We start from the raw sequence: 576,716 nt of genomic DNA on the forward strand, positions 1-576,716 counted from the left end.
TTTCAGATTAATGAATTATGATTACATGCAATAATACCGACAAATCTGAAAAACAGGACATTGAGCTAAAAGAGGAACTCAGAGGACAATAAATACTACATTATGTAAAATTAAACAAAATGCAAAACTAAATAGTTTATTATGGATAAATAGATCAAAGCAGAAAGATCAGTAAAAAACTTATGCCAGCAGAGGGCAGGATGTTAAGAAGGATGACAAAGAGAAAGGAACTCTCAAGAGTTAAGACAGGAAAACAAAAGTAGGGTTAAAACTGCTTTCGGTTGTGATAAACTTGGAGATCCAAGAAGAAGATGAACAGCAAAGAAATTTACAGAAATTCAAAACCTGTCATCTTCTGTGCCCATTCTAATATTTGCATTTCCCACCATTACTCTTTAAAGTAAACCTGCCCCTCCATGCAGCCTAGGCTAGTAAGTGTCCAGGTGTCCACCAATTGGGATTTGCTGCCTTCTGCCCTTTTGCCTTTGTCCATGCTGCAACTTTCTTTCAGAATGCTGTCCTTCTCTCCCTGTCATCCTCATCATGCATCTTATTCAAGCCAGAGCTGAAGTTTCACCTCCCACAAGAAGTCTTCTTTGATCTTTCTTGATTCTAAAGTTCTGTACACTCTCTGGTTCATAAGACTCAGTTTAGTGCTTAATTATTTGTAGCGATGTACCCAATTAACTAGGAGTCAGACTTCAGTTTTAACCATCCAGAATGAAACAAGGAATTTGGAAGCAAATAAAAAAAAGACAGATGTCTTGTAAGGAAATAGCTGTCTTAGAACCCGTGCGTGCATGAGTCAGCACTCGTGTCATGGGACTCTAAATGTACTGGCGAGCCTTCTGGGCTCCCCGGAAGACACATATGCTTCAAGAACTCTACCCTATTCTCTGCAGTCCTGTTATAACGTCAAACAAAATTCTGTTTTGTTTTCACTGTTTGACAGGGGGACTACCTAGAGCACTAAAAACCAACTTTGAATTAACCTACTACTACTGAAAGGCTCCAATATCAAGAAGCGATTAGTAACACAATCAGCAATGCCAGTGTTCTTCTAAAGGGAGAAACTTAGACGCAAGGCTGCATTAACTATATTGAGGTTGATTTTAATCAACCCAATGTGCGTAATTTTGAATGGAAGGAATTCTGCCTGCATCACATGAATCTGCCTATGAGATGACTGAGATTGAAGGACACTGAATCCCAAGGAAAAAGGAGAATCTATGCAATACCCTGGAATTAAAATCAGCAGAACTTATGACACTAATATGTCCAGCTCTGGCAGTTTGAGATGAAAATTCAAAATTATTCAAATTCAGAGTTGAGAGCTTGCATCTTGCTTTTAGATATGGTCTTCCTCATCTAACTTAGGTGCCCAAACCACCATAATTCAAGAATCCCAGGGGCTTATTTAGTGAGTTTTCAGTTTTGGAAAAACTGTCCCAGGCCTTGATGGAATAAGAAACCTCTGACAGGCAGTGGGCTGGTTGCCACCCGCTGATTCCCGCCGAGCTTCCTGTTGAGACGGCGCCTCCAGGCAGCGTCTCTCAACTAGGCTTTTATGACTGCTCCTCCAAGGAGCCTTTTTAGACATCTTTTCCTAATTACCCCCCACCAAATTTTAATACCACAGCTATACTGTATATCTGTTTGTATACTGTATGTATATCTGCACTTTAGCCACAAAAAGAGTAAGCGCAACTATTTCAATTCAGTACAGGGTTAACACAAATTTTAAGTTAAAAGCTAAATTAAAAATGGAAAAGCTATTAACACTTAACTTAATTTTAACTGTATTTGCTGATTAACTTGTAATTTAACTTATTTTTTACTTATATAAATTGTAAGAGATCAAATTACATATTTAAATTAGCAATGTATATAAAGACATTGTGTCCTCAAGAGCAGCCATCTCAACTTGAGCGTTTGGCTGGAGGCAAGCTGACTAGTTGAGCTGCAGACCCCTGGCCTGAGCCTCCACTGCTCCTGCTCTGAGGTTGCTGGCAGTGGCAGGACGGGCTGCCCTCTCCCGGAGCAGACGGAGGGAAAGATGGGAAACAGGGCAGAGCAGACCTCCCTGGCTTGGTCTCTGCAGCTCATGGAGCTGGCCTTGTCTGTGGTGCTGTGGACCTTACAAAACATGTAGCTGGGCTATATTTGGCCTGCAAGTCATACTTTGCTGACTGCTAACCTAAATCGTTAACTTTTAGTAGAATAAAGAATGTAGTAAGCTGAAAGTTTACTAATGTAAAATTGCCCCATTGCCCGTGATACTGCATCAGTGAGGTGTTATTATGCTTTCTTATATTTCTGTTTGTTTCCAATTTGCTGGACTTTTTCTGTACCTGCTGATGGATGAGTTTCTTCTTTAAAAACAAAACCTAAACCAACTGAGAGCAAGAACGCTAAAACAGGAGGTAAAACCTTTGCAAGTGGATTATTGGGAATAATAATACTTCATCTCAATTCCTGGATGTGTTTATCCCGGCGACTGAGGAACACACCCATACTTGTTGTTCGATCAAAGACTATACCATATCGTATGGCAAAGCATAACAACTCTGTGGGGTGTATTTCCCAGCTGGCAGTGTAACTGAATTTTTTTGGGTCATTCCATCGTTTTGCTGAGCTGGCAGTACCTGAGAAGTGGAATAAGTAGTAAGATTACTGAAATTCAGGAGCATTAGCTCAACTGTTACACTTCTCTTATAATGAAATGAATCCTTTGAGGAAAAAAATAATAATCCCAAGATGAAAAACCAACAATAAAAAGAAGGCCTTCCTCTGCAAAAAAGTTAGCATCTTGGAAACTAATAATCAAACTAAGCTTAAAGGTTAGTTAAAAATTTAAGAGGAAGATACTTAACATAAAGGCATATGGCATGCAGATAAACCAAACTCAAAGAAAAATTTAATCCTTAAAGGTCTGTAAGCGGAAAGCTCCAAAATAAACGTACTAATTGTTTTAATTAAGAAACTTGAAAAAGAAGAAAAATAATCTAAAGGAAAGTAGGAGAAAGGAGTTATTTGAGACAAATCTTAAATAAATGAAGTAAAAAAAACCTAGAAAGGGTGGTTAAGAAACATAGAAAAAAAAAAGCCCTCACATATATGTGGAAATGCAATTCGTTTTGGTATAGTGACCTTGAACTCCATAAGCTCACTAAGGTTACTTTTTAGTTATAACAACTTTTTGTAGATTCTTGGAATTTTATAGGCACTCCTTTCTTCCTCATCCATATGTACTTTCTTCACTTTTCTTGTCTTGCTGCACTAGCTAGGACCTCTAGTACAATGTTGAATAAAAAACATGAGAGCATTCGATCTGTCACCACTTTGTATGATGTCGGTTGTAGGTTTTTACTAGATTTCGTTAATCAGGTTGAACAAATTCTCTCCATTTCTAATTTACTAAGAGATTTGATCATGAGTTGACGGTGAATTTTGTCAAATTCTTTCTCTGGATCTGCTGAGACAGGTTTTTTTTCTTTTTAGTCTATAGATTTGGTAAACTACCTTTGTTGATTTTAGAGTGTGGAACCCACTTCATATTTTTGGGATAAATACCATTTGGTCTCGATGTATTATTCTTTTAATATATTATTGGATTCAGTACACTAATATTTGATTAAGGATGTTTACCTCTGTGTTCAAGAGAGAAGTGCTCCACAGCTTGCTTATGTGTGAGATATCTATCTCGTTTTGTATCCGGGTAATATTGGCCTCAAAAAATGTGTTGGGATGTGTTCTATCTCTTGCACTTTCTGGAAGAATTTGTGTAGAGCTGGAATGCTCTCTTCCTTGTATATTTAGTAGAATTTGCTAGTGAAGCCATCTGGACCTGGAGTTTCCTTGGAGGGAAGGTGGTTAACACCAAATTCTACGTCTTTATCAAATATAAGGCTTTCAGATCATCTATTTCTTCTTGTGTGAGCTTTGGTAATATATGTATTTCAAGGAATTTGTTCATTTCACTTCATTTGTCAAATTTATTAGCATAAGTGATTTGTTGCATGGTCACCTCCAGCGTACCATAAACTGCTGCTATTTCACGCTTCAAGTGAGACCTGGACCTCCAGCAGATGTTTCGGTGTCCCTGCTCCACTTTCAGAAGTCAACAGGCCCTGCACCCTGGCCACCGAAGTGCGCTCTCTCCATCCTCCTCTAGAAGATTGCTATTGCTTGTCGCCAGGACAAGACTCTGTGAGCAGAGAGTGGAGGTCTTGATTCTCCCACTCCAGTGTCAGCCTTGAGCAGATTCTGTGCCAGGACCTCGTAGCTAGGGCCATCTCAGTGTCCCTGCCCCTCTGTCAGAGCAGATAATCTCTGTCTCCTGCTCAGTGTAGGGTTAGGGTACAGTTGGCTTCCTGCTCTCACAGTTTCCCATGGAAACCAAACTCTGCCCTGTATCATTTGGGGTCACAAATGTCCTACCTTTGCCCCAGCAGCACATGGCTTCTGCCTAGCGTCAGTGTACAGGGGGTCAGGGCAATTCTACTTTTTCTCCAGCCATATCCTACGTCTGCCAAGCACCAGGACGTTGGAGGTCTTCCTGACTTCCCCCAGGGGTAGACATCTTTTGACTTGTGCCAATGAAGAGTCTGGACTGGCCACCATATACTCAGGTGTGCCTGGAGCATGGGTGGCCTTCTCCAGGCATGACTGCACCCTCAACTGTTGCCAGGCCCTGGACATCTCAACCAATGTGAGAAGCTGTTCTTCAGGTCTCTCCCAGCCCCATTCTTTATCTAGCACCAAGTGGAAGCCTGTGGAAAAGAGATGGCAAGTGAATGAGAACCTTCATTGGAGGCTCTCAAGGATTCTAAAGGATGATGTTGGCCCACATTTAGCCTTTAAGAACTGTTAATATTTTAGTCGTTTTCTTCTTACCTGCTGTTATAGATGCTGCATTCTCCTCCAATGCCCTGTTGATGGTAAAAGGCTTTGTGTGTGCCATGTCTCCCCAGAATTCTTTTGGAATTCAGTTCATTGGATTTGTTTTGGGATCTCAGCTCAGAGAAAATACAAAGTGAGAAAACAAAAGAAATAAGAGAGTTTTTAAAATGACGATTTGGAAGTTTATTCAGATATTTTCTTTGCTAGGATGGGAGCAATGTTTTCCTAAGGTTTTCTATGTCCTAAGTGGAAGCAGAATTCTGGATGCTTCTTTAAGTAAAAAACTCTGGAGACAGCACATCTTTAGTGAAATCATGAATAACAACTTAGTGAGGACAGCCTACGTCATCCCGCAAGCCCATGCCTCCAACCTGTCATCCCACAAGCCCGTGCCTCCAACCTGAGGCCGTGAAGCCCTCACTGTTGTAGGCTGTCCCAGGAGGGGATGCCTTCAGGGTTTGCTTCCCAGCAGGACCCAAATTGACCAAGGTGAGACTCCAGCAGCATGAGCATGGGGAGGAAGAGAGCTGGTCAGGGATTTAGAGGCCCATTCCTGCATTTCATCTCCTCTGGGGTAGTCTGAACCGAAACACTCAAACAGAGACCGTCTGCTGGGAATCTGTTTCCCAGAACACGATGCCCACTCCAGCTTCCTGGTAAGGTGTCTTCAGTTGAGCCATTTGTTCATTGAAAAAATATTTATTTAGTGCCTACTGTGTGCCAGGCTATATTCTGTGCCCTGGAGATAGCAGAGTGAATAAGACAGAGACCTCGCCTTCACTCTGGTTACCTTCCTAGGGACAAAAGAGATAATCTACAAAAATTTAACAGGATGTATTATATAATTGCAGGTTTCAATAAAAAAAGAAGCAGTGTAAGGAGATAGTTAGAGTGGCTTCTATAAAAGTATGATGACCAGAACTAAGTCCACATGTTGGTGTACGGCTGAGCCCCTACGAGCCATGGAGCTCTGTTTCCAGTGGTCAGAGGATGAGAGAAGAGCTGCAGGATGAGAGGAAACCCAGCTGTCAGGGGCTTGGAAAGCATTTGGAGGAGTAACATGGTGGTTCGTTCGATCTATGAAACTGACGTACTTTCGAAAAAGAGAGGGCAGATAAAGGGTTGAAAGTATGAGAATTAGTGAATGAGAGTTGTACAAGGGCAATATTGTTAATATTTAGGTCTGATACATTTGACAAGTGTTTGAAAATCTGCTCCTAATGAGATGTATAGACAATAACTAGAGTAAATTAGGGGGGAAAAAGAGTCGGGATTTTGTGAAAACCGAAATCCTGAGATATCTTTCTAAAATACAGTTCATTACTTTCAAGTGCGTATATCAAATTGAACTAAACTGACCTACCTTATTATTAGAGTGGTTTATAATGAGAACACTAACATTTTTCTAATTAAACCACTGCCCGCAGTGCCTTTAAAGTCAGTCCTAAGTCATCGATATAGGTTCCCTGAATGTTGTTTGTACATAATATTAACAATTTAGTTAGCAGATCCCATCTCAAAAAGTGTGGATTTAGAACCCTCCATCCTGGCCTTAAATATCATGAATCTTTATGAGACTATGAGGCTAAATTTATGAAGTTTTCCTGTTTCTATTTTGGTCACCTCCTTAACCCACAGTCTGTTAGGAGCTGGATCAGGGTCCGAGATGCTCACGGAGCACAGAACAGAGAAGCTGAGGTGTCAGGAGGGAATGCACGCCAACGTTTTGAGCTTAAAACTTACCGGGAGCGATGCTTTCATATGGTGGGATTCAGAGGGATTGCAACAGAGTCCCCACAGGTGACGCAGAGATCCAGCTACCCAGTGTTCACCTCGTCAAAGTCCAATTTTTGATAACAATTAGATTACAATTTTACTAAAATGATAAATTTTTAAGGGTCTGTTTTATATTTGACACAGCATATAAAGGAAAAAAACAAACTTTTATTTATTGATTGATAACTTTTGAGGATGTACATTGTGATGATCTAATATATTTATACACTGTGAAATGATTATCACAATCAAGTTAATCCGCACACCATCACCTCACACAGTTGCCAGTGTTTTGTGTGGGGAGAACGTTGAAGCTCTGCTCTCTCAGCAGGCTTCAAGTACATAACACAGTTCCTTAACTGTAGTCGCCATGCTGTGCATTAGGTCCCCAGAATGTACTCATCTTATAACTGAAACTTTGTCCCCTTTGACCCACATCTCCTCGTCTCACCCGCCTCCCAGAGCCTGGTGACCGTTCCACTCTCTGGTTCTATGAGTTTTATTTTTTTAGATTCCACATACAAGTGAGATCACACAGTGTTTGTCTTTCTGTGTCTGGCGTATTTCACTTAGCATAACGTCCTCCACGTTCATCCAGGTTGTCACAAATGGAGGGTTTCCTTCTTTCTAGTCGTGAATAATATGTATCACTTTCTTTATCCATTCATCTGTTGACATGCGCTTGTTTCCATATCTTGTGCCACCACGAACACGGGAGGCAGAGATCTCTTTGAGGTAGCGTTTTCCTTTCTTTTGGATATACACCCAGGAGTGGGACTGCTGGATCTTACGGGAGTTCTAGTTTTCATTTTTGAGAACCCTCCACACTGTTTTTTGCAATGGTTGCACCGATTTACAATCCCACTAATAGTGCACCAGGGTTCCCTTCCCTCCGCACCCTCACCAACACTTATCTGTTGAAAACTTTACACGTTCTGACCTTTTAAATTTTGTGCTCACTCTGGGAAATGGAGGAGGCAGTTTTCCAGAGCCTGGAGAGGGAAAAGGCAGCCTGACCAGAGGCCAGGAAGAAACACCGTGAATCACAGGCAGATCGGGAATAACTCTGGACTGTGCCAGATGACTTTACTAAAAACAAAAACGTGCCTAGCTGCTTTGAATGAGTTCGAGTGTCCAGGCTTTGATGCATTTCATCTCAAGGTACTGAAAATACTCTCAAGTATGATTATGTAATCAATGCTAGTAATTACATGGAGCTGTGGGTCTAGGAAGAGGAGGCAGAATATGAGATGAACAAACTTGTCAATTTTCAGAATTTAGGGAGACAGTGGATTCCGGCAGGAAATAATGTGGGTTTAACATAAATTCACAGTAAAATTCTAGACCTGTTTATTAGACAGATGGCTTGTGAATACTAATAAAAGGGGTTCACTAGAAACATCGTGAATTTTCTAAGAGCAAGTCACATTAACCAAATTAACTTTATTTCCTTTAAAAGTACTGATTTTCTTTTAAAAATACTGAAAATGTAGTGTATTTTGAGGTATTTGGAAAATTCTTTGATAAATACATTGTGGACATATAGAAATAAACTATGAAGTTGACTCATGGTCTTGATTAGAAGGTTCAAGGAGTGTGCCTTTGGCTCTGCGTGTTTACTATCTCAACAACTGAACTTAAGATGAACATGCCATGCTCAGCACATTGGACACAGCAGAATTAGGAGAGGGGTCAACCTGTTAAGTGGCAAAATCAGAAATTTAGAAGAACGCACTAGATAGAAATAAGGAGTTAAAATGATACATAATCAAATAACATAAAATTCTGCATCGAACTTATAAAAAAATCAACCATAGAGCACAGACCTACATTAATTTGGGGCTTAGAAACTGTCTAGTCACTGCTTTTAGCATAAGTTCCTGCTAACAGGCAGGCCGAGAACATTGCTTTTCTTTCTTTCCGTTTTGCCTCTTCTTTTTTCCCTTTTGAACACAGTGTATTTTCAATCTGGAATTAGCAGAAAAGGAGGAATTAAATTTTGCTGGTGGTTGTCCATGCAGCTTACTCTTCTGTGGGCTGATAACCAACCAGCTTCTTAAAGGACCCTCTGTTCAGATTGTTCGCGTAACTACTCAAGGAGATGCACACACTTCTACATGCTAGGAAATGCTGTATGTCACATTAAATATGAAGTTCTTGAGTTACAATCACTTTTGATGTCATTTTGAGAATTCTTTGGTTTCTTTTTTCCCCAGTTTTATGGAGAAATAATGGACACACATCACTATGTACAGTTTAGGATATATAGCACGACGGTTTGATTTACATATATTGTGAAATGATTACCACAATAGGTTTAGTTCACATCCATCATCTCATATAGATACACAAAAAGAAAAGAAAAAAAATTTCTCCTTGTGATGAAAACTCTTAGGATCTACTCTCTTAACAACTTTCCTATACATGATACAGCAGCGCTAACTATAGCCATTGTGTTGTACGTTACATCTCCAGGACTTATTTATCTTTTAACTGGAAGTTTCTACCTTTTTACCATCTGCCTGCAATTCCTCATGCTCTCACCCCATGCCTCGGTGACAACAAAACCACAGATCTATTTTTCTGAGTTTGTTTTGTTGTTGATTTTAGATTCCACATACAAGTGAAATCACACAGCATTTGTCTTTCTCTGTCTGACTTATTTCACTTAGCATAATGCCTTCAAGGTCCATCCATGTTGTTGCAAATGGTAAGATTTCCTTATTTTTTTAATGGCTGAGGAATATTCTATTGTGCATATATATATATATATGCACATCTTCCTTTTCTGCTCATCTGCTGATGGACATTTAGGTGGTTTCCGTGTCTTGGCTGTTGTGAATAATCCTGCAATAAACATAGGGGTGCAGATAGCTTTTTGAGTTAGTCTTTTCATTTCCTTTGGGTATATTCCCAGAAGTGGAATCGTTGGATGGTAGTTATGTTTTAATTTTTTGAGGCTCTTGCATACTGTTTCCATAGTGGCTTCAATTGTGGTCTCACTGTGATTTAACGTGCACTTCATTAATGAGGGGTGATGTTGAGCATCTTTTCACGTACCTGTTGCCCATTCATATATCTTCTTTGGAAAAATGTCTATTCAGGTCCTTTGCCCATTTTTTAACTGGATTATTTGGTTTTTTGCTATTGAGTTGAGTGAGTTATTTATATATTTTTGATATTAACTCCCTATCAGATACATGATTTGCAAATATTTTCTCCTGTTCTGTAGGTTTTCTTTTCACTTTGTTGATGGTTTCTTTTGCTGTGCAGAAGATTTTTAGTTTGGTGTAGCCCCACTTGTTTATTTTTTATTTTGTTGTTTGTGCTTTAGGTGTGATTTCCAGAAAATCATCACCAAGACCCATGTCAAGGAGCTTTTTTCCTACTTATTCTTTGAATCAGTCTGACTATAATAAGGGATTGCTCTTTATAAGGGAACAATGCTTGTGGCAATGCACGTTGGTGCTGGTTTAGGCTGATTCGGGGATCAAGACTGTGGCTGGAAAAAGGAATTGGTAAAGGATTTACAAAACAGGACATTTTTCCGAGTTCTGAGGTTCAATGTTTAAAGCAGGGGTCAGCAAAATCAGCCCACAGGTCAGATCCAGCCTGGTTTGTATGGCTGGTGAGCTAAGAACAGATTTTCTATGTTTAAATAGTTGGGAAAAAACAAAGGAGAGGAGTATTTCATGACACTTGAAAACGATATGAAATTCAAATTAAAGAATCCATAAATAAAGTTTTATTGGAACACAATCACCATATTTTTCCATTAAATTTCCTTCTACTTACTCTTAATGGCGCTAGAGAATTCTTTTTTCGTACAATGTATTCGCTAAGGCACACTTGCGCTTTTTCAAAAACAGTTTTTTGGAAATGCTTTTATAGCCAGTACCACTATCACATTTTATCACAACAAACTTGACATATTTATCAAAATAACTGGGTACAAAAAGAAGTTTCCCCTAAGAACTACTTCTTAAAAACACCAAACTTGTGTTGGACACAATTATAGTAATTTGTGATCCCAGAATTTAAGTTTTAACCAAAAACTATTGCTTTATCTTGGAGACTAAGTAGAAATCATCAGTTCTTTGCATACGTAATTTTAAATTTTGTCTTATAAGTTAAGTTTTGTCCATATGATACAATAAATACAACCACTAAAGAAAAAAAGGAGAACTCAAATTGTACTTTTAAGAGTTCAATCAACTGGCAAAATCACTAAACTGTATAAAAGACATAATAGAAAAATATCAGAAAAGACATCTTCCCACCTATCTTTGGTATTTCAGCAACTAAAATAATCCTCAGTCAGAAAACTTTACTCTCTTCCACAGGGGTTAAAAAGAAGAAGATTGGACTTAATTTTAATTCCCCATCAAACTCTTGAATTTTATGATTAAGATGTTATTCTGAAATCTTTGCTAAAAACTGGAAAATTTGTCCATCGCTGACAACTTTTCCGCGGGCAAACTTTGCATCCATGGCGTTAGTGACACCGCCTGCCGTCAGCTTTCAGCACCGGGAGAGGCTGCGTGTCAGCCCGCGTGGGATCCGGAGCCGCTGAGGGCGCAGGGGGCGCAGAGGGGTGACAGGGCCAGGCTGGCGCTAACGGTGTTGACGCTCGTGTTGGCACCAGCACTTCTTTCAGAGGCATAAAATCGGCCTCCATATCTTTATTAGTTTGGAAGTCGGGGTCTTTGAGCCCTCTGAAAATCAACGCTGTGGACACGGTCTGTATGACTTTCCTCTTGGCGCTTTGCCTCTCTACCTGGCAAGCTGATCAACGGACACAAATTTGACTGAGCAGACTCCTGTGCAGAGAGAGTGAAATAAAGGAATTATTCATCATGATCATTTCTCATGTATGATGCTGGAAATTCATAAACCTAAGAGATACGACGCCACAAGTCTCAATCCTCGGTCCTCTTCTCTCTCTCCACCAGATCCATGGTGATGTCACTGGGGCTCTTGAAACTAGCTCCATCTATGAGCCTCTAACGCCCACATTTATGTATCCAGCGTCGACCTTTCCCCTGGACTCTGGACACACGTGTATCTAACTGCAAGTTCAACATTGCCACCTGAGAACCTGGCAAGTGTCTCCAGCTCCACGTGTCCTTCAGTGAAATCCCGGCCGTTCCACCTGAGGCTTTCCCCGGCTCAGTAAATGCGGCCTCTTTCCTTCTGATTGCTCAAACCAAACACTCGAGGGGCATCCGTGACTGTTCTCGTTCTCCTCCACCCCACATCCAGGTTGTGAGGAAATGCCCTTGGCTCTATCTTCCAAAGAAAGCCCAAATCCAAGGGCTTCCCACCCCCTCCCGAATTGCCCTCCTGCTTGAGCCCCCTGCGTCTCTTCCCTGGACGGTTGTAGCAGGTCCGACGGGTGTCTCTGCTTTTGCTGCGTCCTCCTACATCCAGTCTCAATACAGCAGCCACAGGACCCTTTCAGATGCATTCGGGTCACACCATCCCCCTGTTGAGACCTGCAGCATCTCCCTGTTCACTCACAGCAGAAGCCCAGTCCTTAAAGGCCGTCCAAGGTCCTTCAGTATCTATCCCTCTCCTCGTTAGTTTTCCCTCGCAGTATTTTTCATTATTTGTGTTGACTAACAGGTTGCTTATGTAACAAACTACTACAAACTTAGTGGCTTAAAATAAATTTATTGCATAAGATACTGTAAGAACCATAAGAGTTTTTTGTTTTTTTTTTTTTTGCAGGGTAAGATTCACATATGTTGCCAATCTTCTCTTTTTTTTTTCTTTCCACCCCAAAGCCCCCGTACACAGTGGTAAATTGTTCTAGATTTCTACATGAGCTGCTGCAACAGCATGGCAACTGACAGACCGGTGGTGTGGTTCTGTCACTGAGGACTGAACCCAGGCCCCCACGGCGGGAGTGCCGGACTTTAACCACCAGGCCTTCAGGGCTGGCTCACCATAAGAGTTCTTGAGGTCTGAACTCCGGCACAGATCCCACCGGGCTAAAATCAAGGTATTGTCAGGGCTGTGCTCCTCCTGGAGGAAAGAAAGGAGAATCAACTTCCTTGCGTTTTCCAGCTTCTAGTGGTAGGCCACACTCCTTGGCACGTGGCCCCTTCCTCAATCTTCAAATCCAGCAAGGCTGGGTTGAGTCCTTCTTACATCGCAGTACTCTGACCTCATTTTCTGCCTCCCTCTCCTGCTTTAAAGAACCCTTGTGATTACACTGGACCCACCTGGAGAAGCCAGGACACTCTCCACGTCTCAGGGTCAGCTGGTTAGCAAACTTCATTCCACCTGCAACCTTTATTCCCCTTTCCCATGTGAGAACATTCTCATATGTTCAGGGATTAGAACGTGGACACCTCAGGGGCTATTATTCTGATTACCACACAATACCCTCATTCCCTCATTCTGCTCTAGACATGCCATTCCACGAATATTCTAGGCACAACTCCACTAGGGCTGCTGTTCCAGTGATTCCCTCTTCCCAGGATGTTCTGCCCCGTGTTCACTTGGCTGGCCCCTTCACCTCCTTCTCAATGGGTTCCCCCTTTGTCATCCTATTTAACACTACAGCCTAGCCAAACACCCAGCCCCGAGTGCTATAGCACTTAGCACATTCTAATGTACTGTAATTTTCTTTTTATTTATTACGTTTATTATTTAATTCCTCTTCTACTTGGATGGATATTTGTCTCTTTTATTTACCAGATATCCTCAAACCTAGAGCAATCCTTTTTACGCAGCAGTACTCAATAAATATCTGTTGAATGAATGAAGAGAGCAAAATGTTTTGTTGTTAGAAGGCCCTACTTATTCTGAGGTAAGGCATGATTGTGACATGCACACCACCCTGAAACCAGGTAGGCTATTTCTGATTATTCCTGCCACGTGCTGCATATTTCTGTGGAAAAGATTATGGTGCACATGGCAGGTGTGTAATTTATTGGCCTCACCGCCAAGTCAGTTACTCAGCTTTGTAACGGAGTAGGGCGCGTATGTGCTTGCTTTTGTGGTGGATGTAAATCATTGCCCTTGGCTGTGCAAGCCACTTTTTCTTTTTCATAACTCAAATTAATATCTGACCCCAAGATGCCATTTTACTGAACTGATGGAAAAATGAAAATCTGTCTTTCTAGGGATGGTTCTGGGATCTCATATGGAGCCAAGACGCTGACGAGGAGTGGGCTAAGGGACAGTGTCTGGTCCTCTCTCTTAGGTCCCACAGGCAGCCATGGAGACCTCCATCCCCTGTGCCACCACTCTCTTCAGGTCCAGTGGTTGGTTCCTGGGACCCAAGGATCTCCTGCAAGGATGTCCATGACCGAAAGTGCTGCTTCAGAAGGGAGGCAGGAGTTCTCTCTTATCTTGAGACCCACAGACCTGTTTCTTGCTTCTATCCACCAAACTGGGGAAATCTCTTTTTAAACTTTTCTCTTCGTGTCTCTTTAGATATTCTGTCTATATCTACAAATCCCTTTCTCACGTTTTCATCTTCTTAAGATGTTCTAAGTTCTCCTAAGAGCTTCAAGTTTGGAAAGCAAAAGCCATAGACACGAAAGTTATTTCTGCTTTTCACCCTGTCATGCAGCTTCCCGAGGACATGAACTGCTGGCTACTTATGAGAGAGAAAGCGGGGAAATGGAAGAGGGAAAGATATAAACAATAATATCTCAAATGATGCAAAACTGATTTTTAAAACTACCTTTTCTCAGGTGAAGAACACTGTCAGGGTGGTTGTGAAGTTCTCCCTCTGCTTGCTCTGCTAAGCGATTTTGTATTAAACATGTGACTTCTTAGATAAATTGGGCAAGGATTAAAAATGATTTTGAAAATTTCACAAATTTTTTTTCAACCAGACGACCTTTTAAAAAATAGCATCTTAAGTGGTACTGGTTATAAAGACATTGATATACAGACTCAGAGACACATTAAAAAATAAATTTCATATAATTTAACAATAGCTTTACTCTTAAGTGTTTTACAAATAAGGGAAGGCAATTTAGAGTTAAAGATACTTCAGGATTTAGGAGATTTTTCTGTGCTGGGAATTTCTCCTTTGGCTTAAGATATTGAAAACATCTTTTATGTCTTTTCCTGTAGTTTTCAGAAAACTTTGCTTCTAGCCATTTCTTTCTAAGTACTCACTTTTCTTCAAATAAGATATACATAACCTTTTTAGGAAAGGGAAAAAAATAGTTACCCCCTCTTTTCTAATGGCCATATCTAACAATTCCTTTCTTTTTTGAATTTTTATTGTGGTGAAATACACACGCATAAAATTTGTGATTTTAACCATTTTAAGTGTACAAGTCCGTGGTTGTGAGTACATTCACAGTGTTGGGAACCACCACCGTCTGTTTCCAAAGCTTTTTTATCACCCCGAACAGAACTCTGTAACCATTAAACAATAAGGCCCCTGCTCTCAGCCTTGTGACCTCTAAACTGCTTTCCATCTTTATGAATTTTCCTATTTTGGATATATCATACAATATTTGCCCAGTTGTTTCTGGCTTATTTCACTTAGCAATAATGTCTTCAAGGTTCATCCATATTGCAGCATGTCTTAGATGAATAATATTACATATATATAATTTTTTATAGCTGAACAATATTCCATTGTATATATACAACACATTATGTTTACCCATTCAACTGTTGATGGACACTTGGGTTGTTTCCACCTTTTAGCTATTGTGAATAATCCTGCAATGAAAATTGATGTAAAAGTATCTGTTTTGAGTCTCTGCTTTCCATTCTCTAGGATATACAACCAGGAGTGGAATTGCTTGATCATATGCTAATTCTATGTTGAAATTTTTGAGGAATTTCCAACTATTTTCTACAGTAGCTGCACCATTTTACATTCCCACCAGCAATGCACAAGGGTTCCAATTTCTTCGCATCCTCACCAACAGTTATTTTCCATTTTTTTGTTTTGTTTGGTTGCTTTGATTAAGGTCAGCCTAATAGGGGTGAAGTAGTATCTCATGGTTTTGATTTGCACTTCCCCAGTGAGTAATGATGTTAAGCATCTTTTCATGTGCTTATTAGCTATTTGTATATCTTCTTTGGAAAATGTCTATTCAAGTCCTCTGCTCATTTTTTTAAAATACACTTTATTATTTAGAGCAGTTTTAGGTTCACAGCAAAAGTGAGGGGAAGGTACGAAGATTTCCCATATACCCTTTAACGCTACATTCGCACAAGCCTCCCCCACTATCAAAATTTCACGCTACATGGTACATGTGTTACGATCAAAGAACCTACATCGACACATCATTATCACCCAAAGTCCATAGTTTACATTAGGCCTCACACTTGATGTTTCACATTCTATGGGTTTTGGTAAATATACAATGACATTTATCCACCATTGTAACATCATACAGAGTAGTTTCACTGCCCTAAAAGCCCTCTGTGTTCTGGCTAGTCATCCTTCCCTTTCCCCTAAGAATCACAGATTCTTTTACTGTCTCTATAGTTTCCCCTTTCCCAGAATGTCATATAGCTGGAATCATACAGTGTGTGGCCTTTTCAGATTGACTTCTTTCACTTAGTAATATGTATTTAAGATTCCTCCATGTCTTCTCATGAGTTGGTAGCTCGTTTTCTTTTACCACTGAACATTTGCTTGTCTGGATGTACATAGTTTATTTGTTCATTCACCTACTGAAAGACATCTTGGTTGCTTCCAAGTTTTAGCAATTATGAATAAAGTTTCTGTAAACATTAATGTGCTTGTTTTTGTGAGGATATAAGTTTTCAACTCCTTTGGGTAAATACTCAAGAAGCACAATTGCTGGGCGTCATCATATGATGAGAGTATATTTCATGTTCTAAAGTGGCTGTGCCATTTTGCATTCCCATAAGTAGTAAATAAATTTTCCTCATATAGATCTTACACACATTTTGTTAGATTTATACCTAAGTATTTTATTTCTTTAGGTGCTAATGTAAATGGTATTATGCCTTTCATTTCAAATTTCACTTGTTCATTTATGGTATATGGAAAAGTGATTGACTTTTGTATATTAACTCTATATCCTGTAACCTTGCTACAATTGCTTATTAGCACCAGGAGTTTTTTGGTCAATTCTTTCAGAGTTTCTACATAGACAATCGTGTTATCTGCAACCAAAGACAGTTTTATATCTTTCTTCCCAATCTGTATATCTTTTATTTCCTTTTCCTGTCTTATTGCATCAGCTAGGATGTTATCCCGCTACAGTCTGATGTTTAAAAGCAGCCATGAGTTGAGCATCCTTGCTTTGTTCCTGATCTTATTGGAAAGCTTGAGTTTCTTACCATGAAGTATGATGTCTGTAGGCATTCTCATTCTATATCTGAAATTGTTCATTTCAAACTTTAAAATAAATCCAGTAAGTTTCTTACACGGTCATCTTTATCCCATGACTATTTTGGCCTAATCAGTAGAATTAAGAAGGACTTTGAAGTGTGGTTTGCTATTGAAGAACCAGACCCCTACTGCACTAGCCCCCGCCTGTCTCCTCTCCCCTGAGTGTCTCATGGAAGCACACCAAGGTTTCTCTTGCAACGTCTATCCTAACCTTCCAGTTCCTTATAACTGACTCACCTCCTCATCTTCCTGAGAATGAATTGTCACACTGACGCTTTCATTAGAGTATCCCGTTTCTTAAAGCTCACAGACTTGCAGTATGTTAAGCAATGATTCCTCATAAATATCATCACTCCATGCAAACAACAACACCTTACCTGTATCGGCAGTGGCGTAGTGATAGGAAGACAAGCAGGGCGTAGACGGCAGATCTATTGGCCCAGTTGAGAATTTCAAGCAGAGCTGCATGACACCTGCCTATGTTCCTGCATGAGGATCTCGTGATACTGGGTATATTTTTTTTGAACCAGCATGACTATATTGTGAATATCACTGTTTAAAAGAAATAAATTGCTAAGATAAATAAATTGCAAAAGAGAGGAAACATAGCTGTCCTGTCAGACATGGTCTTAGTGTTTCTTCATCTCTTTCCCCTTTTTAAAGAGTGACTTATGCCTGCCCCTCGTATAGGTATAGCATGTCAGAAAAAAAAGAGAAGATCATAATTTAAATTTAAAATTCAGTACATGAACGAAATGTGAGAATTATTTTAATACATTAAATTCAATGATGACACAATTCATAATAAACAGTTTGGCATCAGAGCAACTGTGAGCTGGTGTCTTAGAACAAATAACCTCTCAACTAGCACATCAGGGCATGTGTATAGACATTTGATTCCTGATATCAGTTCTTTTGAGAATATTGCCCCTCAAAGCTTTCCCCAAGGAGCCCCTCTTCCCACCCCACTTTCTCCTAAGCTGGAGATGGCTGAGGTCCCAGGGGGCTTCTGCTTTGCTTTCAGGGCTCTGACACTCCCACTGCCTTTACGAGGAGACTCCTGAAGGAGCTCACACCTACCTTCAGCACCAGGCTCACCCAGGCTGGAGCTGTGCCACCTCGCCTGCCTCCACATGTGGTTTCTCTTGCTGTGACTAGAAGATACCATGGAATAAATCAAGATAAAGCATGCTAATAACCATGAATTTTTAGAAAAGTGTAATAATATAACTATTAACTGAACTGTTGTTTAAATTATTCCCACATCAAATACAAAAACTATGGCAGTTAACTCTAAGGCATGATAATTTCCAGTTTCTTCTGAAAAAGGAGCATATTCAAGCTGTCATTATATGCTAAGGACCATTTCCCTAAAAATTGGGGGAATGTTGTGCTATCTGTAATTATGCTGCTTCTACAAAACATTTCTCTGTAGATCCAAGGAGTAGTACTCCATCTGGAAACCTAGTCATTTCAAATTCAGTATATCTGCTAATTATTGTGGTCTGGGCCTTCCAGATATAATTTTAGGGCTTCCAAAAGCATTTTGCTAATGATTAACTATGAACATTTCTGTTCACTATGTGTTACTGAATGGTGCCATCTCTGTCTTTTCATTTCATAATTACTTGGAGAAATATATTACTTAAAAATACAGGTGGGTCTTAATTTAAGCAAGTGACACAAAAATAAAGATTTGTATAAGAATAAATTAGAGTGTGACTATTTATTTTACAGGAAAGAAATAAGCAAAATCTTAGCGTAGATCAGGGGTTGGTACACCATCACCTGCAGACCAAAGGCAGCCCACCGCCTGTTTTTGTAAATAAAGTTTTATTGGAACATGCCCATGTCCACTTATTTACATTTTGTCTGTGCTGCTTTCCTGATGCAAGGGCAGGGTTGAGTAATTGCAACAGAGGCCATATGACCTGCAAAGCCTAAATGTTTAATGTCTGGATCTTTATAGAGAAAGTTTGCTGACCTTTGGCTTAGATTTTCAAATAAGAGTGTTTTCAACAACAGGCATTTCTGATGAATTAAGGGATTTTCTTGATAAAACTTCAGTTTGCCCATGATTTGGGGGGAATGTACCTACTATTTATGGGGAGGTCCATCCATACTTACAATGACTTTAAAAGGCTCCATCGTTTCCTTTCAATGCAGGTAATTGGCTAATATTCTATTAAATGAGGAGAGAAGACAGATCATTCTTGTCCCCATCCTGCTATTCTCCCCTCTATACATTAACAACAGAACTGCTTGTTCATAAGCAGCAATCTGTGTTTATACCTCCTGTCAATGTATGGGGGGGTGCAAGGAATAAATTGGCCTTTGGTGCTAATGTTTGCCAATGCCACTACTTTCTTGTCCCTCCTCTTTACAGAATCCAGACACACTGCACTGATGAGAACGTCTCAAACCTTGGATCAGTGCAACCCTCTATGTTTTCTGTACCTGCACCCGGGCTGCTCAATACTGCTGGAGAAGGCTGAGTGCAGATTGGGGGCAGCAGACGCTCATGGGCTGTGACCTTGGCCAAGCTTCCCTAGAAACCTTGGCCGTATCTCCAGTCACGTCCACTGCCCATTCCCACAAGAGTTATTGCACAACTCCTCCACTTTTCTCCTCTCATGAATTACTTTTGGGAGATTATTTTCACCTCCTCCACTATCAAACAGGAACTTCCTCAGCGTTCACCTCCAGCATGCAGTAAATCTCTAAACAATCGTTACCTGCTTTTCTTCAGTTTTGAGCTGACACAGGCGATCACATTGTCAAATCATACTCCCATGAATCAGCGCTCTGTCCCTCATAAACCTTGCTAACAATTTCAAGGATACAAGGAGTGAAGAGGCGCAGATGAAGTGGAGAGAGGTCCAAGACCACCGACACAGCCCGCCCAACGAGCACTTCGTGCCTAAAACGCCTGCCCTAGCCCCTGTCCTGACTCCACTCAAGCCTTTCTTAGAAGCCACTCTCCTCCAGTCAGGTGATGCCTTCTCACCCATCACAACTCAATGTAGATGCTGCCTCTTTCAGTAAAGCTCCGGCGAATCCCTGTCTGGGAGGCCATGCTCCCGTGCACCTGCTCCACTGCATCGCAGCCTCTCCTGCTTGTACTATAATGGTTTTCCTGTCTCTTTCCTGGATGGTAAGCCACTTGTAAGTGGAAACTTCTTCTTTTTTCTGTATCTCTAGCCACTAGTATGATGCCTGCATCACATTAGGTGTTTAATGAATGCTTATTAAAGGACGAAAATATTAAGGATCTCTGCTCTCTGATACACTATTGGTTCCAAGGGGGAAAAACAACATAGGAAGAAGCAATGAAAATGTAATGTAATAAGGTTTCTTATAGAAGCTAAAAGGTATGGGAAGGTCAGAGGGACCCGCTCGCCCCGTCCCAGGGGACCCAGGAGAATTTCACAAAGGCAGAGGAGAAATGCGGCTGCATCTCAGAGGCAGAGATGAGGGGGACGTCCATGTTGGGCAGAGAGAACAGTAGATCTGAAGTCATCATTACCATCCTGCAATACTCAAATACAGCGATGAAAATTAGTTACCCCGTGTGATAAATTATTCAACTTTTATGCTTTTGTTTAGTTATAGAAAGCATCTGGTATTTCAGCATTTACAAAGGAAGTGAATTTAGCCTAACATTTGTATTAGTGGATGATGAAAGTATTTTTAAATCAGTGCATTACTTGAAGGCAGATTTTTTTGTGGCTCATTATGCAATGATTATTACAGATGTACTGTGAATTATGGATTTAGCAAGCAATTGAGTTTTAAAACTGCTAAAACTAAATTTATAAGCATTTTATTTTTTATGAATCGTGCATCTGAGTATACAAACCAGTTATTTATATTTGGAAGAAAAACAAATATTGTTATTAATCAAATGTTCAAATAACAAAGGAAAGGTCTCCATCGATTGCCATAAAGTTTATGATGCCCTCAGAACCTTAAGGTAAAATTTTTCTAAAAAAGGATTGGAAAGACAGTTGTATGAAAAAAGCCCATGATGTATTAAATGATTTTAAGTGTTTTAAGTACTGCTACGGTCTGAATGTTTACATCCCCCCAAAACTCATATGTTGAAATCCTAATCCCAAAAGTGAGGATTTTAGGAGGTGGGGCCTTTGGAAGTGATTAGATCGTGAGGGCTCTGCCCTTGTGAGTGGGATAGCGCCCTTATGAAAGAGGCCTGTGGGGGCTCCCTTGCCCTTTCCACCAGTGAGGACGCGGCAAGTCACCCCCCATCTGCCGGCACCTGGATCTTGGACTCCCAGCCTCCAGGACTGTGAGAAATAGATTTCTGTGTTTAATAAGCCACCCAGTTTACAATATTTTGTTATAGCAGCCTGAACTGGCTGACACAAGAACCATATACAGCAGCTGAGCTGTATAGATTTAACCGTTATAGGCAGTGAATTGTGATTTGCAATAAGGACTGCATGCCTCACCAATTGTTGACATCATCAATGTGATTTAATACTGATCACTGACAAATTGTGGCAAATAAGTGGGCTGAGAGAAGTCACAGGAAAAGCCTAGAGATTATGAAATTTTACTGCACTCTAAATATTTAGGCAGATAATTGTTTGCAGATTCTTAGGTCTCTGGAGGAACACACGTGGGGCCCACAAGGACGTTCACATATGACGGACTCCTGGCCCTGCCCAGAGGATTCCACACCCTATGTCTGTGGGGGAACCAAAGAGACAAATGCATACGATGGAATCATGTAGGAGGGACAGAGAAGGAACCATGGAACAGTGGCTCTCAACCACAGGTGGTTTGTCCACAGGGAACGTTTGGCAATGTCTGAGATATTTTTAACTGCCACAAGTGAAGGATGCTACTGGCATTTAGTGGGTGATAACCAGGGATGCTGCTAAACATCCTACAAGGCACAGGACAGCCCTCACAACAAAGACTTATCCAGCTCAAGAGCTCAGTGCTGCCCAGGTTGAGAAACTTGGCACTAGATGATTATCGATTTCGGATTTTTTTTTAACATTACTTTTTAAATTATAAAAGCAAAACATAGTTTTAGAAGTTGTACAATATGAAACTTTATTTAGCATATGCAAAACAGTATAAAGAAAAAAATAAAAATCACTTGTAGTCCTGCCATCAGAGATAACCACTATTAAATTTCAACTTTATTTCTAGTAATTTTTGTGCAATAGTTTGGAAAGACACTATTAAACAGATGAGGAATCTGCTGTGCTGGAGGAGGGTGGGCTGTCAAGATTAATTGGTGCAAATAACATGAGACAAGTTAGTAAATTCGAAAAACAAATGTACAGGCTAATGAGGACCTGCGAAGAGGCAGACGAGGAGAGAGCAGGCCACGATGACACTTTGAGCAGAGGAAGCGTCTGCAGTGTCTACACACGCATGCCCCTCCTCTCACGGTTCTAGCCACGGAGCCGGTATTTGTAATAATGTTTAATGAGACAATAAGAACAAAACAGAGCAAACTCTTGCAAATGAAATAAACGGAAGAATCAGACCAGGTCTTGGCTGTCAGGGAAGCGTCTGTGCTACCGTCAGAGAACAAGACCTTGGGGGGTAGACTTTGCGTTATGTATAGGTTGGTTTAACTAGACTTGTATGAAAAAGAACTTTTGCATGTGGAATGTGTTTGTTTTTCCCTGTGGTTTGTCTCAATCAGTGCCAAGAATCCTACCAATTAAAAATTCACTGTTTTTGTCTGTTCTATTTACCGCCACTGCTGCATAGGAGATTTTGTACTGGGAAATGGCTGCATGGTTTTCTCATGGTGGCCTGTGTCAGTTGGTTTAGAATTAGAACAATTGTAACAGTCACTACCACAGAGCCTTCCAATTGCCCAGGGTGAGTGGAGGATGGGAATAATCCATGGGGTTAACGACATACACTGTGTGAACAAATGTGTTATAAGTACAACATTTCAAAACTCAGGATCATAAAGCATAGGGATTCTGGTTGTCTTTTTCTCCACTTGGCAGTATGTCAAGAGCATCTTCTTATTTCGTTTTTCTTCTACACGTGATTTTATCATTTTCTACATGCAGAATTCTTCATGTGGCATTACTATAGTTTATTTAATCCCTATTGTTGAACATATAAACTGCTTATAACTCTTTTCTATTACAAAATACATTGTACCAAGCAAAACTGTATAATATTTTTTTAATGTAATGTATTTAGAAATAAATGCTGTGTGGACAAGCAACACATTGGGCTTTTCTGTAACAGCTTTATTGAGGTATACTTAACATACTATAAAATTCACCCTCTCTAAGTATGTAATTCAATGATTGTCAGTATATTTACTAAAAATAAATATATAATCTATAATGTCTATATATTTGGAGATCTGTGCAGCCATGACCACAATCTAACTTTAGAAAATTTCTATCACCCCTAAGAAGAATTCTGTGCCCATTCAGTCATTCCCCATCCCCACCCCTAGCCTTACGCAAACACTAATCTACTTCCTAGCTCTCCAGATTTGCCTCTGTAGACATTTCACACAAATAGAACCACACGAACCGTGCTCTTCCGTGTCTCTCCTCTCTCGCCAAGCACAGTGCTTGAGTTCAGCCGTGCTGCCGCGTGCACTAGCCCTTCGTTGCACGCTGTAGTTTTACCTGTGGGGAGCATGCCTGTGTCTTCTGACAACTGGACTAAGAAGCTTCTGCTCTCTCTCATTCTCTGGTGTTCAGGTCGATGGCGGGCCTTGGCTGAGCGCCTGCAGGACTCTCAGGCGCCAGAATGTGTGGTTAGTGACCTTTAGTTTAATCTCTAGGTGCAGTTTAGAGCCTAAGAATTTCTCTGTTCCTTTCAGTTGGAATATACACAATTTCTTCCTACATTCCTTTTTTCTAGATGAATATTTCTGTCATAAGACGGTTGCGCTGGATCTAAAAATGGTTGATCCAAGGAAGAAATGTATTTGTCTGACTTGCAACTTTAACCTAACTGAACTCACTTTGTTGGTGATCAGGCATGAATTTGATTTTCCAGGGCAATACATGAAGAGATACAAACACATTTTTTAAAGAAGTCATCTTTTGGAAAGCCGTCATTCAAGAACTCTTAAATGCAAACTCGTCAGAGAACAGTTGACTAACACCCCATTATCAAGAGTAGGGAAAGAGCAGGTGGCCTGGAGTGTGTTCTAAGATGTGTCGGGGAAGGGATGACTTTTGGAAATATTACTAACTGTAAAATAAAATGTCAAATGTTTCCAAAAACAAAAACTAAGAATAGAGCTAAGGCAGAGTGTAGTGAGCAGAATAGTGCCTCCTAAGATGTGTCCCCCTGGTCCCCAGAATCTGTGTTACCTTTCACGGCAGAAGGAATTTGGCAGGCATGATTAAGTTCCAGCTCTTGAGAAGAGGAAATGTTCTGAATTGCCTGGTAAACCCAGATAATCACAAGAGTCCTTACAAGGGAAGGAGGGTGGTAGGCAAGTGAGGGATGAAGATGTGACAGTGGCAGCAAATGTGGGAGTCACATGGGACGGCGGGCCAAGGAACGCAGGCTCCCCCAGAGCCTGGAAAAGGCAAGAAAACAGATTCTCCCCTGGAGCCTGCAGAAGGAATGCACGCAGGCTGCTGATGCTTGGATTCAGCCCAGAGCAACCCATTTAGGATTTCTGGCCTCCAGAACTATAAGAGAATACATGTCTATCGTTTGCAGCTGCTTCGTTTTTGGTAATTTGTTGCAACGGCAATAGGAAACTGACACCTGGAGGCTTAGTAACGGGAGAGGGAGCGGAGCTGACCTGCTCTTAGATGAGGAATGTGAGGGACGGAGGGATGCTGGGCAGCTCTGAGCAAGGAAGCTTCTGGAATCAATGCTGGGGACAGGCCCCCAGCAGCTGAACCCTGGCCCAGGCCTGACTTGTCCTCGCAAACCCGTGAAACTCGAACATCCCTCATCTCTCTGCTCTCTCATTCCCCAACACACAAATTACCTCAGAATGGCTCATTCCAGGGTACATTCAATTGAGGGTGACCTCAAATAGAATTAAATGCCCCTTGGTCCTAGAAGCATGTTTGCATTCTGTCTTCTCCTGTGCAATTGAAATCGGTTTTATCAGACAGATCTCATTTTGCATATTGCTTGTACTACTTTCCAGCTGGTAGGCAAGTGACAACATATTTAAATTTTAGTGTCTTCGTCTGAAAAATGAGAAAACGTTACTACCTACCCCACAGAGTGCTAAGGAGATGAAATGCAGCACAGTGTCTGGTTCCTAGACAGCCACCAAGCAGGAGCCGTCATTGTCCCCGCCCCCAGTGCTCAGGGCCTGGCACACAGTGAGTGCTCTGTAAGTGTTTGCGATGTAAACAAGAACAAGATAGAAATCAGGCAGGGCCTGGAAATGTGAGGCTCTGAAGACAAACTGTGAAATTCACAGACTTGCTGATGCTTGGCTATACTCATTTGCAGATTTGCTGTGACACGAGCTCACACCGAGCACTCCATCCCTCTTGGCCGTGCAACCTCTTGACCAGCTTCAAGCAAACTGCGATTATTTCAGATAGCACTTCCAGAGTTTACTTAGCGGAATTAACAATAATTTATGCTTTTTCTCTTCCTGTGTGATTTATCATTGTAATTACAGGAAACTTAAAAAAATTATTACTTGCTTCATAAACAAACAAAAAATTATATATTTGTGCATAGCGTTTTTTCTACTAAAATATCCTTGCATTTTCCCATATTGCTTATATTTTATTTTTATTACTACACAGCATGCACTTTGATGTTAACTTGTTTGCTACAGTGGTAGCTTCAATATCAAGTATCAAATAGTTTTGCATGGAACCACGTCAATGCACCTGCCAGAGTAAACGTGTTGTCTGATCCTCTGACGCAGTAGACAGAGCCAGTGTCTGCCTCTCAGAAAAGATCCTAGTTCATCAGGCCTGGTTGTCTGCACGGCTCCCTCTCACCCTCCTTCAGATCCTGCTCAGACAGAATCTTCTCAGGAGCCTTGTTATCCAGCAACCACTTTATCTGACACTGCACCACCGGCTCCTCCTTCTTCCAATGTTCACTTTCTACTCTTCATAGCATTTTTCTTAGAGACACAGTCTCTGACACACTACACATTTCACTCATTTATTTGTTTATTATCTGTCTCATCTATGTATATATACACTCCATGAAGGCATGATTTTGCATATCTTGTTTACTTCTGCGTCACTAGCCCCTATAACAGCGTCAGCTGCATTGTAGGCATTCTACAAACATTTGTTGAACTAATTAATGAATAACTGTGGTGTGCATCGTCTTGCTTGCCCACCTCTCTATTCCCAACAGGCTGAAGGAAAACTGCAAAATAGTCAAAATCTCTTTCAGACTATTTAGTGCAGCTTTCGTAAGGGTGCGGGAGACAGCTGGTGGCTGGGATTAGGGCATATTCCTTGTCCTCCCAGAAACGTTAAAGCTCACGGGCTGCAGCCAGGGAGTTGAGAGACAATGATGGTTGCTGGGACCCAGAAGCTCAGGAGTCAGAGAAGGTGGAACGAGCTAGTTCATATAACCCACCCCGTGTGCCCTTCCTTTGAAGGGTCTGCCCCTGGAGCACACTGGAGCTAAAGGTCCAGGCGGGAGGGCAGAGTGAAGTCCGGGTGATCAGGCAGCTGGTGTGCCCTTCCTTGTGAACCCCTCCCTCACAGCATGGAGGGTGCAGCTTCCAGGGGTGAGCCTCCCCTCTTCTTCATCACTGCTATCTGGAAATGGACGAATGACAACTCACCTAATTTTAAAGCAGCTTCAGAAGTGGTGGCTACTGTGGTAGAAAGAACCGGGGGCCCAGGCCGTCAGAGAACAGAGCACTTTCAGGCTTTTCCACAAACTGGGTGAAAATATGCCTAACGGCACACGTGAGGTGCCTGGCTCCAGTGGAGATGCACCTGTTTTGGAAGGTTTCCCTCCCAGAAGGAGAGCCCTCCTCTGCTTCTTACCCAGTCATCCTGGATTGCGAACTAACAAGGCATTACTTCCCAGTTTGTTAGGGCTTAAACTCTTACTGTGACCTTTTACTCTGTTTCAGTTAACAGTGTAAAAGACACCCAATCACACTGGCTTAACTAAATATGTTCTTTTTCCACCATGTAAAATGAAGTCCAGAAGAGCTGTGCAATATGATCAAGAGCCTGTCTCTTTCTACCTTTCCTATGGTGTGGCATTCTTCCTCTTGTTTACAAGATGGCTGCTACAACTCTGGGCATCGTGTCTATGTTCCTTTCAGAAAGTAAGGGATGTGCAGGGTGAAAAAACAAAGAGGAGATGCCAGCAGAGACAGTCTCATTTTATCAGGAAAACAAGTTTTCCTGTTAACTTCTGCTTGCCTCTCGTGAGTTAGAACTGGATCACGTGGCACTATCTGAGAAATATTTTTAACTGAAAACATTGTCACTGTCAACAAAATTGGGGTTTGCAGTTAGCAAGGAAGAAGAGAGAGGATGAACATTATGTAGGCAAAACGCAGTGTCTGCCACAGCCTGTTGCCTCTCTCACCTACACACCTTCTTGATTTTTCTTCCCCTCATTCATCTTGCCCCACTGTTTCATCTCACTGCCATCCTTGCTCATGTTCTTGCCGGCCCGTGGACATAAGGCAACGGCCATATAAACGGCCCTCCGCTTCTATCCACGCTGCCATGTTCTCATCCCTCCTCCTTAAGGACCACTGTCCATCCTTCCCTCAGCCAGAAACCTTCACGTATTAAACAAAGCCCCAGTCTTTAGTCTTGAGGACGCAAACTTGGTCCCAGCTGAACTTCAGCTGCTCTAGATGGTACAAGCTTGTCCTCAACAGCCTGCAATACTTGCTTTTCTCGAATACTCATTGAACTTTTCCAATTCCATACTTTTATTCATGCTGTTTCCCATTTGGAAGGCCTCAGCATCCTCCCTTCATTTCAGTCTATCAAAACTCCTATCACTTTTCAAAGTTTTGTTCACGTTTCTTGTCTCCTGTAATGCATTCGCAAGTCCTCCCGGTTGGAAACTCTCCTTCACTATCGCCTGCTCTTGTGTTCCTTAGACAGCTGACGTGAGCATGGCACCCCCCACAGACTGCCCTGCACCTACTCCACGTTCCACTTCATAGTAAGATAAGTGCCGTGCAATGTCTTTCAATAGATTTGATTTTTTAGAACAATTTAATGCACAGAAAAATTGAGAAGATGGCACAAGTTCCCATATCCCCACACCCAGTTTCCCTTGCTATTAGCATCTTACATTACTGTCGTTCATTTGTTAAAATTAGTGAACTGGTACTGATGCATTGTTATTAACTAAAGTCTATAGTTTATTTAGATTTTCTAGTTTCTACCTCACTTCCAAGATACTGTATTTCATCTAGTTGTCCTGTCTCCTTAGGCTCCTCTTGGATGTGACAGTTTCTCAGGCTTCCCCTGTTTTTGGTGTCTTGGACGGTTTTGAGGGGGTACTGGTAAGATATTTGGTAGGATGGCCCTTTATTGGAACTTATCTAATATTTTCCTCATGATTAAACAGATGCTATGGGTTTTGGGGAGGAAGATCTCAAGGGTGAAGTGCCATTTTTATCACATCATATGGAGGATGCATATGATCAATACGATTTATGTTGATGTTGACCTTGGTCACCTGGCTCAATGAGTGTTTTAGCCAGGTTTCTCCACTGCAAAGTGACTCTTTTTCCCCCTTTCCATACTGTACTTTGGAGGAAGTCACGCTACCTGCAGCTCACACTTAAAGATCGGGAAGCCGTGCCCTGCCTCCTTGAGGGCGAGGTACCTACATAAATGATTTGGAATTCTTCTGCGAGGGAGATTTGTGATTCTCACCCATTTATTTATTTATTCAATCATTTATTTATATGAACTCATAGCATTTGTTTTACACTTTGGAGTATAAGCTCATACCACTTTATTTTGTTGTTCAAATTCCAATTTTGATCATTAGAAACTTTCAGGCGACCACTGTGTCCCTTGGGCATATCCCACATTAATGTGAGTTTTGTTGTAGTTGTTGTTTTGAGCACTTCCTTACTTTGTGGCACTACAACATGCTCCAGGCTCGTGCTGTATGTTTCCTGCCCCCATCCTGGAAGCAGCCGTTTCTCCAGGGAACCCAGTTCCTTTCACTGGAGAAGGGTGTCGGAAGCCAAGATCCTGGGCTAGATATGCTCAGTGCTACTGGGTCATTAGTATGCTCATTGCTACTGAGTTGTCATTTATTTTAGACCCTCTCAGCTGACAGATCAAGGACACACATCATGCATGCTAGCTTGGATACAGATATGCATACACACATTTCTATAAGTATTTCTATATGTAATCTGTATCTATATTAAGGTAAACTGATGTAACCAACTCTAATCCATTACCGTGTAGATTATTCTGGACTCCTCCCCTTGCTTATCTATAATCTCTCACTCCGACAGTGAGAAACCTGGTTCTCATATACCCCAGTCCAATTACTTAATTGCTCAGCTCCAGCTATACATATATACATGCATAGCAGTATCTGAACTGTTAACCTGCATCTCCATGGGAAACAGCATTGTCAACTAGAGGACATGCTTAGGTGTGGTTCCTCTCCCCTTTCGTCTTTTAGATTCCATTCATTTTGAAAGTTACATCAGCATATTTACCCCTACTCTCTTCAATTGGTAAAACAGTTAGGTCCTCTTATCACAATCTGCTTTCCTCCCTAAGAACTTCCCTGAAGTTCCCAAGTGATTTTTCTAACTAACATGCCTTAAGGTTTGCTCTGTGTCGCACAGTTCTTCGGGGTATGACGAATGCATCATGTCGTGTCTCCTCCATTACAGAATCATCCAGAATAGCTTCACTGCACTAAAAATTTCCCTGTGCTTTTTGTTCAACCCTCCCTCTCCTTTTCCCTTCCCGCTGGCAACCACTGATCTTTTCCTGTCTCTATAGATTTGCCTTTTATAGAATGTCTTTATTGTAGTCATATAATAGGCAGCCTTTTCAGACTGGCTTTTTCACTTATGAATATGTATTTAAAGTTCATCCTTGTCTCTTCACAGCTTGATAGCTCACTTCATTTTGTTGAATGATATCCCATTATATGGATGCGCTGTGTGGATGTACTGTATATACATTCACCTATTAAGGCACGTCTTGGTGGTTTCTAGTTTTTGGTATAAAGCTGCTAGAAATACTCACATGCAGGTTTTTGTGTGTACATAAATTCTCAGCTGAACTGGTAAATAACCTGGGAAGGGAATTGCTGGCTCATATGGTTAAGACCATGTCTAGCTTTGTAAGAAACTATTAAACTGTCTTCCAAAGTGGCTGCAGCATTTTGTGTTTCCACCAGCCACGAATGAGAGTTCCTGTTGCTCTGCATCCTTGCCAGCGTTTTCAGGGTGTTTTGCGGGGGGGGGCGTTATTTTAGCCTTTCTCATAGCTGTGTAGTGTATCTCGTTGTTGTTTTAAGTTACAATTCCCTAATGATAACTGAGTTTGTCATATGTTTTTTGTCATCTGTATGTCTTCTTTACTGAAGTGTCTATTAAAATTTTTGCTCATTTTTAATGGGGTTGTTCTTTTCTTATTGCTGAGTTTTAAGAGTTCTTTGTGTATTTTAGATATAAAAGTTATTTATCACCACGTGTTGTGCAGATATTTTGACCCAGTCCATGGCTTTTATTTTTGTTCTCTTAGCAGTGTCTATTATAGAGAAGTTTTTCATTTTAAAAAGGTCTAACATCAATTTTTTTCTTTTGTTGATCGTGCTTTCTGTTACCCAAAAACTCATCATCAGACCCAAGGCAACAAGATTTTCTCTTAAGTGTTATTCTAGAAGTTTTACAGTTTTGATTGTACATTTAGGTCTGTTATCCGTTTTGAGTTAATATCTGAAAAGTGTAAGATTGATGTCTAGATCCATCTTTTTTGTGTGTGGTTGCCCAATTGTTCCAGTACTGTTTGTTTAAAGGACTATTCTTTCTCCATGGAATGACCTTTGCTTCTTTGTCGAAGATTAGTTGACTGTAGTGTGAGTGTGTTTCGAGGGCCCTATGTACTATTTCTTTGATTTATGTTTCCATTCTTTTGCCAATACTATGCTGTCTTGATTTACTGCAGCTTTGTAGTACATCTTAAAGTTGGCTAGTGTGAACCGTCTTGCAACTTTTTTCTTTTCAGTACTGTTTTAGCTATTTTAGGTCTTTTACTTTTCCATGTAAATTTTAGAATCAACTTGTAGATATCAACAAAATAGGTTGTGGACTACTGATTGGAATTAAGATGAGTCTAAAGATCACTTTGGGAAGAATTGACATCTTTTTTTTTAAAGATTGGCACCTGAGCTAACAACTGTTACCAATCTATTTTTTTTCTGCCTTTTATCCCCAAATCTCCCTAGTACATAGTTGCATATTTTAGTTGTAGGTCCTTCTAGTTGTCACATGTGGGATGACGCCTCAGCATGGCCTGACGAGTGGGGCCATGTCCTTGCCCAGGATTCAAACCAGTGAAACCCTGGGCCGCTGAAGCGGAGCCCGCGAACTTAACCACTTGGCCATGGGGCTGCGCCAGGGAAGAATTGACATCTTAACAATATTAAATCTACCAATGAATATGGAATATCTCTCCATATATATATATATATATATATATATATATATAAAATATATGTATATATATTCCTTGATTTCTTTCATCCGTATTTTATGCTTTTCTGCATACAGATTCTGTGCATATTTTGTTAGATTTATACTGAAGTATTTCTCTTTTTTTGGTGCTATTGTAAAAGGTATTTTTTTTTAATTTCAAATTCCAACTGTTTATTGGAAAGCAATTGGATCCTGCAAGCTTACTGTCATCGCTTATTAATTCCACTTTTTTCTGTCCTTTGGAATTCTCAATGTAGACAATCATGTCACCTGTGAACAAAGACAGTTTTATTTCTTACTCATCAGTCTCTGTACCTTTTATTTTATTTTCTAGCCTTATTTCACAAGTGAGAACTGCAGTATAAGATTGGATAGGAGTGTCGAGAGGGGATACCCTTGACTTGTTCACAATTGTAGAGTGAAGGAAATCATCCTGCCTCTCACCGTTAAGTAGAATGTTAGCTGTAGATTTTTCATAGATGTTCTTTACCAAGTTGAGGAAGTTTCTCTCTGTTCCTAGTTTGCTGAGAGTTTTTATCATGATATATTTTTAAAAGTCCAACTTACCAATATTTCTTTCATGGATTATGCTTTTGATATTGTCAAAATGCCAAAATCATATAAAATACTTGTTATGCATCAATTTATATAGTCATATTATTTTTCTCCTTTTATCCTGTTGATACAATAGATTCCATTATCTGATTTTTTAATATGGATCCAGCTTACATAGGTGGAATAAATCTCATTTGGTATAATTTTTTTATACATTATTGGATTTGATTTGCTAATATTTTCTTGAGGTCTGTAGTTTTCCTTTCTCATATAGCCTTTATCTGGTGTTGGTACTAGAGTAATGCTGGCTTCAAGGAATGAGTTAAGAAGTATTCCCTTGGCTTCGATTTTCTGGAATAGATTGTGAAGAACTTATGTATCTTCCTTAAATATTTGATAGAATTAACCAATGAAGTCATTTGGGCCTGGTGCTTTTTATTTGAGAGGTTATTAGTTATTGATTCAATTTACTTAATAGGGACAGGCTTATGCATATTATCTGTTTCTCCTTGTGTGAGTTTTGACAGTTTGTGACTTTCAAGGAATTGGTCCATTTCATTGAAGTTATCAAATTGGTGAACATAGAGTTCATAATATTCACTGTTCTTTTAATATTCATGAGATCAGTAGTAATAGCTACTCTTTCATTTGGGATATTGGTAATTTTTGTGCTCTTTCTCTCTTTCTTATTTTTGATTATCCTGGATAGAAGTTTTGTCAATTTTATTGATCTTCTCGAAAAATCAGTTGTTGCCAATTTGATCGAATTGATTGGTAGTGCTGTTCAGGTCAACTACATCCTTGCTTGTTTTATGCCTCCTTGACCTATCAGTTACTGGAAGAAGGGTGTTGAAGTCTCCAACTGTAATAATGGGTCGGTCTGTTTCTTCTAAAGTTCTATCAGGTTTTTCGTAGTGCATTTTGATGCTCTGATGTTAGACTCATAAGGTCTAGGAATTGTTATGTCTCTTTGGGGACTTGACCCCTTTATCATCATGTAAGACCCCTCTTTATCCGTGGTAAATTACCCTGCTCTGAAGTCTGCTTTGTCTGAAATTAATACGGCTGCTCCAGCTTTCTTTTGAACAATGGTAGCATGGTATATCTTCCTTAATCCTCTTACTTTTAACCTAAGGGACTGTGTTTAATGTGAGTTTCTTATGGACAACATAGTTGGGTCTTGTTTGTTATTCACTCTGACAATCTTCTGTCCTTGTTTGTTGCATTGAGACGATTCACATTTAAAATGATTATTGGTACAGTCAGATTAGCCAGCCCTGGTGGTGTAGTGGTTAAGATTCAGCATTCTCACTGTTGTGCCTGGGTCTGTTTCCCAAACAGGGAACTGCATCACTGGTCTGTGGGTTGTCATACTGTGGTGGCTGCATGTTGCTGTGATGCTGAAAGCCATGCCACCGAGATGTCAAACACCATCAGGGTCACCCACGGTGGACGGGTTTCACTGGAGCTTCCAGACTAACACAGACAAGGAGGAAGGACCTGGACAGCCACTTCCAAGAAAATTGGCCCTGAAAACCCTGTGAACAGCAGCAGAACGTTGTCTGATAGAGCCGCGGAAGGTGAGAGGATGGCGCAGAAAGACCAGTCAGGGTTCCGTTCCCTGTGCGCAGGGGTGCTAGGAGTCAGAATCCATTCCACGGCACCACCAACAACAAACGGTTAGATAAAATCTGCCATATCAGTAACTGTTTTCTATTTGCTGCACTTGTTCTTTGTTGCTCTGATTTTCTTCCCCTCTTTTTCTGCCTTTTCTGGTTTTAATCAAACATTTTATATGGTTTTACTTTCTCTCCTTGTTTATAATACTAAGTATTCTTTTTTTCAGTTTGCTAAGAGGTTGACGTAGAGTTTTCCATATGCATTTACAACCAATCCAAGTCCGTGTTCAAATAACATTGTCCTGCTTCATGTGCGTCACGGGCACCTTAAACAGAATATCCCCAATTCTTCCTTCCCATCGTTCAATCGTTGCTGTCACTCATTTCACTTATCCACAAGCTATAATCACCCAATATGTGTGTGTACTGTTATTATTTTGAGCAGGTTCTTTTATATTAACTAATAATAAAAATAAAAGGTTTTGTTTTACTTTCAGGTATTCCTCCTCTGATCTTCTTCCTTTCTTTATGTACACCCAAGTTTCTGACTTATGTTGTTCTCTATCTTCTCAAAGCATTTCTTTTACCATTTCATGCAGAACAGCTCTACTGGAAATGAATTTCCTCAGTTTTTGTTTGAGAATGTTTTTATTTCTTCTTCACTTTTGAAGGATAATTTCACATCTGCATCGTATCTTTCACTTTCGAAGGATAATCCTAATCTGGATATAGAGTTCTAGATTGGTGGGGTTTTCTTTCAACACATTCAATACTTCACTTCACTGTCTTCTTGCTTACATGGTTTCTGACGAGAAGTCTGCTGAAATTCCTTTCCTTGTTCCTCTATAGGTAAAGTGGGTTTTTCCCCTCCGGCATTTTTCAAGATATTCTGTCTTTTGTTCTCTATAGTTTGAATATCTTATATGCCTAGGTGTAGCTTTTTGTTGTTATTTACCCTGCTTGGTCTTCTCTGAGCCTCTTGGATCTGTGGTTTGATGTCTGTCATTAATTTTGGAAAATTTCTTCTCCTCTGCTCTCACGTTCTTCTCCTTCTGGTATTTATGCATATGCTGCACCTTTTGAAATTGTTTCACAGTTTTTGAATAATCTGTTCTGATTTTTTTCATCCTTTTTATCTTCACATTTCACTTTGGGAAGTTTCTTCTGATATATCTTCAAGCTCTCTGGCTCTCTTCTTGGCCCCATGTTGTCTACTAACAAGCCTCTCAAAGCATTCTTCATTTCTGTTACAGTATTTTTAATGTCTGGTATTTCCTTCTGAGTCTTTCTTAGAGTTTTATCCCTCTGCTTGCTACCCATCTGTTCTTGCACCTGGGCTTCTTCTGCCACTGGGCTCTTCACATATTGACCGTGGCTATTTTCAATTCTCGGTGAATTCCAAAGTCTGCGTCATGTCTGAATCTGGCTCTGATGCTGGCTTTGTCTCTTCTGGATGTGTTTTTCTTGCCTTTTAGTATGCTTTGCAACTTTTAGTTAAAAGCCAGATATGACATATTTGGTAATAGAAACCAAGGTAAAACATTTTTAGTGTGAGATTTTTGTGTTAATCTGGCTAGGAGTTGGGCTGTGTTTAATATTTTCTGTAGCCGCAGCTGTCAGAGGTTTGAAATTCCTTGAAGGTCCCTGTTTTTGTCTCCTCTCTTGTCTCTGGGCTTCCCTAGGAACTCCTCCTTAAACAACCTACATTCCTGGCAGCTCTTGCAGCTGTAATCCACCCTTATTATACTGGAACTCTATTAATTTGGTGATAAATTGTGGGGGTGGGGAGTGCACTGTAATCTTATGATTCAATCTCAGTCTTTCACTGGCCTGTTTCCCTGGGCTGTGACCATCACAAATGTTTCTTAGCTTCTTGCCATCCCTTAGGTGCCACACAAGGCTGGGAGGTTCTGCAGTTGGATAGATATCCTCCTTCCTAGGTGAAATAAGTCTAGGGTAAAATGCTTTCCCTGGAGAGTAGCTCTTTGTGATGAGGAGCACTCAGGGTGTATTTCAAAATGCTTACACCCCCCTCCTCCTTCTAGAGCCGAGAGAGGACTTTTCTTGGCTCCTCACTGTGAGGAACTTGGGGGTTCCTAAAGGTAAAGCTGATGAATCGTGGGGAGTCCCCCTAAGACTGCAACTTCCAGGAGTTTCTCCTTCTCATACTAATCCACATTCATCCTCCAGCAATTTGTCAAAGTTACCATTTAAGTGTTCCTACCCGTTATAGGTTCTGCTCCTGGTAAAATGTAGGAGGTAAAATGATGGTGCCTAGCAGCCCCACTACACGTAGCACCCCAACTTCTTGTCTTGAGCAAGTGGCACTGGGACATGATATCATTTGAATTTTCAGTGGATCAAGTCAACGTGTCTTTTGTCAAATTGGTCACATTTATCAACATTTGGTGTTCAACAAATGATTCTACTTTCATTGAGTCCTGTGTGAGAATGATCAAAGAGGAAAATTCCTCTCTAGTCTTCTTGGCATTAAAAATGAGTTTCTTTATGGTTCCTAGAAAATATTTGAATCACAACAGTGGAGCTTTGTCTCCTAGTCCGAGAAAAACAAGTTTATTCTTTTATTACAAATACATGAGAGAAAAACCTATGTCACTTCCTTTCTTGGAAATATTGATATTTAAGTAAATTCTACTGTATTTTTCAGTTGCTGGGTTTGAAAATATTACCAAGAAAATAATATTTTGGCTTTTGTAGTTTAGACTCACAGTTAGTTTGAGAATTTTTCTTGATGAAAGTAAATATTCTACCAAATATATTATTATAATTTAAGTATCTTTCAACTTCAGGAGATATATCTATCCTAAAAGTATCAATGTTAGATTCTGACATCCCAGTAGTTATTTTAGGATATAATCACATTGTTATAATTAAAGTTAACAATTAGAAAAATATTAAAATTTGAGGCAGAAAGCATGGAAAAATGGAGTAACAAGGGAGAGAGAAAAACACCGCCCATGTAGATATTTTGGGAAATTGTGGATCATAGACAAAAGGTGCAGTTTTCCAAAAATGGCAGCTTTCATCTAGAGTATAGGACCATGCTAAGAAGGTCACCTGAACACAGGATACACCTGGATGCTGGAGGCTGCCCACAGCAGGGCCAATACCAGGCTATTGCTCATGACCCAGGGGAGCGAAGGAGCCGAGGGCTTAGGACGGGCACTGGGCTAAGCCAGACAAAAGGGGCTGCTGGAGCAAGCACAAAGGCCAGAGGACAGAAGAAACCATAATAAACCCAAGTTTGCTTTCGACAGATTGTTTTCCTTCCTCTTCCTGAACGTGGCCAGACAGCCTGAGGAGGTTGGTCAACTTCCTCATCTGCCTGATTCACTGTGGAAACTCAAGAGTTTGGTGCCAAGCCTCATACGTGAGCAATGGGGAATCAGTGACTATGGAAATGATTGAAGAGTCACAGTGAATCTGATGAGTCTCAATCCTAGTAATTGTGAATCGAAGAGAAGCAAAGTAATCACAGACTTCGGAAGTCGTCGTCAGCCAAAGACAGTGGTGATTATGACTGAAATGTTGACCAATTATCCAAGTATGGTCCATTCTCAGATGAACTTCTGAGCCCATTTTGCTGCTCGCTGCCTCAGTCTGCTTCACTAAACATATGACCCATTTTATTAACCCATCTACTTGGTCCACCCACTTCTGCAGCTCAAACCACTGATCATGAGGCACAGAGTAATAGCTGTACAATGCAAGGTGACTGTGTCGTCCCTGCCTAAAACTCTTCTGTGATCTCCCCGCCCTTTTTTATAAAGCCCAGAATTCTTATGACCCTACAAGGCCCTCACAGGATCTGGCCCTAACTATGACCCCAGTCTCATTTCACTCTCATTCTTCTTTAGAGAGGCAATGCCCAATAGAACTTTCTGTGATTATGTTAATGTTCAATATCTATATCTTTGGTGTCCGATACAGTAGCCACTTGTCACATGTGCCTATCTAAATTTAATTAAAATTAAACAAAATTAAAGATTTAGTTCCTCAGTTGCACTAGCCACATTTCAATTACTTAGCAATCCACGCTTAGCTGGTGGCTACTGTCCTGGATGGTGTAGGTATAGAATGTTTCCATCAAGGCATAGAGTCCTTGTGGACAGTGCCAGTCTAGATAGACCAGCCTTAATTCAGTTCCTCCAACATTCTAGCATCTTTCTCACGTGAAAGCCTTTCCAGAAGTTCCCTGGTCTCTGTTTCTTTGTCTAGCTATTTCTTATTCATTTAGGGGCAGTCTTAAAATACAAACCAGGTTAGAGTCTTGTGTATTACCTCGCATCCATACTACTTTTAATAACTGTAATTAACACTGATATATTTATTCATTTTCACTAATTTGTTATCTTTATAATGGCAGAGATTCTGTCTGCACTCCGATTTCTAGTACATTGCTTGACACTTAATGGGTGCTTATTGAAGATTTACTTAGGAAGAATATAAGTGAATGAGTAAATGAGTAAAGGAAAGGTAACTATATGGGATTGGGAATATTTCCATTAAGAAAATTCTCAAATAAGGGACTCAAGGGAAAAAAAAAACTAGCTTTGGTAGGAAGTTTATAATTAGTTTAGTGTTAGACACTTTATCTTTTAGGTGATGGTGGGTTGTGGTCATTGGCCATTGGAAACGTGGAACTCAAGGCTGGGTGAGGAGATGGCTGGAAGCACAGAAGTCATTTGTGTGAATACAAGAGTTGAATCCCTGGCGGGGAATGAGCTCTATGAAATAGCATAGCTGGAGACCAGGTGATAAGATATGTGCCACCTACAGATGAAGAGAGAGAGAAATTATTGAATAAATCCAGAAAGGGGGAGCCAGGGAGACTGAAAGAGCTCCAAAATTGTTTCCTGTCTTGAAGCCAAGGATGATGGGTTGTGGAAGGAGAGTGTAGCCAACAATGTCACGTGTCAGGCCAGTCCAAACAGGAACAAGCCAGTCCTCATTCAATATCCTGCTAGAGAAAGTGAAAGTTTTCCAGGGTAGACATAACACAGTCAACGCTGTGGAAGGAGAAGTGGGCAAAGCAGCCTATGAATGAGGGTTTCATCTGGGTGACAGATCCTGGAGCCAGGCTGGTCAGCTGCTCTTCCATTCACAAAGAGGAGTGGATGGGCCTCCTGGGTGGGTGATCCAGTGACTGGAGAGGCTGATAGGAGTGAATGTTCATGAGACTTTAGGAAGTGGAACGCATGTGTGCTATGGGTCAGGCTCCCTAGGAAACAGCCTGCAAGATTCTGATATTTGTGCAGAGGTGTTTATTGTGGGGTGTTCACAGGATTGACACCTGGGAGAGAACAAGGGAAGAAGGATTAGACAGAGTGAAAAGTTGAACTGTGATGGAGGGAGTGGTTACAGCAGTTTCGGCCAATCCCATAGGGAGCTCTGAAACTAACAAGGCCCTTCAGAAATGTCACGAGTGGCGGCAAGGGGATCAGGGCCCCATGTGCCTACATTGGACAGTTACTGAACCTGAGGCCCCCAAGGAGGGGGCACAACCGAGGATGAGGCAGATCCCTTAGGCCAACAGCCATTCCGAGAAAGAGCTGAAGCTGTGAGCCATCAGTAGCCACTACTCCCTGTAGTCAGGGAAGCGTGCACCACAGCCCAAAATTGAGATTTGAGAGGTACCCCAGCATCCACTCCTCTTGCTGCTTGAATCCACTACCTTCATATAGTACGTTTACTCCATTTGGGAACAGCTCTTCCAGGATCCTGGTTAGTCTCCATTTCGAGGAAAACTACAAGTGTAGGGTTAGTGAAAAGCTGGTGCAACTAGTCTAGAGGCTATAACCAATACCATCTCCTTCTTCTACTACTTTGTTTTCATCACCCTTGGTGAGCACTCCTGCTTGTCTAGTAGCTGATCCCATGGGATGATTTAGATCATTATCCGTAAAAGTTCTAGTCTCTTGATCACCATACCTTTCTTAGGCTGTGGTTAATGATCCCGTCAATTTACAATTACAAATGGACAGGAAAGTACCAAGAGACACTCCAGCAAATCGTCTGAGTGTCAGACATGTCACAGTATTCCTTGAGCCCCGTGGTGTAACTTTCTCCTGATGATCAGAGTCAATTATGCCTGCTAGCATAGACTCCTTTCTTTGCCTTCTGGTTTCTTGGCAAAAGGAGTCAGAAGTGACCAAAAGGCACCCATAACTTAAAGTTTAATGAGAATATTTCTATGTTTCTGGGACAAAGTCTTCCTTCGTTGTGGACCTCTGGACCCATCAAAGCCTAGACATGGGCACAAGAAGCACGAATTCCCAATGAGGGCCTCTGGAAGTGATGGTAAGTGGGCATCCCTTCTACTCCTTGCTCTCTGGACTCATATTCTGATTATGGGAAGCATAGCACCATATTATCGTCACTAATGTAGGGTATGTATGGCATTCTGGAATAAAGCACTCCATCCTTGTATGGTACTATCCCCGAGCTAGAGCCTTAGATGCACATTCAAATGGCTCTTCCATTACTCTATCAGAGAAGCAGTTTTTGGGTGGTACAGTATGTGACAGGACCAGTAGATCCCAAGATCATGTGCCTGTTGCCTTTGCTATAAAGTGGATCTCTCAGTCTAATTGGGTGTATGTGGGATTCTGTGTCAGTGGTTTAAAAACTCTATAAGTTTTTAAGTAGAGTACTTGCTGAGCTTTGGAGAGCAGGAAATGCAAGCCCATAACCAGAATGTATGTTGATTCCATCCGGATGAATTGTTTCCCATGCCAGGATGCAAAGCCTCCAATGCAATGAACTTGGATACAAGCGGCTGATTGGTCTCCTCAAAAGACGGTACTATATTAGGGCCTGAGCACTGTCTCTGTTTCTGATAAATTGGATATTTGGAGCTGGAGGGCCAGATTGGACTTGTTGGGTGGGCGAAAAAATACTATATGGTCCATGCTACTTGCCGTCTCACTCCCATCATTGCTCTGTTCATGAGCCCATTATACTGGCCTTGAGATGATCAATGACAAAGGATGGTGGAAATCAGTTGGCTGAATCACTCTGTTTACTTGCTGTTTAGTAACTTTTATCCAGTGGATGCTCTATGGTGGGCATTAACATGTGAGACAAACACCTTTATACTTTGTGCCTACTTCCATAGCTCCATCTACATGCCTCTTATCCAGATCTCTGTATCCCCAGTTTTCTGATATTTCCCCTTCCAGGCCCATAACCAGAAAGCTAAGTCATTCATCTGCCCATGAGACTGCATATATTCTTACGTTGAGCCAATCTTTTTCCACACAAAGTGGATGATCCATTGTACTGCCCAAATCTCTGACTATTGAGAGGATTTCCTCTCACTGCCATCTTTCAGGGTCACCCTTGAGATAACATGAGATTTAGGGCCATCTGCTCATGCAACATATTTGTACCCTTTGACTCTTCTTATGCCTGATTATGGGTAGATAATTTACATATCAGAAGTATTACTTCTGGACCCTCTGACCTTATGACATGATGGGGCTGGTATAACCCAGCTCATGATGGGCAGCTTTGGCTGCGTGGTCACTTGGTATCCATGGTCAGTGTGTTCCACCTCTACCAGCACCCTATGTTATGCCAAGACTTGTTTTTCTTCAAATAGTGCCTAATTTGCTGATTCAGACAGCATGGCCTTGGTCAAGGACCATGGAGGCCCACATTGTGGTTCTTCCATTGGAGGGTAGGATTCTCCTATTGGTATCCTTTCCCTCAACAAATATCTCTAATATGACAGGGTCTGTTGGAGCACATGGTCCAAGTGGAAGGAATACTTGAACCATAGTCTGGACCTGATCCACAGACTTTTCCTGCTCTCGGCCCTCTCAGAGCTTTTTGTTTCATCCAGTATGTGGCTTGGAGCAGTATTACCAAGTGTGAGTCATGTTGTCTCCAGTACCTAAAGAGTAGTGGGAGATAAAAGATGCAATAAATTGCCCTTTACGTGTATTGGAATGTCTTCCCATGCTCTAGACCACTAGACACCTAAAAACTTCACTATGTGTCAAGCTTCTGAATCTCAGTGGAGGTTCGTTTATGTTTCACACTTTGAAGCGTGTGTTTTACTATGGATTCCACAGATTTGTGATTTATTGCTCATTCAGTTGGATTAACATGATGTTGCCAATGTAATGGATGGATGCAATGTTCTATGAGATGGCTCGACAATCCAGGTCGTTTTGAAACCTATTATGAGAGAAGTAAGTAGAGTGAACATAACCCTGTGGTGAAGTGTAAGTGGGCATTCTTGTTCATTCCCGTTCAGTGTAAACTGCTTCTGAGACTCTTTCATTATGGCGATGGAAAAGAGTGTATTCACTAGATCAATGTCCACATGCAGTGAACTTGAAGCCATGTTCGTTTGTTCTGGCAAAGATACTATATCTGACAAAGCAGCTAAAATTGGGGCCACTATTTGGTTTAGTTTGAGGAAGACCACTGTCATTTCTCCATGACTTGTCTGTTTTTCGTAGGGGCCAGATTGGTGAATTAAATGAGTGTATGAGGGATGAAGCACCCTCACATCCTTTAAGTCTTTATAGGTAGCAACATTTTCTGCCATTTATCCTCAGGATGCACTATTGTTTTTGTTCTCTGTCTGTATCTAGGGAGACTGTTGAAGATGTTTCTACTTGACCTTCTCCACTAAAATAGCTCTAATCTCACAGGCCAATCAACCAACCGGGGATTCTGCCAACTACCAATTACATCTATTTTAATTATATATTCAGAAATGAAGGAAATGACCAAGAGGAAACACTGTAAGCTAGATCTAGTGGGTGGGAAATAAGCCAGACTGGGTCAGGACTTAATTTTTTTAATCAAGATTTTATACACCCCTACTTTTAAAAAGAAGCCATTAGGATACTTTCCATGATTATTAATGTCAACTCAAACTGTATATTTACAAGTTCTCAAAACCTGTAGTTTTGGTGTACAGGTACTTGGGACAGTGGGTGTATGCCATTCTATAGAATCATTACCATTGTATATTTGCCATGGTTTTACGGTCTTTCCACCTGGGATGTGCACTTTCTTAACTCAGATTCCAAGTCTTAAAGCAGCTTCCCGTACTCCTCTGATCATCTATTTTATCATTATATGGGTGGAGCCATATCCTTATTCTGCATATTTGTATAGATGGAGAAACTGGCCATTTCCAAAGCTGCTGCCTCTCCAACTTTGATACTTCTTATAATAACTGTATCTCCCTCATTTCTGATGGTTAAATACCACATGACCTCTATAGTTTTGGGATCCTATCATACTCATTTCTGTCAGGGAGCCCAGTCCTATAACAGCATTTCCTAAGGTCAGCTCTGGCCTAGAGAGGAGAGCCACCACTGGGCTTTTAAAGATGCTGGTGCCCTTTCACTAGCTTATAGATAATTGCTTTGATAAATGGAGTATCCTCCAGGCTTTTCTTCAGAAGATATTTGGCTGTTTTTGTTTGTTTGTTTGTTTGTTTTTGCTGAGGAAGATTAGCCCTGAGCTAACATCTGTACCAATCTTACTCTACTTTGTATGTGGGTCGCCTCCACAGCATGGCTAGCAAGTAGTGGAGGTCTGTGCCCAGAATCTGAACCCACAAACCCAGGCCATCAAAGCAGAGAGCACCAAACTTAACCACTAGACCACAGAGCAGACCCCATGGCTGTTGTTTTTATGACCGTGTATGTTCTATCCACCCTAGCATTCTCCTTTCTCTGAGTCTTTCGATCCCTTCTTCCACTGTCTGCCCAAGCAGTTCCAGTATTTCTAATTCCAGTTGTGGTCTTTCACTTTCACCATGTTTCCAAGAGCCATCCCAGGAAGATAACACTCTCTCCCCAAATCCTTGCCAAGGTGTTAAGTCCTGTATCATGAGGAAGTGTTTCCATATCCATGTCAATAAACTCTTATCCAACTTCATTTCCAGCCCTGCTTGATCCAGCACTCTCAGGATTCAGTCCCATAGGTGCCTCCTCAGTGCCCACTGCAGTACGTTAGAAAAGTTCTGTAGCTCCTTCAGGGGATAGTCCCTGTTTCCTCCCAGGAGGGCCAGCACAACCCCAGCTCAGTTAAATTGTGACTTAACCCTACTTATTATTGGTCTGGGGGCCAAAAAGGGAAGTGAAGTAACATTTTATGGGAGATACTGCATCTGTCTTCAAATGAGGGGTAACCCTCATTTAACACAAAGGAGTGGGCCACTTTGACTGGCTCAAGAGTTCAAGGTCCTCTGGGGATTCAATCTTTCTGACCCAAATGGTCTCATCCTATGTCTTGGGGTCCAAGCCTTCTCAATTCAGGCTCTGAACTTGGTGTAGCGGACTTAATGAAGTTGAGAATTCAACAGTCTATGGGTTTCTACTACCCTTATAATAAAGTCCTGGGTCTGAATATCACTTTTTTGCTATTCTCCAGCTGCAGGAGATGAAACTTTTCATATGTGCTGCCAAGGAGGCCCTTTGACTTTTACATCAAGACTTTAATTGATAATTAATTACCTTCAGTCATTCGATGTCTTTATCCAATGCACAAACTGCACGCAGCAGCAGCCATCCAATTCCATAGTCTTTATAATTTTACTTCTCTCAAACTCTTAAATGCCTGTCATATTTTACCCATCAGAGTAATCCTATCCATTGGTGCCCCAGCCCAGTTCACTACCAGTAAAGGTTTTAAGAATTGTATTGTGGCTGAGTGATAGAGACTATATGTATTCTACCTACCACTGACGGGCTCTTCACTGCCAGCTGGCCAGCAGGTGATTCAGCGCCATAATTCCATTTTTGAGTCTGCTTCCTTGGACCACTCGTGATAGCAACTGTTGTGGTTCAGGTTCCCAGGGAAACAGATTCGAAAACTCTATGATTAGCATGCAGGAGATTTATTGTGGTGTACTTTGGAGAACATCTGTGGAAGAGCAAGCAAGGATGGATTGGGTTGGGAGAAAATTTCAACTGCCACACAGTTGAACCAGCAAAGACCACCAGTTGCACAGGGATCTTTAAAGTGAAGATGTCCCCTCTTTATTCAGGTTTACACTATATACAGGTCATATCTTTGTATTCTCACTGCATTGATTAGTCATTTGAGCGAGGGCTTCCTATAGGCAATGAATACAAGGTGAGTAGCTTTCTTGGTCTAAGAACACAGCTGTGGTCTGTGAGGAGCCAAACTCCTGGCATTAGGGGTAATAAATGCCTCATCTCTGAAGGGGAATCTCAGTTACACTTGACAACATCCACTACAGCACAGATTCCATTTGCAAAAACAGGGAGTGCTACATTCAAGATCTCTGAAGTAGAGCCTATTGAAAAATATAAGATTAACTTGGAAAATTGAGAAAAACACATAGGAACTTCAGTCTTGAAAGAAATGGAGATGATGTTAGAATTCCTCAGGATTCAATGAGACCAGTGATTTCATGACTTTGATTCCATAGTTCTCTTATGCTCATCTTATCTTGAAGTAGGGTCATTACCTTTAGCCTATACTCACTGTTGACAAATTGACAGGTATGACTCAAGGAAATTGAGTAGTTAATATATTATAGTACTATTACAGAGAAGAGATAAAACATATGACTTAAACATTGTGTGGATGAAGTGTGTTCCAATATAGACTAAAATGATGTATTATTTTCAACACTAGCTCCATAAAATTTGTCGATCTATCAAGGACCACAAGTCAACTCCTGAATCAGTCCTTGTGGCTAAGGTATTGCTATGCACTGTGGTCAGGAGAAAAGAAGTTTACCCCTCGGCTTAGGTAACCAAGCCCTAACCCCGAACCTCGCATCAGTCCGCAAAGCCACAAGTTTGTAAGGGTGAAACAGATGTAGATGAGAGCGCCACTTGAGATAGATAAGAAATAAGATCAATGTTATCATCAGCTTTCTTAGCTTTTACTTGGAAATATTTATAGATTCACGGAAGATTGCAGAAATGGTAGATAGAGTCTCATATACCATCACCTAACTTCTCTCAATGGTGACATCTTATATACTAAGTATTAAAATATCTTGTAGCAAAATATCAAAACTAGGAACCTGACATGGTTACAGCAGTGTTAACTAGACTTTATACTGTTTTTACCACTTTTTGCACATACATCCGTGTGTGCATGTATGTTTGCATGTCTGGTTCACATCTATTCTATTCCCTCATCCCTGTCCCCCGGTAACCGCTAATCTATTCTCCATCTCTAATTTCATCATTTCTAGAATGTTATATAAGTGGAACCACACTGCATGTGACCTTTTGGAATTATCTCTTTTCAACCACCGTAATTCCCTCAAGATCCATCCAAGTTGTTGCATGTATCAATGATTAACTCCTTTTTATTGCTTGGTGGTATTCTGTAGGTGTGAATGCACCAGATTTATTTCACCATTCAGCCAGAGAAGGACTTCTGGGTTGTTTCCAGTTTCTTGCTGTTATTAATAAAGCTGCCATAAACATTTGTATATAGTCTTTTGTATGAACATATGTTTTTATTTCTCTGGGAATAATGCTCAAGATTGTTATTGCTGGGTCACATGGCGAGTGCATGTTTAGTTTTTATAAGAAAATGCCAAACTACTTTCCAAAGCAGCTGTAACATTTTACATTTCCACCAGCAATATATGAGAGATCCATTTTCTCTGCATTGTTGCCAACTTTTAGTATTATCCCTATTTTTATTTTAGCTGTACTAATAGGTATGTAGTGATATCTCATTGTGGTTTTAATTTGCATTTCCCTAATGGCTAATGATGTTGATAAGCTGACAGGTATGACTCAAGGAAATTGCTTACTTAATATTTCTGATTTTCCTGCATATATCTTTTCACTATAATAATACTGTTGTTTCACAAAAAGAGTTCTTCAACTATTCATTAAATACTGCCTGTTTACATTGTTTACTGCCTTTTTGTACTTATAATGTTAGAGACAGCTAGACCCATAAAAAGTACTGGTGGAATTCTTTCTTATACAGCAGGAAACTGAGATCTAGAAATATTAAGTAACTCGTTCAAGATGGTGCCTCAGATCTGGGACCAGAACCTGGATGAACAGTGTCTTGTCTCAGCACCCTTTTCTGATACCATTTTATCCTGAAGTTTGGTCTCCCCAGCAAAAGTGGACGTTGGTGTGTGTGTGTGTGTGTGTGTGTGTGTGTGTTTCTTTTTACCTTCTTCTGCATCAAGCACATTCCTCTGGACATGGCAAGTGCTCAGAAGACAGTCATTTGTTTATCAATAGCATGAGAGCTACAGATATGTCTCCTCCAGCCCCACTTTTCAAACCTGTTTCAGTCCATACGCCTACCTTTCAAATACCCAGCTCTTGCTTGATTTTTACTTTTTTTAAATTCTGCACCTAATCATGGGTGTGTGTGTGCATGAGCACGGTTGACAAATGCTTTCAGGTTTTACTACTTTCTCTAGCACCCTGGCCTTCTGGCACCCTTACCCAGCGGATAGTAAGAAATTACATATTACTCTAACTTACAAAGCATGACAAGGTCTGTCTAGCTGGATCCCTTGGGGCATGTAAAGTTGAAGGAGTCAGGGTGAGATGACCAGGGGTGAATAAAGGTAGTACAAAATTCAGTTGGTAGGAAGGTGAGTGGAGGTTTGAACTGTGAAATTTTGAAGGAGAGAAGACAGAAGCAGACCCAGGGCCAAGAGGAAGGCTTTAGAAATGGATGCTCCCATGAGGGAATGAACTAGAAGGAATTTAACAGCTTGATAGCTTCTTTCTTGAGCTAAAATAAAGCCATATATACATTAAGTTTCAATGCCTTCCCTTATACTTTTTAATATGCTTTGGTTCCTCCCATTATTTTGATAAAGTTTGACACATCCACCTAACAGTCTCTGGAGGCGGAGAAGGGATGCCGGAGTCGGGGTCAGATGGAAACACCCCGCCTTTGCTACTCCTTCAGGACAGGGGTGTTCCAGCATCATAAACCATGATGCTGAGAGTCTGCAATCTCTGGGTTCCACGGACTTGAGGGAAGTGTGCAGTTGGCCACGGCAGAGAGAATCTAAAGATGCCCAGAGGGGAGGAGGAAGCAGGTAGTTAAATTGAAAGAGGACATGAGACGGCATGCTCTGCCTGCTGTCCTCTCCCAACTGGAGGGAGACAGCCATGCGGATGGGGAGAAATCTGACATATCCCTCATGAAGGAATAAAGAAATATCAGAAGAAGATGACAGGAAGTAAAGCTAAACTCAGGCTGAAGATGGAGAAAAACAAGGTTTCAGTGGATTACAGGTCTCCAAATTGTCAAAGACTTGTAAGTGTTGGGATAACTGTAGTCAGTGAAGAGAGATGTGAATTTGTCATTTTTGGAAATGTTGCAGTTTGTGGGGATTCAGAGTCTAAGGAGTCGCCATGAAAGTGGATCCTGAATGGAGTGGATTGGAGAAGACTGAGCTATGCAGAGGTCAGGGTGTTGGCTGTACCCTCCACAGGGACGGTGGAGGTATTTTCCACGAGAGTGGCTCTTGGGGTGGAGAGGAAGAGTGCCAGCTAAGTCTTGGGTAAATGGGGGTGAGTGATCAGGAGGTTGGGAGAAATCCTAGAAGAAAGGAGAAAGTGATGTAAGCCTAAAATTAGAAGAAATTTTACAAGTTGGAGGGAGAATCATAATCTGGGGTCTGTGCTTGAGGAATCAAGGAAAACACTGGCTCTCCCCCTGATCCTGAGGAATGAAGAAAATGAGCAAGGGCAGTGATCTACACTGGTCATGCTATAGAGTGCCCCAAAGGATAGTAACAGTCCCTCCCCACTGTTGAAAGAGGTAAATACGATAGTGCATGCGGAACATCCAGTACAGGCCAGGAGCACGTAATATGCTCAGTGAATACTATTGCCATGATAAAAGTGCTGAGGATATTTAAAGGAGATACAATTGTCTCTATTTTGCAGATAAGGAAATTCAAGCTCAGGAAGACTAAGTGACCTCCTCAATTCTGTAGGGTTAATTCCTTCCAGAATAAGGAGTCAATTCCCTGTATGCTTCTATGAGGCTGCCCACATGCCTGCAGGGGCTGTGGCATGATGAATATAAGCAGCTGTCTTATCCAGGGCTGGCCTGTGTGGAGTGACTTGCTTGTCTCAAATTTGGGGGTGGGAAATAGGAAAATAGGCAAGAACCTGCCAGGAAACAGTCCCAGGGGCTGGGGTCCAGTCGGAATGTTCTAGGAAGAAGTGTTGGTTTAAATCTGATGGTTGAGGTCTCTCTGGTTTTATAAAACATTATTTTAACGAAAGTATAGTTAATAAATGCTAAACCTAGTAAAGGTGCTTTCCAGTTTATAAAAATTTTTACTGCTCATAAAATAATCTAGTCTTAGAAATTATTATCCAAATCCATTTTCCACTTAGGATGCTTTTAGCTTTGTACGTAGGTAAAAGTTAGCATTTCTTTTTAACTCAATTCAACTTGTTATACTCCTTAAGAAAGTGAATGATCATAAATGGAGGAGGATCTCACTCACACAGGTGGGAGGATGGCATGAAGACTTTGGCAGTTCAATCCAACCAGTATAAACTCAGACGAATAAAGCTAAAAAATAGGCATTAAGATGGAGACCCTGAATGTCATATAAAATCAAAATGGAAGAATTCGCAAGAAGTTACTCAGTGCAAAGAAGGAAATTGGGAGAGAACAGAATGTGGAGAAATTATTCTCAAACATTGCCAATTAAGCATTCTAAGTTTGACTAATATGGAACATGATCAGTTTCAGAAGAATGCAAAAGAGGCCACAACTCTGGTTTTGAATCAGGAGACAAGCATTGAAAGGAAATAACTCAGAGAAAGAATAGCTAGGAATATTAATTGCTTGGAAGAAGCGTGTCCAAGGTTGGCGTAACCCACCAGAAGAGAACAGAACGAAGTCCCTTCTTCTAGGCCCAAGGACAAATACATTCCCAAATACCGAATCCCTCATGAAATAAATGACAATGGTGGAACCTTACCAAAAATCAGATTAAAATTGGTATTTGGCTGAATTTGAGCCAAAATCTGATATCCAGTTTCAGCCAAATACTTTTAGTGAAATCTCTTGAGAGCCAAATGTTGTTTGAAGCCAGAAAGGCTATATTTTTGCAAATCACTATAACTATGTATAAATAGGGTGACAATGTAATTTATCCTCCAAACTAGGACACTTTTAAGTGAAAAGAGATGCTGTTGATACTAATGCCAGTACAACAGGTACAAACTTAGATGGTCCTGGACAAACTGGGACGGATGATCACCTTACATATGAACATTCTTGTGCTCATGAGAATGGTGGTAAAAATATACAGATGGATCTGGTGATAACTTAAGTCAAAACTCCAGGACTATAGTTCACCGGTTAGTCAAGATTGCATCTCAATGAGTGTTGAAGATATGCCTAACTATTTTATTTCAAAATCTTCTAGAAATTAAAAAAACTTAAATAACTATAATTTGAGTGTACAGAATTCTGAAATCACAAAAGTGCTACTTTATTACTCCTTGGAGTAGAAATTAACTGGCACTTTGCTCTTAGCTCTTACATGCGTGTGCACGTGTATGCAAACTTCTGTTGACTATGTCTCAGTGACTTCTTCATTTTTGTCTTTGTGGAGAAAGTAACAAAGCCCTCTTCACCCCCAGGCCAATCTTTGATAGACGCAATCTTCAAAGGAAAATCATCTTGTTTTAAACTTTAGTTAGAGCAAAACATTTTCGTCAGAGGGATCAATTAGCAAATTAAATTCAAATATATTTCTCTTTTTGAGAGTTTAGATGATGACAACGACAGCAACGATAAGGAAAGGCTCTTGATGTCCTTCCCACATCACCTACCCACCCTCCACAACACACACACAAATCCCCATCTCAGGACAGGGACCAGCAGCCACCCACGTACTGCTCAGTCCCAAACAGGAATCATAACTATTTACCTGCTCTTCTCAAATCCGACATCTCAGCTGTCAGCAGGTCTCTGGGTTCTACTTTCAAAGCACATCTCTAACGTGTCCACTTTTCTCCACTCTTCCTGTATCACACAGCCTGAGCCACTTCAATTTACCGACTGGACTTCCTGCTTCTGTTCTTCTGGCGGCCCTTTTTCTGACTCAGAGCCTTGTTCTAGCACTTTCCTCAGCTCGTAACACTGTGCCGGCTCTTCGTAGGCTAATCCCTCTTACCCTTCAAGTCTTTGGTCATGGGACCCCTTCTTGGGACTTCCATGACTACCTATCTTCCCACAGTTCACTCTCTATTAAATCTGGCAAGTTATTTTCTAGAGCAATTATCATAATCCAACGTCCTTGTGTGTTTATTTATTTATGCCTCTCTCCTCCAGCTGCATTGCAAGCATCTAGAGCAGAGGTTGACAAATGTTCTCTGTAAAGAGGCAGATAGTAAATATTTTAAGCTTTGTAGGACATATGGTCTCTGTTGCGTCTACTCTCCCATTGTAGCAGGAAGACAGGCATAGATGATACATAAATCAATGCGTGTAGCTGTGCGCCAATAAAACTTTATTCAGAAAAGCAGGCTTTTGGCTGTGCTTGGCTCACGGGCCATCACTTGCCGATCCCCTCCAGGGCCATTGCCCTCGTGCATCATTCCCTCCCATGCGCTCAGCCTTGCACACAGCAGGGGCTGCACATAGTCACAACCCGTGATCCTTACCAAAGACCTGGAAGGTGGATAGTTATTTCCATTTTAAAGATGAGCAAAGTGAGGCTCAGTGAGGTTTACTAACTCACCCAAACTCACATCACTATTGCATTAGTCTCCTGGGGCTGCTGTGACAGAGTACCACAAAGCGCTTAATGCAACAGAAGCGTATTCTCTCACAGTTGCGGAAACCAGAAGTCCGAAACCAAGGTGTTAGCAGGGCTCCGCCTCCTCTGAGGTCACTAGAGGAGCACCTTTCCTGCCTTGTCCAGCGTCTGGTGGCTCCTGGCAGTCCTCGGTTTGGGGCATGTCTCTCCATTCTCTGTGTCTGTTTGCACAATGCCTTCCTCTCTGTCTCTCTATCTTCATATGGCCTTCTTCCTGTACGTCTGTCTCTCCTCTTATCAGGACACTAGTCACTGGGTTTAGGACCCATCCTGATACAATATTATCTCACTTTAACTAATTTCATCTGTAAAGACCCACTTCCAAATAACGTCACATTTTGAGTGGACATGAATTTTGGGAGGAGATAGTATTAAATGCACTACAACTATCAAATGGTAGAGTAAGGATTTGAACCTGACCCTATTTCAGTGATTTTCCACTTTGAAGTTATACTCTCAACTACTAAGTTAAATGAACAGTTAACAGTGGTGTCGAATTTTAGAGTTATTTTGAGAAATGATGACTTCAGAGTATCAGTGGGAGAGAACGTTAGGAAGCTTAGCTGGGAGGAGCTTTGTCTAAGTCATTGTTTCTGACTAGTACCCTGAACATGATGTTAGTGCTGACCTCGGGGCATCTGGTACACAACTTATGAACAGAGAGTTAAGACATTTTTCTGCAGATACCATTGGCTGAGCAAGGAAAATCACATTAGCATTTTCATGGTCTCTCTAATTAACGTCTTTGGACACCAGGCTTCTAACTCAGGATTTTCCCCGATCAGGAGAATACAGCTCAGGGTAAGTTCAAGCACATTTGGGAAATACCAGTCCAAACCAGGTAAACAGATTTCTTTACTGTAGTAAATAATTTCTTCTTAGCACTGTTTATTTGTTAAGGTGCCTTGTGAATTTCTAAGAGGGAGGCGTTGTGCACGTTTTTCTAAGTTTACGGGATGTTTTTTGTAGGGCGTCTTCAGAGGCTGGTTGTCTGCCACACGCGGTGGTGTAGCTACTTTGAGTGTTTTCATGTTTATCTATGTGCAGAGAAGTGCTGCTTTTCTGGACTTACATTTCTAGAAGTACACTTCTCTTGGAGTTTAGAAATTGGTTCTGAAGCCTCCATAATGGGTTCCTGGCCGAAGTGAGACACTGACAGGTCACACCACGACACCCACTCACTTATGAGTCAGTCCATTCATTCGTTTATTGGTTTATTCACTCACTAATTTCACATGTACTTATGGAGTCCAAGGAAGGAGCTGAGCACACAAAGATCATCAAGACCAGACTTCTTTTCATCAAGTCTCCAGATAACACACGTCTATCACCATTTCCAGAAGGAATTCTAATAAATGGAAACCACGAGTAACGGACTGACTTGTGTCCCCTCTAAATTCTTACGTGGAAGCTGTAATCCCCAGTACCTTTGAATGTGACTATATTTGGAGATAGGGCCTTTAAAGAGGTAATTTAGGTTCAATGAGGTCTTAAGGGTGGGGCCCTGATCCAACAGGAATGATGTCCTTGTAAGCAGAGGGAGAGGCACCAGGGATGGGCAAGCACAAAGAAAAGGCCACGTGAGGATACAGCAAGCAGGTGGCCATTTACAAGTCAAGGAGAGAGGCATCAGGAAAAATCAATGCTTCCAGCACCTTAGTCTTGGACTTGCAGCCTCCAGAACCATGAGAAAATAAATTTCTGTTGTTCAAGCCCCTAGTCTGTGTTATTTGTCAAAGCAGCCCTGGCAGACTAAAAGACCACTGTCCACTGTTCATCAGGCCTGGTCTTCAGGAGCACTACTCAGCTAGTTCCAATGTCTACTGAGGATCTCTAATTCTTCTGTTTGTATTTTAGAAGAGTTTTATGGGTCCCGAATTGGTTCAAACTCCTTGAGGACAAGGCGTTGTCTGTTGCATCCCCACGGTGACTAGCAGAGAGACAGGCATCTGACGGAATGAAGGTATCATCCACATTTCTACTCCCCTCTGTACATTAACAATTCAGAGATGGCCCAACACACCTCGGAGAGAACAGGAAATAAGATGAAGAGAACCACAAAGTGTTAGGCACTTAGCTAGATGCTTCAAATAGGTCTTCTCATTAATACTTCTCTTCAGTTTTGAGGAAACAGCTTTCCCTCATTTTTCAGATGAGGAAACAGAGGCTCAGGGAGGACAGGTGAGTTGGCCACAATCATAAAATCACTGGTAGAGGCAGAATTCAAATTCATTTCCCCTTTAATCCACGCCAGCCCAGGGGAAACAAGTACAATTTGTTAAAAACGAAGAAAAGATGCTGATGAGACTGTTTCATCAATTGCTCAGGCAGAGGAAACAGGAAATCTGGGGGCAGCAGTTATGAAACAGGACTGGAGATTTTAGGGGGCCATGTGTTCATCCAGTGACATCCTCATAACTGACACGGCTGCCCCAAAGTTAGGGGTAAATAAATAAAATTAGTGATTACAAAGCATTTACTATGTGCCAGACACCGCTCTCCATTCTCTATATGTATCCTTGTACTTCTCTTCAGAAAAGTGACTGAGAAAACACCGTGTGTCCTTAGGCAGGTGGCCAGAATGACCAGACTCATTGGCTGCACAGGGAAGGCTTGTTCTGGAGAAACCTGCAGGTGACACGACAGCCGTCTGAAGCAGCCGTGTGAAGCAGGTGGATGAGGGACTCGGGCGTAGGGAGAGAATTCAGGAGGTAGTGGGCCTGCCATTACTGACAGGATTCAGAGAGACATGTCCCTGTAGACGCAGCACCTACATTCAACGGGAAATCAAGTAGTCAAATTCTTAAATTCCTTAAAATTGCATATTTCATATTTTAGGATTCACAAATACCATCATCATCATTTTCTTCATTAACAAAGTTAGGCTTGGAGGAAAAAAATCTTAGAGCCGGATCCTTTCTGGGATTTCTGGGATGACAGATAGAACACCCAGGAGAGAACCCATCAGTTCTTTCATCACTGCTGCTAAGAGAGATGGTCCCTGGGAAACTGCTGTTCAATTTGAACCCTTCTCTTTATTGATTCTTTTATAATTATACTAAGAAAATTCAGTTTCCAGGTTTCAAAACAGATACCATTACCTGTTTTGAAAGGATTGTCTATTTATTTTTCCTTTATCAGCAGAGAAGCTCATCTTTAATGCCTATCATTGGGCCAGCATTGAGAAGAAGCTTCTCACAACAGAATATGGTTGGCTGTTTTCCTTATCTGGGATCAGTGTTTCTTGAGAAGTACCTACAGAGGCTAAGAAGTGAGTACATGCTGATAGGGAGCATCATTAGAGGAATTAGAGTCTATAATCCATTTGCAGGCGCCACAGAAGTGTGGTTATGCAAAGTGATGGGTCTACCCAGAGCCCCAAATGACAAACTAAAGAGTTGCCCTGTTGTGGGGCATCTTGAGGGGCAATTAGGATAAACTGCAGAACAGTCCTACTGAGGACGGGTCAAGAAAGACTGCGTATAACGGATCCAGAAGATCCAGGCTGTTGGAGGGGTGTGTGTATCAAAATTATCTTAAAAATCACATTGTTGTGGCTCTGAACACTCGGCTAGTAAATGAGAAAGATATGGTAGCAGGAAAAAAAAATGTATCCAGAGAGTGTTCATAACATCGTGGGTGCTCAAGTCATATTATCGCTCCACGATGAAGATGCCAGCGAGGATGATGGTGATTAACGCAACTCATGGAAAATAAGGCTGGGGAGGATGACACAGACAGGGACGAGGCAGGGAGGATGACTCACGGGTGAGGGGTGCCTGGGCACAGAGCGACGTGGTGCGCACGTTGGCGAGCGTGGGGGAGCGGCTCCAGGACTGAGTGGCTGGCAGCTATGTCTGCGAGAGCAGCAGCAGCATCGCCCGGGAACGAAGCCTCGGAGACTCCGCCTAACTGACACCAAACTCATCCTCTCCCTCCCGGGGCTCCGAACTGGAGGCAGGCAAGCCTGGGAGCAGCCTCGGCGGCGGCGGCGGCGGCCCCAGCCCGGCCCCCTCCGGGCCCCGCGCGCCCAGCCCCGCGCGCCCGCATCGGCCGAGCCTGGCGCGAGCCCGCGTCCCCTCGCCGCGCCCCTCGCCGCGCCCCCGCCCCGCGCCCCCGCCCCGCGCCCCTCGCCGCGCCCCCGCCGGCCCGCCCCCGCCGGCCGAGGCCGCATCCGGGGCTGGGTGGATGCACACAACCATGAAAGCCTGGGCTCGCGCTCTCCCCGGCTCCGCCGCCGCCGCCGCCGCTGCTCCTCCTCCCGCCGCCGCCGGGAGGTCTCCGCTGTGAGGGGAGCAGGGGCGCAGCTGCTGCGCGTGCATCCGAAAGGTGAGAGCCGGAGGGCCGGAGGAGGGGCCGGGCAGGCCACGAAAATGTCCTCGGCCGTGGGGCCCCGCGGTCCTCGCCCACCCACGGTGCCTCCCCCGATGCAAGAGCTGCCCGACCTGAGCCACCTGACCGAGGAGGAGAGGAACATTATCATGGCAGTGATGGACCGGCAGAAGGAAGAGGAGGAAAAAGAAGAAGCCATGCTCAAGTAAGCCACCCCCGCCGCGCCATCCTTGCCTCCATCGGTCCATTCACATCCTCTCAGCTGAGTGTGGGCGGCGGGCGGGCGAGGGTGCTGGGTGCGGGCGGAGGCGCCCGCCTTGGGGCCGGGGGCGCTGGGCCTGAGCAGGGCAGAGGTTGCGGAAACAGGAGGAAGGAGGGGATGCCACCGAGCCTGGAGCCAAGGAGCCAGGAGAGGATGGCTTGAGGCTGGGGTGCAGAGGAGGATTGGGTGGGCAGGGGCCACCCTGGGGATGGGCTCTGCAGAAGCTGAGAAGAGCTGATCCCACCCAAGTGGAAGGGCCTCAGGCTGGGAGCAGTTTAGGGGCAGAGCAGGGGTGGAGGAAGGGGAGGTGGGGTGAAGAGGTGCTGAGGACAGCTCCCTGTCTTGGAGTTGTTGAGCAGGTTGGGGCTACCCCGGTGAAGGGTGCCAGCATTTACATAAGGAAAAGGCTTCATTTTAGTGTTCATTTGGTTCTCATTCATCCCACAGATGAAGGTTGGGTCTTTTTTGGGCAGTTGCCATCTTTGGTAATCTGCCTCCCCAGCTTCTCTTTAACGTTTTATTCACAGCCTTCCACACAGAATACCTGTGTGAAGACGTCTTTTCTTACCCATATATACTGCCATTGGCAATGCAAAGTTTTTAATAATGAGTGAAGCTGCTGGGGACTCTGGCCTGAATAAAATAGGGGTTCCTCTTTCCTGGTTTCCAGGAGACCTCTGGGGCCTGCCCATTCCTGGTGGAGGCAGTACGACAGGGGATGGAGTCTTTGCACACATCCCCGTCTTTAAAACCATCGACCCTTCAAGGGATGTCTGTCCAGTGCCCCATTTTCCTGTGTCTGGCGAGGGGATGGGGCTCATTGCTGGTGGTGCAGGAGTGTGTGACACTGTGCTGCTGGTTGCCTTAGTCTCAGACAGAACTGCTTACGGGGTACTGGGTTTTCCTCGCTCCTTTGTGGCACCCCTACAGTGGAGCTGAAGTCTCTGCCTTCCCCCTGGGGGTCTTCACATTTTCAGGAAAGTTTTCATCTCGGAGTGGAGGAATTGAGGGACCCTGACTGGGACTAACCCCTTCGTGTCCCCTGTTTAGGCCAGGAGGGGTGTCTGGGGGCAGAGGATGGGCGTGAAGAGCACAGGAAACCTGTTGCATCTGGAGTTCTCTGAGCGCAGAGAAGGGCAGGGAGGGACCAGGGGTGACACCCAGGAGCAGAGCACACCCAGCCGGGCTTCTCCCCCACCCCCAGGACCGCTTCCCAAGAGAAGATGCTGCCACGGAAGGTTTCCTCCCTTCCCCTCAGTGCAGCAGTGCCTCGCAGGAGAGGAATGGAGGGAAGCTGCGTTCACAGGCCAATGGCTCCCCACCAGTGCAACTGCCACCCAGCTGGGAGAGGGGGCTCTTGAGGGAGAGCTGTGGGTGCTGGGTCACAGCAAAGGAGTGGAAGCTCAGTCATTCCTGCCCTTTCCTTGTCGACTCAAAAAGGGGCTGTTAACTCGGAAGGCCAGAGCTGGCCTGGTTCTGTCAAGAGCAGCAGGTTTCTGCGTTCCCTGCTCCTTCTCATCCACACGCCAAATACTTTAAGCCTGCCAGCTTGAGGGAGGCAGAGCCCTGTTAATCTGCTGCCCGTCCCTAGTGGAACAATGACATCCTTGGTGCTGCAGGCTTCCCCTCTTCTGAGACTGGAAGTAATGGATGGTGTCTGATGGTGCTGCTGTCTGTCTGTCTGGTGTCAGTCTGTCTGTCCTCACTGGTTGCAGCCGCTGCCACTGTCCTGGACACCTTTTCTGCTGGTCAGGATTTATAGGTTTCTACTGTGCTTGCTGTTCGCTGCAGACAGCAGGTGGATAGAGGCCGCCAGCGGCCAGTGGAAAACATGGGCTGCCGCTTGAGAGGATCTGAATAGGCAGGGGCAGGCACGGTGCAAGTGGTGGCCATCGCACGTCACCATGGGCTGCCTCAGGGAGGGTGGAGCTGAGGGATTTTAAGTAGGAGAGGGTGAGTTTTAGGACAGAATCTCAAGCCTGCTAACTGCCTCAGGACAGCGATCAGACTTTATGGGTTTATATGGACAAATAAAAGGAGGAGCACCATCCAAAGGCTCACGTCCAAAACATCCTTCTTGCTGCTGTTCCTCTGATTGCTTTCCACTGGCTTGCAAATATTGTTCCTTCATTGCACGGATTCTCAAAATATTGCAGTCTGTGCTGTGTTATACAATAGCCCTCGCTAATCCCGGACCTCTGCAGTCACTTTATCAGTCAGCCTCCTCTGCTAGTGCCGTGGCCTCTTGTGCAGTGGCGAGTGCTTTGGATTGGGGAGTGTGTTGGAATCCTCTTTGCTGCCATGCAAGCGTGTCGTGTCACCTGCAATTCGTGGAGCAGCGCTGTTCTTTTTTCTAGAGGGCACTTTATGTCTTAAAGACTGGGGATCACGGGGCTATTCAGACGGCACATATATAAAGGAACTTCGTGACACATAGTCAAAGGAGGTGGCCTTTTCTACACTTTGTATAAAAATAGACTGGAAAGCAGGATGCTTTCACAGAGCTTTGAAATGTTTGCTAAATCAGAAATAAGTTTTAATGGAAATGCTTGGCCCATCGTAGCACATATCTGAGAAATTACTTTCTCAACAGCCCCTACAAAACTGAAGTTCTGGTAACAGAGAATTAGGTTTGTGTCACTTTTGTCATCACTACAGAAACATCATCTTGAGCCACCTACAGTGCATGCTCTCTCTCTTCACAGTGTGTGAAAGTAGGCATTAATAGAAAGAAGATGGAAAACTGACCAGCAAATATGCCAAAGAAACATTACAAAATATCAATTAAAATATACCTGTATAATTTCATCAGCCTTGACTGTAAATTACTCCTTGAATTTGCTCTTGATAATGTCTTTAAATATGTATAAATGGAAAAGAATAATCAAGCTAGTTTCACCTCAAGATTTCGGAAAAATTTTATTCAAAATTACAAGTACTTTGTCATAAAAATAATTCGTTTTGTTGGCAAAGTAATTTTAAATACCTTTGCCATGTAACTAGAAATACTTGACTGCTGCAAATAACTTTAAATGGTGGACAATTATCTGCCAACATGAAGTCTTTGCTTAATCCTAGTGGGGTTTTTTGGGGTGTATGTGTGTGTTCTGGAGGCTTTTTGAAACCTGACTTCCTCAGTGAATACTCCTTCAAGTAACTGTCACCAGACACCATGAACCACTATATTACATGGATTGAAAACTGCATTATCTGGGACCTAAATCAGAGAAGATCTCATTAGATCTAAAATCTTATTCTTCTTTTACAAAAGCTTCATAGAGAGAGGAGCTACAGAATCGTAAGAGAAGAGAAAAAAAATAGAAGTAGGCTGTTAGAGGGAGGGCTTGACGATGGGAACTGAGCACTATACTGGAATATTTAATAAGAGTACTAACATTTATTGAGGATTTACCTCATGCTGGCCATTATTCTAAGTAGTTTTTGAATCAAATGCCAAATAGTTGAACTATGCTCAAATTTGATGTCCATATATTTGGGTTCTCATGACAGCCTCTGTGGACGGTAAGTGAGGTAGTCAAATCCTCACGTCCTTGTCCTGGCGCTTAGGGAGCCCCAGCAGTACCCCCGGCTGACTCACGTAACGTGGCACAACCGGGATTCAAACCCAGACCTTTGGTTCTGAGTCCAAGTATTTCCCCACACACTACACTGTCCTTCTGCCAAGAAGAAGCTGGTATTTCGTCTACCTTTTCCTTCACTTAACTCCTGCCCTTTCCTCAGTTTCAGAGAAGTGGTTTGGCAAAAGGCTAGGCTGATTCAGAAGACCAGCTGCTGATTATGGGAAGGAGGGCCAGAGCCCCACCCACGCTGTCACTGGAGTTTTCCTGGGGATTGAGGGCAAGGGGATTGTCTCCAGATAATAAAAATCATCATGCTACGGTGGAAAGACCATTAACTTTGGATCCCAGCGTTTTTGAGTTCTAGTTCTAGCTCTGCCACTTGCTGTGTAAATGTGAGCAAGAAAATTCAGTTGGGACTCTAAGAGGTTCCACTTTTCTTACAAATCCTTCAATTCATGGCGTGAATTGCTTTGTGAAGAGTATTGACTTTGGACTTCTGCCTCTCTTCTTAACAGGGAAGCTGGCACTAACTTTTCAAGTGTCCCCAGTATCCGCTTCCCTCGTGAGAGGAGAGAGAAAGAAGCAGCACTAGAACTCTTGTACCTTCCGCTTTTCCTTCTCCTTGTTCTCCCTCCTGCTGATTATAATGTTGTAGCCTGAAATGTATCCTCAATGTGAGAGACCCCATTTAGCAACTGGCAAAAGAAGGAGAAGAAGAGCGAGCAGCTGGGGAGGAGTGAGCAGGAGTCTCCCCCAGCGCAGGTGTCACGTTTTCACTGTGCTCTGCAGAGATTGTTGTATCTGACACCCAAACATTTCATAATATTGCCGAGGCAGGGATGGGTGAGGACGTAAAGCAAGAAGGCAGAGAGTAATGAGAGAGACGCTGAACCGTGAGCAGGTGCCTGTCCCGAGATGCTGTGTTAAGTAGAAAAGATTGGGGAGGAGGCGTTCTGTTCCACTCAGTATAGTCCGCCCCACCCCGCTGATGGACATGTTTAAATTTAGGGAAACTTAACGCTGAATGCTCTTGGAGTTTTCCACTCTCTAGAAAAACCTGTCTTAGTAAATGAGCATGCCCAGTAGGGGTTCCCAAATGCTCAGGGGGAAGCCAGATAAAAGAGGAGCCTAAAGGATGAAACAACAGGGAATTGTCAAAGAGGATGAAGGGCCGGAGACATCACCCTCAGTCCACATTTCTGCCAACTGGTCTTGACTTTCTTCTAACTGGATGTATTCCTTCTGAACCAGAAGTGAGGGGGCACCATTGCTTAAGTCAATCGATTACTAAATTTGAAGTCGATTATGGAAGCCAGCGTGGGCTTTAAGTGCTACTGCTGACAGGAATAGAAACACAACATCTGGGGAGTGTTATTTGCTCAACTTGTTAAATGAGGAGACGATTCGTGTCAAACCTGTGCAGTTAGCTTCCTGGAAAGACATCACGTAGGGATTCCTGAATAATGTTCTTATTCTCCCACCCCTGCGAGACGCACATGGATGAGGTTGCTGTACCATGGCTAAGACGGTCCATTACGTTGTATTTCATTTATATTTATGGACTATTTCATATTTTTAAACAGCTTTTTACTTTTTGGCCTGTGATGTGAGTTCTACATTTTAGAGCTGATCTTGAGAGTTGAAGTAAATTTGCCTGAGGCCCATGGTAGCTAGCGTAACAGAACCCAGAACCTGTGTGCACTGACTGACTCCAGGTTGTTAGTCCTCTTGTGCGTCTTTTTCAAAGTACAACAAGCTGTGGTCATGTGGTGTGTTCCCATCTTCCTCTGGGAGAAGAGACTGACATTTCCTGAGTGCCTTCCATGTGTCAGGCGTTTGGCCGGATTCTTATATATTTTACTCTGCCCTGTCCTCACCTCTTGGTGAGAAGTGCACCCTGTCAGTGTTCTGTTCACTTTGTAACGTTAGAGAAAGTCCCAGAGCTGCTAGTGCCTTGCTGACCCTTTGCTCCTGATGTTTGCTCCTGGGGTCCAGAGAATAAAGCTTAAAGGAGCCAGAGGAGAATTTCTCCTGGCTAGCGACATTGTCCACTCTTTTCCAAGCGCTCCTGTCTCCAGTCTCTGATCCAGGGCTTTTCTGATCTGTTTTCTCTCTTGCTTATGGAGATCTCTAAGACCTTAGCATTTCCCCCACTCTTCTCCTCTACCATGACTTCTCCCTACTGTTGCTCTGGATTTTATTTCTTGGGTAGGCTGTTTCCAACCAAGTGTCATATGATATCCAAGTCAACAATAAGACCATCGTTGGAGGTATCAGAACTGGGTCAGGCATTGGGCTGTTTGGGTAGAATGGAGTCCTCTGCCTACAGCCTGGTGTTGGCTTGGTTTCTACCATTCTAAAACTGCCATGGTCAGAAAGGGAGGCAAGCATCAGCTAGTTGGATAGAGCAGTGGACTGGATTCTGGTCTTAGCACTATCACTTTCTGGAGGTGTGAACCTCAGGAGGGTAAGCCATCTGAGCCTGTTTCCTTATGTGTAGAGTGGAATTGATAATGCCTGCCCTTCTAACTTATGAGGCTTTAACATGATCATGGAAGCACTTTTAAACTTGAAATTGCTGTACCAGAGAAAGTTGCCATTATTATCTTTACGCTGTAAACTATAGCAGAATTCCAAGAACATCTTCCCCTGTGGTTCTTGCAACCCCTGGGGGTCCTGTAGAGACGAGTTTTTTGGAAGAATCCATCTGTCATGTGATGCTAGCAGTGCAGTGTGGCCAGGCCTGTGCTCCCAGTGTGAGAATTTGGCAGGAAGGGAAGAGGTAAAGGGAGTCCAGGGCTTGACCTGAGGTTATATTTACCTTTTGCACATTCTTCTTTCTTTCTCCTTAAATAGCTCATAAATGTCTTTAGCTCAAAAAGCAATGTGGGCAAGATGATAAATTCTGAGATAGCTAACAGGCAAGCCTAATTCAAAAATGAGAAGAGAAATTAGCTTAGGGTAGTTTCTTCGTCTTTTACTAGAAAAAAATTTGAAGGAATCGACTGATGATTTTAGTGTCACTAGAGTTAATAAATTATTCATTTTCAGAAATAGCTGACTAAGGGGCCATCTACTTGTGAGGTAGTAGTTTCTCGTTCATGTCAGTTTACCACTGGGTGATGAAACACATTGTATGTGGCTAAGAATTTTTTAAGGTTCTTTCCTGGTTGTCTTAGCTTTTCTGTGTGTGTTTCTCACACTCTTGCATCAAGTTTATGTGCGCTTATTTCGATCTAGGTCAGTCTTTTGTGAGTGGCAGCAGGGGAATAAACTGCAGAATTGACTTTAGATATTCCTCCTTCTGTTGATGTCTTGTGAAAACTTCCCATGCATGCGAACATTTATTTAAAGACAAAAAAGAAGTTGTTTAAAAGAAAAGTGACAGGACATTTTGGTTTGCCAGGACATATCTGTTTATGCCTTTTTCGTGCTGTAATTATGGATAGTACCCTTTCTTTCAATTTTAAGTTTCAATCTGAACAGTAATTATGTTGTTTTCTTCTTTGTGAGTTTTGCTTCCCCGGCCCCAAATTAGTCATTTAAAAACTTCAGAAAGTCAAGCAGCTAACAGTCATAAAATATGTCTTATCAATAAGTAATGCGAGCAAGTCCTACGACACAGAATATTGAAAATCATCGTTTGGAAAATGGAAAGGCTTTTGCTGTGAATGAGGCATTATCTTTTATGGAGTCTTGGTGGAATGCTACCTTTTATGGCAAAGTTGAATTTAAAATTCCAAAACATTTTTCAAATAACAATAGCTATGAATTGTAACTACATACAGGACTCTCTCTATGAAAATTCAAGGGCCTTGAAAGGAGCAGCTGCGGTTAAGTGAAGATGTTAAAAGATTTTAGAATGCAATATTTTGATAATTCTCATAATTCTTCCGAACTTTAGATAGTAAAATAAGGCAATGATATGGAAAGTAATTTCATGCAATTTGAAAGTAATTAATGTGCTTAATTAGATATTAGCTATTTTAAAGAACATGAGCCATACAGATATCTTTATGTAATATAAAAGATCATTCCTGGCTAATGATTTACACATTGTTTATTGTCGCTCTGCCAGGTGATTATTGTGATTATATTTACCTAGAGAAGGTATGTGAATTGAAAAGCAGTTAAGGTATCTGCACTGTCATATAAATGTCTTACACAGTTTAGCTTCACTCTCTCTCTCTCTTTTTTTTTTTTTTTGTGAGGAAGATTAGCCCTGAGCTAACATCTGTGCCAATCTTCCTCTGTTTCATATGTGGGATGCTTCCACACAACGGCTGATGAGTGGAGTAGGTCCATGCCCAGGATCTGAACTTTCGAACCCAGGATGCCGAAGTGGAGCCCGTGGAACTTTAACAAGTTGGCCACGGAGTGAGCCCCCAATTTAACTTCTCTTAATGGACTTTCGTGCATGATATGTGCATTCACCAATGGGAATGAGTGTCGTAACAGTTATTGGTGGAGTTTTCTGGCTGTATTCGCTAGACTTTATGTGGTCTGTTTGATTAGCTTCCCACTGACATTTCTGTGCTCAAAGCATTCCTGATCGCTATTTGAGTGGTGTTCTTAATCACAGGAATATAAAGTTATTTTAAAGTTATCAGTCATCAGTGCACAAGCATCATGTGCCACGTCAGTGTCCTTGTTGTTTAAACAGAGCTTCTAACAATGCAATGAGAAGCTCTTTGTTTTGGTGGCCAGCTGTTTTGTTTTCATTTTATGGGGTTTACCTTTTAGAAAAATTAGTCAGATGGTGTATGCAATATCTAAGGAATGCATAAATCAATGTATCGGGTTCTTTAGACCTAGGATGGTATATATCCACATTCAGAAGTTCTATCCAGGTCAGAAAGATTACCTAGTGTATTAGTAGAAAGAGATGAAACAAAAGTGAAGTAACTGAATGGCTTTTCCTTTCATATTTCACACAGCTTAGCAGATTTATCTTACTTAGTGATCATTGTCTTGCAATATATTGGAGCTTAAGTCTTCTTTCCTAGCCCTTTTTTTCTGGGGGAAAAAAATGGATATATTTTACATCCTGGTATCTGAAATAAAGAGATATTGAAATAAGCCATCTCATTTATTTTGGATGTAAAAAATTGTAAAGAGATTCTACTTTGATATTCTTCATGTTCATCATGACAATTGTCATAAAAACATAATTTGGAAAAATAAAATGCAGTAAAGTCTCTTTTATAATTAGGTGGATATTTCAATTTACAGATATCTATGTACCCTAGGTCAAATTTAGCCTCCTAATATTTAGCAACCTGAAATAAAAACTCGGCACTAGTCTGCAAAAGATACTATCATCTGAGTATTGTTCCAGACACAGGCATTAGAAAGGGATTCCGTGGTATTTCAGCTCCAAAGACCTGAGCGGTAATGGCCACCATGAGGTGGAACGAGACTGATTATCAGGCAGGGGGCTCCTGGCCCCTGCCTTCCATAAAGGAAGCATAGTTTAAGATTCTTGGAGGCCCATGCCCAATAAAGAAAACACCGTCCAGGCCACAGGAAGCAGATACTTTACCTAGTAAGGTAGTGCACGTTTTAAAAAATATATATATGATGTATGTACTTTGGGAAAATACTAAATAGTTAGCCATACAAATAGTGCAAAGTGAGTGGTGGTCATGATAACAGCTGGAGGACTTCCTCAGTTCCCTCGTCTTCCTTCTATAATTCCATTTCTTTCTGATTTGTCTTCTACTTTCGTATATGTCCCTAGTCAGTCTTCTCTTGACTTCAAATGTTGGTTCTACTCTTGAACTTCTGCTCCTCTCATTTTATATGTGGTATCTGGCCAATCTCAAACACACTCATGGCTTCAATTACACTGACACGTTAAAGATTCCCAAAGCCCTATTAGTACATTAGAATGTTTTACCAAATTCTGGATTCATGTCCCTAACCACCTGCTAAATATCTCTATGTGGATTACCATAGGGACTTCAGGCTGCTTGTGACCCATCATAAATTTCTTGACTTTCTGTGTAAACACAATGCTTTCCTATAACCTCTGTCTTTGTGGGTTGCCTCACCATTGCAACTCGTTGTAAATCCATTCTCAAATCCTTTATATTCCATCTTCCTAGAAATCTTTGAATTTCTTCTTTCTTTCCCAATTCCTTTGCCTTTACCTCACTGTAAACTCTTATTGCTACTCACCTGGGTGCCTGCAGTAACCTCCTAATTCGTTTCCCTGCCACCAGCCAGACCTCCTCCCATCTCATCTTTGCAGTGCTGTCAGAGGAATCTTTCTAAACCCATCCGATCACGTCCTTTCAGTAAAACCCCTTCATTTTCAGAGAAAAGTTGAAACTTCATAGTCTGTACCCTGCTTACTGTCTCCCTTCACTGGTCCATGCACATCTTCCTGCCACAGCCTTTCTCAATAGTTCTCAGGGTATCATCGCTGCTTCACTACTTGGTGACTCCACTTATGCTTCTCTCTGTGTCAGGAATTTCCTTCTTAACCTGCCTAATTGTTGCACAGCCTTTCAGATTAGCTCATATGACACCTCATCTGGTACATCCTCCTAGACTTTCCAGGTTAAGTTTTATATACGTCCTCTGTGCACATCTTTCTCATAACCTGTTTCCCTCGACAGTCCCTCCTCAGTTCAGCATAAGCTCCTGAGGGCAGGATCGTTCTTATTTGTATCCTTCCTGTAAGCACAGTGCCTGTCTTGTAATAAGTGCCTAAATTGTTTAAACTGTATATATGAATGAATGAATGGATCCAGAAGATGTGGAGTGGAGGAGTCACCTAAGGCTGATCGCTGGATTAATAGTGTATGAGTAGGTGGATGGTGGGAAGGCTATTCCAACCATGGGAATTCCGTCAGCAAATTCTGAAAGCAAAAAGCAGTTGTTTTGGCTATTGTGAGAACCAGGTTGGGCACAACTTATGAGGGCAATACACTGGATGGTGGATATGACAAGGTGAAATTGAAATATAATTTTAGGATGCTGCATTGTACTCAATTTATCGTTCATGGCTTTTTGAAGGACAGCATTCTTGAAGTGTTTGAATGTCAATGTGGGAGGATGTAAATATAATACATTTAAAAAAGTAATCCTCTAGACAGATATGCTTAATGGAAACATTTCCTTTGAATTAAAACATCACTAACTTCAGTAACAGTTTAAAGCATAGCATGTGTTCTCTGACTTGATATTTAGAATTAGATCAGATGCATATGACCATAAAGTATTCTGCTGATTATGTTTTTAATTTAAAAAATGCCCCTCAGTTAAGACTTAACTCCTTGAAAGTGCGTGTCTTCTCCTAGTCATCTCTGTATTCCCATTGGGTAACCCTTTGGCTGAGACACAGCAGGACCTCAGCACATGCTTGTTGAACTGAGTTGCAGTCTGCATGCCCTGGACACAAAAGCACTGGGCTTTGACCTAGCCCAGCTGGCCCGAGTTGAGATCCAGCTGGGAGCTTGGAGACCATCTAGTTCAGGGCTGGTGAACTCCTTGCACAAGTGACTTCCTGAGCCTAGGACAGCATCACAGGTAAATGTCGATGCTTAGAACCTTTCTGAATGTAACACTCCAGGCCATCAACTGATGAGAGTTGGCCATCAACATAAAACACTTTAGCTACTCAAGATTTCTTTCAACTACATTTTCAAGAAGAGAAAACTGAGGCACAGACCGTTTCAGGTTTTCATTATTAATGAGCGAGAGAGCTAGGTGTACAAATTTGAGGCTTCTCCCTCCCAGCGCAGTGTTTTTTCCACTGTCACACTCTCTCTACATGGTTGCATTTGAACTGCTATCGAATTCAAACAATTAATTTTTTTTCAATTTTGGTTTAATTTTTCTGCTCTATAAGATTACATCCTGTTATAGAAAACTCCCAGGGAACCTCTAATTACTCTGTTGATTTTGAATTTGGTTATGAATATCAAAATAAGTGGATGGTTGTCAGGAACTAAGAAATATGTTATCTAAAGATTCCCTTTGCGGTGGTGTATGTTGCAATGATATTTAAGCTGTATCAATACTTCTTAATTGTGATCATTTATTTTTAATTTTTAGCACTTCTCTGAAAGACACAGTGTTTTCAATATGCAGTAATTTATTTATGATTTAAAATAGCTTTTCCCACTATACTTTTGAATTATGTACATGTTAAAATCATTTTTTGTTTTTTCACTTAGAAAAGCCATTCAGTTTTTTTGTTCACGTTTTGTAAGAGCTTTCCTTGGTTCCCCGTCATTTGGAGGTTTGGCTTCATCTGGGCTGTGGGTCAGTGACCCAAAGAAACAATTAGTGGGATGGGAAAGAATGGCATCTCACATACGCATCCATGGACACTCGCATCCATATACATATCTACGAACACTGGCATCCTATATACACATCCATGGATACTTCCATCCCACATACACATCTATGAACACTCCCATCCCACACAAACATCCATGCACACTCTCATCCCACACACACATCCATAGACACTCCCATCCCACACACACATCCATGGACACTCACATCCCACATACACATCCATGAACACTCACATCCCACATACACATCCATGAACACTTGGATCCCACATACATATCCATGGACACTCCCATCCCACATGCACATCCATGGACACTTTCATCTCACTCATGTACCTACCTGTAACATAATGTTTCACATCCACACACCTGAAAACTTAAAATGTTTTTTTCTATAAAGTCTTTTTTAAGCAAGTTAACTTTATCTGCTTTACAGAATTTGCATGATCTAGACAGGCCTCGCATTACTTCTTGTAACCATGGCCCTTTCTGTAAATTTTTCCCCAATGTCCATTCTGCCGTTATTTCTTTGAACAGGCTTTCTGCCCCCTTCTCCTTCTCTTCTCCCTCTGGTATACCTATAATCCTTATGTTGCATCCCCTAATTGAGTCAGATAATTCTCGGAGAGTTTCTTCATTTCTTTTTAGTCTTAATTCTCTCTCCCCGTCTGCCTGCAGCATTTCTATATTCCTATCCTCCAAATTGCTAATTCTGTCCTCCATATTATCGACCCTACTGTTCAGAGAGTCCAGATTTTTCTTAATTTCCTCCATTGTGTTCTTCATCTCCAGTATTTCTAGTTGGTTCTTCTTTATAGTATCAAGCTCTTTTGTGACATAGCTCCTGAGCTCATTGAGTTGTCTATCTGAATTCTCTTTTAACTCATTGAGTTTTTTAATAATGGCTGTTTTGAATTCATCGTCATTTAGGTTATAGATTTCATTGTCTTTGGGATTGTTTTCTGGGTACTTGTCATTTTCCTTCTGATCTGGAGATTTAATATATTTTTTTCATATTGTTTTATGGCATGGATTTGTGCCTCCGCATAGAGATAAAGTTTAGTTACTGCTTCCATTTGTTTCAGCTGGTGTGGGGGGGGAGCAGCTGTTTAGACTGCACTGACCAGGAACCCTGTCAGCTGTTACTGACTGGACCTGGGCCCCTCCTCGTAGTCACAGTGGTCCTGTTGGGTCCTTTGTCAGCTGTGGGGGCAATCGCAAGGGGGCCTCAGGCTGCTGGTGCCTGCTGTTGCAGACCACCTAGACGCGCTCTCTCCTTAGAGTCTGCAGCGGTGTTATGGGCTTTCCCAGCAGCTGGGAGCAGGATCACCTATATTCGCAGCTCTGTCACTGTCAGAGCCCACAAGATCTCCCTTGTCCACTATAGGCCACAGCAGAGCTATGGGTATCTTCTGCAGTCTGTTGTTAGCTCACCTAGCTGAGCTACTTTTGCCCCAGGGCCTTCCAGCCTTGTGATTGCTGGTCAGGGCCTCTCCACTAGTGCTGTGCAGAGGCTATCGCTGAGGCTGCTGTGGGAATCTGGAATTTCCCCCTGGGCTGTGGAGCTGGACCGCTGGAGCTCCACCCAGCCCCAGACCACTCCCACAGAATCTCTGGGAGCCCATTGCCCCGTCTGGGACACAGCCGGAGTCCATGAGTCCGGTGGTGGCTGGCAGGCTGCTGCCCTGCCCAGGATCCTGCTCTTTGGGAGCCTCCCGGTGCTCTGAATGCTGGGCAGGGCCTCTCTGCTAATGGCAAGCAGAGGCTTTCCCTGGCGCCGGTGCGGCACCCTGGAGTTTCCTCCTGGATGGCGGAGCAGGGTGCTGGAGCTCCACCCAGCCCCTGTCCATGCCCACGGGATCTCTGAGTGCCTTTTGCACCCTCTAGGGCACAGCCGGAGTTCGTGACTCCAGCAGTGGCTGGTGGGCTGCTGCCTTGCCTGGGATTTTGCTCTTTGGGAGCCTCTTGGCATTCTGAATGCTGGGTGGGGCCTCTCTGCTAATGGCGAGCAGAGGCTTTCCCTGCTGCTGGTGCAGGACCCTGGAGTTTCCCCCTGGGCTTAGGTGTAATCGCAGGGGGCTTAGGTAGGGCTGTAGTCACCTGTTTCCACCGTCGCTCTGCCGGTGAGTGCACACTCCCACCCTTGGTGTGTGGCGATGCTATAGGGGAGTCTGCTGGAAGAGAGCCACTTGCAGGTACTAGGCTGTCCGGGGGTCGAGGGTCAGAGAGTTTTCGCCTATCTTCACCTCCTCCCAGGTGGAAGTCCGTCCGCCTTCCGATGTATAGCAGCACGGGTCTCTCAGGCACCTTGAGATGCTATCTGGATATCCTTTGTTAACTGGTGACTGTCCAATTAGTTGTAGATTCGAAGGGGGAGAGACAAAGAAGACTACTCACGCCGCTATCTTGGTCCTGCCTCTCCCCAATGTCCATTCTGGAAGAAGCTGCCATGTATCTGTATGATCCTGCTCTGGTCATGGCTGATTAGACTAAAGATAGACACTTGATCCAAGTCCAGATGATTCATTAACTGACTGGAGATTAATGAGATTCTCTTTCAAATTGAACGTAAACAATCAGAAGGTCAAGAAAATGAGTCCTACCCATTCATTTTTTTTCCTGGAACAAAAATGGATTGACCACTTATGATATGCCAGGCATTGTGCTAGAATAATCAAACCATCTATCTTCTGACCCTTGTAGGAGGAGGTACGTTTTATTTAAGTAAATTTTAAACTAATTGTAAGATTAGAATTTGTGATAAACGCAACACAGGACAATGTATGATATTTTGATAGGAATATAAACCAGGAATTTTGATTAAGATCAGGCTGGCCAGGAATGGCTCATCATGGAGATGACGGTGAGGACTGCGCTAAGATCTGAGAGTGAGTAGGAGGTAATTAGGTAAATCTGAGTGAAGTTCCTGGTGTGCAGGAGGAGCAGAGAGCCTGTGGTTGGAGGATAATGGCGAGCCTGAAGAAGCAGAAGAAAGCCAACGTTGTGGAAGAGGAGAAAGTCAAGAGAAAGCCAAGAAGGGTGTGATTTGGGAGGAATTCGGAGAGGTAGGCAGAAGCCTGACAGTGCGGGCTCTCCCAGGTCATGGTATAGACCATCTTGTCTTTATCCAAAGAATCGAAAGGTTTTGAAAAGAGATATGATATAATCCAATTAGTATTTTTTAAAGGTCATTCTGGCTACAGTATCAAGAACTGATTGGTGAAGGCCCAGGGCACGTATGGCTTTAGAGTGGCTGGCAGGCTATTGCAGAAGTCCAGCTGACAGATGTTAGAAGCAAGAACTTTGGTGATAATGGCAAAATGTTAAGATTTGAGAAAGATTTGGGAAGCGAAAGCCACAGTTTTTGATGGATTAAATATGAACTGACTTCTGACTTGTGCCACCAGGTTTTGAGAGCATCTCGAGGGATGGAATGGAAGTCCTAAGTTTAGTCTGGTCATTTGATTTCTGCAGCTATAGGTCAGGAACACAGAGGAGAGGATGGGTGGGAAATGTAAGTTTATGAGTCATCTGTACACAGGTGGCAATGAAGCTACAGGTGAGGATGAGTGATTAGATTTAGAGAGGGAGAAAGCCCAGGAATGAGCCTTCAGGAAACTTCACTTTTAAAAGTTGAAAAAGGAAAATGACCTTGCAAAGACACTAAAGAAGAAACATGGGATAAAACCCAAGAGACCCTTCTTGCACCAAATAAAAGAGAAGAGAGTGTTTCACGTAAGATAAGGCACTTTGATTAGGATGACTAAAATAGAAAAGACTGGCACCATCAATGTTGGTGAAGGTAAGGAGCAACCAGAGTTCTCTTACATTGTTCCTGGGAGGGTAGTATGGCACAGCCTCTTTAGAAAACTGTTTGGTAATTTCTTAAAAAGTTAAGCGTGCATCGACATTATGACCCAGCAATTCCATTCATAGATATTTATGGAAGAAAAGTGAAAGCATGTATTCACAAAAACGCTTACACAAGAATGTTCATAGCAGCCTTCTTCATAAAAGCCCTAAACTGGAAATAGCTCAGATGTCCATCAGCAGCAGAATTAGCTTAAAAACTGTGGTATATTTGCCCAATGAAATACTATCCAGCAATAAACAGGAATAAAATGCAGATACGTGTGCAACATAGATGAATCTCAAAAACATCATGCTGGGGGCCGGCCCCATGGCCAAGAGATTAAGTTCGGTGGCCCAGTGTTTCACGGGTTTGGATCCTGGGCACCGACCTAGCGCCGCTCCTCAAGCCATGCTGAGGCGGCGTCTCTCGTGGTGGAACTAGAAGCACCTGCAACTAGAACATACGACTATGTGCTGGGGGACCTTGGAGAGAAGAAGGAGAAGAAAATGGGAAAAAAAGAGATTGGCAGCAGATGTTAGCTCAGGTGCCAATCTTTAAAAAAGAAAAAGAAAAAAAACAAAACATCATGCTGAATAAAAAAGCCAGATGCAAATAGTGCAGACTGTGTTATTCCGTTTACACGGAGCTCTGGAAGAGTCGAAGATGCTCCACGGTGCAGACATCAGACTTGTGTTCTCTTTTGTGGTAACGGGGTGACGTGTTGACAGGAAAGGGATAGGAGGCGCTTTGCTGGAGGGAGAGAAAGGTTCTATATTTTGATAGGAATTGTATTATAAATGTGTCTGAATTTGTCAAAATTGATCAAACTGTACTCTTAAGATCTGCACATTTCACTGTATATAAATTATATCTAAATTAATGAAAAAAGGAATTCTCCTGAGACATCAAAAACACTGAGAACTGATAAATGGCTGTTGGATTCAGTAACAAGGAGATCACTGGCGACTTCAGAAAAAGCTTTTTCTGTGATGTGGTGGGGCCAGAATTGGTTGAAATGGTCACCGTGAGAGGAAAGTGAGTCAGTCCACGCGGTTTATCCGGGCAGATCTTTCAAGAAGCTTGGGAAGAGAGCCGTGAGGGGACACCCGGAGGGAAGGGAGAGGTGGGTCCGATGTGGGCCTCTTTTAAATGGAATTTAAATAGAAAAATCTAAGAAGGTTTAAAAGTTGACTAACACTACATGAACGAGACAGTTTGATTAAGAGAAAGGTCCAAGTTTGTGACTGGAAAGATGAGGGACCTAGTGTCTGACGGTTTCTGTTTTTCCTGTGAAGTAGGAGTTGTCATCATCTGAGGTGAGGCAGTTGGGGATTTGAGGGTGAGGATGGAAGTTGGAAATAGTTGAGGTGGAAAGCGGGAGTGTCATTTACCAGAGAAACACCATCACTGATCCACAGAGGAAGACATGTTGGCCATGTGCAAGATGAGTCAACAGAGAGGGAGGGACCGGCCAGACCTGCAGAGGCCTGTGGCCCTGAGACACCAAGAGAAGAGGCTTCTCTTGGAGCTCCCGGCTGAGTCACCATGAGGCCTGGCTCAACACCGTGCTGTGTAATCTTGATCTGAGGTAGTTCGGGCAGGATTCTGTTTCTTCTCGCCAAAAGAGAGACTTGATTAGGGTCTTGTAGTGTTCTTTTTCCTCACATTATGCAGACATCCTCAAGTCTACATCTTGAGGTTTTGTGAAAGAGAGGGTACTTTCAATTCAGTAATGAATACATACATCTCTCTCTTACGTATGCTCGTGCATGTGGTATACATGTGTGCACACACACACATACGCAGTCTCCATAGATGAGCATCTCATAGATGAGATGACTGTGTCATCAGGAAATTGTGCTTCCCTTTTCCACGGACATCTTTTCAGTTCGAGTTTTTGTCCTGTCTCCCAGGATGCCCGTCATTCTAACTGACAGCATTGGGGATACAGAATGCAGAGTGACAGGATTCGCTTCAGACCCTTTACGGTGAGGGAGGGTCTGGGAGGCACACTGTGATGGGAAACGCTCTGACCACCCGTCAGACTTGTTTCCCGTCCTCGTGGCTGGATGGTCGTTGCAATTCGTTGTAGGTCAGGTTCCCCAGGAGCGACTCTGAGGTGGAGAATCCGGTGCAGGAAGTTGATGAGCGAGTGTGTTCTCTGTGGGAAGGGCACAGACAGGCTGCAAGGTGGGAGAGGCTGGGCTGCAGTGCAGGTGCAGGAGGGCCTCGGTCAGCCCCTTGGGAGCTGTGGGGCTGGTTGTGAAACAGTCCCTGGATTCCCGCCGCCCAGGGAGCAGACTGGCTGTAGCTGAGGGGCATCTTCAGCAGAGGGCAGTCTCGGGGCAGGGTTGACAGCTAAGAGCATCCCCAACATGCACAGTAAGCCCCCCCCCCCGCCTTGAAGGGGCATCTGAGCAGCTTAGCACAGCATCCACTTAAAAATTTTAGCTGAAAATCAAAATAAGAAATTTGAGAAAGTCAAATATTTCTTAACGGCCTAAAAATTAAAGGAAGTCACAGTTAAATAAGAAGCCAATTAATAGGATAAGTATAAACCTAAGATTTATGAACAAAATTGAATATTTAAATCAATTGTTGAGTGTCCAGATTTTAGGTCTCTTTTGAGGATTGACAATATCACCCTAATCCTAAATTATAAATCCATCTACAGAACACCGCATGTGCCTAGGAGGAAATGGGTAAGATCTGTGGAGCGTAGTGACTTACCTTGGGAACTGATTTATCTGTTTTTTCCACGTTGAATTGGGAAGGTATTCTTTCATGAAAGCTTTAGCTCTATAAGATTTCTTCCCACCAATATTTTGCAAACAAGACAATCTACCAGGAACTTTAGACAACATTGAAGATATGCAATAATGGGATTTTAATTCAGTGACGTAGATTTAGGGGCAACTATGCATAGGATCTTTGGAAAATCCCCTCCTCCCACTTAGGCCATTGTTCCCAAAACAGCCCTTGCCTCCTCTCTTGGAGGGTGTGCCTTGGGTAAGTGCTAAACTGTGAGGACTCCCTGTTATGTAGGAAACGAGAGCCGTTAATTGGAGAAGATCTATTCAGCGTTTTAATCTAAATATCTCCATTACATTAAAAGTATTTATTTGTCAGAAAAATTAACACAAGCAACTTTCCAATCTCTGTGGCATAATAGAACTTAATTTCTTACTTGCATGGCTCCATGTGGGTTGGGTGGACCCCCTCCGTCTGGAAGTAGTGCTCTCTGGAAAAAGTGGTGGTGGCCCAGGAAGAGAAGGATGGAGGAGGTAGAGTTGACATACATCACTACTGCTCATGGCCACTGGCCAGGGCCAGGCCCCTTGAGAGAGGATGGGAAGAGTAGCAGAGCGCAGGGGATATTCGGTGAGCAATTTGCAATTATTTAAAAGTAAATATTTTATTAATTAAGCTACTTGTTTCCCAAAAGGAGCTAGTTGACTTTCCTTGATATAAAAATAATTAACCTTTTGAAGATAGAAATCAATATTTACACGCACAGAATTTGAGTCAAAAGGGCTTTATCGTCCAGATCGGTCGTTTCCACGCTGTCTTGTGGTGGTGTCCAGAGTGTTGGGGTTGTGTTGACCAGACATGAGTGGCCGTGGTGGGCAGGGCCTAGGCATCCAGGTGCCGCCCTGCTGCTTCGTTCCCAGCTCAATGCCTTCAACTGTCGTATATGTTGCGATTTGGGGCTCTTACTGGAAAAAAAAAAAGAGTTCTACAGCAAAAGGAAATATCTGAAAACTCACCCGTCCCAGTATGCTCCTCTTATAGCTCTGGACATTTATTCTTCCACTGAACCAATGTTTCTGAGCATCTGCTACGTGGCAGGCCCTGACTTAGACTGCAGGAACGGGTCCCTGTCCTCCTCAGCCTGCCCCTGGTGTGTCCCAGAGAGCCCCAGGGACATCCCAGCATCAGAATAAGATCTCGAACCCATCTCCCCACCTCTCAGTCCCGCCTGAAGTGACACTAAGATGGTTAACTAGGGATATTCTTAAGACGTCTAGAAAATCCTGGCCTGGAAGTGACTCTCCAGGGAGTGTGCACGCTCCCGGTGGAGAAGGGCTCTGCCTGCGAGAAAGAGCACAACCTCCTCGAAGTTAAGTCCAGAATGTGGGTGTTGTCTCGACTTCTTTCTCACTTCTACTGTCTAGTTGGCCAATAGGTTCTCCTCTAAGTACACCGTGTTTACTATGTGACAAAGTATTATCATCCATGGTAAACACTCGCAGCTACAGCAAAAGTGCTCCTGTGCACACTCCTTGTCTCCTCTCACTACGACTCTCCAAGTCAGTAAGGCAATTATTACTATTATCCCTACTTTACATAAGAGAAAAAAGAGAAAACATAGTTTAGGTCAAGATTACACAGCACGGGTAGTAAATGTTCCATGGAACTAGGGAATAAAGTTAACTATGACTACACCCAGATCCTAAAATGCAGGTGATCAACAAGAGTCTCTTGAATGTACCCTCTTACACTAGTAATAGTAGTAATTATTATGGGACACAGGCAGGGCAGTGCCCGTGTGTGTGGATTTCAGACTCAGAGAGGCCTGGGTTTGAGTCCAGGGCTCTAGCGCTTGCCTTGGAGCTGTGATTAAGTGACTTCCCTCCCCAGCTGTCTCCTCAGTGGATCAGGGATGGTGGAGGCGGACAGGGGACAAGAGTGGTTGTGTAACGCACTTGGCGCCGCTCTTCATCCGAGGGCAGCATCGACAACTTCTGGCTATAATAATTGTTGTTGTGTATTAGTATGAATTTAAGTAGTACTATGCACCCAGTATTCACATCTCTTTGGGTATAAAGACAGGTGCCACCACACTGTGTGAGCACTCTGTTCTGGCTCCAAAATATGGTCCTCGCTGTGTTGATACCAGATAAAGGAGTCCTGAGCCTCTGTTGGAGCTTGGGTTCTGACACTGTGCTGAGCCGGAGCACTCGTGTTCTAGCAGTGCAGTGTTTGAACAATGCAGTTCCCTGAGCTTTAGGAACAAACAGAAGAAGGCGCATGCTTTTTTCTATTGAAGGAGCATAATATTCCTTCTTTTAGCAGCACTGTGGAATAGATTTACCCCGCATTATGCTTACAGGTTTAATTCTTCATGTTTGTTGTTTTACTAAGGAAACATTTTGACTCACCTCTTTAGTTTATAATCTCAGATGAATGCATAGGGATTTACACACATAATTCAGATGGTCTGTATTCAGTGGAAAAAAACCTATCCTGAGTTTGTACCATGGAGGAGTACCTCCCACTGGGTGTGCTCTCTTTGTACAGAAATGCCTTATTTCAAAAATTAATAGATTTCCACATTGAATCAATGGCATTCCTGAGTAAACACTCATAACAAATGCTAAATAAAAAAATGATCTTCAGAAATATTGTTTACCCACAACTAAAATATACAACTATGTACTTGGGGAACTTGGGGAGAAAAAGCAGAAAAAAAAGATTGGCAGCAACAGTTGTTAGCTCAGGTGCCAATCTTAAAAAAAATTGTTTCAATAAGTGTAAGGCTAGTGTGGACTTACACTGGTGAACAGTTGACGTAATGCTGATATTTTCATACAAAATTAGGGGTGATGAAGATAATTTTACAATATTTTGAAAAGATATATACATCACAGTTCTGCACCTTTGCTGAGATTAAACTGTAATTAAAATACTCAAAAAATAAAGATATAATAAAAACAGTAACCATCACTACCAGATTCTGGCTCTATAACACCATATGTATCAAAATGCCTGCTGTTAACTCATGAGAAAATCAGGTGCACTTAATAAAGGCCTGGGTTTTGTGGGTGAAACTGTGGTAATTTGTACACATATTCCATAATGTTTAGTGCAAATTTTCTAAAAATAAGGTTCCTTCCAGAATTTTCTTTATACTTAAGCTGGCAATGGCTTATAAGGATCAGTGTCACTCGGAGAATTAGTCTTTAATTTTCTTTTCCTTCCAATTTGAAGCTCAGAGGCTGGTGCATTTGCCTTATTAGAGTAGGCATCGCTGAATCCTTCATCCCACGTGGTTGTGGAGCCCTTGGTGATGAGAATGGTGGTGACTGTTTCCACTTACCCTTTTAGACTCTTGGTTCCAGTGGGGCTGGTGTTCCTTCCCCTCCACCCCCAAAGAGGGCACTTTTTGGCCTTTAGTTTCTGTTTTTATTTCTTTAGGGAAGAAATAATGGGTAATCTGGGCAGAAATGTAGGCACCTTATCTTCTTTCTCCCCCTCGTTGCTCTCTGCCCTTCCTCGTTACGGGAGACAGAAATACGGGAGCCTCAGTGGGGAGCTTCCCCAGAAGAGAGCTGAAGCATCCTTGCTCCAGAATGCCAGTCATTTCCGGGAGGACGGATGCTTCTTCTTGGCCCTGGGTCTCTTCCCTGCTGGGTGAGTCCAACTGCCGGCCATCCCGCCAGGACTGCTGGGAGAGGGGCCCCCTGGGAGAGAGGAGCCGGCACTAGGAGGGAGGCACTGCTTCCTATGAGCCTCGCTCTTGACCTCTCCTTCCGGGAGAGTCAGCCTCTCCAGTGAAATCAGCACCTCTGACTCTATGGGCGGCTGCCGGAGGGTATTTAATTTACTCTCAGGCTCTGAGGAGTCACAGACAAGCAGAAACTGGATGAGACAGGAGGGCACGTTGGGAAAGACAGAGGATGCTGTGTTGGCTGCACAGTCACTGGTAAAGTTTGAGCTCCCTATTATCTTCCCTTCAGCGTGCTGTTACAATATGTGTTGTTCAAGCCTAAATGAACCTTTTCATCTGGTAATTAAGGCTTTTACAGTGTTTCTCCTACCACCGTATATTTTTGTTTAGAAAATTAAGACCCAGAGCCAAAGTCAGTGAGTAAAATGTTTGTTTTGCAAAGAGTATGTATTTAAACCCAAAGAGATGATTAGAGGGTAAAATGAGAAAGTGAAAAATCATTTAATCTCAACTTCCTTGATTCCCCATTTATCAATATTTTGATGCTACTGTCTTTGCGTTTATTCCATATTTACATTCTTTGAAAATGTTTCTGAAATCATCTTCTGCTAACATTAAGTGACAGAATGACCTCTGAGTGAGTTTGGTGGCCTGCCTTTCGGGACTTGCATCTGACTTGGGGTTTATGGGACCTGCGGGGCGGCCTGACCCCAGTCACAGTGAGCTCAGGAATTCCTGGACTCCCGTCTTGACTTCTCTCTCTGATCTAACCCTCTGGGGTCTCTGAGTCTCAAGAATGTTTCATGCATTTTAATTAATTAATTGCTTAATTAAAATAATGTCTTTGCTCTGGCCTGCGTCAAGAAATAGAGAGGTGCACTAAATTAACAACAATTATGTGACTCTGTGAGTTACTGCCGAGCTTGTTAAACTTGGAGGAAGCTCTGTTTTTAAGTATATGTCAGAGCTAGTTTTTAATTTATCTGAGGTGGTTTGTAATTATTGGTGATGCTGATAATAGCATTTATACTGTTTGGATCAGAAAAAAAATTAGTATAACTCAGCCTTTGAGGAAATGCAGTTTGGATGCTCAGATGTGCTTCCTGGCACTCCCCACACTGTGGATGCCGAGCTTTCTGCCTCCTCTCGCAGAAACGGAAGCACCTGGGTGAGGATCAAGCCCCCCCCTCCTTCTAAGGCTGATTTCGTGCTGTGAGCTGGATGGTCAGAGGATTGCAGCCCGACTGTCTGGGTGTCTCTTCCGAGATCTGAACTGCAGGAGAGGAGAGTTAATTTACCGATAGGAAAGAACTTTCTAGTAGTAAGCCTCTCTGGAAGGCTGTGAAAATCAGAGAGAGAGGCATTTCTCTGTACACAGTTTTTCCTTGATCAGGAGAAAATTAAAAATAACTGTCCTTTTGATGGACTATCAGATAAGCTGTCAGTCCAAGGCTTAAGGGAAAATACAAACATGCCTCATTTTTAGAATAGATAATTTTAGGAGGAAAGAGAAAAAAAGTAAAACAAAGGTTCCAGTGTATTTGTCTGGCTGTGGAAGCTTTGCAACACAGTGGAAGAGTGTGCATTTTTGAACTGGACCATATTTTAGTCAATACGCTGGCTGCGAGATCCCCGGGCTGACAGCAGGGTCTGGCGCAGTCGCTGGTGGCCAGTCGGTGCACAACATCCAGTTCTTGAATACACACTGGGCCACGTTGTGCTTACCAGACTCTTCAATGATTCCACTTTGTAACTGGCATGAAGTCTCATGTTCTGTATTGATAATTTGCAATTATCAGTGCTATGTAATTTTCTTATGCATTTGGAGCTTATCTATATATATATATATATATATATATATATACACACACACACTTATATGTGTGTCACAGATTTTTAAGACTGTTAAGCGAAGTGTTTATATTTATTAGGGCCCTGATGGCAAAATTCAACCAAATCCTTTCTACTGCTGATCTAAGTGTTGCCCAAATCTTACAACTTGAGCTTATTCCTGCTGACTTTCTTGGTCTTATCAAGGTAGCCCCTCTGCTTTGTTCTGTGTCCTTTTTGATCCAGGTTTGCTTTTGCAGCTATTTCATGTGAGTTTTCGATGATGTGTGGTACACACAGCGTTGGTTTTGGGGTACCTTTACATACATACTCTGTGCCTGAGGAGAGCATAGCTGCAGGAAATGAAAAAGTGAGTTGGGGTGATTTCCCAGTGAATTTGGATATTCCTGGGAGGGCGTGTAAAAGATGGCCTCTGAGGGCTTGAAAGTTTGCCCCAAGCCAAAGGTGAAATAGTTTTTACTATCCCTGGTCTAGTCAACAGCGAAGAAGCACTCGGGGAGAGCCAGCAGCTCCAAAGGATGAGATGCGTCTGTCAGTCTGGCTCCGGGAGGGAGACGAGATTGGAGGAGAACGCAAGATGAGAATTTTCCACTAAACCTCAGCAAGGGAGAAGGTGCTGGTGGAATCCAGTCTAACTGGGCGTTCGGTTCTAAAGGGAGTGCCGTAGGAAAGCTGATATTTGAGGATGGTTGAAATTACTTTTGAAAACTCCTTTGGAAGGAGCCATATTGAAGGGAAATAGGGCATCTCTCTTCTATCCCACACAGGCAGTTTATCCTCAGCCTTGGATGGGGCAACTCTGCTGAGCACCAGCTCTGTCGTCGGCTTGTGTTTTAAGGTCTATGCTGGATGAAAAATACGTGTCTGTGTGTCACAGAATCCACTGAGTGCCACTGTCTCACTCAGGTGGAGAGTCTTCTGTGGGTGAGAGTCCCATGGGAGCTGAGCCCACCCTTGGGTGGAAGATTCTTGTGCTCACTCAGGGAAGGTGCTTAGGGAGGGAGGGGAATGGTGAATGGATTCCTGCTCTGTGTAGCAGTTTCCTCTTCTCTCTCTCCGTCATGCGCATACGGGTAAGAGCTCATGTGATGCAGATGTGCTGTTTTGTGGTCAAGAAGCAAAGGAAAGAGGCTTCTCCTACAGCCTCACTATCTGCTTCTTAGTGATTTTAGCCCCAGAAATAGACATATCTGTTGTTAAAGTTGTTTGTCTTCTGGATGGATTACCTCTACAGAAGTAGGCTAGACTTGTTCTTGCAAAATCTGCTCACCATAGCTTTGAAACATGCAAAATCTTGAAACCTTTCTTCCTGAATGCACGTCAGTCTAAAGGTGGAGGACTGAAGGGTACTTGTTTGTCAGAAATCTGTGGGTGCTTGCAACGCATGAGGCACCATCTGGCCCTGGTGAGTCAGTAGACAGCAAGGAGCACGTGTGGTAGCCTTTATGGGACTTCCCTCTGGATTCCGCCTTGCTGTTTCTCTTACGTTTGATCTCTCTTAAATTTGACCTCTTCGCATCTCTGTTGAAGACTGTTGGGAGTGGACAGGTGCCCCTGGTACCTCCACTGAAAGGAGGAGATCCTCTCTCCTGATCGTGCCCCCCTTTATATTCAATTTCAAAAAGAGTAGCCACTGTTCTCAAATTTATGCTGCTCTTCTTTAGATATAAGATTTTTATTAAATCTTCAAGTTCATATCCTGAAACCCATCATTCGAGTCCAGAGAAGAATTTGGAATTAGTTGTAGAAAAAATCTGAAGATGAAGAAGCAGGCTTAAAAACTGGCACTAGCCTTGCCTTTTCTGTGGTCCACGAAGTTATATCGGAAGAGAATCAAAGAATGGGTTTCAAAGAGCAGGGGCAGTTCTTCTGTTCTTTTAGGGAATGCATTTTTCATTTAGTCCAAACATGTTTTGTTACTGAAACATTTGAAAACAAAGTCTCTGATACTCAAATTAATTCTTTCTGTCTCTCCATTCCTTCCTTTGCCAGGTTATTTCTTGTACCATTGTGTCTACAATAAAACAAACGTTAAACTTGATATGTAAAATATCGGAATAGAATTTAAATATTCTACCTTTTTATTGCTGTCTTTATCATCATTTCTATTAAATTACAATAGGTATATTTGTTTATTTGTAATGACTCTGCTCTTTAATGACTCCTCTTTCATATGCTTAGATGTTTGTTTAAAATGTCATAGTGTTGTTCTCAAGCATGGTCCCATGATCTTCCCCTGACAGTGACTCTTTGCAATGACGGGGAAGCTCCTTAATGGTAAAGAAGGTGCTCAAGAGGTCTTGATGAAACATTTGGCAAATATTAGCCCTTAGAAATGAACACAGGCTTAAACATTCAATTTAATTGAACAAATATTTATTGAGTAAGTATTATGTGTTGGGTACTGAATCATACTGCCCAACAGAAAAATCTATTAGTAAAATAAATAGAATTTTAAGGGAGAAAAGTCTTTGCTGTCTTCTGTGAACCCTGTGGCATGGGAAAGAAGGGTTTGATGTTTCAGGATTATTTTGGAAACAAAGACAAATACTTTTATCACAAAACGCTAGATAAAAACAAATGTGAAAAATGGACTTTGTGCAAGCTTCTTGAATTTCACAGATCGTCCTTTGTTCTGAAAACAATTGACTGCAATCAGATATGGTTCTAACTTTTTAAAGGAAACAGACTCAAAGTCACTTTTTCTTTATTTAACCCAAAGCTACTTTGATCCTATTACTAAATGTGCTCTGTGCTAATGCCTTAATACAGCCACAGAGTTTCTGAACCCTATAGTGTCTGTTTTGCATTAAAAGACTTATTATACTTATCTGAAATATGTGAAATATTTTATGCCATTTAAAAGATTAGTAATATAATTTTCTATTGCAAAATGTTTGTAAACAAGATCTTACAGTAAATGCTTCTGGGAGATAGTTAGGCTTGGCTCATCTGTCCATAGGACAAATGGACAAATGGACAGATGGACATGGATGCTGAGACGAGAGGCTGGAGGGGTGTTGGTTGGTAGACCACCAAGGATATTTTGACAAGCGCTGATTTTTTGCACCATAATGTTGTTCTGGGGGAATCAGTTTATTTTTGTATAAATTTTATCATCTACTTAAATGTGCTTGACGAATATATCCCAGGTCTGGCCCCACTCCCCGCCCAGTCTGTCTCTATCCATGCTGGGATTTTCATAATGTAACACCCTTAAAAAAAGAACAGTTGCGTCTAATCCTATTTAAAAATGGTTGCTAAGGGACTATTCATAGGAACTTAGAAATGACTCAAGATCTCTCTTTAAGGAGTAAAGGAGAAAAAGTAAAGAAAAATTTTTAGAAAGAATTTTGACATATGGGTTTGTGTCATATGGTTTCTGGTATTTAGGGTGTAGGAATCGTCTCCCAGTCTGTGAAGTTCTGGGGCTTCCTTTGAGCCCTGAACCTTCTAGCATCCTGGTCTCCTGAGGACAGCTGTGAAAAATAGGCTCACGCAGCTGAGTTTGGGGTGAGAGGGATTTTTCCTTCCTCTACAACTCAGCTGTGGTAGAAAATGACCTTACGACAGCTCCAGTTTCCATCCACATCTCTGCAGACCAGCTCCTTCAGAAGAGGACGTGGGAGAGTCAGGGGGTGGGAGGTGAGCGGCCACTGGACCAGCTACCCTCAGTTCTTCAATGCCCGTCTTATGAATGCGGAGCCTGCTTGCACGGTGTCTGAATCTCTGACGTCTGTTTGTCTTGTTTCAGGATCAATGTGTGACCCATATTTCTTCCATCATTGTGAGGGCGATTTTTATGCGACTTCATGACTAGGAAAATATGGACTCTGGGGCTTGCATGGGCTAGGTGGATTATTCTAAATAAACCTATAAACATTGGCTTTCTTTTTTTTTCTGCCAGTTGCAAATATTCAGGAGCTTATGAGAGGGAACTTTGAATGCCAAATTGTTAAATGGTACATATAAACCTAAGGCCTCCTGTTCTGATATGTGTGGGCTACGTGGTGTTTTCCTATCACTCTGAACCCCTATCCACCTATATATTGACAACTCTTCTGTTTACAAGGTACCCTGACTAATGTCATATATGTACACATTTTTCTCCTCTTTCCAAGTCTTATTCTTTATCTTTCCCCAATCCTGTCACATATGCTTTTCATCTTTGCCTCCACTTTCTCTCCAACTGTGGTCAGGCTGCTCCAGGAGAAACCGCTCTGGTGACATATGAGGTCACTTGCCTTTCTTTAGACGACAGCTCTGAATGGACAGGGTCCTCATCGTGGAATATGCTCGCTCTGCGTAGGTGGTCCAAGCTGTTTCCCAGGTGTCCACATGCCTTCCTAACAAGCACCTGTGTGTCTTTCTCGCTCAAGAATAAGTCTTCGCCCCACAGACGTTGTTTCTTCTCCCTCACATGTTACAACCGGGGCTAGTCACTGAGAATGTCAGAGCCGGGGCGAGTCACTCAACCCCTCTGTGCGTGAGTTTCCTCCTCTCACAGGATTATTTGGAGGATTAAATGAGTTCATACTGATAAAGCACTGAAAACAGTGCCTAGCACATAATGAACACTATCAAATTCTTTGATAAGTAAAATAAATAAATATGGATGTGGAAGAAAATTAGTTGTTAGAAAAAATGTGATATTTGCGAAGTGGAGTAGAAATTCCTCTCTTCTAACGGGAAGGGTTTTGAGGTTCTGTGGGTTAGCGCTTGGGGAAGCTGGGAGGAACACCGAGGAGAGCTTTTGGGTCTGAGAGCATTCGCAAAGATCGTTTCACGGATTAGTGCGTTTGAGGGAGAGTTTATAAATGGTTTCCAAGGTTACAGAGCATTTTCTAACAGACTCCTTAGCTAAACCACTGTCCCACTGAGCAGTGATAAAACTTTACTTTTCCGTATTCCTTCTAAAAATTCTCTGTCTGCTCTTCTTCCGGTGGCTGATGTCTCACCTGCATCAACCGGCATCTGTAATTGTAAGAATTCACCCTTTCTTTGAGTAATTCTAAGTTAATTTAAAATTACTCTCATAAAATTATTACCGCTGTAGATTTCTGAGTATATTATTAATTCTCTGATCTGGAAGTCATTCATCTCTAGCACAATGAGGAACCGGGAACTCATATTTTAAAAATGTCTTGAGAATCCAAAAGGGATGCTACTCAGTTAACAAATTGTGTCTCAAGAGCTTGATTCTAGGGAAACCCTTCGTGGTTTCACACTGAGCCAGTTTATTCTAACGTGTGTAGGTCAAGATTTAATTAATTAAGTTAGTTCCTCAGTTACCTATTGCCAATTAGGAGGGGGAGGGGACAACTTGAGGCAGACACAGTCATTTATTCATTCGCTCAATATTTATTTAGCAAGTGCCTACAGTTAGAGGAATGTTACAATACACTGACAACCTGACAAAGCTCCTGCCTGTGTGGGGCTTGCGTTCTAGTGGAGCAAATACATAGTGTAGTGGAGCTGGAGGCAGTTACATTCCAGTGACTGAGTAAAGACTTCCATTATCTTTCTGCTACTTACTGTGTGACCATGCCTAATTTTTTAACCTCTCTGTATTTCAATTCCTTTATACATGAAGTGAGAATAATAAAATTACTTACTTAATAGGGTTATTTCAAAGATTAAATGAGTTATATGTAAAGTGCTTAAAACAGTGCCTGGTGCATAATAAGTTCTATATGAGCATTTGCCATTATTATCAAGTAGTTACATAACATCTTGTCAAGTAGGGGTATAAATGGGGGGAGCTGGTGAAGTAGACCATTCAGCAGTCTCCAGCAGAAATTTAGGTCAGAGATGATCACAGCTTGCACTAGAGCAGTAGTAAAGAGGGGTTTGTGAGTAGAGATTGAGTGCAAGATATATGTCAAAGGTTGAGTTGAGAAGAGTTTCTTATAGATGTGACTGGATTGAGTAAAATAAAGGAGTCAGTAATGATTCCATTTTTGTGCCTGAGAATCCAGGTGAGTGAGTACCATTTACTGAGATGGTGTGTGCTTGGAGAAGAGGTCTCACTGGACCAAGAGTTCAGTGTGGGACACGATGACTTTGAGATTCTGATTAGATATACAGCTGGAGATGCCGAGTAGGTAGTTGAGTATTCAAGCCTGGAGCCTAGGGAAGTGTTGGGGTTGGGGAAATAGATTTGGAGTGGTCAGATTCTAGATACTTGACAAAGCCATGGAACTTGGATTTGATCACCAACACTGAGGGTGGACAGAGAAGAGTGAGCTGTGGGGTTGCTAATTTTTAGATGTAGAGAAGATGAAGAAGAGCCAATAAAGGTGACAGAAAAGAGGTGACCAAGAGATAGGAAGAAGATTAGGAGAGCGTGGAATCATGGAAGCCAAGTGAAGGAACAGTTTAAGACGGGAGAGTGGGAATCTTCTGCCAAACGCTTGTGAGGGACAGAGTGGCAGTGAGGGCTGAGGTTGTCCATCGGATTAGACGATGTGGAGATCAATGGTGCCATTGTCAAGAGCAGGCATCATGGAGGTTAAGACAAAAACATAATTTGAGTGGATTTAAGAGGGAATGGGAAACAGCAAAGATGGGTAACTCCTCTGAAGAGTTTTGATATGAAGGGGGCAGAGAAATGGGGTGTTATTTGAGAGGATGTGGGGCTGTTTTCTTTTTTAAAGGGAGATATTATCACAAGTCTATGTGCTATTGAGAATAGGCCAATCAAGAGTTTTAAAAAAATCTTGATAAGGTAGAAGAGAGAGGATAATTATAGGATCAGAGTCCTTGATTAGGCAAGAGAGGATGAGCATGAGCGGAAAGGAGGAGGAGTAGGCTGTAGGCATGATCGAGGACAGTCCACCCATTGTAACCGAGAAGAGGTATGGTAAATGGGTACAGACCGAGAAGGTGGTAGATGTGGAAGTTACAGGAAGATGTGCTAGTTCTCTTTCGATTACTTCTCAGAAATGCAATGATCAGCTGAGGGCAAGAAAAAGGTAGGGGATGTTGGAGGAGAAAGGAGAATATGCCAAACAGTAGCCTCAGACAGTGGGTGAGTGAACTTGTCAGAACAAATATATAGAGTTGCCAGCAATACTGAAGACTTATTTGGGGTTCAAGATCATAAAATTAATTCCGTTAGCATGAGTATGTGATTTTTCCTCAGCCATGTTTAGTTGTTTGGCTGTAAGCGTCGGGTAAATGGAGAGTTGGATTTACCCAGGGTAAGAGGTTTGCCAAGTTTGAGTACAACCACTCAGTGAAAGGGCAGGTGCCCTGAGGGTGTGAGTCACAGTGAATCAAGGTCCTTGAAATCTAAGTGGCTAGGGCACAGAGTCAGTGAACTCCAGGCGCTTTTGGGCTCAGGGATTGTGAAGAGGGGTTTCTAGAGTGAGCGAGCAGAAGAGAAAATGATGTTCAGAGAGTGGCATGTCTGAAGTGGAAGACTGGTATTAGCCTGTCCGGTGTGTGGTTCTGGAGGGGGTGGCTGAGTCCCGGCAGTGAACTGGACCCCTGGAAGGAGAGGTTGAGCACCTGAGAGTCCAGTGGTTGGATGAATCATCTACCTGTGCACTGAAACTACTGAGACAGTGTCTTAGTCACAGCTGCGGTAAGAGTGTACCATAGACTAGGTGCCTTATAAATCACAGACATGCATTTCTCACAATTCCGGAGGCTGGAAGTCTCAGACCAGAGTGCCAGCATGGCTGGGTTCTGGTGAGAACCCTCTTCCAGGTTTAAGACTGCCATCTTTTTGTTATATCCTCACATGGCAGAAAGGATGATAGAGCTTCTGGGGTGGCTTTTATAAGGGCACAACCCCATTCATGAGGGCTCCACCCTCATGACCTAATTACCTCCCAAGGCACCAGTTCCTAACACCATCACATTGGGGATTAGGATTTCAACGTCTGAACTTTGGGGAGGACACACACATTCAGTCCGCTGCAACCGGTGACAGGAGTAGTGGTGAAGAGGAAGACAGTAAGTCACTGCAGAAGTCTTCAGTGATTCAGGGTTTGCTTCCAGGAAGCAACAAAGGAGATTGGTGGTTGTATAGGTTTATGGCATGTGCTTTGACTTTTTTAGGGACTTTTCTAGGGAGCAGAGAGTTTAGCACCTATGCTATTCAGGCACCTCGGAGATCAAAACATGCGTCCATCAGTGATCTTAAGGAGTTTGAAGTCATTTTGTAGGGAGATGAGAAACCTGCACGAGGGTAAAATGTGATACCAGAAACGATAGAAGCCTAGCTGAAGAAGAAAGGGGTTTAGCGGAACAGTGTACTTTCAGACGGGGGATGCAGGGGAAGCCTTGTGTAAGAAATCTCTTTCAGGTGGACCTTGAAGGCTGTAAAGGATTCGAGAGATGGGGAAGAGGAGACTTCATGCACAAGGAAGAATGCAAGCAAAGCGCACAAACGAGGAATTATGGGGAGCAGCAGGGAGTCCATTTTGGCTCCAGGATGCATGACGAGAATGAGAAAAGGAGAACTGGGAAGTCTGACTGGGGCCAGATAAGAGGCCTCTGATGCCAGCAAAGGCCTTTTGTTCCAGACTCAGCAAGGAGTGGAGGAAGATGCAAAGGCACGCCCGAAGTTTTTGAGCAAAAGAATGACGTGGTCAGATGTGGGCTTCAGGAAGAGAAATTATGCAGCCCAGTGTCCAAAGGTTGGAGGAGGAAGAATCTAGATAAAAGGGACAAGTTAACAGCACAGGCAGGGGGTAATTTATGCTGTTTTCAATTTATAAATACCCACTATGGTTGATGCTAATGGTGATAGTGGCATTGGTGGGCACAAATTAATGAAATTTAGTAGAGATTCAGTCAATAAATGTTAACACTGATTGGATGTAGTACTGAGAAAAAGAGAGAGGAAAGTCAACAAAATGACAAGGTTTTGACTATGGCTGATGTGAAGGAACATGATACAATAAACACAGGACAGAGGAGGAAAAGGACCAAGTGCGGTGGGAAGATGATCAATTCCGTTTCAGCCTGTTGAGTTTGAGATGCAAGCTTCCAGACACATCCAGATAAAGTCATCCAGCAGGCACTTGGAAATTCAAGACTGGGTCTTGGGATTCACCGGTGTACTGCTGATGAGAGAAGGTCGTGAGACCAGGTAGGAATGCCCAGGAAAGGGTGGGTGTAGGAGAGAAGTAGATAATATCAATGGCCAGACCTTGTGTCACATTTTTATTATGGGGCAAGAATGAGGGGAAATAGCCACAGGTTGAGGCAGATAGGGAGGGTCAGCCGCAGAGCAAGCCCAGGAGATTGTAATGTCACTGAATGCAAGAGAAAAAAAAAATTGAAGAATGAAAGAGCTATTTAATCATATCAAAGGATCCAGAGAGGTTAAGAAATAGACTTGAAAATACGCTGTTGGATTTGGTGACTAAGAAATCACAATTGATGGCAACACAACATCAAAGATGATAACCACCACCACAGCTGCTTCAGCTTTGACTGTGACCAACGCAACAGCAAGATGTTACCACCAGGGGAGAAAACGGGCAGCAAAACACCACAAACAGGAGCATGTACTCAACTCTAGCTGACTGGGGCCAGTTAGCGTAAGATTCAGAGTGCAGTTCATTGCAGCAAACCCTGAAGGAACCAGTAAATTATGGTCCACTATAATTGGTGTTCACAATATTGAAACATGAGTCCTAAAGAAAAGATCAATTCACGTGAAAAATGCTTGGTTTAAAAATCAGTGATGCTAAATGCAATGTGGTGTCTTGAATCAGATCTTGGAGCAGGAGAAGAATGTTAGTGGAAAACTGGTGAAATGCAAATGCAGCCTGTGGTTTACTCAGCAGTCATGCACCAGTGTTAATTTCTTAGTATGATATTCCGTGTCGGATGGGTAATGGAAAGTCTCGTTATGGTCTTTGCAACTTTTCTGTAAATCTAAAGTTGTTCCAGATTAAAGAGTTTATTTAAAAAATATATAACCCCAAAACTTCAGTGGTACATGTTATATAAAAAGATTTTCAGCCCAAATAGTTGAATGAATAAACTCTGTGCTTTCATAGGTACGTTTTAGTTAATGAAACTTTATTTATGAGAACTATCTCATTCCACAGGTGTTTTCCTATAAACGAGGCATCATTGTTCTGAGTCTACATAGCAGTGTTGAATAAAGGGTCCTTCCAGCCACTTGCTTCCTCCCATTGGCTTTTACATCTGCATCCTCGATGGCCAGCACCAAGGGGGCCTGTTAGACCACAGAAGTCAGCTGCATTCTTGTCTCTGGTCTTTATTCATAAAAAGCAATTAATTCATACTTACGTTTTTCCTGCTAAGAACTCAAGACCAGAAAGAAACATGCGCCCACTGTTTACACACGAGTAAACTAATAAAGTTTTGTAACTAAAAAATATTGCCTATTTGCTTTACTGGGATGTATTTCAGCTTACGGGGTGATGATTTGCATGTGTAATTCTCACTAACCAAAAGCAGAGCCATCCTCCAGGGTATGCCAGAGAGGATCACGTGGCACAGCCGCCGCAAGAGGGCCCCTCTCTGGTCTCACGGAAGCCAGCGAGGCTGTGAACTGAAACTCGGGTCTGGAACACCTTCCATTCTTCAGCCACTTTCCTGTCAAAGGGAACTTAAAAGTTTCAAACTCCTATTTTCGAATACAGTGTATTAAAATTTCCAGATAATTCCAACCACCTTTACACCCTTTTTTGGGGTGTGACTTGTGCCGAGAACAGTGATTTACAAATACGAACCCTGTGATTTTGGGCTCTTGTGGAATCACAGTTACTGGGCTGCATTTTGGCCGTTTAAGAAGTTTGCCCACTACTTAAGCAAACGTAGAAGCCAACAGTGCTTATGAAAAGGAGGTGGGAAATTATTAAAGGCTTTTTTCCTACACAGCTATTGAATCATTCACAATCTAAAATTTGCTTGCATATTACTTTGTATATTCCTTGCTTTCTCTGGTGGGAACCACAAATATAAAAGGTAGTCATTGTATACAAATAGCAACCAAAAGGGAACCTGTTTGGGTCTTCGTTAGGCAAGTGCAGTTGAGGAGACGATGCCCACGTTGGCGAGATTTCCCTTGTGAGAGTCTCTGGTGGTACTTTTCTCTTGTTTCCCCACCCATCCTTCTCCCCAGCAGTTGTTTCATTTGTTATTTATGCACATTGTAAATTTGCGTGCTAAGAAAATCTGGACAAAACTTGCATCTTACCTTTAACCACTGTGTGTGACCTAATGGCATATGTTATAGCTGCTTACCCAATTGCAGCCTGCTTTCTTATTCTTCCTTGCACTTAGTTCCAGTTTTCTCTCTCCCTCTCTCTCTCCTGCAGACATACAAACACACACAAGCTGTTGTATGTACTCTCTGTGCGTTCTCAAATTCTTTTTTTGTTGTGGTAAAATATACATAACAATATTTATCATTTTAACTATTTGTAAGTGTACAATTGGGTGCCATTAAATACATTCTCAGTGTTGTGTAATCATCACCACTATCTCTATCCAAATCTTTTTCTTCATCCTTAACAAGAACTCTGTCCCCATTAAACAATAACTCCCCTGGTACCTCTGTTCTCCTCCTGTCTCTATGAGTTTGCTTATTTTAGGTCCCTCATATAAGCAGAATCATAGAATATTTGTCTTTCTGTGTCTGGCTTATTTCACTAAGCATAGTGTTTTCAAGGTCCATCCATGTTGTAGCATGTATCAAAATTTCATTCCTTTTTAGAGGTGAATAATATTCCCTCAAATCCTTTTTGAAAGAAGACAGGGTTTAAAGAGGAAGAAAGAGGAGGTGGATGGAGAATTAGGTGAAATAAAATAAAGGAATATGCCTAGGATGTAATAAGTGCTCCACCAAAATAATAGCTTGAAAAAATATTGATGTTGCTTTGCTGTCCCTGGGATAAATTGTGAGATAAATGAAATTAATATGTAAGACTTTTCTCTCTCCATAGTCAGAGCCTCCCCCCTTCCCTCGGCAACTTCCACCTTCTCCTTCCAGCTCTCACGGTCCCCTCGCCTGCCCCTTGTAATGTCCCACACTGTCTCCACAGTCAGGGCCCTGTGCCTCAGTCTGCTTCTGAACTGCTCACCACTGCTTTAGAATTCAACTCCTGGTCATCCTCAGCAGGCTACCGAATGGTAAACTTATGCAATGGCATTACTGCTACTGCTGACTCCAAAACTAATAAAAAAATTTAATGTAGTACTTGTAATAAATCATCTAACAAATGTAATGCAACACTTATTTTTGTTTGATTCAAAGGAGACAGGATTCTGACGTCGGAATTTCAGGTCCCGTGACTGTCGAATGCGTTGATGGTTTTCCCAAGGGTACCAGGTGGTGAGATGGGGGCCTGTCTTCCCCAGCCTGCTCAAGCCACATTAAATGGGGGAGGCTGTGTTAGCGTGTCATCTCCACCCCGTGGTAAGGACAGCCGTGTCAGTAACGGTCGCAGGGCCAGTTCCAGGACAGGACCTGCATGCGTGCTGCGCCCCCGTCTGTGACTGCCCAGAAATATTCTGCCGCTTTTTCTGCACAGAAAACAGGAGGGTTCTCGTCTTCTGCTCCAGTCTAGTAGTTACCTACCGTCTGTAGACAGTCTCCCTGAAGGTCCTGCCCGCTCCAGTTGTCCCTGCTACGGTGTTCTTTTTTCCCTCGATTTCTGCAGAATTGCCTGTGGGGGTTGTAGGTTTGTCCTGTTAAGCATTTTGCGTTTCATACTTGAAGTTGTTTTATATTCTACCACCTGAGCAGTTGACAGTTGAGGAGCTTGTGCTCTAGGAGGAGTACAAGACATTACAGAGCATTTGGTAGACGGGCTCGAAGAACGGTCATCATAAAGAAAGGCAAGTTTTTCTTGTTGCCTCTCGGGGAACAGGCCTTGCTGACCCTGGACCCCATCTGGCAGCATCATCTCCAGGGGTTCATTCTCAGGCTAGTTCTTGTGAAGAGGTTTAGGGACTGAAAGCTTATAAGCTGACCATTTATTACAAGACAATAAAGTATAAAGGTATGTTCCTATCTTAGTATTTCCTTCTTCCTTTATTTGTTTTATATACAAGAAAATCTTGCTAGAAAGTTCTTCAGGGTGTTGCCTTCACGAGTGGCACACTATCTCTTATTTTTTATGTGAAATTTCCTCCTTTCGAAGAATGTTCTGTAAGGGAGTCTGAGTTCCTCAAGGGCAGAGACTCTGTGGTGCTGTCTTGGGAAGGGAAGTACCTGGAACCTAGTCGATGCTCAGTGAACACTTTTGAGTGCATGCACGAGTGTGTGAATAACCACTCACAGAAAATTGTAAGATACAGTAGGTTTTTTACAATACTCACGGGTTATTTGGGAGTAACTTGGGAAGATTACTAATTCCACTTTTGAGTTTTCTCTGCCATCTTTCATTTTGTGATTTTAACACCTTCCAACGATTGCATTTGTCAGTCTGGACAAGTAGCTACCCCTCTGCCTGAGCTTTCTCAGTCCTCACCTTGCTCCCCAGCTGCGGTGCAGTGACATCGTGTGATAACGTGTAAGTCAGAACTCCAGTCATTATTTGTGAAATGGAGATAATAAGTCTTCATAGGTTTTTATGAGAAAAGACATCAGGACAAGGTCAGTCATCTGATAAATGCTATTTTCCTTCTCTTTTGTTTGAATTGGGATGTGTTGGGGGGAGACAGCTGGGACAATAGTTCTCAAGAGGCCACAAAGCAGGCAGTTAGGTATAATGCAGTTGAGGAAAATGATTTAGTGGACGTGGAGCTCTGTCAGATTGGAATATTTGTCACATGTGGTGTGGGAAAACGCCTACTTAGAGGAAGTATTTCACAGTGGCGTTGGTTGATATTGTAAATTACAATGTCCTGCAACAGAACGTGTGGAGGAGGCAAAGGCACAGAGCAGTCCAGTTGTTCAGGTGATCACTGCATTTCTGTATAATCTAATTTGAAGAAATGGAGGAAAATTTAGTTAGGACCAAAATGAAGTTAGGACTCTGTAAAGACACTCAATACTAAGCGTTAGCATTAGTCTGCGTGGCTTTGACTTTGGTCAGCCATGTTGTTTTCTTCCCAACTATGCTGTTTTACAGATTTTTTCTCTGTGGCTTTAAAGCTTATGTTTCTGGTGTTTCCTTATAGCAACAGTAGACTCCATTATATATTTAGTCAGTTAGTTAGAGAATTGGGAAAGTGTCCAATTAATTCAGCCAGTTTAGACATGAACTTTGGATTGTTCAAATCAAAATATATTTCTCCACCAAGGGACTTTTCCATATACTGTATTGATACAAATGTCTTCTGTCTCAGTTTCACATGAATAATGTAGACACAAATTTAAAGACCCAATAATTCTGGTATGACAGGATGTAGCACACATTAAAAACACAGCTGCGGAGTCTCATATGACAAGCCGATGCAGTCTTGAGACATCCACATCAGCTTCAGGGCTGAACAGACAAGCCTGGACCATTTTCTCATGTCATCAGCAGAATCAAAGACCAAATATTGCAGCTCTTGAAGGGGGTAGTTGATGTCCCTCAACAGAGTTAGTGAGTAAACTGTTGTAGATTTCAAGCCATAATAGTAGCCCAAACACTTCTACTTGTTAACATCAGGCTGGTAACTTTTATACTAGTCATGACGTGAACTTGAACTGTACAGATACCTTTCATGGCATCACTTTATGAGAGCAGTTTGCTAATGTTAGTTAATTACCACCTGGACTACACTGATGATGGGCATCGTGCTGAGTGTATGATACAATGGTATGATGAGTTGGGTATTATAAGTTCATTTCATATACCGGAAAACTGAGTGAAGCTCATGCATCCAATATGTGGCAAACCAAGATACATCTTAAGTCTGTTTAGATGCAAAGCCCGTGTTCTACTTGTTTTGCCATATTGTCAGTCCAAGATGCTCCCACTCCAAGATAAACTTTATCTGAACTGATTAAAGGTGCAGAAGGAAGGCGGAAGAAATTTAGAAGTTAATGAGTGGCATTCCTTATACATTTTCGCTCTGAGATGGAGCAATGGGGAGAAGACATGAGTACCCTCCACCACCTGTGCTCTGCTTGGTCCTGCCTTCCAGTGACCATATCTTTTCCAGTGACAGGGCTTGGCTAGTCATATATAAACCCAGCAGAATTACTGTGTTGGATAGAGACATTCGGAGTATTTAGACCTGACTGACTCTCAATTTTCTTACTTGTTACCGTGCAATTTTGTGCAATGGTTTGTAAAATTATTACAGCTAACTGTATAACATAATAAACTCAAACAGTGTTGAATATGTATTAGTGTATCCTGTGATAAATAAAGAGTCACAGTGAATTAGAAGTGAAAGTCTAGTTTTGGCTGAATAAAGGCAGATGTTATTAATTGAAGGATTAGACAAAATTCAGTGAAATTCTTAAGGGTCTACAGTATGGAGTATGAGGTACTGTGAACTTAGGTATGTGACTATCTGGTGGGTTTTTTTTATTTCATAGTAGGGAAATACATTATTGAATGGTATTGAAGGGTGTCGTCTAACTGCTATAGAAATCTACATCAGTAACATTCTGGCCAATACCAAGTGATGGTTAGGTCTTATTTCTGGATGAACGGGGAGGAAAGTCCTGGCATCACTATCACAAGCCTCGTAGAGTAAAATAAAAATTAGAGACTAATTTATAATCTTTGAAAAATAATAGATTGAATTGGCAGGTAAGCAGAATGTGTTTATAAATTGCCAGTTGGACAGTTTTCTTTTTGAAACAACACAGTCTTATGTAAAATTGCACAGTCATTTTGTGGTTGAAGTCATGGAAGATTCCTAATATTATTCATAAGCTAGCAAATTAGTGTGCTCTGTAGAAATTGTGGAAATCAGAATCCTAAAGTTTTCAAACAAAAGAGTGTGTGCTCATTCTTTTAGAAAGCTGAGCAATATATGAGTGTATAAACGAAGAGTGAAACTTGGCAAACCAAGCTACATACTGCAGAGTTAAGGACTCCAGACATCATCCTGTGTGCAGTTGAGCAAACTTACAGGTGTTTGTGTCCATCCTTACACATACCTACAAGCACAGCAAGGAGCTCGTTTCATGCAATCTGTTCTGAAATCGTTTTTTTTTTTTTTTTTTCCATTTAACAATGTATCCTGGACATCTTTTCGTTTAGAATGCGTAGAATCAGGGCCGGCCCCGTGGCCGAGTGGTTAAGTTCCCGCGCTCCACTGTGGCGGCCCAGGATTTTGCTGGTTTGGATCCTGGGCACGAACATGGCACCGCTCATCAGGCCACATTGAGGCGGCATCCCACATGCCACAACTAGAAGGATCTACAACTAAAATATACAACTATGTACTGGGGGAATTTGGGGAGAAAAAGCAGAAAGAAAAAAAATAGATTGGCAACAGTTGTTAGCTCAGGTGCCAATCTTTAGGAAAAAAAAAAGATTGGCAACCGTTGTTAGCTCAGGTGCCCATCTTTGAAAAGAAAAAAAGGAATGCATAGAATAACCTTATTATTTTTAATGTTATCCCGCCATGTGCATGTAACAATGTTTATTTAACCAATTCCTTATTGATAGTTTTTCCTTTTCGTTATTTGATGTAATGTTCAAAGAACATTTTTTCAACACATATCCCCTAAGGTAACTACATTTGAATTGATTTCTTCAACTTTTATCTGATTATCTTAGGGAGGGTATATTAAAATCAATATGATTTACTGAATTATGGAAAATTAGAAGAAAGAAATGTATAAAGTAAAACTTCACCGATGAATAACGTTTATATCTAGAATATTCTTTATTAACCAATCGTGTGTACAATAAACCAGCTGATGTAATTTTTTCCTTCATCGGGTGTTTGGATTTCTAGAAAGCAGTATGTGCATAGAGCAGTGCTTCCCAATCTTGGCTGCACATTAGGTTTTAAATCTTGATTTCCAGGCTGCACCCATTCCACTAGAATCTCTAGAGGTGGCACCTGGGCTTTGTAAAGCCCTCCAGATAATTCCAATGTGCAGTCGATGTTGACAGCCACGGACTCAGAAAGAGTAGCTTGTTTTGAGTGGGATGTTTCCTGGAGAGAAATAGAGAGGAAACAAGAAAAATTCCAATAAATCAGTCTGTCATCAAGAATTTAATGTATGTGGAAAACGTGTCCACATAATGCTCATTTTTTGCAAGAGAGTGGAAGTCTCCGTTTTCTGGCTTAATCCGGGTAGTGGAAGTAAAGGGAGAAACTGCAGCACTGGGCTGTGCAGAGGACTTGTCCTCTGCCCGCGGAGCCTCTCCTTCAGAGCACTTGTCTGGGCTGCATTTTACGTCTTCCACTTACGTTTGTGCTTCTCCTCCTGGTCGAGGGCATCCTCCCTGAGAGTAGGCTTCGGGCTGTTTCAGTTCAGGGCCACATCCCTGCGTTCAGATATAGAGCTGACACAGTTGGCACTTGCTGGTATTGGCTGGTGAATTAGTGACTGGCTCTTTGGCACTGCAGAGGATATAAAGGTGGTCAGAGAACAGAGGTGACAGCCATGGGAGCAGACTGCTTTCCTTTTCGCTCTTAAAGCTCTCCTGTGCCAGACTGGGGACAAAGTATATTTTATTTGGAGAGATAGCAGAATGCATTTCATGTAAAAATGGATTTCCTATAAGAAAAAATGTTTTGGAGAAAGGTGATTCTGCATCATATACAAATGGGGGAAAGTGTGAGAAAACGATAAAGAAGATTATTAGGAAGAAAAAAGACATTTTGTTTAATATGGTAGTAAGCACATTCTTCAGGAAGGCAGAAAACTATTATATTCTTTTCTGAAAAGTTTGTCTTGTATTGAAGCAAGAACTAATTCAAAGGAGCCCCGGTTCCCGTGAAAGTCCATTTTCCTCAGAAGGAAGAAGATTTGGCATGCCTTGAATAAGGCATCTGGAGGAATCTGGAAGTCAGTTTGGCGCTGGAGGGGGGTTTTGAAACTAAATTATATTATAGTATATTCTCAAAGTTCAATTGAGACTGTTAAAGAAATGAAAGTTATCAGGCTTAAAGTCTAATGTTAAAATCAATGGGACAGGCATGGCACGGGAAAGAATAAGAATAATTCTGATGGGCTCCAGGACTCTGCAAAAACCTTGCCATGAAGTATCTAATTCAGTTGTTGGAGAAAGAGCAGAATATTTCAGCCTACCTTTGCAAATTTTTATTTGTATATTTAGGGAAATGGTGAATAATACTTTAATGGCCACAGATATTATGTAGATGGTGACAAATATCATCAAATTAAGATAGCCTTGATTTCTCTACTGTGCAAATTCAGAAATAAAGTCCCAAGTGCATGGGATAAAGCTGTGAGTATATGAAGACACAGATGTGTAAAACAGAAAGCATTTTTTTTGTCTTGTTAACAATCATAATTTTCTTCAATAGATCATTTATTCTCTAAATTTATTTCTTCTTTTTTTTTTAAAGATTTTATTTTTTTCCTTTTTCTCCCCAAAGCCCCCCAGTACATAGTTGTATATTCTTCGTTGTGGGTCCTTCTAGTTGTGGCATGTGGGACGCTGCCTCAGCGTGGTCTGATGAGCAGTGCCATGTCCGCGCCCAGGATTCGAACCAATGAAACACTGGGCCGCCTGCAGCGGAGCGCGCGAACTTAACCACTCGGCCACGGGGCCAGCCCCTTATTTCTTATATTTTGATGTCCATACTTCCAAACCAGTTTCAGATTTGTCCTCAGAAGAAATGTGATGATAAAATGAGCTTATTTTTATAATTTTACCTTGACTTTTCCTCATAGGAACTAGGCCACTTTTTTGCAGTTTTTATTCTCCAGTTTATTGTTTTTTATTAGGAATTTCCTCATGTGTGCTTGTCTCATCATTATCAATCTTATGGATAGGCCTCACTGAGAATGGCTTTTCTCACAGACAAAGGGATCCAGCATTTGTGGTTTCAAGTGGCCACGTTAAAACAGAACTTGAGAAAATAAACTAGATGGCCTATTGAAATGTGTGTAGTTCATTATTTTCGAGTATTTTCATTTTTAATAGTACAGTTTCTCACTCTGTGCCTACTGAGAAGACGACAGAGGAATAGCATTTTAATGATATTAAGTGATGGCATTGAGAAAAGTTCTAATTATTATTAGAGATATATTTCAAGACTACTTAAATATGGTATCTTCTGTATTTATTTTAGACTATTTTGCAAATGAAGATAAGAAACTTATGGTTAACACATGAGAAGATTATAAATAAAACCTGAAACCCAGTGAAACTTGGTATTGTGTTCAATATGATCATCTCCCGGATTTTAGAGGGATGAACGTTTCACAGAATGGGGATTATACAACTGGTGGAAAGACCCTTGAGATCAGTGCATGGCCCTGTCTACAGTTACTCAGGTAGCTGGGCATGAGTGGAATCCAAGCTCCCTGATTCCTCATCTCCTGCTCTTCCTGCCGTATTTTACTGACTTTAAGTGACTCAGACCCAAGTATGTGTTCCCCACAATCCCCCTTTTCGTTAGCAAACTCAGAATTCTTTTTCCATCATGAAAATAAAAACTATCCTCTTCCTGCACTCTAAAGCTTGCCTGAAGATGTACAAATGGAAATGATGTTAGCACAGCCCAACCCGGAAGATATCCGATGTAAGCGTTTTGATTATATTAAGGAAAAGGTCAGGACTGGAAAGGTCAGACGGGTTAAAATCAGAAGCTGTGCGGCACGAGACCAGCATCAGCTGAAGGCCTGGCCCCATGTGGACCTTGTCGTTATGAACCACTGAAAATAGAAGTAAATCCCTTCATGTAATTAAATCACTTACTGTTGACACTAATATTCTTGACATTGGGAATAGATTTTTGCAATTATAGTTTCATGTACATATTCGTGTATAAGGCCTGCTCAAAACACCAAACTCAAATACACTGGCCCTCAGGGACTTAATTCTCTCCAGTTCAAAAGTAGGAATCTCTGAGTAATTTCCTCAGAAGGTTGCTGTGCCTGCATTTAAAAGGGTCACGTGAGACCTCAGGAGAAACACTTGCTTAATGTCGTATATTTAAATACAGGGCATTTGTATCAGAACTCTCATTTACATATGCTTGTGAAATATAAAAGAAAGAGCAGGAAGAAAGTGCGATGGGGAGATCTTAAGAATTGACCCGGGGAGACACAACCTTGTTGGTGGTGAGCAGGCTCTGTGGGTATAAAGGGATTTGTGGATCGCGCTTCCCAGGCGAAGCAGATAATCGGTCATCTTCCAACAATACGATGGATTATCATCAGTGGTGATTAGTGTTGTCATTCCAGGACACATATGTTGACACATAAATGTTCTACAACATGCCTTGGATTTTTAAAAATAATTTATAGGTGGGAAGATCCCTAGAATAAAATTTTATGAAGTGCCATTAGGAAGCATGTTAAATTGTGGGAATAAATGTGATATGAAAGGGATAGAGGAAAGGAACATAAATGAAAGACTGCTAGGCTCCTAATACTCCCTTTTCTTTTCTTAACAAATATTGAAGGAGCACATGCATATGTGGCAGGCCCTGTTCTGCACTGGAGGATGTAACAGTGACCCAGATGGACAAGAATCCTTGCCCTGAGGCTGACAGTCCAGCGTCATGACTTCGGACTTACTCTCAAAGGCGCCTCCTCCGTGCTTTGACTACTGACCCAGAGTGCGATGGTGGGGAGTGACGTGGAGGATGGAAAAAGGATAGAACAGGGAGCAGTGAAGGGCAGAGAAACTGTGCAGAAGTGGACTGAGTTCTGGGGTCTTCTCCCTTGTGGGGCTTCTCCGCCCCCACTTCTGCAGGAGGCGTCCTCTCGTACCCTGGAAGGCTTGTGTTTTGTCGCTTCTGCTGTCATCGTCTCGCTCTTTCCCTGTATGTTTTCCTGCCTTTTCTCTCCACTGGACTCTCAGCTGTTAATCTCTGTAGCCCAGAGCCAGCCGTGCTGCTGGGCAGACAGTGGGAGCTCTATCGTATCTGTGAATGAGGATCAGCAGCAGTCACCTGACAAAGTAGTCCGTTGTGGAGAAACCTGCATCTTGATGTTTGACCATCTGTATTACTTTGGAAATGGACATGGGGTGTTTTGACTGAAAAATGACGAGTGAAAATATCTTTCCCTTTGAATTTTTGAGACCAAATGCCAGTGGGGGAGGGGCTTTTAGCTGCCCCACTTCCCCTAAATAATGCTCATCAGCTCTTCCTCAGTCACAAATAAACACAAATGGGTTTTAAAAAATTATGTGAGTTTAGCTTCGAACCTCTCCATAGGCCTGTCTTCCAGTGGGATTTCCACTCCAGTTACCATCATTGCAGAGGGGCTGCCATCGAGTTACCAGCTATTGGAAGCAGTTTCAAATCTTAGGAACACTTGAATGCATCTTTAAATTAGTTAATAATCTTATAAGAGCCCAATCTGCAAGGCGAAAACCCAACCCAGACTGCTTGCTCTGCAGTCCCTCCTGGACGCTGAGGGGAACCTGTCCCTTCCAGCTGCATGTGGGGACGGTCCTGGGGCCAGTGCGGGAACGCTCCCCCCCAGGTCTCCCTCACAAGTCAGGGCTGTTTTAAATTCTCTCTCAACTCCGTGCAGAGGATCTGGGGTGTGGGAGGAAAAGGGTGAGCATCAGTGTGTGCTTAATTCAGACAGTTAAACTTGCATTCCAAGAGTTTCCTGGAAGAACTTTGCATCCGTCTGACCCAGCGTTACCTCTGGTATTTGCTTCCGCAAATCATTTAAAACACATAAGTGCTGTCTTTGGTTTCAAGTTTGTAGTCAGAGAGGTTTGAGAACTATTGGCACCAAACCTAAAAGCCATAGATGAAAATGGAACATACTAACACTGAATATAGGTTGCAATGAATCAGTTTGTCAGCTTTCAACTATTACAATTATCTTCCTAAAAATACTCGGCTGCACCCAGTCATCTCCACGACTGTTCACCTGCTTGCCGCGTGAGAAACTTCTGTGCTGTGGTATGTTTCTTTTTGGTTGTAATGTCAGCACTTTTGTATATTTTTACTTACCAGTTATCCTTTACTGGGCATATATTTCTCTTTTGAGCTAAGTGTGGTGCCTCGCTAATCGCACTGATTGTGAGTGGGCGTTGGTAGCGTTATTGTGTCTACAGATCAGTCGCTGTGGGGACGCGGGGGGGGGAGGGTGGTGGTCCAAGTTAGTTGGATTATAACAGTGCTACCAGTTGAAGAGAGAAAAAAATTACCGTGGACTTGATCCTGGACTCTGAGTCCCAGGACAGCTGCCAAATGGCATCAGATTCCTGCTGTTTAGTATTAAACATCCCAGACAAGGCACCGCCCTGCTAGCACGGCATCTGATTATTGGGGCTCCAAGACTCCCGCCATCATTGTGCTTCTCTGCAATGGCCCTGAACTGCGTTAGTAGAACGACTGCCTTTCCTTCTAGAATTAATGTGTGTGCATGTGTGCGCGTGTGTGCATATGTGTTTGCCCCAACGAAAGGGATGAGATGGAACTCAGGATTCAAGTTCTGTAAAATCAAAGTGTTGTCAACATTGAGACCAAGGATAAAGTGCAAACTGAATAAAAAGACAAAGTAAAGTAAATGCAGTTAGAGTGGGGGGAAAAAAGAAAGAAAAGACGACACGGAGAAAAAGAAGCAATAAGATGCCCAGATGGGTTGGTTTCCTGGGAGATTTTCTTGCAGTTCTGGGTGAGACAAGAGAATAACCTGAAGAATTAACCCTTTCGCCTCACTTCTCAGATAAATGCTTGGTTTGGTATTATACTGAAAACTTGAATTCGACCAGAGGTGAGGGATGAATATTTTATCAAGTCAAATGGATTTTTTCTCCACCGACTCTGCATCTTATTCCGGAAATCAGAAAAGATAATTTATGTACCAATTAACAAAGTGTCAGGACATAATCTTACCTGATTTAAGGGCTATGGATTATTTTTCTAATACCGTATATTTTCACATATATTCTGTCATCATTTTGATAAGAAAAAATTAAGAAAAATGTATGACTACATAACCTCTGGAAAAAATTTGTTTTAAAAACCATAGGGTTCCCTCAGTGAAATATGCTTTGGTCTAGACATGCACGGTCGTGGGTGAGCCACAGGAGCACGACAGCGTGCTCTCAATGGGAAGAAAGAGGAGCCAGTGGGCAGCGCGTGAGGCACCCCTCTCCCAGTTCATTCCATCCTTTCTGCCTGAGATCCAGCCGGATATGCCCGTAAAAGTGTATGTAGGTGCCCACTTACACCACCAAAAGCAAAAATAATCAAGCACGAAGGTACTGAAATGCCCGCACAAGGCAGGCTCTTCGTTCTGTTCTTCCCTTTGGAAGTAGGAAGCCAGAACTAGGAGCAGAATTACCTTGAGGAGAGTTGATCTTCCACTATGGAACCAGTCCTAGGTTTTGTGGTTGGAATTGTCGACGAAAATAATCCATAACCAATCTATAAATGAAAATTTGGGAGAGTTTATTCTGAGCTGAAATCTGAGGACCATGGCCCGGGGCCTTTCTTCCCGAAGGAAGAAAGGGCACCAAGGAAGTGAGGTGTACAGAGCCGTTATATACTCCCAAACAGGCTGTTTCACATATGATTGAAATGTCCCTCCACAATAGTCACAAGATTGCCCTGTAGGCACGGCGCTTGATGGACACAGCAGTTAGTGGGTCTGCTATCTTGGAGGGCGTAGCAGGAGGCAAGTCTATTGTCCTGAGCTGGGTGGTCACAGGTGAGCAAAGCAATCAGTTCCTAGCCTAAGGAAAGATGCTTAATCCTTAAAGAAATGCCAACGTTGGGAGGGGGAGGGAAGTTGCATCTTTATCTCAAGGGCCTTTGCTCTTGCCATAGGGAATATCTAAAGCAGATATACAATGCATGCTCAATGCAGTGGTCCGGCCCTTTTGGAAAGACAAGGTCAGGCCGAATTAGGTTTACACAAAATGGCTTCCTCATATTCTCCAATATATCCTCTTGCTTGCCATTTTTATTTGTTCTGACAAATTCTATTAAGCTCGTGAAGAGCTGAATTTAGAGAATTTCCTGGTAGAGCAGAGAAGTTCTGGAAAGGTGTCTGACTCTGGGGGATAAAGTGCCTCCAGGGGCTACTCTTCTGTCCAGTGCCGTGTCCGTATCTTCAAGACTGGCGCAGGGTGGGAGGCCCTCCAGAGCCCACGTTGGCTAAAAGGAGCTATCATGTTTACAGCAAGATTGGAAGTCACCCCCTAAACCCTTTTCCAGTTCCCTGAACACTCGGCTGAACAGCGGTGTGGCCTGACCGTGCTCTGCTCCAGTCACAACCTGTGCGAGGGTTCCTCACATCCAGGCCGCGCTCTGACCCCAGCCAGGGGTCCTACACTTCAGCTCAGTTCTGACACTGTCTACCTGGAGAGGGCGTCAGACCCCACGGGCTATGGGCTCAGTCCTGCAAGACTGCCTCCCACTTCAGATGCCAGTCGCAAGTCCAGGTTGTCACCTGGGCTCTGACCGACGAGCTGTAGAACACAGGTTCTGGTGGCCCTTCCTCGGATTCGGTTAATTCTCTAGAGCAGCACACAGAACTCAGAGAAATGTATTACTTACTAGATCACTGGTTTATTATAAAAGGATATAACTCAGGAACAGCCAGATGGAAGAGATGCGTAGGGCAATTTTGAGGGAAGGGCTCGGAGCTTCCGTGCCCTCTCTGGGTGCACCACTCTCCCCATGTCTCCACCTGTTCACCAACCCTGGAGCTCTCTGAACCCTGTCCTTTTGGGTTTTTATGGAGACCTCATTACATAGGTGTGAGTGATAAAATTATTGGCCTTTGGCAACTGATTCAGCCTCCAGCCCCTCTCCCCTCCCAGGAGGTTGGGGGGGCGGGGTACTGAAAGTTTCAACTCTAATCACATGGTTAGTTCTCCTGGCAATAGCCCCATCCAGAGGTGCTTTCCAACAGTCACCTCATTAACATAACAAGAGGCACCTTTATCGCTCTTATTGCAGGAAATTCCAAAGGTTTTAGGAGCTCTGTGCCAGAAATGGGGATGAAGGTCAAATTGGTATTTCTTGTTATAAGTCACAATATCACAGGTCCAATGGCTCACAATCAGGGAAGGTGGAAGTCTTAGCTTTCTGGCACGGTCCACTTATGCCCTGGAGTTGTTGGGTCTCGCTCTCGAGCCTACCTCTTTGGGTGTTCACTTGTCTGCTGGCCTAGTTCTTGTCTCTGTCTTAGCTTACCTGCCCAGGTTTAATGGAGGCAAGCCCTCACCGAAGCCAACTTAAGCAGACTGATTAATAATATGAACTGTAATTTGACTCCTGAGATAAACAACTCAGTTTAAAATAAGCACATAATGCCAAATGGAGCTACTGGGCCTGGGTCTAAATACCATCTCTGCTACTAAGTGTCTGGGTGACCCCGGGCAAGTACTAAACTCTGATTGTTGGTTTCCTCATCTAAATGGTGGTAATCACCATATTCATCTCATTGTGTTGTTTGAACATTAAATGGGGCAATTTGCATGAAGTATGGTGTCTGCTCCTTAATAAGCACTCAAGTCACAGCTATTATGATTAATAGTTAGGAGTTACAGTGGTGTTTGGGGCTAGGGGTGGTATTATAACTGAGATCCTGGAATTCTCGCTTCCAATCACATCCTTACTTCTGCTTTCCCTGCTCCTTTTGAAAGCATTTCCCTAGGCACGTACCTCCAAGGATGGAGCAAACTATCGCTTTACCACCAGCTGGGAGCGTTTCAGTACCTTGTTGGGGACTCTGGCAAACACAGCCTTGGCACAGAGTCAGCAGTATGCTAACCTCTCTGCAAACATCTCCATCTTGGGATCTTACTCCATCCGTCTGGCTGCATGGAGGGCAGAGTGGAAGAGAAGGGATGCTTGGCGAGACCCAAGACTGCTGAACCACCCAACCCCATGGAGTGGGGTTAAGAGTGCTTTTTAGAGCAGAGTAAACTTGCCATGAGCTAGTATGGTCTGTGGGAGCAAAATTGCACTGGACAGAGTTAAACAGGCAAGGAAGTCATTATTCAAGACTGAGAGGTCAAGACTGTTGCCATAGGGACAGACTGACCTGCAGTCCGCTGAAGCAGAGGGTGGGGGATTTCAAACACGGGGTGAGCTAGTGGGAAAGTATTGGAGGACTGAAGGAAGGAGGTGGATCCCTGTGATGGGCCGTCTGTGTTTGCTAATTGGCTCCTCTGGGAGTCAGGCCCCTCCTTTCCCAGGAGAATGAGAGACCAATGGAGACCATCTTCTCTGACATGACAATTCAAAGGATGGCTCCAGGGTCCTTGAGAAAGACGTTCCTGGGTTGTAAACTGTCCTGAGGCTGGGAGAAGATTTACATCTCAAAGGGGCAGAGGAGCAGTTTCCAACTGCAAGTTTTCTAAAGTAAATGCTCTGAGAAAAGGGAGGTGAGGGGCCCCTAGTCAGGGAGAAACCTGTCTAAAGTTTAGTCCTCTTGAGGGAACATTAAGGCTGGGCATGGTCAGGTCTGTGACGGTGACAAATCTCATTCCTCCTTCCTTATATAATGATGTTTCAATGCACTTTCTTTTTCCTACCAGGACAGGTTTAGTCTACTACTTTACTGACTGAATAAATTTATGTAATGCCCATTCATGTTTTTTTATGAATAAGCGTGTTTGATTTTTTCTAAATACAAAAGTAATGTTTATTGTAGAGAAGTATTGCCCCTAAGCCAAGAGAGAAAAATTGAAATCGAACAACTACTCAGAAATTACCACTGCTTGATTTTGGTTGGTTACGTCTTCCCTATCTTTTCCAGTTACACACATTTTTTTAAATAAAAATTGCAGTCATAATGTAATATCCATTATCTGGTTTTTTTGCATAACTGTATATTGCAAATATTATTTTCTTATTGCTACACATGCTATGTTTTATGTACATTTAGATGCCTTGCAAATAGAAGCTTTCAGTCAATACTCCGTGACTTGAGTAATTTCTTATCAGGTTAAACTTTTAAAAACATTTTTAGGGGCCAGCCACATGTTTGAGTGATTAAGTTCGTGTGCTCTGCTTCAGCGGCCCAGGGCTTCCCGGATTCGGATTCTGGGCATGGACATGGCACCGCTCATCAGGCCATGCTGGGGTGGCATCCCACATGCCATGACTAGAAGGATCCACAACTAGAATGCACAACTATGTACTGGGGGGCTTCAGGGAGAAAGAAAAGAAAAAAAAATAATAAGATTGACAACAGATGTTAGTGCCAATCTTTAAAAAAAAAAATTAGTAAATTATTTTACATAAATTTGTGTCTTTGAGGAGTATGACTTTTTCCCATCTGTCCTCAACTGTTTTCAGTAATGGTAGCACTTTACACATTAAATGAGATCATGAGTCTGGGGCACAGTAGATTCCCAGTAAATAGTAGTGTTAAGGAAAAAATCATTGATGCACTTGTTGACGTACGATAAGGAAGGTCTTATTCAAAGGGGGACTGTTGTGATGGGTGGGGACCACTAAATGGAGTCTTGCAGTGAGGGAGAGAGGTGGGGCTCCGCTCCGAATACAGCATGGACCAGGGAGAATTTAGGAGCAGGACGGGGTCGATGGCTGGAAAATTACTGAGACAACATAGGGGAGTTTTGGCTAAAGCAGTGTCACAGGATCCGTGCTGAAGGCGGCCAGGGGGTCAGGCGTCACCTGGGGTTGGGGAGACCAGGGCGAGGAGCATGGGGACCCAGGTAGCTATGGAGGGGGCTCAGATGTTGAAGATGGGGGCTTTGGGCTCAACTGACCTAGCAGGATTCTGGCGGAAATGGAAATCCAAAAGCGTGGGCTGAGTTGGGGAGAGGATTCAGATGTGCCCGAGCAGAGTTTGGTCAAGGAGAAAATCTCTGTCAGTAGTTGCTGTTATTATGAATCTGCATGGGGGAGGGATATTACAAACCAGAGTTTGCCTGGAAACATTCCAAAACCCCGTCCAGTGGTTTTACTAGAGAGCATTGGAGAAGTCTGTCTACATGTTATGGGCCACAGCTTCCAAATTTAGGGTGACATGTCAGATTGGGAGCAAAGGCTGACTAGAATTATTTCTTGCTGCGAAGGGTCTGCTTTGCAGTTTTTCAGTGCTCGTTTGAGCTGCCTCGTTCCCTCCTGTGTTTCTTGCTGCACAGAAGTCAGCCCTCTGATTGCTTGCCTCCGCACTGTCTCCTGCCTGTGCATCTCAGTGCTTTGCTCCATATTGTTATGTCTGCTTTTATCCTCTTGCCACATTCCTAATTGCTGCTCTCTGCCCAGCAGAACTTGGGTGGCACTGCCTGCTTGGTTTAGGGGGGCACTGCACCTTCTTTCACATCTTGTGCCTTACAGCCTCCGACCCGTGCTGACCCCATCCGATGCGAGGCCAGGCTTCCTGAGGTGGCACAGGGGCCCCAGGCCCAGGGAGGGCATTCACAGTAACTTCCCGTCACTGCTTTCCTCTGTGTGATTCCAGCTCTGCAAGACTGTCCTTTCTGCCACTGGACACCTTACCTCGGAGCTGTGGGTCCCAGGTGGATTTGTCAGGTCCTCTTTCCTCCCTGTCCCCAGACGCCTTCTGGGACAATGCCTTACAATGCTGACGAGTGACGTGGGCACCACCACGGTTATTTTATGCCCATCTTTGTGGCCTTCCTTGTCGTAGCCGAAATCACAGCACGTGGCGGTCTTGACTGTCTCTGAGTGAGGCCAGCAGGGGTAACTGCACGTCTGCTGAAAGCTGAGTCAGACAGACAGCTGACTGTGTTTATCGCTCTGCTCCTAATGGGAGGATTAAAAATAAACTTTTAGATACTGCCTTGACTAGATTCCACCAGCAGGTTGTAAATGACCCCTAAAATTGATCACTCGAAATTCGGTTATGTATCATTTTTAATAGATGTCACTTTCCTTAGTTTATGTACGTTGTACATATATTCTGGCAATTGAAATTTTTTTGAATGTCAAAGTATTCAAATTTGTACAGTAAAATAATTCAATTGTTACTTTTCTGCCAGGTATTTTATGTATTTTATAGTTACAGTTTTATGCTACATTTAATTGTAATATTTATCAAACAACAAACAGATAAAAGTAGCTTTTTTAGAACCCTGGAGGATTTTTAAAATATATAATCTGTTTCTATATTATCAGAAAGTACCTGGTATTTTGTAAGGAGACATCAAAAGTGACAAAGAAAATATAGCTTAGAATCAAAGATAGAAACAGAATACTAAATATAAAAATTAGAAGCTTATAAATTATAATTTTTTCAGAATCTCTGTCTGAATATTAATGGTTATCCTTGGACAGTTTATCTAAACATACTTACACTGATTTAGAGCACTATTTTCAATGATAAATGTGTGCAAATATGAAATGTAAATTTATGTAAATATTGAAACTAGCCGTAAGTATTTAAAGACTTGTGTATTAAAAAGGGAAAATATGTACTAAAAGGAAAAGATGTGTATTAAGATCAAAAGTGAGTTCAAATCTTCATTCAAAAAATAAATATAGCTAGTACTGGAAAGGGTCAAGATATAGTCTTGGTTACTTGTCCATGTTCTCATGTACTGTACTTACTGCTAAAATAGTGTTGGCATGTCTATATTTTTTAAAAAACACAAAACTTGACCCACCACCGAGTTGTAAATAATTAATTTTTACTTATAGCTTGAGTTACTTAGAGGTGAAATTTCACCTGCAAATTTTAACTTTAAGTTTTGAATTTGGTTATATTTTCTGGCTATGCTGAGCTGCTTGAAACCCGTGATATTTGTGACCAAGCAGAAGGAGATTCCTTGAGGAACCATGTTGTTGATCTGTGTTCATTTTAAGGTTGTGTAGCACAGATCACTTTGCACATTTCCCACTGGATCGTTCCAGACAGTTTTTTGCCCACAGACTCAGCACTCTTGGAGGGGTAAGAGTTTGCAATTTCTGTGAAACAGTGTTTCACAAGGATTAGGAGCCAGCCACTCTTTGAAAAGGACAAAACTCCCCTTTAGTTTGTTGAACTTTACCTGTGCTCAAAGTTGGCGCCACTGTAATAGTTGCAGGTTCTGGGTGTGCAGAGCTGCTGTACGCATCAGAGTGTGGTAGTAGTGTGGAAGCAGCGTGATGCCAGCTGGTCATTTAAGGGCGGTTCCACTTTGTTCAGCACGTACCATATAACATAGGCAATAAGCAGTTTTTCCTTCTCAAAAGCTGCAGTTAATTATCATAAATGTCAAAATTGTAGGTATCATGGTTATTTTGCTCCCAAATTGTTTGAGCGTATCGACTTTCTGATGGAGTACTTGAACACCCAAGTTGTGATCCGTTCTCTGAGCTGCCATCCTCAATGTAAAATTGCCAATCCAAATTCTTAAATGGCTTAAGCCTATTAAGTGATAGGAAGTTGCAAACTCATAGACTTAAAGTAATTTTTTTATCGAACACATGGAAGTATTTTGTTATTAGTTTTAATGCTTAATATAGGAAAGCAAATTCCTTTAAAAATATTTTTAATTAACAATTTTTCTTAATTTTCTTGGAACACGTGCCTACATAAGATACAGTGCATAAAATCAAAGATGCTCCCAACCCCGTAAACATGACTTAGATTACTTGGTAAAACCTTCTTATGATTAATATAAATTTGGAGACGCATTAGAGTTTATTCTCATAGTTACAATGTGTCTTATTACAAAAATTTGCCTAATGAGATAGTTAATATTTAAAATAGCTTATAGGTGTGTGTGATTCTGTGTTGTGTAAACCTTACGTGAATACTATGTACGTATTTTTAAAAAGAAAAGCTTCTAGGAAACAGATGTATTCTATTGAACTTTGCAGATAAGAAGAGGCACTGCCTCCTCTTATGGGCTTGGCCTCCCCTCTGGTGTGCAGTGTTGGGCCCAGTGTGGTGTCCAGTGTGGTTTCCAGTGTGTGTCCAGCATGTGTCCAGTGTGGTGTCCAGTGCATGTCCAGTGCGTGTCCAGTGTGGTGTCCAGCGTGTGTCCAGTGTATGTCCAGCTTGTGTCCTGTATGTGTCCAGCATGGTCCAGCATGTGACCAGCATGGTGTCCAGTGTGTGTCCAATGTGTCCAGCGAGTGCCCAGTGCATGTCCAGCGTGTGTCCAGCTTTGGTCCAGTGTGGTGTCCAGCGCACCCAGTGTGGTGTCCAGTGTGTGTCCTGAGTGTGTTCTGCATGTGTCCAGTGTGCTGTCCAGCATCTGTCCAGTGCGTGTCCAGTATGTTTCCAGCACGTGTTCCATGTGGTGTCCAGTGTTGTGTCCAGCATGTGTCCAATGTGGTGTCCAGTGTGTGTCCAGCACATTTCCAGTGTGATATCCAGCGTGTGTCCAGCGTGTGTCTAGTGTGCAGCATAACTTAGTTGATTTTGATTGGCACAGCAAGGGAAGTGAGATTAAGTGTTTTGTCTCAGATATCTCCTAGTTTAATGAAGAAGACTCTCTTAAAAGCAAATTATTATCAGGCAGCCATAACTGCTAGCTGGAGATGTCAGAGACGACAGGAACACAGAATACAAAACTTCTATGTGAATTATCAAGAGATTCAAGAAGTGACCCTAGAATTTGGCCTTGAAGAAAATGTAAAGGGTCCTCAGGCAGGCACAGGTTAGAGAAGCATTCCAAGTTGGGGCACAGCGTGGTCTTGGTGGGCTCGCAGACTGACCAAGCTCTCGGCTTTGGGCCCCGTGTTCATCCCCACACAGACCCTCCATCTGATTGGAGCTCATCAGCACAGGAGAGCAAGGTGCTGGACAGTGTGGCCTCTGAAGCGAGGTTGCCTGGCCTTGAACCTGGTAATGTGTCTGTGTCATCTTGGATGTGCCACATAGCTCTCTAAGACTCAGTTTCCCCTGTGTACGGTACAGACAATAAGGATATTACAAAGATATCAAACAACATGGTATTTTTGCTGCACTTATCAAAATGCCTGACACATAATAGGTGTGCAAAGTGTGGGTTTCCTAGTAATGTTACATGGGCCCTAATAATTTCATGGATGGTGATAAGAGAAGACCGAGCAGCAGGGATGGGCAGCGCCAGCCCAAGGACACGGCGAGAAAGCACACTGCCCACTGAAGTGAGCTGGGCAGCCTTCAGGCCGTCAGAGCAGGGGTGGCCTGGGCATGTGTGGAGATGCTGACTGTGCCAAATCAGACCACCTTGTATTTTCAGTCTCTCTATGTTAGAAGAACCTAAGTTGCCTCCTCAGCCCATAAATAGAATGAGGGCGTAAGCCTGTTCAGGCTGCAGAGCAGAGGCAGGGACAATTAAATCGCAGGGTCCCTGCTGACCGACCTTGTCCCTGGTGACTAGGCAAGTGCACTTCAAACTGTGCGAAGACATTTCTGTAGGATGAGAACTTGCCCATCTAAGTGCTTGTGGGTGCATTTTTATGCCGCTCAATGCAATATCTTAATGCGGTTTCAGGATCTGTATGGAGTAGGGATGGCAGAATGAGCGTGACTTGCAACTTTGGTCTCAGCATCCTATTTTGGGAGGCCAGCTTCCTCAGGAATGTCGCCTCCTCTATCCCTGGGTCTGGGCATAGAAGGTTAGCAAGGAAGGGCTTTTAAGTCATGTAAGTATGCTCTCCTTGTCTTTCTCCAAAGATCAGGAGTGAAGAAGAGTGAGGAAGAACAGCTCCATGCTCTGTTTTCCGTGTGTCATTAAATATATGTTTATAGGCAACCCCAATTGTTTCCTGCACACTCCAGCGGCCTTGGAATCAGACTGCCTCAGACAAAGTTCCAGGTCTGCCAGTGGTTCTGTGGGCAAATTAGCTACTCTAAGCTTCAGTGTTTTCATCTGAAGCATGAGGATATTATGCATACTCTTCTTGTAGAGATACAGGAAGAATGAAATGAGATAGGCAAACTCTTAATATTCATAAATGTTACACCTAACTTCAAATGGCTATCAATTGTCAAGTCATCCTGTGGGTTCATATACAATGATTAATTATAAGGTTTCCGTTGAACAGTTAAAGATGGAGAAACTGGAACTCTCCTGCACGGCTGGCGGGAAAGTGAAGTGAGCCACTTTGAGGACAGTCTGGCAGGTTCTTATAAAATTAGCGTGCGCCTGCCGTGTAGCCCAACAGCTCCACTCCTAAGTATTTACCCAGGAGAAATGCGGACATGCACCTTCGCAGAGACCTGTCGTCCATATTCACAGAGGTTTTAGTCACAACACGCAAAAACTAGACACAATAAAAGGGCTGTCCACTGGTGAGTGAATAAACGATGTAAGATGCAGCACTACGAAGCATTAAGAAGGAGGCAGCTACCATACTTGCAACAACACAAATGAGTCTCAGATATATTGTGCTAAGTGAAAAAAGTCATACAAATAAAGGCTATATCATGGATGATTCCATTTATTTATCATTCTAGAAAGGGGGAACTTATGGACATAAAAAGACATCTGTGGTTGTCATGGGGTTGAGTGGGAAAGAGGGGAGAGCAGAAGGGAGGAGACTGACTCTAACAGGACAGGAGAGAGCTTCTTTCGGGTGAGAGAAATGTTCTGTATTTTGGCTGTGGTCGTTAAAAGACTGCATTTATCAAAGCACATATAACTGTGCACTTCACGTGAGTGAATTCTGTAGTGTGTTTATTATGTCTGTATTTAGAAAACTTAAGGAAGTAGTTATAATGGAAGCCTCAAGGTGGGGGAACTCCAGATACTAGTTGACTACCCAGAAAATCATTCTGGACAGGAGAAAACAAGACCTTGGATGCGGAATAATTAGCCCTCCACGGTGGAGACTCGTGCATTTGAGCCTGTCATTAGGATTTGGTGAAGTGAGTCAAAGTGAATTAACAAATAACTTCTTGGAAAACCTTCAGTTGCAAGTTTATCAGAATAATTTAGAAGTCTTCCACAATTTGTGTATGAGTGTTTGATAACTATTATTTGTCCCAACGTTTTAAGACTTATTTAAAAAAAAATAACTTGCTATCTAAGCTTTCCTCCAAAAACATATTTTTGTTACTAAGACAGCGTCTACCTTTCAAGCTAGTTTTTAAGAGCTATAGTCTGATGCATTTTTATCCAAAGTGATGAAATAATGCAAACTTCCTCTTAAAAAAAGAAAAGAAAGAAAGAAAGCTCCAGGCAGAAGGCTGAAGCGAGGCTCTTGCGCTTGCTCCTTTCATGTTGACGTATTTTGTTGGACTCTTACACAGAAGTCTCAGATAAGGTAACATTTACAATGCGTACTCATTCTGCAAGGAGCTGTAAAGCTTGGTGTTTAAATTCTTTCTCAAGATCAGCGCGCAGACGTCAAATGTGCTGGGGATGCGTTGACCGCGGGGACGGTGATGACTGCGTGGGGACCAGGGTGCGCTCTTCCCCTTGTGCTGCCTGTCCTGTCGGTGATGGATCGTTCAGATCATGTTTCCTTCAGGAGATTGCAAACGTGGTAAATGGAGCCTTTTTTGCTTCCTTTTTTCCTTCCTAAGCCCCAGTTCAGCTTCAGCGTGGTCAGCTCCTGTTGCAGGAGGGTCTTGTCTTCTTTCTTTCTTGCTCTTGGATCTGCCTGGCGCTGAGCCTCGCGATGGTGGTGTTATTCAACCTCGTCTCACATACAACAGCTTTGGAGTCCCTCCATTTCCAACGTCAGTTTTCGAGTGGAGTGGAAGAATACCTTTTTAAAACAATCCTGTACAATTGGATGATGCTTGAGCGTCTTCACTGCATTTTATACACAGTACTTCATTCGCTTCTGCCCACAACCCTCCCAGAGAGGGTCCGCATGTGTTATGCCCACTGTGCACGATGATAATGGGGGTCAGAAAGTTTGTACCTGACGTTTCCTAGTCAGCAAGTGGCAAGCCACGCCTAGAACTCAGTTCTTCTGACCCCTTGCCTGCTGTTCTACCGTACTGCCTTTCTAAGACAACATTCTCTTTTTTTAATGGATAACAGAGGGGGTATATAGGATGGTATATCTATCTATCTATCTATCTATCTATCTATTTATTTTCTTTTTTTTAGACATTGGCACCTGAGCTAACATCTGTTGTCAATCTTCTTTTCTTCTTCTCCCAAATCCCCCCAGTACATAGTTGTATATTTCAGTTGTAGGTCCTTCTAGTTCTCCTAAGTGGGATGCCGTCTCAGCATGGCCTGATGAGCGATGCCCTGTCCCTGCCCAGGATCTAAACCAGGGAAACCCTGGGCCACAGAAGCGGAGTGCAGGAACTTAACCACTTGGCCACGGAGTCGGCCCCTAAGACGATGTTCTTGCTCCCTGGTGAGATGAAAATGGGCAGTTGGATTTGGGTGTATAGTTGTCATCTTTGTCGACCCACGGCTCATGGGCTGAGATCAGATGGAGGTTCAGATTGCCGGTCACAACTCTGGAGTGACCATCTCTCCAGTGCCAGTTTCCATCACGTCCAGGCCCGACCCCACTTACACTGAGTAGCAATAATGTACCATGTTATGTACTATTATGTGGAGTTGGCGGGAAACCTACATGGAATAACTTATGAAATTCCGGGAAAAGCACTGTGATCCTACCAGTTTTCCCCCATTACATCCCAGAATTCTCTAGTAACTATCTTTTGAGTGAGTGTACTACAGGCCCCTGTGCAACATAGCCATTATCTATATCGAAAAAAGTGCCAACACATTTATCCATTTATTCAGCAAATACATACTGAGCACCTACCGTATGGCAGACAATTTTCTAGGAATTAGAGACATAGCAATGAATCAAATGAACCAAGTCCTGGCCTTCATGAGGATTTTGATCATTCTCATTGATATTATTATGAATTAGCTTTAGCTAAAATTAAGAAATTTGAGAGGACTTTGGGAAACCATCTGAATGAGCGTTAAGTAGGTCCTGAGGGAAGGTGGTGCCCTATCCTCAGAGAATAGGCCTAGGGAAGGTGCCTACTATGAAATATTTGGACACCTGGCACCTGAGTATCATGAAAACATGGGGTGGAGGCTGGACCTGCCACAGTGGGAAGAAAAATCCATCTTTGAAACTGTATATATAGAATCTTCCATGGGGCCTGCCAGTGATTCTGGAGGAAGGAGGAGAAATGAGCCATGAGAGTCTCAGGGCATAAGCATTTAACTTTCAAACTTCTGTGGGATGGCTGGAGTGTGCCTGCCGATGTTAGTTGAGCTTACTATCGCCTCTTTAGCTTGGCGGTGTGGAAGGACCCGATCTGGGCTTGACTAGGGGTTGGCTTCGAGCTACCGGTCTGTCTCACGCTCACTGCTGTTCAGGAGAGCAAGCCTCAACGTATGAATGCACGAGCACATCTGAAGCCCTTTCTGGTCGCGTCTTGTCAATTGCTAACAGCCCATTGGCCAAAGCAAGTCACATGGCCAAGCCCAAGCTCAAGGGCAGGAAGTACATGTTGGCTGCCATGATGCTGAAGCAAGTGGCATGGCTGAACCAGCAACAAGAAGTGGACAAGTGCTATGGGAGTGAGAAAGTGAATATTTTTGAACAGTAATTTAATCAAACACAGAGGGGAAAGAACTTTAAAGCAGAGAACTGGATGCATTGCGGTAAAATTGTCTATCCAAGCTTGTTAACGTTCTGACTGACTTCTCATTATTTTTTCCATTATTTCATACTCTCTCATTACGACTGTTCTTTTCCCTTTCAAAATTAGTTTCTTTCCTTAATATAAAAACATACTTACCTCTTAGAATGAAGGTACATTGAAATAGCTTAATTTGGTGACTTCCAGCTGACTCTCCAGGCTTTTCAGTCCATGTAGGGCTGAGTTTCCAATGAGGAGAACAGCTAGAGCAAAGGCACCTGCTCCTCTGTTGAGACCGCTGAGCTGCATTAGAGCTTATCTCTAATAAGGACGCAGGAATTACAGCTCTGAGACTCTCTTCGTGCTTCTTCTCATAGGCCGAAGCTACAGAAGTGTGCTTTTTACAGTATGCTCTTAGAGTCTTAAACTATTTATGCCTTTAGAAGCGATAGATTAAAGAGGTTTGGAATGTTGTGATGGCTAAATTTCACTTATTCATATAATTTTTAAAGTAATAGGAATTGATGGGACTTTCATGACTTTTTGGATTTTTCAAATAAAAATAATTTTTAAAACCTTTTATTATGAGATGTTGCTCTTAAAAATTGCAGCTAGAGGGCCAGCCCAGTGGCCAAGTGCTTAAGTTCATGCCCTCTGCCTTGGTGGCCTGGGTTTCCCTGATTCAGATCCTGGGCATGGACCTATGCACCACTCATCAAGCCATGCTGTGTGAGTATCCCACATAGAAGAACTAGAATAACTTACAACTAGGATATACAACTATATACCGGGATTTTGGGGAGAACAAAAAAAAAGAGGAAGATTGGCAACAGACATTATCTTATGGCCAATCTTCCTCACCAAAAAAAAAGAAAGAAAGAAATAAAAGAAAAGAAATTGCAACTAACGCTCAGAATTTCTTAGGGAATAAATGTCATTTGCCTTATCATAAGGCACATGGCTTAGGACATATTTTCAGTTCTCTATAAAATGTAGGCCAAGTCTTTCAAAATACCAATTTGGGGATATTTTCTAGCCATAAATGCTAATACAATTCTTAAGTAATATTTTGTGTGAAATATTGGGAAAAAATTTGCCTTTTCAGTAATCTCCATGTAATCCCATTGTAGGACTATTCTGTGATTCCTTTCAGTCACTTCTTCTCTTGATGGACACCTGGGTTGTTTCTAATTTTAGGCTATTATGAATAAGGATACTATGAACATTCTTGTATGAATCATTTTGTAGACATATATTTTCCTGTCTCTTGGATAAATACCTGGGAATGGATGTCTAGGTCATAGGACAGGTTGCTTTTTTATTGCTTTATAAGAATTCTTTATATATTCTGAATACAAGATGTGTGTATGTTCATGTAAGTATTGTATAGTAAGATGTAGATTGTACATATTTTCTCTCGATCTATGGCTTGCATATTTATGATTTTAATAGTGTCTTCTGGGGGCAAAATTTTTAATTTTGATAAAGTCAAATATTTAATTTTATTTCACTGGATCAGTGAAGGATCAGTCATTTTTAAATCAGTGTCAAAACCTAAAATATTATTTCTAAAGTAACTCATCTTGAGTTACATAGCAATAAAATTATAGGTGATTTGAATAGATAAGACAATCTTGCCAATGCCACATCTTTCTGGTTGATTTACTACTCAATTTTATGCATGAGAAAAAATTGAAATTTTTTCGGTAAGATAATTATGTGGTTTTAGAGAAAATAACTCATTGTCCCTCCAAATTTTTCTGTACAATTTTCTATACAAATAAAATTTTCTATACAATTATTTGCCTGAAAAATAAATATGTAAAATGTGTGTATGAAGAGTAGAAATGTTAAGAGTTTGTAATATTTCCTCTTTACTATTAGGGTGGCAGATGCAGTCTACCTACTGCACTGATTATGTTTTTATTCCCCATACGTCAAATTAGGAGTTGCAAAAAAGTATGTTGGGATTTCTATAACTTATTAGTTATTTCTCTTAAAGTTTACATAAAAATATACATTGCTACCTGTGCAAAAAAACCAACAAACAAAAAGTCTAGGCTTTGCACAAAGAATTGTTAGTTTAGGTCAAAGTCTGTCTCTGGTGAGTTTACATTGGCTGCTTAGTCATGAAAGAATTTATTAAGTAACTTGTGTGTGTCATCTCTCAGTGAAATTAATTTGTAAGAGTGGAGAAAAATATCTATTCCAAAACTGTATTGTCTTACTTGGAAGATGGACTTTTGAAGACTTGAATGACACATGTATTCAATGGAGCAAAATGTGAGGAAGTTGCCTGTGTTCAGCTAAACATAGTGATGCTTTTAGACAAAGAGGTGGCCAACTGTAGATCTTCCTGACTGATGTTAAGCACCATGTTTCTATTCTGTGTTGCCGCCTGGAATAACTTGCCCAGCGTTGAGTACATCTCTTGGGTAATGTATATTTCTCATGTTGCAGTTACTAAGAAGTGTCCCTTCACCGTTTCCAAAACTGAATACTACTCTTATGCTTCTATTTAGAAGTGAACAATGAACCCTAGCATTTTGAAGATTCTGAAAAGTTATGCAGTTAAAAAACCTGCTCAACCTGTTTAACTTAATGTTTCCCTAATTTCTTTGATCATGAAACCATTATCTTCTGTGTGATAATATTACTTAATTCCTATGGAGTGTTTCCAGGAGACATTCTTTCTGACATGCTGATTTTCTATAACTTTTCAACTTAAGTGAGATGTCATCATCATCATAATTATTTACCAACATATACTAGAGGCCAGACTATGCTCTATAAGGCATTTTAGATTCTTCAAACTTAAGAAAAATTGAGTCTTTTAATGTTTTTCTTGTAAGAGATAAAGTTTTAACTTTTCTCTTTCTTTGTATGATTCTGTTTTGCTTTTATCAAAAAGAGTTCAAGATAAAACATTAGCGAAATAGAAATTGAAACTTATAATCAAGAAAAAAAATGAGATTATAAACATGCTTACCATGTTAACAGAGTTGTTATGATACACTTTAAGTTTTCCTCTGAGCTTCTTTGGAACCCTGACCGAAAGAAATAATGATAGATATTTGTAATAAACAAGAAATGACATTTTTCTCGGTGCTAAAATTTGGGAAAAAAAATCATGTGGAGTTTTATAGAAAGGACTCAAACTGATGTAATAGACAGGGACCTCACCAGTATTTCACAGCAAATGGAGAAGCTGACTTCATGCCACTGTTTCTTGTGCCGACCTGTCATAAAAGCTGAGGCCATGACATTAAAATGCAGTTGACATGAAGCCATCTCATGAGGGACTCCAATGATGTGGTCCAGGTTGGGAGACTTCGTGTGGTTTAGCTTCCTCTGAGGAAAGGACTCAGACTGTCCAGTGGAGCGAATGAATGGCTCGTTCTTCATCAGCAGTTCCCAGACACCTGCCTGGACGTATTAGAATCACCCGGCGAAGCTAATCAGGAAAGTCCCTGGGAGCCGAACTCCAGCTCTGTCATTTTGGGCTGAGACCCAGAAATTTGTTCCTTTAAAAACCTTTTTAGATGATTCTGACGTGTGACCAGGTTTGGAAGCCACTCAGAGATAATTTCCCCTGAATGTCACTTCTCTCAGTTTCCTTTTTATATGACTTGGCTAGTAGAGAGGGTTATAAAATTAGAGTTTGTATTCTTTCCTGTGGACTTAGCGTGAAAATATTGCACAAGAAGGGGAGTTGACTTTTAAGAGAACTGTTAACCAAAAGAAGAGCAGCTAGAAGGGGCAGGTCTCTGGAGCACATGCCTCATGAAAGATGCTCAAGGGACTGGTGAGAAAGAGGAGAGAGGATGCAGGGCTCACAGGAATTCACATCCCTGAAGAAGTGTCTTCTTCAAAGGCAGCAAGCTTGTTCCATATGGCTTTTCAAGGGCTGAGTTAGGACTGGTGTGGAAGTTACCTAGAGACAGATTTCAGTAAACATTTAAAAAGACTCTTCCAATAATCAGAAATCTTCACTGAAGGCTAGTGAGTTCTCTGTGGTTTTTGATTTGTCAACAGCAGAAGCATGAAGGCTGTAGAAGAGGTTAGTGTCTTGGATGGAAAGGGTGACAAATTTCAGTCTTAGAGTTTGAAAACTTCTAATGTTATCCTATACCCATGGATCCGTAAGAAAGAAGCATATACCAAGTAAATCGCAGGAGTGACCACCTGGAACTCTGGAAGTGATACTGAAGAGCAAAGTGAACATTAGTTATCTATGATAATGTAATTAAGATTATCTTATGACCTTCAGGAACACTAAGTAACCTGACAGTATACATACACATTAAAAGTATAGTGGACTAGAGTTATGTTCTTCAAAATAAATGAACTTTATTTAACATTTTTGGTGGGAAAAGAGGCAGCCTTTATTGCATTATTAATCTAGATTCCTGCACTTAAGCATGTTATTTTTATCTGCATTTGAAGATAATTAATTTTTTATATTAAAAAAGGAATAATTTAAGCAATTTCAAGGAAATGAAATGGTATATCAATAGAGTTCAACTCGTGGAACTAATACTGTTGCAGGCTGCACGGAGCAGTCTTCGTGAATACTCGGTGAGTGGCTGTTGTTTCACCTGCCTTCCACATGGAGTTGCTGTGAGCATCAAATGAGTTAATGCAGGTCAGGGGCTTAACAAAGTCCCTACCATGTGACAAATGCTCAATAGATGTAAGTCGTTGTTGTTGTTACCACATTACTAATGGACAGTCTGACTTTGTATCAGGTTGTGATCATGACACTTGCATGGCACACAGCAGGTGTCCTATAAATATTTGCTCATTGATCACAAAGTTGTCATAATCATCAGGGCTTCCCAGCCTGGTCTTTGGGACGTGCTTCCATTTCATGTACTATACCCAGAGCAGACATTTTTTGAACTTCTTCCCAGTACTTGGGCTATAACTATTAAACAAAGTCTTTCATGCCTATATAAGGACAATTTTTCAGAAGATATTGGTGAAGGAGTAATGAGAGTCCTTAACCTGGAAAGCTTCCTGGAGTTCAGTACATTTGAGTTGAATTTTGAAAGAACTAAAAATTAACAGAGAGGGAAAAGGAGGCAGATAATTTTAAGTAAGAAAAATGGCAAATGGAATGGAGATGAATATGACAAAATTATGTTCTAAAAATTTGAAATAGATTTACTTGACTTGAGAATGGGCTAGGTTAGGCATTAAGAGGAAGAGGTTAGTGAAGGAGGGAGTTTGTAGATGAAATACCCTGGAAAGAGACAGCTGTGAATGTGTTTATATAGTGGGGTATGTGAAGCCCTTTTGTAGAATCTGTGAATAGGAGAGAATGGAACTTGAGAAAGACTACTCTGGCAGTTCATTCAAGAGAGAAAATGAATTTGGAAGTGTAGACATAAATGAGAAAGGGAAATTTCAAGAGATCCTTTAAAGGAGTTGCCAGAGGACTCAGTGATTTGTTGGCCATTGTGGAGAGTGAGAGGTCGTGGTGGCATCAAGGTTATGAACATCATGAGGAGATTTAATTGACTGCTGTGTAGAATTTGGGAGGTGTTTAAGTGTGAGAGGAGGAGGAATAATGAGTTCAGTATTTTAGTCTGTTAAGCTCAGTTGTTAGTAAGGTTTTTAGATAGATACTGTTTTAAGACCTGACAGAGAATGGGAGGCGAAGTCTGGAAATGACAATTTAGGAACCATCAGCCCATCCGAAGCCTCAAGAATGACAGTCCTACCAAGTCAAGAGGGAGAGCAGACGGCTTGGAGAATATCCAGCCTTGTCAGTGAGAGGTAAGGTGAGCAGTCCTATGCACTGGATTAGCTTTCAAATATCACACCTTTCATCAGTATTTTCCTAAATATCTGTTCATATTTTCATCAGTTTGGATGAAGGGAATTAAAAAAAGTTATTTACAAGATTTTTGTTTTTCTCACTGTGAAAGCAAAAAATATTAAGACAAAGAAGCAATCAAACTCAGGTATTAAAGTTTCCATTGAAGAGTCAAAATTATTTGATTTCATTCTTTTGTCATATGTTAGGTAAAAGAATCATTGTAGCTTCTTGACAAAATAAACAATATTTACTTACAATAGAAGATGAATAGCATATATGTCTTATACAGTACTTGGATATTTATGAACAAGTCATAGTCCGTGCACAACGTCCTTTAAGACCTGATTGGTTCCAGTCTCTCTCTAACTTTCTCGGCAGGTGAGTGAGTTGACAAAGCAGTTACAATTAATGGAAAGCAATGCCTGAAATATTTCATTAATGCTTCTCCAAGTTTCATTTTCTCATTTTATTTTATCTATTTAAAATCCACTTAAATCCCACCAAGGAACTATTATAGACCTCTTAGTAGATAATCTGTTTAGCTATCTGGCTCCCCCATGACGGAGGAGAATGAATGCTTGCGGAGAAAAGGCACACTTAGATATGTAGAACTACCCTAAAACCGTTACTCAAGGATTTATGGTTTTGTGTTACAAATAAAAAGCAGAAAAATTGTTAGTTGCAAAACAGTTCTGGCAATAATCTGTACAAATACCATTCATCTCTCTCTTCTACCAAATGCCATTCTTTACCCTGGACATCTAGACTGTAGATAACCATTGTCTGACAGCTATCCATTATTCTCCTGCAACACTGAAATGTGGCATGGGAGTGCGAGGTGCTAACAACTCGAAATATTCAGTTACAGACGTGTGCCTCTTGCTAAAACTTGAATGACAATGCAATAATTTATTTGCTCAAAACAAAGTACTTCACAGATATCAAGTGATTTTTGAAACGATGAATTGTACTCCCAAGAAGAAATTGGTACCCCGTCTCTCCAGGGAAACGTGACTATTGGTGGACAGTGGTTGGGAGGAGAGAGCTCCCTCACACCTCCTGCAGCCCTGACTGGGGTAGGAGTGGGGAAGGGGTTTTGAGCAAAAGTTTCTGCCTCCAGGAGCTGAGGGGGAAACATGAGGAGAGGTGGAGAGATGATGTTCACTCTCCAAAACCTTTCCAAAATGAATCTCATGGACTGTTATCCTGAGAGAATCTTCTTGGAAGATTTCCCCTCTATGGAGTGAAGAGAAGGTCTCTTGTGCAGGTTTAGTGGCAGGGAATTCTGATGCTGTGGAGTTTTTCATAGCTCTGTTGTGTTTTGCAGGCAGCAGGGGGCTTTTGGCAAATGCACGCGGGTCAGTAAGTAGAAAGATGTCAACAGGACCCTGTGGGGGAAAGGCAGCAGATATAAATCCACAGGTTGGTGTAATGTTTCAACAATTGGTGGATGGAGGAAAAAACTGATTGTGTTAACAAAAATGGTAGCTTGCATAAAAAGAGGTTAATTGCTCATTTACTGCAATGTCGGGAATGATGCGAGGATCTTGTAGAGGCAAGCCTGGTAGTGTTCCAGAGTGGCGGGGATGATGAACAGGGCAGGTTTGAATAATCCAGAAACCCAGGACTTGACTTCCTACCTATTATTTTCTTTCTTACAGTCTTTGAAATATTGATTTTTCCAAAATTTAAAATCACCCACTAATCTCTGTACTGTACCTTTATCTTGTTATCAGCTTTATTTTAGAATCCTATACTTTTTTGTCTGGTTTTGTGAATAACTCCCTGGCCACTTCAGGGGAGGTTCAGAGTCCTCATCACTCACAGTGAAAAATGCCCAGCTTGCTTCCCTTTCCCTAGAGAGAGAATCCTACTTCGCGTGTCCTCTGCGTCTTTTGTAAAATAAAAATTACTCTTCTGTAGCTTTTGAAGGTTCCCTGAATGCGTGTCAGAGACGTAATAGGCCCTGATGACTTGAGGTCAGTGCATCTGGCCTTTCAAAATACCAGTGCTCGCCCTCCTGCTGGTGCAGAATTTTCTCTGCTCCATCTGCATCTTGAGAGTGACAATCACATGCTCATTTATGCCTGTTCAATTGACGTGAATATGCAACTTTTTAAAACTCACTTTTTAAAATATTTTTCAGCTTTCCTCTTGTGCAAGAATAGTAGTCACACATATTCTTTGTGAAGGGAAATAGAAGACCACTTTTGAAGACCTCCTTTGAAAAATATATCTGAAGAGATTTTTATCAGTTGCATTATATTTGTCTTGCAAATAAATTATCTTTTAGCTTTTTAGCTTTCTTGATGCTTTTTCTTATATCAGCTCTTTCTGTGAACCAGATGAGCTGTCTTGCATTCCACATTCTGTAGTTTTCCCCTTGGTCTTAAGGTCACTCTATGCAGCTAATTTAGCAGGTCCACACCCTGCTGTCATCATTGTCCTGCTGTTCTATTTGGAGACTATGGTCCTGAGATACTAGAATAATCTTTAAAGAACACTCAGTTACGTGTGGTTATTTGAATAGTTTCAACACTGTGCCTATATCATGAAATCAATGGTATTGAAACATTTCTGAGATTGGACTCTGTAACTTCATGACTGATTTTTATTAGTTTCCATTCATGTCTTAAGTATTAATGTCAGGAGGCAGCTTGGAATGATGAAAAGGGTATCACCTTTGATGCCAAATAAACCTTGATACAAATCTTGGCTTCTTAAAACATCAACACTTGCCACTTACCATTAAGAAAATAATTTAATCTCAGATCTGCAGTTTCTTCATCTGTCCAATGGGACAATCGTATCTCTTGTAGGGTAGTGTGAAGATTAAATGAGATTTGCTGTATACATTTTGGTGCACAGTAGATCTTAAATAAATAGGAGTTCCTATTTTCCTACCCTGTTTAAAAAAAATCTGAAGAGAAGGGGATTAATTTTTTCTCTTTGCTATTAAGAAACTGCCTCCTATACAATTATTTTAAAGTTTTACTTGATAAAATTTCAGTACACTAGATGTTAAATAGCATCTCACTGGGTCAAAGCAATAATGGGGCATTAAAGAGTCTTTTCCACCAAATGAATCCTATGCTGAGAAATACCTTGTTCAGAAAGAGAGTGAACCTTAGTCAAACCATATAAAAACAAATTTAGTGGAGTGATTCAAATTATAAAACTTGTTGTTTGTAAATGAATTTATCTTTTGTATATATTTTATAGAAATACCCATTATTGCAAAAACAAAAATTTTACCTAGAATCCATTCTAAATCACTATGTTTTAACATGTTAAGTTACTCAAGTTTGAAATCTACAGCTTTTTGTCCTTTTTGTCTTATTCATTCATATTACAAATATGTGGGTGAGTGACTATTGTGTCAGGCACTGTTCTGGGCTCTTGGCATATGTCAGTGAACCAAGCAGATTCCTCCTCTTGAGCAGGTCCTGTCTCAGCAGTGGGAGGCAGTAAGTTTTAGTAAGTAGCGCAGCAAGCTAAGAGCACTGCAAGTATGTGGTGTGGGGGGCACAGATTATAGCAGGGAGGAGGATAATCAGGGCAGGAGCCATCAACAACTGACATTTTAGCAAAGACTTGAAGGAGCAAGGGGATTAGTCATATCACTATCGGGAAAGGGCATTCTAGACACGAGGAGGAATGCGGTGCAAAGGCCCCAAGGCAAGATGGTGCCTGGTTGTTTGCAGAAGACCAGCAAGGAGGCCGCTGTGGCTGGAGCAGCGTGGGCAGGTGGGGCGAGTACCCGGAGATGAGCTCTGAGAATCACGGGAGGCAGACTGGATTCTAAGGACTCTGCCTTTTATCATGAGTGGGGGGGGGGGGGGGCCTTACAAGATTTAGAGCAGAGGCGTCATGATCTGATTCATCTCTCAGGAGTCACTCTGGCTGTTGTGTTGAGAATAGACCCGAGGAGCAGGGCAAACGTCTGGACCCAGTTACAGCTCTCCTGTGGCAATCTCAGGTGGAGGTGAGCCTAGCCCAGGACAGGGTGGCGATGGGGGAGGAGGGCAGCAATGGTCGGATTCTGCACATGGCTTGGAAGTAGAACCCGCCTGGTGGATTGGATGGGAAGTGTGTGAGAAAAGAGGAATGGCGTCTAAAGTTTTTAGCAATAGCAGGCAGGGAAATGTGTTTGCAGTCGGTCAAGATGGAGGTGGCTGCTGGAGCATCAGGTTTTGCCGGGAAAGACATGGAATTCCACGATGGAAATGTTGATTTTGAGAGCTTTATTAGAAATACAGGTGACGGTGTTGAGGAGGCAGTTGGATGTCTGGAGTGAAGGGAGGGTCGGGTTGGAGGTGGGAATTTAGCGTATATTTTAGGTTCTTTTGTCTCGCGCCCTGTGAGGAGGGGTTTGAGGCACTGAACCAGAGGTGTAGAAGAAAATGGCTGCTCCAGAGCCTCTGAGGTCTCTTCTTGTCTACTTTTCCTTGTTTCTATGCATTTTTAATCAGTGGTCAGCAATCAGAAGACAATATTTGAAGAATGTCTCACTTTCTCGACCTCGCATTATTTTAACTGCCCAGGTCTCTGATGACAGGTGCAGGCCGGGGCAGCCCTGGACGAGGAAGACCAGACACCTTCCCCACGGCTGTTGGGATGTCACTGTTGTCGCTACTGATGACAGAGCAACATCCGTATAACTCAGAAACCAAAAGATTGAGAACAAAATTGTAAACTCGTCCTCATCTCCTTGGCAGCTTAGTGCACAGTAACCAGTTTCCTAACATTAGTCATGAAAAACAAAACAATCTAGGTTAGGTTCCAATTGAGATAAATTTTCAAAAAACAGTAGGTTTTGGGGGTTTTTTGCAGGTGGAGGAGCCAGAGGTGGGTGGCTAGTGATTGCAAGCACCAAAATGGATCCTCAAAAGAGATAAAAGCAATTATGTCAATTGTGTTTCTAGAAGGCCTTTAGAATTTCTAATTCACGTACTCTAAGTGTCTGGGTGCACGTTTAATTCCTGTTTGTGAGAGGACAGCCTTTCTACTGCCTCATTGGCGGGCTTGTGCAATGCAGCTTCTCCCTGTAGGGCGGGGAAGAGGCTGAGAGGCCGGGCCGGTGCTTGGGCTGCGTGCCTGCATTGATTGCAGCCATTCATCACCCGGCAGCGAGGGGCGGGGTCGGAAGGGGCGTCCCGGAACGGATTCGGGAGTGGCGTCCGAGGGCGGAGTCGGGAGGGGTGTCCGAGGGTGGAGTCGGGAGAGGGGTCCGGGGGCGGAGTCGGGAGAGCGGTCCAGGGGCGGAGTCGGGAGGGGCGTCCGAGGGCGGAGTCGGGAGAGCGGTCGGAGGGCGGAGTCGGGAGAGCGGTCGGAGGGCGGAGTCGGGAGAGGGGTCCGGGGGAGGAGTCGGGAGAGGGGTCCGGGGTAGGAGTCGGGAGGGGCGTCCGAGGGCGGAGTCGGGAGAGGGGTCCGGGGGAGGAGTCGGGAGCGGGGTCCGGGGGAGGAGTCGGGAGGGGCGTCCGAGGGCGGAGTCGGGAGAGCGGTCCAGGGGCGGAGTCGGGAGGGGCGTCCGAGGGCGGAGTCGGGAGAGCGGTCGGAGGGCGGAGTCAGGAGAGGGGTCCGAGGGCGGAGTCGGGAGGGGCGTCCAGGGGCGGAGTCGGGAGAGGGGTCCGTGGGCGGAGTCGGGAGGGGCGTCCGAGGGCGGAGTATCTCGTTTGCATACATCTTAAGTGATGCGGAGTGATGAGGAAACCCGCATGGCAGTTTGAAGGCTGCTCAGAGTCCGTACCTGAATCCCTGGGTCATTAAGGACGTGGCAAAGAATAAGTCACACGCCCGGGACTCCTGGTTTCTTGATCCACAGTGATTCCGGGCAGTCAGCATGGGGTAGCATTGTACCTCCTTGTGTCTGACTGAAGGAATAAATCCTAGGAAGAGAAAGACCCTTAGCAGCCACAGCACGCTAAGATATAATTGTTGTGTTTCTTAAAGTGTGCGGGATATATGTTTTTATAAGTTTGGTGCATGGCAGATAATGGAAAGTGCCGGGCTGAAAGATTTCCACAGGTTAGAACTGTCAAAATCATTATGGTTTCTCTCTCCAAACTGATGTGTGAGACACAACAATTCAATTACAGTTTTAAAGAAATGTTAATGCGTGCAGGCTAACAAAAATCTTATGAGTGTATTAAAATTTTTTTATCTATCTATCTGAGCACAAGCTTTTTATGTTTACTTTCTTATACCTGGCAGAAATTTCACCTAAAAAGAAGTCAAATTAAAAAATGTAGGAGTATGTGTTACCGTAGTTTAGAGAGTCCCCTCAAACTGGTTGAATAAGTAGCAATCTGAAACAAATAGCTTTTCCCCTGAAAACACAGATTAAATAGCTAGCTGTATCATCTAGGCCTGTGGTCAGGATATGTTAGTATGAAAAATATGTTGTTTTTCAATAAATTAATTAAAATATATTAATAGAAGTAAGTATATTTTAAGTAAATTAAACATATTTAAGTTAGTTCTAAATACATTGTTTTTAAATATGGATGTGCTTATTTTCATTATCTAATAAAATTTTAAGGTTCAGAAATGCGAGTAGAGCTTTTATTTGACAGGTTCTCTGGCCCGTACAGACTGAAGTGGTATGTCAGCTGTCGTAATTTTAAGCTGAGACCACTGGGCGCTTCAGATCAGAGAGTTTCCTTAGGTAGACCTGCTCTTCCACTCAAAACAGAAGTGTCCTGAGAAGCCTACCCTTAGTGCTGGCTGATAGTCCACATTTATTAGAAAAGAGTCACTCAAAAGCATATTTAATGGAAAGTCTTAAGTGATAGATTTCTTTTATTTCAAAGCTTTGCATAAATACATGAAACTTTAGGGAGAGAAAGAAATGGACTAAGACAGAAGTTTGCCTGTGGCTTCTCATAGATATAATTCTTCAGAAATTTTTCCAAAGTTGGTGATATTTCCAATATTTTCACAAACCAGTGCATGTAGACTAAGCATGCTGTGGGTGCTATTTTTAGTTGAGTGAGAATTGCTAAAGATTTTCCAGTTCTGTGAAATTTAACTTCCCAGGCACTGTACTGTGGGTGAGTTAGGTTACAATTGCTGAACTCAGAGATCCATCCTGGGATATTGCTCCTCCCTGACACCTGTCTTCTTAAATGTTCTTAACCCTGGTGCCTTCTCCTCCTGTGAGCCTGGAACAAGCACAGGTTTGTGTTCCTGTGGATGCTTTTGACTCCATCTCTTGACCAGTCCATCAAGAGCTGAGCATTGGTCTCCACAAGTCCTACTTGCTCCCTTTTCTCCCAGGAGGAAGGCTGAGGCCTTGAAATGGCCCAGCGTTCTTTCCTTGTCACGTTACACATCGGTCTCTAAGTCGTCCCTGCCTTTGTTTGGAATGAGCAGTGTGTGTGTGCACGTTTCTGTGCGTTGTGTCCATGTCTTCCTGTACCATTTCTTTCAGAAGTGGAGAATTTTGCCATGCAGCTATTAGCTCTGGGAAGCAGTTTATCTGCCACTGCCTCGCCAGCCACCCATGTCTGAATAGCACTACTGGCCTTAATATTGGCAGTGTAGTCACACCTCCAAGAAGCCTCTGGGACTGCTAAGAACCTGGTTCCTGCTTGAGAATCCTGGGTCCTAGGGGCGTTTCCGTATAGCGGTCTCAGACGTGGGGTCTCGGGTTTAGGACCAAGGCTTCGCTGTCCAGGGCAGTGCTTGTTCAAAGCTTCTGAGGTGGAGGTGTATCTAAGCTGTCCAAGTCAGCCTCGGATGGGGGTGTTTCTGACTTCTGCTGACAGCTCTCTCAGATGCTCCCTAAGCCCTGTCGACAGGAGGGTGAGGGTGTCTAACTCCTCCTCTGCCCTTGGGCTTTGGGACGTTGTCCGTCCACCCTCTGCACCCATCTTTATTCTATGGTAGAAGACCAAAGGCACAAAGACCTTTGACTATTTTTTTTTTTCACATTTTGGAGGTATCTTCTTTATTTATTTTACACACACACGCATAGTTTATATATGAATATTTCCTTCTAACTCTTCCTCTTTTCTTAGCTTGAAGGAGATTTTGTCCACGGGGTCTGCCTTGAGGCCAATAAGGCCTCTTTTTGCTTAAAGACAGGGACCTGTGTGGTGATGAATCATGAAACAACAGTCCATATCTTTTGGTAAAATAGCCAAAGCCACAGAAAATCCTGCCCCTCTTGTAGTGTATCAACACAACAGCCGTTTCTATTTTTAAGCTTTTAGATGTCTTCATATGGTGAGGCCAAAGATTTTGGTAGCATTTCTTCTATGGGGAAAGTGGCTGGCAGTCATTTCATTGGTGCTAAAAGGAAAATCAGATCCAGAGGCTAGCACAGATTTTATTTAGGTGTAACTGAGCTCTTAGAAGCCTGAGTCAAAGATTTCTGCCTCGAAGGGCTTTTCCAGGGCTCCAGGCTGACACTGAAGGGGCTTGTGGAGGTTTCCCTTAGACTGTGTTTTCAGTGCCGTGTTTAATTTCTAGATGTGTTCTACCCGTTTTATAATTAATAGTGCGTTGTGCTGTCTATCATGCGCCCCAGGTGTGTTGTCAGGGACATGGCGAAGCCTGCTGCCTGCAAAACACCGAGAAATGCTGAAAACCAGCCCCACCAACCACCACCGTGAGTATGGCATTGGTTTTATTGACTGAAAATGTCGTCTCTTTTACGGTCACTGGGTATGGAGTTATTAATTCACATTGCATGTGGGTGTAATACTCTGCTACTCTGATGTATGTTCCTTATAAGGCTACCCTTGAATTAGATAAAAGTAACATGAAAAATGAGCTCTGGAGTATGTATCTTGTTAAGTGATGTTTCTAATGCCATATTGGAAGCCTGAAGCCAATTAGAGGAAAAGGACACGTTTTTAGGGTTCTAGGGTAGCAGCAGTTCTGTACCTTTTGGATGTGAGCTGGACCCTAAGGCTTCAGGAAAGTAGGGAGAGCAGGTAGATAGAGGGGAGGAGGAGGAGAAGGGAGGAGGGACGAGTATGGGGGAGACAGAGGGAGGAGGGGGGAGGAGCGTGTAAATAAGGGACATGCATGGGTAGTCTGCTGTCCACCCTCACGCCACATTACTTAAAGGTAATGGACAATCTAAAAGAGCGATTGCCCATCTAGTTACATTTTCATTATTTCAACCTCCAGTGTAGTTGCTAGTGAAGAGTTAAAGGACCAACCCAAGAGGAAGCATGAAGTGGAGAGGAAGCTAAATGAATCAGCTCTGGGTTTCGAGTGTGAATTTTGATGCGATAAAATGTAAAGACTTTAGAATTCTGCAGAGTAACAGGATATATTCAGTCTTCTGAATAGAATTATGCTTCTGGTAAGGAAGATGAAACATTGCCTGAAATGTCTCAGCAGCCATGCTCTTGGCATAACCACCACAGCCAAGTAGTTACTACCGGGGGAAATGCCTCCTTCCAAGGTTTTCAGCAAAAGCCTTTGAAGAAATGTGTCCTAAGACTGATATTCCATGGATTTCTTTAGCTATCTGAGAATTCTTTGAAGTAAAAGCAAAATAGTGATAAAATTGTCAAAAGGCTATGAGAATAAATTTTTGTAATTCTTTTGCTGTGACAAGTTTTTATTAACACTGACAAAGACTGAAATTAAATAAACCGGTTAAATGCTTATATTTTGTCTATTATATACAATCACAAATAATTTAAAATTATTTATGTTTTAGGATATAAAATTTTGGTAACTAAATTTCAAGAGGCTCAATAGATGGGATGTAGATTTTATCTCAATAAGTATTCTTGAGTATCGTCTACATTTAATTAGGACTTTTCAAGGAATAAAAATACTTTTGATTTAACCATAGTAGAAATGATTTATAATTACGTTGAAAAAAGTGCAAAGTTAGAAGGAATACTCTTGATGATGTTGCCACATTATTTTCTGTAAATGTTCTTACTGTAAAGCCATTTTCCCGATGATGGAACTTACCTTCATAATTCATAGAAAACTTATGATCCCCACTTTCCATCTTATGCTCTAGGCATTGGGAAACTTTTTACTTCTGTTATATTGGGATTCAAGTAACTTCTGGGAAAATTCTTTGAGGAATTGCCATTGATTTTGGAACATTGCATTCCACGTATTGCAGTTCCGTTTTAATTGGTCCCGCTTGCTCCCGGGTCCACTTCAAATTGAGTTATTAGATGTGAAGCAGCAATTGTGAGCCTTCCAACAAGACTCTAGATGATTCTTTCCTCTTGTTTTGTTTTTACTTTCCATAGACTTTTGTTGTGGAAATCTGTTCTACTAACACTGCGCCTGGTGGAACTTTACTGGGGCCCCTCTGAGTGGGGGACCGAGGAGAAGAGGCCCCTGCAGCCTCTTGAGAGCCTCCTTTCTGACAACCCTTCTATGCTTTTCTAGTTAATTAGTGAACCTCCCTTTAGGTGACTTGAAACATTTAAAGTTTGCAATTCACCCCTTATTTCTACCGGTCCCCTGTAGAGGGTGCCGTTTGTGAGCTGAGCCCTCCGTGACCACAGAAGCGCCTCTCTAGGTTGTCAGGAAAAGGGCAACGATGGGTTGAGGTGGGCCTCAGGATGGGCTTCAGCCTGTAGGTGAGTGTTTTTACATTTGTGACCCACAGTCTATTTGTGGGTCTGAAAATCAGTAAAGACTAGTTTCTCGGGTTTTTTGTTTTCTAATTTCAAATGAAATAGAAGACAATAGAAAATGTAAGAATGCATCCTGGGTTAATACTGTAGGATGAACTTAGATTTCTGGTTATGATAACTGGGTCAAAATAGAGAACTTAGTAAACGCTATAGTTATAAAGATGCACTAGTCGTGGTTTTTTTTTTTTTTTTTTTTTTGAGGAAGATTAGCCCTGAGCTAACTACTGCCAGTCCTCCTCTTTTTTGCTGAGGAAGCCTGGCCCTGAGCTAACATCCGTGCCCATCTTCCTTTACTTTATATGTGGGACGCCTACCACAGCAGGCTTGCCAAGCGGTGCCACGTCCACACCTGGGATCCGAACCGGCGAACCCTGGGCTGCTGAGAAGCGCAACATGTGCACTTAACCGCTGCGCCACCGAGCTGGCCCCAACTAGTGGGTTTTAATTAGGAGAGTGGCTCAGTCAAATTTGCATTATATATATGTGTGTGTATGTATAACATATGTGTTACTAACTTTGGCAGAAGTGGGGAAAATGGAACGTGACTATCACGTGGGCAGAACAGGAGCAGATGAGAGAATAGACTGTTGTCCAGCCCAGAGAAAGGTGGAGGTGTTGACCCACAGGAGGGGTGGAGGGTGTGGGATGGAGATGTGTCAGGAGCTGAAGGAGAAGGTAGGCGGGCAGGCCTTGGTTGTCCTTGAACATGATTTGTAAGGAGAGTGTTTAGGGAGACTGGCACGTCAATGGTCTGGGTGAGTAAGGACCACCAACTGAGAAGTGGAATTAAAGAAGCAGACCAGGCCTAGGTGTAGGTGGGTAGTGAGGAATTCAGACTCGATGTCATGATTTTGAGCTGCCTGTGTGTTATCCAAGGGTTTGGGTCCCAGAAATGGTTGGGTATGTGAACCTGAAGCCCTCAGTTAACTGGGAAAGTCGATGCTGGAGGAGTGAGTGAAGGAAGAGCATCCCAATCAGCTGAGAAATGGTGTTTCCAGGGGCAGGAGGGCCAGAAGCCAAGTCAGTAGAGGGATTCCAGGGGAATGCCCAGTTTACCAGATGCAGCAGAAAGTCAGTAGGAAACTTCAGAGATGAGAAACGTCCTCTGGATTTGGCCATGTAGAGGTCACTGGTGGCATTTGCCATAGAAGTTTTATCTAAGTGGAGGGAACTACTCTATTTCTGTAGAGTGAGGAGGAACTGAGAAGTCAGGAAAAGGAGGTGGTGGTCGTACATGACCTTTTCGACGTGCTTGACTGAGTAGCAGAGAGAGACGAGTGGTAGGTAGACAGGAAATAGGTGACTATATTGTATTACTTGGTACCTTCTCTTTTGCAGGTCCAGATTGAGAGATGCACATGTCAGTATACTTTACATTTTTGGTAACTGTGTATGTAAACGATCCAAAGATTCATCTTCAGTTATTATTAAAATGTCACTGAGTCATATTTTAGCATGCTGCATAAGTTGTCTTCATTTAATCAAAGTAATATATCACAAATATTAGTGGAGTGCAACAAATTGAGTCTTATGCCTGCTATTCCTTGGGTATAAGATGCATTGATGACAAATGAGATAGAATTCCTGTCTTGAGAGTTCCCTCTCAAGTTAGAGGTGGCAGTTATATAATCAAATAAATTCTAATACTACTTGATAAATGCAACACTAAAAGTATGTTAAAAAGGAGAAAATGATTTATTCTGTTTGGAGTTGATATGGCCGGGGAGGATTTAAGGAGCCTGCGTAGATATGTGAATTTTGAAGGATGAATGGTTCAGTAGGTACAGTTTTGGAATGCAGGCTTCCAGAAGGAGAGGACAGTTGTCTGAGACCCAAACGTCAGGTTCTGCTGGAGTCGTTTAAAGCATGTCCCCATTGCTGGAGCTCATGAGGGTGTGTCTGTATGTGGTGTGGTTGGTGGAGTTCTTGTGTCTGGGGTGAGTGTGGGAGAGTGTGTGACAGAGAGAAAGAGAGCAGCCAGGAAGTGCTGCATCCAGATCTCTGAAGAATTGGACACGTCTAATTTGGAGAAAACAAGCATCATGTACTTTGTTTGGGGTTTTATTTTCAATATTCTGAAATTTGACACAACATTATGGGGTTTCGGAGTTTTTTGAACTGATGATGGATTTAAAAAGTCTGAGGAGCACTTCTCCACTCCTCAGACTCGGTCCTGGAGGTTAGCAGGACAAGTGGGGTCAGGAGAGAGGTCCCCAGGTAGTGTAATCAAAGTCCAGCGATCCATTAGACCTGATGATAATGCAGAGAAGAGAGTGGGTAACTCACTTTACGTCCAGAGAGAAGGTGGCAGCGATAAGATCCAGAAGAGTGTTAATTTAGTCACTAAAGCAAGTTTAGATTTCGTTAGACTTACATGTTCGTGGCCAAAGAGATCTCCAGTAGAAACGTCTAGAAGACAATTGGCTGTTCATCTCTCAAACTCAGGAGAGACTGAGATGAGATATACTAATCTGTGAGAAATTACTTAATAGTAAAAAAGAAATAGCAGAGGGAGAAGGTGTAGAATTAGAAGGAAAGAAAGTAAAAGCAGAATAGAGATATCACCAGTGCTTAAGCAAAGAACGGAGGAATTAGGTAAATTATGCCAGATCCTGCAAGAATAAAGTTGTCCCAGCCTTCCTGGAACTTTCCCCGTTTTAGTGGTGAAAGTCACATGTCCTGGAACCCCTCTCAGTCCTGGGAAAACTTGGTTGGTTGATCACACTAGAGCTGGGAAAGTTAGAATTCAAAAGTGAAAATCCAGAAAAAGAGTATATAGACTAAGCTTAGACAATTAATGTTTGTATTGCTGTTGAAGGTGGCATGATCAGGAATAAACTGAATCCAGGGAGGTACATGGATAATATTTGGTTCAGTCTTTTTTTGGTCTTGTTGGTGATTGCCTGCTTTTTAAAATTAAGATATAATTCACATACTGTAATACAATTCACTCTTTTAAAGTGTACAGTTGAGTGGTTTTCACAAAAAAACACTGTGCAATCATCACCACTATGTAATTTCAGAATGTTTTGATCACCCCAAAAAAGAAACCTGATATCCATGAGCAGTCATTCCTCCACTCCCCTCAAAACCCAGCTCCCAGCCACCAGTCATCTACTTTCTGTCTCTGGATTTGCCTATTCTGGAAACTTCATATAAATGGAATCATTCAATGTGACCATTTATATCTGGGTTTTTATCATTTAGTGTAATATTTTCAAGATGGATCATGTTATAGCATCTATCAGTAGTTCGTTCCTTTTATTGCAGAGTGACATTCCATAGTCTGTCTGTACCACCTACCTGTTTAGCCATCCATGAGTTAATTGGATTGTTCCAGTTGTTATGCTATTATGTATGAAGCTGCTTTTAACGTTGTGTACAAGTGTTTGAGTGGACATATGTTCTCAGTTCTCTTGAGTTTTATATTCAAGGAATGAAATTGCTGGGTCATATGGTAAGTGTGCATTTACATTTTTTAGGAACCGTCAAGCTGTATTTCAAAGCAGCTGCACATCTTGCATTCCTACCAGCACACAAGAGAATTCAAATTTCTTTACAGCCTTGTCAACACTTGTTGTTGTCAGGCATTTTTGTTATAGCCATCCTTGCGGTGCAGTGTGTGAATGGCTGCCTTATTGTGATTTTGATTTACATTTCACTAATGAATAATGATATTGAGCATCATTTCATGTGCTCATTGGCTATTTGTATCAGTTCATTGGAGAAATATTGATCAAAATCTTTTGTCCATTTTTAGTTGGGTTATTTGTCTTTGTTGTTGAGTTGTAAGAGTTCTTTATATATAATGGGTGCTATATCCTTGTCAGATAAATAATTTACAAATATTTTCTCCCATTTAGTAAGTTTTCATTTTCTAGATAGTACCTTGAAGCACAAGTTTTTAATTTTGATAAAGTCCAATTGATCTATTTTTCCTTTGGTTATTTGTCGGATTTGTGTCATATCTAAGAAACTATTTGCAAATCCGAAGTTATAAAGATTTGCCCCTAAGTTTTTCTTCTAAGAGTTTTATAATTTTGGCTCTTACATTTAGGTCTTTGATCCATCTTGAGTTACTTTTTGTATGTGGTGTGAGGTAGGGGTCCAGTTTCTTTTTTTTGCATGTGACTGTCCAGTTGTCAAAAAGTGGTGAGAGCTGACAGATGTGACACACATGGTCTTCTTGCCCCTTCTCCGCAGCTTCAGATGAGTCAGCCATGAACTGACAGTGAGGCTGCATCCACCTTCTTCTTTTAATAGGCAGGCTTCTTCAGATCTCAAGGGCCTGCCTTTTTCAGCAGCAACAGTCTTTGTTCAAGTTTAATTATAACACAGGGACTTCTGAGGACCAACGTGTATGGGCCCAGAATGAATTTAATCTTGTAAATGTGGTAGCTTATATCTAACCTAATTTTAAAACCTAATTTTTGACCTTAAGAGCCAAAAATATAACCAAGAAAAAATATATTAATATATTTACTTTTGCCTTGGCAATATGGGAAATATATATATATGTAGATATATATATATCTTTATACTTGAAAATATGGTTTCTCATTTAAAATTACATATCTAACATCAAAATTGTATCTTCTACTAGATAACAGATTAAACCAAAGTGTGTCTTTGAAGTTGTAAACAGTTGGACAGGTGCCACTATGTCACTGTGCCTCCAAGCTCTGCACACCAGCTTGGTCTGCAGCCTGTGTACTGGTGCCCAGGACTCTGTGTCTTGCTGCGATGTGCATGGCAGAAGGGAAGCAGCTCACTGCTTGGTGTGCAATGAGTCTCCCCTCAACAAATATTGATTTAGTCTCTACTGTGTGCAGAGGATGAACAAGGCAGAGTCCTTGTCCTGGTAGAACTTAGAGTTGAGAGGAGGAGATCTAAACAACAAACAAACATAGATGCTAAAACTCTTCACTTTTAACAAGGACTTGAACAGAGTGAGTGAAGGGCAACCACGCAGGGGAGGCTGTGCACAGAGCAAGGCTCTGCTCGAGGAAGGCTCTGCAAGGAGGTGACATTGCAGGAGAAACTTGAGGGGTGAGAAGTCAGCCTTGTGAAGAGCCAGTGGAAGGGAATTCAAGGCAAAGGATGGTGCAGGCAGTGATCCTTATAGAGAAAACAGTGTAGCCTGTTTGGGGAACTAAAGGAACTAAAGGAAGGGCAGAGAGAAGTGAGGAGGAGGAGGCTGGAGGAGGAGGAGGAGGAGGAGGGCGGAGGAGGAGGAGGAGGAGGGTGGAGGAGGAGGAGGGTGGAGGAGGAGGAGGGTGGAGGAGGAGGAGGGCGGAGGAGGAGGAGGAGGGCAGAGGAGGAGGAGGGCGGAGGAGGGCGGAGGAGGAGGAGGAGGGCGGAGGAGGAGGAGGGCGGAGGAGGAGGAGGAGGGCGGAGGAGGAGGAGGAGGAGGGCGGAGGAGGAGGAGGAGGAGGAGGGCGGAGGAGGAGGAGGGCGGAGGAGGAGGAGGAGGAGGGCGGAGGAGGAGGAGGGCGGAGGAGGGCGGAGGAGGAGGAGGGCGGAGGAGGAGGAGGGCGGAGGAAGAGGAGGAGGGCGGAGGAGGAGGAGGAGGGGGGCAGAGGAGGGCAGAGGAGGGCGGAGGAGGAGGAGGAGGGCGGAGGAGGAGGAGGTAATGGATGAGACTGATGAGAGAAGAGAGGGTTCCATCTTAGAGGCCTTACAGGTCTTTGGATTTTATGTAAGAAGACTGAGAAGCCCTTGGAGCAGTTCAAAGAAGGGAGAAGCATGACCCATGGAGGGTGCGGGGTGAGTTGGGAGAGGCTAAGAGGAGTTTAGCATAGCCCGTGGGGGGTGTGGGATGGGTCGAGAGAGGAAAAGAGGAGTGTTAGGAGGCAGTTGTGGTGGTTTAGGCAAACATAATGGTGGTTTGGACTCTGCTGGTGGCAGTAGAGATGGAGCAGTGGGATGCAGTGAAGTTTATTGACATTTAATGATGTTGGACGCAGTGAAAGAGAAGAGGAACCTCTGGTGTGTGCTGAAGGGAGGAGCCTGCATGTCACGTGTGGTCTCTGATCTGCTTGCTTGGTCCTCTCCTCACTGACTGCATGATGCTCAGGGACATCTTTTCTCATACAGTCTTATGCATTCTGTTCTGTACACAAACGCATCTTAAATGGCATATATAAGGGAAAAATTTAGAAATCTCAATTGTGTAATTTTAGGTAAATTTGCATAGAACTTCAAATATTAAAGGTAAAAAATTATGACAAGTAAAATTGAGTAAAACTTGAAACATGATTTGACTTCCCCTTTTTAAACCTTGGCTTTTTTATTATTTTTTTCACTCTGATATTCTGTTGGGATAGGAGATTTAATAATTTTGTAGATGTTTGGATATACTAGAGGAAATGAATATTTAAAAATATATACCAGATAAAAATATTGCTTCTTTTTTTAAAGAAATCTCATTTTCTCAGTAAAATTCAGCCAAGAAGAAAGGCAACATGTTTTCATATGCAAAGGATCTGTTAGCTATATATTTTATTATGAATGAAGGTATTATTCAGAGACAAGAGGTCTTTTTGCTGTTTTTAGCCACCTGTTTACATCAAAATGTGATTGAGGATTTTTTGCTAAGTTAAAATGTTTTTTCATATACAATAAGAGGTACTCAATGTCTCAGTCTACAGTTCTATTACCACTTGTAGTAGGGATCATATGAAGCAGGTGATATTAGAAAAATAAAAGCTCCAACTAAAAAAAAAAATGTTTTTATTTTTTAGAGTAAAGTCAGTACAGCCAGTAACTTGAAAATAGAGAATACTAGGAATGCTGACATTTCCGACTCATGGTTATAATTAGGAAGTGACAGAATTTTTCAAAAATTGTGTGGCTTTTATAGTCTTCATTCTCTTTATATGATTTCCTGGTTTACACAAATCATTCTATGCCAGTTCACAAAGTCTTACAAGCCCCTCTTTCTGCGGTAACTATTTTAAGATAGTGTTGTGTTTATCTCTGAATGCTCAGAAGAGAAGGTGCCTTCTTCAACTCCTTGGGTATTAACAGTTTAGTTCTCTAGAAGAAGAGCCATGGATTTGCGTGTAGTGTTATATTGTGTGGAACTGACTATTCATTAATTACTTCCACCAGTTATCTCTTGTCGACTGAACTCCGTCCTCTGTTAACGATGCTCCAAACAGTTCCTATGTTGGTGGCCCAGACACTGGGAGACCTTGCCCCTTGTGTACTGTCTGTGTCCTTTCTTCCTGTGAGTACAAGGTGTTTTGGCTAAATGCAGTTTTTTCCACTCCTGTGCAGAGCATCTGACTTGAATCCTATTCTTTATTATCTTCTTGATTTTCTCAGAAGCCTACCAGTGACTTTTACCTAAAGCCCAGGGCCAGCCCCAAGCAGCCAGCTCAGTGGGTCTCCATCCCTTCAGCTTTCTTGGGCCAGTCTTAGGTCATAGATATCTGTCCACAGGAACAAAGAATTATTCTTAAAAAGATGTCCTGAAGAAGCTAAGGTTGTACAAACCCAGGCAGACTTTTGATTGAGCTCCTTCAATGTCAGCTTGACATGGAGCCACGTGATGTGGATGACGACCGAGCTGTGATGGTGTGTGCCCGTGGCCTGTGTACGGCAGACAAGACAGGAACCTTGGCAGTGACTTGGCCCAGGGTCACTCAAGGAAAGGGCAGACCTTAGTCTAGAATCCAGGTGTCTGGATTCACAGTACAGGATGGATTCAGAATATGCAGATCATTAGCATTGTTATTCTTTATTAGTATTAATCAAGGAGAAGAGTTTTGCAATTCTTCAGGGAGTGATGGGCAAATCCTTCCTTTAAGGGTCCGAACCACGTGTTTTCAGTCCTTGCTCTGGTACTCGCTTGCTGGGTGACGTTGGCCTTGTTGCATTACCTTCCTGAATCTTAGTTTTCTTATCTGGAAAATAGGAAGAAAATTGTTTCTCATTATCTCATGGAAATTTTTTGAGGATGAAATGAGATAAAGTGCATGAGAAAGTTGTGTATAAATTACTATATAGATATTATTCACATATTCTACTAAGGTAGCAGTGAATGATTTCTACATTATTCATTATTTCATCCATTTAACAAATATTTACCAAGCTCCTACAGTGCGCTCATGTTGGCATGGTTTGAAAAAAACATTTTTTGGCTGATCCAATCAAAACACAGGCTGTCTCTTTTCTTGTGTATTAGTGTTTCTTATTGAGGGGAGTCATGTAAAAAGGATGTGCCCACCTACCCCATCGTGTATCACATACTCCCGACTGTGCCTGAGTAGGGAGGCCAGGAACCAGGTATCTGGAAGATTTCCCTGAGTTATCCTGACATACTGTCCTGATTTAGGACCATTGGTATGTACCACTGAACTGCTGAGTAAAAATGAAGATTCGCTGGGATGAGTGATAATTCCATCAGTCAAAATTCATGTGAGCATCACTGAATTGGACCTCTCTACCAAAACTCCTGTAGGGAGGACACAAAGGGAACTAAATATTGGCAATATTATTGTTAGAGAGTCGCTGTGCCTCAGGGCCCGGCCTGGTTACTCTGCGAAGTGCTGCTGTTTCCTCTGCTCTGCTACAGAGTCTTTTGTCCAGGATGAGAACGGTCTGCCTGTGCCAAGAAAATAGATGGTGGTTGTGCAAAAACAGGAAGCTTGTAGCCAAAGGAGACCCTATACCCACCGGCAACTTTCTGTGCTGGTATTAGAAGGAATGTATTAAAGGAAAAGATCATGCCCAGAACCTCGGGCAATCTATGCAGTGAATTAATGTTTACTTAGTGAAAATTGATTTTGGGAGATAAATGAATGCACTCATCTATTATGCATATAACAAATATTAAACATTTTGATGTATCTCGCTGTCTTTAATGACTTTAGATATCATCACTAGTAATACATAATTGAGGTCATTTGGTCCACAAACCCAGAACATGACATGCTGAAGCAGACCTTTTAAATCTTATTTAACTCTGGGTAGTGTTAATATTTCCATCATTTTCAAATGACCCATATATGTAGCATATATTTTGACATTCATTCATTCATTCATTCATTTTTACTCATTCACTCAACAAATGTTAGAAATTTATAAAACTATTAAGAAAATATAGCTTATTTAAGCTGACAGACAAGTAAACAGATAATTACACCAAAATATGATGATAAGGCTGTGAAAGCACCACAGATTGCCTGGAAAGCACAGAGAAATCTAAACCAAAACTGAAGGTCAAGAAATCTTGTTAGAGCTGGTCATACTTGGCGTTTTATCATATTTATGTTAACAATTATATGTTATCTGATAGTTTTCTGTGCATCTATAAAAAATATTTATTGAGCATAAGCTATGTTACAAATGCTGTCTTATATTAGAGGATGTGGGAAGGAAGCCCCCCAAAATTGATGTTAGTATAAGATCTGCCCTCAAGCAGTTGATAATTTAATTGTGGAAGATGAGATAGATGCATGAATGGATGCATAAGTTGGTGGCTATGTAGGTATAAAAGATACCTTACAATACAAGTAAATGACTAAAGCCAAGTGAATTACTTAAGAAATGTCTATGGAGTTTCCTTAAGGGAGGAGTACATAAAAAATACATGTCTAATTGTGACTGAGGTGGTCTGGAGTCAGGTAAAGCTACAGGGACAAAGAAGGATGTTCACTTCCTTCCAGAATGAGCTGTAATTAGGTGGAGAGAAGAGATTAGGGCATGCCATCCTGGAATGGGAAAGTTCAGGGTGAGAATGAAGCAGTCAGGCTCAGGGTCATCGAATATGTAACCTGGCCTAAGAAGCTTATTTGGTAAAAGAGTTGGGGATGGTTGGGGCCAAGTTCTAAACTCCTGAAATCCAGGTTTGGGAAGCTGGTTTTACTCTGAAGGAAGACGTGAAAGTGTCTGCACACAGAGCTGCCCCGTTGAAGGGAGTGTCTCAGGATGATAAATGTCTGAAGTGTGCTTGATGGATGATAATAGGGCATACCTGGAGAGAAAGAGACCGATTTGTAGATGATGAAAATAGACCAGATGTAGTTAATAATAGCAAGGGTAATGATCGTGGTTAAAAAGAAATGAATGAGAGAGCCATCTGGAAGGAGAGAACAGCAGGCTTTGGTGACAAGTGAATGTAGCAGAGACGGGAACGAGGAAGAGGAAAGACTTGAAAAAGTGTTCAAGAATTTGAGCCTGGGACTTACCTTAGGAAAGTTAATGAAAAAACAAGGAAATGGGAAAGGCAGTTGGCTCTGGGGAATTCCATTTCCTAGAATACCCACTTCTCTTCTGGTGCCTCAGGGCCATCCACAGGAAGGGACACGCTGGAACAGTGGAGAACTGTTTCCCATCAGAGCATCAAAAAGGAAAAGAGCACACCTCTAAATTTTCAAGACCTTTCACCACCCTCAGTTGTGCATAAGTTTAGGGCAGAAGAGCATCGTTTCAGCTCTTTGCTAGTTCTCCATCAACTGTCCTAACAACAGCTGTGGTTGTATACTGCTCTAAGTGCTTCCTGCATTTACCCTCACAAAACTTTATAAAGTAACATTATCGTCTTCATTTTACAATTGAGGAAACTGAGGCACAGGATGTAAATTTCTTGCTCATTCGCCCCCCCCCACCCCCACCCCCACAAATAGTGAAGCCAGGCGGTCTGACCCAGAGCCTGGCTCCTACCTCCTCAGAGGCAGTCACTGCTGGGAATCCGTGTCACCTCCCCAGGCAGGACCCACTGACAGCTCTCTTGTTCCGTCCTGGGCCATGCTCCAGAGTGGTCAGGGGACAAGAGTGCCACAGGGTTCTTGATTCAAAGAATCCGCTCTAGTTGGGAGTATGGTGGGCGTAGTATATCCTCAGTAAGTAAGTCGTGCTCTGTGGTATTCACCGCAAGTTGGGACAAAGGCATGGAGAATATACAACTTGATGGATTTAGAAGAGTGTAGAAAATTGCTCTCGGTGACTTTTTGCGTCTGAGTTTCCTTCGAGATGAAATAAGCAGGCTCTTACTTGTTTTGCCTGCAGAAAGGGGGTGGCGGTTGATCTTTAATTTGCGGATGAATTCTTGCAGTGATTTAAAATTTTCTGGTCTTTTGTCAATGAATTGTGTTTTGCCTTGCGATGTGTTTTCTTTGGTTGCCTTAGTTCATTTTTGAAAAGGTCTTTAATTTAAAAAAATGGTTCATTGCTTGTCTCTCCACAGTCAGTGTCCACTCCTGGGAGTAGAGGCTGTCCTTTGTGAAAGTCGTTGGTCTGCTGTGAAGTGGAACACTGTGCTGTCCCATTGGAATGTGACATAAATTGCTTTCTTTTGGTTTGAACTCTGATTTGATTTGATTTGAACAATGAGCTCCAGTTGATGAATGAGTCCTGGGTGGATCTGTTACCCTCGTTGTGGATGGTAAAGCGGGCGGATAGACATCGGGAGCAGAGTATGGATACCAGGGAAGAGGAGGAAGCCCTCCTTTGTCTGGTCCCTTGGATCTTTTTGCCTTCCCGTGCAATGCAGAGAGCGTGCCCACCGTCTGATGCCCTGGGAAAGCATTAAAAGTGCTAAGTACTCGGGCTGGCTCTTTGCCCAGTTGTTTACTAGGATAGCTCAGAGGACAGTCTCGGGCCATATCTATGACAAAAGTTAAGGCTTGGAAAACGTGACTTTGAGTTATATTTCAGTGTGTGTGCTTGAAAATAAAACTTAGGTTTTTTTGCAATTCAGAAGGGAAGGCATTTAATGTTCCACTTTTGACAAAGTGGGGTCTCATTTACCCTGTGGGATCTCCCCGCAGTGCCCACGCAGACTGACACAGAAAGGCGTGAAAGTCCTCTGCTGTTTGGTCCCAGGAAGCAGAACTGAGCTCCTGCCTCCTTGCACATCACACCCCAGGCACACATGTCCTGCTTGCTCTACCCTCTCCTGTTTCTGCCATTTTGTCCCATCAGCCAGGTGGGGCCCCTGGGTCACTCACCATGCCTCCCCTCCCTGTGCGCCCCGTGTCGTCAGTGACTGTGTCCTGTCAGTGAATTCTGAATCCTCTCCGTGTCTGTGCCTCCTCTCCATTCTCACCATCATCCTCTTATTTCAGATTCTCCTTCACTCTGCTTGGAGTTGGAAACCCTGTTGGCCGTTCTGTGTCTTGTTCTTTGCCGAATGGAACTCTCCCCACCCGCTTTGGTCAGGGCCGCAGACCTTGGAGGCCTTCAGGCGGGAGCTGGTGAATGAGTGCAGAGCCCACACTGTCAGCACTGCTGTCTCTTTTCACACGGTGCCTTCTCCAGGCTGTGGGTTTTACAGAATTGCCCTACTCACTCCCCATTGAAGATGCCCCCTTGCCTTCTTCCGGCCTGAGCTTTTGCCCTCCTGGTTCCGGGATCTAATTTCTCACCCCAACCCTCTTTCAAGTCTCTCCTCAGATGCGGTTTTCTCTAAAACTTGCCTGACCAGCCACCCCCAGAATTTCTTCCTCCTCTGAGCTTTGGGAACATCCGTCTTGCCTAGAGCACATATTTCCCACCTCTCGTTGGTGTGGTCTTAGATCTGCTGTGGGTTTAGGAGCTCTGTTTTGGTTGATTATTTTCCTACTTCTTGCAGGAGAGTGTCAGTAGTTCTCCCGTGGGGTTAGATGCCATAGCGGGCCACGTGCAGTGTGCTCACGCTCTCGCTCGCTGTCTTTGTTAAAATATTAAATTTGCAGATTGTTATAGAGGAAAGCCTCAGCGTTGTACAATCAGAACAGGAGAGCTTTCGTTGTTCTTGACGTATAACTTGATTTTTTTTTCTGTCAACATTGGCATAAGAATTGTGATTTTTTCGTTTGATAACATTGCAAATTGGAAAACTAGTCCAATAAATTCTCAGGTAAAAGGAAATAGGTCGTTGGATGGGGTTATGGAAGAGCGATGTTGCAAAGTAGACAAGAAAAGTGATGGCTTGCCGTGTTCTTTGAGTTTTCCACTTTGAATGCTCAAATGTGGCCGAAGGACTGACACGTTTTTCCTGCACAAACTTTATGTTTAAAAACTAAACAAAATTTGGGGGTAGTAGATTGTAGATAAACTTTAAATGCAGATATGAGGCCACTACTCACATAACAAATTATCCTGTGTACACCTTTAAGATGTTATTTCTTAAATCCCATTTGCATCATATTACTTTCTGATTCAAACGTGTTTGGGTTTGCTGTTGCCTATCCAGTTAAGCCCAAAATCTGGGGTCTGGGTTTCCTGGCATTCCCTCATCTTTATTCTTTTCTATGACATCTCTCTTCCTCTTGCTTGCACATTTCTGCATGCTTCTAGCAACATGCAAACCTCATAAAAGATGTTAATTTACGTACTGGTTGATTGATCATAAATTGCCATTGTTGAGCATTTTAACAGCTATAATCAGAATGTATTAGAGACAAGGAGACTGTGTTCATAATCTAACATCGGATTTCTGCAATATGTTTATATCCTAGCTTGAGAACAAGGCAAAAGAGCTTCAGAAACATGTCTCCATTCTGAAATTTTAAGTAATTCTTGGATGAAATACAAGACACAGAAAGGAGCGTGGGGGTAAAGGTTGCAGCCGTGCCCAGAAGGACTCAAAGCATCTGTTAAGAGGGTGGTCACTGAGAGTAGGGAGGGAAGGAAAGAAACCCTGTGCGGCTGGGCGACACCCGAAGTTGTAAGCGTGTGTCCTTGCACAGAGGCAACAAACACACGTGCACTGGGAAAGACATGGCATCCGTGTGACGCTAAGTAGGATTGCCATCTGGAAGCTTTTGGTTTACAAAGCCCTTGATATGCTAAACCTCAGTTAAGTTTCTCCCCAAGGAGGTTGGCATTATTTTCTACTTTTTTGCTTTGAGAAAGCTGATGCTCAAACTGATTATTGGTAAATGATGGGGTTTTGACTCAGACCTCTGACTTCAATTCCTCCTTTTATTTCACTACATAGGGGTGAGTAGGGCACTCTGTGAGCTGAGTCCTGAAAGTTGGGGTGGTAATCTTCAGAATCTATCTATCTTATTTATCTGTCTGTCTATCTGTCTATCTACCATGCACCTATGTATCTATCTATAATCGTTATCTGTCTGTCTGTCATCTATCTATCCATATACGAGCTGATAGGGTTGTATAAAGGGATGTCCAACACCTTCCACTTGCCTATTCACACACATTCCCACCCTCACCCTCCTTCACACACTTTGCTCTCCACGAGTACAGACTCATAGCACACGGTGGTGTATGTAGAGACATCCCATACCAGCTCATGAGAGCTAGCTGCTAAATTTTCTTTTCTTTGTTTTTTTTTTTAAGATTGGCACCTGAGGTAACATCTGTTGCCAATCTCCTTTTTTGTTTGTTGTTTTTTCTTTCTTTCTCCCCAAAGCGCCCCAGCACATAGTTGTGAATTTTTGGTTCTGGGTCCTTCTAGTTGTAGCATGTGGGATGCTGCCTCAGCATGGCCTGATGAGTGGTGCCATGTCCGTGCCCAGGATCCAAACTGGTGAAACCCTGGGCTGTCAAAGCAGAGCACATGAACTTAACCATTCAGCCACAGGGCCGGCTTCTGTTAAATTTTAAAAAATTTTGCAAACTTGTTCTTTAAACAGAGCTACTGATAAAAATTAAATTATATAAACTTGTAGTTAGGTAAATTATATTAAAACAAAGGCCGTAAATACTGAAAACTCACCACTTTCTAATTATTTGCTACATGTGACTGTTTATGCTCTTGAGTCATTCACGTCCTTTGTATCCCCGTGTTGGAAATTCTCTGTGGTGGGAATACTGCGGTGGCACATCTCTGACCACCTCCGAGATAGAGTGGCATCACATTTGTTGTGTGGAATCTGTCCTGGCAGGTGTGTTTACACCATGGAAATTGGCAGACCCTATAAATCTGCACTGTTCCTGCTGTTCGTCTGTTCGTTTTGGAGAAGCGGTTGTGCACCTGTCAGCACACACTGCAAACTCACTCTGCTGGTTCTCTCCTTCTGCCTCTGTAGACGCTCTCTCCCCACCCAGAATGCCCCTCACACTGTCTGACACACACATGTATGTGCTCAGATGCACACACGCACATCATCCACCCAGTGAACCCCTCTTGATCCCTTGGTGTGGCTCCTTTACAAGACTTCTCAGGCCTTCCAGACAGGTGCCTCTTTCTCCTTCATCACAGTTCTGTAATTCGCATGGCTTTACTTTAGCATGTGTCATCATGTATTACACTTAGACTGGCTGGATTTAGAAAATAAAAACTTGAATTTCAGATAAGCAATATTTTTTTGTGTCCTGTACAATACTTTGAGTGTACTAATACTAAAAATTATTCATTGTTCATCAGAAATTCTACTTTAACCGAGCATCTTATATTTTATATGATACCCTAACTACTCTCCTTAGTTTGCTTGATGTTTCCTCTTCCTAGTAGAGAGGTACCAGGTCTTCTTTTCCATGGTGCCCACAGTGTCTAACATAGAGAATGGCTTATAATAGGAAGTTGGGTTTTTTTTTTTTAATAATATCTGAAATGTTATCCTATCTTATTCCTTATCTAACATGTGTTCTTAGATGTTTCTGATGGGTGAAATCAGGAAACATTTTTGTGGAATTTGGAACGACATGACAAGATTAATGTTTTATAAAGGTAACTTTAGATGGTGGGAGAGAAATGGTCTAGAAAGTGGAATTAGGGCAGCCAGACAGGAGGCGAGGGCTGTAGGCTCGAGGAGTGATGGCAGTGCCTCCCAGTAGGGAGGAGAGCGTGGTCATGAATGAAGATCTGGAGAGAGAACAGGTAGACACCATCCCTGGGCATAGATGCTGAATGAGGAGAAAATATCAGTGTCTGAAGGTTCTTGCTTTGGCAGCAGAGTCAATGGTGGTGCCATTAACAAAGAGATAAATGTGAGATTTTCATATAAGAAATATAAAATATGGCATAAGAAATATAAGATGGGTCTTGGGATTTGAGTCCTTGACAAAGGCGATGTTGATGCTCTGGATATAGATGGATCTTCTACAGAGTATTTGAAGAAGAGGGTGAATGATGGACCCATAGAGCATATTAACATCTACAGGATGGGCAAAAGTAAAAATAGTAAAAAGACAGAGTGGTTATATTTTGTGTAGTGGAGATGATGGATTATCTTGCTTTCACTTCAAATTCCATGTTTTTTCTGATGAACTAGTTGTTGTGTTAGAACTAGAGACATAAATTGAGGGGCCTCTTTAAAATACAAGCACCACAGAGATCTGGAGGCCTGACCTTTGTGCTACGGAAAGACCACCAGGTGGAATCTGTTGGTTGACGAAGGATCCAGAATGCCGTGCTCGCTCCAGGAGGATCTACCAGTACTGAAAACAAAGATGTTCAGACCAGAAGGAGGGTGGGTTGTGTAGGGGCTCAAGGTCGATCGCCCAGTGGCCTCTCTGGCTTTGGTGTGTGACAGAGAAGAAAGGGCCGGAAATAGGAGGTGGCCCATGGTGTGTCGTTGACTGTGTCCTCAGAAGGCTTTTGCTGTTGTTCTGTGTCTCAAACTTGATAATAGGAGCAATTTTGAGTTGATGAGAAAGCATTTGCTTTTGAACAGGGAGTTGTCCTAGTTCTGTGACTCAAGGAGTTCCTGAGGAAACTGAGATTGCCAAAGTCCATATGGTCTGGAAAGAACAGCGTGCTCAGGCTCAAATATGTGTGGGTCAGCAGACCGCCAGGGTTTTTTCTTCCAATTCTGAAAGGTTGCTTAATCACTTGTCTCATTATTGCAAATGTTATAATAATAACTATAAATGGTTCTTTGCTTCCTAGAGGAGCAAATCTAAATTCTTCCAGTTGACATCAAGATCCACACTAGCCTGCTTCAGGAACCCCCTCCCACATCTCAGTGCCCCGAGAGTGTAGCATCAGTGTTACTGATTGCCAAGCGGACACATCGTAGTATTTCCCACTGCCGTGTCTTCATCTTATTCCTCTCCTCAAAATGCCATGCAGATTCTGCTTTGCCTATCCAAGCTGTTTGAAGTCCATGAGGCCTAAATTCGTATATCCCAGATCCTTTGCTCAGGATCTGGGTATACCAATTGACCTGGTAGTCCCATTTATGGGAAAATTTCTGATGCCAATGCGGTGCCTATATATAGTGATATATGTACATGGATATTTACTGCAACAACTTGGATAAACTTGAATACCCACCATTAGGAAAGTAGCTGAAAAAATTATGGCCCTGCCCTGCTGTGGACTCCTTTCAGCCCCCAACAGCTGTTGAAAAGAATCCAGTGTCATGACCTGCGCCATGGATGAACTAGAGTGTTGTTGGGATAAATAAACTTAGCGCTGTGACTGCCCGCAGCAAACTTGTAATAAAGATTAGCCCTGGCTACAACTATGATTATATTACTGTTGCTACGGTCGTTATCTCTGTTAGTAGAAAACACGTCAGTAATACAATTTTAAATGACTAAAGTAACTTCTGCTCCTATCTGCATGTAGCGTCCAGTTGTTAATAGCACAACAATGTCATATATTTATGCCTAAGCAGAACTGATTTAAATTACTATGCAATTATTAAACAGCTCATAAAGCACACGTACAAACCTAATAGAAGGGGTCCTGGCTCTGAGCAGCTGAATTGCCAACACTAGTTTGTAACCAGCTCAACATAAGCCCTGTCCCTAAGGGTGTGTCTGAACCGTGGGAGGAGTGTGGAAGGATGCACACGCCACTGTCAGGAGTGGTTCATTATATAGTTGGGGCTGGAGCAAGGAGGAGGAGCCTGTTCCATTTGACAACTGCCCTTGTTTGTATTGTCATAAGAAGCATGCATTACTTTCATAACTAAAATGACTGAAATTCCATTAATGCTCCTCCAGTACAGTGACTAGCACGTGACAGGTGATCAATATCTCGGAAGTGTTATTGTCACTATTATGATTGCCTCCACTTCAGGAACTCTGAGAATCCTCACTAACGACATCTACCCTGTCCTTTGGACCATGGAAGCACTGGTGTGTACAGTTTATACTACATTTAATTGCACAGACGAGTCTTCATCTGCTGTGGCCTTACCTGCATGGAAGTTTGTTCTGTTCCAAGAACATAATATTTTTTAAGGCAGAGTCACGTTTTATACTTCACTGACCTCATCACATAGCATCAGAAAATTTAATTACAAACACTTGCTATCAGATTATTCCAGATGAATAAGCATTTATGACCCACGGGTTCTTGATTACATTTGGTGGTAATCATTGATTGATTGATTCATTCATTCAACAGACATATGTTGAGCATCTGCTCCACACCAGTCACCTCTGCCAGGAGCCAGGAATGCAACAGTGACAGACAAAGCAGGCTCGTCCTGTCATGGAATTTGTATTCTAGTGAGGGAGACACTCAAAGAAACCTACATAAATATATGTTTGTAAATACGTATAAATAAATAGATAAAGTAATTAGAGATTGTGATGGGAACTAGGAATTTAATGAATAGGGCACTGTGATAGAGAATAACAGAGGGGCCTGCTTTAATGTGGAGGTCAGAGACGGCGTCTGTGAGAGGCCTGGAAGCCGGCGAATGAGAAGCAGCAGTCCATGAAAGCTGGGACAAGTCTGTTCCCAGCAGAAGGAGCAGCAGCCTCCCATGTGGGAAGGAACGTGTCCTGTGGCCCAGGATGATAGGAGCAATGTGGGTGGGGTGAGAGGGGTCAGAGGCAAGGTTGGAGGAGCAGCCCCAGCCGGGTCATGCAGGGCACAGTGGGGACTGGGCTTCCTCCAAGTTTGATGGCAGCAGCCTATAATAACAGTGTCTATTAATAATATCAGGCCGTGGTCTTATAAGGCTTCCTGAAACATATTTTGGAACAGTTAAGATAACGACAGAAAGCTGTTATAGCTAAGAAAACTTTTAAATACACTTTGTACAGAACATTACATGTTGATGATGAATAATATTTCAATAACTAAAATGAATACAGAAAAACCAGCAAGTCTTTTGCAAGGTCAAAATCACCAGCCTCAACTGATTCCTTTTGTCAAGAGCTCTCTTCTCTTGGCCACATGGAGAGAAATACTGTAACGGCTTTAGTTTTATGAACGACTTCTTTCAAATTGCAGACTTTATTTTTGAGATTGCCTCAAGACTATGGGAGTCACTTATCTTTTCATATTTAAAAAAAAAAACCTTTAAATTTTTAACATCGTGTTACGTCAGTTTATCCAGAACATCTGAACATGTTTTTGTCAATGTCTAACGCTGTGCCGTTTACTTGAGCATGTTCTTTTTTTAGTAGGACGTCCCAAAGCCCAAACCCTTTGTATTTTTTCAGGTGATACAAATGGCTGTCTTTGACGAATATCCCCAAGTCTGAGTGGAGTGTATTCAGAATTATTTATTCATCACACAGAAGCATGTGCTGTGTGAGGGTTATGAAGGAAGAGAGGTGATGTCCGATCTGACTGTCGCCCTCAAGGATATTCAGTTTAGTGGCAGAGTTTCTGTCTAGTACTCAAAGGAAAAGCAGAGCCTATACGTGCTCTGTTCTTTAAAAAAGGGACAAAGTACTTCGGGAGTTTAGAGAAGTTACAGATGGAGTGGAGGGGACAAATAAAATGAAGAAATTACTCCTTACCACCAAAACACATATAAAGATGCTTTAACCTGTCCCTTCTCCTTTATTCCTAAAGTTACATCAACTACAGAAGTCAGAATTTTAGAATGGAAAGAGGTTTAAAGGATCATGCAGTTCAGCCTTCTCGCCTGAGACAGGGCAGTGAGGTTCAGAGAGGTCAAATCAGAATATGTGCCCAGTGCCACACGGGGAGATTGTGGTGGAGCCTGGCGGTGTCCTTGATGGGCAGAGCTGCGCGCCTCCACCATCGTGGGGCCACGGGGCCAGTTTGCCACAGGAAGGTGATGCATAACAACCAAGGCTCATCCAGAGAATGTGCTGTAGTCTTTTTTATTTTCGGAGAATCACATTTTATTTTCAGTGGACTGCTAATTGGAATTTAACTGAGCAAGTGCCTTTTAATCAGATTCTTCTTGTCTAAACACACAGGAGACTGTTAAGGAGACATTGGGTATAATAAAATCAGTTGGCATGTTGATGAGTCGTAGGTAAATCTGCTTCTTGATGTTCAGGTGGCTATAACACCAGGGTACTCTGTAAAGAGAAGCTTTTGAGTCTTCGTTCCCAACATTTTAAAGAAGAGAAGAAAAGACTATTCTGCCTACGGGTCTCAATGTTAGCTTGCCACAGGGTGTCTCAAGGCCTCTTGGTTCTGTGACTTTATTTAAATTTTTGTCGTTGTTTCCAACGCTATGAGGAAAGGGAAAGCTCCGGGTGGAATCTGTGCTGATGTCTGTTGGTTCTCAACCCAAAGTTCATGACGTGCAGGATAGAGACATCAACAGGAGCACTGCTATCTTGGTGTGATTGGCATCTTGACTTCTTGTTGAGTATTTTTTGTATGGGAAGACTTCCTGGGTGGAAATCTGTCGTGGTGTGAAAGGTCTGTTTCTCATACACCCTGTCTGTGGTGTGTGAGGACAGCAGCCGCCAGTTGGTCCAGCTGACTGTCCACTCGGAGCTTCTCAAGAGGGAAGCCTGCCTCAGCTGCAGGTTGAACTTCATAAACAGTTACTCTTTTCAAGGTTTATAATTATTTTCAAATTATAAAGTTTATACAGTTTGGCATGTAGAAAATTCCATCTAAACTTTGTATAATGATGGGGTGGAGGATGTTTCTTTACAGTTTTAAAAATTAGATTTCTTTTGAAAATTATAGTTCAGATAAAGACATTACATATTATCTCAGTTAAATGGTCACAAACTGACGTTTTTTTTAGATTGTCATCAATCAAATGAACACTGGTTAAGAGGTTTTGAGAGTCAACATTTCCATTGTGATTTTTGGAAGTGCCTTGATTTCTGACAATGGTCTCCAGTGGCAACAATCAAGGGCATTAAACCGTAAGTCAGGGAGAGTGGAGAATGCTTAGTGAGGGTCAGAGCTGTTGTATCAAGACAGCCCATGGGAGACAGTAACCAATTTCCCCCAGGTACCGTTGCCTATTTGCACCTCCCTTGTGGTTTTTGATATAAAGGATTTATGTGCGGAATTCAGTGTTATTACTTTAAATTTGATCTTCACAAAGATAAACCCAAACCATTTGGGGTTTGATGAAATATTTTATTAGAAAAAAAGAAAAAGTATTTCCAGCAAATACATGTAGTAGAAATGCTCTTTGCTTCTTTCCTCTGCTGTTTGTTGACATGCCAAGTAAATCAGCAGTGCGAGTGATGGCTGTGGAACTGCTGGGAATAGCCCCTGGGAGGACAGATGTGCTGACAGTAAGCGCTTGCCCTGGAGAAGCATAGCATGGCAGACGTGGCATGGCATTGGTCTGGAGGAGTCATTTGACAATGTCGTGGGATATTTTGTTGTGGTCTAAATACAGATTTTTAATTGCCCAGCAAATCTGCTCACCTGCTCACTGAGTCTCAGTCCCTTCCTGAGCTTTATCCTAGAGCTATTTTTTGGACTTAACTACCTCATAATGCTCCACCGTGCCATGATAACCACCCACAGGGCCCTGCCAATGTGACCGCTATTCTTTGAAGAAAAGAAAGTAAAAAAGACCACAAGCAGCAGTCCCAATTTTGCTGGTGCGATGAGTAGAGATTATGCCTAAACATGTTTAAATGATGTAATTCCTCCCTAAATTCTGTTGCCTTGCATGCTGCTGTCTCCAAAGCTAAACCACGATACTTGGTGCCCAGGGGAGGAGAAGGTGCGGATACTGCCTATGAAAATGTCATCGTTCTGCTTCTCTGTCTCAAAGCTGATTCTCTCATTATTGTCTTCAGCAGAGAAATGATTTTGAAATATAGGCTTTGTTAGAAAAAAATAGAATTTCTGAATTATGTTCGATCCATTAACATATCAAGAGCTAGGCTGAGATCAGAGAACTTCATTCATCCTGTGGCACCGACACTGTTGCTGTTATGCAGGCTGAGCGGGTCCCCGGTTGCCTGGGGAAGAAAGGGCATCCTGATGTGGGGGGCCCACTGAGCCATCCCTCAGGTATTGTCTATTGTAAAGAGAGGGAGAAGAGGCAGAACTCTGAAAGGCTGAGCCTGTACCTCAAAGGCACTGTTGAAAATTAGAAGAAAATCATTTAATGTAGAAATTACCATTTTCAAATTGAATTTCTGAGTTTAAAGTGAGTTCTTGAGCCATTTCAACCTCAGACTGCATTCTCTTTGTACTTCTAAGGATGAGGATTAAATTATAACCTCCTATCTTCTCATCCAGCAATGCAGCATGAGCTCAGGTGAGCTGCCCCATGTCTGGGGCTCAGGTTTTTGATGTGTAACATGGGGCGTGTGTGTGTGTACTGGGTGTGTACTAGATGGTCCCTTCTGGATTAATTTGCTTGCACTGCCATAACAAAATGCCAGAGATTGGGTGGCTTAAACAACAGAAATTAATTTTCCTGCAGTTTTAGAGGCTCGATGTCCTGACTTAGGATTTCCGGCTTGGTCAGTTTCTGGTGCGGGCTCTTGTCCTGGCTCGTGGATGGCCACCTTCTGACTGTGTCCTCACATGGCCTTCCTTTGTGCATGTGCATGGAGGCAGACGAGTTCTCCTGTGTCTCTTCTTAGAAGGACCCTAATTCTATAGGATCGCGGCTCCAATTTTATAGCCTCCTGTAACCTGATTACCTCCCTGGAAGTCCTGTATCCAAACACAGCCACACTCGGGGTTAGGGCTCCAGCATATGAATTTGGGGGGGACACAAACTCTCAGTGCATAGCAACTTCAAACCTAAAATTTCATTTTCAACATTTATAATTATGTTAAGTCAATCTCATTTTTATGTAATAAGGTTGGCTATAAATAGCATCCATGTCTAAGTTCAAAACCATATTAATAATATTAAAACCTTACCTCCCAACTAGTGCAAAGTGCTTATGTTTTATATCTTTAGGTTCTGTGCTTTTATTATCATATTTTCAAATTTACAATGAGCAGAATCAAGCTTAGAATGGCATAAGAAAAGGGAATATAGTGGGAGGATTCCGGGGCAGTTCAGGAAGTACCCTTGGGACCCAGGCTGTCCTCCCTAATCTGTACTTTGTTCTCTTCTTGTTCAATGCTGTGTTTTCTCTGCCACTGGGTAAAAGGATGGCAGAAAATGGCAAACTCATCCATGTGCCCAGATTGCCCTCACCCCGCCGCCATGGTGCCTCCCATCACCTGGCTGGTGTCCTGTGTCCTTGCACAGAGGTACGTGAAGGTGCAGAACAGAGGCCCAGCCTTGCAAACCTGTGGGGATGGAGATGGAATGAAATAGTGCAAACCGATCTTGGAGACCCACCATGCCATTGGAGGGGCAGTTCTCAGGAAAAAAGGAATGTCACTGGAAAACCACTTCATAATCTGCCTGATAAAATTGCTCTGGGTTTGATTAATTATACAAAGTTCAGATTAATAGTGAAATTAATTTTTAGATCTAATTGATAAGTAATAACTAATCAGAGGTACTAACTGGTCTGTCATCATAAATAAAGAATAACAGATGGAATCACAGATCAATTTCATCAATGTGGCTTTATTGGAATTTTGAATTTGTCTTGATAAATCATTTTTTCCTTGGAGCAATAGCAACATTTTGACTGAAACACTTCTCATGTCTGTCCTGCACAGAAAGTGTAATGCTGAAGCTAATTGATTACTTTTGGAGGGAGGCAAAGTTCTCTGCTTGCAATTTTAGAAAAGAGATAAAATAAACTTTTTTCTATTAATGAAGAGTTTCATTACCTGCTCCTAAAACCGTTAAAGCTTGACACGTGTTTTCAAGTTTGCTTCATTTTTAAATAATGGGAAATAGAAATATGAAAAATGTATTTATAGGCTGGGTGATGCTTATGTACAGCAAGGTTTCTTTGCAGAGAGATTCAAAATTCCTGGTTATAAAAAGCAAGCCAGCTAAAATTCAAGAGTAACGCAAAAGCCATAAAATAAAATGGGCATTTAAAACACTTAATGAAGTGTGAACCAAGCTCCTGGGCTTTAAATGGTTGTCCCTGTCATTAATTTCTTCCCTAAAACCTGAACAATTAGGCTGGAATGATAAAATCGTTGCAAAACGTACACAGCCCTTTGGGGAGTGAGGTGTTCTGAGGGAGGTGTGGTTGTGTGAAACCTGTCAACGGGAGAATCATTTTATCTCGTCGCAGACATCAAGGTGTGTTATCCAAGAGGGATGAGTGAAAAGAAAAGAGGGGAATTTAAAGATAATTATGGACAGCAAAACCCATACAAATATGCGTAGGAGAAACTAGCTAATGTAGGCTACTATTTTATAAACTCGGAGTTTTTTAATGCTTAATCAAGGTGGTAGGAAATCGAAATGAGTAAAACATGTCTAAGTTGCTCTTTTATTTTTTTGCCTTATCTTTCCTAGTTAATACTGCGCCTCTCTACTCCGGGAAACGAGGGAAATAGCTGGCTTTTCTTGGTGGGACACTGTAGAAAGGGATAGGGGTTGAAGGAAGATGACTCTTGTTCACGTCCGGAACTGTGGGTGAAAGCGTGACGTCTAAAGTACACAGTGGTGCCCGGAGGGTTTACAGAGGCTGCCCTCGGGGCGGGAGCTCTGGCTTCCTGGCCCCTTTTCCATCTGGTGTTTGTGCTTCGAATGTTGTTCTACAAAGTCACTTAGATTCGCCTACCTTCTTCGGATTTTTAATATTTTGTTTCTTATATTTAGAATAGTTACGGTAGTCTGGGCTTGGGTAGTCTGACGCTTTAGGATATTTACGGTGGTCTGGGCATCAGTGGTCCCACGCTTACAAGCTGCTCCTGGACTGGCTGCCCCTGCCCTTCAGTGTTCTGTGCTCTGCAACCCTAGCCTGGTGCCTCCGAGGGTTCATGGTCTCCCTCCCTCTTCCCCGCTGTGTTGTTCCCTCTGGCACAGGTCATTACCTGCACTGAATGGCGCACCTGTGTGTGGTGTGTTCCTGGCCTGCCTCCTCCATCAGCACAGAAACTCCAGGACAGGGGCCCTTGCATCTCTCACCTCCTGTCTCCCCCACACCTGCAGTAATGCCTGGTAAATTGTCACGCTCAATGAAGTTTTGCTGCAGGGAAGGCAAATACGTAAATCCTATTTCCCCACTGGTTTGAAATTTCACGCCTATCACATATCTTTCTGTATGTTGATATTTTCCAGAGTCTCTTTTCATCTAGGGTCTGTTTTCTGCTTGTACCATATTGTTTTAATTACTATAACATTAAATATACTTTGATAGTTAAAAAAGCAAACAGTCTCTCATTTCTTTACTGTTTCGAATTTATGCTGATTATTGTATATTTATTTTTCCAGGATGAGATTTAGAATAATCCTGTCAGATTCCAATGAGCCTCTCATTAGACTAATGCTAAATTTGTAAATGAATTTGGCTCTTTAAATACTGAGTCTTCTAATTCCAGATCAAGGATAGCATTCCACTTAATTCTTGTTTATTTTATTGGGTATTAATTCTATAGTGTTTTTATATACATCCTTCACAATTCAAGTTAAGTTATTTTTGTTGTCTTTTTTCCATTTTTTCGTAGGATCTTTTTTACAGTATTTTTCTCTGGCTATAAGCGTGCTTTTAATTTTTCTACACATTATGACTGATCACCTACTCACAATCTAATTTCAGTCTGTAATTTCCTTTTCATCTGGTGTGCTTTCAAGGTAGACAGTCATACCAAATGTCAGTAGCTTTATTTCCTCTTTTCTAGCTTTCAGATGTCCTATTTCCTTGTTGAATTGCGTGGGAAAAGGCTCTCAGAACAGTACAGATCGTGGTGGTGGCAATGAGTCGCCTGCCTTGCTCCTGCCTGGGATGGGGATGCTGCTCACGTTGGAACACACAGGGGCCTGGCGGTTAGTTGGTGAGATGGACAAACAGGTTTACAGAAACATGGTTAGAGATGCGTGGTTTTGTTCTATAAATTATGTGTTCTCTGCTACCTTTGTTAATTTTCCTAATGAGATCCTGTTTTTCTGTTAAATAAATTGGCAAGAATCCCAACCCCCTGGGATGGTTTGAATAGTGTAGAAACATTTCGACAGCATGAAACAATCCGAGTCTGGCATTTTTGAGGTAAGGATCTGCGGTTCTTTGGTAACTTTTAAAATTTCTCCACTTTTATTAGTATATTTAACATAACACTTCTTTTAAATTAACGTTAGTAAAACGTTGAGGTTTACCCCTGTGGCATCCAGCGGGCAGGGCTGCCTGATCTCCTGCCAGCCTCACGCTTGTTTGTCAGTGGCGGATACACTGTTTCTGGTGGAGAGTTTCTGTCTTTCACGGTCAGCTGGTCCTTCCAGCCTTCTTTTCGCATAGTTGGTGCTGTGATTTTTTAAGAACAACGTCCTCCACTACCTGGGTCATTTCAGTGGTCTCAAGAAGGACAGTTGAACATGAGCTTTCAGCATCTTATTACAATTTGGATGGAAATACTCTGATAGACACTTCTCAAAATTTGAGATGTACTTGTTCCCTATTTTTAGCATTGATAAACTTTTTTCCCCTAATTTGTCCTTTTTATTCATTTCAATGAGTTTCTGAGAAATGGGGCAGGAGGTGAAAAGGGAGCAGTGTAAGCTTGCCCTTTCACCCGAAATTTCGTGGATATCAGTTTATGATAAGGCTTCTTATAAGCCAAGGAATGAAAATGTCCTGATTCATAAGTAAAGCAAATAAATCCTTGGGATGTTATCAGAAATAATAACCCAAACTTTCTCTTATAAATAATTTATTTGTCATCAGTTGAGTTCAAGATACAGAAAATTTTCAAGTTACAAAAACACATTCATCACGTATATCTGGGAGATATTAATGACACACGTAAATATCGTGTGGAGGACGGATGGTTAATGTGTCACTTGCCTCCGAGACTTGGTATTATGGTTTCTACGACCTTATTTTCGGTTTCTTATCTTTGCAGCCTTCTTTTCTTTAGCCTAGAGTCATACTTAAAGTTTACTCACCCAAATCATCCCTTCTGCAGTCGAACAGACAGACAGACAAACCTCCCTGTGCACCCGCCCCACCTCCGCCACCCCCGCTTTCTCCTCCTCTTACCACCAAACCTCCTCAGAGGAAGAGCTTCTTCTAGTCCCATTGCAGGTGGCTGCTGGCCTTGCCAGTACGTCGAAACCTACCCTCTTTGGCCACAGATAAGTTTCCCACTGCCAAATTTAACTGTTTTCCTTTCATTTTCATGCTCCTTGCTCAGCTTTGTGCATTTGGCACTGTTGACAGTTCTCTCCTTTATGAAATTCTCTCCTCTCACTACTTTACAGAAACTAATCTACCCAGATGGTCCTCAGTAATCCTTCCTTCAAGCTCTCCTTCCATCAATCCTCTTCTACCCATTTCTTGAATGTTTTCAACTACCACTGTGATGCACCCACAGAGAGACACGTGCTACATTGTGCTTTCTATCAACTGAATATTTCTATCTGTGCACTCCTTAGTCATCTTAAGTTGAAAACACTCAAACAAAACTCAGATACTCTGCTTATAGTCAGTGTATTTCCCAGTGTCCATTGAAGTCATCACTTCCACTCTTTGAAGGCAGAAGCCTCAGAGTCAGCTTAAAGGGAGAGACTCAACCTTCTTTGCTTACGTATGTCAATTAAAATAATCCATAACCAATCTATAAATGAAAATTTGGGTGAGTTTATTCTGAGCTAAAATGTGAGGACCATGGCCTGGGGCCTTTCTTCCCGAAGGAAAAAAGGGCACCAAAGAAGTAGGGTGTACAGAGTGGTTATATACCCCCAAAGAGGATGTTTCACATATGATTGAAATGTCCCTTTTACAATAGTCGCGACACTGCTCTGTCCCCACAGCGATTGATGGACACAGCAGGTAGTAGGTCTGCTGTCTCAGTGGACACAGCAGGGTGGCGGGTCTGTTGTCTCAAGCTGGGTGGTCAAAGGTAAGCACAGCAATCAGTTCCTAGCCTAAGGAAAGATGCTTATCCTTCAGGAAATGCCAATGTGGGGGGAAGTTGCACCTTTATCTTAAGGCCATTTGTTCTTGCCATAGGAAATGTTTAAAGCAGATATGCAATGTGTGCTCAGTGGCCCTTTTGGAAAAAACAAAGTCAGGCTGAATTAGGTTTACACCAAATGGCTTCCTCATATATTCCAGTATATCCTGTTGCTGGCCATTTCTGTTTGTCGCCTACAAGACCCTGAGTCTGACCTCATGCTGCCTGCCACCCTCCGTCACCCCAGCCTCCGTCCTCACCGCTGGGGAGCTCTTCCAGTCCTAAACATCCTGCTCTCTTGCATGTCTGTACATTTTACTCGGCTCTCCTCCTGTCCTAAAATACATTTCCATTCTTCTGTGCCTGAAGAAGCATTATTCAAACATCAGAATGCAGTTCAAATACAATCTCATCCCCATAATACGCATTTCTTTCTCTATGATCCAGAATACTTGATTAGTGTTGCCATTTTGAAACTAATTATGTTAGTGTTTATTGTTACTTATGCTTGCTTCTCCTCTCCGTGCCCCTCCCCACGTGGACTAGAAAGTGGTGTTCTTGAGGGCGCGAGTCGTTCTTCTGATAGATGAACAACAACGTTTTGCTAAATAGTAAGTTCAATAAAGAAGGATGGGAAAAAAGACAAGCATTCCTTCCCATGGGTGGATAGAGTCTAAAACTTTGACTAATCTAATACTCATTTCTATTGTACACTTGGATACAAACTCCAGACATTTTGATTGTCTACACCAGTAAAAAGAGCTTTCGAGGCTACATTATAATGAATTTGTATTCCTTCATACTTCATGACTTCCAGTTACCAGGAACACCTCTCTGGTATTCTGGGTAGTAGAAGGGTCTCATTCTATGCAAAATATAGTGCGGAAAATTCCACAAAATAAAATGAATGGATGATGAGGACATGGAAGCCCTCAGAGGAGCTCAAAACGCTCTTTACCTTATCTTCATATCCCCATGATGTAAGCTAGTCAAATGATTTTTAAAAAATCATTAAAAGTTAAAACTGAAGACACTGGAGGGGACACATTTGTTAAAGTTTGCCCAAGTGTCAGCAGGAGACCCCAGACTAGATGCAGTGCCCCGTTTTCCTGCCCTCATCAGGCCATCCCCCCGCTCTGTGTGGTCACAGCCACAACTTGTAAACTTTCCCACAAATGGCAGTAGGTTAAGAACACAGAGAAACAATTTTCAAGAATATGGATTATCAGGACTTTTTAAAAAGTTGCTTGAACTCTGTACTGAGAGAAGCTGTCACTGAGGCTCCAAGAGGAGGAAGAAACAATATTAGCCGAAAAATGTTCTAAAACGTGGACTCTGCAGGGCGATAGAGCCCACTGGTGCCATTGTAGTCAGACTCGCAACAATGCCCTCGAAATCTGGGAAGGGAATCTTTTAAAAAGTGGATTGAAAATAGCATCCTAAAGATAAAATGTTTAAAAATACTTCCGTGGGACTGGGGAGAACAAAAGAGCAGAGTCGCACAGGGCAAGTGCAGGAAGCCCTGGGAGCTCACTAGGCACATCACCTCAGGCAGGGAGCCTGGGGCTGGAGGAGGCGGAGGGAGGCAGGGACGGACTCGCATTTCACCCAGCGAAGGAAAAAGCCTCTGAGTTCAGAGATGGATCACTGTAATGCCTGTGGACCCCACAGGCTGTGTGAACAGGTCAGCGGGGGCAGAGTAGGCAGGACGCAATCGAAACAGGATTGGGCAGGATCAGAGCGGTCAGCAGATGAAGACGTCAAAAGTCAAGAGTACAGGAAAAAATAGAACTCACCTGGAGTGTCTTCACCCTTTCATCCAATGAAAGGAAATGGCTAAATCCACATCACAAGCCCCATAAAGGAATCAAGACTCGGTGGAGTAATTGTCCTTGCCGTAGCAGAACCTGTGAGCCTGACGCTGCTGGGCTCCTCACTTCTGGCTCCATCGCCCGCACGAACGGGGCACAGGTGTGCTCTCCAGCCCTAATGAGACTCTGCTTTTATGTTCTCTCCGCAGCAGTCGGCCCGTGGGTGGCCAGATCATAGGAGAATGATTACCACTGGGCGACTGAAGTCGGCAGAGATGAGGGAGCACTCAAAAATGTTGCAGAAATGCCAACAAGCACTCAGGCAATCAAAGGGCTGTAAGACGGGACAGGGAAGAGCTCCCCGGGCACACTGGGGTGTTGACAGATCGTCCCCTGACATCCGACCCACCAGGCAATCACCCCATGATCACCTCAGGCATTTCTCTACAGCACCTCCGCGAATGCTGCCTGCTCATGGCGGGGGTGCATAAGTGGGTGGATGAACGAGGCCCTTGCCATCTCCCTGACTGCTCCTCTCTGTGTCCACTGACTCCTCCTCTCGAGCTTACTGAAACCATCTTGTCCTGGGTATAAATGGTGCATATATGTCATGAGAATCCATCTGGGCTCTCTACCTAGATGATCACGCTGTACGACTCTACCCCAGTTGTGGCCCGCAACCAAAGTGGTCACATGTCAGAAGATAGATCAACTCACCACACACAGCCTTGTACTTTAATTAACTGTCCACACCGGTCATGCTATTTCTTCAATTAGGTTTTAAGCAACTTGAAGAATAGGGCCACAGCTCATCCTTCTTTTCTCTACCCCTTAGACGCTAATACTGAGCTGATCAGTGAGTTTTTGCTGATTAATCAATTGCTAGGAGACAGTTTATTGCTTCTAGCTTTTCAAAAAGTCATTTACCATTTGAGGAAGTTTTCTTTTCCTTAAATCCGTGCAAGTAAGTAGACTGGAATGGTTGTCAAGTACAGAAGAGATGGTGGGTGTGCCCCTCTGTCACAAGTACCCCTGGATTCGGGGCTTTTGTGCTGGTGAGCAAGGCTCTTTTGGTCAACATTTACTTACTTATTATCTGTCTAAAAGACTCGTATTGAATGTCTACTCTGAGCTCCATTCTGGGGATAAAGCAGTGAACTAGACACATAGATTTGACCTCTGCTGTCATGAAACCTGTAGATTAGTGGGAGGCAAAGAATAATTAGGAAAACAAGTAAATGAGAAAATTTTTTGAAGTTCAGTTTTATGAAGGTAAAGAACACAGGATTCAGTAAATGGAAAGACTGAGTAGGGTGTGAAGCAGGACCTGTTGGAGAAGGTAACATTTATGTTGAGACTTGAAGGATCAATAACCAGCCATCAAAAAAGAGGAAAAAGACAAAACAGAAGTAAAGCCTTGTGGAAAAAAGAAGCAATCTGGGTGGACATTCCGAGGCCTGGAAGAGAGCGTGGTGTGCTAGGAGCTGAGAGGAAGCACGTCTGTTTGATGGACGCTGGTCCAGAGGACGTGTGCTGCAAGGTGAGGTTGGAAAGCGACGCGCAGTGAGATTGTAATAAAGCTCGTTGGCGTTGGTAAAGAATCTGGATTGATTTGGAATGTGATCTGAAGCCCGTTGAGACCTTTTAAGCAAGGGAGTCACATGATCCAAATTACATCTAAGAAAAGATTGGTCTGTTAAATTTTGGTTTTATGGCTAAGGCAATAAATTAGAAGTATTAAGTTAAATTGTATGTTGCAAGCACACATTTTATGAAAGCATGCGTTCCAGGGTAATTTGGTCTTAGGGTGTGTTTTGCAAAGGCACCACTGGATTGAAAACCAAGACACTTGTGTTTCCCTTATACCTCTCTCTACACCCATGTAGGTGATGTGTGCAAACCACTGTTTTAGTCTTGGTTTCTTAAGCATTACTCAGGTGAATTTTATCCCAATGACTCTTAAGGTCTTTTCAAGCACTGTGACTCTCTCTATATAGGGGTGCAATAATACTTATATATTTGGCCAAGTAGATATATTTAGAGTGTCTAGAAATAATCCCAGTGTCACTTATGCCTATTTGGAGACATCTAACAAAGCTTCAAACGCTATTCTTTGTCTGAGAAAAGCAGCAATGTAATTTATAAATATTATCTCATACTAAGCATGAGATTTATAATAAGTTCAGGGTTTAGAATACTTTTACTTTAATTCTGATTATTCTAACCTAATCCTTTTATTCACCAACTATCTATTGAATGTGCAGTGTGTATGTGGATTGTGCTAAATGCCATGGCTCTATAGGTAGAACAAGACAGAATATGAGACTCTGGCAAATACCTAGAGTAATGGGGAATACAGACACGGGAACATGTGGTGGCCATATAATGTGATTGTTATATGAAAGCATGAACTGAACACCCTGAGACTCCAGGAGAGAGGGAGGCAGTTTGCCTAAGGAGAGAGCAATGACCTTTGTAAACCTAGGTCCACCATTTTCCTTCTTGCCTCCATTTCTCCTTCATTTCAAATGTTAGTTGCAGTAAAGCCCCGTCCTGGCACTATTTTTTTATAACAGAAATATGAGCTATAACTTACATAGCATAAATTCATCAAGTTAAAGTGTACAATTCAGTGGGTTTTAGTATATTCATAAAGTTGTGCAACTCCCACCACTATGTAGTTGTGGAACATTTTCATCACCCAAGAAAGAAAATCCATACCTATTAGCAGTCACTTCCCATGGACCCCTACGCCCAACCCTTGGTGACCACTGATTTCTGTCTCTACAGTTTTGCTGAATTTTGGCATTTCACATAAATGGAATTATACAAGGTGTGATCTTTTGCTATTGGCTTCTTTCACTTGGCATAAGTTTTCGAGGTTCACCCACGTTGTATCATGTGACATCAGCACCTCAGCCCCTTTCATTGCTGGATAATATTCCATTGTATGAATAGATCACTTTTGTGTAGCCGTTCATGAGTTGATGGAAATTTGGATTGTTTCCACTTTTTGGCTGTTATGAATAATGTTGCGATGAACATTCGTGTGCAAGGGTTTTGTGTGAGCATGTGTTTTCAGTTCTTGTGGCTATAGAAATAGTAGCGTAGTAGCTGGGTCATATGATTAAGTCTGTGTTCAACATTTTACAGGCTGGCAAACTGTTTTCCAAAGAGTTTGTACTGTTTATGATCCCACAGGCAATGAATGTGGTTTCCGATTTCCCCTCATCCTTGCCTTGTTGTTGTCCCTCTTTTTTATTTTAGCTATCGTGGTGGGTATGAAGTGTTATATCATTGTGGTTTTGATGGGCAGATCTCTAATGAGTAATGAAATTGAGAATCTTTTTGTGTGCTTATTGGCCATTGTGTATCTTCTTTGGAAAAGTGTCTAATCAGATTCTCTGCCTGTTTTTAAATAATGTCTCTCTTTATTATTGAGTCAGATTTTTGATTGCTAGAGTATAAAAATACAATTGATTTTTCTATGTTGATTTTGTATCCTGCACCCTTGCTGAGCTCATTTATTAGTTCTAAGAAGTTTTTATGGCTCCCTTAGATTTTCTGTATAGAAGATCATATTGTCTACAAATAGAAATAGTTTTCTGTATTCCTCTCCATCTTTTCTGGATGGCTTTTACTTGTTTTTCTTGCCTAATTGCCCAGACTGGCTCCTCCAGTACAATCTTGAACATACATGGTAAGAGCAGACAGCCTAGTCTTGTTCCTGTCTTGGGAGAAGAACTCAGTCTTTCTCCATTAAGTGTGGAATTAGCTGTGGCTTTTTCATAGATGACATTTATCAGATTCAGAAAATTCCCTTTTATTTCTAGTTTACTGAGGGTTTTTTTTATCATGAAAGGTTTTGGATTTTGTCAACTGCTTTACCTGCATCAATTTGGAGGACCATGGGGTTTTTGTCCTTTATTCTGTTAACGTGGTATATTACATTAATTGAATTTCAAATGTTAAGCCAACCTCACATTCATGTGATATTACACTTGGTTGTGGTATATGATCTTTTTTATATGTTGCTGGATTCATTTTGTTAGTAATTTGTTGATGACTTTTGCATATATATTCATAAGGGGTATTGGTCTGTGTATCTTGGGGGGGTCATGTTTGTTTTTGGTGTCAGGGCAATATTTTTTTTTCTACTCCCCATTTCATTTATTTCTGCTGCTGTTTTTCTTTTTTCCTTCCTTCTGCTTGCTTTTAGTTTAGTTTGCTCTTCCTTTGCTAGTGAAGAAACTAACTTCTAGGCTCCTGGTTTTTACAGATACTTTTGCTCTGGGGCGGCTGTTTTTGAAGGTGCTGTGAAGCTAGGGCGAGAGGAATGGGAGCAGGGCACATGAAAATGCTGTGGAGCATGCCATCCTCGCCAAGATTCAGCTATTTTTCTTGAATAATTGCTCCTTGGCTTGTTGCAAGCTGTGTTAATTTCCAGAGTTCTGAAAACGTTGATTTTGACAAGTTTTTCCAGTGTTCTCATTGCTTTTATGGAGAACAGGATTCTTGGAGGTCTGAAGCTCTCGTTCTAGATGGGCTTCTCTCCGCAGAGTTATTTTAACTGTATTTGAAAGAAGAACGATCTGCTGAAGTTTGAAGCATTAGTTGTACATTTATGTGAATGCAAAGTAGATCATGATATGATGTGGATGACAGTTAAAATCCTTCTCAAATGTCTATTATGAGAAAAGTAAAACACACTTGATGGCCACTTGGCAAGTGTATGCCGATGGCATGGGACCCTGAGCGTTGTTGGACAGTGGGAGCCCTGATCGTTCCTGCCCTAGTGAGGAAAGCTGATGTGTTCATGGACTTAACCAGAGTATTTGGATTTACTAACTGAGTTGAGCACATTCAATCTTTAGAAGATTCCCTCTTGAGAAAAGTGCACCTGCCAGCACGCCCTCCACAGTGTGGTCCTGTTGCTGTGGACGTGGGCCGAGATGAGCATGTTCCCCAGGACTTCTGTAAGAGAGCAGGCCGCCATCTCCCTCTCTTAGTGTTTATCACCATTTTTAGCCCATGTTAATGTTCCAATATTTTGATTCCATTATCAACACTTAATTTCATTCTAATGGGAGCACATGAAGGCTGAGATACGTTTCCAGTCGGAGCAGTGGTGGTGGTAATAACTAGGCTTTTGTGAACGAGTGGTGCATGGCTGACGCTGCACTTCACTTCCTGAGACGGCAGAGCGCACCTCCGTACATGTGGTTCTTCCCATCTTTCCAATCAGACGTGAAAAAGACAAAATCTGTTATTTTCTATCATCAAAAATATCACACAAAATGGAAAACGGACACTAAAATAGAGAAAGGGTAAAAAGAAATTAGCATGGTGGATGTGCACAGTGCATTACTGTGGTGACATCCATTCCTTTATTGAAAGCATATTTAGGAGCACTTACTGTGTGTCAGGAACAGTTCTCAATTCGAAGGATACAGCACTAAAGGAGACGGATAAAAATCCCTTTCTGTTGCGTACTTTCCATGGAGGAGAGTCATGATAAATAGATAAAATATAGTTTACTAAACTTTTAAAAATTGGTGTGGAGAAAAATAGAGAGGAGAATGGGGGAGGAAATGTTACTGTGAGGTGTTGCAATAATATGTAAGGTGGACAGGAAAGGACTTAACTAAGAAAGTACCATTTCAGTAAAAACCTGAATGAACTGTGAGTGTGAGCCATTCTGCTGAGAGACCAGCAGACGCACGTCCAGGAAGGGGAGCTGGGCCTGGACTCATCCGGAAACACCAAGGAGCTGTGTGCTGCAGTGGAATCAGGGGGCGGGGTAGCAGGTGAGGCCACAGAGGTCCCCAGTCAGATCCCTGTTGGCCACTGGAGGGCCTTGGATTTCGCTGTGTGAAGAGGAGGCATTGCACAGTTCGGCCAGAGAAGGCACAGGACCTGAGGCACATTTTAACCCCATCGCTGTGGTGCTGAGCACTACAGGGGCTCTGGGGCAGACGCAGGACATCACGTGGGGGCCATTGCAGTAATATCCTGAGAGGTAAAGACTTTGATGATGGAAGTCATAGTGTAGCTTTTAAAAATTTGTTGGATTCTGGATGTATTTTGCAAGTAGAGCTGAAAGCATGTCCTTACAGATAAAATAGAGAGTGTGAGAAAAAAAGAGACAAAATGACTAAGGTTTTTGGAGCCAGCCCAGTGGTGCAGTGGTTAAGTTCGCACGTTCTGCTTCTCAGTGGCCTGGGGTTCCCTAGTTCAGATCTCGGGTGCGGACATGGCACTACTTGGCAAAAGCCATGCTGTGGTAGGCATCCCACATATAAAGTAGAGCGAGATGGGAGCGGATATTAGCTCAGGGCCAGTCTTCCTCAGCAAAAAGAGGAGGATTGGCAGTAGTTAGCTGAGGGCTAATCTTCCTCAGAAAAATTAAAAAATGACTAAGGTTTTTCTTTGGTCTGAACAAATATAAAAATGGAGTTTCCCTTTACTGAAATAGGAGACGGATTTTGTGTGTGGGGGGAGGGTGGACCCTCAGGAGACCGATGTTGGGCACGTGAATCTGAGTCGCTGGTTGGACCTCATCGATGGAGCAGTAGAACGGGCAGTCACACACACAAACCCAGAGTGGAAGGCGGCACCCGAGCTGGAGGCATTTGCAGGATGAGGACCTGGGTGGTGGAGAGCGTGCTCCTAGGGGTGAGCCCTGGGGTCCATCCTTTAGAGGCTGGAAGCAGGAGGAGCTGCAGAGCATGGCATCCTGGAAGCCAGGAGAAGAGAGTCTCAGGGAAGAGAGTGAGCAGCCAGGGACTGAACACCGACCTTTGGGTTTAGCAATAGAGAGAGCACTGTTCGACTGGGAGGATCATCTCCCCCAAAGGGAAGAATTGAGCATTTCAACCCGACTTCTGCTCTGTATTTCAGAATGCTGCTGAAGGTTGTAATGGATGATAGAAAGTAGACCCAAGTGGGATGAACATTCGCAGTCATCGGCCGCAAGTCCCCGCCGGCTCGTTAGATGACCTGCTGGCTAGACAGACAGTACCAGGAGGGGACAAGACAATTCCCACCCACGTCGACGCACCAGAGTTGTGGTGTGAGAGAGGGGCAAACTTTATGACTCTCATATAATGTCATGCCGAAAAATTTACTTGTTGCATTAATTCACGTTTGAACTCATAGGATGAAAATATTGATATAAATTTGGAGTGAAATTGGGTTTGTGAGTGTTTGTGCAGTTACAAGCGTGTGGCCGAGTGGTTATGTTCACCCTCCACTTTGGCAGCCCAGAGTTTCACCACTTAGGATTCTGGGAGTGGACCTAGCACCGCTCATCAGGCCGTGCCGAGGCGGCGTCCCACGCAGCAGAGCCAGGAGAACCTACAGCTAGAGAATACAACTACGTGCTGGGGGCTTTGGGGAGAAAAAGAAGAACAAAAAAGAAGAAGATAGGCAACAGATGTCAGCTCAGGTGCCAATCTTTAAAAAAAAGAGAAGTATTTGTGGTCTTTGATTTAGAATTTGATTTACATATTTAACTGTGATTATATTTGAGATTCCTTTATAAATAGAGTCAACACAAACCTTGGTCAGCAAGTGAAGTCACTAACAGTTGCTGTGTTTACTTGACTTTTTTGTTTTTAGAGTTTGGATCAGATAAAAAAAATTAAAGGAGGAAAAGCAGGTGAAACTGTTTTGTCATATATAAAGACCTGTGCAGATTCTAGGTTGACTCTTACAGAAAACCCTTTACGTGTTTTATTTGAGAGGAGCTGTGGGATAGGTGATACAAAACAGGGCATAATCAAAATGTTAATTTTGGATTTTGTGAGTGATTTGAATGGCTATTGACCTAATATTCTGAAAAATTATTTCACCTTGATACTCTGACTAAAGAAGCTGGAAAGTCACTGAAATCCGTCTGCTCTCTCGTTCTCCTTGCTGTCTGTGTTCCTGGCTCTCGGGGACAGCGCGTGGGTGATGTGTCTTTGCAGGGGGATGAGAGTGGTCAGATTTATGTTTAAAATGTCTTGGAAATCGAGTTTGTTGTAGTTTTGTCCCACATAGACTTGTGAATTTGCATACTTGGCCCAGGTCCTGGGTCCTGATGTGATATCCCCATTGTCTTGTGGGATCCTTGAGGATAGAAGCATGACTTGTTCAAGTTTGTTCTTCCACTACCTTTTATCTCTGTGCTGAGCTGCACCACATCCTCCATCAGTTTGAGAACCGGTGAAAATTACTCCTTAGGCCTAGGGACCGAAAACTAGGGTTCGAATCCCGGTCCCATTCCTTCCATGACGAGTCTCTCATCCTCCTGAGCCTGTTTTCTATTTGAAAATAACAGTAATTATATTTACCTGAAATAGTGTCTCAAAGAGAGTTCTGCATATGATTTTTACTCTTATTAATATAACATGGCAATCAATCAAACATTGCTACTAATAATATATTGCTTTTCTGTGTTGCAAGTTGCGCCCTCCGCAGACCATTTCTCCTACCCTCTTTGGAGGCACTGGAAATAATAAAATGTCCACATTGCAGAATCCTTTTCAAATAGTCTACATGACTGCTGAGCACAGCACAACCCAGCAGTGAAAGGAGCCATCTCTGCTGTTGTGATAGTTTGGTCTCAGCTTGGCTCCTCACTGACGGTGTGATGTCAGGTGCGTTACCTACCTTCACCCTGCCTCGGTTTCCCCGTCTGTGAAGTGAGGGTGCTAACACCCCCTAGGAGCAGTACTGTTACGATGTTTAAATGAGTCAGTGCATGTAAACCCATTTTGGAGTGCCTAGCACGTGGTAAGTACTCAGAAGCACTGCTCACAGGGTGAACTTGTGCACAGTACTTGGCCTCACGTTCCCATTTTCCTCATCTCATGATGATGATACAGGTGCCATGGGGCTCTTGCTGAAATTAAATGAGATAGTTGTATGTGGAGATCCTATAATGGTGCCTGATGAGGGATAAGCACTGAATAAATAGTAGGGAACGTTTATCATTATCATTCTTGCAGCAGAAGCAAGGGCTCCAGCATTCTCATCATAACGTCTTTTGGTGCACAAGCATCCTTTGGTGAAAGGAAAACCTGTTAGATTAATAGCCACTCTCTCAACGTGCTGTTGCTGAGTACCCAGTGAGTGTGAGACTGTTCTAAGTGCTGAAGCTGTTCTCTTTTCATTCCCAGCGATTCCAGATCCTTTGTCTAATTCAGGTTGTAGTGAATTTGATGGAGCAGATGACTTGGTCCCCTCTGAGTTGGCTCCACTTGTAGAAACATGTGCACAGACACATACAGGTTAATGATCTTGCACGTCTTACAGCATAAAGAGCTGCCTCACCTTGGATTGAAATTGTCGCTTAATTCTTCACGCAAGAAGGCTTTAAATGTGAGACTATCTTTTTAAAAAAAAAAAAACTTAATAAATTTGTTTCCTTCTGTTGAAACTATTTGTGTATCTAAAGAAATTCTTATTTTAATACAAATATATTAGAAGCTCTTAGAATGCTGTTGTAGGGGCTTTTAGTGTTGAAACTGACAGGTTTTGATGAACAGGACCCAATGATATACTCAGTATCATGCATAACGAGTCTTTTTAAACGTTTGTGAAGTCTGTAGTGTTTACTAGGGGGTTACAGAGTTGTCACAGTCCCTGCCCCTGAGGAACTTATCCAGACACACAGGGAGTCACAGTAGCCTGCAGGAAGCTCTAGGTTAAGCTTAAGCCCAGGATGTCTGGTGCACAAAGAAGGGACACCACGTCATTTGGGATTAGAATTGCCTGAAAGTAATAATAAAAACAAAATACCCCAAGTAACAAGATCAAAGTTTATTTCTCTCTCAAGTCCGAGGAGGGTACAGGGACCCATCTAGGAGGCGTGAGGTCCTCACAATGTCAGGAGCTGAGGCCACTCCTATCCTGTCACTCCTCATGTGTAGCTTTCTTTCCCAAGGTCACTCAAGGTCCAGGTTAGCTGCTGCATCGTTATGATGTCCGCGTCGAGCCAGCAGGAAGGAGGAAGGGAAGAACGCAGGACTCACCCTCACCTCTGAAGACAAATTCCCAGAACTTGTATCTAGTCCATCTGCATGCATACCCTGGACCAGGAAGTGGCAACACGGCCACACCAAGTGCAAAGGGAGTTTGGAAATATAGTCTTCGTTCCAAGCCGTCATGTGCCCAGCTAAAATGATAAGTTGTCTTACAATGAAAGAGAAAAAGAATGGATATTAGGGGACAACTAGCAATTCTTCCCTAAAACCCAACCCAGCTAGGAGTGGGTGGAGAGGGAACAGTCAACTGTTATTAATAAAGAAATAATATTCTTAGTGTGTGACATTTTAACTTATAACTTATATTGAATTTCAAAAAACAGTTACAGAAAATTCACAGCCTATACCCCCCTGTAACAAATTTGCAGCTGTTGGCAGCAAAATGTCTAAGTCGTTTGCAAGTAAAGATGGAAGGATGTGGCGTGTGCTGTGGGTGCATCTCAGCTGTTCCCCCAGTGAGAGGGAGCCTGAGTCTGCCTTCTTCACTGTTGGGCGTGATCATCACTGTCTTCCCACATTATTACGTGTAAATGCTCATATGCAAGTGGAAGAGCTTGTGAGGAGGGTAGGCTGTTTGTCTTCCCAACATATTCTGACAGATTACGTACATGCACATTACAGCATGTTGGCTGCAGCATAGGAGAAAACTTAATATTCGATGATTTAGGGTGTCCTTGCCAACTTCAGGCAAATACCTACTAATGAGTTCAGTAAGCGTTAAATAGTTAGGTAATTGGTGTCCCAAACTCTTCATTATGTAGGAATCCTTGGTGGATTGTTTTGTATATTTAAGAGGGTTTTAGTCATATTTGGTGAAATTGATTGGGTTTTTTGGAGGGATGGGAATGCTTTATTAGTTTTTCCCATGTAAAATATTGGAAGACAGGCTCGCACCTCACAATCCAACATATTTTCAGGAACATGTTAGGTACAGATAAAGAGGAATACATCTAATTAGTGAATCCCAAAACAGGAGAACAGAGTGGAAAGGAGGCTGACTACAGAGAGACTTTCTTTTCCATGACATATTCTAGATGTAATATGAGATACTGAACAGCTGTTTCTGTAAGTGACAGTACCCGCACCTCCAGATACATGTCTGTGTCTAAATTTCAGCTCCTTCCTTCACTGCGTCCGGCCGCTTACCCATGCGTGAGTTCTCCCTCTGCGGGGACAGTTGAGAATTGCAGGCTACTTTTTAAAACGCACAGCTCTGAGTTTTTAATGATTTGGAATTATTTTGCTTTCTACAGGGAAAGTCAACAAAGAAAAGAAAATAGTTTAATCTTATCTAGGAAGCTTTTCAGTGTTGTTTAACTTATCGAAATTATTTAAAAGACTTTTACATCCTAAAAGAGCAAGAAAATGTTATTAAATGTTTGATATTGATAGCTAACATACATTTTATATTTACTTTATAATATAGAAGAGTGTCATACTTACGTGTTGTATATAAATAGCACAATGTGTTTCTAATGTAATCAGGGTTTTTCAAACATTTTATAGTTTTATAAAATTCATATGTAATTTCAATAACTTTTATTACAGTATTTTGTAGTTGTGGGGGTTTTTGGTTATTATTTTAATGTGGCTAGAATTAGCTCTCAAAAAATATAGGTTTACAATATGTTTACTGTGGGAAAATATTACCTGATTTGATGAAATATCTTTCCTAGTCATTGTTTAAATAAAAGAAGAGAAAAAGTTCCAGTGAGTATTATGTTATTTGAAATATGTTTGTGTTATTTGAATATATAGACATAGATAAAGCTTTGGAACCTTTTTTACTTTCTAAGACTTTTCATTTCCATACTATTTCTATCTTAGTGAGTCAAGAATTTCATTGAATTGAATCAGATAGAATTGTTATATAGTATACTATGCGGGTGAATTGTTGGTATGCAAGTAAAATTGAAACTAAAAGCGTTTCATGTTAAATTGTTATACATATGTATATTATGTATAATATATATAATGTCTACGTAAGTGCATATATATGTAAATTTATTTCGTAGATTTATTTGAATAAACGCACCATAGATAGTATTTAATATGAATCAAGTTTTAAGCACATGCCCTGTCTCAGGCACTGTAGTGAGGATTTTATGTAAGCTGACTTGTCAAAGGTTGAGCCCTTCAGTCATCGCTCCGTTTTGCAGACAAGAAGACTGTGTCTTGGTGAGGATAAGCTGCTTGTCCAGTCACACATCGTTAGGGTTTCAGTAAGTTATCACAAAAATCAGGATTTAAAACATAATTTCTATGTATTAGTCAGCTTTAAAGGGAGTGAATTGGTAACTTTATCAAGGGCATTTCCTTAAGTTGCTTCTCAGTTATTTCTCTTGCTTCATCTCTGTCTCCACTTACACATTTCTGATTTTTTATCTTTTTCCTTCTTGACTTCTTTGTTCCTCATTGTAATGTGTGTCTATCTTCTTCTATTTCCTATGATTTCTTTACAAGATTCTCTTTTTACCTTTGTTCTAGAAGTTTTCTCTAGTGAGATGCACTCCTGATTCTGCGGCCGGTAGACTTGGGTTTGCCAGTTTGCACATGACTATTCAGTCTTGTTTCCTCATTTTGGAAGCAGACACAGGGTTATTGTGAAGACTAAGTGAACTAAAGAATGTAGAGGCCAGCTTGGTGGCACAGCAGTTAAGTTCGCACCCTCGACTTCTCGTTGGCCCGGGGTTCGCTGGTTCAGATCCCGGGTATGGACATGGCACCTCTTGGCAAAAGCCATGCTGTGGTAGGTATCCCACATATAAAGTAGAGGAAGATGGGCATGGATGTTAGCTCAGGGCCAGTCTTCCTCAGCAAAAAGAGGAGTATTGGCAGTAGTTAGCTCAGGGCCAATCTTCCTTAAAAAAAAAAAAAGGAATGTAAAATGCCTGACATATGAAAGGCATTCATGTGGCATTTGTTATTTTTATAAATATTTTAATTCCATGACTTGAACTGTCTTTGTCAATATCTCCAAGCAAGAATGGGTTCCTTCAGTCTACTCAGTTTCAAAGTTCTGCAGCTCATCTGCACTTGATAGTAAAGTACCTCTGCCAGCTTGCAACCCAACAGAACTAAAACAACTTAGAGTCAAGTAACATCCTTTCAGAGGCTGCTCTGTGCCAGGCAGTGTGCTGGGCACTGTCTTGTGCACTATCTTATTGAAGTCTCATGTTTATTCCCCAATTTTGTGAAGAGAGAAATAATAAACTGACATTCTGACAGAGTGCCTTGTCCAGTGTCATGTAAATAGGAAGGGTAGAGCTGAGATTTGAACCCGGGTCCTGAAATTCCATGTTCTTTTCCCTAGGTGCTCTTTATATTTGTTTTTGGCTATATGCACAGCTGCTCCTTTGAATCTGGTTACTCCCACGGATCCGGGATGAGGGAGGGTGGGTGGGACAGCTGCACCGCTCACCCCAGTGTGAAGTGGATCACCCACACAGGTGGCAGAGCGGAAACTCAGAAACGGACAGTTAGCTTCCGTGTCCTGTCTCTGCTGCTTCTCCGAGGTGAAGCTGATGGTTCCTGGCCGGCCATTTCTGTATCTTTAGATGATCGTCTACAACGCGATGTGAGTAATTTATCACACAGCGTTATTCCAGCTGTACTGGAACATCTCCCAGTGTTGCACGTGGAAGCACGGTTGCTCTCATTTTCTGAGCTATGTTTTGCCCAGTAGAGCTCTCAGCTGAGTTGATGGCCAGGACCTCTGTGTTAGTCACCCATTGCTTCACGCACGTAAACTACCCCAAAACTTAGTGCCCTGAAACAACTGCAAACTGTATTACCCCTCCTGGCTCCTGAGGGGCGTTGGTTTGAGAAGAGTGTGAGGGGCGTGTGTGAGACAGAGGAGCAGCCACAGGAGGGTCCTTCATGCTTGGCTCCTCCCGCGAGGCTGCAGTCGGCCGTCAGCTGGTGCTTCACTCAACTAAGCCTTGACCAGGGCTGTTAGGATCCACTTCTAACGTGACTCACTTCCATGGCTGGCAGGCGGGTGCTAAAAAGTTGTCTCCTCTACCTCTGTGTCTCTCTGTGGGGCTGCTTGAGTGACCTCACAACTCGGCAGCTCTTCCCCCAGAGCAAGCGGTGTGAGAAATCAAGGCAGAGGTGCCAATGCCTGGATGACCTAGACTTGGAAATCACACCCCATCACCTCCTTCGTGCTCCGCTGGTCACACAGTCCCGCCCTGGTTCACGTGGAAGGGGCTCCACTCGGCCTGAATGGCAGAGATGTGGATTGTCGGTGGTCATCTTGGAGGATGCTTACCATATTTTTCAAGAGAAACACAAGTATTTTCTCATTTACCAGAACAGAGAGGCAGTGTATTGTGTCCAAAAGAGCACAGCTACACTCAGATAGGACCCTGTCACCAAACTTTTATGGTTCTCTATTGCCAAAACTGATCAAAGTAGAAACACCTTAGCTTTGCATTGTAAGCTCTCCAAAATTCTGTCCCTAACCTACTTTTCTCCCCTTATTTTCCACTATTCTTTTTAACTAACAAATAAGCTACGCATTTGGGGCCCAGTATAGGTTTCGGGAAGTCCTGAAACCTCAGGAATTATGTAAAATAGTGTATATAGGAACATATGTGCATTTTTTGCAGAGGAATTTGCCCCAATTTTCTACTGTTCCGTCCTTCCAGGAACAATTTAAATGACAGCTGCTACATGAAGTCTCATTGAATCAACAGAAAGATTGTTCCATCACTCCAACCTACTCCTCAGGGCACTTCCCGTCTTTGTTGTTATTACGTAATGGCCCATTTTGCAAACTACCCTCTGTCAGCATTTTATCAGTTCTGACTCAACTCTTCAAAAACTCTCTGAGGGGACCAGCCTGTGGCCGAGCGGTTAAGTTTGCGTGCTCTGCATTGGCAGCCCAGGATTTCGCCGGTTCGAATCCTGGGCGTGGACATGGCAGTACTCATCAAGCCATGCTGAGGCGGTGTCCTACATGCCACAACTAGAGGGACCCACAGCTAAAAATACACAACGATGTACCAGGGGGCTTTGGGGAGAAAAAGGAAAAATAAAATCTTAAATAAAAAAAACAACTCTCTAAGGACTTTGAGTGCAGAAGTCATTTCTAAATTGTTTCTGACTCTGCCAAAACATTTGTTTTTCCAGTTCAAGTAAAAATGTTCATATTTGAAACTGGAATATGTGAAAGATAAGATAGGAAAATAATTCTCACCTATCCTCTGTAGTTTAAGCTTAAGTTTGGTGAATAAATGAAGAACAATGCAGTAATGCATTTTTAATTGTTCACACATGCAAAGATGAATGATTTTAAATGTATTCACGTATTAATTTTGGCCAACTTATTTGGACAGACAACAATTTTTTACCATTAAAACTGGCTTCTTCATTTTCTTTGCATTCAAAGGCCAAATTGGATTCTTCTGGTTTATTGGCTACCACACGAAATCTGCTCTACATCAGAAATGGGTGAACGCAGAGCCTGGGCCCAGGAGGCCAGTGGTCATTAGCCTGAAGGCTTAAGATGGCAAATGGGTCACACAGCCCTGCAGCCCCGGCAAACCGTCTCTGCCTCTCTGAAGGGGCAACCGCGAGGGCAAGCTACACGTGTCTACCACCAAAACTCTTCAAGACTCATGCCACACATACAAGAGGATGCGTGGGAATGCTCTCAGAGTAAATCAAATAAATCAAAGCAGTTCTACTATTTCCTGACAATAAGCTAACGTAAAGACCCTCTTTTCCCATGGACTGTAGTCCCTTCTCCCTGTCAAATTCTCGCTTAGAATTAAAAAGTTCTGCACTTAGAAATGTACATTCACCACCCTCTTTCTTGATAAAAGCCATGAGATATCTCCTGGTCTCAGCCTCTTCCCTTGTTAGTGTCTAACCCTCACGCAGTCATCATGTGAGCCAATATCCTGTTCCTTAACTAATCCAGTGACAGTTGCTTCAGTTTTTGTGGATCTTTTCATGAGAGTAGAGAAGCTAGAAACTCAAGGATTAGCAGAGTTACTTTGCACAATTTAGATTTTGAGATAATTATTTCATAGATGCTCAAGGTAATATCGATAATAGCGACCTTGATTTTTATCTCTTGCTGGGCTGTTGAGGCAATGAGTGTACCAAAGACGTCAGTTTTCATTTCCATATGTGTGTGTCTTTGCTCAGTAGAACAATATGCAAAATTACTTCTCTTTAGAATTCAGATTAAAGAAAAAGTTAAATAATAATACAGGTACGGGTTGTAGAGGCTACCACGTTGTTATAAAATGGAGAAGAACGCAGTCTGGATTCTGGCTGCATGTGTTCATACAGAGGTTATTTAATTTAGCTAAGTGGTCACTAACAGTTGATCTTCTCTTGTGGTGCTGCATCAATTTAGTAAACAGAAACTTGTAACCCAGTGAAATTCTTAGTCTCTTGGCCTTAATATTTCTACTGTAATGTTTCTGAAGGGACATTTAATGAGAAGTAAACATTTAGCTATGTTTGTCAAACTATTAAATATGTTGACCTAAAAAGTCTTTATAACTATTTGATTGCTCTCTCTTAACTATTCAAAGATGTCTTTGAAATGTCTTACTTTAATATTGTGCCTACATATAAAGTTGAAAACATAATTTGTGATTTGGAATTTCATGTGTAATGTGGGAATCTATCCAATCTTCTAGATAGGCCAGCAGTGGAAGCTGGGTAATGTCTGACAGACTTGTCCTAAATCGGTACCACTCCCAACATGATGGAAAGTGAAATGCTTCCTTTCTCAGCTTCTGCAGTATCACACTGATGATGAGTCAAGGAAACTTTTTGCCAGATCCCTTCCTAGAGAGACAATGAAAGCAGGAATATCTTTCAGTTATTTTAGTTGAATTTGCATATATTAAAATAGGATATTCCTCAAAATATTTTAGGAATTAAAAGTACTCAGAATATGTATTTCTTTCACCAAACATCCCGACTCTTTAGAGTCATCTGGATTCTGGAAGACGAGTCTATGTAGCGGTGGAGATTCAGTGAGCGTCGTGTGCTGGTCCCCTTCTGTGTGCCCAGCGCTCTGTCACAGTCAGCAGAGCCACTTCGCTAATGGTCAGAAACGCGCCATCGTGGTATTGAAGGAAATGGACGGTGGAGTTGTCAGAGCACTAAAATTGTTTCCCTTGACCCCAAAAGACTTTTCCCTCTATTAGTTGCTGTGGAGACTTTGACTAAAATTTCAGCAGAACGTACTTGTGACTTTTCACTTAAACTGTTATGGTGTTAGTGTTAGCACAATGGATGTTTGAAACCGGTGTATCAAGATGTAATGGAGGAAGGACAAGCTATACATGTCATGTAAATATTTACAGCTGCCGCGACCTTTTTCTGTAGGTTTTTTTTGCGGGGGCGCTGTAATTTGCAGCTATTTGGCCATCATTTCTATAATCATAAAATATGCATTTTAAAAGACAGTATTCAATTACATTTGAATTATTTCAATAAATGTGTGGTTCAACTTTTAAATGCAATTCTTAATATGGTTTATTCATTTTTCTTAAGATGCTTTTGAATCCAAAATACATATGATCTCTTCGAACACAATTACACCATATAGCTAGAAAAGCAGAATTAAAGAGCTGTCACTTTCAATTGCTTACCCCTGTTTCCATTCTTACTTTCACCAAAGTAGATCACAGATCAAAGGAAGCAGATTGAGTTCAAACCTCCTTGTCTAACTGCTCTATTGTTGAGAAAAAGGGCATGTGAAGTAAAAAGCACAGAAACAGTTGAAATACACTTTCTGTGGATTTTTACCTTTGGTTCTATTATTTTTCTACTATCCTTTTCCAACAAATTTCATGGGAAGGCTTTGAGATCTTGTTGGAATAAAAGCAAATAAGTAAAATAAATACAACGCGTGGCATGGTAATTTTAGCAACTTTGTATCTTGTGATCATGCTTCACCTGCAAACCTTTAGGTTACCTGTGATGACTCCCATGTGAGCAAACGTTACACAGCTGGCCGTAAATAGCAATAAGAACTGGCTACAAGATGACAGCTTGAGGCTACATTAAAAGAAGTGCTAAAAGGAGAGTTCGCACCTCCCATCTTGTGTCTGGTGGGAACGGGGGCATCTTAGTTCCCCACTTCCTCCGTACATTTAGCAGTATTTAAAGGATTAAATGATACTTCTCTCAGAGCCCACAGTCTATTCTTTATTCCCCAACTCATCCACCCAGCAAAGTATTTTCGTGTATGGCCTATAATAGCAGTTTATCTATATGCGACTATAATTTGCTAGTGATTCTAAATAAAGAAGTGTTATTCTTGCAACTGGGATTAAAAATATAGAAAATGTTCCTCAATATGGAAAAGTAATTATAGAATTCAGATTCTCTTGAATTGATGTAAACTAAAATCCGGGGGAAATAATTGGACAGGCAAAACCTTCCTAAGGGTAAACATTCAGGAAGCAATAAAAACAAATCCACAGCGTGGTGGTCTGGCTTCCGAGGTATGTAGTGGCTATTACTGGGCAGAAGTGAGACCTGCCTTGAGTGTCAAGACGATGCATTTGTGGTAAAATCCTGGAATCCTTGACTTTTAACCTCAATTTGTCTCAATTTAGTCATTTATCACTCAAATGCTTATTCCTTGAGCATTTGTTAGGTACACAGCCATATACTCTGATTTTAAGGGAGAGAAAAAGCACAGTAGAGGAGAAAGCCTTTGCCTGTGAAGTTAAGATAATAGAGATGGAAAGAAGAAGTAAGCATATCTAAAATTATTAGAATACACAAGCAAATGTTTGCTAATACAGTCTAAAGTATTGGTTCTAATGAAAATAATGAGGGATGTATTCAAGGAAGTCTTTTGCAAGGGTCCTGTTGGAGACCAGTGATGCATGTGTGTGGGAGGAGAGGAAGTGGGAAGAAATCTAAGATCTAGAGAACAACCTAAACAAGGGTGTACACTCACCTGAGAGAGAGGGAGGGAGGCGGGGAGAGACGGGGAGAGACGAGAGAGGGACAGAGAGGGTGGGGGGAGGGGGAGAGAGACGGGGAGGGAGAGGAAGAGCGGGAGAGGACTGTGTGCACGGGGGTATTAGCTTGGAGCGCCGTGCATGTGGAAATGTGTGCAGGTGTTAGGGTATTTCTGTATGGTCTCAAAAACAACACACCATCCTGAATTAGACAGAAAGAGCCAGCTAGGTGGAAGGACTGAATGTACAGCGCAGAACTGACTGTCGGTCAGAGCGCTGGATGACCTGCTCCTGATCCTCCCCGTTGTGTGGTGTGCGGGTGTCCAGACTCCAACAGACCCTGGCTTCCTAGAGCTCTCTCTGGAGGACTCACGCTGAACCCTTATATATGGCTGTGGAGTCCGGCTTGTCCTACAGCGCTGGGCTTTCATTTTAGCTGGAAATGGTATCTAAGAAAAGAAGACAGGATACCCCCAGAACATTGCGGATTTATATTTATTCATGAGGGTTTGTGTGAGAGGAGTTCTATTTGTATAAATCCTCCGTAAATAGAAATGCTTTATTGCCTTTTAGTCAGATTTCGTCTCAACTCCATAAGAAGAAACTTAAAACTTTTAAAAATAAAATGCGTAAAATAAATTCATAGTGTGAAGCAGCAGAGCAGAGCAGGGTAGAATCTGAACAAAACATCTTGTGTATCAAACTCTGTGGTGGGTGCCTCTGGTGATTTCTCTCCTCCGTCTCCTGACCACTCACATCCTCACGCGTTCATTCAGAAGGCCTAGGGCTGCTCCAGGGGAGCGTTTCCCACGCTCAGCTTGTCGTTGCCTCATTGGGAAGAGCAGACCTGTGGCCTTGCAGCTCAGTCTAACCAGACACGAGTGATGGGGGGCACTGTGGGTCAATGCAGGTACCCTGGGGTCCTAAGAAGGAACCACCGACCAGGCCACTGGGGGTCTGTGCGGATGGAGGGAGGGGAGGCTGAGAAGGACTCCAGAGGAGAGACACAGGATTTGGGCCCTAAGACGTAAGTGGACATTTTCCAGGAAGTGAAGGAGGAAAAGAACATTCTAGGCTTGCCCAGCTCTCCTGTTTTTGGTAACTGGCTGTTGCTTTCCCATCCACCTTAGAGCCAGAGCGTTTTTGTTGCTGGTGCTGGTTACCCCCCTTCACTAACTGTCCAGATTAAAGTCCTGACAAGCTGTGTGCTTTGTGCTGACGTCACTGGGCAGTGTGGGCTGTGTTTGCGTGGATGCTGGGCTTTGATTCACCAAATCGGCTTCTGCCTGTTGCTTGCCTGCCCTGGGCGTGTATGTTTCTGCATTAATTACCTAATTATATGAGCTGGGCTCCTCACTGTCACTCAGGACTACACTTAGGTGCTTTGGAGCTGGTGTCCTGTGTCTCTTTTCAGTGACAGATTCCGAGGGTCATCTCTCACCTCCAGAGTGGCCAGATGCTCTTGGTATCGTTTTTCATGGACCATTCCTTTCTACGAGTATTCTGAGCATTAAGGAAAACCCCTCAGGAGACGTCGAACAGCAACTCTGAGGGCCGATTTGCAGAAAAAGATTCTTTAAATGATTTGACTGCCTGTAGCATGTTCGAATAGTCACCTGAAAAGCAGTTGAGTCTTTCTCTGTATAGATGATGATTTGGTGTTGGACAGGCACATCTGTCTGAGGGATGAGGGAATGCAGCGACACTGCAGGCTGGTGGTTCTCAGATGCGACCCCAGATTCCCAAGTTCTCATGATTTTCTCCTGGATTCTTGTTTTCACCTCAATCCAGTGAATCATTTACTAGAGGAGCTGCCAGATAAAATACAGATGCCCAGTCTAGTTTAAGTTTCAGACAAACAACAAGTAAATTGTCAGTAGGTCCCTAGATTTTAGTACGTCCCTAAAGATTTTAGTAAGGTACATACTCATATTAAAACTCATCTCCCTCAATGGGAATACTAAAAAGTTATTCATTGTTTATCTGAAATTCCAATTTAACTGGGTGTCCTCTATATTTATTTGCTAAATATGGCAACTCTATTCAAAGTAATAAAGATTAAATTTCTCTTCTTTAGGGATAATTTACAATTAAAAGGCATTTTCATGGTACAGATTTGAGTTTTCTGAATCAGTGTTCTCAGACTGGGTGACTGTGCACGTACGTGTTTTGTTGGCCCTCAGATCTGCTTCTCCCTTGAACAGGTGTCTGCTCCTTAGTCGGGTTTTAAAAACACAGCTTTTAAACTAGGAAACTCCCTGTAGAATTATTCTTCATTATCTGAGTCATTATCAAACAGATAGAACACATGCCAAGAGACTGCAGAATTCTAGGAATTTGGAGCTCAAGGAATATTAAAGACCGCTTAGTTTCAGTAATTTTTATGGTAGTTGAGGAAGAGAGCCACAGTTTTGATGTTGTGACTAACGAATAAGTGAACAAGTTAACCAGCTGAGGCTGACGGAAGTCTCCCGGTTCTTGGTCCTATGCTGTGAGGTATGTAAGTAAGAGGGTGTATACTTTCTCTTCTACGAGGCAATTAAGATGCATAGCTGTTAGGTAATTAAAAGGAGGAAATTAATTGAATGCAATATCTTTTTTAAATGCATTGGCTGGGCGTTATGGACCATAACTAACAACTTCCAATAGCACTAACTGTTAACTATTCTCGACCAGGCGTCCATGGCCGGTTGTTAAAAGCCAGGAGCCATACTGCTTAATTTAAATCCTTGCCTTACAACGACTGGCTGTGCAACTTCAGCCCAGTAACCTCTCTGTGCCTCAAGGGCTTCACCTGTAAAAAACGTGTTGTGGTCACGACAGCTACATCAGAGCTTGTGGTCCGAATTACGTGAGAATATCTGTAAGGACTTTCTAGCAATGCCTGACACTGGCAAGAGTCTAATAAAAGTTACCTGTTGTTATCTTGTTATTGTTCTTGGTATTGTTAACACATCAGATACCTGCAAATGTTGAGGTTAATTTCCCAACCTCTGCCAGAGTAAATGTGACAAAAAGCTTTAATTCAGTTACAGACTTTTAGTCATTTTATGGAAGATTCAAGGGTATAACGTTCAGCATTCTATGTTGTTGCTTTAATAATTTTTAAATGGCCCCGGAACCCCTCCACTGGTTTTATCAACCGAGGCGAGGACCCACACTCCTCTCCCGTTGCCTCCGGTGACAGCACAACTGAGACTCGGCCTTTCATCTTTTCACAATTAGTTAGAAAAATGTGCTGACAGTAGGAAAATAGTATTTGAATTTTTGAGGTTGTGCAATCCTTCTAGAGATTCAAAAAAAAAAAAACCGTCTTAAGCACTCAGTTTCCTTGAGTGACTTTCCAGGAGACTCAGCTGTTCCCTCAGGGAAAGAGGAGGGGAGGGAGCCCCCACTGCAGTTCTGACAATTCCAATTAGAGCTTCATCACCAGAAAGTTTGGGATAAGTTTCCAGATTTAGTCGCTGCAGTGTGTTAAGTTCCAGAAGAGCTGTGGGGGAAGCTGCCTATATTTAGTGCAGTAACACCATTGGCTAGAAAGAACCAAGTAATACTTTTGGGTAAAAACGGTCATTTTTAAAAAATAAAGCAAGACCTCACCTCCTTTAAATCTAGCCGAACAAGTAGATAGCTGTTATTCCGCACATTCAAACCCAGAAGGCAAAGGAGAGCTTGCGTTTGTGTTCCTGAAATACTCGAATTCACAAAACTCTGCTCACAGTTGACGGCAGCACGTTCCGGATGCATTTCCCTCGTGTTGGCCGGGGCGTGGCTGCCTGCCTGGTCTTCCGCGAGACCTGCAGTCCAGCCAGAGCATCAGGGGAAGTTTCAGACCATGAAGGCCCAAGCTCAAGCATAGGAAGACCTGTTACTTGTTGTCAGTTTAAGAGCTTGAATTCAGGTGAGAATTCCCTTAATTTCTCCAAGTTATTGATAAAGAAGAGTCAAGTGAACAGTAGAAAAGGCAGCAGCTTCCTGCTGTGCAGCAGCGTCAAGTGTGTCTGCTGCAGGAGGTCCTACCATCTGTCTGTTCCCAGGTGTGTCAGTCTGTTCACTCAGGCGTTCATGAGCTTATCCGTGCACTCATTCATTGATCACATGTGAACTGAGGACTACGGACTATGTGGGTATCGGGGATACAACAATGAGTGACGGTAGTTTCTGACCTCGAGGCCTCTGTTTGCAACTTGAACTAGAGCCTACAACAGAATCGGGCCTAATTCCAGCCTCAGTTCTGTAAGTCTGGCACTGAAGGAAATCCAGTAAAATGGTAGAAAATGTTATCACCTGATAATCGGGCATCAGAGCTGATTGTAATCTCCATATCAGCAGTGACCCCATCTTTAATACTCTGTACCCACTGTGCCTTGACAACGCAGGGCAGAGAGGAAGGAAGTAGTTGTTTAAAGAGTGGGTTAATATCTAGCTATATTCTTCAAAAAGCATTGTGTCTTTTAGGTTCATACAGGCTGAAACAATCTAAAGTTGTCACTCATACAGAAAGCTTTTCTCAGGCTGGAAGTGGAACTGGCCGACGTGGGAATTTCTAATGGAGTTGGGAATGGAATAAGCTCCGTGTCTGCTTTTGGATCAATAATTACATCTTAGCCTGAACTCTCTGCTGGCACCTGGTACCTCTGATAAGTATCGCGTGCAGACGAGAAGCAGCAGCTGGGGTCTGCACACAGGGGCTGAGATCTGAAGCCCCTCCCAGCTGTCCTGCCTGTCGCCTTTGCCATCACAAGCCCCGTTGTGGTCTGAGTCGTGTATATTTGATTCTTTATTCCCAAGGCAATTCGGAGGTTGGGGGTGTCGGGCGGCATTCTCTCTTGGCATGTGGCTGAGGTGACAGGAGGATCTTGGCAGCTCGTGGGTGGGTGTTCCAGGAGCAGGTGGCGTTGGGAAAAGGAAGTGACTGCAGGATTCCGTGGCATTTGGGGCGTGTTTAGGCAGGCATAAAAAAAGAGCTGGGAATTCTAAAAGCATTTTGCTATTCTCATAATGAGGGGTGCAATCCAGGGTTTTTGACATTCTGTGGCACAGCATCAGTTTGTCATTCTGCAGAGTTTTAGGAAAAGAGCCCAAAGAGTTAAAGATAAAGAAGAGCAGTAACCGATATGCATAGTGTATGAACAAAACTGGCATGATCGCTCGAGTTCTGAGGCAATGCTTTGACAGGTCAATAGTAGGCCTCTGTAGATTCTTATTTTCTTGGAGAGGAAACGGTTTTCACCTCAGTGTTTCTGTTGGTTGATCTGAGAGTCATTGAAGACCTCAAGTGAAATGAGGCTGTTTCCGTGCATCCCCTGGGGCCGCATCACCAGCTGGACACCTGCACGTTGGCCTGAGGGGCGTCCACGGTCTGACCTGCACCTGGAGCTGCTCATCTTGGAGAGACTGGCACAGCCACCTGCTTCACAGACGAGCTGCCTGTGACGTTGATGTGACCGACACGATCCCACCCTCTCTTGGGACAGAAGGAGAATGAAAGTCTTGATTCAGTTTTCTGTTGACAAATAATAACTTCTCCCCTCCCAATTTCCAAAAAGACATCATGGAAATCTTCAGTAGGGAAGATTAAGCAATAGAGATAGGAAAACCCTCCCTGCATTCACCACAATGGCAGCACAAAGACGTTTCTAAATAGGCTTTTGATAAGCTGTTGTCATTTGTAAAGGTCTTCACATCAGAACCTTAAAAAAGACAGTATTCAAATCCTTTGTGAAAACAGTTCTTCAGAATTCAGTAGCTCCTCACTTTAGAGACGTGATAGGGCCTAAACTCCTTAAATTTGTAGGTTCAAGTTGAAACATTATACATTTATAAGCTCTCGTTGAAACAGGAAAAATGGGGATTTGAAATAAGTGCTTACTGAAACATTTATTAACCAGGGCTGTGAGGGGAAGAACTGAGGTAGTCACACGGGGAATCAGCAGGGGTGTGGGGAGTGCAGCCCCGCAGGAGAGAGCCGAACAGCCTTCAGAGGGCAGGCGCAGTGGAAGTCTCGGCCCTCCTGCTCTCCTGAGGTTTGCGGGAGCCTTGTGGGGAGGAGGCAAAGAGGGCCTTGGCGTCCTTTGTGCTGGGATTTCTTCAAGCTACCGCCAGGAGGTGGGAAAACACCCCCTGGAGCTGGCTGGGCAGTAGGTGAGCTCTCCTGCAATGATCATTTTAGCGTCTCTCTCACTGGGGTGTCTCCCGACATATTTACATTTTATAACTTGAAAGAATGGTTTCTTTTAATTAGCAGTGTTCTAAAAAAAATTTCAAATAGCATTTCATTGAGGATTCAAGGTGCAAATAATCTTGATTTGACTTTTCCTAACAGTTTCGACGTGACTTAGGAAATCTCTCGTTTGTAAACATTTCTTTCCCAGAAATCACTGTTCATGAAATGCTTTCCAGTAAGAAGAAATGCTCGTACTTTTTGGAAATATCAGTGTGCGTTAGCAGCATATGTATTTTGAATAATATCTATTGCTAAACATTAGGCTATTATCAGTATATGTCATACAGGTGTCAACTGGATGGTTCTTAGATATTTTTCAGCAATGAAAAGCAAAAAATAAGAGGCACCCTTCTCTTAATCTTACAAATTCAGAGAAAGTCTTAATTGTTTTCTAAAGTGGCTCTTTCTTTCTACCTGTCCCTCATTTTGACAGTGTGAAGAAACTGCAAATGGGTTGATCAAAGTATGTTGACCTTTTAGCGAGATTCAGGTGGTTCTTGGTATTTAGGCAGAGCGGATGGCTTCATCTGCAAGCGAGTCATATTGTGAAGATATTGGAGTGGTCCCCACCCCTTGGGGGAAGATGCCCTCACCAGGCGCCCCTGCCTCCCGGGCTCCAGGGCCCTCTGTCCAGAATCTGAAGGAGCTCAGGATGTCTGTCTTTGCATCAGGCACTCTGTCTCGTTCTGTGATTTGAGCAGACATATTAGTTTTCATTTTTAAATTTATGTTCAGAAATACCAAAGAATTATGATTAATTTTACTAGCCCAAATGGAGTTTTAACCCAACGTGTGTTGTGTCAAATAGATTTAATATGAGAACACTGGTTCAAAGCAGCCACAGTCCTTTAAGAAGCTGGTGTACGCCCCGGGCCGGCCCGGGGGCGTGTTGGTTAAGGGCACACACTCCACTTCAGTGGTCCAGGGTTTGTGTGGCTGGACAGGCCCAGACCTACACACCTCTCATCAAGCCATGTCGTGGTGGCATCCCACCATACAAAAAATAGAAGAAGATGGGCACAGATGTTAGCTCAGCAAAAACCTTCCTCAAGCAAAAAGAGGAATATTGGCAACAGATGTTAGCTCAGGGCCAGTCTTCCTTACCAAAAAAAAAAGAAGAAGCAGCAGCAGCTGTATAACGATTAAGGCATTCTTTGGTCAGAAAACTTGATGAACCCACTAATGAGGAGGGGAAGGAGACACTGAATCCTGCAAATTCCTACCATACTTCCTCTAACATTGTTTTCACTCTTTTTCGAATAACCAAAGAATATAAGCCAGGATCAGTGACTTTATACTCACAGAATCTGCAAATTAGCATTGCTCACAGCACATGGCTTCTGATGCTAACACAAGGAAGACTTCAAAATAGTGTTTTCGATTTTCTACTGACAGGTTCTATGTTATGGGATAGAAGGTGCTTAATATCTATGAATTTTAGTGTTTTCACCTGCAGAGTGGGAGGGGGCCTGGGTTATCTCTGCAGTTCTGTAATTTGTGCTCTTTCCACCTGCCTCCTTTCCCTCTCTGCCGTTGTTCCACTGGAAGACTAGTGAGGACAGACCCTGGTGTCCAGTTCCCATTTCCAGCCGTCTGTTATTTGGAGCCGCGTGAGAGCAATATGAGGACTTAGTGAACAGTAGTCACAGACCTTTCCAGGCCACACGACAATGATGTGATGTTTGGAAATTCACGTCTAGATTCAGAATCCCAGCATCTAGGCCAATGCTCCCATTTTGCAGGTTAGAAATACTAAGTCCCAGAGCTACACCTGAGTCAAGTTAGAGAATTTCTTAAACTAAAGTTTAGAGGTCTTGACTAGTATATTTGGGGGAAATAGGTAACATTTTAAAATGAGATTTTCAGTCTTTCATGTATGACTATTACTGTTATGTAAAGTATACGGGATGTTTCAGGAGCTGCAGATTCTGCCACGTGGAGCCCCAGTGGCGTGCTCTGCACCTGCTGGCACAGCGAATCCCAGGGAGCTGAAATGAATTTAGCAAACATTCCCCGCTTCCACTGACCCATTCTTCATTCTTTTATTGCTTTAACTCACTTATTCCATTAAGTAACACTTTCAGTTCAATTGCATATTTAGAAGTTAGGTAATTTGGCTTATTCTTGTGGTTCTTATTTACAGCCCGTTGACAGTGCTGTCCCCGGCAGCTGCTACACCGTGTGTCCAGTGATGGGGACTGCAACGTGCAACCTAAGCATTTACTTTTTCTGGACTCCGGGGGGTGGATTTTGAGGCAAAAACCTGTCTTGTCTCACCGTACTTTGTTTACTCAGAACTTTGCCAACTAAATTAGTCATTGATTTAAATGTTACCTTTATTTTTAGAAGTTCTTTTTAGATGTTGAAAATAGATGATTAATTTTATTAGTAATAATATTGTTTTGTCCTGGACACCCCTCCCCTTGGAAACCTGCTTGTGGCCTGGGGATCATCTCAGGTATTTTTATTGTCGGCTCACCTGACGGGCAGTGCAGACTGACCTCCAGTGCACCTCCCAGGGGACCTGGCGGGCTTGGTGCTCAGGCTGTATGTGCACACACAGGAACGCACTTCATTCAGGTCCAGACAGGCCCCCTGCATATAAGCTTTCATTTGAAGAAAAAAATGCAATCTGTTCTTTCTGTCTGTCCATCTCTCTGCCTGGAATCCCACTCACTGAGGAGACAGCGATGCCTTCTGGCTCCAGAGAGAAACCTGAATACCTGCCTGCGCCTGCCAAAACTAGCTGATGGGATTTCATGACCTTTACTTTAATTCCTTTTTTTACTTACCAATCTTCTCAGATTTTTATTCATTTTTGGATAATTCAGAGACGTTTTGGAAATTTATCTGGCTTATAAGAAAGTAGTCCACTGTGAAATCCTAAAAAGCTGTTTGGATATATATTCCAAATAGTACCAAAAGCAGTAGTTTTTGTTGGAATGACTTAAGATGAAGGGAGAATGCTCATCTCTGGGAAGTCAAGGGAATGAGATCCAGCTCTTTTCTCTGTCGGGTGAGCTCTCAACTTTATGACTTGATGAGGCTTTACTTTGTGTGTGTGTGATGTCTGCTTACTAACATTTTAAATTATGTGGTAGCTGTTAGTCCACTTTCTCGTCTTGTAAGACACGACCCCACTCCTTGCGAGCTGGCTCCCCTTCTACACACAAAGCACATGTGGCCAATCCGTGCCTGGAGTCTGTGCGTAGTTCTCAGGTGTGTGCACCCCAGCACCTGTGGCTTTTCCTGACTCGCTGAGCACACTGGGCGCTGTGCAGGCACGAAACACACATCACCCTTGCTTTTCCTCAGTCTTCACAACAACCCTGTAGGGTTGGTCCTTTTATCATTTTCATTTAACAGATGAGGAAACTGTTGAGTTTACCTAGAAACATAGAAACTGATGAAGTTTATCAAGGTTAAGTAATTTGCCCAAATAAACAAAAGTGATAATGGCCAAGCAAGGATTCATGCTGAGGCTTACCTAACTCTGAAGTCCCACTCTGGACTACTCCGTTACTCCACGTCCCAGGACGGGAAATTTCACTGATAACGTGTAGTGGGGTTCCCTAGTGATGCTTCTCATCATAGTTTGTCTTCCTAGAGGTACCGTGCTTCTGGGTATCATAAAAACTTACTTTCTAAAAGAGCATATGTTGACAATAACATATACAATATTGTCAGTAGTTTCATCAGAAATTTACTAAAGTCTCACCCTGTCAATCCAGATCAGACACTGTACAAAGGTAGGTAGTGTTAGTGTAGTAGAAAGAGGTCAGATTTGCATAGTCTGCACTGCACGTTGCTGACAGTTTAGGCAGAAATCATGCTGGTCAGGAGCTGCCCTCTTAGGGAGCGAGGCTGTGCCAATGGTCTGTTGCAGAAGCATCTTTCCGATAGGTGTGCCTTTAGATTCTGATGCGTCTCTACTAATGTTGGGTGCAAAGTTTTTTAAAAACTCTAGATAAATAAAAGAAAATTTAAAAAAATCACTTCTCATCTCACCGCTCACATATAGTTAAGTCTTAAAATGTATCTACAACACATTTTATGTCAATATGTATTCTGCTAACACATTATAGTTAATATCTGGAGGGTATGTCACTGTATACATGTGCTGTAATTTACTTCAGGAATTCTTTATCAACAGATACTTACTTGTGTCTGATTTTCCAAATGATTAACAACACTCTATAATGCATCCTGTGTGCTATATTTTTTTTATTCTTTGAAAAAAGTGGGGTGTGAGTACCACGTGGCTATAATGTCAGAGGTAAACAGCAAAGTAGAAAAGTTGAAATTCACGTGTCTTCTGAAGCTTGTTTTCAGGTGATTTCTTATTGTTATAGCTGTATTTCTTTTGAGTGTTTTGAACATTGAAAAAATATTGCTTCTTTTTCTCACTAATCTCACAGCATACTCTTGACCAAGTATTTTGAGTCACCATTTTATACTTATTCAGATACCTCTTGGAGAAGTCCTGTAAAGCCATTTTTAAGTATGTTTCTGTGTTCTTCATGTTAAGAACCTTTGTAACATGACAGGGAAAGGCAACTCCACCAGAAATATTCTCTGAGATAGATTAGATTAGATTAGATTAGATTGGCATTTGTTTGTAATCCCTAAACACATCATGTTAACCTCAATTGAGGAAAAAGGGAGAAAAACGTGCAGCATGCAGAGGAAGCCCTGGGGGTTTGTAGAGCACTGTTAACCGTTTGGAAAATTTGGAGACAACCTAAGTGTTTTAACAATCAGAAATCACCCCAAAGCCTCAGACAGCACCTAAATTGAATCTGAAAACGAATTCCAACTTCTCTACTTGGCGTATTTAGCTCATTATACTACACCCACTTGGTACTAATTATAATTTTTGCCGTGTTTCAGCCTATCTTAGAATCTGGTGTGTAACGCCACGGTCATAGAACACACGTGCACGTGCATACACACGCACTTGCAGGATCATTTGCATCACTCATATTGTGAATGCAAATAAATTCCTGAAAAGGCAAGTTCTGCTCTACCAGAACTCTCTCTCTCTTATAGAAGAAGAGAGACAGGGCAATGATACAGAAATAGAAGTGTTAATAGTTGTCATTTTTATCTGTCTACACTGAAATCTAGGGAAAAAAGTCTTTAAAGAAAAATCAAACCATTCTTACCTCTTGATGCTTTGCGTACGCTGTGTGGTACCAATGGAAGGTTCTGGATGCCCTGTGAGTGGAAGGAGCCTCAGCACCAGGATCGCACCATTAAAATCAGGGTGATTGCACAATGGGCTTTTATGCCTAAATCATTCATTGACTTCTTGTTATTTAGGGATGTGCTCTGCTGAGAAAATTTGGTTTAACTCTAAAACCCTGAGTCTTTTCCTTTGAGAACATTCAGTTTAACAATGAAATTGTCAAATATAATCTGACATTGCTTTTAGAAAATGGTAAGGTGCTTTTAACTAGAATTTTTTCCCTTTTCTGTCTGATTTGCTGCACGTCAACTTTATTTGCTGATGTGATTATCCCCACTAATTATAGCTTAAATAAAGATATAGCTCTGAGGAAGCATTGAATCAAAAATTTTAGTGAATAAAATTTCAAAATGTTTATTATAATCTATACATACATTTAAAAAGGAAAATTCAATTAAACATATAAAAGGGAGATAAAATTACCCATAATATAATCCAAACCCAGTAACCTCTGTGTATATTTTTTGGTACGTAACGTTCCAGATATGCACATATGCTTTTTCTGTTCCAGCTTTTTTTTTACATGACAATGTGTCATTAACATTTTAATGTATTATTAAATAATCTTTTTAAAAAGCATTTACCATAAAGCTAGTCTGTATTTCTGTGAGATAATAATTAATGCTCAAAAGTAAATAGGTTTTGTCATTAAGTAAATCTAGGAAACATTTCAAAGGTGCCAGAGTATTCCAGTGTCGAGCAACAAGCAGGGCTGATACAGCTGGATCTCCATAATCAAATGAAAAACCCGTGTAGACCTTTACCACACCCGCTATACAAAAATGAACACATAGGGGATCACAGACCTAAGAGTAAGAGCTAAAGCTGGGAAACTCTTAGAAGAAAACATAGGGGAAAATATTTGTGAGTTTTTATTAGGCAAAGAATTCTTGGAATGGCCACAAAACACAAAATGTAATAGGAAAAAATTGATAAATTAGATTTCATCAAAATTAAAAATTCTACTCTTTGAAAGACATTGTTATGAGAATGACTGTAAACTTGGAGACTTTGAGAAAAAGTTTGTAAAATACATTTCTAATAAAAAGTGTGTACCCAAAATAATTAAATAATAAGATGGCAAACAGTTCCCCATAATGGGCGAAATAGTTGAACATTTTGCCTAAGAAAATAAACTAGAGGCAAATATGCACATGAGAAGATGTGCCACGTCTTTAGCTATCAGGGAAATGCAAATCAAAACCACAGTGATGTGCTCTGCACGCCCACTGGGACGGCTAAAGCTGAAAAGACAGTGACAAGTGTGGACGAAACTTGGTGCATCTGAAGCTCTCATGTGCTGATGTTGGGATGTCAAATGACAAGCCACTTTGGAAAACAGTTGGCAGTTTCTTATTAAGGTAAGTATATATTTAATATATTACCCAGCAATCAAATTCTGAGATATTTAACCAGAGAAATAAAAACTTATGTCCTCACAGAAACCTACATGCAAATGTTCATAGCAATTTTATTCACAATAGCCAAAACTGGGAAAAACTCACATGTCTATCACCTAGTGGATGAATAAATACGTTGTGGTCTGTCTTCCCCACATGCTACTGCTCAGCAATGGAAAGGAGCCCGACAGCATGGACGGATCTCAGAGACACTGTGCTGAGCCAAAGAGCCAGACTCAATAGGCTGCGTTCTATAGATTTCCATTTTTATGAAATTCTAGAAAAAGGCAAAACTGATAAGCTCAGAAAGAGTAGTACTTGCCAAGGCCTGGGAGAGAGAGAGGGGCTTGGTGCCAAGGGCCCTGAGGGGGCTTGTAGAGTTTGGTGATGTTCCGTCTTGATTGTCAAATGCATCAGGCCATGCACCAAAGAGTGATGAACTGTGTTGTATTAAACTGTTCTTTAATCAACCTGACCTATAGTAGAAAAAAGTAAGACTAGGAACTCGAGCTCCCTCTTGGAGATTCTCAAAGCACATTCATGTCTTGAAAGTTCTAAGACCTGGGGAAATAATTTTTATTTAATTTTAACAGCTTGGGAAATCCATAATATTTTATCTCATGGATGGAACATGTTGTAAGTGATTTAAAATTCTTTCAGTTTTTTTGTAATTATAAAACAACTATAATGTTTTCTAAAACAAGTTCAAGTAAATTTGTAAAGCTTTAGAGTTTTTGCTGTATATTGACAGATGTCTCCAGAGAGGCTGTACCAGTTTTAACGTTTATGAGAATAACTGTCTCGACAGCTGCACAGGGGCCATGTGTTATTTAAGTCCTGTTCAGATTTATAGGTAAAAAGTGTTTGGGTTTTTTTTCTTAATTTGCATTTCTTACACTACTAGTGAATATGAATATTTTCCAGATGTTTGTTGGAGATTGACAATGTTTCTATTTTGAATTTTCCATGCACATTCTTTGTTCTTTTTCCCACTACTGGGTCTTTGTATTATTTATTGATTTTTAAGATGTTTTTAAAGTAAGAATCCTTTAATTTAATATATTGTATTTCAATTTCATTTTTGGTATTTTTGAAATACATTTATTTTTCATGTTTGGATAATGCAATTTTTTCTTTATTGTGTATGTCCTTGGAATCATTTTAAAGACATGATTTTTTTTTTTAAAGTTACTACTGCTAATGTGGAAGCAAAATAAAATATTTTGGTTCCCAAAGAGGTGGATTACTAATTGGACCAACAGTGAATGATCGGGGTTCCTGTATCTCTTGAACTCTCGAGAAGTCATTGACCTTCAAGGACCAGCCTGGGTGGGTGCTAACCTCAGTTTCAGGTTCCGTATTTGCACAGCCGTCAGGTCTGTGTGGAAAGGGCTGCCTCATGGCGTTCTCACCATCTTCATGAGTGCATCAGGGAGTGGGTTGGAATGGGGTGGGTGGAAGTTTCATTGTAGGGGAGGATGTTGACATGGAAGAAGAACCTTGACCAGGTTCAGACGCTAGAGGCAGGCGCTTTGGAAAAGTTGGAAGGCACAGAGGTGGAGGCAAGCTGATGAACTGGGGTTCCTGAGTATGCTGCGGGCCCATGTCCGAGCTTACTGGAGATGAGCCTCAATTAGAAGGAAATTGTTACCTAGTGACCAGAGGGAAGGATCGGAACGGGAGAGAGACGTTCACGAAAAGGTGGAAGGATTCTCAGGGGAATACGACCCGATGGATGCCATTATTTTTATTTATTATTTTTAGCAAGGCTGTTTGCTATAAATTGGAGTCTGGAAACAGGTGGCAAATGAATGCTTTTGAAACATTGTGCTGAGAACTGAAATTTTAGATTCCACTCTCAGGATTTGGGGGGAGCATATTTTACTTTTGTAGAATATTTACCTTGAATATTTGATTCAGGCCGATAGACCATATAAAATAGATATTTTAGGCTATTTTAACAATTTCTGCTGTGACATTTATACTTCCCTGCTCTTTAATTGTCAGCTATAGTGTTCTGCTGTCCTTCTGTGACTTGAATCTTTGCATAAAATCAATATTTTAAAAAGCTGCTTTAGATTTAGAAAATAAATCTTGCAGTGATATGACTCAGGAAAGTAAATACTGTATATTAAGTGAATTACTCAAATACCTCAGTTCATTATAGGAAGATTATGACATGCAGTTACAAAAAACCAAAATCTGTTTTTATATAGCCTAAAATGATATGCTTTGTAATTTGAAGCGACCTGCAGAAAGAAGCTGTAAATACTTTTTAAAGCAGCTCCAGGTTTCTCGTTTCAGCTGCCACCTCCTTCTTTATGACCCTGTGCACCGCAGGCACTGATTTCTGTTTGTACTCTTGGTGCAGATTTGAGATTTTTTGAATAAGCTCGTCAGACATAACTACTCAGTAGAGCTTTGTTTCTGAGAAGCAGCACTGTGACACTCAACAATTCCAAATTAAATCTAAATGCAAACCATGGGATTTTTTCAGTTTCACAATTTCTTTGAAGCCCTGGTGAATGCTCCAGAGGAGGGAGACTGGGATGGAGCGTTTCTAGAAATGATGATCACATGACACATTGCTGGACTGCCTTACTTTAATTTCCACTGACCAACCTTAAGCAGTTTCTTAATCTGCTTGAATTAAATGCCTTGTAATCCCAAATTTAAAGAGGTGAACATAATATATGAGAACGAGGAGGTCAGTGGGACAAAAAAACAGCTTTCAACAAGTGTGCCTGCCGGGTCTGTAAGCCACAGGGCTCGTTTACAGCCACTCTGACCCAGCTGGCAACATAGAAGGGAGTAAATCAGAAAAGGTGGAAACAGTCCAAATTCTCCTGTGAGAAGAGTTACACTAGGCTGTAAAAGAAACAAGAAGTTAGTGTTAATTACGTTGTTGCTTTAGGTGGCTTTTAACATCATCTTGATCAGGAAATCTTTGTGACTTCTGTGTTCTTTTTGTGGTCCAGGATTGAAAAATCCGTTGGATACTGCTTGGAATTATTAGCCAAAATCTTTGGGTTTATTGGGCAGCTAGTTTTGATCTGCTTTCCCTTTCCGTTAACCTAGGTATGGATTCGAACACATTACTACTACTAGCAAAAGAACATATTCATTCTACCACTGGGAGCGCTGGGCATTCCTCCAGGTGTTTGGGATACAGACTGAATCAAACAGAAAGTCCCTTCTCATGGAGCTCACGTTCTATTGAGGAGAGAAAATAAACAGAATAAATAAGCAAATCAGCTATTGTATTATAAGATGATCAACCAGAGTTCTGCTCTCCTTCGTATAAAGGATGACCTGCAGTAAAATTAGAAGGTTAAAGGTATAAGCATCTATTTTAGAAAATAAGTGGAGAGAAGTAACTTTCAAAAATGTGAAATTGCTTAGAAAACACAATTCATCTCGGTCTGAATTTTTGCCATTTATATTTAATACAGCGGCTTTAACTTACTGTGGACTCGCACTCATTCTGGCCAACCTGAGCTCTTCTAATCTCTTGTTGAATGCCCCAGAGTCAAATTCAGTTCTTGAAAGCAGAACTGCCCTGTGTGTTTCAGTGGAAGCTGTAGTAAGTGGGCTCTCGAGATCCTAAAGTGGCAGCTGTCTCTCAAGGGAGGGCATCCTGACAGGCACATTCTGATTCTCAATAAAAGTCTCCAAGCAGCGTCCACAGGACCCACAGGTATATCTGCCTGAAACAGAACTACCAGAACTAGCCCGTTCTGCCTCCTTCTGCAAAAGAATGGTCTTCCTGATGGTCAGTGGGCGCTGTGGCAGCCGTGGTTCCCAGGGGTGAGGAGGGGCTCTGAGACCCTGTTCAGGGCCGGGGGTCATTTCCCTCCTCCCTTTCTAAGCTGCCTATTGTCTGAGCCTCCTGCTTGGCTAAAAGCATCTGGAGAGAACATAATGAGGCCATCTCAATTCTTAAAGGAGAAACTTCATCAAAGTTCCTATTTCAGAATGTTTTCTGTTCAAATACTGGTTTTAAGAGTATTTCAGTTTTCAGGTTTTCAGTTTTAAGGCTCTAGGAAATCAGGAGTAAGAAGTAAAACGTAAAAAATGTAAAATGTAAAAAAGATAGGCTGAGAGAAAAATGGATTGGTTTTATGATACCAGTGGTACAAATTGTAGTTTCAGAAACCAGAAAGGTAGGGAGGAGAAATGAGATCTTTCAGGTATGGGCTATATTCTCTAATTTAAAACATTCTTTTTGAAAAATAAGGTTGCCTTACTCCTGAAATCGTTTAATATTCTTTTACAATAGGGTAAAATTCAGAGTCAGACTTTTAAGGAATTTTTAGCTTGAAGGGAAAAGTTATATAAAGTCTCTATTTCTGAAATGTCACTATGTTACATTATTTAAATGAAATTGTAATCTTTTTTTGGATATTTTTTCGATCAAAGGGATTCCCAAGAAAGAAAGAAATTCCTTCTCTTTGTGTTGGCCTTGAAAATAACCTCACCTGTTCTCTCAGGACTGGTCTTAAAATGATCCCCTTGAGGTCACGGAAAGTTGGCCCCTAAGCTTGCGTCTGTCGCACTTTGGTTAAAATAGCAGTTTGTCAAGATGCCTAATATCTGTGACAATCCGCCCACAGTGAAAATACTTGCATGGTCTTAGGAGTGGTGATGTTTGCAAGTAGGAATGGTGGACACTGGGGCACAAAAGAAATAGTAAACATATCCTTGTTAGCTGTATTGTAACGAGCGCTATCTCGGCTCGCGTGTAGGAAGCAGTGGTTGAGCGGCTCTTGCGTCCACAGTGAAGGGATTTCCCGATGAAACGTTTTCAACAACCAGCTGGTTGGTGTCCGAGTGCCCCCTGCTCTCTGGCCCTGCCAGTGCCCGGGCTGAGCCGGCACAGCCTCTGCTGGCGTCTGCCTGGCGTGGAGGCCTCTCTGGAGTCCTGAGCTGCAGCATACGCTCCTTTAAGGTCGACAGCAAAGCTTTCCATTCATCAAGGACTTTCAGCAAAATGTGGCTTAAATGTTGCTTTCTCAAGAGTTACATGATGGATTTTATTGGACTATGTCTATAGGATGTAGGAAACAAAATACAATAGAAAAGGAAAAGTTTGAGAAAGAACAAACCCGTGATTACAGCAGTGGGTAAGAGGATCCTAACGAAGGGAGGGGCCTGGCGGGTGAGGGGTTTCACCAACAGCCCGCTGGGAAATCGGATTAGGTATAAAAATGTTAATGAAAAGATAATCATCACTTCAAAGGTTATTTTCTTACCTTTAAACTTTAATCTTGAGGACAGATTGAAGATGGAGAGTAAATTCATTACTCATGCCTGAGATTAAGCTACTTGAGTTCTCAGTGGAGTTAAAACACTTGAGAAAGGGGCTGACAGGCGTCTGCGTTGACCTCGCTGTCCATTGACTTTCAGCCTTTGACCTGCTGTCGGCATCCTGCCCTGGTCGTAGGCATAGAGGGGTACATGGCGCCAGGGAGCAAGGTAGTGAGGACTGTCGAAGGCCACTGCAGACCAGCCGTGGAGGAAGCGAGGGTTTCTGCATCCTCAGCCTCAGCCCCATAAGGACCAGGACCAGAAAGCTGCTGTCTTTCCCTGCGGGGATGTTTCTTTTCCTTGTGTTGTGTGCCGATCAGGTGGGCACCAGCCTCAGGAGTTGAGAGCATGTCATCTGGGAACTCGCTGCTTCTGACTGTTGGGCAGTGAAGGCAGAGGACTGAGAAGCTTCTATTACCGAAAAGTCCACAGCTGTAGCTCGTACAGCCTAGCTCCTCCAATGGCGGTGGTGCAACCGGCAATGGCAGTCAGGCCGCGGGCATTCTGACACCGTTTAGTGGAGGATGAGGATGTCAGAAGGTGGGAGGACAAGTGTCGTGGCGCGAGGTAGGCAGCAGAGAGCCGTCCCCATTGCTGAGGTCTGCGCCATGCCGGGGACGGGTGAGTCAGCAGACACGTCAAACGGAACGTGCTGCTGCCCGTCCCCAGCCCTACAGAGACCCGGGGCGCAGTCTGTTCTTCGCAGACCTGTGGCCTTCGTTTGGGGAGAGAGAGTCAGGATGATGTCGAGAAAGAGAAACATTTCTTCCCGCTTCCATTATTGATCCTGGCTATCTGTTTTTGGCAGTTTAATACTTCTGCAATTTTTTCTAGAGAAAGCACTTATTTAATATCATAGATTTAAGCTTAAACTCTGTGCACAGTAAATGAGTAAGTGTATATTGCTGATGTTAGGATTACTTTGCTCATTTGAGCCAAGGTACGTCTTTCAGCGTAAACTGGGCCCCACGCGGAAGGCGTGGTTAGGGCCTCTTAGGAGAACCGGTGCCTGGGCTCCCAGAGCTTGGAGCGTCCCTTAGGGTGCAGGCTGAGGGTTCTTCGGAGGCTGGACGGTGGACAGGCGGTAAGGAGTGGGCAGGCTCCCTGGTTCTGCCGGGGACAGATCCTGGCACAGTTTGTGCAGGGTGATTGACTGGGTCAGAGATGGCAATATCTGTCTTTCAAAAACTGTTTTGATGGAGAAGGCTCCACTTGTGAGGAGTAGGCATCAAATTCCTCCTTGCGTTTCAGTAGAAGCCCCTTCTTGACGCTCTTTCCTGCTGTGAGTCTGTCTCTCTGAGCCTTCCTGGTCCGGTGCTGTCACTTCTCGGCCACTTTTCCTCAACAAGAATAAGCGGGTGTTAGGCGGGAGGCAGTCCGTCCTCTGTAATATTTCAGTCTCATGTTCGACTCACAGTTGCCAACTCCTCAGTGTGGGGCACCTGTGGCCGGACCTGCCGTGGGGGACGTGGGCTCCAGGGCACCGTCCGCTCCGCACGCTTGCCTCCCTCTGCTCGGCTCTGGCCTTTGGTGCTGGCACTTGGAGGAGGCAGAGGAAAGGACAGTCCTCAGGGGTGTCTGACCCCTTCGGGGGTCATCACTGCTTCTCTGATCAGACTGCCTGGCCCCGGTTCCTTCTGTGGGGTGCACGTCCCCTGCCTGCCTTCTCATGGGGCTCCCGCCGTGGCCTTTACATGGCCCTCAGGGACCCTGCGTGTGCACCCTGCTCCCGGCAGGGACATCGGGAAAGCCTCCATTTGTCCTCCTCCCAGGCCTTTCCTCCCGACGATGGGGCTGCAGCTGCTGCGTGCTTTCTGCTGCCCCTTCTCCAGTGCCAGGGGCGCCCGCCGGTCCCAGCTCGTGGACGGACGTGTCAGCCTCACAGAAGAGTGGAAAGGGGCTGTGAGAGGAGGAACAGAGAGAAGACCACCACTGGCACTCAGTGGTTCCTCCAGACGAAACCCATTCCTGTCCCCTCACTCCCCCTCACTCTGACGAAGCCCATAGATTCCTTTAGCTTCATTTGCCTTTGAGGACACGAAAAACAGGTCCATGGAGATTTTAATTTCTTTTCTCAACAAGGCAGCATCTTTGCAATAACATTGTTCTTTCTGTAAGGGGCGGGGAGAGAAGGAGGAACTTCACACATCCTTACAGTAATATTGAAAGTTTCCTTTGTGTCTGGAGGTATGATTCTAACTCATCTAAAACTGAGACCCAGAAGAGTTAAGTAACTTGTCCAAGGTCACACAGCCAGTAAGTGGCAGAGCCAGAGTCTAAATCTTGGCAGTCTGGTGACAGAGGCTGTGTTCTAACTACTGCCTCTTGAAGCTTGTAAGATACGGCGCCTGGCTGTGGTTTGTGGGTTCAAGGAGACGGGACCCTGAGACCTTAGGCTGTGGACCTTGGGAGACAAGCCTGGGACACTCCTCTTGTGACGAGACTGAGTCACGACCCTGTGGAGCTCGTGAAAGCTGGGTGCCTGCTACCGGGCAGTAGCCGTCGCTGACTCCAGGGCTGACCCCAGTAAATTTAAATTCACTTTCTGTCCAAATAAAAAGCTTGTATTGAAATAAGTTATAATTATTTTAGTGTGCTCTCCTTTTATGGTCTAATTAACATTCTATTTTGCAAAGTGTTGAATAATTTAGTGCCCAGGTGGCTGTTTCCTAAATCTAATGCATCCCAAGGTGATCACCTGTAGATTTATTAGGCGACCAGAGAAGTTTAAAAATATGATGCTGACAAGCAAGGGGGAAACAAGTGAGTCATTTTTATGCGCTCTTCTTGGTATGGTATGCGTTCATAAGAGTTTGCCATCCGTAGTAAATCTCAGAATTCTGTTTGCTGGTAGAACAGTGGTGGGCACGGTTCGGGTTCACGTGGGTAAAATGGTGTAGAATTGCTCTCCATCACGGCTGCGTTTTCTCTAGTGAGATGTTGATCTGTTCTCACAATGGAGGGGCGTGTGGACATGGATGTGGTGGCGTGTTTTCCACTGTAAGTGAGAGAACCGATCTGGGTTGCTGAGACATTCTGTGACATCTTGCCGAAATCCAGGGGGAAGGAGGGAGGAGGGTCAGAGCAACAGTGAGAGACAGTGACGAGGGTCCCAGGGGGAGCCTGGGCATTTCCACTTCTGGCTTTCTGTCGCTACAGGCAGCCCCCTTTGCTGGCCTCTCTTTGAGCTGCTTCCACCCCCTTCTCGTCTATGAAAATTAGGAAATACCCATCATTTAGGTCTCTGGAGGGTGAGCGTGGTGGACTGTAAAGATCGTAGACTTTGGAGTCTGACTGACCTCAATGCTGTCTTTCAGTTTTGCCGCTTGCTGATTGCACCATGTTGGGAGACTCATTTAATCTCGGTTTCCTTATGTGTAAAAATAATAGGCAGTGCGCTGGGTTTTAGTGAGAACTGAAGAAGATGCTTCACGAATGCATCTGTATTTCTGAACATGTGTGAATGTCTGCGTTGCTGAAGTGGTGGCTTGACCGATGATAACGTGGCACAGAGTCCCACGTGACACCTTATTCCCTGAGGCGTGTGTGAATGCACGCTCCTGTGAGGACGGAGAGCACAGGCTGGTGGGAACTCGCTCTGGTGAGAACGCCCTGCAGTTCCACCAGGTCCTGGTGTCAGACTGGGATAAATCTGACTGAACCATGTGTGATGGCCTGTGGCTGGAGACACGGGCAATGCTGGTCCACGGCTCTTCCTCCAAGACGGCCTCCTGCTTCCTGAAGACGACGCTCCACATCTAACGAGGTCCAGCACTGGGGCTATTTCTCTGATATTAGGGCTTGTCTACAGAAGTTTCCTCAGGGTCCAGCCCTGGCATGGCCCGGCTCCTCTCTCTGACTCGCCCTGTCTCTGTTTTCAGCACCAGCAGACTCTCAGCTCTCTCCTCCCCACCTCACACGCCTGTGGTAACTCTGGCTCACGGAGGTGTCCCTGCACCGTGGCCTCCTCAGAGCCGATGTGCTGGGCATCCGTCTGCGTTGCCTTTCTTTCTGTGCTTATGAATTTCTAAGGAAAAAGGCAGACGATCCGTAGGTGCTTGGCTGTTGTGGTTTAATCCCTGTTGGTCTCACTCTTTGTGAGCCCCTGAGCTCTCCCAGTTTCTCTCGTGGTTTGTCCCCTTGTAGGCACAGATTTGGGTCGCTCGCGGAGTGAGACGAGGTGAGCAGGAGTGAAGATTGCACCGAGTGAGGGGCCTTGCCATCCACCCAGAGTCTTCTTAGCATCTCACGGAAAACTTTGCTCAAAAGGCCCATGGAATTACTCCTAAAGTGAGGTACGTTTCATTCCTTTGTGAAGAACAGTCCTGGAAATCAAGCAAACTCTGATGTCTGCTGTTGGAAGAGAAAGGAACATGGAGAGGTACAAGAAAACAATGCTTCTGGACCAGGAGGTAAATCCAGGTTTGCAGTAACCAAGAGCTGGGCGTCGGTCTCGGTATGGCTAATGTATGTGACGTGAAGGTGTTCACCACACTCGGAACACAGTGACGCAGTGGTGACATGGCCAGTGTTGAAGCCAGCGCCCGATCTTGTCTTCTGCACGATGTGGTAGACGGGGATTGAGAACTGCGGAATTCCTAGAGGCCTCAGGGTGTGGTCTTCGTGACCAAGGAGCTGCTTCTCTTTCTCTTATAAATAGGAATCCTCGTTACCCTCTAGCGAGCATGTGCTGCACCAGGCGCCTGCCTGGGTGTGCCCACATATCGTCACACATGGTTCTCACGACAAGCACTGGAGGAGATGTTGGCCCTGTTGTAAAGCCGAAGAAGCTGAGAGTCAGGGGTACACAATCTTGTCCAGAATCACACAGTTGGTGTTCCCACAGGGAGCCCAGAGTCACTTCCTAAAGGACTGTCTGGGACGCTCTATGCCTTGTTATCCAAAACTGAAACGCTCACTGTGCTTTCTCTCCTCTGAGCCAGCAAGACAAATGGCCTTCCTCCTTTCATATTTCAACTTTAGAAAATGAATGAGTCTCTTGCCTATAAGCTTAATTCCACCACGCCAGCCTTATGGGTTCTGACATTTGTCCTTTAATCACAAATGTGGTCATTATTTCTAGAATGGGAGGAGGACTTAGAATATTTTAATTCTTAATTTTAATGTTTACTTATTTTTAAGTTTACAAAAGGAATTAAGATGGCTTGTAAGTAAAATGTAACAGAAAATAAGAAAATTAAGAATAAGTGAGTAAAGCGATCATATAAAATATATAGAGTAGGTAGTAAAGTTTTGGTTTATACACCTAGTTTCTAAAATTACTCTCAGTTTAATGGCAGCTAAAACAAGAACAATACAATTTATTATCTACATTACCTTTTCTAATAACAACAACCGTATGCACAGTAATCTGCAGATATTTCTCTAAAGCTAAACTTAGAAGAAATTTTCAGACGCACAAGCTCAGGTGTGGCCTCCTGAGCTGGTGGGTTTCAGCAGGTAACCTGGGTTGAATTCACTGCTCTCTGCACCTCCAGCCGCAGAACCGACACGCAAGCTGCGTCCAGGAGGATGGAAAGCGCCACGCCAGAAAGAGTGCGGAAAATGTCTTGATTGGAGGAGGGCCTTTAGTGGTGCTGGAGACAGTAAGTTCAGGCACAGATTCCTTGACGTGTGGTTGTTATGCAGATACCCTCGGCTATTGGTTAAATGCTCTGTGATTATATAATTTCTTGTCCAGACTGGGACACTTTTGAGAGAAAAAGGAATACAGTGATCCTTATACCAAGGGACTGTGCCAGCAGACCGGGACCATGGGGACCCCAGGTAGAGGCAGCCGTGGGTGTAGACACCGCCTCAGGAGCAGTATAGTGACTGCTGGGAACATTACTTTAATCCTCACTATGCGGAGGGCGGTGTGGGGACAGATACCTGGATGCCTAGAAAATAGATCAAGATTTCTTTACCAAATATTTCCAACAATCTCATGAACTTTTAAGATACTTCCTTGGTTCCTCTGATGTTGGGTGATAAGTTTTAGGGACACCTGCTGGTTCTCTTAAAAGATCAATCCCTGACCTTGTAATATGTGTAAAGAGAAAGGTTTTCACAAGAGTGACTTTCTTACCTTGACCCTTATTGCCAAGGGTCCCTTCCCTTTGGGGAGTTCTCACCCACTGCCATCAAGACCCTCAGGCGGGCCTCAGAAGAGCTCTGTAAGGGCAGACTCTCTGCATGGGTCCTCTTTTCAGGGTTGGTCCCCATCTTTATCCTTTAGACGAAAGTTTACAAAAGGCTCAGAGACTGCGGACAGATGCTGCAGGGAAAGGGACCAGCGTCTGGGTCACCTGGTTACAGAATAGGATTTACTCCTCTGCATTTTGAAAGCCCTTCTGGTCTGGGGTTCCTGCCAGCTTCTCGGGGCAGCCCCCTAGACTGAGTCGGTCTTGTTTCCCCCATGCCTTGTGGGAGCACCAAGCAGAGAAGAGGGAGCCCAGAGAGAAACTGGTATTTCCTCCCCTCCTGGTGCTGGTTCCTCACTAAAATCTTCTTTTCTGAGTATTGACAGCAGGGCTGTGGACTCCTGCAGAAGCTCCTTTATCTGACTTCTTGCCAAAGATGTCCCCGATTTGATGAGCTTACCGTATGAAAAGCTCAACATGAACCTGAGAGACACAAAGAGAATTTCAGGACAGTTGTTTCACCTCCCATAATCTATGAAAGTAGTACCCTTGGTCTGAAAATATATTAAAATAGTAACAGCTGACTTCTTTTTCTGTCTACTAAGTATGAAAATATTTGCACTATTAAAACTAGCTGTAGGAGACTAGTTGACTAGCTCACTGCATGTTTAAAGGATTAAAATTGCACTATTAATTTAATCAGTCATTTTAATATGTTAAAAGTAATAGTAAACAGAATCTTCACTCAAGACGACATACTACCCACACTGACTTCTCAACTTATTGTTTCTAATTCTAAGCTCATGATTATCACTGGGGACACATGTATGGTATATTCAGTGATTTGATATAACTGTGACATGGTTCCATTAGGTTTTTTCATGAAAACTGTTTATTTCATGATTTTATATAACTGTGACATGCTTCCACCAGGTGTTTTTAAATTCCTACTAAATCATATTTGCTTAGATTTGTTAATTATTATACATTAAAAGCTAATTTATCAATTGATTAAGCTATAAGGAAGAAGGGTTAGGCATATGATAATCCATGCCACCATCCAATTTGAGGCCGTATGATTTAACGCTAGGATCATTTTAGCATCTGTGCCACTAGTGGTCCCGTTGAAAGCTGGCCATACATGGACTGAATTCAGTTTTCAATCACCAATCAATCAATAAAAAGTTGCTTTGAGTTATGAATTAGAAAAGTTCACATAAAATCTAGATTTCCACTTTTTCTGGAAGAACTGGGGTACTTGGCAGAATTGGACTGGCCGGATCTCCTGTGGCTGGAACGGAGTGGCCCCTCGCCGGGCTGCTCTTTGCAGATCCCCCCGGCCGTGCTGTGGGCCTGAGTTTGCAGCCCTGACCGGACACTCACTGTTCCAGGGCGCCCTGCACTGTGCCCCCAGATCAAACCTCTGCGTGCATGCTAGTGACATGCCACGCCCCACTTCAGGCCTTCCGTGATGCTGTGACGTGGACCGCGTAAGGTCTTCCCGCTCTGACCCCATGTCCTGAAATTCGCCACCGGCCACCACTGTTCCGGTCAGGTGGGCTCCTTGTCACCAGATCTCAGCACGTGCTCACACACTTCTTCACTCCTCTCCTTCAAATTCCGCCTCATCCGCCTTCATGAGAGAACGCCAAACCCATTGCTTTAGATCCAGTTAAAAGGCTGTGTCTCCATCGTGTCTTCCCTGAACAGCCAGGATGGGAGTGACCGTCCGGCTACACTTGTGACACCGATTTGTCTGCCTCCCTGATCCCTCCATGTGTACGACTTTGTGCTGAAATTGTGTGTGGTCAAGGTTGATCTCAGCTACGAGGTGGGGTCTAAATCTCGCTCAGTCTGAGTCCTACTTGTTCTCGGCACAATTCCTTATACTTACTTGACACTCAATGATTGTGGAATGAGAACATTTTCTTCTTTGTTCCAATGTTCTTTATGTAACTAACATCCTCTGAGACACGCATGTTGATATTTATGTTTGCACTCTTCATTAGGTAGATGACAGATGTGTGTATTTAAAATATTGACATTTGTGATTATTAAGAGTTCTAGAGCCTTTGTATAATGAAATATTTGACCTTCCTGTTTAATTTTTTTCAGGAATTACCAGGATGTAGCTTGGTTCTTTATAGCTCTCACCTACTCAAATATTTCAGAAGGAATTATGAAATACCAATGATAGATCTTTCTTGACATCATAATAGTCTCAAGTCCAGACTATAAGAAAAACTGTTACTTCTAAGTTACAATGTGGTGTTACATTTTAGGTTAATAGGATTAAGTGTGAAGCTTGCCTGGGAATTTGTGGCTCTTAGAAGAAGTCTTTTAAAATATTACAACAAAGTTTTTTTAATATTCCTGTACATTGCACAGTTTATTAGACTAGCCATTGCTCATGGTGACTCACTCAGAAGCACCTGCTCACATGTAGAATATGTTGCATGTAGTATGTGTTGACAGACTCTTTGGTGTCTATTGATAGAATCGTCTGTTGTCCCCCACCAGGCTTTCTTACTTTGCTTCTCTTCTTCCCAAACGCTGTGTCCTGAGCATCTCCTGTTCTCCCCTCCTTGTTTTTGGGAGAGTGCAGATCAGGTGTTGGTGGAGGGAGAGCATGAAGGCTGCACTTTGCTCCCGGACATTCCTCTGGGCTTCATCTAAGCCTGGATCAGCATCTCAGAACAGTTGACTGCAGAATGAAAGGAGCTGCTGATGTTGGTCGGCGCATTCATAAAGTTCCAGGAAGAGTATTTGTCTTAAATATTTTAAATCTGTTACCAGTGATTCCAGAAAAGATTTGTAACACAATAACATCTTTATTTTTCCCCAGAAGGGAATCTTTAATTGTTTTTAATGACAGAGACAATTGCATTCTCATAAATCACATATGCATCATGATGTGCGTAAGTTAATTTTTTGGCACAGCTCTGTGAGCCAGAGCTAGAGGGATAACTTGTGCTTGACCTTTGATCAGAGCAGCTTTCTGCTGGCACTGTGTACCTCTCAGCCGACTCGGAGCGCCTACGATGCGTCGTGTTTAAACTTATGCAGCATCTTTTAAGGTTCTTTGGAAATGTCCAGAAATTTTTTATCAGGGCCTCAGTTCTCTTCTGTTCGTTTCTTAATATTTCTTAAGGTATTAAAAAGAAATAGGAGTAATGCGGAGATGAGTGTCATGATTCTGTCCTTGTGATGTGACCACGAACCAGCCTTTTCCCAGCAGTGGGCCCCTTTGTGAGCTGGTTTTCCACTTCTCTGTGTTTCCTTGCAGCAAGCTGCCTGGACCCTACAGCCATTACTGCTTCCTCCCGCCTTGCCCTTTGCTTCCCTCCTTCTTCTCTCCCTTTTCTTTTTTCTTCTTTATTTCTAGCTTCGGCCATTTCACCCAGCCCTCCACCCTTTGCCTCTTGGAAGTACCCATCTGTTCTCTACATTTATGAGTTTGTTTTTTTCAGATTCCACATATAAGTGAGATCATACAGTATTTTTCTTTCTCTGTTTGACTTATCACACTTGGAATGAGGCCCTCAAGGTCCATCCGTGTGGGCTAGTGGTTAAGATCCAGCCTTCTAACCCCCTCAGCCCAGGTTCCTATACCTGTCAGGGACCCACATCACCCATCTGTAGGTCTGTAGTTGTCATACTGTGGTGGCTGCGTGTTGCTGTGATGCTGAAAACTGTGCCACCGGGGTTTCAAACACCAACAGGGTCACCCGTGGTGGACAGGTTACACTGGGGCTTCCAGACTAAGACAGGCTACGAAAAAGGACCTGGCCACCCACTTACAAAAGAATTGGCTATGAAAACCCTGTGACTAGCATCAGAGCATCATCTGGTATAGCACTAGAAGGTGAGAGGCTGGCCCAGAAAGACCAGACAGGGTTCCGCTCTGCTGTGCACAGGGCCACTAGGAGTCGGAATCCACTCGGTGGCACTAACAACAAATCCATATATATTTTATATATTTAGGACTGTATGACTGTGTGGAGAATATTTTGCTAGTTATCAGAAACATTAGAAACAGCAGAATGTTCAGTATTTTTTCTAAAGGACCTTCCAATCCAATTGGGGAAATACATCTTAGTTAAGAGGACTCTGAGATGAAAATTCCGGCACAAATAGTCTATTTGGATAGAGAAGCAGAAGTTGGGAGTGTCGAGTTTCCCAGGGTGGTAGAAACAGAGTAGCAAAGACTGGGTGGCTGAAAGCAGAGCACCGTGTGCCTCCCTGTCCTGGAGGCCATAGCCGCGGGTGGGCCGTGCCCCGTGAGGTGCTGGGAAGGGGCTATTCTGGGCCTTTCTCTCGGTGTCTGCGATTCTCACCCTGACTCTGTCTTCCCCAGCCTTCTCCCTGCATGTCTCACATCACTTCTCTCCATACACGTCTGTCTCTGTGGCCAATTTCCCACTTTTTATAAGTCATATTGAATTAGGCCCACTATAATGACTTCATTTTAGCTTGATTATTCTGTAAAGACCCTATTTCCAAATGAAGTCACATTCAGAGGTACTAGGGGTCAGGACTCCAACATATCTTTTTGGGGGGACACAATTCCACCCTTAACAGCAAGTCAGAGAAGGAAGAGAGAGGGTGAACTTAATTCCAGTAAAGAAACCCTGGGGGCCAGCCCGGTGGCGCAGTGGTTAAGTTCTCACGTTCTACTTCGGAAGCCTGGGTTTGCCGGGTTGAGTCCCGGGTGCAGACATGGCACCGCTTGGCACGCCACGCTGTGGTAGGCGTCCCACATATAAAGTGGAGGAAGATGGGCACGGATGTTAGCTCAGGGCCAGTCTTCCTCAGCAAAAAGAGGAGGATTGGCAGCAGATTTAGCTCAGGGCTAATCTTCCTCAAAAATAAAAAATAAAAAAATAAATAAAAATAAATAATAAAAAAGAAAAAAATAAATAAACCCTGGGAAGAAGTGTAACCACCCCGGCTCAGAGTTATTGCACTAAACCGGCCAAGGGAGCAGGCTGCCTATTTACACGCCCCCATCGTAAGGTCCCCTTGCTTCGGGCCCCTCTGCACTGCAGACAAAGCGGCTTCCTGCTCTGAGGAAGCCCCCGGGTGAAGCAGAGCAGATGCCAGGTGGGTATCTCGACCTGATGGAGGAGACGGAGCCGCACCAGCAGCCTGGGGACGACGCCTGAGACACTGCGGGGAAGATCTCAAGGCCCGGACGGCACCGAGAAAACGGGAGGCAGTCTCAAGACGGAGGAGCGAGTGTGCCCAGAGCAGGCCTGGGCAGGTCCTCAGGCCCTGAGGGGACTTGGTCTGCTGGCGAGAAGCTGGCCGAGGAAGCGGCAGGGCCCAGGCTCGCTGACATCGGAGGCAGTGTGCCCGCAGCAGGTCAGCGAGGGGCTGTCCGGCTGCTGTGGCATCTCCTTCCAGGCCGTGACTTGGCTTCAGTCCAGGGGAAGTCCACGTCTCTTAATCTGGTTTTTAACAATTTTGCCATCACCGGTGTCTGGAGTGTCATCCTGGTGTTAGTTTGTACTAGTTTTCTCTATAAAAACCAAAATCGGTTCCATTTTCTAGGGCTGCTCTAACAAAGTGGTGCAGGCTGGGGCCTTCACGACAGAGGGCTGCTTTCTTCCCATCCTGGGAGCTGGAGTCCGGGGTCAGGGGTCAGCCGGCGGGCTCCGTCTGAGGCTGCGAGGAGACTCTGCTCCAGCCTCTCCTTGGTTTGTAGCCGGCCGTCTTCTCCCCGTGTCTTCACGTCATCTTCCCTCCTTCTGTGTCTGTACCCACGTTTCCTCTCTTTGTAAGGACACCAGCCATTTGGATCAGGGCCCACCCTGACGGCTGCATTTCGACTTAATTACCTCTGTGAAGATCTGGTCTCCACATACGGTCACATTTGGAGGTATTGGGGTCAGGACTTTGACACATGAATTGTCGGGGGCACAGTTTAGCCCGCGACTCTCTGCCCTCCCACCCTGATCAACCCCGCCTCACGTGTGGAACGCGTTCCCTCCATCCGCACCGCCCCAGACCCTTCACAGCATCAGCTCTGAGTCCAAACTCTCCCCTAAGTCTCACCTCCATCAGATGCGGGTGAGACTCCGAGCAATGCGTCCTGAGGCCGAGCTCCTCTCCGGCAGTCTCTGCCCCTGAGCTCCAGCTCAGCCGTCCCGAGTTTCCTCCTGTTCCTGACTGCCTCACATCCTGGCGCTCGCACAGTCTGTTCCCTGTCCCCAGGATACTCTTCCTCAGCCTCTTCCCTGAGTTTTCCTGTTGGTCCCTCAGGCAGACGCCTGCGTGGCTGTCGTCTCCTGCGATCCCTGGCATGTCTTTCGAGGTCCCTCTCGCCCTTTTGCCCCCTCTGGGATGCTGCATGTCCCCGTGATGGCACGAGTCATACTCTGTCTCAAGCAGTCTGTTCAGCATCCCCACCGCTCTCTGCACAGGGAGCCTAAGAGAGCCAGGGCTCCCCAGGCTTCAGGCTTGTCACCACTGTGGCCTTGGAATGGCGCTGGGAAAACAGAAAATTAGCTGAAAGAAATGGGGGGGAGGGAGAAGAGAAGAGGGAGAGAGAAAGCAAGGTTTACACAAGGGGAAGGAGATGAGCCGACTCCTTAGAAAGCTTGGCACGCAGGCTGTGCCGATGATTGCCATCACAGCAAATGAAGTGTGTCACCTTGTTCAATCGACTTCACCTGGCGATCAAACAGCTAGACTAAATTTCTTTACCTCTATGATGATGAGGTTTGAGAAAGTTTTTGCAGCATCTGAGCGTGGGCCTGAGCTGTGATCCGGGCTGGCTGGACTCAAGGACCACCTGGAGCCTCTCGTGTAAATACTGTGTGGGGTTCTGTTTGAAAGAAAGTTAAATGATGGATTTGGTTTGGGGCCGCGGCTTGGAGGCTCAGCGCCTGCTCTGTGTTTCTGTCTGTACCCACGTGTCCTTTGGAGGCGTGTTTGCTGTAACATAGGCATGGTCTGTGTCATCGTGGTCCACAGTCGCCACGTCAAGGGCAGAAACGCGCTCAGTGTGTAGGAGAGCAGCGGTGTGAGGTGTTTATTTGAAGTCTGTTTAAATATCTGTTGATTTTGTTATTCTGAATTACGCTGATGGAATCAGTCATTGATCATCTGTGATTGGAGAGCACACCCCGGGAAAAAGGTCCCGTAAATCTTCTGTGGATTAACGTGGACGAGAAGGAGAGCCATGTGGAGCTGAACAGGCCTCACTCCAAACTAGGCCTGAGAGGGTTCTGTGGTGCGTGACAGGTGCTACCTTCTCCCCAAGGCTCGTCTCTCACGTGCAGCCAGGATGACCAGCAAATGGGCAGCAGGAATTATTTTATGTAATGCGGAATCATAATGTCCCTTTGAGGTCTCCTGAAGACAGAGGTGGAAGAACTCTGCCTGATTTTACTAACAGGAATTGCAAAAGATTCCTAAACAATGAGTCCTTTTAAATGTTACAGTTTTAAAAGTGACTGCCTTTGGGAATGTTACTTCTCAGAAATGTTTGGCTTTTTGTTAGTTAATTGTGTCTTCCTTTCCTAGAGAAGAGGAGACAAGGGACTCATGGAATTCTAAATCTGTGTAAAAATAATAGTGATGGCAACAATCACAACAGCAAGCATGTGTGGACTCCTTGCTCTAGGCCCGGTGCCTTCTCAAGGACTTCCCTCTGTTATCTCGGTTAGTCCTCTAGCAACCCCACGAGGAAGGTTCGATTATTATCTGTGTCTCACAGGTGAGAGTTTCTGTCCAGCACAGGGCGGATGGGTGACCTGCCCTTGACCGCGTAGCTGGTGAGTGGTGGGGCTGAGACTCAAGTCCAGGCTGTGGGGTCTGGAAACTACGCTTGTAACCAAGCATGCTGGAGTTGTAGCGGTTGCTAAATAATCACCTGCTGAAAAGGTATCAGAAATGATGTTGAGAGAAACAATAGGACGAGAGGCTGAGGAAAGGGAAGCCTGGGTTTCATAATAAACCGACTTTGTACTGTGCTGGGAATCCTCCAAGGTCAGGTGCAGAAAGAAGCAAGGCTCGTTCTGTTCAGTTCATTCCCAAAGGCGGGTCCACAAGTGCAGGTCGGTCCACGTGTGCAGGCGGCTCCATGTGTGCAGGTGGCTCCACGTGTGCAGCTGGGCCATGGAGAAGACGGGGCTGGCTCGGGGTCCAGAACACCTCCTCTCTGGAGGTGTTTAGGTGCAGTTGAGAGACGCACAGTGAGATAATCTGTCACTATCTTCTTCCATATTTATGGTTTTGAGTGTTCCTTTTGATCTGTAGTTGTTCAGTATAATAATTAATGCTGTGCGTGAATCTCAGCCAGTCACCGGGTTTGTTTGACATCAAGCATTTTCAGGTTTTTCCTGTGAAGTGTTAGGTTTGTCCACCCAGCCAGCCCAGATAGGAGTCCAGCTATTTATAAACTGTTTGGGCCCTTCTTCTCTTTTGTTTTCATTTTAATCTCTCTCTGTGCTCGGAAGCAAACTATGTAGTTTCTCCAAGCCTGTTTTCTCTTCTATAAAGTGGAGATAATAGTAGTCTCTACATCTGAGAACGATGTGAGCATGAACGAGGCTGCACGTTGTGTCTCCCGCATAAACCACTTTCCTGGGGTCTGGAACCCAGAACTGCTTGTTCAGATCTTCACGCAGACGTCAGGCGTCTCAGACCCTACTCTTGACTGTCCCCTTAGACAAGCTCCTTCCTGATCTTGGCCCTCACCTGGGTCCCTGGGTCATAAACTTAGGCCTCACCTCGCAGCCATTCCATCGGCAAGTTCTGTGAGCTCCACCTTGAAAACAAGTCCTGACTCTGACCCTTTTCAATGCCTTCCTTGCTATCATCCTAGTCTAAGCGTCCATCCTCATGACCAGGGCAATTGCAGTAATTTCCCAACTGGTCCTCCTGCCCTACTCTTGACCCCATATAGGGTTTTTCCCCCAACAGCAGCCAGGATGACTCCCTGAGGATGAGATCCATGCATTTCTCACGGGTGAAGCCTCACAGCGTCTGGCCCTGGCTGTGCCTCATTCCATCCTCCTGCTCGGGCTGCCTCTGCCCCACTGGCCTTCCCTCTGCTATCAGCTCACTCCTGCCTCAGGGCCTTTGTACTTGCTGTCCCCACTGCCTAGAAAATTCTGCCTTAGACTTTCACGTGACCTGCTCCCTCACTTTCTCTACATCTCTGTTCAAACTCATTTCCTGGCGAAGGGCTGGGTCAAGCTCTTTCAGGATAATTCATCTAAAATAGGCCTCCCACACCCCCAGTCAGTCTCTGGCCTCTTACTTAGCGACCATAGCACCTGCCATTTATCATGCGAATGTGTACTGTATGTGTCCCCCCGCATCTAGAGGGTCTACCCTTTGCGTTCAGGAACCTGTCTTATTCCACACCACATGCCCAGTGCCCACGACAGACCTGGCCCGTGGTAGATTTTCTCTATAGATTTGTTGAAAAAAAGAATTAAGGAAGAGAAGTCACTGTGGCCTGAAGCCTCCTGAGCTCTCATGAATCTGGCTGTTCCCCTTTCCCATCCCTAATGACACGCCTTGGAAAACCAGAGCCTGTTAGAGTCTCATCCCTGTGGGTCAAGCACGTTCACTGAAGTTTACTACATACTCCTCACGGCATCTGTTCGCTCAGCGTCTCCGTTTCACAGATGGGGTAACTGAGGGGTTGGACGTTGGGTAACTTGCCCACAATGACGTAGTCTTAGGAGTTCAGAGTTGGCACAAACTCTCGCATCTGTGTCAGCGATCAGACGCAGAAGGTGATCTAATGGCAAGGTCACTCTTCTGACAACAACTATGACCTGGCCAGTGTCACCGCTGGCAGGTGCCTCTTCTTCCTCTGCTGCATAATGTTCGTGCCTCGAGGGAGGTAACACGTCCCGGTGGCAGGGCCCCTTTCTGATCCACAGTGTCTAACGTCCTGATCCAGACGTGCGCTAACCTCCAGCACTGCCCTGTGCACCCTTCACCTCCATAGTCACTGCGGGAGACCAGCTTCAACTCTTCTTGCCTTTGACCTCTGTTTGTAGGTTTTTGGGTTTTTTTTACTGATTTTATGTCTACATGTGTATGTGGGGTTGTTTTACAAGCCAATTTGAAAAAACTTGGCTCACAAAAATTCACCATGCTTCAGCACCAGGAGATAAAATCTTTCCTTCATTCTTAGGTGCTAACTGTGGGTCTGCTCAAGTTGTCCTCAAAGGCAGGAGATAAGTGTGGGAGAGAAAGCAGAGAGCAGTAAAGCTGGCAGAAATGATGGGGTGGGGCAGTAAAGTGAGAGGAACAGTCGGAAGGAATGGAAGGATCCAGGGCAGGTGAGCAGGGCTGCATCCACGAGTCATCAACAATGAACAAGAAGAGGCAACGCCCGCGGTGAACTTATGAGGAGCCGGGAGCCCAGGGCTGCTGCAAAGGGCGGAACTGAGCAAGCCAGGGTGGGAAGGCTCCGGAAATGATGGGGAATCTGGAGAGTGGTCCAGGCTGTGGGACATGGCGAGGCCTTTGGGAGCAGAGCAGTGAGTGGCGTAAGTGGCGGTCACAGAGGCTGTCACAGCTAAGGCAGGGAAGTCCCCGCTGCCGTGCTGTGGGGCGGGAGTGTAACTGCGCCTGAGTCCAGGGAAAGGGGCCCCTCCGCCGGTTTTCCCTGTGGCTGGGTTCACGGCCCTGAGATGCTGGCACGCGGTGCTATGCTGCGGTCCAGGCTGCTGCCTGGAGGTTGGGACTGCAGGGGAGCAGCTCCAGGACCAGCTCGCTGGCGCAGGCCTCTGACTGAGGGCTCCCGTGCTTTGTGGAGCCTGTCAGGACAAAGCGAAAGGTGCTTGTGAAAATATCTGATTGGAATTACTCGAGGCAGCTGTCCTCTGCAGGCTAGTGCTGCAGCAACAGTCAAATGGAAAATGTAAGTTTCAGGATTTCTCAGAAGGACCGGGTTGTTGGTTTCTTTCGAATATGCAAACCAGCGCTTCACTTCCTGACACCTGCACCCATGTCACCCACCTTGCGACCTGCACCCCGTGGTTGCTGCTCAGAACCTTCCTTCTCCCTGATGCTCCGAGAGAAGCTGCCTCTCTCGTTCTCGCAGCATGGTTGAGCCTGGGGCCATCACATGCCTTCCCTGTAAACTGAGGCGTGGGGGGAAAGGTCTGTCTCAGACCAGCAGGGCGGTGAGGACCTCCCTCCCCATCCAGGCTTCCTTGCCTCTGTCCCTTGATCCCGGTTGGTTTGATTCGGTTTCGTTTGTGTGTGTCGGGCACGGCAGGGAGGCTGCTCATGTGGTGATCAGAGTCACCATGTGATTGTTGCTCCCTGGAAACCAGGTATCGCACCGTGGTCGCGTTCTTCATGAGTTTCAGTGTTAGTGTTAATTTGACACATTCCTTTGGTTTGTCATAGCTCCTCGTTTCCCCTTTAGCACCTTGTATATCATTCTCTTATATTAATTTATTTGTTCAGTTAACATACTTGAATACCGACCATGTATTAGGCAAGGTTCTAGGTACAAGGATGATAATGGTTAGCAAGATAGTGTGTAAAAATTCACATCCACAGATAGTTCTTGGATCGTTTTATAAAATAAGTTGAAGTCTGTCATTTTAAGATAGATAAGTTGGAAAAACGTGAATTATTTTTAACACCATTTCATTCCTCAGCACATATTGATGTCCGGTGATGAACGATCTGGGGGAATCGGCTCGAGGGAGCTGTTGGCCACTGGGGCGGGGACACTGGAGCCGACCGTTTCTGCAGACGGGGGTCTGGAATGCAGCCTGTGAGGAAGATGCCCTGCCCAGGTTGCTACCACTCTGTTCTCGGTACATCATCATAAAAGACGAAAGGTGCTCTTCAAAAGAAAAATCAAAATTCCTGTTAACAACAGCAGAATCCAGTTTTGGAACTTGTGCTGCACGTGAGAAAAGTGCAGGGGGCATTTTCAATGTGCACATCCCCCGGCCTCCATCCCGAACCACTGAGCAGCTCTGGGGCGGCCCCATGGCTTGTATTTCCAACGCTCTTCAGTCAGTTTCATTGCTAAGCCCGAGTTAGGAGTGGGTTCCGGTGCCTGTCAAGGGTTTGAGGAAGGCCCGGTCATTCACGTCATTTTCAGCAATGATTCAGATCAGGCATCAGCCAACCACGGCCTGTGGGCCTGGTCCAGCCCCCACCTCTGTGTATGGCTTGTGAGGTCAGAATGGCTTTTACATGCTTAAAAGACTGAAGAAAAGCAAAAGAAGACGAATACTTCATGATACGTGAAAATCACATGGACTGTAGATTTGGGTGCTAATGCATGAAGTTTAGTTGGGTCACAGTGTCCTCATTTGTTTGCGTTGTCCACGGCTGCCTTCCCTCTGCAGCAGCAGGTCGAATAGTCAAGACAGAGACCGCGTGGGCTGCAGAGCCTAAATATTCACTCTCTTGCCCTTTACAGAAAATGTCTGCCTGTCCTTTGATGGAAAGAGAGTATTCACTACGTATTTCACAAGATATGCATCTGGGAGAAATAGTAAGTTAGATGAGATACTTACAGTCCGAAAGGTTCCTGTCCCTATGGAGAGACGGGCCCAATCCAGGAGGATAAAATACAAAAGTTAGGACAGGAAGGTCCTTAGCTGGCCTGAATAGGACAACCACACGGTTATGAGCCATGCAGCTTTCGGACGTGTACAGATGACATGCGAGTTTTCGTTGACGGCAAGTTCAAATAGACGTCAATTGTGTGATTATGACCACTGAACATCTGTTGATGTGGCCCTCTCCATGGAGGGGGATATAAGATAAGGCACGCCAAGATTACACTGAACAATTGACTTCAGTGTGCGGGCTCCTACTTTCAGAATGGAAGAGATATCCAAAGTGTTTTCCAGGGGAGCCATCAGGATGGTAAACGGATAGAAAATCACACCAAAGGACAAGTGATCCAGCCTGAGGAGGGGCAGACTCTGAGGGCACAACAGATAACTCTCCCCAGATATTTGGATCAAGGTCACATGGGAAAAGGATGAGGTTTATTCTGTGTGAGCCGAAGGGGTAAATCCAGACATGAGGTGGGGAGTGCAGGGTATTAGGCTCAATGTAGATAAATACGTACACTAACTGTTCAGTTGTGCAGTTCCCTGCCCCATGAGGTGACCCCATTACCTCCCTGGAAGGTGTAGACAGCGCAGGATGCAGTTGTGGAATCACCTGCCTCACGAGGGGACCCCTTCACCTCCCCGGAAGGTGTAGACAGTGCAGGATGCAGTTGTGGAGTTCCCTACCTCACGAGGGGACCCGTTTATCTCCCCGGAAGGTGTAGACAGTGCAGGATGCAGTTGTGGAGTTCCCTGCCTCACGAGGTGACCGCTTTATCTCCCTGGAAGGTGTAGACAGCGCACGATGCAGTTGATGGGATTCAAGGGTCAGAAGGGAATTTACATTAAATTGCTTCCCAACACTAAGTGTCACAGGAAAATTCTTCACATCATGCATGCATGTTGGTATTCCTCGTGCATTCGTTGAGCACTGACCATTTGCAGAACATTTTGTTTATGATTGTGAAGGATACAAAAGGAATCCGTGATGTGGCATGGGGAAACAAAGGAACTTTGCACACAAGACATAAACACGTAGAACATCTGGGTGAGTGATGTGTAGACTGAAACTGTGGTCGTTCGGAGAGGGCGGGACCAGTAAAGACTTCAGGAAGGAGATGGGCTGTGAACAGAGCTTCGAAGGCTGGCTTTGATTTGGGTCGTGGCGGTAAGAGCACTGAGGCTCTCAGTGATGAGACCAGCGGGAGCAGTTCTCAGTTAAGGAGGGGAACAGTAGGAGACACGCATGGTGGAGAGAAAAAACTGTTTGCCGGAACATCATTCATCTGCCATTCAGTCAACACTTAGGAGCACCTGCTATGGGAAACCACAATGCCATGCAAGAGGCTACAAAGATGAGTAAGGTGAAGATTTTTGCCCTCGAGGAGCTCCCAGCCCAGTAACAGGAAATCAGTGTCAGCTCCTCTCTACAGGCTTAATTCCAGGGGGATTCAGTCAGAAGAGGAATTGCTGGAAATTTCTTGAACTGACTTCGTCCAGCTTAAAAAACTCACCAACACTGATTCAACAAATATTTATTGAACTTCTGCATTGTGCTGGCTGCTTGGGATACATCAGTGGATGAAATACAGCCCCCATGCTGACCAGAATGGAGCTAAACACATTTTTTGTTATTCGCTGGTCCTTCAAGAAACATAAAATGTTATTTATTGTTTTTCAAATTTGAGAGGGCAAAATCAATAGAGAGATATCTTTCCGAGCTTTCAGAGGGTATTTAGAGCCATGCCTGTCAAGACGACGGTGAGAAATACTCAGCAGCGTCTCTTTAAACCTGTGCTCTTTTCTTGAGCAGCATTTGTAGTTTTGTCATCCACTCCATTTTGTTTTTGTTTTTGTTTTTTAGCACCTGCAAAATTTAAACTGGAAATTTCATCCTTTGTGTTTCAGCTCTTGTCACTCTAAATGTCTCTCGTTGTGCGAGTCCGTGTTGGCTCTTCATAGAAATAAAATGCAAATCATATCCGTGCAGAGCCGAACACTTATCTCGATGAAATCAGAACAAAACTTGAAGGTTAAAACAGATTCATTGCTTAGCAGAATAAAGAGAAAAACACTGAATGCAACATGAATTTCCCGCTGAGATGAATTCAAAATACAAGCCAAAAATTCAGTAGAGATAAAAATACTTCTCATGCCCAATGATGAATTTTGATATCTAGAGCCAGATATCAGGCTTATTTCTCAGCCATTTTTCTTCCACGTGAAATTTAATATTGTGCGTATGATGGCTTCTCACTGTTGGAAAATGCCATATTAAATTTCACAAAGGGAGGCACATTAACTCTGTGTCCAGGTCAAATGACTGTCCAAGAAGAGCCGCTTCCCGGTCACCGCACGGCACCTCGTATCCCAGGGAGCGAGCGCCCTGGTCACTCAGTTCTGCCATCTCTGTGGAGCTGACTCCTGGCATGCAGTCTCTCATCTGTTAACCTGTGAGCCTATGGATATCACTCTGCAGGCAGGTGCTTTGACCCTTTAAATAAACATCGGTATGTTATATTCCACTGTTTATTTCAAAAAAGTGCTCTCCTTATGTGTCCAAGAACTTAAAGTGACCATACGTGTTATTACTACATTATAAATTTGGATTTTTTTTAATACTCTTTTCCAACATAATTGGCTTCCTTTACAGTCCTACATAATTTATGATATATGCTTAAACTCAGTCATCTGAGAAGGGATCCATAGACTGCCAAGGGGTCCACCTCACAAAGATGGTTCAGAACCCCACATCCTGTCGTTACCTGTGAAGGAATAGGGGTCTCCCTCTGACCCACTCTCCTGCCTTCTTATGGTGTCCTCTTAAGAGAGAGGCAGGGCCCTGTCCAGGTATACTAACACGATTCATGAACGGAAGTCCCTACAAAGCAGCATTCATTCCCAGAATGGGTTGTATTTCATAGCTGGTATTCATAGTTACTTTTATTTTGTTGATAGGTCTTTTTTTTGAAATCTAGGCAAAAACAACAACAAAAAGATGACTTGTTAAAAATCATCATTGGCATGAAACATTGTGTCTGTTGGCTGGCCAGCATCTTGAAGATGGTTGAGCCGGGTAATGAGAGCATGTGTATTGTTTCTGGAGTTTAATAGCAACTGGCTGTGAACAGTAAGCACTTTCCAAGGTTGTAAACTGAGTTCTGGATGGAAATAGCATAAGCGGATGCCCATCACTGATATCATAGACACGAGGCCTGATGCTTAATGGGAGCTGTGCAGTGGTGTCTGAAGCTGTGCAGAAAGAAAAGGCTTGGAAGAGGGGTCGGAATCCTTCCAAAGGGCATGGCCCACCCATTCAGAAATAATCCCGACGGGAAACCCATACTGTCCTTTGGAACGAGAGATGCCACTTGATGTCTTGTTCTGGTGATGGTGAATTTCACTTTTCACTTCTATATGGACTCTGATGTTAAGTAATTTCATCCCAGCATGAAATGAGGTTAAAAAATTATTATTAATGAAGTTAAAAATTGTTATTCTACTTAGCTAAGAATAGAAGAATAAAAACAGGATGTTCACAAGCCCCAGATCTACAATTCTCATCAGTTCTCTGAAAATCCTTTCTGCAGGTATCTAAATAGCATAAAAGTCCAAACAAATTGTGTCTATATCTGTCTAATAACTGAGTAAGTTTTTTAAAAAATTAGGATGGTTTTTAGAGAATTCTACCATGAAGGCTATTCTTTTTAGACTAGACTTTTAAAATATCCACTCAAATAGAAGAAAAGTAAAACATTTCTTTATAAAACAGTAAACAACCAATGATTTGAAAAATGGAATTAACTGTGCTTACCTTCAAATGCTGTCGTGTAACTGCAGGTGAATTTTTACAGTCGCCCGTCCAAGTCTCTTGTGGACGTGTGACCTGTTTGTTCAAGTGTAATTGCATGTGACCTATGTTTCTTGTAATATTAAATATTCACTGGCAAACTTTAAGGATTTTTAAAAAATTGTCATTCTTACGACCCTCATATTGATCATTATGACTTGAGGAAATTTTAAATTACATTAATTACTGCTGATGTTTCTTAAGTACTTTAATACGCACCAAATGCCGCACTGAGCTTTACGGGGTCGTCTCATCGGGCCCCACAGCAACACTGCGGAGGGGCAGTTTCGGCTCCATTTGACAGACGCGGAGACTCAGATGTTAGCTCGCGCTGCCACAACAAATGCCGTAGACTGGGTGTCTTCTTCTCACAGTTCTGGAGCTGGGAGCCCGACATCAAGGTCCTCCGTTGGGATCTCCTTCGGTCTTGCAGACAGCACCTTCGCATGGTGTCCTCACGCGGCAGACAGATCTCCAGCTCTGGTCTCTCCCTCTTCTTGTCCCACCATGGGCCCCCCCACCCCCCGTGACCTCCTCTAAACCTGATCACCTCCCAAGGGCCCCTCCAACACCAGCACGTTGCGGGCTAGGATTTCAACATATGGATTAGTGGGACACACACATTTGGTCCCTAAGATGCAGGGTTTAAGGGGGTTGCGTGATTTGCCAATGTTACAGGGCGAGTGATGGTCAAGGATGGGGCGGGCTCCAGAGACCTGGTAAAATACTACTCCACATTGTGTGACAGCTTAAAACCTCCTCACGCTGACTTCTCTTCACCACCTGCGCCACAAGCCCCGTCAGAGGACCCTGGACGCTGGCCTGTGGTCTGACCTCCACTCCCACAGAGGGACCCTTTCAGTCCCCAACGCCTCGCCTCAGTTTGTCACCTGGAGCCCTGCCATGGCCGCCCATTCCACTTGAAAGAAAATGCAAGTCTCCTCTTTGGTTCCGAAGTCCTCCCTCGTGCCTTTGGGCTGTGAGTGGTCCCGGTGCCTCTCACTCCGTCCTGCTGCCCTCACTTAGACTGTTTCCTGCACGGGCTCGCGCCCTCCTCTCTCTGCCTGGAACGTCCTCCCAGACAGGCAGGCAGGCTTCTCCAGGCCCTTCAGCACTCTGCCCAGACTCAGCCTCCAGACCACCCACCAGTGTAACCCCCTCCCGCTCTGTCCCTTGGCCTCTTGTCCTCGTGGCCTGTGGTGCTGGCTGCTGGCACTGTGTGTGGCTTCTTTTGTGACTGTGTAACGCCTGCTCCTGGTGAAAGCAAGGTCCTGTGAACAGACTTAGTGTATGACCAGCACCTCCAACAGCACCTGCAGGTAGCAGGTGCTCAGTCATTATTGGGTGAATTTAGGAATTGATGCATGATGGCTCTAAGTGGTCGGAGTTTGTCACTTCTACAAAGATGAGGAAGCTTGGTCCTCACAGGGGCTCAGAGCTCCGTCTCAGTCCCCAGTATGTGGAGGCAAAACCAGGGCTCACCAGGGTCTTCTTTCCTTCACGGTCTTTCTGTCCCACGCCCCCACCCTGTCCTGTGGGGGCACAACGTATGGAGCCAACCTTACTGTTGTGAAGGGGGACGGGGAAGAGGGAACCGAGACTTGCTGAGCATCAGGTCTGTGTCGGTGCCGCCCCAGGAGATGTCTGCAATCTTAAGAGGTGACAGTGACCACCCTCAGTTCACAGCCAAGGAGCGTCAACTGCAGACAGATGCCAGAGCTTGTGCACGTCGCCCAGCAAGCTGCCGGCCGGGCCTGTGTGGAGACCCAGCTTTCGTCGGGCGGTAAGGCCCTGCCTCCCCAGGAGGCGCTGCCCGGGGCCCTCGGAGGAAGCTCTTCTCGAGGCCGGCATTGATCGGTGAAAAGAGCAGGGTGGCTTCACCTTAGACAGAGCAGACTTTTCTGGAATTTATAAAGCTCTTTGCCTGGTGCCCTTGTGCCTCTGTTAGCTGTGAGGCTGTTCAAAGCCGAAATAGAAAGCTCTGGGTTTTAAAAGCAGCCTGCTACAAACTATAGCTCACGTATTGTTAAAACCAAGAGTATTTATACACGAAGCCTGTGGCCTCTTCCCTCGGTGAAGCTGGGTGATGTGGCTCCAGCGGCCTTTGAAGGGCCTTTCTGCCCAGACTAGACAGGTGCGCAGCAGGTGGCACAGAGACAGGTCTGCGGAGCTCCTCGCTGGCTGCGTGAGTTATTTTTAGCAGGAGACCTGCTGTCTGCACCAGCGTCTGAGCTGAGTGATCAGCATGAAATGGTCCCTCTCCTGCCTGTGTGGCATCAGCCTTCCTTCTCTCTCTCTTTCCTCCTGGCTCCTTTTCCAGGGATCTCATGCATCGTCTGTCCTGAGATGCCCCTTTACTGTGAAACTTGCTCTTGTTATGTTGGTGAGGATGCCTGTCCTTACAGAGCTCACTGGAGGGGCTGCAGCAGCCGTGCCCCAGGCTCGCCGTGCAGAGGCCTGAGGCTGCCCTGGTGCCGCCGTCGGGCCTCGGCCCCCGTCAGTGACCAGCCAGAGGCGTGTGCTCCTCGTCACTGGCGCCTGTGCGAGGAGGTGGGACAGGTTGCTCTGGGGGCCTCTCCAGGCGAGGACCTGTTTACGGAGAACGTCCAGGAGGCAGAGGCTTCCTCCCGGGGTTAGGAGAAGCAGAAACACAACAAGACAAAATGAAATAAAACCAACCAGCCCAGCAAACAAACGAAAACACGCAGATCCTGGGATCGCGCCAAGAAGCTCACTTTGGCTTCTGACCCGATTTGCCGTTTGTTCCTTCCTTGTCTGTATTTACAGTGTTGCACAAGGAAAACTCTGTTAAAATGAGGACCCTGAGGCTCTGCAGGATCCCGCATCATCTAACGAGGTTGAACGCGCACACGCGTGCACATGCGCACACGCACACGCACACATGCACGCACACACACCAGGACTAAGGCATCTAATGTGTTTGAGGAAGTTAACTTTCAGAACACCACAATTTAGGCTTCTGTATAAATACCTGAGGAAAGATAGAATCTACTACGAAAAGAAACAAATTATTTAAAGCACATGAAAAATTAGAGCTGTTTTGTTCCCCCACAAGGCTGCTTTCTAATGACCATTGAAAACACTCTCTACTTTCGTTTGTGGCCTGGATACCAAGACTGTGACCGCTGGGTCCTGGTCCCGGGGCCAGAAGAAATGAAAAGAGGCTGAGGGAGCAGCGTGTATCTAGGATTCCCAGACCGCCGTGCTTTCACGTTGCCTGCACATTATTAGCAGAACAGAGAAAATAAATGAAATTTCTGGCTGTTTTGAAGCGATTCAGTGTATCAATTCAGGTCTACCTTGAGGCCTCGGTACCTGCTGGGCTTCAGAAGTTGGGTCCTTCATCCATGAGGCCAGCAGAGGAGTTTGGGCGTTTTTAACCATGAGGTTCCCTCTCGCCTTGCTTCTGCACGTCCTGAGTGGTGGCCCTTCCTTCGGAGACAGCTTTCTCTGGAGTCGCTCAGCCTGAGATCAATGAACGTCTTCACTCGGTGTGGTGTCGGATTTGGCAGCCATTGGCTTTGACGGTGAGAAAAGAAGTACAGCGTGAAATAGAAAATGGAACCCAAGAATCAGTTTTAAAAGAAAAAAAACATGTTACAGTCGTGAAAATGCAAATATGGTGCCTGCACAGGCTCTAGGAGATTCACAGCCGCTCCACGCCTGAGCCCGGTCCAAACCTCCATCGTCTCTGACCAGTACCACAGGCCGCCCGCCAGCCCCTTGTCCTTCTCGGCCGCCTCCCGCTGCAAAGAGGGGCCACAGGGACCCTGGGAACACAAGGCCGGTGCTCTGATCCCTCGCTTCAGTCTCGTGCAGTGGCTTCCCACTCCCCCAAGGAAGGCCACATCCCGCGGTGACTTCGGACACCCACAGGACCGCCAGCCCCCTCTGCCTCCCACCACTGGGCCGCCGGGCTTCTCCTCCCGCTGCCCGGCCAGGCGCCCGCTGCAGGCCTTCACAGCCACTGTCCCCTCTGCCCAGTCCCACCCTGGTGACTTCCTCCCGCACCTCCTGCAGGTCTCTGCTCATGGTGCACCTGACTCCCCGCTTACGCTCTCAGACACAGGGACATCGACAGGAGCAGTGCGCCACTCGGCATCCAGAGTCCTCAGATGGTGGCAAAATAGGAGTTTCTCTCTGCACAGCTATGGCATTTTCAGTGGTGCTACTAGGTTTAACCTTAGGAGGAGCAAAGGGGGGTAAAACTCAGAGAAGAGGACGGAGGAGAGTCCTCCTCAGGACTGACCAGGTGTCGTTGCTGTGCCGCTCGACGCAGCCTCCCGTTGTCACACTCGGTGCTTCTGTTCTGCGGGGCTTGTGGAGGGCGACTGAGTGGGTGAGAGAGCTTGGGGCCCAGGGCGTGAGGTTAAGATGATCTATCAGAGGAGATTGATCAAAACTCAAGAGGAGTAAAAGGAAGTATAAACTAAAGATGTAGTATACAGTATAGGATACAGTATAAAAAGAGGGTTGCTCATAAGGGAAGTATCACAAAGTATGACTGATTGCTACAAAACTGATCAGGTTGTCGAGCTGTGGTTAGATCATGCCTAATTTGATGGGATCATCTCAGTGACAAGAACTGCAAGATCTTCTGTTTGGGGTTCTGGCACATTCTGTGGAATTAAATGCAGTTCAAATCCAGAGCCTTTTATATTGTTCCGAGTTCTTCACAGACAGTGCAATGTTATAAAAGGTAAAATGGACTGTTTCTAGCTTTGCGTGCCCTGTGATTAGTGATAGCTGATTAGGACACATTTTTAGTATCTAAATATAATGTAAGATGGTAAGTTTTAAAAATAGACTCAATTATTCCCAGGCAGTGGCTGGTGAGCGTGGAAGAGGCTGTCTGGAGTTGATTAAGCAGTGCTCGGGGTTCTGGGTCACATCAGGGAGAGGAAGAGTGCATATACATTGGTACAAATTTTAAATTCTTCTGACAGTCTCTGGACTTTCAGCTCCACACTTGCAAAACCATTAAATCATCTGCCTTATCATCTCTTGTTCATGGGTGCAAAAGAACTTAAGTTACTTACAACACCTGTTATATTATTTAGGTGATAGTTGGGTCTTAAATGCATGTTGACAATGTATTTTAATTAAAGGATGAAAACAGATGTCACCATTAGCAGATATGATGGGAACGAAATCACATCTTGTCGCTTGTCTTGAAATGCACCCTAGAAACCCACACCTGACGACAGCCGACTAACGCAGTGTGCTGTGCGCGTGGAGCCAGCAAGCCTCTATTCCTCTGTTTTTAAAAAATGAGAAAGAAGAAGCCTTTTTGGAATAAACTTCTTATTCCTCAGATATTTGAGATTTGATTTGGGCTTTAAATTAGAATATTTGCTCGTGCCGCTTTCAAAAGTCTAAACTCAACCCAGACACTCGCTTTCATAGTTCTCAGTCCCACTTACATATTAAGATCCATTAAATAACGTTAGATGTCACAGAACAAAAACAGATGCTTTATCTGACTTTTGTTCACTCTTTGCTCAGCACGTTATGAAGTAGCTAACCTTTTACAGTGTCCTTACTAATTGTCCAACCCCTCCCTCAGTGTTTCATGTATATGAGCCATTTGAAGCCTCACGACAACCCTGAAGTAGGTGGGCATCGTCAGCCCCATTTTACAAACTAAGAAGTGGGGTCTTCCGGTGTTAAATGACTTGCTGGTCCACACAGTTAGCAAGAGGAAGAGCCCAGGAAAGAGGCGAACCCAGGAAATCTGGCCCCAGAACTGCTGGGCCCTGTGTCTTCTCAAGTATTGGCACACACATGGATTGGATCCCAAACCAGAGAAACGTGGTGCCCTCAGTTCTGGGGGCGAGCAGGTAACGTGTCTTCCACTGTGCACAGAGCAGGGTCCCCACGTCTTCAGTGCCCTCTGTCTGGGGGTAAGTAGGTGATGCAGAGCCTCTGACCAGATAAGATAGGAAGATGGCCAAGTAGAGAGGCTGGGGACTGGGCTGGGTGGGCACCAAGCTTGACCAGCAGGAGAACTGTCGTCCGGCACAGGCTCAGTCGGTGTCTGCAGATGAGGACATTGTGCTTCTCATGTACCCTTTATGGCGCTGTGATTTCTGGGAAACAAAGGCGCTCACAGAGCTTTCTGGGACTGTTGACATTCTAAAGGAATTAAGAACAAGGAGCAAAACGCACTCGCTAAAAAGAAGGATGCATTCGATGGGAGTAAATTTATCAGATGTTAAAAGTGAACGGAAAAACAACTCTTTAACGTGTCAGGGTTTTCTTTATGTCATTAATTCATCTGCTGTTTCAGAGCATTGAGAATACTGGTGATTTGGGCAATCTACATTTCTCGGTTCAAAACCACCTAATGATAATACTTTTTAAAAAAATATCAGATTTTAGAATCTGCTTTTTTTTTCTGATGTGTGAATTAACAAAGACTATTAAAAAATACTTAGACAAAATTGTGTGTCCCCAATGGTTGCGTCTCCTGGACATTCCACAAAATAAATTATACTGCTGGGATCACCTTTCTCCGACCCTCATCTTATAACATGACTGACCTGTTGCCTCTTATCGTGCTTTACTGATAGGCGACCTAAGCCACTCATGCTGATTCCTGTGTGCAAGGAAATTCCGCTGGGTATGGCTGCTTCCCTGAGTTACCATGTGTGTCCTCAGAAACTGAAGAGCAAAGTGCTTTCTTCCCTCATGGATTCTCTACGTCTCTGTATTATATTAATAAGGGCTCACGTTTGCTGAGCTCTTACCTCTGCGCTGTTATCTCAGTTAGCCCTGCTGACCATCCTGTGAGGTTGCTAACAGCATCACCAGTCTGCAGATGAGGAAACCGAGGGATACAGAGCTTGCATAAGTTTTTCATCACCGTGAAGCTAAGAAATAGAACTAGATTAGACCCTGCACAGGCCGGCCTCAGACTTGTGCCTAATCTATTATATTTAATCCCTTCGAAAAAGCATCCAGTTGTGGAGCCAAGTTGGTTTATTTTTTCCCCTCCCTATAGTAATAAAACATAGCAAGGCTGGCGAAAATAGTGAAGAACACAGCAGAGGCCAGGTTCACCGTGTGCTGTGCATTCCGGACGATGCAGGCTCCAAGTGTTCACTGAGTGCTGTGGTTGGTCGTATGTGTAGACGCCCCTTCTTCCTAGTGGCCAGCACAGGAGTCTGCCCTTTCTGTAGTGGGCAGATCACCCTGATCCATCGAATGAAACATTCTGGAAAAGTTCACATGGAATGTAATTAGACCTATTTAATATTGATCAATTATGTATGTATCCTATAGGTGGCACTAAGATTACCTGTTAAATTATTTTCTTAAAAATTAACTTCATTCCTTTCTAAAATTTCATTCCTCGCTGATGTTCTACTGGCTGGATTCTTTCCCTCTGCCTTGATTTTCTTCTCCTGCACTGTGCTGTGAGTGAGAGAGCCTGTCTGCAAGGTCTGAACATGACTCCTCCTGTGCCAGATTTTCAGTTTGAGGCCCCTGGTGTAACTCAATGTTGGAAAGCAGTGATACCGTTTCATGATCTGGGGACGGTGTTCCTCAGATACGCCCCACAGGCTCTGCACCCGTGGAGCGCACAGCCCTCAGCGCCTCCTGGGGGTGAGCGGCCAGCATCCCAGTGCAAGCTGTGGGCACTGCATCCTGGGGTGTCATCACTCGGTGCTCGCTCAGGTGTGCCCTGCTGTGGCCGAGGGGGAGGGAAGAGCAGTAGATGCTGGACTGGAGCAGCCGCTGTGAACACACGGCGGCCGTCGGTGAGGCCCCTCTCTGTCCTGTGGGCTCGGTGCATCCGGCATGCAGGGCGCTGACTGCGTGGACCAGAGTTTTAACAGTGCTGAGTGGAGGACCGGAAACCAAAGAAAACATACGGAAAAATCCTTCGTACATCATTTTTAAGGGCAGGTAGAATGAGTCCTCCACACAAGAGCAGAAATTGCAACACTTTATAAATTTCTATCTTGTTCTTTTTCAGCCACCTCTGAAAGCACATTTTTTCTAAGTTACACTCCCTGCTGATTGTACTAATTTTCTTTAACACATTAGATGTTTCAAAGAAAAATAGTTTAAATAATTGAAAGAATTGTGTAAAAATAAAAATCTTTAGTGCCATCTGCTGGACATTTGCAATAAGTAAAAAGTATACTCATTTTAAACGAAAGACTGTGGTTTTCGATACAAAATGAAAAATAACTTTTTCAACTGTAGTAATTTTTAAATTACTCAGTAATATCTGGGGTAAATTTGTGAATTACAGAAATGTTTAAAATATATGTATATTATTTATATGAAAATACAGAAAGGTTAGTGTGAATTTTTCGATAACAGAGCCTGATATCAACATTTTTAAAAGCAAGCCCCCGACCTCTGAGGCTAGCAAAACATCTCAGATGTCCCCTCCTGCTCTGACCTCTGTGTCACTGACCTCGTGGGGCCGTGCTGTGCCCTGCTGTGCGTGTTCTGAGCCGAGGTTTGGCCAGGACCCACAGCCTGCCTGTGCTGGTGGTTTTCACAGCCATGCCTTCTGCCCCTGTATGCACATCCCGAAGCCGTTCTCCATCTTGGGGTGCCACGTGCAGACGGCTCTCATCCCCACCCTCCTTCCTCTTGCGGAAACCCCTCACCTGCCTTCAGGAACTGCCACTTAGGCTTAGTGCCCACCCCCTCTTCCTCCGGGAAAGTCCAGCCCAGACTTTGCACAGGATAGCCAGGAAGAAAGGTGGAAACGTCTTCTAGCCTCTGACCACTTTGGGGATGGAAGAAGGAAAATAAAAGCTAGAAATGAGTGACAAAGATTTCTCTGTGCCCCGCCATTGCTGGTCACTGAGCATCTTGCCATGTGCTTTGTTTACAGCAGGCACTAACTAGTAAGAATATCGTTAATAATTTCCTGTTTAAATAATTGATTTTGCATTTGTAGTATAATGTTTATGTTTTTAGACATTTAAAGAATAGTATTTAGCTTTTTAGGCTTCTTGTCTTTCAAATATGTGCCATTAATTACCCAAACAACTTGTTTACAACTAGAATATAGGAGTTCTGTGAATTGAGTGCACAGATATTAAAATAATGTGATAATTATTACATAGTGAAGCGATGGGAAAAATAGCATCCAGGGAGAAAACCAAAGATCATGTCTATGTCAGTGCTTTCTTTTGATAGCACTCCATATTTTATCACTCTCCCTTTTCTATGTAGATAATTTAAATCAGATTTGTGATCATATATTGTGTCAACCCCACTAATCAATAAGAATATATCGTTAACTCTAAAATTGAAATGTACGAATAAAATTCACAAAAAGGTTTTACATTTTCAGTCCTGCATTTACTGTAATGCCATATAATAAAATATGTATTTCCATTTATTATTCATGATAGAACACGGTCACACTGCTCTGATATGGATTAAAGCATTAAAACATCAGATACAAAATGTAAATACGGTGTTTATGCTCTCGCTCCGGTATCCTGATTCCAAAGGCATGTTTATTGTGAGGGCAGCATCTGGACAGCGTGAGACATCAGAGGATGTGAGGGGAATCAGAACGGAGAAAAGGCTGGGAGGTGGTTTCCAAGAGACAGTTTCCTAGAGCAGCGCTGAGGGCTGCAGAGTGGGTAGGTCGTGAGACGGTGGGAGAGAGGAGTGCTGTTGCTGCCCCCGCCGCCCTTCTTTCCTCTGACGGTGTCGCTGGTGGAGGGAGGAGCACAGTGAGAAGGAGGTGGGGCAGGCTGGCGGGGTCTTGGGTTGGACTTTCCTTTGTGCGGGATGTGCGAGTCCCTTCTGCAAGTGGAGGAAGAGGCCCGTGAAGGAAGATGTGAAGACGAAAGCCGAGAAACAGCGTGATCTTTCTTCTTTCACTCTGCTCCCTGTGGGGACCTCCGCACCAGCCCTATGAACGCGGCCCTATTGCAGAAACCAGGAAGGGGTCTGAATTCACGTGAGGTGGGGAACAGATGGGTGCAGGCACCGAGGGCTGCATCGGGCCGACGTGAGTCCTGGTGGAGTCTGGGTGATGCCTGTGGATGGCCCCGTGAGCTGTGGGAGGAAGCGCTCAGGGAAGAGCTGCCCAGGCCACTCGGGTGCATCCCTCTGGGGAGGAGCAGTGTCCCCTGGTGGCTGTCGGCCTCAGGAACCACTCTGTGGGCCAGGCTTTTCTCCCACTTGCGGTGAGACTGGAAGAGAGGTCCCCTAAGATGCCCCATGGAGGAAGTGAGGATGTAGGGGCCTCACCCTCACACTCAGTCGGGAAGCCTCACCCGACCAGCTCTCTTGCAGCTGCCTCCTGGGGAAGGAGCTGCCTGCCCATTGCAGCCCCGGGGACCCCGAAATCGAAGCTCGGGGTCACGTAGGAAACCAACACTGGGCCCACAGCTTGTTGGGACAGTGTTTGGAGTCTCGCAGGAGGGCACAGCTTCTTGAAGTCAGTTTGGGAAAAGAGAGTTGGGGAATGAACATGAGAGCAGAGTTGGGAAATGAGTGGAAGTCATTCCTGAGGGGAGGAAAGGCCCTCACAGGTCCTCAGCTGGGAGCCGTCAGCGTCGCGCTCGCGTGTCCTGGTCAGCTTTGGTCGAGGTGCCGTGGCTCAGCCAGGACCACTGACTGACGTTGCCTGCTGGCTAGCGCTTGATGAAGTCCAGAAACACCTTCATCTGCAGTGAATCCATGTTCATGGTCACGCTTATGTGAGCTCAGTGGAAGGTGGAGAGCACGTGGATTCAGATGATGTGCTCAGGCAGAAAGGCGAAGCAAAGCCCCAGAAAAAAACAGTTTCCTCATCAACAAAATGGGAAAATTACTGCTGTCTACTTAGTGAAGTTATTGTGTACTTGAACCTATGCATTTTCTCTTAAAATTACATAGATGGCACAAATGGTCAATTCTTTATTTTTTTAGGAAGATTAGCCCTGAGCTAACTGTTGCCAATCCTCCACTTTTTGTTGAGGAAGACTGGCCCTGAGCTAACATCCATGCCCATCTTCCTCTACTTAAATGTGGGACACCTACCACAGCATGGCTTGCCAAGTGGTGCCATGTCCGCACCCAGGATCTGAAGCAGAACGTGCAAACTTAACCGCTGTGCCACCAGGCCGGCCCCTTCAGTAGATTTTAATGCTGTCAAATACATGCCTTTTTTTCAGTTCTTTAGAGCACTCATTTGTTATTCAATGGTATTTGATGAGAAAAAAATGAATTTTTTTCCTTATTTTTAATATGAAATATTTCATATATTCAAGAGTATTATATAACATATATGTAAAGAATAAGGAAGAATAAAAATACATCATGCACCCACCACTCAGCTTAAGAAATAAAACATTTCCAATACTTTTGAGGCCCAGAGTTGGAAAAATTTCATATCTGCATGAAAAAATTATGTATTCTCCTGTTGCTGGGTACCCTAACTGTTGTACTCTACAAGTTTGGGTATATCTCTTCTGAACCTCGTTTAGCTGAGCTTTCAAAACCTAACGTGATGGTCTTCGTCTTTTAAGGGTGTTATAGTGCCTCCCAGGTGCCCTGAGTCCTGGCCTGTTGGATGGTTTCTGCCACTGCGTGCCAGGCCGTGATCCTAATTGTCCTGCTTTGTCTGTGTTTATTTGTTTCAATTCTTGTCCTGTCTGGATTGACTTTTTCCTCATTCCATGTTTTCCTTCTACTGGTTTGGATATTATACACTCTATTTCAATTATTTTTAGTGGCTTCCTAATTGGAGTTTTATTTTCAGTCACTTGTACAAAGTTGAAACTGAATTTCTTGGTCAGGGAGCGTCAGGAAACATTCTGGGCAGCTGTCTGCGTCCGAGCCGGGCTCTGCCTCTGAGCTCACTTTTCTCCTTCAAGGATCTCCATACTTTCTCTCCCGCTCAGACACAAATTAAAAGTTATTCTCTTACATATTTTATGCAGCATTTTCAGTGTTTTGTGGCAGTAGAATTTTTTAGCATAGAGACCTCAGTATGAACTTGTCCATACATTTATTTTTTGATTTTTCTCAAAATGGACTAAGAAAAAATTATTTATATGTATGACTTTGCCATTTTGGAAATAAGGACTGGCTACTGCTAAGGAGGTATATGTCTTCGCTCTCTTGCTACATTGTGCATTTCTAATATTATTTACTGTTTGGTAGAAGAGAGGTGTCATATGCAGAAATAGTAATGTGGCAAAAAAAAAAAAAAATAAGTAGTCTATGAGTGACCAGATGAAATGCTATGAGATTGCGGTAGAGTAAGGTTTCATCTCAGTGGTCCGTGCCCTGCACACACATATTATACAAAGCTTCCTGAAATGGGTGTCCTTTTGGTTGGGCTGTGTAGGATAGATAAAAGTCCTTCATGTTTGAATTTAAAAAAAACAAAAAGACTTTGATTTTCAAACCATTATACCTAGCATAAAGCATATACTAAATCAGGATCAGAAAAACTGCTCCAGGGGCCAAATCTGGCCTAAGGTCTATTTTGATAATAAAGTTTTATTGGCGCACAGCCATGCTTGCTGTGTTTATTACTTACATATTATCTGTGCTGCTCTGTGCTACAACAATAGAGTTGAGTAGAAGCAAGGGGACTATATGGCCCGAAAAGTCTAAAATATTTACAGTCTGCCCTTTTACCATAAGTTTCCCAACACCCATCCTAAATCATCTCTATATTACACAGTAAGTTTATGGGGAACTTTTCCCATAGCCTAACTTTCTCCTTTTCATTTGTATTTATTTAAACATATTAGATTTGGGAGTTCTCACAAGAAATATTTACTCATGCATTCCCTCTATGTTACAGTTTATTTCTGTTTCTTTGGTTAGAGCTATTTCCTTGCTCCCACTTCTTAAGAATTATTTTCTTTAATAGAAGCTTTAAGATTCCCGGTGCTATTTTGTATGGTTACTTTTGAAATAATAGTGTTTTCTACCAAGTTGACCCTAGATTAATGTGTTAAAACTATTAAAAAAAAGTAACGGGTCAAATAACTCTTCAGTAAATTGGTGAGGTATCTTTGCATCCATTAACTAAAATCTCACTCTGTCCCTCTATGGACGGGGATTAGCTGGCCTTCAAATTGGGGGTTTCAGATCCTAAACTACTTTACGTCTTGTGTGTCTGTGCCTGTGTGCTTTAATTGTGGGAATTAAGTAGGAAAAGTGTCGATCGGCAAAGCAGGAAAGGGATTTTAGAGTTTTAGAAGTAGTCATTGACGTTCTGCTCTGGAGCTGTTGATACGCAGGGAAACAAGGAAATCCCGGGACTTCAACACCACCCTGCTTGGACCTCACTCTCTTGATCCCGTGTCTGGGAGATCAGCGCCCAGAGTTGTCTCAGATGTCAAGCGTCTGGCTGACTGCCGGAATTCACGGTAGCATGCGTGCGTCCTGCCCTGGGAATACTCGCATCCCACAGTCTGACTCCACACAGATCATTTGCTTGGCCGTTTCCCAGGAGTATCTCTTTTGGTGTCAGAGCCAATGATGGTTGGCTGGCACAGGACAACTCTCTTGGTCTCATTTGCAAGCCTAAGAATCCTTTCACTGGGATTCCCTGGCTGTCACGGTGCTCCACGTAGAAGGGCGAACAGTTTCTCTAAGATCAAGGGATACGGGCTTATGGGCTTATGGGGCAGGAGGAGACTTGAACCCTATTAAATGTGAGCTTTCATGTGGGAAGTGGTTTTCCTCAACAACCTTGGCTGTCCGACCCCCAGTGGTTATCAATAAAGAGGTAGCAACCCTCACAGATAAAACCTGAGCGAGATTAAACAAAATTGGGGTAAGTAAAAATCTGAATATTTGCAAGGTGACGTGGAAGGACTCTCGAGCACAGATATAACGTATGGAATTATACATTCTGTATACTGTATGGAATCACATACTTGGTGGCAAATAGACAAGCAGTCTCCACGAATGGGTGTGAAGGACGGCGTTTTGTGGAAGACAGATTGCCCAGCAATTAGTTTAAAACAGCCTTTTTCCAAGTTTGTAGCATGCTTTGATAGTGGGGCATGGAGCCAATTACTGTGATGAACTTTTTAAAAAACAGGAATCAGTGTTGAACTTAGAATAAGGTAGTAAATATCAGAGTATGGAATATATAGTTAAGCTGAGTATTTTGTATAAGTTTTGCTTCAGTTATATACTGGCATATGTGCTGAGTGTCTGTGGAAATATTTTGAAAGGCATCTGTCTAAAAGAAACAGAGGCTTGGAGTGGATCCATAAACTCACCGTTAGCCACAGTGATTACAGTCGACTTGTATATGGCTCAGTGTTAGTAAGCGGACCTGGGGCTATGGCATACGAGCTAATGCAGGTCTTACCTTTGGAGGTAAAATTAGTGGGGAAAATTGCTTCCTGTGTTTGCTTTCGTTCAAATAGCTATACTTCTGTTAGGAAAAGTAGTTTTGTTTTTGTCTTCCATCGTTTCCTTAGTTTGCTCCCATTTTCTCTTTTGCCCAGGAGATTGCATCAACAGTTTGAAAGCTATAAGGAACAAGTGAGAAAAATAGGAGAAGAAGCTCGACGTTACCAGGGCGAGCACAAAGATGATGCTCCGACCTGCGGCATCTGTCACAAGACGAAGTTTGCTGACGGGTGTGGCCACCTGTGCTCGTACTGCCGCACCAGGTTCTGCGCCCGCTGTGGAGGCCGCGTGTCCCTGCGGTCCAGCAAGGTGAGTGTCCCTGAGGCCAGGGCTCCCGGCGCAGTGGAGACACACCTGCCAGGGAGTGCGCTGCACACCTGCGTGCATGTACGCGTTCACTTGTTCTTCGTTTGTCATAAGGTTCACGTAGCGGAGTAGGGATGAAGATAGTTCGTGGAAAGACTCTGTATGTGTGCATCTTAATAACTGGCTCCCATCCCAAACCAGCAGGTTACCTGTGAGAGTATATTTGTTTTATGAAGAATGTAGTGAATTTAGATTTAGAATCATAAATTATAGAACTCTTGAGAGTTGTTATGGACAATTCTGCTTGTTATAAAAAAACCTACTTTTAGTCTCTGCAACATGTGTTTCAGATTGAGTGAAGGTAAAATGCAAGGTAAACTGTGGGACATGAAATTTAATCAAGATAATAACATATAAAGCAACGACGAGCCGCTATGAGAGTAACTGCATATTTATCATCATGGTGAAGAAATACGGTGCTCAGTTTATCTCATGGAAGTTATTTGGACATTTAAAGAATATTTTTCTTTTTTAAATTTCGGGGTTTTTGCACCTGTTTTCTTCTCTTTGAGATGTAGTTTCTGATGCAGTTTCCCCAGTTGGCTTAAAAGAGCCACTCCTCTGTTAGGTCCCTGCTTTAGATAGATGAAAGTTTTTGAGGCACTAAGATGCTCATATAAAGGATTAAACATTATTACTTATGAAACACTAGGTTAATTCTAATAAACAGTTTAAAATATTTTAATGTACTTTATTATATTCTCTATACTGAAGTGCAGTAGAGTTATTTGTAGGGATATCTGGGGAGCTTTTCTTTGATATAGGTCTGCAATAATAGTATAGAACACTTAAGATTATCATATACTACAGAAAGAATTCCCAGTGTTTCTTTAAAGAAATTCTCATAGTATCTAATCATGTATAGAATTTAATTTAATACAAAGTTATATGTAAAAATAACGAGAATTGTTAAGCAATCTTGACGTCTTCCTAATTTGGAAAGTGACAGTTAAAATTAAAGTGAACCTCTCAGTCAGCACGGCATTCTTTGGTAGTGTATCGAGTTGTAAGGAGGGCATTCTAGAGTCTCTTCCAGAGGAAGTAAGACATTCAGTAAAATAGATACATTGTTATAATTTAAGGTGAACCTGCTATTATCTTTGTGGCCTTGGGAAGATAATTAACTTCTTTGAACAATAGCTTCTTTATCTGTGAAACCAGATAGTAACAATTGCTGTATGTGGTTATGATAATTAAATTAAAATAATTAAAATTTAGGTCTTTACGATATGGATATTTAATGTTTTTTAGGTTTCATTCTTAGGGTCACGTGTTTTCTTTTTCCTCCTGAAAGTTATTTGTTTTCGTTAGTCCTCATTTGCTGCCTTAAACCTTTCTAGAACAACCTTGGGTCAAGATAGTGTCTGACACATAAAAAGTGCAGGAGATCTATGTGTTAGCTTCCCCTTCTTCAGCGACCTTAAATATACTATTTTGGAATGAACTGTCACTAGTGGGACCTTGGATGATATTCAAACTGTTGGATGACCCACGTGGTGGGGTACACTTGTGTTTTGACAAGGAGAGATGTTTAAAGGAAATGGAGCTAGGCGGTACCTGTGCTTTGGAGCCGACGCTCAGATCTAATGCAGGGCATTCATCTTTATTAGACCCATCCAATCCTGGAAGAAATATTCAAAGGAACAAAATAAGAGAAAGCACAACTTAAAACATTTAATCTTGGGCATAAGACAAAAAATTGCACAAGTTGGTTTTTCCTATGACACTGTAAATGTTGAAATGTATATTACAAATAAGTATTGCTTGTGGAATAATTTATGGCTAAAATAGTTAACATATTTCTTTTCTCATTTTTATTTGTTACAAACGTTTCCCATTCCTAGATTTTTCCAATTTATAACTATAAATATTTTAACAGTAATTTGCTAAAATTATTCATGCAAATGTTATGCATTTTAATATCTTTTCAAAAATAAGTAGGCTAGATATGGCAGTGAATTAAGGTTTCTTTCTGAATAATGCAAGTTCTGAAAATTTCAGAAATCATAGTGCCCAAGTTCTGGGTCTAACCCATAGCAGGATCCGAATATGTGCATTTTCAATGAACGACTGAACAATGGTTATTTTGGGGAAAGAGTGAACATTTACTTTTGAAAATACCTGTGTTTTAACACTTTAAAGTAACAGATAACTGTTTTCTTGAAGTCTGTTTGCTAATAGATGCCTTATTTTTGTTTTTCTCTTTTTCCTCTCTTCGCTCTGCTTCCTTGGATGCTTTCACAAAGGAGGACAAAGTGGTTAGAATCCATGATTTCTTTCCTATCATTTGTTATTATAATGCTGTGAACTTTGTTAAGTGGATGTTTCACTTAGTGTCGTGAATCCTGTATTTCACAGAGAAATTGTATGTAGGAAGAGCTCTTCCCAAGTTCTCATGGAAAAAAATTAAAACAAACATGTAGGAGCATTTCAGAGTTTTATATTAATAGGTAAAGTCTGGGCAGTTTGAGTTCATGGGATTGGTGACATTTTCACACAGTTTACGTCTCATGGACTCACCGTCCGCTCGGCTCTCTGAGCTTTGACGATGACTCCATCTCCCTTTAGCAACAGCAGTCTGACAGACAGCTCTCCTCTCAGCACCCAGTAGGGCTGCGGCAGGGGACTGAGCCTTCCGTGCAGGAGGAGCGGAGTGGAGAGGGTGGACCAGGTTGGAATCAAGAGCTCAGAACAGAAGGAGTTTTCTGTGGAACACAAGTAGCAGAGCTGCCGAATTGAACCGCGTTTTGCCCTTTTCTTCTCCCCCCAAGCATAGAAATCCTTCCCCAGGGGAGTGAAAGGTCACGTTTAACTCTTGTTAGCTGTAGAAACTGTGGAGGCCGTCCTCAGGAAGACAGGATCCAAGTGGAATCCAGTCAGCCTGTCCTTGGTAGACACGCAGTGTGCTTTCATTCAGTAAAACTCCAATTTCCCCAAAGCCCATTCATTTCCCAATATGAGATGGAGGCCATGAGCATTTCAGGTTCAATACATCAGCTCAGCTGCCTTTGTTCGACGGTTTAAAGTTTAAATTGCGTATTGCGTGCATAAGTAGCAAGCATGACATTAAATTGAACATCAATTTGTGTTTTCAACTTGATGCTAGTATATGTTCATGGGTTTTTTCTGTGAAGAAGAAATTGGGCTGAAAATTGCATAGAGTGGTTTGTTTTCACTAAATGTGTTTGCCTGCACCATCGGCGGAAGTGAGGTCATTGTAGGGCTGTTATTTTAATGCAATAATGTACTGTATTAGGAAAAATATCACCAGAATATCACACATTTGATTCCATGAATATTATTCCTGTGGGTGGGTCTACATTTGAATGTACACAATTTTAAATCTTTAAGGAATAAAAGTTTAAGTAAATAATATGCTGGCGTTATGCAGACTGGGTGGTAAGACTGCCCCCACTCTTGCAGGGCTGGCAGACCCGTGTCCCTCTGCCATCTCTCCCTGTAAGGGGAGCTTGTGTGCTTGTTGTGATTGCTGACTGTGTAACGAGCATGCAGGTGGGTTTTGTGGTTCTCAGGATGAAAATAGAGTGGAAAGTCCTGTAAGATACCTCCACTTTCAGTTATTTTCTTCACTTTTATTCGAATGCATATATTTACATTTATTTTTAAGTACTTTGTCATAACTTAATTAAAAACCTTTTTAGCCTATTGTTCAACGAATTGCCTTTGTGGCCCAAGGAAGCTGAACCAGATTCCATCTTAGTGGTGATAAAGATAACAGCTGAGTGTTAAACAGAGTGCTGGTGGCTGGGTCTTTCCCTAATCCTCTGAGATCTTTTATTTTTGGTAGAGAAATTGTAATTTACAGAGATGTACATGCATGTGTGTGTGTGTGTTGGTATGAGTAGAAAGCAAGAAGAATAAGGGTGAGTAAAACTTTTCTAAAGCAATCTCCATCTCGATCAATATAATAGCAATGAATTCTACTTAGTCTGTTGGATTGGTGAATAAGTGTGACTAAAATACTAGTTTACATGAGGACAAAGGATTGCTGACTTATAAATATCCCTTTTCTTTTGTCAAGTGCAGCAAAAAATATTAATGATCACTTTTTTGCAGCCAGGCAATATTTTATTTTAAAACTCCACCCTTAGCCTAAATCATGTCTGATAATAGTTGGAAGATTGTAAACTTGCTTATAAAGAAAATGGCTGTCATAAAGAATCACTTTGCCATTGACACATGCGATGGCTTATAATGGGAGATTATCTTACACAAGTGCGCACTCACGGAGGTAAAACTATCATTGTTACTTCGTTGAATGCCCTCTCCTGTGCCTACATAGATGGGGGACTGCAGAATTCCTCGCAGCCTGTTGAAATTGCTTCTGTCTTTGTTTTGCTCTCTATTTGGTGGTAGAATATTGAATTTAGGTAACTCCTTTGATAACATTAACATTTTGCTGTTTGTAAACCAGCTGAATTGAACCCTCCGAATTCACTTCCTTTGGGATTTCCAAATTTTCATCAGTATTTTCTTTAGGGAGGATGAATACAGCAACTAAAAATGACCTTGCTACATTTCTAGTTTTTATTGTCACACACACAAAAAAAGTCAGCTGCTATAAATTGAGTATTTTATGATAAATATCAACAATTCTCTGAAAAACAGAACCCTACCATTTTCTTATTCTTTCAAAATGGGAAAGCTGCAGCATGTGTAAAAAATTACATTTTTTATATCAAGATAATTCATGAGGTGTTATGTTTACAGAGTCATCATTTTTTAAATGGTTCTTCGTAGCTTTCCATTGGTGTTTGTTTTTAGAAATGATACTAAGTGATATGCTGATGAAGTCTGTTTTTATAGAAAAAGCTATCAAAGGTGGGGTTGGGTGGGAGGGCACAGCGCCAACTGAGTTCAGACTTGGTGTTATCATCAGGAGCTTCCTGTGGCATGACTGATTCTTAGCAGTGTACGGACTCTCACAGACCCTGCTCTTCCATACCAAAAGGATTTTGGTATTTTCTTCTCTCGATAGGCTTAGATAAAGATGAGCAAGCCAGTAGAATAATAATCATCTAAAAAATGATTTTTATCATTGCATTAAATATTTATTCTTATTATGAAAAAATATTCTCAAAGTTACCCACGTTTAGTCTGTAGTGTGATGAAGCCTATGATCGCAATTTCCAACTTTCAGTCTTTTGAAAACACGACTCTGAGAGTTGCCTGGACTCATTTTCACGTTCTGTTTTACTTTTTTTCTAGATGCGTTGATGATGGGTTTTTCTGCAAGAATGTTCTCTTAGAGATTTTCCCAGAAAGATAATACAGGCCTAAATAGAAAAGTTTATGAATACAGATAAACGTATCAATAAGCAGATGTCAGGGTCTGGAGAGAACTTTCATCAAGCGATTTAGTTGCTTAGATTTCTTAGGGTTTCTCTTCTCATTTTGTTGTGCTTGACCTAGAGGAGAGTAAAACATCAAGTTTTAAAAACTTTTGTGGGAGATAATTCAGAAAGTTGCAAATTTTCTGTTTTAGGAATTTGCTATACTGTGTTTCAAGGGCGTGGAATTTTAATCTCTTGCATTTAGCATTACTGTTCTGGAAGTGTTTGCTGATGGTCAAGAATCATTGGAAGTTTATACCCAGTTTATCTTGTTCTGCCCTGACTCCTCAAATCATTGTTCAATACTCTTATCAAGTCTCTTTCTGGAAACTACAACCTCACAGATTAGAGTGAAATCCAGAAGCCTAGAAGGACTGGTGGAGCCACACCCGGGTTTGGAAAGTCAGCCTCTTCTAGTCCAGGGAAAGGGGCTGCTGGCGCACGGCTTTCACAAAGCTGCCCGCTAAACCGGCGTCAACTCTGTTTTCTGTGAATGTAAGTTGTCAGGTCTCTTGTTTCTATCCCGAGGAGTGGAATCGCTGGGTCACGTGGTAGCTCTGTGCTTAACAGTGTGAGGAGCTGATGAAGTGTATTCTCAAGCGGCTGGAGAGCACTGTCTGAGGGTTCCAATTTATCCACATTCTCCTCAGTACTTCTTGTTGTCTGCTTTTTTTGAATTATAGCCGTCGTGTTGCATGTGAAATGGAATGGCGTCTCACTGTGGTTTTCATAAAGCTCTTTTTAAGCCAAAGTTATCACACTAGTTTGATATCTCCAAGGATTCCCTTTGATTGTGTGGATTTAGATTCCTGTCTAAAAATGCTTCTAAGTTAGCAGTTTCTTGAGAATGGACTTTTCTTAAAAGGCGAGCATATTCAAAGTATTAGAAGTTCAGTTTCTTTCTTCTCTGGGGATTCTTTATTTCTCTTATGTTAGAATTGTGTAAGTACTTATTAATCTATGTGAATCAATCAAAACAGGAGCTCCGTTAAATTTAAAATAACTTGAAATCTAATAACTATCTGTCTAGACAGCTTTCCCTGGGGTGCACAAAAGGTGGGAAATTTTTATCACTAAGTGAAAAGACTATTTTTAAACGTACTAGCTACTCAGTTTTACCGCTCAGCTGTAGGTCCAAAATTACCACAGAGACCCAAGCCCAGACTTTAAAGATTGGCTCCTCTTTCAGTGCACGAGACGGTCGTGAGTGATGTGAGCTCTGGTGGCTGACAGACGCATAAGACACTCAAAGACTAACAACCGGATTTTCTGTCGTCTGCCCCCGACCTTCACCGTATCCCTGCTGTCTGCCCCCAACAGATCCCACCCACAGAGAGATTGCCTGTTGCTGCTCCCCCAGCGGGGAGTGTATTGTCAGGCACAAGAAAAGCCTATTTTGTCTGATATTAGTAAAGCCACACAGCTCTCTCTCTTTTTTGTTAAATGTGATCTTTTTTTTTTAAAGCTTGGCCCTGAACTAACACCTGTGGCTAATCTTCCTTCTTTGTCTTTTTTTTCTTTATTCTCCCCAAACTCCCCAGCACATAGTCGTATATTCTAGTTGTCGCTCCTCCTACTTGTGGCATGTGGGACCCGCCTCAGTGTGGGCAGAGGAGCAGAAACCCCGGGCCGCCAAAGCGGAGCTCGAGAACTTAACCTCTCCTCCGTGGGGCCGGCCCCTCCGGCTCTCTTATGGTTGCTCTTTACATGCTATATCCTTTTCCTTTTAATTTCGCCCTATTTTTATGTTTGAATTTAAACTCTGTCTCATTTAGACAACATATACTTAGGTCTTGGTTTTTTCTTTTTAAATCCAGCTTGACAATCTCTGCCTTTTAATTGATTTTTTTTATAGAGAACTAGGATTATATCGTACAACCAATACTCTTTATTTTTTTATTTATTTATTTTTTTTTTCTGGGAAAGGTTTGCCCTGAGCTAACGTCTGTTGTCAATCTTCCCCTCGTTTTTTCTCCCCAAAGCTCCAGTACCTAGTTGTATATTCTAGTCGTCTTTTAGTTCTGTGTGAGCCGCTGCCACAGCCTGGCTACTGACAGACGAGTGGTGTGGTTCCACGCCCAGGAGCCGGACGCGGGCTTCTGAAGTGGAGAGCAGCGAACTTTAACCTCTAGGTCATCAGGGCTGGCTCTGGACTGACCTTTTAGTCCATTTATATTTCATGTTATTATTGACATGATTGTACTTATGCCTCCTATTTTACATTTTGATTTTTTTCTCTCAGTTTCTTTCTTCCTCTGTTTCTCCTCTACAGCTTTGTTTTGCATTAAATGAGTATTTTCTGGTCATGTTTTAATTACTTCAGTGATTTTTTTCACTATATTTTCTGTGTTATTTTCTTAGTGGCTCTAGGGTTTTCAAGATACATCTTACATTATCAGGATCTACTTCATATTTACACTACCTTAATTCCAGTGAGAGATATGAATGTTAATTCTATATAACTCTATTCCCCTTCTCCCTTTTTTATGCTATTTTTAATATATTTTACATCTATATATGTGTTACACACCCAATAATACATTGTTGTAATGCTACACTGTTGTATACATTGTTTATATAATTTTATACCTTTTAATAAAGCTGAGAGAAGAAATAAGAGCAGTTATACACTGATAGGATCTGTTACATAATGTTCTTATTTACTATTTATTACTTTTCATTTCTTCCTGTGGATTCATGTTACCATCTGGTGTCATTTCCTTGTTCCAGTATAACAGTCCTTCCACCCACCTTTTTTGCGCTGTTATTGTAAAATATATTTGATTTCTATATGTTATGGGCTTAACAATGCTATTATACTAATATTGTTTTATACCACATTTAACGTGATTTAAGATAACAAAAGAGAAGAAATATGAAATTAAACTTTTTTTTTAAGGTATGCTTTTTGGTGAGGAAGATTGGCCCCAAGCTAACATCTGTTGACAATCTTCCTCTTTTTTTTTTCTCCACAAAGCTCCAGTACCTAGTTGTGTATCCTGATTGTAAATCATTCTAGGTCTTCTATGTGGGATGCATCCACAGCATGGCTTGATGAGCAGTATGTAGGTTTGTGCCCAGGATCCAAACTGGCAAACCGCGGGACGCCAAAGCAGAGCACACAAACTTAAGCGCTATGCTACCGGGCCGGCTGGCCCCTGAAATTATACTTTTATAGTTGCCCATATAATTGTCTTTACCAGAGTTCTTTGTTTTTCATGTGAACTCATATTATTGTTTAGTGTCACTTTCTGCCTTAAGAACTTCCTTTAGCATTTCTTTAACGTGAATCTTCTAGCAGTGAATTCTGTCAGCTTTTGTTTATCTATTAATGTCTTCTTTTCACCTTCACTGTTTAGAAGATCATTTTACTGGATATAAGGTTTTTGGCTGACAGGTGTTGTTCCCCTGGTTTCAGCGTTTTGATATATCGTCCCACTGCCTCTGACCTCCATGGTTCTTTAGAAGTCTGCTGCCAACTTTGCTAAGATTCTCTTGTACATGATGAGTTGATTTTCTCTGACTGCTTTCAAGAATTTCTCTTTGCCTGTGGGTTTCAAATTTTACTGTAATGTGTATGCATCTGGGTATGGATCTCTGTGTGTTCCTCTCAGTTGGGTTCATTGAGTTTCTTGGATATGTAGATTAACGTTTTCCATCAAATTTTGAAAGTTTTTATTCCTTATTGCTTTGATTTCTTTTTCTCTTCCTTTCTTTCTCTCCTTATTATGACAACTCATATCACACATACGTTGGTGCACCAAATAGTGGGCCACATTTATCTGCGGCTCTGTTCATTTTTCTTCATTCTTTGTTCTCTCTTCTTATTAGATTACATAATCATTATTGATCTATCTTTCAGTTCACTGATTCTTTCTTCTGCTAGCTCAAATCTATTGTCAAAGTTTTCATTTTGGTTATTGTACTTTTTCACTCCAGAATCATTCTATTTTCTTACTAGTTTATTCTTCTTTATTTGTCTTCTCTATTTGACAAGGCCTTGTTGTCGTAACTTCCGTTATTCTTTGAGCCTGGTTCCTTTGGTTCTTTGGACATATTTATAATAGCTCCTGTACCGTCTTTGTCTCATAGGTCCAACGCCTGGGCCCTCTCCAGGGGAGGCTCCATGGCCTCCTTTCTGTTCTGTGAATGAGTACATGTGGCTGTTTCTTTGCACGTCTCTTAATTTACAGTTGACTACTGGCCATTTTAGATAGTGTGTTGTAGCAGATCTGTATGGTGACCCACTCCTGGGACTTGTTTTGGCTTGCTTGCTTGCTCCTTTGTTGTGCAGCGGTTGGCTGGACTCCTTCAGGGAAGCCTGTCCGGCAGCATGCAGCCTCTGATGTTGCTGCTCACAGGCCCCGCTTTGGGCCTACTCCCCAGTGGAAGGTGGTGTTTTCAACCGGGCTGACTTTGACTGTGTCGCTCTTCTCCTGATTCCCTTGTTAGATGTTAGCTGCTCTGCTTGTGTTGGAGCCAGTTTTTGGATCCTGGCTGATTTCAGACTCTTATCTGCTGTCCGTCTCCCTCGTTCTTTCTGTTGGATGTCTAGCTCATTGTTGTTCTACTTGTTTCTGTCATGCAGTCATTAGCCTCCTCTTGTGACTCAGCACCAAGATCCCCCTTTTTATGGACAGTGTGGCTCAACTTTCCCACCTCTGTGCCAGATGACATCAGTTGCCTGGGGAAAGCTACAGAGCTCTCTCTGCTAATCACCTGCCTCCTCCCCAGGCTGGGAATAGGGCAGCAGCCTGCTTCTCTCAGACAGCCTCTCCTGCTCTGTGAGGTGGCACTGGATGGGGTCAGGAACTCCTGGACCTCTTGACTTGTCTTTCCTGTGTGGAACCTCTGCCCGGTGAGCACGCTGGGACAAAGGCACTTAGGTTCCAGTAATCTTGGCCTGCCACACCTGAGGCAGAGCTTCAATCCTACAGCTGGGAGATGGGTGGAGGAACAGATGCCCTAACCACTCACTGTGCTTGCCTGGAGTAGAGCTTCTGTAACATGAGCCATAAGTGGGGATGGGAGATGCTGGCAGCCTGACAGAGTCCACGCCCTTGGCTGCGCCCACCCAGAGTAGAACTTCCAGATTGCTGACCTGGAAGGGAAGAAGGAAGGGAGCAGGTTGTAGCTCAAGTGCCACAGATTCTCACTGTTCTTATGGAGGGTTAGTAGAGTTTCTTGAATAAATGTTTCTCCATTTGCTATATGCACTTTGGACAATTTCCGGAGACATTAAATGGTTTTTTAAGAGTAATTTTCACTAGTCATGGCTGCTTTCCTGGGGAGGAGGTCTGCAGTCTCCTCACATTGCTATTCTGGACGTGCCCTGTGGATGGACTCTTGATAACTCCCTGTTAACACTCCTCCATTCGCCTATTAATTCATTTATTCATTTATCCATTCATCAGTTTTATCCCATGAGAAGCCTTATATTTAATTTTTTTCTTTAAAAATCAACTCCCAGTCACTTCAACAAATGCAATTTTGATAGTAATACATACCAAAATGTACTTTCTGTCTAATTTAATATAAAAGTTCTTTCCTTGAGCTTAGTATTTAAGAGATTCAGATTAAAAGTGTGTGTGTTTAATAATATTTATAGAATGTTACATTAAAGAAAGTTGGATTCTCAAAAGCTTCCTCTTAGTGTACAGGATGACAACTGTCTGGTAATTCTTGCAACAGCCTTACTCAATCCTTTTTGTGCCAGAAGTGTCTTGGGCCGTTTGTTTGCAAGCCACAAGCCTAATGGACCATGACCGTTCCTCCTATTCTGTTTATTAGAGCTGTTTTAGAGATATCTTTAAAACTTTGTAAAATATGCTCTAAATTTAAAGAGTAGTTTGGCAGATACTTAAAAAAATATTTTTAAATATGTCCTAAATATTGTAGCCCTAGCTTGAAGTTAGGCACCTCGTAGGTCTTAAAAAGTCCTTATTTGCATATATTGCCTTACTGTGAGAGAATAGGAAATACATACATTGGTCTCTGCCCTGGGCCTGACACAGGGCTCCTGAGACCCTTGTAGATTCTAAGTGATAAGAGCATGAGGAGCCTCCTTTGTTCTAATGAAGGGACTCCCAGTGGCTCCCGGGTGGGGCTGATCATCTGAAAGACCAAGCCATGATTAGAAGCTTGGAACTCTCAGCCCCACCCCCTGTTCTCCAGAGGTGGAGAAGGGCTAGAAATGGTGTGGGTAATGCTTAGAGGAGGAGGCCTCCATAGAATCCCAATAGAGGGGTCTGGAGAGCTTCCAGCTGGACAGATGTCTGCACACCAGGAGGGTGTCGCACCCCAACTCCACAGGGACAGAAACTGCTGGGCTCAGGACCCTCTCAGACCTCGCCTTGTGTTTCTCTTCATCTGGCTGTTCATCTGTGTCCTTCGTCATATCCTTTGACAAACTTACATAAGTAAGTGTTTCCCTGAGTTCTGTGAGCTGCTCTAGCAAATTAGTTGAACCTAAGCAGGGGGACGTCGGAGCTGATCCACACGCAGTTGGTCAGAAGCACAGTGACAACCTGGACTTGCAACTGGCGTCTGAAGTGTGTGTGTAGGGGTGGGGGGCAGTCTTGAGGGACACTGAGCCCTTCAGCTGTGGGACCTGATGCCGACTCCAGGTAGACAGTGTCAGAATTGGGTCTAATTGCAGGACACCCAGCTGGTGCCACAGAGAGTTGCCTGGTGTGGGGAAAGCCCCCCACACGTTAGGTGACCAGAAGCGTCAGCAGCGAAGGAAACACACCGTCGGAAGAACTGGGTTTTTCCTACATAGGAAGGAAAAAGTCTGAGTTTCTTCTTTATGCTTATGTGGCATTTAACAAATAAATTTATCCATTGAGCAATTTATTTTGTTGTATAATGTGTATATGCAATAGATTCTTTTCATACATGAACTTCAACAGCAAGTATTTTATTTTGAAAACTTCATTTCAACTGGAAAAATAGTTTTGTGCATTTGATTTATAAATATTGTGTTGTAAAATATTTAATTTTCATCAAAATCAATCAAGTGTTTTTATTGACCAATCAAATGCTGTGGCAGCAGACTATACAGCTAAAAGTAGAAGACGGAACCTTCCTGGGGGAAAGTATTCCGCCTTTGGATCTTCAGTCACTTCTAGGTAATTTGAAAATGTCTGTGTCTCTTAAACTAGATAGAAACACAGAAGGATGGCAGTGCCACTCACTGCACAGATTAGACAATTAGGGTCTTTGGTACAAGCTAAGCAGGACATGGCAATCCCGAGGAGTAGGCGATCTGATGGGGGCTTAGGGAGGGCGGGCGTCAGGCCTCAGGCTGGTGTGGGAATCAGTGACCACAGGGTTTTCTTGTTTTACTCCAATTCTTTGATGTTTTCCTTGTTGTTGTTATTGTTTACTTTTAGACATGGTTAGCATTTTTATTACTCGTTACAAATACTGTATTTGTGTCGTAAGAATATATCTTCTTAAATCTATATTTAGTTCCCCTTAAAATTTACAGTTGCCGGAGATGCCTGATTGTTGTTAGGTGTCAGAGGGCCGTTTGCTGGCGGTTCTCAGAGAAGCCTCCTGCTCCAGGTGCAGTTTGGGTTCAGTTACTGGCTGACAGTGCTGGCAACTTCCCTCGATTCATCTTACTCTTATACTTCTATACTTTGCTTAGTTTATTTCAAAATGACCAAAATAGCCCAGGTCAACTTTTCCACCTGTTGAAGAGCAATTTACCAAATGCCAAGAGTGGCTCAAATGCCGTGGCTGCATGAAGCCCTACCCCAGGTCTCAGGCCACAGAGCTCTTCCTGCACCTTTTTGCACATCTTCCTTATCACATATTCCACTTTGATTTGTGTTTCTTGCAGGTGTGGAAAGAATAAACACCCCCTTTGAATGCTCAGTGTTGAGCACATAGCTTGATACACACTAGGTCCTCAATTCTTATTTGTTGGAAAAAGGTGAATTAAATGAGATAACGAATAGATTCTCTTCAACTCTGACGTTTTGTATGTCTATGAAATGTTAAGATCAGTGGCTGCCGAAAATCCTTCCTAAAAACTGACTGGTGTTTATTAGGAATCTCTTTCTCCAGCACTAGATTACAGGCTCTAATTCCAGTGCAGTTTACATCAGAGATTCCACACAGCCTTAACAGTTGCTGCTGCCAGCCCTGTCCAGTTGTTTGTTAATCATCCTTCTTGGACCACACCATCACCACTGATCTATTGTGGGAAACATTTCAACACTGTCACCCAACTCAGCCTTTTGTTTCTATTTTCCAGGATAATATGTTCTCTTCTTATTTGTCTTTGAGGTTCCTCTCCTCTTAGAGATTGAACAACTAAAGACTATCCTCCTGCGTTTATTGTGAGATAATTACGAGCAAATATCTCTCATTTTGCCATATGTATGACTCTATTTTTTCTCTGTCTAAGCTTTATTTTCAGTTTTTGGTGAAGAGTGAAAGTTGGAAATATTAAGATGAATTACAGGATATGGTGTAAAAAAGAGAATAGGGACTGTGTAGAATAATTAAGAAGTTATATAATTAACACATCTTGTGTTTCTACCTCAAAACTATTCTTTAAAAAGAAGAGCAATTTTGATGGGTCTGTTTTGGATGTCTTTAAAGTTACTTTATCATCAGAGTAAAAGAAAACAATTGTTAGACATGGCCAATTGTCAGTGTCATATTGATGTCACCTAGTTTTTTCTGTGTCCTGTTGAACTTAAGACATATCTTTCTTCAGCTAAGTAACTTGACTTCCACCTTGATCAGTGTTTCTCGCCATCTGTTTTGCCCTCTCCTTTCTATAATGTGTAATTGAATCTCCTGTATCTATCTTCTCATATTTTTTCTCATCTTCTTCACCACCTTCCATTATTAATATTTTTCAAAGTCTCAAAGCTATTCTTATGTGGTTCTTCTTCCATGTGAATTTTGAATCATTTGAAAGCAAAATTTTCTAATATCAGATTATATTGTTTTGATGGAAGAAATGTTTTCTCAAAACTCCTTAAGAATATGAATTGTTGGCTTTCTTTTTTAAGTAAGTTTTCCCCAGTTCTGTTGTATTGTATACCACGGCTCTTTCTTAGAGAGACATTTGCTCTGATTCCTCAGAAAAGTCCTACTTTCTTTCAAATGAAATTTTCATAGATTGGTTCATCTGTGAAATTTGAGATGATCTCTTTTCTAAATTTGGTTTTAGACTAAGAAGAAAGCTTTCATTTTCTATGAGCCCCGTGTGTCCATTTTCTGAAAGGCATCAGAGTGGTGCTGTGAGGAGGAGGGGGCACAGCCCGGAGGTCAGGGAGTGCTTGATGGGGCGTGGCTGGAAATCCAGAGCAGCTGCCACAAAGCCCCGACATGTAAAATACGGTCATGGGATTGATTCCTTCCAAGGCGGATTCTCATGCTATAAACAGCCTCTAATGTTTATAACAAATTTTAAAGGGAATATTCACTCATATATTATTTGTGGACAGTTTTAATTCCTTCACTTTGCTCTAATTGCTTGGATGACATGGACCATATTTTATTTTTCTTGGCGCTGTACTCTGTGTTTACCACAATGCGCAAACAGAGTCAGCACCCTATGGACGTTGAATGAATGGATGATGCTTCTCTGTACCTTTTCTTCCTCAAAAAAGGTTTTTTGAAATTCAAATGTTTGAAACTCTAAACTCTAAGTTTGCGTTTTAGCACATCTCTTTCCTAAAACAAAGTCATCGTATCTGTACTTAGTTACTGCCCGGAGCTGTCTCCTGGAGCTGTGGCCTCTGGCTTGGCTTTCTCTGCTCTGTGCAGATTGCATGCTCTGACAGGGACGTTTGGTCCCTTCTTTCTCACACAAGCTCTGGAAGATGCTTGAGTTGACAAGAATTAAAGGCTCCCCACAAGCTTTTCTGCTTAACCATGTCGGAATCGGAACCAGCCTCTGTGGTGACGGTGCGTGTGGAGGGTGGGAGCCGAGGGGTTTCGGTGTTCTGGGCCATTGAAGATTTGCAGCTGATCCAGTCTCCCTCTCATCAGTGCATCTTCATCACACACTTCTTGGCTGGCTCTTTGTCATTAACTGGAATAATCTACTTCAGTTGGTGTCTTCGGTAGGCATATAAGTTTGGTTGAAAGCCAAATACTTAATAGGCACTGAGAGTTCTTAGTCTTACATAAGATAGATAACGCATTATTGACAAAGTATGGTATTATTAGAAACTGATTCATCTGTTCTTTCAATTCACTCTTTTATTAGAAAGAGCTTATTTTTGGAAATATGTGACCCAAATACATAATCATTGTATTTTTGCCATCCTTTATAAGTTAATTAAAATATACAATATCAAGTTGAATCACAGAGTGATTATATTTGTTACAAACACTTGGGATGGTCTTTATTTAGCCTGGTCAGGGATCTGTAAGAAAGTGTTTTTCCCCACTTAGATTTTTGGTTAATGCATTAGAAAATATTTGAGTAAAAATAGAAGGTTATAGGCTAATGTAATATTCTTCCATAATAAGTTACCGCAAGTCTTTGTGATATTTTAACACTTTTTGCAAGTGTTATTTATTTTAACTTTATTTTAGTAGGCTAAAACTGCATAGTTAATTCTTGCACTTAAGTAGTTGGCTGTAGCATATGTCTAATCTCCTACTCTCTATTCAACTATGTGGTTACTGTCATTTAATTTATAGTATACAATCAGGTAACTTCCTACCACTGCTTCTGGAAGAACATTTGTATCCTTAAACGTTTGTATTAAGGTGCTTTCTTTTGAACCTGGTTTTTTGTTTGCATTCACAGAAAGCCTTAAAAATATTATCTTTGAAATATTTAATTCCAAATTGTGATACAAATATAAATGCCATGTTTAAACATATTTTAGAACTAGAAAATATGGCTAGCAGGAGTAATTCTTTATGAGAGAATATAAGTATATAATTGCTGGATATTTCTGCTTAGGGTTTGCATAAATCTCTTTCTATTCCTACTTGGTGTAATTTCTTGTGACATTGCTGAGATGACCAGTGAGGCTCCTGGACTAGTGAGGAACACTGGGGTCAGTGCTGGAAAGGCTGGCACAAACCCGTGCCAGCTTTGAATGCAGAGGGAACAGCAGGACCGAAGACCCATCCCCTTCCTGCATGGCTTAGACTGTGGGTCCTCGTCCGGTCACTGCAGGAGCCATCAAGATGGGATGTTTTGAATTTAAAATTATTTTTCTTCTCAGCATGTGCCAATTATTTGTGTCAGCCCAAATTCTCTGGGGAGGTGATTATTTCAGAAACTTCATTATTTAATATGCTTGAATTACATTTACTTTTATGTGGTGTAAGCTGTTCACAGGTTTTTTTTTTTCTGAGTTTATTATTTTGTACATCAGCTTTATTTTCCAGAAAAAGGCATCTTTTTACTTTATTCACATATTCATTCCTTTGCTGTGAGGTTTGATTATTTTTAGGTCAATACATTATCAATGTTACTGCAGCAGTTAAGCATAAACTGTGTATATTCCACATCCATTTTTTAAATAAAATACCAAGGTAGAGCCTGATCATGGAAGTAGGTCATAATGATGGATAAGCTCCTTAGAGACATGTGTTTTGGGGATATTGTACAGTTTGATCCAGTAAATTCTGTTACAGCGACATCAACATGATTCTGTTACTGTGCATTTTTTATGTAGTTCTTTTATCATTTTAGTCATTATTTATTCTTCCACAAATAGCACTTTGTCTTTAAACGTATTTTGGAATACATATCTGAGATCATGTATCTTGTCAGGGCAAAATTCTGTCCCCTAGACAATTTGGGAAGTTGTATAATAGGTCAAAGGATTGGCCAGAGATTTCTTTTCAAAACAAGGAAATTGGCAAAATATTAAAAAAATACATCCTTGAGGGACTCCCCAAAATATGAAAATTTCCACATCGTTATTCTGAAGAAATCTAACAGTTCAGAAAGGACAAAGTGAAAAAGGAGAGGATGTTCTAAGAAGGAAAGAGGAATTGATCAGTTGATGTCTCAGGCACTGATCAGTACCCTGCAGTGTTCTTAGTTTACCTTTTTGACTCTGTTCCTTTCTTTTAGTGGAGAGATCAGTCCCCTCCATCTGTCGATAATACAGATTGTACCCAGAGAGGAGGAGTCGTCAGTCTCCCTTCTGAAACGTCAGGGGAGTGAGAATCCTCCTTGCTGAGCAGAGTGGAAAGTGGCCCCGTTTCTCCCTGAAGATAAACTAAGAGCATGACGACTGAATGTGACTAAATTAGCCTTAGTGACAGCAATGATGTCATAACTAGAGTTGATTTGCAAAAGGTACCGTGTGAAAATATCCCCAAGTGTGGAGCAGACGTTTTGGTCTGATCTTTATCGAGCACAGGGTGTTGCTGCAGTGGTGTCCTCAGGGGTGTGCACGTGTGTGCGCGCATGTACATGTGTGTTGTACACCCATATATTTTTATTTAATCATCGTCAACCTTACTATTATCCCCATGTGACAGATGAGGACACAGTCACAGCTTGAACAGTGTAAATCAGTGTATCAAACAAGTAAAGTAAAGAAGAAAAATATAATCCTATCAATGGACGCTTCATAAGTATTTGATAAAATCGACAGCCATTTCTAATTAAACTCTAAGAAAGCTAGGAATATGTTAAAGCCTCCTAAATATGCTTTTTCCCATGTGTATGAGTAAAAATATTGCAGGATATTTGACCTCCGTGCCCTCATTAATCGTAAATGCTTGCTACTGTGTAGAAATCTCTCGAGTTGGCGCAGCGGGGTTGTCCACCTTGCAGGGGTCTACCCTCTGGCCTGGTTCTGTGGGCACTGAAGTCAACAGACAGAAGTCTGCTCTTCTCGTTGGCTCATCAAGTATGTACAGTGTTGGAAGGTTGCACATGAGGAGAGAGGGGGCTCTATGAGGCCCTATGAACACTGACCGCCCCCCCTACACCACCCCTCTCCTGACGTGACCTCACCCCTTCATTCTGTGCCCTCAGCAGCGTCCCCTCTACCTACTGGCCTCTTTGCCGTTCCCAGACCCACCAGGCGAGGCTCTGCACTTGCCCTTTCCTCTCCCTGAAGGCTCTCTCTCACTCCCAACGTCAGTCTGCCCCAGCTTGTGCCTCTGTCAGTGGGCATCTCGCTAGAGCTGCCCTTGCTGACGACTCCTTCTGGTAGAGGCTGCCCCCTGCCCTCCCGCCCTTTGGCCTGGCCCTTCGCTCCATCCGTGTTTCTCATAGCACCACCTGAGGAGCATCTGTCAGCATCTTTTCTCACTGTCTACTTCTTCCCCCAGAAGATAAGCTTCAGGATAACGGAGACTTGTGGTTTCCCTGAGGCCAGCTGATGCCTGGGGCATAATAGACGTGGAAGAGTGTTTGCTGAATGTGAAATGAGTGAACTAGATTATAATAGTTATCGGATATTGTATGAAAGGAAAATTTCGGATTTCAATCTTTATTTTAGTGTTTTTTTTCCAAAATAATGTATTTCTGTAATATGTTGTCTTATTAGGTTATTTAGAAAATTACAGATCATATGCAAATCTCTCACCTTTCCACATTAGTCCAGGGAGACAGAGCAATCCGGAGGGAGGATATCTAGATGTCTAATTGGTTTAAGGTATTTTGAACATTTAAATTTTTTAAAGAGTATTTGTGACTTTGGCTGGCGGAAGTTACAAAGCCTTAGAGAGAGGAGGTGCCCCGTTCCATACATTATGGTTCAACGCTTCCACGTGGTGTGAGTACTTTATTTAAAATGTAAGGCCTTAAGCCCCTTCCCATGGTTATTTGTATTTTGTTTCGGCGTATGAGAAAAGGCAACCATTTCTCCAGCAAGAACGCAGATCTGTGTGTGTCAGCACTGGGGGCCGCTCACAGCCCGGGGTGTTCGAGCAGGAGTTACCGTGTCTCGAGTTGCATCCTTATCCTCAGGAACTGGAGATTAAATGACTACCTTGGCTCATATTTGTATCTCTGTCCTTAAGAGGCAGCAACATTTATATATGAAGTACTGCTCTTTTGCTGTTGTCATATAGGTGAAAAGATAAGCTTTTCAGTAAATATTCAGTGAATAGTCCTCCCAAGGGTTTCCTCAGGGTGGTGACATTCCCTCCCCTTCCGCGGGATGCCAGAAGAACTTGACAGCTTACTAGCTTACCCAACCGATGAGCAGTAGGTTATACATATCTCATCTTTTGGGGTGGGTGTGAATTCCAATATTGCCAACAATATTTTGATAGAACCTTCTGCACATCCTCTAGGAATAATTTCTTGCCAGTGTTTTCACTATTAGAGAGTTTAACCAACTATTTGAAACAGTTATAAAGTTAGCCGTTGAATAACACAGTTACGGAGTTTGGATAAAGACTCACTGAGAAGTGATATGGACTAAGAGATTTATGCCAGGAATGATGTAAGTGAAATGCTGCCGCATCCCCTGCGCGGGGCTACAGTGCAGGTTGGCTGTGCAGGTCGGCAACGTGCAGTTAACAGACAGTGGCTCCGGGGGGCTTTCTATGCCATTAATTTTCCCAATTCCTCTACCAACAAAAGGTTTAAATACACTTCTAATCTCTGAGGATTTAAGTCAGTTGACCGACAGGTCTTAGGATCCATTATTGCTATGCTTGGTAAATTGGAGGCTGCATTTTGAAGCAAAGATATAATTAAAAAGTTGCATTTTTCCAAAAGAATCGTAGTGTTGAATGGTGGCAAATATGCTTAGTATTCGAAAGAATAAAGATTTCCTTCAAAGAAGGGGGAAGGAAGAGCGTCCTAATTAATTTTTCCTCACATTTCTACACTTTATAATGTTACTTACACTTTACTACACAATTTAAATAACCCGTGGACAAGTAAATACCAACAGTCTAAATTTTCAGGTGGGCGTTTAAGGATAGTGAAAAAAATTTCCTGGTGTCATATTTTAAAATTATGATTTTCAGAATTTAACGTGCTGAGAGTAGAGTTGCCATAAAGGAGGCTGGTGATAAAAAGGATTAGTCACAAGACTGGATTAAAGTGTGTGTCCTCACCTCAGCCGAGCCGTTAGTCAAACACATCACTGGGGGCAAGTGACCGAAGTGCCCTTTCCTTTCCTGGGAAGGGATGGGTATTGACTTAGGGGCCCTGCAAATGCCCTTCAAGAGCTAACATTCTGGTAATAAAAATACTTGTAAGTTGTATTCTTTTGAGAAAATATTTCATATCATGCTTTTTAAACAATTGTTAAAACTGAAATTCGGCATTTGCCTTAATTAGTGGGGCACTTAAAATTTTTTATGATGTCTTATAAGAGATTACTATTTTAAAGTTTGTAAACTGAGTGTGTGAGGGGAAATTCATTTAATTCAACCTCTCTGCAAGTATCAAGCAGTGTGCTCGCCACTTTAATTATCTCATTCAGCCAGAAAAAAAAAATTTTCGAGTTAAGTATTATTGTCCTCAGTTTACGGAGGAGGAAAATTAAACCTCGAAGGAGAGTTGACTCCCTGCTTTTCAGAAAGCACGAAGTCTGGTGTGCCTCCTCAGAAGACTGGTTTCCCCACGGCACCATGTTAAAAGGATGCAGGTTCTTTACTTTCTGGAACAAAATATGGGACATTTTGTTATGAATTTAAAGTGATATTCTGACAGGAAGTAGTAGAGCATTAAACATAATCAGTAAGTATTTTAACAGGTTGGGCAGTAAATTCCTTGTCTAAGATGTATTTCCACTTCCTGACAAAGGTAGATAATCATTTGTATTTATTTCTAAAATCTATCAGAACTTACCCCCAGATCGTATACAATCATGAGGAAAACAGAGTTTTTTATGGTGGCTGCAGAGTTTTCCCAGCATGAAAGCCATGTCAAATAACATTTTTCCGTTATGTATACAGAAATGAGGTTAACTCCACCTAAAATTAAGCAGGAATGACCTTGCAGTGACAGGTGGTTCTGCTGTGTTATAATATCACTTCCAAGGTAACTAAACAGAGCGTCATAAAAGTATTATGTCAGCAGGTGTGAAATAAACAGCAGGAGAACGTTTTGCAAGAACTTTATAAATCCTTGAAAATAGATGACATTTTTGGTAAACATCATCACCAGCAATAATACCTACGGAGTTAGGGAGGGGATCAAAAATCAAAAGTGCATGAAGTATGTGGTGAGATCTAGGCCAGCACTAATTTATTAGAAATGGGAGAATTTATGCAACCAGCTTTCCCCATGGTACAACTTTATTAAGGAAGTTCTTTTGTCACGTGCTTTGGTGCGACTGTTACGTTAGTCGTGATATGTTGGTGTGTAGTGGGTAAACTTATGTCCAGAATACAGTGTAAATGGTGACTGTGTGTATGGTTTCCTTCATTTGTTTTTTTAATCAAAAGCTGTTTTGATTTCTGACACATAGGCTGATCATAATGCGCTCTTGAGTATGGTGTTTACCTCAAGAGTAGGAGCAGACTTTCTTTTTAGGTATGTGGTTGGCAGTGGCTTCTTGGAGGAAGGAAGACATTTGAGAGAACTGGGATATAGAATTGGTTCTGTTTCTGTTTGAATTAATAGGGCATCAAAGTAGGAAACTGCTTAACTGCATAGTTTTGGGGAAAAAGTAATCAGTTTTAATTGGTTCATGGTAACTGGCATCATAAATGGACTCAGAAGCAAAATACTGGGTTGACAAAGTCTCCACCATGTGGCCCTGGCACTGGAGAAGAGTGGCCAGTTTTAGAGAGTAGGAAATCTCAGTGGAGAGATGGCGCCAGGAGGCTGCCAACAATGGAGTGTGGAAATGTGTCCAGAATTCCCCAGCTTCTGTGGTCTTGGTTATCACTCTGAGGGCGGGGAGAGAAAAGCGGTAAGTTGAGACCCTGGTGGTGCACATGGGGCTTGGTCCTCCTGCTGTGATGCTGTTTAGATGCTCAGCTGATGTTCTTTTGCTGCCTGAAAGATCAAACCCCAGTTTGAGCAGAGGATGGCTCCAGACTATGGCAAAGGGACCTAACTAATTTCCCATCGCAGTAAATGCCTCTTTGTAATTATCACACTTCTACATCTTTTCTGCCAGAAGTATATTTCAAAGACAAATGACACATTACTGGGTAAGACCCTGTTACTTGAAGGAAAACTCTGAACAATCCGTAGCTTTTGGCAATTAAAGGATCACGTATGGATCCTGAAAATGGTGAGATGAAAAGATGAGGAAAAGTGAAGAAAGAGAAAGTCTGATTTAACTAAAAGTCAGCGTGTTCTGGGGCACAGTTCTCTGGGGACAAATTCATGACGGTCTAATATTGTCCACTGCGCAGGCGATGCAGGCAGACATTCTGAGGCAGCAAATCGTTATCCATGCCTGTTTAAGATACGGCAACAACAAAAACTACAACTATTCCTTATCCATCTAGTAAGGGTTAGTAATAATACAGTCTACTTTAAAGCCGTATGTGTTTTTACAAAGGTTTGTAACTCAGAATGACTTCTCACCGATGCATCGATGGTCCTGAATTTCAGAGAAGTAGCTAAGATGCATTCTGTCAGAGAATAAACCAGGAGGAGTGCAAGTCTGCTGACTCTTTCCTGTGAGGAGCAGGACTGTGAAGCTGTAACTCAAGGATGCACCTCTGTCCTCACAAAGTGTCAGGACGGGAGAGAATCAAGACATTGGAGTCTGAGGCACTGAGGCTTTTCCCCATGTGTGTGAGTAAAAATATTGCAGGATATTTGACCTCCGTGCCCTCATTAATCGTAAATGCTTGCTACTGTGTAGAAATCTCTCGAGCTGGCACAGCGGGGTTGTCCACCTTGCAGGAGTCTACCCTCTGGCCTGGTTTTGGGGGTACTGAAGTCAACAGACAGAAGTCTGCTCTTCTTGTTGGCTCATCAAGTGCACGGGTCTTCCTTCCCTCAGTCTGACTGTTTGTTTTCCTTTCCGTCCCATTTCTTAGGTTTCCACTCAGGATTTTATCTTCAAATTAAGGGCATCTGCTCTGAGGTGAAGGGCCAACGGCTCCAGATCACATGTTGCCCTTTGAAGCCCTTTCTGCTCTTTCTCCTTCAGGACCTGTAATGGCAGCCAGAATTACTGCTCTACTGGGTTCAAGTGGACTTTAGTGGGAGTCATACATGCCATTGAAAATCATTTGATTTCGGAAGGCACTTTATGTTAGAAAGACATATATTCTATTTTAATCGAAAAAGTAACCAGCTGAATAAGGATAAAACTTGAAAGACATCATATGAGAGTTTAAAAATTACGAAGAAAGGGTTTTAAGAGGTTTTCTGATTTTCTCTGAGCACCTTCATCACATCCTGCTCAGATTAGTCTGCTGAAAACACTCTGTATGGGGAGAAGAACACATCATGTTGATCATCTGAGCTATGATTGGCATCTCTTACCGTCATAAATTCTTCCTGTATCAGCTGCTAATCCTTGCCACTGCAACATGAGCTTATTGTCTCTAGTTCTCCCTTCTGTGTAGCCAAGAAGAGCACTTTCTCTCTCTCTCTCTTTCCCCCTCTCTCTCCTCCAACGATAAGCCATTACGTGTGAGACTGGACTTTTTATTTAAGGAAGGATAGCATGAGTTGGATGGGAAATGCTTGCTTTTAAACTCCATATTTCATTTGCTCACCAAACGTTTGTGTAGCACTTGCTACATGCCAGGCATTATTCCAAGGACTTCGCAGTTGGTAATTCATTTAACCCTGACAACAAAACTATGAGGGAGGCACCATGAGAATGCCTGTCTTACATACAAGGAAACTGAGGCACAGAGAGGCTGGGGGCTTGCCCCAGACTTCAGCTGACAAGTGACAGAGCTGGTTCTTCGCTGCTGTGCTGTGCTCTCTCCACTAAACCTGCTGTGTGCTTTTCTCTCACACTTTCCTGTGTTTATGTGGGTCTGTTCCCACTACTATCACTGACTTTGGACTTACACAGCAGATATTCCTAAAGTTCTTGTGCAGTGTGTGCAGCGTGTGTGCACACGTGTGTGAGCATGCCGTGCTTGTCAGTGTGTGTTTTGTTGTTATCACAGCATTCATGGAGATACTGGCACTAGTGGAACCTTAAGTTAGGAGGCAGGGAACTTATATCCCCCCAACAAAAAGAACAGACTCCTAAGTAATTGTGTTGTGAAACCTTGGGCAATCCATGACTGCTCTGAGTCAGTTTGCTCACTTGCAAAATAATGGAGTTGGACTCAGTGATGTTTTTTTACCTTTAAATTCTAGACCTGGATCAGGATGTATGTTGCTTTCCAAAGCAGCCGGTAGGGACATTTCTCCTCAGGATCGAACTGACCCTTGACCTTTGAAAGAACTATATCCCAAGACTTTAATAAATCCCTAAGTTTGCAAGAACTACAACAGCATATAATTCTCATAACAAATATATTTAAAAAATAAATGAAAATTTTACATGACTACTTTCTAATCTCTATTAGCTCTAAAAATACTGAAATAAATATTTTATATATTCATTAGAATAAATTATGTAACAAAACCAAAACCTACAATATTATATTATATCGCCACTTAGATAAACCAGCGTAACACACCTGCAGTCACACAAAATTGGGTTTGTGTATTTGCTGCGCCGAGGGAGAACGTTCCAGAGGAAGATTAGCAGAGATTCCGAGGAGGGCTCTGGGACACAGCCCTGCTGGTGGACCGATTGTCTAATATGATGTAATGACGAGTTTGGTGCAGTGTTACTGAGGATCCTGGATGGGGCCTGCCAGCCTGTGATGCTGTCTCCTTAAACGCCTGATTTTGGAAAATCTGATGAGTATAACAAACAGATGCATTTACGTGTGTGTTTGTAAAAGTGGTGGTAATGCTGCAAAAACATTTTTTAATTTTAAAATGTTCAAATTTTGAAACCTACAAAGCACAAAGGACAGAATTTATTTGTCTGCCCACCAGGTATAAAAGATGCGGGAGGAGACACTGTTGAGAACATAATTCTCACCTAACGAAGGCACAGAATTAATTACATGCTTAAATATGCAAGTGATTATGCTGCTCCATAATATCTTTCCTGCTTTTGAGATGAATTATCTCTGCTTGGCAGACTGCTTGATTCCTGGATAGAAACAAAAAAGAAAAAAAAAAGAAAAAGAGGCGGCTATAAATTTGCAAGCTAGGAGAATAATTACAGATGGAAAGAGTTGTACATTTTACGAGAAGCAGAATCTTCCCCCTTTTCTTCTGCTGTAGGTTTTTGGCTGTACTAAGGAGCGGTATATTGTCAGGTCTACTGATGACTGACCAGTGGATGGATGTGTTGATTGTATGGCTGTCCAATGCAAAGAAAACAAACCATTCCACAGGAATTCATTGAGCATCAATCATGCCTAGAGCACATGATGGTTGCCCTATAGGATGAAAGGAAAGAGAAAGACCCATGTTTCAAGGAGCCACAGTTTAATACAGATGGTAGCAACGGCAACAAGAAGCTAGAGGTTAATATGAATGCAAAAATGCACCAAAAACATGCTATGACAAGTTAACAGAGGAAGAAGAAACCGGTTAACTGGTTAATGTGAAAATTCTTACAAATGCATAATCTTTCGCTACGTGTAATTAAAATTATATTATTCTACATTTATTGAAATAATTAAATTATATGATTATAAGACTACCAGAGAATCCAAGACATATAGTCGTGGATCTTTTACAGATGTTGTTGTGTGCTGGTCTCAGCCTGTTGATAACCAGTGTTGTGGCTGGACTGGCCCTTGCGGTTTTTATTATAATTGCAAGACACCCTCAGCAATAACCATCAGGAAACTTTGAGAAAGACATTTCTTACTTACAGTTTTTGCAAATTACATGGCACACCTGGGGCCAAAGAGTGAGGTCATGGGTGGAGAGAGAGACAGAGAAAAAGAGAGATCATGCACAGGCTGGGGTTCTCCTTTCACTGGGGTCAAGGATGGGGGCCTAGGGTTTCTGGGACTCACTCTTAATTGGTGAATTTAAAACATAAGAGCAGAAATTAAAAGTGTGGAAAGAGAAAAAATGAGCTGTTCAAATGATCAGTTATCAAAATCAACCAAGATCTTTACAGCAAAGGAGCCTCAAGGCGGAGGTGGCCTTGCGCTTTTCTCCACTGTGGCTGGCAACGTGATTCTGGGAGCTCGCGCTCTTTGAAGAGGATGGCATGGTGATCAAAGCTGAAGTCAGGCGCTTGAATACAAAAAAAGAAATCGCAACCGTCAGGGCTTACGCAAAGAGTATCTTAGACTGATCTTTTCTTAGAATAGATAAGAATCATCTGCCCAAATAATAGAGAAATAACTGTGCAATTGGCCTAATACCACTGATGCCTTACGAAAGCCGTCTGCCTGACTGTATTCGGGAAAATGAAGTAAAACCATTTGTGTGTGTGTAGTCTCTGAAATTTTTCTTCTTCAAGATGGTCTTGCATCTTCTTGGCCTTTAGCATTCCCACAATAAATTTAGAATCACCTTATGCACTTCCAGGAGAACTGGGTGGGATTCTGTGTGTGTGTGTTGGGGGCCTTGCATCGGATACACGGAGTGTTTTCCGAATCGCACGTTCACTCATCTCTTACTCTGCGGTGCTGAGCACTGTTCTGCTGATGTGCATGGCTGAGGCCGTGTGGGGTTCAGCTCTTCTGCTTCCTCACCGATTTTCACTCTGCATGTCCTGTCAGTCACTTAGAGATGCATTTGTGTCTCCCATCGTACTTGTGATTTGCCCATTTTTCTTTTTGCCAGGTTCTACTTTATGTGTGTTGTTACTGCATTTAAATCAGAGTTTAGTGTCTTTGGAGGGATTAGTCTTTTATTGTAGTGAAATGCTCCTTTTTTGTCTCTGGTGAGGTCTCTTGCATTGAGGCCAATTTGGTGTTATTATAACTGCACTAGCTTTCTTCTGATTGGTGTTTGCTTGTATTTCTTTTACTTTCTCTTCATTTAATCTCTCTGTACCTGTATATTCAAGAACTGTCTCTTCTAACTAGAAAATAGTTGAGTTATGTTGTTTACAAAAGCCAATCTGATGATTTTTTCTTTTAATTGGAACATTAATTTGTTTAGTCCTATGTAGTGACACTGTATTTAAATTTACCATTTTCCTGTATATTTTCTATTTTCCCCCTTATTGCTACTTTTGAACTAATTGTATTCAGCATCCTGTCTTTCCTTAGCTTCTTAGTAATCCATTCTTTTGCTATTCTTCTATTTGTCATCCACAAAATCTTATATTATTAATGCTTAATCCTGTTAATATATTTACCACTTCTTGGAAAATACAAGAAGCTTGTACCACATTAACACAATTTAGCCCCACCAACATTTTGTTATTATTGTGATTTATTGTGTAAGATATTTATTTTAAATTATTTTTGTTTTCCATCAATTCACTTAGATTTACCAGTTGTTGCTCTCCATTCTTTCCTGTTTCTTTGTTTCCATCTGGCATCATTTCCTTATGCTAAAATCTCTCCTTAGTGTTTCCTTTACTGTGGTTCAATTGGTAACACGTTCAGTTTTTCTTAGAATCAAAATGCTTTTATTTTCAAAGGATATTTTTCACTATTATAGAATTCCACTTGGCATTTATTTTCCTTTATATTTCGAAATATAATTGTACCATCTTCTAAGTTTGCTGTTCAGAAGTCAGTTATTAATCTTACAGTTACTCTTCTGAAAATAATGTGTCTTTTTTTCTCTGGCTGCTTGAAACAGTTTGTGTCTGGTTTTCAGTAGCTTTATGAGGTTGTGCCTGGGTGCTGTTTTCTTTGTGTCTGTTCCGCGTAGGGTTTGCAGGGTTCGTGGATCTGTGGCAGGATGTCTTTCTTTGTGGGCTGCCACAACAAAATTCCACTGAGTGGGCGTCTTAAGCCTCAGACATTGATTTCTCACGGTTCTGGAGCCTGGAAGTTCAAGCTCTTGGTGCTATTCTGGGTGCAGCCCTCTTTCTGCTTGTAGACAGCTGCCTTCTCAGAGCATCTTCAGACCCTGGGGGAGAGAGCTCTGGTCTCTTCCACTTCCTAGCAGGACGCTGAATCCCATCACGGGAGCCTCGCCCTTCTGACCTCATCTACGTCTAATCAGCTCCCAAAGGCCCACCTCCAAATACCTTTACATCCCGAGTTAGGCTTCAACGCATGAATACAGAGAGACACAAACCACGGCCCCAAGCACTGCTTATGTTCCGGATTCTGTTCCCTCCGTCTAGGACTCCAGTCACACATGTGCTAAATCTTTTCATATCTCTCTTATGATCATCCCTATTTTGCATTTCAGAACCTTTTCCTTTCCCTACTTCAGCCTGCACATTTTATCCTAATTTCAGTTCACTAATCCTATCTTCTGTTTTATCTAATTTGAAAGTATAGTGATCTACTGAGTTCTCTTTTTTTTTTTTTTTTTGAGGAAAATTAGCCCTGAGCTAACATCCTTGACCAATCCTCTTCTTTTTTGCTGATGAAGAGTGACCCTGAGCTAACATCTGTGCCCATCTTCCTCTGTTTTATATGTGGGATGCCTGCCACAGCATGGCTTGATAAGTGGTGCATATGTCAGTGCCTGGAATCTAAACCCGTGAACCCTGGGCCTCCAAAGGGAAGGGTGTGAATTCAACCACCAGTCTGGTCCCAGGATCTACTGAGTTCTTAATTACTTAAGTTCATTTCTTTTTCAGTTCTAGAATTTTTCTGGGTCTCTTTAAATTCTTCATCTTGTCATCTAACTTGTTGAACATATTCAACAACATATGGAAATAGTTGTCTTTATCTCTAGCATCTGGGTCTCCTGTGGGTCTGTTTCCCTCATGTGTTTCTCTCTCACTCCCCACCTGTCTCTTGCTCGCCATCCCTCTCTGTCTCTGTCTCTCTCTTCATGTGGTTTTGCCTCCTGGTATATGTAGTAATTTTTGTGTGGATGCCTTGGAATTTTCAGGAAAAATGATAGATATAATTTGAGGCTTTTATGATGTTACCGTCCATCAAAAACAAGTACTGTTGCTTCTTCAAGGAAGTAACGGAGGAGGCAGATTGCTCTAGTCCAGTCAGGGACTGAGCTGGTTTGAAGCTGGGAGCCGTGAGCACATGTAGGGCTGGAGGAGTGAGGGGGAGAAATGGTGTTACCAGGGCTCTGTGAGAGCGGTGTGCTGAGGAGGCCACCCCAGGGAACCACCTGTGACACAGAGGTAAATATACCCAATCTTCTCTCTTGTGACCCCTGGGCTCACACTGGTGCCTCTCATTTGGGAGAAATGGCATATTAACAATACTGAATTTTCCAATCATGAAATGATAAATGTCTCCATTTACTTGGTCTTTGTGTTCATCTGCTTGAGCTGTCACAACAAAATACCACAGACCGAGTGGCTTACACAACAGAATTATCGCCCCACAGTCCTGGAGGCTGGAGTCCAAGGCTAAGGTGCCAGCAGGGGCAGCTCCTGTGAGAGCTCTCCTTCTGCCTCTGGTGGCCTCTTTCTCGCTGGTCCCCACGTGGTCTTCCCTCTCTGCCTCCAGAGGGAGTGAGGGGGAGCACTCTTTTCTTATAAAGACACTAATCCTAATCCTGTTGGATCAGGGCCCCACCCCTATGACCTCATTTGACCTTAATTATCTCCTTATAGGCCTGGTTTCCCAGCACAGTCATGTTGGGGTTAGAACTTCAACACAGGAATGTGGGGGTGGGGGACACAGTCCAGTCCACAGCGGTCTTCATAAATATTTTTCAACAATGGTTTATAAATTTAAGGTAGAGATCTTACACATAATGTCTTAAGTTTATCCTTAAATGTTTTAGTTTTTTATGTTTTTATAAATGGCGTTTAAAAGAAATTAACTCTCCTCTTGTGTGCTGCTAGGATATGAAAATAAAATTGGTTTTTGTATATTGACTTTGTGTACTGCTATATGCTAAATTCACCTATCAGTTCCAGTAATGTTCTGTAGACTCTTTAGGGTTTCCTATATATGCTATCACGACCTTTGTAAATAAGAATAGATTTTCTTTTTCTTTTCCAAAGGTTATGTTTTATTTCTTTTCGTTGCCTCATTTTGTTTGTTTTGATCTCCAGTACAATGGTTAATTGTGGTGTTGAGAGTGGACATCCTTGCTTTCTCTCTGATCTTGGGGAGAAAGCATTCAGTTTTCACCATTAGGTGTACTCTTCATGGTAGGTTTTCTGGAGGTTTACTAATTTTTTTTAAAGATTTTTGCTTCTATGTTTTTGAGGGGTATTGGTTTTAATTTAATTTAATTTTCTTATAGCAGAGTTTCCTGTATCAGGAGTTTAGGGCTAAGCTGACCTGGTAAAATGAGTTCGGGAGTGTAAGTGGTTCTTCTTCCACATTTTTAGTAAAAAATTCAAGTAAGATTTGCATCATTTTGTCTTTAAATATGTTTAGAAGAATTTTCCGGTAAACATATCTAGTTCTGACCTTTCACTGTATGTTATCTTTCAATTATGAATTTAACTTCTTTGTTATTTATTGAACTATTCAGGTTTTCTATTTCTTCTTGTGTTAATTTTGGTAATTTTAATTTTTTAAGAAATTTCTCTATTTAATCCACGTTAATTGATTTATTGGCATACAGGTGTTCATAATATTTTCTTATTCATCGTTTCAGTGAATCTAGGGTAATTCTATTTTCTGTTGCTTTTCTTCATGAGTCAAGGGGGATGTTCCTTAATTGTATTACACCCCCAAAGAGCCAATTTCTGATTTCAGTCATGTACTCTGGGTTTATTATTCTTTAAATTTTATATTTCATTGATTTCCACTTTCTACTGTTTTGTTGTTTTACATTTCATTATTTTTGTTAATTAATTTTGTTCTTTTTAAGGTGCAAACTTAGATTGTTGGTTTTATAATTGCTTCTTTTGCAACGGAGTGTTTAATTCTATAATTTTCTCCCCAAGAAGTGCTTAAGTTGCATCTCACAAATTTTGATAGATTGTATTTTTATTATGATGCACATCAAAACACATTTTAATTTCTCTTGTGATTTCTTCTGTGACCATGTTTAGGTATGCATTGCTGAATTTCCAAAATTAGGCTATTTCTAGATTTTTTGGTTATTGTTTTCTAATTGTATTGCGTTTTGCTCAGAGAACATACTCTGTGTGATCCCGATCCTTTAAATGTTTTGAGAATTTTTTTTAATGGCCAGCCTGTGGTCTATCCTCATGAGAATTCCATTTGACTTGAAAAAATACGTACTCTGAATTGTTTGTGCAGTTTAATGACCCCAATTACTGTTCTCTGCCAGGCCTCCCAGAGTCTCGCCCTGAACATGTGCAGCTTAGCATTTGGACAAAGATTCAGAAAGATCCGTCTACACCCGTTGTACATCTGGGCTGTAGTGTGGTGCTGGATGAAAATTACAAACCAGAATAAACTATTTTTTACCATTAATAATTACACATGTACTGTCAAGTATATTGGTTTAGTCAATATTTCAGACCATACAATTTTAGAATACTTCAGCATAAAACATTTTTTATGCCCTTTCTCCAATAATTCACTTTAGGGGCAAGTATAAATGTACTACAGGCCTTACACAACAATTATGTGCATGGGTCTAACTTCTGCCCTGAAGTTGTATGGGATGTCATAGTGCTTGACACCCCTGCATGATAACAGAATATAAACAGGTCATTCTTTTTTATTTTATTATTGAAATTAGGAAGATAAGACATTAAAACTAGAAAAATAAGATATCAAATGTCAGAAACATTATATTGAACAAATACAATAATTTTGTTGGTTTTCTTTGTAATACATTTCTTTGGGGAGAGGAGCCATATGGCAGTTTATATCATCAATGAGTATTTGAAGTATTGCATCAGATCTGAAAAATGCAGATGTTATAAAATGGGTGTAATCCATTTGGATATGGGTGAACCTTTAAAGACAGCCATGTAGCTAGACATCCGGGACAAATTCTAGGAACAGCACAATGTTCAGAAAACTGGATATAGAGCATATGTGGGAAGAAGCTGTTGATGAAGGTGGAAGGATGGGAAAGAACCACAGTGTGCTGAACAAGAGAGTTAGAATTCTGTCTTGAATACAGGAGTGATTTTGACAAATTTAAATTTTGGAAGGTGTGGAAATGGTATGCAGGATTTATTGCATGGGCAGTAAAAGAGGCAGGAACGTCAGTTCCAGAAATCCCAGTAGAAAGAGATGGCCTAAATGAGGCGGAACAGCGGGGGAGGAAGCTGGAGCCAGGATATTCAGGAATCCGGATTGAGGAGATCAGATGAGGGGCTGGGGAGAGGGTAGGCTGGACTCACTCTGGGAGAAGTGGTTTGGTTTGGTGTGGATGGTGGTAGTGTTAACTGTGACAAACGATACAGGACGAGAGCAGCTTTTGTGGGAAGTGTATCCCTTCTGTTTTGTATGCTTTAAGTTTGAGGTTCCTGTGTGACATTCAAGTGGCCACCTAGCAGATAAGAGGGTGTCTGGATTTGGATATTTTACAAGGTATCTGAGCTAGAGATTATGACTTTTGAGTCAGAAACTTATAGTGAAAGGTAATCTATTCAGGTACAAAATAAAATTCTATTTATATTTTATATAATTCATTTTAATTTCTATTTTGCACATCTTATAATGCAAATACTGTGTTAATCTAGTAGGCATGAATATAATTTATTAAACAAATATTTATTTATTGTATAAGCCTCAAAAATGTTTTTTCATAAGGGGTGGTGATCAGAATATATGGAGACCCTTTTACATTTCTCGTGGGACCTGTTGGAGTAAGAAATGCAGCGGAGCAAGAAGCAAGTTCAGTATGACATCAACGTTATTAAGGAGGTCAAGAGGGAAGATTTTATCAAGGAAAATGGGAGGAGATGATGCAAGTAGGAAGAAGACCAGAACAGGATATTGTCACTGAAATCCAGAAACCAAAAAGATGAGTAGCCATGAATTCTAAGTTCTCGAAAGCGCTCAGTCAGAGCAGGGCTGGAAGTGTCCCTCCAGGGAGACAGGACTTTGGAAGGAAACTAAGGTCTGTGAGAGAGAATTAAATATAACTGCGGGGACTGGAGTCAGATTTCAACAAGGTGAGAAAGAAGCAGGGTGAGAAAGGGGAGAGGCATCAACTTCAACAGGTAGGTTGACCTTGAAGAGGACAGAGGAGAAAGCGACAGAGGGACTAGCTCAGAGGAGCCTTGTTCCTACTGGGAGGAAAGTCGTGATTGTTTTCTGAGCTTCAGTGGGGAGGCACCGGGACAGGAGTAGCCACAGAGAGGGCAGGGTTGAAGAGGAGAGTGCGGGTCAGCGGTGGAGTGAAGTCCCACCTGGAGAAGGTGGGATCCAGAGCACAGGGGACTGGGGGAGCATCTTGTCCTGTGAGACAGGACGTGGGTAACAAGATGGGGGCGTGTTCGGATGCTACTAAACACAAGATTCTCAGACTGGATATAAAACACAGTTCAGTCCTGTGCTATATGTAAGAGGAGATGCACCTCCAATGAGGTGACACACAGAGATAACCTAAGGGATGGGCACACCCACCTAGCAAAAATGAGCCGAAAGAGAGAAAAATAACAATATGAGAATTCAGTTCACAGACATTCCACAATTGATTCTCTGCCTTTTATTTTCAACACATCAGCTCGCCAGCCCCTGCAGTGAGTTTTTATACGTTGTTAATCTATGTGCAAACACAGTTACATGCACCCTCTCGTGTAATCCTGACCTCGAGCCTGTGGGATCATTATCGTTGTTTTCCCTGTTTTATGAATGAGACACAGAGATGATATAATTTGTCTCAGGTCGCACAGCAAGAATGTGGGTGAGCAAGGATTGAGGCCCCGATAGTCCCCCTCAGGGCACATCCCTCACCATCGCTCAGTCTTCATTGCTGCCCCTGACGTGCCACGACCTACACGGAATCAGGACATTTACACAAACAAGAGCAATGAGAGGCACACTGTTAGACAGCCTGTGTGAAAGCCGCTCAAAAAGACGCAGGGACCTTGAGTGACGTAATGTAGTTGACATGATGAATTAGCAAATAAGTGCACGTTTGTATTTGCACCTCTATAGGAACAGAATATAATTTTCTTACTAGCTTTATATGAAGTTGATGGCCCCTCAAAGATTTTATATGTTTGATAAATAAGTAACGATGAAGGCAATGATTAGTTATTAGTAAGGATTAGTAATTATCATGTTGTTAGTACCTCATAAGCAGTTATATGGCAGGCACTGTGCAGAGTAATTAAATAGATTATCTCATTAATTCCCCACACAACTCAGTGAAGGAGGAACTACTGTGTCCTCAGTTTGTTGATGGGGGCACTGAGTCTCAGGGAGTCTTGGCGAATTGGTCTGCGTAACAAATACATGGTGCAATCTGAGATCAGGACCGCCGTTTAACTACAGAGAACACACAAGCTCCTCTTGGAAGGTTAGTGGAGAAATGAAGGATTATCCAGCAAATCATGTTGAGATTGTTAGCTATGAGAAAAAAAAATCAGTGTAGACCTCTGTCTCTTGTCATGCATCGGGATAAATTCTGAGGGATCAAGGAATAAATTGTAATATGTTCAACCATATAATTGGTCGATGAAAATAAAAGTGAATTTTTATCAGAGCACTTTCTGGGCTAACACAACAGAAGAATTGCAAAGAAAGAAAATATCAAACTAGATTTTGTAAAAGTGAAAAACCATCTTTGTGACAACAGAGAACATTAGCCAATATGGCCATAACAATATGAAATGATTTATATCAAAGAGTTAAATCAAGTAAAAACAGTACAAAAGTACAATTAATTCAATTGTTAAATACACAAAACACAGGCAGTTTATATGCTAACAAGCATGTGGAAAATTTGGAAAAATGTTCATTCTTATTAGTACTACCTGAATGAATAAAAGTGATAAAATTATCAATAAATGGCAATAAATGATCACGGTATGCCATTTTACTTTTAATCATCTATTATGAATCTAGTTAAGAGGTAAATATTGCAACAAGACTTAAAGCTATGTATGTGTCTATGTAACTGTGTATATGGATAAAAGATGAAATAGAAAGCAGCGTTTACAGTGAAGGTAAGCATCCTCTGCTGCTTCTGCCCCAGCTCCCAGTGTCTTCAGGAGGGAGGAGGCAGAAAAGTCTGGGGCTGGTAAACTGTTCCCAGCTCTACACTCTGCTAGGACAGTGAGAATGGCTCCTTTGGGCCACCTCTGTCCTTCCACCCCCATCGCGCTTTCATTTGCTCTGTGCATCACTTCTGCAACTTACAACAACACAGTTATTATTCATGAGAGACAAGTGGTGGGCTTACATTCTGTGTCCTGGTCTATGGGTCCAGTATCATGGCCAGGGTTCCACTTGATGGAGAATGTTCCTGCCTTCAAAGGCAAATGGTTCTCCTTTTAACCAGATTCCTTTATCCGCTTAAGTTTTTTATGTTTTAAATTACGCTCTGCATTTGCTCAGTTTCCTTTTTTGTTGTTGCTCTTGTTTTCTCCTATATTTGGTGTTCACTCTTGGAATCCTCATTCCTAGACCCGCGTCCTCTTGCTCCAAGTTTCTCTTTAAGCTTTCCCAAGAGAGCTGCTTATCTGGGCACTTTCCTCACTGGTCTGCAAAAGACTTATTTCCTCCTCTTCCTTGGCCGACTTAGCTTTTCTAAGGAAGGATATACCAGTGGTAAATTTTCTAAGTTCTTCCAAATGTTGAAAACATTGTTTATTGCCTTTACACTTGATTGATGGGTTGCCTGTATATAGAATTGCGGGCTCCACATAGTTATCCCCACAGCACTGGAGGTATTCTCCCCTGTCTTCAAACATTCAATCCTGCTGACGAGAAGTCTGCTACTATTCTGTTTCCTATTGGGACCTGATTTTTCCTTTCTGGAAGCTTTTAGGATCTTCTCTTTGCCCTTGGTGTATTGAAATTGTCTAGCAGTTTTCTGTCTTCATGGTTTCTTTTTCCATTCATATCGTTAACGTGCAGTGACTTTTCCACCCTGGGAATTTGTCTTCTATCTTTTTGCAGCATTTATTCTCCTCCATGCTCTGTTCTCTCTTTTTGGAACTGATATTAGTTGGACTTGTGTCTCATATTTTTTCTCATCCCTTTACTTTTTATAAACAGCTTCTTTTAATTCCTTTTTCCTTGTGACAATCTCATTATTAATTTTCAAAACCTTTGTTGTTCTGGTATCTGAACACCAACTAGAGACTATTTTAAGGTTTCTTTTCTCCTGCTGGAAGTATATCTTACTTTTCCGAAATCATTCTCCTTTGTGTTTATCTTGGCCACTTTCTTTAATATTTAGGTTTAGTTTTTTTTTTTAATTGTTTAGCAGTTCATGATTAACCATTCATAGAAAAAAAAGATGAAAGCCAGGCGTTAGGAAGGATGATTGGGATTCCTCGGTGTGTGTTGTGTGTACAAAGGTGGACAGTTTGAGTGGACCCAGCCCTTAGGGTGTAGACAATCTACCTGAAGAGTGACGGAGGCACTATGCCAGTCCACACCACCCTCTATATCAGATTTGTGGGAAACTGTTCATTCTGCATGTGGAGAATAAAATATTTTTTAATGAAGATTTTCAAATAGTCTCCTGTTTTTTGTTCCACTTCTCACTTCTGCCCTGCCATAGTGTCTGCCGTTTCTAATCCAGAGCGTCTTGTGGGTTCTGCTGAGATTAGCCCCTTTCGTAAAGTCCTCTCCACTGCGGGTCAGTCTCCAGCTTCCTCCATTCTGCTTCACTTACCACCCTTTTCCGTTCATTTCGCGACTTCTAAAAATGTCTTGGCATCTCCCCTCCTTGAGATTTCTTTTTTGTCATGGGGCATATGGCTTTGTTAATGCCTCATGGCTATTATTTAGATGGGATTTCATTACGTTATCTTAAATCTGAAACATTGGTGAGAGTGGAGGGTATAGGGGCATTATTAAATCTTCAGATTCTAAAAAGCAGAAATGACATTGTCAAGTTTTCGTTACAATTTGTCAAAAACTGTTTAGGAGACAATCTTGCAAAATATACGAAGAATCCTAACTAAGCATAGTGGTTAGAGCAGAAGACCCTTGAATGTGTTCTAAAATTTTACCCAATAATGTGAGTTTTTTCAATACATCTAAAAAATAAATGACCTTAAGTATGAAACACTTTGATCAACACAGTTTTTCCCTGCAGGGTTCTGTATTAACGTGAAAGAATGTAAGCAATTTAAAGGTTAGGCAGATGACATATAGTCCCCATGGAATATTTTGTAATATTGAAGTGTTTTAGAAACATTTAGAATCACATGGAAATATTTACGCTGTAATATTAAATAAACAGAATGCCAAGTTACAGTGGAATTTCAATTATTTTAAATTTGCATAAGAAACTAAACCAAAATGCTACTAGGCGGACAGTGGGGGTGCTTTACTCTTTAAGAGGAAGCAAACTATATCATATTTCATCCTTCATAAATCCACATCACGTGTTTTATAAACTTTCAAAAGGAAAAAATAAACCAAGGAAATAGCAACAACAATTATGAAAGATGGGAAACACACACACACATCAAAATAGGTACCAGAGAGAGGTCTCATTCCACCCACTCTGTCAGCTGTTTTCTACCATCTCATCGACTATCGTCAACAAAGCTGAAACATTACCGTGATAATTTTGTCCCCAGTTTCTGCTGAAGTGAGTGTTTTTACTGAATAGAGAAAGTAAGGAAAATGAGTACATTATTCAGAAAATGCAGCATCCATAATGACCTTGAATATCTCCTGTTTTCTTTTTCATGTTTTTCAAAACAGGAGTGTAAAAATTTTTGAAAAATGTACTGTATTAAATGAAAGTAACTTTTAAAATTTATCTGTAAAAACATAGGATGAAAATTTAATCACAGGATATCTTTTGTTTTTGAAAAAACCTTCATGCCTGTATTTATTCTTCATGTTATAATACTACGCACCTCAGATGGATTCTTGTTAATATAAGAATTCTGCACCTCATTGTCATGAATCACCTTAGTAATATCATCAAAAGTAAATTTAAGACTCATTTCTTCTCTCTGTGTTTCTGAGTCTGTAAACATTTCATGTGAGGCAAGTGTAAAGTATTTCTTTCACCCGACTATCATTTTTCTGCCAAACTCGCAGTTTTATCCATGAAAGTCTCTCTCTCTCTATATATATAACTACACTCCCTACTATATATAGATATATATTTTTATTTCTCCTGTGGGTTCTATAAAGTGGTCTATGGTATATTTTAAGGCTTCGTTAATTGGAAAAATGGGATTTAAAATGCTGGTAGAGCGAAAGGTCAGAATAAAATTTTCAGATGTTCTTCACATTTCTGGTGGGTGACACGGAGTTTCAGAAGCCATGTTACATCACAAGGATCTTTTATTCAAGTTTGCACTTGGTCGCTTAACACCCGCAAGTTGCTGAGATAGGGGAGTGCGTAGACCAGCTCTAGGTCAGAGCAGTTTGGGACACATCCCAGGGTATTTAATCAGGGTTGATCCCACATGGCACAGTCTCTGAAAGGTGTGTGTGTTTGTGTGTTTTAAATAAATAGCATTAATTTTTTAGAAATAGTTATGTCTTATCCTCTTTTTAAGAAAATCAAGGCCGGTCCCGTGGCCAAGTGGTTAAGTTTGCGTGCTCCGCTTCAGCGGCCCAGGGTTTCCTGGTTTGGATCCTGGGCGTGGACATGGCACCGCTCATCAGTCCACGCTGAGGCGGCATCCCACATGCCACAACTAGAGGGACCCACAACTAAAATATACAACTATGTACCGGGGGGATTTGGGGAGAAAAAGCAGGGGAAAAAAAAAGAAGATTGGCAACAGTTGTCAGCTCAGGTGCCAATCTTTAAAAAAAAAAAATCAGTTAAGAAAGGCTCCCCATCCCACTTTTGGATTACCTGTAGTTCCAGGCAAGCGTAATACTTAATACTAAATTCCAAATAGAATCTTTAAACATCCATATCTGTGTTGCTTCTTAGCAACTACTGTTTTGGCTCATGTTGATGTGTGTCTGTGATATTTGATACGAACCGTGTTGAAAGGCATGGCAACAAATATCCTACTGTAAGCTCATGTGTTTTTCCTTACGACTCGTATAAGCAATTTCTTTTTTGTTTGTAAGCTTTGTGGCCAGAGTAATGTATATACCTAATAGTAAAGATTGGGAGATAGTATTTTAATGGAAATATCTTTACATTTTTATAGTTAATTTTGTTTTCAAATTGGAGGATAGATTGACCACACTTATAATTAATTTTGAAATACAAATCTAAAAATGTTGTGGTGCACAAAGAAATAAGACATAGGAAAAATTTGGGATTAAATAACAATTTTCCTAAGTGTTAAAGATAGACAAAATTAATGAAACATCACAGACTTAAAAGAATAATATCTTAAAAATATTAATTAAAGTAGCTGCTTCTAAATATTAAAGTACTTGCCCACTAATAGTAACCTTTTGAATAAATTCAAAATGAAATTAAAAGAATTGTAGAATTATCACTGTAATTAATAATAACTATATTTTGTTTGCTTTCATCAATTCTGCAACAATTCTACACATACTCAAAATTTGCAACTTCCCAAATCTGGCAATGACTTTTCAATGGCCCGTTTTTGTAACACTTAAAAATGTGAAGCAATCAAAATAAGGTTGTGGTAACAATTTTCTAGAAGACATTCAGACATACCATAAAGAGAAGAGTTTCCTTCCTGTTCTTTTCTGCCTCTTTATGCAGCTTCACTCCTTGTTGGAACTTTTGTAATAATTGTAAATTTTATTGTTTTTTCTTAATGGTTTTAAAGGAGATGCATATTTAACTTCAATATGCTTTAATATTTATGTAGTAAAGGATGTACTTTTGATGATGAGTAATATTTTGCTTATTATTAGTGTGAAAAATACGAATTTAATGTCTACTTAATGTAAACTAGTCAACATTTCATGCAGTCTCCTGGGACAGGTGACTGCAGCCTTCTCGTCACTGTCTTGTCAGGCAGAGAGGAAGCTCGGTGCCCGCTCGCCCAGGTCTGGGCAGAGGAGACCCATGTCACAGCCGTGGCAGTCCGGGCCCTAGGGTGTTGCCCTCGTAATGTTGTCTTTGATATGTCCATGTTCAATCCACCAGGACTCAAAGAGATGGTGAGACATTTTGCAAAATACAGCCATATTTGGCAAGCATTTTAAACTGAGGTTACCTTCCATAAATCCTTTATTTTGATAGAGGCTTATGCAATGCATTGTTCATCTTGTTTCACGGGAATTCTGTGATAGCGAATACGATGCACTGTGTAGATGTTACACCTGACTCGTCTGGTGAACTCATTTCTCTGCATTTTATGACCTGAGGTATGCAGAGGAATGAGTCAAGCTGCATCAGTCTTAACCTTTTTATAGCAAGTATCTCTGTTAAGTCTTAGTTTTCCCCATATTACTAATTCTTTTGAGTTTTCTTGCTTGGAAAAGAGGAGTTCTTAACAGGTCATCTGCAATATCTTCCTTTTTAAAAATATATTACTTTTCTCTCTCTTTTCCCATTCTCACATTAGTTTTTATCTCATTTTATGACTTCAGTTATGGTTTTCCTCTTATCAGCTGAATGTTTTCAGTAGTGTTTTCTTCTTTTTGCCAAAGCTGCTTCTTTTACCGTCTTAGATTGTTTCCTACTTAACGTATCTAAGATTTATTCAACCTTATGGAATACTTTGGAGGAATTCTTGACCTAGTCAGTATTTGTGAAAATGGGGGCCTGCGTTTGGTGCTTGCCCTTTGCTGGGGGTGCTGTTTCTGAAGGAAAAGGAAGTGACGAGCATGCAAAGGAAAACGACTGGGACAGTGCGGTGAGCTCATGTCCAGGGAGCGGGGTGCTGGGGGTGTCTGAAGAGAGGCTCCGGTGTTTGGGCCACCTCAGCTCTGTGCCTGCCAGTGGGCACTGTTATTATTGCTCAGTATTTCTGTTATCATCATCGTCCTCATTATTACATTCGTTATAAACGTCACCAAGAGGAGAGCAGATACAGAGGTTTATTTAAGCGGTGATGCATCTTATAACTTATCAGTGGATTTGTTTCTAAATGACTATTCCAGAAAAGCTCTCCTAGAGGGAACTATATTAGACAAGTCACATACGAGTAGACCCGGCCCCAGATTTCCTGCTTTAGTAAATATGCGCATGGAAATTATATTTTATAGCATAAAGTAAATAAGGTTAATTTATTACTAATAAACTAGAGAAAATATACAGCTTGACCTTTTCTTTTGTGCCTACATTTTAGTGTCTGTTCCATAGGAATGTTTTAATATCAGCTTTAATAATGGACTTTTTTTTATTAAGGTCATAATAGTTTACAATGTTGTGAAATTTCAGTTGTACATTATTACTTGTCTGTCACCATATAAGTGCGCCCCTTCAGCCCCTGTGCCCACCCTCCACCCCACTTCAGCTGGTAACCACTGAGCTATTCTCTTTGTCCCTATGTTTGTTCATCTTCCACATATGAGTCAAGTCATATGGTGTTTGTCTTTCTCTGCTTGGCTTATTTCGCTTAACATAATACCCTCCAGGTCCATACATCTTGCTCCAAATGGGATGATTTTGTCTTTTCTTATGGCTGAGTAGTATTCCATTGTGTATATATACCACATCTTCTTTATCTATTCATCAATTGATGGGCACTTAGGTTGCTTCTATGTCTTGGCTATTGTGAATAATGCTGTAATGAACATGGGGTGCATAAGTCTCTTTGAATTGTTGATTTCAAGTTCTTTGGATAAATACGCAGTAGTGGGATAGCTGGGTCATAAGGTATTTCTATTTTTAGTTTTTGAGGAATCTTCATACTGTTTTCCATGTGGCTGCACAAGTTTGCATTCCCATCAGCAGTGTATGAGGGTACCCTTTTCTCCTCACCCTCTCCAATATTTGTTATTTTTAGTCTTAGTAATTATAGCCATTCTAACACCTGTAAGATGGTATCTTAGTGTAGTTTTGATTTGCATTTCCCTGATGATTAGTGATGTTGAGTATCTTTTCATGTATTTATTGGCCATCTGTATATCTTCTTTGGAGAAATGTCTGTTCATAACCTCTGCCCATTTTTTTGATGAGACTATTTGTTTTTTTTGTTGTTGTTGCTCAGTTTTGTGAGTTCTTTATATATTATGGAGATTAACCCTTTGTCAGATAAATGATTTGCAAATATTTTCTCCCAATTGATAGGTGGTCTTTTTGTTTTCATCCTAGTTTCTTTTGCCTTGCAGAAGCTCTTAAGTCTGATGAAGTCCCACTTGTTTACTTTTTCTTTTGTTTCCCTTGTCTGAGAAGACATGGTATTCGAAAAGATCCTTTTAAGGTCCATGTCAAAGAGTCTACTACCTATATTATCTTCCAGGAATTTTATGGTTTCAGGACTCATCTTCAAGTCTTTGATCCATTTTGAGTTTATTTTTGTGGAAGGCATGAAATAATGGTTTACTTTCATTCTTTTGCAAATAGTTGTCCACATTTCCCAACACTATATACTGAAGAGACTGTCTTTTCTTCACTGTATGTTCTTGGCACCTTTGTTGAAGATTAGCTGTTCATAGATGTGTGGTTTTATTTCTGGGCTTTCAGTTCTATTCCATTGATCTGTGTGCCGGTTTTTGTACCAGTCATGCTGTTTTGATTACTATGGCTTTGTAGTACCTTTTGAAGTCAGGGATTGTGATGCCTCCAGCTTTGTACTTTTTTCTCAGAATTGTTTTAGCAATTCGAGGTCTTTTGTTGCCCCCTATGAATTTTAGGATTCTTTGCTCTATTTCTGTGAAGAATGTCATTGGGATTCTGGTTGGGGTTGCATTGAATCTGTAGATTGCTTTTGGTAGTATAGACATTTTAGCTATGTTTATTCTTCCAGTCCATGTGCATGGAATCTCTTTCATTTCTTTATGACATCATCTATTTCTTTCAATTATGTCTTATAGTTTTCATTGTATAAATCCTTCACCTCTTTGGTTAAATTTATTCCTAGATATTTTATTCTTTTTGTTATGATTGTAAATGGAATTGTATTCTTGAGTTCTCTTTCTGTAAGTTTGCTATTAGAGTATAGAAATGCAACTGATTTTTGCAAGTTGATTTTGTACCCTGCTATTTTGTAATAGTTTTGATTATTTCTAATAGTTTTTCAATGGATTCTTTAGGGTTTTTTATATATAAAATCATGTCATCTGCAAACAGCGAGAGTTTCACTTCTTCACTCCCTATTTGGATTCCTTTTATTCCTTTTTCTTGCCTAATTGCTCTGGCCAAGACCTCTAATTCTATGTTGACTAAGAGTGGCCAGAGTGGGCACCTTTGTCTTATTCCTGTTCTGAGAGGGATGGCGTTCAGTTTTTCCCCACTGACTATGATGTTGGTTGTGGGTTTGTCATATATGGCCTTTACTGTGTTGAGGTACTTTCCTTCTATACCCATTTTATTGAGAATTTTTATCATAAATGGATGTTGCATCTTGTCAAATGCATTCTCTGTGTCTATTGAGGAGATGATCACGTGGTTTTTATTCCTCATTTTCTTGATGTGGCGTATCACATTGATTGATTTGCAGATGTTGAACCATCCTTGTGTCCCTGACATAAATCCCACTTGATCACGATTTATGATCTTTTTTATGTATTGCTGTATTTGGGTTGCCAATATTTTGTTGAGAATTTTTGCATCTATGTTCATCAGCAATATTGTCCTGTAGTTTTCCTTTTTTGTGTTGTCTTTGTCATGTTTTGGTATCAGAGTGATGTTGACCTTCTAGAATGTGTTAACATAATAATGCATGATTTTTGAGAAGATAGATATCTTGTAAATTCTTTGAGACACCAAGGTTTATGTACATAAATACTAATTCTATAGCTCCTTACAACATTTTTCTAACTGATCAACTACCCCACTCAGAATATTTTTACTGACAGATATTTTAAATGAAACTTCAGAGTCAGTCACACAAAGTGTGATGGATGTATAGTGAGAGGAACCTCAGATCACAGGATGAGAAAGCCAAGAAAAATCTCTCCTCTGGCTCCCCAGAGGCACCATGGTCTCCAACAGGTCCCAGTCCAGCCATTCCTACACTTGACTGTGACTTGTGCAAGGATCATTTCACAAGAAATTTGCAAGGATCAATATGAAGATGACAACAAGATAAAAGATATTTTAATGTTATGAAAATAAATTACTTCCAAGCAGCATAGAAAATTTATATTGTCCTCTCTTCTTCAATAGGTTATGTGGGTATGCAATCTATGTCGAAAGCAGCAAGAAATCCTAACCAAGTCTGGGGCGTGGTTCTTTGGAGGCGGCCCTCAGCAGCCAAGTCAGGATGGAACCCTAAGCGACACGGCAACAGGTGCTGGATCCGAGGTCCCCAGAGAAAAGAAAGCCCGACTCCAAGAGCGTTCGCGGTCTCAGACCCCCCTGAGCACAGCAGCTGCCCCCTCGCAGGACGCGGCTCCGCCAAGCGCACAGCCAGACCGGAGCCAGGCGGTGGAGCCCGCGCAGCCGGCCGCGGGGCCGGAGCAGAAGCAGGCGGCCTCCAGGTCCAGGAGCGAGCCTCCGAGAGAGAGGTAACCTTCACCACCCGCCAGCAGTCGGCAACAGGCAAGGTGCTGTGTGGGGAGCACACCCATTCTCGAGAGTTCAGTCTGTTAGAGGAAAGTGTGGAAGAACACTGCTCAGGCTCCACCTGCAGGGCCGCCCCAGGCCCGCGGGCTCTGCCCCTCTCTAGGACGCACCGTCCTTAGAGACCCTGTGGACACACTTTCCTTTCATATCATGCACAGATGTACACAAGTCCCCAGACCAAGCCACTAACGTCCAGCCTCCCTCAGAAAAGCTCTTAGATCACTGACTCACTTTCAGAATTAGTCCTCTAACTGAAGGTGTGCTCTGAGCAAATATGGTGGGGGAACCTGATCCAGTGGAGGGTGCATGGGTACACCAGCAAAGCCTTCCTCGAGGACATTCACTTTATGCTGAGCTCTGAAGAGTGACCAGGAGTTAACCGAGTGAGGAGTGGGATGGGTGCTCCAGGTGTATGCACAGGCACGTGCCAGAGCCAAAAGGGTACCCCCTGGCCAAAGTACGAGCAGCAGGGTGAGAGCAGGGAAGAGGGGGATGGAGAGGCATCAGGGTCCAGGTTAAATTTTATAGGTTTTATTTGTGGAATAATGGAAAGCCATGAGGATTTTAAGCATGTACTAACATGATCAGATAATGTACTTCAATTGATTGACTGATTCTTTCAAACAATGCATTTATGACCAGACAGGATGCTATCACTGAGAGACAGTGCTCAGAAGGAGAACATAGGCTTTTCCTCATGAGCTCGGTGGTGTGGGGGACCTGACTGTTGTTGAGACGAGGCTTGGCTGGGGCTGTGTGTCTAACCCTTATCTATGAGTCGGGTGGGAGAGCAGGCTCCCAGAAGCCTTTTGCTTTCCTTTCAGACAAAGCTGCACACGGTAAGATCAGAGCTAAACAGGTCTGGACCCCCGTCCTGGCCCTGCCACACTAGGCAGTAACAGCCCACCTTACAGGGTTGTGGCAGGGACTAAATAAGATACGTAGGAAAACAATGAGGACATTGAGGATGTAGGAGAAGGAACATGGAGGGAGCGGCACCTGCAGGGCCAGGAGCAAGACTGAAAGAGTGGCAGTCGCCTGCTGTACGTTAGTGAAGACTTCTTGATCAGATTTTGTGCTCTCATCAGGAGCTGGTGGCAATGGAACAATTAAGGTAGAGGGGAGAAGAGGCATGATCAGTGAAGCAGAGTCAGGGAGACTGGAGAAGTCCTTCCGTTTGCATAATTCTCCATCCTTTCGTAAAGCACTTTCACAGATGGGGTCTCCCTTAATCCTCACGTGAACTCTGCGAGGTATGCAATATTTAGCAGCATTTCAAGAAAAGGAACTTGCCTCAATGGTAGAACCCACAACAGAAATTGCCCTACTGTTTTTCATCTTGTATTCTTATCGAGTTTTGTTCATGTCATCTTCTTTTAGACTTGCAGTCAAATGACTCTCCCTCTGGAAAGCCATCTCTGTGGACCTCAGGATTCCAAAAGGAGCCTCCGTTTGTCTCTGTTTTAACTTCAGGGTAGATCACAGAGAGTCAGAACGCTTAGCCAAGCCCCCTACTTTGTAACTTTGTAGCTGGTATAATTGGGGGAACTTTCCAAAAGCAGGGCACTCCTGGCACAGAGGGCTGACTGGCCACTTAGTGATCCGTCTACAGGATTCAAAGATGCCAAGCTGGTTCCCTTTACTTCATCTTTGCCAGTGTCTTCAACAGGACAGAGCGAAAAGGAGAACACGAAACGGTTTTCTCCCTTTGGGCTGTGTTCTGAAATGAGGGAGAGGGAGAGAAAAGGAATAATTTCAAAATATTCACTACTTCTATTATTTTTGCCCAAGGAAGGTAAAATGCAGGCTGAGGTTCAGCCATTCTTCCCTAACCAGCTCCCTAAAGAGTGGTCGGGAGCCACGATCTCCTTAAAATTACTTTTGTTCCTCTATTGAGGAGGGGTTAGTAGATTTGATTTCTGAAATGGACACACTTGTATTCACTTTTCTTTAACAGTTTCAGTTACACTAAAAGGCTGTCCGTAAGTATTGTCCAAATATATATCAAGCATATATTTAGTTTTGAATTGATATGTGTATATTATCCTTTGTTCCTATATTATTACTTATATTAGTTTCATCTGAAACATTGTCTGGTTCACAAGCAGACGCTAGCATAAAACTTGTTCATTTATTGAATTAATGTATTCCAATTGGCCTAGTTAATTTACAGAGAATTTTAAATGTGAAAACAAGTTCTAAAGTCCCTGAATATATTGTAATACCGAGGAGCCTTACCCGGAAAGCTGACCAGATACACAGGTTTGATGTGGCCCTTTAGCACCTCGCTTTTCAACGAGACCCCGAATTATAACGAACTATTTGAAGGACTGAAGTCTGGAACGCGGAGCCACCGTTTCTTAGGTCTGGTCTGCGCTGAGCTCTGCGCGCTGCCCCCACTGACGCCCCTCTGCCCATCGCAGGAAGAAGACCCCGGCGCTCTCGGAGCAGAACGGCAGAGCGGCGCCCAAGAGCGAGCGGAGACGCGCGCCCAGGGCCTCGGCGCCGCCCGGGGAGGGGCCCGCGGAGGAGCGCGAGCGGAAGGAAAGGCGGGAAAGCCGCAGGCTGGAGAAGGGCCGGTCGCAGGACTACCCCGACGGGCCGGAGACGCGCGAGCGCGGCAGGGCGGCGGAGGACGCGAAGCCCAGCAAGGAGGAGGAGTACCAGACCCGGTACCGCAGCGACCCGAACCTGGCGCGGTACCCGGTGAAGCCGCCGCCCGAGGAGCAGCAGATGCGCATGCACGCCCGCGTGTCCCGCGCCAGGCACGAGCGGCGGCACAGCGACGTGGCCCTGCCGCGCACCGAGGCGGGCGCCGCGCTGCCCGAGGGCCCGGCCGGCCCCCGCGCGCCCGCCGCCAGGGCCTCGCCGCCCGCCTCGCCGCGCGCCTTCTCGGCCGAGAGGACTGCGGGGCCCGCGCCGCCGCCCGCGCACAGCCCGCCCGCGCCCCGCCCCGCCCCGGCGCCCGCCGAGGCCCCCGAGCCCCTCAGGAAGCAGAGCCGCCTGGACCCCGGCTCGGCCGTGCTCGTCCGCAAGGCCAAGCGCGAGAAGGTGGAGACCATGCTGCGGAACGACTCGCTGAGCTCGGACCAGTCCGAGTCGGTGCGGCCGTCCCCGCCCAAGCCGCACCGGTCCAGGAGGGGCGGCAAGAAGCGGCAGATGTCGGTGAGCAGCTCCGAGGAGGAGGGCGTGTCGACGCCGGAGTACACCAGCTGCGAGGACGTGGAGCTGGAGAGCGAGAGCGTCAGCGAGAAAGGTGAGGGCGCCGGGCGCGGGGGCGCGGGACCCGAGGGCGCGTGAGGGGATCCGAGGTGAGCGCGTGCGGGGATCCGAGGTGAGCGCGTGCTGGGATCCGAGGTGAGCGCGTGCGGGGATCCTGGGTGAGGGCGTGCGGGGATCCGGGGTGAGCGCGTGCGGGGATCCGGGGTGAGCGCGTGCGGGGATCCTAGGTGAGGGCGTGCGGAGAGGGGAGGGGCGCGTGCGAGGACCCGAGGTCTGTGTGCCCAGTTTATAAATGTGGTTTGTAACGTACAGTATGATGTCTATATTACACTGCTGTGTTACGGTATATTAGAAAGTTGCTAAGAGTTGCTAAGATCCTAAAAGTTGGAATCACAAGGGAAAAAAGATTTTTTTTTTTTTTTTGGTAACTTCAGTAGATGAGATGGATGTTAACTGACTGTGGTAATCATTTCGCAATGTATGTATGTCAAGTCATTTATGCAGTGTTCTAAACTTATACAGAGCTGTGTGTCAATTATATCTTCAAAAAAAAAATGGAGAAAAATGTGGCTTGGAATGCTCACAGCCAGCCTGGCATCGAACAGAAGGTTTTAGTTTTGTTTGTTTTTAGCGGGATTTTATAAGTAACTACAAGCTCCAAATGTGAGTTACAAGAGTTTGATTTTGGTTCCTGTCTTTCTGGGAAATTCAGAGTGTAGTCTTGTGTTTTTAAGTTATTATTTTGGGGTGGATTTATCTGGGAAAAATAGCTTCTGTTCTGAAAAACCAAAACCACACCTGATAAAGGGAATGTACCTTTTCTTAAACCTCAGTGGTGTGAAACTCCAGTAACAGAGATAGCATTTTTCATGTTTCAAATGGACATTTCTCACAGTTTGTGAAGAAGTCGCTTCACCGGGGTTATTTCATGCAGGTGTTAGATCCCATGTTTTGGGTAGTAACTTTGGAGGACACAGTTCATCTTATCTATCACCTTCCCAAAGACTTTGGAACATTGTGTGATGGGCTGACTTTTTACCTGTTGAAACCTGCACTGAACAATACATGGCCACATGTAGCTGTTTCAATTTAAATTAATTAAAATTAAATAAACTTAAAAATTCAGTGCCCCAGTCTCACTAGCCACATTTCAAGCGCTCAGGAGCAATCATCACAGACATTTCCTTGAGATAACGCTGGTTTAGAAAATCTTCAGTTTAATCTGAAAATTATGTTTGTTTTGAAGATTCTCCTCATTCTGCTGCCGTTCACTCAGGTTTGAACTGGCCTCTGTCCTCAATTCAGTGGCGGTGTCGCCATCCTCGTTGTAGCCTCGGGTCCTTGTGTGCTTCTTAGTTACTTTATATTTTGGGATGACTGTTTTCACGGCTTTCTGGCTTGATTTATAATTACTAAGTCATATATGAAGTACTATAAATTTTATAAAAAATCACTTTGCTTCGTCTTTTCTATCTCCAAACTGCAAGCAGGTGTGTCCGCCCCCACCGTCTCTTGTCTCTGCCCCTCTCTCTGTCTCTGTCTCTGCCTCTGTGTCTCTCAACACACACACACACACACACACACACACACACACACACGTGTATTTTCTTTTTGGAGGTTAAGTAACTTGTGCAGGGTCACAGGGTGCTGGAGAGGATCATGGCTTGTTCCCAGGAGAGTCCACAATAGGCAATGGTGTCTCTTGGTAATGAAAGTATTAATAGATATTACAGGTGGTGGAATTTCTAATTCAGTTTGAAATAGGAAAAATGTCTATGCCACATTGATAAGGAAAAAGTCATTCTTCTGATGACTTACGTTTGCTTTGTGAGTTGGCATGCGTGAGTTTGTGCGTCTTGTCTGTGCGCTTGTTAGAAGTCAGCTGGAGTGGACTCTTGCCGTCCTTCATGCCTCTATGTTGTCCTGTGAACATGTGTTTCCCCCCTGAAGTAACAAAGTGTTAAGTAAGGAGGTAAACGATGAGCTCAGTTGGCGTGTAGATAACTCTTGACGGATACACATATGTGTGTATTTTCTCATTCCTTAAAGAAAGGACTCTGCACCAACTCTTACTGAACGTGTGTTATATACCACAACGGGCATGGAATCAGACAGAATTGAATCTCAAAATTATTTACAGTAACAGCAGATTATGAAAGAAGAAGAGACCAATGGTCTGGGAATCAGAGGGATGGAGCTGATGGAAGTGAGGACCATATTGCCTGTGCATACTGTCTCCCATCCTTGGGAATATCCCCTGAGGATTTGGTGACCACTGGGATGCACACACCCCTGAGGCTGGAGTTCAATCTCTTCGTCTGGGAAAACAGGGGCATCACATGTGCCGTTACCCCATACAGACGCCCTGTTTTCTCTTACAATTGACATCCTTCTCATTAAATGTCTTGACTATACTCCAATCAAAGTAGTTGTCCTATTCTAATATTTTAACTAATCCTAACTCAGTGTTTACAAAATGAAACATTAACTACAAAAAACATACTTTTTATCAATCTGTAACATCTGTTAGTGGCTTTATTACCAAACCCCACTGTTGCCTACTCAGGGCTCTGGGAAGCCAGCCATGATCCTCTCCAGCACCCCGTGACCCTGCACAACTTACTTAACCTCCGTAAGTCTAAGTTTTCTTAATGGTACAATGGAGATAAGACTATCAACTTCATAAGGTTCTGAGTATTTGAATGAGATGATGCATATAAAAAGGATGCCAAGTGAGCATTCTTCCTCCCTTGAGTTTGCGTGTGGCTCCTTGCTGTAGACATCTACAACCACGAGTGTGAGATAATCCCTCCTATACATAATATACAAAGCAAAGGGAGAAGAACCCTTTGATGTCTGATAGGCTCATTGGTGTGAGACGGGGAAGAATGACTTGGAAAGAGATTTCTCAGGAGCAGTGGATGGCGTCTCGTGAGTTTCAAGGTCAGCGGAAGATTCTCCCCAGGCAGTAAAATTTGAAGGGCAGTGGAGGCCAGAAGTTAAAATTGCATCTTTACTATATTCCATGCATTTGCTTGTTCAGTTTATCAGTTACATGTATAAATTAAACGTTCAGCTCAGTGCCGGGCTCTCTTAGGCTGTTTGGGCTGTTATAACAAAATGCCACAGACTGGGGGCTTATCAACAGCAGAGATTTATCTCTCTAGGTTCTAGGGGCCTGGAAGTCCAAAATCAGGGTGCCAGCACAGTCATGTTCTGGTGAAGTTCCTCTTCCTGGGTCATACCCGCTTCTTTTCGCAGTTTCCTTACACGTGGAAGGTCTGAGGGAGCCTGTGGGGTCTTTTTTTTCTAAAGATTTTTTATTTTTTTCCTTTTTCTCCCCAAAGCCTCCCAGTACATAGTTGTATATTCTTCGTTGTGGGTCGTTCTAGTTGTGGCATGTGTGACGCTGCCTCAGCGTGGTTTGATGAGCAGTGCCATGTCCGCGCCCAGGATTCGAACCAACGAAACACTGGTCCGCCTGCAGCGGAGCGCGCGAACTTAACCACTCGGCCACGGGGCCAGCCCCCTGTGGGGTCTTTTTTATAGGAGCACTAACCCCATTTATGAAGCTCCAGCCTACCTAAAGACCCAAGCACCTCCCAAAGGCCCCGGCTCCTAATCTGGTCGTGACTGGGGATTAAGATTTCAACACATGAATCTGGGGGCACAGATATCCAGCCCATTGCACTGGCATAAGGTAACTGCTTAATATCTGTGTACTATTCTGGTAATTGATACTATTCTTCTTATTTTATTGTTATGCTGAGTTGTTAGTATATTTACCTGCAAATATGTATTTAGCACTTTCAGTGGATAAACTGAGGTTAAACAAAGAGAAATATGCTCCATGGCCTCATAGAGATATGTTCCGTTGAAAGAAATAAAGAATATTACACAAATAAATACAATTAATAAATGCCTCAGAGGGGCATTTCTTCCAGATATGTTGATGTAATCTTTCTGTGTGCCCAAGCTTTCAACAAAACGAGATAACCTGGTCAAATGGCATCTGAAAGACAACACACCATTTCCCTTCAACGCCCTCTTTTGTGTGTAGTGTAATCCACTCGCTCCGCACGGGGATTCACGGGAGCTGTCTCTCTCTGGCGGGCTTATGTACCAGTGGAGGTCAACTAACACGTGTTCCCAAAGTGCATGATGGTTGTGTTGCTATTGCCAACTGGGAAGAATCAGGCATCTCTTGTCTCTCAGATTATAAATGTTAACTAATATAATCTCTGTCCACAGAAGAATAACAGTGAACTAAATCTTGCTTATAGGATAGTTGAATTTAAATGAAATGTGTAATATGATCCATCAGGCAAGGTCTAGTGAAGATTTGTGCCTCTAACGAATTGAGTAAAGAGTTTAAGAATAAAGAAACCAAGAGGTGCTGGAGTGAAGGAGAGAAAGCAATGGTGCTCATTCTGAGAAGAAAGGGGAGCAGTGCTGCTCTGAGGAGGGGAGTCAGCCCCTCCCACTTACAAGGAACTTCGCGTGTGCATCCTCAAGGGAACGAGCTGGGAGAAGAGCCTGGCTCTAGAGAGCAGGGTATCCTTCCTTCGTCATCCGTTCCTCCTTGATGACTCTGAGTAAACCGAGAACACATGGCAAATTAACTATGCCTTTGAACTTTGAAAGCACTCTGCGAATGGCCTCTGAGGTTAACCCATGTACCAGGGGCTAACTGGCTTGTCACTGCTGGGCAGTGTTAGCCATCCTTTTAGGAGCACATGATATCTGAACTAGCTGTAAGAAATGATTCTTGCAAGGGTGTCAGACAATGAGTGGTTGAAGAGTGAGACTGAGGACCCCTAATAACAGGTTTTAAGTTCCCCCTAAGACAGAGTTTCAGGGGAGCAGGGTGTAGGTTGTGGGCAATGTGACTGTTAAGTTGGGTACCTGACAGCTTGATCGTTGGGGAGTAGGAACGAGAGATGGGAGCTCTGCAACAATCAGGCAGTGCGTGATTTAAATGTAACTCACTCATGCTGTGCTTCCTACTGTGCTTTGGTCATTAAGCAGCAGGTGTGCGGAGCATCCTCTGGGTCCAGCAGTGTCTCCTGCTCGCAGAGAACTTTGGACCCTGACCACAAGTCCCTGATTGACTTCTGCTTCTGGAAAGCAAAGATTGTACTTTACAGTTTCTGGTAGTCCAAGTGCTTCCTCCTGTAATCTGAAGAAGGTTTGCATAAACAATTTGGCCACCATTCGTTTATTCATGCATCGATTTATACGTTAAATTACATAAATATTACATGATATATATGACATTAAACAAAATATCTGCAAGAAGCTGCTGTCTGCGAGCCTCACTGCGCTGTGGCCTAAAGACACAGTGATTAAATAATTAAGTCCACACTTGTGCGCAGGCAGGCACATACCTAGACAGCCGTGGCTCCTGCCCTCCTGGGACTTTTATTGGCTATCCAGAGGACTCTTACTGGAGACTTTACAGAGAGGCAGGATGCCTTCAGATGATAAAATCAGAATTTGGTTACAGATCTTTAATAAAAAAAAAAACTGTAACCTTAAAACAACTACAGCCTCTTCAAATGGCTGGCCAGACCTAAGCATTTATTTTTCTTGCCCCATGAGACCCCATAAGAGTGCAGAGGAAAGGAAGTGAACTATGAGCAGATGAGATGTTTTTAGAAGGGGGAGAGAGGAAAGAGCTGGCTTTTGGACAGAACAGCTTGCCAAGTAGGCAAGGGGGTGTTGGAGACCATCTGCTGTGAAGCCCCTTGCCGAGGTCAGGCTCAGACTTCAGATCCTGCGGAGCTGCAGGTGAGAAGGAGAGCTTCTGATTGGCAGGTTTTTTCAATATTTGTTGACAGAACAACTGTAACGCACTCTTCTTCATTCTTCTTACCATCCCCTCCTCTTCTTTACCCCCTTACACACAGCAAAAGCAGCCCAACGTTTGATTCCCAGGTAAAAATCAAGAGGAAATTCAGTGAACTGCCTGAGCCAAAATTGGAGATGCTGGAGTAGGTGCTCCCCATTCGGGGACCCCCACCTTTCCCAGATTAACGCTGACTCCACAGCTTATTCACTCAAAAGTGAGGCTGCCAGCTCACACGCTCCATCCCTTCACAGACAGTGTTAGTGTCCACGACAGCAGCCTGGCTGCAAAGCCCTACGTGGAGACTCACCAGCTGCGCTCAGAAATCCGCCCCATACTCAGTCTTCAATAGGAACGAGCAAGAAGGCCGGCCGTGAGATACGAAGAACCCCAGCAGCATGAGCTAAAAAGATCAAGATAAATAAGTGGACGCATTGACCCTAGAAGCAAGAGATAATGCAAGAGCAGAGCTGTGCTTAAAAACAGACAGAACAAAATGCTGGACGTCTCGGTCAAACTTAGTACATGGTGAAATGCTGAACCCCCATCACCAGGCAGCTTCCACACCCAAACACAGAGGTATTCTGTGTAAAATACTTTTTGAAAAATTAAAAATGTTGTTAACCAAGCTTAAAGGGAGAGCTCTGGGTACCAACACTCAGAGCACTGAAGCCCTTGGACAGAGATATTCGGACAAAATACAGGATGTGCAACTGGACCCAAGCCCACCGACCCGCCTGCAGGTGTGAATTAAATCTCTTAACCAGCAAGTAAAGTAACCAGATTTGAGACATTGGAGTAGAGGCTGATGGAACGCCTGTAAACTCCTTTGGGTCCAGAAAGAGGCAACCATGAGGCTAAGCCCTAAGGATGCCCCGGCAGCCCTGGGGAGGCCCAGAGGCTGAGTCCAGAGATGGGGACTGGGCAGCATTAGAGGACACTCGGCTCTTTGAAAGATGCTGAGGAACAGGGAGAAGTCTCATCCTTTGGAAGTGGACAAATAAACCGGGTCGTTGACACAGCAGGAAGAGATAAACTGTCTTTACACTTCTCATCAGCAGTGGACTCTGGGCTATGACTGATCAGTGCCTTCAAAGATTGGAGCAAAACTGTTTGAAACTACAATTCTGTGCACCTCGAAACAATCAGTCAGCTCCAACTTCTCAGAAAACCTGCTTTGCAGTCTCCTTCGGGAAATTATTTAAACACATATGCAAATGATAATCAAGAAAGTGGGACAAATAGGAGACAAGAAACAGTGGAGCTGACCCAGGAATCCAGCGCGAAGACGTTCTGTGCAGCGCGCAGGCCGTCTATGATGGAACGGGAGCTCATTTCCACGAGGCTGCAGAAGAATATCATTATGAAGATGAGTGTCACAGGTTCCAAGAAATATGCAAAGACTAATGAGGTACCTCATGTTATTCGCCTGGTAGAGAAAGGCTGTCTCTCTCTTTTCAACAATAAAAAGGAACAATCAAACATTGAGGGAAAAAAACTGTTAAGGAAAATCATAGTTCAAATATGAGGCAAACACAAATGTGACATTATTTTATTGATTGATACAGCCCAGTTGACTACTAACCTGGGACATTTTCCTCTGCGTGAACAGAAACCCTAGGAGTTCATCTCTAGAAATGGAAATTTAATTTCTCCCACAGTATTGGTTTTTACTTGGTTCTGGAGTAGTAAAATGTTCAAAAGTTAAAAGATAATGTTCAAATTTTAGGACCAGAAATAGAGGATTAAGTATATTTAAAGATAGAAATGTAAAAGGAGAAATAAAACTGTTGGCTTTTGAAAGTAAAAGGACATAAATAAAGAGAGCCGAAGTCTCTTCTTTAATTGGTTTTAACCATAGATAACATCTTAAAATTAGAAATCAATGGATAATATCCCAAATAAAGCAGTCAACTTGTAAGGGCAAATTATTTAAAAGTTAGATTGCTTTCCATTAGAAGAGCTAAGAAAATAAATATTTAAAAATAAGGTTGGGAAGTGGAATTGATAGTGTGGGCAGAAGGGCCATGAGGGGAAATGAGTTATTGTAGCTACATCTCAAGCCCTGATTTATTTTACTTTTCATCATGTACTTGCATTAATTTGATATCCATTAAAATGAGACAACACAAAATATTGCTATTTAATGTTGCCTTCATTAAGTTGCAAATAACTAGTTTTAGTGTCTTGTGGGGCTTTTCGTAATGGTCATTTTAGCCACTAGAACCTCAAAACAGCAGTGGATCCCTGTGGAGCTGTAAGCATGGGCTTCTCTTTTGCTGTTTTTACGCGAATCTTTCGTTGGATCCCTACTGTGTGACAGGCACTTATGGGGCTTTGGGAATCTGTTGATTGGAACATGGCCCCTGCCCTAAGGGGCTCTCTCAGAAGAGTCCCCCTCATTCTTTTGTCCTTTTTCCCTGTATCCACTTCCCCTTGGCCCATGTCACTCAGAGGCTGCCCAACACCTTTGGTAGGTCTCTGCCTCCACTTAACCTCTAGCCGAACGCTTTCTCTGGCCCCTTCTTCACTTCGGTCTCTTAGTCTGTACAGAGGAGAGACATTGCTGTGGGACCAGTAGTCGGAGAGGTGGACGTTTAGCACCAATGCCCAGCAGGTCTCTCTGGTCTCATTTCCTTGGATGTTACAAAGGACAGAGGTGAGGATTGGCATAAAAGAAAAGAGACTGAGTCTTTTCTTGCTGACAGAAAGATCAGTTTAGTTCTCTCTTTCAACTACTGAAAGAGGCATGATTTATGGTGTTAGATGCTTCCGTTTAAATGCCTTTGAGGGAGTCTGAGAACTAATTTCTTCTCACAGTGAATATGGAATGGACATTAGCTGTTTGAATCATCTGTGCAATTTAGATCTTAGGAAAAGATTGAGAGGACACAAATAACTCGTGTGTGTGTGTGTGTGTGTGTGTGGTCTGAACTAATGTGCTAATTCCTAATTTCTAAGAATACACATTAAGAAAATTTTGGAAGTCATCATGGTGAGAAGCTGGCTTTTTCAGAGTTACAGTTTCTGCCTAATATATAAAGGACTGAAAAAACTCCTTGATTCTAAAACAGGAGTTATGACTAAAAAGAAGTTCTATAAAAAGAAAAGAAATTAAGTCTGTAAATCTAATGTGATTATACCCAATAATATTTCTCCCAAATTAATCCATAGCTAGAAATATTAGTCACTCAGTTACATCTGAAAGAAATTCCTGTTCTTGAATCAGGAGAAACTAAATTAAAATCTGGGCTACATGGTCAAAAATAGTTATGTGAACTTTACATATAATATATAATTTCAGTTTTGATATAGAATGTTTTAAAAGATATATAGTTAAAGGTCATGTTAAGGGAAACATTTGTGCTTCAAAGTGCATTTAGGAAAGGGTTTGATGCTGGAGGTTTCAGTGTCCCTATTTTATCTCAATAAATTTTATCTTCCGTGCCTTTTAAAATGCACACTCATACTGCAGTGTTTTTGACCCGTTTTATCCAGTGAATGGAAAGGTTGTCCTTACTGTTGGTTCAATTTAACAGAGTAGCAGAATCTTAGACCTAGGAGAGACTGCGGAAGCAAACAGAAATCTCCCTTCACACACTATTGGTCAGGGAAGGAGACATTATGGGTGTTAAGTCTGCCTGATTCCTGCCCCTGAGGCAACCTTCTCTTTGCAGCTGGGAGAGCGTACGTGAACACATCCCGTCTCCAGCTCCAGCCAGACCCTCTGAGGACAGCGTGTGGTCAGCCCTGCTGTTGCTCTGTCTGCAGTCTGGGCCCAATCCTATCACCTTGGCTTCTAGGTATTCCTGAGACCAGACCCCAGATTTGTGCCTTGTTTTAGTTATTTGGTCCATGCCCTTGGATCCTTGTGCCTGAGTTCAGCTCTGTTGCCCAAGTCCCTCTAGAAAGGAAACGTTGCTTGATCCAGTTCTCCTCCGGGGACTAGAAGCTGGGTCCCTAGATCCTGACTTCCCTGATGTCCACTGCCCTATTGGAAATCCAGATACCACCTTCCTTTTCCTTCTTCTCCATACCTTGTGGGGCGTCTCTGATTCTTACTGCCATTCTGGATTTAATAGCTGTTGCCTAGGGGCCGGCCCCGTGGCTGAGTGGTTAAGTTCACGTGCTCCGCTTCAGTGGCCCAGAGTTTCGTGGGTTCCGATCCTGGGCACCAACATGGCACTGCTCATCAGGCTATGCTGAGGCGGCGTCCCACATGCCACAAGTAGAAGGACCCACAACCACAGTATACAACTATGTACTTGGGGGCTTTGGGGAGAGGAAAAAAATGAGAAGATTGGCAACAGATGACAGCTCAGGGGCAATCTTTAAAAAAAAGAAAAGCTGTTGCCTGGAGCCACCTTCTTCAAGTGTGTTGTTCTACCTGCTGAGCTGAACTTCTACAGCTGGGTCTTCATACAAGCTCCTGTTCCGTGCCACAGGGCAGATCTGACTAATTCCACTAGAGTCTTCTGAGTCTGCTGTGTACGAGATGAGATGACAGGTGGACTGCCAGAACAAGGGACCTCAGCTTGGGCGGCCTAAACCACAGAAACTAAGTTGTTCACAGTTCTGGAGGCTGGCGCTCCAGCATCAAGATGTGAGCAGGGCTGGTTCCTTCTGAGGCCACGAGGGAGGCGTCTGTCCCGTCTCCCTCCTTGGCTTGTAGACAGCTGTCTTCTCTCTGTGTCTTCACGTTGCTTTCCCTCTGTGTGCGTCCAAACTTCCTCTCCTTACAAGGATAGTCAGATTGGATTAGGGGTCATCCTAATAACCTCATTTAAATTAATTATCTCTTTGAAGACCCGACTCCAAATACAGTTACGTTCTGAGGTACTTGGGGTGAGGACTCCAACATATATGACTCGTGCAGGATACCATTCAGTTGATAACAGTAAAATTCCTGGAGGAAGGAGACCAAGGCTCTGCATGGTTGTCAACACACCTGATCGATACTACTGTTTGGCATTTGCTCCATTGTTTTTTGTCTATGAAAACATCAGACCGTCAAGAATCTTATTGAGTAGTTACTTTATGAAGAGGATTGATATCCAGCATCATGGGGACACAGAGAGTTGTAGGCACAGCCGGAGACAGAACCCACTGGGCATGTTCTTAACCTCTGTCAGCCTCCAGTTCTGTGGTTTCAGGAACTGGGGGTAATAATTGTACTTACCCCGTGGAGTAGTTGTGATGATTAAATGAGATCAGATGGTGTGGCTTTGTGTACCTTGTACCTGACACACAGCAAGTGCTCCAGAAATACTTTCATTTCTGTGACACCAAATAGGATGTCTGCAGAATAGGAGGGAATCTGGAATGCTGAGGTTTTGTGTTGGAGCTGGGCTAGAATTTGGGCAGGAAGAATCGATGCAGATTCTAGTCAGAGAGACAGGCATGGACAGTGAGAGATGTTGGAGACACACTGTGTGTGAACGGCAGGCTTGAAGGCCTGAGAAAGAAAGGCCTGGGGCTTACCATCAAGGGAGCAGTTTTAGTCCCAGGTCCTTTAAGAACCCAGATTCCTTGGGCAACAGATTGAGAGGGAGGGACTGTGTCCTTGATCCTCCTCCTTGGGGGTGCTTTAGAATCCCCTGGGAGCTTTTAAAAATTGAATGTCAGGGCGGACCAGAGGGCTGCTGATCTAGTCAGCATGGAGCCGTGCCCCCATCCGTGTAAGTTTGTGTGGCCGAGTTGAGAACTACGGGACTAGTTCAGTGCACGTTGTAATCACTGGAGGAGCTTCCTAAAAGGCATCCTGAGTGAGGTCCCTATTTACTTGTTTTGGTTTGGAACCTGAGCGTTGTTGCTGTTTTTCAGGATCTCTTCCAGTAATTCCAGTGTGTAGTCAAGGCTGTGAACTAGAGAACTTGACAGTTCTTAAGGATTTTTCCAAATCTCAGCCCTAACCCTGTGTAAACTGTGAAATGCTGGTTCTTCCATGAGAATTTTTATTTTGTGTCATAATATGAGCATCCCAAAGAAAAGCTGCTTATTTATATGGGGACACATTTGGCTGGAAAAAGCATCTGAAATGACTCAACTTATGTTCTGGGGACAGAATAAAGAGTTATATGTGTCCAGGTATATCTTAGAACTCCGACCAGGTACTTTGAGTCAATTTTCTGACTGACTAGCAGCAAATTCTGTGAATGCTGCCTATATGCCTCTGTAGTACTTGGGAGCCCGCAGACGAGGGAGGGATCGAGGAGCAGAAGAGTGGTCTTGCCAATGTCTGGAACAGAAACTGGAAATTATGCCTATATTGAGACAATAAATGGGATTCTCAGAGTCTAGAGTGTTATGCAAACGTGAGTAATTTTTACTTTTCTAACACTTGGACACTGCACTTGGCTTAGTGGTAAGACTTGTATAGGTTGAGTCATTTCATCAAGAATGAAATCCAGAACTTCACAGTGTAGCTCCAGCTTATTCTCGCAGACTCACCGTCTCCAGCTCTCTGCTCTTCTTGCCAGATTAGCGTGGATCCTTGTCCTTCACGAGTGCCGTATACTTTTCCATCTCCGTTATTTGACATTCGATGTTCCACCCTTTTAAATGCCTTCCAATCTCTGGGTATGATTTAAAACTAAGACCAAATTTCATTTCCTCCTCTATCGTTCTCTTGAACTAATTTTATTTCTAATGTTTGTGTCTTTTCCTGAAGGAAATTGATTGTAAGTTCAAGTAGAGACATCATGTTTCTTCCTTTATATCCTGTTTTATACTTAATAATGTGATAGTTGATAGTTGCATACACAGAGGTATAGTTGTTTGATTAAGTTGCACACTCTTGGTGGTTTCTCTAGTTTTTTAATATGTGGAACTAACTACAAAAGTAGATTATATATTTGAGTAGGGAGAGAATATGTATCTAAAAGTACAGTTGAGGGTAATTGAGTTTGAAAAAGGGTAATTGTTCCTTTCTTTTAATTCTTGATGCATCCCTTTAGTCTACTGCTGTGATGATCATAAGTTTCAGTCAATAGGGACCACTTCAGTGAGTGACAGGAAGCTATTCCTTTGTGTCTTGTGTGATCACAGCTTACTTCTCTGTTCCTAGAATTCTGTTTCTTTAATTATTTTTAGTAGTGTGGACATTAATTAACTCTTTGAATTACAAAAGGAAACCATGATATTACTACTGCTAGACATTAACTTAGTGTACATTTTAATGAAAGAGACAAAAGTCAGTTATCTGCAGAAGAAATTACAGTGTGGATGACAGTAAAGAATTGCCACTAGATTTAAGAAAGAAGTAAAACGTCATCAATAACATCAACAATATTAGTGAAAAACAAAAAGAGTTCAAGGACAGCTGACTGTTACCTGAGTGATCAGAAAGGAAAGAGCTGAAAATCTAATGGGTATAATCCCCCAAATCTCTGAATTAGGTGGAGGAGGATGCAGAGAGAACAGTTTCTTCGGGAAACCATGAGTTAGGTTAGAGATTAAGAGCCTTTGGGTAATCCTGAGGTAAACTAGGCATCATTCTGGAAGAATTTCTACTTTCTTTCTTTCTTTTTTTTTTCTGAGGCTTCGCCGTGAACTAACATCTGTGCCAATCTTCCTCTATTTTATACGGGGGATGCCACCACAGCGTGGCCGTCGATGAGTGGTGTGTAGGTCCGCGCCCAGGAACTGAACCCGGGCTGCCAAAGTGGAGCATGCTGAACCTGACAACTAGGCATGGGGCCAGCAGATCTTCTGCTTTCCAACAAGCACTGGAGTTGGGACAGTGAGCTGAACTGCTCAAACCCCATCCCGGTGTTTGGAATTGAAACCACGTAAGAAAGTGTAGCCCAAGTGATGAGTAAACTCAAATTTATTTCATAGCTATAATCCTTACCTCTAACTAACCTATTTGTGTTTAGTTTATAAAACATGGTTGCATCTCAAAGAGTATCTTGGCAGAATAAACACTTTATGATGGATATGGGTAAATATTTCTTATTACAGCAGTTTTTATAATACAAAATTTGGAAGCCAGCTCAACTTTCTGGCTAAAAAGCACCATTTAATTGAGTACTGTGTAGCCACAAAATTCTATTATAGAACTGTAGTCCTCTTAAGACAAATAAGTATATCCCTTTAATGGCTTCTGAACTTACAAATCAGATTTTAAACTGCCAACACATCAAAGGGGAAAAGTTAACCAACACACCATTTGAAACTACTTGGGGTTTATAGTTATGTGGCTGCCTAAGCTCAAGAAGTTAGAAACCAAAGCAACTTCCACTGCAAAAAACCTGTAAATGGGGGATAAAGATAACGTTTATTTAAAAAGTGGTGAGTTTGCATAAAAGAGAAATCTCCAAGTGCCAGAAATGAAACGAGAAGAGCAGACCCCCAGGCATGTGGGGTGGTGCTGGAGCAGCACCTCTGGTTGTGTGGAGCGTGTAGGGTCTGGGGCTGGGGTCTGCACACAGCAATCCCCCGGAAGGCAGTCCTGCCCCCAAGAGGTGGGGATTGGAGCTGACGTCTGTGCACAAGGCCGTGACCCTCAGAGAGCTTCCTGGGTGAGAAAACAGTACATCTCTTGTAAGAGATTGAAATCTCGTCCTGGCCCTTAGGTGGAGTTTGTCCACTGAATTTATATTCCCTGCATTGTGATTTAATCCCAAGCCAAGATTAGATCCCCTCCAGCTTCAAGCTCAAAGTCCTCCCATCCGCTGTAATCAATGGCAAGTTACAGAGAATAGACAAGCGCTAAGAAATGCCACTCAGAGAGCCAATATTTTGGCTTTATCAATTGGATTCCTTTTTTTTTTTTTTTTTTGACATTTTTTCTGCCTTTTACAGAGAAGTGCAGTAACGGCTAAAGATTGGCCTCCCTACAAAGCTCCCCTCTGACATCTTCCCCACCCTCCTGTAGCCCTGTCCTGCCACTGTCTGTCATTTTGGCATATTTGATATTCTGATCCCCTTTCTTCCATACCCAGTATCGCCTCAGTTTCTCCCTTGGTTGGACCAAGTCTCAGAGACCTAGTGTTCCCCAGATTACAGGTCAGCACAGATCAAGGACAAGTTGTGACTGGTTGTCCTTGGAAGGTCCCTTCCTGACAGGCTGGTGCTCCGACACACAGTGGGACACAGTGCCAGCCCTCAGAGTGGCTGTCTTCATTGACTCTGTAAATGGTTTCTTCAGTGCACCTTGAAAACAGGAGCTCCCATACCTGTATTTGAGAACTCCAGAGTGACTTGGGATCCAGAGCTTCTTGATAGCATCACACTCTTTGGGTCTTTTTCACCTTTTAAACTTTCTCAGGCTCGACATTTTATAGCCAGTGTTCCTTCTAGCTTCCTGCACACCCTGTGGGAACCCGTAAATCCTGGTCCGAGAGAGGCTGCCACCTTATCACTCAGGACTTTGCAAGTGTGAAAGAAGCTCTCAATCCTGGGAAAAACCTGAATCCACTGTATTAATTTCCCAAATCCTAATACTTTATTCATTCTCATGTTGTTAGAACTGACTTTGCCTTTTTAGTGCTGCTCTCACCCCACAGTTTCCTAGTTATATTTTGGATATCAGTTTATTCTGTGTCTACATCTATACAATTGGGATTTCCCAGAATACAGATTTGGGACTTTGTGTTTTGTTTTACGTTTGTTTCATTGTAGCTTAGAATCCTTCAGGACAGGTGCTTCACTGTGGTTGTGTAGAGCTGAATAAATGGAAGACCTTGCTACAGAATTCGCCCATGTGGTGAGGAAGGGGCGGCTGAGCTGCAGCCTGGAGAAAGCAGAATCACGGACGTCCCGATGACAGAGCAGGACGTGGCACCGTGCCTGTTCTCACAGAAACTCCCCAAGGGTCCTGAACGTCAGCTAGGATCCATAGCGTGGCTTGTCTCCCTTTTGTTTCCCTTAGGTTATCTTAAATCAAAATAAACGCTGTTAATAATGCAGCACTTCTCCCACTAGTGTTTCTGCCGAGTGATAATAGGGTTAGTAAGCATGCTGCCGAAAACAAGAGTTTGTGCTCAAATAAGCTTGGCCAGTGCTAACTTTCACCAAAAATTTCCTTAATCCAGGATTTCTCAATGCCTTTAATTGCAGTGTGGACTCTGATTGCTCTAGAAAATAATACAATATGCAGTGTGTTCTGAGTACATTTGATGAGGGTCCCGTCCCTTAGCATCTTCGTGAACTGGTGTCCTGAGGTCAAGGTGTGGCAGAGCCATGCGGGAGCCTCGTGAAGGACCTCAGCCTGTGGCATCCCGAGCATTTTACGTGGTATAGGTTAATTTGCCTCGATCATGGACCACCAAGAGCACAGCCTTGTACTGGGTACTGGATAGAAGTTGGTTCCCAAACTTAAGGAAGGTTAACTTTGATTATTATTGTTCCTGTTTGAATTCAAATTCTTACCCTGCCGCTGACTAGATGTGTCACTTGTCATATCTAAGCCTCAGTGTCCCCATCTGTACTATGGGAATAATAATAGTATTTCAACCTTCAAGGCAGAGACTGGTCTGGCTCTTTTTTCTCTTCCTTAGTTCTTAGTAAATTCAATATTCAGAGTTTTTGCTAAATGAAAGAAATTATGAATGCACGCATGCAAGGGTCAGTGCCACTTGCAAGGAATCAAGCCCCACATAAAGTTCTCCTTTTAAGACCTAAGGAGAAATGGAAAGCAATGAACAGATCCATATGGACTGGGTTCAGTCAGTGAAGCCATCTCAGAAGAAGTCATTGAACCTGAGCTTGTGTTTATGCTGTAGCCTGTCACTAACATTGTATTCTGCTACTGCTTGTAAAGTTTAAGAATGTTGACTTTACTAAGAGGGTATAGAGTTTACGCATGTATAGATTGAGAGACCATATATGTACCCTCTTCTGCCTGGAGCTCGTCCTCCACTGATTCTTAAGCACCAGCACGTGACACAATGCAGAGAGGCCCACAGAGTAGATAACGCCGGTCAGTAAAGTAGCAACGTGTTATTTCCACCTGGCAGTCTTCAGCCTGTAGCCCCATAGAGAATCAGATAGTTTATTTACATCCCATCAAGCGTTTATAATCTAGACTTCCTCGCTATTTAAAATTGCTCAGTTTGTCTATGTGGAAGAACACCTGTTTTTTTCTGTAAGATACGGTCGTGAGCAGCAGAGGCCATGACGTAGATGAGCTGGTTGTAGATGAGTAGAGATGTCTTTCAAGTTATGAAAGTACCTGGGGAGAGTTGGGAGGTCGTGTAAACATTCGCTGTACAGCATCTTAGTGCCACTTCACTCAGTACGCTGGCATACTATGGACCTTTGAAGTTCGGTACAGTACTGATTATTACGTCAAAGTGCACTTGTAAGAGATTTGTGCTTTGAAATCACGGTGCTTGTTTTTTGTATTCTGCATCAATTACTAAGACTGTGGAGGAAAAAACATTTCTAGAGAATTGGATGTGATTAATATTTCAAAGCTAACAGTATTGGCGTTTGATTATAATAAATTTCACCTGTACTTTCTGGCTGTTCTATTAGGCCTGAGGTTTAATTTGAAAATGAAAGTTCGGTGAAGTGGAAGCCTTAGGCTGGTGATTTAGGAATTTTGTTCCCAGGAGAAGTCAGCCTGGTGTACACTCCATGTCTGTTTCTAGAAATGGTCAGTTCTCTTGTCATTTTCTCCCTTCCTCACAAATTTGTTTAGAAACACATGAATGTGCTTTAGGAAGTTCGAAATACATGCACATATGTTATTTTTACTACTTACATCATTGTCTGTTTTAAAATGCAAAAAGGTAATGAGTACCTGCAGAGTAATATGCTTAAACTAAAATTGAATGACCTGTTTGTAGTAAAAATACTAAGTTATGGTAGAGGAAAACTATAATTCCTTCCTTCTTTTTTTTTCATAGAGTAGGAGTATGCGTCCCATCTAAGAGAATGGATAGCTCTTCATAGTCTTCAAATGTTGTACCCCTCACATATAGGTGAAAGCAACTCCCAGAGCAGTATATATATATATATATATATACTGAAAACAGAGCAATAGGAAGAGGGAATCTACCTTTAAAAGTTTATGTAACAGGAGAAAATAAAATGTGAAGAGCATATAATATGCACAAAGATAGCCTAATTTCAAATATTTCTTCGGGAAGAAACAACACGTTTTTTTCTTCAGAAGTCAGAGATATAAGAAGAAGAAATGCTCTCATTTAACTGATGTTAATAGTACCAAACGAAAGCAGAAGAGTTATGTTTTAGAAATCATCCTGTGGGCTAATGGCCATTTTGTTGTCACAAAAATCCTTTATTTAGCCCTGTCCACAAATAAGCTCGCAGCAGGAGAAAGGACACCAGTTAGAGAAATTTGGGGGATAAGGCAACAGAAGGAATGGCTGGGAGCGCAGTGTCATCTGGCAGAGAGCTTATTTCCTGAACCCTGTGGATCTGGTTAAAACCCAGCAGAGACCCAATATGCTGCTCCTCGGTGAGAGCTGCCGTCTGCACACACCGGGCCCGCGAGGCTCGTGTGTGGGGGGCTGTCCAAGCCGCGCTTTGCCTGGCTGCACGGCTGCCTGCCGTGGCCGGAGCCAGTCGTGCAAGGAGCCTTTCTCACGCACGCCGACATCTCGGCTCCCGCCGTCTGCTGCTCCTGGCCCGCGGGTGGGTCGCTGCTGTGCTTGTTGACTGACAGCGGCGGAGTGGAGAAGGCGCTGGGCGCTCTTCTCAGACGAGAACTTGGATTTGCTCAGAAGTGACGCTGGACGTCCCCGGCCTGGGCTTCTGTACGAGGCCGCTGCCATGTGTGCGCCTGGGACGCCGGTCCCTTCAGAGGGGTGGGGAGAAGGGAGGTCTGCCGATTCCGAAGAGGGAGCAGGCCAGGCCCGACGCGCAGGTGCTGGTAAGAGCAGACAGCGAGCTTGGGGCGTGGGAATCCGGCTTCATTTCCAGGTGGACCCAAACGTGTCTTTCACACTCCCTCTGTCTCTGTTCTTCCAGTGTAAATAGTCCCGTTCTGTGTGTCAGGTGCAGAGCGATTTTCTTCCATTTGCTCAGCAGAGCCAAGTTTCCCGCTACCAACTTTGTCTTTGGTCTTTTTGTCTGGAAAGAGATGATTAGATTCACAATATAGCCCTAAAGATTATAAGATGATTGTTCATATTTATGATTTGTTTTCTTGTGCAAGTAGCCAAGTCAGGAAAGATTTAAAGATTAGAATGTCAGTGTTCTCTGAAAATAGGGAAAAACAGTAGCAAGTTGCTTAGTGCAGGAGTTCTGTTTATAGTCAGTGTATTCCATGCTTTGCTATCTTGTACTAATACAAAGAATGAGAAATCTGTGACACATTGGAGTCATCGTTAGTGGAAGATCAGTCTCCAAGTACAAGATTGTGTCAGTTTTTCAAGATAATGGCTCCTGGGTTCTTGTGAAAGAGCTAAACCTTTCTGCAAACAGGTCTTGACCTCGATCACAGTGCAAGGTCAGATGGTTTATGAGAAGCAAGATCAAAATTGCAGTTGGTGTTGGGTTTATGTGTCCCCTCCCGAGGGACACCCGTCTGCTGGTGTTGCAAGTGGCTGTGGAACCACAGCTGAGGGGCAGCCTGGGAGACCCGTGACCTAAGGGCTCAGAGTGGCGTGTGGCTCAGAGTGGACGGGGTGGTAGAAATGTTTTAAATAAGTAATATTGTTAATTTAAATTTCTGAACTGACAGATGAAAGTGGGTTTTTCTCTACTTCTGTGTGGACAGTGACCTCAGTGGCGGGCAGTCGTTGCTGTGCGGGCGTCTCGAGCACGTGGCGTCCAGCAACAAGTGAGTGAACAGGTGTTTTACAGTATGGTCAGCATTGGCCCTTAGTATGGATTCTCTGTTTCGCTTCTGCAACTTGGAAAGCTGAGTCTACCATTTCAGAGACCACAGGTGCCGTATTAAGTATCTTTTGTTAGAAATACGATTTGTTATCATTTGATAAGTTTCCTCATATGGAGGCACTTTGGCAACTCAAGATAATTATACCAAATAAATTCATGAGATGGAATAGATATTGGATTAATAGCATTCAAAATGACTTTATAGTTTGAGATAAGCCCATTCCAGGTGATAAATGAGAAAAAAGAAATAGGAGAAGAGATGTACGTGAAAGAAATATCTCAAAACTCAGGCACAGTTATGGCTGCATGCAGTGTATGTAGGTATTTCAGCTCAGTTGGCTTAGCCTACGCAGGCCCGTAGGATCCATAGACTCTTAAATTTCAATCAAATAAAATTACAAGGTCGGCTTTCAACGAGGGGACGTGGGTAAGTCAGTTGTTGATGTTTTGACGTCGGTTCCCTGCAGCGTCCTTGCGGGCCCGCCGTCTGTCTCCAGACCACGACCTGGGTGGGTCTGTAGGTTGTTGTCTTGAAGGCGCCATAGAGAAAGAAGCTTAGATTCAGCAGACGTGGGGCGTCAGGTCATGGACAGGTCTGGAGAAGCCTCCCCAGCTGCAGATGTGGGAAATAGAGGGAGATGAGCGAGGCCCCTCCTGCACCCCCGTGGTTTTCCACACTGAGTCACCACACTTTAACAAAAACGGCACGAATGTGCGGGAATCTACCAAAATAATCAAGGTCACTCCTCCTCTTGTCGTGCCGTGAAAAGCTCGTGCGTGGGCTTTTAGCTCAGACCAAGTCGAGTCCAGATGCTGGCTCTGCTGCTTGTAGCTGTGTGACCCTGGGCAAGTTAACCAGCTTTTCTGAGCCTCATCTGTAACCTGGGATAAGTAATACTGATTTTGCCATACGCCTGTGAGAAATAAATGAATTAAATAAAATTAACACAGTACAATATTTGGCACATAACAATCATTCAGTCAACGTTTATTCCCTTTTTGTTTTCCCAGCAACAGTTTGGCCAAGTTTTGACTTGCACCTGTTAAAAGCATACTTGGAAGTTCGGGGAAAAGAAAAAATAAAGATTCCAAATAAAGACAAAAAACACATTCTTTTAAGAGGGGGAAAGTGTTCGCCTCTGTGAGTTTATGTGAGGCTGACACTTTGCAGTTGACTTGGCAGTGGTGAGCTGATCCGTGGTTCAGGATTCGTTTTTTCCTTATCAGATAATTATTTTTGGCAAGTGTATGTAATGTAAGTAAACACGGTGCATTTAGTTTAAATACATGGAAGATGGTCCTTAATTCTCCCTTGTCATCATTTGATCGTTTCGTTTTCCAGAACAGGCTAGCAGCAGAGTGCCTCTACTCGTCAGCGGTATTCCCTGGTGGGTTAGAGACCTGCATCGCTGCTCACTGTGGTTTCTGGGAACTGGACGAGGTTGATGTCCACGGGATAAAAATGAAGTTAGGGGAGGGCATCATTCCCGATCCTCTAGTTTTGCTTTTATGTTGCTGTTGTTCTGAAATACGTGATATGGGGTGGGTGCAGTGAACGCAGTGACTTAAGGAGGAGGTAATGATTCTGTGTCTCCCTGAGTAACATCTGTTGGACCAGGAGCTGAGACTGTCAATCACCAAACGTCTGCACCTTTTAGAATATTGGAAGCACGAGACCCCGCAGCTCCCTGGCACAACCTCTTTGGGGTGTCCTTTTGCCCCCTGGAGGTGATCCACGGTTAGCACGAGGCTGGCTGTACGGGAACAGCTTGGAGAAGCACTCTGTCCATGTCCCAACATCGCTCCTGTCCTCCTGGTTCCTGCGTCCTGACGCCAGTCTTTGTCACCGGCTGAGTAAGATCTCTCAGGTAGGGAAGCTGCAGAGGAAACGATCAGCTGCGCAGGACTTGGCGGGACCATGGCCAGCTGTTGACAGTGGGCACTGATCAGTTCAGGTGAGTGTTCTCTGGTCCACAAGCCAGCGGGGGGTCTGCTCGACTTTGTCCTCTGAGTGCAGTGTCCCTGGGGTAACGGAGCAGCTCTTAAGCCTCTGCTTGAATCTGTTCTCCTGTGCCAGCTCTGAGGAACCACGGCGTTTCGTGTCCCTGCCCGCAGGCAGGTAGCATCCTGTGTGCATTGCTTCAGGAAGTGGTCACCGGCGGACCTGCCGGCGCTGTGGTGCCTGCCCCGGTGGGAACTTTTTGGTCCAGCACGGAGTGCCGTAGATCACTGCGGTAATCAATGGGGAGCTGCACTCTGCAGACTCTGCCGTGTTTAGAGTCACTGTTGTGTAACATTGCACTCTGCAGGCTTCTTTGGTTTTGCTTTAGAATGCAAGGACCACAGGAAATTTTATTTAAAATTGCTTTTGCCTTTTGTTGGATTTTTTATTGTGTTGTGGATTTGATGCACTGCTAGCTGGAGTTTAGTGATCTGATGCCAGGAGCGTTTATTTCACTGCTCCGATGATGCTGTTGTGTTTGCTGGCTTTCAGCAGTTTCTACTACTTCATCCGTTGCACTCAGGAACAGGTAAACTACGCTGTAGTATTAATCTTATGCATAAATATGAAATTAATGGAATATATGGTTTAATTATCCAAAAGTAAGATACTGAAATGCTTCACTTAGATTCTCTCAGTAGACAGTAAGGAATATTTTGCTTTGAACATGGAAATTGCACAAATATATTATTACCTTAGAATACAGTGGTGATCATCTAGTTGCATTGTATTGAGTTATTTTCATGTTTTAAATGAATATCTGAGGTGTACATTAAATTGTCTACAATTTAGTATTCAACTCTCAACTTGATATATATAAGATACAGTTAATTCAGAGAGTATATATTTTCCTTTTCTGATTGGCCAAAGACATTTGTTTTCCCTATTTACTGAATTTTGCTAAAATTGGAAGGCTTCAGAGCTAATCTTCTTAAAAAGAAAGATACCGGTTTGGGTAGAGATTGTTGTTTTGAAGTGTTTGGACAGAGGCTGCCGGGGCTGCTCTCTCCTGCCACCGAGGGTCCTGGCTTTCGAGCCCATCGTGGAAGGAGCAGCTGTCTTGTGTGACGCTGGGCTGGGCCCTAAGGGGAGACTGTCCACACGGGAGAGCAGAGAGCCAACTCGCGTGTGACCTCCGACGGCAGAGCCACTGACCCCTCTGTCCCTTGTTTCCGTCCCACCAGTTTGGAAAAAGCCTCCTGATGTTTGCCGTGGGAATGGCCGAGCGTTTTTCAGGTGCTCAGGATCTTCTGATGGTTTCTCTGTACAAGATGACACCATGTTAACCTTTGGAGGTGCACAGTTTCTTAAAGGGGCAGTGGGAGTTTCAGCTTTTCTTGCTTTGAGCGCTTGGCAGCTGAGGCTTTCTGAGAAGGGAGGTGATGGTTCCTTTAAATCAAGCTGGTAAAGCCCTTGACTCCATCATAGCTGCTCTGCCAGGAGGCGCTGAGCTGGCTGAGGTGTCCTGAGGCACCAGGGTCCGGCTCTCCTCCTTGGGTAGGGGCGTCATGTGTTCTGCTGCAGGACCAGGTCCTGGTGCAGAGGCGCTGGCTCCCCGGAAGCCTGCCAGCAGCCGGCTCTCCGCACCGTCTCGGGTCTGCGCGTGCTGCAAGGGCAGCTGAGGACAGCTCCTGCCTGCTCTGCTTAAAACCCAGGGATGCGCGGCAACTGGAAAGAAGCAGCCAGCCACCTCCCACGGGCGGAAGTGAATCAGGTTGTTGCCCATCCGATGCTGATTAACATTCATGCATCTAGACTAACTAAATATGTTCTTTTGGGAGAAGAGGGGAGAATTTTGCTGTAAATGGAGCCATGTGGTTGCATAGTGGCTGATAATGGCTCATTGATAAAGATCATGAATCCTGTGTTCTTGGTCATCCTTGTTGGGTCTTCTTAATGACAGACAGCTGAGGCAGGGATGGCCCTGCTCCACCCGTCACATGAGAGATGAAAGGAAAGCGCGGTCTGTTCTCTGTCGAGCTCTGAGGAAGCTCTCATTTGTAATCTCCACACGTGTATGGAGGAGGGCAGTAACTCCATGAGTGAAGTGATTCTCATCGTACGGAACGGTGTCCATGCAGGTCTTTTCTGATTTTCTGTGGTGCTGTCAGGTGTTAGTGCGTGGAAAAAAGCGCTTCAGAAGGAGATGCTTTCATTGTGAAGTATTGCCTGTGAATGTTCCTGAGGAGATTTCTGTCAGACAAACGGAAGTCATTTGGAAAACAAAGACAAATTAATCTCAGGGAACAGCAAGTATGTATTCTTCCCTGTGCTTCTCCGGCTCATCACAGACACTTTATTTTCTTCTCCTTCTTCTCTCCAAGACCCCCAGTATATAGTTGTATATTCTAGTTGTGAGTGCCTCTGGTTGTGGCATGTGGGATGCTGCCTCAGCATGGCCTGACGAGCGGTGCCATGTCTGCGCCCAGGATCCGAACCAGCGAAACCCTGGGCCATAGAAGCAGAGCACGGGAACCCAACCATTCGGCCTTGGGGCCGGCCCCCACTTTTAATAAATAAAATAAATAAATACTTTCTGTCTTCTCAATTTCTAAGGCCAGGGAGTTTAGAAAGAAGCATCCCAACTTATAAAAGTAGAGAAATCAATGAAAGAATTAGTAATTTTCTTACAGTAATATTAATAATAAGACTTTTACAATAATTACTTTCGTGCCTGTAGATTGTAGGCTAGTGAATGGGTCTTGTTTTGGATGGCCTGCTTCCTGTAGCCATCTTTTGCCTTTAAGAAGATAATTGTCATAATTGTGTAATGAGTTGTTCAGTTCGTCGCAGAAATGCAACCAAAAATTTTGAATGCCTGGTTAATTTAAATCGGTTGTTTCAAAGCAGATTTTATATGAGTTGTGTGACTCTTATTCAACAAACTGTAAATATTGAGCAAATTTCAAAGCTGACTTAGAAAAGGGGGCATATTGATTATAATAGTCCGTGGGTTCTGACAAACATGTTTTCAGTTATATAACACCTGTCAGATGCAATGGACTTCTTAATAGAGCTGAAGGTTTTTTTTTAACCAGAGGCTGTTAGCCTTGCAATATTCTTTTCCCTAGAGAATGTTCAGCCCTGAAGTGTGCTCTTAACTGCTTGGCAGATCCAAATTGGAACACTATTTTATCTTTCCTTTTATTACAAGATTATGTTTTCTACTAACTTGTTTAGATTATGTGAAGTTTGTTGTTATTTTTTCTATCTTTACTTTCTCAGCAAATATCTCTGAAATCGTTTAAAGCATGCACCAGGGAGGAGGACCTAGCACCTCTGTATGTAGTGTGTCTCTTGCCAGTTGATATGAAAGGCTTTTTAAAAACAAGATTCATTAGAGTCTTGACAGCCCCCAAAGGTGCCGTCTGAGGTGACTCCCCTGCCCTCTGCGTGTAATCTCAAAGCTCATTTCTCTGAGTGTGGTTCCTGCTTTCCTAGTTGTCTGCCTTCTATAGGGGTCTTGGTGGAGGTGCTCAGCTGAGGCTGAGGACTGTGGGGGACGATGCTGGGAGCTGGCGTGAGGGGTCGAGGCGGAGTGCTGAAGCTGAGGACCATGGAGGACAATGCTGGGAGCTGGCGTGAGGGCTCGAGGTGGAGTGCTGAAGCTGAGGACCATGGAGGACAATGCTGGGAGCTGGCGTGAGGGCTCGAGGTGGAGTGCTGAAGCTGAGGACCATGGAGGACAATGCTGGGAGCTGGCGTGAGGGCTCGAGGTGGAGTGCTGAAGCTGAGGACCATGGAAGACGATGCTGGGAGCTGGCGTGAGGGGTCGAGGAGGAGTGCTGAGGCTGAGGACCATGCAGGATGATGCTGGGAGCTGGCGTGAGGGGTCGAGGAGGAGTGCTGAGGCTGAGGACCATGCAGGACGATGCTGGGAGCTGGCGTGAGGGGTCGAGGTGGAGTGCTGAGGCTGAGGACCGTGGAGGACGATGCTGGGAGCTGGCGTGAGGGGTCGAGGCGGAGTGCTGAGGCTGAGGACTGTGGGGGATGATGCTGAGAGCCAGCGTGAGGCGTCAAGGCTCTAGTCTGAGTCACTCCTCATCCAGACTCCTTAACTGTTTCTTCTTAATTTGGAGGGAGATTGTGGGCCTGTCAGAGATATAAAGGAAGCAGTGGGCTCTCCATAGAAAAACACTTACTCATACAAAACTTCATATACACTTTTAAAGAGTGTATGGATCCTCTAAGTCTAACTGTGGCCCATGTGAAAGGGCTCACGTAAGTCAGGTTTTAAACTGTACCTTAAAGATCACAAAAACAGCACTGGGCATCCAGCAGCAGAAAGTCTTGCCTACTTTTTGTGGTGAGTGAATCATCCCAAGACCCACTTCGAAATGTTCTTGTTTTGAAAAAGGTCAATTACCATTTGATATTTTCATGGGCAGTGTTATTTCACATTGTAGTGAAAAATCCACCCCGAGCTTTACTCTCCAAAAGATAAATGATGATCAGATCCGTTGGTGTCGGTAGGATGGCCGTTCGGTGCAGAGCACTCCAGTGTTTCCCTCCACAGGGATACGGGCTGCGTGCACTTTACATGGACCAGTGGTCTTTCGTCTGGACCTGAAGCGCCAGCCAGGCCTCGTTTCTGCTCGGAATGGCTTGACAGAGGCTGGGTTTTTTCTGCCAGTAGGCTTCTTGGACAAATACGTTATGACTTCCTGACCTCAGAGGCTAGTCTTTTCCAGATCAGGCATTTATTTACAGAGATATTTATGTAATGTTTGCTTCAGTCTATGAGATTTTACAGTAATAGGAGCTATTCAATGAGGACGTGAAAATGATGGAAAAATTGACCGCAGAACTGAGCCCCCAAAATGTGTTTAATCTGAACGATCCTTTAGAGTATTGGTGAGAAACCCGTGTTTTGTGATGAGGTGAAGGATCTGTCCTTGGAGTCGTCCTTTCGAGTTTGCTTTCCATGATCGTTGACCGCACCGTCTTTAGTCTCCACATTTGTCCTGGCTGATTGTAGAAAGACCAGTTGCAATGGCTACAGTTTCCATGCTTGTGAACTAATTGCGCATTTGGATGTTTGATCTAAAATATGATGCAAAGATAATTACGTTGAACAAAGATTGGTAGACCCAAAGATCTGGGGGGGGGTGTGTGTGATGTATGTGTGTAATTTTTTGTCATCAAAACCATTAGTACATCACTTTGGAAAAGAAATAGAGCTGTGCAAGTTCTTAGTAATAAATGAAATTATAAAGGCTAACAAGATGTTATCTTTCACTGTTTTTATCCCCTTTAACAGTAGCAGATACAAAAGAGCCAGGCCAAAGTAATATTGGTTCTCATTAGACTGATGAGTGCTAAGCCACTAGAATACAGTTGCAACAATTCTCTTAATCCAAGTTCTTTAAAAATATATTTCAAACGTGAATAGTAAACATTTATACGTAAAAATAAATGTTACTTACTGTCTTGCCACATAAAAAGAAATTGAGTTTAGAAGATGTTATTAGTTGACTATCATTTAAAAATGAAGATAGCCCTTTAATTTGGTTTAAAATATGTGTAAATTAAATATGTCTATATATTTTGGGAAAGATTAAATTAAACTATGACTTTTTTCTTAATGTTGGAACTGTTATATTCACTATAATAATTTCATATTTCTTGTGAGTTCCATCCATTTTTCCAGCTCATTCTTGCTGCAATCAGTAAGGCCTATTTTAGCTAAAATTTGGGTTGGTTTATACAGAAACCAGGTGCAGTATAATGATCTTATGTTGTTATTAAGATGAGAGGAATTATTTGATTAATCTTAAAAGTACTCATTTTATGGGGAAAAATTACAGACATTCGTTTTTGTGAATGACATCAGTGTCTCTTAATTAGGAAAGATTTGTTATGGATTTATGAAATTTGTATTAGAAGACGTGAAAAATTATAATTCTTAACATTATTCAAATAACACTCAATCTTTTTCATAAAATAGTTCAAAGAGTAATTTCAATTTTCAGATTTAATGTCACTGAAAATTTTATGTGTCAGTGCTAACAGTATTCAATTTTTTCACCAAATATCTTTTAATTTCCACTTTAATTCAGTTACATACTCAATCATCTAGAAAAGATCATTTTGTTTGCTTTGCTTTGCTCCTGCTTAAGAGACGTAGTTTTGGTTAGGAATCTTTAGAAAATAATTTGGCCACTCTGGGTAGGACGTCATGCAAAGAGCCATTAACCTCATATTTCCCATTCTTTGTACTGCATTCACAAAATGTCAAGCAACAGAACATTCAACGGGAGAAAACGAGAATAGTTACAGGGCACTGAATCCTTTAAAATGTGATAAATCTAAAGCAGTATATTTGATAAACTGTATATGTTTCTGTTTTTTGTTTCATTGATAAGTAATGATTTAATTTGGGAATTGGAAAAATTTAGTTTCAAATCCCTCATTCTGGATAGCTGAGTTTTCCAATGTGCCCAATTTTTGCTAACCAGCTTATTGTTATTGATGCTGTTTACTATTTTAATTAAAATTCTTCTCATAAGTATTGGACATTACTCTCTTTTTAAGTTTAAAATTTAAAAATTTTAAGCCAGAAAGGCTGAAAAGGATTTCATAAAAGTTTATATGCTGTGAAATAATTTTTTTAGTTTCTGCCTAATGGATATTGCGTCGATGTCAGTTGCTATGTTGCCTGTTAGTACACTTACATTCTTAGAGCTGCTCCCAGAATTACGGTGTTGAGGCCTGCTAAACCCTTACCCATTTGTTTGATCTGTTTGTGTTTCTAAGCTTCCCCGTCCCTTTCCTTATGAATTCTTACTGCTGTCTGCGTGCTTGTCTGTCCCAGCGCTTTGTTCTTGTACGCGGTGACCTTCCGTGGTCCTGTGAGGCTGGATAGCAGAGAGCCCCTCGTCATTGACTGTAACCTTGTGAACGAAGGCCCTCTGGTTCTTGAAGGACTGAAACTAGGCGCTCAGACTCCTGATACTGGTTTTTGCCAGATGAGAGGACTTTTTCACTTGTTTTCGATACATCGTCAAGATTCCCAAATAAGTTAAAATAATTGGCTGTTTACTGAATTCTACTGTTTAAGCTATGGATATCCTAACACCTGTACATCAATTGCATTTTAGTTGTTTCCCATTACATCAAAGATATTTTGAGATGGATGGATGGAAAAATCTGTATTTTAATGAAAACAGAGTTACAATAGATACGTTAAATTATATTTTGTGTATATTCATTTAATTTTAATTCCCACGTTAAAATCTTTCGTAATGCCAAAAGTGACTTAAGGTAGCTCCTAAAATGTAAAAATATAGCCATTTGAGGGGCTGGCCCCGTGGTCGAGTGGTGAAGTTCGCGTGCTCCGCTTCGGCGGCCCAGGGTTTTGTCTGTTGGGATCCTGGGTGCGGACATGGCACTGCTCATCAAACCACGCTGAGGTGTCGTCCCACATAGCATGACCAGAAGGACCCACAACTAGGATATACAACTATGTACTGGGGGACTTCGGGGAGAAGAAGAAGAAGAAAAAACAAAGATTGGCAACAGATGTTAGCTCAGGTGCCATCTTAAAAAAAATAGCATTTGAAATAAGTTAAAAACATGTAGAAGAGCTCAGTGAGGGATAAGAAGGATAGAAAATTAGGCTGCAGATTTAACCTTAAACATTCTAACACAAGTGCTTTGAGGAAAGTACCATCAAAGTTTGCAGCTTCCATAACATGAACATAGGCCAGTTTAAGTGTACACTAATTTTCCCTGGTACTGACACAAGAGATAGTTTCTTCTGTGTGGTTTCCCAGAGAAGATAATCAGCAGCAGCAGCATGATCCGTGTCCTGTGAGCAACACCATCACTGTGATCCACAGAGGAACATGTCGAAGGACAACACATAAGAGGAATCGTGGGAGCAGAGGCGGGAGGGGACTGTGTGGAAACGTAGTGACGCCCAGGTTCAGGGTTGTCTGATGGTCTCGATTAATTCAGCGTTAGATTTTAGAACATCTAAATTGATTTATTGTGTATCCCTCACAAAGACCTCTGTAGAAATTATTGCTTTTAAGTTAAATGTTTCAAAAATATCGAGGGACGTTGTATTCAAGAGTGCGTACTCCCTGAAGTGGCTGGGGGACGGGTTAGTGCAGCTGGCTCATTGGGGAGCCAGGGGTCTAAACAGCCTGGCACACTGGGTGTAGGATTGCCCTGCCTTCCTGAGTAGAAGGCCATCCCACTCTCCTCAGGAGAGAAGCTGTGACCATCCAGGAACCACGTGAGCATTTTAAGCCTCGCCAGTGAGAAGTCCTGTCCTGAGTTTTCAGTGGCAGCTTGTGTTATGAACATTGAATCTGAGAAGAAGATATTTTCAAGTGATTGTCTTGGAAACGCAGTTTCAGACTCACTTATCTGAACTGTAAATATTTAGGAACTCTGGAAGCAAATTCCTTTCTTGAGTCAGCAGGTGAGCCTTTGACCGACCCTGACTCACCTCGCTCTGTGATAGGAAGCGTGTGCACCGCGTATATGCATTTGTGAGTGTTGCTTCCTTTTCTCCGTTTCTTTCTGTGCTTTCTCTCCCTGGAATCGTTGGCCTTTGTCACCTGGAGTGGGACTCACGTGCACAGGATGGGCCTTTGTACACCTTGACCACTTTTGCGCCAGAGGTGTAGACCAGCGACCTCATGGGGTTTGCAACCTCATTCCTGGGACTGTAATTTCAAAGGCTTACGAATGTGAATACTTAGCAGTTTCCTCTAGAACCAGGTTGAGGCATAAAATGTTCTCCATATTCCAATGCCTCGTGATTTCCCTCTGCCAGTCAAGGAATTTCCAACTTAAAAAAAAAAAAGTCTTTTAATATATCTATTAATTGCTTTTTTACATACCCAAAGCAAAAACAAAGACAAACAAAAACCAAAATAAGACAAAAACAATATTTATTGTAACTTTCTTTGAGGGAGCTCTGGTTCTAAACATCTGTTTATATTACCAAAAATATTTGCTGCAGTAAATTTATTTTCTACCTTTTTATACCTTAATAATATATTTTTAAATGTTAAGCAATATCAGTCCTTCATAAGTAGCTCCATTTTGTCCCCCATACCCTTAAAATTCATCTTTATCATTATTTGACTATTACTCTTGTGATTTGTGTCACTGGAACCTTAGTACGCATCAGTCGGCGTGTCTTCCATTTCCATGTCTTTGGGATGTTGAGGGACGTAGAAATTGATTGCACAGTCAGAATTATTGTTGCACATTAACGTTGTTCTGCTGATGTTGCTTGGGTGTGAGGTCTGGATCACACCTGACGTTTTCCTTTATCAAAGACGTTTACGTTTACGTCTGCGTGCTGTCTGGTGACGTCTTTGCTGTGAACTTGCCCAGAACTAGTCTCTTAAGCCTGTGGTTACATCCAGTCCCCAAACAATGAGATGCCCTGATTCTTTCTGCAGGGCCTGCCGGCCGTTATTCCAAGGCTTCGCGTGCACGGCCTGCCCTCCTGAGTGGATGGATGCTCAGTGTCCCTGTGGGCACCTGGTCAGCGGACAGCTGCAGTGAAATGCCCCTGCTGTTAGCCCTGCATACTCTTCCTCATGAAGAGTCGCTGCCTTGGAGAAGGGTCTCCTGAGATTATTCACGTTGAGATCTGCTGTCCAGAGTTCTTTACTGTTGTGTATTTAGATTCTGGGCAAGAAATTTCTTAGTGGTTTCCCTCAAGTCATATTCACACATGAAATTTATTCTTCTCTAAACTCTTCTATGTGGAATCTTTTCGTCTTATCATCAATGACCTTAGACTTTTTCTCAGATACATTTTTATTGTTATTCAATATGGTCTGGTCTAGATTTCCTCAAGACCATGAACGGCCTTATTTCTTTAACGTGTGTGTAGGTGTGGTTTCATGTGGCTGTTCGGAACTTTTGGGAACATTAGTGTCTCGATGTCTTCTGAGGCCTGGAGCATCAGGTCAGGGCACAGGAGTGGGGGAAGGGCACTATCAAGCATCGCGGTGTTTTGGGAGTGTTTCTGAAGACTGAAGCTTCCTGTAGTCTCAAAAATCTAAATTTATGTAACTTTCAAAACCAGGAAAAATCAAACTGATGACTAATGCTTATATTTCAAGTAGCTTTTTATTTTTCAATGTCTTTTAGCCTATTTAAGATAAATCCACAAAATGTTCTGTGTGTTCCCAAAGCCCCATCTTCCAGGGTGACCTATTACAATGTATTTAAACTTATGGTTGTTTTCCTAAGGCCATCAATCTTGTCATTATTTAGATTATTTTCTTAGGAATATAAACTAAAAAAGAAATTTCAGGAAGTTAGGAAGCTTATAACATTTTAGGATATAAATATTAAAATGTATTCCACATATTCCATGTGATGTAAAGTGTATTCCACTGATGTCTATACCAAATAATTTTAAGATATAATGCAAGCTGCTTTCCAGGAAACATTTTCAAGGGTGTTTTGAGTCATTAGAAAAAGAAAAGTAAAAGAATAAAGTATCTTACTTGTTTGACGATGCAGAAAAATTCAGTCAGTAATAGTTGGCCTATGCACAACATGTATTTTATTCTCCCACATAAAATAGGATCATATAAAGAAGAAATTACAAAATGATTATTTTCAGATTAAGGATACATTATGCAAACTGACCACATTACTTACTTCACAGTCCAGATATGTTTGGCTAGGGGTTAATCCATATATCTTAACGTATAGATAGCCTGGCTGTACAAGTAACCATTTTTTTTATCCTTTAGACTCCTGTTGGCTTTGTGGACATTAACAGGAAGATTTATCTTACTGTTTTCTATGTGTGATGGCTCTTTTTATCATCCTTTAACAGTGAGGATTAAAGAAGTATTCACTCGTTCTGAATACTTGAGCATCTGTTTTATACCAGGCCAGTTAATAATTTTTGTAAGAGTGACTTTTTTTCTAAGCACATTTCAAAGCATATTTGCAAAGGTTAACTGATATTGCATATACATTTAGTTATGATTGCTATTTAGCTATAAATCTGATCTCTAACACTGTGATTTCGTATTCTTAATCTCAATTGTGTAATTATACAATAGAGTCTATTTCTAAAGTCCTTTACAATTTACAAAGTGGGCATATCTCATTTAATCCTTGTGAAACTTTTGTGAGAAAGTAGCATTATCCACATTTTACAGAAGAGGACAAGGTTTATTGAGAAGAAGGAATGTTTTCAACATAATGCACCTAATATGGCTGAGTTAGGATTAGAGTCACAAGTCTCCAACTTTGAGTACAGTGATTTTTTACACAATAGTTGGTTTCTGTATGTTTTATAAGAAACAACATAATTATAAAGGTCAGATAAGATTATAATACTGTTAATAGAGCAATTAAAATATAGTGAGGTTCTCTGATTATTCAAGTTCCAAATTAGTAAACTGTGGGTCAAAAAAAGTATCCTTTCTTGATTTTTACGTGGTATTGATTGACAGAAATGCCTATCAATATTATGGGATATACTTTTTCGTATGCATTGTTATACTCTGACACCTTGCATTTCTGTGGGGCTTTACAGCTTATAAAGCAGTTGCACCTACATCCTCTCATCCTTCCCTTGAGAGAACAATGGGTGCAATAGGAGTTATTATCTCCAACGTTGGGGGCTTATCTGAATGTCGGAGCTCAGAGTTCAGCCAGAAATGTTGATTCTGAGTTCCATACAACTGCTTTGTAGAATTGCATGGTGGTAGGGCTGGCATTCCAAAAATTGGCTCTCAAATTCACCACATAATACATAGAACCAGAAGCGTACCACCTGTACCAAATATGTTAATGAAATTCTCCTTCCATAGATCAGCCGTGGAGCCTCCTTTCCTGTTCCCTAAAATTATAAAACTTAGAGATGGTACCACAGGCCCTAAAGCAGCTATTCAGTCTCTCTCTAGAGGCGGTTCCACTCTGCAGGTTCTGTTCAGTGCAGATAATTTCTGAATACAGACATCTTTGCACCTCATTAACTTCATAAATTATAATTGATGCCTTGACTTGAGCCATCAAATTTATGTACCAGAGAGAGAGAGAGGTCTTGTTGTTTCTGTGACAGAAGCAGAGCACCTTGTGCACAAAGGCAATTTCGAAAGTTAAATTTCTAGATGCATTTAGAGTGCAGCCACACTAATAATGAGTCCCTGAGAGCTGGAGATGATATCATTCTTCCAAGGAATGACACGTGTGTGTGTCCTGGGCCAAAACAAGAAATTGGAATTTAAGTTACTTAGAATTGTTGTGGAGGTTCTTGCTGAAGACCGATGGTGGAGATGCCTCTAGCCTTATCTCTGGCTTTGTGATCAAGGGATACAAATCTCCGTTCTTAATTATGCAGTGTTTGCCATCAGATTTTGGGGTGGACAGTGGTGTGGATTTTCAGTGAAGTCACCAAAAAGTATTTGAAGACCAATATTTTTACTATACTAGGAACTTGGACTGACAGCAATTAAATCATGAATGACAGTTTACTGATTCTGTATTTGTACACACAGTGTTTATAGGCTTCAATATTTCACAATCTGCATGGTTAAAGATTAAGTTTAACAAGTATATCTTCCTATTTTATTTCAATACTTAGATACTAAGTCCTATTAAATCATATTTGTTTCTTATCCCTGGATGCTAATTTAGCTTAGGTGAAATTATTTTTTCTAGGAATTTGATACAAATTATTGATGATCAACTCCAGTTAGCTCCAGTATTCTAGATAATTTAGGAGTGGGAGCAGACATACTTACCCTTTGCAGGCATAGAACTTTCTGAAACAAACTTCTAAAATATGAGGAAACTATTTCAAAATGGTGTATTTTCATTATATTAATTAGAAGATTTAATCTCACTTCTTAGATTTCAGATTTGTATTCCTGTCTAGGAAAAGAATGTTCTTGTAAAATATTAAAGTGTATAAATGGTTTTTATTACATTATAACCAAAGTACTATTTATTAACTTGTGTGCTGGCCATCGTGTTCTTGGGTCACCTGCCTTGAAGGGGCCTGGTGGCTCTGCCACAGACTCTGTTTCACTGTGATCTTCACTGGCTGTGGGAGCCATAGGAAGGCCGCACGGGGACCCAGGAGACCTAGAAATCGATCATATCTTGGTGTGGTTTCCTACTTAGAAAAGTTAAAACTAGAGGAGTGGCATCAGCATCATGGCAGAGTGAGCTCTCCCCTCTAAGATACAATGAAAAGGACATTTATATTCCAACAGAAGACATTCACACAACACAGAAGACATCTGAGAGTCCCATGCAGCCATACGACAGAAGGTGGAGGTGTTGGAGTCTCCCCCAAGGAAGTGGAACGAGGAAAGAGAACATTTTTCCTGCCTGAAGGACAGCAACCCAGGGATTGCGCACAGCCTCCAAGAGGAAAGCCAGGAGGGAGTGGTGGCCCTTTGCAGGAATGTCATAGATCTTGAGGACCCTCAGAGCTCAGGGGAAAGCCCCTACAGAGGTGTCTAGCTATTGTGGGGATGTCTTCATCAAGTCAACACCCCAGGAAAGCAGACAGCGAGGGACAGAGCAAGAAGCCCCCAAGATCACACATGAGAAAGAAAGCACCCCCCACAACCGGCTTCCCAGCCCAACACCTGGGAACTGCTCCATGGATCACAGTGCGCTCAGAATACGTAGCTCTTGACCCTCACTCAGTGGCTCCAGGTGGAAGCAGTGATCAGATACTGCCACAGTGCGGAAGCGCAAATCCACACTATCTATCAGTATGAAAAACTATATTAAATCTCCAGAACAGAAAGAAAATGACAAGTACCCAGAAATCAATCCTGAAGACAGGGAAATCTGTAATCTAAATGACAGAGAATTCAAAATAGCTATCATTAAAGAACTCAACGAGTTAAAAGAGAATGCAGATAGACAACTCAGCAAGTTCCAGATCTATGTCACAAGAGATTGAAACTATAAAGAAGAACCAGTCAGAAATGTTGGATTTGGAAAACACTATGGTTGAGATAAAGCAGAATATGGATACCCTGAACAGTAAAGCTGATATCATGGAGGAACGAATAAGCAATATTGAGGATAAAAATAAAGAAATGCTTCAGCTGGAGGAGGAGAGAGAACTCAGACTAAAAAGAAGTGAAGAAAGTCTCCAAGAAACATCTGACCAAATTAAGAAATGCAGCATAAGAATTACAGGTATTCAAGAGGGAGAAGAAAAGGAGAATGGAGCAGAAAGCTTGTTCAGAGAAATAATAGCAGAGAACTTCCCAAACCTCAGGAAGGAGATGGAAATCCATGTGACAGAAGCCAGTATATCTCCTAACTCGGTCAATGTAAAAAGACCTACTGCAAGGTATATAGTAGTGAAACTGAAAAAAGTAAATGACAAAGAAAAAATACTCAGGGCGGCAAGGGAGAAGAAAATAACATACAAGTTAACCTCTATCAGGCTATTAGTGGATTTCTCAGCAGAAACCTTACATTCTAGGAGAGACTGACATGACATGTTCCAATCTTTGAAAGACAAAAACGTTCAGCCAAGAATACTCTATCCAGCGAATATGATTGAGAATATATTTCTTCATCAGATATGCTGGAGAAATAAAAACTTTCCCAGATAAACAAAAGCTAAAGGAGCCCATTGCCACAAGACCCTCCCTACAAGAAATCCTCAAGAAGCCCTCATACCTGGCAAAAAAGGGAGAAAGAGGTTGCAAAGCCCTGAGTGAAGAGATAAATAGGTAGAAGAAATCAGAAAATTGGAGCTATCCATCAGAACAGGTTAGCAAATACTCAAGTAAAACATTAAAGATAAGGAAGATAAACACCAAAAACAAAGATAATTTTTTTGTTTTCACCACAAATTCAGAAGATAGAATAAGATGTGACAAAAACACCTTAGGAGGGGCAGAGGGAAGGGACTGACTCTGCTTAGTCTAAGGAAATAAGAGGTCATCAGAAAATGGACTATCTCATCTATGAGATTTTGCATACAAACCGCAGGGCAACCACTAAACAAAAAGTAGGTCAGAGTTACAAGTGATAAACAAGGAGAAAACTAAGAAATCCAGCATAGAAAACTACCTAACTGAATTGGTAGTCTGAACTACATGGGACGAGAAACAAAGGAAATGCAAGAGAATTGGAAAACAAGCGATGAAATGACAGCATTAAGCCTCATACATCAATAATCACTTTCAATGTAAATGGTTTGAATTCTCCAATAAAAATACATAGAGTGGTCAGATGGATTAAAGAACCCACCAATATGCTGCCTCCAGGAAACACATCTCAGCTCCAAAGACAAACACAGGCTCAGAGTGAAGGCATGGAAGACGATACTCCAAGCTAATGGGAAACCAAAGAAAGCAGGTATTGCCATTCTTAGATCAGACAAAGTAGACTTTAAAATAAGATACATAAAGATAGACAAAGGCGGGCAGTATGTAATGATAAAAAGGACACTTCAGCAATAAGACATAACACTTACAAACATATATGCACCCAACGCAGGAGCAACAAAGTACATAAGCAACTATTAACAAATCCAAAAGGAGACATTAACAACAGCACAATCATAGTAGGTGACCTCAGCACTCCACTCACATCGATGGATAGATCATCCAGACAGAAAATCAACAAGGAAATAGTGGAATTAAATGAAAAACTAGACCAGTTGGACTTAATTCGTATCTATCCAAAGAACCTGAAATCAACAATTCAAAGAGACTCATGCACCCCTATGTTCACTGCAGCATCATTCACAATAGCCAAGACGTGGAAGCAACCCAAGTGTCCATCCACTGATGATTGGATAAGGAAGATGTGGAATATATACACAATGGAATACTACTCAGCCATAAAAAGACAAAATTGTCCCATTCACAGCAACATGGATTGACCTTGAGGGCATTATGTTAAGTGAAATAAGCCAGACAGAGAAAGACAAACACTGTATGACTTCACTCATGTGTGGAAGATAAATACATGGACAAAGAGAACAGATTAGTGGTTACCAGGGGAAGTGGGCTTAGGGGTGGGGACAGGGGGTGAAGCGGAGCACTTATGTGGTGACAGACAAGAAATAAGTACAACTGACGTTTCATAATCATTTAAACTATTATGACCTCAATAAAAACAATACCCTACCTTCTCTCAAATTAAAAACCCATTTTTAGGACTATGTTGGCTTTTGTAAATGCCCTGCATACAGACATTGAATAAAGATTTTTTTTTTAAAAACCCCTTTTATTGTGAAATAATTATGAATTCATAGGAAGTCACAAAAACAGTACAGAGAGCTTGAGTGTACCCTTTGCCCAGTTTCCTCCAATTATATTTTACATATCAAAACCAGGAAAGTGACATTGACACAACATGTGTGTACCTCTGTGCCATTTTATCATGTGTAGATTCATGTGATTACCACTGCAATCAAGATGATGAACTGTTCCATCATCTTGAGGGACAATTTCTCTCCTGCTGTCCCTTGACACTCACACTCATCCCTCTCTCCCAAGCACCCTTAACCACTGGCAACCGTTAATTTGTTTTCCATCTCCATAATTTATCACTTTGAAAAAGTTATATAAATGGAATTATATAGGACGTAAGTTCCCTTCTATTACTAGTTTTCGAAGAGTTTTAAATCATGAATAGGGGTTGAATTTTGTTAAATGCTTTTCTTGGATCAGTTGAATGATTGTTAGCCTGCTAATATGGTGGATTACATTAATTTTTGAACATTGAACCAGACTTGCATCCCTGGAATAAAATACTGCTTGGGGGCTGGCCCCGTGGCCGAGCAGCCAAGCTCACGCGCTCCGCTGCAGGCAGCCCAGTGCTCCGTTGGTTCAAATGCTGGGCGCGGACATGGCACCGCTCATCAAACCACGCTGAGGCAGCGTCCCGCATGCCACAACCAGAAGGACCCACAACAAAGAATGTGCAACTGTGCACCGGGGGGCTTTAGGGAGAAAAAGGAAAAAATAAAATCCTTAAAAAAAAACCCCTACTTGGTCAAAGTATATAATTCTTTTTGTATATTGCTGAATTCTATTTGCTAATATTTTGTGCAGGATTTTTGCATCAATATTCATGAGAGATATTGGCCTGTGGTTTTCTCTTTTTTGTATTATCTTTGTCTGACTTGGTATCAGGCAGTCAGGTCTCATAAAATGAGTTGGGAAGTGCTGCCTCCTCTTCTACTTTCTGGAAGTGTGGAATTGATGATAATTCTTAAAATACTTCACAGACTCCGACAGTGAAACCAACTGGGCCTGGAGATTTCTTTTTTGGGGAGTTTTAAAAATTAAAAGTTCAATTTCTTTAAAAGTTAGAATAAAGATATTTTTGCCCAGTATTTTAATTTGTCTATGTGCTGTGCTGTAATAAAGTAGCTTAGGATTCATCTAATTTTATTTAGTTTTAACATGCATCTTGCTATAGAAAATAAACAAAAATAAAAGAGGCAAATTTTATGGAGTATATGTACTCTCTGGGAAGGACGAGTCTTCTGATTTTTGGTCTATGATTTTTACAGTTTTCTTGAATGGTAACAGTCTGTTCTGTATGGGAAGAACAGTGTACTTTTTGAGATGAGGAGCACAGTTATGGGTACGTGTTAGAAAGTGTGCAGAGTTGCTACGAGTCGGTCTTGGAATTAATGAGTCCCATCTTTTTTTATCACCATTTGTTATAATGATATTTAAAATATGGTGTATATTTCTTCTGGAGATGGAGAAGATGTCCAGATTTTCTAATACTTGGTCAAGTGTAACTGTCATGTGAATTATTGCAATTTCATAAGAAAATACCACGAATTTATCATTTTGTAGCAATGCCACCTGGTGATCAATATCTTTAATGATCTATTAGGAAAACAGTCAAGGAAAATGTTTTGTATTAATGAAATACTGGATTTTGAATATTTTAGGACCAAGTTTTGTTGAGTGTTGCTTATTATGTTAACAGTAGAGAAATGTGACCTAAAGACAAATTAGAGTACTCACGTCAATAATATCTTTAGAACGGTAATTGTGTGGAAAGAAGAAACAAAGTTTGAAACTACATATTTAGATTTTAGAATTTACTTTTTGTATGTCTTTAAGAAAAAAACTTATATTTTAATGGATGATAATGAAATTAGTGATAAGAAAATTGTTAAAACCTTCAGAATATGAAGAAATGCAATTTTATATAAAATGTACTATTATTGTATGCTAAAATATTGAATGTATTTTTTCATTTACATCTATTAGCAATTTTTAGTAAATATTTACTATACTATGTATGACCAAAATTGGAAAAAAAACATTTTTAGCTGTAAAATGTGTAGCATCCATATTAGCACTGTCATGATGATGCAAGAATTAGTGCTGGCTGCACACTGGCATCACCTGGCAAGCTATAGCTACCCCAATGAAACCAGTTAAGTTAGACTGTCCATTCAGGATTGCTGTCCCACAAAGCACACAGATGAAAAGCCCTGGCTTTTACACCTGTCCTTGTATTCCGTCCACTGCGGTGGTCCAGTAGATTAGAATCTGTAATTGCCACCAAGCCGTGTGCACACTTTAAAGTCTCTGATTTTGAGAGGGACAAGGGCTCTGTGTGGAGAAAGTTTTAACAGATTATAGTCTCTGCCAGCACCATTTCTGATATCCACTCCTTCCTAGAGTGTGCTGTAGTCTATGTGGCGTATTTGAGGAACATTCTAGCATTTCTTGTAGTGTCCATGACATTCCAGTTCAGTCTTTCTAAGATATTGTGTTAAAGGAAAGGGAAGCAGCTGCTAAGAAATTGAACTGTGTGGGTTTTTCATGCCTGCAGATTTTAAAGTTTTTTTTTATTTTCGATCACGTGTCTTTTATAGAGCCTGTGTTCACCCTGCCTGTCCTGGGCATAACATTCTTCACTTAGGGCCTTCACGGATGTCAGCAAACATGTTCCCAGCAGCAGTGGGAAGCAGCAGCCCGTTAGCTGCCCTGCTGGCCTCACTCTCAGGATCCACGGGGAGTTTTCCTTGATTTAATCTGAGATTTAAAATGCAAATGGTCATTCTTTCTCACGTGGTTACCCACTCTGGCCTTTCTTTCTACGCAAATACTGAAAGCGCTGCTGCTTTTAATTTTTTTTCTCAGATGCTTTCTTCAGCATTATACTTTTAGGCGAACAAAATCAAAATTAAATGTTCGTAAGTTCATGTTTACAAAGTTAAGGTTTTTAAAGTCTTTTTTATGGCTGCTCTGTCATTTGTATGTACTCCTTTGCTAAGTTATTCTTGATATTTAATTACCCAACACTGGGCTGTAAAGTGTGTGTCCTGTTGTTCAGTTGAGGAGGGAAGAGCTGGAGACCAGAGAGCAGTTCTGACAGATCTGATGGAGTTCAGACAGTAGAAAGGGAGGCACTGGATGTTAATGCTCATCTCAGTCCAGTGAGCGGTGTCTCTAGATGGCAGGCTGGGCCTTGGGGTGGCTCGTCATTTGAGGGCAAGTGGGGTGGGTTAAATTAACCCAGTTCTTCGTCTACTGATATGTCTGTTGTAGACTGATTTATGAGAGTAAAAGTCAGCTCTCCCTTAGTGTGAAGAGTGTGTGTGACACACATTCATTCCAAGGATTCGGGAGACAGCCTCTCGATGCAGGCGCGTGTTGTTCTGGGATGTACACCCTCAAGATGCTGGTGTTCTTGACCTTTCACTTCGTAGAGTGGAGGAGTTGTCCTTAAGGTGATGCTTCTCCACTCGGAAGTGTGACATCTCCTTCTCCTATGTGCAGGTGACTTGGACTATTACTGGTTGGATCCTGCCACGTGGCACAGCCGGGAAACCTCGCCCATTAGTTCGGTAAGTTTTCTGGGAAGGGAGAGTCTGGGGTCAGGGATGAGGAGGGCTCGTCATCGTCCTTTGGTAGGCGATGGAGAGCGATCTTATTCTGCTCCATTATACGTTGTGAGAGCAAATATTGATTTCATTCAAGACAATACTGTTTTGAAGAAAAAACAGTTATCACCGAGTAATTATAACAAATTTTAAATTAAGTCAAAAGCAATTTTTAAATGACAGCTATACAGAAATGAGATATTGTTTGGTTAATGATATCAACATTAGCAACTCAAAATATGGAATCAATTTTTTATATAAGCAGATGTATCTTCAAATTTCAATGAATTTCATTTCAGAACCATTTTTTAGAGATGCACGTAGTTTCTGACAATGTTTAGGACTGCCGTGTTTAGTGTCAGTGTCCACTGCAGATAAAATATAGCTCTAAATGAAAATTGTTCTGTGCCAAGGATAGAGCTCACCAGAATACAGAATTTCCTGTCGAGTGTCTTCTCACTGAGGAAATCACTGCTACAACCAGTGACTGTGTGTCTGTGGGAAAGAAAGCAGCTTATCTTTAAAAACATTTTTAGTGAGCCCACATTGGTTTATAACGTTATATGAACAGCTGATTTTTTTTTAACTTTTTTCATGTTTCAATAGCATCCTGTAACGTGGCAGCCATCCAAAGAGGGAGATCGATTGATTGGGCGTGTCATTCTCAACAAGAGGACAACCATGCCCAAGGAGTCGGGAGCCCTGCTGGGTCTGAAAGTGAGTAGCTGGTTGAGTGTGTCTCCAAGGGCATGTCGCGGTGTGGACGTGCTCAGCAAAGTTCTGACGATGATGCTGACGTACCTCTGTCCTCTCCAAAATAAAATCCTCTAGTGATGTATCTTGTTAATGTATTGATGTTTTATGGTAGATTTAGAAGTTTTATCTGGCTTAATATTTTAAAATCATTTTTATTAATGTGGCATACAGATGTGTTAGGAAACTGCAATAAAATATGGGAAAACTAAAAAATTTTTCTCTGAATGTGAGCTTCAAGGACGACTTTGACGTTAAAAAGGTTTTAATGGATGGTAGTAAAGTAAAGAGGCTGCATAATTTTATTATATCTTGACAGCAACATAAAACATCATTGAGATGGTTCCCTAAGTGCAGTAGAATTTACAGTAACACCCAAGAGAAAAACATATCTTCTAAAAGTATTAATTGACTTCTAACAGATAGACGGAAAGACCAGTAAATTATGAAAGATTGCTTTACTGTAGATGTATATATACGCACACGATTTGTTTTATTGTGTGTGTGCGTGTGTATGTGTGTTAAATCATGTGGTTTTATTTGCTTTCAGAAACTTAGAGAAATATTCAAAGATGTGGCTTTAAAAGTATTATTTACCAAGAGATTGTCCTACAGTCGTGTGATCGTTTGACCTCTTCAAAACCATTGACTATTAATCCAACTAAAATTTTTTCAGTTAATGTACTCAATAGCATCACTTTATTGATCATTACGTTAATTTTTCTTGCTGTGAAATATTTCTGATCACCACCACTGATGGGCATGTCCCTAAGAATTGTGGATCAGCGTCAACTTTTGAGAATATCCCTCCCACTTTTAATGATACATATTTAGCCCCTGCATCAGGAGAAATTGAACTTAGAAACTTGCAGATGTATTTAGTTTTAGTTACAGTGGAAAAGCCAAGTGAAAGTGTTACATATTTGGCAGTGTCACTCAGACTTTGAGCGTTAGATTGGGACAGACGGTGTTTCAGATGTGGAGGTCATCCAGATGGTCAGTAGCAGAGACGGGCTTAGTCTTTTACTCTGTGAACCATGGGGAGTTGCTTCCTCAAGGTGGCCTGTCTTGGCTTGAATCCCTAGTCGTTATGTCTTAGACCTACAGTCTACTAAAATATGCAAAAGATATAAAGATCTGATGTGAGAATGGGGCCTTATCTGCATATAGAAATATAATTCAGTTGGTGGCATGGATTTAGAGGATAAGGGAAAATGGACCCTAACGTCAGACAGTGCTGTATGATGGTCAGCAGGAAGAACCAGCACCACGTCATTCATGGTGCCCTGTGTCGTCAGGTCGACATCGGGAATCAGTGCATAGACTTCCTGAGGACAGTGGTGATCTCAAATAGAATGAGATGTTTTCTTTTCAAAACTACATGGCCAGCTCCTTTAGTCAAAATGTACTTCACTTCATTAATGTCCCTGTGCTCAATTCTGAACACATTATCAAAGACTGTAGGATTAATCCCTGAAACTAATAAACGTACGTTTCAGTATGAGTCTTGAGAACTTATAAATTTGTAATTATCCAGGTTGTTGGAGGCAAAATGACTGACTTAGGACGCCTTGGTGCCTTCATCACCAAAGTAAAGAAGGGTAGCCTTGCAGATGTAGTTGGACACTTAAGAGCAGGTAAAGCTCCTTTTTTAATATTTAAACAATGTGTACTCTATGCATGAGTTGGTGGTTGTCAATTTTGGGTAAGTTATATGCAAGTCAGTTAAGTAAATTACTAATTTTAATGCATGAATAAAGATTTTTTCCTGATATGGATATTACTGATTGCAGTAAATGGTAGCTATACATCAGTAGCAGTTTGGAAAGAGTAAGAGTAGGAATCTTTTTTCATTTATGTAAAAATCAATAGATGCAAAATGCTGAAGGATTACTGAGTTTTGTGGATGGCTTCATAATACCGCTATGAAAATCCAAAACAATGTAGCCTTGTGAAAAAAAATCACTATTTAATTCTGTAGTTCATACTTTAAGCTAGAATAATTACTAAAGTTTTCTCATGGTGGTTCCAAAACACTCAGTAGCAGTGTTTTTAGTAAAATACAATCATAATCACATTTCTCACACAGATTATGAGTAATAAAATGTTTGTTAATGTAAATATGATAAATGTGACGTACACATGCCGACGTGCTATTTCTTGGTATTTGGAAATTTATGTTATGTTGATCTGTAACCTTAACACAACATAATAATATCATTCAATATATGCAAATGTACTGTATTCAGTAGCAACATACTTTACAATCCATTTTTCATAAATTGCTAATTTTCATTTTAGTTAAAATCATATTAGCATATTTTCCCCGGTTTACTTCAGAGTTTGGAAAAAATCTTTTGGTTGGGGTGTCTGCTTATGCATTTACGAGACAGTTATAAAGAAAACAGACTAGGCTGTAGAACTGAGGATTTGTAACCCACAGCACATAGAAAGACAACATTTCTAGGCTATGTTTCAGTTTTTATAACTTAAGATGGTAATTCTTGAAACCTTGTGTTGTAATTGACTCCCAGGAAGTCAGTTCAGAATCATCAAGGTTTTTTCTTTGATAGGGACGTGCTGTGCAGGTGTTGTAAAGGGAGAAAATCCAGATCAGGGATTCCTCTCCGTCTACACACACGCAGCACAGAAGAGCGAGAGGTGCAGGACAGGTTGTCTCTTATCAGGGCTAGTTGTGATTCTAAGAAACTAGCTCAATTGGGAGTGACTGTGTCAACAAACTGAGTCGTGGCTTGTTTATGACTCCAAAAGAAGCCTTCGAAAGTTGAAGAACCTTGTTGCCTGCTCTGTGTAAGATAACTGGCTACAGAATCTGAGTTCACGGTTCACATTATGAACATGATGACTTCTGATTTCGTCTTTGTGTTTTAATGGGAGATTACTTAAGAAAGTCAGTGAAGGGGCTTTTCTGTACAATATGTCCCTTAGTGATTAATTTCTTTTATTTACACCCTCATATGCCCAGAGCCTGAGAAACTTTAAAATGTTAAAAGCTCAACTTAAATAAAATACGTACAAATATGCTTTTCACTTTAGGCAGTTGATGTATTTGTAAAACATATTTTAATAAGATAGATCATAAGTTATGCTTGATTTACATTACAGTGTAGGTACCATTTCTCTTCTGTTTGCACATGAACATCACTGGCCTATCTAACTACGGGGCTGTTTTATCAGCGTGACCGTTCAACATGGCTGTCTTGCTTTAATCCCACAGTAGCTTTCTCTGCTGCTGCTTCCCCTTGGGTCCCTGCACTGCACCATGACCTGACTTAGTCACCAAAAGACAAAGTTGACCCCGACCCTGCCCTCATTCAGACCCCTCGGTGACTCCCCGTCATTGTCTGCTCGGTCGGAGCTCCGTGGCCTTGTCCTCTGCCAGCTGGTCCAGCCACTTTCATTACCGTCCCCTCTGCCTCCAGCCATGGCAGTCTCCGCATAGGTCCCTGGAAGGCCGTTTCCACCTGCGGGACCCAGCCTCTCTGCCTCTTGTCTGCCTGACTGCTTCCTGCTCTTGTGCTCTGCCTGTTGAGGGCCTGTCCCTCCTTCAGAACTCATCCAAAGGTCTCTTAATTCTAAACTGTTTCCTGATATCTTACCAGGAGCAATAACGAATTACTACCTCCCTGGCACGGTCTGGCTCTATGTCTGTTCCTCAGATGAACTTCTTTTATTGCATTTGACATTTTCTTAAAGGTATTCATTTCCATATTTCTCCCCCGCCCCCAAATTTGGGGACAGAGAAAGTCTCCTTTTCATCTTTGTAGCTTCGTAATCCGCATCCTTTCCTGAAGAGATGATCCATATATAAATAAATATTGTTAAAAAGACGACCCTCTGGTTTAGGAGGTACTGATTTGTAAATAAGTAAATTCGTGTATTAAGTTAATTTAATATTAAAAGTTATGCTTCCAGGTTGCTGTCTATAAAGAGGAGAATTTTATAATGCAGTGCTTTTGCAAAATGTTGATTGAAACTCATTACTAGGTAGTAAAATCGATTTAATGGTTGCAACCATCAATAAAAAAATGAAATAGAACATAATAGAATAGGAAATATCAGGGTAAGTATTGTTTCAGAAAATATTTTTTCTTGCACACACACACATATACGTGTTCACGTGATGTAAACTTTATTTCTTTTCCTGGTCAAAAAAATTTAAAAGACTCCTAAAATATTTTAAATTTGTAATTATTTTATTTATTTTTTTTCTAGTGTAATATATTCATTGCCTATTTGAAAAACTTTGCTAGGTAACTCCTTAGGTCGAAATGTTAGAAGTCATTTAACTGTTGGTGGTACCCATACCCTTTTACCCAACTGAAGCAGCGTATGTGCTTTTTAAATATTTGCTTTTTACTTTTGAGTAAGCAAATACTTGGGAAAAAAGAATTGCTTTAAAATAATCCTAGCAAAATAAAATTTTTCTACTTCTTTTAAAAAAGACCTAGCTAAAAAGGAAACGATTTCATGTTTATACTTAGCTTTAAAATGTATAATGATGGTGTTGATCCCTTACTTCAGCACATCTTTACTCAGCTACTAGATGTTATAGGCACTGAGAATAGCAAAATAAACAAAAACGTGAAAAAATTGACACATATAGTACCACTGAAGCTGGGATATTTCAGCTGAGCTGCCATGTGAATGGAAGTGGGCTGGGCAGAGAACCATTTGGGACCTCAGACTGCACTAAATATTTATGCAAATAAACAATTTTTCCCAAATGATCTATGGTGAAAACTCTAGTTAAATAGTAAGTTATTAGCCCATGTATTTTAGCACCACGTCACTCTCCTTGATTAATCTTAGAATATTTAATAAACTAATAAGTACTATATTAAATTATATTATTTTGAAAATATTTTCTGATTTTGCTTTAATGCTCACAGTATGTATTCTGTATAGAACGTGTGTGTTATGAACATCTGGAAGTGGGTTAACTGTCATGCAACAGCTTCACATCTGCTTGCTTTGTACCTGCCATAGCTACCTGCGTTACCCCCGGGTATGGATTCAAATCCTTCCATGCATTTTTATTCTGCTGTGCATCTGGTGAAGACAATGAAGCATGACTTATAATTGGAAAATTCATGCTAACAAATGTTAATTGCTATTTCTACCAGAAATAAAGCAGGATTTATGCAGAGGTTAATAAGAATCTTTCACAGATAGAGCCGCCTACATTTATTATATGGAGGGCATGCTGCTAATTATTATTTTTTAATGTTTCCGAATAGGCTGTGCTAATTCCATCCCATAGCATGATGTTATTTTATATTATTTCTGGGATATCTCAAAAGATAAAGGCAGTTTTGTATTGTACTGTTTCCAGTGACCAGTAATATTCTATGGGGAAAGAAAAAGAAAAAAAAGAAAGAAAGAAAGAAGGAAAGAAAAAAGTGTTTAGAAGAACCATTTAGCTGACATTATATGCCAGTCAATTTGCTTTTGAAAGCAGAGCCTAGACAATTAAACTATTTGTATATGTTTTGCATTTCTTTGTTAAAAAAGAGAAAAGATAAGTAAAATAAACAGAATATATAAGGTAAAAAAATACCCTTTTTTTTAAATTCAAGGGGATGAAGTTCTAGAATGGAATGGTAAACCCCTGCCGGGAGCTACAAATGAAGAAGTTTACAACATTATTTTAGAATCAAAATCAGAACCTCAAGTTGAAATTATTGTTTCAAGGCCTATTGGGTAAGGCTAAAAAAACTTACTTCTTAAGTTTAGTAAATTACATGTATTAGCAGGGTTTAAAAAAGGAGTTTATACATTCATACAGTACATGTTAACATGGATAGTTTTTTCTTCAATTATGGGCATACATTTTAGATTTTTAAAATTTCTTAATTTTTTGAACTTGAATTCTGAATTTTCTTCACTACATTTTAGAAACTCCACAATTTAACAATTGTAATATCAAAAAATATTGATATATATTTTTCAGAAGTGAAATATAAAGTAAAAATATTTTCTTTTAATGGTAGAACTATTTATGTTTAGTAATTCTAAATTAATGAGTAGCATTTCCTTGAAGGGAGTCAGCAATAAACATCTTCTTGTGATATTTAAAATAGTGATGATTTCACATGTCTACATGAACTTTTTATTATTCTACTAAGACTAAGATATTTTTTATAAATCTTTACCCATGGGTAGTTCCAACTTTTATTTAAAATCAAGCAAGTATGAAATATTTTAACATTTTAATTGGTCAAAATAATTGGTATCTTCTTTTTCAGACTTCAATTTTCAGCATACTTTAATTATCTACAGCCATTGACATATTTTATGTATCCATTTGTAGAGTTCCTATATTGTTTTCCTGGCAAACCCACAAAGTCCAGAATAGTCATTTTGCCAGTCTATAATTTTTTGGAAGGCATTTTGAACTGTCTCATTATCATTGGCTTAATGTTTGAATATAGTTTTGGAAATATTTCCCTTTTTTTTCCTATTCTCTAACATATTATAGAGCCATAATTCAAGATTTTTTATGTTGAAGAACTAGTAACTTTAAATTTTTGTTGTCCTCATGAATATATGTCCATGCAAAACATACAAGAAAATATAATTATCCTAATTCTCAAAAGACTGAAAATGTATGATCATATATTCCAAAGAATAGTATTAATATATATTAAACTCTAAAATGCCAGCTTATAACAAGTGTAAGTGGTGATGATTAAGAGTAAACATTGAAGACATTTCCAAAAGTATTGTACATTTCCATGCAGATTTTTAAAAATAGCAACACTATATAATTTATGCTAGTTTTACATGACGTGTTCTAGTGCTGAGGTAAATGTGAGGCTGGAAAAGAGGTAAGTAAGTTGGGAAATGAATCAAAAGTACAAAAAATAAAATTTTAAATCAAGCATTATGCACATTGCCAAATACTTTCAAATATATAGTGGTTTAAAAATAATCAGCTAAAATAACATTGATTCATGGTTACTTAAAAAAAACTTAACAGACAATTAAAGTGGACTGGAATAAATTTTCATTATTTTTACTTTTGTATGAAAATAATTTAAAAAGTGATAATCTGCATAGCCAAACCCTAAACTGTCATGGGTTATGGAAATCAAAGCAATATGGAGTACAAAGATTATATTTAAATAACAAACAAATCTAGCATCAACTTTCCAGTTAATAGAGAAATTATTAGATTCCTGGGAGAAGAGTTCAAGCTATATTTAATAATTAGGTTTAATGTAATTCTGTGATTAATTTAAAGCAGAAAGAAAATGTTTATTCATAACTTAGTGCCATAGTGATTCCAAAAATCATTCCAAATAGAACTCATGTGCACATTGATCAACATGGTCTAAGAGATATCAGGCATCTTGAGGTAGTGACCATCTTTGCCAACCTACCAAATACAATATTCTTGACCTTTATGCTAATAGTTGTTATTAGAGCTTTTCTACCACTTTACTTGTGAGTGGAACCAATTAAGAGGGTTTGTGTAAATGTAAAGTGGAAATTCTTGCCTGAAAATACTACTAAAGCAATTAACATTAAATAAATTTTGAATCAAAATTACTTAAAGTTTTTTTTACAATTTCTCCAAAATCCTTCTTTCACAGACACATAAAATCCAAAGCTTACACCTACTCTTAGAGTTCCAAATTCTAATTTTCATAATTGACTTTGAGGCTGATTGTCAAAGAAGTCATACTATCTAAAAAATTATAGTTTCTGAATTTTTAATAATTTATTTTTATTTGCCTAGATTAATTTAGAAGAAGGTAGCAGAAGATAAATAATTGGTTTCTTGGGTCTTAGGTATTGCAAATTAATTTCTTAATTATCATATAAAATATATTTTAGGCAATTTATTAGCTATACAAAAATATATAATAAAATGTGTTTATAAAATACACAACACAGGATGCATTGTCATTTGTAAGAAGTATAAGTTGTAGGTGGTCACGAGAATTACTTTGCACAAAAAAGTGAAAATGAAGAGTCAGGAAAATAATCAGAGGACATCGTTCTTGTTTCTGTTCCTCCTAAAAGTGCAGAGAAAGTAAAAATGAAGTTAGGTTACAAGGTAAGTGGTTAGAAATTCTTAAATAATATTCTAATAATTCCGTTGGTACTAGCTAACACCAGTCTGCTTTAATATGTCGTATTAATACTTGCATATTGCTAATCTCCTTAAATTGATACTAAAATATCTTTGGGAAACCAGAGGTAAAGTAGTTCTATGCAGTACAATTCCCAAGCCGAGCTGGCCCAGGGTTCTTAAGGTTGCAGTGGATAATGGATTAAGCTGAGGTTATACAAATTTTTGTTCAGAGTAATTTGAGAGTGTGACAGGAATGAGTGTTCTCATGACTCACTTTCTAATCATACAGTAAATGCCATATATCTAGCTAACTTCAGTATAGAGATACGAATCTCTATATAGGGTTATATATGTGCATATTAGTTATATATTCACATATATAAAATATTTTGGCTTTTTCGTTGCAAGCTTGAATCATTTTTAATTTCCAAAGCGATCCATCCTTTTCCTTTTATTAACTCTGCCCATGACATTCACCGTATTGTTCTATCATCGAGGTGTCTCCATCCCCTCCATTCAGTAAACTCTTTCAGATGTGTTTGTAAAGCATATTACTGATTTGTAAAATACGTGTCATTTTGATTTTCTAGAATTGAAGTAAAATATTACCTTTTAACATTTTTTATTTCCAAAACCTACTGTTTTGGTAGTAAAAATATTGTGATAATTTTAGCCACAATATTAGTCTGATTGTTGTCATGTTAAAGTGTTTTGCTATTAAATCTATAAAAACTTATTTTTACTGCAGTTTTTTTTGTGTGGTGTTTGACATTCATGCACATTAGTAATTGCCCTGGTAGTAACTCTCGTTCATTTCCACACCTGTAAAGACCCAAAAGGATTTTGACAGCACTGAGTAAAGTGTGGCTATGACTGCCTCAGGCCGGTGATTTAGCTCATGGGTTTTCACTAGACTCTGTTTCTTTTAGTGACATTCCACGGATTCCTGAGAGCTCCCATCCTCCACTGGAGTCCAGTGAGTATATGATTTCTCTGTTATTATACATATTGAATGAAATTGAAGCATAAAGATTGACCATGTTTAGTTACTTGTTGTAAATGAGCTGGTATTACTATTCTAAGCTTATCTCCAGTGATATCAGAAGTTGGCAACCATGTCAATCATTGGAAACCCATGCGAGTTCTATGTTACCTAGTAATCTACTTGCTGTGCATAAACATTTATTGCGGTACTGGTGATTCAGTTTGGTTGGTGATTAGCTGAGTCTCATGAGCAGTCTTCAGAGGGAAGTAGGCACATTAGCAGATAATTTTAATGCAGTGTAACGGTGTCAGGCATGATCATGGAAGTGAGTGGCTGGAGCAGAGGTGAAGTTCAGTGGACTTACAGGAGTCAAGGGACTGGAGCTGGAGGATTGCATTATCTACATCAGGTTCTGCCTACCTGCTAGAGATGAGCCCAGATTTGGTTTTAAGCTGTCTGGTAACCAGTATAAAGAAGGAAGCGAGACCAATTGTATGCTGTTGGTACTATTTAAAAATAAACTGCTATAGTATTAGAAACAAACTGATTATTAGAAGCAGCAGTGTTCTTGTACTGAGACCCAAAGAAAAAATTACCTAGGATACTTGATAAAAGAGACATAGTAACAAAGAATTTTATAGCCCTGTTACTTATAGTTAAAAGTCTTTGGAGGGCCCGGAATGATACTGTGTAGTTTAATTTAGACTTAATTTACACATATAGAAAAAAACGTGACATACCCTCAGGCAGCGGTCCATAGATAGTATTTTCTCAGTGAAGCTAAGGTTTGAATGGGTGTTGAGTTCAAGGTTATCCTTGGTAGGGTGATAGCACTCCACAGACATTCTGCACGCTGATTCTGTCAGGGTTCAATTTAACAGTGATCTGGGAAGAGAGACCTTTCATTTACAAAAGGAGGAGGAGAGCCTCATTGAGTGGCCCAGTGGAGAGCCAGCCTCCTCCACGTGAAGGTGATTCAAGGCACTTATGCTGGATCACTAGAGATGACATTCTCATACCTTCAAGAGACTCATTTATAAGATCAAAACTGAGACAGGTGGTAAATCTTATTTTAAAACAGTGATTAATTCCAGGCTTAGATGTGGCTCATAAATTATATTATGCCATGCATTCATTTTAATGTCAGGAAGTACAGTTCCTGATAGATGATCCTGTAGCCAAGATAGTTATCGTAAGGGGTGCCATCTTTCTTATCACTAAACGCCTGAAGCCTTTACCTGTCTGTGAGGTTATGCGAGAGCCTAAACTGCATAATGCCTTCCAGAAATGTAGAAAATCACACTGACAAATTGAAGCAAATAAATACAATGTTTGATTTTATCATGTTAAATACCTTTAAAATAGACAAGCAGAGAAGACAAAATGATAACTTTCCATGACTATCCTGTTGAAAGTAGGTTCTAATGTTATTGATGGTAATGCATTATGGTTTTCTGCTAATAACAGATGCATTTATATTTTATAAGAAAATATTTATTCCACACATATGTTACAAATATGTTACTAAAAAATTATTTAATTTTTTTTTTCTCATTTTAGGTTCAAGTTCCTTTGAATCTCAGAAGATGGAAAGGCCTTCCATTTCTGTTATTTCTCCCACGAGTCCTGGAGCCCTAAAAGATGCCCCACAAGTCTTGCCAGGGCAACTTTCTGTATGTACTTTTGTACATGTTGGTGACCTCTAGGATTCACTCCCTGTTCTGAGTCTTTCTTTGAAGTCTGTGATGCATTTGTAGTCATTAACACCATGACCCACTTCATCAATTTTTCGTGCGGTTATTTATTATTCTTTCATTTGTATGTTTATTTGGAAATATTTATTGAGTGCCTACAGCATACCTGATGTTCTTAACATTACATGATAAATGATAACAAAAGTAAATACAATATCCATTATTCTTTGTGTGCTATGGAAAAGCTTCTAAGGTAAGCGGTCAGTTAGACATAATAAGCTTAGAAAGTCATGTTCCATTTACCTAAGAACCCTATGAGCCTGGAGCCCGAGAAACTTAAATTTAAAATATTCTTCTTAACTACTTAAGACATTTAGTGGAACTCTTCATTGCTGACATCACTCTGAAAAAGCTCCAGTTTTCCTCGCCACTGCCTTGTCTGTGGCTGGGGAGAGTGGAGTGAAGAACGAAGGCTAGAACTGGGATGGAAGCCACATGTGTGTAGATCACTGTAGATCACAGGACATTCGTATCAATAATTAAGAGAAAATCATGCATCGAATTATTCTATAAATAGTTGATCTTTTGCTCCTTTGGTCATGTGTGGATTTCTATAGTCTGTTTTTGCTGCTCTTTTCTTGGTTTTAATTAACCAAAGAAGATAACTATAAGCTTGCTGTTATTTTTTAAACCTTTCTTGGTTTTAACTTCTATTTTTAGTAGATTGAATTTCTTTGTATATAGTCTCTTGTGTTTATTTTCCCTGCTCTGCCATCTTTTTTTCACTGTGTGTGTGAGTCTCTCACCTTCTCCACCTGTATGTAGGAGGGGTAAAATCCATGTGGTTTTATGAAAAACACATCCCTAGATGTGTTAGAGATGTGGATTCATACAGCTCCAGTTTGAATCCCTAATCTTCCCCTTACTATTAAAGGCCAATCGCACATTGAATTAGCTTATTTTGTTACAATGACTCTTAAAGGTGTTCCAGTGTATAGCCATAAAAACTTATGCTCATAGTTCTAATTCAACCATAAAACCAAAACTAGCTTATAAATTGAAAAAAAAATCAAATGAAGTTAACGTTGTCTGCTGCCAGCACGAATACTGTATTGGCTGCTGAACTTTGGTTTCAGGAGTCTGACAGTGTTTCAGCGCACCATTTTCCCGTTTTCTTTATGCACGCTACTGTGACGTCTTTGTGGCAATATCATCTGGCCTTCCTGTAGTCTGAAGGCATCATTTACGTATTGCTTAATTCCATTGTTCTTTTCCTCTTCTCTCATGAAAATTAACCTGTAATAAGTTAATTATAAAAATTAAGTGAGAAAACATCCTCGGAAACAGCATTCCTTGGTGTCAGGCAGCCCACAGTGAACCTGGTCCTCCATGTCTTCCAGATCTTTCATCTGTGTTGTTCCTAACATCAAACCTCATTTTATTTCAGCAACCGGTGGTACTATGAAATGCATTTAGCCACAATATAATCATTAAGACAATTATAATCACCAAACAGTTGTGTTTAGCATTTAAAAACAAGGATAACTATTTTAATATCCCCCTCTTCCCTTAGTTTTTTATAGAATTTTCATTATTAGTTTTATTTCATAACATGCATGACATAAGAGAGTGTAAATTAACACTGTGGGCCTGCCATCTCTAAGTCACATGTAAAATGCATGAACAGAGAAGCCATATTCTAAATGGTTATGCTTTCAAGTTGATAACGCTTTTCAGAAATAATATCTGTAATTCAGTTGTATTGCAATTTAAAATTTTTTCTTCAAAAATAATTTTAGTATTTTGTTTGGTAAAATTATAAGACCTCATGGTTTTTACAAATACTGATTCCTTTCTGCATTGCTCTTAGGTGAAGCTGTGGTATGACAAAGTGGGACACCAGCTGATTGTAAATGTTCTACAAGCAACAGATCTACCCCCTAGAGTAGACGGGCGTACCAGGAACCCCTATGTCAAAATGTATTTTCTTCCAGATAGAAGGTAGTGAATAATTTTAGAAAAATATGCAAAAATCTTTACTAATAAGAAAGGTAGAATTTTCTCTCCTGGGATATAGTTTTATTTATTTTTTAAAGCTTTATTGAGGTCTAATTAATATACCAAAAGTTCCACACACTTAATATAGACATTTTGATGAGTTTGGACGTATAGTTTTAAAACATAATACATAATTCTCTATGAGGGAATAAACTACATTATCCCTGAAAAAAAAATCCCTCAAGCAGCAGATTTCTTTGAAAATGATCTGCCAGTTTTAAATTTTCACTCCCTTGTTTATTTGTCTATCCTTCTTTGACAGTGGCATCATTTAGAATGTCTCTGTGCATGAGCCTAGACTCCTGACCACTGCTCACATCATAGTTAAAATTAGAATACTCTCAAACCCAGAGTAGTTAGATTTTCATATCAAAACTTATGAATTAAACATCGTAAAAATCCCAGTAGCAGGATTACATGTCACTGTAGCTGGTGGCAGCCTGTGCTTGCTTTTGCTTTTTTGTTTATGAAACATACTTATTTTTCAGTGATAAAAGTAAAAGGAGGACCAAAACTGTAAAGAAAGTGCTGGAACCAAAATGGAATCAGACGTTTGTCTATTCCCACGTGCATCGCAGAGACTTTAGAGAGCGGATGTTGGAGATCACCGTGTGGGATCAGCCGCGAGTGCAAGAAGAAGAGAGTGAATTTCTTGGTGAGGTGAGGTGTCTGGGAAGATGCGAGTCGGCGCTCGGAGACGTTTCTGCGCTCTGTGTTAATTCCAGTCGCTCTTGCGCATGTTTTGGTAAAGGTGCTTGATTTAACTTGAGACCTGCCTTCCAGATCCTCATAGAGCTGGAGACGGCCCTTCTAGACGATGAACCACATTGGTACAAACTGCAGACACACGATGAGTCTTCGCTACCTCTGCCGCAGCCCTCGCCTTTCCTGCCAAGGCGGCACATCCACGGGGAGAGCGCCAGCAAAAGACTGCAAAGTGGGTCCAAGGCCTTCTAGTAACCGGAAGTAACTGTGTTGTAATGATATAATTAGACATTAACATTCCAGATGTTTTTGGAATGTTTATTAAAGATCGAAATATGCAAAAAATATTCATGTATATAACTATTGTCTACATTTTCCCAATGAAAGTAGGGTATGTATATAGTAGAGTAATTCCAGAGCTGAAGGTTAAAAACTCTGAATTACAGTTCTTTGCCCAATAGTGATTGAGTTGTTGGTTGATTGACTGATAGAGTAACTTCTGTCATTATTGATGGGTTGGTACATATGAGGTTTTAATAATTTTATAGTTCCTGGATATTTTTAGCATTATTATTCATAAGAAACATTTTTAAAAACACATTGTAAAGTACATTTGTTGCTATTCGTCTGGTAATTGGGAAAAACAGTGTTTTTTTCTGTAGCTATTCATTCATTTTTGACTTAGGACTAAATCTCTGATTGAACAGCTGAAACTTAAAAGTTTCATTTTGGTAACTTGGAACCAAATTGTTTTCCTCATATAATTGAATATTTTATGTTAGTGCTTCTCTGATAAGTCATTTCCTCAAAATTAATATTTAATGCAGTATAATGGCTAATTTTGAAGGCTAAACATAAATATTTTACGAAGACCCGGGTGCCCTTTCAGTAATAGGACCTCAGTAGAGCTGCAGCCGAGGAAGGACTCTGTGAACGTTGCCCTCAGCCCATCTTCCCCAAATGCAGAGGAGGGCACTTCACTGGGTGGAAAATAGTGGACACATTCACTACAGGCTCTTAGTGTGAGATGTCAGTTAAGGAATAATTTGAAAAGTCGAAATCTAGTTCAGTATTTACTTTGTGTTATTCTTGCTCAAAAGTAATGGTAGTAATATAATTAGCTTTAAAAGAACATGTGACCGTGTCCTTTACATCTCGTGACCAGCCAGACACAGAGGTCTCTGTTTGCCTTTGTTGTGCAGGGTCTCAGCGCGTCACTGATAGCGACATCTCAGATTATGAGGTTGATGATGGTATTGGCGTGGTTCCCCCAGGTGCGTGGTGGGCGCGCAGCTCGCTTCACTCTGCTTCTGTGTTCGCTTGTGCCGTCAGTTTCCAGATGCTCTGGGACACTGACGTGGAGATCTGAAGCACAGAGAAATCAGTATTATATTATTCCATGGTGACTTGTGTTCCAAATTATTAAGAAAGTATGAAATGCATAGTAATTGTTCATTAACATCCCTGCTTGTGAAATTTAGTCAGCTTCTTCCTTAGACGCATGGCTAGCCAGGTTAAAAGTCATTATTTCACAATGCTCTGAGCATCAGTGAACATACGAATTTCATTTTGAAAGGATATGGTTAATTTTCTTAAATGGAAATTCGATTCTCCTGTGTTCTGTATTGTATGTCTGTGACCTCCCTCTGTTTCTGAGATGATGTCGCCTTCCATGGAATATCCTGAGAAGGGTGCATGGCAGGGCGCACAGGTGCATGTGGCATGGCTTAACTCCTAATGCTTCTGTGCTGTGTTCACCGCTGATTGTACCTAGAATGTCATGTGTATGTTTTAAAGAAGGAAATGCTTTAGAAAGATTCAATGCTTGTTTCAAGTCAACATCTTTCTGCCATTGTATAAGTTAGTAAAATTTTGAGGATGTTGTGCAGTTCAAATCTGTTTCTCATCTGACTCTTTTGTCAGAAAGTGAAGGCTTATTTTATTGGCACCAATCCTGTACTATTTCCTTGATTTACTAATAAAAAGTAAGGAAATATTCAGATAAGAAGAAATTGAAGAGAAAATCTTGGGACATATAAATATGAGTTATTAAAGGCTTTCCTCTGGGACCATGTTGACTTATGTCCCCGTAATTTGTGTAGTTTCTCAGATGGGAATGCACTGAACTCAAGGGCAGTGATTTTGGTGAAGTCAGTAGACATTCCACACCATCGGCTAAGTTCACAGTTTGGAGGGACATATATACAATTTCCTTAAAACTAGGAGAAAATTATGGAGAGTTCTCTAAAATTAGGTTTCATTTGCTCCCTGTAGCTCAGCGAAAATTATTATTTAATCACTGTGTGAAAGTACAAATATTCTTAAAACAGTAAACCTGCTGCTGTGCACATCTGCATACTTGGGTATTACTCTTTGATATCAGACCATCAGTGAGAGTTTTAAATAGTAGTGGAGAATATCTTATATTTTGCTTTCTGTTTTTGTTTATTTATAAAAAGATCCTAATAACTAGACACATTCTCCACAGATGCTTTCACAGAAAATTTAGTAGAATATTGGTTTTTATGAAATTGCATGAGGAAAAGTGATACTACATCATACCCATTGGCATGTTTAAATAGGAATCAGATGATTCCTGGTAGGGAGGGCGTCAGACCTTTCTGACAAGTATCTTGGCTGTTAACCAGGCTCAGCGTATGTTGTTACTGACTCATCTCAACAGAGATCACTTCGTGAGAGCTTCTCACATTGTATTCGCCGAAAATTTCATATATTTTATTATTATTATTTATTTTTCATTAAGATTATGATAGATTACAACCTTGTGAGATTTCAGTTGTACATTATTGTTAGTCATGTTGTGGGTACACCACTTCCCCCTTTGTGCCCTCCCCCCACCCCCCCCCCGTTTTCCCTGGTAACCACCGATCGGTTCTCCTTGTCTATATGTTAACTTCCACCTATAAGTGGGGTCATATAGAGTTCGTCTTTCTCTGTCTGGCTTATTTCACTTAACATAATACCCTCAAGGTCCATCCATGTTGATGCGAATGGAACAATTTGGTCCTTTTTTATGGCTGAGTAGTATTCCATTGTGTATATATACCATATCTTCTTTATCCAGTCGTCAGTTTCTGGGCATTTAGGTTGGTTCCACATCTTGGCTATTGTAAATAATGCTGCAATGAACATGGGGGTGCATGGGACTCTTGGGATTGCTGATTTCAGGTTCTTAGGATAGGTACCCAGTAGTGGGATGGCTGGGTCATAGGGTATTTCTATTTTTAACTTTTTGAGAAATCTCCATACTGTTTTCCATAGTGGCTGCACCAGTTTGCATTCCTACCAACAGTGTATGAGGGTTCCTTTTTCTCCACAACCTCTCCAACATTTGTCACTTTGGGTTTTGGATATTTTTGCCAATCTAACGGGTGTAAGGTGATATCTTAGTGTAGTTTTGATTTGCATTTCCCTGATGATTAGGGATGATGAACATCTTTTCATGTGTCTCTTGGCCATACTTATATCTTCTTTGGAGAAATATCTGTTCATGTCCTCTGCCCATTTTTTGATCGGGTTGTTTGTTTTTTTGTTGTTTAGCTGTGTGAGTTCTTTGTATATTATGGATATTAATCCTTTGTCGGATAAGTAGCTTGTAAATATTTTTTCCCAATTAGTGGTGTGTTTTTTTGTTTCAATCCTGTTTTCCCTTGCTTTGAAGAAACTCTTTAGTCTGATGAAGTCCCATTTGTTTATTCTTTCTATTGTTTCCCTCATCTGAGGAGTTATAGTGTCTGAAAAGATTCTTTTGAAACTGATGTCAAAGAGTGTACTGCCTATATTCTCTTCTAGAAGACTTATTGTTTCAGGCCTAATCTTTAAGTCTTTGATCCATTTTGAGTTTATTTTTGTGAACGGTGAAAAAAGAATGATCGATTTTCATTCTTTCGCATGTGGCTGTCCAGTTTTCCCAACACCATTTGTTGAAGAGACTTTCTTTTCTCCATTGTAGGCCCTCAGCTCCTTTGTCGAAGATTAGCTGTCCATAGATGTGAGGTTTTATCTCTGGGCTTTCAATTCTGTTCCATTGATCTGTGGACCTGTTTTTGTACCAGTACCGTGCTGTTTTGATCACTGTAGCTTTGTAGTATGTTTTGAAATTGGGGATTGTGATGCCTCTGGCTTTGTTTTTCTTACTCAGGATTGTTTTAGCAATTTGCGGTCTTTTGCTGCCCCATATGAATTTTAGGATTCTTTGTTCAATTTCTGTGAAGAATGCCCTTGGGATTCTGATTGGGATGGCATTGAATCTGTAGATTGCTTTAGGTGGAATGGACATTTTAACTATGTTTATTCTTCCAATCTATGTGCATGGAATGTCTTTCCATCTCTTTATGTCGTCGTCAATTTCTTTCAAGAAAATCTTGTAGTTTTCATTGTATAAATCTTTCACTTCCTTGGTTAAATTTATCCCAAGGTATTTTATTCTTTTCGTTGCAATTGTGAATGGGATTGAGTTCTTGAGTTCTTTTTCTGAAAATTTCATATTTTTTATGATGAGGCAGTGCAGTCAATGAATGAATTAATAAATGGCCAATTCAATAAATATGTACTAAAAGGGTGAGTTTCTTCTCCTTTCCCTGAGAAATCACATGGACAGCAGCCAAAATGGGAGGCAGGGGACCCACGGCACTTGGGTTCCTTCTTGGAGATCACCAAAAAGCCCTGAATCCTAAATAGATGCAGGTTCCATTCTGAAATACACCACCTCATGGTGTTTGCAAACATATGCAATCTCTCGTATCAAAAAGAAGCAGTGCCTAAATTGTCACTTAAAATAATACTCATTTTTATTTGGCATTTAAAATGTAATGAGGCAAACTTTTAATAAAATGCAACCAATAAATTATATAACCAATAAGTAATATTTTATGTTCCAGAGTCGCTCCATAAATTAATAAAGGACATAATGCAATTTAGTTATATTTTCCAGGTGTACTCTTCATTGATCCAAATGAGTATATGGCGGCTTCTAAAGATACGTATGTGTGGCAATATAATATAGCAAGTCACATAGTGATACACAATGCATTTTAAAGAAAGGGGAGAGAGGAGGAATTGGTAAAATAAGGGCAGGAAGCTAAAATAAAGCGAGGGATAAGTTAATAAACAGCCATGTTGGTACATTGCTGTGTACTTTTAGAGGCTGGGGACAAAGTTGCTTCTGCTTTCTGCAGCATCCACAGGAAGAGAGAAGAGTTTCCTGCTTTTGTTCGTTTCCTGAAGAAGTTCGGGAGCCTCGTTTAGATGTTCTCCCACAGCCAAACCTTACATTTCCGCTACCTTGACTTTTCTAGAATCACAGAGCTCTGAGCTCTTGTCTGATGTGTTTCCCACCTTTCCCCACTTGCGGATCTACGGTTCCGAGGGCAGTCGAGAGACCTCTGGAGCTACATTTTATTAGCTCAGTAGTTATCCTAAGCTTATTGTTATTTAAGATAAATGAGTAATTTTAGCTGCTTAAGAAGAATAAAAATAACTATGTACAGAGTGGCCTATCTGAGGTGAGGCATCTGACAACCTCAACTTTTCAGAGAATTATTGCAAATTGAGAAAATGGAAAAAAACTGCTACTTCTAACTCTGAGCCACTGGGAACATTGAGATGAGCATGAAGTCGCAGTTCCCTGCCATCTTTTCCAGAAGGTAGAGTACATGTTGTCGACAATAAATTACACATAATGTGAAGAAAGCCAGATTAATGTAAAAAGCACAGAGTTATGAATGCATATTAGGATAGGGTAAAAAAAGACTTTAATTTATATGTAAACACAAAGAACCCAAGAAAAAAATTAACTATACCCTTTTAACGGCAAGATGCCTAAATTCTCTAAAAGTTCTTTCATAATAATTAATTATACCAAATCTTAAACTTCTATTTACATACCTTGAATATCCACTGAAATCTTGAAATGGTGTTCCCAATTCAATATTGACCTTCCGTGTTTATTCTCTAATTGATACCAAATGTTATTAAATGATACCAAATGATAATTTAAAATGTTTAATTAATTCAGACCTTGAATTAATTATCTTTAATAATAGCCACCATTTTTTAAAATAAGCTGTGAAATAAATTCGTTACATGTAAATTAACTTTGTCTCTTTCTTGACCTAATAATTGCAATTTATACATCTGAACAACAACAAAACCTCAAAATAATAGCTTAATTCCTATTACTTTTGTTATAAAATGAAGTATCTGAAATTATAACATTTATGGTTATATCACTTGGTCATTGTTCTGATGTATTTAGAGAGTGGCAAAGTGGTCGAGGTTCTTTGCTCCCAATATTGTCAAATTGCACTTTATGAAATGTTTAAAGACCTTCCTTATGCTTTAAGCTTAGTCACGAGATCATAAAGTTACAACAGATGAACTGTTGGGGAATTAATGATCTTAACCATACTTTTAAAAACAATGTGAGAGTTATCAGGTAAATAAATGACAACAGTTCCGGCTGCCCAATCAAATTTTGTGTGTTTGTGGTTCATGTACATTTTATATAGTTGTAAATATAGTTATCTTTCCTTTGGCCACAGAATTTTTTATTTTCCTTCCGATAATAGCAAACAGTGACCCTTGTTAAAAAATTTTCATTAAACTGTTACTATGGATTTGAGATTATCTTAAGTAAATCAGAGATGATATAAACCTTTTTACTTCAAGGGAGAATGACTTTTAGAATTTATTTTTAATTGCAACTATGTTAACTGTGTTAATTATGATACTAATTAGCATGTTTGTGGGACGGTCTCCAGTGTCTGGGATAGACTCCATGGTTAGTTCTTTTTCTCTGCGTTCTTGCCACGGTCCTCTCACTCATGCAGTGTTTTCACTTGAAAATTGCAGTATTATCTATGGTTTGCAAAATTCGCAATCAGTATTTGTAATAGTGAAAATCTGGTACTCTTCTTTGTTAATTAAAATTGGTGTGATACCATTTTCATTTTCTTATTAGTGAAGCTATCTGAAATCCAACTTATGTAATTTATCTTTTGGAAGAAAAATTAAAATAACATATAAAGAGACACCAAATTTCTAAGCATTGACTTTGTATAAACTATAGTTCACTGTCAAGTGCTTGATTTGTGCTGCTGAAAAGTCTCTAACTCGTTCATTCTTTAAATTAAAATGGCATCACAAGTCATCATCCCTTCTGAGGTCTCAACTGTCGTATTTGTGTCCGTCATCTCCATGCTGCCTCTGAGCCCAGCGGTAGTCTGCTCTCAGGCATGTGTGTGACACACTCTGTGCGTCTACTGACTTACCGAGAGAGTCCTGGGAACACTGATCGCATGGCATTGAATCTTAGTGGGTCAATGGCTGCTTTAGATATCGTTTGACACCTCCGCATGCATGTTCGCGTCGTACAAGAACACTGACTGACGCTGTGTGTCTGTTCTCACCAGTGGGTTACAGGTCTAGTGCTAGAGAAAGCAAACCTGCGACGTTAACTGTGCCGGAACAGCAGAGGACCTCGCATCACCGCTCGCGCTCCGTGTCTCCTCATCGCGGCGGTGACCAAGGCCGGCCGCGCTCCCGTTTACCAAATGTGCCATTACAGAGGTAAGCTTTGAGGTGCCCCAGTGCCCAACACGCCTTTTTCTTGTGATACAGTGTAAACGGCCACAAGGCTCTAACTGAAATGAAATCGTGGTTTAGTCAATCAGGTTCTTTTTTTCCAGAATCATTTGTAGGCAGAATGCCTTTGTGTTCATTGCCCAACCTAGGCAACATTCTTTTCTTTAATCTCAAGAAATTTCCTGGGAGTGGAAAAAGTTTCTGTTCCAGCACTGTTTCTGAATAACTGTCTTGTATCCTGTTTCCTGGTTTCTCCCCTTTCAGGAGAAATTGTATGGTTGTGAATCAGACCTGTGAAGAGAAGTGGCAAAGAGGATAAGGTTAAGAGGCAGAAATCATTTTTGAGAAATTTAAGACTGTCTCTTTGAAGCATTTTAAATACCTGGAAAAGTGTATAAACTCTCAGTACTATAGTTCTCTGCTTCATCTTTCCCTGAAATACACTGAAGCTTTGATTAAAAGTGCAGATGAAATCTGGTGCTTTTTTGATAGAGGTGCCACAGAAGGCTGGAGAAGTGCGGCTCAGGCCCAGCCCTCATAGGGAATGAACACCATTAGCCCATGGATAACGTGGGTATTTGGTTATGATGCTGACAATTTTCAAGCCGTGTCAGTTGCTTGCCAATCACGGTCAGTCCTTCCCTGTTAGTCTGTTGGCCTGTCTGGGGAAGATGATGCACTTTGATGTGTCTGAATTTTTTTAATCATTTTAGGAGTTTAGATGAAATTCATCCAACCAGAAGGTCACGTTCTCCAACCAGACACCATGATGCCTCCCGAAGCCCAGTTGATCACAGATCCAGAGATGTGGATAGTCAGTATTTATCAGAACAAGACAGGTATCTGTCCAAGTGATGATCTCAACACTATACACCTTTCTGTGCTCTGTTTTAATGTGCTCGCTATCTCGCCATAGTACCTCACAGAGTCAGTGTTCCTTTGCTCCAAACTGGACTTCTGTCAGAGAACAACTGTCAGGATATTCTAATGGGAATGCAACTCTAGGCAATATTTGGTAACGTTATATTGTCATAGTATGTGCATTTTTTTACAAAATCAAAATGTGTATTTAGCCAGTTTTAAATGTACACCTGTTTTTGACTAAGGCGCTAACCTAAATTACAGGAGGGAGCCTACACAAGCAATTTTCAGATATTTCGTTTTTTATGAGTTGCAGTCTTTGGGATGTTTCTTATGTAATTAAGAAAATATGTTTCTTATGTAATGAAAAGTTTTGGATACAGGTCATCTGAAAGACAGTTAATATTGCAGAGTTTCTGTGAGAACTTGCATAATAATTGTTTATATACCTACATCCATAAAATGTCTATAAAGTACGAAATATTGAGTTGAGTCCTTTCCGATATAGATGTGTACTCAAGTTTAGTTCTGCATTTGTTTATGAACCAGTACTTCCTGGACACAATCTCTAAAAGACATCATTATGGCTCGATTGTCCTGCGTGCCCACCGACTTTCTCCTCTAAGGAACCACACCCCCGCACAGGGAGCCTGACCACAGGCTCAGGATCTGACTCTAGGTTTTATGGTGCCCCTTGTTGAACATTCTCCTCTGTCTCTTTGGAGTGGAGAACTTCCGGGGAGGAGTATGGAAATGATAGTGGTGCTCAATGATTGACTTCTTGCTGTGTAGTCAGGGACACAGAACTCAAGTAGAAGTTCTTTCCTCTCTAATTGTCACCCTCCTGCGGGAAGCGGTGCCGTGACCTTCCAGAGAGTGGGTCCTGGGACAGGGACCCTTGAGGTACTGGGTTCCACACTGCTCAGCCTAAGTCGAGCTGACGGAGGGCCACTTTCTCAGGATTCATGGGGCCACGTGAATGGAGGTGAGGAGGGAAGAAAAAGGACTTCTTGACGAGGGCATTCAATAGAGTGAAATTAGAGTGTTGAAAAAGGATCAATTTTAAAATAAAACAATCCTAGTCAAGTATATTTTGGTTGGTTAAGAAGAAACGTATGTGATAATGCATTTCAGTGGCTCTAAGAGCCAAGAAAACTATGATGCTTTAAGTTGCTAAAAAGAAGTAGAAAATTTTAGGGTTCCCATTAGTGTCAGAAAGGCCAGATTTATAGACCTTTTAAAAGGTATTGAAATACCCAAGCGTCTAGAATTTGCAATAGAGTTCTACATCTTATTTGGGGAAAGTTTAGGTTAGTTCTGTTTTGTTTTAACATTCTATAAAATCACTTTGGAATACAGTAGCAAATCAGCAAGAGCTAGGACTTTGACCATAATGTTTGTACTTTATTGTTTAAAATTTTTAAGAATACTGTCATGTTTATTTTTGTTTAACCTCTCAAGCAAATATGCTAGTGCAGACAATCTGGTTTCTTCCCTTTTCATGTCTTCATCGGCATACCATTGGCATAACCGCATCATTTAATGCCTCATCCTTTATCTGTTCCACTCACCGTCATCCTGTCCGTGCAGTGAGCTTCTCATGCTGCCCAGGGCAAAACGAGGACGCAGTGCGGAGTGCCTCCACACGACCAGGTAAATACTGGGCCCTCGGCGGGGCTGTGTGTGCTGACTCTCCATTCTGCCCTCCTCCTGTCTCTCCCTGAGTGGTATTGTTACAGATACGTCACATTACCTTCCCAAGTATTCAAAACTTGCTTTGTTTTATATGGAGGTTGTGGAAAAGGCTCCAAGTCTATTTTAATTCTGATCCAGGCAGACAACTTTTCTGTCTGTGTATCAAAGTCTGGAGACCCATGAGCCTCGGTGGCACCGCTTAGATGTTCCTCGGACTGAGGAGCCGGCCTCTGCAGTGCTCACTCTGAGTGGCTCCCACAGCGCACACGCCTGTCTAGTCAGGAGAGGACTGGTCTGTGCACGGCAGCGTTTTGTTTTCACCGTTATATGTTGCTTTGTTTTAGTCTTTTTTGTTTCCTTTTGGGATCTACTGTTTATATTCTGTTTGCTGTTAATAGAATCTTTACCGGTTCATTTTTAATGGCTGAGCTTCAGCTCCCTTCTTGATAAAGAGTGAGGATATTGACGTGCTAACTTCTAAACCCTCCCTCCCTCACCCGGCAGTTCAGAAATGCTACCATACAGACTTTCCCACAAAGGCTTGTAAGGACCTGATGCCTCTTTAAAGATGAGATAAAGGAGGATGTGATACTCTCCTCCAAACTGGAGCTTAGAAACGAATGCTTTATTTTCACCTCATCACATCTTAGATGACGTGAGAAATAAGTCCTCTTACAAATTACTCATCCAATACAGTCTGCAGATATTTATTGTCAATTTGGAGTTAATGGAAAATCAGGAAGTAGTCAGTGAAACAAACCAACACACAGACATACTCTTTCAGATATTTTGGCCAATAAGAAGGAAATGGGAAAGAGAAGGAAAGATCCATGCCTGGCAAGCCCACAATGCGGGACGGGTGCAGACATGACCGCGTCCCTGGTCACGAGTGGTTCTGCTCAGTGACACAGACATGGTCACCCTGCTAAGAATTAACTGTCCTGTGATGACCACGGCCACGTTTGCTTGTGGTGCCACAGGAAAACATGAGGAAATGTTAGTTCTGATGTGAACTGGGGCAAAAATATAAAATCATAAATATTGTGAAAATCAACTCAGATTGTTTATAAGGCTGAACTGTCCAGGCTTCCTATTGGTCGTCCTGATGAGTAGTTTAATAGGAATGATTTGTTTACAGATTCAGAAAAGTTTTCTCGCAGTCCTGCTGATGTGACCACAAGTGTAAAAAACAGACAGAAAACAGTACATTTGTTAGGCACTGGTGTGTGCCTGGTACCAGCTGCGGGTGCTCCTTCACGTCCTCCCACCAGCGGCCTAAGCAGAATAGCTTGTATACCGTCGTGTTCCCCTTATGTTCCACTTCGAAGGGTGATATTTATCAGGTGTGCACAATAGGATCCACTAGTAGTTTCATCGTTCTATTCAATCTTATCTTCAAAATACAGCGTATCATACTCACTTAGAACTTCCAAGAATAAAATTTGAGGATTTACTACTTTCCAGTACATAGGAAAACAACATTCGAGTCCCTACTTTATCTTAGTTTCCTAATAGTAATTTATATGATAGGAATATTGCTAACTCATTGTACAGATGAGGAAAGAGGCTAAGAAAGTTTAACTTGATAAGTAATAGAGCAAGGATTCAAAATCGAGTCTGTTTGATGTTCTCCACCAGACTAGTTCCTGCACAAATATGTCCTGGGGAGTTGGTCCTGTGCAGGCTTCCTCCAGTTAAAGAATTTGTGAGTGCAACAGATTTTGGAACATTTGCAAGTTAAAGCCCCTCCTCTCCCTGGGGATTTGTCTGCACAGCACGTTAAGGTTGGTCGGGCACTAAAGAAATCTGACTCACCTTGTGTGATCCATTTCGCCCACGTCGTTTAACCCTGGAACCTAGGTCCTGAGAGAGGAGATGCTGTGGCAGCCCCCCAGGTCCTGGGCGCCACACCTGTGCCTCGTTCAGTCCCACAGCATCCCTGTTAAGTGCTGCTACGTCCCCCCGGTATTTAAATGCATAAAAAGGCTGATGTGACTGCCTCACCCAGGTTCACAGCCGGTAAGTGGCGAAGGCATGGGGGAGCTCAGACCTTTATCCTATGAGTTACGTGCTCTTTCCTTCTGTTTCCCTTTCTTTAAGCCAACATGGACAATGGATTTTCATAATCAGAAGTTAAATTTGTAGAAACATTATTAAATTATCAAAACTTAATTGACTGGAGCCAGTTTGCCCTTGGTGGGGTAGACAGTCTAGAAGCCCTCATGGATTTTAAAGGAATTCGGATAAAGTTGGGCCTCGTTTCTGCTGTTTTCTGCCAAATCAGAATTCGTCTTCTGGTTTGCAACTAATGCCCGTCACACCCAGTTTCCGTGGTAAATTTTGCCTGTGGTGGATTTGGATCCAGAAGCTGGTAAGTGGGAGAACTCCCTCCACTAGAAGCACTTCTGGACCCCTGGCTCTTTGCCGCAATGCAGGACCGTCACTAACTCGTCCCTGTAATGCTGGGCAGCTCTGTACTTCGTAGTAGAATACTAACTTTCAGTGGTATTTTAATTCCCAAATTACATAAATCATTTGGTTGGTACTTTTAGCTGAGTTGTTTTCTTCCATAGAAGCAGGTATAATATTAAATCAGGGATTAAATAGTAAATTTAAATATTGGTTAATTCATAGAGTTTAGTTAGCAGAGATTTTTCCAATTAAGGCAATTAAATTGAAATTCTGAGTCTTCATCTTAATTATGAAGACAGATGTTTATGATTCCATATTTTCATAATTCGCATCCTATCTTCAAATAATTATTGTGGTTCTTTTGAGAAAAAGTCAAAAAGTCCATCTAAGTTTGTAGCTTTATAGGGGCCTCCTACTTTTTTCATATCCTGGTAAACTTGGCTTCATGTGTATTTTTCTGTTTCCTGCCTGTTTGTGTGGCCACGTTCCAGACATCTTGCTAGGCACTATAAAACGCTGCCGCCCAAGATGCCTTTGTTAGAGAGCAGTTCCCACTGGGATGTTCACAGGTGAGTCCCAACAGAGAGCACGGCAATCGCGTCCCTCATGCTCTGCCTGTTAAAAATAGCAGACTTACATGCTAATGAAGCATTCACATTTCCTCTTGAAATTAATTATACCCAGAGAAACATTAAATTAATGGTAATATCTAGAAATACTTTTAATTATAAAACTTAAGAATTCTAGAGTGTTTCTCTAACCAAAATCTACTTGCTCAAATATCAGAATTCTAGTTGTCGTCTTTGTCATTTATTTGTTGTTTTCCGTGTTGATTTTGATTGTGATAATTAATTTTATATTATTTTATTTTTGGACAATTTTGATTTGTGAAGCTCAATTCTGCCTGCACATACCAAACCCAGACCAGTGACTAGACAGGATTTCCGCCCCCATCAGGAGCACTTTAACTCAGGAGCACTGACGTGTCCTGATGAAATCTGGGCTAGGTAAGACCCCGCGGAAGTCGCCTTCCGCTGCCCTGCCCGGTGTTGTGAACCAGTAGCTGAGCCCTGAGACTCTCCTCCTCCGATGTCCTTCATTTTGTTTTGGTGTGGCATCTGTTCTTGGTAATAAATTTTAGGCATTTTGTTTTAGTGCTTTCTGTATCTAGTTTCTCCATAAGTAGGTGCGATTTAGTCTCATTTTTCAGTCTGAGATCCTTTTTAAAAAAATTATGCAAAGCCATTCAAGCATAATCTTTGTTTAGTTTCTTTTTCTAAACAAACGTTTTTGCTCTGGCCCCTGACGGGCGGGCAGTGGCTCTGCGTCTGTGTGGGGGACGGTGTGTGCTCTGTGCTCTAACGTGGTCTTCCTCTCTGTCTTCTTGTCTTTCTCTTCTACCGCTGGATGCAATGCTCTGGCTCTAGTGAGCTGCGGCCCTCCCTTGACAGGGCCAGGAGTGCTAGTACCACCTGCTTGAGACCAGACGCTAGTTTGCATTCACCAGAACGAGAAAGGTATAAAGTAAAGACTTTCTTAATTTCCTTCATTTGTACCAGTGACGGTTTCCAACCACTGTTTGTGCCGTGTGAGTCTCACAGTTCTGTTCATTCATGTTCACGCTACTGGCTGTCTCCATTTCCCTCCCCGTCACACGCGTCTGTGTGGAGATACGTGGATGTGGCCAGGCCCCAGGGCACACCTCCACATATTTCCATGGATGTGTTGCAAATGCTGGGGTGTAATTTGTAACTGCTTCTGGCTGCCGCTTTTTTCCTCTGTTGCTGTTCAGCCCTTTCATTTACACTCCACTCAGGGAGCCTTCAGTAGGCTGATAGGTTCACGGTCCAGGGAGCTGTCTGAAGGGGAGGGCACTTTCCTGTTGTCCCGCTGATACCTAGAGGTGAAGGTTTAACAGCAGTCTTCGACACACTCACGAGAGTTCTGTTTAGAGAGCACGCTTCCTTTGTGCATCTGCAGTCATTTTTTAATCAATGTCCTCTTTGATATAGATCATGTTTTGCATTAAATTATATTCTGACAACAAAAAATATGTTCATCATAGATTTCCTGATGCCTTAGAAAAATAAACACACATTATATATATGCCCGTATGTACACACACATAATTTTGCTTAACATTTTAATTGATTAATAAATAATTCTGATTTTAATTCAAATGTGTTCAATAATTATGTATTACACTGTCTCCTAGTTGTGAACAGCTAATATTTCCATTATGCTGGAAGTTTCTATTCCAGTAAACTTGGTTATAATTGAGGGCCTTGGTTATAATTATCTCTTTTCAATTAGAAGTCATTCACTGGAAATGTGCATACCACTTCTTTACAAATCCTGAAGAAAAATGCTTAGTTGTGCTAGTATAACCCACATATCCTCTTCTTCAGAGGCTGCTTAAGGCTCTTCTCTAGCAATCTTTCTAGTCTGACTCCATTCATTTATTTATGAGATGTTCATTCCTGGAATTGAATAATAGGTACAGGTATGCATCCCCATTTTTTAGTATCTTTGTAAGATTCTACTAAAAACTCTTTTTTATTTTCTTTTATATTTGTAAAATTTGTAATAGAAGTAACACCTAACAATTTTAATATCATCTAGATAAGTGCCATCTAATAGAAATGTAATGTGAGCCACATGTGTAATTTTGAGTTTTCTGGCTGCCACATTAAAAAGGTGAAATAAAGTTTAATACTTTAACCCAGTATAGATCTGAAATATTATCACTTCAGCATATAACCTGTTGGTTGATCTTTTGCATTCCTTTATTCACAGTGCTCAGCAGGCACGTGTGGCTTGTGGCTGCTGCACTGGACAGCGCAGGTTTCTTCTGATGCCGCAGCCTGTGTGGAGTGTGTCCCTGTCACGCTGAGGCTGTAGAGTTCACAAGTCTACCTGTTCATGAATTTACCTCGGGTCAGCCAGTAGAAAGATAATCTGACCCCAATTATTGTATAGTCAGATGAGGTCAAAGTGAACGTGCTTACTTTTGATGGAAGAAGAAAAAATAGGATTGAAACCTATATTCACTCTCTATGTTGAATAAAAAAGAATTTCCATTAAAAAATGAAAGGGGACAGCGATTGGAATTACCAATGGTCTTTAATTTATTGGGGTCACTTTCTTGCCAAGAAGAAAATATAGACAGATGAGTTTTCATCAAGAAAATTACAGAAGTTGTAGATGCCTATTGGTTTGGAGGATAAGGGCCCCAAATGCCCTTCTGTGCACACATCTGTAAGCAGCTGTGAAGCAGAGCACAGCAGTGTCACCCGTGGTGACTTCCTTCTCTTTGGAAAATGCACCTAAAGTCCCCAAACAGGGTGTGCAGAGTAGGAAGAAGGACACTTGCAGGGTTTTCTAGGTAAGGTAATGTCTCTGCTTGGCCAGAGAACTTCTTATGTCAATGCCTAGTACATAGTAGAAAAAACGTTAGAGAAAATTTGTTAAAAACTTAATTTCATATTCTTAAGATTGTAATGTATTCCCACAGACGTGAGCTATTAAGGTTGAACAGTTTGCTCGTTCTAAACCATCATCACGAACACATCTGTGCTGTTATACTTACGCCTTTTTCTGAAGTTGTCTCACTTTGAAAATAAATGAAGCTTTGTGTTGATAGAAAGGATGAAACTGTTAAGTCAGACTCAGTGCCCAACGCTGCCCTTCACTGACGATTCAGAGAGAAAGGGGCACCGGGCACATCTGACACGCTCTGTTCCCAAAGGATCGAAAGTGTCAGGTCTCCCTTTTCTCCCTTTTCTCCCTTTTCTCCCTTTTCTCCCTTTTCTCCCTTATTGGGAGGCTTGGCCCAGGTCAGCAGATGAATTCTGGGTGATGTGTGTAGAGACGCTGTTGGCAAGGGAAGCCACTCAGGTTTTGAGTGCCTCCATTATATATTCCGTTGATTACACAAATGGCAAAAATACTTATGGATTACCCCATTGCCCAATCTAGCCATGAGCCATAAATCAAGAAATTTTGGGTTTACAATAAAAGATCCAGAAAGATTAGTTATATATATTAGTTATATGTAAGACGTCTAATAGATAAGGACTCTCTTTTATCGTTTCATGAGCAAATACCACTGCATATTTACAGGGAGGTCTGGTCAAGGTCTTTGCACTTTCCTCCCATTGTTTTCAGGGTCTGCTTGAGGTCGTTCAATCCCCCTTGTTCCCTGATTGGGAAGGAGTGAGTTACAGGCCTGCTAGTAACTTTTCAGTTCCCAGATTTTAAATCAAAGTGTGGCTTAAATGTTTAGAAGCATTGCTTTTTAGAGCCACCGAGGAATAGTTCCTTTTCTCAGATATTTTACCGTCTTCCTTGATCTTTCGTAGAAATCCTAGCCTTACTGAAGGCTCAGTGAAGGGTAGTTTCTCTTTACTGCCTCCATTTTCACCTCCCAGTGAATCCTCAATCTGATTCTGACTCCTTCCCACTGCTCTGCCACTGTGCTGACATCCCTGTACGGACCCCATGGGCTCCCACTGTGCTGACATCCCTGTACGGACCCCATGGGCTCCCACTGTGCCGACGTCCCTGTACGGACCCCATGGGCTCCCACTGTGCCGACGTTCCTGTAGGGACCCCATGGGCTCCCACTGTGCCGACGTTCCTGTAGGGACCCCATGGGCTCCCACCGTGCCGACGTTCCTGTAGGGACCCCATGGGCTCCCACTGTGCCGACGTTCCTGTAGGGACCCCATGGGCTCCCACTGTGCCGACGTTCCTGTAGGGACCCCATGGGCTCCCACTGTGCCGACGTTCCTGTAGGGACCCCATGGGCTCCCACCGTGCCGACGTTCCTGTAGGGACCCCATGGGCTCCCACCGTGCCGACGTTCCTGTAGGGACCCCATGGGCTCCCACCGTGCCGACGTTCCTCTAGGGACCCCATGGGCTCCCACTGTGCCGACGTTCCTGTAGGGACCATGTGGCTCCCACTGTGCTGACGTTCCTGTAGGGACCCCATGGGCTCCCACTGTGCCGACGTTCCTGTAGGGACCCCATGGGCTCCCACTGTGCTGACGTTCCTGTAGGGATCATGTGGCTCCCTGGTTGTCCAGCAGCGTCTTGCTTTGCCTGGTTACTTGAACCTCTCCCGCTAAGTCCCCTCTGCTGATTTTCTCATGCCTCTGTTGTACTGTCTCCTTTGAGGCTTCTCTTCCTCCCTGTCCCGTAAAGATTTGTATTTCTTGGCTTCATCCTCAGTTTTCCTTTTCTGCGCCACCTGTTCTGTCCCTGAAATCATATTTCTATCAGAAGTTTCCTCTCTGCTGCGTATGAAGACAGCGCTCTGCTGTCAGTGATACCCTGAGGACCAGGCCTGAGTGTCTAAATGTCTGTCAGACCCTGTGCACCTCAGAAGTCCTGACTGCTCCCTTAGGTCCCCTGCATCCTTCTGCAGCTCGCTGCTTTCTCTTCCTGAATGTTCCTTTAATTTGTTGGCGTTGACACAGATCCATCCACAGAGTCTGGAAGCCTCCCCTCCGGCTCCTTCTTGGTGTCCGTGAGTGGGGAACTCCCCCAGTTCTCTCTGGAGAATCTCCCAGCAGGTCCCTCGCCTGAGCAGCCGCAGCCCTTTTCCTTTCCACTCTCCCTCTTGCCCCATTAGTTTTCTCATAAGCTTGATTAATGGGTTTTATTAGCTTTTGTTTCAAGTGTTGTTTTCATAAAATTGAAATACCCTTTTCCCTTTGTTGTCTGCCTAAAAATTCTACTCATTCCTCAAACATGCAGGTCAAATAATGCTGTCTCTCCCCAGCCCGCGCTTCCCTTCTCTCTGCTGTCAGGATCGCTCGCTGTCCTCTCTGCCGTGTGGAGATCCTCCTGTGGCAGTGTCCTCGGGGGCGTGCTTGCACCCTTGCGGTCCTGCAGGCCCTGAGGGCAGGGACCACAGCCTGTCTGTCCTTGCCATCTTTTCTGAGACCACTGTTATTTTTTACTTAGTCAGTGCTCAATTTGGGGGATTAGGGGGACTTTAAAAATGCCGCCTATTTTTTGATCCCTAAGTTGCGTCTGTTTGTGAGCCAGACCCAGGACCTGGAAGCTGGGAGATCTGATTGTCACTGTAAACACAGTGAACATGTGTCGAAGTGTGACTTCAGGTCTGTAAGCTCAGTGGTAATTTGCCTAGAATCGGCCAGATTCACTGAACCACCAGAGGCTTCTGTCGGGGGCCGGGCCGGTGTCTATGGCTGCATCGCAGGTGTGTTTGCAGGCAGCCTGGCCGGGGAGGGGGAATCAGAAAGGGCTGTCATCCATGCCTGAGCCTTTGACATGAGGTCCCCTGTCACATAAGCCGCTCGTGCCTCCTGGGTAGAGAGACCAGGAGCACCGCTTGAGTGAATTTCCCTCCACATGGAAACACGAGGCCAAGGGAAAGCAAGTTCCTACCTAAAACTTAATTTTAAATTCAAAGTTTAAGCATCTATATTAATTTCAATTTAAAACAATATTCAGGAAAATGTTTTTAAAGAACTAAAATGAATAATGGAAATAGACAATAAAAATATATACCGTGTAGTTAGTGACCTCATTTGTTCAGATTGGTTTCTAATATTACAGTACTTCACAGGTATTTTTTATTTGTGCTGTTCATGGAATGAATGATTTACATGTCCATACAATTTCTCTTTTAGATAATTTAGCTGCTTAGCCATGGTCTGCAAAGAGAGATGCACCATTGAAACGTGCACAGACGCGAGCATCTATATTAATTACACATTTAAACACAGAAGTTATTCTAAGGTATATCAGGTGAAGGGGGGAAAGCCGTAACGTAAGAACTGTTTAATGACTTTCCAAGGCCTGTCAGTTCTAATTCCTTCATTTCTCGGTGGGTCCCCTCACCACTGTTAATTTCTTAGTTAAGGTTCTCATTATTCTTACCTGTTTTACCACAAAACCTAGAGTCTTATCTCCTTATTGTCTACTTAAATATCCCCAAATATTTATTGATTACTTGTTCTGTGCCATGCATGGTTGATGTAACTGCCAAAACAAGACAAAACACTCTGGTCCCGTGTTAAAGGAGCTCATCAAGCCTCTAAGTCAGTGCCAGCATCAGACTGGCCGCCTTCTGCTCTGAACACAGTGCAGTTTCAGAATTAGTGAATTTGGAATACCTGATATTAAAGTATTAATAACGTAACTAACTAATGCAACTCACAGGCAAGATGGTTTGGAAAGAGAAATCATGAAGGGGCTGGTTTAGTTCACCTAGATAGGAGAAAAAGAAGTTGCACACGTTTTAAAAACAACAAAATATAATACTAGCCTATTTAGAACTCACAGATGTATTTTATTAAAACTTATGTAGTTTCTATTCCTAGGACAAAAACTGGGTATAAATTGATCCTGCTCTCGTCATATGATGAAATATATGAGGGAAAAGCAAACAGAATTCTTACACTGGTTCTGTCAGCCTATTCAGAAGGACCTTGAGGGCACAGATCTACGTGTCACGCTAAATGCTTCTTGAAAAATCACCTTCTAATAGCTTGCGTTCACAGTTGCTTGTTTCTAAATGTACACCTTTGTCCTTCATAGCTTTCACTGCATGTTCCATAATTATGCCATTTTTCTTTACTTTTGTGTTTAAATAAACACAAGGACTGGAATTTTGCCTCAGGAAGCAAGGTTACTCACAATCGTGTGGAGTTAAGATTATTATTACTTTACAGAAAAACATATTAACTCTTTTTGTTTTCAAATAACACCATAAGTTTTAACCCAACTGAGTATAATTTAATGCAGAAAACCCTGTAGTTGTACTTATTTTCAGTTACTTTAGAAATACGTTTCTTTATCGTATCTGCATAACAAAAGCCAGTAAAGTGGAAAGATATGTTTTAAAGCATTCAGATTGTATTGACCAACTATTTAAATAATTTAAAATAACTAAGTAATTTAAAATTAACACAGGGTGTTTTCAATCTCATAAACGTGTAACACATTACACGTTTTTCCTTCTGCCTAAAGTCTGCTGTCAAACATCTTGTTTGCTTCCCTGCCTTCCCAGAGCCCTGCCTGAGTCGTGCCGAGTCTGTCTAAGGCTGTGACCAGTCCAGGCTTCCAGGGTCCTGAGAATCGAGCCCCTGCTGACCTGGACGTCTTGGCCACGAGATGATAGCCCTCTGCTGCTTTTGTCCAGCCTGCCTAACAGATCCAATAAGCCAAGTAATAATGGCAAAAAGATGGCTTTTTTTTTAACATTAGGACTAGTCTCCTTTGGATGATAATGAACTCTTACAGCTCGATGAGTCCTGAAAGACACTCAGTTATCCTGTGTTGTGTATGAGGAAGCCAGTGTCCAGAGATTTTATCCCACTTCAAATGTTTATATCTAATTCTAAAAGTTTCCTAATCTGGCCTCTTCAGTCCCTTTGTGCCTCTTTTCAGTCTTCGACTGGATGTTTGTAATTTGTGTACAAATTACACAGACTTTCAAGATAGTTTAACAAAAGAATGATCCAAGTTTCAAACGTTTATTTAAATTTTAATCAAAAAAAGTGTTGTTGTAAATGCTGGAGTAAAAAACCACGGTTTAACCAATTGAGAAATACTTTTGCCTGTAAAGATGAGGAGTTTTTTAAAGGTAGTGCCATCTTACTGTCACATTGACCTGTATCTCCCATTTTTATCCATCAGTATTTTTACTCACAGTAAGCCCTGAAGTTTTCCCCAAGAACACTTGTTAGGACTTCACTGGGAGAATTCCCATGAATTCTTTCTTTTATGTCAGTTTTCACACTAAGGAGCACTTTTATTTCTTCCATTTAAACTGTGTTTCTGCTTTTTATTAATTTCACACACCTCACCTTTGCTACTTTATCCAGTACTTTCAAGGCTTGCAATCAAATAAGAATTGGTAGCTTATTAAACCTGTTTTATTCAAACATAAGCCGGATTCTTAAGGATGCATCTTTTTAAACCTGAAGTTATATACATAGTTGTGTGTGTATAGACGTGTATACACAGCACGCACATTTAAAATAACAAAATTACACTTAACAGATTTCAGACATCTTCTCAAATAAATTGTTTCTCTATTCACTTATAAGGTTACAGGTTTTATTTTCTTACAATACGATAATTTATCTTTCTAAGTCTTTTGAAAATGAAGAGTGAATTGTGGAGAAAGAGTCTAGACTTTGCCTTTTTGGGTGCTGTTCCAGTCCTGTTGTTCCATGTATGCTTTTATTTTAAGAGTTACTAAATGTCTTGTTTTTTCCTGTCTTGTTCGTTGGGCAAACAGGGGTAGATGGTCCCCCTCCCTAGATAGGAGACTGCCTCCTAGCCCCAGGATTCAAATCCAGCACGCGTCTCCGGAGAATGACAGGTACTAGTCGCCTCTTCCTCACAGACACGTGGCTTCCAGAGGCACCACTGTAGGCACCGGTGGAGGCCCGGGGGCAGGTGGGCCCTGAGGCGTCCTTCCGGAGCCTGAGCCAGCCCTGCGGTGGCTCCATCAGCCAGTGCCAATAGAGCGCCTCCGAATGGTCCCTGAAACGAGGACAGCGCTCACGGCGCGGTTCAGACCCCATTGGACCCGCGAGGCAGTTGCATTTAGCGAGCATTGGCATCAGGTTGTCACTTTCTAGAAGCAGATTTAACTACTGCTTTTGTTTACATGTGAACCAGTAAAAAGTCTCAGGTGCTTTAAAATGTTTTAAAATCTATGCCGGAGCCTTGATGGGTTGGTCTCGGTTATCCTCTTCTTTTCTTGTTATTACATAGTTAATAAGGAAGTTTAGGCTTTGGGGTAAATTTAAAAATGTCTGATTTAAAGTAGAACACCTGGTTCTCATAAATTTTATGAATACTGTGTTTTTAAACCTGGTTTTGTCCAGAGCTAGGGTCAGTCCACAAGGTAGGTTTTTAGAAATAGCATCAGTGCTCTGAATCCACTTCGAGTCGCTCTGTCAGAAGCACCACATGCACACCGTCCACACTGTGTCCTTCACAGCTGTGCTGAGTCATTCTCCTGCTGGGTGGTGTTTCTTGTATAAGGTCCTTATCTGTAGATACTGGTCACAGAAGGTTATTGGGTGTTTTGGATGCTTCTCTTCTAGTGTAAGCAGAAATTCAGTGAACACGTCGCTAATATTTATTAAGTAGATGAGAATATGCAGCATCTCAGAAACAGAACACCCCGTTTTGCCAGCATGCGGGTCTTACATACCCCTTTCTTAGTGTGTGCAGTGCAGGAACTGTGCCCTCACTTAAGAGAGACGTAATTTATTTTCTGTATCTGTAAATCGTCTCATATCTTCAGGATTTCAATTTGAAAGAAAAGCTAAACACCCATCACTCAGAAAAAGGAAGTCATTTTACCAATGTTGGAAAAGGCCACAGGCTGATATTTCATGATGGCTTTAAGAATATTTTATCTTGTTTTAGTCTTTAAGACATTTACCTCTTAATATGACTTACATATTTGGAACTTAAAACTAATTCTTTCTGCTACTGTCTGATTTCTGGGATAGAATTTCAGGGACTAGAAAAATTAGGAAAATCTTCAATATAAAAATTATTAAAAATTTAAAGTCTTTTCCAATAAGAATATAAAATAATTGTGTAAATTAGATAAAAACTCATGACCACAATGAGGTGGCTGGACCGGTGGCGCATTGGTTAGGTTCACACATTCTGCTTCGGTGGCCCGGGGTTCACTGGTTCAGATCCCGGTGCGGACACGGCATTGCTTGGCAAGCCATGCTGTGGTAGGCGTCCCACATATAAAGTAGAGGAAGATAGGTACAGATGTTAGCTCAGGGCCAGCCTTCCTCAGCAAAAAGAGGAGGATTGGCAGTAGTTAGCTCAGGGCTAAACTTCCTCAATAAATAAATAAATAAATAAATAAATCCATGATCACATGGTTATTCATTCATTCAACACGTATTTATTGTGCCCCTACTGTGCGCACCATTCTAAAGACCAGAGCCACAGCAGTATTTGACAGGCACAGTCCTGGCTGTCAGGGAACTTAGCATTTCCTTTCATAAAAGACCATTCTGGAAAGCTTTGAATTTATTCCAAAACAAATGAGCCAGTGGATTTTGCCTTCTGTAATGACTGTTTCAGTACAGGAAAATTAAGTAGGGTGATTTTGTAATGAATATAAATGTAAGTGTGTCTGGGCATAGATTAAGCAAAACAGAAATCCAAATAGTTTCAGTTCGTAGATAAATGAGATGAAGGTTATTTGAAAATCAATTGTCATTTAATGACATATGAATTAATGATGTTATTTGATTTCATTTCGTATCTATAACTTTAAGGGTAGATTTTAGGAAATGATCCTTTTAGATGAGGTGATTAAAGGAAATTCTTATTAATACAGAATTATGAACACGCTTTTTACTTTTTTATTATGACTTATTTGTAAATAAGTTCTATGTTCAACCAAAAGAAGTATATTTCAAGTGTCTTGATACTATGATTTATTACTGTAGGGAGCAGAATATTATTTACAGTAAATTTTTATTAAAATATAGGAATAGGGGCCAGCTGATGGCATAGTGGTTAAGTGTGCGCATTCCGCTTTAGTGGCTCGAGTTTGTGGCTTTGAATCCTGAGCACAGGCCTACACACCGCTCATCAAGCTGTGCTGTGGTGGCGTCCCACACACAGAATAGAGGAGGATGGGCACAGATATTAGCTCAGGGCCAGACTTCCTCAGAAAATCAATCAATCAATCAATCAATATATGGGAATAATATGTGCCCATAAAAATGAGAGAGAAATTACTGCATCAAATGATGCTAAACTCACAAGTAACCATGTCTCCCACTTGGCAGCACACATTTTGCCTCTTATCAGCTTTATTTCTGCATTCAGAAGTTTCTACCATTTTGCAGGTGAAGTGAACACAGCATCAGATTGAGAGACAGTGAGTGTTCATAAGGATTTGGGCATCAGATGACTTTTGTCCCACTCACTGGTCACTAGGAAAATATTCTAAAATCATATAACTTTAATGATACAATTTTTAATGTGCCATTCCTCTATAGTTTAATTTCAACAGTAAGCAATCTTGATGTCATCTCAAGTTGTACAGTAGGTCTATTTAGAATTAACATGAAAGTATGTTTGTCTAGATCTAGGAATATTTTGTATAAGTTGTAGGCTATTTAAAATAATGATGAGGGAAAAATACATAAATTTGATACCACGGGAAATGTTTCTGACTTTAAAATTGTAGTGAAATTTTTCTTGCAATTTTATTGCTAAAAATATTGGTACTTTTAAGAATCATCATTCCACCAACAAAGCACCTCTATCTAAATGGAAATATTTTACTATAGAAATAGTAATGTTTATGACCCTGGAGGTACATAACTCTGTTTATGAATCTTAATAAAATTTAGATCTACTTATGGCTTCAAATTAACCAAAATTTGTGAGTAGCATGTTACAAAAAACTGTGTTTTCATATGCCCCAGATCACGAAGGCTCTGAGTCTTGTGCTCACGATGGAGTCAATCATCTTTAAGTGTGATTATTATTATTATTATCATCTAATTCAACTTTAAACTATTTTTGGTAAATGTTTTTTCAAGAAAATGCAATATATTCTTTTTTAACTTTTAAAAATTTTTGGTAGTGATCATTCTAAGTGAGGTGATAGAACATATTTTTATTTGGTACATTTTGAGATTTATTTTAACACTTCATTAGCTTGAAGTTACTGACTCTAGTGTTTTGATTGAGAATGTTTTTGCATCAAGATAAATGATGCAGTTCATTCGTGTGTGACAGATAAATACTGAAAATATTTGATAAAATAACCCTGTTTTCCAGACCTAATTTATCGGAACAAGTAAAGCATCCCCACTGTGTTTAAGATTAATTCCTGAGTCATTCTGCTGAAGTTGCTCTAATTTATTTTGCAAATAACCAGATTTGTATAGTTTCCCACACTTGTCTCTTGATAGCAGCTATTTGCCTGTAAGAATCTGTAACCAAGAATATCAAATGGTTTCTTTTGATTCAAAGTGAGTAAATCTTCTTTCTCCATTGGAAATATTTCTAGAATAAAGAAGCGACGTGCTTTTTCACTTCCAGAATTCATGGTGGCTGCCAGGTAAATGAAACGTTGGTGTGGAACCACTTATAAACTCAGGACATGGCTAATCAATTTTGTTTGCCTCGTAACATCATTTATCTGTGCTTTTCAAAAGCATCCTTTATTTGAGTGAAGGAAATGTACCCATGTACTAAAATTCTTAGTGAGTCTATTTAATGACTGCAGTCATATACATAAATATCAATAATATACAAAAGGGCAAATGTGTCTTAATTGCATGCATTCTCCCTCACTGCATATGAACATTTCTTATTTAGGTAGATTCTATTCAAATTTAATTTTTTCTCCTCAAACTTATGAGGAAATAAGATGATAGAGATTTGCATTTCAAGAGAGTAAGCCATCTAGGTAGGAAGCCAGAATATCTATAAATATATTCTTATGATATCACTATTAATTTTAACTAAATTAAAACATTATGTGGTAGATTTTTATTAAATTCTCCCAAAGTAGAACATCTTATATTTTCATTTTATCATACAAATAGTCTTAAATGATATTACTATTTTATTAGTATATTAGTTTTACCCTTTAATGGAATTGTAATGTCTTCAGAAAAGCTCTATTTACCGATGTCTTCGGGGAAGTGCTCTAATTGAATTTAGCTATTGAAGAGGAAAAAGAAAGCACAGAAATAGATTTTAACAATTACTTTCTTCTCATTAGTACATTTTATGAATCTTCACACTTAAATGAGTACAGAGAGAATAATAATTAAAAGCAGGACTTCAAATTTAGATTTATTTAGGAACATCCCCACTTTCTTGATTATTACTCTTATATCAATTTGGTAATAAATTAATTGTTGTACCTTACATTTGAACATAATAGCTTTTAAAGAATTTCATTTGTGTCCTGTGCACCAGCAAGCATAAGACCAAAATTATACAACTATTGAGTTGTGAAGTAAAGGAAAAACTCAGGATTCCTGGTTCTTGCATATCTAAACCAAAGAAACATTCTTTCTGAATAATAAAATAATGATAAAAATTTTAGTAAAACAAAAGCATGTTAAAAACACAAAATAAATAAGATAACGATGAAAACACTTTAACGATTTTGTTTGCTTCTGCCCAGGGAGCCATCTGATAAACATCAGGTCATTCAAAGTCACTGGATGGCAGAGCGGGCACAGAACCCAAGGACAAGGGGCCAGGATGGCGGTGTCCTCGCCATTAATTAAGGCTCATGTTACCTTGGAAGAGTTTCTTAAACCTTCTGGGACTCAGTTTCCTCATCTATAAAGTTAGGTGGCTGTAGATGGATTAACTGAATTCTATGCCCGTTAAGACACTAAAATTGAATCTAGCTGCCTCGTCGCATCGTGATAAACATAGCTTGGGCCAATAATAATGACTGAGACTTCGTTACGTGTAAGGCAATAATCAGAGGGCATTTCTTACTTGTGGTAGTTTATATTTTACTGACTCCCAGAAAATAGGACAAAGTTTTATTTCTAAATTTATTTGATTTGATGTTAACTGAATTTTATAGCCCTAGTTTTTTAGTTTTTGTAACTTTTAGTGTCTCAAATTCCAGTATAATTCTCAAAATATTACTTTTTTTAACTGTCCATTCAACAAACACTTATTGGGTAGTTACTGTGTGCTGGGCGTGATGTTTTATGGGGACAACCCAAACAGACACAGTTGCTGACCACGAGGAATGTGGATAGAATGGCCTGGGGTCGAAGGCTGCTCATTTGCTGTGATCCATTTTACGGTTACGTGATCAATAGCATCAGTAGTGTAGTACATGAACGTAGATCGATGGTTCTAACCTTTCGTAGTTTACATGGCACAGGCCTCTATTTATTCCAAGAAACAGCTGTGTTTAAAACACACAGTGTATTCATAGCTGTAACTTAGGGCTTGGAATAGGAAAGACAGAATTTTCTATTTTCTTCAATATGCCTGCTTTATGCTGAATTATTACAACGAAGTGTGTATCATTTTAATGTTCAAACGAAGTCCCAGTTGCCCAGCTGCCCTGGGCCTGTGCGTTTGACAGCTCTTTCTTCTGGGACGTGTTTTCCTTATGTAGACACATGGCCCACTCCCTTGTCTTATGTCTTTGCTAAAATGTCACCGACTCCATGAGGCCTTCCCTGAGCATCCTACTGCAGATTGCAGGCTACACCTGCCCCACCCCGCCCCGTTTCGGATTCTCCCTGCCCTGGTTCACTTTTTGTGGTTGTTTTTAGCATTATCGCCTTCTAGTATACTATGCAATTCACTTTTTTGAGGCTTTTTTGGTGCTTATGGTCTGCCTTCTACCAATAAAATGCAAATTGCTTGAAGGCAGAACTCTTTGTCTGTTTTATTCACAATCGTATTCCAAGCACCTGAAACAGTGCCTGGCATATATACAGCTCAACAAATATTTGCTGAATGAATGAATGAATGAGCGAAAACCCTTAATAACAGTGAGTTTCATGAATTGGCCTAAAACCCTGTGCTCTCATTTGGCTCTCGCTCTGCTGAAGATGACAAAAGGAGCGTTTGTCCCCACAGTTCCTTGCCTATTCCTGGGACTCAGCATAAATCTCCCATAATGGTAGACCACTTTGTACTTGGAGCTCAGATACACACGGGACCTGAGGCCTGTCTCACTCTGCCTCTCCCCTCCCCTTCCTTCAGCATCTCCTGCCGCGTCTGTGCCTTTCTCCCCCTTGCTCAGGAACCAGCCTCCCTTCCTCACGCCCCACCCCCCACTGGTTCCAGCCATGTGCTGTGTGCTCTTCAACCTCCACAGCCTGCAACCCCCAGTCCTGACCACGCCATCAACAAAGTGGATAAGAGCCGTCCCTCAGTATCAGAGAGCGACCGTCTCTCAGTGGTCCCCCAGGCCTGCCCCAGACGTCATGGTCCTTCCCTTCTTGAGCAAGGTGCATCCACAGGGCGTGGGTCAGAATCACTGGCTCCACCTGTCTGCTGGATGGTGGGGCAGGAACAGGTTAGGAGCCAGACAGACTCCATTCTATCCCAGCGCTGCTGCTGACCAACCGAGGAGCCTGGCCCTGAGCCTGTTCCTTCATCTGTAAAACGAAGAGGGCACCTTTTCAAAGGATTGTCACAAAGGGTAAATAAGTCAGTGCCTCCCTCACGGCCTGTTAGGGTCTTTTCCAGCTAGAGAAGGAAAGTGGTCTCCCTCCTTATTCCCACCTCCTCAGAAGTGAGAGTCAGAGTGACAAATGGCAGAAGAACACAGCACTGAAACCCAGATTCTGAATTTGAGGGACAAAGTAGTGTTGTATGTTAGTTATATGATAGTAAAACCTAGCTTTTGGCCATGGTGAGAGAGATAGGGAGAGATGAAGAGCCCCAGAGCCTGCACGCTCGGTGGAGGTGGACTTGGTTCCTGCACGTGTGCCTGGTGCCTGGCGGGCGGCACGTGCTGGACACTCAGACAGGGCGTCCGGCATCAGCACGTAAAAGGGAGTAGATGCTAAAAATTCTTATCACATGAAAAAAATTCCGACAGTGTGTGGTGGTGGATGCTAACTAGACTTATTTTGGTGGTCATTTCTCACTTACACAAACCTCACACCACCATGTTGTACATCTGAAACTAATAAAGTGTTAGGTGTTAGTTATGTCTCAATTTCAAGAAGACAGTTGTCTCCTTAACATTGTTGGAAGGAAGGGATATCAGGAAAGAAAAATAAGCATAAATTGTTGACAACCAGTTATCAAGATAAAAATGCACATTCGTTTTTGTGGTTTCTCTGTTTTTTTATGTGTGAGTTTCTTGACCACAATATTTTATGTTTATTTCGAATATATAGTGGTCCAGATACATCGTGGGTGATCAGGTTGTGTGTTAGCTGCCTTGGGAGGTGAGCTCTCTCTGTGGACGTCATTTCTGTGGGAAGAGGCCTCTCACCTTCCAAGTGTCCGGTGTACATATGTACTTTTAGAACATAGAGTGACAGGCGGAATTACTAGTGTTTTTATTTGTGATATATAATTAGCTTTTTAAGATGCTACATGATTATAAAATCATCTTTATGATAATCTAAAAAATAATTTTAATAGTTTATTTAAAATACTTAGGTCTAACATATTCCACTATAGCATTTTTTTTTCTTTTCTTCATAATATATTTAGGGAATAAAACAGGCAAAAAGTCTTTGTAGCACCAAATTTCAACGTGTAAAAGTAGACAGCACTTCCCCCTCAGTGGTCTTTCAGCACCCACACCATTCCTGCCATCACATCTGTCATCCCCATGTCCCATGGTGGGGTTTCCTCCCTCATTAGGGAAGGCAGGTCTTCAGCAGGGATCCGCACTGAAGCTTTGTGATGGGCTTACCTGTCTAGACCAATAGGATGTCAGCTTCTGTGTCTCCTGTTGGGCAACTTGTGTCTTCCACATGGCACCGGTTCTGATTTTTGTTTTTATTTATTTTTTTTTTATTTTAAAACGTACTGACTGACAAAAACCATTTAGGTAAGATAGTTGCCATTTTTCATGCCTATTGCTTTTATCATTGTATGATATTCCTGTAGCTTTATTCATCATATATTTTGTATTTCTTTAACATTTCATTCCACAGGCACTCCAGAAAGTCTGAAAGATCTAGCATCCAAAAACAGACTAGGAAAGGCACCACCTCTGATGCAGAAAGGTAGGCTGGGAACTGTGACGGGCGGCCGTCTTCTCTTCCTCTGGTGTGTGCAGGATGCCTTCTCTTGCTTTTCACATGAGCAGTCCTTATGCACAGATTGTGATGTTTAGAGACATTCGTGTGAATAAATCTCCTCTGTAGGAATAGCCTCATTCAAAGAACAAGAGAAGGGTAATTTGAAGGCAGCCCCTAAATCTTAGAGTTTAAGACAGACCTCGTGTTTCTCTTAGAGATCATTGTGACTACTAAAGGACATTAAACCCACACTCATTCCTGCACACATACATTAATATTTTGTTTCTGAGGTCATTTAAATGTTACCAATGAATACAGTACCTGGAATATGCAGATATTTTGAGAGTCTGTTATTTATCTGAATGATGTCATCATTTAAAAAATATCTTTTCTGCAATTGGATAAGCTGAGATTCTAATTGTATATTGCAAGCAAAGATATTTGCTGAGTTAATGTAAAATTAACTCCAAGGGATTACTGACCTTTGGTTTGCAATTTCCAATTCCACAAGTTTTTTGAGTATTTTTAGTTGGAAGATATTGACATACTTTTTACAGAGCTAAAAAAAAATACCTAAAATCCAATTGACATATTCATTCATCCAAAAGTTATTGAGAGAAGGTAGGGGCCACAGATATAAATGAACAAGGGCCTCCCAGGGTCACAGTGCTGTATAATCACTAGAGGCATGCACATGGTTCAGGGAGGACCAGGGGTTGGGGATGCTGATGAGTTGGGAGATATTTCATAAACAGGTGTCACTGGAGCTAAGTCCAGATATATGAAAGTAGACGTGAAGAGTAGACCATTCCATGACAGGGGAATGACATGGGAAAACATGAGGCTTGAAGTACCCTCTTGAGTTTTGGGAATCCATCCCCATATTGGGAGGGAGAATGGGACTCAGGACTTGGGAGAGAGATCTGAAAATAGAACTGGAGAAGTCCTTAGAGGCGTTGTTATGCATGACCTTGTGGATCACACCACAGAATGTCAGCTTCTGGTTGGTTTGTCCATGCGCCGTTGAGGGGCTCCAGACATGGGAGACGATGACTGGTTTTGAGTTCCAAAGTTGTAGATCACTTTGAGAACATTTGGAAGATAGATTGAAAGAACCAAGGGTAGATGCAAGACACCAGCTAGGCTGTCACCATAGGCTTGGTCAAGATAGAATCTGCACATTCAGCAATTCATTCAATTAACAAATATATGGCAAGCTTTGAGCTAAGTTCAAGGAATGAGATAGTGAGCAGCAAAAAGGGAAAGCTTTCCAGAGGATGTTACCCCTGACTTAAGATCAGAAAAATGAGTAGGTGTGAGTCACATCAAGGGATGTGGGTTAGGGAAGAGGGAATTCATTCCTGGCTATTGGTCTGTGGAGATACTGACTATTTAGGGAACTTAATTTACAGTGGAACAAGGATTCAGGGAACTCAAAAGAGTGTTGAGATGAGATTCAGTTTTACAAAGGATTTGGATTTTGAGGAAAGAAATGAAGCACAGAGTTCTAGCAATTTAGATGGATGGACAGATGGATGGACGGATGGATAGACGGATGGATGGATGGATGGATGGATGGATGGATGGATGGGTGCATAGATGGATGCATAGACCGATAGACAGATAGCCAGCCTGTAATGAAACAATACTGATTATTTCTATTTACATATTCTTTTATATCAACTCAGCTAACTGTTTTCTCTACTAGCTTGTAAATGACTTAAGTTCCTTAGGCAAGTTTTTAATCTCCAGCCTTCACAGCCCCTGTGCCTCATGCACACCCGATTTCCATTATTTTGACATGATTGAAATTTTTCCTCAAAGTAGTATTCTTTTATTCCATTCAGCCTTCTCTAATTCATTAGTCAGTTACTAATTGAGTGATTACTATGTGCAGTTTCGCATTTAGGATACATGATTGAACTAGGTTTTTTTGATAATAGGATACTGCTTTACAAAACCTTAGGTGTCTAGAGTCAACAGAAGGTACTTAACTCCAGATGAGTGGTATGTGGGCATCTTTCTCTGCAACACTGGAGATGCCTGTAGATAAACACAAATGCTCGCTCCACGAGGAAGAGAGGGGTTCCATTGACTCCCACCTCAAACATTTGCTGCTGAAGGCCCACATTCATGTTACTCTTGCCTTTACTTACTTTGCTTGTGGGTTGTAATATAAAAAACTCAGACCTTTCAGATGTGTAGATTTGGTTATAATTAAAGCTCTTGATGGATTTTCATTAGAGTATAAACTACCTAGTTTATGCCTAGTTTTTAAGGGAGTTGTTGAATAGCTAGTTACAGAAGGGGAGCTGGCTGGATGTTCTAGGTCTCTGTGCCCTGTCATTTCTTTAGAAGGTACTTGAGCTGACATCTGACCACAGGGGAGTTGAGGTCACAGAATGAATGCTGTGGACACTGATTCTTGGCCTTGGGGGCTAACAGCTTCCCCACAGGAGTCAGATGCACAGTCAAGCGTTGGCTTCTGACAAAATCTGCTGTGCGATGATCATAATTTTGAAGGCCCTTTGATGGCCTCAGCCAATTTGGCCTTATGAGGAATGGCCTTGAAGGAAAATACTTTGGAAGATTTGGTGACCAGTCATAACTGGAAGACAGGGGGAAGGCTTTCTGACTCTGTGCCGAGCTGTGGGAAGCAGGCCTCGGATTGTCTGGGGAGGCTCTTCAGTAAAGTGAGGTCCCACCCGTCCCCCTCCATGGAGTCAGCCCCCACTGCTGGCACGTTCTGCGTGCAGCTCCAGGGACTGGTCTTCTGGTGGAGCCTGCACTCACACCCTAAGTGGGGAGGTTCTGTCAGGACTAGTGTTGAGAATCGGTGCAAGCGTTTTGTGTTGTGCTGGTGCTACTGGGGAGCTGTGCAGGCCTGTACCGGCCATTACAGCAGTTGAGCTTAAGTCCCACTCGCTTGTCTATCCTTGAACAAGTCATAAAAAAACACCAAAATCATATTTTTAAGCTGCAATAGAAGCAATTTACTGCAAGTCCATTTGCAGCAATAAGAATGTCTGACTGACAACCTAAGGTTTTGGTGAGAAATGTGTTTTACTTAAGTTCAAGTGAATACACTAGTCTTAGGTGAGAGAGTAGGCGTGGGCTGGACTCGGTGGTAAATATTTAGATACGTGTTTGAAGATGGTGAACTGGATTCAGACATGCTTAGCTCTGAATTAGAATGTGGCTCTTGAAGCCTTTTTTTGTTTAAAAAATATGAGATATTTATAGATATACATGTCAGAGTGGGTGTTGATTAAATGCCGTTTTCCTTATATTTATTTTCTACAAACTCTGAAGACAATTCTGTTAAATCTTGCCAAACAATGTGATACTTGGACATATGTCTATATTTTGTTTTACAAGATTAATAATACATCCAAGGATGTGCCATTTTCATCTCATGATCTGGAAGCAGATCCCGTCTCAGCAGGCAGCACAGGGAGCAGGTGATGGTGCCTGGCAGATCTGTGTGGGTCCTGCCGTGACCACTTGTTAGCTCTGTGGCTTTTTGCAAGTCCGTCTATGGTCCTCAGTTTTCTATACATAAAGTAGGAACAGTAACACCTCTCAAAGCTGTTGTGAGAATACAAAAAAAAAGTGTGTGTCTTCACACATATGCACATGTGTATATGCATGTGTGCACACACGTGTACACCTACACTCCATGCCCGGCAGGTACAGATGGCCCTCAGACTGGTACTCAGTAAGAAGAGTGGTTGCATCATTCTGCTTACCCTTCCCTCATCCCCTTTTTCATTCTCTGAAATGCTTGTTCTTCATCTCCTTCCTTCTTACATCCCTACACTCTTAGCACATCCCATTTCATTGGAAAGATCAAAGCTCGGCAGCCTGGACTCTCTCCACATTCCACTCCTGCGCCTCAGCATCTCTCCATCAGTTCTCTTTCGTCTTGTACTGGGCTCCATCATCTCTCCTCTCTAGAAGCTGCTCTTCCGCCTTCACCTTCTGCATTTCCGCCCTCCTCAGTGTCCCTCCTGTCATTCCGCCTCCTGGCACACTCCTCACTCTCCCTCAGGCGGAGGACTTCTGTGCCCCCGTTGAGTCTGTGCTTTCACACTTGTTACAATTGAGCTCGTGGCAGGAACTGTTGCGTTACTGAGGGGCTTTCACTTCATGTCAAAGAAAAAACAGGTCTGATGCTAATGATTAACCTCAAACACTACAAGCTGCTTGGCGTACTGCAAGCCTGTGGCTCGGGAGCTGGGGACGCTGTCACATACGCTCCATCTGTGTTATGTTCACCCAGAATGACATTTATTTGTCCCTAAAGTTGCTTTTTATATTTTTGTCATTTAGTGTGGTGCCGCATGAGGGCCACCTAAGTTATTCACCTTTCAGGTTATGTTTAAGTAGTCCTTTCAGTGCTTATGAATCGTGTTAAGGAATGAAGTAAGATTTCAGTGAAATTGTAAAATCTGCAAAATTTCTCAGTAGTATTAGGGTGAAAACTGTATTATTCAATTTTCAAACCCCACTTAGAAAGTGTATTTTGAACAAGAATTGCTTGAAGTTTATTCTCCTGATAATGGCTTTTAAAGACTAATAGGGAAAAACTCATTCTCGGTCATTGGGAAAGATTGATTATGCAGCCCTTCCCAAATGAATTAATTCTGGAGTTGAGTGAATGTGAAAAGTCAGTTCAGTACAAATGGACACTTTTAATATGTAGATATATTGACAATCATAACTACTGTCAGTTCTTTTTTCCTTTAATTTGGAAATCAAGGTGAGAGTCCTGGTTTCGGGATCTGCATTAGTGTCTGAGAAAGCATTAGTCAACAGCTCAGGAAGATAGAATGCACATTTATTGAACACCTAAGTTGTGCGTTTTTGTTCTCCAGAACCTGACATTTTCCCATTTTGTTGTTTTGAAATAGAGGAGATGCCCTGAGTCAAAATATTTACAGCTGTGAAAATCATTTTACTTAGAAGAAAACTTGTCAATCCAAGTACGAGTGAACAAAGCACTCCCCAGTGAGTGCACCTCCAGTGCTCAGTATGTGTTCTCTGCTCTCACACTTTCACTCGTCTGATAAGGGAATTTTGCAGCATCCTTTTTAAAAGGACGAGATGTGATTTGATTGCTTCTGTCGCAATGTAAAAAAATAATACATTTTAGGTATTTTAAATGTGCCTTTTTAAAAAAATACAAAAAATGATGAAAAAGGCAAAAGCACGTATCTGTTTTAAACAAACTTTTTATATATATATATATATATATATAAACGTCAGTTTTTAATTCTTAATCCTTAATTCATAAATTGGCTTTATAATAATTTTGAACACCATTTTGAGATAACTGTCAATACGTGGACAAATATCTTTTCAGATATTTTTGTATCTTAGTAGACAGGTTTATATCACATAACAGCCACTTGCATTTGGTCAGTTTGAGGAGGAAGCTTCCTTCATCTCATCGTATTTTAATTTCTTGTGTAAATTCACCTCAGAGGACATCTCCCTTTGGCACCTGTTTGGAACGGGCCTCCTCATTGCAGAGGACAGTCATGGACGTTGTAACGTACGCACAGAGTCCCACAGGGCACCCTTTCTTCCTGAAGGCTGTGCGTGGGGTGCCCTTGCGTTTGTCATCTGGTATGGCCACTCCCTTGGTCACGGTGACATCAGTGAGCCTTGTCCCCGGCAGCCGTGTTGTAGGCGCTGGAGACACAGCTCAGAACAAAGACAAGGGAGGGTCTCTGCCTTGAGCAGCCTACAGGAGGTTTCTCACGTTGGAGGAGTCCAGATGAGGCCTGGAAAAACCACACGGCACACACCTTTGCCGTAACTTGTCAGTTTGGTTTGAATTCCATCTGGGTAATTACGCGATGGGTTTTCTTCTGGCTTTAAAATCGCCGTGTTGTGTGTGTGACTAGGTTTTCCTTGGACAGACGTGCTGGTATCAGAGTTAATGTGAACCTGCTGACTGAAGGTCTTTTTTGGCCCTAATGTTTTAGGGTTCTTCCACCATGTCTTTCTAGAAGGGGATACGCAGCCCCGAGAGCGACTGATCATCCAGTCCTTAGGGGAAAACATCCCACTCGCTCCAGGTCGAGTGAGCACTCTAGTGTCAGAGCACTGTGTTCTAGCCACCAGCTTGCCCCCGGAGGCTCAGCACCACCTTCTCCGCTTCTGACAAGGTCGCTACTCAGTGTCCAGCCCAGCATTCATGTCCTGCCTCCGGGTGTTGGTGTGGTGTTGTGCCTTGCTGAGCACTCAATGCTTTCACTCATTATGGCGCCATATTTTTAATCCTTTCTTTGTGACACTTAAACCTCTCCTGCATCCTCTATTACTTGCATCTATCTTCACTGTGCTGGTGGTATTCTATAGTTCCTGCCAATTAGCTACCATTGAAAATTAAATTTGGCTGTGTTATGTCCTTCCATCTGTTTGTGGCATATTCATATATATATTTTTTTAATTACGTGAAATTCTATAAGAAATTACTTGGAATTAAATGTGTCTTTGCTTTAAAAAGTGTAAGAGGAATTTTTTAAAATCCTTTCATATGTGTTCAGTAAAATGTTAGAGTGTTTTAAAGTTCTTTAGTTAAAGAAAAGTTTGAATGTCAGCAGATGGAGGCCAGCTTACTCCTGTGCAGCAATAATGTATCTGCACACTTCTCAAAGCTATAGTTTCGATCCTTGCACGAGTATATTTCGTAGCATGTGCCAAGGTTATTTTTTTTAATGTCTTTCAAGGTTTTTCCTATTTAAAAATAAAGTAAAAGTGAATGGTAATTTTTTAAAAAGTCTACAGCCAGAACTATTCTTAGCACTTATAAATAATTCTATATCTAGAGTTATATGTAAATATCATTTTAGGACTGGCAATTTAGACAACAGCCTTTCTTAACTGAATTATCCACATTGTTAAGATTCAGAGGCTGTAAGTAGATGATTTGGTTCAGCACTACCCAAAATGGGAAACTCAGTGGAAAGCCACAGCTTTATAGAAAGTTAATGAAAAGCAGCGAGTCCAGTTCTCCGTTCAGGAATCGTTATGCAGAACTGTGAGAGGCAGACATCGCCCTGTGTCTTTCAGCCTCCTCTTGTAATATTCCTTTTACACAGATCATAAAGTGTTTGATTTTGCTTCCAAAGGCCCCGTCAGGGGTTCCATGTCTGTTTTAATAGTGGCAGGAGCAAGGAAAGGCTTTGGTCAGGCCTCCCTGGAATTTCGTCGTTTCATTTCCCGCTTTGTCTTTCTCCCGCAGAATGCACCGGCAAGGAAGCCCAAGCCAGTCGCCTCCCGCGGACGCAGGCTTCAGCAGCCGCAGGGGCCGGCAGCTCCCACAGGTGCCCGTGAGGAGTGGCAGTGTAGAACAAGGTATCCACCACAGACAGACCGCTGTCCAGACCTGGGGTTTGGGAGCTGCCTCTTTTCATGCTCCTTTTATTACGTGAATAGCATTTTGATCACCTGCAGTTTGCTGGAGCCTAGAATCTGTTTCTTAGAGTTTTCTTCCCAGCTCCTAGTTACGATGGTTCATGGCATACACTCTGCTTTTGCTGGGTGAGTGAATGAATGAATTTTAGATGGCCAACTAAAAGAATGGATTGAGCCATAGAAATACCTTTTGTCAGAGGGACAAAGGAAGAAAACAAAATTTTAAAAATATTTGTAAAATACGGTATTTTGTGTGTTAAAAGAAGACTTATTTAACCTTGTTTTTAGAATATTTTTTATGTTAAACACTTGATCATATTGAAGTCTCTACTAGTACTTTTTATGTTAACTTACTCGCAATATCTTGTATTTTTTATATAAATTTGATGATGGCAAAATGACTTAGAGCACACATTTTGGTGTTTTTTTCCTTAAGAGTTCGTGCTACTTAAAGCTTCCCTTATTCTAAGCATATACATGTTATGAAGATTTTCCTAGAAACAGAAAGAGAGAGAGTGGAAGTTAAATTCACTAAACTGCCTGGGCTAGACAACTGAAATACTGGGTTAAACTAGTCGTTGTTTTCTTCATGTGACCCGAGATGCTGTCCCATTTCTCAGTAGGCGGAATGCTTTCTCATCAGTACATGTTACCACATAAATCTTATCAGGGATTTGTTAAGCAGTTTAGCGAAATAATTTTTGATTTGGGGTTGTAATATAAATGCAGTGAACCTATATTTAAAACATGTCTTAAAAAACTTCATCCTTACGAAACAGCCTCATGAAAGGTTAATATTTTTTACAACAGTTTTGGTTGTTACTGATGCAAAACTGGTATTTTATTCCATATCAAGGGTACTGGGTATATGTTTTATTCAGTTAATGGAAGTGCTTTACTGAATGTATCACTGAAATGTTAAAGAACTAGGGAGACAAATACATTGTTTCAAAGACTGATAGGGCAGAGTTTGGAAGCAAAATACTGGGTTATAGAACTCAGCACAGATTTTAAGTATCAACTTAGTGGTAGAGGAATAACGCTACTGTCAACTCTGGATTGGTATTATTTTTTCAAATCACACGTCCCGTTGAGATGTCATACTTTGATATTCAAGGTTGTTGTGTGGGTATTCATTTAATCAGGAAAATATGATGCTATGTGAAACTCTGACTTTCTTTTCTAAAAGAACAATTATTTCGTTGAAGTTCTCAATTCACACGTTTAACAAACTTTATTTTCTCTTTTCTGGGAACATTTTGAGAAGATAATTCATAATTAATGTTATTAAGACTGTAATTAGCAATAGCCTAGATGAAATTGTTTTAAAATTTACTTTTAAAAGTAAAATTTGGTGTTTACTTAAATTATCCATTCATGAACTCCTGTTGCACAACTAAAAGAACTAAAAATTGTGGTACTGAGCTGCAAACTCAGTGTTATGGCCATATTGTGCTAAAGATTGATATCCAAAAAGTCACGTGTTCCTAAAATTCTTTGCATTTCCTCCAGTTGTTAGAGCACTCTGCAGGTTCAAAGCACGTAAGGGGGCTGCAGAGAACTCTCACATAGTGAGACTGTAGCTTTGTTATTTCTGTATCTGTAAGAATTGCTTCTATGGAATCAGTTGGATTGCATGCTGGATTTTATTTTTTTAAAAAGCTCATGTTCTGTTCTTATTATCAACATTACTGTTTATGATATTCGTATTCACAGCTGTTTTTCAGAGAAATCGTCAATTTGTAAGGATTCAATTGAGGTGGGAACAAAGGAGTGACTGAGGATGAAATTGACGGGGTTATTTTGATATTTAATATCATAAATAACTCTTAAACACTTGTTATTTGAGGTTCCTGAAATGTATGATCTTAAGAATCATATAGATACAACCTTTTAAAAATATGATGGCAAATATATATTGTTATACCTAAGTGCTTTTCCATAATTAAGATAGATCCGGTTTACTTTATGTTGCCACCACGTGTTCAGTGACCTGTGGCCGATGATGGTCCTATCAGCCGTCATCCTATGGATGTGCTTCTGACTGAACAGATGTGGCATCTTTGTGTGTCTTAAAATGTGTTTTTAGAAGTAAACTTCTAATTTGATTCAGGGGTTAAAGTTTAACACATTCTATTTAAGATCGAGTTCGTTGTTGTTTTTAGGGCCAGAGAATTATGTCATTTTTTTCTTTTGATATTCGTTAAACTTTACTTCTGTCTTCTATGAAGATTGATGCCGAGTGCAGTTTATTTGCAATTGATTAAGCCTCTACTGCACTTGACTTTCTTCCTTCCAGTCTTCTTTTTTTTAATTTTTAACAAAGGGTAGTTTTCTTTAAATAACTGAATTGATAAACCATTGATAAGGGCAAATATTTCAAATGGTTTAGATTCCTGGATACGGGTACACCATCTTGATGAACGTATGAAATGCTGCTGTTCACATGCAGTTTCTGGACACAGTTACCTCACTGTTGTTTGTAGGATGCTGCCAGCACAGTTGGGTTGTTGGACTGGATGCCCATCTTCTTTTCTGTCATTTAGTTTTACTGCTCTCTCTTTATACCATAAATACAATATGTATTTTTTAAAGGCTAACATATCATTTGAAAAGACTTATTTACTTAATTTTTGAAAAAATATTTTAAAGTTTCTTTTAAAATTTTGAAATGCTAGCCTGTTTGCTACATAGAATCTGATCATGTTCAAGTACGGTTAGGGGAAAAGAAGAGGGGGTTACAATAGACGTTTTGAGATAAAGTAGCTGAAAAAGTAGCCTTAAAGTTTAGTTACCTCACCTGGTAAGTGACGGGTGAGAGAGGACTCCAGAACCGTCTGGCTGTCCAGCGCTCTGCCCCAGGGGCGCCCTTGGGTGCAGCAAGGCTGAAGGCAGCACAGCTGGCTTTACACACACGTGTGGTTTCTGAAGCCAGCCCGGTGACGGTCTTTGTGCTCTACTGCATGTCTTTTTAAAAAGAAATATTTAAAGATGGTTCATACACTCACACGTGAGGTGCTAGTGATGTTTTTCTGTTCTGTTATTGCATCTGCTGCCTAAAGCTCTGATGATGCCCCTTCAGGAATATCTAGACAGCCTTTGTTTCTCAGTAAATATTGTGCCAACACAGAGGTTGGATATGAAGCTTTATCAGATGTCTAAGAAATATGGTCTCCTGAGGACAGTTTCGCTTTGATATATAGTTAATTTGAGGAGGAAGAAAGGATGACGTAAATCAGAGTATGGTTTTTCCGTGTGGAAAATGTTACAGAATATTTTCCATGGTGAAAAGAAAATGCCTACTGTCTAGTCAAAAGTGCAATTTATTTTTTCACTTATTATATGAAATTTGAAATTATATGAAATGCTGTAATTTTTGAAATGATAAAAATTTTAGTTATGAATCTTAAATATGCTTTTAAATACATTTACTATAAAAAGTCACAGTAGACCAAAATTAAAATGTTTTAGTGGAATTGTGGGTGAAATATTTTGCAATTCTTAAAAGGCAAGAAAAAATACTACATAATATACTTTTCAGATGCCAAACATTAATTTCCCAATGTTTCTGTTTTTATTTTAAATCTTTAAATTGTTGTATTCATTCTTTCTTTGGTTAATTTTAGACCGTATTTGAGGTTTCCTCATGTTTTGTCGTTGCTGTTTATCATGTCATGTTATGTGTTATGCATTTTTATTACTCATGCCATTGTTGATTCACCTTTCCACGTCTAACTATAAATTTGCTGATTTCTTTCTTTTGTTTCCATCATTATGTGCGTTTAATTCATTGAAGAACAAGAAAAATATAACTCTTCCACAAAAGGTAAATATTAACATAACTTTTTAACAATGTAATATTGTTCCTTTTCTTTCGTGATCTATGAGAGGTATATAACTATATTTATTGAAATAGTGACCAGAATTATTCAACGTATAGTTTTTTCCCTGCAATGATTTTGTTGAGCATTTGGTACGAATTATTTATATTATGAGCAGTTCACATCAAAGAGGAAAAGATTAAAACTGAGTATTTTTGCTTCAAAATTTTTGTATCCGCATGACAACTGGAAAACTTCTCTTTGGAAAGTCATAGCATGTTTTTATGTTTTGTTTGTTCACACCCCTGCTGTCACAGATGAAGGGCTTGCTGCTCATCTTCTGCTCAGGGCCATGTCTGTGCAGAGGAGTAGAACCCCTCGACCCGCTTCTGGGCAGCTGTGACCTTATGGGACGCTGGGCCCCCACTGCATCACGCCTGGGAAGTAGCTGCCTAAAGGCCACTCCTCTTGGCCTCAGGGCCTTGATGTACCGTCAGTTCCGTCTCCCTGAGGGACGTAGGGAAGGGACATGGCCAGCTGTGCACGTGGCTGACCTGCCTTGTCATCTTTCGTCACATTTGGTCTCCATTCTTTGCACTGGAGTTTCAAATGGATCAGCCTCATCTCACTCTTATGTGCAGCACATACCACTTCCTCTTCACTGTCACTGCTGGCCCCACAGTTAAATGTTTGAACGTGAGTCTTCAGCTTGATGGAATGGTACTATGGATAATACTTAAAATTAGGTAATTCTGAACAGTTTACTGAAAGTACGTTTACTCACTATTTGAACATGCGCTAAGCACTGAGCTAAGTTCTTACTCATAGTGACCCTGGAAGCTAGTCCTGGGAGTAACGCCATCCCTATTTGGTGAACTTCTGGAACTCAGGTTCAGAGAGATTCCGGGATTTGCCGAGGATCAGTGCCGAGGAGCAGACAGCAAGCCCGGCTCTCTTGCTCTGACCTCCTGCCACTGAACGTCAGTGTCTCCTATTTGAATAGGTATAAACCCAACTATATTATCCCTGAGTCCTAGGATATTGCATCTCAGTATTACAGAGTGAAAATGGGAGACAATGACACTCAATTACTTATTTTAGTTTGAATTTATAAAAATATAATTATTTTATATTCTGGCACATAATGCACATATTCTGGCATAGTGTCTGACATACTTGGCAATAAATTTATATTAATAAAAATTAAAATGTTGTTCAATGACTTCAAGATGTTTTGATTGCTAGATTTTGCATGGGTTTTTGGCAATCCTGCATTTCTAACTCAGGTATCAGAACAGAACTTCAATTCAGCAGTATGGAAATGGCCAGTGCATTTGTACAGAGATTCAGAAGAATTTATTTCCATTTGCAAGATCAATTTTAGTGTGATAAAAGTGTTAAAATTCTATATTGGAAGACAGCCATGATCTAACTCACTTATCCAAAAGAAGGAAAAATACAAGAATTTTTCACTTAGGGTTCTTTCGTTTGTGTTATTTACTAGTCAGCCGAAAGCTATAATTAGCTACTCAAACGAAGCAAAATCCCTAAGTGGTACAACCCACAGTCTGTGTGGAGTGTGCACGTTTACAGCCTCCTGCCCAGCACGCGTCCCATGGATACACCTTTACAAGGTCGTTGTATGCCGGCCGAGGGGTGTGGTCGCTCTGCCAAGTCTTCCTTGGACGTGGGGGGTGGTCTGCTTCTCAGAAGGGAGCTCAGGGCTGAAAACAACCAAAGAGCACTTTCCAAAAACTGAGGCAGGAGCAGGGGCGACACAGCACCTTCCTCTGGGACTTGAGGGACCACAGAGGAGCCACAGAGAGTCTGGAAAGCCCAGAAAGGATAGAGGCTAGCTCAAGAAATTTCTTTAAAGTAAAATTTCAAGCTCGCATACCCCATAAAGAATAAAAGGTTTCCTTTTCCATAGAAATCCTGCTGCTGTGAGCTGATCTTTTCTGGGATCTAGCATCTTGAGTCATCTTAGGTCTCCCTGGATAGCTGAGGACCGGGACACAGCATTCCTAGTGACAGTACAGGCTAAGGGGCTCCTGAGGAGAGTGTGTTTCTGATGAATTGTAGATGGAAGGGCAACCAGTGGTCCCAGTGTGCCAAGGACAGAGGTTTCTGAGATGCAAGACCTTCAGCACTAAAACCAGGACAGTTCTGGGCTCAGTTAGGGTTGGTCACCCTAACTGTAGGGGACCAGTGTGTTAATCTTCTAGCGTGTATTTGTAAAGCATGTGTTTCTAGCATATGTTTGTAAAACGTAGAAAGAGAGGTACAAAGTACTGTTCACATTTATATAACATTTGTATACATTTTATGGTAGACACGATTTGTTGAGCACTTACTCTGTCGGTGACTTGACTAAGAGGGCTATATATTTAACCCATTATATTTTCACAACAACCTGAGACATAACTGTTATTATCCTCATTTTCCAACTGAGGAAGCTGAAATTTAGAAAATTAACGGCTTGGCCTTCTGTCAGTCATTCATTTGGTAAGTGGTGGAACAGTGGTCGAGACTCCAAAGACCTTCTGCTTAAACACTTTGTTCTCCCGCATTGAGTCAGCATTTCTTGAGTACCTGCTGTGCATGCAGTATCACGTAAATATGGTACCTACATGTGCACAGCTGTTAGGGGAGATTATTACCCGTTTTATAGGAAGAGAGTCAAAGGGGCAGCTGGAATCTCTAGGGTAACAAGGCTGCTGCGAGGCAGAGCCAGCTTTGACTCCACGGCCCACGTTCTGTCCACTGCCCCATGTTGCTTGACATCTACCACTCTCAACACCAGGATCTTGGAGAGGCCCACTTAGGGGTCTGACCCCACCATGACCCGATTTTTCTCCACTCAGCTAATCTTCTTACACTTGGCTTATCCCTCAAATTACCATGCGACTCGGAAAGACTTAAGCCAGTGTATTTGCATAAAGATAACACATCCTCAGGGGTGAAAAGTTAACTGAGGACTTGTAAATGTCCACACTACCTTATTTACCTTTTACCTCCTTCTTTTGTGTTGAAAGCTGAGAGACCTTATCATTTTAGGCTTCACAAACTGCTTTTATAGGCGTATTTTAAATTATTCATTCTAAAAGTAAGCCAATTTTTCCCTCTCTGCTACATTTCTTGGACAGTTTTAAAGAGCCCAGGAATGTAGTTTGGGGGCATCGAAATAATGATATCAGAAGATCAAAACAGAACCAGAAACTAAATGACTTCAAGGTGAGAAAAAAATGTTACTATCATAATAAATGTCTAATTTATGTGCCTGTAGATAGTGTTCTTAGGTGCCTTAACTTTTTGGCTTTTGGAAGCAATTTCAAATCATAACAAAACATCATACTATCTTTTCTGCAAATATGGATTTCTTTTATCATAAAAAATGTGTAGTTTATACACAGAGAGTAACAGGTAGTTAGAGTTCGAGTGATTAGACGATCTGAGCACGAACAAAAAGTAAACAGCATTTGCTGCTTTTCTTCTCCTGTTTCACTGATGAAATATGTCATAATTATTCTAACCCGGTCACAGGGCTATTTAAGGATTGTGTCTAGTCAGCTGTACTTTGAAGTTCAAGGTTTTCATTTAAAATGCTTAAATAAACTGCCTTTATTTTCCTCCTTTAAATATTGGCAAGAACAGTTTGAATGCTAAGTCTTGCAAATATAATTTTTATGAAACTATTAGCATTAACTTTAGGCGCAATTCATATAAAAATGTGAAAAGCATTATTTTAGTACTTTTCTGTTACATTAGTTTTGTATAGATATTTGCACATTTATTTTAATAGAATACTATGGTTGTGAAACACATAATAGGAACAAATTATGTAACTTGACTTTTGCTAAAATAAGTAAACTAATTTGTATATTCTTCAGAATCAGCATTGCTATAACTGTCATCAAGTAGAAAAGGGTTTCAGTTTTATTTACATTTTTAGGCCTTGTTAGGCTGGGTGATTCCTTTGTTGTTATTGTATGTTAAAATTTCAGAGGTTTAAGTTTCTTAATCTTCCAGGGCATTGCTTTTCCTGAAGACTCGTTACGAATATTTCTGAATATTTGTTTATTCATAAATATTTAGAGCTTCATTATTTAAGGTGTCTGATTTACCTGTTTCTTTTTTTGCCGCAAACCCATAAATATGGTTGATACCTGCTCTTCTCTTTAAACGTTAGGGAATAGAGAGTGGAGCAGCCCATGGGAGTCAGCTCAGAACTCTTGGTTGTGACCCTTTCTTCCCCATTCTGCCGGTTCAAGTGTGATTAGGTATAGTAGTATTGTGGGCTTTCAGAACTTCAAGATATTTAACACTTGTGTCAGCCAAGCCTCAACTTGCCAGAAATGCCCTGCGGAGGTGGCAGGTTATCACCCCTTCTTCCCAGAGACGTGCAGAGGAGGACAGAAGTCAGATGTCTAGCCGGGGATAGGCTCTTTGATTTTTTTTCCTCGAAAGGTCTATATGTCCCCTAAATACTGTAATTTTTTTTTTACAAATTTTAAAATTTGTAAACACTTTTTATAGAAAAAAGGAAAGAGACTGTCAAAAAGTTGACATTGAATTTAGCAGTTATGCCACATCAAGCCTTTCAAGGTTGATCCTGTTAACATCAGTGTAATTGGAAGAATGAACGCTGTGGGTAAAAACAGCAGAGGCCACCTGGGATGGAGACCGTGCCCTCAGGGAGAGCCTCTGACCCCCAGGGCAGGCGTAATTGGTGGGCTGCCCCTCCTGAAGGCTGTGCTTGAGGAAGTGCCCCACCAGGAGGACAGGGCTCCCTTCAAAGCCAAAATACATTTTACAAAGCGGTTTAAGTATGTGACGCAAAAGCCACGGTCAAGTGACAATTCTCCCAACAAGAGCTTGACTTTCTTGTTTGTCCCGTGTCCAGCTGGTATTTGCTCTTTGCTCTGGGGCTCGGCAGTTCTGACACTGCAGTGACATCTGGGGTTGGAAGCCCTGAGTTTTGTTTTGGACAGTTCAGTGACGTCAGCTAAAGCGGAAGATGGTCTGGTGGTTTTGGCTGCAGGGAGATTTGAGTGATCGCATATACAAACCACCACTTCCAGCTGTGCCGACCTTCCATTTCAGTTATCTGGACCAAAGACGGGTCACTTTCTGACAAGCCCCAGAGACCCTGTGGTATTTTCATTTAACGTATGCTGTTTACTTGCGTTTTACCTTTCTCACGCTGGATAGATGTCATTTTTTATTTTATTGTTTATATTATTATAACATAATCCTTGACGTCCAAGAGAATCATACAAGGGCATAAAGAAGACAGTTTGGCACATTTCTACCCTTGCAAATTGAGATACACTTTATTCTAGGAAAATGACCCCAGAAATTGGGCACTTATGTATAGTCAAAATATTTTAAACATTTTCTGTTTATGTATGTGTAGTGTGTGTGTGTCTGAGGGGTGGAGGGTATACAAGTGTTCTGTCAAAGTTGCTTACTACACTTGTATGACTCCAAAAATAAAGATGAACATGCAAAGAACACGTTATCCTTTAAGTGGGGGAAAAAACTGCAACAGAAATGTAAAATACAGCTGGTGAATTCTTTTCTCTTAACACCTATAGTGTTGATAATTTGGCAAATTTAAGAAATGCTGGGAATTAGGTAATAGAGCAAGAGAGAAAGTCATAGTTTTCCATTTTTTGAAAATGGGAAAAATAAAACAAAGTACTTTGCCAATACCCTATTGAAATAATATCACCATCACAGATTACAACAGCAGGAAGGTCCTCTAAGCAATTTCTTTGCTCTACAAATAAAAGCTCCTCAGTGGAGAGGTTGATGAGGAACTGGTTGATGGACTGACACATGGCGATGGGTCTAGGATGGTCATCGACGGCCGGTCATTCCAACTCCTGGGGTCTCGATGCTTTGTCACGTTGCACCCAGCCGTGTGGAGAATGTTTGTCCATCTTAACAGTTCGTATTCCTCTAAAGGCTAAAAAACTGTGCGTACAGACTGATATTACATATTTAGATTTTCAAACATCAAACATTTCTTTCTTTCTTTCTATTCAGACTTTGTGTCATTTGTGCTGGCTGCAGACAGCTAAATTTTTCATCTTTTATTCCTTTTTAATCTCTGTGTTTCATATTATACTATTTCTCATACCTGAGTTCCCACTCTCAGTGGTTTTTAACAATAAAATGCTTCGGAGAAGAACTGTTTCAAAGGCTGTCACTACTGAGGCATCGTAGGTGTCAGTTTGTAGATTTCCTTCTGCCTGACAGCTTCCGGATAGGTGATCTTTCATCGTTGCTCTTTCTGAGACTCACATTGGAGCGAGGGTGGGGCTCCCCATCGCCAACCCTCATTGTATTGCTATAGAGCAAGGAGCAGAGGCATTCGCTTTTCTATTCATAAAGTGTGGCAGCTCAGTGTAGTTAACCAGACAAGCCTGAGGACCCTTCCCGTTGTCCTGTATCATTTGAGTGCTAAGTACCCCTGTTACAAATAAAATACTCAGAATCTTTTTACTTTGATATATTTAATAATATAGAAATTTTTATTATTCCTACTTTCTTTTACACTCATGTTTCACCTAAAATACTTGAAAATATTGGAAGGTTTAACAATATTATTGTATGGATTTTTTTTTTTTGCCTATAAACATAAACGTTTGAAATTAAAAATCCATGTTAATTTCCAGATGTGTAGGGAGAAATGTGAAAGATTTAGGAAATTAGAATATCAGCACAAATTTATCTTTCTATAATTGTAAATTCATGAATAATATTTAAACATTTATGAAAGTTTTAATTTTAAGTTATAATGATCTTAAATTGCATGTAACTATATTTACAATATTTTTAAGCAAATCACAGATGTCTGCTAAGTCAAAGGAGTTTCCCAGAAAAAACACCTTCTCCTTGAGGAGTTTATAGTATAGGAATTTTTCAGTGATGGAGTAGGAAAGATTTATTAAAGATCCTTAAGCTTTTTATTTTGTAAGTCACAGCATTCTTTAATAATCTTATGAAAGGGATAGATCTAGGAAAATGCATTGAGGCACAAACAGTGTCTTCAGATGATTTCAGCTTGTTCCTAGATTCCTCAGAGACCATCCATCACACTAGATTAAGAATTCATGGCAAAGCATCTGACATGAAAAAAGAAGTAATTATTTTAATGTCTGCATTTTTGATAGTATCTAATACTTTCCATTAGAAATTTGTAATAAATTACAGGCTTTTTAAATTGTGTTTACTTGAATGTCACCTTGCATGTTCCAATGAGTTATTCTTGTTGAGTTTTGAAAACAAAAAATGATTTCATAAGTCTGGTTTTAATTTAATCCCTAAAAATAAGTTCCACTGTTATACTTTTTTAATTGTAATGAGTTGATTTTTGACATCTGTAGATTTATCTGATAGAAATGCCAGAGTTTAGAAATAATAATATATAGAGATTAATGTTGATCTAAAGAAAATAAATTATATTCAATAAGCATTTTTTAGGTAAATTAATATCTGTTCTTTAAAAAGCACAATTTATTCGACATCAAACACATCATTCAACTTGTAGAAAGTATAATTAAAAAGTCCAACTTAAAAAGCAGTTTTTTAATAAAATTGCAATGTTAATTACGCTTTTGGGGCTGGGGAGATGAATGGTTTGTTGCTGTCACACAATTTGCAATTATAGCTGAAACACAGTCTATGCTACATGTGCTCATCTTTTGTCTGTATTATATGTAAGCTGTATTTTCATTAGAAGACTCAATGATACATGGTAATTATGTCTGTTGTAGAAAATGAGGGGTTATTTAACTCTCTAGTATGTGGCAGTTTTGAAAAATTTTGAAAATAAAAACCCAAGAGTCCCACAATTTTAAAATCTTTTTATAAACGAATAGCAACTGGCATTTTAGTGATTTTGTTAGTTTACAGTGCTGCCAACATTCAAAATGTTCCTAAAATGTGGATTTAATGCTAGGATTTGTGGGAGAATTGGAAAATATTTTATTTCATATTTTAATTTTTTATTGGCATTAAAATTGTTAAAATAACATAAAATTTTTGAATGATGATCAGTAATCATTCTTTTCAAAGTAAGGTATTTGAGTTCCCTGGGCTGTGGTTAATTTTACTGATAGTGAGATAACTCGACAGAAAATCATATTCCAAGGATCCAGTTCATTTTTAATCATTCCTAAATATCAAGTATTCTTTGTTTAAGTCATTACATTAATGGAATACACCTTCTGGTTCAAATTCATGATAAATATTCTATTTTAGCTCTTAAATCTGTCTTACTATTTAGAGTCACATGCCAGTAATCCAGAAATAGTGTCATTTTATTCCACAATATATAATTGAGAAAAAAATGTGAAATCTTTAGAAAAGTTAAAAACTTCCAAATTCACATGGAAGGTTCTTCATTGATATTTATGAAAAAAAAAACTTTCACTGGAACATGATAACTTGTATCAACAGTTATTTCAAAATACACACTAATGGACATATTGTCAGGAAATAATGAGAAATAATAAAAGTGTGGATTATATGTAATCATATGACTTTTCAGTATAGGTAAATGATAAGCTGTTTGCATTTTCCTCCTGTTCTTGGGATCTGAGAACAGTCAATGGGGATAGCATAGCAACCAATTTCTGCTGGAGAGTCGGACAGTCCACTCTCGATTCTGAGTCGATATTAATTTGGGGGTTTTCTTTTTTTAATAGGTTAAAAGAGGTCAACTTTCACTTCTTTAAGAATAAAGATAAAGTGTGTTAATCAATTTTGGAAGGTAAAAGTGAAGTCATTTAAAACCATTTTAAGATTGATGTTAGTTAGGCTACCACTGGATTTAGTTTTGAGATTTGCCAAATGAGGATTTAAATGCTTTCGTATTGGAAGCTAAACAATCGCATTTAGAAAAATGAGGTGTTGTCCCTGCGAGGTTAGGTCACCACAACTGCTTCAGGCCAGCAGCTCTGGGGAGTAATCTGTTCAGTCTCCAGTTCCCGTCTTCCCTAAGAATTACATGATACAGCAAAGATTACGGAGGTCTGGGCTAATCACTGTCAAAAATTTCTTAACATAAAATTAATATCATTTGATGAGAATATTAAGCTAACATCGTTTAAGTCTGTTTTTCTTACAAGTAGAGATTGCTTTGAATTACTTCAAGCTTTAGAGATTACAGCTGATTACAATTTGACTTCCTCAAGCCCAAACAGGTGACTGAGCTAGCGCCCAACGATACCCACACCACAGGCAGAGGGCAGAGACCAGAGATGTGTTCTCTTGTATTGCATATGGCTTTCTATAAATAGAATACATTTCTCAGTAACTTTGTCTCAATTCCTAATTACTGTCAAGTAGCATTTTGCTTATAATGTTCATTATTATTTACAATGCTCATTTTCAAGTAATTAATAAATTTCTGAACTGCCTTTCTCAAGATCTTCATTGAACCATCCTTCAATCATAATGGCCATCATTTGCTATCTCTGAAGTCAACATTTTCAAAGCAAGTGTCTGTCATTGCTCAATTCACATAACTGTGATGTTAGAGATAGATATTTTCTGTCTCATTTACTGAATTTAAGCAAAGTTAAACATCTAATAATTCGTGCTAGAAGTATCATTAAAACATTTAGACACAAATTTCAAACAGTTTATTTATTTCTTGGGCTATTAGTCTATACCTGAACAAAATAAAAGCTACATATTCACTTAATTTTGAAAATGAGTGCCAGTGTCTTTTGTCAAGGATGGTCATATTTAATCATTGCCGTGGAAAAACTCGTCAGCAAGTGTCTTTGCACACTCTTTGTAAGAGATGAAGCCAGTAGCCAAGTCAATCAGATGTATCAACATTTCCATTATTTTTACATCAATAGGGCCTCTTGGCAGAAGCCCCAATATATTTAGTCAAAAAATATTTTTTCCATATATATGTGTATACGCACAACTTAAAAATAAATTTTAGCCCTCATTGCAGAGGTTGAAAAGTCTGGGAAATTGGCAAAAGATAGGTTGTACTAAATAAACGTGGGTCTCATACAACACAGGTATCTGTTGTGAAGAGTTAACTCTGCACACAACTGTACCATGAGCTCTTCTCTCTTCTTCGTTTGTAAAAATGTGAAAATTAAAGGCAAGATCTTGAAGTTAAGCTGCTTATGATGGATTCTGACTTACAACAACTCGTACTTCATTGAATGCTGTTGTTCTTGCCATCGAAACAGTGACACCTGCTCCCTAGGAGATTAATAGAGGCTTACATGGAATACTTCTCGTTACACATTGTAAACTAAAGAGCTAAAATTTATATCGTATTTTCAAAACTTATGAATTTCATCTATGTGGTCAGACGTGGCCATTAGAAGTGAAAGACTAATCTTTTCTTAGTAGGTCCATTTTTAAGACTAGCAAATATTCATGAAAAGCTGCTGGTAGAAATTAATGAAAAAGATGCCTCAGAAAAGCAGATGCCCATCAATTCAAACAGTCTTAGGTGGCGACTGTGAGCTGAGGGTGTCAGGGAGTGTGTGCATGCATGCCAGCATGTGCATGTGTGTGAGTGTGCAGCGTGCATGTGTGTTTTCATATATGTACACCCAACAACCAAGTGACTAAATACAAAACATTTTCACAATTAAACTTAGTTTCACATGATCATTTACAGATGAGACTGTTTCAGATCAGACACAGAGATAGGGTCCTTCTCTCTGTTACTAACGTCTGTGTTCCTCATTCTGTGAGTTGAGTCATGTTCATCTCAGATTAACAGTTGCTAGCGTTGTATATTCTGCATTTTGTTTAGTTTATTAATCATATGTTATTTCTAAACTCCATTTAATTGAATTCATATCAAAAGCATTGAGATCTTAAGCCGTTCTGGTCTTGGAAGGTGTTGCCCGTGTTTAATAGGCTTCCATTGTGTGTTTTTGCAGTGAGCTTAGTAGTGGAGGAGCGAACGAGACACATGAAACTGAAAGTGCACCGGGTTAAGCAGACGGCAGGGTCTGGGTCTAGTCAAGAACTCGATCGCGAGCAGTATTCCCAGGTAAACTGGCAGCATCCGACCAACAGTTTCCCTTTTGAGCATGTGCACCTTGTGGCCAGGCAGGCCCAGGCAGCCCCGAGGTCCAGGAGAGAAGTTATGAGATGACAGTCTTGCTCATAACCTCTCTCCTCCTGACAGTTTCACAACATACAACTGTATTAAAATATGACCTACTAAATTGGATCTAATGTTTTTTCTAAAAAGGAAATGTAAATACTTGATATTAAAGTTACTTGATGGATGGTTAATAGTCAAATTCACATAAATAAGCAAAATATATGATGCTATTGTATTTCTTGAATATCATTTAAGATTGCATTTAAAATATTAAGATATAGATTTATAGTCTTAAATACTATTTTAGTTTGATATTTACTGTTGAGATTTGTTAGTGAATAATAAAAAGTCAACGATGGGAGATTTCTTACTGATCTGTCTTTAGTAAGAAAAGTCACTGATATTAGACTCTTAGAAAGTGAAGTCCACACAATTTCAAGTGCCAATAAACGCTTAATTTATATTTTAATAGTATTTTGTAAGGATTCACGAAGGGATTTATAAGCTGCTAACATCTAATAATTTTACTTAAAATATGCATAAAATGCTATACTTCATGAAGTAATTTTAAATATATTATCTAGTTTATTTAAAAATCTTTTTTTTATAATACTGCAAAAGTGGCAGCAGCCATTACAGAACAACTTTTGTTATAATTTCACATCAAGAAGTCTTTTTGAGAGTAATGACCTTTTAAAATTCAATAGTGAATAAAAACCATACTAAATCAATATGGTTAGCTTGAAATATGAACCTAGAAAAACCTACTTATTTTTAAATAGTAGAGGTTGTTCCTTATATAGCCAGATATTCAGAGACTAATACAAAAAATAGAGGTCTGGTTTTCCCATAGACTTCCATCCAGTCACGTGCATTGGCTGCCGTCTGTCTCCTGACGTCCTGTGTTAGCTGAGTAGGGTGCCCAGATGAGGCAGCGCCGGGTCACTGTGACCCAGTGAGGCCCAGTGCCCTGGAGTCTGACACAACATTTTAAAAAGTAACATCCACAAGAACACCCTAATGTGCCCCGGAGTTGCTGATCCCAGCTCCACATCCCTTCCCTGTGGTTTATTCTTTGTGGTATTATCACGTAATCGGCTCATTTCTCTGTGTTCTTTATGGTTATCCTCGTCACTCCTGTGCTGTGTTCTGCAGGCGCAGGGGGATGGGAAGGGAGGTGTTCAGGGTTCCTCCTGCACAGCAGGTGCAGGTCTTCGGAAAGGATCTGTAAGCTGGAAATGCTGTATCAAAGCTGGAAATGCTTTATCGATTTCTTAGCACTGTGTCCAAGGATGAGGTCAGCTAGAACCACAGAGGGAGGTCGGGCAGTACAGGAAGCGAGAAAGAGACAAATAAAGAAGGAGGGTAAATGCTGAAAGCCCACCGGGTCATTCTGAACCAGGACTGTAATCATTAGTCAGTTCATCAAAAAATCTGCAAAAGGAAGTCTCTGGAAGTCCAAACCGCCAGTTACTTACCGTTCTACTAAAGCAAGAGTCGGTTTTCCTGCTCACAGGATTCCAAATTCTCTGGCTCATAGATGTTTAGAACTTGAAAACACTTCAAAATAATCTTCTGCCCCAGCTCTCCTGTTTACTAAACTTATGAAAATGGAGAAACGGGGTGATTTACCAGAGCTAGTCAAGCGTCCCCGTAGAGGGCTGGCCCGGACCTCCTCCTGCGGGCTGCATGGCCTGCTGTGTCCTGCGTCTTAAGTCACCGGGAGGTGTACGAATCCAGCTTGGCTCAGCTTCTTCCTGGGCTTGTGATTTGTGCACAATTAAATGATCCCATGCTAGTTTTCCTCCCTCCTTCACACAAGCATCCTTTGTCTTTTTCTCTCTCATTTCATTTGAATATCAAAAACCCATTACTTTCAAATATATCACTGTTGCTCTTACTCCATGAATGGATGCTACCATATTACATAGATAAAGTGACTATAAATTACATCAATAAATGTGAGCACAAAGATAGGGTATCTTTAAAAACTTCTAAGAATATAGGATAGGAAAATATATAAGATAAAATAAAAATTGATTAGCTTATTTTTTATTTTATATGTCAAGTAAAAGATTAATACTCTCCAGGATTCTAATATACATATTATGGCCTACTGCATACAATAAAATTTTTAAATAGTTTCTAGTAGCCATTTCAGTTAATTCAAACCTCTCTCACATACTTGGAAAATTATCTTTTTCGTTTTTCATCCATTTATCCCAACTTTTTATAATTTACTTTACAAAGAAATGTTTGTGTTCATATAACTATGAACCAGGATTGTCATAAATTTAATATACATTAAATTTTGAATTTTATTCCTTTATTTATTTATTATTTTTTTATGAGGAAGATGGGCCCTGAGCTAACATCCATTGCCAATCCTCCTCTTTTTTTGCTTGAGGCAGCTCAGCCCTGAGCTAACGTCTGGGCCAATCTTCCTCTACTTTGTACGCGGGATGCCTCCTCCACATGGCTGATGAGTGGATATGTCCGAGTCCTGGATCTGAACCCATGAACCCCAGGCTGCCGAAGCAGAACGCATGGAACTTTAACCGCTCGGCCACGGGGCCAGCCCCTTTGTTCCTTTATTGACTCTTTTCTCGTGTCTTAATCCATTTGACATTTTGGATGAAGCAAGGCATCTTAGTTGCTATTCTACCAAATTAGAGATTAGTTAACCATTCTCAAAATATTTACAACCAAATACCAGTAAAACGAAGTTTCCTGGGGGAAAGAATTACCAGACAAGTGTAGTATAATTCCTAGGAGGTTTCGAACCTGGCACTTTAAGACTGAAGGATCCTGACATCCATCCTGAGTGAGGAGTGAGCACTAACTCGCTTTTGAAAAAAACGGCGAAACTGCACCATGGCTCTGAAATGTAACACCAGGCTGCTTTTCACTGACATGGTGCAGAGGTGCATGCCTGAGTGAGGGGGTGAAATTCATAATTGGGGGGTGAATCTGCATTTAGGTGCTCACACTTTGCAGAGAGCTTATTCTTCTGCAACCCAGGAACAGCAGCCAAGACTGAAGTGATGGCTTTTGGAGGTGGCTACTGTTTATTGTTACTTGCTTGTAAAAACAGCAGCCCTATTATGAGAGCCTCCGCTCACAGCAACCACTGTTTCCCTGCTCTGTGGTCAGTATACATTCGCCCTGAGGATATTCTGTTTCTCAAAATATAAACAATGCATTTCCAATAAAATATCTAATTGTTAAGTAGGAAAATTAACAAATTATGCTTGATGAAAAGTCAAAGTGATTACTTAAACTTTTAACAGATTTTGAAAATAAGTAAATATAGTACTAAAAAGTGAATATGAAAGTCTTTTATTTCCTTTAAATAACCAGTGTGAAGAAAACTGTGATCTCCTGTCAGAATGATGGGTTATTCTTTACCCCAATAGAGAAAAATCTAGTATGATATACAGACTTCAAATCCCTTGTTTTATCTCTTTGCTGGAAGAGGAAAAGTCTGTATACAAAAAGTTGAAGAAAAGATGGCTTATGGAGGAGAATTTCCACAGTTAGAGAAACAGTTCCGTGTACACTCACATATTCTCATGCTAAGTCTACACTGCTTATTATTGACTTTTGTCAAATAAGGGGAGCACTTGTTCTGGGTGTTAACACAATGCCAGAAAGTCTCCTACTGCTGGGTAAATTTTTATGGTATTAGAACCCAATTCTTTCATATTCTGCCATGAGCAAGCTATCATTTCAATATGTTTGGAAACATTATAATGACTACATAATGTATCTCCGTAGCAAAACTGTTTCAAGAACAAGTAACATACTGCACCCCAGGAGCTGTATTAAACTCAGCCTCTGCCTCGTGAGCATACTAAGATTTTACTACATTTACTCTGTAAATAAAAAACAGTTCTGTTTGAAATGAATCATGTTACACAGGATCATGCTATAAGACATGACAGGATTTGGTGATAAAATGTTATCACATTACTTTGAATACATTATCTTAAATCATAGTAATTTTAGATCACACATGAAGTTGTATAAATAACTCAGTTCTGGACATAATGACATATATGAATTTCCTTTTGGATTATAATTTAGCATATGGCTTTCAAAAACAAATCACACGCGTATGAAAAAATTCTTTGGGAAGATAATTTTATAGATATTCTATAAATTTGGAGTTGTTTTCATGCTTGATGTGAAATTCTTTGCCCAGTGCATACACGTAAGAGGTGAAGAATTTAACCTAACGTGTGAATACCCTAGACCTGAACTGCTCCTGTCTGAGAGATAAAATAAACATGATTGCCTTCTCTAGGATTTTTAAAAAATATTATTGTCTTATACTTCTTTTTGTTTATACAGATCCAGGTGTTAGCATCAGTCTATTTAGTATACTTTAGCAAGACAACTGTTTATACAGATTTTTAGAAATAGAGTATTTGGATTATTTTAGATTCATTAAAACTCATCAAATATGGAGCATCAGAGGGTGGATGGGGTTTTTTTTACAGGTTTAATGAACATTTGATATTTTGCTTGAAAAGGAACTTAAATACCCAATGTTTAGCCATGTGTTCCTTTTAGGTATGTTCTTTCATTTTATATAAGAAGGTATATTATCTTACCTTCTAGTACCTAAGAGAATTATTCATATATTCAGTATTTTAAAATCATATGTGATTATATAACCTTATTGTTTATTATAATTAACACATAAAATAATAATAATATATGATACATAAGGCTGTTCACTGTTATCTGTTAAAATAAGACAGTAACATAGAAAGAAAAGATTAAGTGCTTTGAAGCTTTGTGTGTTTCAGTCTTTTACCAAATGATTTCTGAAATCTTAGGTGAGGATGCCAAAGACAAATTTAAAGACACAGTTAAGTATAAGATATGGTGAATATTGAAATTTTAATAGGAATCCCATTTTTTACTTTTGGCACTGCATTGATAGTTTGCATCTGAAGATGTGTAATTAGACTGTAATAGACAGGAAGCCAAGTGCAGTCTCTGCCTCATTGCTTTACTCGTCTTTGACGCAGCTCCTCAGCTTTAAAATCAGCCCTTATTTGTGAGGAGATATATTTTTCTGAAGAAATTTGAAAGAGCAAAGTCTTACAATAGGGAAAGTGTGTAAGTTAATTGAATAGTTTAGAAAGAATCTAGAAGCACGGGTGGAAACAGTGTCTCCCATGGGTAGAGTAGAAGGTGAATAAAATAGGCAATGATAAAAACAGAAGCAAGAAAAGAGAAACTCATGTACTAGAAGAAAATAAATAATACACTTTTGAGGCTTTATGCATGTGCAAATAATTAACTCTGTGAATTTTCCACCCAAGCACTTAATTTTTGTGTTTAGTTTATAATTCAGTATTCATAAACCATTTCTTACCGTTCAAAGAGGTAGTATGTTATATTGGGAATCATGTGTTGTGTTGATGTTGGATTATTGCAGATCCACACCTGCTCTTAAGAAGGTGCACTTTTATTTGACGTTGGCTAGGTAGTCACTAAGCTCACTGCGTGTGTCCCTTTTGTCCACGATCTGATGATGGAGCTCTCGCTTTCTTGTTTTCAATCTTTAGTATAACATACATAAAGATCAATACAGAAGCTGTGATAACGTCTCTGCCAGATCATCAGATAGTGATGTCAGTGATGTGTCCGCCATTTCCAGAACCAGCAGTGCCTCCCGCCTCAGCAGCACAAGCTTTATGTCAGAGCAGTCTGAGCGCCCCGGGGGTAGAATCAGGTGAGTTGGCCGTCCTGTTGATATACGCTGGTCTTCATCCGTGGTATACAAATGCAACTAGCTTGATGAATATTCTTGCTAAGACGCAGTTCAGGTCAAGTAGCAGAAATGTTGTATGAACATAACTGGGACTGGAGTGGGTTGAACGTCTATTAACTATTGTGTAGTATCGCCAGTTGACTGCTTGCTCCTGTCTAGTCTAGATATAGCTTATAACCATAGTCATGGTTCTAGCAATTGCTCAGAGTTGCATCTGCAGGAGTTTCTTTCTAATATGATGAAAGCCACAGAGCATCCTTTAGTCCGGGGTCAGAAAGCTTTTTCTGTAGAGGGCTACATAGTAAATATTTCAGGACCATCTCTGTCGCAGTCACTCAACAACATTGTGGTAGCGTGAAAGCCGTGCACACAAATGAGCATGGCTGTGTGCCAGTAAAGTTTTATTTACAAAAATCAGGAAGCAGGCTGTGTTTTTCCTCATGGGCTGTGGTTTGCCACCCACTTCTTTAACCCCGTAGCAGTGGGATGGAGTGCATGTGATAACAAAGTACACCTCCCTGGTTTACATGGTGTGAGCTATCAGAAATTTGCATGAAGTATGTTTAAATTGCCAGCAGTGCCCTCGTGTTCTTAGAAGGCAGCTGCCTGTCGAAGGGGATGCAGCTCAGGAGCCCAGATGAAGCCCATCCTCAGTGAGCAGAATCAGCAGGCACAGGGTGTGTTTTATATGTGTTCTTAACTATTCCAGAAATAGAGTTTCACTGAAGGGATTTGGGGCTTGATAACACGCCCAAGAAATAGAAATGTTCATGGGAGCATTGCCTTCCAGACCCTCTGCCGGTCTGAGAGCATCACGCGCTTCCAGGATGTGCAGTAAAATGTCTCCCAAGGCCCCTCTCCCTCCTGGACTTTCCTGTGCACGGCTCGTCTGTTGCAGCAAATTGAGAGTAATTATCCACTGTTAATTAGCAATGTCACACTCCGATAATCTACAGGAGCAGTTTCAACCGATAAAGATGTTAACAGAACGCGTTTTATCTCTGCTTCTGATGTTGTCAGCGTCTGGTCCTGACAGAATCCTGAGTTCCCTAAATTTAAGAAGGAGCCAGTAGAGCTGAGGGAGGTGGCCTTGTCGAGCTCCCTAGGATCAGGGGTAAAAATTATCCTAAGAGATTCCTTCCTGTTGCAATATTAAGATGTTCTTTTTCAAAACCTATTTAATTTAGCAAGAATATTCATAAATAGGGCTTAAACAGGAACTTTTCCACTTTTAATCACTAAAAACAATTTACTACATAATTACGAAACTGTAAATCTTGAAGTAATCTTTATTTATGTCCACAATAGAGCCAAGTGCCTTGAGTCCTGTGCCATAAAGTGCGACTAGTTAATAAAATCCATATTACTAACCAATTGCAAGAATAATTTGTGGGTCCATTGTCATTCTCCTGAAATTTCAAGGGAATAGGATTCTTCAAAAATTTATCTTTGCGGGGCCTGCCCCGTGGCCGAGTGGTGAAATTCGCGCGCTCCACTTCGGTGGCCCAGGGTTTCTCCGGTTCGGATCCTAGGTGCAGACATGACACTGCTCACCAGGCCATGCTGAGGCGGTGTCCCACATGCCACAACTAGAAGGACCCACAACTAGAATACACAACTATGTACTGGGGGGCTTTGGGGAGAAGAGAAAAAAAAAGTTTGGCAAAAGATGTTACCTCAGGTGCCAGTCTTTAAAAAAAAAAACATTATCATTGGGAAAAATTTGGCTATGTGATTTTTGAGGAAGAAAGCAAAGAACAGAGAAACTTCAGGCAGTTCAACAGCAAGGGACTAAGATTTTCTACAAAGAGGATCGGAGGAAACTGCCTGTTAGTGGATGGGAGCCGATGTTACTTTGTGGGAAAATCCTGCTTGCAAGTCAGCACTGGTTGTCACTGTCCTGACGAGAAGCAGAAGAAACGACAGAGGGGTCTTCACCTTCGTGATCCCTGTGACTTTTCTTATTTATTGAAGGTGGTGGGGAGAGGGGTAGACCTAAAAAGAGCACAAATAGATTTCTTCATGACAAATCCATTTTCTCTGGGTGTTTCTCTGTTTTCAGCTTCTCTTTCTCTTCTCTGCAGTTTAGAACACATACGAGCTAAGAGGTATTTTTACGTAAGTGGATGATGTGAATTTAGGGCTAGAACTAATGGCTAAATGAATTTCCCCTTCAGCTAACCAGAAGGACTGTTCTTCCTGCAGTCCAGTACTCTAGGTCAGTGATCCTCCATAAACGGTACTCATGTGGTTTCCAGCATCCTGAGTTGGGTAGAGAAGAAATGGGGTGGGAGGGGCAGGCTGTCTTGTAATGTTCAGAGTTATCTTTTCATATACGTCCCTCTCTGCATATGCTCAGAGGCACACGGGCACACACGTGCACACACTTGTGCACACACAGAGCTCTCATGTGCATCATCAACCCTGTGGTAGACACCTGAGGCGAGGGTTTGGCGTGAGAGCGACAGGATGACATCAGCATAAGAACGCTGTGTCCGCTTCTGGGGCAAGGGCTTCGGCTCTTCAGCCTCGGGTGCCCTGTTCTCACAGCCGACACGGTGAGGGATCATTGCTCTCAATGTATTACTCTTCTAGTGTGTTTACTGATTTTTTTAGAAACTAGTTTCTGCACAGATTGTAAAATTCTCTTTATTCAAATTCGTGGTTAAAAGGGGAGCGAGTCTGGTCAGTCATGACGATAGAATATATTCTGTGTTGTAATAAGAAGCAGCAGACTGATGAGTTCCTCTCACATGTAAGCTCTTCATGATTTTCCAAGACTACTTTCAAGTACAGTATCTAGGCCACACACACTGGGAGATTATAATCTATTTAAGAATTTAAGACCTGCTGTTATATTATATTCTGGTTCCCTATATATGTCTGCTCAAATCATCCTCTGACACAAGAAATGCTTTATCACACATTGCCTTGGATAAACTTGATTCTGGAAGTCAATAAAAGGATTTAGAAGATATTCTAGCATTCCCTAAAGACATGTTCGGTCCCCTAAAAGTCAACCAAGTACCCAGTATTCTCAAGAAGGACTCTAGAAAGAAACCACATGATATCATCTTACCCATATTATAGAAAACCACACTATGGAGGCAGTTAAAATGTCATGTATGGTTTTGATCTCCTCGATCCAAGCATATTATGAACCAAGAAAATGTGGAGATAAACTGTCTGAAATGAGCAGGAGGCTGTGGCTTCTGCGTAAGGTACCCAGACACTGCTCCCTGTGTTTTCTGTCTGTGACCCATGGTTCACGTTAGGGTTTTAAGGTTTTGAGAAGTTCTCTCTTGGAACAGCTTATCTTTTTTTTATTCCAATATAGCCTCAGCTTATTTTGTTCTGGAATGCTTTTCTCACAGGCATCTATGAATATTTTGCAGATTTCTTTTGAGTGCCTTTTGGGAAAATCTGTTTTAGATAGTCACCACCGTTCTGCCTAAAAGATAAAAGACTATAAAGTTAGCTTCAAAAAGCCTGTTTGAGGACAACTAAAATTAAGCACTTATAAGATGTGTATAGATTGAAAATATAAATATATTTGGATGACCAATTTCTAAAATATCATTTTAAAGGTATTGGGGATTCTTGAGCCATATCCTGAATTTTTCGTGTTTGGGATAACAGTTATGCAACAAATATCTTGTCCACTCACAAATGCCACTAGCTAAACCATATGGCAGTTCTGTGTGAACTGAAAAAGGGCACCATCCCTCCAGGTGCGTTCTGAAGAGTTCATTCAAAATAGTCCAAAACATCTCATATTTTCAAAGTTTACGGGTGCAGGGAACAGTAATAGGAAAAGGAACTACAGTAGTCCCCCCTTATTCAAAGTATCGCTTTCCACAGTTTCAGTTACTCGTGGTCAGCCGTGGTCTGAAACTATTAAACGGAAAATTCCAGAAATACAATGTCCATAAGTTCTAAATCTCGCACCATCCTGCGTAGCATGATGAAACCCTTCCCAGTACCCCTCCTTCTCCCTGGGGCTGTGACTCATCCCCTTGTCCAGCGGGTCCAGGCTGTCCGTGCCACCTGCCCGTGAGTCACTCAGCAGCCATCTGGTTCTCAGATCGACTGTCACTGTATGGCAGTGCTTGTGTTCAAGAGTTTCATTTAGTAATGGCCCCAAAGTGCAAGTATAGTGATGCGGGCAATTCCTTTAAGTGAAAAGGTGAAAGTTCTCCACTTAATAAGGGAAGGAAAAAGTTGTATGCTGAGGTCACTGAGATCCATGGTAGCTTTTATTACAGTATATTGTTATAATTGTTATAATTTTATTATTGTTGTTAATCTCTTACTGTGCCTCATTTATAAATTGAACTTTATCACAGGTATGTATGTATAGGAAAAAACATAGTATATTTAGGGTTCAGTGCTGTCTGAGGTTTCAGGCATCCACTGGGTGTCTCGGAACGTATCCCCCATGGGTAAGGGGGCACAACTGTAGACTATAACGTTGGTGTTAGGGTTAATAACCTTTTGTAGATATAATCAATTAAAAACTATTCTAAAATGTTGTTTTCATGAATTAAAAACTATTTAAAACTCACATAATTGCTAGGATGCTTCTCACAATACAAAATCAACACTTAATATTTCAAAATAATAAGCATCAATTAAGATTTGAGGTTTCTAGTTTTTCAGATTTGTTCTGCATATGTCAAAGAATTTTAATTGAGTATTGCCTTAAATATTCCTGGAAGAATGTTTTACGGTCCAACTACAAAACATGCACAGTATGTTAGTGGAGGTGGCATAACTGATAATAAAAAATGCACATGCACTAGAACCCAGAAACACTATGTGGAGTTTCGAGGTTCTCCATGTTTATTTTTACATCTGAAGAGCTTATTCATCCCAAAAAGGAGCTCAATATTCACGGGATAGTTCTGAATTTTTTTTCATCTTTATCGTATATCAGTTTCTCTCTAGGCAGACACATTTCAGACATTTGATTCAATATCAAGCTTAGAAAGAAAATGCAAGCATAATCCTCTAATTACTCTCAAATGTTATACAATTTAAGAAGCTTTGTCTAAACCAATGATTTTCCAAGGGTGTCCACATGGTAACATGTTCTCCCGGCTCTATAAGGCTGGCCTTCTGGAGCTTGCTGTTGTTGGTGCCCTGTACTCAGCTCCAGCTCCCGCGCCCCTGTGCCTAGCAGAGGGGAGCCCTGTCTTTCCGTGCCGTCCACTCTCCTTCCACTGCTGTGTCCGTCAAGCGCTCCCCTGCTGTTCATGGGCTTTTCAGGGCCTCTGTTTTCAGAAGCAGGTGGCCAGGTCCATCTTCCTAGTCATAGCCTGGAAGCTCTGACGGGCGACCCTGCTGGTATTTGACATCCTGGTGGCAGAGCTTTCCGCCTCACAGCCACGTGCAGCCACCACAGTGTGACAGTGACAGACGGTGGTGTGGGTCGCTCACCAGGACGCTGACCTGTGCCGTGGTGATGAGAACGCCGGGTCTTAACCGCTAGACCGCCAGGGATGGCTGTTTCCATTGTAGGTGAATTTTAGTAAACAAACTTGAGGAGCAAATACGATGCACATAGTTTTTGGTCTTTTTCATCCTCTTTTGAAAGAATATTTTTAAAAGCAATTGTATTTGTTATGTTCATATTTTGAAACATGAAAGTTTTTTTTAAAAATAGTAATAAATAGTAACCTTGAAGCCATAAATTCACTAATATTTGGCATTTGATGGCAGTAGGCATAATAATTAGTAAGTAAATACTGAAGGAAATATGCTTATGTTTACTTGGAGATTTTAAAACATAATAGGGTAAATTATTTGATATTTTAAATTGTGATAGAGAGGTTAATATCTTCTGGAAATCAATCTCGAAATTGCAATTATGTTTGAAAAATGGTACAGAAAATTTTGCCCCTTATTTTACAATAGTTCTTCAAATCAGCAAGGGGTTCCAGGATAACATTTAAAAATAATTTTTGGATTTTTTGTGATGGCATTTGAAAAATGCTTAACTGCAAAATCATTCAGTATGTTAATAGCTCAGAATAACTAATGAAACTTTCATTCTATATACTTACTAATTAGTATGCCTGCTGACATCAAATATAATCAAGAGTGAGCAAGGGCCTGGTCTGGTGGCTGAGTGGTTCTAGTTCCTCAAGCTCCACTTTCATGGCCCAGGTTCAGGGGTTCGGATCCTGGGCGAGGACCTACTCCGCTCAGCAGCCATGCTGTGGAGGTGTCCCACATACAAAAACGTAGAGGAAGCTTGGCACAGATGTTAGCTCAGGGCTAATCTTCCTCAGCAAAAAATAAATAAAATAAAAGTGAGCAAGAGGGGACTTTCTTTGAGCTGCCCTCATTTACTTTGCATGCTACCTGTTGTTCTATAGAAGCAATGTCTGCTGAGATCTGCTGAAGTGCTAGGAAGAAAGAGTGGAAAATAACTCGGAAATTTGATGACAGGGGAGAAAATGAACCCGGACATGGTGAAAGATATTAGGTATTCAACATCTGAGAAAGAAAATACATTTTAGTCATGTTCTAGCATCATCTTGGTTTAATAATCCAAGACCAATGAGTCATTTCCACTGTTACTTCCTGTGAATAGATGAAGGAATTTGCTCTAAGTTTCCCATTGTTTCTAGGCATTTGGGAGTGGAAGGATTTTTTCAGAATATACCATCTACTGCACTGTTAGAAATAGAAGTTCAGATTTAATGTGTTACTATTTTCCCTGTCTTTAAAAATTTACTCACTTAAAAGGATAATATTTAAAACAAAATTAATAAATAAGAGAAAAAAACGTAGGTGTAAAAAGCAAGTGGAACTGTGGCCTAGGGCTTTATCCCAAGTCAGAGGGCCGATGCCAGGGCAGGGCAGGGCCGTGGAGGCAGAGGGCGAGGGAGCTGAGGGCTGGACAGCAGGAGAGGAAGGCGTTACTGGCTGAGGAGGGGCCATGAGGAAGAATGGAAGCTGGGGATGGAGAAGTAACAGAGGGGAAGGTGGGTCACAGCTTGACGAGGGAGAGACTCTGAGAACTAAGGATGATGAAACTGACGGAGGGAGAATCGTGGGCCTGAGATTTACGGGGCGGTTAGCGACCGTGGTATGAAGAGCAGCCTGTCACCAGGGTTGCCACGCCAGGACCGTGTGTGGGCTGCCCACCTGCACTAGAGCTGCGACCGACTCAGACGCCAATCTTTGGTTCCATGAGCTGAGCAGCTGTGGCCAAGATGGCAGGATGCCGGCACGTCCAGCTGGGCAGGCGCAAACACCTGAGGTCTTTTTCTTTTTTTTGTTTTAAAGATTGACCTGAGCTAACATCTGTTGCCAATCTTCTTTTTTCTTTTTCTTCTTCTTCTCCCCAAAGCCACCCAGTAGATAGTTGTATACTGTAGTTGTAGGTCCTTCTGGTTGTGCTATTTGGGATGCCGCCTCAGCGTGGCTTGATGACCGGTGCCATATCTGCGGCCAGGACCGAAACTGGTGAAATCCTGGACCGCCAAAGTGGATTGTTCGAACTTAACCACTCAGCCACAGGGCTGGCCCCGTATGGTCGTTTTCATTCACACACAAGAGGCAGCTGGGAAGCTTGTCCCATACAGGCTGCCGGCAAGCAACAAACAAAGCAAACCGAAAACACCTAAAGCTTTTAGCATAAGGACTTTACATTCCATAGATGGATACAGAATAATTTTGCTGCACCTCAAGTGATCCTCCACGAAGGTAATGAGAACTGTGTGGGCAGTGGGAACTGGGGCTCCTGACGGCAATGATACTAACAGCTACAGTTTATTTTATAGTAGAACGCATTTTGCAAAGCTCATTTCCAATCCAAGCAGATGTTTCTCTTTATTTTGTTACGAGGTATCTGAGATTTGAAGAATTGGTCCAGAGCCGGGAACAGCAAGTGACGATGCTGTCATTAGAATCTAGGTCTTTTTATCTTAAAGTTCATACATCTGTTGTTTTTCACTGTGCAAACATGACATTTTTAAAACCAGTATCGTTTTTGGAGGCAGAAATAGAAAAAGTAATGTTGACTTGGAAGTAACGCCCGCGGTAAGATCCGTGAAGCCCAGTTTCTCCAGGAATCTCGCGTCGTCTCCCCATCTGAAGCTTGGTTGCTGGTACCTGGGGAAGCGCAGGAGGGGACAGTAGGCGTTGCTTCCTCATAATGCCTGTCAGCTAAATCAGTGAGATAAATAGGATAAACCGATAGATTCTACAGCCAGGCTCTAGAGAGAATCTGTGAAACAGCCCTGCCAGGGTTTAGACCACTCATGTTTGTCTCTGCTGAAGCCTGACTGAGTCGGCAACTGATAAGCATCAGTCTCCGGCCTTCCCATCGAATGGGCTTTGAGATCATTGTTCACATTTTCAAAACCCTCCCTTATCAGGTTTAGAGTACTTACTTTTTCTGTTTATGTTTTATATTTCCTGTTGTTTATGCTTTTAAATTATACTTCCTAAAATATTTAGCACACTGCTGGACATATAGTTAGTGTTCAATAAATATTATAATTAAAGTAATAAGCATTATGATTAGAGCAATTATTCAGTTTTATGTCAAACAAAATATATTATTGCAATTAATTATACTTCCACCATTTTCTTGAGGTTGATCAGTTCTATCAATCTGTCAATTCAGCCCGTGGATGAAAGAAAATGTTACATTTTTACTACATTAATGTGTATCTAATCAGCTGTAACAGTGTGTCTCTTTAGTAGCCAGCTGTGAAATACTGAGATAACTGTGTAAAGACAGAATCCACAACATCAGCTTTCTTGCTGCTGTTATATAGTTTCATGACTGTGAAATTTAATTTTGAAGTCTTACCTCCTTCATCAAAAGATAGAAAATATTCCCTGCCCTCAAATTACTCCCTCACATTTCCTTCTCTTGCTGTACGATTAACCCCTCTCCCTGTGGTAAACCTAAATATTCGTAGGTTTCTCCATGGCCCACATTTTCAGTTAATCTTAGTCTTTGGTGAATCATCCATCTTATTCTGTTGTCCTTTTCCTATTTGTATTACCTAATAGGAATCTAAATTCAAGCCCTTCAGTTAACAGTATTCTTGGGTTTTTATATGTATATTTCATCCTTTCCGAAAGTACAACAGTGGGAGATAGGAGACATAATCCATACAGACTTTTTTTGAGCGTGTTGGGGGTTAAAGTCAATACTAGAAATCTCTGAGAAATCCGAGAAGCTCTCTCCCCTGGTGTGGTTAGTTTGTGGACGTTGTGCTCACCAGCCTCCCACTCCCGCTGCACCCTCTGTGCACCTTGCAAAGCTGTAGTTTGTGTTTAGTGATTGGGACAAGAAAATTATTCACAGAGCCTTCTAACTAGGAATCTAATCTGATGCTCATTTTTACGTAGCCGCCGTCGTGGCAAGAGCTTTTCTTTGCCACCACGACCCCCAGACTCGGGGCCCCGCCGTCGGCACGTGGCTCTGAGCCTGCGTGCGGGCTCCATGTGTGGTGCTGGGGCCTCAGGGACGCAGGGCCTTTGCAGGTCACTTCTCGATTCTCAAGGCACGTGAGAAGACGGGTTCTGGAGGGGACAGTCTTCCCCAAATGTTCGGCACATTTAATGCAATTCTCTCCCCCTCTTCTGAGGTGTCTCATTAAAGAGAGGGTGGACTTTCCGAGCAGAGGTGTGTAGGTATCTGGGAGGTGGAGGTAGATGTGTGTCCACGGAGAAGGTTTAGACCTGAGGCGAGTACTGATGAGCGGTCCATGCAAGGTGTCAACAGAATGCATTTGTAAAGTTCCCCGTCTCCACAGCCACAGTGACAGACTAGACCTGTGCACTCTGTCCTCAGCCCAATATAAGCTGAATAGCCTGTAAGTTTTCTTTTTCTTTGAAATTAGACTTCTTTCCTTAATGTAACACACTGAAGACTTGCTACGTTTTATGCTACCCGTCAGCCAAATCTCAGTACTATCTGAATGCAAAGATAGTTAATAGCTAAAGAATTAGAAAATTTCCTTAGATTTTTTTTTTTTTTTTTTTGGAAAATCATAGTACCTGAATTTATTGTGCCACATATTTGGTTTACAATATGCTTTTAAAGCAGCCATACCCCTTTATTTATTAATAATGTGTTTCGTATGTTATTTTATATATATTTATATTCTATTTCAACTTATGAAACAAGTACTGGCATGACTTGCTCTAGTGGAAGGGGTGGCCCAGAGCCCTGCCTTCCATGTACTCTCCTCAGACTTCCATCTTCTCCTGTTTCAAACATGGGGCGTCTGCACGGCACTTCGTGGAGACAGTGACGTTCACTGGAGTACCGACAGTCTGACACATCGCTCTGAGAACGCCCCCTAATAAACTGAACACTCAGCTTCATCCAGCACATTCTCCATTTCAGTTACGTGGAAACGCACAGGGGTGGCCTTTCCCAGAGCACAGCACCTCATGGACGGCTTCCCACCCTGTGCCCAGTGACGGTTACCATCCTACAGGGCAGCTGCTCACGCTCTGAGCACTCACACACCCTCGACACACTCTCGCACAGGCCTGGGGCAGGAGTGGTGGGTGCGAATCTCGGCTTTCAGATAAATAGACGGTATTACCACATCAATATTAAGATACACTTAAAACCACAGGGCTAGGCCCACATCTGTTTTGTTTTGCACCATGCTGCTGTCAAGCATAGTACCTGCACACAATAAAGCACCCAAAACTGACTGGTGGATGAGTGAATGAGTGAACAGGAGAAGAACCAAGCTCCAGGAAGCCGTGGACCTGTGAAAGTTCTCAGTACTAGTTAGTAATAGTGTCGAAACACACAGCATAGATGCATAGTTCTTGAATGCATTTTCTCTTCTTTATTTATTACTCCCTGTATATTCATTGACGGCTTTATTTCCTACCCTACCTTTTCACTTCCTCCGACATCCGTCAACTTTCTTGCACTGCTCTTGCTGTGTCCTCCAGTGTCCTTTTCCACATCTGAGACTCAGACCTGGTCACTCTCTGGAGCTAGTAACTGTCCCTATATTAGATAAAATTGTGGTATAGGTAATTGTAGACTAAACTAACACGTAAGTGTAATAAGGGAACTAAGTAATTTTTATTACCAATAATGGGAAACATCACTACAATTAGATACATAGCATCTATTTTATATCAATAAACATCACAATGACTCTTTTATAGCTTTATCTTTTATGTGTTTTGATGTATGTATCAAATGATGATGTATGTTTTGATGTATGACTTTGATGAAGTCAAGAATTTATGCACAGATGAAAAATATTTTGGGCAGATTTAGTTAAAATGTTTAGAAGGAAATAATTCATAGTGTTTTAAAAATACGGGTGAATCTCTGTGCATTGATTTGATCAATAATGATTGATCTCAATTTATTTTCAAAATTATAGTTTCATAATTACATGGTGGGTTCCAAGGGGCACAGTTCCATCAACTCTGACTAGTGCCAAATACTAGAATTTCAGTCAACCAGGAACCACTCTAAAGGAAGCCAAAGCGAAGGTGCAGAGTGCAAGTAGACAAGACCGTGGAAAACCTTACCAGTAAGAGTGGTCCTTCCTGGGGTACTTTAAAACGTCCCCTTGCAGAGAGCTCTCTGATCTGGGGAAGGGCCCCTCCTCACTGTTGTTTTCAGTCCTAATGAACCTCCTTGTATGTGTCTATGTCAGTCACAGATTTATAAGGTCGGCTTCGGCCTGCCGCCCCCCTCAGCTTCCTGACCACCTCTGCAGCAAGTTTTCCCCGCACCCTGTGTTCCCACGGGATGGAGTGTCTAGGTTGCTGTTGTGGGCTTTACTGGAGTCACACCAGATACACCTGAGAAGTGGCTCTGAGCAGCCAGATGTGGCCTGGCTTTGGTTCCAACGAAGACTGGTGACCTCCCACGCCAGTCAGGAATTTGTGGGAGAGGCCACTTCAGTTTTTCCTGGAACAGATGGAAAACAACTGAGGACCCCAGCAAACCCACACACTCACACACTCCAATCACCTTAATTACTGTTGATATCACAGTCTTTTCAGAATTATAGTTTGGTTTAGTTATTGCATAATCTTTCATTTTTCCTAATGTTAAATGTTATTGGGAGAAATGTTGGCTTGTCCACTAAGTGAAATGAGCATAGGAAGCTTAGGAATTCCAGGTTAACTGGTCTGTCCATGAGGAAACCAAGCTAAAGCTTAAAAAATAAAATAAAATCTTGTGCTTATATTATATACCACATTGATAAAATCTGGAAGAGGGCGTAAAGCTGTTTTTTAAAAAACTGAGATATAATCACATACCATAAGATTCACCATGTTCAGTGATTTTTAGTATATTCACAGTTAATTGTGCAACTATCATATGTCTAATTCCAGAATATTTTTATCATCCCCCAAGAGAAACCCACGCCCATTAGCAGTCACTCCCCATTGCTCTCCTCCAGCCCCTGGCAACCACTGATCCACATGCTGTCTCTATGGGTTTGACTTTGGGCTCGTCATTTAAATGGACTCGTACAGTATGTAGCTTTTGTATTTGGCTTCTTTCTCATAGTGTGACGTTTTCACCTGCATCCACGTCTGTAATGTGAGTCAGTGCTTCATTCCTTTCTGTGGTTGACAATCTTCCATTGTGTGGATAGACCATGTTTTGTTTCTCCATTCGTCAGTTGATGGGCATTTGGATTATTTCCTCTTTTTAAGTGTTATGAATACTGTTGATATGAATATTCTTATGTAAGTGTTTGTATGGACGTGTGTTTTCAATTCTTTTGAGCCTGTACCTAAGAACAGAATTGCTGGGCCACATGGTAACTCTGATTTTAACTTTTGAATGGAATTACTGTCATATGGTAACTCTAAGTGTAATTTAACTGTTTGACTAAACTGCCAAACTATTTTCTAAAGCTGCTGCATCATTTTACATTCCATGAGCATTGCATGAGGGTTCCAGTCTCTCCAGATTGTCATCAACACTTGTCACTGCCTCTTTTTTGTTACCGCTGTCCTAGTGCGTGTGAAGTAGCATCTCATTGTGGTTTCCATAAAGCTCTATTTAAACCAAATTTATCAAACTAATTTGATATCTCCAAGAATTCACTTTGCTTGTGGATTTAGATTCTTATATTACAATTCTTTTGTTAGCAACTTCTTGAGAATGGATTTTTCTTAAAAGGTGAGCATATTCAAAGTATTAGAAGTCCAGTTTCTTTTTTCTCTGGGGATTCTTTAGTTAACTATACTGGAATTATATAAACACTTAGTTATCTGTATAGTTCAACCAGAAAAGGAGCTCTATTAGATTTGAGATAGCTTGAGATCTAATATCTATCTAGACAGCTTTCCCTGGGGCGCACACAAAGGCAGAAATTTTTATCACCAAATGAAAAGACTATTTTTAAACCTACAGAGAGAACTAGCCGCTCAGTTTTACCACTCAGCCGTAGGTCCAAAATTACCACAGAGACCCAAGCCCAGACTTTAAAGGTTGGTTCCTCTTTCAGTGCATGAGGCATTCATGAGTGATGTGAGCTCTGGTGGCCGACAGAGGCGTAAGACACTTAAAGACTAGCAACCAGATTCTCTGTCATCTGCTCCTGACCTTCACCATATCCCTGATGTCTGCCCCCAACAGATCCCACCCGCAGAGAGATACCTTGTTGTTGCTGCCACCAGCAGGGAGTGTATTGTCAGTCACAAGAAAAGCAAAATAAGAGACAAATGTACTAAGAATCAGCACCAGCAACAAACAAACATGGAAAACCAGAGGCAGAAGAAAGAAAACAGAGACCGACAGTAACGTTCTGTTGCCTCTTGATGTTAAATTGAGGAGCCAGGAAAAGGCATCCTTGGGCTTAAAGAGTCCAGGGGTGGGTGCCTCCTGGGACAACACAGTTATCCAGCAAGGAGTCCATTTAGGCATTTTCATGGGACTTCTGACACCATCGATACATAATTCTCAAAATTAAAGCATAGTTATAAGAAAGACAGCAGATGTCAGAGTTTTAACTCATTAGTGAGAAAACCAAACAGTTGACAAACTGGTTCCAAACATGATTCAGGAAACTCGTATACTTATATATACAGACGTATAATCATTGAAAAAAACGAAATACTGGAATAAGATTAAGTCCACAGCATGGCTTGATGAGCGGATCCAAACCCACGAACCCCAGGCCGCCAAAGCAGAGCGCACAAACTTAACCACTACACCACCAAGCCAGCCCCAAGACAATTTTTTTTTTTTTTTGGTCTAAGTTCCAAGTTTAGATTTTTTTCTTAATGGGAAGGAGGCAGCCATTCCTCTGAGCCATTGGGTGAATGGGGTCGTTAGTGTGATGTGCGATCCTAGAGAGGGGGCAGTTTTTGGTTGGATTGGACGCCTTATCTTTGAGAGCCTCATCAGACTTATCCGAGCAGGGACGTCAGCTGAGAATCAGATACATAAATCTGGAGTTAAGAGCTGAGACAAGGCGGAGAAAAGCTGCTGAGATTTGCAGCACTCAGAAGTAGGTGAAGCTTGGGACCAGATGGGGTGTCCAGGGATTGTGCCCTGCGGGAGAGTACAGGTCCAGGGGCCGGGCTCTGACCAACTCCAGCAGTTAGTGATGAAGAAGATGAAGATCCTGCCTGGGAGGCACCAGGCGGGAAAGTCATGAGAACAGAGTATCTGCAAGATCAGAAGAATCAAGTGCATTGTCACCTACGTGATGAACTGAGAGGTCAAAGGATGAGGGCTGAGAGGCGTCACTGGTGACTTGAGTGAGAGGCAGCTTTGGTGGGGCCGCAGGGGCGCGGCCAGATTCAGATGAGTTCATAAGAGAGTGGGAGGAGAGGACACACAGGCAGCTCTGTGTGTGTGAAGCTCTGAGCAGAGGGTTCAGCAGAAAGTCAGGGAGAAGCAGGGGCTGTCACGGAAGAACGGTGGCTGTGCTGGTTCACAGGTGGGTGGATCCCAGTCTGCCTGTGCACTGGGAGGTCTCATTCCCACCAATCGTGGGCTCACTCGGCGGGGGCCGGGGGCCTGTAGCAAGTGTGTGGTGTGTAAGGTGCATGCCGACCGAAAACATGGGAAGTTCAATATGACCAGTGCAAAATACACAACAGAGGGCTGAGAGACCTGGAAAAGCTCTATAAAGCAGAGAGCCTTAACATGCGTCTTGAAGGGTTCAGGCCACCAAAATGACAGGAATAGGTGTCCAGGCAGGGGAAGCAGGACAAATAAAAGGCTAAGAAACAGGAGGGTAGAAAACATTTGTGCTGAAACGTGACCTTCACATCGATTTAATTAATCTGGCTGAGCAGACCCCTGACCCTGTGCCCTCCGTTAGGTGACAGAAGAATTGAAAAATGCCTTAACATCTTCTCAATCAACATGGTGTTCTGGGTTCTTTAGGAAGCTATGCACTGTCCTCAGACCCACTAAGAATGCTTTTAAGCTTCTAAACAAAGTATTTTATTTTGGGAGGAAAAATTGTATGATATTTATTCACAAAATCACTTTTACCATAACTTCTTGACTCACCCCCCTAAAATGGTAATCACTATACACATATATCCTTAAATCTTTTTCAGAATTTTTGTCAACCTTGTAGATCATTTCATTGCTGTAATAAAATATCCATGGAAAATTTTTTGAATCTTCCTAGCTCATCTTGAATACATTTTCATGATAGAAATTTTAGAAAGCATTTTTCTGTTCTTTTAAACTTCTCTATAACCTAAAGAACATTGTCCAAAATTTCACAATAGTGGTTTTTTGTGGAATGATTTTTAAAATACAAATTGAGAGTTGTGATAGAAGTCCATTTTCATGGGCATAATGGGGAGAAAAAAGGTACATGTTAGTTTATCCATACTTCCCTGTGAAGGTAAAATTGAAATCGTGAGAAGAGAGTTTACAATGACCACTGTGGGGAGTGTGCTGAAGAGAATGATGAGAGATGGAACTGCCGATTTCTCAGTCACAGGTGTTTGGTTGAAGATGGATATTACGACTGTGAAATTGACCAAATCCTGACATTTCTGTACATCCTTCATCAGAATTCTGCAAGTAAAATCGTGGTAAAGCAGACAGTAAGAGTAGACTTAAGGCAGGTGACAGGTTTAGGTAATGCATTCAAATAAATTGGTGAAGACACAGAAAAACTGACCATAGTATTTATCAGGAGAGAAGGTTTGCTGGAGTTGGGTGTATAAACCCACAGGAATCAGTTTTTGACTGGTCATATGTAATACTGTCCTCATTAATCTCTTGAAAAAGAGACTGTGTTAAATGCATAGCAAAATTATCAGATTTGCAAAAGGCCGTTAAAACTTTGAGTTCATGTGGAATAAAATGAAAGAATGTGAATCTCTTATTATTGTATTGTCAGAAGAATTTTAATGTGTACCAATTCCAGAAATGCAGCTAGGGATTAAAAACTCTAAATTATCCCAGAGGTCTCTGTTTGCAGTTCCTGATTCATGAAGGGATCTAAGGTCCAAGCAATCTTGTCTCTTTTTCATGCTTCCAAGCCCCCCACAATCTTGCCCTCCCACCTTTCTGGACTCACCCCACATGAATTTCCCTTTCTACTGAAACACTCATTATAAATGTGGCCACGTGTTGCATGATCCCTACTTTCTGTTTTATCATTTCTGTCATGTTGGGATTTATTCCAGCTGGCGCATTGTGTCATCCCTGTTAAAAGAAGCTATATTAGGTCATGTATTTTGTATTTCAAAACAAGAAACAGACCATCAAGATGGTGGTGAGGGTCATGTAATCCAATTTCTACAAATATTTTGAAGAGACATCAAATTAAGAGGATCATTTCAGATATATCAAACTGCTCTTTATTGGACCACAAAGGGCTTTTCTCGATGGATGACATGGCTGCGTGTCAATGTAGCGTGAAGACCGGGGACCCTCACAGCCCGCTCCCCACTTGCCTGCCCACTGCTCCCCCCTCACAGACGTGCACTTATTTTGGCAAATAGGGAGGATTCTGTTTCCCATTGACCTTTCTTGGTGCCTGAGATTCTCAACGATAACGTGCTCGTTTGGGAGAGAAATACGATGATCTATTCAGATGAAGTAGTACAATCTGGGAACACAGACAGGTTTTTGATAGGAAAGAACAAAGAAAGGAACGTTTCAACCTAGAGCATGAGTTTGAAGCCCTGAAAGAGGAAAATGAGGTGGAGTTTGCGTGGAGGGGAAGGTGACCAGAGGACAAGGAAGGAGCCAAATGCATTTTTCGCCTCATTAGCGTCTTTCCTAGACTCATCAAGTCTCACGTAGCAAAAGAGATGTCTGCCAGTTGGAATTCCAAAGGAAAACTGGAACAAATAATGTTTTCATTTTTAAACCTCTTCATGTAGCAAATTCAGAGTGTCAATTTTTGGCAATACTTTTCTCCTCGGGAACGTATATGAACTTTTCTTATTGATTTAAATATTTTAGTTGTTCTCTGAGGGTAACATAGTAACTATTTACAGAATTGATCTGTCACGTTTACCTCCCCACAGATAGCATTGGTTGTGTTCCTTTTTATTGTCTTTAAAAAGCTTATCAGTTACTCTGTGTTGAAATAATATTGTTTTAAGGTACATCTAGATAGAACATATTTAGGGATGTGATCTTAAAGTATTTATAGCTATATGAATGCTACTCAACTGGCTTTTCCCCCTAAAAATTTGCCTGGATGATTTCACAGTAAATTAGATTTAGGATTCTAATTATGCTGACCTGTAATTTATGGATGCATATATGTTTTTACTTTGTAAATATAGTTCATTTACCCCTAAAATGCAAGGCAGACGGATGGGGACTTCAGGAAGAGCCATCACGAAGAGCACCAGTGTGAGTGGAGAGATGTACACACTGGAGCATAATGACGGCAGCCAGTCGGACACGGCTGTGGGTACCGTTGGAGCAGGTGGAAAGAAGAGGAGATCCAGCCTGAGTGCGAAGGTGGTTGCCATAGTGTCTCGAAGGAGCAGAAGCACATCCCAGCTAAGCCAGACAGGTGAGTGACGCGAACCCCACGTACACGTGTCAGGTTCCTGCTGGAGCGACGGGAGCCGGTCTCCATGCCATGGGTGTGACGGGATTGTCCAGTGTACGGATTCTGCTTTGCAAAGGAAGTTTGTTTTTCCGTCTCTGGAAATCTGTTATTTGTATGGGTTTATTTATTTTTCCTGTACAGCTGTCTAATAAGGTATCACTTGTCAATCTATAAGGTGGTCATGTATTTTCCTTTAAGTGAGAAAACATTAAAGCCATGTTTACAAATATGCAAGGAAATGCAAAGAAGTATTAAAGATCCAAATTGATTTAAATGCAAGAAAAGCAACAGGATTCTTCTTTCAAAATGTTCCATAATACAATCACTTATAATTTAGGCTGTCTCTGTACTTTTATAGAAAAGAAGGTCAGTTGTGCAACTTGAAATATACTATTAAACGCACTGTATGAATGGAATAATTGAACTGTAATTGTTATATTTTCAATGCAAGTCAAAACCCAGGAGTTATTTTTACTCTAGAAAAATGGGTCAGTGGATTTGTGCAAAGAATAATGTTTTAATACAAATCGGAGTTTCGCATTTTTTACACTGCTTATAAATCTTAAAAGCTTTATGCCCTCAGGTATACAGGAAAAAAGCAAAGACAGAGGGAGGATGGTTATTTCTGTATTATAAAATATAAAAGCTGCCTAAACTTATATAATATTTGAACAGACATATTAGGTAATTCATTACTGTGCTCAGTGCTGTGGGCACCAGAGGTAAGTGAAATACTGAACTGACTTCACTCATCGGCGCCTGTTTCTCCCATTGTCACCCTCAGTTCTGTTTTTATGTTCCTTAACAGCAAAAGTCTTGTCTCAAAATTTACTTCTACCAAAAAATGTTCATGAACTCCTTTGGTCAACTTGGCATCCTGGAAACTACCTGTTTTTAATTATGCATCCTACTGGACAAATTGTCAAATAAATTAGAGGCTGGAAATTCTGAGCCATTAAGAAATTGACGCAGTGTGTACAGCTTTTTATCTAAACAGAGGTTTATCTTTCTGAAAATATAGTATTAGAAGGAACCTAAGTTAGCCAGCATCCCCGTGATGGGTCTGTCTCCCCACTGTCGGGGTGAGACGAGCTGTTTTCTGTGAAGGAGAATCTCGCCTGTCTGCCTTTGGGTCGGGTTCTTCCTGAGGCCAGGAGGCGTTGTTCCCAGTTTGGTTCTGTGTTTGACGGTGGTGTTCTTGGTTTTTAGTGTTGATGCGATGGTGCTTTACAGCGTGGGTGTGGGTGTGGGTGTGGGTGAGGCTTTCACCGCCCGATTTCGGGACGCTTCATCCCTTGGGTGGGATGGAAATGTCCCTTGATGTCTCTTCAGGGAGCAGTGCTCCCTGTGGGAGAGACTCCAGGTGAGGAGACGGCTGTCTTTGTCCCCAACTTGCCACTTCTCGCTCTTCTTGTTTTTCCCTATAGTTAGTTCCCTCTCTGTTGTTCGCCAGTGAGGAGAATTCCATTTTGTTAGAATAAAACAGAGTAATAATTTTACGTGGGAGCTGTACTTGTGGCCCTGCTTTGCAGGTAATAGGTTCAAATGACTGTCTCTGAAACGCTCGGCCCCTTTGCTTTGTGAACTTAAATTTTATCCCGGTGACAGTCACTGTTGAGTTTCACATGGTGTCTGCCTTCCCGGAAGTTGAGTTAATAACTTTTGTGGAAACTCTAGTTAGGGGTTAGGTTGCCGTGTGTGGGAGCAAAAGAGCATTGGATTTCAACGCGAGGATAACGAAATCATTCTGTCCCAAAGTGGCTCAGTGAGTAACCGTGGCGTCATCTTCCCAGGACGCACTTGACTTGTGTGGGGGGTGGGTTGGCCCGGATGTCCCCCCATGAACTTAGCCAGGTGTGAACTTTTACGTTTCTCTTTCTACATCATAATTTCACCTTGATTTGGTAACATGGCCTCATTCTTCTTGATCTTTCTAAGGCAGATGACAAATGGTGACAAACCTCAGGAACCACTCTGTCTCAGTGCACGGCTGTTGTTGCTCCCTTTTCTGTCTTCTATGAGTGACATTTTTTCCTCTCTCAATGATTATATTTCCTCTCTCCTATGAAGATTTGTCAACATTTAGAATTCTCATTCTAAGAAATTTATTTTTTGTTGCTTCAGCTCATGCATATGACCATCAAATCTGTGTTTCCAGATTCCTCCTCTCACAAGAAATATTCTTTAATTATAATTTAAGAAAGCTCCTCTTGGATGCCCCACTGTAAACAAGCTCAGTATGTCCCCATATCTGAATTTCCAGCCCTGCCTTTCGGTGATACCACAGTCTTTATAGTTACAAACCCTTAAAATAGTTTTCTCGTTTTTTAATTTTCCCTAAACTTTCTCTTTCCCAGACCTATAATCCCAGAAATCCCTATCTGGAATTTATCCAATTTTAAGAAACACTAGAATAATTGATTTGAATGTTTTTGTTACACAATAAAACCATTAATCTCAGACTGTAAGGCATAAAATAATTTTGTGGAAATTATTAGAAGGCTAATAATTTTGTGGAAAAGGGAAGGAAAAATACAGGGAGAAAGCACAAATATATATTTCATAAATTGTCCCAACCCATGAACATGGTTTGGTTAAAGCAAAAGTGTATGAAAGGGCTTGTAGTGGGAAACACATTTAGAAAAGAGGATGGGGCCAGGACTTAAGGCCCTTTAAGGGGCTTTGCTCACTGATGGAGAACGTCTAACCAGGAGAAGAGAAGAAAGCAAGCTGTGCTCCTGGAAGCTTAACTGGAGCAGGTGTCCAAAGTCAGCGAGGAAGTGAGGAGGCCAGTGGATGAGACGAAAAATTAGGATGTGGCGAGGTAGAGACATAGCTCTGGAAATGGGAAGGAAAGAGCTTAATCAGAAAAAAGAGTGACCTGAAGGTGGAATCAGCAGAAGACAAGGTGAACCGTCCACATTCAGGAATAACTGGTGAGAGAAGACGGGAGGGTGTGGAGGAGAGGAGAGCAGGGTCCAGAAAAGGAGTGGGAGAGCAGAGAGGAGGAGACACAGAGGTCCCAGGGAAGACACAGTGTTGTAGGGAGGCTGGGTAATCCTACAGAAAGGTCGAAGAAGCTAGGGAATGAGACTAGACCAATGGACGTGGGGACTGAGGGGTTGTTCCTGGCCCAAGTTAGAGTAGACTAGTGAGCAGGGTGACGACAGAGTGTGTCCAGTGTGGGGAGCATTCAGCACGAGTGGAGCCCCTTCCTCTCTGCTTTGTTGTTCCTTTCAGCTCTCTCTCTGTAACCACCGTCTCTTCCGCCTCCACTTCACCCTCTCTCCTGACCTGGACTTGAGATGAGGCCCTTGTCACGGGTGGGATGAGCTAGAACAGCAGAGACATGGGTGCAGGCTCAAGGGCCTGTCCCTCGACAGTGGGGAGAGTGAGGCTGCCCCACCACCCTAAAGCCTGTGCAGCTGGTGGGGCTGGGGCTGGAGGGAGGGTAAAGACAGGCAGTTACTGTGAACGTCTATCCAGGAAGCTTTAGGAAGGAAGGAGATCAAGAGTAAACAATCTTCCTCTCATTCATTCTACCAGCGTTTATTAAGGATTGTTCAGGTACCAACTCTGTAATTGAGGGGCTGCTAGAAGTAAGGAGCGGGTGTGAGTGCCTCTCAGAATAAAGGGGCCCTGAGCATTTTTCCAGGATGAGCTGTGGAAGGAGCACCTGCAGATGAAGAGATGGAAAGACACAAGATGAAGAATATCAACTAATGGAGCAAAGTCCCAGAGAACAGAGGGGATGATTCAAGGACACAAGGTTATTCCTGGAGAGACGGGAAGATGGCTCTTTCCCTGAGTCTGATAGAAAAGAGGAAATGTTTGAAATCCAGAGGGATGTTGCAGTGGGAATACTGAGAGCCAAAGGAGCTTAAGTCAGAGGCCTTGGGTCTCCTCAGTGCGCAGGAGGCAAAGCAAGTGGAGGGAGTGAGGAGACAGGGCGGGGAGAAGTCAGAAGTCAGTTGGTACCAGAGAAAGCACCACTGAGCAGCGCTGGGCTTCCATTGGGTTTGGGCCATGCACAGTCTCTGAAAGGTGACCTTAAAGACATTCACTGGGGTCAGGGTCACGCTTGCAGGTGTCAAGTTCATACGAGCTGTTCTTGTGTCTCTCATGACTGTCACCCTGCCTTTGTGCATCTCCAGTGTCTTCGCCAGCATTTCTGAGATCATCTCAAGACCCTTTGAGATCATCTTGCCCATCTTCAGGGTTCCGAGATAAAATTTGATTGATCTTCATTCTGGAAGTTCACCTGCTTGGGCTGCCATTCGTGACTTTGACTCTTTCCACTGTGACATTAGTCTCGTTGGGGAGAATTGAAGCTCTGCCCTCCCTCCCTCATCTGTTGGTATCACCTCTTCCCAAGGTGATAAGCAGATCTTTTTCTTATTCTTCCTCAGAATATGCATCTAAAAGATTGTTTTCTTTTCTTTGGTAATTTATCTCAATGAAATTAATTATTTCATTATAATCATAGGAATGAAACATTTCAGAAGGTTTGCAATAGAGTTGAAAACCAGATAGGGTTTGTTATCCTACATGATTATATAGGAAAAAAATACAAGTATTCTAAGAAGTTTTCAATAGATTTATAGATGGTTAATTTCAAAATAGTTTAAGAAGAGTTAATGAATTTCCAAGGCACAGCTAATTTCTCAAGATGAAATCATAGAAGAAACTAACAAAATTTCCCTGTCCCACTCTCAAGAAAAGACTAACATAGAGTGAGAAAACAATAACTCTAACCCCTTGCACCTAAAGGGATGGTGCTGAATAAGCTAATTAAGCTAATTTCACCGCAAGTTCAAGGCCTTACCATAAAATCCACATGATTCTTAAACAACAATCATGCCAAGAAAATGTCCAAGGTATTCAATCCCCTTCTGCTAATCTTTTTCCAGTTTTCTTCCCAAAAGGCATACAGGCAAAGCAAGTCATGAGATCAGTCGAGTGAGCGCCATCTTGCGCCTCCCAGCTTGCTGACCTTGGGACAATAAGTGAGGGACTTCCATTTGCCCCAGGACTTACTTTTTTCTCCTTCCAGCCAATTGCATTGACCAGAATATTCTGTCTCGTGCTGCTTTGTGAAGACTCTTCACCATTTCCTTAACAAAAGTAAGTTGTAGTTGTGGGGAAGGAAGCCTGGGTGACCTCCTTGCATGTTCCAAGAAAGTCTTCTTGTCTCTGCCGATTACTAACAATGGAAGCAAAACTTCTCACAAAGGATGGGCGCCCCCTAAAAGTTTCAGAAAGTGAAAGCTCTTGTGGATCTAAGTCTTGCTGAAATCCAAGCTTCTTGTCCGTGCCTCATTTATTTGGTTCATTTAACAGCACGAGAGAAACATTCTGAGGAATGTAATGTTTCATGTTCCTTGTTTCCTGAGAGCAAAATCATGGTGCCAGCAATGATTCTCAAGTCTGCAAAACCGTCAGATGAATGTAAGCATGGGCCCTTGTATTTACTGATCTGTCGGCCTCAGGAATTCACCACTGTTAGTAGAGATTCAATTCAGCCATAGTAACTCGTCTTCTGAAGAGATGCCCTAATAAGGATTAGTATTTTCAAACATACGCCAGCTGCTCTATTTTTGTTCTTTTCCTTGCTCTGAACTATAAATTTCGAGTGTGGCTAATATGTAGATACACCTTTAGATTGGTTTGGCAGAAGAAATATTTGAGTGTAATTACTTTTTTATAATAAATTTGTATTTTAGGATTTAGAGGAGGAAAGGAAACTAACATTTATTAATGTGTCTTCAAGGCACAGTACCAAGCGCTCAATAATTATATACAGTGATAATTATTGTTAACTGTACTAAGATAATTCTTAAGCATGAGATCAGTGTCAGGATGGGTGTTATAAAATATTTCAGGTAGCTCAAATGCAAAGACAAATGTGTCTAATTATTTTTACAGCAGATGACCAGTTTCAATGCGTCTTCATTTAATGCAGAATGGTTTTATATAGAGATTTTTTTGTTGATTTATTTTACTAATGTCTTTCAGATTTTTAAACATAGAAAAGCAAAAAGAAGATATATAAAACTCCTGCAAAGCACCACCAACTACAAAGTCACTGTGAAAATATTACTATATCATTAGCTAGTTTTTTATGTATTTGTGTTATTAATATTGATAAAATCACCAGCAATGATAGCTATTATATGTTGAGTAATTAACACGTGCCACCTGGTGTTTTAACTGCTTTTGTGTATTCATTTCTCCAGTCCTCAGAACACGGCCACAAGGTGCAATTGTTATTCCCATTTGGCAGGTTCCCCGACTCGCTGGAGGCCACACAGCTCTCAGAGGTTGCAGTAGAGCCTGTGCTCTCAGTCACCTCACTGTGACCCCATCCAGCTGCACGTGCACACAGCGAGGTGCCGGCTCTCTGCCGCTTTTTTAAAGCAATCATAGGTTCTCGACATTTCACTTTGTTCTATAATACTGCCTTTTTTCACTAAAGAAAAGTGTATTTAGGAAGACAACTTAGGGCCCCATTGCAGAAGGCCTGTCCAGGGCGGGCGAGGAATAGCTGGACGAGTCTGCAAGATGGCACAGTCCTGTGTACGCTGGAGTCTGGGCAGTGGGAGGAGGGGTGTCGGAGCTGAGACTGCGTGGTGTTGCCCTCACTGAGTGGGCCCTGGGGTGGGACATGCTTTGTCACTTCTGGCCATGTGGAGGTTGGGACAGTCAATGGGAAAGATTTTGGGCAGTTGAGGGTCATCAGAAATGGCCCCTGTGGTCAATTAATCTGCCTGGAAAGAAGTATAGAATATAAAGGAAGGCGGTCTGGAAGACTCTTGAAGAAAACAGAAGTGTGAGGCCTATTTGAGCCTCAGTTTCCCCAGCTATAAACTGGAATAATAAATGGTACCCAGCTCAGAAGAATAACGATCTGCAGAGAGAGACTCAGTTCTCTGCGCACTCGCCCCCTTCACCCTCTGCCCAGCCTGCCTTCCCTGACTCCGGTCAGCACACTCCAGCTCAAAGCCTGTTTCCTACAGCTCACAAGCTAAGAATTATTCTTACCTTTTTTCATATGGTTGTAAACAATCACAATATTTAGTGACGTGAAAATTATATGAAATTCCATTTTGGTGCCCATAAAGACCATTTTTAAAATTTATTTATTTATTTATTTTTGAGGAAGATTAACCCTGAGCTAACATCTGCTGTCAATCCTCCTCTTTTTGCTGAGGAAGACTGGCCCTGAGCTAACATCCGTGCCCATCTTCCTCTGCTTTATATGTGGGACGCCTGCCACAGCATGGCTTGCCAAGTGGTGCCATGTCCACACCCAGGATCAGAACCAGTGTACCCCGGGCCGCCAAATTGGAACGTGCACACTTAATCGCTGCGCCACTGGGCCAGCCCCCCATAGAGACCGTTTTATTGAAGGGCAGCCGTGCTCGTTCATTTATGTGGAGTCCGTGGCAGCTTTCGTGCTGCAAACGCCGAGACCTTGTGGCCCATGAAGCTGAAAATACTCACTGTCTTGTCCTGTAAGGAGAAAGTTTCCTGACCTCTCCTCCAGGCCAGGAACTTAGTGCCCGTCCTGCAGGATGCAGCGGGAGACAATGCAGAACGGGGGTCGTTTGTGGTCCCCAGACACACTCTGCTTCTCAGAGTCAGGAGTTCTTTACACGACTACCCTGACTTTCCATTTTTTTCCCCTTATTCCTGCTGTGTTTGTACTTATACCCAGTACCCAGTGGTATCATCTTCCTTTAGAGACAATGATTCTCCAGAATGCCGGTTACCCCACAAAGACGAGCATCTTCAGATCTCAGCCTCACCCTCGAGGTTGATCCCTGCCTTAGCTGCTTACCTGAAGTGGTGGAGGCCCATCCCCTGCTCCCCGCCGCCCCCTCCTCCCTACTGTCCCCAGTTGGGAGCTCAGGGTCTGTGTCTGTCCCATCACCCATGGTCTGTCCCAGCAGTTGGCACATGGCCGCACTGGGCACACGGGGATTTCCCTGAATCAGTGAGACCTTTGAAAGGGTTTTTCCGTGTTCTGTCTCTTGCCTCATGAGCCACTCTGTCCTCCTCACACTCCAGTCTGAATTCTGCCCTTCCAGGCCCCAAGCTGTTCTTGCTGAGGCCACGGAAAGTCCCTAGGCACTAATCTGATGTGAATAAAATTTAACTTACAGTATAGACCACAGGTCTTGTGCCGATATGAAACCAAGGAGGTGTGCATAAAAGAAAACGTCGGTAAGAGATGTCTACTTTGTGTTTGACGTGACCGATGCCTGTGTGTTCCCGTCTCACGTGTGTCCCCTCGTTCCTGGCAGTGCTCCAGCCAGACTTACCTTCCTTGGGTTCGGAAGGCACACCTTCAGACTTCTTTCTTTGCGCCTTTACAGGTGCTAAACCCTCCAACTGGAAGGTTCTTGATCTCTCATCCTGCCTGTCAAAATCCTCTTGTCACTCAAGCCTACCCAAATTCCAGCTTCTGTCAGGGCTGAAAGTGATCCTTGAACCCCTGTGAGGCTTTGCTGGTCCTCACGCAGTGCTGTGAAATCCCACTCTGGCCATCAGTGTCGGTAGCGCTCTGGGCACAGATGCACTGCGAATCACTCAGGGGCGGCTGGTCCTGACACAAGTAGTACCCTCAGGGCAGCGGGTCTTGGGAGACGTCCACGGGCGGGCAAGGACGATGCTCAGCCAGAACGTCCCGCGCAGGTGGTCGTTAAATGATCACATTGTGGTATTTCCTTTAACATCGTGACACGCTGTTCTTAGTGGGTAAATTTAAAGGGAATTTTTCTTCTGTGTTGGGTTTTGTTATTTTTAGGAAATGAATACATCTCATTTTTTCAATTTTAACAAGAACTGATTTTTCTATTATTTCTCTACCTCCCTTCCCTTTCTTTTCTTTGCTTTCATGTCACTGCAAAAGCTCCTGGATGTTTTACTGGATAATTCCACCTTCTTGCTTTTCAGTTTTAACTCTTTTATAAACAACAGTAAATGACTATCATTTTAAGGTTTTGAGACAGTGAACAAACTACTGCAATGATAACTTCTTTACCATCACAGCAAAAGCCAAATAAGGTAACATTTTATTAGAAAATTACTACTGAAAGATAACAGTTTGTGTTGATAATGATAAAGATATTGCAGCTTTTGAAGGGCCGGCCCCATGGCCGAGTGGTTAAGTTCGCATGCTTGGCTTCAGTAGCCTGGGGTTCACCAGTTCAGATTCTGGGCACGGATATGTCACCACTCCTCAGGCCATGCTGAGGCGGCCCCCAACATGCCACAACTAGAAGGACCTACAATTAGAATATACAACTATGTACTAGCGTTTTGGGGAGAAGAAGAAGAAAAGAAGAGGAAGATTGGCAACAGATGTCAGCTCAGGGCCAATCTTCCTCACCAAAAAAAGAATTAGAGAAAAGCTACTGCAGTTTTCCACAGCCTCTTACATGTGTCACTTCATTTAATAAAGGTCTGGCAGTTACTCTTGTGAAAATACTTAGGTAAGAAATGCAAAAATGCCAAGCACTTTTGGAAATGTGTCTTTTGTTAGGGACAGAGAGCGAGGCCCCCTGTGTAGACTGGATCTACCACAGCTGCTACACAAGTCGGCGGGTGGATTCTTAGGTAGAAAATAAAACTCTGCCGTCGGGCAGGCACATCGTGGTGCTTATTACAGAGCCACTTGCAGCATAAAGATTCTTCTCTTGACCTGAAGAATGCGGTGCGCACACTGGTTCCTCGTGGTTCTCATGACCCGTCATGGACGCCATGATCCAGGACTGACAGTCAGCATCCAGACCCAGCTCAGCCCCAGGACACTTTTGTAGATGGAAATACCACATTCCATAGGTCTTAATTTGAAACTATCAAATAGTAAATAATCACATTATACCTACAAAAGTTTCAAATGAAAAAGATAAATTATAGGTAATAAATTTATATTTGTAAATAAACATGTGGTTGCATAGAAACACTTGCTACTATCTAATGAAGTAGAAATGTATTGATTGGGAAATATAAGCAAAGCAAGTAACATCTTAATTTGACGCTTCTATCACTCTGAATTTGAAAGTGCAAGAAAGAATCTTTGATCTGTCTGCCTGCACTATGGAAACTGAAAATAGATGCAAAGCCTCTAATGAGGGAGATTCTCGAAAGGAAAGCCCACTAATTAGAAATTCATGGGAAAATACATCCAAGAGATTGTTAATCGACTCAGTGTGATTCACTGCTGCTAAAAAGGCCAATTTCTATTTACAACTTCTACCTCAGTAAAATTCACCCCGACGATTATTCAGTTGTTTTTAAAAAGGAAAGAAACAGAAGATAGTTTAAGAAAGATTACATAAAATTTCATGGAGATTCTGTGATCTTCAAATCATGGAGAAAACAATGCCAGATGATGTATTTGTTAGAGATTATTGAGAAGGTTGATGTGGATAGCAAGATCAGAGTAGGAAAATTTTACCTTCAAAGTAAAAACTCCCAACTCAGTTCTTTGGCTTTCTATACTGCTTAATAATAACTCTGTCTTCTCATGGGTCATTATTGTCTCAAAGACTCAAAAGCATTATATTTTCGTGGGGAAAAACCATCCACTTCATAAGTCATGTAATCAATTTTGAAAATCTAATCTAAATTTTGTGTCCAGAAACACGAAGGAAAAAAGCTGAATTAAAATATTTTAATGTTGCATCAAATGCATTGACCAGGAAGATCCAGCATATTTTTCTCCACAGATGCTCGAATTTGGTCTAAGAGCAATTGTGAGTGTAGATTTTCCTTTCCGCGGGTGCGTGGCCTGGGCTGTGGTCCCCTGGAGGGAGTGCTGAGTCGCGGTTTTCCTGTCAGAGGCTTCTGCAGGTGCTGGAGGCAGGTGCAGGTCTCCTCAGGACTCCGCAGGTGCCTCCTGCGCCTTCTGCACGTCCTGCCCTCCCTGGCCCGGGTTGCATGAACTGACAACTCGTGCACACGTGCTGCCCTGCAGACGGCTTTGTGACGTGGTTCAAAGTGGTGCCCGTTGTCCGTTCGGTTCTGCTTTTACGTTTCCACAGTCGTCACTCGCTGCGCACTCTTCAAGGCCTCTGCGAGAGCCTGTGCCTGGCGAGCTCCCCTGAGCGCCCTTCAGAGAGGAGAGCAGAGGGCGCTCCCCACCCAGGCTGTCCACGAGCTCATTGCACCACCAGCAAGGGCTCCTTCTTTTTAGGGGAATTTACGGTTTCTCAGAGCCTTTCGTGCTCACCGTCTCATGAGTGCAAACTTACTGAAAGCTTTAAAATGACAGCCTGATCAGTTAGGAAAGATCAGGGTGTGTTAACTGAGAAAGGATGCCTGAAAAATAAGTCTTAAAGTTAAATATTACATAAATATATGTTCTGTACTCCTTGAGGTTTCCATAAAATTTGACACGTTATTAATAACTTTCCTTCCTTTCTCTCTTAAGAGTAATTGTGAGACTTAAATACAATTGTAAGGCTCCTGAATCCTCCAAATTTTACATATCAAGTGAAATTTCGATTTTTAAAGGACTCTGCTTGCAGCAGCGTACCATACTAACCTTTGTGTTGTTCTTTCTTAGTTTTGTCCTGCTCACTTCTCCAGGGTACAAAGAATCCACTGCTTTTGTTTTCAGCTTTACCCTTTTCTTCCTCCCTTAGATCTTTAGGTCTGTAGTGCCTGAGGCGAGCAGTTGTCCCCAATGGACCTAAGTGGCTACATTTTCCTCCACTCAGCACTGGTGTAATATTTATGTGATAACACACATTTCATTCGCCCTGAGGACATCCACCAAGAGGCTTTCCGTCGCCAGCAGGAAGGCTGATGCTTGTCCTGCTGTGTGCCATGACCGGCCTCCTGGGAAGCCCTCGACATGCCTGGTCACGTGGCAGAGGGCAGTGACTGACTCTGGGTGTTCAGGGGAAAGCAAAGGCTGAGAGAAGCTCAGTCACTTGCCCCACGTCACCCAGCTAGTGAGTGGCAGAGAGAAGTGGATCCCTGTCTGTGCCGGGGCCTCCAGCCTTGCCTGGGCTGCATATCTGTGGCCCTGAAGTTCATGTGTTGAGACCCACGCGCACTGGGACGTGTCAGCAGGTGGGGAGTGGGAGGTGATTGGGTCACGAGGGTGGAGCCTCCTGAATAAGATCAGTGCCTCATAAAAGAGACCCCAGGCCCTTTGCCATGGGAGGTTTCTGAGGGAAGACAGCTGTCTGGGGACACGGGCCCTCAACAGACCCAGATCTGCTGGCAACCTGATCTTGGACTTCCCAGCCTTTAAAACTACGAGAAGGAGATGCTGCTTGTTGATCAGACACCTGGTCTACGGTGATTTGTTACAGCAGCTGGGACAGACGAGGGTGGCGCGTACCACACATCACATGTTCTGGGGACGTTCAAAGTGCTGTTAACTGGGAGTTAAGTCTGTGTTATCTGTGAACAGCAGAATATCCAGTATTGATGGTTAGGATTTTGTCATTTTTATAGAAGTTTATGTAACCAGAAAAGTGTTTAATTTGGATTTTATTTTCCTTTATGGGGAGAAAACTGTACATTGTTATCCTGTATAACTTTACACACTGATTCTTATTCCTCATTAACATGCTTTACTGTATTTTTAGTCCTATTTTACTCATCAGGAAGGTGGAACAGAGAGGTTGGGTAACTTGCCCGAGGTCACATACTAAGGGCAGAGCTGGAATTTGAACCCAGCCGTCTGTGGTTCCTACAGATCTGTGCTCTCAGCGGGGCACGTCGTCCAAGTTGGCCGGGAAGTGACACGGTCAGCCAGCTGCCTGGCTCGGGACCAGGATACTGTGCTGCCACCCCGACAACTCGATGGGCTGATGCAGCTCATGCTGTCTCAGAACGTGCAAAGGCTCACACAGCATGGAATGGCATTTCTTGTTCATCAAGCAAAATGAGTTTGTTGGGCATCTGTGGGTTGAGTAAATTCTCCTCGGTTTTGCTGTGTGGAAGGGAGTGTGTGGAGAAGGGGTCGTAGCTGGAATTGCATTGCCTTCTCTCAGGGTAGTAGTCACATCCAGAAGGGTTCCGGTTTTCTCTGCACCGTGATGCTCTCTGAGCACTGGGGAGGTTATCACGAGGAGAAAAGACATCCTCAGCACAGCTGGGAAGGAGTCAGGAGAGAGAAGTGAGGGAAGAGGAGAGTTAGAGGACGGTTCTGTCAGCCTGTGGGGGACTCCGCGCGGCCCCGTTGTCTGACCGTGTGTAGCGAGGCACGAGGAAGAGACCGATGCTCCTGTGGGAGAAGCTGTGGCTGTAAGGAGAGCCAGGCGGTGGTCTGCAGGGCGCTGCTCGGGCGAGGCAGGGATGGGTTGGCTGTGTTGGGGAGGAGATGGGGTACCTTGAGGAAAGCCTCTGTATTCCTACAAGAAAACCGAGTGTATTTGTTCTGTTTACTTAACTGATCATTGATCCACAGGGACAAGCCTAATTATTATTGATATAGGCTGAGTTCATTGGCTACTCACTATGAGCCAGACTGACAGAATCTAGCACTTTAAACAGGCATCATCGTTCTCTCCGGTGTTAGGTGAGGAAATTCAAGCTCAGGAAGGTTAAATGGTTTTGCCCAGGGTCACGTGGCCAGTAACCGGTAGATTCAGGACACTAGCATTCGTGTTCCTAGCCATCACGCTGTGCTGTCATCCTCAAGTAACTTGACGTGTAAGCTGAAACAATTCCACCTGCTGTAGAAATTGAGCCTAAAATGCATAAAGTCTCAAGTTCAAAAAATTCTATTTATTGTTCATTTAGCAGTTTGGCAGGTGCTCCTAGTCCACTCAGCTCCTCGCAGTGGTTCAGGCACCCAGGCTCTTTGCGTTTTATGCCTTTTTGTCCTCTGAATCCATCTGGCAGGACAAACGGAGAATGGAGGACGTCCCTCTGCTTCTTAAAGAGCCTCGCTTTGGAGGGCCACACCCCAAATCCCCTGCCGCAGCCCCCATTCTGGGGTGGGGTCTGGGAACCCCAGTGCATTCTGGGGTGGGGTGTGAGAAACGCAGTGCATTCTGGGGTGGGGTCTGGGAACCCCAGTGCATTCTGGGGTGGGGTCTGGGAACCCCAGTGCATTCTGGGGTGGGGTGTGAGAAACGCAGTGCATTCTGGGGTGGGGTGTGGGAACCGCAGTGCATTCTGGGGTGGGGGTCTGGGAACCCCAGTGCATTCTGGGGTGGGGTCTGAGAAACGCAGTGCATTCTGGGGTGGGGTCTGGGAACCGCAGTGCATTCTGGGGTGGGGTCTGGGAACCGCAGTGCGTTCTGGGGTGGGTCTGGGAAACGCAGTCCCTGCGTAGCAGCCACTTAGTAGCAACTGTTTATAGAAGAAGGGTGAGCAGCCAGCTGGCTCTCACACACGTGACTTTAGATGTCTGTCATTATAATTAGAAATCACTGGAGAGGTTAGATTATTTTTTAGGTAGAGTCTGAAAATACTGGTGCTTTCGTATGTCGTCGTAAGATGTGTGCACCTCCAGTGTGCTGAGGGCCTTTTTATCCAGTTCCAGATCCTGTCAGATCCTCAAACTGTCCCCGTGTGTCTGTTCAGGCGTCAATTTTAGGTCTTCCCGGCCTCCTCTGACTCTTGGAGTGCAGCTTCCTCTGCCCCACGCTGCACAGACCACTGTGTGGAGCTCAGCCACTTCTTTGCTTTTTTAAACAAACAAAAAGTTTGCCCGTGCCTAGCGTTCGTGAGAGCTCAGCAGAGCTTTCTGGTGAGGACTTTACTGGGAGCGGGGATTGGAGGAAGGAGATGACTGGGAAGTGGTCAGGTCCCTTTGTTCTTGGTGCTGTCAAGTGGATTCCGACCCCTAATGACCCTGTGGACGGTAGAGCAGAACCTGCCTGGTCTTTCTGCGCCATCCTCTCTTCCAGCACTCTGTCAGACAATGCTCCCCTGCTATTCACAGGGTTTTCATGACCAACTTTTTCGGAGGTGGGGGTCCAATTCGTTCCTCCTAGTCTGTCTTAGTCTGGAAGCTCCGCTGAAAGCTGTCCTCCATGGGGGATGCTCCTGGTATTTGAAATCCCTGCGGCATAGCTTCCAGCATCACATCAACACGCAGCCACCACAGCGTGACAACCCACTCACAGGGAAACGAGCCTGGGCCGCAGTGGTGAGGACCAGCTCTTAACCACTAGACCCCTGGGGCTGGCTGGTCTTGTCACCAGACACATAGTATTTTGCCATCTTTTCCCCCTGTCTACTGTCTCTCGCCTCTGCTCCTCCATTATTTCTCCTGCATTCTGTCAGAATCTGTAAATAGCTAACACATGCATTTGTATATCACTCTCCAAGTTGCTTTGTTAATATTAATTGACTTGATCTTTAAAACAGCCCTGTGAGGTGGGTTTTAGCATCATCTCCCTGTTCACCGTTGAGGAAACTGAAGGGTAGAGAGTACGTGGTGTTGGCACAGCTGAGATTTGAACCCCGGCTGTGGGGCTGCAGCCCGTCCTCGTGGCCTCCAAGTGCTCCTGCCTCTCAGTGGAGATGCTTTTCACTAAGGAAAATTCTGGTGCCAGCTCTTAAGGTAGAATTCCGTTTGGGCAAATTTATTTCTAACATTAAGCTAATTTTTAGTCTTACTCAAGTGCTTGCTGGAGTTAACTGTGATGACCACATAGTGCTTGCAACAGTGTAACAAAAAGTCAACTGTGTCACACCGCCAACCCCAGGTTCTGCCACACTTCCTTCCTCAGAGGCTCTGTAAACCGTGCTCAGTGTCAGTTCTGAAGACGGAGACAGTTGCTGTTGATTGATTTAACTCTGGGGGACTTAATTGTTGTTTTTCGTAGTGTTCTTTTGCTGATTAGATAAAAAGATTTTGGTAGATGTATTTTGGTAGACATTTTGTCCACCCCGTGTGTGTACACCTGCAAAGCATGTTGCCACACCCCAGCGTACTTGGCCACCTGCTTAGTTCCTCAGACCTTTACTGGGCTTGTCACACAAGTCAGGGCCAGAAGTACATCCAGACACCACCGGACACCTTCACAGCTGCTACTTTGAACATAGACGCCAGCTACCAATATTGGCTTTCATGCTTTTCTCTGCAAATTCATTCTTTCTTTGCTTGGTGGCTTGTTCAATTGTTGAACACCTAATGAAACTTCATAAACCTGTAGCCAATAGGAGGGAAAACACTATTCCGTGTTGTGATTGTGCATCCAAAGTGTGAGCAATCTGTTCCTGAGACAGTGCAGCGTGGAAAGAAGAAGGGAGACCTTGACATTGTGTGCTCACTAAGGTTTTATTTAAAAAGTTTAAGCAATAGTTGTATGTCACCATAATTTTCGATAGGATGCAAAACGTGAAGGCAAGAATGAGATTGCGTTCTAATCAATCTACAGTGGGTTTTATGCTATCTGTCAAGCTTACATAGTTTAGTACTTATAAACAAATCTTTTAAGGTTAACATGTCCTTTTTTAAACATTAGTTTATTATAGAAGAGATTTACTTGATGTAGATATTACAATTGAGTCTTGACTTCTTAAAACAAGTGAATATATGTATTCACTCTCAAGGTAGCTAAAGCAAAAATAACCCAGAAAACAATGGCATTGTAATTTATTTGGGCTTGAAAAGATTTATTTCTTAAAATCATTGTCCCTTGATTGTTTATTTTTCCTTTATATGGAAAAGCCTTATTCTGTTCTTCTTCTGCGTGCATAAAGACGACTGAAAACAATTATAATCAGCAGTTAGTTCTCACACCGATCACTTGTACAGCAGGTGTGTTCGCAGGCAGAGACCGCCACATCCAGGGACCCTGGTGGTTCCACCGCTCAGGCTACGTGAAGCTGTAATGATCATATTATATGTCTACCACCTGTGGTTTCCCAGGAGTTGATTGCTAGGGCTAAATGAATATTTGTGCTTTCTGTTTATAGTTTTCTTACATCTCCAGTTCTGTACTCATTATTTATATTCATTTTCCTCCTCCCTCAAAAGAATTGAGTCATAACAAGCATAATCACTTATTTGCTGATAAAACACACTTTTGACATCCTTGCCGTCTACGCAGTGACGCCTGGTGTTGTTTCTCAGAAGGTAGTGTTGACCTGTGTTGGGTAGACATGGCTTCAGCTCAGACAGAGCCTCAACACACAGAGGAGACCGGACGCCGTCACTGACCTAATTCTGCCGACGGTCTGGAAGGTGGTCTCACCCCAATGGATCCAGCTGTCATGTGGTCTGACGTTCTGTATCTAGGGAGCCTACACCTTGATCTGAGGTGTGCCCATTTCCTGCTGACTCCAGGCCTCCGTGCTGTCTCAGAACACAGTTACTTCCTGTCTGTGGAAGGTGTGAATGCAGAGCTGTGTTAACTCAGGAAGATTTCAAATCCTGTCACTTGTTTCTGGAATTTGGAAATGTGCTGCTGGGATGGATAAAGAAATGCTCCACGTTTCTCTCCCTGTTCCCTTGAAATGCCTCTGATGGCAGAGGGAAGAATCTCCAGAAGACAGAGGGCGTGGCCCAAATCGGCAGCCAAAGGAGCAGGATTATTTGAAGTCTTGACTTTTATCTTAAAAAATTCGTGAGACTTTAGCCTTTCACTTCTTACATACTCATGTTTATTTTACTATAAAATTCTCCAAAATCTTCCAGTGAATGTGGAAGAGCTTTCTTCTCTAAATTCCACGTTTATCCTTTATCTTCAAGTATCCTCTGAAATGCTGCTTAATTCCCCCAGGAACATAAGCCAGAATCTTAAGGCCGGGCGTCCACACCCGCGGATTAAATAGCTGAGATGTTCAGTGCAGGATGTGCCTGTGGAGAAAACACAGCTACGTCGACAGCGGGGCCATCGAAGCACAGATGGCATCTGGCACCAAGATCTGATCTCTGGACTGATGCAGTAATTTGCACAGAATCCAGCTTAGCCTGTAGGCTGAAGAGTCAACATATCTTTGGATCCTCAGAGAAACGACTTCTCTTTAGCCACCCTCAGTCTCGGGTGCTCTGGTGTTTAACCCTCAGCTAGGCTCAGCTGGGGGGCCAGTGGGTGAGTACTTTGGGCTGAAAGGTTCTTGCAGCAGCCGGGGGCGTCCTGCTGAGCAACCGTCCTTCTGCTCGGGTGGAGGGTAGTTCTGCTTGGTGGGACACGTCCGAGGAGAACCACACCAGCCCCCTGGCCTGGGGACGAGTCTTGATGGGTAGCATGTTTTTAAGTATAAACAATAGACATAGGCTTGTTCTGTGAATATGTGTGTTCCCTCTGTTAGAATATGTCAGGCCTGGGTTCCAGGGCCACCCTCTGCAGAGTTGAGCTGTGCGACCTTCTGTAAGTTCTCCGGCCTCAGCATTCCCGACAGCAGGATCAGGGGATGGGGCTTCATGGGGCCTCTCCCCCTTCTCAGAGCCACAGCCTCTGGTTCTGCAAATCGCTTTGCCCAACGATGACTTTAATCCAACCTTCTTCTTTAGTTTTCATATGTATATAATATTCAGTGTTTAGCATTTTATAAACTTGGAACTAAATTTGCTAATAACCATATCTCAGTCATAATCCCAACTTTCTCAAATTGATAATTGACAATTCTATGCTAAAGTATTATTTAAGTTAATTTTTTCTAAACGTGAGAATATATTGAGTCTGATTATTTACAGAGATGAAGAAATCTAGAAAATGCACCATTAGTAGTTTTTACTTGCGGATGATGCTCGACTCCTTTATTTTCACTTTGTGCGCCTCAGCTTTCGCCCGTTGCGCCCTGACCTTCCGCAGACACAGCTGCCGCCGGGTGCAAACCGCTCATCTCTGCAGCGCAGGCAGCTCAGCTGCACAGCACAGAAACGCTGCACAGCACAGAAACGCAGCACAGCAGTGGCTGGATCGCACAGTCACATGAACGTGCTCGTCTTTGCCCTTCCTAGAAGTGAGTGCAGAACAGGAAAAAATAGTGCTGGTCCTGGTGGTAAGAAGTGTAGGCGTCATAAAGTGTAAGTGAAGATGTCGGACGAGCAGGGTGGACCGTGACAGTGGTGGGGCCTGTACACTTCGGCTGCGAGGACTGCTGTCCCAGACGTCTCGTGGGCCTTGGCTGGGGCACAGGGAGGCGGTAAGTGCACATGGGAACTGGAGGAAGTGGGTCGAGGCCGCTGCTAAGATTCCAGGATTTCTGACTAGAAAAGGCTGTTTTGATAAATTCAAGAGAAATTGTTGTTTGCAAACTACTGAACTTAACTAGAGATTGCATGGGGACAGATAAGGAAGAAATTTATTTAGGGGCTGGCCCGGTGGCACAGCAGTTAAGTTCACATGTTCCACTTCAGCAGCGGCCCGGGGTTCTCGGGTTCAGACCCCAATTGCAGACCTACGCACCGCTAATCAAGCCGTGCTGTGGCAGGCGTCCCACATAGAAAGTAGAAGATGGGCACGGATGTTAGCTCAGGGCCAGTCTTCCTCAGCAAAAAGAGGAGGATTGGCGGCAGATGTTAGCTCAGGGCTAATCTTCCTAAAAAAAAATTTATTTAAACGTTATTGTCTGAGATATGAACACAGAAGGGAGGCCTGAAGTTTGTCAGGCAAGAATATAGGTTTTGAAATTCTTACATTCTTACGTATGAAAGAAAGTTTTTAAGATGAGAAGGTGGAGAGAGAATGTGACATTTAGAGCTTGGTCCTTGAGAAGGCAGGAGAGAGGGGGTTCAGGTCTAGACAGAGGAGAGACCTCTGCCATGTGACAGGAGTGGAGGGGCAGGGCACGTGGGCGTTCAGGGCTTTGTGAGCTTCTGGAAGGTGTTACCTAAGCCGGAGGTAGATCTCAGAGGACACGCTCATTGCCCTCAGGGGGCATCCCAGAGCCCGCCATTAAGACAGGGTCCCATGAGTCGTCATAGTCTGGGATGCCACCTGAGGCATCTGAGAAGCCCCGAGGGTCCTTGCCACCACCCTTCACAGTGTTCTCTGAGCTGGTCTCCATTTCCCGAGATGTCATTAGAAAGCTGTTTCTCTTCTTTCCCAGAGTGACCTTCCCAAGTGCCAGAGAGCCAGGGCTGTCTCCAGGGGCTGCTTAATACCGAGCTTTTCAGATAGTAGCATGATTAAGCAAAGCTCATTAAATTAACACTTAGCGCCCATTGAGTCACCAGAATCTCCCTGGGACAAGGAAATCACTTGACTATTACATTTTGACGTGCATTCTTTTAATTAACATGTAAAATAACAACGGTTGCTTATTTGTCAAGGGTCATGTGAAATAAGTAATGCTCAGAAAATGTGAATCACAAAGACAAAGTACTCCTCAAGGTTGGGTTTCAAATATATGTTATTCTGTGTTAAAGTAAGCTTTTGCCCGTGAGCACATATATGAAAAATTATTGTTAAAAATCATGGAAACCACCCAAAATAAAAATATTGGCTTTCCCCATCTTTCTGGAAGCATCTCATATCTTTCTATGTCAGCTTTTGCATAAGATTTCTAACACAAGTCCTATAAAATTTATCGGGTAGGTGTTTTTGCCTTAATTGGAGTGACTGGGCCAAAACAGAACAATTTACAAGTCAGAGTTTTGTTCACTCTCCAAATTCAAATTTTATAGCCACTCCAAATTCCCCAGCAGAGGATTATTAGTTCTTACTCACTGAGCTGCCTGCCTGCATTTCGTCCTCCCCTCACCACCATAAAAAGTAACAAGTAGCACCCAGCTTCCCTAATATTTTAATTTGTGCCAAATAATGGATTATAAACATCCCTTTAATCATCATATTTCATGCTGGCTTGAAGTTCCCGTTTGTGCAAGGTTAACTTATATTTTATCACCCAGCGTCTGACTGGAGCACTGTGTCTTTATCCCTCCTATAAAATACTCTGCCTATTAGCAGCTGCCTTCAAGCATATATGGAAATGTTACTAGTCAAAATCATTATTGGTGAGAAAATACAGAGGGGCTGCAGTACAGCATTATTCGGCATGTGGGTCCGTAAGTACCAGGTTGTCATTGTATTAACGTCACGGCTGCGGCCCTCCAGTTGTCAGATCTCACCCCGGGTACCATACGTGCATCATTTCTGTTCCTTCCAGAAAACCATGCAGTTTCTGCTTTACATAGAAGGAAACTTAAGATAAACAAGTAACCAAAAATCATATCAGTGGTAGTGTTGGGTTTAAATATAGGTTTTTATAGAGTCTAAATAAGGGGAAAACGTGTGTCTGTGTGTGTGTCTAAAGGCAGGAGAAAAGGCAGTGTTATTCTTGTGTATGGTTCTTAGGTACTTACTAAGTGTGGACTCAGTGGGTTCTGATTACAAATGACTCCTCTACAGGCGGGAACATGATAGCGTCTACAGCGGGTCATGTTTCGTGGGCTCGGAATCCTCTTTAGAACTGGTAGTTTTTGAAAAATTGTTTGGACACCTATAATTATTCTCGGGATTTGGATCATGAATCACAAGAAAAACAAATTTTAGGGAGATTTATTTTGTAAAGTAATAACTTCTTGAATAATTTAGGAGGGGCAGTGTATTTTGGTTTTTGGGGGGGCGGTTTTGGTGAAGAAGATTGGTCCTGAGCTAACATCTGTGTCAGTCTTTGTTTGGTATGTGGGATGCCACCACAGCATGGCTTGACGAGCGGTGCTAGGTCCACACCCAGGATCTGAACCCGCCATCTCCAGGCTGCTGAAGCAAATGCACCAACTTAACCCCTGTGCCACCAGGCTGGCCCCATGGTGTGTTCATTTTTTATTGCTGCTGTTACAAATTACCACAAGTTTAGTGGATTGAAACAACAGAAGTGTGTTCTCTTCCACTCCTGGAGGCCAGCAGTCACACAGGGCCAGGGTGTCGCAGGGCCGTGCTCCTCCCAGTGGCTCCAGGGAGAAGCCATGGTCTCTGACAGGCTGGCAGCTGCCTGCATCCCTGGGCTCATGCCCTCCTCCATCACTGTGCTCTCACTCTGACCCTTCTGTCTCTCTCTTCCTCTCGTGAGAACGTTCATGATGACACTCTCTCCACCAGATAATCCAGGATAATCTAATTTAAGGTTAGCTGATTAGCAAACCTGACTGTCTGTCTATCTGCCACCATAACTCCCACTTCCGCCTGACACAGCACACGGGTGCTACAGATTAGGACGTGAATATCTTTGCTGGGCATTATTTTACTTACCACAGGCAGATTTAGATTTTGTAGAGTCTGAAGTTTATGGAAATACCTGTTAAAAAGGAACAAATTAAATTACAGATAACAAAACTAGACACTACAGCACATACCTACATATCATCAGAAAAAAAATGACACAAAATACAGACTTGTAAAAAGGCAACCTGCATAAATACATCCCACTTAATCGAAACTAATTTTTTTAAGTATTTTTTTTTTGGTGAGGAAGATTGGCCCTGAGCTAACATCTGTTGCCAATCTTCCTTTTTTTTTTCTTTTCTCCCCAAAGCCCCAGTACATAGTTGTATATCCTAGTTAGTTGCAAGCTATGCTAGTTCTTCTATGTGGGACACAGGCACAGCATGTCTTGATGAGCGGGGCTAGGTCTGCACCCTGGATCCAAACCAGCGAACCAGGGGCCGCTGAAGCATAGCACATGAACTTAACCACTCGGCCATGGGGCCGGCCCCTAAGCAAAATTAATTTTATCCTCAATTGTTTAATGAGCCCATATATCAAACGTAACAACTGTGTAATAAAAACGCTTCATTCATAACTCACATTTTTTGGCTAAATTAAAGATAAACAGAACCCTTGCCAAAATTATGTCTTCAAAGTTTGGTGTGTAAACAACTCCTTATTCAGTTTTATTTATCTCACTTTTTTCCATCAGTTCAGCTGTCCAATTCCTTATGTTCTGGGAGCTATAACACAAAGAATATGAAATTGGGAGCCAGAAGACCTGTGATCAAGACCCTGCTTATTCGGTCATTCAAAGTCTATTTATTAAGCATCCAAATTCGTGTGGGCGCCATGCTTGGCTCAGAGGACGCAGGACTAACAGCATAGACGTGGGCCTTGTGCATCCTACAGCATAAGGAAGAGACAGACGTCGGGAGGGCGTGCCAAGCTGCTGGAGGTTACAAAGGGGCGTGGACCCTGTGAGCATCCAGTGAGGACGGGGCGGAGAGGTGACCCCGGGCCTGAGGGGCAGGCAGAGGCGAGTCGGGCAGGGACCAGAGGAGACTGAAGAACTGTCACGACAAAGACCTGTGACGGGAAAGCTGGCACTAATTTTGAGGAGGTCAGAATACCACAGCCGATCAAGGAGGCAGAGACCCATGGAAGACGTTCCTCGGGGCAGGTGGGGCCTGTGGCCATGCTTGAGGGTTTGGTTGCATCTTAAATGCAATAGATGCCCTTGAAAGATTTTGAGCAGAGATGCGGAAGGACCTGGTTGGCGGGTGTAAAGCTTTTCCTGTTGATCTGGAGCATGGGGCTGGAGGGAGAAAGGCCAGACAGGTGGAGCAGGGACTTCTAGAAGTGCATGGAGAGAAACGCGGATGGACGAGGCGTCCTTAACCACCTCCTCTGCTTCCAAGGATCCCAGTGAGTGTGCCTTTCCGCTGGTGACGATTCCTTCATAGAAAACGTTCTCACCAGGTGCTGTGTAAACACATAGGGGAGCAGGCTCCCTACTGGACCTTCCTGCTGGACTCGCAGTTCTCGACGTCTCTGACCAGGTCTTTGCTGTCATGTCTGATTTACACCGGACACAGTTTCCTTAAATACAGGCACTTCAGGCATCAACGAACTGACGAAGGGGACAGTTGGGGAGTTAGGAAGTTCCTCCTCAAATCACGCCAGGATGTTTCACTGGGTTTAGAGGTTCTCTGGCTCAGTTGTGAGCAGGAGGGCATCCTGGCCCCACACAGCCTCCTGTTCTCATGGGCTGACACCCCTTCCAGGACCGCTGGTTATGGGGCGCCGGGCACCTTCCTTGACAGCGCCCCGGGGCACACCTTGCCTTCAGTCACGTCTGCTAGCGTGAACTTCTCACCCAGCGTGCCCTCTCCCTGTGCAAGCTGGCCGGGCCGGTGTCCGCCCCTGTCCCTTTAGCACAACTCCATGCTGGCCCCTGTTTTCCGCCCTCAGATTGCGGAGGTGTAGACAATGCTGTCTGTGTGGTTGTGCAGATCTTTCTCTCACGGTGTCACATCTCGGGCCCCTTCCCATAGCGTTTCCACCTCTGTGACATTGTGACGAGGAAACACATCATTGGGATACATTCCTCTGTTGGTAGAAATGATGCTTTTAAAATAGTGAGTATGGTTAGCCATCTAGGAGTTTCCACCGTGGAGAAGGAGGATCTGAGGAGACTCCACTGTGTGTGTTTTCCACATGCACCTGTGGGAAGTTTGCCACTTACAGTTTATTTCAGGTAAACCTCATTCTAATCTTTGTAAGACACTAATCAATTGACTAATTAAGGAAAAATTCTCTACATTTCCCAAACATTGGCTAAACCTCATAGCTCTCCAGCCTTGCAAATAGAGTAAGCCTTTTTTTTTATTTTTGAGGAAGATTAGCCCTGAGCTAACTACTGCCAATCCTCCTCTTTTTGCTGAGGAAGACTGGCCCTGAGCTAACATCCATGCCCATCTTCTTCTGCTTTATATGTGGGATGCCTAATTCAGCATGGCTTTTGCCAAGCAGTGCCATGTCCACACCCGGGATCCGAACCGGCAAACCCCGGGCCGCCAAGAAGCAGAACATGTGAACTTAACTGCTGCGCCACCAGGCCAGCCCCTAAAGTAAGCTTTTGACAGCAGTGCTGGGTGGGCTCCCTGTGAGCAGACCCTGAGACAAAGGTTTGGGTGCAGGCGGTCTGAGCGGTGACCCAGGAGGCACAGCATGGATGCCGGGAAGTCACACAGGAGAGGAAGCCAGCAGAAGGTGTATCACGAGGCAGGTGAGGGCTGTGGGCAGTGGGACTTGATCCTTTGGGGTTCTGGGGGACATAGGTAGAGCCCTCTCCCCCGAGGGTGAAATAATTGCATCTGTTCAACGACTCCCACCTGTCGTGGGCTGAGGCCTGCTCCCAGGGTCAACGGCTCCCTGGCACTCAGGCCTCTTTTCCGTGTGGCTCGCTAACCCAGTGTCTGAAGGGTCCTCAGCAGAGCGAGGCCATCCTGGCGTGAGAAGCGCGGAGTTCGAGGGGGCGGCGGGCACCCAGGCGTCTCGCGGCAGCCTCCTCCCAGCCCCGCGCGCACCCTGCTGCGGATCCAGCGCTGGGCGGGGGCGCGGCCTTGCAGCTCTGCAGTCGCCATGGTCAAGGATGCGCACCTGAGCCAAATACGGGTTCTGGGAGGCGGTTTCCACTTCTCCTGATTTGCCCGAATGCGCGGTGTTTGCTCGTGGGCCTCCTCTCTCTGTGCCTTCTGTTCCTGTGGGTCCGCCGGACTCCGCCCTTGCTGGTGTCCTCTTTGTCCACAGCGCAACCCAGGGAGGTCAGGCCGCCTCCTCCGTCGCAGCCTCCGTGCGCCCCACGAGGCGTGCTAGGTTTTCAGCAATGCTTGCGTCCACCTATTTCCAAGCTCCTTTAATGAGTTTTCTGTTTATTTGTAACTTTTGGCTCTCACGTGGAGCAAATCTTATTAAAGAGGTTCTCTCAAGTTGTTAAAAGTTCGGATGGCTTCCTCTCGTCCTTTGAGGGCAGCTGCATTTTCTTGAGGGGACAGAGTTCTCCGGCCTGGATCTCAGGGGTCACAACGGGCTCCGCGGCACCCTAAGGCTGTCGAAGGGAAAAACAGCAACTCCAGAGGCCGCGCGCCGGTGATAACCATGACGGTGCGCATCTCCTGTTTGGGAGTTGTCTGAGGATCTTGTCCATTTTCCATCACTCTGCCCCAAGTTAACTTGCTTCGTTGTGCTGGCAAAGGTGCCCCCACGATGCGCACGTGGTTCCTGATGCGAGAAACACAGGTGGAAACTCCACGTTCTAAGACGCACAGGCCGTTTTGACCATGGGACCACTGGGTACAACTTTGGAGCTCCTTGGCTTCCCTTCCTTGCCGCCTGGATGCTAACAGCCGTCTCAATGGAATTCCAGGGTGTCGCCTGTCGCTGTCTGAGGCATGTGTGGTTTAATTTAACGTCTGTTGGTTTCCTGCTTATGTATGTGCTGACCGTATGATTTATCCAAATTGGAGCATCTCTGAGAGTAGAAAAGGGACACTGTTAATAACGTGCTGGAACAGCAGGCACAACCCAGGGTCATCCTGAGATCCCCAGGAAGTATGACAGCCCCACACCTTTGAGGGTTCCTGCTCTGGACGGAGCTGGAGGGAGGAGGAGGCAGCAGGGGCGCACGCTGGACCCCAGCTCCCCAGAGCCACTGCCTGGAGGTGAGGGGGACCAAGGTGGGGGGGGCCTGTCCTGGTGAATGGGCCCCTTGCTGTGTTTTCAAGGCTGCGTCCTGAAAGAGCTGGAAGAGGCCATGGGTTTTATAGGACCTGGGCCTGGGGTGCAGTTTGCTTTCATTTTTGTTGCTGGCGATGGTTTTGCCACTTGCTGCGGCTTCCCTCTGGAGCCCAGGTTCTCACACTTGTAAAATATGGCATACTACCCTGAGCACAGGGCTTGGGGTGTGAAGAGTGCTCAAAAAGGGCGAGCCCCTTTCTTTCTCTCCGATGTGGACAGTGCAAGGGAAACAGGAAGTCTGTGATGCTCAGTAAGTGCGTTTTGAGAGCGACCATATTGACGGCTGGAGTGGGTTACAGGTGCCACATGGGCACCTTCGTGCGGGACCTTCCTCTTGCCCTGTGAGGGCCCTTTGAGCAGGTTCACCCCAGAAACCACGTGCTAGCCCTGAGCCCCTTTCCTCTGACATTTCTTACATGGCTAGGAAAGGTGCATGGTGTTTAATAAAGTCAGCAACATATGTTCATTCTATTTGATTTAAATATGTCTTCATTATACATTTGTTTAAAATTTTGTGACTTTGTAGCAGTTTTCCAATTGTGGCCACTTAGCAGTTTTCGGATATGTGAGATGATGCATCTCAAATTTACTGAGTGATTTTTCACTTCATGGTCTTATATAATAAGCTGCAGAAAGAAAACACTCTTGACAGAAGCAGTTTAATCATAGTGTGTGTTTGAGAGAAAGAGAGGGGCAGGAAGGGGGGAGGGGAGAGACCCAGAGAGAATGAGAGGGAGGGAGGGAGGGAGGGAGCATCCACTCCCAGAGCTCCAGTATCCACCCCGAGACAGCGGGTTATTTAACCCAGGCCAGACCTTCTCTAGCCTTCGGTTTTCCTCTGAGGTCAACTTAATGGTGATTCTTCATCTTTTCAAGATAAACAAGGTAAGTGTATGTTCCATGTGTGAATTTACTAAGTCCTAACAGGAGTTTGTTAATTTATGACTTTCCATGAAACTAAAACCAAAAGCCAAGTTTCTGTGTTTGTCTGAAGGCTTCAGCGATGTGATAAAAGTTTCAAGCAAAGGTTGTGTTATATTTGAGATTACTAATAATTGGGTGAAAAAGGAGAAATGTAAGGATTGTGTGCAGTGGATGAAGCACTTATAGGAGGATGCTGCTGTAGGTCTGTTTATAAAATTGTAATATCCAAATATGATTCACGTTAAACCCTAACTTGGAGGTTTTTAAAGCTGGATTTGAAATCGAGTAGAGCTTCAGCTCTTGGGACCAAAACATACATCTTAGTGCTATCACAAAGTTATGTTTTTCTTTAAGCAATTTCATTTATATTTAAAATTCCATCAACAGGGTTGCAGACCACATAGCCCTTTTGCACAATATTAAATGTGAGTACTTTATATGGACATTTATTTTGGAAATTAGGAGTATATTTTGCATTTTGAAATTGTAAATCATATTTAGGCTACAAAAGTTTTTCCTTTCATTTTGTTGCATTTGGGCAAGGACCAGAGAAATGTTACTTTCTTGTGTGAATAACTTTTTGATGACTCCTGTCAACTGTGTGATTTAGGATAGTTCGTACTTCTTTTTCTAAGACTTCCTACTTACGAAGATCTTTCTCAGCTATATTTTAGAGAAACCAATTAAAATTCTCAAACGATAGGCATGTTTTAATTATCTTCAGATCAGAAGAAAACATACATGTTAAGAATTTAAAGAAATTTCAAAAATGGACTTATTTTATGCTTTCAGATAACGTATGGGGAGAAGTGTCATCTGGTGAGTTTTTTTCCTACTTCATCTGCACTGTTTTGTGATTCACTCTGTGCTGATGCCATAGGCAGCCTGGCTGAGGTTGGATGTGTCGTACTGTCACCACCAGAGTTTGTGCCAAAGCCATTCTGAGCAGCTCTGGGAAAGGCCAGTCTTGTTTATTTACGTTCAAAACCCTGCTGTTCTCCATAGACTAGCATCTAATCTGTGGGGTAAAATCAGCACTTAGCAGTGACTGCCTTTCCTGCTGCTTTCTAAGAAAAACGCTAGCTCAAAAGCTGATGGCGGACACTTGGCCTCTGAAGGGTCTCGTGGATTATTAAAGGACAGAGTTCTGCATATTGCTGTTTTATCTGTATTTTTATTTTATGTTCTCAGTGATACTTGTACAGAATGCATTCCAAATTTTTAGTTTCCCTTAACATTTAACTTCAGACTCTGGGCTCCTCCACGGAAAGAAGGCATAAATATGCTTAGGATGGCTGTAACACGTCTGTGATTTATATCTTTCTCTCCCTTAATTCCCAATTTAGTTTGTCATTTGTCTTAAAAGGAATCTTAACATCTGTTTGGTTTTATGCCATCCTCGTGTTTAACCAACCGAGGGAAATGTCCCCTTCTTATCTGTGCTTATTATTAATGAGCAGCAAGAGATTATTTTTCTACCTAAGTAAAAAAGTTTGTTCTTTTCTCTGTCACACTCTAAACGTGTCGTAAGACCAGCAGTGCAGAATCGGTGTGGTCTGCAGCAGACTTCTACCTGACTGACCCACTGACGGGAGCCGCTTGGCTCCCCTGAAGATGGAGATGCAGTGGACGCCCTGGGCTGTGGTTGCTGCGATTCACTCGGCGTCTCGCTGCATAACCATCTGCTGGGCACCTGGCTTTTGCAAAGCTCTCTGGTGGGAGAGGGTGAGGGGTGTGAGACCAAACCGTGTCTATTTGGATGAAAAGTTCCGTGTAGTGGAAGACTACTGAAAGTCTGCTGCATTAATCCAGGTGTTTTCATAGAGCGGTTCACGGTCAGTTACCAATTCTCTTAATGGAAAATAATCAGTACAGGAGTTTGGGGAGCCCTCAAGCGTAGCTGGTCAGACTGGGTGGTCGGTCCCCATCGTTGAGGTGGGCTTAAAGGATCGGTAGGGAAAAGACGGGAAGGACATCCCAAGTAGGTGGGATGGGGTGAGGGGAAGCTTGGAGGCAGAAGACGTCCACACATGGAGAAGAGACAGGACGTGATCAGTGTGGCTGGAGCAGCAGGTTGCTGTGGGGCGTAGAGGGTTGGCAGAGTTGGTATGGTACACTGTGGGAGCACCATAAATGACGTGCTGGGCTGGGGACGGCCGGTAAAATGCGGGCAGGAGACCCACATCCAAATGACACTTAATCTGCTGTGGTCGCATGACCCAAGTGAAATGACAAGAATCTCAACGTGGAGACGCCACCCCACACCAGGCAGGAACAGGCAAAGGAGGAGAGGCAGTAAGAGTGAGTGATAACCATGCTGGGTGTGGAAAATGGCAAAACCTGTCACAGAGATGGGAGATGAGAGAAGGCCCGTTTGGGTGTGTAAACCTCTACCAGTCAGGGCTCAACCAGAGAGGCAGGTCTGTAGGAGGAATCTGCCAAGAGACTTGACATGGAGGCTGCCAGGCACCTCTGAAACCCACAGGGGGCAGGCCACGAGGGAGGGCCGGCTGGAGCTCCGGGGGAGCTGCATCCACAGGTGGAATTTCTTCCTGGGGGCCGCGTCCCTTGTGCTTGTGGAGCCATTGAGCTGACTGCATTGGGATGGTCCCAGACAGTCTCCCTTACTTGAGGCCACCTGATCATGGGCTCTGAGGGCACCTGCAGAACGACTTCCCAGCAGCACGTAGACGAGTGTATGATTGAATCACTGGCCGTCTTGGCACTTCATGAAAGCACCAAACCCTCCACAGTGCTGCAAACTCCCAGGTGCTGGTAGGGCTGTTTTGGTGGAAATAGCCAGAGATGGAGTGGAGATTCCGAATTGAAACTCGGGACTCACTGAGATTGGAGATACCACGATGGGGGTGTCCCCCTTAGAGGTGATACTCCTGTCCATCAGGGGAGTTAGGGAGCTCCTCAGAGAAGCCCATGAACGTCTGCATCAACAGTGAATTCTGCAGAGAAACCCTGGCTAAGGGGCAGAAGAAAGAAGCATCCACTGGAAGGTGAAGAGAGACTGCAGAGCTGAGACGAGACCCGGAGCGCAGGCAGCCCTGGCTGTCCCTGTCTTTGCTCTGCTTCCTGCTGGCGTCCCACATCTCCAGGGGAGGGAACACCGCTGCCCGTCTGCTCTCCTCCTGCACTCGAGGATCTTGCTGCCAGAGATCCAAACAGATTTGCACTGAGGAAAGGCCAGTGTTTTTTTACCGTGAACTTTGAAAGTACAAATCAGGTAAGATAGATAAGAGATTCCAGATTGCAGGTGTTTCAGACATAAAGAATAAGAGATTCCAGACAACAGGGCATAGGGGTACAACTGTTGTGGTTACTTAACAGCCCATCGGGGGACCTTCGCCGCCACTGTCTTGAATGCTCTCCCTTCCTCGTCTGTCTGGCACGTCGTTATTAACCTTCAGGTGCAGCTCAGGCATCCCCTCGGTGGGAACTCGCTCAGCTCACCCCGGCAGACAAGCTCCCTTCGTCCTTCGTCCCATCGCTCCCTCAGGCACATTTGACGTCCTCCTCCTGCTGGAACAGAATCGCTTATGTGTTTTTCTCCCCCAGCACACTGCCAGCTCCTTTCGTCTTGAATCCGCAGTGTCCATAACAATCCCGTCTCATGTTTAATACACGTTTGGGAGGTGGAGGAGGGCTATGTAGCCTCGTGTGTGAGACGGTGTGTAGAGGGCAGACCCACGTGTGTTTATGAACTGTTTGTGGAAGGAGGAATTTGGGGAGTTTGCAAGTTTGAGTAAAATTCCAGAGAAACGAGGTGGAGAAGAGGGGGGGTAGTGTGTGGTGGGGACGCTGAGAGGAGGATGGGGTCTCCTGACCCAGCGAGGGAGGAGGGGGTGCCGCGGGTGGCGGTGTAGTGGGGAGGAAGACTGGGAGAAATCTGTCTCCCAGGAAAATAAAAGACAAAGGATGTGAGAGAAAAGATGCCTCTGCCTAAGAGGTTTTCTTGATGTGAAAAACTTGAAATTTTTAAACTATTTGTCAGTTTAACTTCAATGTAAAGCATTTAAAGTGCTTGTAACCGTGAAAATGCTCTTCTTTCCTTTTCGTGCATGAGTGTGCATGTGTGCGTGCATGAGTGTGCACATGTGTGTATGCACACGTGCACCTGTGTGCTTGCGTGTGTGTGATCCGGGCTCTGTTGTGGGCAGTGCTGGTGCAGAGTGGTCTGGAGTGTCACCTCCGTGTTCCCCCGCCCTGTGCTGTCCGGGTGTTGGTTACAGACGCGAGTTACTCAGAGTAGGGAGCCCTCAACAAGCTGAACGTATTTTGCAAACAGTGACACTTTATGAATGTAATTATCACACTGTGGGTTCTGAGGAAACCAGCAGATGACTCTCTGTATCAACACGACACTGCAGGGTCCTTGGGTGGGAAAGACAAAGGGAAGAGAGAGAGAAGCCTCTCGGCCTGCAGTCGAGATTGTAGCGCAGGTCTCCGTGGTATTTCCCTTCTGCAAAATTGGACGTCATTTCTCATCAGAACCCTGTGACGTGTCCCTAAGATGATTCTTTCCACCTGGGCCTTCCAGGGCTCCATCTTTTTTATTTCTTTTTGTTTTTGCCTTTAACTTAGTGAATGGTAGGTGAAGTTTCAAGTCCATAAAAGTGTTATTTCTCAGATTGATTTAGAACTTGACTGTTATTATCTTTCGAAAAATATGAACTTGTAGAGAAATGTGGCTTAAATTGACTTACCAAGAATTTAGCGTGCCAGGGACACACAGTCCTTTCTTGCTTTGTACTTTTCAGGGGCAATTTCAAGAAGCATTACTGAGAGCCTTTCACTCGAGTGCTTCAGAAGTAGATTTGAAGCAAAACCTCCCAGTCTCTAGGAGAATTTCTCTGGCCTCTGTCTGGTCTGCAGGAATTGGGGCCCCTTCATGGCAAGGACGCTCTACATGGCTTGTTCAGGTCGCACCACTGGTTCCATAACAGTCCGTCTTAGCAGAGATGCTGTCGTGGAGCTGGGCTCGGCCTGGTAAAGCGTGAACAGATCGGGGCTGACGTGCGTTCTCTCGGAAACAAACAGGCCCAGGGATAAAGGCCAGTCCACTCCCTGCCTCACTGCTCTTACCAGGAGGCTGTGCTTTTCTCTTCTTGTTCCAAAATGAGAATTGAAGTTCCATCCACCGTGAAGGCCAGACAGAGACCTGGGAGCAGAGAAAACCGGGCTCCGATCTTCACTGTGACACGAGGGGCGGCGAGACCACACGCTAAGGACCCTGGGTCTTTTAAACCAAGGGTTTCGACAAGTTCGCTTTTCTTTTAAGTTCCGGAGCTAAGTTTCAGCTCAGTTTTAGTCTGAAGTGGATCACTTTAATCCACCTATGATGGACGTTTCAGGATTTCAGCTCAACGTTTATTTTTAGTGTTCTTTTCATCTTCATTGGATGTGGACTGAAAATAAGTATGGCCAAGATGAAATCAGTTTACTGCTTTAACATTGCATAAGCCTCAAAATATATTAACTGTTTAATATTCTTATAAATGTACTTCTCTGATGAAAAACTGTCAGGTTTTTTTTTTAGCTCATATCATAGTGTTTTCCTGTGGAACAGTTTTCAGCTCTACAATCTTGGCCGTGTCCATGTTCCCACTTGTCACTGTGTAGCGTCTTGGTCCGTTCAGGCTGCTGTAACAAACTACTGCAGACTGGGGGGCTGATAAACAGCAGAAGTTTATTTCTCGTGTTCTGGAGGCTGGGAGTCCAGGATCAGGGCTCCAGTGGGCTCGGGTTCTGGTGAGGGGCCTCTTCCCAGCTCATTCATGGCGTCTTTTTGCAGAAACCTCATGTGGCAGAAGGAGCAGGCAAGCTTCTTGAATCTCTAAGAGCGCTAATCTGCCTCATGAGGGCTTCACCCTCGAGACCTAGTCACGTCCTAAAAGCCCGGCCCCCAAATACCGTCACACTGGGGATTAGGTTTCAACATAGGAAATGGGGGGACACAAACATCAGTCTACAGCACGGGGCTAGACCAGAATCAGACATTTTTGTGTGGTTAACACCTGTTGCTTCTCTAACTCCTGGATTCATCAGGACTGTCACTGTTTTACGATCAAGTTCGTCAGGACGATGCCTTGAGAATACTAAGCGATATCTGGAAAGCTGAGAGGCAGATGGTAGTTGCCTTGGTAAGGATGTCACAGTACTGTCAATCATGTGTGCATAGTCCCTCTCCCCCATGTTGTTAACACATCCGCTCTGCTGCTGCCTCGACCTCTGTGCAGGCGCGTTCCGTGTTTGCTGCAGGATCTTTAAACGCTGTGCTTGATGTGGGTCAGTTCGTGCCTGACAGTCCCTGAGAAGCACGCACTGCCGGTCTGGAGGTCAGGAGACCTTGGTGGCCAGAGTGGCCCCTCACTGGCGTACATTTTAGGTTTTTATTGTATTTTTCAACGTCTTGTTCACGTAATTTTCTAAAGATGGAAGGTAGTGGGGTGAAAATTGAAGACCCCAAATTTTTAATGTTCTGTTTTGCCAATTTTCACCACCAAACGTTCTCTCTTTATTTCCTAAGGATTCTCTTTTGCTCTTTGTGCAACTTTATGTTTTGTTCACGCTTCTTCTAACACGGTCAGCAGGGAAGCAGCCAGCCAGCAGCTTCTCAAATCTCTGAAGCCCACGGGTCCCAACGAGCCCTTTGTAGTAAGTTACCGTCTGGCCGGCCGGCTGGTCATGGGGTCCTCGCTCTTCCAGGGCACACGGCCCACCCCTTCACTCCCAGGACCTGTGGCAGCCTCGAGTTACCCCCCATCGCTTCACTGGCCCATTTGCTGCTTATGTTCATGCTCCGAGGTGTCGGCTGGTCTCAGTGGCAGCCCGGGTGAAGTTGAGCATCTCGCTTTCCGAGGACCAGCGGGTCAGTCACGTGGTGCTTATGGCCACCCTCACTCTCCCAGTCTTTTCGCTGCAGGAAAATTGCTCTCTCTCTCTCTGTCTCTCTTTCTTTCTCTCTCCCTCTGCCTCCTCCCCACTTATGAATTCATTCCCCTCTTTCCTCTCAGAATCTGAAAAATTTCCCCTGAATTTACTAACTTAACTCCTTCTGTGCCTACCAGCTAATCTTGATACTTGTCCGCTCCCATTAAACCATAAATTACCTTTCTGATCACTATAGCTATAACTGTTACATATAGAGAGAGGATCACAGATAAATATAACTGTTTTTTTAATTTTAATTCCCATCCCCTAGAGTAGGTACGTCAGCCGGGTGTTAGAGAAAGAAAGGAAGCTGATGAACTAACTAGTATCCACCTGGGTTAGTGGGTAAGCAGAGACTCAAATAGACCTCCCGTTGTGTGATGACAAAGCGAAGTGGAACATTTCCAGACGATCATTTGGGGAGAGTACAGCCACTGTGAGGAGTTCTCACTTTTTCCATTGCTTTTGCTCCCTCTGTGATGACACAGAATCTCTTGGGGTCGTGTGCAGGTCTCCTGGGAAAGGTTTGGGCGGGACACGGCAGTGGATCGTGTCGTAAGGAAGATGCCACCCGTGTGGGACCTCTGTGGGATTTTCTGGCTGCTTCCTCCCTGGAAGTTGGCTAGTGAACTTGTTTGTTATCTTCACCTACTGCATTGACAGTGTCCCGTCTGCCAATAAAATTCTGCATGTCCTTATTAATAAAAAGGACACTGGATTATTTCAAAAAGCTGCCAGTAGTAAAGATAGCTCTTTGACCTCTTGTGTTTCTTAGCTCTTAATTTTAGAAATGCAAGAGAAGAGAGATGGCCGTTCGCATACCTGAATCTACTTTCTGTTTCTTCTGACAATTCTGGGGTTAAAAAAATGTCTGTATGATTTCCAGTTTTGTAGTCTCAAAAAGACTGGTCCTGTTACCCCAGTTGTCTTTGGAATCTCTGCTTAAATCAAATCTTAGCAAACAGTGCTTTCCCATTCTGTTAAAAATCCATAGAGAAAAGCTGGATTGTGTGAGGGTGGTGGGCAGGTGTCACAGGACACGGTCTGTCCTTGAAGTGCATGCTGTTCCTGAGCCTCTTGTCTGCTGCCCTGCTCCTACTCCCCACCTGCTTTCCTGGGGGGGACATTCCCTCTGGTCTACAGCCTTCGTGGTCCTCAGTGTGCAACATGCAGCTCCCAGCCAGGGGGACGGAGAAGTGCGGGTTGCATCTTCAGAGAGATGCACGCCCAGGAGAGCTGTGACCGTGCACAGCCCCTCCCTTCTTCCTGGGCCCCAGTTTCCTGAAATGATGGGAGGTCAAACTGTGGAAGACAGTAGGATGGTGTGACTCACATAGGACTTCCTTGAGGTTTTATCATCAAAATTCATCACAAGTTTTTCAGAGTTGTACCAAAACTCCATACAACAAAACCCAACAGATTTTGTACAATGATAATCCTTCAAGTGGATCAAAATAAGAGATTCATTGTATTATGACGCATGAGACAATTTTATACCTGAGAGACTCTAGGCTTGCCCAAGGCCCGATCAAGAAATGGAGGCCCACGTACTGTATGTCAATTAAAAGTTATAAGCCAAGCTAACAAAAAGGCAAATAAAAGGTCTTTTAGTTTCCTACCTTTAGAAAACTATCTTTGTAATAACTGAGAGGCTGAGTTTGGGTTTAGAATTCCAACTGCTTGGAGTCCTGTGCTGAACTTGGCTGCCCCCATCCTGCTGAGACCTGACTCCCACCCCTGGTCCCGCCTGCTGGCTCTGCCCTGCGCCTCAAGGGACCTCGCACAAGTTCAAGTTCTGCCTCACCTGCTTGGACTTCGGGGTTTGCACATTAGCGGTGCTGTCCACCTTCAGGAGGCCAGACCCCAGAGAGACACAGGGGCCGGCCCTGTATGTGGAGCTGGTCCTCTCGGTCCCTCCTGGTCTGTGGGGAAGCGAAGGCGCCTGCTCTGTGAACGAGAGGCCCTGAGAGGGCAGAGCAGGGCCCCTCCAGCACCAGCAGAGGGTGTGAAAGGGGCCACACGATGGCCCTTTCCCGGCTCCCTGAATGCAGTGTCTTCTCATTAACTGTCTGTGTGAACTAACTCACTTTGTAATTTGATATTTGTCAAATTTTATTTTATATGCAGACCCTTTATATCCATGCAGTTTGTTAGGAAATTGTGGCTAATGCTGCTATGATAAACGTGTATGACTAAGGATGGGAGGGAGTCGCAAATTCTCCTCCGTGGAACTCTGCCCTTAAGAGCTGGTCAACCCATTGCATTCCACCCCTGTGGTGCTCGTACGGTCAGTGTTTATTCCTGCCTCTCGGTGAGGGTCTTGTGAGTTGCTCTAAGGTGACACCTCCCTCCCTCCATGCAGACGTGCTCATGCACACGTGCTCTCGGCCCCCACGCTGGACCGGGAAGACCAGAAGCCTGGATACGTACATGAAGCCCTGCCCTTCTGCTGGTCCAGGCGCACTGAGTCCCCCAAGTAAGAAGCTACCCAGTTGCCCTCCTCACCTGTGAGTGAGCATGCCCGGTGCTGCGACCCTGAGTGTCGGTGTGGGCTCCTGTCCCTGTGAGGCAGGGCCAGGTGTGCCCCTGCCTCAGACTCTCAAGGGCCCCTGTCTGCCTCTGTAGGCTGCCCTGCTGGGGCGCCCAAAAGGAGTTTCCCATGTGCCATGTGGCTCACGTTTCAAATCAGACCATCCCAATTCTGATGGAAATCCGTCCAATTTGTTGCAAGAAATGTGAAAAGCACAGAGAACCCACTTGTTTTCTTTGTGACCTTGAGCTCTCTTTTCTGCCCATCACCACAGTGCAGCCCGGTCACCACTACACCGTAATCAGGAGCTTCGTGTGTGCGTCTGTTTCAGAGGATTGAACTGCTGCCGGGTGGGGCGGGGGGCGGCGCTCTACTGCTTGTGCCCTGCAGGGGGCCTTGGACAACGACGACGCCTGAAGAACATTATTTATGGCTGGGTCCCCCTCTCTACCCGGCACCCTCTGAGGCTTCTTCAGAAAGTACAATGTCGTTAACTCTGTTGTTGAAAGAGGAGCTTATCCTTCCAAATATGAACCTACAGAGGACTAATTCAACAGCCCACACCCATCACTAGTGGAAGAATTGAGAGTGCTCCCCACAAAACTACTGCTTTATTTTTAAATCCACAGCAGGTTTTTATTTAGAATACTATGTGCTGTGATACAGGATAGGCTGCTGTAACACGACAACCGTGGATATAGCGGCTTAATCGAGACTCTCACTCATAGTCCTGGTGGACAATCCAGTCTGGGGCCAATAGAGTGGCTCCATCATGTCAGGGATCCCAGCTCTGCCAGATCCAACAAGTGCTCCCATCCTGAGGCCCAAAGTAGCTGCTGCAGCTCCCACCATCATGTCCCCCTGCCATCAAGATGGGAGAGGGAAAGGGAGATGTGGGCGGTCCTTCGCTGGGAGGATGGGGAAGTTCTCTCACCGAGAAAGGGCAAGAATGGACACTGGGGCACCAGTAATCCCTCTGACACATTGCCACGTAATTATGCTCCATTCTGAAGAGCATTTTGAGTAAATATGAGGCACAGAGATTTGTGCCCTGAGTAGAGTGAGGGAGTTAGCATCCTCATCTTGGAGGTGTAGTCTGTGCGAAATCCTTTGAGGTCTTATGATGATGCGTGGCCTTAAACAGGTCCTGGACACAGTCCTGACTGCTTTACATGGATTCTCTCATTTCCTGCTCAGGAGGGTCCTGTGTCTCAGTACCATCAACCCCGTTTCATAGCGGAGGAGAGTGAGGCGCAGAGAGGCACAGAGAGCCGAGCCGCTACCCGACGGCACAGAGCTAGGGGGACTCGAATCCCAACGCTCCGACCCAGAGCTGCCCCTGGGCTGTTCCTGGCCAGCCAGCACGGGGAGCATTCTCTGCCTTTTGAAATGGGTGGAGGGAAGATTCCCTGAAGAAGTGAAAATTAAAAAACAAAACCCCCTGAAACACACAGTGAGACATTTGCTTCTTCCTGGGTTCAGCCTGAAGCTCCGTTTTATTTTACAGTCAGGATGGTAGATGTAAGTAGGTGTTCTGGGTTTACACTCAGCCAGGAAACCGGCTTCGTCTCAGGTGTTAATTCAGGGCAATGGACAGGAAAGGAAACAGATCTGCTCTAAACGTGGTATATTTACTGCTCCTGGGCAAGTAAATCTGAGGCCTTATTTTCTGAACGTCGGGAGTCGTTACTCAGTGATTTAGGTGTATCCTTGTGACGCTCCAGACGGCTCTTTAATCCAGGCGTGCTGAAACTGGTCCGGCGGTTTCTGGGGCTTCCTCTCACCCTCAGACCATTTAGGTGGTTATTTGCCCCTGGAGCTTGAGCTGTGTTCAAACCATGACGTTATTGACTAAGAAGATGATGTTAGAGAGTTAAAATGACAGCACACCCTCCTGAGATGAGCCGTCTGCCAGGGCCGCCCCCACAAGTGCCACAGAATGGGCTGAAGCGGCAGACTTCGTGTTCCCGCAGGTCTGGAGGCTGGACTGCAGGTGCGGGGCGCAGGGTCGGTGCCTCTGAGGCCCCTCCTCGGCCTCCTGCTGCCTCCTGCTGAGTCCTAAGCCCCCGTCCTGCAAGCTCTCAGTCATTGGGCCTCATTCTGCTGTCACCCCCTCTGCACAGGCCTGTCTCCAAGTACAGTCATATTCTGACATCTTGGGGGTTAAGACCTCAACACATGGATTTTGGGGGAAATAATTCTGTCCGTAACTCTAGACACACTTGGGAGACACCGAGGCTGTGCACTCAAGGTTTACAGGAGTGAGACATCCCCCACCCTCAGGGCTTTGACCAAAACAGGGTGTGGCACAGGTGGTATGTTTCAGTGACCATAAACATCTTTCCTGAAATATTTTTGGAAGTCTTATTATTATGCAGATTATTTAAAAGACCCTCTGGAATGGCTCTTGCTTACATTTTCACCTGCTGGGCAAGAGGAAAAATCTACATCACATTAGCAAACGTTCTGCTGAAAAGATGGAGTGATTGAGTGAGCTGACCAGAGATTGAAATGTTCCTTTGAAGGAAACGAGCGTCAAAGGAATTTTTCTACCCATTTCACAAAAATATTCTGAATGATACTATTTTTAACCTATTGACCTCTGTATTTCTTTCATTAAAATCTCTTTGGAAAATGGGGAGAAGAAAGGGGGATAGTCGATGCTATGGCTTCAGGACGGACCTGGAGAATAAATGAGGGAAATCATAAAAGTCAGAGCCCTTAGCAGTTTTCTAAGTCTTCAGACCTATGAAGTTTTTACCAGTTGTACCTATCTGGGATGAAATAGACTCAGAGGCCTTGGCACAACACAGAGGGAACATTTTTGTTTGTTTTAAAACTAAGAATGATAATAATCGTGGCACTCAGGTCAGACAACCTCATAAAAGTTCTGACTGTGTAGATACCACCATGCTGGACGCATGTGCCCTCAAGAAGGGAGGACTGCTGGGCACTTTCTTTTGAAGGATGATTGTCGGAGACCGTGGCAGTATTGCTGTGTCATGTCTTCTGTAATACATGGTACACACAACTTCGTGTGGATTGAATTGGCATTGGGAAACAGAGGCCTTGAGATCCTGAGCCCAGCATTAATACAGCAGCCGCCCCAGCGATGTGTGGAGCAGCTCGGGAGGGTCTGCTCAGAGGTCCTGTGGGACTGACGGCTCCTTGGCTGGGGCTCTGGCTGGCTCCCCGGTGGGTGTCAGGCCTCCCCATGCTCCCCGCCTTCTCACCAGCTCACCGTCTCCACTCCTGAGCCCTGGTCCCTCTGGAAACATGGCTGTGTCCAGGGACGACACTCTTTGTCATCCAGGACCTTTAAGCAGACCACTCTTTTGGCCTAAAATACAAATCCCCCTTCACCGTCTGCGCAGAGTTAAAATTTCCTCTGAAAATTGCAGCGATGCCAGTGATAGCCTCTCTGTGAGCCCAGCACCGTCAGCTTGACCACATCGACGCCACTGTGTCTGAGCGCCAGATATGGCCGATGCGTCTTAGCGCCTGTTTTAGGGATGATCATGAACGCCAGAGGTGTCTTCAGGAACTGAAACGAAGTAAAGGAAGGGAGATCTGCACTTGTTGCCTCACAGTCTCCCCTCGTGATCTGGCCTCGTGGTCTCCGCCTCGTGGTCTGGCCTCGTGGTTTCCGCCTCGTGGTCTGGCCTCATGGTCTGGACTCGTGATCTGGCCTTGTGGTCTGGCCTCGTGGTCTCCCCTCGTGGTCTCCACCTCATGGTCTCGCTTGTGGTCTGGCTCGTGGTCTGGCCTCGTGGTCTCCGCCTCGTGGTCTCGCTCATGGTCTGGCCTCATGGTCTAGCCTCGTGGTCTGGCCTCGTGGTCTGGCCTCGTGGTCTCCCTTCGTGGTCTCCCCTCATGGTCTCCATTCATGGTCTCCCCTTGTGGTTTCTCCTCATCATCTGGCCTCATGGTCTCCCCTCATGATGTCCCCTTGTGGTCTCCTTTCATCTCCCCCTCGTGGTCTGGCCTCATGGTATCCCCTCATGCTCTCGCTAGGTGATGTGCTCACTCAGTGGCCCAGCCACAGCCGGCTCACCTCGCTGTCTGAACTGTTCTCTCTTCCCTTCCCTTCCTCTCTCCCTGGTATGGAATTTACATGCGATAAATGCCTGAAGCCAAATGCAGGGGAAGCACGCCCTCTGTGGTGCACATCACTGAACCTCGATTGAGCTCGTCCTCGGCAGTCTGTCCTGCCAGGCTGGCAGCAGGCTGGGTCAGGGCTTCTTTTTTGACTCTCTGTACACAGCACTGGGCCCAGAGGTCTTGGGAATCGTTTGTTGATTATGTAAGTAAGGGAACAAATGAACAAAACACATGTTAACCATAGCAACTTTTCTCTCTAAAAATAACTGAATTTTGTTACTGTGCATATAATAAAAGGTTACGACCAATCTCAGTTGTTGTCTTCAGGGGTAGCCAAAAGCTTACCCTTACGCCGTGGTTCTTCTTTGTGAGTTAACAGGACATTATTGCATTTGTCTTTTGCACCCAAATTGCCTAATCAGTTGGGTGATATTCTGTTAGTGATTTTCCAGTTCAAGGATGGAATTGACTATGCGTTTGGCGTTAGAGACTGTTTCCCTGGAAGATGATTTATCAGACATTATCTGTCTTTATCCCCTCTCCAACCAATAATATTAGACTTAAAAATGTTGGGTTTTACCCTGTGCATTTAATCATTCCGTCTGCGTAGAAACAAGCTCTAATGTTGCACATCTTGGAAAACAGCCATCTCCCCCAATCCTGTGTGGGTCTCAGGTACCAGCTCTCAGTCACACCAGGCCTTTCCAAACCACCATAGGAGCCACCTCCGCGTCCTCATCGCTCCTTCTCCTGACAGGACATCCCTCTGGCTCCCAGCACTCCTTCCTTGAGAAGTCAGTGACCGTGGAGCCCAGCACTATCCTCACTTCTGTGTCTGTTTCTTACTAAAATGCTAAGTAGAAGTCAACACTATGTTTTTACTTCTTGGAGCTCTTTATTCTTCTGATTTTGTGATACCTATTTTTCTCTGTTCCTCAAAGGCTAACTTGCAACCCCTTAGTGGCGGTGACTTTCTTCTGGACCCTACAGCTGGGAGGACCTTGAGCTCCAGTCTGTGTACTCTTCTCGTCTCTATCCACCCTCCCTCCCTATTACCTTTGGTGCTGTAGATTTTAATTCCATCTGTATGCCAGCATAGCCTGCCTGTCCGTCTGTCTGTCCCTCTGTCCTGACCTTGTGTGGTCCTGACTCATATAGACACTTGCTGCTCTACTCTTGACTGAGCTTTTAAGGAAATCTCTCATATGGCCGAGAGAGCTCAAAATGTCCACCCTACAATGAACTCCTCTCCCTTTTCAGGAAAGGACACTGTCGTTCAACTAGTTCTCCTAACTGAAACCTTGCAGGTTATTGATGGATTCTCTTTTTCTGAACTGCTTAAACATCCTTTAGAGCAGACGCTTCGGCTCCACTTCAGGATACATCAAAGCCCACCCCCCTGCCTCGTCTCCACTGCTCTTCCCCTGACCTAAGCCCCCATTCGTCTCTCCTCAGTAGGAAAGCAGCTTTCCAGTCTTCTGCCTGCTGCCACTTCCGGTTCCTACAGTTTATCTTCCAAATGTTATGGATTTTCCAATTTTTAATGTGTTTTTGAATGTAGAATAATAAGATATGTTAAAATATACTAGATTTCCAATTCTTTTGTTCTTTGTATAATACTTGGGACAGTGGTTTCAAGTCAAAGGTTTCCCATCGTAATTTGCTAGTAGAATTCGTGTCTTCATCAAGTTAATGATTCTTCAGTGGATACAAGTAATTTTTAGATAGTGGCAGTGTCCTTAATACACATGATAGTATTTTCTAATACTTAATGGTTTAATGCATTATGGTGATACTAGGAAATATTACATATATTAGCATATATTTATGCTTTAGTTACAGCATAGATAGAGAGATGGACACAGATAATTATATGCATTTGTACTTGCATGGAATGTATGTGATTTTAACAAATTTTTCAAGTGAACTTGCAATCCCATATGAGAATGTATAAATGAAAAGTCTGTGCAGCCAAATCATCGATCCATTTGTAGAATAAATGAGATAAGACTTTGTGTTTTCCTAAACCGATGTGTAATGGAACAGTCGCAGGACTGAGATTCTGGAAATCAGACTCTAGCCCCATTCAGCCGCTGGCGTGCTGTCCAGCATCATTACACTCCCCGGAATGGAGGCTCCGTGGGGCGGGCATTTTTGTCCTTCGTTCCTCACTATTTCCCCAGCATCTGGGAGACACCGGGCCCAGTGCAAGTGCCGAGCAAATCTTACTCCTCAGATCACAGTTTCCGCGTCTAGGAAGTGGCGTTCCTTCCAACCCCACATTCCGAACTATATTAGAGCCCTTATGAGTTTAAATAAGACAGATTCACAGCCAGAACTGTTGACCCAGCTTCTACCTGGCCCTTGTAAGGTCGTTTAGCCCCACACCAGCCTGTCAAATTATGTTTTTTCAAAGTACCAAATTTTTACATTTTGGAAGCTATTAAGGTTTAGATCTGCTCGAAGATATCCCCTTCTTTAAGGAAACTTGATATCCCAATTAGAAAATACAACAAGCTATTAAAGACTCTTCATTTTTTAATTTTTTCTTTTTACTCATTGAACAAATGTGTGCTGAGTGACCACTGTGTGAACCTGTGTTAGGAAATGCAGGAGAAGTCGGCAGGGTGGCCCACTTCTGTCACCTGGCCCCCAGGAGCTCCCACAGCCCTGAGACCTCAGGCCACACAGGCTCTCAGCCAGAGCCCCATCTCCATGGAAAGCCCAGGGGAAGCCTGGAGACCGTGTGCTACCGCCAGACAGCGCCCTGCTGACCACCGTCCTCATGGCCGGTCACGGCCACGGGACCAAGCCACATGGCGACATTCCCATTCTGTCTGGGCTGTGTCCTAGCGCCCTCCACGTGATGTCTCCGGAGACCCTGACCTTCCAATAAGCCAGTGCTGCGCTGCCTGCCCCTCTCTGTCCCTCTCCTGCCTGGTTTTCTTCCACCGCACTTGGCACAGGTATGTTGTCTGTCTGTCTGTCTACATGCCTTCACGGGACACACGCCGGGAGCTATGCTCTGTGACACAGGAATCTGTCATCCGTCAGTGTGTCCCCTGGAACATACTGGGACAGTGCAGGACACACAGTGGGTGCCCAGGAAATACTGTCAGAGGGATGGACAGACGGACGGATGAATAAATGAAAAACCGAACGGACACTCTACCCTGATCCTCCTCTCCGTTGACCTCCCACCGCTTCTGCTCCAGCCCTGCCATCAGCAAGGTCCTCATTATTTGCAGTGAGAACTGAGTGGTCCGTCCTGGCTTCTGCCTGGTGCCGCCCGGGTGAACGCTGTCCCGGCTCTGCTTGGCTCATGTCAGTAGTGTGTCCTCGGGGCTTGTCCCTGCCCCTCATGTGGATCTAGGGAGATGTACGCGTGGACGAAAAGTGGCTCCATCGCAGTGACTTCTTAAGGAACTACATCTGAGAAGGAGGCGCAGCATGTAACAAACACCAAGACAGAACCGAACTGGTCAGAATGGCCCTAAATGAAGTGACTTGTCAGATTCTGCAGAGACCTGTCAAGTGGGCGAGACAGAGACCAGAACAGGGAAAGGGAGAGAATTCCTGAGGCTTAGGTGGAAAAATGGGGGCGTCCATGTGAGTGTTGGCAGGAGTGTAAATTGCTGCAATGTTTCCAAAGGGCGATTTAGAAATAGCTGTTAGAATTAAGCAGATTCTTCCTCTTTCACTAGCCTTTCAATTTCTAGAAATTTACTCTGTGAAAACTCTCCTCTAACGGCTGGAAACATCCCAAGTGCTGGTCAAGAAGGAGATGGTTTGGTTATGAAACCACATAGCACACAGAGGAACAGTACAGTCATTAAAAAGAATAAATGTAGGATGCTTGTATTGTTTTAATTATGGTAAACAGGATGAGAAAAGTGCGTCTTAGTGTGTGTGATGTGATCCTGTTACCGAGTTTATATCGTGTTCTAGATCATGGGCTAACGGGGGCAACGTACACACGTCCCTCTCCTCGCAGAGATTAATCTTTGGTGGGACACGGACTATAAACAAGTAGAGGTTTGAGGGCAGATGGCGCAGTGCTGTGAAGGAATGTGGTGGAAATGGGAAACGTGGAGTGGTAAGGGCTGAGGAGCCGTGAGGATCAGAAACAGCCCCTCTCAGGCGGCGCCTCAGAGCAGAGACCTGGATGAAGGTGGGAGCCGGGGCCTGGAGCGTCCAGGACGGGCGGGGAAGACCGTGGCTGGAGGGCGCCGACCGTGTGGGAAGAGGGCAAAGGGCAGATCTGAAAGGCAGCATTTTATGGGCTGCGGTAACAATTTTCGATTTTCCTTTAATTTTGACAGTAAACCATCACGAGATCTTGAGCTGGGGAGTGACATATTCAGATTTACATTTTTGAGGAATCGTCATGGCTCTTATGTAGAGAATGTTCAGCATTGAGTCCGTATGGTATAACTGATTGTATCTTTCATCACACGATTCACAAAAGGCTGCAGTGACCAAGAGTGAGAGGAAATGTGCACCTGTCGGTGGTCAGTTTAGGGGAGTGGGCGCCGGCTCACAGGGTCATGAGGACTGAGAAGTTCCTGCATGTGCACACGTATGTGCAGTTTAGGTATGTGCTTATGTCTACAGAGTGCTTTTTCATATGTTATTAATAGGTATTAAATGATACTTTGTGAAAAATAGGAAGAAAATCAGAAACGCACGCAGGACGTGTGGATGGGAACGACGTGGCAGGTGCTGAGTTTAACCATTTGTCTAAGCTTTTAGCGTTGCCCTAATCAAAAGCATGTTTAGAATTTCATGTCCACGCTGTGGACAGAATCCCAGTTAGTCCTTTCCAGGGGCTCAATGTCTGCTCTGAACGTAGAGTTTGTCAGGAAAACCATCCACTGCTCTAATTCACAGGCACGAAGATGCTCACTCCCACACTGCCCATCGGACGTCGTGCAGTTGATCAGAAGGCCAGGAGAGAATGGAGAGGCCGTGGAGTTAGTGTAACACCCACTCACCTATGCAGGGGACCTGTATGGCGTCTCAGATGAGGTCTTATTTGTTGAAGCATTGGGAAAATCATTAAGTAAATTACTGCTGTTTTTCTTTACGAGGATTGCTGGCACTGCCAGCACCACACTGCGGTGTTGTTCACACTTGGTCCTGAGTGAATCTTCCCTGTAGAGGTCGTGGCCCTTCATGCTGGTCTGCTCCCACGCTCCAGACTAGGAGAAGCCTGCTGGTTGCTCAGTGTTGTCTCCACACAGCTGTCAGGGCCACGTCCGGTTGTGTATTGAAGGTGACAGGGATGCGAGGAGTTCATTTGGCTCGTTGAGGTTCAGGCGATGTGTGGGACAGGGCAGGTCAGATCATTGGTCAGATTGTTCTCTTAGACACTACTTGTCTGATGAACTTTAATTATATGCATAATGAACTATTGTATTTGCAGAATCCATCGATATTCAGGGGAAACTGTGTAAACAAGACTAAGAGTTTCTTTCACTCTCTCCTGTCAGAGTCAGGCCACAAGAAGTTGAAGAGTACCATCCAGAGAAGCACAGAGACAGGGATGGCGGCTGAGATGAGGAAGATGGTGAGGCAGCCCAGCCGTGAGTCCACCGACGGCAGCATCAACAGTTACAGCTCCGAGGGAAAGTAAGTGGTGCCAGCGCACGTGCCTGTGCAGCTCCAGCACCTGGACTGTGGTCCCCGTAAAACAGGTCACCGTGGGCTCCTGTGAGCCGCTTCATTCAGCCAGAAGTTTAACCATGCTTTTTAGAACAGCCTGACCAAGAGGATGCACACGAACACACAGGCACACCGACACTCCTGCACCGGTCCCCGGGCCCTTCACAGGGAGGAACAAGTGCTGGGTTACCATGACTAACTGACTTCTGTCACCGGAAAGGCTCAGAATGGCCCAGAGTGGGTGTGTATTAGAAATGCCACGTCGAATGGGTTCTTTCATAGGGGAATCTCGCTGGCCCAGGCACCAAAGTCTGAACTAAAATTTAGAAGTGGGGGATAATTTCCCATATTCCTACTTTTCTCCAAACTATTTTGGGCTCTAAGTTGTAAATCTAACACTCTCCTAATAGCAACATAAATTTTCTTGTTTTTAAAACATCACTAACTCATTTTTACTTTAGCAAAATAGCTCAGGGTCTCTCTTCCTCATTATTTTTCTGATCAAAGAGTTCTAGCTAATTCTGAAATTAGTTAATTCTGAAAAAATATCAGATTTTTGTTTTGCTTATTTGGTTTTCTTTTTACTATTTTGTATAGATCCTGCACAAAACTTGCATTTTCCTATGCTTGAGAATTTTTCTGGTAAAAAAGTGAACTTTTTACTGGGGTGATAGATCTTACAAATAAGTAATTATATTCTGTAGTGGGTTACTTGGGGATTAACCAGGTATAAATTTTCTATAATTATTCATTTATTACCATTCATATCTTTCAAATATCAGTTTAATATTAATAATTTATTTTCTTTTACTGGCATTTTTCTATTTTGTTCAGAAAATGAAATAAAATTATGCAAAGTTAACATTCATGATACGCGTTCCCATTCCTGAAACTAGTGGGTCCGTTTGTTTGATCGGATGACTGATATGCACGCTCCCAGCAAAGTACAGGAAGAACAAAAATGGGCAGACATGATGGTTATGGAGGCAAACTTGCTGACAAAATACCAAGATTTGATGAAATATTATAAAGCAGTGTGCAAACGAAAGACTGGAGACATTATTTTCTGATACAAAAGTTAACAAATCAAATAATATTTACCTCCAGCATAAGCCACTTAACCTCCTGTGGATTTGTCGTCAAGGTCTCTGGAGGCGATAATAACATGAACCCTGTCTAGTTCCCTTGGTTGTGAGGAAATGATGTATGTGAAAGGACCCTGGAAATAACACATCTCCATGGAAAGCTGCGTATTCAGAAATACGTATTGAATGCCAACCTTGGAACAGGCAGTGTCCTTGTCACCCGGGACCCATAGGGCAACAAGACCAACAGAGTCACTGCCCTCTGACCTCAGAGCCTCAGATTTCAGGCAGTTCTGATGTCGTAAGAAATAGACATATTTTAATCAGTGCAGTCCCAGTTGGGCTAAATAAAACTCCCAGATAATCTATAAGTTTAATTCTTTCAAAGATGAATAAATTAAACATTTTTATTTGTAATAAGAGCATGTACTATGCTATATTATTTATTCAATAAATCATGACCCATTTTTTAAATTTAGCAATAATGTTCACGAGCAATTATTTACGTACAGTTCATGATATAAAAATCTGCATCTTGTATTTTATGTCAGTGATACGTTTACGTAGTGATCTGTGTTTGTAAGTACCCAGAAAACTTAGCATATTAACAGCTACAGCTGGGCCTGCTGAGTAGAATGTCTGTTGGGTATAAGTTCAGGGTGCAGACCTGCCGCCATCAGTCAGTGCTGAGCCGTGGGTGCTGGCTTCAGACACAACGCAAATCATTGGCAAATAAGCTGACACCAGCGCAGTTTAGGACTCGGGGTCAGAGCTGCAGTCAGAAGGAAACTAATGGAAAGAATTCGAAGGAGCTAACGTTCTGGGTTTGGGTTTGTTCTTTCGCTAATAGCTTGATATTTCCTGGAGTACGGCTAGGAGCGGACAGTCAGTTCAGTGATTTTCTTGACGGACTCGGACCTGCCCAGCTTGTTGGCCGGCAAACACTTGCCACCCCAGCAATGGGTAAGAATCATTTTTTTTTGTACAGAAAAACTCACATTTCGTGGTTGACAAGGTCATTTAAAACAGCATAGTAGTAATAGAAGGGAGAAGCAACAGTGTAGCTAGGTTGTTGGTGATTTCAAACAACTATTCTAATTTCTAATGCATTTGCCTAATTTGAGACATTATGCAAAATGAATAAAGTTATTCATAAATCTTTGAATTACTGGACAACCCTGCCAAGATAGAGAATATACAGTAGATCCAAACATAGAATAAGGCTAGCATTTCACATGGACAAAAAGATGGGTTATTCAGTAAAGGATGTTGGCATAACTGTTAAACTCTGGGAGAATTAATGAAATTGCCTCCCTACTTCACAACTTTAAAAAATTTGAGACTCAATTGTAAAAGAGAAAGGGGAGGTGGAAAACACTTAAGTCAATGTTTCTATTTTCTTGGAGTGGGAAAGAACTTCCAAAGGATCAAACCAAAGCAAGAAAATTAAAAACTTCTGCTAGCAAAATACACCCTAAATGAAGTTGAAAGAAAGATGATGAATGGAGAAGATAGTAGATATTTCCCTGAAAGACAGGAGATTCTGGCTTGAAAGGACCCATGGAGCACTCAGCAGAAGGTGAAAATAGGTCACCATGAAGGCGGAGCTTCTTGGGATTTCACAACGCTGAGCATTAATAGAAAACCCCCAAAGTTTCCTAAGAGGAAAAACAATTCTATACAAGACTATCAATAATCAGATTCACACTAGACTCTTCAATAATCATACTGGAAGCCAGGAAGCTATTAAGCATTACCATCAAAATTCTGAGTGACAGTTGATTTCCTGCCTAGAGTACCATACCCAGCTGGATCATCCAGTAAGTTTAAGGCTGGGATAAATACTACTCAGACAGGCAAGGTCTGAAGACATTATCCCATGCACAGCACTGCTCAGAAGCTACTAGATGATTTACTTGAACAAAATAAACTAAGTGAACTTAGAACGTCATGAACTAAAAAAAGAGGAAGATGAGATCCAGTAAATTCTCAATGCAAGAGAGAGAGATGATGGGGAGGCCCTGGAGATGGTGAAGGGAGGTCCGAAGACAGCAGCTGCATCAAGCTTTGAAAGCGATCTGTCCAAATAGTAGCCGGTCAGATTCCCTAAGATAAGTTCTGCAGAAAACACACCTAGTGTGTTTGATGTTATGGAGGAGGTAAACAGCCAGGAGAGAGTAAGGGGTTGAATTAGTGATATGTACATAAAAATGTAAGCAAATTCTTCTTAAAAAGACACTTATTAAGTATAGGGAAAAGGAAGAGCTGTCCAAGAAATGAAGAGTAATCATAGTATTCCAGTCTACTCAGCTGCAAATAATGCTACGTAATCAAAATAATATCAATATTCATATTGGGAGAATGGGATGACAGAAAGGGTCAAGTATATGGTGCAGGTAGGAAAGTGGTGAGAGAAATGGAAACTAAAAGTCTAGAGTAATGACTATAACTGAAAAAAGAGGAAAATATTTTGTAGGTATACTATTTAGAGATAGGGAGGCAAATGCCAAAAAGTGAAAAATAAATCAGATAAAAATATTGAAAATTTTGAAAGCAGTGATCTTTAGAAGGCAAGAAGCTGAGAGAGAGGATGGGAATCTTTTACACTAATGACAGATTTATAGAACAGTGTGATCATTTAAATTATGTGTATGTGCTTTGAAAAAACACTGAAAAGAATAGAGAGAGAAAGACCTCTAGGATTTGAGGTCCAAAGCAGAATTTTAAAACTAATGAAAAATCCAGAACCCAAAGTTGGTCAACTGACCTGGCAAACAGAGAATTCACAACTGAGAAAATGGAGACGATGCAACTAACGAAAAGGAACCTAGAAATAATTATATTGAACACTTTCAGAGATAAATTATATCAATCGGGAAAAGATGAACATCCTAATAAAAATGGGTAGAGGATGTGAACAGGCAGGACGTAAGAGAAGGAGTATAAGTTGAAAATATTTAGAAATATATTCAGTTTCCCCAATAATCAAAGACATGGAAATTAATTTGTTTTTAACCATCAGATTGGCAAAAGTTAGATATATTGCTGCTGCCGCTATTAGTGGGTTGTGGTAAATGGAAGACAGGTCCTTCTGGGGACAGTGCAAACTGGCACAATCTTTCTGAAGGGTATTGATGATATGCACGGAGTTGTTGAAGGTCCAATCAGATGCAATAAGTAAAAATCTTAGAATTTATGCTCAAGAACTAATTGACCAAGTGTACAGAAATTCTTTATAAAGCTGGTGGTTATAGTTCTATTTATATGTAAATAACCTGTATTTCCATGAACGGGATCTGGCTGAATACGTAATGCCATGCCCATTCAGTGGAACACGCAGTCATTAAAATGAGGATGGATGGTCATGATAGTAGATGGATAGATACACAGGTAGATTTTTTTAAAGTATTTTGAGAGTGCTAGGATATTCACCAAAACTTTAATGGTGGTTTTCTCTAGGTAATGGAAATACTGATAATTACACTTTTTTATTAAGAAGACTTAGGTATTAAATGACATAAAGAATAAGAAATCTGATTAGAGTGCGAGAGTTACTGGAATACGTTGGTATTGCTGTAGTTAAGCGACTTATAACCTAATTTGGGACTCTCATAAGATGGATTAGGACCAGAAAAATGAAGAGAAACATTTCAAAACCTGATTTGGAGGCAAGGAAAGAAAAGTGGGTCTGGGGCTCCACGTATTAGATTTTGTCCAGATCATAATGCGGATTCTGTTAGGACCTCCGTTGTTTTAACTCCGCCTAACACATGCTTCCTTCCACTCGCAGGCGACATACAGATCGGGATGGAGGACAAGAAGGGCCACTTAGAAGTGGAAGTGATCAGGGCGCGTAGCCTCACGCAGAAGCCGGGCTCCAGGTCCACGCCTGGTAAGGACAGGTGCTCCTGAGCCGGGAGAGACTCTGACACAAGGCAAAACTCACAGCGTTTGCTGCATTTGAATGTTGCATGGTCTGCTTTCATTCTCTGACTGATGAAAGAGGCAACTTTTCCGTGTTCCCTGAGTCTATAAAATGGATCTGGGTTTTCCTTGCCCAATTATTCTGTCAGAAAGTATTAGGAAGAGTATTGTCATGTGAAGAAAAGTTTAGTTATGAAGGTTTCTTAGCTTGTGTCATTGATTTTTTCTGCACATTTAAAAATGCAGAAGAAAAAAATTTAGTTTTAATCGTAAAAAGGAAGCAGTGAGTTTTAAGATATAAACCTGAATTGTAATGCCAGCTATAACCCAACTAAATCAGTCTTGTGACAACTTTGCGTACATTTGAAATGAGGAAAATGGCAGAGATGGTAACATGGGTTTGAGGAATAGAATTTATGGGGCACTGGAGATTGAAAACAATTCACGTAGTCAAGGGGAACCTCTGATTCTCTAATAGTCATTCTCTAATAAAATCACTTTAACCTAAAGGATTAACTTTTAAATGTTCGTGTGCCCTTTGTTCAGCTCCATACGTCAAAGTATATCTTTTGGAAAATGGGGCCTGTATAGCCAAGAAGAAGACGAGAATTGCACGAAAAACCCTCGATCCTTTGTATCAACAGTCCCTGATTTTTGACGAAAGTCCACAGGGCAAAGTTCTTCAGGTCAGTAAGAGTTTGTTCAACTTTTTACGTTGTAATATCCACAGTATCCATGTAAACATGGACAAGGCCATCACACACACAGAGAATAAAGTTCAAGAAGGAGAAATGTGGAATAACATCCTTGAGTGGAAAAAAAACAAATTGTTAACTTACGAATAATGCATAGCATTAAAAATATCTGGTGGATCTAATGAAAAACAAAATTTTATTTTCTCTCTGCCTTCTTTTCATCCTTCTCTCCATCCTCTTCTGCTTTTTCCCTATTTCCCACCCTTCCCCTCTTCTTGAGAGATAGATAGATGAGAGATAGGTAATGGATAGATAAATGATAGATAATAGATAGATGATTGATAGATAGATAGCAAGGCAAACAATGCTAATAACAGTTCATTGAGTGTTAGTATGAGCCAGATATGGGATATAAAGAGGAAGAAAGGAAAGAGAAGAGAAGTGTGCAGGGACCAGCAAAGATTCGGGACTAGCTGAATGTCAGATGCACCGTCAGGTGCTTACAGACATTACCGTTTTTAAATGCTTTAACCACCACGTGCAATAAATATGATTATCCTCATTTTAAAGATTATGTCTGAGGATCACAGGAATTAAATAATTTGGCAGAGTCACTCAGTAAGTTGAAAAGGCAAGATTCACCACCCCTGGCTGTAGAGTGGTGAAGGAGTTCAGTTGGGAACCTTCACAGGTGCCTAAGGCACCTGGGAGTAAGTGTAATGGAACGCTTTCCTGACACCACTGGGAGCTGCCCCCGACTCTGGTAATTGTCACTGACTTACCAATCATCTGATCAAACCAGTTTTGCCAGGCAAGTCCTCAGAAGCTGCCAGCTTATAATTATATTTTCAACTTTCACTAACAAGTCCGTAATATACAGGAAAGTTAATGAGTGTTCTCCCCCTTTGTATGTATTCCATCACACACCCACTCCACCATACACTTGGTTGGGTTGTTTTGCCCTCCTCTCTTGCACAAATTTTAAATTTTATATCTCTGTGGCCCTGCACATTGCTTCCCAGAGAGTAGTTAAGAAGGTGTTGAGTTTATGTATAAACGGACTCGCGTGTGTTCGTGGACGAGGGTAGCACGGCTTGCCTTCCGTCGAATCTGAAGTTGTCGTGAGTGTTGTAATGATACCGTGATGCTGGCGTCTTCTTGTCTATTCCTCCTCCTCGGAATTAGTTGCATCATTTCTTCCCCCTCTCTGACTGGCCCGCTTTTACAAAATAGTTGCTTTCAACTCTTCAGACGTGAAAGAGAGAGCAGTTCAAGTTTTACCACATTTCTCTGTCTCTGCAGGTGATCGTCTGGGGGGACTATGGCAGGATGGACCACAAATGCTTTATGGGTGTGGCTCAGATCTTGTTGGAAGAGCTCGACCTGTCCAGTATGGTGATCGGCTGGTACAAGTTGTTCCCGCCGTCGTCACTGGTGGATCCCACACTCACACCCCTCACGCGCCGGGCTTCCCAGTCGTCTCTGGAAAGTTCAACTGGGCCTCCCTGCATTCGATCGTAGTGAACTCATACCAGAGTCATTCCAATAAAACTCTGCCTTTCAGGATAATAATCTGAACCAGATATTTCATGATCAAAAGCATTGTTGGAGACAGACAATCAACTCGTGTTTTGCCTGTAGTAGTTTTTCAATAATATGTCCCAATTGTTGTTTAAAACCTGGCTTCATAGGACAGAACAAGGCAATCTACCACATTACAGTAAGAGTCAGCATGCTGGTGAGAGTCACTGATGCTTCTATAGATAGAAAAGGAGGAAACTTCAAATTCACACACACACACCCCAAACTAAAGAGGCTGGAAACTCTCACTCTGTGAACAGTTGTGTCTGTCGCATTTCTGCACAGACCACAAGCAGTGTTATTTCCCTAGTGTTTGAGAGGTTCTGTTTCTCTGTGTGTTTGTTGGGTTTTGGTTTCTTGATTTGTTTCGTTTTTCACCGTACTTGTCATTTCCTTGTTTTTGGCTGTCATGACAGGCCTCATGATGCTTACAGAGACCCTTCCTTTCTTTTTCCAAAATCACCAAAAAAGGGCTGAAGCGGTCTCTGTGGCGTCCGGGTGAGAGGAGGCCAATGAGGGCTCCAGCACTTTTCCTTTATGGTTCTTCAGTCTCGCGTGGGGAAACCCAGGAAACAAAGGCTATCTTCCAAAACAACCACAAAATCACTTTTTTTAATGAAGAGCATATCTGTTTGCATTCTAACAAATTAGTTCATGTTTTCCATTGCTTTGCATGGAAGACGTAAAGAGGTCGGTGAGCAGCTAAACCGAGAACTAAAACTAACCCCATCATGGTCCTTCGGAGACACTCCTTATAATGCCTTTTTCTTCCTGATATCCAAAAAAAAAAATGTGCTCATGTGTATTATCCATACTTTTGACTTCCCAAAATGGTGACTAGAAATGGATTTGAGCCTAAGACACTTTGAGCTACGCCCAGGCTCCTCGCCATGTCTCTGTGCAGACACACCATCTACCCTGGAAAGAGCACAGTATGAGCTGTCCAATATTCCACTGGAAATTCCAGTTGAAATATTCTGCACTAAACTAATGTTTTTATCAAGTTTCATTTTACATTTCTTTGAGATTGATGCAAGCACAAAGCTTGATTTTTTAACGCAAAGTATCTTACTTTTTTGGGGGAAAAATAAAGTCAAATTTCAATTTGCATTTTCTTCATTGGAGTCTTTCTCGGTCTTGAATTTCCTTGTGACATTCTGTATGTGTGCTATGAACTGCAGACTCTGCAGGCGCATTGATGTGTCCTCCCTCCGATGAGTCGTTCAAATTTTGTGCTTACACGGTAGAGCAGCATGGCTTGGAACTGTTCAAAGCTGCATGCACATTTTGTAAAAAAAAAAAAAATGAAAAAGAAAAGAAAGGTTATTTAATAATGTACGTTAGTTCCACATAGGCCCGCTCGTGTGTTGCATGTACTTTACAATTTGCTCGTTAATTACTATACTGAAATAACCAAGAAATCTAAGCCATCCGTTTTTGTTATAGACATTTTGCAGGTTTTAGCCTGACTCATTCTGAGTCTGGGGTGAAATGTCTATAGATGGACTTTATTTTTTACCCTCTGGAAAACGTGATGTAGTAAGGACCAAATTCCTTCTAATAAATACTTCGGTGTAGATTCCTACTGTGGGGCTGTGACACGTGTAGACACTGTGTGCACACTAGGTTTTAATCCATAGACATACTGCCTGCACCAAGTGAGTTATTGATTATTATTTACACATGCCAGAATTACCTGCCCATCGTTCCACAGGCCCAGACTGACCACTACTCACCATGCTGAGCAGGAGGAACCGAAGCCTTGGTGCACTTCTACTAGATTCCGTTCTGTCTTAGTGGCCAACAACCAACTGATTATAATTGGGTAGTATCTTTCTATTTTGACCACTTGTCTTAACACTCCCCTGTGCTTTTAAATGAACTTCCAACTCATGTATGTAAACATGTTTAATAAAACTTACTTTTCATGTCAGTCGTAGCCATCTGTGTTCTGTGTTTTGCCAGGTATCCATTGTGAGCTCTTTGGTGCAAAACGGGGGCTGGGTCATGGGAGGGGAGGCTGGGAGTTGCTGTCTGCTGTGGGCGTTGACTTACCCCTCACTCTATGTGTCTTAACCTACGGCCCAGATGGTACTTTCATCACATACGAATTTTTACCTTGTCAGCCTGTCTAAGTGAGCACATGACTATACTTCTGAAAAGTGGCATTATTGAAAACAATAAATAGTAAGAATCAAATGGAAGGTGGTTTTTCTGCTGCTGTGTGAGTGTGCTAATAAAACAGACAACTCTGTGTCCAGTTGCCGAATCATTTCAAGTTATGTGACGTGTCAAATATCAATTCCTGTGTCTCCCGTGACAGCACCTGGTCCTTCTCTCCATCTTCTCCTTCTGAAGTCCTGCCTGACTTGTAGAATTTGACAGCCCAGCAAACCAGGCGGCTACACTGAATCATCTTCAGTAGACTCTTAGGGAATAAATACACCTTCAAATATAATAGATGAGTCTCAAAAGTAATACGGTAAAAGAGAAATTGCTAGCTTTCTTAATTTAATTTCATGACTGTTTTCTTCTCCAAAGGTGTGGTCGTATATTTCATAATCGTCATCCTCACAAAATACTTCATAAGCACTAATTTTATACTGCATTGCAATAAAATAACTCTGAGAGCTGGTCTCCACTTTCTGAGAGCCCTGAGAGTTTTATAGACCACACCGGCTTTAACTTTGTACAGCAGAATATAACACAGCTAAAGGAGTATCAAATTTGAGACCAGGAAGCAATCTGAGACATGTCACTACATCAGTTGTTTAAAGTTTTTTCAATTTTCCCCTGTTGAGTCAGCCGGTTGTTTGGTCTACAGGACGCGAGATTATCTGTTGGGCTTGGTCAACAGGAGACGAAAATAGCTGCTCTGTCCAGCTTACGGCAGACTGTCAGCGCAGAGCTGTCCCCCACGCCCAGCAGTAAGATAGCACACGCCCGAGCAGGAGGCTCCAGGCGTCTGGACAGAGACAGACGCAGACGTCCCTCTCCAGTAGGATGAGTCTGCACCGCGCTCCTGTTTCAGGGCCCACGGCGACCGGGGGGGCAGTCACTGGAGGAGGAGCAGCTTTGCAAAGTCTTCAAGGTTTCCTGCTGACTCTGCAAACTTAGTTTCTGGAAATCCCAGCCTGAGATACTTGATCTGGTTAAGCTTAACCAACGTGATTAAGGGCTTTGTCATGTATCCCAAGTCCTTGGGATATGAAAATGAAGAAAGCCCAAAACTGGCCTGTCTTGAAGGAGCCACCTGTCTATTGAGATTGTTACGTAAAGGAGTAGTTGCAGTAACATGGAATGGATATGTGTACAACGGCTGGGGAGTACGTTGATCCTCACACTACCTGTGAGGGAGATGCTCTTAGGACCACTGTGTCACGTGCAGGATATGCAGCTTGGAGAAGCCGAGCCGCAGGCTGAAGGCCACGGTGCTGGTTAGTGACGGAGCTGGGCAGGACCCAGGCTGGCTGACTCCAGACCTGCCCTGTGTCCTGCACGAAGTGCCCACGATGGAGCTGTGTCTTCAGGAATGGAGCCTCAGCTGGATGGAAAGGACTCTGACCCAAACCGTTCTCGGGTCTGCAGGCAGCTCCGGCCAGTGTGGTCTGGCTGCATGTTACCCGAGGGACGCTGCCATGGCCACAGGATGGGCGGAGGGAAAGGAGGCCAGGGCAACTGCTCTCGGGCTGCTGAACCCTCTTCTCAGGCTCTCCTCTGTGTCCTCCCCTGACAGCACTGGCTGTCGCATCCTTGGACTTCAAGGACACCTCCTAGCGGCTCTCAGGAAGTGGTAAGTAAAGAAGCTGGAACAGCTGTCTTTAGCGGAACCCCACACTTGTCCTTTGGCTCTGAGGTAGAATGGTCTTCTGAGTCCCCCACCCAACTGCCTGTCCCCAGCCCCAGTGCAGCAGTGCCCCTCAATTCTGCCTCGGTCACGAAATTCTGCCTTTGGGGTTGAATCCAGCCCCACAGAGCTTGTCAGTCCCCCCGGGGTCAGGCCATATGCCCTCTAAGTTACTTGCTTGCATAATAGATTCCATGACTCTCCGTCTGTGTGGAGTCCCTTGTCCTCAGAGGAGCCCAGAAGCCGTCAGTCCCCTGCACAGCTCCGCACCCCACAGAATGCCTCTCTCGCCTCTGAGTCCCCTCAGCTCCCACTCAGGAGCACATGGCATCTCCTCAGCGTGAACCAGACATGACTGATGTCATGGCATCACAGGATGCCGTTTTATTAGTTGATCTCACACAGGTTACTCCAAAGTCACAGTTTGGGGCAAAGTCTTGGGAAGTTTGTTTTTTCTTTTTCTCAGTCACCACAAAGAGAGACTATGGGGTCACCATATCCAGTTACTGCTCAGACACTCTCCTCTATCTCATTAGCTCCCCAAATGGGAAATGTTACCCACATACACCGACCATGTGGGTACGTATGGTGACCTCTGATGATGCATCAGAGCTTCACTACCAAGAGCTCTTCCTAATTACATGGACCCTCCAGCTTATCCCGCCCCTTCCCTCCATCACCAGACTTCAAGAGTGGCCTTCTCTAGCCTGCCTCCAAAACCTCGCCTACTGCTCCTTCAGGACGCCCAGGGAAGGCTGCCAGATCAGATGCAGCATACTCAATTAAATTTGAATTTTATATAAACAATGAATAATTAAACTTACGTATAATTTAAAAATTAGTTTTTGTTTATCAGACATTCACATTTAACTTGGCATCCTATGTTTTTATTTGCTGGATCTGGCAGCCCTACCCCTATTGCCATGCAGCCTGTGTCCCCACCTTTGCTGAATTGCTCTCCCAAAAGACACCTAAACACAGCAAGTGACAACAGCCCTTCCTCAGCATATTGGCCCTCTCCGATCTGCCGTTGGAGATCTCCTTGCTCAGCGTGTTGACCCTCTCCGATCTGCCGTTGGAGATCTCCTTGCTCAGCGTGTTGACCCTCTCCGATCTGCCGTTGGAGATCTCCTTGCTCAGCGTGTTGACCCTCTCCGATCTGCCCTTGGAGATCTCCTTGCTCAGCGTGTTGACCCTCTCCGATCTGCCCTTGGAGATCTCCTTGCTCAGCGTGTTGACCCTCTCTGATCTGCCGTTGGAGATCTCCTTGCTCAGCGTGTTGACCCTCTCTGATCTGCTGTTGTAGATCTTCTTCTTGGGAACGTTTCTCTCCTCTACTCACTGTCCAAGTTGTTCTCCAACTTAAAGACTTGATTTTGTTCCCAACTCTTCACTCCTTCACACCCAGTCCCATCCCTGTGTGGCTTTGCAGGGCCTCACAGTATGGTGACTAAGAATGTATACCCCTGTCCCATTGACTTTGGGTTCAGCCAGATGACTTGCTTCTTACTTAGTTACTTATTTAGCTACTAAGTTCGTCACTGTCAGGTAAAGTTAGTGATGTGACACCAGCAGAGGCCATTCTCCATGGGATGGGCTTTCTACAGGTGGGCACTGCTCATTCAACCTGGTCTTTGGAGGAGAGACATATGGGGCAGACCCAAACCCAACTCCCAGCTGAAACTGCCCCATCTGACCTCAAGATCTGTGGACAATAAGAAACGTTTTCATGAGCCACAGAGATTTAGAGGATGTTTGTTATGCAGAATTATTATAGAAAAACCTAATATACCGTATACCATCTTATTTAATAGCTTCTCTCCATTAGCAACCATGCTGTATAATTATTGTTCTAGGCACTGAGTAAGGCACAAATGTGCATAAGACACAGATTCTTTAACAGTCTGTAACTTTGTTTATTCCACAAGATTACAGCCTTTTTCTCTTTTTCTGCTCTCCTCTCTTTATCTACTCCCAGATTTCAAGTATTGCCTCTATTTTAATGTTAGCACTGCAGTTTCTCCAATTAACAGGTCTGAGTCCCAAACTGTTTACAGGGTATCTCTTAATGATTCAGCATCTCAAATTGCACAGATCTAAAACAAAATTTCGATCAGATACCCCCATTTCTGTTGGACATCAGCTTTTCCAAGCTTTCCATATTTGATTTATTCTTGCTATTGACGATACAGGCAGTGAGAGAATAATTAATGAATAAAGTCCATGAGGAGTTAGAAGAGGATGGGTTCCATTTACACCTCACTCATTCAACAAATTTTTATTGTCTTTATTTTGTACCAGGTAAACAGCCATATAATGTTAAAGAAAATGAAAAGGAGCCCTGCCCTAAAGTAAGCACAGTTTAGTGAGGAATAAAGATATTTGTCAAATAATAGCTCATGTATACAACAGCAAATTATAATTAGTGATATGAAGTGAAATTACTGGGAGCTATAGAAATATATACTGGGTATCTTGCCCATTGTTGGACCTAGACTGAGAGAGAAAGTGGCTGAGTTGTGAAGGCTTTCTTCAAGAAGTCAAGTTTCAGCTGAGACCCATAAAGAGGGAAGAGGAAATGTGTGCAAAGGCTAAGACGAGAGAACGCGGCACATTCTAGAACTGAAAGGAGGCTGCTGTGGATGAAGCGCAGAGAACAAGGAGGCTGGGGAGGCAGGTGGGGGCAGACCTAGTGTTCTCTCTGGAAATCCAGATGGGTCCTGAGTCTCTACAGCTTTTACCACGGAATCCTTTAAGTAAAGGCGTACACCGGTCTTACCACACACATGTAGTCAATGCATTTCTAGTAAATATAGTAGTTAGGGGAGTGACCACTGTAAAGAAGAGACCCCAAACATCTAACAGCTCAAGGGCAGTAGAAGTGTACTCCTTTCTGGGAAACCGAGTTGGAGAGTGAACAGGTGAACATGACTGTCCTCGTCCACATGGTATTTGGGAACCCAGCTGATAGACGCCCCAGAATCTTCAAGCCTCCCTGAAAATTGTCTCCTTGCAGCCATCTTGCATGGGAACAGAAAACAGAGGATCACTTGCAGATGCTTATGGTCCATGTCTGAGGTGGGAAACATCGCTTCCACTTATATCCGTCAGCTTGAATTCAGTCACATGGCCTCATCTGACCACAAGAAAGGATGAGAGCACCCAGAAATGGAAGGAGAACACAGGCTTCCATGAGCAACTAGCAGTCTCTGTCCTTCTGAGTGAAGGGACACATGGAGGTCAAAGCACATTCTCTGTACCCATATAGTGTCTTTGGGTTTGAGTACATTCCTTTTGGTTCCAGCAACACATGTGAAACAGAAGACATACTGCGGACAGGATGACAATCTACAACACATACATCATTTGTTTAGAAAACACTCAACTTTGGGATGACCTGCTCAGAACACTTTCACAAGCCTCTCCAAATTACTGGTCCAAGATCTTGCTTTCCTTCAACAGGATCCAAGGAGCCAGTGCTTTCACCTGGTTTGGACCTGTTCTTTAGAAATATGCTTTTGTGGGCAAAGGCAGTTCGCTCTGGGCCCACAGTGTACCGGGCTGAACACGAGGTGAGGCACAACCTGACTGACCATGGATGCTCTGCTCGCCATGCAGAACCAGCAGTCTGCTCACTACCCTCCTGGTTATCTCCAAACTGAAATGTACAAAACTGGCTGAGATCCTGGGCTAGGATGCTTTTAGGTGGAATGATTGCTGTATACGTGAAAAGACATAAAAAAAGGAATTCGCAGACTCACAGAAGTGAAAATTATGCAGATTGATCTGGTTTCAGGCACAGGCTAGAGCTAGTGCATCAAAGATATCACCATGATTCTGTCTCTCTCCACATCCTTATTTTGATGTCCTCTCTGTTGGCTTCATGCTCAGATAGGTACTTCCAAGGCATAGCAAAATAGCTGCTGGCAGTCCCAGACTTGCAACTTATAGTTTAGCAAGCTTGGAGGAAAAAAACACATGCTCTTCCCATCATCCAGCAAAACGCTAGGCCTGACCCTCTTGAACCATCTGGAGTCATGGCCTAACACAGAACCAGTATCTCTGGCCAGAGAGATAAAATATACAGAAGGGCAGTCTTGAACCAAGAGTCCAGCCCTGGACCCAAAGCATCTAGGCAGTCCCACCCAAACCATGCACAGGGCAGGACTGTGTTCACAGTGTGTGTGGCCCTGTGGGCAGTGGGACTCATCAGCTGCAGCAGACTTGTGCTCCTCAAACAGCCACATAGAGGATTGGCCACAATTCCCAAAGCCTGAAACAATTGGGTGCTCCCATGCCTGGAACTGGCCCCACTCAGCTACAACCCTGAGACAGCTGACAACAGTCTTGCAGGCCTGAGGCCTACAACAAGTACAAGCCCCTGAGCCTAGAATCAGCCACAATGGGGGCCTACTCACTTAACAGAATAACTGCAACAGGAATGTACTATTAGACATTGCAGCCAACTGTGCTGGGGCTCTGCATGCCCAATAAAGTGACTAAAGTGTCCCTAACAGCCACACTCAGCTGAATATTACAACCAGCTGGCCAGGCCAACAGCCTAACCTCCCCAGTCACCTGCAGCAAGAGCAACCCTGCCACAACAGAAGGGCACATGTAGTCAACAAGCGAATACTCATGGAACATTTGGAACTGGTGATGAGAAGAAAGCACATTGCAGGGCCTCATAAGGCCTCTCTTATATAAGGCCACCTCTTGAAGATCAGGAGACATAGCCGATCTACCTAATAGATAGATATAAGCACAGAGAAAGAGGTAAAATGAGGAGACAAAGGAATCCATTCCAAGTAAGGGAACAGGACAAAACCCCAGAAAAAGAACTAAATGAAATAGAGATAAACAATCTACCTAGCAAAGAGTACAAACTAATAGTCATAAGGATGCTCACTGATCTTGGGAAAAGAATGGATGAACTAAGTGAGAACATCCACAAAGAATTGGAAAATATAAAAAAAGAATCAGAAATGAAGAATACAATACTGGAAATGAAAAATTCACTAGAGGAATTCAATAGCAGAGTAGATATAGAAGAATGAATCAGCAAGCTGGATGGATGAATAGAGGAAATCACCCAAGCTGAACAGATAAAAGAAAAAAAGAATTAAAAAGAATGAGAACAGTCTAAGGGACCTCTGGGACAACATCTAGTGTACTAATATCTGTGTTATAGCTGTCCCAAAAGGAGAAGAGAGAGACAAAGGGGCAGAGAATCTATTTGAAGAAATGATAGCTGAAAACTTTCCTAACCTAAGGAAGGAAACAGACACACAGGTACAGGAAGCACAGAGAGCACCAAACAAGAGAAACCTAAAGTGGCCCACACTAAAATACATTATAATTAAAATGTCAAGAATTAAAGATAAAGAGAGAATCCTAAAAGCCTCAAGAGAAAGGCAACAAGTGACATACAAAGGAAATCCCATAAGGCTATCAGCTGACTTCTCAGCAGAAACCTTACAGATTAGAAGGGAGTGGCACAATATGTTTAAAATGCTGAAAGGAAAAAACTACAGCCAAGAATGCTCTACCCAGCAAAGTTATCATTCAGAATGAAAGAAGAGAAAAAGAGTTTCCCAGACAAGTAAAAACTAAAGGAGTTGATCACCAAGAAACCAGCCTTACATAAATGCTAAAGAGACTTATTTAAGTGGAAAAGAAAAGACCACAAATAGGAATAAGAAAACTATAAAAAAAATAAAGTAAAATAAAATCACTGATAAAAGCAAATATAGAGTAAAGATAGCAGATCCAGCTATGAAGCTAATATGAAGGTCAAAAGACAAAAGTACTAAAATTGTCTATATTCATGATAAAGAGGGTAATGGATACACATGCACAAAAGAAGTTAGGTATGATATCAAAAATATAAAATGTGGGAGGACAGGAATAAAAGAGTAGAGTTTTTAGCAAGAGGTCAAAATAAAGAGAACTTTAACTTAATATAGCTTGCTATACACGTAGGTTATTATATATGAACCTGATGGTATTCACAAGCCAGAAACTTATAATAAATACACAAAAAGTTACGAGAAAGGAATCCAAACATAATACTAAAGAAAGCCACCAAACCACAAGGTAAAAGAGCAAGAGAAGAAGAAAGGAACAGAGAAGAACTACTAAAACACCCAGAAAAAGGAACAAAATGGCAATAAGTACATACTTATCAATAGCTACTTTAAATTTCATGGACTAAATGCTCCAATCAAAAGGCATAGAGTGGCTGATTGCATAAAAAAACAAGACCCATATATATGCTGCATACAAGAGACACAGTTCAGACCTAAAGACACTCAGAGACGGAAAGTGAAAGGATGGAAAAAGATATTCCATGCAAATAGCAAATAAAAGAAAGCTGGAGTAGCAATACTTATATCAGACAAAATAGACTTTAAAACAAAAACTGTAACAAGAGACAAAGAAGGGCACTACATAATGATAAAGGGAACAATCCAACAAGAGGATATAACGCTTGTAAATATCTATGCACCCAACATAGGAGCACCTAAATATATAAAGCCATTCTTAACAGACATAAAAAGAGAAATAACACAATAATAGTAGGGGACTTTAACACTCCACTAACACCAGTGGATAGATGATCCAAACAGAAGATCAATAAGGAAAAATTGGCCTTAAATGACACATTAGACCAGATGGACTTAGTAAATATATAAAGAACATTCCATCCAAGAACTGAAGCATACACATTCTCTTCAAATGCACATGGAACATTCTCCAGGATTGATCACAAGTCTCTATAAATTTAAGAAAATCAAAGTAATACCAAGCATCTTTTCTGACCACTACAATATGAAACTAGAAATCAACTACAGGAAGAAAATTGGAAAATCAACAAATACATGGAGATTAAACAAAATACTACTGAACAACAATTGGGTCAATGAAAAAATCAAAGGAGAAATAAAAAAATACCTGAAGACAAATGAAAATAAAACTAAGACATGCCAAAATCTATGGGATACAGCAAAAGCATTTCTAAGAGGGAAGTTTATAGTAATACAGGCCTACCTCAACAAACAAGAAAAATCCAAAATAAACAATCTAACAGTGCACCCAAAGGAACTGGAAAAAGAAGAGCAAACAAAGCCCAAAATCAGCAGAAGGAAGGAAATAATAAAAATCAGAGCAGAAATAAATGAAATAGAGATTAAAAAAGCAATAGAGAAAGTCAGTGAGATGAAGAGCTGGTTCTTTGAAAAGATTAAAAAAATTTGACAAATCTTTAGCTAGATTCACCAAGAAAAAAGAGAGAAGGCTCAAATGAATAAAATCAGAAATGAAAGAGGAGTGAGTACAAAAGACACCTCAGTAATACAAACGATAATAAGAGAATACTATGAAAAGCTATATGCCAACAAATTGGATAATCTAGAAGAAATGGATAAATTCTTAGAAACATACAACCTTCCAAAACTGGACCAAGAATAAGTAGAGAGTTTGAATAGATCAATCACCAGTAAAGAGATTGAAACAGTAATCTAAAACCTCCCCAAAAATAAAAGTCCAGGACCAGATAGCTTCCCTGGAGAATTCTTCCAAACATTCAAAGAAGACTAATACCTATCCTTCTCAAACTCTTTCAAAACCTTGATGAGGAGGGAAAGCTTCCTAACTCATTCTACGAAGCCAACTTTACCCTGATAACAAAACCAGAAAAGGACAACACAAAAAAAGAAAATTACAGGCCAATATCAATGATGAACATCAATGCAAAAATCCTCAACAAAATATTAGCAAATCAAATACAAAAATACATTAAAAAGATCATACACTATGATCAAGTGGAATTTATTCCAGGGATGCAGGGATGGTTCAACATCTACAAATCAATTAATGTGATACACCACATTAACAAAATGAAGAATAAAAATCATATGATCATCTCAATAGATGCAGAGAAAGCATTTGATAAGATATAGCATCCATTTAGTAAAAACTCTGAATAAAATGGGCATAGAAGGAAAGTATCTCAATGTAATAAAGGCCATATATAACAAACCCACAGCTAATGTCATTTTCAATGGAGAAAATTTGAAAGCTATCACTCTAAGAACAGGAACCAGACAAGGATGCCACTTTCACTACTGTTATTTAACATACTATTGGAAGTCCTAGCCAGAGCAATCAGGCAAGAAAAAGAAATGAAAGGGATCCAAGTTGGAAAGCAAGAAGTGAAACTGTCACTATTTGCAGATGATATGATTTTATATATAGAAAACCCTAAAGAATCCACCAAAAAACTTTTAGAAATAATAAATGAATATGGTAAAGTTGCAGCATACAATATCAACATACAAAAATCAGTTGTGTTTCTATACACTAACAACAAAGTAGCAGAAAGAGAAATTAAGAATACAATCCTATTTACAATTACAACGCAAAGAATAAAATACCTAGGAATAAACTTAACCAAAGAGGGGAAGAGCTGTACACTGAAAACTATAAAACATTGTAGAAAAAAACTGAAGAAGACGCAAAGAAATGGAAAGATATTCTGTGCTCTTGGATTGGAAGAATTAACATAGTCAAAATGTTCATACTTTGTAAAGGAATCTAGAGATTCAATGCAATTACCATCAAAGTTCCAATGACATTTTTCACAGACTCCTAAAATTTATATGAAACAACAGAAGATTCTGAATAGCTAAAGCAATCCTGAGAGAAAAAGAACAAAGCTGAAGGTATTACTCTCCCTGATTTCAAATATACTACAAAGCTATAGTAACCAAAACAGCATGGTACTGGCACAAAAACAGACACACAGATGAATGGAACAGAATCAAGAGCACAGAAATAAATCCCACACATGTATGGACAATTAATTTTCAACAAGGGAACCAAGAACATACAATGGAGAAAGGAGAGTCTCTTCAAAAAGTGGTTTTGGGAAAACTTGACAGCCACATGCAAAAGAATGAAAGTAGACCATTATCTTACACCATATACAAAAATTAACTGAAAATGGATTAAAGACTTGAAGGTAAGACCTGAAACCATGAAACTTCCAGAAGAAAATATAGGCAATACACTCTTTGACATAGGTCTTAGCAGCATATTTTCAAATACTATGTCTAACTTGGTAAGAGAAACAATAGAAAAAATAAACATATGGGACTACATCAAACTAAAAATCTTCTGCACAGCAAAGGAAACCATCAACAAAACGAAAAGACAACCTAACAGTTGGGAGAAGATATTTGCAAACCATATATCAGATAAGGGGTTAATATCTAAAATATACAAAGAACTCATACATCTCAACAACAAAAAAACTAACAGCCCAATTGAATAAAATGGCAACATATCTGAACAGACATTTTTCCAAAGAAGATATACAGATGACCAATAGGCATATGAAAAGATGCTCAACATCACTAATTATCAGGGAAATGCAAATCAAATCTACAATGAGATATCACCTCATGCCTGTCAGAATGGCTATAATTAACAAGACAGGACACAATAAGTGTTGGAGAGGATATGGGGAGAAGGGAACCCTCATACACTGCTAGTGGGAGTGAAAACTAGTGTTGCCACTAAGGAACACTATGGAATTTCCTCAGAAAGTTCATAATAGATCTACTATACGATCCAGCTATTCCACTGCTGGATATTTTTCCGAAGAACTTGAAAACACAAATGCATAAAGATATATGCACCCCTATGTCCACCGTAGCATTATTCACAATAGCCAAGACTTGGAAGCAATGTAGGTGACCATCAAGGGACGAATGGATAAAGAAGATGTGGTATATATACAGTGCTATGCTACTCAGCCATGAGAAATGATGAAATATGGCCACTTGTGACAACATGGATGGACCTTGAGGGTATTATGCCAAGTGTAATAAGTCTGAGGGAGAAAGGCAAATCCCATATGATCTCACACATAAATAGAAGATAAAAACAACAACAAACAAACACATAGCAACAGAGATTGGATTAGTGCTTACCAGGGGGGAAGGGGGAGGGAGGAGGGCTAAGGGGTGATGAGGCCCATGTGTGTGGTGACGGTGGTAATCAGTCTTTGGGTGGTGAACATGATGTAATCTACACAGAAATCGAAATATGATGCCCACCAGAAATTTATATATTATAAACGCATGCCACCGCAATTTAAAAAAAGAGTTGAATTAATAAAACATACTATAGAACCTATCTGCTAAATGGAATAATAACCTTATCTACCTCACAGTGTTTGGAAGATTAAGGTAAGTAGCAAATATTAGATTCTTAAGAGAAAATCTGAATTCATGGTAAATACCCAATAAATGTTAGCAAATGTAACTATACGCATCAAATATTAATATTCATCAAAGTTAAAAATGTGAAGACTGCACATGAACACAGAATTCTTGGGCGAATCTACCGTTAAGTGCTGCTGTTTATCCAAACCATCACCACTGCGCTGGCAGAAAAGATCAGAGGAAGACCTATTCTCAGCTCAGGCCACAGAACAGCTAATTTCCATGGTCCACACCATACACGCTTTCTGCAGCCCAGCCCTGCGCCTTGAACCCTCCTTCTCCAGGGCAACCCCTGCATCTCCCCAGCACTGCTTCTTGGAAGCAGGCAGAGGATCCCTCTCTGATCCTGCCCAGCAGAACGACTCTCTCCCGAGGATTGTCAGCACCATTTCCCGATGATTCAGTTAACAGTTCCTGCAATTTCCCTGTTCCAGGAATTCTCAGTCTCTCAAGATTCCCTGGCTGCCTTCTGCTATGTGAGCTCACCAGCCTCCACTCTGCAACTCGCTCCCACCTCTCTGGGTGCTCACTGATGTCTCCAGATGAAGAGGAGCTTGCTTCCTCTGACTGAAATCACCCCCTGTTTCCTCCTCCCTTCATGTTCGCCCAGTCTACACCTGTTTCTCTCTTTGTGTATGCCCAGTCTACACCTGTCTCCTTCTCCAATTGTGTACGCCCAGTCTACAGCTGTTTCTCTCTCCCATCGTGTTTCCCACCCAGACGTCTTCTTTTTGATGCCAGGACTTCCTTCATCTCCTCTATGGGGCTTCACTCCAGCACTCCTTTCCCTCATGTACGTAGCAAAATGTATCGCCATGGCTTTGCTGATGCCTGTGTGCTTTATCTGTTCACCTCCGTAGATCTTCCAAATTCTGTCAAGACAAAGTAAAATCACCAGAAACTAGACACAGATCATACCAGCTTCCTCTGCCATCATGTTCAGTCCACCATCACTTCATTAGGTTTAGAAAAACTTAGTGTTCAGCTTTTGGTTTTTGTTGTGTTAATTAATTCTTTCTGCACTGACTATACATTTTTTGTGAAAGATAATTTACAATATAGCACTAATTTACAATGCAGTGTCTTTTTTTGCGAACAGAGGCACCTGACGTTTTTGTTTGTGTATTTTGGTTGTGTATTCATTATTTAGTGGCTGGAAAGGATTTTCTCTATGGACTTGTGTTTCCTCTACCACAGGGATCTTCACCTGCCGGATGCTTGGGATGCCCATGGTGCTTGTGAAGCCGAGAGACTCACTCTCAGAATGATGTTAAACTCATTTAAAAAGTACATAGGCTTAAAAGAAAACTAATTATATTGGAAGAATTAAAAACATTTTAAAAACAAGTTTGTGCTGTAGTAATATGTATGATTTCTTTACAGATGTATTAAATAAACTAAAGTGACAAATCCAGTAACTACTGTATTTTTGAAGTAGTGATAAGCGTCAGTGACAGTTCAAGGAATCTGCAACAGCTGCAAAGTGACGTAAAACAGCTGTGATCTTCCTGACAGCAGGGCACGGGCACTGCTGTGCTACTGTGCTTGGCTGCCTACAGTGACAATTGAAAGAAATGCTCAATTTCAATTAGAGGTACGAAGATAAAGCAGAGGTGCAATTTTTCCTCCTCCAGGTTCACAGGCGTCTTGAATTCCCCGCTGGAGCTGCTGTAGGGCTAGCATAATCCATTGCATGGTTTTGGTTCACCATGTCTCTCCAGAGCATCTCTCAACAGTTCCACCCTCAGATCAACCATGGTGGCGCTCTGGGATGGTGTATTTATTTTTTCTTTTTATGCCTTATTCCAATAATGTTATAATGAAATGGTTTGGCGAAACTCTTTGTAAATCCTTTTCAAATTATTCAAGGAAAAATCAATGACATGAGCTGGTACTTCACCACACAGCACAGAGAGTACGCACAAAATCAAGATGGTGGAAGGAATGGATGGCAGGAGGATCGAGAACTCCTGTTCCTACAGCAGGGTCCCTCAGTCTGTTAAAACTCGATCCCCTTTTGATAAACATAAAATTTTCACCTCTTATGCCCAACGTGGTGACAGTTACAATGCTCGGGGGTTGAGAACTCTTCCTTCAGTTGAGAAACAAAGTAAATTCTGTGCTTCTTTGTCGCTTCTGGCCCAGGTTTTTCTTGCCTGCTCTCCTCTAGCTCATATTCCAAAAATAACACTTTAGTCTTGTTTTGGATTGCTTTTGCTTTTCCTTCATTTAATTGTATCATCATATTAAAGATGCTGTTCTGATCTCTCAAATTATGCCTACCAATATGGAGATGTCTACACTGGCAGTGTGAGAATCTGGCTCACTGAAATTGCAGGTTTAACCAATATGGAGTGTTCTATGATGCCCAGATCCAAAAAAATTCCTATTTAATTTTTTTGTTAATTACTGCAACAGTATGCTTTTTTTTAAAAGATATTTTTAATTTTTCCTTTTTCTCCCCAAAGCCCTGCAGTACGTAGTTGTATATTTTAGTTGTAGGTCCTTCTAGTTGTGGACAACAGTATGCTTTTAAATTAAGAATTGATTTAAACTCTATAAATCCACCACTCTTTTTAGCAGGTGGCCTACTGGAGCCTTTTCTGGAGGGATTTCTTGTTCTTCTGAGGGCAACCGCAGCCTGAAGTCAAAGTCCCTCCCAGTCTGTTCTTTGTCAATGTGTGGACTTCCCGATGGTATGAAGCCACACGTTCGCATCTAGAGAAGGAGAGAGAGGAGGAGGAGCTTTGAGAGCTAAAAGCGGGGAAAGTCTAGAAACAGTGAGGAGAGAAGTGCCCCGGACAGTGAGGACGCCCACCCCAGTCTCTGACGGGGCAGCGGCTCCAGGGTTGCTCGGTGCTCCGACTACACCTCCAAGTCAACAGCAGTGGCCGGTCACGTCCAACTTCCCTGTTGTGCTCCAGCCACCGAGTTTTCGAAGACACGGTTTTGAAGAGGCTCTCCCCTGTGTTATCGGAGGATGTGCCTCTTCTCCGGCTCTGTCCTCCAGTTTGATGGCCTCCCGGCGCCCCCACCTGCAGGCCCTCCAGCCTAGATGACTGACTTTTCTGCTCTGAGGAGCAGAATGCGGGGCTTGCCCATCTTCCTGGCTGCTCCTCTGAGCCCTGCCTGCCTCGGGGGTTGCTGAGACCAGGGCTTCCTAAGCTTCAATGTTGCAGCAATTCACTGGAGATCTTGTTAAGATTCGGATTCAATTTTAGAAGTCTGAGGTGGGGTCTCAGATTGTCTATTTCTAACAAACTCGCAGGCAGACCCTGCTAAGTAATTGAAAGGCTCAGTGCAAAATAAAAATGTTAAAAGATTGTTGTGAATTTCAAGGCGTCAACAACAGAGCATCGAACCAAGGGCGGGCCCCCTGAGCGCGGCGTGAGGGCGCGAGGGAGCCGCGGGACTGCAGGTCTCGCTTGATGGAGAGCTGGGGGCTAGAAAGCAGAGCCGGGGGCTGGCCCTCCTTTACAGGGGCTTTCTCTCTACCAGGAGCAGCACCCAGGGCAAACTGGTGGTGACTTTTCAGCCATTTAGATCTCTGATTCGTTTGATTAAGTTGATAAATCGACAGCCCTCGAGCAGCGTTCTAGGAATTCTTTCTCTTGCCTTTGCAACACTGTTTCTTTAGATGAGGGTTTTTCACAGTATGTCCTAGAGAACTAAGGAGCAGTCTCTGGGCTTGTCTCCAGACCCGTGGGAAAGGTGGGCGGTCCCAGGACCTTCATCAGCTCTGAGCTTCAGCCTGGAGGCGGGAGGAGGAGTGTCGGGCGGGGCGGCCAGGAAGTTCCACCTGGGCAAGGTGAGATGGAGGGAGAAAGAGTCTTTACTCCAATAGCAGCCACACCCACGAGCCTGGGAGCCGCGTGCGCGCTGCCTCCTAGGGACTCAGGCCATCGAACCCTCGCGGTGAGGGTCAGACCAGCAGTCAATCCAGCAGAAGGGCACAGCCTCGGGCCAGGTGGCCCCTCGGCGCAAACGTCACGGGGAGCTTGGCGGCCACCGGGCATCAGGCGTCCCCCAACCCAGCCCTCGCCCTCGCCCCGGCGGCCCCCCACAGCGCGGGGCCGGTGGGGTGGAGAAGGGAGTCTAGGGGGCGTTTCCGCCGCCTCCGGGGGCTGTGCCTCGCCTGTGCCTCCAGTGACAGCGACAGGGCTCGCATTACGTGGTCCCCGCAGCGTCCAGGGCGGATCCCACCCGCTGGGGTCTGCGGTCCGGCCCCCGCGCTGGGCTGTCGCGCGGACGGCGCGGTGGCGCGGCGCGGCCGCCAGGTGGCAGGGGAGCCCCGCGGTGGGGCCCTCCTGGCGGCCGCCGAGGCGGAGGCGAGGAAGGCGGAGGCAGGGGGAACCGCGGCTGGAGGGCGTCGCCGGGGAAGAGGGGCCCCTTCTCAAGGTGTGAAAGTGTCTGATGCACCCATATGTCACCACTGTCCCTTTACCTCCATCACGAGTTATCCGGAGCTCTCACCTCTCTGTGGAATCAATTCCAGCTCACTCCTCCTCCCGAGGGACAGCAGGCTCACAGTGGGGTCGCAGATGGGTCTGCTGGAGAATCTTTGTCGCCTCCTCTCTGACAGGGGCAAGCCCTGTCCCCTAGCTGACGCCCAGCTCCCCGTGGGGCTCACAGGGTGTGGGGTGGAGGCCAAGGGCCTGGGGCAGCGCAGACAGCCCGCACGAGGGCCCCCCAGGCTAGACTGCCTTCAACCGCGGGGAGGCTGCCGGCCAGCCTCTGGGCTCGCCGCGACCAAGGACCCCAGACCTGCGGCTCAAAACTACAAAGTTACCGTTTGACATTGAGGCCAGAAATCAGAGATCCAGTGTCGTCAGGGCCACACCTCACAGGCTCTGGGAGGACCCCTCCTGCCTCTTCCAGCTGCTGGAGCCCGCGGTTCCTTGGCTTGTGACCCCGTTCCCTCCACCTGGGCTCCAGCTCCACAGCCTTTCTCCCCTGTGTCTCTCCATCTTCTCCTTTTCTGCCTCTTACAAGGACACTCGTCAATGGGTTCAGGGCCAGCCCAAAGTCAGCATTATTCTCATCTCAAGACCCTCACCTCAATTAACTCTGCAGACACCCTCCTTCTGAAGCCAGTCCCATCCTGCCGTTCCTGGTGGACTTCTATCTTGGGGGGAAAACCTCCATTCAACCCGCCACAGGGTGACATCCCTCTAATTATTCTTACTGGAATGATGGCATTTCAGTCAGCCTGGACAGCACCCTGTACCCATCAGGCCAAAGCGACAAAGCTCACTGGCTGTGAACATGGGGGTTTCTGGGGCTGCACCTCTGGTAAGAAACCCCTTCCCAGAGAGGCCTCTCTGAGGGGTTTGTGATCCATGAAACACCCTCCAGTCACCCGAGTCCACTGAGGCTCAGGGCATTTCAACATTGTGTGTGTGCGTTTAACCAGTCATGGCAATGATTTTCTAATTCATATACAAAGACTATGATAATGACAAAATACTATAATAATGACAAAAGCATTCTACTTGGATTGGTCTTCTGTGGTGGTGAACAGGTGTGAAAACTTGGATGTGAAGCCTCCTAGCTCTGTGTCGGTGGGCAGACCCCCTACGGCTGGATAAGAGGAACTGAGAGGAAAGTGCAGTCAAATGTAGAGGAGGGGAGAATGCGGGCCTGCTTTTCTTCCCGCACGCATGCAGCATGTGCAGGCACAGTGTGGCCGAGTGGACACGGACTTGGAGCCGGGACTCTGTTATTGCAAACCCCCTCCCTTGACCAACAGGGCCAGCTCGTCAGACAGCAGAGCCTTGGGTCCCACCGGGACTGGCTGCATCCAGACCAGCCCTTCACCAGGCTCCCCAGCTGACTCTTGTGGACACTACGGTGGGAGAAGCCCCACTTCAAATGGTCCCTGCTCGGTGAGTTTCATACAACAGAATGGGGCCCCTCAGTACTCTTCTCATCGGGAGCTCCTGAGGGGCCCGGTTGCGGGGGAGGAAGGCCCTCTGACCCGGTGGATCCTCAGCCCCCAGCCGGCCGGGCTGTGAGCCGCCGTGGCAACACCTGGCTTGCAGGACCGTGGGGTTCAGCTCTGCGTCCCAGAGTAGACGGATGGGCTGTGCCGGCTGGGGGCCCACGGCAGTCTGAGAGCTTCATCCGCATTTCGGCGCGGCGTCTCTGCAGGCGACTGGATGACTAACTGCGAGGGAGTACCCGGGACGTGGCTTTAAAACATATGTGTGAGGAGGAAGACAGAGCCCATCAGAGCCCCCTTGACTCTTCCCTGGTTCCCTAGAGGAACGGTGGAATAACACTAACGGTGACTTTCATCGCAACAGACTGAGCCCCCTGTGTAACTCGTCCCCGCTTTGAGGGCCCAGATGAAAGGCGCTTTGCAAACACAAAGTGGTGGCCGCGGCTGCGTTTTGGCAGCAGAGTCTCCAGCGCCTTCTCCCGTCTAAACGCAGAGCCATCGCCACGCCCGCGGGGCTTGCTTGGTCCCAAGGTGGCTCCGCGAGTCGCTGGCTGGGCCGGTTGCCAAGGAAACTGCTGCTGAGAGGTGGGGCGGCCCAGGCTCTCAGTGGATGGTGGGGCTGAGCAGATCCACGCTTTCAGTGGATGGTGGGGCTGAGCAGATTCACATGAAGGACGCGACTGAGCGGCCAGGGCGAAAGCAAATGATGGCCAATGAAAGGGATTGCGACCATCTTCTCCCCCAGCAGAGCTCATTCCGGTGGAAACTCTTAATGATGAGGGAGGCGGCCTTCTCAGGAGCAAGAAACAGGACATAGAAACCTTAAGCCTGGACTTCTGTGTTCTCTAGGGGAGGAGTCGGGCACAGAAGCCTCACCATCCTCTCACGGGCATGGGGAATGCCGGGACAGGGCAGCCTCCAGAACCCCTTTGCCTGGTCTTGGCATGACTATGGAGAAAGACTCTCTTGCCATCTTCTCCTCTTGGAGGGGATACAGGATGTGGCTCTCCCGTTAGTTTGTCTTGCTCACTATGCATCTGTGAACTCTTCTGGATGCCCTCAGACAGAATCAGTTGTTCCTCTGTGCTCCCAAGGACAATATTTAGACTTCATTGTCACATCCTACTAGAATTCTTTTGGATCTTCTCCTTTTGCCAATCACGTAATTTCCTTAAGATCAAGGATGATGTTTATTTCTCTGTTCCGGGAGCTTGGCATAGCTGGTCCTCGGTAAGTATTGGAATGAACTACCCTCCGTTAGTCAAGGCTGCAAGCGGGTGGAGCAGACACAGCAAACAGGATGAGTTTTTCAGAAACTTCAGTGAAGCAGAAAGAACAGCATTGCATTGAAGGCTTACGAGCTGCCAGCACTTTATGTAGTTATGGAATTTAATTTTCATGTTCTCACCAATCCTATAGGGTAGGTGGGTTTTTCTGCACACAGAAAAGGAAACTGAACCTCAGAGAAGTAAGTCACTCAGCCAAGTGTCACAACTAGTCAACTGCTGTGGCAGTGTTTGCAGCAGGGCTATCGGAGCAAAGCGGGTTCGAGTCATTTTGCGACTACCTAGGGCCTCGTAATGGACCACATAGAGCCTCTCATATACCTGCTCCAGAATGAAGGGTACAGACCTCTTGTGGTGGTGCAACCATCCTCGGTAAGAGATCATGGAGTAAGAAAGCAGAGACAGAAGGGCACATAAAACATATTTAGCATTGCGTGTGCTGACGTCGAAACCGGCCTTACAGAACTGCCCTGCAGGACACCTGGTTTGACGCCCTGAATGGGACTGGATCCTGTGCTGCAGGAACCACTCCTTCTGTAGAGGAGGGCAGGAAAGGGGATGTGCCTCCTTGCTCCCCTTCCGTGGCAGAGCAGGACTGGAACCCTTCCCCAGCACCGAGCCCAGGACCCCCCCACTGGTTCCTCACGGGCTCTGGGTTGGTTTGCGCGTCAGAGATAAATGGTCCAAATGGTTCACAGAGCTCCTCTCATTTCACTGGCACACAGGTTGTGTTGATCTCTATGTAACAGTCTGTTGAGGGAAGATGGAGGATCCTGAACCAACTTTCCATTCCCCCTAATCCGCCTTCGGCCTTCACTGCTCAACTGGAAAGATCTCAATTTAGATCCCTGTGGAACATGCAAGTGCAGGAGGCAAATATGCAGGTGACAGAGGTGGCTTTGGCCTGTGATTTCCCTCTGTGCAGCCTCAGAGATTTAGAGGCATCTGAGCAGACTCAGGGAAAATGACAAAGGAAACAGGAAAAAGAGACAGCACAGGAGGGAGATATGAATTGGAAAAGTCTATGTTGCTCATTCACAGCTTCACTGACATTGAGGGGAATTAAGACAGAATAGGGGGAAAATGACTAATCCAGAAGCCTGTGCACTTCAGAAGGTGCAGCTCCTGGTCCCTCACATGCAGGAAGGGGTGGGAACAGCTCCTGGTCCTTGTCCTGCAGGACGGAGGGGAGGAAGCAGCTCCTGGTCCCTGTCCTGCAGGAGGGAGGGGAGGAAGCAGCTCCTGGTCCCTGTCCTGCAGGAGGGAGGGGAGGGAGCAGCTCCTGGTCCCTGTCCTGCAGGACGGAGGGGAGGGAGCAGCTCCTGGTCCCTGTCCTGCAGGAGGGAGGGGAGGGAGCAGCTCCTGGTCCCTCACATGCAGGACGGAGGGGAGGGAGCAGCTCCTGGTCCCTGTCCTGCAGGACGGAGGGGAGGGAGCAGCTCCTGGTCCCTGTCCTGCAGGAGGGAGGGGAGGGAGCAGCTCCTGGTCCCTGTCCTGCAGGAGGGAGGGGAGGGAGCAGCTCCTGGTCCCTGTCCTGCAGGAGGGAGGGGAGGGAGCAGCTCCTGGTCCCTGTCCTGCAGGAGGGAGGGGAGGGAGCAGCCCCTGGTCCCTGTCCTGCAGGAGGGAGGGGAGGGAGCAGCTCCTGGTCCCTGTCCTGCAGGAGGGAGGGGAGGGAGCAGCTCCTGGTCCCTGTCTTCCATGACATGTAGTCCAGAGTACTTGTTTTACTGTATCCTTCATCCTCTGTCATCCAGGGTATCAGTTTCACTGTGTCCTCCAGCTCCTGTCATGCAGAGTACTTGTTACTGTGTCCTCCATCTCTCATAATCCAGAGTACCTGGTTTACTGTCTTCTTCATCCTTTGTCATCCAGAGTACCTGGTTTACTGTGTCCCCCATCTCCTGTCATCCAGAGTACCTGGTTTACTGTGTCCCCCATCTCCTGTCATCTAGAGTACCTGGTTTACTGTGTCCTCCATCTCCTGTCATCTAGAGTACCTGGTTTACTGTGTCCTCCATCCCATATCATCCAGTGTATGTGGTTTGTTGATTACCCCATCCTTTGTCCTCCACAGTACCTGGTGTACTGTGTACTCCATCTCTTGTCTCCCATAGTACATATTTTATTGTGTCTTCTGTCCGTTATCTTCCAGAGTACCTGGTTTACTGTGTCCTCCATCTCATGTCTCCAGTGCACATCTCTACTGGGTCCTCCATCTCTTGTCATTCAGAGTATCTGATTTACCACATCCTTTGTCTTCATTTTGGAGCAGAACATTGATGGGTGCTGGGTTTTGGCACATCTCCTCCCGTTTTTTTTTTTTTGATCTTCTTTTATTTTTTTGGTGTTAAACATGTGGAGTTGTATATCATGATTTAATGCAACAAAGATTTTTGTAAGTAATAACTGGTGGGGTTGTAATAAGTAGATTTCCCCAACTCCCATTGACATCCTTACCTCTCAGTCTTTAAAATCACTTGAGTCCAGTAATTTGCAGACACAAGTTTTCAGCCTTTTCCTGTGAGTGCTCATGTCTCTATCATTGTCATGCACCTATAATGTTTATCACCCAAATTATGATTTTTACTAATTCCTATGAGATTTTACAAAAAAATCACCCACCACACTTTCCAATTTATTTGTGTTTCTTCCCTAAGTGTCATAAGTGACATTGTGGTAAAATGGTCACAAATGCAGGAGGACGCATGCTGTGTGAATTCCCTGTTGTTTCAGAGTTTGGCTGAGTCTCCAAAGAACATAAGGACGATTGCTGATGGTCTCGTCTGCACATTCTAAAGGAGATGCCAGAGCATTTAGGCCAATGTGCTAAGTGGAAGTCCAAAACACAGTTTGGCCAGCCTTAACCAACTCTCCATTTCTAGTGTACTTTAAAAAAAAGAGCCTATGAGAAGGGTAGGAGTGAAGATTTTCTCTGGGGAGAGTAGCCAGAGAACAGAGCATCACCCTTCCAGGATAACAGAAGGGGGCCGGTTTTGCTGCACAGCAAGCGTGTGATGAGGGCTTCCAGTGAGCTCCTCACAGGAGAGTCGGGCAGTCCGAGACAGGGGAGCGGACCCCTTACTCAGGAAGGGGGTTTGCAAGCTGCAGAAATCCCAGGCCCCACGGCCTCCAACAGATACTGCCTGGGTCGGCTGGAGTGTGGGTCCTTGGGACTCATTTGTGTCTCATATAGGAAGTCCGAAGGAGGATGCAGTCTCTGGACCCCCTGAGGCAGGGAGAAAGGGGTGCTACAGGAGGGCAGCACTCCTGTCCTGGGGCTCGCTTTAGCCGGATGGATGGGCGCATCAGTAGTAACCGTCCCGCATCACGTTGATAAAGACCTTGCTCTGGGGGGCTTCCTTCCCTGAGAGAGGCATTTCCGGCAGAAAGAGACTAGAGGCACCGGCAAGGGGGATTGGCGGGGTGGGGGTTGGTTGTAAATGGCCAGGGGGAGATTGCATTACTCACTTGGAGGCGGGCCTGCAGGAGGACCCAGAAAAAGGACGTGGGAGTCTGAGAATCCATCACAGCGGCTGCTCCCACACCCTGGAGGGGCAGGGCCAGGTCACGACCTTTGGACCTTCGGCCCTTTCCTCCTCCCCCCGACCCCCCAGGGCAGCCAAAAGCCCCAGAGAGAGGGGAAGAGCTGAGAAACTAGAAAAGGAGGAAAGACTGACCCCACCCCACTCTGTGCCTCAGGTTTCGGAGCCGAATCAGCATGAGTCGGATGAGAGGTTAAGTTTTGATATTAGACTGAACTGGTCTTTTAAAAGCTTGTGGAAAATTTCAACATACCCAAATAAAAAATTGACTAATGAACTTCCCCACTCACCACCCAGCCAAAGGCTCCTCCCGCGGGGAAAGCTGGCGCAGCGCTGACAGACTCCGATGAGCCACAACCCGGGCCTGAGGTCTGACCACCGGCAGCCTGCAGGCCCCGCTCCCCCCGCCCCCCTGCCCTCCTCAGTACTTAGCCTGGGTCCTCCCTGCTTTGGCGTGAACCCCGCGAATGCGCGATTGTGCAGATTCCCTGTATCTTCCGGTCTCTTTTAGGCACAGTCACGAGACGATGCTACAGTCCGCATCGGACCACACAGACAACAGTGGTCCCTTAAGTTAGTACCACGTAGCCTGCGTGTGTGGTAGGCTATGCCATCTGGGTTTGTGGAAGTGCACTCTGTGATGTTCGCACAATGCATTTCTCAGACTGCGTCCCCGTCGTTAAGCGACGCAGAACTGTGTTAATATGCAGTCTTAGTTTCAGTGTTTGTGGTCGCCCGGTAAGGGAGGAGTCAACCCGCGCTCGGGCTTGGTTTGGGTATCAGGACTGATGATGCCACACCCGCGCCCCCAGAGGATGTGAGAAGGCTTGTTGTTCACAGGGTGAGACTTTCCGGGAGAGGGCGGTGCACATCCACGCCGCTATGGAATGGCCTAGCCAAGTGAGGAACAAGTGGCTTGGGCTTTTTTGGGGTAACGGGTACGCCTGGAGGGTTTCCTGAGGTTCACAGAGCACCCGGCCCCGGGCATCACCTTGGGACCCCGCCTTCCTGCGCCTGCGCCCTCCTGGCCGGCTAGGTCCAGAGGAGGCCCACGGCCGGGCACAGGCGCGGCGCGGAGGACGTCCTCCACCGGGCGGAGCGCCGAGGCCGGGAGGGTGGCGCTGCCCGGCGTCTGCTCTTTCACGAGCGCCAAATGCGCAGGAGGCATCGCAGCTCTTTATAGATGAGTTTCTAGAACTATTTCTATTTCCTCTCGTTACTTGTACCCCCTGCAGATTGAGAGACCCTGACTGTCCCACTGGAGAATCAATCCAGCAAATCATACAACAGCAATGCCAAAAATCTACCTCCCCACCCCGCCCCTCATCTGCAGCCAGGTGTACTCATTATTTTCAGTTCCAGAGCTTTGGGGTCAACACCTCACCTGAGAAACTGCTCATTGGTCCTCATTGGTTCTGAGTGGAATACCATAACATCTACTGGGGAAATTGCTTCTGCTCTCTAGATTTTTTTCAGGAAGAAGCCCAACGTACCAAAAATGTCATAGGGCCTAAACCTCTCAACCCTCAAAACACTTTCCTTCCGGAATTTATCACTTTTCAGCTACTACGTGCCCATTTTGAGGGGATATAAACAGCGGTGTGTTGGAGGCAGGTTGTGAGGACCAATGGTGCGCACCTCTTCCTGACTGTGTGTCCAGTGATGTCATACTGTAGCTTGAAATTAGCCATGGTGGGAGCATTTACACCACAGAAATTGGCAAATACTAAAAATCAGGATTTTTTATATCAGAGAGCCAGTTGTTAAATATTTGCCAGCACACCACCAGTTAGGGTAGAACTGGGAGAAGGGGAAATAAATGAAACTGAAGATTTTACCAAAACGTGGCAAAAACGTATGACTTTTCAGGTGGAATGACTTAGTGTCATCGCTCTTTCCTTAGCTTTCACTTGGCTTCTCCCCCTGCTTGCTCCATAGATGAGAACAAAGTCATGCATTGCAATGTAGCCTCATAATTCCAGCTTTGATGCATTATACCGGGCAGTTGGGTGTCTGACTTAAGAGCTTGGGCTCTGAAGTCAGAATTCTGGCTCTGCCACTTTCTAATTATCTGACCATGAGAAATTTCATTAAGCTTGAAAATCTCACTTTCCTCATCAGAAAAACTGGATATTAAGAGCTGTTATTTTATAGAGTTAGAATGAGAAATAAATAAGATGATGCCTGGCATATGGTGGGCATCCATTAGATAATTTGTTAAGTAAATATTGTATGAATGCTGGTAGAAGCATTTACCAATATTTAGCATAAACCAAGTGCTTAGTAAATGTTAAATAATATAATTTAATTTCAATAGCCTGGAATTACCCTCATTGTTTTTTTTTTTTTTAAAGATTGGCACCTGGGCTAACAACTTTTGCCAATCTTCCTCTTTTTTTTTTTTTTAAGCATTGGCACCTGGGCTAACAACTGTTGCCAATCGTTTTTTTTTTTTCCGGCTTTGTCTCCCCAAATCCCCCCTGTACACAGTTGTATATCTTAGTTGCCAGTCCTTCTAGTTGTGGGATGTGGGATGCCACCTCAATGTGGGCTGATGAGCAGTGCCATGTCTGCGTCCAGGATCCGAACCCTGGGCCGCCGCAGCAGAGCATGCGAACTTAACCACTCGGCCATGGAGCTGGCCCCTACCCTCATTGTTAATTCGTTCATTTTCTTAATCCTTTCCATATACACACCAGTCTGTCAAAATGCTATGTGAGGACCTGCGTTTGAAAATTGGACTAGTCACTCAGATGAAGCAATGGATGTTTATTTCCCCTTCTCCAACAGAAGTCCATTCGCTGCTCAGACAAGCTGGGGGAGAAGGAGAGGCTAGGTTAAGGGTGGCAGAGGAGCTGGTGCACCCGCACCTGACAGCTTGTGGATTCTGGGTGTGCTATAGCAGATTCTCCAATAATATTTGTCAAGCATCCATCTGTGCCTACTGCTTTATATGTTTTGACAACATGACCTTTGAACATGCTCATTGAAATAGTTATTTTTATATGCAAATTTTAATATTTATCTGAACAATCTACTGATGACTTCAGCCCTTATGATGTTCAATTATTTTAGAGATTAAAAAAGAATTAACTGAAGAATACAACCCGTGGCATATAAAATGTTTTAAAAATGTTCCTGTCCTTTTTTTATTAGGCTGTTTGTTTTTTTGATTTTTTAAAATTATTTTATTGAGGTCATAATAGTTTATAACATTGCGTAATTTCAGGTGTATATTATTATTATTTACCAGTTTCTGTATAGACTTCATCGTGTTTACCACCAATAGTCTAGTTTTTGTCTGTCACCATACATATGTGCCCCTTTACCCCTTTTGCCCTCCCCCACCCCCTTCCCCTTTGGCAACCACTAAAGTGTTCTCTTTGTCCATGTGTTTGTTTATCTTCCATGTATGAGTGAAAGCATATGGTATTTGTCTTTCACCCTCTGGCTTATTTCACTTAACATCATACCCTCAAGGTCCATCCATGTTGTTGCAAATGGGATGATTTTTGTCTTTTTTATGGCTAAGTAGTATTCCATTGTGTACATATACCACATCTTCTTTATCCATTCGTCTGTAGAAGGGCACTTGAATTACTTACATCTTGGCTATTGTGAATAATACTGCAATGAACATAAGGGTGCCTAAATCTGTTTGAATTATTGATTTCAAGTTCTTTGAGTAAATACCCAGTAATGGGATAGCTGTATCATATGGTATTTCTAGTTTTAATTTTTTTTGAATAATCTCCATACTGTTTTCCATAGTGGCTGCACCAGTTTGCATTCCCACCAGCAGTGTATGAGGGGTCCCTTTTCTCCACGTCCTCTCCAACATTTGTTATTCTTTGCCTTGTTAATTATAGCCATTCTGACAGGCATAAGGTGATATCTCATTGTAGTTCTGATTTGCATTTCCCTGATGATCAGTGATGATGAGCATCTTTTCATGTGCCTGTTGGCCATCTGTATATCTTCTTTGGAAAAATGTCTGTTCATATCCTTTGCCCATTTTTTGGTTGCGCTGTTTGTTTTTCGTTGTGTGAGTTCTGTATATATTTTGGAGATTAACCCCTTGTTGGATATATGATTTGAAAATATTTTCTCCCACTTGGTGGGTTGTCTTTTCATTTTGTTCATAGTTTCCTTTGCCTTGCAGAAGCTCTTTAGTCTCATAAGGTCCCATTTCTGTATTCTTTCTTTTGTTTCCCATGCCTGAGTAGACATAGTATTCAAAAAGATAGTGATAAGATGGATGTCAAAGAACGTACTGCCTATATTTTCTTATAGGGGTTTTATGGTTTCAGCTCTCACATTCAAGTCTTTAATCCATTTGGAGTTAATTTTTGTGTATGGTGTAAAATAATGGTATGCTTTCATTCTTTTGCGTGTGGCTGTCCGGTTTTCCCGACACCATTTATTGAAGAGAATTTCCTTTCTCCAGTGTATGTTCTTGGCGCCTTTGTTGAAGATTGGCTGTCCATAGATGTGTGGTTTTGTTTCTTGGCTTTTAGTTATGATCCATTGATCTGTTTGTCTGTTTTTGTGCCAGTACCATGCTGTTTTCATTACTATAGCTTTGTAGTATATTATGAAGTCAGGGATTGTAATGCCCTCAGCTTTGTTTTTTCTTTTCTCAGGATTGGTCTGGCTCTTTGGGGTCTTTTGTTGTTCCATATAAATTTTAGGATTCTTCGTTCTCTTTCCTTGAAGAATGTCATTGGGATTCTGGTTGGGATTGCATTGAATCCGTAGATTGCTTTAGGTAGTATGGTCATTTTAACTGTATTTATTCTTCCAATCCATGCACATGGAATATCTTTCCATTTCTTTATGTCATCATTGATTCCTTTCAATAATGTCTTATAGTTTTCAGTGTATAGGTCTTTCACCTCTTTGGTTAAATTTATTCCTAGATATTTTATTCTTTGTGTTGCAATTGTAAATGGGCTTGTATTCTTGCCTTCTTTTTCTGCTAGTTCATTATTAGTGTATAGAAATGCAACTGATTTTTGCAAGTTGATTTTGTACCCTGCGACTTTGCTGTAATTGTTGATTATTTCTAATAGTTTTCCAGTGGATTATTTAGGATTTTCTATATGTAGAATCATGTTATCTGCAAACAGCGAGAGTTTCACTTCTTACTTTCCAATTTGGATATCTTTTGTTTCTTTTTCTTGCCCAATTGCTCTGGCCGAAACCTTCAGTACTATGTTGAATAAAAGTGGCAAGAGTGAGTATCCTTGTGTTGTTCCTGTTCTCAGAGGGAGGGTTTTCAGTTTTTCTCCGTTAAGTATGATGTTGGCTGTGGGTTTCTCATACATGGCCTTTATTATGTTGGGGTAATTTCCTTCTATACCCATTTTATTGAGAGTTTTTTTAAAAATCATAAATGGATGTTGGATCTTATCAAATGCTTTCTCTGCATCTATTGAGATTATCATATGATTCTTATTCCTCATTTTGTTGCTGTGGTGTATCACATTGATTGACTTTCAGATGTTGAACCATCCCTGCGTCCCTGGTATAAATCCCACTTGATCATTTGTATGATCCTTTTAATGTATTGCTGTATTCGGTTTGCCAATATTTTGTTGAGGATTTTTACAACTATGCTCATTAGTGATATTGGCCTGTAGTTTTCTTTTTTTGTGTTGTCCTTATCTGGCTTTGGGATGACAGTAATGCTGACCTGGTAGAATGTGTTAAGAAGTGTTCTGTCTTCAGTTCTTTGTAATAGTTTGAGAAGGATAGTGCTGGAGTCCAGCTCCAGCAGAGTCCAGGTTCCTGAGGGATGAACGGCATCGGGGAAGGGAAGGGAATGAGACTGCACACCAAGTTGGTGAAAGCAAGTCTGAAGTCTTTATTGTCAAGCGTGTGTTTATATACATTTTTAGGATTACCTAGCATCTGGGATACGTCTATTTTCTCCACTGAAATAGCTGGGTTTTTCGCGATGATATCATTTTACTTCCTTAATTTATTTGAGTCTTTCGCAATTTCTAAAGGTTACTTCCCTTATTCAGTTTTGGGAAAGAGTTGTTCTTCTCATTTTCTGGGTAAGTGCACTTAATATTTATAGATCTCTACAGTATTCTTTGCAGGGGATGAGACTCAGGTTATGCTGGACGGAACAAGCCTTGGGGCAAAGGTGAGCCAAGGTACGTCTAGACCAGGCACATATAGGTCCCCACATCCTCTTATATAACTCCCACACTGAGACATCTGACCTTTTAAACCTCTTTCCTCGGTAGGGCCCTGGGGATGTTGAAGGAGTGTTAGTCAGAAGAGGGTCTTTCTTATCTACTACAGTGGGATTCACCTTTCCCAGCAGATTCCCCTAGGTAAGCACAAGCGTCATGAACAGAGCCAATACAGCAACTAGTAACAGCAGATTGAGCAAGGGGGACCCTCAGCCATTCCTGCAGGGGTTGCTTTCCAACTCCCGTGCTTCGTGTGCCCCGACTGTGTCACTGGGCTGCAGCAGTTGTAGGACGGCGTCTGGCAGGATAGGTACTAAATCTTCTTTGAACGTTTGGTAGAATTCTCCAGAAAAGCCATCTGGTCCTGGACTTCTGTTTTTTGGGAGATTTGTGGTTACTGTTTCAATCTCTTTACTTGTGATTGTGATTGATCTATTCAGATTCTCTATGTCTTTTTGATTCAGTTTTGAGGTTGTATGAGTCTAAGAATTTTTCCGTTTTTTCTAGGTTATCCAATTTGTTGGCATAAAGTTTTTCATAGTATTCTCTTATAATTCTTTGTATTTCTGTCATATCTGTTCTAATTTCTCCTCTTTCATTTCTAATTTCATTTACTGGAGCCTTCCTCTTTGTTTCTTAGTGAGTCTGGCTAAGGGTTTGTCAATTTTGTTTATCTTCTCAAAGAAGCAGCTCTTAGTTTCATTGATCCTTTCTACTGTATTTTTAGTCTCTATTTCATTTATTTCTGCTCAAATTTTTATTATTTCCCTCCTTTTGCTGACTTTGGGCTTTGCCTCTTCTCCTTCCTTTTTTTTTTTTTTAAAGATTGGCACCTGAGCCAACATCTGTTGCCAATCTTTTTTTTCTTCCTCTCCTGCAAAGCCCCCTCAGTATACAACTGTATACTCCAGTTGTAAGTCCCTCCAGTTGTACTATGTGAGATGCCACCTCAGCATGGCTTGATGAGCAGTGCCATGTCCATGCCCAGGATCTGAACTGGCAAAACCCTGGGCCGCCCAAGCGCAGTGTGCAAATCCATCCACTCGGCCATGGGGCCAGCCCCTGTTCTTTTTTTTTTTAAGATTACTTGTTTGAGATTGTTCTTTTCTCTTGAGGTGGGCCTGTATTGCTATAAATTTCTCTCTTAGAACTGCTTTTGCTGTATCCCATGAGTTGGTATGTTATATTTTCATTTTCACTTGTCTCCAGGTATTTTTTGATTTCTCCTTTGATTTTTTTTATTGATCCAATGGTTGTTCAGCAGCAAATTGTTTAGTCTCCACATATTTGTGACTTTCCCAGCTTTTTTCTTGTAGTTGATTTCTAGTTTCATAGCATTGTGGTTGAAAAAGATGCTTGATATGATTTCCGTCTCCTTAAATTTATTGAGGCTTGCCTTGTTTCCCAAGACATGGTCTATCTGTGAGAATGTTCCATGTGCACTTGAGAAGAATGCGTATTCTGCTGTCATTTGGATGGAATGTTCTATGTATATCCATTAAGTCTATCTGATCTAGTTTTTTATTTAAATCCAGTATTTCCTTGTTGACTTTCTGTCTGGATGATCTACCCATTGATGTAAGCGGGATGTTGAGTTCCCTACTGTTATTGTGTTACTGTCAATTTCTCTCTTTAGGTCTGTGAAAAGTTGCTTTATGTACTTTGGTGCTCCTGTGTTAGCTGCATATGTATTCATAAGTGTTATGTCTTCTTGGTGGAATGTCCCTTTTATCAGCTTACACTGCCCCTCTTTGTTTCTCATTGTCTTTTTTATTTTGAAGTCTGCTTTGTCTGATATAAGTAGTGCAATACCTGCTTTCTTTTGTTTGCCATTAGCTTGGAGTATCATCCTCCATCCCTTCACTCTGAGCCTGTGTTTGTCTTTAGAACTGAGATGTGCTTCCTGGAGGCAGCATAATGTTGGGTCTTATTTTTTAATCCATATACTCTGTATATGGTTATACTCTGTGTCTTTTGATTGGATAATTCAATCCATTTATATTTAGAGTGATTATTGATATATATGAGGGCTTAATATTGCCATTTTATCTCTTATTTTCTGGTTGTTCTATATTTCCACTGTTTCTCTTCTCTTGTATTTCTGAGTGCTATTTCACTTTGGTGGTTTTCTGGGATGGTTTTCTCAGTTTTATCTTTATTCGTGAATTATGGCTCTGCTCTGATTTTTTGTTTAGTTGTTACCATGAGATTTGTATAAAACATCTTGTAAATGAGATAGTCCATTTTTCTGATAGCCTCTTATCTCCATCAGCCCAAGCAGGTCCATCCCTTTCCTTGCCCCCCTTCTGAGTTATTTTTGTCACAAATTATTCTGTTTTGTGTTGTTTGTGACTAAATTGAAGTGTTTATAGTTATTTTTGATGCTTTCCTTTCCTTTGTCTTTTATATTATGATTAAGTGTTTGTTAACTCATTCTAATAGAGAGCTGCAATTTTCTGATTTTGTCTATTTATCTCTTTGCTCTAGACTTTGTAAACATTTGCCTTTTTGTTTCTGGTATGAGGGCCTTCTTGATCATTTCTTGTAAGGGAGGTCTGGTGGTGATGAACTCTCCCAGATTTGTTTATCTGTGAAAGCTCTTATTTCTCCATCATATCTGAAGGATACTTTCACTGGATAGAGCATTCTTGGCTGAAAGCTTTTGTCTTTTACTATTTTGAATATATCATCCTTTTCTCTCTTAGTCTGTAATATTTATGCCAATAAATCAGCTGAAAGCCTGATAGAGGTTCCTTTGTAGATTATTTTCTTCTGCCTTGCTGCCCTTAATATTTTTTCTTTGTCATTTTCTTTTGCCAGTTTTCCTATTATGTGTCTTGAAGTCTTTTTGGATTGATGTAATTAGGAGTTCTATTGACTTCGTGTACTTGTAAGTCTGGTTTCTTCTCCATGTTTGGGAAGTTCTCAGCTATTATTTCTTTGAACAAACTCTCTGCTCCTTTCTCCCTCTCTTCTCTCTCTGGAATACCTGTAATCCTTTATGTTGATTTTCCTAATTTAGTTGGATATTTCTCAAAGAATTCCTTCATATTTTTTTAAATCTTAGTCCTCTCTCCTCCTCTATCTGAAGCATTTCTACGTTTCTCTTCTCTGAATCACTAATTCTGTCCTGCATAACATCAGCTCTACTTTTAAAGAATTCTAGATTATATTTTATCTCAATAATAGAATTCTTCAAGTCTAGAATTTCTGTGGGGTTTTTTTTGTAGTTTCAATCTCTTTCATGAAGTATTCCTTCTGCTCATTAATTTTATTCCTGAACTCAGTGAGCTGTCTTTCAGAGTTTTCTTGTAACTCACTGAATGTCTGTATGACAGCTTTTCAGATTTCTGTCATTTAGATTATAAATTTTGGTGACTTCAGTGTTGGTTTCTGGAGACTTGTCATTTTCCTCCTGCTCTGAATTGTTACTGTAGTTTTTCATGGTGTTTGATGAACTAACCCTTTGCAGGTGCTTTTTTTAGTGGCATCTGGTCTCAGATTCCACCTGCTACAGTTGGGAGAAAGTAGAGCTGCGTTTCTGCTCCCACCCCATCTGTTGGAAGTTGTGCGGGTTCGGTAGGGGCTCCTGAACCTGGGATAGCATTTGCGTGCACGCCGGGCTGCGACCGGCTCCACTTACAGTTTCCCCAGTCACTGTGGTTGGGGGTCAGGGCTTCTTCACTGGGTCCAAGCTACGGCCACTTGTTGCGGTTGCCACCACACAATGGGTCCTCCCACAGGCCAGAATAGCATTTGCACGTATGCACAGGGCTGCCACCACCCCCTGTTACAGTCTCACTGAGGCGCATTCTCACTGGTGGGACCACAGTGGTGTGGTGGGTGCTCCTGGAGGCCAGGAAAGTGTTCACACAAAGGCTGTGCTGTTCCTGCCTCCTCTCAGAGTGGCACCGACCTCTGTGTGAGTACTTATGACCTGGCTCACAGCTGCTGGAGGGTAGGGCAGTGCTCGCCTGTCTCCACAGCTTCCCAGGGACCCAGTCACCCCACCTTCAGACGTGTGGCTGTGCAGGTCTCTCAGACCACTCCTGTGCTGTGTGGCATCCTCCGTTGGTCAGTGAACGTCTGTTTAGTTGTACTTCAGAGGGGCGAGGCAAAGGGAACAGCTCACGCCACCATATTGCTGACATCACCAGCCCCATCTTTTTTAAAATATACTTTATTTTCTTGAGAAGTTTTAGGTTTACTGATAAATTCAGCAGAAAGTACAGAGAAATCTCCTATGCCTCTCATGCCCTTTCTCCCAGTCTCATCTATTAATAACATCTTTCATCTGCCTGATAAGCTTGTTAAAATTGATGAGCCAATATTGATACGTTATTATTAAGTAAAGTCTGTAGTTTATATTAAGGTTCACTTTGTGTTGTACAGTCTACGGGTTTTGAAAAATGACGTGTATCCACCACTTCAGCATCACACAGAGTAGTTTCACTGCCCTAAAAATGCCCTGTGCTCCCTTATTTATCCTGCTCTCCTTACTTCCTGTGAACTCCTGGCAATTCTTTTTACTATCTTGCAATTTTGTCTTTTCCAGAATGTCATATAGTTGGAATCACACAGTATGTAACCTTTTCTGACTGGCTGCTTTCATTTAGTAATGAGCATTTAGAATTCCTCCATGTCCTTTGTGGCTTAATTGCTCTTTTTTTAAAAAAATAGCTGAATAACATCCCATTCTATGAATGTAGCAGTTTGTTTATCCATTTACCTATTAAAGGGCATCTTGGTCACTCTCAAATTTTGTCAGCTCCCATCTTTTAGAAGAAACCCTAGATTAAATGGAATGTTCTAAATTTTATTCATTTACCTTATAGGACAGATTATTTATTATTTCTTAAATCATTGTATAGGGGTATGTAAATGGAGTCATGGTGGTCAAATAAACTGAGATACAATTTTTTTAAAAAGAATACAACCCAGCTTAAAATTGCATCATTTTTAATTTTAGTATCTATATATTTCTTTGAGTGTCTGTCTTATCTGCTATTTGGGGTAGATTTATGCCTCTCTGTAACACTCATTGGAGAGATTAATAGTAACAATAACTATTATAGGAAATAGAGACAATACCAACTATTTGCTTTGGCTAAAAAGAAGGAAAAATAGAAGCAAACTGCAAATGTAATGCACTGATAGACAGCGTGTAGGGGCTTATAAATCATATTTAGGACAGAGAGAACTTTCCCAAGGAGGAGTAACCAGAGTAATGGAGGTCTATATGGAATTCCTCCCTGATTATTCCCCACAACCACCTCCACTTCTTATTTCTTCTTATTCCCTGAAAATTGGTACAAATTCAAGTGTCAGCAAATGAATTGCACGAGTAGTCAGGAGCCCACTCTCCTGGGAGATGTCAATGGGTTAATCCAGGTGATCTCCTTATGATGCTCTTCCCTTCTCCTTAGCAGGCCTGTGGGAAACTGTGGCCCAAGTAACTGTGTGTGCTGGACGTATGTTCAGGGTTTTCTTGGGGTGGACGCTGCAAAAGTGTGGAACGTGGTGCTCACCCCCAAAGTTCACAGTCTACACGCGGAATAAAGATGTGGACACACCCCACAGTACTGAGCAAGATCGCACTGTGTGTACTTAAATGCCAGTTAAGCACCAGTCACCCTCAGTGAAATAATTCAGATGGGAGGGCCATTCTTGAACCTCAAGGCCGTCACGGTTGAGCTCGAGTTGGAGCATCAGGAACAGGTGGTATTTGGACATTCAGAGAAAACAGAGGACTTGGGAGTTGGCAGAGAAAAGTACCCATCACGAGAAGGCAGGCAAGGATTGGTGGAGGCCCTCAGCACAAGCTATTCGATCCAAATCTAGTCCTTATGGGTATGTTCTAAAGAATAGTCCCCGTCATTAAGGGGTTCATGTCTCATTTCTTCAGCAGTTGGCTGATCTCTGCTACTTTATATTGGAGCCCCAAAGTGTTAATTTTTCCCGTGACTTCCATGCACTTAATTCAATCTGATTATGTTGGATTTAAATCATTTTTACTTCTGCAAGGTGTGGGCCTTCAGCAGACAGAGGACAAACTGTGTGGCAAATTTGCTGTATAAAACACACACATATTACTCTGTTTTATACTCAGGTTGTAGAAAAACAATCAGAAATCTCCTTTTACCTTTTATATAATACAGTGGCGGTAAAGATTATGGTTGCTCCATTTTAAGTATTTATTTTTCATAGATGTAACCATAGAAAAAGTAATATCACTTACCCACCAGCCACCACTGAAATATCCACAGGTGACAGTGCGTTGTCCCAAAACCAAGTTCACAGTTGGTAGATAGTAAAACACAGAAGTGTGTCCATATTGGCCCTTGAGAGCACTTCCCTTTCCATCATCAGAACTAGCACACGATTTTCACAAGGTAGGAGGGTCTCAGGGTTTTCATTTGCAGAATCACAGGGAATATTAAACCATGGTTATGGTGACTATAATAAAGCTGAGAATATTGCTTTAAGCCAAAACCAAGGGTGGTTGGCCTGGACAAAACAGGCAACAGCCAAAAAATAAAAAATAAAATTAGCTTTCACAGATGAGTGAGTTTTTAAAGCAGATTTAATGCCAAAAGCTTTGGGAAAACTTTATTTTACTTCATCATCACTGTTCGCTTAACAGATGGCAATTAAAGAAATAAGTAGAAACCTAAGGGCATATTAAAGTGGCAACATTTAAAAAGTTTTAAGGCTGTCCAAAATTTTAGTGCTTGCCAGATTTACATTTTAATTAACCTCCTTTCAACATATTTTGTTCCTTGCCTTCTCAGTCACGTGCACTCCTTTGCGCTCAGACTGACTTCCTCCACTTATTGTTCAATATACTTGACAGTCTCTCATGGCTTTTCAACCACAGAGGCCCCGAGTCCAAAGAGCTGTTCTTGCTGTTTTTGGAAATCATTTGTGGGCCCTTTGGATCTCAGTCTCCTCAGCAATGGGCCCAGGAACGGGGGAGATCTCTGGTGTCTGGAAGCTGAGTTAGAGGCCAAGTGCCTGGAGCCATTTCATAGTCATTCAGCCAGCACTGGTATGTCTCCAGACACCCCCAGACTGTCATCCTGTCCTCCTCTGTCCACCACACCCCTGGCTCCTGCATTCTTGCCATCTCCATGCTGACACAGACAAAGGCTTTCTTCCAGCTGTTGTCAGCCCTGTAACTCGAAATCAGAGAATCACTTTTTCTATTGCTAGCACGGGCTGCCACTCCTTCCCTTATTTTACTTCAGTCCATGACACACTTTTCTGTCAGGGTGTATCTCACCCTGGAAGCTGCCCGAGCTTATGAGGCAGCCATGATTCCCCAACCTCACTAAGGGTCTCTGATGTTTTGTCATTGTTGCTCCACGATGGTGTCTCCAGAGGCACATGGGCTCCTTGGCCAGATGTCTCCGCCATCAAGGAGCTTCCAGTCCAATAGAACAATAGATGGGTAGACCAACACTTGTGTCACAGCATTGCAAGCACTTGCAAGAGTAAAGACAGTGCACTATGGGAGCAGATGGGAAGGAGGCCCTGATTGTGCCCAAGGGTGTCAGAGTTGGTGAGTGAGGGGCTTCCTCACAGAGGAGAGGAGGTACACCCTACTAAGGAGGGAGGGAGGGAGGCAGGAGATGGGCTCCGTAGACTGCAGAACCCAGAAGAACCCAGGATCATGGTGGTGGAGCTGAATTTCCTACTAGATACAGGGAATACTCGGACATGGCATGAGGAAGGAGGAAGAATGCAGATTTGGAGGTTCTTTCCCAGTTGCCTCTCTCACTTTGCTGAAGAAATTGTTAAACAACAGAGACAATGGGCAGAACCAGGGCAGCTACGGAGTCGTGGGCATTCTACCTAAGTGGCAGCATCGATGTCGTCAGTCCCACCAATCCTCGGTTACGCCATCCCTCTATTCAAGAACACATAACTCACATTCCTAGAAGAAAGACTCTGATTGGGCCAACTTGGGGCCATCGTTCACGTTCAGGAGATGGGGTTAACTGAGACATGGCCATTGAGAGTCCCATCTGTTGGATCTGTTGGTGACTTGCTGTGAATTGAGTAGCCACCTACCAAAGACAGTTAGAAAGCTCTATACTAAGATGGGGCAGTTGAGACTCAAAGGAAAAACTACAGAAGATATTCTACATACATTTGTTTGTCAGAAACAGCAAATTTGGTAAATAATGGGATATGGAAAACAAGTAAGGAACTAGAATGGCTCTTCTAGTTGGAAGATGGGATAATGGCATTACCATCATTGGTATAGAAAACAAAGAAGGAAGAGAAGATTTGAAGGGAGAGATGACAATTTCCACTCTGGACCTTTCAAACTTGAGATGTCCGTGTGACACACCCACAAAGAGATATTCAATAGAGAGTCGAGATTTGATTTGGGAACTCAAAAGAGACATAACCCTGGGTGTCATTAGTGTGACTGCATCCCCAGCAGCCATGGATGTGGATGTTATCACCTAGGGAGATCTTTTAGAGTAAGAGGTAGAGAGAACCCAGGAGTCATAAACAATGACTCATGACTTGGAGAAGTCATATAACAAAATGGAGAAAAGTATTAATGTATTTGTTATTTGGAAAATTATTGGTGACTTTTGTGAGCAAAGGGATGATATAGTGTAACAGGGACGTGGTGACATGAGACTGAAAAACAAGTTAAAGGTGAGAAAGTGTAAATATTAAGTATAGAATGGCATTATCCTTTCAAGAAGTTTGCCCAAGGAGAGAGAGAGAATGGATTGTATTACATTGGGTTGCTTTTGTATCTAGTGACAAAAACAATACACAAAGGGTTTGGAAAATATAGAAAAGCACAAAAATCACAGATTATAGGCTTTAGTAAGAGTTCGGAAGAAATAGACATGAACATTTTATTAATGAAGAAGAGATAGTTATAAAAAAGTAAAAAAGAAAATAATTCATGGCAAATCTGTGGAGAAAGCAGAAGTCATTGTGAGTGTTTAGTTTTAGGAAGAAGGAAAACACCACTTTCTGTGAAATAGGGAGTAAGCAGGAGGGAAACTGAAGACCTCGCTAGTTTCTTTTCCCTAGGGAGCAGAAGACAGGCCATCTGCCAAGAAAGACGGGATGGGGAACTTGAGTTACGGTGAGGTGTCAAGTCGGAGAGAGTGGTGGGACGTGGGACAGTGATTGTTCCAAGAACAAGGAATTCAAAGCTGCACAAAGGCTCAGCTGATGTTGGAAATCATGTGTCTGTACAAACTCCAATCTGTAAAGGTTTGAGACTTTTTCTCAATAGAAAAATATCCTGAGAAGTCCAGAAGGACTGCCACCTAAGACTACTGTGCATTTCCAAATGACCTGGGATGAGAGGTTGCAAAAAAGGAAAAAAGTAATCGCATGACTTCCAGAAACTCTTCCTAACAGCAGGTGGCTTTTTACTTCCAGCGAGTCACCTCTCACCTGTCAGTCCCTCGACGTGTTTGGGGGACACAGTTGGGGAGAGACTAGAAGGCCAGGCCGTTGTCTAGGAGGGGCCACAGCTGGGGGCTCGAAGCTCGAAACAGAGCTGTCCTGGCCTGTTTCCAGTCACAGAAGGATTAACTAATGTCGTATCTATGGATGGTTATATTTCATAATAACGTGTTCAAATATTAGAGAATCTCTTAATAACTTATCAAAATATCAGGGAGTCACTCTTCAGGGAAAAATTTAAAAGCAGAAAATAACACCAAAATGCTAACAGTGGCTTCCTCTGAGTGGCGGGATTTCAGGTGCTCTTTTCTTAGCTCCTGAAGTCTCCAGGATGAGGCTCAATAAGGAGTTTCCAGAGCCATTCCTTCACTCCCTTTGATTATTGACAACCTCTGACGCTAAATTTATGGCCTTCCTTTTGTAGTCAGAAGAAAACAATCAATGCTACTAAAATAAATAATAAAAATGAAAGGTGAATTGTATATGTAGAAAGTTGTTCCTGGGTTGATAGGTAGAAAATGTAGAAAAATGAGAAAAAAGACAAATTTTTAATATTTGGGTTTTCTTCTTCAAGTTGAAGAAAAAACGAAAGTGTGTGAAAAAGAGCTCCTGGTGAGCTCTTTGGTTCTCCCCTGACTCATTATTCAAGGCCCAGCTTGTCGCTCCTTCTTTCTCCAGGACCAGCTCAGCTTGCTTTCATGGTCCAGCTACCTGAACTCCTACAGGCCTGGATGTGTTACTTAGTTTAACACTGAGGGCTTTTGTGATTTTAAAGATAAAGTGTGAACAAGCCCATACTTTACAAAACACACATGCAGACATGCACACAGGAATATGTCTTGCTAATTGGCTCCCAACGATGGATGCTGACCGTGATCTTCAGAGTCCTGATCAGTTCAGGACTGTCTTGAGTTGAAAAGGGCCTTCAGCTGGATCCTCCAAAGGCCCCATTGGGCACCCCTCCCTGAGGAGCCGACCATCCACAGGGTCAACTCACCAAAGAATTGGGAAGCAGATCCCTTTTGAGTGTAACCTGAAGACATGCCTTTTCTCTGCCTAGAGAATAGTGCCATTAAGACATTAAGAAAGAAAACTGTGCCTTTGACAGCACATTTCAAGAGCTTTCTCGAAGAATAACCTATTATTTATAGGATGAAATCATTCTTTCTAGGGGATTTTCCCTTCTCTGAGCCACCAAAAAACTAATCCTGTATAGACATACTTTTAGTAATTTGACGTAAAAATTGACACCCTTTTTTCCTTAAGAAGAACAGAGTGCCTTATTACTGTGTGCATGTGAGTTTGTGTTTTGCAAGGAAAAGTGTGGATTTGTTCAGCTTAGCTTTCATAAAATCACTTTCAAAGATGGCAAGCCTTCGTTGACTGGCAGGTGCCTGGCATTTGGCTTTGTTGACACATGTAACGGATAGAAAGGAGCTTTGAGAAATTCTCTGAAAGTCTAGATTAATCTAGACTATGATGGAAAAGAGCATTTGATGAATAGCTTAAAACAAGAAAGATGAGAGGAGGTCTAACATGAACTGAGTTTGCAGACAGTGTTGGGGGACAGAGAAGAACAGTCCCCAGCTGCTGGACGCCTGAGGAGATGGTCTGAGAGAGATGCGGAACGAGTCTTTGACGGTGCTTTCAGTGCGATGTAGACGCGAACCCCTAGGACACGGAGTTGAGCCCCTGCCGTAGAGATTTAAATAGCTTTCAATGACTTTGGATTTCAGATTTGTGTTTCTTTGGCTGAAACAGCATGTCAAAACTGGCTTAAAGGCCGCTGGCTGCGTGCAGGTGATTCCCAAACCACTGGCTGGGAGAGGCCCTCTCCTAATCTGAGATACTAAACCTTAGAGTAGGTGTCATCCCACAGACAACGGCTATGTCTGCACTTCTCCTGAGAAGCCATTTCCCTACTGGGAGGTTCACCAAGGGTGGAATTCTGGGGCAGATGCGAGGTGGGAAGGTCTTCAGCAAACATGGATGACACAGGGTGGAGGCAAACAGCACAGAGTGCTTCTGCCCAGCCTCACTGGCCACTGAGTGTCCCCGAAGCTGAACAAGGACACCCAAAGCAGAGGACGGGTGGATGGAGAGCTAACAGTCGGGGGAAGTGACTCGGCTCTCTTTCGGTACAGTGAGTTCCACTCCTTCAATGTGCCTAATTAATCTTGATTCTCTCCTGCTGTCCTGCCGGCATCTTTTAATTCTAACGGTTACTTTCCACCATTCTTCTGGCTTTGTCCTGGTGAAACAGTTAGCTGTTTTCCCTCGTCTTTACTGCTGGACCACTCAAGTCCCTGATGTTGTTGAGGGCCCCGGGGTATGCGGTTCCGTGGCTCCAGGAAGTGGCGTTTATCTTCTCACATCCCTAACCCTAACCTACCACCACACAAAAGAAATCTGTGAATTTTTCACATAAGATAATTATTGACATCCTGACCCCAAAAGAAGAGTGGGTTCTTCCATTTCTCCAAATCCACAGAAGTTGTATAAAATTCCTTCTCCAAACTTCGCCAGCAGGGTTACATTCTGGTTTTCCGGTTTCGCTGGGGCTTCAGGCAGAGGTGCGAGTGGAATTGTAAAGGTCACTACCAGCAAGCAGAGAATTTGAACAAAGACCCTTCCCCAAGGGCCTCAGCACATCCTGACAGAATGAGAATAAAAGAAATATTCTAAGGAAAGGAGAATGAAAATCAAATGAAAGTCGTTCCAGAAGAGTGCCATATGGCTCACAAGATGTGTGGGTGTGGGAGGCCCATGTGCTGAGGGAGACACAGAGATTCTGGAAACCAAAACGAAAACCCCCCAAAGTGGGTCATCCTCACACCAGATTCCAAGACCACATTGCTGTGGCGTTAACATCTCATGCTTCTAATTTAGTCTACCTCTGTTGACATAGGTGTGTCTTTCAAAAGGGAATGCAATTCTCGCCTCAGCATGGGTCGTATTTGCAGTATAGCTAAGTGGCTTCCTCGTGAGGGTGACGCTGCAGAGCATATGTTACTCAGTTACAACATTATCTTCTGACTTGAACAAGAAGAGAGACAGAGATGTACATCTGAGCTCACTTGGAAGCATTTCTATGCAAAATTGCTGTTCCTCACAAAAGCCAGTGGGCCTCGTTAGGGAAGTGAGCGTAGGGTCAGGAGTAGGGAAGCACTTCTGCGGCTTCCTTCAGGGCAGGGTTTCCCAGCCTCGATACTGTTGGCATTCTGCGCTACATGATTCCCTCTTTTAGACAATAGACTTTGTTTTTTACAGCAGTTTTAGATTTACAGCAAAATGGAGCAGAGAGTACAGACTGTTCCCATATATACCTGCCACCATAATTCTTTTCGTAGGGAGCTATTGTGTGCATCGTAAAATGTTAACAGCATCTCTGGCCTCTACACTCTAGATACCAGTGGCATCTCCCGATTGTGACAAACAAAAATGCCACTGGACACTGCCAAACGTCTCCTGGTGGGCAACAGAACAACAGAACAACCGTGACAGTGTGTTATCTTGCAATGAGAAGCAACATTTCTGAAAGAACCGAAGTCCATGTTGGCTGTCCCTGCACAGTCTCCCCCAGCAGATCTGCCTCATGGAGACTGAACCGCCAGAGGGTGCTTAGTGAGCATGGAGTCAAAACGAGGAAGCAGGGCTCCTGACCTGACAGTTGAAAAGGGTCTCGGTTTGCTAGGCCTCGTATGCCCATCTCCACGGGACACTTCCCTCTCCCTGGGCAGCTCTGGGGAGAGTCCCGTCTGAGTCAGTTGTGCCCACAGGTTAAGGGGCCAAAGAAGCATTGGAGAAACCTGTTAAAATTCATCTTCCTGGGCTCCTCATCCAGAGAATTGGATCTCGTAGGACTGCCACAGGGCTGGTCCCCCAGGTGCTGGTGAAACCCTGGACCCCGGCTGCCTTTCCAGCTGACTTGGTGCCTCTCCATCCTGCTCTGGGCAACACCATCTCTCTCAGCTGTTAGCACCCTTCGGAGGTGGCAGAAAAGCCTGCCAGCCTGGAAATCTCCATCTCTGGAGGTTGGTTTCCACCCAGTTGAAATGTCAGCGCGTCCCCCTTATCTCCTTATTGGGAATGGAGAGCAGAGGGAGGACGCCACCATGTCAGCCTCGTGTGACGCTGGTGTTTTCCATAAAACACTGTTGAAGGTGATTAACTCGAGGGATGGACGTTCTTCTTTTAAGCAGATTGAGAGTTTTTGTTGTTGGTTTTAGTGATCTTACCAGACAGGAGAGTGGAATCTTGTATACTGAGTAGTCAGCACCCTGCTTGCCTCCCCATCCCCCAACTGCTAAACGGAATGTCCTGTTCTTCAAGTGGAAAACCCATCTGTCCATTCATTCTAGAAACGCTTATTGAATGTTTATCATGGGGCAGCTGCAACTTTCAGTTTTTGAGACAGAATCTCCACTCTGAAGTACAGACTGTGGGACTGGGGCTCGGGAGGGAGCAGAGACGTAAACTCGGTGAGCTGGCCCACAGGTGAGGCGTGTGTGGGAGGAGAGGGAGGCAGCGGAGCTTCCCGGAGGAGGCCACACCTGCCCTGAAGAGAGAGGTGAGGAGCTTGCCACATGGGACAAGGAGAAGGTGACATGCTGAGGTTTGAAGTGGGCTGTGCAGCGACAGTGGCATGAGGGAGCCTGGTGCAGCCTGAGGTCTCAGTCACTGCCGTGGCTGGAATATGGGGTGCATCAGGGATGTGGGTGTAACCGGAGGTGAGAGGGGCCACTCCCGGAAGGATGTTGTACAAAATGCTGAGGAGCTTTGACTTTGTGGACCAACGTGGAGAAGTCCTTAGACTCTTCTAAACAAGGGGAATGACGTGAGCCAATGTCTACGTGAGAGATTCCCCTGCAGCGAGGAGGAGGTTCCCTGCAGTGGGAGGCCTGAGCAGAGGCTGGAAGGTTGGCGTGGGGAAGGGGTGTGAGCGAGGAGAAGGCACTGGATTGTCCAACAGGGTTCAAGTCTTGCTGCAGTTTTAAACTTTAAACAATGCGTTTGCTTCGGGGACGTTTTCTGGCCGTGCTCAGAATTCCAGCTGTAAAGCAGAGAAAGATGATGGTTGAGTTAATTCACAGTTGTCATGTGTAGTTTTTTACACCCAGGGAGTGAGAATTTGTGGGTTTGAACAAGAGATGTGGTGGGAGGAGACGATGGAGGGAGGAAGCGAAGGTCACGTATCCACAGATGTGATGGATTTGAAGAGCACGTGATGGCGTAAGGGGAGGCGAAGGAGCTGGGGAGATAAGCTGCGATGGAGAGTGGAACATGGAAGAGTAAGACTGCAGAGGCTGAGCAGCTGCAGGTGACAAGTCAGTACTGTGTGTGGCTGTGGGAGGAAATCCCTGTGACACCTCCTCTTCGGATCTTCTGGTCCACACCCCACCCCTCCTCTCACCCCTGAGACCACGTGGGCAGGATGGAGGACCTGGGTCCATACTGATGATCCTGTGTGGCACCCTTGACTAACTGGACCCATCAGGGTCTCCTGCCAGGTATCTAAAATCACTCTTGATTTGATTTTGCTTGAACTCTGGTGCTATGACACGTCATCATCTTTGCCGGGTACCTGGTTCAGCAGAGAAATGATGGAGAGAGAGACAAAGAGAGTGAGCACAGAAATCCCAAGAGAAACAGAAATGAGAACGCTCATACTCACGAGAGAGAAAAACGCTGTTTTATCCCCCTGGCTTTCTGGTTTTCAGTCTACGTCCTAGGAGGTTCTTCCTGCAGTTGGTTTACCTGATCTGGTCCTGTGTGATGCTGTTCCTTAGAGAGAAAAGCTCGCCCACCTTTGTAAATGTACGTTAAGGCTCTTTTTTTGGATTGGAGAAAAAAAAATTCTAAGCACAGATTAAGGTATTGTCTTGAACAGAATTCCTTTCTCAATGTCCCTGGTCCACACAGGCACTCAGGGACCCAGAGTAACAGAGGCTTTGTCATCTTTAACAAGTGGCTTTCAGGGTGGCACTGTGTCACCACTGATAAGAACCAGGGTCCAATCCTACCCAGACGCAGAGGGGCTTGGGACACGCCGCCCCTCGCTGGACAGCTGCCTCCTAACAACAATCCGCCCTTGGGAGGGGAGAGGACATCTCTGGCTGTCCCTGTCACTTCAGTGTACACCGTCTGCTGCAGTGCTGAAACGCAAAACAAGAGGAGCCAGAGGGGCTTTTCTGAAATAGGCATTGCTCCAATAGGGGGCCGCAACTCTGTGCGTTAACTTTGAGGGTATCTTTTTATCTACACAAGGGAAATGGCGTCCTCTGCAAACTATGAGTGGCAGTTAATATTGGGGCACTTTCTAAAGTGTTTGACTTGAGAAGACAGGGTCACATGGTAGCTGGCTGGGGATTTACTGTGAGGCAGGAACCTACCTAGTGTTGTGGTTCACATGTTTTTTGGTTGGCTCTCCAGCCTACTCTGGAAATAATTCACCCACCAAGCCAAGGATGAGCCCAGGAAACCATGTTGAATTTCCATAACCCAAGCCTTTGCCCATCACCTGGGATGAACCTGACAACCTGAGCCAATCAAGGGCACAGAAGCAGTCTCTGCTGGGCTCTGAGTCAGGAAATGACGGAGGAAGGGCTGGATGGCCGTGTTGGCCGTCTACACCTGGAGACAAAGTGAATCAGCAAAGGGAAGTGCAGATGGGCAAGCACATGGCCCCAAGAACAAGATTCACCTGGACGGTGGTGTCTGATCCTGGTGGCTTCCCTCTTCTTGGTTCCAATCCTCCTGAGGTCTCCTTGGACACCTAGATCCTCCTGATTAAGCGTTCCTTCAGTTTTTCTTTAACAAAACAGTTTGAGTAGGTTATTTGAAAACAGCCTTAGGACAGCTGTTTATGATCCATCCTTTCCAAATTTCTGGCTTCCAAAAATCAGGGAGTAAAGGAGCACCTCTGTAGGCCCAAGAGCTCAGATGCCCACTTCTTCAAGTGGACCTGACTGAGGGCCGCTGAATCTGTTTCTTGAGGAATAAATGCAGAGGGGTCTGCTCCCATGCTTTGCTCATGCAACGTCTCTTGCAAGAGTAGGTGTGAGGCATAAAACAACTGGAAATTGTGCTTTTTAAAGGCAGATTTACTGCTTTCTGCATTTCGTCTCACATGGCACAGTAACCTCAGCCTGTATTTGTGCCAACTTTAAAGAGCATGAGCTAATCTAACCTGCTCTGAAGTTTTGATCTTGTGGCTCTTCACAAGTTGTGGATTCACAGTAAACGTCCTGATGCTTTGCTGGAATGAGAGCCACACTCAAATTGCTGATTTTGATCCTGAAACCACAACATCAAACACTTTCCTTCTTGGGGTCACATTTACGAAGAAACACAACTGTGTGAGAAACAACACATTTAATTCAGTCATTGTCAAGGAAAATTCTTCTGCACAATTTTAAAGGATCAGAATATTTTTCTTTCATCTGCTTGCTTGCCCAGAGGAGTACTGTCGTATTAAAGGGTTTCATAGGAATTATGTTTACACTTATTAGAAATACTTGTCCAGTGATCAGCAACTTGTCCAGTGAACATCGCCCTCGTGACTGTGCAGGGTAGACAAGAACATGGGCCTCATGACTGTGGAGTGTAGACAAGAACATGGGCCTCGTGACTGTGGAGTGTAGACAAGAACATCGGCCACATGACTGTGCAGGGTAGACAGGAACATGGGCCTCGTGACTGTGCAGGGTAGACAAGAACATGGGCCTCGTGACTGTGGAGTGTAGACAAGAACATGGGCCTCGTGACTGTGCAGTGTAGACAAGAACATCGCCCTCGTGACTGTGCAGGGTAGACAAGAACATCACCCTCATGACTGTGCAGGGTAGACAAGAACATCGATCTCGTGACTGTGCAGGGTAGACAAGAACATCGGCCTGGTCACAGATTTCCTGTAAACTGTTTCCTCTGCCCTTGGCTCAGTGGGTTCTTTGATCCTCTTCTTTCTGAATTTCCACTGGGCCCTCCTGTGACCCCGAGGACCGTGAGGAGGGAGTTGTGAACTGCAGGGCCAGCTGGGTCAGGTCCTCAGATAAGGGCCTGTGCAAGCTTCCTGGCTCCTCTACTGGTTCTCAGCCTGAGATTAAGGTGTGGATGTGTGAGTCTGGGAAAGGCACTCGTCAGAGAAGGACTTTTTCATCAGATAATTATAAAAATATGTGCTCAGTTCATACTAATCCTTCCAAGATTTTCCCATTTATCTCCATTCATGAAAATTATGAGGTTTAAATATCTTTTCTGAGAGAACTCAAGTTTTTGTTAAAAATCAGAGGAAATCTGAAAGTAAGATCCAGAAAAAAGCACTCTGCTTTAGCTGAGAGCTCATTCATCTTCAGACGTCATAGACCGCTGTTCTCACTGTTCTCCTCCCGGGGCAACGTTCTTTAACAGCAGGAAATGCTCCTCAGCCGAGGAGGCGGGGTCCCTATGTGCCAGTGGGCCCTTATGTGAGTCCACAGAATGCGGGCTGTTTCTCTGGCTCCCCTCTCATCCCGTCTCTGCTCCTCCCTCTGTCTCTTCTCTTGCTCTTCCTGCAGTCTGACCTCCCCTGAAATGGCTGCTGTGGGGGTCCCGTCCTCTGAGTCTTTGTGATGCTCCCTCGCTCACACCTGCAGCCACGTGGAGGCAGTTGTGTGCAATTCAGACGTGTTTATTCCAATGAAGACTTTATTTGGAGAATCTCATTTGCTCTCAGTCTCATTCTGAGTGACACTAATTCTGAATTTCCAATTTCCTCCTCCTGCAAAGGGGGGGCGGTCTTCCTCATCTCTAGTCCTTTACGTGTTACTACTCTGCACATTGGCCTCTTAACAGTTTTAGGCTTTTACAGAAAATCTCTTATTAGTCACTTAAATGTAGAGGTTATGTGCCTAATAATTAATTGTTTTCTACCTTATATACATGTTGTACAAAATAACCAACATCCTAACCATTTTTCATCAAGTATTTTAAGAGGGTTTGGGGGTCTATGAGGAGAGATCAGGGTTCCGAGTCCACTCTCCCAGCATCGTGCTAACTAGGAAACCCATTTCCACAATCTTGTCACTCTTCTTCTGTTGTGTTTGTTTTGTTCCAAGATTGGGACTTATCATTAACTACTTTCTCTAAGCACCAGTTCTCACGTGGAAGAATGAGATGCTTTTAGACCCTGTAAGGCCTGTGATGCTGCTGGCCATGTGCTAGATTCTTGCCGCCATTTCAATTTAGGAACATGTTTTCATTCCAGATAAATTGCTATGTTTTCTTTGGTCAAAAACCAAAAGCTGAAGAGCCACCATCGTCTCCTGGTTGTAAGAAAGCTCGGAGCCAGATCACCGTCTAAGGGTTACAAGAGGCTGGACACTGTGGCTGAGGAAAGCCGCTGTTTCCTTCTAGGGGATTTTGTTCTCTGTGACCCTTGAGTTCCTTGCATGGGACATTTAATCTGTAGGTGTGAGCAGCATGCGAGACTCAGATTCAGCTCACAGAACAGTGTTGAATTCCACGCCGACACGTGGTCAGGTTCTTAGTCATAAATTAACCCACTCACCTCCCCATCTGTTGCCGGAAGCCATGAGTAAAGACGCCTTCTGCCTGCAGACGTCTCTGTCCCAGGATTGATGAGCTGTTTGGAGGGACTGGAGCATGAGGAGATGGTCCATAGGGGCATCTGTGGGGCCATGTGGACAAGCCGTCCAGAGACGGTACAGTTTACCGAGTCACCTGCTCACCCGTGCTCCAAGGGGACTGCTTTGCACAAGCAGATCCTGTAGGTTCCCAATCTCCTTTTCCCCAGGGGACACCGCCAGTGTAGCTGAAGGGCACGTGCTCACGTGCTGAGAACTGCACCTGCTTGGTTCTGTTCTGTCTCAATGGCCTTCTTTCTGGGCCCAAGGACTACAGTGCTTTCTTCCCAAGTCAAAGCAGCCACCTACAAGGTTAATAGTGCCCTAAAGATGTGGAGTCCACAACCTGTGCAACTATAAACAGCTGCCCTTAAGAGAGCTCCTGTAATCTGGTTCAGGTTTGGTCGGTCCCAGCACTGCTAGACTCTAAGAACTGTTCAGAAATCTGGTTCTAACTAAGGGACCTCCTGGGGCCTTTCACAAGTCACAACAGATACTATTCACTGAGAATAGTCACCTCTTTCCGTACGAACGACCACTCTCCTGGATCCCGCATGAAATCGGCAGGTAGGAGGACAAAACAAAGTGACGGTGATTTTTGAGAAATGGTTAAGAACATAGAGATGAATTGGCTTAAACAAACTCAAGAAAGTACTCAGTTACTGACATTATTTAAAAAATAGTTATCTAAAATAAGTCCTCTTCATTAAGTATGAAAAAAATAGAAAGAGGCTTCAACTTCATGTAGCAGAATTTAGTTTAGTTTAGACTTCCAGTCAAGCCGTGAAAGTCTCTGAGGGAGATTCTGGGAGACAAGCCTGGGATTCCTTAAAAAGCAAATGAGCCTAAAAAGTTTTTAAGCTTTTATTATGTTCATTACCTCCAGGGCCTACATCCAGCGCTGAACTCTGGGGCTATAAATAATCTTTGCTCAGTCAGATTTTGAAAACACTTTTCTCTATTTATTTATTTATTTATATTTTCCACATTCCAGTTTTAGGAGAAAGGGGCACATTATCGAAGAGATATGGACACTCTTCAGAGGAGGTTCTGGGGCTGGTTCACCTTCAGTTAATTTCGTTCTCACATCAGAAGATAAGGATGATTGAATGCTGGTGAAAACAAAGATGTGACAGCATACAAGGGTCTCAAACACCCACAGACCATTTCATCATCTCAATTTAACATTTCTTTTTTGAGGCAGAAGTAAGGAAAGCGCATGATTTAGAAAGAATCTCAATAGTAAGAGAACAAAAGAGCTTTGCTGACTCCTCAGTTACTCACCACTGCCAAACTGCTTCCTCAGAGAAGAGAAGTCTCACGGTGTTCCATGAACGTGGAAATGGGATGACGACCTCTGACCTGACACTGGTTTATGGGAAGCCTGAACTGGAAAAGGCGGAGGACTGCTGGATGGTTTCTGGAGGCTTGTTTGAGAATCTCATAGGAATTCTCCCCTTAGGCCGATGCTGAAGCTTTCCCACACCTGCAGAGTACTCAGGCTTCTTAGTCCTGGGGACATTCCCAGGTTGTGAAACACACCTGCTGTCTGTGGAATTTCCCGTCCATCCCACATGCCAGCTAACCGACTGCACAGAGGCCGGCACTCAGCACTGGCTCCCGCCTGAGTCTGCATCTTCAGCCTCTGTCTCCGTCCGCTTTATTGACTTCACAGCAGTCATCACTGCGACGCAGTCATAACCACTGTTTGTTACCCATCTTCCATGTGAGAATGCAGACTCCAGGGGGCGTGGAATCGACTGTGTTGTCCGTTGCTATAACCCCAGCACTTAGAACAGTGCAGGGCATGTAGAAGTCACTCAAATACGTTTTGAATAAATGGATAAGTAAATTTTGACAAATTCCAATAGTGAACAGCCCCTTATTCAGCTGTGTTATACGTCTAGGAAGCATCAGCACCCTAGCTGGAGTGGTTCTGTGTTTATGGAGCTCTGAGTCGATAAGTAGATGCCAATGAACACTTACTGGTTATTTTTATTATGTAAAATATCTTGTGTTTTCTGAAGTGTTTGATGTTCTCTGGGTTGCTTTTTCCTGATTATTTGTCTAGGCTAATTGAAAGATCTGAATCCTTAATACTAAAATATGAGTTCAGCTAGAGCAAATACATTATTCCACTCAGGTGTTTGGCAGAGGTGGGTAAACCCTCACCAAAAAGCGGGCATTCAGCAAAGCTGGCTGAGAGTGTGCAAGGAGAGTTTTCCACAGGGCACCAAACAACACTTCTGTAAAATGCAAAGTTCTTTCAGCAAGGTACAACTTGTGATTCTCATTTTGACAGGTGTCATGAACATCTTTTCCTCAATCGACATTTGTTTGGGATGAAGTTTAATTTTATTCAACTTTGTTCATCATCCCTATATTTAAAAAACAACTTTGTAGTGACACAGAATGAACATACCTAAGAGAACCTAAGATGTAATTTAGCAGCTTATTGAAGGATAAGGCAAAAAATCTCTATAACCTCCACTCAAGTCGAAACGTGTAAGATGACCAGTGTCTCCCAGAAATTCTTCTGTCTCTCCCCTACTCTTCCCTCCCACAATGGGAACTAACATCCTGAACTTTATTCTAACAACTTCCTTAATTTCTCTTTAAAATTTTACTACCAAACTGTTTATCCCTAAACAATGTAGTTTAATTTTGCCTGTTTTTGAGCTTTTTGTAAATGGGATTATGCAGTGTGTATTCTTTTGTGTCCTTTGTTCAACCTTAAGCCTTTAAGATCCCCTGATGTCATTGTGTGGGTGTGTAACAGAATCTGTGATTTGTACAGTGGAAGGTGCGCAGCCTTCTCCTGCTGGTGGACGTGTGGCTTGTTTCCAGTTCAGGCTATAAGCAACCGTGCTGCTGTGGATACTCGTGGACAGTATCACAGTGCAGACAGCGTGTATTTCTGTAGGGTGTGTGTCTGGGAGTAAAATTGCTGCTCAGAGAATATTAATGTGATGGGTTTTAGTGGTTACTCAAACATTTGTCCAAAATTGTTGCACCAATTTGCACTTCCACCAGCAGTGGAAAAATATTCCCGTGCTCTACAGGATTAGAGACTCCGTTGTTGCCAACGTCCTAACTATGGCATCTCGTTGTGGTTTATTTGCATTTCCCTGATGGCTCATGAGGTTGAGCAGCTCTTTATAGATTTGGTGGACATCTGAGTCTCCTCTTTTGTGAAGTGACTTTTGCCCATTTTTCTTTCTTCGTTTCTAATTGATTCTGCGCTGCTTTATTCCAGGTGTGCACCTGTGAACAACTAAATGTGTTGTGTGTATTGTGTCCCTCCCTAGGCTGCCTTTCAGTGGTGTCATCTGATGAACAGACATTTTTAGCTTTAACGAGGTTAAATTTATCAATATTTTTCTTTAAAGATTTAGGTTTTTGTACCCTATTTAAGAAATTATTCCCTACTCCAAAGTCATGAAGATGCTGCCCTATATTATTTTGTAAAAGTTTTATTGTTTTGATTTTCACATTTAAGTCTATGACGTATCTGTCTATTTTTGTGAGAGATGAGAAGTAAAAGGCCCGGTTTTTTCCCCATACACACCCAGTCACTCCAACACCGTTTATTGAAAATGCTATCATTTCCAACTGCTCTGAAGTGTCACTCTTATTATGAATCAGGTGCTCATGTATTTGTGGGTCTGTTTCCAGATTCTTTCTTACAACGCATTGCCCTTTCATCTATCCTTCTCACAGCTCCACAATTCCTTAATTGCTGAAGTTGCTAAGCTCATAATTGCTGGAACTGGGGGCAGATCTAGGCACCGAGGAGCCCGAAACGTACATACTTTTATGCTCTTCTACAAGAAAAAAAAATGATGAATCTAAAATTAGGTACAAAAGTGAATGATTAAATAAATCACAACAAATTATAAATTTTGAAAAGCTGATAAATACCACAAACATCACAAAATCCAGAAAATAACATATTTCACTAATTAATCACAATGTACCACTTGAGTTTTTCGCTGTAATTTTTGGCTACATATTTGTTGCCTTTTCATATAATGATAATTTTGTGATACCATTTTCTATAGAATAAATGAAAATAAAATTCAATCTTTCCTCTAGCATAGCTAATCAAAATTTATTTTTCATTTTTGTGAGTTTAGGAAAGTTTTGTTTAGTTTTTCATTTCATTGTTGCTCAAGATGTAAATATCTTGGAATTTTTGTCAAATGTGGAAAAACATCCACCCAAATTTCTCCTATGAGTTATAGATACACTCACCATTTGTTTATTGCTACAGCTGTGTACCCCACAAATACAGAATTCTGATCATTTGTAGTCTTCATGGTTCCCATAAAAAACGTGGGGTGAACTTCTGACTGTAGGCCCTGAGTATCAAGCATATTCCTAAGACAAAGGAACTTTCATTTTGACTTCAACATCAATGGGAAATGACTCCTCCACTTAATATTTTACATGTCTGATGGCTGGAAAACCTTTCCCCAGAGTCGCTGCTGGCACCATTTTTCATATCTTGTTCCTCCTCCTCCACCCGCACACTCTGGCTGCAGGTGTCAGAGATACACGATGCGGTATCCAGCGATCTAGCATCTGTCCCACGCTCACAGGTCACAACACTGGTGCGTCAGCACAGGGCCCCGAGTTGTGTTCCTGGAAGCCATTCTTCCAATCGAAGGCTGGCAGTACAGTAACCAGAGATTCAAGTGACTGAGATCCACATAAATATCCCACAACCAACTCATATTAAATATATCCCCACCTCAACTCTCTTCATTCAAATCCCCAAATGCCACAGCCATTCCAAAGCCAGCCGACAGGAGTGGATGGAGGATGGGCTGAAGTCAGAGAGGAAATCACAGCTGTCTTAACCGACTGTACTTAAATTACCCTATTTGACATGTTTTACAGAAACTAGTAGTGCTGTGAACACAGAGTTAGGGCACCTCCAAGAGCCCCAAAAGGAGACAGAGCTGCATCGTCAACCACCGTGTCATGAGGTCAGCGGCCTCAGAGCCTGTCCGCCCAGGGTGCTGTTCCTCGGGGGGCTGCCCTGGACTCTGCATTTCCAGATCAGTTTAGACTCAGCCCGTCTTGTTCCACAGACATCTCTGCAGGGATGTGGAGAGAGACGGCTCTGAACTTATAAGCTGATCTTGGAAGAACTGACATCTTTACAATATGAGATTCTCTGGTCCATGTACATAGTGTGTCTCCACTTACTTCAGTCTTTCTAAATTTCCCCTTCTACAAACAGGTCTTATGCTTCTCTGAGTTTTAGTAGTAGTTCTTAACGTTTTTGTTAGTATATAGTTATCTTTTTTCCTACTAATTCTGGCTGGAATAAACAGTGATGTGTCTTTAGGAATACTGCTAAATTCTCTTAAAACTAAAAAAATTTATCTGTTGATTCATTTGTTCTTTCAAAATTATAAAACTTATAAAAAACACCATTTCCCTCCTGATTCTTGTAACTACATTTCTTTCTTCTTGTCTTCTTGCCGTTGTTAAGACCCCCAGCCTCCGGTGAGGGGAGGTGGCGAGGGCGCTTCCTCAGTTTCCACCATCCAGGACAGTGTTTCCTGTAGGTTTTCTGTGGATTCTGTTTTCAATCTGAGGGACTTTCCTTTTTCTCTTATTTTTAAAGTTATTAATCATGAATGGATGTTGAATTTTGCAATGCTTCTTCTGGAACTATTGAAATGATCCTGCAGCTTCCCTCCTCTAATGTCCTAATGTGGGAGGCCATATGGCTTGATCTTTGAATGTCACACCAATCTCGAGTTCCTGGATTAACCCTGTTTAGTCATACAGATTACTCCTTTTGTCCACTGCTGCACTTGTTTGCTGATTTTCAAGGATTTTGTGTCTCTGTTCTTGGTGAGTCTGGCTTATCTGACCTGTCCAGATCATGTTGTCCTCCTAAGATGACTTGGAGAGTCCACCTCTGCTCCTATGATTCGGAACATCAGTGTTGTTTCTTCTTTAAATGCTTGGACGACCTCGCTGAAAGCCATAGGCTTGGGGTTTTTGTGGTAGGTTTTTGATTATTATTTAACAGTTCCAGGTAAATTATTCAGGAGTTTTCTGGTTTTTTTTTTTTTTTTTTGGCTTCTTGTGTCACTTTTGGCAAGTTATATCAATTATTATTGTCTTTTAACAGGACCAACACCTGGTTCTTTTGATCCTCTCTGTGGTGTGACTTGTTTCTATTTTGTGAATTTCTGCTCTTATCTTTGTTTCTTTCTTCTGCTGCTTTGTTCCTTCCTTCTGACTTTCCTCGGCTTACTTGCTCTTCTCTCTGTAATTTCTTGAGATGGTTCCTCACTGCACCTATTGTCAACATTTCTTCTTTTCTAATAGATGTCTTTTAGATAAAAATATCCTCTGGGTAATGGTTTAATAGCATATCCCAAGTTATGAATGTTGTATTTTCAGTATTGTCCAATTTTGATTGCTTCTTTGAACCATGTTATTTATATGATTATTTCTTAAATTTCCAAACATATGGATATTTTCTAATTTTGTGGTTGTTTTCCATTTCTAATGTAATTGTATTATTATCAGGAAACATAACCTGTAATATTTCAATCCTTTAATTGTGCTAAGCCACACTTTATGGCAAATATATGGTCAATTTTTCAAAATATCAGTATGTGCCTGAAAAGACTGTGAATTCTGCAGTTAGCTGTATGAATAGGAAAGAATGAGAGAATGCATATATCCTGGTGCCATGTAATATTATCAAAGCTGAAAACTGGAGTCATCTGAGCAGGATTAGAAACCTCTCTGTTCTTCCCATGCTGTGTATATTCCTAGAGTTTTTTCAAGCAGCTGTTGGTGAGAGGGAAAAGAAAGGAACTGTTGTGTCTGCACATGGGTTTTTCAACTTTGCTCAGCTGAGAGGCCCACAGCAGTATGGTTATGTCCAATTTTTGTTTTATTTTTTTCCCTAAGCCAGGAGACAGCGTATTTTTAGAATTTCAAATGTCAGAAATAAATAATGTATCTGGGAAAGAAAAGATGGCTATTAGCAACACACACTCACAAATCGTATGAAAACTGTAAATTCAATGCTGTTCCTTAGAAAGGAATCTCAAAGGATAGTAATTGAGATCATTTTTTTTTTTTAACCTGGGCACTCACTTTTAGCTTAATACTGTTGAAAATAGAGTTAGTTTTACTTTCTACCTGTTTAATATTCTAAAAAATCTTTTATAGGAAAAGTCATCTCACTTTGTATTAATAACACACCTAGAAAACAGTGGTGTCAAAACAGTGGGGGTGATATAGCAAAGAAAAGCCAAGAAAACGGGACGCCATCCCCCCCCAACACTGAATTTCCTGTGAATTTATGTCACTAGAAATGCATGAGACCGGTTCACAGGACACTGTGGAGTCCCGGTGTCCCTGAGGACAGCGATGGAACCGTCTTCCTTTGACTCTTGTTTCAAGTTGCCCAGGTTCAGGTAGGAATCCCTGGAGGCTTGCCTCCATTTTTCATTACATTTTCTACTATTTTGAACAACAGGCTTGAACAGCATCCACTGAGGATGGCGATAATAATCGAGAGGAGGAAACAAAGAACCTGAGTGGAAATGACTGTGCCCATCCCTTTCTTGGTGGCTGTGTGACTTTGAACAAGGGACCTGACCCTTGTAGCAGCTGTTTTCTCATCTGTGAAATTGGAAAAATCAGACAAGCGTTGTGAGGTTGCCGTGGAGAGTTTCATGTGAGCGGTCCTGTGTGTGATACACAATATACACAGCACATTGTGTGTGCACATGCTTTGAAGGCGATGATTTCTGTAGCTATTAGATTAAGATTAGCTTCTGGAGGAGGCAGAGGCTGCAACACTGTGAGGGGTACTCACTGGTATCAGGAGGCGAGTAGACGGAGCTTTTAAACACAGTCATGTCGCTCCTCAGGGCTGTCTCCCAAAAGCAACAATTTCCATTTGAATCTTTGGAAATTCGAGATGAAGTGCTTTTCAGATGACAAGGTCCACTCCAAGACGGAAGCGGCCTTTACGTGGAAATAACTGGATAATGAACACGTCTGCAGAGCCTCCTGTCAGACAGCATCCTGTCCACCCAGACGCATTTGCTCCAGGTACAGACATGGTCCTGTCATCGTCACCTTGGGGTCCTTTCAGACACCCCTTCAGACAGAAAGGAAAATGACTTTTTAGGTTTTCTCGGAAAGGAAAAGCAAAATACAACTAATTTATTTATGACCCTGTTTTGTTCAACTCAGTAAATGTATTTTTTTTTCAGCTTTGTTCCAGAAAAATAAAACCATGTTTCTCTTTACAGAAGGTCTTCAGACGGGAGTACTATCTGAATACCATCAAATAACTCACGCTATCATATAGGATGGGCCACCAAGTTGCCTTTCTCTGACATTGCACCTTAGAGTAATGGATAGTAACAATTTGTTTCTTCTTTAGGCAAAAAGAGACAAAAAGACAAAGTCAATATGCTCATAATAGTAGCTGATATTTATTGATCGCTCTGTAAAAACCAAGTACTATTCTAAGTACTTCACACGTAATTAATAGTGTTTAATCCTCATTATGATCCTATATGAAAGCCTCTAGAATTATCCTCACTGTCAGATGAGGAAATGCAGACACAGAGAGGTTAAATAACTTGCCTAACATCACAGGACTAGTAAGTGGAACATTGAAACCCAGAATCTGCTGCTTTTCCAGGGAAATGACGGATAAAAGGTCTCATCCCCAACACACTTAGTGGATCCATTTAGTGGATGAGCAGAGATGCAAAACTTTCAGTGTAGGAATTTCCTACCAAAGTTTATCTCCTTTTGCTTTTGGCGTCAGGTGTGTCGCTCAAGTCAGAGCTAAAGCTGGGAGCGCGGGTACTTTTCTTTCTGACGAGAAAGTCTGGTTCTCCGTGTCTGCATCACACCATGCAGAGGGTAAACTCCTACAGTTGTTCTGCAGTGACCGCAGTGTGCTCCACCCTTGCAATTCCGAGGCTTTATTTCCCAAATTTCCTCATAAGCTTTTCTCCCTGGAAGTCTTGGTTCAGCCTGAATTGCCCACGTGTCAGCATTCCCCATCACACGCCTGGTCTCCACAAAGCCGGTTGAGCTCAGCTGCATAATGTTTGTGCAGAACCCCCCACAACACGCACACACAACACGCGTATCTTATGTGAGATTGCTGGACTTCAGCTGGGCACACAGTGCACACCAGCCCGCCAAGGCAGAGAAGAATTGAAATTGGTGCTCCCCCACCTAGCTTTTCTTTCTGTTCCCTCTCACGTTCTGCTGTCAGAGCAGCTTTATTGATTTCCGTTTTCCACCGGGCAAGTGCCTGCCCCAGCCTCCTTTCTGGCCTCCTTTGTGAGTTGTGCCCTGGCCCACGTCTTCACTAGGGCTGCACGACCTCCTGGCCCAGTCTTAGCCCTTTTTCAGATGTTTGCCTCGCTCGTTTTTCCAGGGGATATTTCTCGGGCACCGGCTCTGTTCCAGATGGAGAGCAAGGCGCTCAACACAAATGGCTTCCTCTCAGTCTATTTCCCAGCCAAGTTTTAAACCCCAGTCATTCCATTCTTCCCACTGGTGGAATGGGAAGACTTCCCATCACACTTCCCACTTCCGTTCTTCCCAGGAACTCTGCTGGGACTCCTCAGGCCTCATCATGGCTTTACGTCTGTCTCTCCCCTGGGTCACAGTCAGCGGCTCCAGGCCTCACCTCTGCGTCGTTCCACAGAGCCTGACATCGTGCGGAGTAGATGCTCAGGGAGCAAACTGTGCTTGTTGATGGAGCAGCTTCAGTGAAACTCTGAGGCTCGTTAGAACTTCATTCAGTGCAGGTCTCCAGCCGTTGCTTAGAAAGCGATGATGAATCCCCAGGAAACCAAGGAATTAGCGTCGCCATCTGTGCAGATGTCCGTGGGGAATGTGAAGTCACTTTTGCTCTTTAAAAACGTATGGTGTTTACGTGTCTGAGGACAGCGGGGGTGGGACATGGGAGAGGGAGGGGACGCGTACTTCCGTCGTATGCAACCAGGCCCAAATCTCCTGGTTTTCCACCTAAGTATGGCTCTGTCAGTACAAGACTTTTGACGTGTTTTGGTTCCCATTTCTTTGCATTTTCTAAGCACAGTTCTGAGTGATCTTTCTGTGAGAACTAGGAATGAGCCCAGCTCTCTGACCCTGCTTGTCCTCTAAGATCAGACACCCTAAAATTCTCACGCTACGCCAGTTCAGCCCAGCACTGTGCATGTCGTATGTTCCTCACCTATTTCTCAGTGTCTCCAGCCATTTCCAGCACATCACCATACTGTAAGAGTTTGGCTGACTCGTTTAATCAGAAGCCCACTTTGTTAATTTTACTTTGTAATTCAGTTCTCAACGTGTCTTTTGCAGCACAATTGTTATGCATTTTCAATTTATTTTTATGTCTATTTTTATAGCTGCCACTTCTACAAAGTGGCAAGCTTTTTTTCTTAACTTTAAAAACATCACTTCCGAAAGAAAGCTGTTCTGAAATCTGGCTTTTTCAGCAAACTGAACACCCACACGACAAAGATAGGATGACAGAACTTAGAGGTGGAAAAGACGCATAAGGTCACCTTGCCTAACTTTTTTAGCAAATACAAAGATGTGTGCACAGTAATGTTTCAGTCTACGTAACCTAGCATTTTAAGCTTAAAAATGCTGTTAACCCTCATTATACATTCTCCTCTCAGTGGTTTTGCTAGAACTGTATGAACTTTGCTATCACTTCCCATCTTCCTTGAAATCAATTTGTGTCTTTGTAATAGAATGTGTCTGATTGACTCCAAATTTATAGTCCCTTTTAAAGGGTAATAATAACTTTCTTTTCATATTTTACCTCTTGTTTTCAGGAGCAGTGGTCTTCTTATCTTTCGAAACAAACCGTCTCGAAAACTTCATAATTTAAAATAACAGCAGTCATTTGTTTTTCTCTCTCACTGTTTGGCAGGAGAGCTGGGCTCACTGGGTACTTGTCCTGGGTCCCTTATGCAGCTCAGTCAGAAGGTGGTGCAGCTGGAGTCATCTTAAAGGCTTTCTCACATGCATGGAGCCTCAGCTGAGGCTTCCAACCGGAGCAGCTGTCTGTGGCCTCCAGGCGGCTGGGCCTCCCTCATGGCACGGCGGCTGGATCCCAGGGCAAGTATCCCAACACAGGGTGGGAGCCATCCTGCCCTAAGCGACCTGGCCTCTGAAGTTTGTGGATCATCTCAACAAAAAGTCACAAGGAACCCCAGGCGTAAGTGATACCAGCCCTGATATCAGTTTCCCTACCTTGAACCCAGCAGACAAGGGGTTCAAACCAAAGCACTCATTCCCTGCTTACTCTCTGGCTTCCTGGCTCCAGAATCCACTGTCCTCCATGGAGACAGACACCACCAAGGACAAGCACCTGGATTATCGCCTCCCCGCAAAGAGATAGAGGCTGGTGGGAAAGCTCCAACCAGCAAGGCCATGTGCTCCCCCTGCCCCACCTAAAACCCCAAATAAAAACCCTTCCTTTTAGGTTTTTGGGGAGTTTGGGATTTCAGCATTTGCTGCCCTCTCTCCTTGCTCAGTGCTGTGCAATAATAAAATTCCTACTTTCTTCCACTACCCCCAGTGTCAGAGATTGGCTTGCTGCCCAACAGATGAGTGAACTCACTTCAGGTTCAATATCATAAGCAGAGTGGGGGCGTTGAGGATGAGAGTGGAGCTGGCGGGAAACGGCCCACCTCCTGGTGAGCCCAGCGGGAGGAACAGGTGGAGTGAGACGTTGTCTCTGCTGCCTTTGGAACACGTGATCTTCCACCAGTAGTTATATGATCAACTACTAATTCTTTGCAAATGGGTAGAGAATTAAAAGTTTCCATTTAGATACCAGTTTCAACCTCTTTTCACACCAGACTGTACGTAGGTGCCACGAATAGATCCAGTGATGTGCACAGCTCTTCACTTTACTCGCCTTTCTCAGTGTTTCCTGATCACTGCCTTTAAGTTAAAAGAGGAGGGAAAAGCCTTGCTAATTCGTAGTCTCTATGCCTATCGTGATCCATTGGCTCCAATAGTGTCTTCAACGAGTCCGGGTTATTTCTCTGCTGGATGTCCACCTTGAGTGCCCGCTGCCTTCCCTGGGCTTTGGGGTGGCTGAATTGTCCTCAAGTTCCCTTTTAACTTCAATATTCTAGAATTCTGACTCGTATTTGCAGGTCTGAAACTCTATTTTCATCTGCTAAATAAACATGACTACCCGTATCACCAGAAATTATTCTAATGTGCAGACGTTCATTTTTCTATTTTGGACCCCATGGAAAACCACAAAATCAAGTTTCGTCATATGCTGCCTCTTCACAAACAAGATAAGAGAATTACGTTTCTACTCAGAGTTGAGTTCATCTAAATTACGGATATTACTTTTCCTCTCCTTTTTATCCTGGAATAGTCCATCAAGCCTCAGAAGTTTCCCCACAAAAACAATAATACTGTTCAGACAGCGTGTCCTCTCTAGGCTTGTTGGTAACATCTTTCTCTATCAAATGTGAATGCGTGGCAACAAGATGAAATGAAAACCTGGATTCTGTCCTAACCATGGAACTCACTGGTTATTAGTGTCTGGGACTCTCACAGCGCAATAACCCTCTGGATTTACACGTGAACACGAGATGCGAGCCTGCGAGCCCCATGAAGCACCCAAGCTGGCGCCCAGCAGAGGCGGGAGCAGTGGCTGACAGCGACGCCGACATCGTTCGTCAATCTTCTATTACTGGTGCAGTCACTCTGGATAAAATATTGGTTAAGGGTGGAGAAGAGCTCCTCTTTCCCTATCACTAACAGCTCCAGAGTTTAACTCATACTTTCCTGCATCTCCTACGTGCATTTCTCTGGCCTCCAATCACATGGGTTCCTATCTCTTGCTGTTAACAAGATGATGCTTCCCCACTCCCACAATTTTCTCTCTCCCATTTTGACCATGAAACCCACATGCCCTTCCCCCATCTTTTGCACAATAAACTGTCCCCTCTGTCAAATGTTCCTGTTTACTCCCATGTCTGGATCCAAATCACAGTCATAGATCAACCCTTCAACGCTTCTGCTGGTGTGTGCCCCACTGACGAGCGCACGTCTGGCACTGACTGCACCTGGGGAATCCTTGCTCTCTTCCCCAACTTCCGTCATCGTCCTGTACTGGTTTCAGCCCCAGACGTGACTGTGCCTCCCAAGTGACGTGGGAGCTGAGCCAAGAATGGCTCTTCAGCCCTGGGTCTCAGGAAACCGCTGGTGGAGCCACGTGCCAGCAGGAGTGAAGACAGTGAGCACACAGGCTCACCGTGACTCATGCTCTGGATTGAGAAGTCTGAGGGGTTTGCTGGCATTTCTCTCCATCCCTCTGTGTCAGCACACCGTGTAACACCACATTTCTAAAGGCAGCTCAAGATGTAGGGGACAAAAGTGACCCGCACTGAGCCTGCCACTGTGTTCCTCAGAGCCTGTCATCCAGATCAGTGCTGGGGAGGGGCTGGACCCAGCACCCTGCCAGTGAGTCCTGTGTACTTCACCACTTTGTACAGAATTGTCTGCTGGGTAAAGGAGGGACGGGGCCAGCTGCTCCAACATGGGCACCGCAAGCTGCAGGGGAGGCCACCGCCTGGGGAGCAGCCAGGCCACACGGTCACCTGTGGAAGGGGGTTCAGATGCCCCAAGACCCCCTGCAGCCCCAGAGCTGCGTTTCCCTTTGCTGCAAAAAAGCCCTTTTTAAGAAGCCCATTAGGGAGAACGCAGAGTTTGCTCTCTTCTTACTCACCCCTTAAAGCAAAAATGCTACTTTCAGTATCCAGAAAAACAGACTGAAAACACAAAAATCAGCTTGTCCCTGTACTTCTTTTCTCCTTTCCCCCAAACTACTACTATTTAACAGCCAAAGAGAGTTCATAAATGAAGCTTTGTTACGAATTTGTTCTTAAAATGTGAAGACAATACTTAGAGTGTGAGAATATCCTGTCAGATGGTAAAGAAACACACACGGCTTCCCAGGAAGCATGGTCAAAACAAAACGAGGACAGAAAATTAGAGGAAAGACATGGACTCAGCCTACACCGCCTCTAATTAAAATTGAAACCAAAAGCATATTTGAACAAACCACCAGGCTGGTGGGTAGATTTATTTTTCTTATTGCAAGGTGCCTAGTGGCAGGAAGAGGAAGAGAGTGGCGTGGAGGAGCACTGGAATTAGTGGTATTCCTATGGTGTCTTCTCACGGAAAATAAAACGCTGTGTTCAACACCTTCTTCTCAGGGGGGGTGTGTGTGTGCATGTTATCTATCTATGTATCTGTACGTAGAATTTAAAATCATTGAAATTTTAAGGTATCTAATGTGACCAAAATTTCAAAAACAAACCTGGTGTTGAAGGTGGGAAGTGAGCTGGCCTGGCTGAGGCGGCTCTGGATGTTTTCGCGTTGGAAGGAGCGTGGGCTGCTCACCGTCTAGTCTATGCCGGGAGCTAAATGCTGCCTTGTCCCTCAGAACCACAGACCTGGACTCGAGGTGGCGCATGAGAGGCTGCCGTGCTCTTGGCCGGACACACACTCACAGACACAGTGACAGTCCTGGCCACCCAGAATTCAAATCAAATTTGACAAAATTTTATTAAATAAAACTTATTAAATAACTGCATGTTCTGGCCTATTTCTACAAAATGATGTCATATCAGTTTCTCAGATCCGAATGTCCTCTCTCACGATGGCACAATGTCAGCCTTTCAGAGGGTCTGACAGTTCATTGTCTCTGAAAGGAGGAGGCTGGGCAGGAAACTGCACCAGGCCGTCAGCTGCGCCCAGCTTCAGTGACTCCCACCTTGTTCCTCAGCTCCAGCTCCCACTTGTCCACGATCCTTGGCTGTGGAGATAACGTGCTCTGTGCTCCATGGAGACCCACAGACATTGTTGACTTGCCCAGCGAGAACACCATTTTATACACATCAAAGTCACATTTCGAAGTTTCCACAGCTGCCAATTGGGTTGTCTGAGTAGCCTGGTTTCTGTGAAGACTGTGGAGAATGACCTGCTCCCCACTGTCCGTCTTTCCCATCGGCTCAGACTTAGCTCCTTTGAAAGCAGTTTCTCTCTGATGCCATTCTTTTCCCTCTAAAGAAAATGCTTTTCTCCTCAGAGCCACCGAGTCACTGCAATCTCCATTTCAGCTGAGGGTTTTCCCTTACCTGTGCCTAACAAAGAAACACAAACAAAACAGAGAAACACAAACCCCTCCACACCAAAGTTTTTTTTTAAAAGTTATAATCTTTTATCTAAAATAAAATGTCTGAGGCAAAAGAAATTTCAGTCCCTAGCTGTTGTGCATAGAACATAGCTGGAGGTTTTGAAATTACAGGATTGGTTTCTTTTTCACTTTCTGTCTCCCCCATTAAGGTTCTGGGTTTAATTGAAGTTGCTCCCAAGGTAGTGTGCATTTCCCCTCTCCTCACAGCCTCTGATAACACATGGTATTGTTTTTCTTTCTTCCTCCCCAAAGCCCCAGTACATGGCTGTACACTCTAGCTATAGCTCCTTCTAGTTCTTCTGTGTGAGCCGCCACCACAGCATGGCAGCTGACAGACAGGCAGTGTGGTTCTGTGCTTGGGAACGGAACACAGGCAACCGAAGTGGTGAGAGCACCGAGCTTTAACACTAGGCCGTCAGGGCTGGCTCAACACACAGTCTTGACTGGAGACCTAAATCCTGCGAGGATGGCAGTGGATTCTTCCACAGCACAACGCTGAAAATCATGTCCCTTTGCTCTTAGTGTGCAAAGCTTCATACCAGACAAACCGGAGCACGTGAAGGTGCCTGTCCTCCACGGGCTCTTAGCCTGGAAGGAAAGGGAGGCACACAGATACATATAGAAACAACTCAACTCAAGGCAGTCTGTGAATGACTGGGTATCTAAGGGAAGAAGAGCAAATCTTTTGAGTTCTATTGCAGGCAGCCCCGAGGTAACCAGGGGTGCTAGGGCATGGACACAGCGAGATATGAAAGACGGTGGGGAAGGAGTGCCGTGGAAGTTAAACGTGGTTAACTGGGATAACCAAATCATGGACACACTTGAGCAACTGGCTAAGAGGTTTGAACTTTATTCTCATTTAAGTGATTGAATGTTGAATTTATGGAGCAGAGGAATGATGTGATCAGATTCGGGTTTTAAGGAAAATATAAAACCTATGAGCTTAAAAAGTAGTTATAACCTTAAAGTACAGAAACTGAGCAAGGAGAAATGTATAATCATTTATTCCAAAGTTAAAAGCAAGTGATGCACACCACAGACACAGCCCCTTGGGACTGTCCTGTGACACCAACAATAACCATGTTAATAGGAAGCATGCCTTCTCCCTGCTCAGCTCAAGACCAGATATCCGTTTCCTTGCTTCCTGGGAAGAAGGCAAAGATGAATATGGTGTTATTACACAAAGTTAAATATCCCCATCTACAAACAAACTGCCTTGTTTTAAGGAACGTTTCCTCCCACGGTCTCATTGTTTATACACTAACAACCATCGTGAACTGTGCTCCTTTGATAGTATGGACTTGTCGTTAGATACTATTAGCCTGAAGCGTATTGTGGCAATCTGGAAATATTTTCAAAATTGTTATCCCTTGGAATCTGGAAATATGCTTGTTGGCCGTAAAGTGTGAGACCAGCTCAAAAAATTACAAAGGAAATGCGTATTATTATTCACAGCAACAACTAGGCTATTTGTGCCGTAATCAAACTATCAATCTTATATTGGGCCACTCACTCTCCCTAATGGCTTCAAATGACTGCTAAGTCAGAAGGAAGACACCGTCTGTAAAATGAAGAATTCCTTCCCCTAAAATCACAGCCATTGGAAGTGGGGATGTGGGAAGGGAGCAGTAGCTGGTTTATTGACAGGGCAAGCTCCACCTCTTTACTGAATTATCAGAGTGTACGTAACTTCAGAAAGATTAATTCCAAAAGCTCTTCACCATAATAGTCACTGGTTATAACCCGTGAATGTCGCCCGATGGTTAATTCAAGCGAGGCACACCAGGCGTTCATACAGGTCAAGAGGTTGAAGCTATTAGATGTAGTGTCATGATATTTTGCTGTTAGTCCTCAGCGTTTTATTGGTCTTCTCACAGCTTTTTCAAAGGAAATGAATACTTTCTCCATAATGCTACAATGTTGTATCACCAACGCCTTTGTGTAGCACAGGCTTTCCCTAATTGAAAAAAACCTTATTTATAGCAGAGTCGTATTTATAGCATCAGCAAAGTACAGCCCCTGGACAAAATTTGGCCCACCGCCTGTTTAGGCAAGGCCCACGAGCTAAGAACCGTTTCTACATTTTTCAAACGGTTGGGCAAAAAATCAAAAGAAGAATAATATTTCATGACATGTAAAAATAATATGACTTTCAAATTTCAGTGTCCATAAATAAAGTTACTGGAAGATAGCACACTCATTCGTTTCTGGGGCTTTTGAGTTATAATGGCAGAGCCCAGTAGTCGGAACAGGGACCAAACGACCCGCAAAGAGGCAAAAATATTTACTATCTGTCCCTTTACAGAAGAGGTTTGCCGAACTCCAGTTTACAGCATTCCTGGAACAAGAAGGCAAAGAAGAAATCAAGAGGGACTCTGTTTTTTTTAAAGCCAAGGAGTTTTTTTAAGAGTTGTCACTGTCTAACAAGAGAGTGAAAGTTTCCCTAAGAAGGTCCTGCTCTGTGTGGTGGCAACGGGAGTATTCCCTCGTGGCAGCTGAAGCATGAGATTATGAACTATGTGGGAAGGTACGGGTGAGCTGGCACAGCGACCGTGAAAGGGCGCAGTGTGGGCCTGACCCCGCGGGGTGGGAGAAACACATGCGTCCCGGCAGCCTGAAGAACCGAGCTATTTATAGTGAGTCGGGCAAGGGCTGGAGAGCCACCGTAGGAAACAACGGGAGCAGCTCTTGAGGTGGGGAGGAGAAGAGGCCATTGCAAAAGAGCCAGAATAGAAAGCCGAAGAGAAAGAAGAATGTGGCACACATGTGAACTTGTGAGAGGGCGTGGCCAGCTCTGACTTGAAACCTCTGACCAGTTCAAGGACGTCCCTGCCCCTCTGGTGTACAGCTGGCCCCACCATGGGAGGGCCACAGGATTGGTCCTCTCACCTGGCACCTCACACTTGTTCCGACACACATCACTCATGTGTCCAGCGCCTTGTTCTAGGTGTTTCTCTGACACAACTGGGATAGCCCCATTTGCATAGTTAACTGTGACCAGTAAACAGTCGGAGCTCAATGCACAGCCCCCCTATACAAAACAAGAGGAGAAGAAACAGCCTTTGGAGGCGCCTGTTTTTATTCTCTCTTCCCACAGGTCAGAACAGAGCCAGTCTCCATGGTTTCTGGCTCCACGGCAGCCTGTGGCATTTCCTGGCATCACGCATCAAGTCCAAGGCCGCTGCTGTGCAGACAGGCGGAGCCAGGGCCACTCGCAGCCTCTCCACCCTGCAGGCTTTCTGGGTTTCAGATCCCTGGGGACACGCCAATTTGAGCAGATTTTAACGTACGTCACTAGGAGTCGTCCTTTCCTTTTAAGTCAAAGGGCCACTCTGCTTAGCACTCAGACCCCAGATGTCTGCACACGGTCTCCGTCAGCACGGCTGGCATCACAGAATCAGGACACTCTGCTTTCAGGACAACTCTGGCTGTGGGGCCAGCATCGCATGATGGCTTCCTTGGCACAGCCATTGGCTGGGTCACCACCTTGGCTCTGTGGCTGTATCTGGTTTGGATTTGATTGTCTTAATTTATTCCTTCAGGCCATTGAAGTTGAGCACCTGCTCCAGACACACTCAGCCTTTCCTTGTTGTCATCCATCCTCGCATGCAGCTCCTCATTTCCCAAGTATTGAAAAAAGAAGTATTTTCCTTTTGCTAAAACAAGTAGATTGTTCCTAACTCACAGGGAGGTTTAATCTGACAGGTCTGATTCCCACATCTGCACTTTCCTGGGTTGCTTCTCCTGTTACTCTGAGGTCTCATATAGATTTCAGCAGTTTCCAGTAATTGAACAAACAACATACAGTAATTTAGCAATTTGTGTTTAGCTGTCGGTTCACTTTTCTCCAAGTGTAACCCCTCAAAGTCTTCATTTCTCACTCATGCGCTCAGTAGACCCTTCACTGAAAGTCAGAATTTCACGGTGCGAACCAGGAATATTTTTAGCGACATTAGGAAATGGAGAGTCACCACTTAACATGTCAGGAAAATGAGAAAGAGAGCCATAACGGGAGATAAATACGTGCTAGGGGTTGGCAATCAATGAAGAGCGCTGAGGACACGGTTGTGTCCAACACTTGCAAAGCGAAGAAGTGAGTCCACTGAAGAGAGAAGATCCCCTGTCCACTGGGAGCATCACAGGAAAAGGAAATGTGTGGGTGTTAGAGGGTGTTTATTTCAGAAACCCTGAGCATGCAGAGCAGAGATAAAAAGTTACCCTCACGGGGTCGCACTGTAAACTCTGAAGTAACACTTACCTAGAATCTACCGTTTTAGCACAATGTTCAACACTGTGTTGATGGGTAAGAATTAAACTGTTTGTGGAAAGAGGAAATACAAGATATTCGAAAAGAGTCCTTACAAAATCTCTTCAGCTGATCAGCAAAAGGCAGCTGGAGGGTGAGGTGGGTGCCCGTCCTGCAAACACAGACGTGGTATGTACTGTGTGTTGAGCTGGTCTTTAGAATTGTGACAGACAACATGTAGTAAGCAAGGACACATAGGATTCGGAATAAAAGGGCGGTGTGATTTGGACAAGACATTTAAATTTCTCAAATCTTAATTTCCCGGCTTCAAAAGCAAGGCTAGAAATACCAGCCCCCCAGAGTCTGAGGAAACAGGATCAATATGTGCCAGGGATTCATACAAGATCAACTCATAAACTGGGAGCAATGAGATGACAGCGGTTTTGGTTCCACAGACTTTCTGTCTGATGCCAGCACTGCTGATACAGGTGACAGTTCTTACTTCCTGAGCACCTGCTGTATACGGGGCCTCCATCCAGCGGCCTGGTGCGTTTTCTCTAATCTGTGAGACAGCCTTGAAAGGGGGCATTGTTGCTGCTGCTGTGATGGCAGGACTCCAGTTGTGGGAATTTGCTCTCTGTTACACAGGCACAGCTGCTTCCCCTGCCCTGTTGTAGACACTGGCCTCAGTACTGGACTGTCTCCTACTCACCCTTCAAAACCCGGCTCAGCGCCACCCACAGCCCTGGGACCCATCCTCTTTGCTTCGTTAGTGGCGATTCTTACCTCTGTGAGAATGTAGACAAAGTCACAGATAAACAAGGTAAGATACATAGGGCTTTGGGGAAGGAGGGAGAAAGAGGAGATCTTCTGATTTGACACAAATGGCAAAAAAGCAGTGATTTGGGAGAAAGCGGTCAGAGATGAAATTGGAGTAGTGGACCTGGGCCTGGAAAACGTTCCTGACGCTATTTATTCCTTAGTGGGGAAACGGTCCTGTAAGACAGTCATGTCTTCCACTGCACTTCCTACTGTTCAGACTCCTGAGAGCGGGGCTTGCCGGACCGTCTGCAGCCGCAGCTCCGCGGGCTCCAGGCGAGAGAGACACGCGGATGAGTGACGTGGGGGCGGCTGTGGGGACAGAGGCAGCGGACGGCCCCTCTGCTGCGGCGGCCCCTGCAGCGAGGATGCCGCCCGGCCTTGGTCCAGCTCGGACCTGACGGCTCGGGCACCGACATCGCAGGGAGCCGAGCAGAGGCGTCCGAACTTGAGATTAAAGCCATGTGGGTTTGTTTTTTCGCAAATAATAAACTGCCAGTCTTCTAAGAGTCACAACGAGATGTGTGGGGGAAATGGCAAATTTGCGAGCGAGAAGAGGAGCCCCGACACAGGTGTGCTCTCACGCCGCTCCATCGCCGCAGGTGCCGGGCGCAGCTGTCGCGGAGCTCACCGCGTGACATCAGGGTTCGCGGCCCCGGCCCGTCCTTCACTAAAAAAGTGTATTTTATGACGGTGCTGCTTTCAAGATGAACAGATTAATATTATGCACCGAAACATTTTACGTGACCTAAAAGTTTACCTTTCCTTCTGATTTTGAGAGAAATGAAAACGTTTCGTGGGCTCCTGAGCCTGCTGGGCCCGGGGCGGCTGCACTTGATGGGGGGCCGTCCCCAGCGATGAATCTCTGCGCCTACAGGCGAAATGAGAGCGGTCCTCTATTTTCAAATTAAGCTGCTTGGATCTCATCTGGAGGTCAGGGCTACAGCCCCTCGGTAAAAGGAACAGGGAACTTTCCTTCTATTTCTGTGTTTGGGAACTGATTAAATGTTTTCGGAATCGTGTTTTCTTCAAGTTAAAACCTATCTATGAAACTGACGCAGAGAGTTCTCCAGCAACTTTTTCTCACTTCCCTTTTGTTTTCTACTCTCTTCCGTGTTTTTCTCTTATGTAACCCAATTGTACTAGAAAGGTCATCCATTTTATCAATTTCTTTACATTTAGGCAAACGCACATACTCCTAAAATTTTTGTCCGTTCTCAGTCCTTGGTGGTCTAAAGCTTCTGATTCTCAGTGTGCACGTGGTTTCTTTCTCTTCTCTTGCTCTGCAGACTGGCTGTTTCATTCCTCCCTTTAGGTGAGCTCTGTGGGCGTTATTGACCCAACCAGTCATTATGCTTTCTCTTCATTTTTATTTCTGCTTTTATCTTTAATATCCCTTTTCTCTCACTTTCTTTTGCTTTTATGAAAATAGTTTCTTGGATTGAAAACTTAGTTCATTTATTTTTATTCTTCATAACTTAAGAATGAAGTAATTTAAATGATATATTTTCTTCTGATTGTAGTTGTGGCTACATACTATAAGTTTTTGTATATAGTATTTTCTTTGGTGATTTCTAAAAAGTTTGTTATTTTCATCTCCCCACAATCCAACAATTGTTTAGAAGAAATCTTTTCTTAAAAAAATTTCAGGTGATTATTTTTGTCACAGATAAATATTTTTAAAAGAATGTTCATTTTCATTTCATCATGCTAAAAATGTGCCCTGTGCATTTTCTGCTTCAAATTTACTAAGATTTTTTTCTGGATTAAGAATTTTTAAATGTTCTGGAAATTAAGATACATCCTCCATGTGGTAAAAATTCAGTACAGATCTTTCAAATCTACTTTATTTATTCTACTAGTCTGATTCTATAGACCTTAAATGCTTATTTTTTGCCACATTAATCAGTCAAAGATTAAGGGAAATGTGTTAAAAATCTCCCCAGTACTATATTTTTGTAAATGTGCCCTTTATTATTTAGTGTTTTATTCTTTATGCATCTCAGTGGGACGTATTCAGTTCACTAACGTACATTAAAATTACATCTGCACGATGATTTGTGCTTGTTGTCAAGGTAACATAAGCACTTCGTCCCAGGTCGACGTTTGTCATCCGGGGTTATTTCTTGTCTGATGTCAGCTGTTGCCATAGGTTCTGGCCCGAGGAGACCGTGCAGGAGGGTCCTAACCTACCTCCTCCCGGGACCCAGGGAGACGACAGCTTCCTCTGATGGCAGCTGTCACTTTCCTGCTTTCTCTTGAGTCACCTACTCTCTTTGTGCTTTATTCTTTGCTGTATTTCATATGCTTAGCCTACCAGTGGGTTTTGTTTTTGACTCAGCATGAGTGGTTTCCTTTTGCCTCTTTGTTTCTTCACTAGGGATATTTAACCCATTTATATTTTCCTTAAGACAAATATTAAATCTTCTTTCTATCATTTTGCGCTAAGCCACCTGCATTGGGTTTTTTGTTTTCTGTTTTGTTTTTGCTTCCGAATTCTTTGCTGCTAAATCTTTGCTTCTTTGATAAAGAATTCTTTATCTTCGGTCTTTGATATATATTCTTTTTTGTTCCTTTCTTTTGGTCTTTCCTACAATTTTGAAAGCTGTATACTTTATTCTTCATTTTGCTGATATTTAACCTTGCATTCTGTAAAAGGAGATTTAACCTCTCTTTCTCTAATTACTAGACACAAAAATGAAATGTCTTTTGAATACTTGAACTGAATATTTTTAAAACATTGTATTTCTCCTCCTACATCTTGAGTTTTCAGTCTTTTTTAATGCAATTATTTCAAATACAGAATATTACCGTTTTTATCACTACTATTTTTATATTAGCACCTTCTCTTTAACATTTACATTTAGTTTTTAACAGATTTGCTTCCCTCTCTTCTCTTTGTTTTTACAGGTTTGGGGGAGTTGTTCCTTCTTATTTGTATGGTCTATGAAGTTCCCACTGCTGAGCTTGTGGTTAGTATCGGTCTTGGTTGCTTAGGGTACACCTTCAAGTGTTTTTTTGGTCAATAAGAGACCACCAGAGCTCCTTCCAGTCCTAGCGTATCTGACATGCTCTTCAGATCCATACGCGCATCAGTGGGCACTTGATCATTTATAAATTCTGGGAGCCCAGTCTTCTCCATCAAAAGCCTATGTGCTTTGTGCCACTGTCTTCATCCATTTCCTATGACAGCAGAGATTCGTGACATGCCAACCTGAATTTCCACTTGGTTCGTGTCCTCACCGTGGTCCTGCCAACCATCTGTTTTATCTAGCCACAAACCTGATTGTCATGTTCAGCTGGTCACTCTTCATAACTAACATACACCAACACACACACGCCATCCAACTGGTAATTTTTCATTCATTCATTAATCCATTCAACAAATTTTTATTGAGTGAGTACAAAATGTCCTGTCATGGGAATAAGGAATACAGAGACATGAGCCTTCTTCAGGATGGTCACCAAACCACAGTGAACCAGCAGGCAGGCAGTGACGGCAGCGATGGCAGAGGCGTCCAGAGGGTCGTGCTCGGGCAGAGCTGGAGATGGAGACTGGAGATGAGCTCAGTGTATGAGCCACTTCTCTCTCTCCTCCACGTAGCCATGCTGTTAGGACGTCCTTCCTTATCGCTTACTGGAACGTTCTGACACCCTGCCAAGAGTGACTCTGCCTCAGGTTTTCCCCTGTAAACCCCGTCTCTGTTATCACCAAAAGTTCTCTCTCCAAAGCCTTGATGTGATAAGTCGCATCTCTGCCAAAAGCTCTGATTCCCCATTACCAATGATCCTGTCTTCATTTTAAATTTTGATATTTTCTTTACCATGGATGTTTACATTAATTTTTATTTTTTTAAAGCAGTGTATAAAAATGCTATTTATCTTCATTACTGATATTTTTTGTGTCTCCTTAAATTTTGCACCCCCCTAATCTTGGCCCTGGTCAGAGAGTAAAATCCAGACTCCCCTGTGTAAGTTTCACTGCTAGTCCAAATGGACCTTTCTTGCACTCCCTTTTGTGACTCTCCCTTAACTTTCCAAAACTCCACTGAAGCTAGGCGTTCATTCTTTTTATAAATTTATTTTTATTGAGATATAATTAACATGCCATAAAGTTCATCCTTTAAAAGGATAAATCAGATTTTTAGTATATCCACAAAGTTGCGCAACCATCACCACCATCTCATTCCAGAGCGTTTTCAGCCCCAAGAAGAAACCCCGGGCCCGTTAACACTCACTTCCCTCGGCACCGCTCAGCTCTTTCTGTCTCTGTGGATGTGCCTGTTGAGTGTTATTCTTAAAGCAAAATAAGTTCATCACCACCTTCTGCTTCCCCTGAAAGTCTTCCATTCTCCTCCATCTTCTTTTTGGGAAAAAAAAATCATACTCATCTTTTCAGATCCATATTGGACCTTATAACATTTCCTCTATCTCTGGAAAAATCATTGGCTGCTTTTTGTTTGCACAGATGACACTTTTTATGCACAGTCACCATGATGCCTACAAGACTGCGTCGCCACTGTTTGCCCCTACTCTGCTGTCATTTCTTTGAGTGTAGGCTGAAAATGCAGGCACGGTTTGTTCAATTTTGCATTATTATATCTGCAGCATCCACTCCCATATTAAAATGTGCTTTCCTGGACTCTTTCAGAAACCTGCTTCTCCCACTCAGACTACTTGCCTCTGACAGGGCTGGTATTCTCCGAGTTTTCTGCCCACTCATGTTGGATGTGCGTAATTCATAATACCCTGCTCTCTTGGCTTCTGTTATTGGTTCAAACTTTGGCCGTGTGACACAATCAAAGTGAATCAGAACACTTTGCTGGGACTTTCATATATGATTCTGGTCAGAAAGATGTCCTTTCTTTCCTTTTGGGTCAGAAGCTATCAGGGTGTGACTTAGATAGTCCCTGTGCATAGACAAGCCTGAGATACTGAGGCAAGCTTACCAAGAGTGACTGAGACGAGAGATGAGGGGAAAGGAGAGTCTTGAATGTATCATCTAAGTCTTGAGAGAGAGAGAGATTCATGCCTAAGGCCAGCTCCCCCTCCTTCCTTACATCATATGAGCTTTTAAATTCCTGTAATCAAATCCACTAGTATGCTGGTTAAATATACCACTTCTTATTCATCGTTCCGTTCCATACTCAGTGTAGTGCCCAGCTTGCATACCACAGATACACAATAGGTGTTTCTTCATATAACATATGTTGTTAATTTCATAGCTTCTTCTTTGTAGTCACCTGTGTCTTTCCTGTCTCAAAGCCCAGCGCCCAACAATTGATCCATATCACTCATTTTCCCTTATCTTCCAAACTGCCAATCTTTGGAGCCACCACTGGAAATGTGGCCCAAGATGGTAGTTCGCCTACCAAGTCTGCTACTGTACAAGTTTATAGGGATTAAATTAGGGGGAAAAAAACATATGTCTGGGGCAGTTCAAGATTTGCCACCTATCTGATGTTCGATATCCATCCTAGTCTTCTTTTCATCTATCTCTTGTTCTACTTATAACTTGGAAAAATAAGAAATGTGTTGGTGTAGAGAGCAACCTCTGGAAAGTCTTTCCATGGTGTAACTCCCACCATGGGCCTTGGAGGCGGTTGGAAGCCACATGGGCAGGGTGTCAGGACCCATGGCCAGTCTGGACTCTTCTGCCAACTTACTGTGTGACTTGCCCAAGTCATGTTGCTTTTTGGGATTTTTGACTTCCTCACTTGAAAAATGAGGGTTTTGGTCAGATTATTTCTAAGATTTCTCCCATCACTGGCATGCTATGATTTCATGAATCTTTGCAATCACAGATGTTTCATCAAAATGAATTTGGTTGTGTGACAATTCTAAGACGACAGTATGCCTTGTATTTGCACGTGTGGCCTGACATTGATATTTGATCCTAAAACATATCGCATGCCCTCTGTCAACATGTACCTCTGAAGGATTGAGATTTCTGTGTCTTGAATATTATGACTAAGACACATTTCCAGATGTAAAGATGTATGTCTATATGTTGGTCGAATGCTCTGTTGTGGTCTATGTAGTCGCCCCTGACACAGGAAGGGTTAAAAATCGCTGGAAAAAGCTTACCAACAAACTGTGACCCGGAGGTGAGAAGGCCGGTTAGCCAATGACGGGTAAGACCTCCAGGGGGAGGCAACCTAAGACAGGCATCGGCCGCCGGGGGGCACAGATGGAGAAACAATATTGACATCTGGAACAGGAGGGGCCGCTGCCTAAGAGACCTTGCCTGCTCCGAGATAAAAATATACAAGCACAGCAATAACATGATAATATCAAAACAGACGCTGAGGGAGGGCTCCTTGAGAAATCACTAAGAATTCTTGGCATTTGCTGATTATTTCATCCAGAACACCTATGTATGTTTAACAGCTGTAAGCTATGTATATATTGAAATGCTGGTTATAATAAACTCAGAGTGGCCATCAGCCCTCTCCGCATCTATCCTCATGTGTACATTGGATTGCAACACCGACAGTCTAACTTTCATATTTTGGCTGAAGTTAAAAACTCTGCTTGAACAGATCGGAGAATTATCATGCACATTGTAGTAAAACCATACTGACCAGAAAAGGAATCTCCCGTTCTTACAGTCTCCATTTTCAAGTAAAAGATTTGGCCACAAGAAAAATATCACTTAATAAATTGACAAGAATACTTTTGGGAAATAAGAGGTTAAACTGGTGAGCAAGGCACATATCAGACTAGAAATGATACTATGGTGAAATTTGTTTGTGCTTTGTAGATTTCAGGTTCTTCTCTCTGCTGCTAATACTGCAACTGTACCCTGACAGTTCCTCTCGTCTCTGGAACCAGAATTTCATTTTTCTCCTTCTTTTGACTGTGATTGAAGAGTGATTTATGAAGAAAGATATAAAAAGAAGAAAATGTTTGCATGTGCACTTTTATATCAACCATCTTGTGTCATTTTCACACAGTCCTTCTATACATATTATTGTTTAATGAAAGAAACTGAAGCTCAGAAATGTTAACAAGCTAGTAAATGGAATAACAAGCATTGAAAGTTCCTTTCCTTCTAATTGGGAAAGTGTGACCAGTTTGTTTACACCTTATAGGACATTCAATGGCCAACGGCAGCTTCAAAAGTGATTACAAATCAATTTTTGCTTTTTTTCACTCATTGTAATAGCTGCCAATGTATCGCGTTGTACAAAATGCTGTATGCGTATGAACTCGTTCAAACCCTGTACAAACTCTGTGCAGTAAGAACTGTGATTGTCACCTTTTTATAGGTTTGCACTGTAAGATTCTGAGAGGTGAAGTAATCAGTTTGCCCAAGGGACACAGTTGGTGAGCGAGGAAGTGGAACTGACCCCAGCTCTGTGACTCCGTGGCTGAGCGTGGTCAAGCGGTCTCGGCGCTGGCCTTCGCTAACTTGCTGAGTAACTTTTATAACTAATTTAACTTCTCTTGCCCTTGGTTTTCTCCACTATAAATTTAGGAGGTGGAGCAAGAACATTTTAAGGATTTCTTCCTCTTTTCAACGTGAGTTTCCATGGTCTGAGGCAATTCTCAAAAGCACAAGGATCAAGCTCTCCACACATCTTCCACCTGACTTTATGTTTAATTAAAACAAAACCTGCCCTGTCTAAACCTGGGCCTCATGCTGAGTTTTGATTTAGGAAGAACCATCGGTCTCACGCTGTCTGTGAGATGAACACTAGTGGAATTCCTGACTCTGTACACGTCATCCTCCTGGGCACAATTAGGACTTAGTCTGAGAGAGGATAATTGTTTCTAGAAGAAGGATCTTTTAAAATCATTATTTCTTAAAAAGCGGAGTGAAAACAGCAGAGCCCACACCAAACCCATAGGATTTTCTCCCCATACATAAGAATTTGGATAGGAAGGAGAAAAGGCTCCATCTGCTTCAGTCAGCAGAGTTGTTGGCTGGTGGTAGAAATCACCAACTGTACTTTTGCACGATTCCTCTTGGATGTTCTGTTTAAAAATCGTGAGTATACACACAGGAGTATTGCACACGCATGCGCAATGCGTACACACCATCCATCTCAGGAGGCAGAATGGAGGAGCACCTCGAGCCCCCACGTGCCCCCCTCACATTGCGCCCCCCAACCGTGCTCCTGACTCAACCTTGCACCACGGTTCGGTGTTTATCATTCCCTTGCGTTTCTTTGTAGTTTGCCATCTGCATGTGTGCCAGTGCTGTAACGTTTAGTTCTGCCTGCTTTTGAACTTTATGTAAATTGAAGAATCATACTATGTGCCTTCTTCTATGACTTGCTGTTTTCATTCTGCATTATTCCTTTAAGATGCATCTGTGTAGAGTATGTAGCTGTTGCTTTTTCCTTTGTCACTCATTAACAGTATTCCATGGTATTAAATATACCACAATTTGTTTATCCGTTCTACTGTTAATGGATCTGTAGGTTATTTCTCTTCCTGCAGGTTTTCCTGTTTGTTGTTTGGTTTGGGTTTTTTGTTGTTACAAACCGTGAACACCCATTTATCTGTTTCCTGGTACATACAGGCAACAGTTCCTCTGGCACTGACACATGGGGGAGGGTTGTTGGATCTTAGAGTATGTGCATTTTGGCTCTACTAAGCCAGTTTGGTTTAATCAATAGTTTAAAAAATTTAATTCATCTACGGTAAATATTTAACATTCTGGAGCAAGAAAGAAGTCATATCCTATTCAGTTGTAAAATCTGGCTTTCTGGTTGTATGCTAAGCATCGTAACAGAATACTGTGCCCAGTTAGTCTGAAATGGCTCTACCGAGATATCAGTAAGGCCTCCTGGAGGAGCAGAGTGTTATCCTGACTCAGGCTACTGAAATAAAGCGAAATTGTCAGTTCATAAAAAAGATAAGAAAATCAGCATGGGAATGGATAAATGAGGAATACAGGAGACCATCCTGTTCCAAGAAAGGTAATTTAGCAAGATAATGAGGTCTTGTATCTTTTCTAGTCATAATTAGATATTTATGTTATTTCAGTCCCCTGAAGATGATCAGCTCCCTGTGAATTCTGTATCCGTGAATGTAAGCTTACAAACTGGGACCATCAAATAAAGAATCTCTGTCGAGTTTGCCTCACCTGTCCTCACCGTTCCTCCTCTCACCACACCCCCACATTTCCATCTGTTTCAGCTCAGTTGTTACCATTCCAAGAGGGACTGTCTACCCCTGCTCTTAATGAAGCTCCATGGGAGTCACAGTGCAGAAGGAAAAATAGCTCAGAATTTTCCAGATAACTGGTATCCTGAGGAATATTTTCTTAGAAATGTAAAAGGCGATACAGAGTTCATACTTGTTTTATGAGTTTATACTTTTTTCCATTGTAGAATCTCTTGAAGTCATTCCAAATGTCCTTCCTCAGCCCTTGTTCCCAGGCCATACGTCATGGGTCTCAGTGGGCACTGGGAGCTATTCCAAGTGGCAATTTCTCCATGTGCACAAATGACACCGTCAATGGGCTCAATGAAGGGTGCAGCGCAGCTCGCACACCTGCGGACAGCGGTTGTTCAAGTCTGTGGACAACTTTGTGACAAATGAAGGATGAATGCATTTTACATCACAAGTTAATACTATGCAGCTTTTTATCTTTTTTTTTTTTTAAAGATTGGCACCTGACCTAACAACTGTTGCCAATCTTCTCTCTTTTTTTTTTTTTCTGCTTTTTTCTCCCCAAATCCCCCCAGCACATAGTTGTATATTTTTAGTTGTGGGTCCTACTAGTTGTGGCGCATGGGATGCCGCCTCAACGTGGCCTGACGAGTGGTGCCATGTGCACACCCAGGATCCGAACCAGCGAAACCTTGGGCCGTGGGAAGTGGAGTGCACGAACTCAACCACTCAGCCATGGGGCTGGCCCCAGCTTTTTTAACTTCTTAATCAATGGATATATAGATTCCAGCTGTTCTCATGGAGGTGAGAAGACATTTTTGATATTAAAAGTGTTTTCAGGGCTGGCGCCGTGGCGGAGTGGTTAAGTTTGCGCGCTCCGCTGCAGGCGGCCCAGTGTTTCATTGGTTTGAATCCTGGGTGCGGACATGGCACTGCTCATCAAACCACGCTGAGGCAGCGTCCCACATGCCACAACTGGAAGGACCCACAACGAAGAATATACAACTATGTACTGGGGGACTTTGGGGAGAAAAAGGAAAAAAATAAAAAAATAAAATCTTAAAAAAAAAGTGTTTTCAAAATCTAAAAGTTTGGAAACTACTGCTACACCACATCCATCTGCACCTCTAACTTTATGTGTCCGTATGTGTGTGTGGAATGTGTGCGTGCATCCACACACATGCATATCTCTAGATGTTTTTATAACAATCCACATCACCAGAAAGAAGGGACGATACTAAGAAATAAATTTTCTGCAGAGATGTAACTTCCAGCTCTCTCTGAGACAGCATTTTAAATTATTAAACAGAATACTTGACATTTATACTTGAACATCTTCTTCATAAACAGATAAGTTAGAGAACACCATCTTTCAACGAGATTCCTCACGCTGCTGAGGAACATAGGGTCCCTCTCAGTTGCATCTTTGTAAACACTACTTACAAATCACTAAATACTTAATAAGGAGAGGAACAAAAAGCTGAATTGATTAGATATGAGTCAGAAAATAAAGTGAAGCAAAATTTGAATAGTAGTACATATCTTTTCTTATTTATTATCCAAGTTTTGAAAAATTAAGGTTCCTTTTCTTCATTTTTTCCAATTCACTTTTGTTACTGAAAAGTAATTATTAGCAGCCATGAATATACATGTGGGTACACTGTTTTCTCTTCATTTGAGCAAAATTTCATTGAGTGGAAGAGACTGTCTTTTTTAAAATATCATGAAAAAGACACCCCCTCCTTACTACTCAATTTTATAGTTGAATGCTTCAAAGAAAATAAAAATAACAAGAAGGAGTCCTCATATGGCTAAGACTCAGAATAAGGATTTCTCTTGCTAATGTCCCTCAGAGAACTGTTATGGAAAATCACTAAATTGGCTTCTGACAGTGTTTTCATATGCAAAACAAAATATAAATGACAGTATTTTCATTACTGCTATTAATGAAAATATTGATGTCTAAATGTTTATACTCTGGAAAAATATGAAATGAGAGCCTGACTGAATGAAACATGTGTTGTTCACTGAAACAGACTTTTTCTTTAATCTATGAAACAATTAGCATCTAATGTCCTACATGGAGTTGTATGTTCTCCCCTGGTGACGCTTAAGAGAGAGTTACAGTGAAGCAAATATTCCAAAGAAAATGATAAACTGAAGAAAAATTCTTAATTAGATGATCCATGAAGTCCTCGGTCTTGTTTGTTTTTCTCCTCCAGGGGTCATTCGATGAATAACACACTTGAGAGAGTTGGTATAAACAGTGTCTTGGCACCAGGGGAAGGTGAGATTAGAACGGACTCCTGGAAGGGGTCCTGGCAGCCTTGCTGAACCCAGTGGTGCCTGGGTGCGAGTTGATGCACAGATTATGTGCGGGACAGTTTGTCCTTTGTGTCTGCTGTGCTTACAGATCTGAAAATACAGACACTGTGGCGTAGAGATAGATGAACCACCATTGGAGAACATTTACATCTGTCACTCTTGTAACACAATCATTCCTTGCTTTTGCCCTTCAGTAGAAACTTTTCTCTCCCCACATGGAAACAAAGTGTTGCCACGCGAAGACCCGGCTGATGAGCGGTGGGGACTGCTGCTCCTGTTTGGAGAATGAGGGTGGCCTCGCGGACTCTTTCCCTGACAAGCGCTGTCTGCTGATGCACGGGGCGACGGACATCTGCAAAGTCAGACTCCTCGTGAAGGCTGGACCTGAATCCCAGCAGGAGCCACTTCAGAGGACTCCCTCTATTCTGAAAGACATGATTTCCCCCCGAGCAGGCAGTTCACGGACTGTCAGTAACTACTCCTCATTTTGAGAGGACAATGGAAGCTCATCGTCCCCTCCTAACACTCCCACATGGCTTCCACTCTGCAACCGGGTCCCTTCAGCTGCTGGACACCACCTAGAAGGAACTTGACAGTCTTTCATCTACTAGATTAAATTCGTTTTCTCCTACAAAGGAAGATAGTGCTTTGTGCTGCATATTCAAACTTTGCTTATACTTTAAAAATACATCATCGACTTGCTCATTATATATTTGCTTAGGGATAAAACATACCAAAAATGGAAAAGTTTTACTTCTATTTTCTAAAAGAGTATAAACAAGCAAACATGGGCCACTATCAAACCATTTCTAATCCTCCTTGGCATCTGAGGTGCTTAAGTTTCAGTTTTGACTGCTTTACAACAACCATCCAGATTCATGGCATTGTAATTTAGAGTTTGTCTAAATGCACTGTTACACTGGGCCGTCTTCAAGGCTATCTGTGGAAATAAATCATTCGGTCCCAGTTGAATGCCCTGGGATAGACAATTCTCTATGGACTCACATTATACAGTAGAATAACGTTCATGAAGTGGTAAAATCTTTGTTTCTTGGAAAAATGATGCCCCTGAGAAGCTGGGCCTAAAGTTACAGAGATCCTCCAGATCGAGAATGTGAAAGGTCTACAAAGAACCTTACCCCTATCAGAGGTCTACTAAATCAATGAGAAGTTCATGTTTCCATGGTATAAATTCGGCTCCTTCTAGAAACTCTTAAAAGCACTCCGAGTTACATGTGAAAAAAATCAGCTCAAAAAGGATCATTCAAACTCATCATGAGCAATTCAATGGTTCACGTAACCGAAAGGCTGGCTCAGGTGCAGAGGCCGTAGACGTCAGTAAGAGTCTTCCTCTGGGTTGTGGCTCATGAGGGTTCTTCTTTACTGAAGGCAAGACGCTCGCAGCATCTGCAGCCTCACATCCTTCCAACCCCAACCTCGTGGAAAGAGGATGGCACTGTCCGTCTCGACGCTCCCAGTCAAAACTCTCATGACGTCTGATTGGCTCTGGTCGTGTCACTGTGACCCAGTCAGTCACTGTGACCAGGGGAAGACAGGAATACAATGGGCTGTTAGACTGGGTCCAGGCCCACGTTCCGTCCAGAGGCCCATCCAGACCACTCGAGAGACAACAGGGCAGAATGGACCTTAAACTAACTCTGGAGCCTTTTGCCAAATGGAGGATGGCTGTTGGGGACACCAAGTTCACTGCTCCACCCTGCTGGAACCTTCTGCCACCTGCTTGTCAGACACAGCCTCACCTGGCATTGTTCCCTATGTGTCAAGGATGTGGAAAAATTCATAAATGGAGATATAATTTTATAGATCTAATAACTACTCTCTAATATACTATTTAAATTTTTAATAAAATTATTAACTATATTGAACTCAGTATTAGCTATTCCTTAAGTGGGTCCTTTATATTAACATGCATGAATACTTGAAATTTTAATCCAGAATGCAGAATTCAAATTTTATTTTAGTCAATTTGGGGCAAAGGATGACATTAGAATAATTTACTGTTGCATAGATGTAAACAAAGTCATTGAACTGTTTCTTCCCTGCCAGGAGAGCATTATATGATGCTGCATTTAATTTATTTTATTAACTCCCCCCATAGGAAAATGCACTTGGAGTGTATCTTAATACTTGGAGATACTATACTATAAAATACACTTGGAGTGTAAAGCCACTATCATATTTAATATCACATTAACTATTAATTTTACAGCTGGAAAGGACCATAGAGATCATTCAGTCCTGATATTTCTTAATAGTGGTATTTTCTGGTAAGCTATTTGTGTTTATTTTCTCCATAAGGCAGGACAGCCAGGAAAACTTGTTCACATTAGCACAGCTTTGTGAAATAGGCTAGTTTGGGGCTGGTTCTGTAAAGGGCTCCCTGCTCATTCAAACAGACCCCAGTGCTCCCCAACCCACCGTGTCCTGGCCGGGGCGTCACTCCCGCAGGTGGCCCTGAGTCACTGTCCCTGCGCTGTGTGAGGACACCATGACGATAAGATAAACATGGCCCCTGACCAACTGCAGGGTCTTCCAGACCAGCGAGGATGACAGACAAACACATTGGTCAGCACGGAGTGCAGCTGGGTTTATAAAGGACAATTGCAGAGTCTGTTCTGTGGTCTCGGAGCCCCTCTGGCCCAGGCTGGGGGCTCAGGGCAGCCGACTTTGAGTGGAGAACTGAAGGATGAGTCTGGGCTGCGCCACTTACACACTGGAGGCCCTGACAGTCGCCCACCTGCCTGGAATACGAGTCGGAGGCGAGGAAGTTGCTTTGAGGCCAGATTATGCAGGAACTTGTAGACTGTAAGGATTTTAGTCTTTATTCTAAAGTTTTAAGCAAAGGGTGACATAATCAGATTTGCATTTGAAAAGTCACTTTGGCTGGTGTGCAGAGAACAAGTACGGAGGTGGGTGTGAAAAGGATGTGAGAACAGTTAGGAAACTGATAGAGTCTTCCAGGGATGACTCGATGCTGGCTCGCCCCAGAGGGGCCTTACTGGAGAAGAAAGATGTGCAGGTTTGAGAGAGATTTTCAGTGTAAAACGGAAAAGAAACATTGGTCTTCAGAGTCATTGCATGCCAGTGAGTTTCCTCAGCGCACTTTGTGGGAGGGCCAACACCCAGTCTCAGATTTCCTAATGAGACTCAGTGAAGATATCCTGTGGTGGCCACATTCCTCTTGCTTATCATGATGCGTAGATGCCTCTAAGAGCAATTGACCCACACCCTGCAGCTTTCAGACTAATGCAGATGCCTTTTGATGTCCCCTGAGTTTCCGATCTTGTTGATTCAAGTCTCTCTGCTCCTGACTGAACTAACTCATAGACATCTTTGAAATTTAAAACATCCAATATTCCAGGGTGCCTGTGTGTCTGAAAATGTTCTGAGTCATAGCACAGTTTATAGCTATCCACTCCCTAAAGCCTCACACCAACACGGTCTGGAGGCCTGCACGGTCAGTAAAGACAGCCGACCCAACATAGCATGCCATATGGATATTTTTTCTTAAACAAATGCTGTGTCCTGCAGTTAAAAATTCACGTTTACATCAAAATGATGTTGGTGTGATTGTAGGCTTGGTAAGGCTCCCATTCTGCCTCTATTTCCCCTTTTCCTTCCCCACCTCCTACAGCACTGGTGGTCCCCACAGTCACCTTTCAGGCCATTCTCTCATTCCAAACCAGAGACTCCAGATGCCTGATGCTGCCCATGAGCCTTCTGCCTTCACGTCCAGCCGCTCATATATTCACTCAGTTCACAAATATCTTTGAGAGTCTGTCCTATCACAGCCCCTGTTAAACAACTCCGTGAGGTGGTCCTCCAACAACTCCAATCCGTGTATCTGAAATTAAGTGAATCGTCAGACCTCCCGCCTCCTCCCTGCTTTGTATTCCAGATTCCAGCAAAGGCTTCGCTTTCCTCAGTGCAGCCCCAACTCCCCCTGCCCTTCCAACCAGCCACCAGTCCTACAGCTCTTCTTCCTAGACCCCTTCCAAATTCATCCCTTTTCCCACCTCCCTGCACCTCAGGGCCTCCGTTCACACCCTTGTCACCTCTGGTACCAAAAGCTCACACTGGGCTTCCTTCCGCCAACTGGGGCCTCTGTGTCAGTCAACGTTTCCACTCCCAGCCCGTGATAAAGACTTCCTAATCGTGTCCCTCCTGTACCTGGAAGTCTCAAAGGCCATGTTTCCTCATTGCTTTTAGGACAAAACACTAGCGTCTCAGACCCTTCAGGAATGTGCTCTTTCCCCGAGCTACGTCCTGACACCCCCTCCCTGCAGACTCTGGTCACAAGTGACTTCTTGTCTGCCGTTTATAACATGCTCACGTCTGTGCCTGCACTCTTTCTTCCTCCCTCTCCTGTCTCTCGTCACTTTCAAGATTCAGTCTTAAGGTCACTTCTCTGCTCAGGACATGCAGGCTCAGGCCCACATGGGCCTGGTCACTCGGCTCTGTCTATCTCTTTGTCGGGCTCTCTGATCGCAGCTTACTCTGACCACAGGCTCCCGCCTCCTCCTTCCACTCAACCCAACCTCGTGAAACACGGATCCTTTGTCCCTGGGATCCAGCACAGCAGGTGAAATGTGCTGGGTGACCACACGCCTCTGTGAACCAGGGCTGACAGCTACGATAATACTCGGAAATGGAGAAGTGCTTCCAGTGTGCCGGGCATTGCTACAAGTTTGGGAGAAATGCACACACATGAAGGAAACCGCGTTAAATCTTGGGTGAGAGAATAAGCAGGTAAGTGTAGAAGCCTCGCCGTGGGACTCCTGGGGCAGGAGCACTTCCGAGCATTTAAACCAAAAAGAAAAGAACAACAGCGAGCCAGCCCAGTGGCCTCGTGGTTAAAGTTCGGCGCGCTCCACTTCGCCAGCCCAGGTTCAGCTCCTGGTTGCAAAACCCCAGCACCAGTCCGTCAGCAGCTGGGCTGCAGTGGCCGCTCACACAGGACTAGAGGGACTTACTAGAATATACAGCTGTGCTTGGGGCCTTGGGGAGGAAAAAAAGAGGAAGATTGGCAACAGATATTAGCTCAGGGAATCTTTCCCAGAAAAAAAATAAAATAAAAAAATATACTAAAAAAAATCCAACAATAAAAAATACATTTTATGTCACAAATGCTCCACAATCCAATCATGTATAATAATGAAAATGAAAACTTTACAAAAATAATACCCTTACTACGTATGATGCCCTTTGATATTTTTTCTGTAGCCATTTCATCTTTTAATTGTTGATTATAAACCACTAAATTTATTTTATAACTCATTTTGGAAGATACTGCTTTAGTATTTTTACCGTATTTGATTTATACAGGTTTTCTTTCACAAAACTTCTGTAAATGATTAAGGCTGTATGTGAAAAGTAAAGAAGCAATTTCTCTAATTTTTAGGGCTACTCAAAACTCATCGATTTTCTAAATATGTGATTCTTCCAACAGGTAGCTTGCTACGAGATGTTTTTTTACATACTTCACACACATCGAAACCTTCAGAACCAGGCTGAGTGGCCTGAGCAGGGTTTGCAATCACAGATTGTCGGTTCCCGTCTTCAGTCTGTGTCGAGTCCACACGTGGAATCCGTGTTTCCTTCCGTGAAAGCCGGAGCTCTGATGCCCTCCATTCTGTCAGGTGTGCTTCCTTTCTCTGTTTGTTTTCTAATAGAATACAATTATGGGATTGTTTCCTTGAAACGGAGGTAGTGACGTGAATTAATTCAACATATACATGAAAAATCATTCTAGAATATTATTTCTTTTTTTCCTATTTCTAGACACCTCTACTACTGTGAATAAATCACATACAGTTCTATTACCATGAGGTTTGGCAAGGAAATTTGTTTCTACTTTCATCTTAAGAAGCACGTATCTGCCAACTTTTATGTTGCCTCGTGAAAAGTAATAAATATTACACTTCATATGTCAGCATTTCAGTGCCTGGCAAAGGAGAGAGCATCCATTGTTTTTCTAAATGAAAGAGCAAAAAATTCAGAAAGATAAAGAGGTTTTGCCAGTGTTTCATTATGGAAACATTTTTCTCTTTAAAAAAATCTGTTACAAGAACTATACCAGAAATGGGGATATTTATCATGATATATATGTCTTCGTGACTTAAGTTGTGAATATTTTAAATTGAGACCTTAAAAAGCACACTTATATAAATGCGTTTTGCTTTTTAAATAATTTATATTTCAAAACAAAATTTAAGCTGTGTTGAGAAATTTGCCAAAGTTAAATTTCTATCCTACCCTCCTGCTAAGTGCGGTGGAAGAGCTGCCTTGAATCCCAAATGTGAATGCACAGCTTTGACAGTGGACGGAGAATCTGTTTCTCAGACGTGATGTGGGGTCTTCTTGGTAGCTCTTCTCGGGTGGTCACACACTGCAGGCTCAGGAGCCGGTACGGACTAGGGAGGCTTTGCGACATCACATTCATGGAGATATTTTCCTCAATGTGTCTCATGAATTGGAGGATTCTTTACAGTAGAAAATGTCAAAACTATTAATTGGAAGTTTTCCATTTGTTTGGTGCACAGAAAAAATAGGTGAGGTGTTTTTTTTTTTTGCCTAGCAGGGCAGCCCTGCACACGGTGTGGGAGAGCGAGCAGGTGAGCGGGGCGTCCACCTGCAGAGGCGGCTGTCCAGGGCAGGGATCAGTGCTCCTGAGCGGGGAGGGCCCTCCGGATTGGGGGTGACAGGATGTGTTGCAGCCACAGTGGGACGAGCATGTGACTGCTCAGAGGACAGTGGTGACGGCAGCCTGGCAGCAGTGTCAGAGCCGAGCAGAGACAGGAGGGCACCAGGGCAGCGGGACGCGGAGTGGCGATAGAGACTGATGGCTGGTCAGGTACTGGGTCTGATCTAGTAAGAAAATACCCTGAGGACGACGGGACCCAGGTTTCTCCTGGGCACAGAAGGGTGGTACAAGCATGGAAAGGGCAGAACTAGGATGAATCCTGTGGTAATGCATCAAATTGAAGATGCCAGTATGAATTCACACATTTTTCAAAGAATTCACATGACATAGAAACAGATGTAGGGGTAAATGTGTGTGAAGAAAGAATAGAAATTCTTTTCTTCAGAGAATAGAACTGAAGGATGTCTGTGTGTGTGTGTGATTTATTACCAGGAATTGGCTCATGTGCTTATGGAGGCTGACAAGTCTCAAGTCTGCAGTTGGCAAGCTGGAGACCCAGGAGAGCTGACGGTGCAGGTTCCGTCTGAAGATAAGCAGCCTCAAGACCCAGGAAGAGCGAATGTTTAGGTTTGAGTCCACAGGAAGGAAAAATGTGACACCCCAGTTCAAAGCAGTCAGGCAGGAGAAGTTTCCCCTTACTTGTGGGAAGATCAGTCTTGTTGTTCTTGTCAAACCTTCAACTGATTGAATGTAGCCCACCCACATTGGGGAGGGCAGTCTGCTTTACTCAGTCTACTGTTTCAAAGGTTAATCTCATCCGGAAGCACCCAACACCCTGATAGACACACCCAGAATGATGTTTGACCAAATGTCCTGGCACCCTGTGACCCAGTCAAGTTGACATGTAAAATTAACGATCACAATGTGTGTGCTTTGGTGTCTGTGTTTAAAATACCTACGACCCAGACCTTGGTTACTAAATACTATTCTGCCTTAAAAGGGCTCCTTGGAGACATGGGTGAATCCAAGGCTGGTCAGGGAAAGTATAAGACGATCCTAGAACATCTTGTGATGCCATAAAATTGTGCTCAAAGAATGATGGGGACACATCAAAGGACACAGGGGCCAGCTTGAAAAGGCTCCCACTGGCCAAAGCCAGAACAATTTGAGCATCAAAATAAGTAATAATAACAAAACATTATAACATCAATAAGACAAGAATCCGTAAGCCCAATCTCATATCAATTACTGAATTAATTGAAAGTTTGATGAGCCCACCTCTCGTATTTACATAATCTCCAAGTACACACACGCTGAGTGTGCGTTAATCACAGCTTCCCAGTGGAGAATCCTGGCAGACGCTGCTTTAAAAAATGGTCGACATTAACTTAACAGTAAGAGGACAAGTCAAATCCTGCACTGACAGACAGGGTGCAACGAGACACACACAGTATCATTTCTGTGGTATTTCTGCAAGAAATAAGGTGTACATTCTGAATCTGATCATGAGGATACCCAAGGAAAACCCAAATTGAGGGACATTCTGCACAATAGCTGACCCTTATCTTCCCAGTGCCAAGGTCGTGAGGTCAAGGAAAGACCAACGCTCTGTTCCAAACTGAAGGGCAATAAAGAGATGTGGCAGCTAACAGCGCGTGATTCTGATGGAATCTTTCTGGTGTAGCAGACATTATTTCAATGACTGATAAGGTGTAAACGGGGTCTGAGGTCATCTGGGATGGTACAGTTATATTCATTTCCTGATGCTGACTGGTTGGTAGCAACGTCAGTTTATGTCTTCATGTATAAAAACACTCATTGAGTACTTGGAGAGATGGAGCATCATGTCATCAACTTACTCTCAGGTTCAGGGGAAAAAGTGCTCTGCTCTGTTCTGACAACTTGTCTCCATGTTTTAAATTGTTTCAAAATTTTAAAAAATCCATAAAAGGGGCCGGCCTGGTGGCTCAGCAGTTAAGTTCAAAAGTTCCGCTTCGGTGGCCTGGAGTTCGCTGTTTCAGATCCTGGGTGAGGACATGGCACCGCTTGTCAAGCCGTGCTGAGGCAGGCGTCCCACATATAAAGTAGAGGAAGATGGGCATGGATGTTAGCTCAGGGCCAGTCTTCCTCAAAAAGAAAACAAAAAAAAGTATGTTATGCAACATTTCATTGCATTGGTAGTCTGAAGTATCACTTGTCTTCTTGAGAATACAGCTCTTTGGCTCTATTCCGTTAACGATTATGCCCATTTACTTTGGTGTGAAAAGGCAGTAATTACTAAACCCCTCATCTTTATAAATTACTAGTTATGATTTAAATCTTAAATTCTCAAGTTTGGATTTTCGTTATGCAAAAACCTTATCAAGTAGTGATTCTTGACTACATCATCATAAGGAGAACATTTCCCCTTTGGATGTGTCTCTCTTTTTTTCAGAAACTTTCCCAGTTTGGTTAACCCTCCGGGCCCCTTCCGTGAAGCTGCCTTAACAAATGCTGTCACCTCTCTTTCAGTGTTAAACTCGAAGGACACTGCCAGTCCTTTCTCGATGTCTGTCTCCCGGAAACTCACAAGTCACTCGACCCTGTGACAAGGTGCCCCGCTCTCCTCCTGCCTCCCCAGGAATTACTTGGTGGCCTGTTTGCCCTGTGATGGTCCCTGGGACGCTCCGAGTTCTGTTCTCACATCTCATCTGGCCCTTCCATGCAGCCTCTCCCTGAGCGGGCTCTTCAAAGTCCTGACCATCCCCTGTTTGCTGACGGCCTCCAGTCTCCACTGCAGCTGGAAGTCACCCCCAGCAGGGACCTGGAGAGCCCGCTGCCTGCTAAACGCATCCTCACTTCAATCCCCTGAGTACCTGCGTCAGGAACTTCAAGAGTGAACTCAGCACCGTCTCCCGCTCTCCCCTAAGGCCCCCCACCAGGCGTGGTGCTCCTTCCCATTCCTCCCCTAGTGACTCACATCACCATCTACCTCATGCCAGCCAGCCAACAAGATCCTCTTTAACTTGGGTGTTATTTATCGAACGCATCCATTTCTTTCTCTCCTCTCCCACTGTCTTAGTTCAGACCACCACTGTCTCTTCTCTAGATTCAGCCTCAGAGTTGGCGTCCTGGACAGAAGCTCTGCCCGTCTCCAACCTGTCTCCACGGTGATGCCAGAGCACATGTGCCGAAGCACGAATCTGACTGCAAAAATCCTCAGTCGAAATGCGGTCTTGTCTTCCCACTGCCTTTGGGCAAAAACGCAAACTTCTTAGCAAGATGATCCCCCCTAGTCTGGCCACCATCCTCTCTCCAGCTTCATCTGTCCTCGTTCTCTCTCGTCAGTACTGTGCTCCTTGCAGTCCTATGACCAAGTCAGACCATGTCCAACACCCAGACTGGAACAGACTCACGCCCCATTCCTTCTCTTTCTTCACCGGGTAACTGTTGGGCGTTAGTAAGAGGCGGCCCATCTTCTGAGGCGTCTCCTGCAGCCCCTCGGCGTCTGCAATTCCCTCAGAATCCTGTGAGGGCCCCGCTTCCATCAGAGCACTTCCCAGGCGGCGTTACTGTTCTCCGTCTCCACCCTCGCAAGCATGATGGAGCTGACAGCCCTTCACCAGCCTTGCATCACTCTCGGAGCAAAACCCAAGTCCACTCCTGCGCCTGCAGCTTCGCCGTCTGACCCTCTCCAGACCCCGTCTCGTCCAGCACCTCCCTCTCCCGCCCCAGTGCTGCTGGCCTCCTCTCTGGTCCTCGGACACGCCAACTTCACGTGGAGGCCTGTTTGCAACCTCTGGTCTTTGCCTGTCGCCCCCACCTTACCCTAAGAATCACCTCGGCAGGAAGCCTTCCCTGGCACCCTGTCCAGGAAGCCCTCTGTCATCGCCATCACCGCACATTCCAGTTCTCCACACAGCACTCGTTACTGCTGAGTACTTTTCTTAATTACTAATTTGTTTGTTTCTCATCTGTGTGCCCCCAGCCAGAAGGCGAACTCCAGGAGAGCACAGACCTTGCCTGCCTTTCTCGTTACATCCCTGATGCCAAGAAAAATGCGGCAATAAAGAATCAGTTGAATGAAAGACTTCCCCTAAGACGACAGGCTTCTTGAGGACGGACTCTCTCATAATAACCTGTTTATGTGGCATGATCCTTGCATATCGAAGGCAGTGATGTCCCTAATTTGCTCCACAGATACTTATTTCCCTATCCGAGGCTCGGTGCGACGGGTGCCGGCGAGGAGAGCGCAGTCCAGTGACAAACACTCACAGCCGCCGGGAGAGACCCCACGTATGCACGAGCCGTCCAGTTGCCCAAGCTGTCCGACCTTCCAGAATCATCCTTTAGTTTGATCAGATGACATAAAATAAACCCAAACCCCACACTAGGCGAAATCTAGCAGCCCTGCTGATACCGCTGAGAATTCATGAGGGGGATGGGAGCGGTTAGTTTCTGGAGCCACGCGTCACCTCCTGCTCCCAGTGCCGGCCCGGAGCTCCATTCTGATGTCCTCAGCTGCCTCGATTTCCAGGGCTGTTGTCCACTATCCCCCTCCCCCAAAATTTACCTCCTCTGTTCCCCAGACACAAACCCCTTTATGTAACTGACCTGTGGCGAAGACTTGGGGACTTAGGGGAAATTATAATTCCGAACAGAAAGGCACCCTCGGTTAAATGGCAGTTCTGAAAGCTCAGGACTTTCCCCAGCAAGCAAGCTTTCACGGGCCTCTCCCTCCATCTGCAGCCTGCCCCGTGTTGCCAGCTCTGCCTCCACCTGCAGAGAGCTTCCCCCCAGAGAGTTCCCATCGCTTTGCTATCCGGAAAACTTAGCTCCCCTTGGATCACACTTTGTCTCCTAAATAAGTCCACAAAACTCATTCACAAGAGGGCCACTAATCCGCTTTCCCAAACAAAAGAATACCCCTGCCCTCCTCAAGCAGGGACTCTGGGAACAAAGCGGAGTTTCACCCTCTCATTTCAGATAATCACCTTCTGTCAATGATTCCTACAATTACACTTAGTTTAAGGTTGAACTTGCTGCTCACTTGGCTCATTGAGACTGTTGAGACAGAAATCTGTAAGTCTTTCAGAAGAGTTGCCTTTTGACGGCATCTCTGCCACTTCACACTTTTTTTTTTTTAAAGATTTTATTTTTTTCCTTTTTCTCCCCAAAGCCCCCCGGTACACAGTGGTATATTCTTCGTTGTGGGTCCTTCTAGTTGTGGCATGTGGGACGCTCCCTCAGCGTGGTTTGATGAGCAGTGCCATGTCCGCGCCCAGGACTCGAACCAGCAAAACACTGCGCCACCTGCAGCGGAGCGCGCGAACTTAACCACTCGGCCACGGGGCCAGCCCCTTCACACTTGTTTATTGGGAATTTTGACCAAGGTACAGACATTTATCCCTGTTAAGCTTCATCTTATTATATTTGGCCCATCATTTCAGCCTGTCAAGATCTTTTAGGATCTTGGTTCTGGCACGCCATATATTCACAACTCCTGCCAACTTCACGTCAAATGAAACTTGCTTAAGTACACTCTCTATCCTCTCATAAGCCACAAAAAATGGCAAACGGGCATGTGCTGTTTTGTTACAGGATTCTAAGAGCTGAAAAGAAGATAACAATCACCACACGCGATATCTAAGAGCAGAGGCCTCTGGAGTAGGAGTGAAGGTCTCGTGTTCGGGCCTGTCTCCCTTGCTCTTGAGAACCCTGCTGCCACTTATTTTGAGGTACGTTGGTTCTGGAGAGGGAATGAGGCCTGGGAGGGTGGGAGCCCTATCACGTGCTCAGGTGGCAGGGCCGGGTGTCCCTGAGGCAAGAGAGAGGCTAAGGACGGAAGGTGGAGGAGGCCCCGGTGCTGGGGGTCTGCAGGAGCAGGCGGCCTTGCACGCTGTGGGAGGGAGCCCCCTTACCTCCGCAGCCTCAGCTTCCCACTTGTCATCCTGGTCAAGGCCCCATAGGCGGGCGGAACGCATCTTATGGGAGGTGCCGCGCCAAAGTCCACTCCGTCACTGAGCTTGCACTGTCACATTCACCCTTCCTCACTGCTGGCGGAACCCACAGGAAGGCCCGGCCACCCTCAAGCCAGACCTGACTTTGTCCTCAGCTCATTTCTCTACTGATCCAAGACCGCAGTCACTGATGGAGAGTTCCAGGCATCAGAAATAATAACAAATAGGCATAGCCTCCTTTCTGTTGAGAAGCTAGACAAAAAGGCCAGTTCTGTTATCCAGCACAGTTTGCAGCCGTCCTACCAGTCACTGTCTTATTTCCATATTCTGCATCCCCATTTCCTTGGCCTGGTCACCAAGGCCAGCGCTCCCAAGAGAGCCAGCCTCAAAAACAGTTCTGGCTTAGCTGGGTGTGCCGGGATCCTCTTGGCAGCCTCGCATGGTGCATGCGATCACTGGACTCTGCAGAGCCACTCAGCCTCGCGTTCTGGGCCCTGTACTGCTGCCCTGAGTCCATATCCCTGTTCCCGGGACAGATGCCTAAGTATCACGTTCCGCAAGCCACAGCACTCCCGGTCGTCCTTCCTCACGCCATCGCCCTCAAACCACTGCTGAGTCCCACAGACGCTGATCCTCCGTTACCGCACTGTGTGCCCCGTCACCTACGCGGCTTCTACACAGTTGTTTACCTGGTTGAATACACACAAGTCCTAACTCTGTTTCTTTTTAAATAGTAGGCATTTCACAGTTATTTGATGAATGAACTAACGAGAGTGAGCAGTAGGCACCAGGTGTTCGACAGTCAGGGAGCCGTGACCAGATTAACTGAGCTGCTCGTCTACCCTGCAGTGTGTGAGACGTGCGGCAGGTGCTTGGCAGCTGTATCTCACCAACTATGAGTGTCGCTTTACTTCAGCTCGCTGGTTGGTAAAATCACAATTGACAAGTTCAATGCATGGTGAACAAAGGGGATTTAGAGAAAAATAAAAATGTATCAGGCGTGTATGCATGCATAATGCACATGTGCACAAAGACACACACACGTGCACACACACACATACGTGTACACACAGACACATACGTGAGCAGATTTAAATGTTAAAAGGCAGCCAGTCCCAGAACAAGCCCAATTCTTTCCCATTCTTGCTGGCCTCAGTATCACCCTTTTCATTGTTCAAAAACAATGATGAATCTAAGATAATTATTATGTTAAGTTTACATGAGGCACGTTGTATCCCTCCATGTTTTAACATTTGATCCAACTGGATTAAAACGTAATGGCATTCTTATGTTATTTGCATATTCTCATATGATGTTTTCACAAATTCTATTTGCTCTTTTGTAACGATATTTGAAGACACTATTAGACATTACAATAGGCCCTGGGAATACGGCCTTGAGAATATCCATAATGCCTACCCTCACAGAGTCTACAAACTAGAGGCACAGACGGAATTAAACCATACTTAAGGAAACATTTGTTTAAAGAGTATTATGTTTCATCTCCAACCAAACACTCCCATTAAAATTTTATGAACCCACTATTTTGAAAAAGAAGAGGAGATGGGTCATAAGAAAGTAAGAAGTTTTAGCAAATTTATAGAATACATAAAGAGGTGGAGAAATGGTAACCGGTGAATTAGGTCAGAGGAAATCTCCAGCCTGGAACACAGAGACTTGCAGTCTGAGCTCTTCTGTAACACAGGATCTGGGCGAGGTTCGTGACCACAAACGCTGCATTCACTGAGGGCAGAGCCAGGCAGGAGGCTGCAGCCGGAGCATAGCAGACCGCCTGTGTGTGGCGCCGACCGCCCCTCACATCCTCCGCCTCCAGTGCTGGAGGCAGGCTCCTCTCCACCAGGCAGGTGGCACTTTTCCAGAGAAGTGGAACGGTCCTGGAGAAAACGGCTTATTTACAGTTTCCCCAGCATCAGGAACTCAATGGCAGGGATCTTGACCACAAACCTCCGTCACTCGAAGAAGTACTTTGCCTGTCGATTAGCACTGTCCACACAGGGAGAGTTACTGATTGGCTTTTACCAGCTTATTTGTGAAAAATAAACAACCAAGATGCACCAGAACCTGGAACAAAGCTCTCGATATGAAAGAGTGGCCCAAATAAACTAACATAAAAGCCAACTTCAAAAAATAAGAAGACAAGGAAATGCTTCTAAGCGTCATCCTCAGAGACTCATGAAGAAATCTCGTCCACAAAACAAGCCTAGGATGCCACACAGGAACAACCAGAGAATTCCAGCGAGCTCTTGCCTGTGGAGCAGATTGCTGCCAAAAATGCCATAGGGGGCTGGAAGATAAAGATGAGGAATTCTTCCAGAACAGTCAGCGAAAAAAAAGAGGCCAAAGATGTGAGAGAGAACAGAGGCATAGAGAAGCTGAGAGGTTCGAACATCTGATTAATGAATGAAACCTCTGGAGGTGAAGAGCAGATAGAGTAGATGAGAGAAATCATCAAATAAACAGCTGAAAAATCTCCGCAGTTAAAAGATTCAAAGTCTCCGAATTGGAAGAGGCCACTGAGTAACAGGACGATGAATAAAACAGCCACATCTGGACTCCTGGATTCTGAAAGCTTGGAGCATCGAAAGTGTAGACACGGTCTTCAAAGCTTTCGGAGAGGAGGCGGCAGGGCATGCACAAAGGAGAGAAAATCGTGAGTGTGGGCACTTTTTTTTGTTTTGTCCTTTGTTTTTATCAGCAACAGTGGACACTGGGAGACGACAGAGCAATTCCATGGAAGCTCTGGGAGAGAATTACTTCAGCCGAGGGCCCTATATGCAAAAGTTGTATCAAATGAGTCAATAGTTAAAAAACTTTCAGGGGCCGGCCCCGTGGCCAAGTGGTTAAGTTCACACGCTCTGCTGCAGCGGCCCAGGGTTTCGCCAGTTCGGATCCTGGACGCAGACATGGCACCGCTCGTCAGGCCACGTTGAGGCGGCATCCCACATGCCAAAACTAGCAGGAGCCACAACTAAGATATACAACTATGTACCAGGGGGGATTTGGGGAGACAAAGCAGAAAAAAAAAAACTTTCAGACCTGAGAAATCGGAAAAATTACCTTCCCAAACCGGCAGGTGAAGGGGGTCTCCAGCTACACTCGGGGTTAGAGAAGAACAAGCAGAGATGGGGCAGAAGGGTAGAGGCTGAGCACGGAGCGATGTGTGAAGGTGACAGCTAAAGCATCCGACCACAGGGCCGGTGGGACCCCACAGCCTCCACAGAGCCCCACCGAGGGACGTCACACAATGCAACACCCTAAGTAACAAAAGCAGACTAACAGACAGTAATCTGCCAATAATATGCACTATATGTATACACCATATATATATACACACACACACACACTATATATATATACATACACCATTTATCTGTATATACTCTCTATACACCATTTATATATATACACCATATCTGTATCTATGTATATATATGTACCTTCTCATGCAGAGAAAAATTCTGGAAGATTTTACACTAAAATTTAAATATGAATGCTTGTCTCTGCAGTTATAAGCGCTGTTTTTAACATCTGAATTTTGTTCCCCCAAAATGAAAATATTATTTTTATGATAAAAATATAAATAAGCACTTCGTTGATGTTTTATTTTATTTATTTATTTATTTATTTTGAGGAAGTGAGCTAACATCTGCTGCCAATCCTCCTCTTTTTGTTGAGGAAGACTGGCACTGAGCTAACATGGGTGCCCATCTTCCTCTACTTTCTATGTGGGACGCCTGCCACAGCGTGGCTTGGTAAGCCATGGGTAGGTCCACACCCTGGGATCCTGGCTGGTGAATCCTGGGCCGCTGAACGTGCAAACTTAACGGCTGCCCCACGGGCCAGGCCCTGTCTTATTTACTGTTAAGTCATCTAAACGTGCTGCCTCCACTTCCTAATTTTGTCACTCACCCTAAACCCTCCCAATCTAGCTTCTAGGACCAAGTCTTCGTAAACGTACTGACCCCCAAGGCGACAAACACCTTCCCTGTGCCGAAGGCCAGAGGATGCCTGTGGCTCTTGTTCAGCCTCCCCTTGCTCTTCTGGTAGCGATCACTCTCCTTTCCATTCTCTCCTCCCATCCCGCCCTCCAGCCTCTGTCCGTCTTTTTTCCTTGTTTTTAAGATTGGCACCTGAGCTAACGACTGTTGCCAATCTTTTTTTTTTTCTGCTTTTTCTCCCCAAATCTGTCCCTCCCCCCCATACATAGTTGTGTATGTTAGTTGTGGATCCTTCTAGTTGTGGCATGTGGGATGCCGCCACAGCATGGTCTGATGAGCAGTGCCATATCTGTGCCCAGGATCTGAACCCACAAAACCCTGGGCCCCTGAAGCAGAGACGTTGAACTTAACCACTCAGCCACCGGCCCCTGACTGTCTGTCTTAATGTCTCCCTCCGACGCTCCGACTGAGGTGTCTGGGACTCCTCCTCTCCCTGGGGTTGGCTCCTCCCCACCATTGCTTCTGCCTGCTTTGCACAGATCCCTTCACACTTATGCCTCAGCTGCAGTGATCTCCGAGCCCCTGTCCTTGTGCACCTCCCCGACAGCTGGAGGCATCTTCCTCAGGTGCAAATCGCCCTTCCCCTCCTGCCCTCAGTCGCTGCACGTTTCCCAGCCTCACCCAGCAAAAATCTTACCACGGCAGAGGCGATGCAGTTGGTCCCTGCTCTCCAGTCAGGACTCAGGATTTTTCCCATTGCCTCCTAGACCCCAGGTCTCCGTGAAGGCTCCTCTCCCACGGGCGTTCTGCACGGCTCCTCTTACCATCCTCTGGAGTCAGCTTGACGGCTTCCTCCAGGATGTCTTTCAGGATCCTCCCTGCTTGTAATTTTGTTTACTCATAAGTTTCTTGTATTAAATTATGAATCTTATTGGAAGGAACCGTATTTTTCATTTCTGTTAAATTGAACAGTATGAAGTTGTTGCTTTTAGGTCGTCTGTTCCCTAGGTCATGTGTTAACGATTTCGTGTAATTTAACTTGATATATCCCGGCACTTAACATAATACCTAGCACTTAATGACCGTGAGGTGATGTTTTGTTGAAACAACACATTTTACCAACATTGGGTGGGGAGGAATTACTCTTGACACCTGGCTCTGAGATGCACAGTTTAGGGATAACAAATAAAGGCTTCATTGTTATAGCATAAGATCAAATATTTAGCACTTTAAGATCAGAAACTAAACTGTCATCGTTTAAGTCAGCAAGTTGTCGGCATGTTAAATTAGTGATTCCAGCTATACTATTGTTTCTGAAACTCTATCACAGACTCCATCTCACCCCAAAAAAGGGATCATTAGTTGGAATACGGGATACACTAGAATCAAAGAAAAATGCACTTAAGTTCTTAATATATAAATTACTTAGTTTCGGTTTTTTTACATGATCTGCATGAGGGGACTTTTTTCATATGAAGGAGAGAAACAGATTTGCGGTTGAACATTCTGTCTTCTGTCTCCCTGTGGTTAATTTTCAGTTAACAGCATGTGGTAAAATCAATACTTTTTGGTCATTCTTGGCTCAAATGGATGTTTAAGAGAAGGTTGCCCAGAGAACTGGAAATGAAAAAAGCATTGACTGAACACAGTGAGATCAATCGGAACTTCCAGTGTTTGCACATGTGCTTGCTTGATCCTAACTTTCAAACGGGTTCGCTGATTTTGATCGAATTTGCTGCACTTCCATTTTAAGCATCAAGACCAAGGCCCATTTTAGGAGGAATCTCCCAGCGTGCAAAGTGTGTCTTCAGAAAACTCCTTGCCTCAGGTGTGACTAGGGCGTTTCTAGGGCGAATTCACAAAGTGGATCCAACATGTCCCAGATGGTGTCCTACCTATGTCGTCTCCATTTTCTCTCTAGACGGTGTCTCTGTTCCTTCCTTCATGGATCAGACACATTTCCGACCAGAAACTGGCAGGTCCTACTCCTGACGTAGGACGTGCAGCTTTGACAACAAGAGCAGGAGATAGGACAGAGGTAGTCAAGCTTTCTGAGAAACGAATTCAACCTCTCTGAGCTTCCATTTTTGTCACCTCAAAACGGATTAAAATACTACCTATCTCATATATTTGAGGATTATGTAGGAAATGGAACATATAGTTCACAGCAGAGTGCTTGACATGTGGTGCGTGCTTCATAACTGTTAGCTGTTGATACTATCTACCCCCGAGCAGCTGACGTCTAGCTTGTCACTTAGAATCAGAAGCAGAGAAAGGGCCCACACCCTAACGCTGGCGGTCCCATGTACCCTTCATTCAGATTCCCCCAATGGTAACAACTTGCATGACTACAATACAATGTTCAGTCCAGAAAACTGATATTGGTACAACCCACAGAGCTCACCCAGTCTTCACCAGCTGTGCGCACACGTATTTGAGAGTGTGTGTGTAGCTCTATGGAATTTCATCACGTGTGTAGAATGTATAACCACACAATCCAGGTACGACTCCTTGTTGCTACCCTCTCCAGCCTCACCTGCCCTCCTTGCTCCTGTGACTGACCTCCAGCGGGCTCTACCCATCCTCCATCTCTACACTTCTGTGATGTCAAGGATGTCGTGCAAATGGGCTCCCGTGGTTTGTGACTGTACAGATCGGCTACTTAGTCTCAGCACAATTTCCTCAGATACGTCCGGGTCATTATGCGTGTCAATAGCTCGTTCCTTCTATTGCTGAATGATATTCCATGACGTGGAGGTAATAGTTATTTCAACCATTCGTAAGGAAACTTGACTTGTTTAAAGCTTCTGGCCATTACAAATAAAGTTGCTGTGGACATTCATTTACAAGTTTGTGTGAACCTGTTTTCATTTATCCAGGATAAATGCTCAAGCGTGGAATTATGGTGTCACAAAGTACATGTATCTTTAGCTTTTTAAGAAACTGTCAAATTATTTTCCGAAATAGCTGTGCTGTTTTCCACTCTCACCAGTAATATATGAGTGATCCAGCTTCTGTGCATCCTTGCTGTGTTTGGCGTTGTCACTGTACTACTTTATTTAGCCATTCTGACAGTGGTGTAGTGACAGCGCACTATTGTTTTTATCCCCGTGACGTCTGCAGGCTCCGAAGTGATATTGGTTTCCTATCATGATATTGGTAATTTGTGTCCTCTCTCTTTTTCTATTTGTCTGTCTTGCTAGTGGTTTTTAATTTTATTGATCTTTTCAAAGAATTGGCTTTCTGTTTTGTCAATTTTGTCAATTTTTTTTTTTTATTTTTGCTTTTAACGTCTCGGAATGTCTGCTCTTATTTAATTTTTTTTTCATATTCTTGCTTCATGTTTATTTTTCTCTTCTTTTTCTAGTTTCTTAATATGAGAGCTTAGATTATTGATTTGAGACTTTTCCCATTTTCTAATGTAAGCATTTAATACTAGAATTTTCCCTCCCAGGACTGCTTTAGCTATGTGCCACAAATCTTGACATGTTTTTTTCATTTTCATTCAGTTCAACTTATTTTTATTTCCCTTGGGACTTCCTTTTTGACCCATTAATTTTTTAGAAATGTATTGCTTAGTTTGCAAGAGTTTAGAAATAGTCTGTAAATATTGAGATATTTACATTATTGATTTTATTCTGATTACCTTCTTGTCAAAGAACAGATGTGGACCGAGCTTCAGCGCTTTCACACTTGGTGAAGCTCGTTTCATGGCCCAGGAAACCATCTATCACAGGAAGTCTTCTGTGGTTCCTGAAAGCATGTGAGTTCCGCTGTTGTTGACTGGAGCGTCCTATGAATGCCGATCAGACCCTGCTGGTTGGTGGTGTCTTGAGTTCCTTCATATCCTCATGGATTTTCTCTCTAGTTGTTGACAGTTCTTTCTTTTAGGAGATGAATAATATCTCACTACCTTCTGGTCTCTTGGTTTCTGATGAGAAATTCACTGTCATTTGAATTGCTTTTTTGCCTATAGGAAAGTTATTGTTCATCTCTTGATGTTTCCCAGATTTTTTCCCTGTCTTTAGTTTTCAGAATTTTGATTATGAGGTGCCTTGGCATAGATTTCATTGAGTTTGTCCTGTGTGGCATTTTCTCAGCTTCTTGAAACTGTAGGTTTATGTCCTTTGCCAAATTTGGGGAATTTCATCCACTATTTATTTGAATACTTTTAAATCCCGCTCACTTTCTTCTCTCCTTCTGGGACTCTGATGGCACAAATGTCAGATCTTTTGTTATGGTTCCCACAGATCTCTGCAGTTCTGTTCATTCCTTTTTCAGTCCGTCTTCTCTCTGTGTTACAGATTGGGTAATTTCCATCGTTCTATGTTCGAGTTCTTTCCTCTGTCATCTTCTTTCTGCTCTTAAGCCCATCAACTTTTAAAATTCTGGTTATTGTATCTTTCAGTTCTAAAATTTCTACTTATTTTTTTTAATATCTTCTATTTTTATTTTTTGCAGAGTCTTTCCGTTTGTTTGTTGAGAATTTCTATTTCTTCAATTATTTCAAGCTTGTTGAAATATTTTTATGATGGCTGCTTTAAAATCCATGTCATGTAATTCCCACATCTGTTTCATCGTGATATTTCCATCTGATATGTTTTCTCATGTGAGGCAAGAACTCTCTGTGTCTTAGTAGGACAAGTGATTTTCTACTGCATCTGGATATCTGGTTCCTGTGTTATGTGACTCTGCGCCTTATTTAAATAATCTGCTTTAGCAGGCCTACTCTGACATCACGCCAATGGGAAGAGAAAAGCACTACTCATTACTGCCAGCTGGGGGTAGGAGTCCATGTTTCTGACTGAGCCACGGCTGGCACCCGACGGAAGGACACCTTGTTGCTTCTGGGTGGGTCTGGGAGTTCAGGCTCCCCACTAAGTTTCTACTGACACTACACAGATGCGGAAAGAAGGGAATGCCTCATTACTGCTCCCAACACGGCCTTCGATGACACTGTGGGTGGGGGGAAGGTAGGTGACTTGTTAGCCTTGGGAGGGATGAAATTTTTGACTTCACATTCCACCTTCACTGATTCCACCCGACTGGTGAAGGGGAAGACTGGTCACAGCCTCACAAGAGTGGAAATTTGGGCTCCTACTCTGCCTATGCTACTTGAATGGGGTACAGTTACAATTTTGTCCATGGCGAAGGCTGGATATGGGAGTGAGGTGATTGTCTAAAAGTTTTCAGTCTTGGGGCTGGCCCCGTGGCCAAGTGGTTAAGTTCGCGCGCTCCACTGCAGGCGGCCCAGTGTTTCGTTGGTTCGAATCCTGGGCGTGGACATGGCACTGCTTGTCAGACCGTGCTGAGGCAGCGTCTCACATGCCACAACTAGAAGAACCCACAACGAAGAATACACAACTATGTACCGGGGGGCTTTGGGGAGAAAAAGGAAAAAATAAAAAAAAATCTTAAAAAAAAAAAAAAGTTTTCAGTCTTGCTAGGCTGCCCCTTTTCTTGTTCTTTGACTTGAGAGAGTAGGCTTTTCTTATGGCATTTTTGTGTGTGTGTCTGCATCCACTGGACCGTCCAGGTCCTTCCTTATCCAGCACACAGCTGGGGATGTGAGGCAAAAAGGAAACCCACAGAGGTCACCACAGTGTTATTTCTCAGGTTCCAAGGTACACAGCTGGTCTGCCTCCGTCTCTCCACTTCTCAGATTCTTCCAATGTATGTTCAATATATAATGTCCAGGGTTTTTAACTTCACTTAGCAGGAATGAGAAGAAGAAGTGCATTTACTTCATATTATTTCCAGAACTGGACCAGATTTCTCTCAATACGGTTTCAAATAGCATCTCTCTAATTGGTGGTATATGGAGCATCTTTCTATGAAGTCGCATCTCTCTGATTCCGAGTACATGGAGCATCTTTATATGTGCCAATTTGCCTTCTGTATTTCCTCTTCAATGAAATGTTGGGTCATGTCTTCTGCCATTTTCTAAATGTGTGATTTTTTTTTTTTACTGTTGAGTTCAGAGACTTCTTTGTATATTCCAGATACTTCTTTGTCAGATATGTGTTTTGCAAATACTAAATCCCAGTCTGTTGCTTGACTTATCATCCTTTTAACAGACTCTTTCACAGAGAAAAAGTTTTAAATTTTGAAGCTATTTTTTTTCACAGCTTTGAATCCTCAGA

The 576,716-nt window shown here is 42.7% G+C and overlaps 1 protein-coding gene and 1 long non-coding RNA gene across 52 annotated transcripts; one reads left to right on the plus strand and one right to left on the minus strand.

Moving 5' to 3' along the window:
- The first annotated feature begins 55,495 nt into the window (after positions 1 to 55,495).
- On the plus strand, positions 55,496 to 473,973 carry RIMS1 (regulating synaptic membrane exocytosis 1). 50 transcript variants are annotated; one of them, XM_070584895.1, is made up of 33 exons: positions 55,496 to 56,226; positions 131,215 to 131,295; positions 237,371 to 237,584; positions 239,888 to 239,899; positions 282,252 to 282,592; positions 285,074 to 285,906; positions 327,289 to 327,356; positions 327,999 to 328,109; positions 329,683 to 329,782; positions 333,746 to 333,869; positions 337,179 to 337,225; positions 338,795 to 338,907; positions 340,799 to 340,929; positions 341,475 to 341,646; positions 341,770 to 341,923; positions 342,894 to 342,965; positions 349,125 to 349,281; positions 350,010 to 350,135; positions 351,748 to 351,810; positions 355,692 to 355,781; positions 363,547 to 363,630; positions 371,939 to 372,010; positions 378,019 to 378,201; positions 379,281 to 379,393; positions 383,250 to 383,279; positions 394,212 to 394,324; positions 399,964 to 400,130; positions 417,933 to 418,168; positions 464,584 to 464,722; positions 466,691 to 466,803; positions 469,631 to 469,732; positions 470,311 to 470,450; positions 471,762 to 473,973. In XM_070584895.1, the coding sequence occupies exons 1-33, from the start codon at positions 56,063 to 56,065 to the stop codon at positions 471,978 to 471,980; spliced, it is 4,884 nt and encodes a 1,627-aa protein (XP_070440996.1). In that variant the 5' UTR covers positions 55,496 to 56,062; the 3' UTR covers positions 471,981 to 473,973. The 50 variants fall into 50 exon arrangements, with proteins under 50 accessions (XP_070440996.1, XP_070440997.1, XP_070440998.1 ...); XM_070584896.1 differs by having other exon boundaries at positions 417,960 to 418,168; XM_070584897.1 differs by lacking the exon at positions 383,250 to 383,279.
- LOC103559556 (uncharacterized) lies at positions 97,091 to 109,034 on the minus strand. Of its 2 annotated transcripts, XR_547005.2 has the most exons (4): positions 108,838 to 109,034; positions 103,694 to 103,776; positions 97,648 to 97,800; positions 97,092 to 97,389 (listed from the first exon to the last, which is right to left on the minus strand). It is a non-coding gene; the product is annotated as an uncharacterized lncRNA (long non-coding RNA). The 2 variants fall into 2 exon arrangements; XR_547006.2 differs by lacking the exon at positions 103,694 to 103,776 and having other exon boundaries at positions 97,091 to 97,389.
- Positions 473,974 to 576,716: the final 102,743 nt, after the last annotated feature.

This window comes from Equus przewalskii, chromosome 19 (genome assembly GCF_037783145.1).
Source record: "Equus przewalskii isolate Varuska chromosome 19, EquPr2, whole genome shotgun sequence".
NCBI lineage: Eukaryota > Metazoa > Chordata > Mammalia > Perissodactyla > Equidae > Equus > Equus przewalskii.

Coding starts and splice junctions, on each gene's coding strand:
- RIMS1 (XM_070584895.1), top strand. CDS start 56,063: ATGTCCTCGGCCGTGGGGCCCCGCGGTCCTCGCCCACCCACGGTGCCT. Junction 355,782..363,546: donor CATTCACCAGAACGAGAAAG/GTATAAAGTAAA, acceptor TTGGGCAAACAG/GGGTAGATGGTCCCCCTCCC. Junction 372,011..378,018: donor ACCACCTCTGATGCAGAAAG/GTAGGCTGGGAA, acceptor CTAATGTTTTAG/GGTTCTTCCACCATGTCTTT.